Below are 576,716 nucleotides of genomic sequence, written 5' to 3'. Positions count from 1 at the left end.
GCTCCAAAGAGCTATTACATACGTGGCTGAGAATCCTACTTATCTGTGGGGAACAAGCTTTAAGTACCTTGCTGGAAATGCCATCAATTCCGTAAGAGCTTTTACTTTTCAGTGAGTTTATTATTTTACTAATTTCAGCGGGACAGGTTGGTGGAAATACAGTTGTTTCAAACTGCACAGGTATGGCCTCTTCTATTAGTAGCCTTGCCTCTTCTAGTGAAGATCTAGTTCCTATTTTCTCCACAACATTTAAAAAATGATTATTGAAAATATTTTCAATTTCTGATTGTTTGTTAGTACACTTGTCATTCAATTTTATGGCACTAAAGTCTTCCTGTGCTCTTGGTTGCCCTGTTTCCCTTTCAATAATATTCCAAATTGCTTTAATTTTATTATCAGAGTTACTGATCTCAGACATGATACACATGCTTCTGGGCTTTTTAATAACTTTTCTTAGTACCGCACAATAGTTTTTATAATATTGAACAATTTTGGGGTCAGTACTCCCTCTTGCTGTTAGATACAGTTCTCTTTTACGGTTGCAAGATATTCTTATTCCTTTAGTTAGCCAAGGTATTTTACATATTTTCTTGGAATTATGTTTAACTATTTTCTTGGGAAAACAATTTTCAAATACCCTTAAAAATGTATCTTGAAATAAGTTATATTTCAAGTTTGCATCAGGTTCCTTATACACTTCATCCCAGTCTAGCTGCTGTAGGCTTTCCCTAAAGTTTGCAATATTTATATTGTTAGTTGAACGCGCTGCTTTGAAATTCTGATTTGATATACTGCATGGAGCTATGTCATGTACTGTAACTAGCTGTGCACCATGATCTGAAAGACCATTATCAACAGGATAAGCATTAATGTCCTTAAACTTATCTTGGTCTGTAAAACAGTTATCTATCAATGTCCTGCTGTTCCTTGTTATCCGAGTAGGAAAATCAATGATGAAGCTCAAATTGAAAGAACTGAGTAATACTACAAGGTCATTCATCCTATTACACACTTTCAGGGAACCAACATTGAAATCCCCACAAATGATAATTTGCTTCCCCCTGTCTGACAGATAGCACAACAAAGCATCCAAGTTTTCTAGAAATAGCTGGAAATTCCCTGAGGGGGACCTATACACTGTTACAATTATGAAAGTGCCATGATTTAGTTTAAGTTGAGTGGCACATGCTTCCATATGTTGTTCTACACAAAATTTTTTAGTTTCTAAATTTTTTACACTGTGGAAGCTTTTGACATATATGGCAACTCCTCCTCTCATCATATTATCTCTACTTACATGTGCAGCTAATTTGTACCCATTGATGCTAACCTTATGCATATCAGTGACAATGTGATGCTCAGACAGGCATAGTACATCTGTTACATTCTCAGTTTCTATATCTTCTAAACGAAGCAGAAGCTCTTCAATTTTATTCTTCAATCCCCCAATATTTTGATGAAATATACTAACATTATTTTTCACTTCACTTTTGTGAGTATCTTGAACTTTTTTAACATCTTTAGTACTTGCCTGGCTGAGTTTCCCACTGGACACTGATCTTACACTAAAAAAGAGTTTCCACCATGAGATGTAGTTCCTCCCCCCTTTAGATTTCCTGTTATCAACCCAGCCAGTTTACCCTTCCCTTTCTTGTTGAGGTGTAGGCCATGTCTAGTATTGTCCCACCTACAGAGTGAATCAACAGGAACCACACCAATATGTGACCCTGCACCAGATCCAAGTAGCCGTTCCAACTCCAAATTAACTCTCCTGACAGAAGAGCTCAAATGAGGTCGGTCGTGGCGCTCCAGAACCAACACAAACCCAACACTGGTATGACTCGATGTTGATGCAATCTTTGTCAGGTCACACTCTATGCTGTACCCTGGATCTCTGTCAATACTGTTGCCTGGCCCACCCACAATAACCACGGTATCTTCCTTAGTAAAGCCTCTACATAGTGAACCTAAATCCTCTGTAACCTGCCCCAGTCCAGCACTAGGTTTGAAAAAACTTGTGACCTGGTATTGTGACCCTAATTCATCCTGCAGAAGTTGGCCCAGACCCCTAGCATGCGAACTACCTAGCAACAAGACTTTCTTTCTCTTTGCAGACATCCCTACATTCTTATTCAATTTGCTGCTGAAAGCTTGTTGAGCCCTGTCTACATCTACTTCTGTGAGACGCTCATCAGTTTCTGACTGAAGCAACAGGTCAAACCTATTTTGTACATTAATAACAAAGCTGTCAGAATAATTTCTTGGCCTGTTCCTTATACCTGTTGCCACTTCCCACCCCTGTTTACCCTTCTCCCCCCTTAACCTGCCCAGTTCTCGCCTAGCCTCATCTAACTCAGCCTGAAGGGCAGCAATTTTCTCCTCCTGTTCCACAATCTTTCTATCTCTACTGCACTGATGAGTCTCGCTCATTTTCCCAATTCCCACGCCACTACAATCGCCCCAATGAAAAAAGTTACTACATCCATTACACCAGACCCCGGAGCTAAAAATTCTATGGCACGTCAGGCACTTTACACTCATGGTACGAATCGATTTTAGTGACAGAAAGACAATTAAGTTACCGGAAAACAATGAAAATACGTGTACGAAAAATTAGGCCAACTCGCGACAACGTAAACAGTGGTTCAGAAGTTTATTACTAGAAATTACTTAAGAGATGAGGATACTCTACAGATATAAAGGGGTAGCAAACGTATGTAGCACACTAAACCATCAGTAAATGCGCTTAAAATTGCGGTATGAAGTTTAATCTGAAAGCTCAAAAGTTCGGCCTGGCCGCGATATGTAAACTAAACGAACTTTACGAGATTACTGTGAAAATACGCGAGTAAGACAAAAACCTTTAATGGTACGCTTGAAGAGCACTATAGTTAACGTAATAAATTAGTTTAAAGTGTTAAAAACAGTTTATTACTACTTAAATTACTTATCTTGTATGAGAGCTGTGACTCAGACGTCTGTATAGCAGGCGCAGGGCTACCAATAGAAAAAAAATTAAACAAAAGATAAGACAATGTTCCATTCCAGCCTGTGTATGACTACCATGATGCATTTTTGTTGTTGGTTTATGGCTGTATCCTTGATAAGTACTGTGTTATCTTCATACGTTTTTGTTTTATCATTGTATTCTTCAGTAATGAATAACCACCAATTTGTACTTGTTAATAACTACTATACAATTATGTATTTATTATCTTTATAATATTTGGCTAGTATTTTTAGCAGACTGTCATAGGTTGTAGCTTTTAATAATATTCACCACTTCATTCCACTTTGTATTTTTTCTGTAGGCTCATCACGTCTACTTTTATATATTGTCTGTTTCCTTGACATGTGCTGTGCGACTTTCTTAAATTTTTATTTTATCATTGTATCCTTCAATACTGAATCATAACCAATTTGTACTTGTTAATTACTATTATACGATGACACATTTATCATTCTTATAGTATCTGACTATAGGACTTTTTCATTGATTGACATAAGTTATAACTTATGAAAATATTCTCCGTTACATGTCACATTGGGAATTTTCTGTAACCTCATCACATCTACTGCTATTTATTTTGTACTCAACTAGTATTAACACAAAGATACATGTACTTCATCAACATAGTTATTTTTCTTCCACATCCCTCATCTTTATCACCAAATTATCTGTGATGATTGAATAATCTGAGCTGGCAACAGTAACTATTGATTTTGTTCATTAATTAAATTACATCACTTTTCCTAAGAGGACTTTTTAGCAGTTCCATAATAATGTTGGTGTAAAAAATGTATGCACTAGCCTCTTAATTTATTGTTCTAATAGTGAGTTACGTTTATCTGTCCTTGATACGACACATAATGTTGTTGACATTTGAACACTGTTGTTTATATGGGCTTCATTTCTTACCTTGCTTTATATGTATCTATAACTTTTGGTTTTTTACTAGATTTTAACGTGTTCATCACAAAGTTGAAACTCTTTTGTACTGTACTCTAGAACAGAATCCAGACATTGTTTACTTCTAAACAGAAGAAACTAGTCAACAATTCAAAATAGTGTATTATACTATGTAATAAAATTGTAAAATAGACGCTGCAAGAAATAAAAGGTGCAAATGATAAAAAAAAACCTTGAACCAAAACCTAAAAAAATATTCAGTAAATAATAGCTACTATACTGTAAATGAATATTTAAAATAAATATAGATTTACCTTAATGTTCATGAACATCATACTGTGTAACAATTTATGATATGATTAGAAAAGTAGAACTAAGTATTGGAGCTATGAATACTGTAAGCGGAATGTTTATTTTAATAAGAAATATTGTACAAACGTTTGAAAACATCCATACAAATTTATATTGTTCTATGGATGAATAAATAAATTAATAAATATGCCTAGTTAATGTCGATTTCTGCTTTCCACTGTTTCTCGTTGTAGTCTATGTGCTTTGCTAACACTGCTATTCAGTTGCCTGTTTACACCTCACTTTTACTAACGCAACTCGTCCTGTCGGTTTGTAATATCCTGTTATGTTATTTTTCAACCTGAACCTTGTGTCAATGAATGTACCAATAGCTGCATTCCTAATGTTTCTACTTTTGTAGTATATAAGGTGTATTTGTTCAAATTCTGTAAGTACTATAGTGAACTGTCATTTATATTTTATTTTTGTGATTGTAGTTATATTTTTGTAACGTTACCATATCAAGCTAAGATCCCCTGGGGACACTCTGAGATGGGCCTGTAGAAATGAAGTAAAATAATTATTTAATATAATTACTTTTTATTTAGAACACAATTACATGGAATATGTTACAGGAGAATTAGTCGGAACACCATGAGTTTCAGAAGATTTCACTTTTTCCAGAAATTATTTTTCCCCTTAAATATATTTATAAATTCCCATGCAAGTCAGCTTGTAGTTAAACTGGCACTGTGAGATTGGTCCTGGGTGTAGGCTGCTTTGTGGTGAGTTTGAGGCCATGATACATTGTGGCGTCCAGTTTTATGGTACAGTCGAGGGAACTGAAAGATTGATGACACTTGGCAACTTTATAACCTGTTATTAGTTCTGCAGCAGAAACAAGCAGTTCCTCCTGGGTATCTTCTTTAATCATGAAGATAGAAATGGGCTTGATGCCAATGCTACCGCGAATCTATTTGTATGATTCTTTTTAGAAGTGTAATGCCTCACATCTGTCTTACCTCCATGAGGTAGTGTGATGAAACAGCTACAAATCTCACACAACACTTCCTGATCTGTACGACCTTTCTTGACAAAAGACCACTCTTTTGTGCAATCATCCGAAAAGTGAGACTAGCTCTTTCCTTCCTAGAGCATTTTCGTAAGTTATTGTAAGTTTATTAGATGGTAAACAGTCAACAATAACATTTTAGTCATCGAAGTACTCATCAGTATATGCTTCACGCCCTATATACCGCAGTAAACGCTTCAAATATTACTAAGTTGCCCTCATTGTTCATATTACGTTTAGAAAGAACTGTCTTATCTGATCACTATTCAAATGGGAACTGCCCGATTTTTCTGCATGGTGCTGCTTAAATAGTTCCAGCCCCATATTACTGGAGAAGTCTGACATTTTCTCGAATGATGGCGCTGTATCTAGGAGGTGCTTGCATTATCGATACAGGTTACGCAACATGCAACGCCATCTGTGAAATGACCTTGTCAACATAAACTTGTTGACATAAATAAAACTAACTGAGGCTGCATTCACATGCCACGCTAACAGATGGCATTACTCTGAGCCAAGATCATAAGAGTATTTTGCAAAATCGGGACAATATTGAGTCATGTCAGGATGTCAGGACAAGAAGGTCCATAATGCTGACAGTCCTGATATATTGGGATGGATGGCAACCCCATATTCATGACACATGTTCCAGTTACGTTGAGAAAACCAGATGATGAAACATCCTGGCATACTAAAACTGTGTGCCGGACTGAGACTCGAACTAGGGACCTTTGCCTTTCATTGGAAAGTTCTCTACCAGCTGAGCTACCCAAGCACGACTCACAACCCATCCTCACAGTTGTGCTAGGCCATGTCTCCACAACTCCCTTCTCCCACGAGTGCGAGTTCTGCAAGGTATGCAGGAGAGCTTCTGTGAAGTTAGAAGGTAGGAAACGAGGTATTGGCGGAACTGAAGCTCTGAGGACAGCGTGAATCATTTCTGCATTATGATCACATGTCTGCAAGTCAAAAAATATTTGATCAATTAAGTTTCAGAGTTCTTTCCCAGTCTAGAGTATTTATGGGATGGTGGGTGATAAACTATGTGAATATAACAAATTAGTCAGTTTAGGTACAGTTTGAAAGGTTATTTTAAAGTTTATTTTGAAATGCCAAACTACAATAATATTTGCTTTGAAATTGCTTAATTCACTAAAGAGTCTTTCTACACTGTCCAAAAAGGCCATAAAATTACGTGATGAGGATCAGTATATGCACATAATGGTTCTCAAAGTTTGCAAACACGATCTTCAGACACTTTTTCAATGTTATTTATGTTATTGAAGTAATTTCTTTGCATTAAATTCCTTGCTTGATGTATGTGCATGGTCCTCCGCCTATAAAAGTCTCTCTACGGAAGCTACTAACAACTTCTAGCCCTAGCAGTACAAGCTTGGTTTTCTTTTAACCATTGTGCACTCATGCATGAAAGTGGAATACCCTTTAGCTGATCAAACATAGATACTTCTAATTCAGCAGTCGCACTGGTCACACCCTGAACATTCTGATAAAATATTGCGAGTGATTTATTGTCCTTGAGAACTGTTGCACTACTCACCTCAATGTCTGGTTTCTACTTGTCTTCAATCAGAAAATCCTTATAGAATCCTAATGGTGACACTCTTCTTTTGCTTGATGGGTGGATGGTTTTTACCACTTCAGGTGGTTCAGTTGGTATTGTTGTTGCTGGTGACAGTGATGTAAGACGTCTTGTTGCTTCTGAAGATGATGATTGCTGTGCACTGGACCATGCTGTTGACTGACAAGCAGAATGTGGGAGAGTACTGGGGTCACTCTCTTTGCATCCTCCTAACGAATTTATGAGGTCTCCGATTTTGTGGCATAGTAGCGTCTTACCATTAGTATTTAGATGTAGACCATGTTGCGTAAAATGTACTCTCTCATGGGAATCTACAGATAAAAATGTCAGTTCTGGAATGCTTTGCAAATCTTTCAAACTGTCTAGCGGCGTGGATGATTTCATAATTCACAGATGAAGTGGTTATAAAATTGTGTCTATGAGGAATTTCAATGGCTATTACTGGTGTTCCCCTAGTAGAGTTCAAAACTTCTTTGAAATTGTTAGTGACTTTGAATAATTCGGTTTTGTGCACATCATTAGCATCCCCCATAATTGCTGTACATTGCAGTTACGTGGAGAGATTGTCAGTACTAGTGTTGCTTGTGATTTCTGCCAAACGTGCCCCAGGTTTTACAATGGAAACAGCATTTACTTGAAAATCATCACCTAAGATTCTAGCAAGGCCGCTTTCAAGACTACCAGGATATATCGTTACATTAAATCTGGAAATTTGAGAATTAAAATTCGTACTTATGTGCACATGTTTCTTTGGAAAGTTTGCCATACCTGAAGATAGCTCTGCCTTCTATATGCTCTGTCCTTTGAATATTATATTTTTAAGCATGTGACTGTATGTAGGCCTACCGTGTTCAGCAGGTATTTCAGATTTACCTGCACTCATTTCTGCCTCAATTGCACGACTGTTTACCGCTGAATTAAACATGTTTCATAGTGTGTAAATTGCTATGAAAGCTTGTCATCACTTTTAAGCAATTCAGGATACTGTTCACACATTTACACATCAGACTGTAGCGAGGTCAGTACACTTTCCGTTTGTCTGCTGGCGGACATTTCGAATGCAGACTGACGTCCTTTACACATAAACACGCCGTACTCCAAATTTGACTAATTTAAGTTATTATGATCGAAACAGTCTGTGTGGTACAGCTTTTGTAATGTAGAAAAAAATTTGGATTCCTTTAAGAACAATTTTATGACATAATACACACTTTAAAGAAACATTTTCACTGAATGATTTATACACACTTCAATACTGGACGCCATCTTGCGTTCTTTATCTTACAAATTAGAACATATGTCACACAATCTGATCTTTTAACATTGGGGAAGGTTCTTGTTAAGATACATATTTAAATAATGAGTATTTAGTTGGGAGTTTCTCATTTTCAAAGAAAGAAAAGGCAACATTGGTTTCAAAAATTGCAGTAAGTGTACCAGTTGAAGATATAATCCCTCTGTTTACATGGGGCTCCCAAAACTGGATTTTGTAAACTGATTTTCCAATATCGCTTTTGGGGGATCATTTAAACACTTCAAAATCAATTTTGAAAATCCGCTTCTGGGATGCCGATTTTCCAATTCCGCAATCGATTTTCGCTCCCATGTAAACGCAATCGGTCTTGAAAAGTGCTTCAGCTGTTAGGTTTCGTCTTGTTTTTACAAATTTTTGGGCAATATGGACGGAGTGGCGTTCTGTACAGTGAAGTCCAAGCAGAAATATTAGACTGAAGCTGTTTACACCTAGTGTAATTGAAAATAAAAACGATTGTGCTGACTAAATTGCAGACTGTAACAGCTGTTTTCCAGGCGCCATATTTTACTGTCTAGCAAATCTGCTTCGCTTCAGGCCTTCACATATAAACGCGACAGCGAAAAATGGTTTCCGAAATTCAGTTTTAGTATTCCTGAAGCTGTGTCACATGTAAAGGAGATTACTGCTTCAATTCGAGTGCAAGATTGGCTGCCACAGTCACAATCACAAGAGTGTTATGCTAATACCACATTAATTATTTCAATGTACAAAGCATGTAAAATTTTATATATGTAACTATATAACATTGCTTTATATATATTGTACTCAAATGAATAAACAAATAAAATCAAGTCAAATAAGGCGAGGCAATATAGGATGTATCCATTGGCGTACATTTCCATTTATTAATAAACACAGAATTTTTATACATTGCAGATAGCCCTTCCGAAATGAACCTAACCTTGTTGCCCACACATTACTTTGAAGCTTGGAAATAATTAAGTGTTGTAAACATCAAACAATTCCATTAAGTCACAGCAGCAAGGACACCAAATGCATGCTTTGTTCCAAGGAAGGCCTATCATGCTAAGACTCGACGCGGCTATAAAAGTCGATAGACATTCCCAATGTTCGAAGTTGTGCACGGGCATGTAGGTATCACTGCAGTGAACCTAATGTCTTCCATTTCAGGCAGTGACTATTTTTTGGGGAGACATTAGGTTCGTCATAATGATACTTCAATCAGTGATTTTACTACGATGTGAAAGTGCCCACTTTCGACTGTCTGGGATGTCTGTCGACCTTCATGGTCATATTAAGTGTGAGCGTGGTGAGCCTCCTGTGTGAGGATATATTAAACTATGAGTTTCTGGTTTCAGTAACTTCTGTGGACATTATTTTTCAGTAACTGCGATTTGTTACTGTTTCAAGTTGCAGTTAAGAAATTCACATTTATTTATACCTCTGCAACGTTAAAAGGCGATTTCTGCTATTTATCAACATAGATTTTACGCTGTGACTGGCATGCAGTAGCAACTATGGCGATAAATTGCAGAAGTAGCCTTTTAACATTGAGGAGATATATCAGCTAACGGGTATTTGTGACGACACAAACCGTGCCAATGCAACAGAAGTGATTTGTTTTTGTCTCGAAAGTGTGTAAACGGAATAATTAAACAATGTGTCATTGAGATCTTTTGGAATATGAAAGCGATAATAAATAAAAGTTAAATAAACTGAGCGAATAATGAAAATGCCATTCTCCCCTTATTATCTATTGCACAAAAATAATTACAGAGAGAATTGTATGGTTACGATTTCAAAACTATGTTTCATGGGGTCCATGAATGGAAAATAGGTATTAAAAATAGTCTAGTGTACATGTTTTGGAAAATATCATATGCATATTCAAATATACATTGCACAAGTAGAGTATGACGTCTTGGTGAAAATCTTAGGGAGAAATATATCGGAATTAAATAAAAATTGCTCTTTTTATTAGCAGCAAAAGTGACACTGTAACCACAATGACAACAGAAAATCAAAGATATATTTTTCTGAAACTTCCTGGCAGATTAAAACTGTGTGCCGGACCAAGACTCGAATCAGGACTTTGCCTTTTGCGGGGAAGTGCTCTAACCAACTGAGCTACCCAAGCATGACTCATGTCCCATCCTCAGCTTCACTTCTTCCAGAACCTCGTCTCCTATATATTTTTTCTATTGTCACAGAAACGGCTATGCACAGAATAAAATATAAACATCTGGTGCACACATGTAACGAATCTATAAAATAAAACCATCAACAACGCGCAATACAACAAGCTCATATTTTTCAACACTCCCACTCTTGTTTTATTGAGTTTGTTTTTGAGAAGACTGAAAGATCTTTACTGTTCGACCTGAATTCGTTCCTAGCTAAAGGTTTGTAAACAAATCTGCCAGCAGTTAATCAGAACAAACATAACAAACTTCAGTCTCATTATTTTCAAAACATTCATGTACATAATGGTTTTAATGTTTATGAGTCTGATGCGTTTGTGATGTGTTTTTAATCAAGTGAAAAGCACTTTGATTGACGACATAAAATGTGGTTGGTTTTTCTAATTGAAAACCAAATTCGCTTAGAAAACTGCGCAACCTAATGACTTCAGTAGCAGCATCTGATGCTGCTATGTATTCAGCCTCTGTTGTTGATCTGGTTACAAGTTTCTGCCAGCATGAGCACCATGTCACAGGCCTGGGCTGCTAACAAGCTTACATAGCCTGTTGTTGACCAATAAGTGTCATTGTCATCAGTAAAATCGAAATAAGAGTAGACCATCACTCCAATGGATCCAGTCGGCTTTGTATCTCATGGCCAAGGCCTTGGTCAGGCCCTTGCTTCTCTGCAGACACTTTATAATGCTTTTAACAGCATGCCAATTATCAAGGCCTGGAATATTTAGAAACCTACTCACCATGTTCACAGCGTATATGATGTCTGGCCATGATACAGTTGCTGCAAGCATTAAGTTGATGACTGTTTTTCTGTACAGCTTGCTGTCCACCTTATTTACCTAATTTGCGGGAGATTCTTTACCTGATTTGCAGGAGAAGGTCCACTGGGATTCATGGTGCCAGCCTCAAAAGGAGTAGAGTTCGGGTAGAGATTCTGAAGTAGATAATTGATGTTTCCTTGTTGACCTATGTAGATTTCTTTTGCAAAATGGTTGTGTTCAACTTCCAGCTCACAGAAATATTTTCCATTGCCCACTGTAATTTAAAATATTGATGCTATGGTTGTCGAAAATGTTTTCCAATATTTTTGGCTTCTTACAGAGAATCCTAATGTCATCCATATAAAGTGCCAGGTAGATGTCAGTATCAGATTTATAGCATGGAAAACGCATTTGTCTGCATTCAACTGCTCAAAACAACACTTTTCAGAAATTCTACAGAATTTTTATTCCAATTGTGTGGTGATTTTCTGAGTCCATACAGATTCTTATTCAATTTTCAAGCAATATTTGAGTCTTCTAAAGCAAATCATTTTTATTGCTACATATAGCTTCATTCTTTCAAATCCTCATTAAGGAAAACAGTCTTAACATCAAATTGTCTGATCTCCATATCTCATGAAGATGTTATGGCTAATGAAAATCTGACTGAGTTGTACAAGACCACAGCAGAGAATGTCTCTTCACTCCTTCTCATTGCGAATAGCCTTTTGCACTTAATCTAGTTGTCAGTTTTGCGCTCAGAATTCTGCTTCACACTATAGACCCCCCTACATTCAGTTGCCTTATGCTTGTGTTGTAATGCTACAAGAACCCAAGTTTTGTTCTTCCTCAAAGGAGCCATTCACTCTTCCATTGCTTGCTTCCACTTTGATGATTCCTTTGACGCCATTGCTTCTTCAAAAGTTTGAAGTTCAAAGATAATGGCAGAGCAGGCTACGTCTTGCTCCCAAAAACAAGCAGGTGCTTGCAGATTAGATTGATTTCTCAGATCCATCCCTTCATTTTCTTCGACATGTTCACTAGTATCGCCTTCTTCAGAGTCCTATTGAACATATTCTGCAGGATGGTCCCCTGGGTAAAATTCAGCATATCTATAATCCATGATTAAGCCAAAGGTTCCTTCTTCACTGAGAAAGTCACTGCAGGAAATTGTTATTTTCTTCGGGTCAGGTTTGTAGAAGTGGTAATTGGTACTGCATCCATCACAGCGAACCATGATTTGTTTCTTCGATTTGCTATCCCACTTTGACATAAACTGATCAGGAACCTGTACCCATGCTGATGAAATAGACTTCCTCATGTGTTTTTCCAAACCATATTTTCAAAAGGTGTAAAACTATTGTTTGCTTTACATGGTTGTCGATTTGAGATGTGCTCTGCACAGTCCACTGCCTCTGCCCACAATTTGTGAGACAAGACTGTACTCAATAACACAGTCTATGCACACTCAGCAATGGACCAGTTTTCTCGCTCAATTCGGCCATTCTGCTGTGATGTATAGGGACTTATATTCTTATGTACTATGGCGCCGATGACGTTGTTGCTTAGCGCCCTCACCCACAAATCATCATCACCATCTCATGTATTATTCCATTTTACTTGAAATAATCTTCAAATTGCTTGTTGATGGATTGGTTCTATTGACATATGCACAATTCTGATACTGATTCCAGTTTGTCTTTCTGGCAGTCTCTTAAATTCCAAAAACACAGGGAAAGTGTCATCCTCACTTTTAAGAAAATACACAAATCTGTATAAAGTGTAATCATACTTGATAACTATGTACAAATGGGCACCTCTAAGAGACGATTTTATCATCCATCCACCCAAATGTGTATGAATAAATTTGATAGGAACTTTTTATCTTGATTTTACAAATAAATGAAATGATTTTTTCTTCAGCTTCCCTCACTGACGTGATTCAGAACGATGATCTTCATCTTTATTCACATTGAAACATGAATTTAGTTCATGTCAGCCATATTCTTCAGACCTATGAAAAGGATGTGTCCAAGTCACTCATGCCAGATGATTGTGGAACTAAAATAAGTAGTATTTGTCTGTATTACATATGGACATTTACACAACATTTGATAAAACTGACTGTCCATTTTAATTCCTATTGCAACTAGATCTTAATTTTGATCTTCCATTCCCTTGTCATCAAAAATAATTTCCATTCCTCTTTCTGTGACTGCTTCCACTGAAAATAAATTTGTCTTTACCTTAGCTTTGTATAATGTGTTTTCCAAAGTTTGAGGTTGCCATTTTCCCTCAACTAACGATAATACTTGGATGGATTCAGTCCCTTCCTTAACAATCAAATTGGCTCCAATAGGAGTGACATCATATGTTTTTGTGCAGCACTGTCAGCTAACCAAATATTTTAACAAGCTGGAGCAAAAACATTCACTTGTTCTGCACTCAAAGCTTGGGACTCATGAGTCTTAGTCTTGATATCAAGTTTTACTAAATGTTTTCTGCACTCAGATTTCAAATGTCCCCTTTCCATGACAGTAAGAATATTCAACATCTTTTCACCTGACCATGATCGATGAATTGTCATTCTTTGAATTGAACTTTATTATTTTGTCCACGTTAAACTCTGTGGTAGCACTTGAATTTTCCTCCCATTCTAAAAGCTGTTAATCATCTTTCAATAACATTTTGGTTAAATTATCGAGCGTTTGTTGGTCTTCAGCACACGAGTCTCATCCTCACAAACATTCCAAATTTTGCCGACAGACATTCTGACATTTTTGCCATATTGTCAATTGCTATAACAGGTTCTGAATATCAGCTAATGCTTGTACCATAGATTCAACTTGGCTTATTTGTTGTGCAATTGTGTCTACTGGCGACATTCTATAATCAGAAAATTTCCTCTTCAAGGTCATTTTATTAATTGTGGCCCAACTTTCAGTTGTTTTTATGCACATCATGTCACATTGTATTTGGTCAAATACCACTGCAGTAGAGAGAATGAACATCACCTTCGCAATTAAGTCCTCCCAAGCTATTTGACTCTAACCTGCATTCAGTTTGTTTAGACTTCCCCTCCACAATGACAATGAAGGTTGTCCACAAAAGATGAACAAAATACGACAGTTCCAGGATTCAATTCTTAAAAACTTATGCATCATGGTTCTCTTGAATAAAACTCTGATCAAAAGCAGTGCATTCACAAAAGAAAATATGTATACAATAGCCCGGGCCCATAACCTGATCCCTTACTAAAAACCACAGACAGAAATAAAATGGAGAAAGTAAAAACTGCTTTCTTATTAAAAGCAGAAGTGACACCATAACTGCAATGAAGAAGAAAACCAAAGATATAGTTTTGTAATCTCACAGAAATGGCAATGCACAGAACAAACGAAAATGTCTTGTGCACTCACATTACGAATTTTGAAAGCAAAGCCATCAGTAATAACACTCAATGTAACAAGATCACTCTTGCCAACAGAAACATACTAGGTGATAGTACTCAGTGAAACTCTGGGAAACAATTTTCAAATTTTTCTGTATATACAAAATAATACTTTGAAATCAAATTTTTTAATTATAAAGTGAAAGAGACATATGGTATGTAGTGTATACATCACTTGCAAAAATATTGCTAATGCCAAAATACTCAGAATTTGTAAATTATGGAAATTATAGAAACAGTTACTATCTGGCACCAAACACAAATATGTGCCACATTTTGTGCACATCACTTTTGTTGTTTTTTGACATTTGTTACATTTACATCGTGGAGATCTATCACAATAATTCGGCCAGTGACCGCTTCTGTCCTTTCTGGTATTAGTATTTGGTTTACTTGCCTATCTTCTCTTTCTTGTATGTTTGCCTGGTGAACTATCCAGTGATTTTCTTTTGGATGGTTTTCCTGATTAGCATAAGGATTCAGCAACATCAGGCTTGAAATCAGAGGCTTCTGCTTTTCTCTTCAATACTATTTTCATCAGGAACTCTGTTACAGAGTAACCAAGCAATAACACAATTCATATCCAGGAAACAAAATAACAGCCTCATATAATGTTTCTTTGACTTGTTCTTAGTCATATACAGAGCTAGTGGAGAATCAAGGGTGTTGACACCCCCCCCCCCCCCCGCCCGCCATTAAATTTATTGTACACCTTCACAATTGTTGAGAATTATATTTGGGCACATTGTTTTTTGTCATATCTTGTAATCTGCTTTTCTGGGTATGTGCTGCTAAAGTGCTAAGTAGGATAACACATCTGTTGTCTTGCCATTTCATAAAAATCAAGTCTTGTACAGATGCTGAGGCAATCAGTTCAACGGATGAGCCTCTTCCCTGTCTCTTCAAAGAAATGCCATCAAATTACTGAGCGATCCCACTTTTGCCAGCTTTTTCAAAAATCTTTGAAAAGGTTATGTTCAAATGTCTACTTAAGCACCTTAGTGAAAATAACATACTGTCAAAGTCACAGTCTGAGTTTCTTAAGGGTTCCGATATCCGATATCGAGAAGGCTATTTACACTGGCATTGAAAACGTCCTTAATTCATTAGACAACAAATTAGAAGCAACTGGCATATTCTGTGACCTGTGAAAGGCTTTTGACTGTGTGAATCACAGCATTCTTTTAAGCAAATTAAAATCTTATGGCATAACTGGTAGTGCAGCAAAATGGTTTCAGTCATATCTTACCAATAGAAAACAAACGATGTCATTACGTAACTCTTCAGCAGTAGGCAATCAGACATCATCTGACTGGGAAGAAATTATCTGTGGTGTTCCCCGAGGTTCCATACAAGGTCCACTACATTTTCTTGTATATATTAGTGACCTGTCATCTACTACATTACCAGATGCGACGTTTGTCTTATTTGCAGATGATACGAACATTGCAATAAATAGTAAATCAAATATATACTTAGAAAGGGCAGCTAATCAAATTTTTACTGACATTAATAAGTGGTTCATAGCTAGTTCACTGTCATTAAACTTTGAAAAGACCCACAATATGCAGTTCAGAACTTCCAAGAGATTTCCTTCTAGCATGTGTATAAAATATGATGACATAGAAATAGGAGAAGTTGAGAGTGTAAAATTCTTGGGATTACAACTTGATAATAAATTCAGTTGGGAGCGACATACTAAAGAACTGCTAAAGTGCCTAAACAGGTCTGTGTTTGCAATGCATGTTGTGTCAGACATAGGAGATATAAATATAAAAAAACTGGCATTTTAGGCTTATTTTCACTCCATGATGTCATATGATACAATATTTTGGGGTAACTCCACAAATTGAGAAAAACGTTTTTGAGTGTGGAAGCGTATAATAGGAGTAATGTGTAGTGTAAATCCAAGAACATCATGTCGAAACCTATTCAAAGAATCGGGCATACTAACCACAGCTTCTCAGTATATTTATTCCTTAATGAAATTAGTTGTAAATAATACATCGCTTTTTCCAACTAACTGCTTAGTACATAGTATCAATACTAGGAATAAGAACATTATACATAAAGATTTAAAATCACTTACTCTTGCCCAGAAAGGAAAAGTACTCAGCAACGCATATTTTGAATAAGTTACCAGCAAACATTAAGAGTTTAGTTTCAGACAAGGCACAATTTAAGCATAATTTAAACGAATTTTTGGTGGCCAACTCCTTCTATTCCATCCATGAATTTCTCAACAAGTGCAGTAGACCATTTTAATGAAAACTTATTATACTTTAATTTTTCACAATACTTGGTTTAACAGCCAAGAAACTAGCTACTATGTGAATGATGCAAGTATTAAACTTCTAAATATTAGCAGTTAATTTTAATTCATTTACATAATTTTACTGTATATTGACTGAGGATCATTAAAATTAGTGAAACTCAAGTTTTTCTAATTACATTTTTGTAATTTGTTTATCTGACATGATTCACTCCCAGGAGGATCCCCTCTTTTGTGGGTCCATGGAATGAATAATTAATCTAATCGAATCACATCTAATCTTCAGCATCCTAAGAACAACATTTCCACTTGCATTTATAATAGAAAGATGACTAGGTTGATCAAAGATCCAGAAAAGACTTCAGAATAAAAAATAATATCACCAGCACTTGCTAAGCAAAATATCATGTAATCCAATTTCCTGGGTTTCTGACGCTATTATGGCCTTTGAATGGCAAGATTTGTCCATCCACTGCAAGATGTTCCGAAGTTGGTATTTTCAATAAATTTTTTCGCAGAGTTTCTATTAGCACTGTAACACTGAGTATGTATCAGATGGATTAGGTAACTAAACACTGTCAACAAAATGTGAATATGTATTGTGCCTGCTTGTCAAAGGCATTGTTTTTAATTACTCCAATTCCCCACCCCCACCCCCAACGCCCCTCACCTGTCACTATGTTATTTACACTTTACATGTGGACTCATAACAGCTTATAGTTGTGGTAGAGGCTTTCATTTCCAGAATTGGCCAATGACCTCTGGTCGTTTTTATTTTGTTTTGTCTGTTGTAAAATTTTATACATTGTGTGTTCTGATTATTATACCAATAGCAGTATGACACTTATTCTTTGCAGATGTACACATTCCTACAAACATTTTTATTTTGTTTTGTTGTGCTAATTTGTTGGCACTAAATGTTTAGTTCTTTTTAATTATTTACACCATGACGTGCATGTAGCTATATTAGCTCTTATGCACAGTGCTTTTCATTTAACAGGGATAAAATTGCACTCTTCAGGTAATTCGTTCTGCACTTGTCATCTTAAAGCTTTAGGGAAAACATCATTTCACTCATACCGAAGTACCCCAGTCATACTGTAAACATTTGTGGAGTACCTATCACTCGACAATTAACTGGGAAAATTGCAATTTTGTTAGTGGTGGCCTTGATAAGACATAATGCGAAACATTACTAAATACCTTCTCTGTGCCTTCTCTGAAAAGCACCTAGAACCAATAGTTAGGAACCGCATTCATGATGAAACTATTTGAAATCTATTGGCAACAAATAGACCTGACTTCTCTGAGGATGTCCACTTCGAAAATCGTATCAGTGACTATGACACAGTTGTGGCAACAATGATCTCCAAAATACTGAGGACAACTGAAACAAGCAGAAAACTACATATATTGTGAAAATAGATAAAACATCATTAGAATCATACCTCAATAAAGAACTTGAAACTTTCAGCACAGGCCAGGAGCATGTAGAGGAACTCTGGCTCAAGTTTGAAAAAATAGTTGACCATGCACTGGATAAATAAGTACCCAGTAGAACAGTTCACGAGGAGTGGGACACTCCATGATACATAGTCGCTGTAAAGAAACCTATAAATAAAAAGAGATTACTGTGTAATAGGTGTAAAACGAAGTGTAGGACTATAGATAAAGAGTTGTCAAATGATACGCATTTGGCTGTGATGCCTCCAATAACTACCATAGTGGAATATTGCCAAAAGGTCTTTCACAAAACTCAAAGATATTCTGATCATATGTAAAGGCTGTTAGTGGCACCAAAGATAGTGTCAAGTCCCTAGCGAATGAGACCGGAATTGAAATTGAGGGCAGCAAAGCAAAAGCTAAAATACGTAACTCTGTTTGCATTTGTCCCAGTTTAATTCTTGTACAACTGAAAATATGAATGGAAGAAGGATTTTTGAGAAACAGCTAAAATCGATAAAATTCAACAAAGCTGCAGAGTCTCACTCGGAAAACCATGACCAGTTCTTGGAAAAAAGTAAAAGTCACACCCCTCTACAAAAAGGGCAGTAGAAGTGATCTGTGTAACTACCGTTCAATATCCTTGACATCAATTTGTTACTGAACCTTAGAACATATTCTTAGCTCAAACACAATGAGGTATCTTGAACAGAATGACCTCCTCAATGCCAATCAGCATGGATTCCGAAAACCTCGATCATGTGAAACCTAACTCCCACTTTTCTCACATGACATACTGAAAGCATAGGGTGAAGGCAGTCAGGTAGATGCAGTACTTCTTGATTTCGGAAAAGCATTTGACTCAGTACCACACCTAAGCTTATTGTAAAAAATACTATCATATGGGGTCTCAAGTGAAAAATTGTGACTATATTGAGGACACAATATGTTATCCTGAATATAGAGTCATCGTCAGTTATACAACTAACTTCAGATGTGCTGTAGAGAAGCGTGTTGGACCCCTGCATTTGACTCAGTACCACACCTAAGCTTATTGTAAAAAATACTATCATATGGGGTCTCAAGTGAAAAATTGTGACTATATTGAGGACACAATATGTTATCCTGAATATAGAGTCATCGTCAGTTATACAACTAACTTCAGATGTGCTGTAGAGAAGCGTGTTGGACCCCTGCTGATCGTTTTGTATATCAATGGCCTTGTGGACAATATTAATAGTAACCTCAGAATTTTTGCAGATGCCGCAGTTACCCATGATGAAGTACTGTCTGAAACAAGCTGCATAAGTACTTAGTCAGATGGTGATATGATTTCAAAGTGGTGCTTTAAATGTTCAGAAATGTAAAATTGTGGACTTAACAAAACGAAAAAACGTAGTATCATGTGACAATAATTCACTACTGACCATTAAAATTGCTACACCAAGAAGAAATGCAGATGATAAACAGGTATTCATTGGACAGATATATTTTACTAGAACTGACATGTGATTGCATTTTCACGCAATTTGGGTCCATAGATTCTCAGGAATCAGTAACCAGAACAGCCACATATGGTCGTAATAACGGCCTTGATTCGCCTGGGTATTGAGTCAAACAGAACTTGGATAGCATGTACAGGTACAGCTGCCCATACAGCTTCAACACGATACCACAGTTCATCAAGAGTAGTGACTGGCATATTGTAACGAGCCAGTTGCTAGGCCACCAATGACCAGACTCTTCAATTGGTGAGAGATCTGGAGAATGTGCTCGCCAGGGCAGCAGTCGAACATTTTCTGTATCCAGAAAGGCCCATACACAACCTGCAACATGCGGTCGTGCATTATCCTGCTGAAATGTAGGGTTTCGCAGGGATCGAATGAAGAGTAGAGCCATGGGTCGTAACACATCTGAAATGTAACGTCCACTGTTCAAAGGGCCATCAATGCGAACAAAAGTGACCGAGACATGTAACCAATGGCACCCCATACCAGTATGGTAATAACGAATACACGCTTCCAATGTGCGTTGACCGCGATGTCGCCAAACATGGATGCGACCATCGTGATGATGTAAACAGAACCGTAATTAATGTGAAAAAATGACGCTTTATCATTCACCGTTGAGTACATGCTGCTGCAAACGTCGTCGAACTGTTCGTGCAGATGGTTGTTGTCTTGCAAACGTCCCCATCTGTTGACTTAGGGTTCGAGATGTGGCTGCACGACCCGTTACAACCATACGGATAAGACACCTGTCATCTCGACTGCTAGTGATACGACGCTATTGCGATCCAGCACGGCTTTCCGTATTACCCTCCTGAACCCACCGATTATTAGATTGTTTTTGTAGGTTCTGGGACAGTAGGACAATTTTATAAAAAACAAAAAAATCTCTCATGAGTGCATCAATCACAATTTTCTTATTTTTCACAAAATTGTCCTAATCTCCCAGAACCTACAAAAACAATCTACTATTCCTTTTACCTTATAATAATATAATATAATAAAATAATATAATGATAGCAATAGTAAAAATCATATAGATTTATGGCTTCCTGATTTGATAAACTTTCATCAAATTTAAAGAAAAATCAATTAAAAAATATTAAGAAGTATTTTTCTCCAGAATTATTTAATCTAGTAATTAGAAACGGTGTTTATCTATGTGATTACATGAATTTTTGGAAAAAATTTGAAGAAACACAATTACTAACACAAGATAAATTTTATAGTGAGTTATATGATTGTGATATAAGTGATGAAGATTATGAACATGCAAAATAAATTTGGGAAAAATTCAATATTAAAAATCTTGGTGAATATCATGATTTATATCTTAAAACTGATGTATTATTGTTAAGTGATAATTTTGAAAATTTTAGAAAAACATGTATATATACATATAATTTAGATCCTTCTTGGTATTTTACGGCACCAGCTTTATCATGGGATGCAATGTTAAAAATTACTAATCAAAGACTTGAATTATTATATAATTATGATATGCTTCTAATGGTTGAGAAAGGAGTAAGAGGTGGAATATCACAATGTTGTAAAAGATATGTAAAAGCAATTAATAAATATTTAAAAGATTATAATAATAAAGAAATATCAAATTATATAACGTATCTAGATGCAAATAATTTACATGGTTATGCTACGAACCAATATTTACCATATGTCGGATTTAAAAGGGGAAGAACCAAATAATTTTAATTGTACAAAATTAAGCAAAATGTCAAACAATAATCAAGATGGATATATATTTGAAGTAGATCTAGAATGTCCAAAAGAATTACATGATTTTCATAAAGATTTACCACTAGCTCCTGAATCAAAACTTGTTCCAGGTACAAATGAAAGTAAATTAAAAACTACTTTATATAAAAAGTATAATTATGTAGTACATCATAGAAATCTTAAACAATATTTATCTTTAGGAATGAAACGTAAAAAAAACATTAAGTTTTGAAATATAAACAATTTCATTGGTTAAATAAATATACAGATCTAAACACACAGTTAAAAACTTAAGCTACAAATGATTTTGAAAAAGATTTCTTTAAATTAATGATAATCCTGTATTTGGTAAAACAATGGAAAATCTAAGAAATAGACAAGATATAAAATTAGTTTCAAATAGTAAAATATGTGATAAACTTGTAGCTAAACCAAACTTTAAACATAGAACTATATTTAATGAAAATCTAGCTGCTATTCATATGAATAAAACAAAAATAATATTTAATAAACCTATTTATGTTGGATTAAGTGTACTTGATTTATATAAAGACTTAATGTCTTCACTACATAGTTATGAAACCTAAATATGGAGAAAATACTGAATTATGTTATCAAGATACAGATAGTTATATTTACAATATTAAAACCGAAGATTTCTATGAAGATATGAAATCAATGATTGTTTATTTTCATACAAGTGATTAGCCAACAGATAATATATATAATATTCCACAAGTAAACAAGAAAGTTGTTGGTAAAATGAAAGATGAATGTAATGGAAAAATAGTGGAAGAATTTTGTGGTTTAAGAGCAAAAATGTATGCTTATAAAGTTGGTGACAAAATAGAAAAGAAATCTAAAGGAATTAAAAAATGTGTTGTTAAAAACAAAATAAGTCTAGAAGATTATAAAAATAGTTTATTTAACATTAAAGAACAATATAGAAAATTTAATTTAATTACAAGTGAAAAACATGAAATATATACAATCAAAGTGAACAAAAAAGCATGATAATAAAAGATATGTTTTAGAAAATAGAATAGATACATTACCATATGGTCATTACTCATTATTGAAAATCTAAGAAAAATTATTATATATAAATCTGATAAAATTCATTCTATATAAATGGAGACTATAATTTAGAAGCTTAATGATGTTAGTGTCTCGAAAGAGATTAAAAAAATAACTGAACTAGAGATTAATGTTTATATAATGTTACTGACTGTGAATATTTAAATAGTAGATATGGAGAAAATATTTGTATGGAACTTAATAATCATTTTAAAGTAATTTTACCAAACAGATATATCAAATTAATTGATCCTTGGGAACTTGAAGTAATTAAAAATAGACGAATGAAAGTAAAATATAAAGGAATGAAGAAACTTAAAAATAGAAATAATGAATTTCATGATACAGAGTTCACAATGTAACAGATTTACGTCTGTTAACTAATACATTTACTTATGTTCACAATGTAAAATTTTTAAAGTAATTTACTTTTGTTTTAATCAGTTTATTTACATCCAAAAAGTAGGTGGAAGTAAAGTAATTTTCATACCTATCTGATTAAGATTTTTTTAAAAATTCAAGGTCTAAAAATGTAGACCTTGAAATAACATTTACTTCATCCATTTAATCTTATGGCTGCAAAAGCAGAAAGTAAATAATTTCATATACTTATTCGTTAATCCAATTTTAAAAAACACATTTTGCACAAAAGTTGGAAATAGGATAATTTTTGGAGCTAAGAAAATGATCTAAAAATGCTTTTTTATAAAATTTGTTTCGAAAATAATTTTAAAAAACGTGTTTTTCACAGAAGTAAAAATAGGACGATTTTTAGGGCTAAGAAAATGATCTAAAATGCTTTTTTAAACTATTGTTTTGAAAATAATTTTAAAAACCACGTTTTCCACAAAAGGATAAAATAGGACAATCCTTGGGCCTAGAAAAAGTTATTCTTTAATATAATTTGAAAAACACGTTTTTCACAAAAGTCAAGAATAGGACAATTTTTGAAGCTTAGAAAATGATGTAAAAAATACCTTTTTTAAAAATTGTTTTTTAAAATAATAGTTAATTACCTAATATATTTAATTACCTTCCATTCACCTATGGGAAATTTATGTAAAATAAATGAATTTTACTATAGCTATTATTATATTATTATATTATATTATATTATTATTGGGTAAAGGGATAGTAGATTGTTTTTGTAGGATCTGGGAGATTAGGACAATTTTGTGAAAAATAAGAAAATTGTGAGTGACGCAGTCACGAGAGATTTTTTATTTTTCATAAAATTGTCCTAGTGTCCTAGACCCTACAAAAACAATCTACTCCGAGCCCATATTCTGTTAACAGTCATTGGATCTCAACCAACACGAGCAGCAATGTCGTGATAGGATAAATCGCAATCGCGATAGGCTACAATCCGACCTTTATCAAAGTCGGAAACGTGATGTTATGCATTTCTCCTCCTTACACGAGGCATCACAACAATGTTTCGCCAGGCAACGCCGGGCAACTGCTGTTTGTGTATGAGAAATCGGTTGGAAACTTTCCTCATGTCAGCACATTGTTGGTGTCACCACCGGAGCCAACCTTGTGTGAATGCTCTGAAAAGCTAATCATTTGCATATCTTCTTCCTGTTGGTTAAATTTCGCGTCTGTAGCTCGTCATCTTCATGGTGTAGCAATTTAAATGGCCAGCAGTGTATTAATGAGTCACTGTTGGAATTGGCCAACTCATACATATACCAGAGCGTAATAGTTTGTAGAGATATGAAATGGAATGATAACATAGGGCCAGTTGTGGGTAAAGCACGTAGTTTATTGATAGAATACGGGGGAAGTTCAATCAGTCTACAAAGGAGACTGCCTACAGATAACTCTTGTGACTGGTTCTAGAATATTGCTCAAATGAGTAGGATCCATACCATATAGGCAAACATGGGATACTGAATGTATGCACAGAAGGGCATTATGAATGTTCACAGTTTGTTTGGTCTGTGGCAGAGTCTCACAGATTACTGGTGGAAATGAACTGGAATACTCTTGAAGATAGAAGTATAGTATTCTGAGAAAGTATATTAACAAAGCTCCAAAAACCAGCTTTAGGAATATATTACAACCCCCTACATATCTCTCACATAGGGATCGTGAAGATAAGCTTAGAATAATAACTGCATGTGCAGAGACATTCAGACAATCATTCTTCCCCTGCTACATACGTGAATTGAGTGGGAAAAACCATCATAAATAGTGCAATGAGACGTACCCTCCGCCATGCACCTCCTGGTGGTTTGCAAAGTATAGATGTAGATGAATATGTAGATGCAAACCACACTTATTTTTATAGTGATGGCTATTATTTTTTTATGTTTTATGTTTGTATGTACCACCAACAAAGCCTGTGTCACTGTGTAGCTGTATACTTTAATGTGCAACACCATTTGGCATCTAATACTTGTACCCTCGTTAGTTGTTACATTTTGAATGCTGTGAATTATACTAAGTAATTATTTTGCATTATGCTTATCCTCTGTAAACTTTTCTCACTTTCATTCTCATTCTTGGTTTAATTCTCTTTGTAAGTCATATATAAATCATACAATGGTGCTGCAGGCTGCCACACCCACTTTTGCAATGCCATCTAGTGTTCAAAATTTGTTGTCTCGCATATTGTACAGCAATCTTTTATCAGTCTGCTAATGTTTGTCATCATTCCAAGATGTAGCTATTATGTCAACTGGTTACTTACAGTTCTAGGGCAGGCTGATCCAGCCTGAGAGCTCAAACTGGAAGCAGGCACGCTGCCGCAGGCACTGGCAGGCAGGAATGAGCAAACAGCTTGTGTATTTGCTCACAATCTGACTGGTGGACAAGGGTTGCCAAGCAGCTTACATGCAGCACTCTGAACAAAACACTGCCTAGGGAGAAGACCATGTACAAGGCAATAAGGGTGACTGATTATAATTAATAAAAAAACATTAATGTAAGCCTTAGTTACTTTAAGAAATACATTATGCTTATTCACGAGTAATGAAATATTGGTTGTCAGTCCTCGAGCTGCCGCAAGATGCAGAATACTCGTAAGAGATGGTTCGTGCAGCTGGGACTTTTCTGCAGTTTTTACTCTCTTCATTATAGAAAACAGTTGTTCACAACCATATGTCGAGCTGAACAAAGATGTGATGTCAGCTGCATTCCTGAGTAGTTTGGGAATATCTGTTCTTGAGCAGTACGCTGTTTCAGACATCTGTCAGTTCTAGTTACATTTATGAAATATCAGTATGTGGCAGAACTGAAAATGGAGTGCCAAATAGTTTGAACTCATTTTGTAGGCATCGAATCTCTTGAAACCTCGCTTCAAAACGTTGACAAAGTTGTGCAATAATTTTTGATAATCACCAAAACTTATTTCTTCAGACAGGGATGAAAAACACTCAAAAACAGTTAAGTTTCAAGTACCAAGTTGCATTTCAGATAAATCAAGTTTGTCCATGAATGAATTAATTTTATCGCATACACTAACAATTAATAGCTTCTTTCCTTGAAGTGAAGCATTTAAGCTGTTTAAATGTCTTCTAATGTAAATTAGGAAAGCCAGGTCCACTACCCATGCCTCGTCATGATAGTTGCCTCTCTACTTCCATTTCCATAAACAATACAATCTCTTCACAAATTGCGAAAACTAGCTCAAGAACTTTGGCTCTGCTGAGGCACCGTACTGTGCAGTGATAAGGAATATCACCATAGGCTACTTCCTGGTTGTGCGAAAAGTCTTTGAAGTGGCTGTGGTTGACGGTGTGGCACCTTACAATATTTCACCGCAACCTTCATGATGCTGGCGCATTTTACACTTTCAGCACAAAGGGCTTCCTGGCGCACAAAACAGTGTATGCTTGATATTTCTTTCTGAAATTTCGTCTTGATTTTTTCCTTCAGGCAAGTCACAAAACCTTGCTGGCTCCCAACCATTTGCAGGGCCTGTTTTCTGCAGATTCACAGACACCCTCAGATATGTCATGAACTCTGGTAGTGTATTCCATCAGTATCATCACTAGTGGCTCCTCGAAAACCTGTAGTCCCAAATTAACATCCCTCACAAATATCGCAAACTGAGCAACGTCTGTGACATCTGTGGTATCGTCAAGGGCTAACGAAATAGTTTTAAAAGTCTGGCAATTCTGCTTCTGTTGATTTTCCAAATGCATGCTGATATTGTGGATCCTACGAGTTAACCATTTGCTTGGAGAGGTAAACTCCTTCAAATTCCATAATGTTTGCTGGTGCTAAGTACTCGACGACGGTGGTCAGACATGATTTCACCAAGATACCCACTGATAATGGTGTTCCAGTTGTTGCAATGATGTGTGCAGCATTGTAGCTCGCTTGAAGCGCCATATCATTTGAATATTCGTCGATATGAGCAATCTACAATAGTTGCATAAAACGTATGTAACAAACAAAATCAATAGATATATGGAAAGCATAGAAAAAGTGTGTATTCATTAGTTATATTTACTTATTTATTTTGGGTTAGTTTTACCTGTTGCTGAACTACGCCCGTCAGTTGCTCACCCTTGTGTTTCTTCTTACGTTACTGTCTAGCTCTTCGTACTGTGTCATGTGAAGAGACATTTAGCGACGCTGTATATTATACTTCTTCGTCTTATTCAGAACTTTATGACACACTAGACACTGACGCAACACTTCTTTCTTAACAGACAAAAACCGTCCTTCTCAACTTGGCGAAAATGGGAATATGCTCTTCTACAACCCGTTATCGCCACTACATCCACTATGATGCCCTAGACGTAACTAAGCGACAGGTACTTAACGCAGCAGTGACCATGTGCATTGAAATGGTCCCTTGTGGGAGGCTTACCGCCTAGCGACTGGTCGTTGCACGAGCCCTTGAGCACTTACAGGTGGCCGTGCCCCATGGCGCTGACTGGGAACAGCTTGCTCTACGGTACATGGCTTCTTATTATTGCAATGTTTTTAATTCTACGTCTAGATTGGTGTTGTAACCCATTTTTATTTCATATGTAGTCATGTGATTTATTTTATTTTAACAGATATCTGATGATGGAAACCCCAAAACACGTAATACTTGATTAATGAAGTCATTTTCCATTCAGTCAATGACGTTCTTCATCAGCGATCTTTACAGCAGCTTGCAGACTAAATAAATTTTTCAACATGGTCTCATATCTCCAAGGTGACTTTACATCACAGCTATGGGACATCGCAGTATCAAGTGCAGGTGAATGGCTCAGGTACACTATCTGAGCTAACATGAGATTTTGAAAATATGTATACCTAAATAAACACCTTGCAGTAGAATGTTAAATTTGTCCCACACAAATAGATTTTCTGTTGTTCAGCCATTGATAAAGTCTTAGTTAAAACAAACCTGGTCCCATAACCTGACAAATTTTCTGTTTCTCATACCTAAATAACATTCACAGAATAATGACTCTATCAGTTGATTTTATTCAATTGAAAAAAATAACTGAAACAACTGAACAACGAGAAATAGCAAAAAGCATGCTTTTAAATCTTTGAAGTTACTTAATGTAAGTCACAGATATAATCATTAAATTCCAATCTTGACAGTGCGTAATTTGTAAATTATTGACAATGACATTTCACTCCTGAGAGAGAGAGTGTTTTTATAATATACATGCAAATGAACATAAGATCTAATATAGGCCAATTTACTGTTGGTTATCACATTACATCAAGTCAAAACATTCCATAACGCATTTCAAATGGCAGAATTCACACAGGTCGTCAACGAGCCGCTGCGTTGCATCAAGATTTCTTCTGACAAAGTTTTGGGGGTCTCGTCGTCCGCTAACATCAGAAGTTAAGCCATTTTCGCTGTGCTGACTCGTTTTATAGTTGTTAATATTGTACTTTTGGGTTTTCTTAAATTTTGCTATTGTGCTATTCTTTTGGTGGCAGATTTTAAATGCCTCATGATGATTTGGATATTTTTTCCACTGATTGCTCTTCTTTATATGAAGTCAGCTATCCGAAAGTGGAAAATTATTTAGGTTTGACTATAATAAAATAGAGTTGATGCATACACTATATGTAAACAAAAAGGCATGTTGGTGAAGCATTTTTCATTAAATAACAATTCAAGCGAAAAAGTCAGCTCTAATGAAGAAGAAGAATACCGTTGTTTATGACTTATTAGTTATGCAAGAAAAAAATATAATAGATAAGGTAAACAGGCTCTATTTATTACATTATAAATATTTGTTTACATGTTTGTATGTAGAGAAGAGGCCTGTACCTTGGGCCAGCATGTACCTTGAGACAATGTTATATCTCTGGTCCTTACTCTCTAGCTTTATTCTTTTTCACACCGAAAGTTGCCCTCTATAATATGAGTAGGCCCTATAGCCAGGTGTTGTTAAGGCCTGTTCTCAAGAAGCGATCTTTCTGTGCAGATATCTGCACAAATATCTGTGCAGATGTGGTATGTTCACACGACCTAACTTCTGTCACCATCTGACAGTGTAGAAAAGAAAAGATATTTCAGGGGCAAGCAACTACACATTCATATAGTAACCTTAAAGTTTATTTCATTTATTCAGAAATGGAGGGAATTCTATTATGGTCTGTATTTGCAACTTGGGTTGCAAAAAACAAAAAGCGAACAAAGTGCCAGAAACGGAAAGACAGATCAAAATGGTCTAATAGTTGCTACTTAAGCAACAAGCAATGAAGTTTACGCACATAAATTTTTTTCACGAGTTGTAGGGAGAACTAGACGACTGGCCTAATTATTGCAGGCTAGATGTAGCTCATAACTCTTACAGGAAAAACTTTGTGAGGAGAGCAATTTCTCGACATATATGGCTGACTGTGACATTGAGATTCCTCGCAATAGGAGCTACAAGGACATAGAATTTGCTATTTCAACAGCAGAACAAGTGCTGTATGAAATCATAGCCAACTTAGACAGGGATTCATAGTACCAGGTGATCAAAAAGTCAGTACAAATTTGAAAACTGAATAAATCATGGAATAATGTAGATAGAGAGGTAGAAATTGACACACATGCTTGGAATGACATGTCGTTTTATTAGAACCAGAAAAATACAAAAGTTCAAAAAATGTCCGACAGATGGCGTTCATATGATCAGAACAGCAATAATTAGCATAACAAAGTAAGACAAAGCAAAGATGAAGTTCTTTACAGGAAATGCTCATTATGTCCACCATCATTCCTCAACGATAGCTGTAGTCGAGGAATAATGTTGTGAACAGCACTGTAAAACATGTCCAGAGTTATGGTGAGGCATTGGCGTCAGATGTTGTCTTTCAGCATCGCCAGAGATGTTGGTGGATCACAATATACTTGCGATTTCAGGTAACCCCAAAGCCAAAAATCGCACGGACTGAGGTCTGGGGACCTGGGAGGCCAAGCATGACGAAAATGGCGGCTCAGCACACGATCATCGCCAAACGACGCGCGCAAGAGATCGTTCACCGCCATCTGTCGGACATTTTGTGAACTTTGTTTTTTTTTTGTTGTAATAAAACCCCATGTCATTCCAAGCATGTGTGTCAATTTTTACCTCTCTATCTACATTATTCCGTGGTTTATTAAGTTTTCAAATTTATACTGACTTCTTGATCACCCTGTATATCTGGAAAGTTGTATTATTGTGGTAGTGAATTCTACAGTTCACTTCTAAATCACTCTTGTTGTGAAATATATATTACAAATAGCTCTTTAAGCTATCCTGAAGGATGATTTCATGAAGGCAATTACAGTCCTGTACTGGCACCTCAGTTCTGACATGTTACATATGATATTTACATTGTTTTAGACATGTCTGAGAAACAGCATAGTCTTAGAAGTTATATACATGGCCAATGAGCTATAGTTCAGTTTGTTCCTAAGACGAGATTTGCAATTTCCTGCCACACGTCTACCAGCGACATTTGCACCTGAATATAAAATTACATTCTGAACAGGGATTCACAGCATAACTGGGAAGTTTTACTTGTAGTATCATGATAGTGAATTCTATAGTTCACCTCCAATTCACGCTTGTTATGAGCCACGTTTTGTATTAGAAAGTAAAAGAAGAGTACTAATAACTAAGTCCTTGAAGGCACTGTTCCAAGATCTTCCGTTATCAACTTAAAACAATATTCTCACTGCAGTCGTCTTTAGAACAAATAGGACCAACTTCTTTTTTTGCTATGCTCTCACATCTCTGAGTATGGCATAGAACAGTATACTGAGTGGAAGTATGCTAACAATCTCCTGGCACCAGATCGAATTGATTCCGATACTTTGCTTAGCTCTTTGTGGTAAGCAGTCCGCAACGAATGTTTTTTTTTTTTCACTGTGTGGCGTTTTCTTGCTTGCATTAGTGTCATCTGCTCGTAATTTTTCTGTAAAATAGTTATAAGCAGCTGACTTCTTTTTCCCATCACTGTATTTTCTGATTTTAATTTTCCACAAAAGTAGATGACTTCTATACGTTTCGATCAATTCGGCAGTGAACTATCTAAACCACTGGCGTATATCTGTCATTTTAAAATTCGCTTTGCACACACAGACAAGAAACAACCAAGTCTGAAAAACAGCTGTGTCAATACGTTAGAGTGTCAGATTTGCGAAGTCTCCTGTCCACACACTCAAGCTTGTCTGTGCAGATATGATTTGATCCCACAGATTTGAGCAATTTCGCTCAAATTTCCAACTCCAGCGTCCAGATTTGTGTACATCTCATACCTGCACATATCTCCTTTCACACACAATGTGATGTGCGCAGGCAGATCATTCTGTGTGGGTGGGCCTTTATAGGAGTAATGAGCAATTACTTCTGGTTACTACATATATAATTGTGTGCCACACAAAAGTGTGTGCTTCTGTTTGTTCTTAATTCGAGTCTATTCCAGCTACACATACACAAATAGAATTCAAATGTTTATTAACATGAATTTTTAAGCCTAATTTATTTACCAGAAAAATAATTTTTATGCATGTTTATTTTGATCTTCTATTTATGTACTTATGTTCAATGAAGTCTATTCATAATACATGCCTTGTTCACTTATTTTAAACTGAGACTCATCGTACAAGAGCACATTGTACTACCTCGAGCCAAATATAACATTTTGAAAAATTGTTTCATTTAATAAACTGATGATGTACTGCGATTCGTTTGATGAGAACTAAGACAAATGATGAAATGGTTGAATAACCATGTCAAATTTCGTGCTAATAAATGTCGATTTTTGGAAATGATGTTTCAATTCTCAGCACTTTACATACATAATGGACTAAGAACATACTGGTACCTCATGAAGTTTGCTTTGGCAATTAATAAACTTTATCACTGTTACTTCGTCAGTTCCAATACTATAGTTTTTGTATGATAGCTGGTGACTCCTAACTTCATTTTCGCCATCTGGTACTAGGCTAAGTGAATTGACATGAAAAACAATGTAAATACACATGATGTGATGGTGTCATGATGTGATGGTATGGCCACTATGAATGACCTTGTGTACTTCCATTAAATTAATGAGAAGGTCCCAGAACCTTTTAGAAAAGCGCAGGAAAAAGATACAAGCAGTAACAGAATGTGAACCAATGCATCAGCTGCCTCCCAATTCATATGTTGATACCCTTATCTTCTATGCCACTGTGAATACATTCAGTACATGACTGTGTTTTTTAACTTACACTCCTAAAGACTTCAACTGGCGATCTGTCATTATTTTAATTTAATTGTAGCAAACTGTACCTATACTGACTCATCTTAGAAAGATCCTCAGTATTTGAAACAGGATGTATTAAGGGACAGGTTATAATATAAACCCCATGAAATATGAGCTTCAACTGAATTGATGGAATCCAGTACATCATGTTCTCAGAACTCAGTATGACTACAAAACTCGACAGACATCCCAATATTATGGGCATCATAGTGACATCACAGAGAGTTACCACTGGAGAGAGTTAATTAGTTTAGAGAGATCTACTTCAGATATATTAATTATTAATTCAAATCATGACCTGTTTTGGGATTTTAAAATACTGACACTGGTCATGGTTTGAATAAACAATTAGTACAACTGTAGCAAATCCCCCTAAATTAATTATCATGCCTCTCAGTTGCAGATGTACTACATACCAAATCTATGCCATATGCCTTGTCTGTTCTATCTCCAGCGTCGTCAAGTATGGGTAACATGGCTATGAAAACCCACAAAAGGTCTAAAGTAATATACTGCATTATCAAATTGTGTGGGAAAAGAAAAATAATGTCGAAAAATACCTTCAGTCAAAGCAACACTTAATACATCAGCGGGAAATTGCTACTACTTCTCAACAGAAACAATCAGTTGTTGAAAGCTTAGACAGAGCCAAGAGAAGAAAACAAGCAAAGATCATGCCAGATCACAAGTACTGAAATTTTTGCAAAAGCAACATTCCATTCAGAAACCTCCATAATCACTTTTTGTTTACAGGTGATTTCAAGGTACTAAGCTTTGTCTTCTGGTAATTAGCATGCCAACCTTTCATATTTATATAGCTGATCATTAAAAAATACAAAAGAAATTAGATGTGAATTTTTCCAAAAGTAGAGGCTAAATTTAGATTTATATATCTGATCATTTCCAAAAAAAGAATTAGATGCGAATTTTTCCAAAAGATTTCAGTTCCATTATAACACAATTATTATTCATTTGTATGAATGCAAGCTGTCTGTTCTTTTAGACATGTCTGAAAGAACCGATACCATGTGGAATCCGCAGCTGTGATATGTAAACCGATGGTGGATGGAGGGGGGGGGGGGGGGGAGACAAGAAAGGGAAGGAGCTATCAATGTCAGTTGTGTTGAGGACTTTAAGTGGAATCAGTGGCAATGAGTGGAAAAGGGTGGCACACCAAGGTTTGAACCCAGGATCTCCTGATTACTAGGCAGTTGCATTAACCACTGTGCCATCCAAACACAGTGTTTATCACAATTGCATGGACTATCTCAGCACACCTCTCGGCTGACCCATATTCCCATATAGCACCACCTACCTGCAGTCTCCATCCATGACCTCCATGCTCCCTACTTTGAGACTCCCACAGGAGGTCAAACTTAATTGTGCACCAGCACTGAAGGTGGTAAAGTCATTGCTCATCAAGGCAAATCGATTATATGAATTTGTGGTGTCTGTTCCTTCGGACATATGCAAAAGAATAAATACTGTATGTAATCTGCAGCTGTAACATATATTAACTAAGTTGAAGGTGGAGGCGGCGAGAAAGGAAAGGGGAGGAACTGTTGATGTCAGCTGCACTGGAGCTTTATGCGCGTCAGTGGTGATGAGTGAATATGTGTGCCTGACTGGGATTCGAACCTGGGACCTCCTGCTTACTAGGCATTGTGTTAACCACTGCACCATCTCTGTGTGGACTACCTTGGCATGTCTCATAGCTGACCCACAATCTCACATAGCGCCACTTATCTGAAGTCCCTGTCCAGATCCTCCATGATGATGATGATGATGATTGGTTTGTAGGGTGCTTAACTGTGCAGCATTCAGCGCTCATACAAAGTCCCAATTTTCACACAGTCAAATTTTTTCACATTGAAATCTAACCACTGTCACGAATGATGATGATGATGATGATGATGATGATGATATGATGAGGACAACACAAACACCCAGTCTCTGGGCAGAGAAAATCTCCAACCCGGCCAGGAATCGAACCCAGGAACCAGTGATACAGAGGCAGCAATGCTAGCCGTTAGACCACAAGCTGTGGACCATGTCCTCCATGCTCGCTACTTTGAGTTTACAACAGAAGGTCGAATGCAATTGCACACTGATGGAGTCATTGCCCATCCAGGCAGACCTCTTATTGTGGACAAGTCTGAAGGTACAGGCACTGTGGTACATTTTATGTACATTAGCGAGACAAATCGATTATATGAATGTGTATTGTCTGTTTTTCCGAGAGGTCATAAAGAACAAACACTATGCATTCATATAACTGGTTGGCTTTGATGGACAATGATTCCACCACCTGCAGTGCAGTGTACAATTGTGTACGACCTCCCGCTGCAATCTCAAGATAGCGAGCTTGGAGGACACAGAAAGTGTCTGCAGATAAGTAGTGCTAGGTGCAAATGCAGGCTGGCCGAGCGGTGTGCCAAGATAATCTACTCAATAGTGATAAACAATGTTTCCAAATGGAGCAGTGGTTAATGCAACCGTACAGTAAGCAGGAGATTCTGGGTTTGAATCCTGGTCTGGTACACATTTGCGCTCACTGCCACTAATTCTGTATAATGTTTTGAATGCAGCTGACATCAATAGTTCTTTCCCTTTCCTGTCCTTCCCTCCCCCCCCCCTTCCACCTTCAATTTACATAATAGTATTCATTTCCTTTATCTCAAGATAAAACAAGACTGCACGATTATTCAAAAAGATGGAACCAATTTAATTAACTGGCATTTCACAACATAAATATGGGACATGAACAGCCTGTATACTGTAGGGAAGAGGAAGGTCCAATGTTTTTTTGTTTACCACTAGTTGCATAATATAATGCCCTACCCGCAATGTAATAGCATACTATTTTCTATCTAAGTATTAAGATTTAACGATATAATTTAAGCACTAAGTCATGAACTGTGCTGGAAGTCAGCGGATATGTACGCCAGGAATAATATGAGTGGCGTATCATTATTATCTGTGTTTTGTTCAAAGAATGGGCTCCGGTCTTTCCTCTCTCTTCTTCTTTAATTCTCAATGTTGTGCGCCTTTCTGACATCATCTTACGCCATCAGGCTCCTATTTTCTTCCAATTTGTTCAAATGAACTAAACTTGTATTCCTGTTAGGAATTTATTTAATCATTCTATTGTTATCGCCAACTGCGACTAATGATAGGATCTCATTATAAATACTTTATTCTTTCGCTCCAGAGTTGGGCTAAGATTATTGTAATTTCCAAGTATTTCGCCGAAATACGACACAATCTTTGCTATGTTCAAAACTGTGAGAATTATTCACAGAATGTTAGACTTCAGCTCAAAAAAACTTATTTTGTTAAATAATAATTGTTTAATTTAACATTTCTATTTCATTTCGTAGTAGCAATCACAAATTCCCAATTTATAAATGTTAAATTAAATCATTCTGAATCTCTCGCGAGGCGAGAAGCTGGTTAGAGAGTTCCTTGAGGTTACAAAAACGCAAATTAAACGCTTTTCAGCACACTACAAGTCTACTGACCTTCACTTCAAGGAATGAACGGCAAAAAATAGTAGAATAAACTAAGAAGTGATCATCTTATGCATTCGATAGTACTGTGCGCATTTTCTGATAAAAATAATTTTTGTTCGAAAAAACTAAAAAGTGGCTTGTGTGAAATACTTAATTCGTTTACTTTTAATTAATGATAAGGAGTGATACGTCTAATTAATCCACATACTAATAGTTGTGAGAGATATTTAAGTAATAAAGATAAGCAGTCTCATGTTCATAATTAAAAACAAAACAAAAAATCAAGAATAATTGGGACACATTAAGTTGAACAAATTCTGCTTAGTAATCAAAAAATGCTAATTTGTCCGAATTACGATAAGAACTTGAGATTTCGTCAGTCTGCTCTTTCGAGACATAATTAGTTTGAAATATTTATTCAGTTACTGAATTATTACAAATATACTTAAGTTTATTTTACATCTATTACAATTTACGCTAGCTGGAGCCTAAACTTCCATAATTCCACAATCATATTTATGAAATACCATAGTTAAAACGTTAGTATATTTGGCGCTCAAAACGAGTGGCCACACGCAAGAATAAATTGTACGTAAAAATTTGAATGTCAATTTCTATTATAAAACTTGTATTTCTATTACATATATCCATCTGATGTACTGTACCACGGCGTGGAAACAGTCAACCAATCCTGTTTATGACAAATTGTACATCTTTAAGGTAAAAACTGATTCAAATGAATTTTTGTTCTGTCAAGATAGTAACTTTCTTTTATAGCATTCTTTTCCTTTGATTCTCTACAGAAAGTAAAATCTTAGTTAGTTGTAGTTTAGCTCAGTGATTTTGGAAGGGTGTGTTACGAAAAATCCAATTTTGCAAAAATCGACGTAAGATTGTTTTGCGCGTGAAGATAGAGAACATAAAATGGCCGATTTGGCCGCTCAATGATAAAAGAGCATTGTAGTCAGGAATATTATTTATTGTATTAATATTATTTACTGTTACTTATACCTGTATGTTACTGTTAAATATTACTAGACAACATCAGATCCGAGTTAATGAATATGAAACCAGCTTATGCACCTATTTTGAGCCAAGTTAATAAACTGGACAGTGATGTTGAAAATCTAAAAACTTCGCATTCCGCAGTAAAGTCGGATGTGGAAGACTTAATATCTGCCGTTACAAATCTCAAAGTCAATAACCAAAATATTTAAGACGAACAGCTAGAATCTCACAAAAAGCAAATAAATATTGGAATATCCAACTGGATAACCACTAAGGAGACGGAGCTTGATGCAAAAATTGATGTTGCCGACGACAACGCTGTGCAGCGCGCACGGGAAAAAATATGTTCTGCCGTACTAGCGAATTTAGACGCCGCGCACAATGCGCGAGACGAACAAAAAGAATCAAACGAAGAAGTGCCTATGTGGAGACGGGAGATTAACGCTCGCGTCCGAAATTTGGAGAAAGCCGTTTCGACGGTCAGCAGAAAGGAAATAAATTTGCCTATGCAACCGACGAACGACGACAATGCACCGAAAACGACATTCGGGAATCAAAGAATATTCCAAACGCCAGACTTGTCGCCAGCAAAATGTAATTACGAAGACGAACGTATAATGAATTCAGCGAAGATTCTACTCAAACATCGCCATTTTCAAACATTTGCCGAGGACAAGAAGTCCATTCAACCAATTGTATTTATACGTGCATTCAGGAATATCTTACCCAGATACTGGTCTGAATATCAATAAATTCAGTTCGTGATGTCACACATCACTGGTGACACGGCACTATGGGCAAGTGAAACAGCTAAACTATGCAATATGCTTGCGAATTCGAGAAAGCTTTCCTCGCAAGATATCGGTCCACAGGAAGTTTATACCCCGTAACTGTGCAATCCGAAAAAAGGGAGTTTGCGCAAGTATTTTGAACAATATATTGAGAAAACGAGATACTGGTCTGAGTCTCACACAAAGAAGTACTACGTATATTAAAGACAAAATTACCGATCAACCTTAGGGAGAAGTTAATAAATGTACCAGATGAAGATTTGGAGCATTTTCTTTCGGTGATCGACTCTTTAGACCTAATTCAAGAAGACGCAAAGTCCTACAAAGCATTCATGAATAACTGCAATAGTTGTCACCGTGTTGATAATCCGAGTGGTAATGAACAGAGTAAACATAATCAGCACAGAAAAGGTCAATAGGGCAAAACGAATGTACCTGGTTACAACAATAATCCGAACCATGTTTCGAATGACGCGAATACCTGTTACGTAGCCAATAAACAGAATTATGGCGACGGTAACTCAGGAAACGGCACGAACTGTAAGCGCAAGTTCGGAAATAATTACCATGACGCTAACCACGATAAAAAGACACCGTGGAAAAAGCTGAAGGAAATCAATGAAGCAACAACGGTCCTCCGAATCAGTCAAACACAAATCATAGCGAGTAGAACTACTCGCTATGTTGGCAGATTCGCAAATTTAGTCCATTTTCTGAAGTCTGTCTCTCCTAATTGGATCACTAATCTGCGTCCATTTTTTTTCATATATTTATTTGAGGATGTTCTATACTATGTTTCTACATTGTGGCATGTGACGACAACGTATTGTTCTATTAGTAAAAAATCGCCGATCCGCAGCTATTTCCGATCTTTTGTAATCTCAGTCTACTAGGCCTAATGCGCCAGTTAATTTGTAATCACATTTTAGACATATACGTATGGCATCCGATGTGACATTTCACGATGATGAGTAATTACTTGTGGCGGTTTTAGATAGGTCTTTGAATAATAATTTTCGGAAATGTTACGAACACAAATTTATTTTATTACTAATGAGAGGGTGGTGATTACGGTTTCTTGGCTATATATTTGCTCCAATTTGTACAGAGACTACGGATTGTACCTACGTTTGTAGTACGCCTCTTGCGCCTGGCAGTGAAACGTAGAAGAAACGGGACGTTGAAACCGGCAGGGATTTGTATTGGACAGTGACTGGTTGGGGGCGAAGGGTATGAGGGGTACGAGGGTTTGGAATCGGGAAATCCTGTCGGCGGCCGGTTTAAGGATAAGGGCACTGAACAGAACCAAGCGGAAGGTTCTGCCGAAAGGCGAAGCGGGTACTGAGCGGCCGAAAAGGGAATCGGACACTGAGCTTTTTCCAGTTTTTTTTTTTAAAAAAACCTAATAATTCCCTGACTTTTCCCGGTTTTTCAGAACGCTGGACACTCTGTATTATTAATTTACGACTTTCAATATCTGAGGAAGGAAAGGAAGACAGGAGCACCAACAAAAATTATGTGTGATCTGAAATATCCTCACAACACCAATAAATGGTGGGCTCAATGTTTAACTGTCTTCTTACGGTAATGTGAATGAGTGTATGAAAATTAAGTTACAAAATTTCAACCAACAATGAAAACTCCATTCTTACATGTTTATTGCGGCTTACAGTCACAGGCACATTTGGGAACAAAAACAGCATTTAGTCAACATAGTGATTTTCAGTAACATATGACTTTTTTTATCATACAATACAATCTTTTGCAACACATACATGTAAGTATAAAAATAATATTTTCTTTGTGTTTTCATGTTACTATGGAAATAATTTACAATAAAAAGATAGTTCTGTTGTTATATCTATTTTACATTTCATACTTGCTTCTTTTCTGGTAACAATTTTTCATATTATCCTAAATTCTGGAAAAAAAATGCTTTGCATTTAAATTAAATCCACAGAACATTGTTACAAAAAATATTCAAGACGCAACACATTTGTAACTTAAATTTGTAGCAACCTTGTTGCCAATATGGAATAAATAACATTAATAAAATATTTACAAAATAAAACATTTCTGGAAAAAATACTGCTCTACAGGCCTTGTACAAATTTCCCTACAAAATTATGGATTGTGAAACAAATACAGTCGTGTTGCTAAGTGATCTTTCAGCTATTAACCTTTCAGTTCAATTCAGCTATTAACCTTTCAGTTCAATTCAGCTATTAACCTTTCAGTTCAATCCCATAAATAATTACACAGTGTCAGATCTTACACAAAACTTCTTAGCTGATACCTTTCTTCATAAACTTTGCAAAAGTGATGTAAGAAAAATATATATCTATAAAAACCCAGAACAAGACAGTAAAAGTTTTCTATCATTTAACATTCAATTACAAATTCCCTACAATGCCAATTACAAATTAAATTCTTGTGCTGCTACACATTTGGAGTTCTCATTTGTAAACTAATGTATGAAAAATATCAGATACTTTCATTACAATTCTTTCATGGCAAAATTCTCTGAACTGATGACAATCTTAAAAACTCTCTTTTGACACTCTAAAATGCAAGAACTCTACAACAATCTTACAGGTAAAGAATATAGACATATTTGAGATAAAACCATTCGATACTATTTATGGATCAGTGACTCAAGATTTTACACAGCAAAAACCTTTTTGATTAATATCACTACACAGTAAACTGTGTTAGGAGAGCACCCCATGGGAAATTGAGAAATCTAACTCTAGCATTTTTCTAAATTTTCTGGAAATCTTGAAGACATGCAAACAATTGACTTGTACAGATTAAGTAGGCCACAAATAGCTGTAGTATCAAATGATACAAGTAATGCAACAATTTATCAATTCACAAAGCTAACAAGCACAATTTGCACATTCTTTAATGATCAAGTTGTGACAAGTATATACACAAATTTTCAGCTTCCACACTATATTTTTTTATATTTAAGCACCAGTTTAAAAATCAATCTGATAAAAATATACCTTTCTATTGTCATCTTATAAGCAATACAACATTCCTTACGAAGAAGGCAATAATGCCAGCATAAATATTTTGCAGGCAAGTACTACAAAAGTATCAAAAAAGCAGTATTAAAGTTCACTGACACTGTGAGCTCTGGGAAAAAAATTATTGTATAACATAATCTAAAAAAAATTCCCTCTAGAAATTTTGCCTTTTCAACGAAGGCAATACAGAGCAATGTGTGTTTTCTTGGTCACTTCCACAGATTAAATAGTTCAAAAAATAAGATTGCACTGACAAGGTACTAATTAGTTAAAATGTGATAAATAGGCCACAATTCAGTCAGCATTCCACAGAAATTCTTGCATCCTACAAGTTTAAGCATCCATAAAACAATTTGTTCCACACAGACAGTTATTTTGGTTCTAATACATCAATAGGTCCCATGATACATGGGCATAAATGATATTGCTACGCGAACATAACACATATTGTTATATTCTGAAAATTGTCAGAATTTTCTTAAGCTAACATGAAATAGTTGCACATTAGAAGAACTACTAACACATAATTCATTGTTCATGTATCCTAAAGAAATGTAAAATTGTGACAGAAAACTTCCACAAGTTTATTGTGATTAAAACAATGAATAGCTTTAGGCAGTGTTCCCGCCAGAATGCGGCCATATAATGCCCTCGACAACTGCCAATACTTTTGACAGCTGAACAATACATTTTTGAGGCACAAAAACTAGAGGTTGATGTACATGGCAACTTAAATCCTCAGTGGGCGGGGTTAGAACAACTAGATAGAAGAGATGATATATGGAAAAAGACAACACAAACTGTAAACAACTTGCATCAACAAAAATAACAAATAACAAACACCAAACACTATCAATAGTGAAGTTTTTGTTAAATGGTGCGGAAGTAATGTTACCTCTACTCCTTTGTTGCCTCAACAGGGAGAGAGATGGATTCTGGGCAGAATGTAACCAAAAACCTCTACCTCTATTGATTAAACTGGGAAGTCACCTTATAAACAGAAACAGAGGTTTTTGCTTAAATTCGCCTAGAATCCTGCTCTCTCCCTGATCAAACAACAGAGGGAATAATTAGCACACTTCCTCACCTGCTGTTAATATATACTTCACTACTGTAATGTGTGGCATTGGTTATCTATAGTTGCGTGTCGCCCCCAGGTGTTTGCAGTTTGTTTTGTCTTTCTGCACACAGTCTTTTGTTTCCGGCTGACGTGACACCATCCACAAGGGAATTTAACATTCTGTGTGCAGTTTCATCTGTGCCCTGAAAATGGCAGGGTGTTCACTTGTTGAAGTACTGGCCTTTGTCAAGCATGTTACCTGGCTGCATTGCTGTATGTTATTTGAACATATGATACACTGGGAGATGCTCAAGTTTCACATCCTTCGGCAGTATTGATGACAGATAATATAATAGTAAAATGAAGTCTTACAGAAAAGATTACTACAGGAAGAAAGAAAAAAAAATATTTGTATTTTCAGCATAGTGAAAATGATTGTGGGCTTTGTAGTTCTTAATCACTGAGTAAACTGCACAGTACACATTCTCAAACTTTTAATATGATGGGTGAGGGAAAGTGGTGAGATAGCACAGAGATTAGTCTTTCATATTTACACACATCTTTGTGACAAAGCATTTTAACAAAAAAATTGTACATTAAGATAAATGAAAAAGTCTGAGTTAATATGTTTCACTGAATCTGTACAGAAATTTAAATCTGTAAGGACAATTTGGAAGCTCAATGCTTAAAACTGTACAGGAGATTCCTACCACAACAGGAACTCTCATCACATTAGACCAACTTGTCATGTACTATTCATCTATGTTAGAGAAGATAACATAAAACAATTACATCTTTTATCACATAACTTCCTCTTGAAGTACTTACTTAATCATGTACATTTACTGTGTGAGCAAAAAGAAACCTCATGCATTTAAAATCAGATCACCTACAATACGAAGGAGAAGTGAAGTAATAAAGGAAAGAACAGAAACATTTCACTGCCACAGAAACATATTACACATTATCCATAAACAATGAACACAACCATGGTAGGGGGGGATCAGACATGGATTTCACACAGCTTCTACAAATAACTACACACCAACAATGTAAATAAGCTAATGAGGAGCTTCCTGTGGTTGCGGTAGCTGCTGAGGTACAAATTCTTCAACTTCTTTGTAGACAAGTTCTGGAAGCCAATCACAAACTAGTAAAACAAGGTGAACTGCTACATGATGAAACACATATTTCAACAAAACTGATAAGTTAATGATCTTTAGTAAGAAAGCTGTAAGTTACCTTTCCATTGTTCAACTGTTAATTCCATATCTTCAAAACTCTGATCATATGGTGCTGAAACAGGCTCATCAGTTGGATCAGCATACTGACTCAAGTACTTGTGACCCAGAGCTTGCTCTGCTGTGATTCTTTTGTCAGCATCCAGCTCCAACATTTTTTCTAATAGGTCAATAGCTTTAAACAAATACATGCTGAAATTACTTGACAATAGGGCTATAAATCGGAATGAAAGATTATCTATATCTTTTCTCCAATATTAGTTTAAAATCTATGCCTAAACTTCTGAAATCAACAAAATAAGTAATCTATTCTTGTAGTTTCCTCCACACATTTAAAGTTAAGAAACAACTGTACCAATCTTTATACCAACAATCACTGTTATTACATACAGCTTCTGAGCAATTACAGTTCATAAATATTAAACAAGAAACAAAATTCAATGGCATTTGGATACTGATGATGCACCTGTTGAAATGAAAACAAAAATTTAAATAAAATCAAGGTATATAAGGTTTAGGCAATAACGTCACCTCGGTGCTGGGCTCAAATGTTGCAGTACAACAGGAAAAGATTATTGCCGATAAAGAAATACCAGCAACAGACAGAGATCTGGCAACTCGGAAAGTTCAAAGTGATACACAGAACATGCAACCAAAGTCGAGAGCAGAAGAGATCGTAACTTACACATGACAAAGACCATAGAATAAGAAAAATAATGAGAAAGAAAAAAAAAAAAAAAAAAAAAAAAAAAAAAAAAAAAAAAAAAAAATTAAAACTATACAAAGAGAAAGCAAATGTGAAAAACAGATAAATGTCTGGACAAGAATATGGGGACATGACTTTGGCAGGGATAGATGTGCATGTAGATGTACATCAAGTTTTCAAATTCTGTCAACAATGAGGTCATTAGCAATCAAGTAAAACCACTGACAGGGCAAAGATGGAAAAGAATATCAAGCATGTCTCTTCCAAAATAATAGCCTTTTTACAAATATCTCAGCTGTTGATGGCAGATAAATGAGAGCCCTCACTGACTTCGTAGATGCCAATAAATGCACTAGAATACCAATACAAACTTTTTAGTCACAGTAGTAAATGACATTGAAAGATCTTGTGACTTGACGTGCCTGAGTTCATATCGAGTTCAATCTGTGAAATCAATTTCCCAGATTTTCTTTCCTTCAATGAAAGATGAATACTCATGACTCTTGACTGCCACACTGTCCAATTCCCAGTGCTATTTGTGCAGAATGGTACTGATGAACAAGATTCGAGATTCATGTACGGCTCTACCTTAAGCTGCCTCACTCTTGCAATTTACGGTCATGCGCCCTTAACGTTGACATTTAAATTAAACATACAAATTTAACTTAATACACACAAGATCAGTCTTGGAGTGTTCAAGTAATACCTGTGCGTTGCAGGCAATTGTAAGAGAGAATTGTTTAAAACTCACCATTCATCCACTTCATTATGTTTTTTACATCATAAATACCTAATTTATCTTAAAATTTGGACATCCGGCTGCATTCGGTTTCTGCATGACAATGCTCTTGTTAAAGTTCTGGGTATTGTGAAGCTAAGCAGGTTAATGCATATTTGCCAAGCCATTCCACCATTCGTAATTGGATGGTGTGTAGAGACACAGATGTAGCTACTACAACTGTTCCATTTCTTGATCGACTAGAAAGATTCCTTCATTACACTGAAAGCTTTTTGAATATAAAAAAGATGAGATCTTTTTAAAGGACCCCATACCATGTTTCAGCATAAAGGAAACATTCTGTAACAGCATATATTCTGCCAACAGTTCATTGACTTCTTCACCATCACTGTTCTTAGAGGCTACATTCCAAAGATTTTTGGTTGGTTGGACATTGCTTCCAGAAAGGACATCCATTCCCCTGGATGTATTTTTAGGGAGATACGAATCATTAAGATTTCACAAATAACTAGAGGAAATACGTGTTGACCCAAGCAGAGTGTAACATACCTGAATAAACATTATATGTCTAAGGTTTGGCATGTGCCCCTCAGATAGCTTGGTAACAATTGCTTCATATTAACAATCCTATACCCAACTGGCACATAACACTCCTTGAATTTAAAGGGTTTTTACCATTTCTATGATCTCATTGGTACAGTCAAGATCTCTGTTCCCTATAATGGACAACATTACACTATTACTCTGCATGGTACTCACTTCCGAGAGCTCAAGGCTATAGTTACAGAGTACTCACAGAATTTACCACAGTCCAGTTAAGATATTCTCGTTTCACTAAACTATAATAATAATAATAATAATAATAATAATAATTATTATTATTATTATTGTTGCTGTTGTTGTTGTTGTTGTTGTTGTTGCTGCTGCTGCTGCTGCGGCTTTTGTGATCTTCACTCAATAGACTGGTTTGATTCATCTCTCCACACTACTCAATCCCCTATAAGGCTCTTTAATCTATGCGTATCTACACCCTACATCACATTAAACATGCATACTGTACATCTACATCTACATTTATACTCCGCAAGCCACCCAACGGTGTGTGGCGGAGGGCACTTTACGTGCCACTGTCTTTACCTCCCTTTCCTGTTCCACTCGCGTATGGTTTGCGGGAAGAACGACTGCCGGAAAGCCTCCGTGTGCGCTCGAATCTCTCTAATTTTACATTCGTGATCTCCTCGGGAGGTATAAGTAGGGGGAAGCATTATATTCGATACCTCATCCAGAAACGCACCGTCTCGAAACCTGGACAGCAAGTTACACTGCGATGCAGAGCGCCTCTCTTAAAGAGTCTGTGATGGTGCTAAACATCTCTGTAACGCTATCACACATACCAAATAACCCTGTGATGAAATGCGCCGCTCTTCTTTGGATCCTCTCTATCTCCTCTTTCAACCCGACCTAGTACGGATCCCACACTGATGAGCAATACTCAAGTATAGGCCAAACGAGCGTTTTGTAAGCCACCTCCTTTGTTGATGGACTACATTTTCTAAGGACTCTCCCAATGAATCTCAACCTGGCACCCGCCTTACCAACAATTAATTTTATATGATCATTCCACTTCAAATCGTTCCGTACGCATACTCCCAGATGTTTTACAGAAGTAACTGCTACCAGTGTTTGCTCCGCTATCATATAATCATACAATAAAGGATCCTTCTTTCTATGTATTCGCAATACATTACGTTTGTCTATGTTAAGGGTCAGTTGCCACTCCCTGCATCAAGTGCCTATCCGCTGCAGATCTTCCTGCATTTCGCTGCAATTTCTCTGTATACTACAGCATCATCCGCAAAAAGCCACATGGAACTTCCGACACTATCTACTAGGTCATTCATGTATATTGTGAAAAGCAATGTGGTACGCCAGAGGTTACTTTAACGTCTGTAGACGTCTCTCCATTGATAACAACATGCTGTGTTCTGTTTGCTAAAAACTCTTCAATCCAGCCACACAGCTGGTCTGATATTCCGTAGGCTCTTACTTTGTTTATCAGGCGACAGTGCAGAACTGTATCGAACGCCTTCCAGATGTCAAGGAAAATGGCATCTACCTGTGAACCTGTATCTAATATTTTCTGGGTCTCATGAACAAATAAAGCGTGTTGGGTCTCACACGATCGCTGTTTCCGGAGTCCATGTTGATTCCTACAGAGTAGATTCTGGGTTTCCAGAAATGACATGATACGTGAGCAAAAAACATGTTCTAAAATTCTACAACAGATCGATGTCAGAGATATAGGCCAATAGTTTTGCGCATCTGCTCGACGACCCTTCTTGAAAACTGGGACCACCTGTGCTCTTTTCCAATCATTTGGAACCTTCCGTTCCTCTAGAGACTTGTGGTACACGGCTGTTAGAAGGGGGGCAAGTTCTTTCGCTTACTTTGTGTAGAATCGAATTGGTATCCTGTTAGGTCCAGTGGACTTTCCTCTGGTGAGTGATTTCAGTTGCTTTTCTATTCCCTGGACACTTATTTCGATGTCAGCCATTTTTTTGTTCGTGCAAGGTTTTAGAGAAGATACTGCAGTGCGGTCTTCCTCTGTGAAACAACTTTGGAAAAAGGTGTTTAGTATTTCAGCTTTACGCGTGTCATCCTTTGTTTCAATGCCATCATCCCAGAGTGTCTGGATATGCTGTTTCGATCCACTTACTGATTTAATGTAAGACCAGACCTTCCTAGGATTTTCTGCCAAGTCGGTACATAGAATTTTACTTTCGAATTCACTGAACACTTCACGCCTTTGTCTTCCATTGCAATTTTAACCCACGACACATTCCTCCATTACCAAATTTACTGTTCCTTCATTATTCCAAGTGTGTTATCAACCTGGGTTCTTTCAGTCAAGTTGTGTCTACATCTCAAAAGTTCGCCTGACTCACAGTGTGAGAGTAATGGAAATACTGAAAAATTTAAATTGGCAGACTCCTGAAAATAGGTGTCAGTTATCTCATGAAAGACAATTTACAAAGTTTCCAGAACCAGTATTATGTGAACATTAAGAGACATTATTCATCCCCTTATCTATCTCTCCAGTAGGGAATGTGAACATAAGAATAATTACAGCACGCATGGAGGCCTTTAAGTCATGATTCTTGTGCTTTATATGGGACTGAAATTGGAAGAAACCCTAAAACGTGGTATCATGCTAAGTGCTCTCTGACATGTACTTCACAGTGGTTTGAAGAGTATTAATGTAGATGCAGACCTACATGCACATCATCCAGTCAAGGAAGGAACCTCTACAAAAGTTTCTTAAGGGCAAGTACAGAAGTAACCAAGAGAAATGATACACAGTACGCAATGGCACGCACTGTACTTAGAACATGAACTTAATAATATTTCAAGTCGCAGTTCTGGAAAAGAACAAAAACCAAAGAAATTACCTAGTGGATTGGCTCCTTTAAATACTTCTTTGAAGTCTTTCTTCTTTAATGGTGGTAATGACTGAATATAATTTCTTGCCTAAAATAGAAAAATAACACAGGTGAAAAACATATTATACCTACAGAAATAAAGTAAACACAATTTAACCATAAATTACTTAAAACTAGAACAATACAGATGACAGTGGGGCCTCTGATACATGACGCACTATCTATGGATTTCAACGCAGAAACAAAAAATTACAAATCAACGTTCTTACTTTTTATTTTGTTTCTGCATTGTTAACCATAATTTAAAGAGGCCAATGTCTACTTCAAGAAATATAATTCAACTGAATTATTTATCATTTAATTTTTTTCAGCTAGCTTTACAGTTTTTAAAGATGTCCCAAAACAAAAAGTTAACTTTCTTTAAATTCAAATCCTAAAACTCTAAAAAGAATCCAGTCAACAAGTTTCAATATTATGAAATTTTCATTCAATGTAATCCACAACACAACAGACGGAATGTTTAATCTCATAAACAGTGTCAGCTTTACCTATAATATAATTCCATTCAGGTTAATACAAAACAACTGAAAAATAGGCAATTACTTTCAAACAAAAGCCACTGATGTACTTTCACTTTAATATCTTGCAGAACTGGAAATGGCTTAAACACACAGAACTAAGAAAGCTTGCTGATATTCACGATTTACTTTGAATATACAGTAAAAACCAGCAGTATAAAACCAACATACAAAAGATAGTGAATATTATTTCCCAGTCTGATTCCAAGAACAAATATACAAATCTGCTACAGACAGTGGAGGAACATCAGCTGTGATGTTTACCTCTAGCACCATTGCTATCATATAGGAAAGCAGTGAGACATTGCATGAGAAAATTTCGACCAGCACAGCATGTTAAAAACATGAAGCTGTGAACTGCAAACCTCACTTTTATGTATGCACCACTGTGAGGTACCCATGATGTACAGACAAATCCATTCATTATCATGTGCACATTTTTGACTTCCTGGATAAAATTTAGGCTCATGCTCTTTGGATGGTTGGAAGGTACCTTGTTAATGAGCTGACTATTCCCAGTGCAGTGTTTGGCTTATATCACAAAGACCTGCACAGCAAGTCTAACAGTGTACAGACCCTTAACAGGAATTGTTTTGATATTTATCATGCAATTAGAGATAATATTAATGAGACTTAGTAAAAGTAATTGAGAAGTTGCAGTATTTTGTGGCTACAATACTGAGTTCATCTATGACAGCACTAATTGTGGGCACCTAAAGTTACTGACATCCAGCTTTGGTCTGTTTCCCACAGTAACACTGACAACAAGATCAGAACAACATAGTCCAACAGCAGATGATAATTTATTTTTAAATCCAAAAGTGTGTCATGAAGCATATGTGGTTCCACAACAAATGATCTACCTGATGATGATGATCAAATAGCAGCAATGGATCACCCTTGTCAACCTAGTTTAGCTAAGAAGGAAGAAGTACAGTTTCATGTGAGCATAAATGCTGATTCTGTAACACTATAGAGAGAGAATTTAGTAGACAGACAATGTAAAGAAGTTAACCACGCACACACAATAGAAATGGCAATAGAAAGAACTTCCTTTTACAACAAATCAGGGACAGACAGTGTGTAAGCAGTGAGAAAGTTTGGGTAATAACTGGGATCAAATTATCCTGTGTCAGGGAGATATCAAGCATGAAATGAATCAACTTCGTAAGGCAAACGACGTTCAGTTCCCTGATGACAATAATGGGAAGACAGATGACGTTAGATTCCAATTATTGACCACCAAATTAATTTTTTTCTAACAGCAGTAGAAAGCAATGGGACAAAAATATATCATCAACAATGGATCCATGAGATTTACTAAGGCAGGCCTTGCATATTCCCACAACGGGCATAACTTTTGCCAACTCAACTACTGGAAAGATAACAAAAAGCTTTATGTCACTGAGAAGCTATAGCTCTTCTAGCTATGAAGGTATATCAACCAAAGCACTTGATAGTGCTCTCCTTGAGTTATCTTCGTAATTACTCAATGTGTAAAGGTGTATTTGTTGAAATACTAAACTATGTAATGGTAACACCTAATTATAAAGCTTGGGATCAACAGTGACCTCTTAATTATAAACGTACCTCCCTCCTCCATGTACTCTCAAAATTTTCAGAGAAGCTAGTTAATAACAGAATACTGAACCACTTTTCTGACAACCTTTAAAAGGTGCCCAGTCTTACTTCTGTAAGGACTTCTCAACAAACAAATCAACAAAAGATCTCATGAACTCAGGTCTGGTAGAACTAAAGAAAATTTACCCCAGCACCATTTTCTGTGACATCACCTAGGTCTTCAATACTGTGTGGATCATAAAACTCTACTAGGTAAATTACATAGTTTTGGCATTAAAGATCTCCTTTGCTTGGATGGAATCATACTCAAAATGTTGATATTAAAAAATAACACAGCAATAAAAATTAATTTTTACTGGAGTAATGTTAAATAAAGAATCTGATCTGGCTCACTCCTACAAATACTATTATGCTTGCAAGTGGTAAAATTATATCAATAAAGGACCCAAACACATCCGCACCTGAACAGTCAGGAGAATAGTGAAACAATCTTACAAATGGTTTATGGCAAACATCTGAGCTTTTAACACTACAAAAACCAATGTTATGCAAAAAAAGAGTTAAGGTACCAGACAGAAAGATCAACGGGAACACATTATGTGAAACAAAATGTACGAAACTTCTAGTCACCGAAACAGATAAAAAATGAGGTGGCACCAGCACAGGGATAAATTAATGGGAAAGCTAAGTCTTACCTGCTTTGTGCTTTGTACAGAGAAATCTTTCTCGCTACAAAAGATGGGATTACTACCATACTTTTACCTAATAGTGTACTATAGCATAAATCTTTTAGGACAATGCACATGACAAGAAGCTGATAGCATCTTACAGAAGCCTCTTCATGGGCAGTAGGATTCTTACATTTATTGACAATAGAATTACTCTGCAGTGGTATTTGTGGTAGTAATAGGAGAAAATTAAAGACAAACTGACTTTCTACAACTTCTTCAGTAACAACAGCGTCAATCAGAACTACAGCAAAAGAAGATCCAAGTGCTGCACTAACTACTGGAAGAAATGGAATCTGCTTTGCTCCCATAATTTGTGATTAGCAATAATAGTGAATTAACGATAAACTGAGTTTCTGCAACATCAGTAACAACAGCACCAATCAGAACTACGGCAAAAGATCTAATTCCTGCACAAACTATCTAAAGAAGTGAAACCTGGTCTGGTAACACAACTGCCTCCATTCAATTAAACAGCAGAGGTGGGGGATTCCTATTTATGTTGCTTACAGTACCATTTTCACACTATTCAGGAAATTTCCCTTTAATTGCTAATACCCAGTGACTCAACAATATAACAAGGACTTCTCGATTAGAGAAGTTGGTTTTGCCAGACAAAAACATTCACTCCATGAGAATGAAGCTATTCAACACCACCTCGAAAAAATTCTGACAATCATTTAAGACTCTGAAGTCGCAACATATTGCAAATCAGAATATGGAAGTCAATTACTCATATTGCTAAACAGAATCTACATAATAGTTTGAATGTTATAACACTCCTCATTCACCTACAGCACCTGTTACAACCCACTTATAAATGGACAGGAGTATACCCTCCAGAGGACTTAGGTGTAATATGTGGTACAGTCATGAAGCCACTGTTTAAAACCACACACATTCATAGAGTATCCCTCACAGCAAGAACAGCAAAAAAAATTTCTCATCCAAGGTAGCCCTCTTGCCCTGGTCGCTTTTTAAAATATGTACTCCACAACTGAGTGAACCATAGCAAGGAATATGCATATTGCCACATGATAATTTATTTCTTATCTGCCACACCTACTTTGCAAGATAACATCTGCCTTCCACAGGTGATACACCAACTACAAACATTATGAAGACAAGATGGCACCAGCATCTGAATACCAAACAAGCTCATTATTTATATGCAGATTAATATCTGTCTGTCTCCTACCAAATGGATATGGATGTATCAGGTTCTCTTAGGGGCTGGGCAATGTATATTCACGGATGTTCGAATATTAGTCTTTATAATTAAGAGTTAAATTTTGGAAAATAAAATGACATTCAAAACACACATATCATGGAAAAGCCATTGACAGTGTCTTGTTTTTTCCAAACCTGACTCATTTTGTACACCATTAAGGACAATGATCAACTAGATCAAATCGAAACAGAGGCCATAACGATTTCCTATAAGGCCTGAAAATCTCAGTTTCCTTTCTCGTACCAAATTTCACCTTGTTACTGATTTATCTGCTGTTGGCCTTTTTCAGCCCCAGAGCTTGCTTGTCACGGAAGACTGATTGCTCAGCAACTATTCAGGAAAACCCCAACAATACTCCTAAAATGAGAACACTAATACATTTTTCAATTTCCTAGAATGGCCAGAACAGCTCCCAAAATGTGGTTTACTTCCAGAATGATGCAGAAGTCTTACATACCCTTGAGCACTTCGTGATTCTGACTGCCCAGATTGGCAACAGTCACAATGAACCAGTGCAATTTCGACATGGGTACTTCCATTCATGGGACTTGTAAGTATTTTGAAAGAGAATTATATTATTTCTCTGTGAAATACTGCGAACTTTTCCCTCATATTTTGGCAATAACAGCAGACAGCTGAGGACTGCCTCATGTGTAGAATGATCAAACTGATTAGAGGATCAGTAAATATATCTTGATGGATTCTGAGAAGCATATACTGCTTGAAACAGCTTAAAGCAAAACAGCACAGAATCACTAAAGGAAAGCATAAATGGCTGTTTTCTCACACACAAATAATAAATAGACAAATGACTGACAAGCTGAGTATTATTTAAGTACTGGTGCTTTAGGATTCAGGTATGTTAATGCCTGTGCTCCCTTCAACATGATTAAACATCGCACATCACGGCTGGGCAATTTATTGGAATCTGGTACAACAATAGTCAGTCAAAGCATTAGATTAACTAATGTCAATAGTCATGATTGTAGGACTGCTTTCAAATAATTAGAAGCATTAAAACAACAACAGAGTACTGTTGTTTTTGAGTAGCAGTTCCTACCTCTTGCTCACATTTCATTAGAACTCTTGCTCACATTTCATTAGAACTCTTGCTCACATTTCATTAGAAATATGCCATAGTGAAACTCAACTGTGGTGAGCCTTGCAAACAGTAACATTATAGCACTTCCTCCAACAGAGCTTAACTGAAGAAGAACAAACTGTGATGTGAGGAGATTAATATAATGATAAGCATTCTCCCTGAACTGGAATCTTATTGAACATTCCTGTGATTCATTAGGAAGGTGCAGTGTAATACACAATGCCTCTAATGATTGTCCCAGAACTTAAGCTACCCCTCTTTGAGAAGTGGTATAACATTCTCCAAAAATTCATGAAATCCTGACAGCAGGTGAGAATCAGCGTTGGCCAGTTATGATCATTGTGAACTATCAGGAAAACTTTTAACTTTTGAAGCTTTGCAATACTGCAAACTATTTAACTAGTCCCAAAACTGTCATCTAACACACTGAGTCATACGGATAACATACACACAACACATACGTCAATATATTTCAACATATTCTAAGCATCTCTTCCTACAATGGTTGATACCTCCGCTGAGTTAACTGTTTTCATCACTGTACAATTGTTATGTAATAATGTATGCCAGCAGCATGCACATACTGAAATAAGTTAGAAAGTATACCACGTTACTTACATTACTTTACAATTTACAGACAAGAAGCAAACAAAGCATCATGTGATTTACCTGAATTACAAACATATTTACAAAATGCAAAATAAAACTGTAAAAATAGCTATTAAAAATAAGTTAGCTTATGACAGTTACCTCCTCACTTGTTATTTTATCAATTGTCTCCTTAGTTGGAGTTCCACAAAGCACTAGAATGCGTGTTAAATGATCAATGTCTGCAGAAAAACTTTGTTAAGGATTCTAAGCATTACTAGCTACAATGGTTAAATATGTTAAAAATAATCTGATTCATAATGTTTACCAGTTGTAGTGTACTCCATACTCAACACAGGCAAGACAATGTGTCTGCACCACCTACAATCTTTGAAAGAGCTTAATTCTCTCACAGTAATTCCAAACATCGTCAGGGAAAACATAAGCCATTTATAAAATAAGGCCCAAAGGTTATCGAACACACAAAATCCAATGTAAAACTATGAAATAGAAAATTGATATTGCAAGCTCTTATTAACCATCTACATCACCACTTGATGAAACAAAAAACTGCAACCAGTGGAATATCTGCATGCAGAGAAAATGTCTAAAAGAGTGACACTAGGAGGAGTGTATTTTTGTGTTAAAACATTGTCCCTTTGTGTCTATATGATCTTCACTTTGGACTTTCTCTATGAAGTTATATCAGGGGAATGCCTGGAAAACTGAAGACTGTGAAAATGACTTACTATTGTCATACGTTCTAAACATTATAGAATCTCCGTGTCGTATGAAATACACTTCAAGAACAAAAATGTAATTTTGGACTTGGAAAGTTTAGAAAAGTGGAAACTAGTATTTGACCAGTGGATCCTTAAAATACAATTGAAACCATGGAGCAAACAGTGGTCTTGTCTGCATCATGTCAGTGCTAATTAAAAAGGGGATTTATTTTGCACTCTCGGAGCATGGTGTAAGGTGACAAAAATGTAATGATTTCAGCATATTTTTAAATTTGTTTGCCTCTCAGCCTGCTCATTTGTTTCTCTTTCCAAATCTGCTAAGAAGGAACCCCTCTTCTGAGACAAACTCTTCCTGCTGAAACAAATATTATACAGATAATTTGAGGTCACATAAATTTGTGGTTACACAGATCATTAGAAGAATTGAAAATAAAAGTAGAACAGATGTGTTGGAGAATAAGGGAAGAGCAAATATAATGCCAAATGATACAGCAATATTAGACCGTAAGATTCTGAATTATTACTGAACACACACTGTTAAAGGATTTCTGCTGAAGTCATCCAAGTGTTAATCGTCCAGTAAATTGGCAAGCAAGTATATAACTCAAATTAATTGTTCTTTAGAAGTTTTTTAGAAGTGTTCTCCGGAAGATTCCTACAACTTCACTGCCAGGAAAAAAAACTAGTGCACCTAGAAATACACAATCAATGTTGATCCAATGATGACATATGCCACCTGGAGGATAGCAGACGTACTGATAATGGTTTCAACCTTGTTCGCCAACAGACAGTGAGGTGGCATAGCTACCAGTCTACCTCTCTCTACCCTTTAATAGGGAATGCTCACAGCCAGAAGGCTCAGTGTGATGCAAATGTTGAAGCAAGCAGGCAACCATGCCACAGAGACACACTCTTGCTTCCTACAAACAACTAAGAGAGTTTGGAAGGGGTCAAATTGTTGCCTTCTGAGTGGTGGGATGGTCCTTTCAGAGTACTGTCACACGCCTTCCTACAGCCAACTAAGTACGTTTGGAAGGGGTTAAATTGTGGCTTTCTGAGTGGTGTAATGGTCCTTTTGGAGAATTGCCACACAATTTGAACAGACTGCATCGGGTGTGCAATGTTGCTGGTATCAGTGCTCAGATGAAATTCTCATACCTGTAGACAAGGTTTTGTATGTCTGTACAGCACAGACATCCACCGAGATCACTGTATTTTAAGTGCAGCAATGGCAGATCATACAGCTACCACAGCACAGATAAGAGGACTTGTGAGCCCAGACGTGTCAACACGAGCTGTTATGAACCAGTTATTAGCAGTGGAACTATGGGCATGCACACCTCCAGCCTGTCTTCCAATCGTGCCACAGCATCAAATGGTGCCATCAGAGAATCACTGGGAAGATGTAATGGCACGCACTGGTCGCCAGTGATGAAAGCATATTCTGCCTGCATTCAAGTGTAGGTGATTGCTGCCTTGTACAATGTATGCATCTGTCCAAGACACACTAATCTCACCCCAGGCCTTATGGTCTGAGGTGTGATAAAAAACAACATTCTTTCACTTTTGGTGTTTCTGGAGGGGACACTAACCAGTGCTTGATATGTGCATAATGTTGTCAGACCCGTTCTTTTGCCATTCTTGCTACGGGAAAGTGATGTGTTGTTCCAACATGGTAATGCTCACCCACACAGTGCCTGTGGAACTCCATGTGCTCTGTGCTCTGTAAGACGTGCAGCCACTTTCCTCACCAGCACGATCTCCGGACCTGTCTCTATTGGAGTACATGTCGAAAATGATGGGACAAGAATTGACTCTTCCATCAAATTTCGGGTGTGCAGCCGCATACATTCCACTTCTTCCGAACACCGACCAGCCGAGGTGACTGGGGCTCCAGCATTTGCTCCGTCCTTTCAGACCCTTGGACCGCACCACTGCGCATTTGGCCACAGATATACAAGATGCCACAGACATTGATCGGCAGCAAAGAGGTATGACATGTTGTTGTTGTTGTTGTTGTGGTCTTCAGTCCTGAGACTGGTTTGATGCAGCTCTCCATGCTACTCTATCCTGTGCAAGCCTCTTCATCTCCCAGTACCTACTGCAACCTACACCCTTCTGAATCTGCTTACTGTATTCATCTCTTGGTCTCCCTCTACAATTTTTACCCTCCACACTGCCCTCCAATGCTAAATTTGTGATTCCTTGAGCCTCAGGACATGTCCTACCAACCGATCCCTTCTTCTAGTCAAGTTGTGCCACAAACATCTCTTCTTCCCAATCCTATTCAATACCTCCTCATTAGTTACGTGATCTACCCACCTAATCTTCAACATTCTTCTGTAGCACCACATTTCGAAAGCTTCTATACTCTTCTTGTCCAAACTATTTATCGTCCATGTTTCACTTCCATACATGGCTACACTCCATACAAATACTTTCAGAAATGACTTCCTGACACTTAAATCTATACTCGATGTTAACAAATTTCTCTTCTTCAGAAACGCTTTCCTTGCCATTGCCAGTCTACATTTTATATCCTCTCTACTTTGACCATCATCAGTTATTTTGCTCCCCAAATAGCAAAACTCCTTTACTACTTTAAGTGTCTCATTTCCTAATCTAATTCCCTCAGCATCACCCGATTTAATTCGACTACATTCCATTATCCTCGTTTTACTTTTGTTGATGTTCATCTTATATCCTCCTTTCAAGACACTGTCCATTCTGTTCAACTGCTCTTCCAAGTCCTTTGCCGTCTCTGACAGAATTACAATGTCATCGGCGAACCTCAAAGTTTTTATTTCTTCTCCCTGGATTTTAATACCTTCTCAAAATTTTTCTTTTGTTTCCTTTACTGCTTGCTCAATACACACATTGAATAACATTGGGGAGAGGCTACAACCCTGTCTCACTCCTTTCCCAACCACTGCTTCCCTTTCATGCCCCTCGACTCTTATAACTGCCATCTGGTTTCCGTACAAATTGTAAATAGCCTTTCGCTCCCTGTATTTTACCCCTGCCACCTTTAGAATTTGAAAGAGAGTATTCCAGTCAACATTGTCAAAAGCTTTCTCTAAGTCTACAAATGCTAGAAATGTAGATTTGCCTTTCCTTAATCTTTCTTCTAAGATAAGTCGTAAGGTCAGTATTGCCTCACGTGTTCCAACATTTCTACGGAATCCAAACTGATCTTCCCCGAGGTCGGCTTCTACCAGTTCTTCCATTCGTCTGTAAATAATTCGCGTTAGTATTTTGCAGCTGTGGCTTATTAAACTGATAGTTCGGTAATTTTCACATCTGTCAACACCTGCTTTCTTTGGGATTGGAATTATTATATTCTTCTTGAAGTCTGAGGGTATTTTGCCTGTATCGTACATCTTGTTCACCAGATGGTAGAGTTTTGTCAGGACTGGCTCTCCCAAGGCCGTCAGTAGTTCCAATGGAATGTTGTCTACTCCTGGGGCCTTGTTTCAACTCAGGTCTTTCAGTGCTCTGTCAAACTCTTCACGCAGTATCGTATCTCCCATTTCATCTTCATCTACATCCTCTTCCATTTCCATAATATTGGACATAGGTATGACATATGCATGGGATATTTACGCACAAGTAGTTGCCACCATCCTTCGCAGATGAGGAGTGTACTCAGAACTCTGGTACACAGAGCACACGTCATTGCTGACGAGAGGAGTCTGGATGATGAGCTTTTACACCTGAGAAGAGTTTTTGAAGCCAACAGTACTCTCCACAGCAGATACATAAGGTACTACAAATGAAACCAACAGCGAAATAAGAAAAGCAGAAGAAGACATGGAAAGTTTTTAATCCATGACTTTTCTGCCATACGTGGGGAGCCTATTGTCAAAAATAGGATGGATCCTCAGTAAACACAAAGTGAAAGTGATTTTTCACCCTCCACCAAAGACAGCAGCACTGCTGGGTTCCGTTAAAGATGATCTGGTGCTTCGGAATCCTGGGGTTTACAAGATCCCCTGTGAGTGCGGTCGTTCATACATCGGACAAATGACACGTACAGTCCAGGAGAGAGGCACAGGGCACCGCAGGTACACCCAGCTCTTACAACCTAATAAATCTGTGGTGGCAGAGCACTGCACTGTCACTGGGCACTCGTGGTGTACAATAATGTCGAAATTTTAGCCTCAAATTCATCTTCCTGGGACTCAGTAGCGAAAGCAGCAACTGAAATTTGGTTGGCAATGAATTTAATTAATAGAGATAGTGGCTTCAGCTTGGACAAATCATGGAATCCGGCAATTCCATAATAAACTCACAAAGACATCACGACGGTGCAGCTCGCAGTGATACATTGATATCACTGTATGGATCGACTTCGCGCTCATACAGCTAATTCCATACGTGTGTCATACCTCTTTGCCACTGATCAACGTTTTTGGCGCCTCCTGTATCTGTGGCCGAATAGGCAGTGGTGCGATCCGCGGGTTTAAAAGGATGGAGTAAGTGCTAGAGTGTCATTCACCTCGACTCACCCTGAAGATGGCTGGATGGTATTCAGCCGAAATATTAGAAGATAAAGTCGAATGTATGCGGCTGCACGCCTAAAAAAAAAAAAAAAAAAAAAAAAAAGGATGCACGACAAGAATTGACTTGTTCGACTCATCGACCAACAACTCTTACAGAAATATGTGAACAGGATGAGCAGGCATGGCACAATGCATCCCAGGACAGGATTAGCCATCTGTACGATGCCAGAGTCAGCGTCTGCAATACCACACATGGAGGCTACACCACATATAATATGGGTGTTTCACATGGGTTGATACCTGGTACATCAGAACTGCTTGTGCTATTGATCTGTAAATGTAATCATTTCATGCACTCCATATGCACCATGCAACAATAAATCTTGAGTGGGTTGGAATCATCTAAAAGGGTGTAATAATTTCTTTTTTGCAATATAGATCAGATCATGCATTTAATGAGTTCTAAAACAGTTACTGTGTGAAGTAGCAGTCAGCATACATTGACATGCAAGTGTGTGAAGAACACTAATCGAGTATAGTGAAAAATTAAATTTAAGTGAATTTATGTACTTTAGCTTGATTTGTAACACACTGGAGTTCACATCTTCATTCAGTGCTGCTGCAGATTTTATCCTCTGAAGAAGCAATCACTGTGGATGGTGGAGGGAGAGAGAAGGTAATAAATGAACGGATTGTCACAAAAACACTGACCAAAGTTCTGTTTGTGAAAACTATATAAATTTTAGCAGAAAATGTACAGTGAAAAACAAAGATGCTGTAACTTACCAAAAGCGTTGGTATGTTGATAGACGCAATAAGAAACACACACACACACACACACACACACACACACACACACACACACATTTCAGGCTTTTGCAACCCAACCAAGAAAGAGGGAAGGAGAGGGAAAGACGAAACGATGTGGGTATTAAGGGAGAGGGAAAGGAGTCATTCCAATCCCGGGAGAGGAAAGACTTACCCTAGGGGAAAAAAAGGACAGGTATACACTCTCTAGCGCACGCACGCATGCGCGCGCGCGCACACACACACACACACACACACACACACACACACACACACACACACACACACACACACACACACAGGCAGACACGTGTAAATGCAAAGAGGTTTGGCAGAGATGTCAGTCAAGGCGGAAGTACAGAGGCAAAGATGTTGTTGAATGACAGGTGAGGTACGAGGGGGCGGCAACTTGAAATTAGCGGAGGTTGAGGACTGGTGGGTAACGTAGGCAGCACCTATGTTTTATATCAAGAAAATTCTACTATTTGCCCTGTGCATAGGAAAAATGGAGGCCCTGAGAGACGACAGCCTTCTTGAATGATTGAATCAGTGTCATAAACACAAAACAAAGTTACTCCATTGTTAAATAAGAGAGACATAAATTTCTATAAGGAACATTCTATATTCTACGGAAGTGATTACATGGGATCCAGTGGAAATTGTAACTGATAGACAAATAACAGCCTCATAATCTTGAAGAGGCACTTTTTTTGAGGATTTTGTGTCCATTGCAAATAAAATGGAAGTAAGAAGCAATACTTCCTTTATGTAGAAAATCCAACGGACACACTGTTCAGTTTTTTGGGATCTGAGAAAGAAGAAAAAGAAGAAGACAAACAAGTTTCACTTTCCAATAAAGTGTATAAACTAAAACATAAATGAAAACTGTCGTATCAACTAACTGGGTGTGCATCAAACACAGATAATGCCTTCTGCTAATATGTGCTGTTCCTGCCTGATCTCACTGAGATTTCTTTCTGCAAGCAACTCAGCACTTCTGATGATGGGGTTTAGTGAGAAAGGAATTACTTACATTTAAGGCTGGTGTAAACAATGAAACGTATTTTTTAAAAGTCACAGCAGCATAATGTATTTATATTCGATATTGCCGAAAATTGGTCATATGAAATTGTCCCTCAATTTTAATCACTCTGTACAATATTCTTTTTAATTGCAAATGATGGAATCTCAAGAGAGCAACTACACCAAACAGCTTCATCATTCACAGAAGTCTCATAAGCCATAATGAAAAATAACTATAGCATAGAATATGTCGCAATGAGCACGAGAGGTGGGTGGCACATACATAGTGATGATAGGGGAACATTATAAGGACACACCTAAACTACACTTCCAAATACTTACTTTATTCCAAGACTTTGCAGATTTTTAGCTCATCACATAAGGATGGCTTGAAAGCTAATCTAGTTACCATTTAGCCAATAATGAATTTCCACTCTGCAGCACAGAGCGCTGCGTTGATTTGAAAGTTCCTGGCAGATTCAAACTGTGAGCCAGACAGAGGCTTTAATGTAGGGCCTTTACTTTCAACATGCTTGTCTGCCACTTGGCCACCAGCAGCAAAACTGCATGCTCAATGCTGTGTGGCTACCACTGGTCATATCAGAGCCTCATGCTTAGTGCCGTATGCCTGGCCTGGCAGTTAAACATCCATCACTAAGCATGCAGCCATCAACAGGTTACAGGGCAAGAGCTCCAATGACAGAGCTATCCGAGTGTGACTTCTGACCTGCCCTCACAGCTTTAGTTCCACCATTATGTCTGCTATCTTTCAACTGCAAAGCCTTGAGGGACTATCACTCCAGGAAAGAAAGGATATTGTGGAGAAATTTCAGGAGTGCTACACAAGATATGCACGAGAACTTCTGTGAAGCTTTGAAGGTAAGAGAGAGGTACTGGCAGAAGTAAGGCTGTGGGGATGGGTCACAAGCTGTGCTTGGATTGCACAGTCAGTAAAGCAAGTGCCCTTGGCAGGCAAATGTTACAGGTCCACACAGTTTTAATCTAACAACAAGTTTCATTTTTCACATGTCTGTCAGTGTTTTAGAATGACTGATATTTTGTGGGTAATGACCTAACTTCATTTTAATATTTTGCAGTGAACACATAGCGCGTAGTGGGGCAATCACTCTGGTGTAGAAATAATTCAAAAGCCAAGATCGCTTAAATACTGTTTACTGGATAACCGGCTTCAACACATTAAAGATGCCATCATCGGATCTGAATGGTTTATATATGTTAATCTACATTCAGATCCGATGATGGCATCTTTAGTGTGTTGAAACCGGTTATTCAGTAAACAGTATTTAAGCGATCTTGGCTTTTGAATTATTCCTCATTTTAATATTTAGATTCCATCCAAGATTTCAAACTGATCTGGTTGTTCTTATGAATGACTTGTACAACTGCTGCTTTGGACTTTAAATTATCTGTATAGTGATGTTATCAATAAACACATATCAGATGGAGAGTTGAACCCAAATCCTTACCTATCACGATCCGTGCTCTTACTTCTTGAGCTGTCAACATACGACAACCTACAACCAACCTTCACAGCCTCACTTCTACCATTACCTCTTTCATACTTTTAACTCCACAGAAATTCTTCCAAATTCCTCACTGAAATAGCACTCCTGGGGAAAAGGATGCAGTGGCTTAGCCAAAGCCTAAAGGCCATCCTCAGCTTTAATTTGACAGGAAATTTCTTAATAGTGGGTGTCTGTGTGTGTGAACACACATACTTTTGCCAGAAAAAGAGCAGGAGCTCAACAGCTAGTGAGAACGCTGTTTCCTGTTACTTCTTTCTGTGCTCCATGTATCGGTCCAATGTAGGTGAGTGATTGCCCTTCCCTTATTTTACGTATTACATAAAAAACACAACATATTGTGCACTAAAACAGCACTGAAAATATTGTAGAACACCCTATAGACTTGATTTCATTGGTATAAGGCAATACTTTGAATACTGCTCTCTTTCCTCCCCAAAACACAAACATTCAAAACCACAATCTCAGCATTACATAATTTATGTAAATGAGTCGAAAATACAAATGAAAAGAATGCAGCATAGATAAACCTCTTGCAGAATGTGGACAAAGCTGTTGCATCAAGAACCATAATTATTTTGAAGGCACATAGGCCCTACGACAATCTTTCCAGGTAAAAAATCATTGTTCTGAGGACTATAGCTAAACCCCTAACAATAAACACCCAGAGAAATATTCTCTTTGTTCAGGTTAATCTTATTTTTACAATAACTAACCCAAGAATGTAATGTATTATGTTATATCTGAAGCTGTCACTGTGATTGTCTGATGATATTTTTCAAGTTTACAATCAAGTTCATAAATCTGTTTTTGTGTAGTGCCTTTCAATAACTAACCTAGCTTTATCTTCTTCAGGTGTTGCAAGTTCTGGTTTGTGTTACAATGCTATCCTTCCCCCTTTCACACCACACTCTGGATTGTCTTGCTCTGTTTCCAGGCGTTTCTGTTCCAGTGGCTGGAGGTAGTGGTCATGTGTGTGTGAACTATTCTTGCTTGTGTGAATGTGTTTTCATTTCTCTTTTCTGAAGAAGGCTTGGCTAAAAGGTTATTTGTACCAGTTTTTTCATCATGCCTGTCAGCAACTCAATGTGTCATCTTGATGTTAAGTAGCAATCTATCCTTTTCTAATATTGTTGATATTCTTACCTGGACTTTTCATTGTTTGTTTTCTTCATTTTAGTAATTCACTGAGCTATTGCTCATCACCCATCATCATTATCTGTACACCATTAGAGAAATCCTAATATGAGGAAACATCATAACTTCCACTCAGACCTCTAAAAGAATTTATCATTCATCACTGAATTTTATTACACATGTAAAGACACAAACTAACTGGAAAAAAATAAATCCAAAGGGCATTCACATATTTACAAAAATGTGTCCCAAGGGCATACTGCTCCTTTTAACTTTCCATTCTGTCTCAATGTGCTCCATCACCTTCTATCAACATAGTGAATCAGACTTTCCACATCCAGTTCAGAATTTTCCTTCTGTTTCAGTACTTTTATGTCTTTCCTTCTCTTTGTTTATTATCTGCTCCTGATAAAAAGAGGTAAAAAATCCTGAGAACTACAGATTAAATTTTTGCATTTTCAATTGTACACCTGATATTTGCATTTTGCAATAAGTTCTGAGTGAAACTGCAATTTTGTTTCTGTCTGAGGAATGTCGCTTTACACTTGCCCATCTTGATTACTTAGTTTTTTTGTTTAACTGATGTTACTTCTTGTGGAAATTTGTTACTTTTTAAAGTGTCACTGATTCAATTATTGCCAAGCTAATTCTTTGCTTTCAACCCCTCACTCTCAGTTACAACTGATAAGTTACTGGTGGGCAACCTCTGAAAACTTATCGAAGAACATGGACAGATTCACTCTTCATTTACAGCTGATTTAACTGATTATATGGAAAGACTTTTAAATGTTTTGCAACCATTGGTAAGTGACATTATAAATATGGTTTTTTTGTTACAATCATGATGCTACATTTTGATAAGACATCCATGCCTTAAACTTGGCTATTCATTGACGGTTTATGAGAAATGCATGAAGCAAACCTGCAGTATAATTTCAATGGTGTATTTCATAAATTTCGAAGTACCAAGAAATGAAACTGTGGAAAATAGATATCAGTACCATAAAAGAAAACTTACAAATGGTTTCCACATTCAAATAAATTGACATCATAGGCACAGAAATTAACTACAATGTATCCTTACGTAATTATGAATGGACAAAAATCATATTTTCATTTGCTATAACATATCTCCATGGAAAAATACTGTACCATAATTAATCAAATAGTGTGAAGTGAAGTGATTTAATGATTAATTCGTGCAACTAAACAACAGCAGTGTGTGTGGGGAAGGGACCTAGTGTCTTTGTCCAATGTCTAATTTGAGCTAAATCTGGCACTTGCTGTAAGTTGTCACACTTATCTCACAACTTAATAGTCAGGCAGGATCTTGGGATTATTGCACTCATTATACATCACACAGTGCAGAAAGGTGAGGACTCCATTAACTGGTTGATGTTGGAAAGTCATGGGTACATGCTTCATAAGTTGTTGTTGTTGTTGTTGTTGTTGTTTGAACTCTGCCACACTCAAGTAAGTACACACACATACATGTCAAATTCTAAAGCAAGGTGAGTCTTATTCCCCAATTGTAAAATAGAGTTTTTTATGTATTATGTGACACAAAATAATAACAAGGCACTTTCAGCTTGATCATAACCCTTAAATTCTGACTGTTGGAAAAACTCTAGTAACTGGAAAAGTTTCTGCACCATGAATAGTTCCTGTACACTTCTTACGACAGAATCTGTTGTTTCAGTCCCACCTTAGTTCTACATCAACAGTCACCAAATTTGAATCAGTATAGTCATCCCCCCCCCCCCCCCCCCAAAGTGAACTGGTAGCTTTCACCTTGAGAAAAAGTTCTTTTACTAGATAATCTTTTTGGATGTGATACATTAACTGTACAGTCTTACTAGCAGAAAATTTCCCTTTATCCATTTCTGATTCTATATGCACCTTTCCTACTGCAATATGTTCAACATTCATCATAAGTCACTGCTCTCCATTAAGTATAATATAAGGCCACAGTAAATACCAACTATGGACAGCATGTCAGAACATTCACCTGCTATTCAATGGTAAACTTTCCTCTGTAAGAAAAGCAATGTCAAACTGACAAATTCTTTTCAGTTTTCCATTTAGTGCTTTTTATTCTCCAATTACAGCTAATGGCATAAGAATCTTTATGCTAATAAAAGCAAGTCTGCACTGACTAATTTATTCCCCAATTGATTTTTTGCCAGCTCCGAACATATTCCAATGGAGAGAGCTACAAAATAGTACCAATTTTTATTTAGCAATTGTGCCTCAAATCTTTGTTGTGGCAAACTACAGTTTCAACTGGTTCGTTAATCTATGTCTGCTATTTCAACACCTCTCTACAATTTGTCTCATATTAAATTTCAGACTGTGTCACTGTGTTTATTAACACTTTCTCACACCACTCTTACCATTTATGCAAGAAAGTGTTAACAACAGTCAGATATTTATATATTTATTTTTTTTATTTACTGCTTCACTACCTATCAGTAATTTGTTTGGGTAATGAAGTCTTAACATAAATATTTACAAGTCAACTTTACATGAAGTCTTCTGCAAGAGCATCATCACCACCATTATATCTTACTTCATTTATAACCTTTCGATAAAAACCTTCAAAAATAAATTTTGAGTTTACTCTTTTCACTCTTCTTTAAGGTTCCGGTATATGCCAGAAGTTTAACACAGCCCACTTTTATCAAGCGTCAATCCTCTAATAAAATATCCATCAAGCTGCTTGTATCTACAGACTCTTTCATATTTAACAGTACTGTGTGAAATTTTAACAACTTTTTTGCACTTAAAAGATTTTGGACTTTGGCCATTTACTTCCTAAAAATCAATAAAATGATAGCAAATGTCTACTGGTACCCAATGGCTCCCAATCCAATTACTGTTAATCTGTCCATAATTATCATGAAAGCAAAACAGCACACTTTGTTGTACATCGCATCTCCCCTCAGATTGCTTCTACAAACATTTGCCTTTCAATCTTACACAGGCCAAACAAAAATACTTAAACAATTCACAGAAGATATACTCCATGAACAATTGTACTGATGCTACATTCGCTATGAATTTTACACCTTAAATTCTCATTCTTATTCAATCATACTCTGAATTTACTCCTCAAATGTTTTAAAAATAGTTTGGAATCAGTAGAACTTTTCTACAGTGCTTGCACCCTTTGCTGGGCACTTTCTGAAAGTCATACGTAATTGTCCCTTGCCTCTCACTTCTTTGATGCTTCATACCTCATTTTATCACAAAGGACCATGCCCATGCTTCTGTAAATCAACTGCAACAGCTAAATACATGTCATCAAAGAATGGTGGCCTCTGAGGCAATACTGACCCTACAATTTATATTACAAGGAAAGAAGGGTGGGGTTGACTTTATGAAATCAGGTATCACATCCTGTAGACTTTCACCTTGGTGGGCCCTCATTCAGGAGTAATTGATGAAAAAGAATTTCTGAATGTCTTATGATCTTCTACAGCCTTTAAAATAGCACTGAATTAGAGGAAGGTGCCATAGCGTAGTGGTAAAGTTACTGTATTGATGAAGATTGTGGGTTGGAAACCTGTTGAGTACAATCTACTTTTTTATATCCTTATCAAAATAACTGCAATCATTATTTTTATTTAATTAATTGGTTTAAATACAATTTTTTCATTGCTCATTCTTTACCATATTATTTTAATAATTCTATTAACTTTGTTTCTTTTTAGTTCCCTTTATTTTTTTCATTTGAATTTTTGTCCAAGTGATACTAAATATTTTTATTTAGCTATCGTGAGTCTGTCCCCTATGTTATTCAATCTGTATACTGAGCAGCAAGCAGTAAAGGAAACCAAGAAGAAATTTGGAAAGGGAATTAAAGTTCAGGGAAAAGAAATAAAAACTCTTCAGTTTTTCTGACAAAATTGCAATGGTCAGAGGATTTTGAGCAGCAGCTGAACAGAATGGATAGTGTCTTGAAAAGATATTATATTAGGTTGGTGCATAAGTTCATAGCATCTTTTCTTATGTTTAATAAAAACAACAGATACACATAATAGAGACTTAGGTCATCGGTAATATATTCTCCTCCACTTTTTACATCCGTCTACTAATGCTGGGGTTATTTTTTGATTCCGTGACTGTAGAAATCACTTGGTTTCGAGGCGGAGAACTCACCGAGTTTGGAACATATTTTCACCCAGAAAGGAAGTTCCTTGAAGGTTGTTTGATAGAGAATGGAAAAGTTGCAGATCTGAAGGCACAAGACCATGTGGATAAGGTGGGTACGGAATGACTTCCCAACCCAACTCGTGTATAGTGTTTTTTGTCAGTCTAGCAGATAAATGTCAGCAGCGATGATTACACTCTGGGGGAAGCAATTTCTAGAACACCACACCATCGCTGTTCAATCAGATGCATAAAATTATATTTTGGGGATGCAGGAAGGTCTCTGGTGGGGAATTGCTGCTTTGTTTGGGCTCAATCATTCCTCTCTTTTCCTTATGTTAGCATAAAGACACCAGTAATGATACAGGATAGGAATGGTCAGTGTTGTTTGTAAGCCAACTGCACATATGACCATCCACTGATTTTTGCAATTTTGGCTTAGTGCATGTGATACTCATACACACAGTTATTGAACCTTCCCCATTGCATGCAAATGTCACATGATGGAATGATGACAGTTCATCACATTCACCAGTTCTTGAGCACACTGACGTGGATTGTTGTGGATTAATGTGTTTAAAGCTCTTCATCAGATCCCAAAAGTCTTCTGAATGTGGAGATTCACTATTGCCAAAACAATCCTCCTTAAAACAAGAAAACAATTTTTTTTGCTAAGTCTTGTCCAATGACATTATCTCAATATACTGTGCAAATGTGTCTGACTGCCTCCACTGCTGTCACCTCTCTATTGAACTCAAATGGAAGAATAGTTCCAATTCTCCATTTGGCACTCCATTTTCTAGCATCTACTGCTCCACTCACTATCCCTATGTGACAAAATGAGCATATGTAAACTGAAATAGCACCAGTGAACTACAAATAAAAAATTACAATTGATAAATGAACCATATCAACCGAAATACCAACATGCAAAACAAAAACACTACCAACTTATGCACCAACCTATTAAGATGAACACTAACAAAAGTGAAACAAGGGTAATGGAATGTAGTCAAATAAAATCAGGCACTGCTGAGGGATTCGAATTGGAAAATGAAACAATAAAGGTAACAAATGAGTTTCGCTATTTGAACAGCAAAATAACTGATGATGCCTGAAGTAGAAAGATCATAAAATGCAAATTGGCATTAGCATGAAAAACATTTATGTAAAGAGAAAATTGTTAACAGTGAATGCAAGTTTAAGTGTTAGAAAGTCTTTTCTGAATTTATTTGTCTGGAATGTGGTCTTGTACAGAAGAAAAAACTGGATTATAATTAGTTCAGACAAGAGGGCCATACAAGCTTTCAAACTTGGTGCTATAGAAAAATGCTGAAGAATACATGGGTAGATTGTGTAACTAATAAGAAAGTACTAAATAGAATTGAAGAAATAAGCAATTACAACGAAATGAATACCCCTAGCTGCATACAGGCATTGATATAAGTCAACGGGGACAGTTGAAAATGTGTGCCCCGGCCGGGACTCGATCCCGGGATCTCCTCTCTATCCATCTGAGCCACCAAGGACCAGAGAGGATAGTGCGACTGCTGGGACTTATCTCTGACATGCCTCCTGTGAGACCCACATTCCCAACTTATTGTCCCGCACTATATTCATAGTGGCCCTGCCCATTATACTCATTACTTGCGGCTTTTTGCTGATTCCCGTAAGAGTTCGGGCACTGTTTGTGCATCCCCACAGAAGAAGAAGGTCAAATGGCTGGTGAGCCTTATATATATAAAGACGGTATCTGTTCTTTCGGACATGTCCGAAAAGTTGCAGTAGTTGTTCAGACATGATGAGGCTTACACAGGATATAGTAACATGGAGACCTGCATAAAACCTGTCTTCGCACTGATGACCACAACAACTCTTCAGTGCTTAATTCTTGATAGCCATTTTACATGTTTCTCACCTACTTAGCTGTTGAGTGCATCTCCTGTAGCGCTTTACCTATCAGCAGTCCTTTATTTGCGGAATAATGATGTTTGTATCTGATGATGTACTACTTGCTCACAACTTCAATCTTGTCATAAACTTTTTCAAGCTATAGTACACGCACGCGCGCGTGCGCGCGCGCACACACACACACACACACACACACACACACACACACACACACACACACACACAAGCGCGCGCGCGCGCCCCCCACATCACAGTGTCAGCTGGACACACAATCCTGTGATTGCCATTCGACAGATGGGGGTTACACTGGGTGGTGTGGTTAAGAGAGATGAGGAACAGGGGCAGGAACAGGAGAGGAAGTAGTATGGGCTATACATGTGAGGCACATGTGCCAGAGCCTGGAGCAGAGTTATGCATGATGAAGGTGATGTGAAATGGGAGGGAGTAATATAACAGAGGAAGGGGGAAATTGGGTGGAGGGTGTGGGGACAGGGGTTAATGGAGACTGAGGCCAGGAGGATTAAGGATGCAAATGACATGTTGTAAGATAACTCCCATCTGCATAGTTTACAAAAGCTGGTGGTGGAGGAAGGATCCAGATGGCTTGAGTTGTGGAGCAGTTATTGAAATCTAGCATGTTGTGTTCAGCTCCATCTCATACCATGGGTAGTCACCTTTGTTTTTGGCCACAGTTTGGCAGTGGCCATTGATTCTGGTGGAGAGATGGCTCATTATCATACCACATCAAATGCTGTGCTGTGATTGGGTGGTTGCTTTTACTGGTGGCCCTACTTCTGATGGGTTGGATAAGCCCGTGACAGAACTGGAGTAGAAAGTGTCGGGTAAGTGGTTTGGGCAGGCCTTGCACCTGGGTCTTCCCCTAGGATATGATACCTTTAGCAAGGGGTTTGGATTGGGAGTGGCGTAGGGATTGACCAGGATGCTGTGTGTGTTGGGCAGGTGACGGAATACAGCTTTAGGAAGAGGGTAGGGTGTCTCTCATTTCAGGGTATGAAGATAGATAATCAAAGCACTGCCAAAGAATATGGTTCAGTTGTTTCAGTTCAGGGTGATACTGGGTAACAAAGGGGCACTGCTTTCTAGTTGATTCTTGGGGGTGGTGGTAGGATTAGGGGTGTGTGAGTACACAGCATGAAAAATTCGTTTGTGGACTAGGTTTGGGAGTCAGTGCCCATCTATGAAGGCCCTCTTGAGACCTTCAGCGTACTGAGGAATGGACTTCTTGTTGCTGCAGATATGCTGTCCAAGGGCGTCAAGGCTGCTTGGGAGGAATTATCTCGTGTGGTAGGGATGATAGCTGTCGAAATGCAGGTCGTGTTGGTGGTTAGTGGATGTATGATGAACAAATGTGTGAACGGAGACATCAGAGACGTGGAGGTCCCTAGGAAAGCGGCACACTGAGTTGAACAGGACCACGTTAAGCAGATTGGAGAGAAGTTGTTGAGGTTGTGGAGAAACAAGGATAGAGTGTCTTGTCCCTGAGTCCAGATCTTGAAGATATCATCAATGAACCTGAACCAGACAAGGGGTTTGGAGTTTTGGGAGGCTAGGAAGATTTCCTCTAAAGCCAGAAAAAAGGTTGGAGTAGCACGGTGTCATGTCGGTGCCCATGGCTCTGCCACAGATTTAGCTATATACCTGGTGGTTGTGTGTCAGGATCTAGCTGGTAAGGTGAATGAGGTAGTGGGCTTGGTGTCTGAAGGACAGTGGGTGAGATAGTGTTCGATAGTGGCAACACCATGGGCATGATGGATGTTGGTGTATAGGGTGACGAATAGAGATCCAGGAGGTAAAGGGGTGGGGATGGTGGAGAGATGGTGAAGAAAGTGGTCAGTTATCTTTGATGTGTGAGGCTACATTTGGTGCAAATGCTTCGACGTGTTGATCATGAAGAGCAGAAATTCTTTCTGCAGGACCACAATAATCAGCTACAAAGGGGCCTCCAGGACTGTTGGGTTTATCAATTTTGAGGAGCATGTTGGGTTTGGTGTATGGGGTGATGAGGCAGATGGACTTGGGGGAGAAGCTCTGTGATGAGTCTAGCAATTTCAGAAGGGACTGGAAGTTATGTTAGATTTCTGGGATGGGATCATTATGACAGAGCTTGTAGCTGGAGGAGTCAGACAGTTGGCAGAAGCCTTCTGTCAGATAGTCACTGTAATTCATAACGACAGTGGTGGAGTCTTTGGCTGCAGGGAGGATGATTAGGCCAGCATCTGTTTTGAGACTGTGTATGTCTGTCCATTCTTTTGCTGAAAGGTTAGTGTTCGTCACAAGGAACCCTGGGAACGCTTCTGTTATTCGGTGAGTGGTCTCCCTTACTCCTGAATTATTTACATTCCACTAGAACTTTCTTACTATAGTAATCACTTAGATTGTTCTTGCCTTTACAGTATGAGCCCGCACTAATCTTATTAGTTACAGAGAAATCACAACCATCGTCTGATGGATATGCCGTGGTAACATATAGCTGTTATGTGTTAAATATTATATTGATGATACAAATTGGTGTCAAAAGACTGAACACAGAAAAGAAATAGGTTCACATAAAGCAAGCAAGGTATCATTCAATCATGTCTCTCAGAACTTACCGATTCACTGGAAATTTTGTTCATAAACTCATCACAAGGGGTTCCAAGTATCTCCATAATAAGATTTAACTGATGGATATCTAAGAAGTGCTAAGGGTACCTCAAAGAAATGGTGCAGTATAAGTCATGCTTAAACAAATTCATATAAGTGCGGATAAATTAATACTACAAATATACACAAATAAAAATGGACTGGATTCGCTACTAGAAATATGAAAACGCTACAAAGCAAACTATAACATAGTTTTAATGAAAAAAAGCATTCAAGCTATTTTGAAATTTATTGACTATGTTATTGACGTATTCTGAAATACAGTTCTGCCCACTCCAGGGAGCTATGAGTGCCTACATTGTGCTATCTATCCAACAGTCCATATCTACAATGAAATATGGCTATCATATTCATTACATTGTCCACTACAAAACCTCTAAAAACTGGCCAACACAAAAAAAATGTTTACACTATAAAATCTGTAACAACATCACTAACATGTATTAAAACTAGCATGAAAATCTTCTACACCATAGTCCACACTTATATGAACATCAGTGTCATATGTGCCAAAGCATTAAAGCAATGTTATACAAAAATGAATCAACATGCTTGTAAGTAACAAAACCAATGCTAAATATTAAAGCTGAAAGAAACAAGCGAAAACACCTATACACTGTAAATCCATCAATAGCATGCTGAATTATTTCTATAGCAGTAAAATGAGGACCATCACATCTACTGAATCTGTATGATTTAACTTCATCAAGATCAGTACAGAATTCTTCATCTATATTCTAAGATTTTGCTGAATGATGGTCAGAATTCTTGCTGCATACATCGTGATCAATGTAATCTTTAATTCAACAAGCTGACACATGCAAAATTCATTTCCACACACTAACACACAGAACATCACGCCTCCACCCCTCTTATTGCCAGCAGTATAAGGGCAGATTATTAAATTACATTGTAATGTTAGATGATGCTAAGAAGAGCCAGAAATAGCTATCGCTAAGTTTAAAACTCTGTAAGAATTGCTTCACAATATGTTAGCCATATGACAGTCTTCCAGTTCTCATTCACAGATACTGTATAATTAAAGAGTCACCACAGTTTTCTGCAGTGTAGCATCTGCTATGTAATTAAGTTTAATAAAGTAAATCTGTGTGTGTCCCACAGTTCATAGTTACTGGAGTACAATGTCTAAATATACCAACTCCTGATTAAAAAAAAACTTTTACTGAGGGTTCACAGAACAGTATCTGCAGAAACAAAGAGATTCTAATAATTAGAAACAGATAAGTTCACCACATATGTTACTGATACATCAGTCCATTTCCTTTGACATATCGTGTATGTAGCTGAGCACATTTACATTTCCTACAATTGTTTGTAATGAGCCAGTTATGATCACTATTGTTTGCCTCAATACAGTTCCGTCTATTATGTCCACAAGCAAAAAAATAACCTACAATGCAATGTGAGCATGCATTTTGTTGTTATGAAGCAGCCACTTTGTGACACACAATTATTCTTCTTCTTACAACAGGTATCAACAGAGGTGTAGTTCAAAAGTTGGCATGTCCTTTTATTTATTTTTTAGCAGAGAGACAATACATTGCAACCTATTTTTCAGTTCTGCTCAATTGTTTGGGATCTGTACCAGGTCACATTAAGAAAGAAATTAAGAAATTCAGAGGCGAGCTGCTAAGTTTGTTACTGGTAGGTTTGAACAACACGTGTTACTGAGATGCTTCAGGAACTCAAATGGAAATCCCTGGAGAGAAGGCAACATTCTTTTTGAGGAATGTTACTGAGAAATTTCACAATCTTGCATCTGAAGCTGACTGCAGAATGATTCTGTTGCCTCCTACATTCACTGCACAAAAGGACCATGAAGATATGATCCGAAAAACTGGGATTCATGTGGAGGCATACAGACAATCATTTTTCCTTCATTCTATTTGTGAGTGGAACACGAAATCAAATGACTAGTAGTAGTTTGGGATACCCTCCATCACATGCCATAAGGGGGATTGCAGAGTATCGACGTAGACGCAGATGAACAGTCTCAAGTACGTATGCAAGATTTCTATGCTCATGTAGCTTCCAGTAATTACATTTACACACTTATGACCTATTGGCATGCATCCTAAATGAAACAAGACACTATGTGTACATTATTAAAAATTAATTGGACTTATCACTTTTGAAGTAACATATTTTTGGCACCCTTTCCACAGGTTTTATGGAGAATTTAAAAATGTATTTTCACTGTGAAGTTAACAGTTCTTCAAAATGTTAAAAAAGATTTTTTTTTTTTTTTTTTTTTTTTTTTTTTTGAGCTCTGATGCCATGTTCAATCACATCCAAGATGTACTTGATCAGGTTCAGATCTCGTGAGTTGGGGGGGGGGGGGGGGGGGGGCGGCAAGGCAGCGCACCATTTGGAACTCGCCACAGTGTTCCTCAAACCTCTCCGTCACACTCCTGGCCTTGTGAAATGGTGCATCATCTTGTTGAAAAATGTCACTGCCATTAGGTAACATAATCGTTATGAAGGAGAGTACGTGGTCTGCAACCAGTGCACGATACTTCCTGGTAGTCATGGTGCCTAGCACGAGCTCCACTGGACCCTTCAATGCCCACATAATGAAGCCTTCACCAGCTTGTCTCCGTCCTGTAGCACAAGTGACAAGGATCTGTTCCCCTGGAAGTGATAGATTCACATCCTCCCATTGGCATGATGAAGGAAGTATCAGGATTCATCACACTGTGCAACGCTCTGCCACTGCACCAATGTCCAGTGCCGATGGCCACACGCCCATTTAAGTCGTAGTTGCTGAAGTCATGGTGTTAACACTGGCATATGCCTGGGTCGTTGGCTGCGGAGGGCCGTCATTAGGAGTGTTCAGTGCATTGTGTATACAAGCACATGTCTACTCTGCCCAGCATTAAAGTCTGATGTTAGATGCACCACAGTTCGCTGCCTGTCCTGTTTTACCATTCTGCCCAGCCTACCATGTCCGACACCTATAACGAGGGGTGGTTACTCGACCCACAACATCTGGACATTGTTTCATCTTGGTTTTGCAATGTGTTGAAGACACTCACCACAACACCCCTGGAACACCTGACAAGTCATACAGTTTCTGAAATCTCAACCCAAGCCTCCAGGCCATCACAATCTGCCCTCGGTCATACTCAGACAGATCACGCGCCTTCTCCATTCTATACACGGACAACACACTCACTGATACAAGACGCATTGTGCGTGTGTCTGACTAGCAATCATTCCTCGCCAGGTGACACTGCTATTGCCCGGATGGGTTTATATCGATAGGTCAGTGCTCATGAGGTTCTGGCTGATCAGTGTACATGTGCTATTATAAGATAATAGTATCTGTCTGGCATGTAGCTGTAAACCTCAAACTCCTTAGTACTCATCACCGACTACAGCTTCTTAATAATACTGTTAAATGTTAGTGGCTTCAAACAAGTGAGTAAGCACAATACATTCAGAATATCGTAACAAGATTTTTGTCACAGATATTGACTACTACTTTACACAGTTCCCCAATTCCCTTCAAAAATTGCACAACTGATAACAAATTTTCATTTTGATAATATTTGATACAATGTGTCTTGAAGATGACATCTTTTACTGCTTCCCCCACCCCAGCCCACTGGTACAAGTGGTAATCATAAATTTCTCACTACTACTTAAAAGAAAACAGTTAATTAATCAATTTATTGTCTGTTTGTGGGCACATGGCAGCAGCCCAGATACAGACTGGAATCCTTGCACTACATTAATATAGCATGCTGCCAAGAGCAGCCAAATCAAAACTGTGCAGTCTATTGGTAGTGTGGACTACTGTGCAGTAATTCATTTCCACTGCTGATGAAAATTAATTACCACACAATACTATGCATTATATATGGTTTGCACAATTTGGTTTGAGTGTTCTAGCAGCTTGCTGCAATATTATGGTATGAGGATTTCAGTATGTACCATGACTGCAGACAGGCACCTGCAAATAAAATAAAATAAAAATTAAAAAATAATAATTATATAACCTTTTTTTTAAGGTGACAATTAAAACTTTATGAGTAGCCTCCCATAGAAGAAGGGGAGTTTAATTTTTTCTATATTCCTATGCCTATGTTTACAATGGAAAGGTTTTTATGGTCCTTGTTGAAAAGGTGCTTCCTGATATTCCAAAACCAACATTTGTTACGATAATGAGCCTATTTCTTTCAAAGTCTGACCACTTCCACTGCAGATTTTCTGTAAACACACACACACGCACACGCGCACACACACACACACACACACACACACACACACACACACACACAAAACAGAGAGTGCATGTTGCATTCAGTAACAGATCCAACAAATGTTCTTATAAGATTCCTTAACAAATTATACCAATACTTTTCTACCTGATATCAAGGTTATTACTTTTCTTGTAGGGAACAGACTTTGCTTTCATAAGTTGCTGTGGTAATTTAATTTTCTACTTTTCATATCTGTTAGTGTAACTACAGCTTATAGTTGCACAGACAGGTTTTAAATACCTTTAATAACTGTAAAGCAACTATAGCCAGAAAATTAAGAACTTTATACTGCTCAATTATTGTAACGCAGTGTTAGAGCATTAGAAATGGAGATGATCTTTACATAACTTATATCATTGGTTGTGTAATGCCACAACTAATATTTTATATGAAACATGCAAAATGTACAAGTTGCAAGCAGATACAATAAATGCAACATTTTACAACAATTAAAATGAAGCTTCATACACAAGCCAAGGAACAACAATGCAAACAAGGATTTATTTTTCTGACTGCATCAATGAATAAATAGAACAGGAAGGGCATATTGCAACCTTAAGTTGTGTATTAAAATTCTGGTGGACATGATTATCCTTGCCGTGATGTAGCATTATGACTTGTGCCAGAGTTTAAATAATAATTGCTATTTATAAATCTTTTCCTTTCCTCTAAAAACAAACATACTGGAAACATACCTGTTGAAGTTTCAGTTGCATACAAACAAACAGATCATCACCTGCATAAAAAACACTACTATCACGTAAAACAAAGCAGTAATACTTGCATTCAAGACCATGAACTATTAAATCTTAAAATATGTAATTTTCTGAAAAATACTCAATCTGAGGTATACAAAAATATCACCTACAAAGCACTAAACACCTGCAACTCCACTATTAATAAGAACAAAAAGGGGAGGGTGTTAAGAGTAACCTTTACTTACTGAAATGAGGAAAATTGTATACATTAAATAGCCAACATTTCATTTCACACTTACACAGTACACAATAGAATGTACAATGGCATCAACAATTATGTAGCAGTAAGCACTTTTTAAATATAGTTAAATTTATACTACGATAATCCACCCACTCTGAGAAAATCAGTTTTTAAATGTTCATCATTCAATAGCAGTCACCTACAAGCAAAAGGGAAATACAAAGACCCACTAAATTTGTTGCTCAAAACTTTTTTTCTGACTGTTGATGAAGCTATCTAAATGCCTTTGATACTGTTAGCTTAAGAACTGAGCTGCTTACGAGTAATAATCACTTATCAGAAGTGAAATTAGCATATTATACTTACCATGCATACCACTCTTTCTCTTTATGCAGGGAATTCAAACTGCCAAATTTTCCCAATCAGCACAATGCAGAAATTAAGAACAAGAAGCACAGTTTTAGAAATACTGTATCCAACGTACTTAAAAAATTGAAAGAAGCTGGCACTGCAATACAAATTTGCATAATGAGCAAATGATATTATTGAAAACGCACTGATATGCAAACGATGCTTACTCCATTTTCAAGAAGAAATGCCACATTAAGCTAACTAGCCTTTTGACGCAGAAATCTTGTATGGTAATTTGAGTTGGAAGTTATTCTTTCAAATACTTCAAGGGGTTCTTTCTCACATGTACATTAGTCTTTCAATTAACTCAATAGAACATAAATTTTATTTAAACATCAAAATTTATTTTTTACCCTCCTGTAATCATTCAAAAGAGTTAGTGTTACACTTCCTGCTGGTTCCATTGTTTTTGTAGTAACTTTCTTTTCTATTTTTTCTTTCTAAGAAATTTTACTGAGGCTTTTCCTTGATACTCTGTTATCTTAAATTGATCTCATCAATCACATAACTGTGTAATTACAGTGAAGAGCATGGATGAATAGTATTTTCTTAGAATCTGCCAACCAAGAAATAAAGGAAGATTGCAATTTAACATCCTGTCAACAACAAGGTCAATAGAGACATAGTATGGGCTACGATTTGGGAAGGACGGCAAAGGAAATGGCTGTGTCCTTTCCAAAGGAGCTGTCTAGGTATTTTCTTTTAGCAATTTAAGGAAACCACAGCAAGCCTAAATCTGGCCATCTAAATGGGGATCTGATCTGCTGTCCTCCTGAGTGCAAGAAAGTGTCTTGCCACTAAGTCATCTGGCTCGGTGCTTACCATGGGTCCATAAATAATACATCAAGTTGAATGAAGTAACCAATCCTGGTAATCATTTCAACAGGTGAAATGCAACCTCAAACCCTCTGCAGGAACCTACAGAAGTTGTAGAAGCTGCAGTCACACATAACTCTGCTCACTCTACTTTTCCAGTGCTGGTAAATAGTGAAACTAGAGCTGAATGCACGTTTCCTAATTTCTGGAAACCAAATTACATGGTTCCACAATATTACAAAGTGAACACAAAATGATTTTTTATAGAATTCATACCAGAGAAAAGACTAGATTCAATATGTTCTAACTGAAGGAAAGTAGTATATCGTTCTGAACAAGGAGACCTATCAGAGGCAAAACTAGTAAAATACTAAGCTCCAGAAAATGTGCTCAGAAAATCACTGTTTATGTTATGTAGGACTTTTACATTTGTTTTGATATAAAATCTCTTGTTTTACACAAACTAGTTTCAGCATGATCTTTGAGTCATCAGTAGGTTTTCAATTGTTTTCCTTCACCTTTCCCATTTATCGCTAAACCATTTAAAAAGCTTGTGTTTCAAGATACAGAATCCCATGTAATTTAGTTTCGTTGGTTCGTGAATAGTCAGTATCTTCACTAAGATGAAATTTTGCTTTTATCGACACGTTCACAAACATAAATGTGTGACTGACTATCCATCACAGCGGCAGCATCAACATGGGATACACCTTAGGATAAAATCTAAGCATTTTGCAACATAGTAGACAAATCAATAACAACATGTTCTATCGGCCCAGATAACGCAGACAATTCACAATGTCTGTAACAGACTTGGCCTGTTGTACAGTGTGTGTCGACGAATTCTAGCGAATGAACTGAACATCAAATTAATTGCAGAGGAGTTCGTCCTGTGCATTCTCAGCATTGACCAATGAAACCACAAAACTCAGACGTGCACTGAGCTGCAGTAAGATGAATCTTGGGTCTACAGTTATGACCCTGAAACGAAGCAGCAATCTTCACAACAGAAAACGACATCTTCTCCAAGACCAAGAGAAGCTTGATGAGTTGACAGAAACATAGAGTCAATGCTGACCTTTGAACATTCGGGGAATAGGGCTTAAGGAGTTTGTTCCACCTGATCACACCACCGATGGGTAGTTTTACTGCACAACATTGAAGCGACTGAGGGAAAATGTTTGACACAAATGGCTAGAGTTGTGGAAAAAGAAAGACTGGTTGGTGCATCATGACAATGCACACCTCGCTTGTTTAGAAGGAATTCCTGGTCAGAAACAACATGGCACCGGTCCCCATTGCTCCCTCCTCACCAGATCTAGCCCCGTGCCACTTCTACCTGTTCCCGATGATGAAAATTACATTAAAAGCACGATGTTTTGACTCAATTGAAGACCTCCAAGTGGAATTGCAATGGGTTCTGAATATCTTTCATCCTGTAGGCTTCCAGGAGTGCTTCCAAAAATGAGAACAACACTTGGATCATTGCACACATGCCCGTGGTTACTAATTTGAACATGGCAGAGGAAATTAGGACGTAAGAACAATTTTCCGATTTTTACAATGAAATTCTCAGATATTTTGTGTAGCACCTCATACATAACACAAAGAGTCTCAACAAAATTAAAGGGGTGAAAAGATGCTGCATTCTTTAACTCCCCCATACTGGTTAGGCCTTAAGAGAAACACATGGATTCATAACAATAATGGAAATTCTTGGCTGGAACATCACATAAAATAAGGGAAAGGCAACCAGTCACTTACAGCAGACTGGTATGGGACACACAGACGCACATGACAACAAATAGTATTCACACTAACTTCAAGCTCTTGCTTTTTTTCTAACAAAAGTGTACACGTACATGCACATGCCCCCGTACGCGCGCACACACACACACACACACACACACAAAAAGCATGCAACCAATCTGTCCGCTATAGGAGCATGGTGCCTTACCCTTATTTTATGAGTTTACATTCAGTACTACTAGTCTGCACGGATTTAAAACTGAATCACCACGTAAGTCAGGGTCAGAGTTGCTGAAACAATTCTTAGAAAAATATACTAAAATGACATTGCTTAGAATTATATTGCTCAATCAAGTATTGAATCTTTAGTATTATTGCCCCATCTCGGTTCTTCCAGTGTTAACACAAGAGAGGAAGTTCAATGAAGACCAACATTATTTGCCTCAATATAAATTAGTGTACAATATTAGACGCTGCCTCAACATATGTCAAAATGTTCATAATAAGTGAAACCCACTCTTGAAATTCTAAAGCTGATTCTTCTGTCAGTGACAGAAAATACCATTGATCTATGTCTTATATCAAAAGAAATATTTCAGTGGCAAAATGATAGAGAGTGTAGATCAAATGTTCATAATTCACTATTATAAGATACAAAGTTAACTATGGCACATAGGAATGGCAGCCCAGTTTTCATAAACTGGCATCAGTTGGAATTACAGTTTCTTTGGTTCATTTACAACATAAAGGTTTGCAATGATAAGGTACATTTTTACAATAAATGATATTGCCCAGAGCATAAACTAAATCAAGAACTTTTTGGTAAAGGATACGATCTGTTCCTGGAAATAATGTCCTTCCTGTCAGCAACTCTGCCATTATACAGCCAACAGACCAGATATCAACTGTTAAGATAAATATCATCATTACATTTACATACTTTCTAATATATCAAAAAATAATAAATTTTTGAAAATAAAATATGATTCAATTGATAAACTACTCACCAAGTGGTGGCAGGAGAATACACAAATAAAAGAGCTGTGCAAGGTTTTGGAGCCACTGGTTCCTCCTCATGGCAAGATTGAAGGGGAAAGAAGAGGGAGGAAGGGAAGGAGTGGCGAGGTTTAGGGAATGGGGATAGTTCAGAAAAACTACACAGACCGCTGGCTCAGGGAAAACTTACCGGACGGGATGAATAGGAAAATATGATAGTTGGTAATTGTGCTGGATGAGAGTTGAAAAATTGATAGCTTTACGTTGCAAAATAGGGCAATAAGCAGGACAAGTTACTGACAAAACATCATGCAACAGCTAATAAAAATGGAAAGCTAAGCGGATCATACGTGATAGAGGTGGGGGTGAGGGAAAAAAGAAAGGCATAAAATAAAAGGTATAGAATGCTGAAAGTGAATGATGAAAGGAATATTTGTTGAGAAACAATTCTGAGGCTGAAGAAATTAAAAAAAAAATTAATGTAAATTAAGGCCATTTGTGTGGCAAGAACCACGGACATTTTTAATGCCAGTTCCCATCTGTGGAGTTCTGGGAAACTGGTGTCTGGGAGAAGAATCCAGATGGTATATGTGTTGAAACGGGCACCAAGGTTTTGGCTGTCATGTTGTAGAGCATATTCTGGAAATCCCATATGTTGCCAGTGTACACCTTCTGTCAATGCCCATTTATCCTAACTAATAACTTGATGGTAGTCTTACCAGTACAGAAGGATGAACAGCGTTTACGTAACAGCTGGTACATGACGAACGTCATTTCACAAGTGGCTCTCCCTTTGATAATATATGTTCTGCCAGTTGCAGGGCTGGTATAGATGGTGGTAGCAGGGTGCATAGGGCAAGCCCAGCAGCGTGGATCACAGAGGAAAAAGGCATGGGCGCAATAGGAGCACATGCTCTGAACAGGATAATGTGGAGATGGGGGTGGGGGGCGAAAAGCTATTCTAGGTGTGGTGGGAAAAATGCCTGATAGAATGGACCTCATTTCAGGGCATGATTTTCGGAAGTCATAACTTTGTTGAAGTAGCTGACTAATAGATTCAAGACCAGGATAAAACTGAGTGACAAGACGTGCATTCCCACATTGTTTTTTGGTGGTATCAGCATTACCTGGACTGGATGTAACGGCCTGGGAAATCTGCTTTTCAATTAAGCCAGTGGGGTAATTATTTGACATGTAAAGGATGGCAACAGTCAAAACGTAAGTACTGTTGTTTGTGTGTAGGTTTAATTTGAAGAGAAGCGTGTAGCTGACACTTGGTGCAGATGAGGTCAACATCAAGGAAAGTGGGATGGGATTCAGAACAGGATCTTGTGAAATTTAATTGTGAGAATGTATTAGGAGATTCCAATAATTGTAAAAGGGTATAGCCTCACCATGAGTCCATGTGACTACGATGTCCTCAATGTATCTATACCAAACCTAAGGATCCCAGGAAAGGCCCCTCCAAGCGACCCATTTTAAGATTGGAATAGGAATGATCATCACGGTTCCCATGGCTGTGCCCTTAATTTGTTTGTACGTCTGCCCCTCAAAAGTAAAGTAGTTGCTGGGAAGTATAAAGTTGATTAAGGTGAGCAGAGAGAACATCATAGGTTTGAAATAAGATGGACATTGGCTGAGGTAATGTTCATCAGCAGACTGACCACATACATGGGGGGATGTTGGAACAGAGAGAGAGCAATGTGTGTGGTGGGAGTGGGTGGGTGGGCACAGATTTTGGATGATCTTGGAAATGGTTAGTGCCTTTAATATAGGAGAGGAATCTTTGTAGTATATGTTGCAGGTGTTGATCAACTAAGGCAGATATACATTCAGTGGAGGCTTGGAAGCCAGCAACAATGGGACGACCAGGGTGATTGGGTTTGTGGATCTTAAGAAGAAGGTAAAAGGTGAGAGTGTGTGGTTTGAGTGGGGTAAGAAGTTCTATGGACTGAGGTTTTAATCCTTGTGAGGGGCCTGAGGTTTTAAGAAAGGACTGTAGGTCAGTGTGTACCACAGCAATAGAATCTTGATGGCAGATTCTGTACATACAGGTGCCAGAAAACGGGTGTAGTCACTCACTCACATGCTCCCGTAAAATGTATCACAGTGGTAGATCTCCCGAATGAGGAAAGTTTGGAAGGTAGGAGACAAGATACTGGCAGAAGTAAAACTGTGAGTACCAGGTGTGAGTCGTGCTTCGGTAGCTCAGATAGTAGAGCACTTGCCCGCAAAAGGCAAAAGTCCCGAGTTCGAGCCTCGGTCGGGCACACAGTTTTAATCTGCCAGGAAGTTTCACAGTGGTAGATCCTTCGTCCACGAGCAGGCTATAATTGAGTCATCAGATTTTAGTGAACAAAGAGCCTGGAGTTCAGCAGTGGGCAGGATGCACATTTCTTTAGCCCCTATTTGTGTTTTATCCTGCCGCCACTTGGCGGGTATATTTTTTATCTATCCAATTATATTATATTTACACACTTCAACAGAAATTGGTGACTCCCTACTATTTAAAGACAATTTAACAAGTGTTTTTAGTGTTCTTTGGTGACATGAAACACTTGTGATATATTCTGCATGCAAATCACTTAAAACTTCTCAGATTAAAAAAAAAAAAGATATCATTAAAGAGAGTTATAAGAAGTTTTATCAAGAGAACACTATATTACCTGTTTGATTGTAGTGCATCCAATTAAGCATTATCTCTGGTGCTCTGTACCACCGCGTAGCCACATATCCAGTCATTTCACTCTCTGTTGGCCGAGCTAAACCAAAATCTAATATTTTCAATTCACAGTCTTCATTCACTGCGATATTCGATGGCTTAAGATCCTATTTAAGACCATCACAACAACATTAATTATCTTTTATTTAGTTTTATTATTATTACTTTTTCATAATGAAAAATTCACAATCAAAATTCTCATTCCAAATAGGCAACAATATAAGGCAAAGCAAATTGTCTCATCTCTTAATATGCAGAAGTCATTTATGTTTGTTTGAAGTAAAATTTTCTGGAACTAACACAACACAAAACATAATATCACATGCAATTAAAACTGTATTTCTAACTTAATAGTAAACTAATGGAAGAGGGTTTGATGACAAAGTAACATGCAGGACAAACCCAGCTGTAAAAAGCCGAAGATCATAAAGTATGAAGAAGTATTGAAGAGGCCTATGTCCAGCAGTGGATGATAAATAGCCAATAATGATCTCAGATGAATTGCTATTTTGAATGTGCATATAATTCAAGAATAAGGTACAAAGGAATTTGGCTTTCAGGACCAGGTTTTCTAAGTTTCTGGTAGCTGAAGGCAATGATTTTTGTCAATAGATATTTTATTAAAAAAAAAAAAGTGTGCATGTGTGTGTGTGTGTGGGGGGGGGGGGGGGGGGACCTCATAAGGCCTCATAGAGATATATGATTCAGTAAGATTTCAACAATAACACAATTTACTGGTATCAAACTATTGAAAGAGTACATGACAAACAACACACTATAATAATCTTCGCAATTTATGCTGTCTACAGCTGCACTGCCACCCACAGCAACTGGCAATTCAGTTACATTTGCTTTATTTTGTGAACACTCATTCTTTTTATAGCATCTTTATCAAAATTTGTATTGGAGTTCCCTTTCTTTTGTGCCCGGGGAGGGGGTATCAGGGGTAAGGGTGCAGAAGATATGGCAAGAAGGCAAGGATCACACCTAATCAGCTTCAGGAGGATTAATAAACTATTGTTTTGTTGTGAGAGTGACTCTGATATTCTTATACTGTGATTTAGGAAATCTCTGTCTAATTGCCTGTCTTTGTCACTATGCAGTCTTCAGAATAACCAGTCTTTCACTGTTAATCTACAAAACTTGATAGGCACGACGATAGTATCTTCTAATTGTCCCATATCAAACTTTATAAATGTAAAACTATGAATGTTATACATATTGCAAACTACATATGTAATGGAAAGTCCTGTGTGGAATACAAATAATGGAAATAGTAAAGGTAGCACCTCACTGTATATTTATATTGAGCCACCAACACACACACACACACACACACACACACACACTGAAAATGTAGACATATTTCTCTGGGCCCACGGGACAATACAACAGCCATGCAGGTGTGTGTGTGTGTGTGTGTGTGTGTGTGTGTGTGTGTGTGTGTGTGTTTCTGTCACCAGATCTGAAAAGTGTTCGAAAGCTTAGTAATGTTTTCAGTCTTGTTTATGTGACTATTGATGAACCAAAGCCTCCTCTATATGGTGATTTGTTACCATTATTCCTTAGATCACATACTGCTAACTCTGCTATATAGACTTTCTAGACAGTTAAAGTTAATTACAGAAGTCGGATCTATACCACTATCCAATAATTACAACTGCAAGTACTCATTAAAGGAACAAAATAAGGAAATGTGGAGAAGATTTACATGGCATGGTGGGGGGACTGAGCACACAAAGCCACAAAACTCAAGGGCCATGCAACCATATAAAATAGTGAAAGTAAACTCACCCTATGAATTATTCCAGCTGAATGGATGTATTTCAGACCTCTCAGTATCTGATAAACTAGGAACTGTACATGGTCATCAGTCAGTTTTTGTGTTCTTACAATATTGTTTAGGTCAGCACCCATTAAGTGAGTCACCAAGTAACTAAAACAAAAATCTTATTACAAACTGAATTTCAATATAAAAACAAGCAATGTAACATTACATAACATAAAGAAGACAATACGTCACATTACTGCAAACAAAAGATTAAATAGCGATAAGTAAAATAAGGGTAAGGCGGCCACAGATTGACGTGTGGCACATAGACACATCTAACAAACAACTGTATTCACATTAGGTTTTGATCTTGTTCTTTTTCTAACAAAAGTACCCACATTCACACTCAACTAGACTGCCACCCAAATGCATGCCCCACAGCAAGACTGATTATTGAGAACAGTTGCCTAGGCAAATGGTAGTGGGGGGAGTGTAGTGAACAACGCATGAGGCTAGGAGGGAAGGGGGGGGAGGGGGAGAGAATGCCAGGAAGGAGGAGGGAGAAGAAAGAGTGGCGGGAGAAGGCAGTGCATAATCTGGACAGGGAAGGAGTGGTGCACACCAAAGAGAAGGGAAAAGGTAAGTGAGGTTGTGGAAAATAGGCTAGCGGTTAACTAACAGTGAGTAACTTCAATGGTGTGCTTCCAGGTGTTCTGCAGAGTGGTTGTTTCCATTTTATGCACAATATATAACACAATTTACAGCTTGTTTTACAACTCAATCACTACATAAACAGCTGAATTCATTGTTGTAATAATTACACCGATGCCCTCTCAAGATCTTACCTCAACCAGTAAAATATACATAAAATTCAAATACCCAATTTCACAGCCAATTCCACTATTGAGACACTAGATTTTAAGTCATTGGCAGATGGTGAGAAATGGACTAGACTCTTTATTGCAGAGGTTGCAACACTTACTATAATAGCAAACACTCACACTTACAATACTCCTCTGAGCGACACACTTCTCCAAAAAAATTACCTGAAAAAGAATTCTTATCTCCATAACAGAAAAACTGTGCAGACAGAGACTTTTTTTAAATGCCAGCAACAGCCCTCAACTAACTTAACATTGTAGACACCTCAAGAAGTCAAAACAGATGTCCACATGCTGTTCCTCCCATAGAAAAAACTCTTGTGGCACAGTTTATATCTGAGTCAGGTTATCAAGAGTTGAATGGTATGGGCATTCAATATGTTACAAATCTGCAGTATTCACTCATTCATCAACATTTAATAAACTGTTGTTATACAGAATTCATCAGAGCATTCAATCATAAAAACATGAGGTGGTGAGAAGAAATTCTCTGTATATTAAGTAACTGGATACATAAAAAAAATTACTATCCAAGTGGCAGCAACAGAAAACACACACACACACACACACACACACACACACACACACACACAAAGTTTTACTTTGCAAGCTTTCAAATCCAGTGGCTCCTTCTTCTGGCAAAAGAGTTGAAAGGGAAGGAAGAGGGAGCAAGGAAAATGACTGGAGAGGTTTAGGAAGACGGGTAGAGTTCAGAAAAGTTACCCCGAACCCCAGATCAGGGGACACATACTGGGCGGGATGATAAGGAGCGACTGACTGTTCCTTCTCACTCTGTCCAGTAAGTGTCCCCTGATCCAGGCTTCCGAATTCTACCCCTTTACCTAAGCCTCTCCCATCCTTTTCCTTCATCCCTCTTCCTTCCCCTTCAACCTTTCTGATGGAAGGAAGAGCCACTGGCTTCAAAAGCTTGCAAAATAAAACCTTTTTTTATGCATCAGTTCTCATGCTGCGATTGGTGAATAATTTTTATTTTTTATTTATTCAGTTACATTCTATATTTTTAAGTGTAAAATTTGTTTCCACGATCACAGGTGGCTAGGCTGTATGGTAGGGACTCCTCGGTATGGAATTGGTGGGAGCTGTCAAAGTGGAAGTAGTGCTAGTGCTTAGTAGGATTGACATGGACAGAAGAACTGATGTAGCCATCTTTGAGGTGGGGGTCAACATCTAAAAAGGTGGCTTGTTGGGTTGAGTAGGACCAGGAGAAGCAAATGGGGGAGAAGTAGTTGAGGTTCTGGAGGAATGTGAATAGGGTGTCCTCGATCCAGATTGAAAGGATGCCAACAATTAATCTGCACTTCCTTCCAAAACTAAATTTGGTGATCCCTTGATGCCTTGAAATGTGTCCTACTAACCGATCCCTTCCTCTAATCAAATTGTGCCACAAATTCCTCTTCTCCCCTGTTCTATTCAGTACCTCCTCATTGATTATGTGGTATACCCAACAATTTTCAGCATTCTTCTGTAGACTTCCTGACACATAAATCTATATTTGATGTTAACAAATTTCTCTTTCTCTCAAACACTTTGCTTGCCATAGCCAGTCTACATTTTATATCCTCTCTACTTCAACCATCATCAGTTATTTTGCTTCCAAATAACAAAACGCATTTACTACTTTAAGTGTCCCATTTCCTAATCTAATTCCCTCTGCATCACCTGATTTAATTCAACTACATTGCATTCTTCTTGTTTTGCTTTTGTTAATGTTCATCTTTATCCTCCTTTTAAGACACTGTCCATTCCGTTCAGCTGCTCTTCCAGGTCCTTTCCTGTCTCTACAAACCTGAAAGTTTTTATTTCTCCTCTATGGATTTTAATTCCTACTCCAAATTTTTCTTTTGTTTCCTTTACTGCTTGCTAAATATACAGAGTGAATAACATTGGAGATAGGCTACAACCCTGTCTCACTCCCTTCTCAACTACTGCTTCCCTTTCGTGCCCCTCCTATAACCGCCATCTGGTTTCTGTACAAATTGTAAATGGCCTTTTGCTCCCTGTATTTTACCCCTGCCACCTTCAGAATTTGAAAGAGAGTATTCCAGTCAACATTGTCAAAAGCTTTCTCTAAGTCTACAAATGCTAGAAACATAGGTTTGCCTATCCTTAATCTATTTTCTAAGATAAGTTGTAGGGTCAGTATTGCCTCGCGTGTTCCTACATTTCTACAGAATCCAAACTGATCTTCCCTGAGATCAGCTTCTAACAGTTTTCCATCTGTCTGTAAGGAATTCTGATTAATATTTTGCAATCATGACTTATTAAACAGATAGTTCGGTAATTTTCACACCTGCCAATATCTACTTTCTTTGGAATTGGAATTATTATGTTCTACTTTAAGTCTGAAGGTATTTCGTCTGTCTCATAATCTTGGTCACCAGATGGAAGAGTTCTGTAATGGCTGGCTCTCCAAAGGCTAGCAGGCTACCAGTAGTTCTAATGGAATGTTGTCTACTCCCGTGGCCATGTTTTGACTAAGATCTTTAATTGCTCTTTCAAATTCTTCGTGCTCTTTCAAATTCTCAAGCAGTGCCATATCTCCCATTTCAACTTCATCTACATCCTTTTCCATTTCCACAATATTGCCCTCAAGTACATTGCCCTTGTATAGACCCTCTACATACCCCTTCCACCTTTCGGCTTTCCCTTCTTTGCTTAGGACTGGTTTTCCATCAGAGCTCTTGATATTCATACAGGTGGTTCTCTTTCCTCCAAAGGTGTCTCTAATTTTCCTGCAGGCAATATCTATTTTACTCCAAGTGATATATGCTTCTACATCCTTACATCTATCCTCTATCCATCCCTGCTTAACCATTTTCGCACTTCCTCTCAATCACATTTTTTTAGACGTTTGTATTTTTATTCGCTTGCTTCATTAACTTCACTTTTATGTTTTCTCCTTTCATCAATTAAATATCTCTTCTGTTACCCAAGGATTTCTACTAGCCCTCATCTTTTTACCTACCTGATCCTCTGCTGTCCTCACTACTTCATCCCTCAAGGCTGCCCATTCTTCTTCTACTGTATTTCTTTTCGCTGTTCTTGTCAACTGTTTTCTAATGCTCTCTCTGAAACCCTCTACAACTTCTGGTTCCTTCAATTTATCCAGGTCCCATCTCCTTAAATTCCTACCTTTTTGCAGTTTCTTCAGATGTAATCTACAGTTTGTAACCAATAAATTATGATCAGAGTCCACACCTGCTCCTGGAAATGTCTTGCAATTTAAAACCTGATTCCTAAATCTCTGTCTTATCATTATATAATCTATCTGAAAACTTCCAGTGTCTCCAAGCCTCTTCCATGTACACCACCTTCTTTCCTGTTCTTAAACCAAGTGTTAGCTATAATTAAGTTACGCTATGTGCAAAATTCTACCAGGTGGCTTCCTCTTTCATTCCTTAACCCCCCCCCCCCCCCCTGTCCATATTCACCTACTACTTTTACCCAAGAGGACACCATCATCATTTAACCCTTGGGAAAAATTACAGCTGTAGTTTCCCCTCACTTTCAAGCGATCGCAGTATCAGTACAGAAAGATCATTTTGGTTGACGTTACAAGGCCAGATCAGTCAATCATCCAGACTGTTGGCCCTGCAACTACTGAAAAGGCTGCTGCCTCTCTTGAGGAACCACACATTTGTCTGGCCTCTCCGTTGTGGTTGCACCTATCTGTATTGCTGAGGCATGCACACCTCCCTACCAACGGCAAGTTCCGTGGTTCAGGGGGCCGTAGCATATTACCTTGAAAAAAAAAAAGTAATGAAAAGGCTTAGGTCACAGAGATTGCTGCTGTTTGATATCACAAGCAACTGATCCTACACAGAAATTGTCATGTGCGGAAACATGATTTGTTATAGTCTACAATTATCTGCTACCACAGATCCAATAAGATGACAACACTTCATCACACTAAACCATTAGTGTTCCTGAAAGTAAAACTATTTCCAGTAGATTGGTATCCTTCAATATAAAAATGAACATGAAATTCTAATGGGAGAATCCCTTGAAATATCATTTCATATAGGCCTCACCAACTTTACAAGTGCAGTACTCTTACATAAAACAATTTAGAAATAGATTTTCCAACTGTCAATAATTATCACTGAGCTTGGGCCCGAATTGGTGGTCACGTGTGCGCGAGGTGTGCTTGCTTGTGTGAATGAATGGTGTGTTTCTTTATCCGATGAGGGCTGAGGCCAATAGCTTATGTGAAAGTGTCTTAATTGTGCCTGTCTGCCAATTAGCATGTTATCTTTACGGTAAGTAGCACCCTATCTTTTTCTACACTGCTGATATTCATACTGGAGTTTCCTTTCTTCAGTATACCAAATAAGATACTCCAATACATCATTCACATTATCCAACTCAAATACATGTACACCCAATCAAGCTTCAACTATCTGTCAGTGTTTTGTTACAAATCACCTAAAATTCACCACTTGTGCTATTCTATTTCTGCACTATTTTTTGCTTCTGTTGTTTCTCTATATAGGGTGTTACAAAAAGGTACGGCCAAACTATCAGGAAACATTCCTCACACACAAATAAAGAAAAGATGTTATGTGGACATGTGTCTGGAAATGCTTAATTTTCATGTGCCTTTACAAGTACGACACAACATGTGGTTCATGCGCGATGGAGCTCCTGCACATTTTAGTCGAAGTGTTGGTACGCTTCTCAACAACAGATTTGGTGACCGATGGATTGGTAGAGGCGGACCAATTCCATGGCCTCCACGCTCTCCTGATCTCAACCCTCTTGACTTTCATTTATGGGGGCATTTGAAAGCTCTTGTCTACGCAACCCCGGTACCAAATGTAGAGACTCTTCGTGCTCGTATTGTGGACGGCTGTGATACAATACGCCATTCTCCAGGGCTGCATCAGCGCATCAGGGATTCCATGCGACGGAAGGTGGATGCATGTTTCCTCGCTAACGGAGGGCATTTCGAACACTTCCTGTAACAAAGTGTTTGAAGTCACGCTGCCTCGCTAACGGAGGACATTTTGAACATTTCCTGTAACAAAGTGTTTGAAGTCACGCTGGTACGTTCTGTTGCTGTGTGTTTCCATTCCATGATTAACGTGATTTGAAGAAGAGTAATAAAATGAGCTCTAACATGGAAAGTAAGCGTTTTCTTTCTTTGTGTGTGAGGAATGTTTCCTGAAAGTTTGGCCGTACCTTTTTGTAACACCCTGTATAAGAGCAGTACCTGACTATCACATCCTAACATCACTTTGTCATTCAAATTTATCTTTTGTCAATTTTCAACACAACTGTTACCTTTCTAAAAATGTTTGTTTCCTTATTTCTAAATACTGTTGCACTCAAATAATAAGCTATGCTCGCACACGAAAAAGAAGTGAAAGTACATGATATGGTCAAGAGTGTGGTGTTGCTCTTCATTTACAAGACTGTTTAGAGGTCTACCATACTCAGTAATGATACTTCCTGATATGTAAAACAAACATACTAGCTGATATATAGGGTGAAGCGAAATTCGTGCACTCGGGTTTCGCAGTGCGATTCCTCACATGACAGGTGGTAAAAAAAATTCTCTCACAAAATTTCGTCTGGCACGTATATCCAGCGAAAAAGGACATTACAGAGTGGCAATCTGGCAACACTGTAACAACACATATGGTAACTACCTCTGAAAGCACATTTTAATCATGCTGCATAGTTGGCGCAGTGGATAGAGTTTTGGGTTAGCATGCAGGAGGTCCAGGGTTCAATCTTGGGCTGGAGTGCATTTTTTTTTTTTTTTTTCCTAATTTCATTCTGACATTTCATACTGTAATATACACCATTTATTACTTCACATGCACCCTAAATTTACAACATTTTGTAATGCTGAACACAACAAATACGTGGTTAGACAAATAAGAAATAGGCAATTGACACAATTAATGGGACCATAGTGATAACACATACAAATAGTAACCGAGTTTGGACATTATTCGCAAAGCACATGCTAGTCCTACTGGTAACGTAAGGTCCTAACGAAATGTAATGGACCTGAAAGAGGCAAGAATAATAGTTGGTACTAATCTATGTGACCATTGGAGGAGGGCACAAAGAAAACAGGTTTTGCTTCTAGTAGAGGAAGTGGTGCGAATAAACTCAAGCCCAAAAACATATTTTTAAACCCAGGATCGAACCCTTGACCTCCTGCATGCTATCCACGGCACCAACTGTACAGCACAACCTTACCTGTTGACAGAGCTAGTTATTATACATGTAGTTACAGTGTTGCCAGATTGTCAGTCTTTAACGTCCTTTTCTGCCGAATTACTCGAAGGACGAAATTTTGTGACAGACATTTTTTTATTGGTGGCATGTGAGGAGTCGCACTGCAAAGCCCGAGTGCACAAATTTCACTTCACCCTGTATATTACATCTGATTTTACATCAATCAGTCGATATTTCAATAAAATACATCACTGGGTAACACAACTTATGTGTTTAAACAATGCCCCATAATGTCTACACTTTATTTTCCACTTCACTTAATTCTACCGAGTCCACAGGTTCGTACAGGTACTGGACTATTCCAAGTAATTAATGTAACAAAATTAACAGCATACAATGGTCACAATTAAGATTGTCATGATAATCAGAAAAATCTAATTGCAGGCAAGAAAAAATTGTTCAATTCGAACTGTGAACTTACACATGTTGAAAGTCAGTTAAGGAAGTTCCTGGATGAAATACATCGAGAAGCCCAATCACCTGCGAAAGACAATAACAGATGTTAATGCGAATACTGGAGACGTGATTCAATACTATTGGTAATACTGACAAACATATACAACAATATAAGTATTTTCTAAATGTCAATTTAACATTTTACTGTTACTTTAACAGAAATATTTCTACATCTACATCGATACTCTGCAAATCAACTGAAGTGCCTGATAGTGGGTTCATCGAACCACCTTCACAATAATTCGTTATTATTCCACTCTCGAACAGCATGCAGAAAAAACGAACACCTATATCTTTCTGTGCGAGCTCTGATTTTCCCTTATTTTATTATGATGATTGTTTCTCCCTATGTAGGTCAGCGTCAACAAAATATTTTCCCATTCAGAGGAGAAAGTTGGTGATTGAAATTTAGTGAGAAGATTCTGCGACAGCGAAAAATACCTTTGTTTTAATGAAGCCCATCTCAAATCCTATATCATGTCTGTGACACTCTCTTGCTTATTTTGTGATAATACAAAACGTGCTGCTCTTCATTGAACTTTCTCGAAGCATTCCGTTAATCCCACCTGGTAAGGATCCCAGCCACACAGCTGTACTCCAAAAGAGAATGGACAAGTGCAGTGTAGACAGTCTCTTTAGTAGATCTGTTACATTTTCTAAGTGTTCTGCCAATAACACGCTGTCTTTGGTTTGGCTTCCCCACAGCATTTTCTATGTATTCTTTCCAATTTAAATTGTTTGTAATTGTAATTCCTAGGTATTTAGTTGAATTTGCAGCCTTTAGATTAGACTGATTTATCATGTAAACGAAGTTTAACCAATTACTTTTCCTTTTAGCACCCGTGGATGACCTCAACACTTTTCATTATTAAGGGTCAATTGCCAATTTTCACACCATTCAGATACCTTTTCTAAATTTGTTTCACAATTTGTTTTGATCTTCTGGTGAGTTTACTAGATAATAAATCATCTGCAAGAAACCTAAGATGGCTACACAGATGGTCTCCTAAATCATTTACATAGATGAGCAACTGCACAGGGCCTATAACACTACCTTGGGGAATGCGAGAAATCGCTTCTGTTTTACTCGATGACTGTCTGTCAGTTACTACGAACTGTGAGCTCTCTGACAGAAAATCATCACAAATCCAGTTACAATAACCGAGACGATATTCCATAAGCATGCAATTTCACTACAAATTGCTTGCATGGAATGGTGTCAGAGGTATTTTGGAAATCTAGAAATATGGAATAAATTTGAAAGCCCTTGTCAATAGCACTCAACTCTTCGTGTGAGTAAAGAGCTAGTTGTGTTTAACAAGAACAATGTTTTCTAGATCTGTGTTGACTGTGTGTCAATAGACTATTCTCTTTGAGGTAATTCATAATGTTTCAGCACAATATATGTTCCAAAACCCTGTTGTATATCAACGTTAATGATATGGGCCCGTAATTTAGTGATTTACTCCTACTGCCTTTCTTCAATATTGGTGTGACATGTGCAACTTTCCAGTCTTTGGGTATGGATCTTTCATCAGGCAAACAGTTGTATATGATTGTTAAGTATGGAGCTATGCATCAGCATACTCTGAAAGGAACATAACTGGTATACAGTCTGGGCCAGAAGACTTGCTTTTAATAATTGATTTACGCTGCTTCACTACTCCTAGGATATCTACTTCTATGTTACTCATGTTGGCAACTGTTCTTGATTCGAATTATGGAATATTTACTTTGTCATCATGGTGGAGGAATTTTGGAAGGCTGTGCTTTTGCAGCACTGTCGTTGATAGTATTTCCATTGCTACCATTCAGAGAAGGCATTGACTTTATCTTGCTGCTGCCATACTTTACACACAATACTCTTTGGATACAGGTTCCCTGCCAGGTTTCGAGATAGAGTTTCGTTGTGGAAGCTATTGTAAGCATCTCGCATTGATGTCAGCGCAAAATTTTGAGCTTCTGTAAAATATTGCCAATTTTGGAGATTTTGCGTTCATTTGAATTTGGCATGCTTTTTTTGTTGTTTCTACAACATGTTTAGTGCACATATCCTGCGGGGAGCACCTTATTACAAGAGTGGTACATCAAATGATTAAAAAAATCATTAAGAACTTATAGATCATAACAAATCAAAGCAACTGGCAACAAATACTGTTGTTTTAGATGAGTGAGGGGACAGAGGTAACGGATAATATAAATACATAAATTTGTTCTAAAATGAATTCATTACATAATATTCTGGATATACAATGGCTTCCAAACTTCAGAGATTACAGAGGCCCTTGTGGGAATTGACACTCAATTATGAGTACAGGTAACACACTATAAAAATTAATTATGATTCTGTAAGTTTTGTTTTCTGATGAGAGGCTAGAGGCGATACTAGCGGAAAATTGGTGCTTCAATGTGCTTCACCTTTTGCTTTTCTGGTTGCAATATCACTCAGCTGAAAAGAATAGGTGATCTGAATTATCAGGTAATGCTTAGTCACACGAGTCAGTTTCTCACGCTTATCATATGGAGATGACAGGAGGAAGCAGTCATGATAGACTTTAAATGTTGTCTATTGGTTGGTTGGTTGGTTGGTTGTGTTTGGGGAAGGAGACCAGACAGCGAGGTCATCGGTCTCATCGGATTAGGGAAGGAAGTCGGCTGTGCCCTTTGAAAGGAACCATCCCGGCATTTGCCTGGAGCGATTTAGGAAAATCACGGAAAACCTAAATCAGGATGGCCGGACGCGGGATTTAACCGTCGTTCTCCCGAATGCGAGTCCAGTGTCTAACCACTGTGCCACCTCGCTCGGTGTTGTCTATTGGATGTCATATTAAAAACTACTATCAATGAGCAAGGGATGGGAGGGAGGAGTTGGGTTCTCTTAGAGGCCTGTATGTAGCACAAAACTGCTATCCACATCCACAAGTCCTTCACCTGCATCACCAAGTCGCTCACCTATCTTATTCAAATCTGGGGATATCAGGGTTAACATTTGGGAAGATTAAGATATTGTTAATCATTTTAACACGTTACGTATGAAAATGAACTTAAAAAAAAAAAAGGAGGTATGGGTGAAGAAATGGAGAGGCGTATGTATTTAAGTTATCAAGAACACTGCTGAATGAAATAAAATGAAAAAACTTCGCTCACATTAACAACTTTCCGAGTACATCATATGCTAGTTTCGAACATCTATACCCTTTTGTACAATAAAATATTTGAAAACAGGGTGCAAAAATGCAGAAAGCTGTATCACCAAGAGATGACCTTTTCATTACTCTTTGATTTTTGCAAACAATATTTACTACTTTTATTAGGCAAGTGTAACACATTTATATTTATGTTAACACTAAAAAATCAGCTAAAATATAAAGAAATCAATACTGCCAATTCTCCTTTCCCTTCTGGTGCAACAAAGTAATCAGTGAATTCATTTTTCACGTCAAACATTGGAAAATCCAGGATGGAATAATGACAATGTTATGAAAAAGTGTAGATTGCTACTCACCATATAGAGGAAATAAAAGAGTTGTAGACAGGCACAACAAAAAGACTGCTAAACAAGAAACCTTTCAGCCAAGAAGCCTTCTTCTGAATTTGGCAAAACACACACACACACACACACACACACACACACACACACACACACACACGAAGTGCAACTTCACATATATGACCACTGTTTCTGGCTGGCGAGACCAGACTGCAAGCAACTGTGCATGATGGGAGAAGCAACCTGTGTGATGGGGGTAAGGAAGAGGCTGGAAGGTGGAGGGATAGCAGGGAAGGGACGTCGATCTGTTGTAGAATTTTAGAACATGTTTTTTGCTCACGTATCATGTCATTTTTGGAAACCCAGAATCTACTATGTAGGAATCAACATGCATTCCGGAAACAGCGATCGTGTGAGACCCAACTCGCTTTCTTTGTTCATGAGACACAGAAAATATTAGATACAGGTTCCCAGGTAGATGCTATTTTTCTTGACTTCCGGAAGGCGTTCGATACAGTTCCACACTGTTGCCTGATAAACAAAGTAAGAGCCTACGGAATATCAGACCAGCTGTGTGGCTGGATTGAAGAGTTTTTAGCAAACAGAACACAGCATGTTGTTATCAATGGAGAGACGTCTACAGACGTTAAAGTAACCTCTGGCGTGCCACAGGGGAGTGTTATGGGACCATTGCTTTTCACAATATATATAAATGACCTAGCAGTTAGTGTCAGAAGTTCCATGCGGCTTTTCGCGGATGATGCTGTAGTATACAGAGAAGTTGCAGCATTAGAAAATTGCAGCGAAATCCAGGAAAATCTGCAGCGGATAGGCACTTGGTGCAGCGAGTGGCAACTGACCTTTAACATAGACAAATGTAATGTATTGCGAATACATAGAAAGAAGGATCCTTTATTGTATGATTATATGATAGCGGAACAAACACTGGTAGCAGTTACTTCTGTAAAATATCTGGGAGTATGCGTACAGAACGATTTGAAGTGGAATGATCATATAAAATTAATTGTTGGTAAGGTGGGTACCAGGTTGAGATTTATTGGGAGAGTCCTTAGAAAATGTAGTCCATCAACAAAGGAGGTGGCTTACAAAATGCTCTTTCGACCTATACTTGAGTATTGCTCATCAGTGTGGGATCCGTACCAGATCGGGTTGACGGAGGAGATAGGGAAGATCCAAAGAAGAGCGGCGCGTTTCGTCACAGGGTTATTTGGTAACCGTGATAGCGTTACGGAGATGTTTAACAAACTCAAGTGGCAGACTCTGCAAGAGAGGCGCTCTGCATCGCGGTGTAGCTTGCTCGCCAGGTTTCGAGAGGGTGCATTTCTGGATGAGGTATCGAATATATTGCTTCCCCCTACTTATACCTCCCGAGGAGATCACGAATGTAAAATTAGAGAGATTAGAGCGTGCACGGAGGCTTTCAGACAGTCGTTCTTCCCGCGAACCATACGCGACTGGAACAGGAAAGGGAGGTAATGACAGTGGCACGTAAAGTGCCCTCCGCCACACACTGTTGGGTGGCTTGCGGAGTATAAATGTAGATGTAGATGGGATATGGGATGGTAAAATACTGCTTGTGGGGGGAGCATACAGGGATGATATCGTGAGAGTGTAGGGCAGCTAGGGGCAGTCAGAAGGTTAGATGGGGGGTGGGGTTACAGGAGGGGGGGAGGGAGGGGGGGGTGAGAAGTAAAAATACTGGGAACGTGTTTGTGGAAGTGAAGGCTGTGTATCTGAGTAATGCTGCAAATGGCAAGAGGGACGGGGATACGTGGGCAAATGACAATGGCTAATGAGGGTTGAGGCCAGCAGGTTATGGGAACATAAGATATATTGCAGGGAGAATTCCCACCCGCACAATTCAGAAACACTAATATCAATAGGAAGGATTCAGATGGTACAGGCTATGAAGCAGACACTGAAATGAAGAATGTCGTATTGGGCAGCAACTATGTGGCCCAGCTGTTTCTTGGCCATAATTTGTCAATGGTCATTCATGAGGACTGACAGCTTGTTGGTTGTCATGGCCACATAGAATGCAACACACCACTGTGTGACAGTTGGGAAGGATAGTGAGTAGGCTCTACCACTGTTTTGAGCACAAGGTTCACCTGGCAGAAGGACTCCGCCAGCTGTCAGATTCGTCCACTTACAAACCCTGCCAACAATGACACATTCCAGACATTCAGCAGGATTCCCAGTCTCTCCTCAAATCCTTAGACCCATCCCAGAACCTCTCCCCAAAGGCCCCCAAGAATCCCTGCTCTCATAAACTAACAGCCTACTACCCGCAACCTACCCTCCTACGTAGAAGATACCAACCAGTGCCTCTAACAACTCTCCATACTACCTGTTCCTTTACCACATGGTGCCCTGTGTGTCACTACTGATGCCATCTCCATTTACACTAACATCCCTAATGCCCAAAGCTTTGCCACTATTGAACACTACTCTTCCCAACGCCCAACAGATTCCAACCCTACAACCTGCTTCCTGGTGATCACAACCAACTATGTCCTCACCCACAATTCCTTCCCCTTTGAAGGCATCATCTACAAACAAATCCAGAGTATAGCAATGGGGACCCGCAAGGCAGCATTATATGCTGACCTATTCATGAGCCATCTAGAGGACTCCTTCCTGACCACCCATAATCTAAACCCCTCACCTGGTTCAGATTCACTAATGACATCTTCATGATCTGGATAGAGGGTAAGGATACTCTATCCACATTCCTCAATAATCTCAACACCTTCTCCCCCATTCACTTTACTTGGTCCTACTCGACCCAACAAGTCACCTTCCTTGACGTTGACCTCCACCTCAAAGATGGCTACATCAGTACCTCTGCCCATATCAAACCTACCAAACGGCAATATTTCCACTTTGACAGCTGCCACCCATTCCATACCAAGATTCCTTTCTGTACAGCCCAGCCACATGCAGCCACCGCATCTGTAGTGATGAGCAGTCCCTCTCAAAAAACACCAAGCATCTCAATGAGGCCTTCACAGACCATAATTACCCTCTCAATCTTGCACAGAAACATATCTCCCATGCCTTATGTCTTCAGTCACCCACCACCTCCCAAAGTCCCACCATCTGGCCACAGAGTAGCTTTCCCCTCATGACTCAGTACCACCCAGGACTGGAGTGACTGAATCACATTTTCACCAAGGTTTCAACTACCTCTCATCATGCACTGAAATGATGAATTGTCCTGCCCAGTATCCTTCCCCACTGTAACAGACCTGGATGCAAGACCTGTCCCATACATTCTCCCACCACAACCTACTCAGTCTGGTCACAATAATCACCTATTCCATAAAAAGGAGGGCTACCTGTGAAGCCAGTCATATGATCTACAAGTTAAGCTGCAACCACTGTGCTGCATTTTACGTGGGCATAACAACCAATAGGCTGTCAGTCTGCATGAATAGCCACCAACAAACTGTGGCTAAGAAACAGCTGGACAACCCAGCTGCTGAGCAGCACTGCCCAACACGACATACTTCATTTCAACGACTACTTCACAGCCTGTGCCGTCTGGATCCTTCCTACTGACACCACGTTTTCTGAATTGCGCAGGTAGAAATTCACCATGCACCACATCTTTAAGTTACCTTAACCCTCCTCACCTCAATCTTCGTCAGTCATTGTCCATTGCCCACCTATACCTTTCCTTGCTTTCATTCCAGCACTACATAGCTACACAGTCTTCTATTCCACCAACGCACCCACAGTCTTTTTACTTCTCTCCTTTTCTGCCCCTCCCCCCCCCCCCTCCCCTTTGCCTATCCTCCCACCTGCGCCTAGCTGCCCCACCCACTCTCCATCTCATCCCTGTATGCTTCCACAAGTGGCACTTTATCATCCCCCATGCAAATCCCGCTATCCCTTCCGCACCCAGTCTCCTCCTTAGCCCCAGCACCCAGAGTGCTTCTACCACCATGTGCAGTTGCTTGCAGTCTGGCCTCAGCAGCCAGATGCAGTGGTCACATGTGAGATTTGCATTTGTATGAAATGTGTGCATATCGTTTTTGTTTAATTCAGAAGAAAGCTTTTTGGCTGAAAGCTTATCTGTTTAACAGTCTTTTTGTTATGCCTGTCTGCAACTCTACATTTCCACAATAAGGTGGATAGCAGTCTAACCTTTGCACTTCCTTAGCTTTGATGGCAAATTATAAATGTTTGGGGGTTCCAACGGCACTTTTGTTTCGGCCCAGCCGCCTTTGCACGTTTCTCCTTTTCAGCATTAACATTTTCGTACCAGTACTGAACATGCTAAACTGTTGCAAGTATTTGCTGAAGACACAAAAAAAAAAAGTTTCCACTAACTTGTGGAATCTACTTCTGCAGCTGACAAAACAGTCATGATCTGAATGAGGACTGAGCAATATGATGCTGCCAGGAGATTATGTGAAAAGAAACATACGATTGATCAGTTATTTTTAATCTGTCTGAACACTTCAATCACACCGGACTACTGAATGCAGAAGACTTTCATGAATACGTTGCTAATTTTTTATGTTTCCTGTTCTGAGAAGAAATTAATGTTGCACGCAATGAGTAGCTCAGAAAAAGGAATTTTGAAATCTTGGTTTGTTCATTGAAATGGACAGTAATAAAGCATTCCTATTAAAACGTGATTGCTATTCACAAGCAAAATTTCTTTTTCAACAGTGAAATGATAATTTGTCTTGAGAAGCTAGTGTAGTTGTCCTAGTTTCTGATTAACTGAGTGCTAAAAAATTTGGATTCTCCACAACAAAATATTATCTGCTTCATACATATAACACCTGTGGAAAGACACTTCTGCTGTTTTACAGAAGAGAGTCCAAGGAATCATCTGGTCCCATTTACTGAGAGTAAATCCCAGCTTCATCTGTATGTACTAGTGAGTGATAACCCTAACTTGCCATTTTTTGTCAGCCAGTAGTCCAGTATTACAATAGGAATGACAGTATGATACAATCTCTGACATGTATCCTCACAAGAGATGTGGCCACTGGGTAAAAGTGAAAATTGTCTGCATATTGATGTGTTTAAGGCATCCTGCCAGAGAAGTATGGATATCAAACGTATATATGGCACATATTACTGGGCTAACGATAAACTTTTGAATGAAACCCTACGATATTTGATATGGGCCTATTACCTCAATGCTCAATCAATTGTATCCTCATTGAGCATGAAGCAGCCTGTAAGATGCTTGTGGTGCTGGTATCTGTAATTTTAAGAGTATGTAGCATATGTGCTATGCTGGAAATAGCACCTAATAATACACAACTGAGATATCAAAGAAAAGTGTGGCGAGATGGCAGAACTGGACAAACACAGTCAAGATGTCAGTCATAAATACTGAATGATTATCGCAAGTCTACTTTCCTTTTCTGGAGACATTTTGAGTACTAAGAAGTAAGTGCAAAGTCCCAAGTGACTGGAAAAAAGTGCAGGTGATTCCTATTCATAATACGGGTAAAATAAGGGACCCATAAAATTACAGACCAAATCCTTAACAATGGTTTGCAGCAGAATTCGTGAACATATTCCAAGATTTAATGTAACAAATTTGCTTCAGGTGCAAAAGCTTCTGTCCACAAATTAGCATGGGCTTATAAGCTGACATGGTGCCCCACTGCAAACTATTAACAAATGTCTAAACACACAGAACAGGTTCCTCAACATGTGAGTGGATTGAAGACTGTAATAGAGCTGAGTGTGTTGTCCTCGGTGGTGGATGATCATTAGTGACAAGGGTACCTGGATGGACTGCCCCTGGGAAACATAATAGTACCACTCTTATTCCCTATATAAATGACCTGACGAACAAGGTGAGCAGCGATCTGTAGTTGTTTGCTGATGAGGCTGTGCTGCACAGGAAGGTGTAGTTCGTGAGTGACTACAGGAGGATGCAAGATGACATAGACAAAATTTCTAGTTGGTGTGATTAACGGCAGCTTGCTCTAAACATAGAAAAATTTAAGTTAATGCTGAAGAGTAGGAAAAGCAATCCTGTAATATTCAAATACAGCATTAGTAGGGTGTAGCTTGACACAGCCACTTCAATTAAATATCTAGTCTTAATGTTGCAAGGCAATATGAAATTGAATGAGCACTTCTGGTTGGTAGTAGGGAAGTCAAATGCTCATCTTCATTTTGTTGGAAGAATCCCGTAATGTTCAAATACAATATAACAGTCACATTGATTAAATATCTAGGCATAACACTGCAAAGTGACACGAAATAGAATGAGCATGTATTGATGGTAGTCGGGAAGCCAAATACTCATCATCGGTTTACTGAGAGGATTTTAGGAAAATATAGCTCACCTACAACAGAGAATGCTTGTAGAATAGTAGCGTGACATACTCTTTAATGCTCCTAGAGTGTTTGGGATCCCCATCAGGTAAATTTAAAGGAATACATCAAAGTAATTCAGAGGCATGCTGCTAGATCTGTTACCAATATGTTCGATCATCATGTGAGTATTACTGAGACACTTCATGAACTCAAATGGTAATCCTTGGAGGGTTGATGGTGTTCTTTTTGCACATATTCATTGATGATAACTTCACAATCTGGACTCAGGGCCAAGACAGCCTATCTTTGTTCCTTCACAACCTCAACATCTTCTCTCCCATCCACTTCATACGGTCCTCCACAAGCAGCGTGCCACCTTCCTAGATACTGAATTCCTCCTCTCTGATAGCTCCATCCACACCTCTGTCCACATTAAACCCACCAACCACCAACAGTACCTGCATTTTTACAGCTGTCATCTCTTTCACACCAAACCATCCCTCCCATTCAGCCTGTCCATCTGGCAACAGCATAGCTGCAAGGACAGAAACTCCCTTGCTCAGTATGCTGAGGGTCTCACCAAAGCCTTCACAGACAGGCACTATCCTGCAGACCTAGTCTGCAAACAGATCTTCTGTGTCATTTCCGTTCACACCCCCAATCCTCCCACCAACCCCAAGAACCAGCCACAAAGGAGTGTCCCTTTCATCACCCAATACCATCCCAGACTGGAATAAATGAACAACATCCTTCACCAGGGCTTTGATTCTCTATCATCATGCACTGAAATGAGGAGCATCCTACCCGTGATATTTCTCAGTCTCCTAAAGAGGTGTTCTGTCGCCCAGCCAATCTCCACAACATCCTAGTCCATCCCTATGCCACTCCCAATCCCAACCCCTTTCCACAAGGGTCATATTCTTGTGGAAGACCCAATCCATTCATCCAGTACTTCCTATTCCAGTCCTGTCACAGTTTTATCCTATCCCATCGGGGGCTGAGCCACTTGTGAAAGCAGCCGTGTCATTTATCAGCTCTGCTGCAACCATTGCACAGCTTTTTATGTTTGTGTTACTACCAACCACCTGTCCACCAGGCAGAACAGTCACTGTCAAACTGCGGCCAAGAGGAAGACAAACCACCCTGTGGCACAATATGCAGCTGAACGTAACACACTAGATTCCAATGGCTGCTTCACTACCTGAGCCACCTGGACTCTTCCCTCCACCACCAGCTTTTCTGAACTGTGCAGATGGGAGTTGTCCTTACAACACATTCTCCGCTCCCGCAATTATCCCAGCCTCAACCTTTGGTAACATACTGTCCCCAAAACCTCCACCCAACAGTTTCCAACCCCTCTTTCCTACCAGCTCCTCCCCATTCTCATCCCCCACTCTGTTTATTTGCAGCCCCCTGTCAAAGTAACCATATGTCTTTCCCCATTCCTCTCCTTTTTTCCCTACCTCCCTCCCCCACAATTTCCTGATGGGGTGTCTGTTGACAGTCTAGTCCCTGCACACTCCAACAGACAGCATTCACTTCTCTCTCCACCCGTACACTACATCTCTTCCCTTTCTTCACCTCATCCAGATTGCTGCTTACATCCCAGATGATAGATGCATTCCAGCCTATGATGCCGGAGTTGGCAGTCATGTACGCATGAGGTGTGCTTGCTTCTGTGTGTGAATGGTATGTGTTGCTCTTTTACTGATGAAGACTGTGGCCAAAAGCTTTATGTAAGTGTCTTAATTGTGCCTGCCTTCAACTTGACAAATTTTTCCTGCACTGTTGAAATTCCTGTCTGGAGTTTCCATTGTTTGATTATAGTTATTGTATCAATACTGAGATAAGGAGAAGTCTGGTCATACCATATCTTATAGTCCTTTCTCCCTAAGCTCCTACATCATCAAAACTCTGAAAAGTATTGTTAAAACATGACTGATTGGTATACCAGCTGTAACACAGCTATGTTTACATACACACTCTGAAAGCCACTGTATGGTGCATGGTAGAATGTACCTTGTACTACTACAAGTCATACAAAGAGAAAGAGAGTGACAGTGAGTGAGTGAGTGAGAGAGAGAGAGAGAGAGAGAGAGAGAGAGAGAGAGAGAGAGAGAGAGAGAGAGAGAGGGGGGGGGGGAGGGGAGGGGGGTATGTTTTTTTTTAATTTATCTGTGAGTGGAACAGGAAAGGAAATCACTACTAGCAGTACAAGGTATCCTCTATAATGAACCAAAGAGTGGCTTGCAAAGTATGTATGTAGAAGTAGCTGTGTTCCAGCTAGTATACCAGTCAGTCATGTTTTAAAAATACTTTTCAGAGTATTGATGATGTAGGAGCTTGGAGAGAAAGGACTGTAAGATATGGGATGTTCAGATTCCTCCTTGTCTCAGTACTGGCCCAATGTCTTTGTGATCTGTGTTGTCAAGAGAGATTATGGAGGCCACATTTCATTGAAGACATGTAGCAGGCAGAAGTGTTCAAACTCCTGATGGCACATACGAGAGCATCAGGTAAGAAATGTCAACCCCAGGGGAGATGTTAAATTTTTGCTCAATTTCCAGTTGAAGTTCCTACATACTAACATTTTAACGGGAGTGCATAAAAATTAATTTTCCACCATGGGACCAAAGAAAACTTCTTGTGGGTTAATAGATAAGGGGTGATTATGTCCACAAAGTCTTCTTTTCAACTTGAAACTCCATTTGTAATGTTACGAACATATTTCCTGTTCATAAACCTCTTAAGTTTCCATCATATGTCTATCATGTTAGAACTGTAGTTTAGTAAGGTACAGAATGACAGCAAACTGTCTCTTTTGGCATTGTTTCAAGAATTACTGCTATCAACATGTTTGTATTTTGGAAAATGTGTGTGGATTGCTGTCTAAATACTCTAAATATTGCTCTAGCCCTCACCATACCAAACAATAAGACTGATTACTGCAATGCAATGTTTTTGGAATGGTCGTAGAAGTTGCTCTCTCTAATGTAAAAATAAAGTAGGGGCCTGTCATACATCTAATGAGTTAGGGAAGGAGATTAGTCATTTTCTTTTAACCATGTCAAATGGCCTTCACTATTCTATTTGTCACAGTTCATTTGACTGGATCAATTACATGGTGCAGGGGAGGCAAGTTTGCTATTAATGTGATCAGGATGAAATAATGATTCAATCACATGAGGTTTTTAAAGACTTCATAGTCACGTATCAGAGAGAGAGATGAACAGATAAAAATAGCTGCAACTGAGCTTCTGAAATAAGAAGTTGATACCAAAATGTGGAAAATGTCACTTAAGAATAAAGATTTTTGCTTTATGTTGGTAAGAAAATTAATGAGTCATAGTAACAATATTATGAGAAGGAAAGTTGCTACTTGCCATATAGTGGAGATACTGAGTTAGTCTGAATCACGAATGTCTTTCACCTGGCAACCTCTAGCTGTAACATGAGCACTGAGGTTGCTACAAAGTAATTGAGATGGTTGGATCTCTGTTAATATTTTCTGCCATACAAAATTTAAGTAGCTGATCTATGTGGACTGCTAAGGGTTGAATATACAGTCTTCTAAATGGAACAAGTGGTGTGGCATTTGGTTCCAGTTGACCTCAGTCAGCTTGATACATTAGTCTTAAGCTGAGCTTACATACATCAAGTCTTGGGAATTATTTTGAGTCAGAGTATTGTCCCTAAGGTGCTCCAAACTTGGCTGATATGTTATGGACAGTTTAAGTATTGTGAATAGTTATGGTAACAAATCGAGTACTGTTGAGTTATCTGGAACCATGTTGTTCTCTCCTCCTGCCATTTATGAATAACATGGGCTTGTGGCACCCTCAAAAACATGCTTTTGCCCGTCACTTGCAATCTCAGGCAAGGGTAGGCTTTGATGACTACACTGCCAGGAAGTGTTACTAATCTCACACATTTGACGTGACATCTGGGATTTGCCTACTACTTGTGACATTTGAAGCTGGGAAATAATGTGGACCACTCTTAACTTTCTTACTGTATGGGTAAGAATCTGCTACTCTAGACCCCCTTCTATTCTGGTACTGTGAACTACATTCACATTCTGAGCCATTCTTCTTCTACGATACTCTATGCCCAGTCTGTCTGCGATAAAATGCATGCCATTTCTGTTAGCACATAGCTGTAGGTTAGCATGGGAGGAGAAGAGGGGGAGTCTCACCACATTCCAAATGCTTAATTAGGATATACTCGCTAGCTGATACGTCAAAAGTAGCAATAATTACAGCACAGGCTTAAGGTGGTAAAATGCGTCGATTCAGGTTTTACGTCACTTTTTAAGAAAATGATTTTTGTAATTCTTGAGCATCAACAGTCAATAATATATGTGAAGATCAAAATATGGGTTTGCTTATCTTTCATTGGCTTCTTGGCACAATGCTTTATGCTAACAACAGTAGCAGCTGGCTGTTGATTTAATTCTGTAAACAGGCTTATTTCTGTCAACATTTTGGAGGACTCCTTGGCTGGGGAACCACATGCCTAAGAACATAGGCATCATCAAAATATTTTTCCTGGCATATAATACTTGCATTCACTAACACGTTAACACTTGCAGATGATTTCATTTCAATGGAATTACGTTCTTGCCAGTGTTATACATGTAAACAATATCATTTATGAAAGGTGACAGCCTTAAAATAGTTTCCTAATAATCACAGGGTGTAATTTCCCTCAGTTCTTGTCCTTTTCCCCCATCAAAAACTTCCATGATCCCACACCCATGACTGCACATGCGCTTCTGAAATGCACTTGAAGGATCAGTATTTGCTATGGGAGTAATCACACTATTCACCATTTCATCCTTGTTATAGGATGAGGCACTGGCTGGAACAACTATTGAATCCTCATATCTCCACCATGTTACTTTATTTTGCACTGCGTAGCATGGCAGCATTCTTGCTTGGTCATTTTCAGCACTGATCAACTTGGATTGGGTCTGACATGGCAATGTCCATGGTGCATCCAATGAAATGATATTGGTAGATGCGACAAATACCGGTGGATTGACAATCCGCAGGGTATCACATAATTCTTTCGCTAACGAGTTTTCGAGAGTTCCTGTCAATGACTGTAGGTTTTCATCATACCAACAGATTCCAGCTAACATAGTGGTTTGCTGAAAGTATGGGAACATTACTTTAATATTGTAGTATCAAAAAACCTTGGGTGTGAGTAATAACGAGTGGTTGCTTTCGGACAAAGTCTTCAAAAGGCCACGTAAATTGGGAAACCTTGAATACGATGATGGGAAGTCAGTCGAGTAATAATGCTCTACTAAGAGAGAGAATTTCAACACCATGTACAGACTTTCATGTGAGCACTGACATTCATGTTAAGATATTATGTGGTACACACTATACTGCACTTTCACTGTCACTCTCCCATGAACATGTCTGGACACCTCTTAACCATGTTTCCTTTAATAACAATCTGGAAAGGAGAGATTGCTACTCACCACATAGAGGAGGCATTGAGTCACTGACAGGTCAGACTGTGACTGACTTTAACATGAGCAGCAATCAAGTTGAGCTGAGTAGTGGAGGTAAGGGAGAGATGTGGGGTGTGGAGGGCAAGGGATAGCAGGGTAGAGGCAGCGGAAGGTGCCACTGCTGCCAGTAGGGCGTGTGGGAATATGAGTAATGGTTGACAATTCATAATATGGATCATAATAAAATATGTTAAAATAATTTTGCAAACACTTCATTTCATTAGAGTAAGACAATAGACCTATAACAATAGGAAGAATACTTTCGGATTAATCTTTAACAACTAACTCACTGCTGTTACGTTGATCTTTGCCCTATAGAGAATACTGATACTGACAAAGTTTAATTTTCATTGTTATTGAAGGTTTTAACAAAAGTACACATAGTGAACTAATAATAACAGTAGAGCAGCAAGGATCACTAATGAAAAAAATCAAACGTACTACAGAATAAGACCTGAAATTACATCAAATAGTGGCAAGAAACACCACCTGCAGTATTGCAAAGAGAGAATTTTTTTTGAGTTTGCAATAGCCATTTATTGCAAAATTGTCACCTGACTTAGATTTCTAGCTGATAAGTGTAACACACTAGAAGCTTTCTGACAAATGACATTCATAGTTAAAGATTGTAGAAAAAATGAAAATGAGGAAATGATTTGTAATCTATTAGTTTCACGCATTTTTCATTTGATAGTTAACGATTTTCTTCAGTAGCTCAAGATTTCACTGGCCAATGAGACACCTAAGAATGGAATAATTAAATGTTAGTAATTACCGTCACATTAGGGGACTGGACTGCTCAGCCATTAGTCCCTTCAACTGTAGGATGCTGGTACACCAGTCGTGACAAAGTGATGGAAAGGTGGCACCTTTCCACTGACATTGAGGTCTTGTTGCAAGATAAGTTACTGCAACATATCATGTAAAACATGGGCTAACCAGAGAACCTGAGTTCTATGTTGATGATAGTCTTGGAGAATAAGGATGCAAGAGGGTTTACCTGGAGGTTCTACAGGTCATTTTTGAAGGGAAAGGCACACCATTCATGCATACCTGGCTCAAATTAAAGATTGGTGTTAAGATGTACTCAGGTCATTCACAATTTTTCATCTGGAGTAAAGTTGGTACTCCACCTTCACAGTATACATATTAGACCAACAATATTGCGACGAGTTTAGAGATATCGGAGGTAGATGGAGAACCTAGTTGGAGATCCATTCCAAACTGATTCTTCCTTACCCAATCAATCCATTACGGAACTCGGGAGATAATTAAATTTTTGTGGAAGGAGTCACTTCCTTTCATGACAGAGACAGCTCACCTGACAGTAATTTCACTGTCAGGTGTATGGGGAGTAAGCAGTTGTTAAGATTCAACTTCCTCTTCAGGTTGGACAAGAGTGTGCACCCTGAGTACATGGGCAACTGTAGAGGCAGTACCACATTAGCACTGGGGTAGATCTGCTCACTGTGGGATAAAGTTTGGACACACCTGATGTGGCAATGTGAAGTCTGTGTATTGTGGCAGGTTCTTTCGTAAAGGTCCATTTACAAGTTTTGCAATTGACCATTGTAACGTTAAATATTCTTAATTACTAAGTGATTGTTGTGGCTTGCCACTGTCCTTATTATGCCTTTATGATGAAATACCACAGTTGTACTCTCATATCAGTGCAACACATTGCAAGGTCTTTTGATTACTGTTTTACACTCCTAGATTTCGATGACAATTTCATTTCCTAAAATGCCCATGTGCCTTGGTAAGTGAATAAACATGATCAGGATGGCATCTCTGTCTGCAAGTACTGAGTTTTATGCCTGTGTGATTTACTGATCAGCAACCTGTGGGCAAGTCATTGCATCACAACACTGGAGGATATTCTCATTTGCTCGGTATTGATGTGTTTTAGAGGTCGAGTAATGGCTACGAACTCAGCAGAGAGCACAACTGGTTGTGGCACCTTTGGGTTCTTTCACCTGCTGTTCTTTCTTATTTGACTATGTTTATTGATTTATTAAGTGGTGCAGCAATAGACTGGCTGGGTGAGATTAAGATATGTGAACACAAAATAAGCAGTCTCGCATATGCAGACGACTTAGTTGTGATGGCAGATTCGATTGAAAATTTGCAAAGTAATATTTCAGAGCTAGATCAGAAATGTAAGGACTATGGTATGAAGATTAGCATCTCCAAAACGAAAGTAGCGTCAGTGGGAGAGAGATATAAATGGATTGAGTGCCAAATAGGAGGAACAAAGTTAGAACAGGTGGACAGTTTCAAGTACTTAGGATGCATATTCTCACAGGATGGCAACATAGTGAAAGAACTGGAAGCGCGGTGTAGTAAAGCTAATGCAGTGAGCTCTCAGCTACGATCTACTCTCTTCTCCAAGAAGGAAGTCAGTACCACGACTAAGTTATCTGTGCACCGTTCAATCTTTCGACCAACTTTGTTGTATGGGAGCGAAAGCTGGGTGGATTCAGGTTACCTTACCAATAAGGTTGAGGTTACGGATATGAAAGTAGCTAGGATGATTGCAGGTACTAGTAGATGGGAACAATGGCAGGAGGGTGTCCACAATGAGGAAATCAAAGAAAAACTGGGAATGAATTCTATAGATGTAGCAGTCAGGGCAAACAGGCTTAGATGGTGGGGGCATGTTACACGCATGGGAGAAGCAAGGTTACCCAAGAGACTCATGGGTTCAGCAGTAGAGGGTAGGAGGAGTCGGGGTAGACCAAGGAGAAGGTAACTGGATTCGGTTAAGAATGATTTTGAAGTAATAGGTTTAACATCAGAAGAGGCATCAATGTTAGCACTGAATGGGGGATCATGGAGTAATTTTATAAGGGGGACTATGCTCCAGATTGAACGCTGAAAGGCATAATCAGTCTTAAATGATGATGATGATGATGATGTTGTGCAGCTCCACAGTTTCATTTGTAGGTACACAAGCAGATATTAGTAATCATATAAAAGTTTCTGTGCTGGCGATTTTGGAGTGATATGTTTGGCCACTGTTGTCAATGACTTCATACATGCAATGGGCTGTGCTACTTTGTGTCTCTCTATGGCATCTGCTGATTATTTAGTAGATTCTCTTTCTGTCCACGAAGGCTGGACACTGTCAAATATGGGCACTCTTTGCGTTACTCTTGGTGGGCTTGTGTGCAGCCCCAAATGTAATAACACTGAACCATTTACATTGAGCAATAACAGTCTGGTAGCTTCTGTCCACTGGAAGTGAGTATGCTGCTCATTCTTTTCTTTATATTTCTGATATCCACTACTCATCTTCCTCCACCTTCTATAGTTCTTTTGTGGTGCTGACCAAAATATCCTTACAGTATATGACTCCTTCATTGGAATTACGTCAGGTGTGCTATTGAGGTGGCCAAATTCATTCATCTTTGGGAACTAGATCACTGGAGGCTAGTCTTTCATGGGACCCATTCATTATTATTCATTCATCATTCCTTTTTATCTAATTGCACAATAACATGTCTGTATAAATTTTAATTTATTTTTATATGACTAGTAATTAAAAGTAAAAGACATTATTTCATTAAAAATGTAATTCAGTATTTGGTAATTAACATGTCCATTGTTAATATATATGGAAATGCAAGTAAAAAGATTACAGTTAGTTACATCTGAAAAAGTAACTTCACATTTACAAAACTGCTATGCTACACAATCAGCTATTGGTACCTATACAGATGACAGAATTGTTTTACTGTTAACAGAGTCCGATAACTCCCAATTTTCAAAGCCAATTTATTGAGATTTTTGACAATTGCTTAGTGCTGCTTGAGGAAATCAATCTCGGGAACAAACTTTCAAATCCTAAAAGTAAAGCAAACCGAAATACAACAGTCTGTAAAGTCCTCTCATTAAATATCATTTGTGCGTTCACCTGAAGACACAAACTGGAACAAAAAAAGTTGGAGACTTGAGTAAATGAAGCAGATTAGAATGCACCTGAGGTAGTCAGACTGCCCTTTAATCCCTTTAAAGGATTACCAGGTCTGCCTCAGGAGCTGAAAAGTGAAGTTGGCATAGGGAACTGTTTTGATAAATTAACTTAATTTCATACTCCACTTGCCTGTCCTCCTCCGTATTTCCATTTTAGTACTACACGCATCTTTCCTGCCAGTGCACCTGCATATACTTTCCCCTTCTCTGCTTACTTCCTCCCCCTCTCCCCCTGCACCCCTTCCAAGCAGACCTGTCCTGTCTCCACCACATCCCCGCACACTCCCACAAGTAGCACTAACGTCTTTCCCCACCTTACCCTGCTATCCCCCCTCCCACAGTCCCATACCTCTCACGTACACCTACTATCCACCCTAGCAAACATTGCTAGCCCTCTCAGACGCAATCAGCCCTTAGTGCCGAGGAGTGATAGTGGCCGTGTGTGTGTGTGAGTTGCACTTGTGTGAATGTGTGTAGTGTTCTACATCTGATATAGGACTTATTCTGACAACTGAATGTTTATGGCATTATTTTTCACTGTGCCTGTCTGTGACCAAACATATCCTCTATGTGGTGAATAATAGTTTATCATTTTCATATTGTTGTTATACAGCCTGGATTTTCCACTGCTTGATTCCAAACTAAAATAAAGTTACAGATAAATGTTATTTGTAAATGCCTAAGTGGCATTTCATTTTCAAAAAAATGCGCTGGCACATAAATAATAATAATAATAATAATAATAATAATGCAATGAATAGTGAATTGTTGTCTTACTTTCAGTCAACAATTATAGCAAAATTATAAATTATCAGTCATGGATGCTGAACAGTGTAAAAGAACTAGACGTAATGATTCTGAGAAAGGTTTGAAACTAAACAAGAATAGGTGAATGCAACGAATGAAATGAGCTGTAATTGAATATAAGAAGTGTGCAGCTAACACTACTAATGAGTGACCACCCAAAAACAAGAGACAACAAACAGAACCAAGACCGACCAAACAAAACCGAAGTCGGAATACGAGGGACCTGAAGGTAATAGTGAACAATCTTTTCTTAGAAGTCATTCCTTAGTTCTTCCACTCAGTTCAGTGAACTGTTCCCTAGTGAATGACCCATCTCTAGTGTGTTACAATGAGTGTATAACACACTCCACACGCTGTTTAGCATCCAAGAGCTATGGTACTTGATCAGCCATGTTTTTTTTTTTTTTAAATGAGAACATAGGTTTTTCATTCTTTTCAACAATCCCGATACAGTTTCCAAAACTTTGCGCACATTGAAGGGCGACAATTATTCATAGGTGCCTCTGTCTCTTTTGAGAAAAAGGCAAATGTTGATTACCACTATGGCTGACCTGTTACAACTATTTTTATACATGAAACTTTCTGGCAAATTACAACTGTGTGCCAGATCAAGACTCGAACTTGTGACCAGTGGTAGAACACTTGCCTGCAAAAGGCAAAGGTCCCAAGTTCAAGTCTTGATGCGGCACACAGTTTTAGTCTGCCAGGAGGTTTCATATCATAGCACACTCCGCTGTGAAGTGAAAATTTCATTCTGTATTTTTATACATGTTAAATCTGTTGTCCTGAAGGCTATCTATTTGATCTCATTTTGGGTGTTGTACTGCTGATAGTAAACTCTTACCATGAACAGTGGTTCTGGCTAAGTTAGTAGAGTCCATAGTTATTCCACAAGCAACAGCTGGGGAAAGGGTGATAAATCTATGCAAAGCCCCACATCTCTGGTGGAAAACAGTGTATATAGACAATGTCTCCAATCTATCAGTGGTATGAAAGAATATAATTATACACTGTATTATGTGTATTGTACTATTATAAATATAAGCTAAATTGTTTTACACTATAGAGGAACCTACTTGTAGTGCCCTTTTGAAAAATAATATGTACAGACATGTGACTGGTCCATATGTTGTTATGAAAGAATGTAAATATTTTACTGTATATGTGTAATGTAATCTAAATTTTCCTGACAATGTCCGAAAACTTTTATTATATGGACAGAAAATAAATAAATAAATAAACAAGCCTAAAGAGAACTGGAATGTGACATGCCCTAAAGTTGCACACAATGACTGTTCCTCCTCAGAGCCATCATCCACATTGGCACACAGCTCACCTTGAGATTGTGGTTTATATACACACTCAGTGTTTACTGAATTAAGCTCAGAGCTTAAGGCATAAGACAGCTGACAGCGTTGATCTGCAACCCCCCTTCCCATCTCTTCCCCCCCCCCCCCCCTTTTTTTTTTTTGGAAACCCCAGAGCCACCAAATGTAAGCTCCTTGGGGAAAAAGGAAGTAGAGGACAGTCAGAAGCTCAAATTATATTGCAGAATAGGTAATACCATTGCGATGGCAAGGGGCTCGTGTTCGCTCACAGTCAAACTGTGAATCCCTTGCACAAGAATCATTTAGAACTATGTGTCTTTCTCTTGACAGGAAAAGAGGGAAGGTATGAAAGAGAGGGGTGATCACGCAGATTATCCCTGCTTCCTTTTACTCACCGTCCACCATATTGGGCTTCCTACTCTCTCTGTGAAGATGGAACTGATTCTACCGAAAGTTGGGCTTTCCTTGAGTGTGTCTTGTATACATATTTCTACAGGATGTACTTGAAGTTGAAAATACTGTCTTTCTTTGTGCAAAATTAACATTTCTGTATTCCATTTTTCTTGTTTCATGAAATTAGCATCTACTACTTACATTTTCATGGTTCATGTGCTTCAACATTCTCAATTCCCTGTATGTTCTTTTCGCATGGATTGCAGACTGGAACGGACGTGCTAGTTTTTTTATAGCAACCTTTATTTGAAGTTTTGTATCAAATGCAGAGCTGAAAAAAGAAAATGAACAATAAATGATTAATTTGCAAGGAGCATCAACCAAAATCACTGACAACACAACCACATATTGGAAGCATAGGCACTGATCTAACAATAAGACTTCCGTCCTACAATTATGTTCACACCAGGGTAATTCCATGAGAAGCAGAGGTTTTATTACATCTGTAACACTTACTGTACGTTTGTTTAGTGGCAAATGAAAACAGCCTGTTTCATCAAACTTTGGCTATACATTGTTCATATTTTGGTCTATCTGTTTATTTTCATGTTAATACATCTTTGTCGATTGACAAATGTAATGTCCATAACCACAGAATCACCCAGCAGCAAATTAAAGCAAAACAAAAAGTTAATAAGTGGAATGTGTCACACTTCAGCAATGTATAAACCCTACAGTCAAAAGATCATGTGTACAATTAAGTTAACACTAATATTACACACTTTTAATAAGAAAATTTGAGTATGTTTTTCGTGCAATTGATTTAAGAACTATGACAGCAACAAACTTTCTCAACTTTGATAATATCATAATTTGCACAACATAAAAGAACTTTGACTGCAAGAAGGTTCAAAACACAGAGCATAGAAATTTTCATTCACTTGTTACCAAGAGAAAGGTGGGTAAAAGTTTCTCAGATGCATGAATGTTTGAGAAGTGCTGATATTTTCAATTATTATTTTGAAACATTGTTTCTTCTCAAAACACAGGGGTTGGTAACAAAAGCCCAAAAGTACAGACATGGATAACAAGAGGCATAAAAGTCTCAAGCAGCACAAAAAGAGAACTGTTGATTTTTTTTTTAAAAAAAGTACCACAACATATCCCCTCTCCTTAACAGTTAAAAAACAAAATATATTCATATAATAGAGGGAGGCATTCCACGTGGGAAAAATATATCTAAAAACAAAGATGATGTAACTTACCAAATGAAAGTGTTGGTATGTTGATAGACACACAAATAAACACAAACACACACACACACACACAAAATTCAAGCTTTCGCAACCCACGGTTCTTTCCTGATGAAGCAACCGTGGGTTGCGAAAGCTTGAATTTTGTGTGTGTGTGTGTGTGTGTGTGTGTGTGTGTGTGTGTGTGTGTGTGTTTATTTATGTGTGTATCAACATACCAACGCTTTCATTTGGTAAGTTACAAAATATATTCAGATACACAAACAAGTCATACAACAGACAAAAAGAATGGATAATGATAAGTTTGTGTCACAGTCAGAAAATAAAAGCACTGGAGAGTAATAAAACAGGAAGGAAATAGCAAAAAGGAAAATATCGCCCTGAACTGTGACAACAAGAGATTGCAAATCTCTTCATTCAGTTCTATGCAGACAAAACTAAAAATCTAATAATCTAATAATCAGAAGTAAGAGAGGTAGTCCACACATCCACCAGAACAAAGTAAATTCTTGCCTCTATGCAATCTCTCACTATGAAACAACCCCAAAAGAAATCATCCACATAGCAAAAACCATCAAAAAATGTCCTCGGGAACTGATGATCTTTCAGATTTTATAATTTACAAACTGTAGACCAGTCTCTTTATTATCAAGTTTTGCTAAAATCACTGAAAGAATCATGTGTAACAAGGTTAATGAAATTCCTGGACAAGAACATATTCCTTACTGATGGTCAGCATGGCTTCTAGAAAAATAAATCTATGATTAATGCGCTCTATAATTTTTTACAAAACACGCTAGAAGCAATGGACAAAAAACAAAATGCTGCTGGAATTTTCTTAGATCTAAGTGAAGCTTTTGACATTTTGGACTACAAAATCCTGTTGGAAAGGCTAGAAAAAAGTATGGCATTACAGGAACTGCATTATAATGGTTCTGCTCATACTTAACAAATAAGAAACAGAAAGTAATAACAACACTTGAAACTAACTGATAGCACTAAGAAAATATTTTTCAGATGCAGGAAAAATAAAAAGTGGATCCCTCAAGGATCCACCTCGAGCCTAATCTTTTTCTTTTTCCTTCTGTACATAGCCAACTCGGATCTAAGCACTGAATCACAAGTAAATACCATGTTAGCAGATGATACTAGCATCTTTGTTACAGTGAAAACCTCCAGACAACTACCAAACATAAATAAAGCTACAGACTGGCTAAATGACTGGTTAGATGGAAATAAGCTAATAATAAATACATCCAAAACAACTTTTTAAAACTTCTGTTTAATGGGGGAAGTTGCCATAACTTATGTGACAAATGTCAGCAGAGTGATGACACCCTCATTGGAAACATAATGTTTAGGAATATGGCTTCAACATGATTTTGAATGGTGAATACACGTAACAAAAGCAAATGTGACACAGAAAAGAGTATGCGCCAACCTACATTTACTTCCACACAAAGCAAGATTCCACACTGTTTCAACTGCATACTTTGCCCAGTTCCACAGAATTCTAAAATATGGGACTACATTCTGGGGTAGTGCAACTGTTAGCTCAGTCATTATCTTGAACCAAAAAACAACTACTGTATAAGAGCAATGCACCATGCATGACAAACAGATTCCTGCAGACCCCTCTTTCAAAAGTCTTCAGTCCTCCCCCTTCCTTGCATCTTTTATTTCAGAAAAACATAAATAAGTTATAAAGAATTTAAAAGAGATAAAACATAATATCACGCAAAATACAAACTACATTCCAGTCAGTAAGGACAGCAACCTGGGAAAAACAACTGTCTGTATGCCTCTGCACGAGCTATAATTCCTCTGATGAGCCCCCCCTCATCCCTTTCGATCTAAGAAGCCTGGTACCTAGACTGAAGAAACTGGCAAGCAATGTTGCTAATGCAGATTTACAGATACAAATGTGCACAAATCAGGCAATTCAAATGGACTTTATATTTATAGCTTTTTTTGATCCAGACTTTTAGCAACATTTACTTCACTTTGTTGCTTCATTCTTCACTTTTCTTAGCTCTTACATCTTTTACCCTCAGCTCTCAACCAAAGAGCTTAGACCTACTGACCAAACAATCAGAGAAAAACAGTGTGGTCGCTAATGACTCATGTCAACATGAGTAAATGATGGAGTATTAACAGTGTAACTGTTTTGAGATACACAATTGTGTGGCAGGTATAAATTAAATTTAAAGAGTATTACAGTTTTTAAATTTGTTACACTCCTCCAATTTCATCATTTAAAAAACTATTATAACGAAGTTTTTGGTATCTCAAAGAGTACCCCAGCTAGAACTGTTTCAATACTTCATATATTTTTCATATTGAAAAATAGGTATATATAACTCTGGTAAAACAAAACAAGATATGTAGCAAGTATTCAGATTGGAAATACGAGTCAGGAGGCATAACGCAATAAGCCTGATGGATAAGCAGTATCTACGAGGGGAGACTATCTCACTTATCACTAAATACACAGTAAAAATAAACTCACATACAAACATGAAAGATAACATGTGATTAGTCTACTCAGTACATGTAATTCATACTCTTGACACAAGAATAGCATCTTTCCAGTGGGCCACTGGGCACTTTAACTAAACATGATTCTGATTTATTCTCAGCCAGGTCTAAAGAAGTAATCCATAACCCAAACAATGGTTTTGTGCCCTAGCATGGTTCAATAAGCAAAGTCTCATTTGAAGTGGTATATAACTGTATTCTCCCAGCAAGTTATGAGAGCACTCCCCCCTCCCCCCCCCCCCCCTCTCTCTCTCTCTCTCTCTCTCTCTATCTCTCTCTGCTAGGCATCAAAGTTCTATCAAGTGCCTGGAAAAAATTGCCAATGACCTGACAGTCATGTCTTTAACCCTGATTATTACTAATATGACACTTAGCTGACGAAGAACACCAACCGACAACACAGGGGAATTAGTGTGACCAAAAATCTGACAATTTGGTGTTGTAAATACAAATTACAACCAACTTTGCAAATAACATTGTGTCAAATATTTTTCTCTGAAATTAACAACTTTGTTCTAGAAGTACAGCTGGTGATATAGCCTAATGCGTGAAAACTTCCGAAATGGAATTTTCAACCCGTAACACAGTGTGAACTGTTGAGTAACTTCCTGATAGATTAAAACTGTGTACCAGACCAAAACTCAAATCTGAAACCTTGCCTTTTGTGAGCAATGCTCTGACTAACACTGTTTGACTATCACACCTGGATGAAAGGCCAACACTGAGGATGGCTTAGGTACAGCCTATGATTTGTTGGTTAGAGCATTGATCACAAAATGCAAGGTTTCAAGTTCGGGTTTTGGTCTGCTACGCAGTTTTACCCTGTCAGGAAGTTACTCAACAGTGTGTTTGGGAAGTAGCTGAAAAGTTACTGACAGAATTAAAGATGCTGCAATGGATCACGAGATGTGCTTGTACTGCTCAGATGGTAAGAGAATTGTTGATTTGAGTCTTGGACTATCATACGGTTTTGATCTGTCAATGTTTCATGTGAAAGCTTCTTTTAAAACCTTTACCAAACGTCACTTTGCCACAATAAGTGTGGCAAAATACTATATCAAAACACCTGTATCTCCTATATGATAAACCATTTGGACTAATGTACTAACTCTAATGTACCCACATCACCCAATCATGACAAAAACTTTCACATCCAAGTTTCAACATATTTGACTAAAAGAACTCCAAGAAGTATGGACTGCATACTGAGAGCTACAATGTTGTACAATTACCAATAACAAGGACAGAGAGATACATGTCCAATATTTGGTAAACAGAATCCTAAGTTGTAAGGTGGGGATGATTTCTAAAATGAGACTTTACATGGAATAACTCATTATGAATGCATTCAGTAGACAAAATCTTAGCCGCACTATCAAAATAGTGTATCAGTTGAGAGTAAAGCACTGCTCAGACCCTGTTAGTACATATAGTAATAAAAAAAATACACACACCACCCAGGAAAATATACTTGCAAAAATGTAATTTTGAGTATGAACACTTTAGTGTAAAAATTCAATCTGGGCACCTAGTCTCACTGGAGTGAACATTCATTCCAGCCCTGGGTCATTAAATTCATATATGCTCAGTCCAGCACCACGAAGAACTGTTTAGTATGGATTATGATTATAACGGCTGTTCCCCAATAGCAGCTCAAAAAATAGATAAGCAAGAACACTGACTGTCAACAACAGCAACAGTGATAATATTTTCTAGGTAGTTCTAGTAATGAATTGGTGTCATTGTATCGCAAAATATGGCACTCTAGCCTTAGCACAGCAGCTCTCATGATGGGGATAATCTAAATAGTTCAGGTAGATGATTCTTTGCAATTTGTGACTAATACTGCCTTAGCCTGTTTTGGAACTGATAAATGCTCTGCAAAGGTTACAGAAGGCTATTCAAATAGGACCAAGACATTATGCACTTTGTTCTTGGATCTGCAATTTGAGAACGACCATTTTAACTTGGGTCCATGGTGGTTGAAACCAGTCATAAAACTGATGAAAAAATTTTTAATTGGCTGAAGTTCACAACCTTTAGAGTGGTATCCACCATACATAATCCAGTTAGGTTTAAAATCCGATGTGGTTGCTTATATCTACATGTATTGTTTACTCAGATAAAAGCTTCAAATCCACTCTTTTTGGGCCACTTTTCCAACCAAATATTAAAAACACACTTGAGGATCAACACTCCCTCACATTAAAATGTGCGACAGCACTTGACATCACCTGCCGGTCCAAGTAATATGCTGCAAGAGAAGAATAGAGTAGAGTAAAATGAGTAAGTATCTTTGGAAGCCCAATTCATGAAACTACTAAAGCATATTACATCTCAAGGTAGTACAGTAAGGTTACTCTAAACAGGGGAAAAAAACAACCACCAATAAAATGGAAGCCAAAATTAAAGATTTTTTTTCTGATCATTAGCACAAGGGCCAAGTCTCAGATGGAGAAAAATATAGTCAAATCTTACACTGAACAAAACAGTACCTATTTCAGAATCCATCTCAATCAATTTAGGAAACTATACAAAACCCAGATGGAAGGATGAGAAATTGTACCAGTGATGTCACCATCAGATTTCTTTTTAAGACTGAGTTGGCAGGACTGATCTGTAGCACAGCTTGAGGTCTGTGTTAGTTGAGAGACAACTGGCTGGGAGTTGGCTAAGCCAACAAATGTGATACAACACTAGGCTATTTCTTTAATGAAGCTTATACTGACACGACTAATAACATAACACAGCAAAAACCAAGGTCTAGGTTATCTAGAACGTGTAGAATAGTTTAAGAATTACCTTTACCACGTCTTGGTCTTTTATGATGTAATTTTGTTTTCGTAACCCTAAAAGCTGCATGGTTTCTTATTAACTGACTCCACTTGAAACAACTCATAATGCACATACTTATCTCTGATTGGCAAGGGATACTCCTTGCTCCAACAATCGACAAGATGTATTCTGAAATGTCTGAATGATTTTGGAATGTATGCAATAATGGCTTAATCTGTCAAAGCCTCAATATAACCTACCACACACCAGGTACAATCTTTATGCTGAAATACAGGAATCTGTCTATACAGAATCCAGTACGCCTAGCTAAGCATACAGTTTTGCGTTTTATGATGATCCCTTTCCATCACAGCTTAATAAAGAAAAGTGGATGGTCATTTGAATACAAGGCTTACTCTGTTCCAAATTGAACAGTGTCAACAGAAGCAGAAGGAGAGATCAACTGATAATATCTATCTTTTTCCTATGGATGCATTTCATCTGTTTAATTTAAAAGGTACATATTGTTTAGATGATCTTTGGGGAAAGGGTAGGGGGCCAGGGGTGGGGGAGGGGTGAAGACGATGAGGAGGAAGGCATGCACAAAATGGCATTCAGAATATTTTCACTCTGCAGTGGAGTGTGCGCTGATATGAAACTTCCTGGCAGATTAAAACTGTGTGCCGGACCGAGACTCAAACTCGGGACCTTCGCCTTTCGCGGGCAAGTGCTCTACCGACTGAGCTACCCAAGCACGACTCACGCCCCGTCCTCACAGCCTTACTTCTGCCAGTACCTCGTCTCCTACCTTCCAAACTTTACAGAAGCTCTCCTGCGAACCATTGTCTTTAATGGCCATGAAATGGATGTGTGATCACTGATATTATTTTTCAGAGCCCAAGAAAATAATACCCACGTATGTGCCATAAAGCAGAGAGGTGAGAACAGAACATGAAACATGTAAATAACTAACTTAGTCTCCTTTCACTCCTGTGAGACATACTTTTAATATGTCCCTAAATCCGAATGGGCTCATTAAGAATGAAAAGGGCTAAAGACATACTGTTACAACTACAGTGGTAATTCCACCTTACTATGGCATGTAAAATACTCTCTATGATATTGTTAATCACACTTGGAAAATGTACATAGTACATCCTGGTAACTACCCAACAAGCATCTGCAAGGTACGAATGATGAGTATCAACTGAGAACGTTGGGTGCTGACCACCTGGTGTATCATTTTGGTGCATTATGGAGGCATATGTAATCATCACACTCCTCTCTTGTAGTCATTTGTAAATGACACATTTATTTCAAGGAAGCTATGGGAAAAGTTAGTACATCTAATATTTTTATTGACACAATCTCACAATTTATACTGTTACTGGTCACCAGTGGCACCATCAGAACAACTGAAGCACATCAGGATTGGCTTCAGGTAGTGCTTCTAATGGTTAACAGTATAAAATGTTTGCGTGCCTGTGTCAATGAAAATTTTGATTGTACAAAATGAAAGAACCAATCAGTCTCCTGACAAGACATACACATTTTTTTCCCATGGAAAAGATGTGATAAACATCACAAGGACTTGCACAAACTTTTCACTGCCTTTAAATATACAAATGATATAACCCACCAAAAGAGCCTTTGCAGTTATCATGAAAATGTTTCAAGCACTCAAAGTGCTGATTAAACTAACATAATTGGTGGCAGGTGAAGAGGTAAGTCAGAGGTTTCAAATGAACTGCAAGCTCAGGTGCAGTGATGCGTAAGTTTACTCACTCTAAGGCTGGAAAGGGTCATCAAGAACAAAGACAGAACCAGTGCAACAGAGTAGAGTTGAAAGGACATTGTGACCTGTGAGTCAACACAGAAAACCATTGTGAGTGTTGAACTAAGATAAACTGAAAAGTATGACAGAAAATATTATGCAGCATGCTGCAAAAGTGAAATTATGGACCAATGAATGACTGACTCTGTGTGTGTGGTGTGTGTGTGTGTGTGTGTGTGTGTGTGTGTGTGTGTGTGTGTTGTAACGTGATGGACTACATTGTCTGAAAGTGGACTACTAAGGTTAAAATATGGAATAAATTCAGACACCTGGGAGTTTAATTCACCACTTTTACTGAACTGGTCCTTAATTCAAAGGAGACAAGGCAAATGGAAGAAGACTATTTTTCAGGCCTGCTCCCCCCCCCCCCCCCCAACCACACACACACACACACACACACACACACACACACACACACACACACACACACACAGAGAGAGAGAGAGAGAGAGAGAGAGAGAGAGAGAGAGAGAGAGAAATCCAGTCGAGTTGTACAGAACAAATGTAAGATCTACATCAATATCATTCACTCAAATGAAACTAACAAAGAGAAGGAAAGTAGCTACTCACCATATAGCAGAGATGCCGAGTCGCAGATAGGCACAACAACAAAGACTCGTAATTAAAGCTTTTGGCCATTGGCCTTCGTCAACAATACACACACATAAGAGAGCACGCGTGCGCGCTAGTATTGTGGGGGTGGCGGACATTGAACTGCTGCAGGTTACACGGAGAGTGGGGGAGAGATCGAGAGGGGGTGTGGGGTGGGGAGTAGTGGAAAAGGAGAGAAATAAAAAGACTGGGTGTGGTGGTGGAATGACGGCTGTGTAGTGCTGGTACTTAGTTGAATCAGTGCCACCCTCTAAGTGAAGTTTATCCCACAACAACACGCTTTCATGCTGGCAAATCGTGCTGTAGTTAGATCTTGAAACTAACCCAGCACATTGAACATGGTTTTGAACGTGGTGAGAGTATTGGAGTCGCTTTTATTGATCTAACAGCTGCATAAGACACTGTGAAGCATAAGAAACTGTTAAAGAAATTATACAACCTTACTAAGGACTACCAACTAACATCCCTTATTAGTACCATCCTTCAGAACAGAAAATTCTAACTTCATTACAGGGTAAGAGGAGTAGATGGTGGAAACAGAAGAACAGACTTCCCCAAGGCAGTATGCTTGCTCCAGTACTGTACAATATATACATAAACGATCAGCCAATACCAGCAAGTACTACGCTCTTTCATCTATGCCAATGACACAGCAGTAGCTGTTCAGGGGCCAACCTTTAAAGAAGTAGAGAGAAAACTGTCTCTAGCAATGGATGAACTCTCCAAGTACTATGATGCCAACCACCTGAAGCCCGATCCCAGTAAAACTGAAGTAGAAGGCACCTCTACGTACAAAACAGGGAAGTGCCGCAAAAGCCGGACATCATACGGCGAGGAGAGCAACTGTAAAATTGCCCAACACCAGTCTACCTAGGTGTCACACTGGACAGGGCTCTAGCATACAGCAATGTCTAAACATAAAGTCATTGCTCGCAGTGGGATACTTAAGAAGCTGATTGGCAGCAGCTGGGGAGTCAATCCGCACCTTGTAAGGACATCTGCACCTGCGCTTTGTGTATCAGTCACTGCATATGCTGCTCCCATGTGGAACGCTTCAACTCATGCTAAGCAAGTCGATATTGTGGTCAACAATACTGCAAGGATCATCTCAAGATGCTTGAAGCCAACACCAGTGCAGAAACTGTATCCGATTATTGGAATAACCTCACCCAATATCCAGAGGGCCACTGCTGCAATCCCGCAAGTTTCCTTGCTAGGACTGCGCCACTGGAGACAATTCATCTTGCAACATGGAAGAGCTCACTGCCCGTAGATGTACCACCAAAAGAACTAGCTCCTGGTGCAAACCTACAATAGCCCGTGCAGAGGTTCCTCAACAGCCTAAGAGTGGGCGCCCAACCGATGCAAGACCAATCTGATGAAATGGGGAATCCTTCCAGCGAGTGCAGACACCTCTTGCAACTGCGGGGCTGAAGAAGATCCAAGCCACCTACTTGTATGCCTCTCCTGGATACTGGAAAAACCGTGCTCAATACAAGATTTTTACGAAGGAAATGACAAAGCTATCGCAACTGCTATTTTTAGCAAATGCTGACTGGAAATGGGAATGGATGAATGAATGAGTGCTGGAGTGGGAACAGGGAAGGGACTGGATAGGTAAGGACAGTGACCAACGAAGGTTGAGGCCAGGATGGTTACGGGAACGTAGGATGTATTGCAGGGAAGTTCCCACCTGCGCAGTTTAGAAAAGCTGATGTTAATGGGAAGGATCCATATGGCACAGGCTGTGAAGCAGTCATTGAATGAAGGATATCATATTTGGCAGTAAGTTCAGCAACAGGATGGTCCACTTGTTTCTTGGCCACAATTTGTCTGTGGCCATTCATGTGGACAGACAGCTTGTTGGTTGTCATGCTTACATAGAATGCAGCACAGTGGTTGCAGCTCAGCTTGTAGACCACATGACTGGTTTCATAGGTAGCCCTGCCTTTGATGGGATATGTGATGTTAGTGAGCGGGCAAGAGTAGGTGGTGGTGGGATGATGTATGGGGCAGGTCTTGCATCTAGGTCACCACTAGTACTAAACTCGTCCTTAATTAAAGGAGGCAAGGCAAATGGAAGAAAGACCAGTTTGCAGGCCTGGTGCCCCCACCCCTTTCACATGCTTCCTAAAGTCCATAAACCTAACCACCCAGAACGCCTCATTGTGGCCAGTTACTGTGCTCCCACTGAGAGAATCTCTGCATTCACAGACAAACACCTTCAACCTATTACCCGGAACCTACCCTCCTACATAAAAGATACCAACCATTTCCTCCACCAACTTTCCACAGTTCCTGCCCCTTTACCACATGGTGTTCTGCTCGTCACTACTGATGCCTAAATTACACTCTCCACCAGGGTTTCAATTACCTCTCGTCGTGCCCTGAAATGAGAAATGTCCAGCCCACTATCCTCCCTACCACTCCCACAGTGGTATTCCGCTGTCCACTGAACCTACACAATATGCTTGTCCATCCTTACACAACCCCTGCTCCCAAACCCTTACCTCTTGGCTCATACCCCTGTAGACCTAGATGCGAGACTTGTCCCATACATCTTCCCATCACCCTCTACTCCAGTCTGGTCACTAACATCACCTATCCCATCAAAGGCAGGGCTACCTGTGAAATCAGTCATGTGGTCTACAAGCTAATCTGCAACCACTGTGCTGCATTCTATGTAGGCATGACAACCAACAAGCAGTCTGTCTGCATGAATGGCCAACGTCAAACTGTAGCCAAGAAACAAGTGAACCACCCTGTTGCTGAACACGCCGCTAAACATGATATCCTTCAATGACTGCTTCACAGCCTGTGTCACATGGATCCTTCCCACCAACACCAGCTTTCTTGAATTGCGCAGGTGGGAACTCTCTCTGCAATACATGTTATGTTCCTGTAACCCTCCTGGCCTCAACCTTCATTACTCACCGTTCTCACCCATCCAGCCCTTTCCCTGTTCCCATTCCATCACTATACAGCCGTCATTCCACTACCAGACCCAGTCTTTTTATTTCTCTCCTTTTCCACTACTTCCCCCTCTGCTGCCCTCCATCTAACCTGCAGCACCTCACTGTCCGCCACTTCCACCATACTATCCCTCCCCCTCCCTGCCCCGATCTCCTCCTTACCCCACCCAATTGCCACTCCCATCATGCACTGGTGCTGCTGCTCGCAGTGTGGCTTCAGTTGCCTGAGACTGCAGTTTGTGTGTGTGTGTGTGTGTGTGTGTGTGTGTGTGTGTGTGTGTGTGTGTCTATTGTTGATGAAGGCCCATGGCTGGAAGCTTCAATTGTGAGTGTCTTTTTCTTGTGCCTATACGCAACTTGGCCACTCCGCTGTATGGTGAGTAGCTACTTTCCTTCCCATAATGTTGTTACATTCCATCCCGGATTTTTCAAATGAAACGAAATGATTCCAGAGATATTTTGAAATCTGAAACATCTACTTGTGATGTATATGTGCAGACTGAAGTGACGAATGAAAATTTGTGTCAGGCCAGGTTTCAAACCTGGGTCCCCTGTTCATTAGGTAGATGCACTTACCATTATGCCACCCTGGCAGAGTGGCTTTGCACAACTGCACGGATGCCTACCTCCTTAGTCAAAATTCCCATTTGTGTCTCCACCCACATAGTATTTCCCTTAAACTCTAACAGCATTTGATCAAAGCACCTATGCCCGGTTTCAAACAGAATCCTCAATTTTGTTCGACGCATAGGCACTATTCCAATAGTTGGAGAGACTCTACACTGCTGTTTGAATTTAGGGGGAATATCTAGTAGGCTGAGGTGCGAATGGGAATTTGGATTGAAGAGGGACGCATTTTAGAGCAGTCTGAACAGCTGTGCAAAGCCAATGTGCCAGTGTGGCATAATAGTTAGCATATCTGCCTAGTGAGTAGGAGAGACCGGGCTTGGTATGAATTTTCATTTGTCACTTCAGTCTTCATAGATACACCATTCACCCAATTGTAACCTTGAGCATGAAACTTTGGCACACCATGAAATTGGATATAAGAATGACAAGAACGACCTTCAAACCTAATAGAGACAGAGAAATACTTACAGAATAGAGAGAAGAAGTAGTTCTGTCACAATGTCATCCACAGCACTGTCACAATATTCATACTACTGTTAGGAAAAGTAATAATTAACACTAAGGCTGGATTGCAAATAATACCCATTTTGAGTTACTGAAATCCTCAATGCGTTTTGTTACTGAGGTTTCACTAATCACGGGACAACCATCTAAGTGTTAACACTAATTCTATGTGGATAAAAAATACATACATTAAACTATGGTGGAAAGAAAATGCAGTGAAGTTTCTCTCTAGAAAGAAAATCAATCACAACATACAAAAACAGTGCTCTAATTACTAAACACCATGGAAAAATTCCATCATTACAGGTAAAATATACCCATTTGTATTATGGTTTGTGAAAGATATTACCTACCTGTTAAGTATGGCCTTGTCATACTGAGAGAGTATTTAAAAATTATATCCATAGACCACAATGGACAATGTGGGCTAAAGTCTAAATTACAGCCTGTGGAAGAGACAGCAGCATTTCTCTACTGCTCAAAGGTTGGCAACATCAGTTTTGTGTAGCTGATCGGATAATACTTTCACATACCCAATGAGAGGAAAGGAAAGAGGCAATGAATTTATAGTGCCAAAATAGAAACCATTCTCTTCTTAGACTTTTTTTCCGGTGAGTCACGAATTATGAGGCTGTGTTAGGCTGGGAACTAATAACAAAGCTTAAATAGCTGTGATTTAAAGGAGCAGCAATTCACTGTCACAAATGTGACAGTTTTTTCCAAGCATGTCATGAATTACAATGTTGTGGTAAAGTTGGAATGTGATAGTTCGGTTGAGAGCTGGTGTAGCCAACAAATGTGAAAGCTAAAAAGCATTGTGGTGACAGACTGGTCTGTAGCTTAGCCTGAGATTTAGGATGTGTTGGAATGTGAATTTCATTGTGAGTTGGCGAAGTCAAAGAATGTAAAAGCTTAAAAACCTGGCTGTGGTGACAGACTGATCAGTATCTTATCCGAATGCCTAGGTTGGGTTAGAATACAACACTTTCACTTCTCATAAATACCTGACATTGTCATCTGGATAGCGATCAGTTAAATCAATGTAAATAAAACTTCTGATATGAAGTTTTTTTTATTGCTTTCACCATGTGTATGTACACTGGGTTACTAGTTCTGACAGGACTAAGTTGCCATCTTAAGATCCACTGAGAACAGGTTATGAAATCATGCTGTGCAATAAACCACACATTTATGTTTGTACCATCATAATGGGTTCATAATAAAAAGTAGGTAGAATATTAAAATAATATAGCTGTGTCTTCATGGCAAGACAGAGCCATACAAGTGTGACATATCAAGAAGTGCCACATGTGTCTGGCTTGTAGCTGGCAGCCAAACCAGATACACGCAGCACTTCTTGATATGCCACATTTGTATCACTTTGTCTTGCCATGAAGACACAGCTACACTTTTTAATGTTCTACTCTCTTTTTATCATGAATCCATTATGATGCTACAAATACAAATGTGCACCTTACCACACAGCATGATTTCATAACCTGTACTCAAGTGTATCTGAAGATGGCAGCTTAGTCCTCTCAGAACTAGTAACCCATGTACATACACATGGTCAAGGCAATAAAAAACTTCATCTCAGAAGCTTTCTTTACTTTCACATACATTGGTTTCTTCTGTATACATCACAAATTATGAGGCTGTGGTTAGGTTACACCCTAACAGTACATCTCACATTAAATTAATAATCTCAGGTGTCAAATAATATTTACCTGTTCATTCCCAATGTGTTTACATTTCAGAGGTTGTGATCTACTGCCATGAGAATGTGACAATATCCCTCTAAACACACCGTCTGTCAATCAAAACACAAAGTAATTAATGACAGTAGCTAGCAATGGCACTGATTTAAATCAATGTGGAAAGTTGAAAATTTTGTGCCGAACTGGGTAAACAGGAATTCAGACTCTGAATCCCACCCTAGCACAAATTTTCGACTTTCCCCATTGATTTAAATCAATGGCCACTGGCAGCTAATGTCATGAGTTCCTTTGTGTCCTGACTAATTCATAATGCCTGCAGAGTCAAAATCGTGTGTGTTCTTTCAGACGTCTGAAAGTTGGACATGTCCAAAAGAAAAGGCATCACATATACATCATCCGTCTGCTGTTCTCTCTTTGGCTAGGTAGACCCAGCGGCTGACAATCCCCTTTGCTTCCCATCACAACTCATTAACAGCAAAGACAACACCGCTGTATGAAACAAGCACGCCACTAGCCCTGACGTAGAGTTTTATCAACAATAGGAGTAACCGTAAAGACAGAAAAGGCAGCTACACATTAGAATAATTTGATAACCATTAATGATTAAAACTAAAGGTACTGGAAATTACATGCCATTATTCTAATTCCAGGAACTGAATCCATCCAGAAACAGGTTGTGTTAAATACTCACTTTACCTGAACAAAGAGGCTATACTGGGGTGTTCCATGAAAAGCAGCAACCACATGTATACTTTAAAAATATATTTTTGAGTGTTACAAACTGTATGAAAGAGTAATGAAATAAACCAACAGCAGTGCCCTACATAATACTTCAGGAATTTTCATTTTATGAGTTGGCAGCATTATGTTAAAGATGGCTGCCCATCAGCTGATTTTTGCATGCTGAATTAGTACATCTTCTTCAAGTCATACAGCTGCATACCTGGGGTGTGAAACACCAAAAGTGGTTCTAGTTTCTGATAATAGAAAGCACAACTATACTCAACATGCATATTTTATTAACACATCTATAGCTTATGACCACATGATTTTGAGTTCATCCAAAATCAGTTGTTCTGCATTTGACAAAAATGAGGTTATGATTCAAATTGCATCCAGAGAAAAAGTTTGAAAAGGGGATGACCCTATTTCCTAAGACAGAGTGGAAGTACTGACACATGACAACAATAGTTCAATTATGTGTTCATATATATCTTAATTTTACTTTTGTCCCACATGTGACATCATATGCATATGAATGTATGTAAAGGATACTAATTTTACTTAAACAATGCTGTAAGAGTATGAATTTACTCCTTTCTATCCACATTTAGCTTCAGCCATAGGCAAATAATTTGATTTTAAGATGTTCTTAAGATTAATTTGGATTACGTTTTGACAGAAATGGCAGATCAATCAAAGAAGATGCTCACAAGTGCAGCCAGAATGAGGAAAATGAGAAGTCACCACAAAGAAGAAAATCCACAGTTTCAGAAAGAAGGAAATAAAAAGATAAATAAAATTAAAACATAAAGAATATACCGTATGACAGAAATGGAACTCTAGGAGCTTCAAAAAAAAGGAGCTTGTTCGAGAGCACCTTCAGAGAGCGAAAAAGAAGAATGCTATTCGTCTAAACATCCCAATGCCAACTATATCATCATACCAATTTCCTCAGACATTTGGCAAGGCTTTATCAAAGCCTATCCAGGCACTTCCTACATCCCCTTGGAAAATCGTAGCTGTAGTTGAAGGACTTGTGAAGAAAGTTGGCCTGACCCCTGCAAATGAAATGCACAAGAAAATGTCACCTAATCACAATAAAGATTATTCCAAGTTGCCGTGTTCTTCTTTCGCCCCAGATATTTTATTACACGTCCAGGGATGAAAGAGACTAAGTGCATTTGGTTAAACAGAAAGAAACAAATTTGCAGAAGTATTATCTGGCCATGTTTTGACAAGAGGACTTCCACATCTTTAAGGAAGAGTGTAGTACAGATTTACATATAGGCTTTTCAAAATTCTGCTCCTCAAAACCACTGAATGTTCTACTTCTGAAGTCTACTCATCTTGACCAATGCTAATGTAAAATTCATGAGAATTTCATTCTGAAGTTGAAGAGTCTGCAATACCACTACAGTGATGACTTTTGGAAGTCCCATTTGTGTCATTCTATTTTAAATTCTAATTGTTGGCAAAATAAATGTTCCACATGTAGTTCTGGGAGTAAACTTATGGCGCCAAGTGAGCCTGAAAAGGAAATAGCTTGGAAAAACTGGAGAAAAAATGAAGTTTAAGCTCCTCTGTGAGGAAGGGTGTTTGGGAGGATTGTTTGAAGTACTCATAGGATAATTCCCTAAAATTCTGCATCACATGAACATAAAATGCATACAGCATGTAGCCTTTGAAAGGGATAAAACAATACCAAGTGGGAGAGTAGTTCCCCTCAAGTAGATTTTGCTATGTCACACTCCTGTGCGTATCAAAATGAGATTCAGAGTGCATTGTGGTCTAGAAGAAGTGTTCTTTTATTTACTGCAGCCACATTCTACAAGGGAAAATGTAAAACTTATACGTTCAAATATGCACAGAAAGACAGACACACAATATTTGTCTTTATGAATATACTGTATGATACTATTTGCCAAAATGAACTTTAATCTAATTCTGAAGAGGTGGTAATTTGGAGTGAGGGCCAATCCTCAGAATTTAAAAATCGATTCATGATTAGACTTCTTGATTTTTTTGTTTCCAAAGCATTCCAAGAAATTTACCTACAAAGATTTCGCCACTTCACAGGGAAAAGATGTAGTGGATGAAGTGGGTGGAAATGCAAAGCATCTTGTATGCCAGCAGAGCATGGCCCAGGGTGAGGAAGCAACAATTGTCCAGCCCGCCAAGGACTTCTACAAAGTGGCATCTGAAGCTTGCAAAAATACTGCCATACTCTAGTGGACCAGGAGACAGTTAAACAAAATATTGAACAAGAGAAACATTGGAAAAATGTTCCTGAAACTGCAGGAGTATTACAGTCTCATGCAACTGAAATAAATAAAGAAAGAATAATATTCCTTAGACTGCAATGTAATTTACTCCTGCAGGCACAATCAACATGACAGCTGGTCAGCTGGAGATCGGGTAATTGTGTCATACAATGCACAAAAATATCCTGGAGAGACTTTTAAAACTATCCCAAAGGGACCAACATATCAGTTATACACAAAGCTGGCTCAAGTACCTTCAAGTGGCCAGTTCCCCCGACTGCATTTATTGCAATGATAATGGAATTGTGAAGATTGCAATCCGAGAAATTGTAAACAACCATGGACACTTCTGCTTCACGGGATACATTTAATTGTCACTGTCTGTATTATCTGCTTTCACTTCACATTAAACTGAAACTAACAACCCTAAAAAGTGTTAATTTTAAATACTGCATTTTGTTTATGTCGGTATTTTTACAAAATAAATGTCAGACTGATGACACAGTTTTCGAAACTGTTCTCTAACGACTTCCTTCATCTGTAGACCTCACATCCTACATACACTAGACATGTGTAGTCTTGGGATATAGTTAACTGATCCCATCACGTACCTGCATCCTACCAGATGTGTGTAGAGTTGTTTTCTAATTTCCAGGACTCATAAATTTTAGCAGTATTTCATTTACATGATGTGAGACACTCCACATTCTCAAGAAAAAATTGTCTTCTTACAGTAGTATTTTTCAATTAGCAGGATTTTTTGATTAACTCTTCGCATGTACACGTATTTCATGCAATGTCCTGCACGTGGCATCTGTATAGAGCATGTCTTCAAGAATATGTATAAGTACAAGACAGTAATTTATAGCAAGAACAATAAAGAATGTGCCCTACTTTAGATATGCAGCACTGTTTTGATAATTTTCACATTCAGTAGCACTCAAGTGTTTTATGAAAAGAAAAGGGAAAAAAGATGCTGTACAACTGTCCTATATGTGACAGTGGAATTCCCCATTGTCTCTCTGCACGCAGTACATAAACAGCAACAAATGAAAATTTCACTTAAATTTGTGCGGCTTGATTGGTTGGGAGACCTTAAAGAGCAGATTAAGCCACTAATTGGAGAGGTTTTACTGGTCCTTTGCACACACTGACACCTTGCTTTTGAAGCATGAGATTTGTATGGTAACGTATCTGACATATAGATGACTGTGTGTGTGTGTGTGTGTGTGTGTGTGTGTGTGTGTGTGTGTGTGTGTGTTTTGCACTGTGTATTGTCATTTTTGCACTGTATGATGATCAGAGAATGAAGAGGGTGAAACCCAGCATTGGAACATAGCATATTCCTCTCGAATAGCACCAAGGGGGCTGCCGAGCTTAGTACCTCATCTGATGGATGGGTCACCATCAACAATATCACAAGCTCTCACTCCCAAAGACTCTACACAGAGGTTTGGAATTTAATCTGGGGCATTGATGCGCAGTCTGGAAAGCATCACTTGAAATGTATCTCAATAAATTCTATTCTTGATCCACAAAATATGGAAGTTACAAATTTCCAAAGCAATTATTGGATTTCTTTTAAATCTCAATATAATTTGGGGTAGCTCAATAGTTATGTTACAACAACATCAAAACAATGGTTTCACGTGTATGTAATTTTAACATATCCAGGTCTCTGATACCATACGTACAGTGCAGACATAATAATTTTGCTACATGCAACCACAATATTATAATATGAACTATGAAGCACCATCCATTCTCATTGTGAAAATGGTTCAAATGGCTCTGAGCACTATGGGACTTAACATCTGAGGTCATCAGTCCCCTGGAGCTTAGAACTACGTAAACCTAACCTAATGACATCACACACATCCATGCCCGAGGCAGGATTCGAACCTGCGACCGTAGCAGTCACGCGGTTCTGAACTGAAGCACCTACAACCGCTCCGCCACAATGGCCGGCTTCTCATTGTGACTAACAGCTCTTTCAGTAATGGAGATTCTGAGTTTCGATCCTAAATTGCCACAAGATGGAACAAATACAACTTAAATCGAGTCAGAGGGACCATAAATCCTGCTATCACAGAATGAAACACCTAGCAATCGCATACAAATGAGGTATGATAGCACAGTGGTTGTCTAGTAGACAATTCAATATTGCTGCATCATGGACAAAACAACTTTCTTTAAATTTGATCATTTGTGAATAGAAAAACTGAAATGGAGCAATAATGATATCGCACATTCCTACAGTAATAACAGTTGTATTGCTTGGATAGCCTTATAGGATTGACTGGAAAATGTCAACTTTACTATTGTTGTAGGAAAGGAATCACTGATAAGGCCATGAGCAATATTGGAACAACTAAATATCTAGGCTCCTATTAATTAAAAGGATAGGTTTTTATGTTAAGCCTTATTAATCGTAACAAATCAACATACAATTGACAATCATAGCACATGTATTATCTCATGTGAAATTCAATTAAAGTGTGAAAATGTTTCCGGAATTTTCCAGCAGGCCACCCATTTTTTTGATACTGCCCCATGATTACAAGAGTGTCAAGCATCTTCCTGATGCAGTCACAGATAAGTGATATACATTGGAAATCACACAAAGAAATGTGTCTGAAAAGCGTGTAGAAATTCTGAAGCAAATGATATATGTGAGAATGGAGATGATGGTCGGATAGAGGCAGAAAGGGTGAAGCAGCGAGGAAAGGTTAAAGGAGGCGCAGGTGACAGGAGCCGAAAGAGAGATAAGGATCAGAGGGATGGAATGTTGGGAGAAAAGACGCAAACTGTTGAACTGCGAAACAATATGCATATACTTTGAGTGTGACGAAATTACTCGCAACTTAAATTTGCACAGCTCTCACACATTAAGTTGGACATTTCATTTGACGCCGTACTAATAAAAGTAAAGTGCCAACTGAACGCTGATAAAATAGCTTTGATAGCGTAAATAAAGTTATGAAAATTTCAACTCCAGTATTCTTTCATTAATTGCACGGACACTGATAAAACTATAAAGTATAAACGTTCTTTTCTGCACATACCAAACTTGGCCATAGGCACCTGAACCTACTGCAGTAAGCATCTGGTATCGTTCTGGCACTTCCCATTCCGTCCTGTTGATTTCAATTTTATAAAAGGAGGGCATTTTTTAATATTTTGGGTTGTGACAGTAATGATACTTTTCAAACAACAGTATCAACAACACCACAATCACATCCTACACCCTACTCAAAATCCTACGGGACAACAAAGATATTACGTACTAGAAAATATTCCGTAACTCCCGCAAAAATTGGCACCTTATTTTGTCGCAAAGGTGATAAACATATCTCGATAGTCGCAAAGCAAAATTTGCTCCCCTAACACGAAGTTAATTATTCTCTCATATGTCACTAACATGCAATCCATATCAGAGATCAACTCGATAAAAAAAGCGGTCTGACAGAAGTGCAATCTTTAATTAATCTTTAGCCAACTATAAATTATCTCCGTCTGCTCTTGTTAGAAAGCTACGCAAGGATCCGTTTCGAGAACGGTATAAGTGCTTTCTTGTTATTCGTCATTACACTGAAGGAGCTATACATGGCATCAATCATTAAACACCTATCAGAAACCGACGAAACTCAGTGACGTTTGGTAATTTTTTTATTATTTAGGGCGTCTCTCCCAAGAGCCGTCAAGCGCATTTTCACTGCTGTTTCAGCATAAACTTGCAATTTCGTTTTTGCAACATGTGGCTAGAGTCAGCTCAAACATATACTGCTCATCACGTCTTTAATCGACTCCCAGGTTCTATGGAAAGCGTCGGTTTGGTTCCCGTTAGAAAAAAATTGTTTTTAAAATGGAGTTCTACGTGCCCATTCGATACAGCTAGTAAAACACGAAGAATAATTATTAATGTTCCAGCAGCGATAGCACCACTCTGGCCTGCACTGACTGCTACTGTTATGCAGTCGCTGCTGGAGTATTGATTATTCTTTGTGTTTTACTATTTCTGTTAGTACAGGGTGTTTCAAAGATGACTGGTATATTTGCAACGGCAATAAAAACTAAACGAGCAGCGATAGAAATACACCGTTTGTTGCAATATGCTTGGGACAACAGTACATATTCAGGCGGACAAACTTTCGAAATTACAGTAGTTACAATTTTCAACAACAGATGGCGCTGCAGGTGATGTGAAAGATATAGAAGGCAACGCAGTCTGTGGGTGCGCCATTCTGTACGTCGTCTTTCTGCTGTAAGCGTGTGCTGTTCACAACGTGCAAGTGTGCTGTAGACAACATGGTTTATTCCTTAGAACAGAGGATTTTTCTGGTGTTGGAATTCCACCGCCTAGAACACAGTGTTGTTGCAACAAGACGAAGTTTTCAACGGAGGTTTAATGTAACCAAAGGACCGAAAAGCGATACAATAAAGGATCTGTTTGAAAAATTTCAACGGACTGGGAATGTGACGGATGAACGTGCTGGAAAGGTAGGGCGACCACGTACGGCAACCACAGAGGGCAACGCGCAGCTAGTGCAGCAGGTGATCCAACAGCGGCCTCGGATTTCCGTTCGCCGTGTTGCAGCTGCGGTCCAAATGACGCCAACGTCCACGTATCGTCTCATGCGCCAGAGTTTACACCTCTATCCATACAAAATTCAAACGCGGCAACCCCTCAGCGCCGCTACCATTGCTGCACGAGAGACATTCGCTAACGATATAGTACACAGGATTGATGACGGCGATATGCATGTGAGCAGCATTTGGTTTACTGACGAAGCTTATTTTTACCTGGATGGCTTCGTCAATAAACAGAACTGGCGCATATGGGGAACCGAAAAGCTCCATGTTGCAGTCCCATCGTCCTTGCATCCTCAAAAAGTACTGGTCTGGGCCGCCATTTCTTCCAAAGGAATCATTGGTCCATTTTTCAGATCCGAAACGATTACTGCATCACGCTATCTGGACATTCTTCGTGAATTTGTGGCGGTACAAACTGCCTTAGACGACACTGCGAACACCTCGTGGTTTATGCAAGATGGTGCCCGGCCACATCGCACGGCCGACGTCTTTAATTTCCTGAATGAATATTTCGATGATCGTGTGATTGCTTTGGGCTATCCGAAACATACAGGAGGCGGCGTGGATTGGCCTCCCTATTCGCCAGACATGAACCCCTGTGACTTCTTTTTGTGGGGACACTTGAAAGACCAGGTGTACCGCCAGAATCCAGAAACAATTGAACAGCTGAAGCAGTACATCTCATCTGCATGTGAAGCCATTCCGCCAGACACGTTGTCAAAGGTTTCGGGTAATTTCATTCAGAGACTACGCCATATTATTGCTACGCATGGTGGATATGTGGAAAATATCGTACTATAGAGTTTCCCAGACCGCAGCGCCATCTGTTGTTGAAAATTGTAACTACTGTAATTTCGAAAGTTTGTCTGCCTGAAAATGTACTGTTGTCCCAAGCATATTGCAACAAACGGTGTATTTCTATCGCTGCTCGTTTAGTTTTTACTGCCGTTTCAAATATACCGGTCATTTTTGAAACACCCTGTGCATATAGATAAAACGAATAAGGCACTACACTAACTTAGGACCGCTCTACCTAATGGGCTCACAAAATTTCGATTTAAAAATCGTGCTGTTTGCAATTTCTATCGATACCTGGCGTCCTACGTAAGAATTGGTGAGCAGTTTTTGTTTGGGTTCAAATGGCTCCAAACACTATGGGACTTAACAGCGGGGGTCGTCAGTCCCCTAGAACTTAGAAGTACTTAAACCTAACTAAACTAAGGACATCACACACACCTATGCCCGAGGCAGGATTCGAAATTGCGACCGTAGCAGTAGCGCAGTTCCAGACTGAAGCGCCTAGAACCGCTCGGCCAGACGGGCCAGCTTTTGTTTCGGCTGACTCCTAATACGCACTGAAAAAACGAAACTGCAAATATCTCTCGAAATACCAGAGAAAATACGCTTGAAGGCCCATAGCAGAGACACCCAATATATTTCAACTTCGTCTTATCCAAATGGTATCATACCATTTTCGCCTTATTATCAAGTCATCACCAGATGATTTCACTATTTTGCATAATAATCCGTCAACTGATCAGGACCAGAAATGTGCTCACAGTTTGGTTGATGAGTTATTATGTTAAGTTCAAATCATTCGATGTCGATTTGATAGTAAATCTAAACTGCTAATGATGACCTGAGCCTGAAACAGATAATACAAGAAAAACTACATGCATTTAATTTTTTGTGTGATGCCTGATGATACCTACAAAATCTTTTGTGAAATTGAGAGAACAATGTGCTGATAAAATATAAAATGGATAATGACGTTGTCAATGCTTGCACTGGGTTCCTTGACATCAAGAATAGAGCACCTCAGTGTTCTGTACATGGACCATTACTTTTCATTCTTTACACAAATGGCACAAATGTTGTTGAGGGAGACAAAGTCATTATGTAAGCTGACAACACTTCTCTTGCTACTTACTGTAACACAGTAAAAGTACTTCAAAAACAACCATATCTGAGTACTGGAAAAGCAAACATATAATTCAGCAGCGATAATAGTTTAAAAATGGAAGCAAAACAATGTACATGCAGTTACACACCAGCACTGATAATTCTAGCCTTAGTCATGGAAACTCAGCGGTACAGGAAGCAAACAGACATAAATTCTTGGATGTGGTAGTGGACAGTTACGTGACATGCAAAACTCATATAGATAAGATTTGCATAACAGTACTACTTTTATGAGGAAAACGTCTAGTACAGTAAATAAAGACACTTTATCAAAAATATGCTACAGTCTCATACACACATGCGTTCTGGTCTGGGATTGTGCTACAAATGTGCATATACAAAGGTTGTTAAAACTTCAACTTACACATTTTTGCAGAGAGGAAATTAGAGATCTCCAGAAATTAACTGTTCCTGCATTATACATAAATGAAATCATTGCAGAGGAAAATTTAAAAATCTCCAGCTTATGAAACCATTCCTTTCTTAAAGTATCACTGCTCAGCCAAATTAAACCAAGATATACACGATTATAACAGTAGAAATAGGAATGATTATCGTATAGAAAGTAAGCTTTTAAAAGTAATGAATAAAAATCAAGTAAAGGTAGTAAGAGTTTTTAAAGAATAACTTTTCATACAACATAAAGAACGCCATAGTGTTGTTCGCCTTAAGAAATAAATTGAAGCAGCACCTCAGTCTGGTTCACCTGTACACCTTTATGAAAGATCTAAATTTAAACGTATTATAGCAGATAAGTTTTGCATAACTTTGGTTATAAGAATGCTCACTGTTTCTATTTTTCATTTGCACTTTTCTAAGATACACTAGCAGCTATACCTACCACTGCCAATGGAAGAAGAAATGTAGTTCAAATATGATACTGAGTGACGGTGTGAAAAGTTCCACTTCATTGTTATCTGTGATATGGGTCTGCCTGCTGTTGCCATTGATATTACATCAAATGTAACATACATTGATGTGCGCAACAGATCTTCATGAAACAGTGTCTGGCAGTGAAATGCAGTTTCTATGAGTGGACTTTACGTGCCCTTGTAGCATGAGATTTGACATTTACATATACACTCCTGGAAATGGAAAAAAGAACACATTGACACCGGTGTGTCAGACCCACCATACTTGCTCCGGACACTGCGAGAGGGCTGTACAAGCAATGATCACACGCACGGCACAGCGGACACACCAGGAACCGCGGTGTTGGCCGTCGAATGGCGCTAGCTGCGCAGCATTTGTGCACCGCCGCCGTCAGTGTCAGCCAGTTTGCCGTGGCATACGGAGCTCCATCGCAGTCCTTAACACTGGTAGCATGCCGCGACAGCGTGGACGTGAACCGTATTTGCAATTGACGGACTTTGAGCGAGGGCGTATAGTGGGCATGCGGGAGGCCGGGTGGACGTACCGCCGAATTGCTCAACACGTGGGGCGTGAGGTCTCCACAGTACATCGATGTTGTCGCCAGTGGTCGGCGGAAGGTGCACGTGCCCGTCGACCTGGGACCGGTCCGCAGCGACGCACAGAAGCACGCCAAGACTGTAGGATCCCACGCAGTGCCGTGGGGGACCGCACCGCCACTTCCCAGCAAATTAGGGACACTGTTGCTCCTGGGGTATCGGCGAGGACCATTCGCAACCGTCTCCATGAAGCTGGGCTACAGTCCCGCACACCGTTAGGCCGTCTTCCGCTCACGCCCCAACATCGTGCAGCCCGCCTCCAGTGGTGTCGCGACAGGCGTGAATGGAGGGACGAATGGAGACGTGTCGTCTTCAGCGATGAGAGTCGCTTCTGCCTTGGTGCCAATGATGGTCGTATGCGTGTTTGGCGCCGTGCAGGTGAGCGCCACAATCAGGACTGCATACGACCGAGGCACACAGGGCCAACACCCGGCATCATGGTGTGGGGAGCGATCTCCTACACTGGCCGTACACCACTGGTGATCGTCGAGGGGACACTGAATAGTGCACGGTACATCCAAACCGTCATCGAACCCATCGTTCTACCATTCCTAGACCGGCAAGGGAACTTGCTGTTCCAACAGGACAATGCACGTCCGCATGTATCCCGTGCCACCCAACGTGCTCTAGAAGGTGTAAGTCAACTACCCTGGCCAGCAAGATCTCCGGATCTGTCCCCCATTGAGCATGTTTGGGACTGGATGAAGCGTCGTTTCACGCGGTCTGCACGTCCAGCACGAACGCTGGTCCAACTGAGGCGCCAGGTGGAAATGGCATGGCAAGCCGTTCCACAGGACTACATCCAGCATCTCTACGATCGTCTCCATGGGAGAATAGCAGCCTGCATTGCTGCGAAAGGTGGATATACACTGTACTAGTGCCGACATTGTGCATGCTCTGTTGCCTGTGTCTATGTGCCTGTGGTTCTGTCAGTGTGATCATGTGATATATCTGACCCCAGGAATGTGTCAATAAAGTTTCCCTTTCCTGGGACAATGAATTCACGGTGTTCTTATTTCAATTTCCAGGAGTGTATATTTTTTCTCTACATTTAGGTCAATTTATTTCTAAAATATCTTTGTTGACATATCTCATATCACTGTTAAAAAGAAGCAAACAAGCAAATAAATAAATAAATTTGCTTAATTGACACCAGTAATTTCACAGTATGTTGTTACGCTGAGATGACTATAAATTCCAAGCAAGTTCTAAAATATGCACATAAGTTACATCCATACACTATTAAGGATGATCTATGCTGCTGATACTGAGTCGCTAATCTTCCTATATGATTTTTTTTATTTCAGGTCTCAGACAAAGAAATGGGTCTTTTTTATTTTCTTAAGAATGTGCCACCATAGTTTGTCATCTTTTGTTTCTTTAGTTACATATCATTTCTGAAATGGCTTTGGATTTCTTTTGTGAACCTTTGATTATCTTATCACTATCCATTGCCTTTGCTTTCGGAATCACATTCTTTTGAAGCTTTTCATAATATTCTATCTACTTAATTAGTTCATAGCGTTTATGGTAAACATAATAACAATGGTGCGTTCCACTGAGCAATGGCAAGCAACAAGAAATAGGTGTCATAATTTGTATTATAAATTTTACATGAAGCATTGTATTAAAATCCTATGTTTGTTATTTGTTTCAGGTTATACGATCGACTCGAGACAAGGTTCCAGTGCTGTGCTCACAACATGGAAACAAGTACTCTGGGCTCCATTAGAGTCCAGCCAATGATCAGCGGGTGGCAGAGAACTTGGCAGACATGGTCAAGATCTATCTTTTATTATCAAGATGTCTTGCTAATAGAAGTAAATTCTTAATTTGTATTCGCTGTTGTACATGATGTCAAACTGTCAAAATTGTTTACTATCAGATATGTTTCTACTAGTGATCTCTATCAAGCAAGAACTCTTCTGAAGAAGTGATGAACTAGTTCCAATGAGATAAATATATAATATAAAAAAATGTAACTTTGAGGGATTCTGTTCGAAGGAAGATTTGTCAAGTAACTTTAAGAAAATTTTTTAGAGTTCAGAAGAAGTCTATGTAAGTTCTGACTGAAGAGAAATGACAGTAAGTGCTGTTATGCATCATGTGTGATTGGAAGTGATAGCACTGTTCCTGATTCTAAACAGTGAAAGGACCAGAATGATAAATTAGCATGTCAGTTTTCGGTCATGTACTGAATTGTGAATGAAGCTTTCAAAGTGTTTAAGCTCGTTTAGCTATCATGAGTAATGATTAGATAGTCAAAGAGGAGTTATTTAAGAGGAAATAGTGTCAGATTAAAATTTTCTTCGTTTTGTATACTTGCTGCAGTGTCTGCTCTTGTCACACAACTGAATATTAGCGTACCAGCTGAGATTGTTCTTAAAAAAGCTTGTTGTTTAGCTTAAGTCCCGATAATCGCGATATAACCCGAAATTTTGCGTTACAAACACAAAACATTCTATTCAAGTTTTCTTGATAGTGCAAAATTCGTTTAGAAAAGACAACTACTAGTTTCATCAGTTTCTACTGTCGCAATAAAAGTGTAATTAAACGCTTCTAAATCGTATTTAACGAACACATTTCGTATTGTTTACTAGTAAGACAGACGCGATCTAGGCCTAAATTTTCCGAGCTATAAACGTTTAAAAACCTCACCAAACACGCCTGATAACGTAAATTCTGTAAAATCAGAGTAATTACAAATTCATTCTTCTGTCATTGTATCTCTAAATCAGTACAAAAACAACAACCACCGCACATAAGACCTTTGTGTCGTTTTTTGTTTTCACACAGCCAATCTCGCGTCCTTGACAAATTTAAAACATTCTTTAAACGTAATTATTCTTTCGAAACTGACCATTAGTGAGAAACGTGGGTGCCGTTATAGGGTAGTGAGTAGAGGGATTTGTTGCCAGCCTTGTAGGAAATATTTTCACTGTAGGGGGGGGGGATGCAGTGGGGAGAATGTTGGGAGAACAGAAGAAGCTCTCTCCTGGAACTGCAGAGTATGCATTAAGAACCTTTTGATTGGAGAATAGGAAAGGAAAATCTGTGCCCTTCAGGCACAGTTGGAGGAAGCAAGGAAGGAACTGATAAGGATCAAGGGGGATAGGTGGGAGGAAGGTGATTGGGAACTGGCAGCTGGTAGGAGGATAGGAAGAAAGAGGACACTATCTGACAGTTTTACCATCAACAGCAAAAATAGGTATCTACCACAGCCAGAGTTAAGTGGAGAAGAACCTCAGGTAGAACGAGGAGCAGGAAATGTGCAGCACACTACAACCGACGCCAAGAAGCCTAGGAATGTACAAAGGAAGAAGAAAGTGCTGCTGCTAGGTAGTAGCCATGGGCGAGGTGTAGGCCCTCAGTTACAGGAATGTTTAGGGGCAGTGTACCAGGCCACCAGTATCTTCAAGCCAAGTGCAGGGCAATGTCATGTGATAGAGGACCTAGGTTCTTTATGTAAGAACTTTACAAAAGAGGGCCATGTAGTGATAGTGGGTGGGGCGGGAAACAGTTTGGACAGGGATGGGGCATATGACATAGGTGGTTACCTGGACAAGATAGCTTCCCTGACTCATGGCACCAACATACACTTTGTTGAGGTACGGCGAATCAATGTGGGGTTAGGGATAGCTCTGAGGACAGTCAACTTTGCTCATGTTTCGGTGGTGCCCATTGGGACTATCAACAGATGGGGTTTCACTATGCATGGCCTACACCTAAACAGGACTGGGGAGGGAAGATTGGTGCAGCTGATGCATGAAAGTATAGGGGGTGGATCTTTTGTTATTGGTAGGAAAAGTAGGTCTTCTTTAGGATAAATGCAGACAACAGGTACCCCCACTTAAATAGTATCTCCATCAGTTTAAAAAAATACTGAAACAATCACTCACAAGACAGATTTTAACACTTCAAATATCACACATCCCAGATGTCACAAGGAAAAACAGATCATTGGAAAGAGTAACATGGGGAATTTCACAGACTTAACGATCCTCCACTAAAACATGGAATCATTAAAAAATAAAATACAACTATTAGAAGTTTAGCTCCAATCTTTGAACTGCACGGTAGTTTGTATTACTGACCACTGGTGTAGAGACACAGAAATCCAACATGTAGTACTATCGTTGAATGAAAGGGCAAACTCTTACTGTACAACTACTTCATGAAGTGGAGGATCATCCATTTATATCAGAATAGGAACATAGTTTAAATCGAGACATGACCCCAGTACAGTAAGTGAAGACAAACACTTCGAAATATCAGATATTGAATTAACAGGGCTTGATATCATCAAGAAATTAATCATTTTGTGTGTGTATAGATTTCCCAGTGGTAGTGTGGATACCTTTTTCAATAAATTAACATAAGTTCTAGATCAAGTCTCATGTACAAAGGTCAACATAATTCTCCACATTGTTTAAAGTGAACTTTGAAATGGCATTTCCAAAAGTATGCTTCTCTGTATCAATATCCCACAAATTAGATGGATACCAGCAGGTGTTAAGAAGTCCTCCCAAACACTTAAACACCTCAGTTCCATGACTAAGATTCGCAATGATCCAGAAATCTTAAATTTCTATCACAGATACAAAAAGATCTATAGGAAAGTGCTGATTGCTGCAAAAAAGGCATTTAATGACAAACTAATATGTAATACAGAGAATAAAAACAAAGCAGTGTGGGATGTTATAAAAAAGAAAACGAGGAGAGGCAAACAATCACAGAATAACATACTGCTAAGGGAGGGGGATAAGGTAATAAATGATCCACAACACTTAGCAAACTATGTAAATGAGCACTTTTCAAGTATTGCAGAGAAGTTACAGCAAAAATTCCACAAAACAAATATAACACCTTTAAATAATGTTGCACTAAATACACTCCTGGAAATTGAAATAAGAACACCATGAATTCATTGTCCCAGGAAGGGGAAACTTTATTGACACATTCCTGGGGTCAGATATATCACATGATCACACTGACAGAACCACAGGCACATAGACACAGGCAACAGAGCATGCACAATGTCGGCACTAGTACAGTGTATATCCACCTTTCGCAGCAATGCAGGCTGCTATTCTCCCATGGAGACGATCGTAGAGATGCTGGATTTAGTCCTGTGGAACGGCTTGCCATGCTATTTCCACCTGGCGCCTCAGTTGGACCAGCGTTCGTGCTGGACGTGCAGACCGCGTGAAACGACGCTTCATCCAGTCCCAAACATGCTCAATGGGGGACAGATCCGGAGATCTTGCTGGCCAGGGTAGTTGACTTACACCTTCTAGAGCACGTTGGGTGGCACGGGATACTTGCGGACGTGCATTGTCCTGTTGGAACAGCAAGTTCCCTTGCCGGTCTAGGAATGGTAGAACGATGGGTTCGATGACGGTTTGGATGTACCGTGCACTATTCAGTGTCCCCTCGACGATCACCAGTGGTGTACGGCCAGTGTAGGAGATCGCTCCCCACACCATGATGCCGGGTGTTGGCCCTGTGTGCCTCGGTCGTATGCAGTCCTGATTGTGGCGCTCAACTGCACGGCGCCAAACACGCATACGACCATCATTGGCACCAAGGCAGAAGCGACTCTCATCGCTGAAGACGACACGTCTCCATTCGTCCCTCCATTCACGCCTGTCGCGACACCGCTGGAGGCGGGCTGCACGATGTTGGGGCGTGAGCGGAAGACGGCCTAACGGTGTGCCGGCGCGTAGCCCAGCTTCATGGAGACGGTTGCGAATGGGCCTCGCCGATACCCCAGGAGCAACAGTGTCCCTAATTTTCTGGGAAGTGGCGGTGCGGTCCCCTACGGCACTGCGTAGGATCCTACGGTCGTGGCGTGCATCCGTGCGTCGCTGCGGTCCGGTCCCAGGTCGACGGGCACGTGCACCTTCCGCCGACCACTGGCGACAACATCGATGTACTGTGGAGACCTCACGCCCCACGTGTTGAGCAATTCGGCGGTACGTCCACCCGGCCTCCCGCATGCCCACTATACGCCCTCGCTCAAAGTCCGTCAACTGCACATACGGTTCACGTCCACGCTGTCGCGGCATGCTACCAGTGTTAAAGACTGCGATGGAGCTCCGTATGCCACGGCAAACTGGCTGACACTGACGGCGACGGTGCACAAATGCTGCGCAGCTAGCGCCATTCGACGGCCAACACCGCGGTTCCTGGTGTGTCCGCTGTGCCGTGCGTGTGATCATTGCTTGTACAGCCCTCTCGCAGTGTCCGGAGCAAGTATGGTGGGTCTGACACACCAGTGTCAATGTGTTCTTTTTTCCATTTCCAGGAGTGTACAATGATGTTACTTCCAACCACAGAGAATGAAGTCAATAAAACTGTTCAAAAACTAAAAAATAACAAGTCAGTAGGTTTGGATGATGTACCAATGTGTGTACTGAAACAATGCTTAGGGATTATAAAAGGCCCCTTAACAAATATTGTAAATGAATCCTTCACATCAGGGACATTTCCAGAGCAGTTAAAACAGGCAAGAGTTGTATCTTTGTTTAAGAAAGGTAATGCAGAAGACATAGGAAATTACCGACCCATTTCTCTGCTGTCAGCATTCTCAAAAATAATAGAAGCAATTATGGAAGACGGATTAACGAATTACCTGAATAAATACAATCTTTTAAGCGAATCACAGTTCAGTTTCCAAAGTGGCAAAAATACAGAGTCAGCCATAGTAGAATTCACAAAAGTTGTACTTGATGCTCTTGATAAAGATAAGAGTGACACAGGCACATTTTTGGATCTTTCTAAGGCGTTCGATACAGTCGACCACAAGATTCTATTAAATAAATTAGAAGCATTAGGAATAAGAGGGGTAGCTAATAACTGGTTTCGATCATACCTAGCAGATAGGGTACAAAGAGTAGAGACAACTCATACTTCCAATAGATCTAAACAATTAATAAAGCACTTATCAGAACCAAAATACATTAATATAGGGGTTCTGAAAGGTAGCATATTAGGACCAATACTATTCCTGACATACATCAATGACTTTCCCAGTAGTGTTACTCTCTTTGCTGATGACAGCAATACTACAGTCACTGAGAAAACAAGAAAACTCCTTGCCGAGAAAGCAAATGAAACTCTTAAGGATGTTTATGATTGGTCAATAAGCAATAAAGTGACATTGAACATAAAGAAAACTAATGCCATGAATTTCAGTTTGAAGAGGAAAAATGACAATGATAAATTAAATGTAGATGGCACATGTATAGACTGTGTAACAAATGCAAAATTTCTAGGAATGCGTATTGATTCTCTGTTGAAGTGGTGTGAACACACAAAGGGGAATCAGAATGTCATCAGCATTACGCCCTTAGAATCCTATCATCAGTGCATAACGTGCTGTGTCTTTTAGTTTCATATTATTCACATGTACACTCAATTCTTAGTTATGACTTTCTTTTTTGGGGAACAAATGCACAAAATATGAGCAAAATTTTCAAACTCCAGAAAAGAGACATAAGAATAATAACCAAAAATACTAGTCGAGCTCATTGTAACGATCTGTTCAAAACACTGGGGATTTTAACTGCTCCATGTGATTTTAACTGCTCCATTTCTGCACAAACAGCTCTGTCCATGACCATGCAACAAGAGATAGACTCAACTTACATTTACCAAGAAAAAATAAACATGAAACTCAAAACTGCATTTTCTACCAAGGAATAAAACTGTACAATAAATTACCAAAACAGATTAAAGAAATTATAAAAACACACTTATTTAAAAGGGCAGCTAAAAAACACCTGTTGTGCAATACATTTTATACATTGAAGCATTACTTAGATGAAACAGAGTAGGGGTTTGATAAAAAATGTTATACAAATAACTAATAATAATAATAATCCAGAATGAGATTTTCACTCTGCAGCGGAGTGTGCGCTGATATGAAACTTCCTGGCAGATTAAAACTGTGTGCCCAACCGAGACTCGAACTCGGGACCTTTGCCTTTCGCGGGCAAGTGCTCTACCATCTGAGCTACCGAAGCACGACTCACGCCCGGTACTCACAGCTTTACTTCTGCCAGTACCTCGTCTCCTACCTTCCAAACTTTACAGAAGCTCTCCTGCTAGTTCTGCAAGGTTCGCAGGAGAGCTTCTGTAAAGTTTGGAAGGTAGGAGACGAGGTACTGGCAGAAGTAAAGCTGTGAGTACCGGGCGTGAGTCGTGCTTCGGTAGCTCAGATGGTAGAGCACTTGCCCGCGAAAGGCAAAGGTCCCGAGTTCGAGTCTCGGTCGGGCACACAGTTTTAATCTGCCAGGAAGTTTCAATAATAATAATTATTATTGTAGAACATCCAACATTCCACATAACACCTTCGCTTTATGTTTTTTCCTTCTTTTTTCCTTTCTAGAAACACCTACCCCCAAGCTATACATAGCACAATACTAACACCTCCTCCTCTTTCTGAGTTCAACATCTCACTCACTATGGAGGGATGCTAACTCAGTTTTTCTGGATAGCAAATTGGAAGTAGCAGTGCAGAAAAGCAGGAAATTGCCCAGAGATCACCAGTGTGTGTGTGTGTGTGTGTGTGTGTGTGTGTGTGTGTGTATGTGTGTGTGTGTAGTGAGTGAAGGCTTATGAAACAATGTGTGTGTAGTGTGTGCAGTGACTGATAGTGAGATATGAGTGAACAGTGTGGCATTACATTATTTTAACAACTTAGTTGTAAAAAAGTATTGTATACCAGGAGTGAATCAAATGATTATGTCTAACAAGAAGTCTGTAAGTATATATGTATACGAATTAGCTTATTTTAAATTGATCTAAACTTGTAAATACTTTGTAATGGCCTATATCCTTGTAAAAAGAAACCTATGGATGAATAAAGCTACTAATACTACTACTAATACATTACAAAAGTTTAGCACTTCAGTTTTTGTGAATTTAGGCTGAGTGATTTGTATTGAACTATTATCGGCAATTATAGTCAGATAAAGGACTTTACGACCGAACAGTGAATGTTACAGGTCAGCTGCAGTCTTTTAAGTCACCTTTAACAAATACCAGATTTTTTTTTTTTTTTGGCACTTCGTATCTAGTCTGAACGTTGACTTTAACCTATATTAGCGAAGTCTGGGAGATGTAGCAAATGGAGGCGTTTATTTAAGCGCTGCTATACTCTGGAGAGGCTTGTTGGAATAAATTATCCTCATAAAATGTATATGAAAGGAGAAATTACAACCAGAGGTTAACGAACTGAGTCAACATCGATTTACTGAGATGTCGTTTGTTTCACAGAATTGCAGACTTTTTATCCATGAGCGAAATTAAACATTAAACTTAGGAAATATTTACTTCTTGTTAGTGAAACTGGGCTGCTATTGTAGAATTGGACTTCACAGAAGGAGAAGTAATTGCATGACGACACATACATATTCGTCTTTTTTGTTGTTAAACTATGATTATGCACCTGCGACGTGGCGACACATGGTCATATTAACTGTACAAGAAATAAAAGTCCTTATTCATTAAATAACTCATCACAGGAAGCCTGTAGATGTCATCAGAAGCTGGCCAGAACAGCGCAAGTTGTGGATATTTGCTTAGTCTTCAACGTTCATAAGATATTTCAGTATTTGGTTTGAGACTGGTATGCCATATGTTATTTCCTGTTTGCTATTTCTTTTAAATAGTTTAATTTTTATCATTTTTTTGGGAAAAAACATTTTAAAAAGTCACACGAATCTCATCAATAAAGTACTGAATGCTTTATCAGTGTTAAATCTTAGTATACTTGGTCCCATTTATTTTTTTAGTAAGTGAATAAACCCTCACTGTTTTCAGAGATGCCCTCCCTGTTATATTTTCAAGAAATTCTATTTGCCTTTGGTAATGAAGAATACTAGTGTAGGTTCACTATTTATAATCTGTGGTCAAAAAATCCTAGGTCTACATTTATTGCCTCAGCAGCACTGTATTCAAAGCTGATCAAAATGTTGTCTATAAAAGAAAACGCATTTTCATCTATTCTAGTGAGATTTAAAGTAAGAGGTTTTGTGCAGAACCTGTTCAGAATAACCATTTGTTCACTTTTAGATCAACATTAAACATCCTACATAGTATTAATTTAGGTCTTTTATTATGTAGGTATTAAGGGTAGTGTACAGATTGATAAAAAATATATTTTTATCTACAAAGGAAAATCTGTATAATACTGGGGTTATTACATTTTAGTCTGTTTCCAGTTTGTACTTCTATAGTGGATGTTGTAAAATGCTGTTCGGTACTGAGATGACCAACGATGTTAGATCCCACAGACAAGCTAGAAGTTCTGAGGGTAATGAATCCGAAAAATGAAATATCTTCTGGCTTCCATGTTACAAATAATATATTTCAAAGACAATTTTCTACAGAGATTAAAATTTACCAAAACAGGCTCCTACTTGAAAAGAGAGACGTGATAGAGGTAGGTAACTACATACCCATATCATTTCTGCCAGTCTTCTTAAAATCTATAGAAACTGTCTTGGAAAAACGTATCAAATTTCTTGTAAAATCTGACCCTCCTCTCTATATTTCTATATGGTTTTCATAAAGGTAAGAATACTGAAAAAGACAGCTCAAAATGTTGTTATCACATGAAATTACTTTTATCTGACCACAACTATGAATTCCTTGATTGCTCTGGGAGAAGACTCATCAAACTAGAATGTGAAATATTAGTTAACTTTATTGCATTAATGAATAAAGATGTACTCAACTGTGACACACTTGTTTGCGACAGGAGTACTGGATAATTTACGACAACTTTTTTCTAAAAAAGTTTCACTTGATGCACTATGCAACAAACTGTTCTCTTGATGTGCAATATTCGACGTTTATGACAATACAAATTCATTTGAAACTTTAACAACTCGTTGGCCCTACACCACGATCTTGACTCCTTCAGATGAGGTCACAGACTGTCAGAGCTCTTTCATGCTCAACACGATATTGACGTCAGTGCGAGGGAACTGCAACGCTGAGAGGGAGGTGTGGTCCTCTGAAATGTCTCCCACTGATTATTGCAGATTGCAGTGAGCCCTCGCTAATGTCTGTGGTAATGGTTTGCATTGATTGCTTTGGATGTGGCACTGCGATCTCTGGATGATAACATGCAATTCAAAAAAGGTATTTTGACAAGGAAATATGAAGAAAATTGAAACAGTATGGCACAATATCTTAAAATAATTTAGACTGAAATTCAGAGTCTCAAATAAGTTACTATCAAACAACTAATCGGTTGAAGTGGGAGTTCAACAGTCTCTACAAACAATGCACAAATTACATCGCTCACTGATGACACAAATTTTGTAATAAGAGAAGTATATAAGGTGTTATGAAACACTGCCAGTGGAGTACTGGGGTATAAACAAGACTGATTTGAATAAAACTGGACGACTGTAAATGTTTCTAAAACGAATTTAATTCGTTTAAAAAAAAAGTCTCAGCAAGATCTCGTTATCAGTAATAAGCATGTACCGACAGAGAGAACCTATGACTGAATTTTGGGTTTATATCTAGACAGAAACCTACACTAAATGACAAAAATAAGCTGAATTCACTTTTTGACTTTACGTTTCATCACAAGCAAGTGGAGAATAGAATGCACAAGGGCTTCATATTTTTCATATTTCCGTTCTGTGGTACAGGATTGAAACACTTTAAGAAAATGAGCTTTAAGAAAAAGCATGAAGACTTTCCATACTAAGATCTTCTAAATAGGTTATTGTTCAACTAAATGTATATTGTTTGCAAAATATTATGGAGTCCAGACAAACATAATTGCAAATCAGTGCCTTGGTAAATAAAAAACTACTACAGAAGTATGAACATCTTTTTTCATTGGGCTCACAACAGGTTTTGTGGCATCACAAGCACATCTGCAGGTTATTATGTAGATATAAACATGTAACCACTGTATTTTCCCTATAGTGTAAATCCTCAATCCTAAAATGTACCTGTAATAGTGGGCAGTCACATATCTCAAGTCATAAGATGAGCAACAGTAGATTTATATGAAAGACTGAATATTCGCCATTAATTTTTTATCATTAGGTTAATATACACTTGCAATAATTTAATCATTTTCCTGGAAAAAAGGAAAACAAAACTTTTTTCGCTATTTCCATCTCATTAATAACTGCAACTGAAGTTGAATTTAACCTGGCCAATTCCAGACCAGTTAATGTTCATATCACTTTTCATGGCTGGACGCACACTTTTGTCTATAGTGCATGCACTTCACTTCTTTTCTCATCTGGGTTCATTGTTTTCGCTATTCCTTCCTACTGACAGCACTATTAGTTTATTTCTAAGTTCTTAGTCAGCTGATTATTTTTTTTTCATCTTTACTATTAGGCTACCCGAGGATGTGTCCACTGGACCTTGTTGGACTGAGTGCCTGAACAATGGTGTTTTCTCATCTGGGTTCATTGTTTTCGCTATTCCTTCCTACTGGCAGCACTATTAGTTTATTTCTAAGTTCTGGTTTTTCTACAATGGAAATCCAATTTTCGACCTATCACTGACTTCCACTATTTATCTTCTGAACTAGCTGTCAGTTATACCATTGGATTATAGCTTTTGATGAGTTGTTTGTATTTGATCCTATATTTTATTTTGCTATTTAACTACATAAGGTCTGTGTGATTTTGTCAGCTGTCACACAGCATGTTACTGTGTTTATTAGGTATTATCAGTTAATCAGTGATTGGATTGCTGTCTGTGGCTTTTATTTTTGATGTACCACATCTTTAGTAGTTTCGTTTTAACTCTAAATTACAATGAATGTTGGCTCTTTCATACCACCACAGTTTCTTTCATCTTATGACCTTAGATATGTGAGTACTCACTATTATAGTTACATTTTCAGATTGAGGGCTTGTGGCTGGTACAGTACTAGATGAGCATGTATGCAGTACTGGTAAGTCAGAAACATTACAAAAGGAAACATTTCATGTACACCTTGAGGCCTGTAGGCGTAGACACCGTGCATCATTTCTTTTTCTGGTTTCAGTGTGCAAAATTCCCGTTATCTCGCTTTATGCGGAAGTATGTTAGTAACAACCTTAAGGCTGGACCACAGTAAGTTTGTATTGTGAATAGTGGGATGTTGGGACATGAATACTTGGTCTTTTGATTTTATTTGCTGTGGTTGTGCTCTGTTATACATTGGGAGCTAATGTGTTTTATGTAGGTCCTCCTCTTTAAGAGATTTTCCATCTGGCCTAGAAACATGTGAGATAAATGTTTTGTTTGCATGCCATGTGTCAGGTAATCACTATATTAACTCCTGTTAGTTGACTTATATAAACATATATTACTACAAGTTACCTCGGGTCTTCTAGAGGTTGACAGTTGAGAAATTTCAGTTGTAATTTTTCACATGCATGTGAAGATGGAATTGCGCGCCTGAAACCCGGTTGTGTTCACCTTCTATTCAAAAAAAAAAACTGTGGTGGATGTTGTCAGTCATGAATAACTGTGTTCAACAGATTTAAAATATATCATGCAAAAGTCCTTTTGTAGTAAGAATGATTACATGCATCTAATGCAATAAATATTTATTGAATCTTACAAGAAATTATTTACAAAAAATAGCATGTAACTATGCAATAATTTTTTGCTACCATACTCTATTTCTCACACACTGTACAGCCTTTTGAATTTATCGTATTGACAATGAATCACACTGTATGGTTTTTCTACACTACACCTTGCAATATTTCGTTTTTACTGCATTTACTCATAAAACCACAATAAGTTTTATTGCATTGTATATTCCTTATTGTATCGAGTTTCGTGTTTGTTTGATGACGTCCATACAATATCACTATGTACCTGGATGAATAAATGAAATTAAACTTATTTTAATTAATTACAAATTAAATTATCAAATACTTTATTTGAAATACATCACAAACAGAAATATCATCAAATATTAAGAACATGGAACTCATTGGTTGTGGAATGCCACTCATAAATTCCTCGTACATAAACAAGTAATATTTCTGAAGCAGAGCTACTATATTTGGTCTGAATAATTGAGGCATTGAGATCAAAAATGGGATATGACACCCAATTGATGTTCTGAGATATATTGAAAAACTGTATAATTCTGAATAGCATTATTCCCAAATCTTATAGTTAGTCCCACAGGCTCGTGAGGAAGAATGAAATGTTATACCAACAACCTGTAATCATCGGATGAAGGCAACTAACAGAAAATTACTGAAATACACCCTTTTTGATTTAAACAACAGTCATTCTACTGAAATATTGTATAATGAAACAAAATACCACATCTACAAGCAAAATATTATTTGTAATCTCTTCAACATATTCATACACATGTAACATGGGAGAGTTAATTCCACATGTTTTACTTATTAAACAACCCTTTTTACATTTGTTTTGATCACTGTCCCAAACTTCACTTCCAGATTCATTGACATTAGTTTATTAATGTCACTTTGTTTTAGAAAGCTATCAAAATAATCACGAAACTGCAAAGGTATAATCATGCATACAATATCCTTCAGTTTCTCAGGTTTCAGTGGAACAATGTCCATGGATGCTCTTGGCACATTATGGAAATGAGGGACTGTCCCAGCTTTAACCAAATGACAATCATATTTCACAATTCTACTGCTACTGGGTGGAACAGAGACGCATTTTGACTGGTCAGTGAACTCTAATAGTTTGTAGCGTGTAACGGCCCATTTTTCTCCTTTCACAGTTATAGACTTTCTGACAGTCAAGAAATGCGTCTTGTGTGAACAGTTCAATATTCATGCGTCTCCTTGCTTTCTGTAGTACTGTGAACCATTGGTTTGGAGAATACACAATGTCCAGTTTCCTTTTCAGTAATTCCAGACTTGTTAAGTCCCTGTCACAAGCATTGTAGGAATACCCACTGGTTGGAAACATATGGAAAACATTGGAAAATCTACCACTATGAACTAAAATCGAAAAAAGCAAAACGAGGATAATGAAATGTAGTCGAATTAAGTTGGGTGATGCTGAAGGAATTAGATTAGGAAATGAGACACTTAAAGTAGTAAAGGAGTTTTGGGGAGCAAAATAACTGATGATGGTCGAAGTAGAGAAGATATAAAATGTAGACTGGCAATGGCAAGGAAAGCGTTTCTGAAGAAGAGAAATTTGTTAACATCAAGTATAGATTTAAGTGTCAGGAAGTCGTTTCTGAAAGTATTTGTATGGAGTGTAGCCATGTATGGAAGTGAAACATGGACGATAAATAGTTTGGACAGGAAGAGAATAGAAGCTTTCGAAATGTGGTGGAACAGAAGATTGCAGAAAATTAGATGGGTAGATCAAATAACTAATGAGGAGGTATTGAATAGAATTGGGGAGAAGAGGAGTTTGTGGCACAACTTGACGAGAAGAAGGGACCAGTTGGTAAGACATGTTCTGAGGCATCAAGGGATCGCAAATTTAGCATTGGAGGGCAGCGTGGAGGGTAAATATCGTAGAGGGAGACCAAGAGATGAATACACTAAGCAGATTCAGAAGGATATAGGTTGCAGTAGGTACTGGGAGATGAAGAAACTAGCACAGGATAGGGTAGCATGGAGAGCTGCATCAAACCAGTCTCAGGACTGAAGGCCACAACAGCAACAACATGAACTAAAGTGTACCAACATTGAACCATTGTGCGTTTCCTGTTCTGTCCTGCACAGGCATCTGAAAATGTATACAACGTTTTCACACTAGAGGCCAAATGCTTACTTATGAAATCCATAAGAAGAGAAACCATTGTATTAGGACCCTTCTTAGCGCTTACTTTATTAAAGATATAAATGAAAGCTTTGTTATCAGAAAATCTATGAATACCAAATATAAATACCCTTGGCTGACACAAACAGAACATATCAGTTTCTGGTATGTGTGGAACAGGCATGTTCTGCATGAAATCAAATGTGATCATTTCTGATTCTTCCACCTCTTCTCCTTGTAGAAGTTTTTCACAATGTCCATGATATCATAGAACTGACATGCCTGAAGCTTATGGAGTTTCAACTCATTTTGCGCTGCAATTTTGATAGCAGGGTTGTTCTCTCCAGTTGTACATGTAAGCATTTCACGTTCACCATAGACATCCACTCGAGGACGACAAAGCCATAGTTGTAATGATTCTTGAAATAATCAAAAAAATGACGATATCATACCTTTGATGAGACCTATAAATTATTTACATTTCAGGGTCGTATTTTTCAAGAAACATTTCCCACATGGTTTTCACAGATAAAGAACTTGAGAGGTATCTCTTCCTCCTACCACAATGTGCATAATGAACTAGCATTACAGGAAACGACTCAGTGAATTCCGCTATCATGACAGTGGTATTTTCTGGAACGGAATAATGGTGTTGGTGTCTAATACGACCATCATGTGCCGAAATTACTCCTCTTTGACTTAAGCTGCACAGTCTCTTTACTTGGTGTTTTGTTATTCCATGGAGTGCATTAAAAGCTTTCTTGCAGACCGTAGTTTCCTTGAAGCCAACTTTAACCTGCAGATACAAGTGAATTCGCATCATAAAACAAAAATCTACATAATCGTAATACTGTAATCCTATTAAATATATGCCATAATTCGGGAACGAAATAGTTAATAAAGTAATATTACAGTTGTCATGCCAGTTACCTTATAATAATAGTTTGCTGTCCTTTCACGATTGGTAACGCAATTTGGGAGTGGTCTCCTTGCTTTTGGAATGAAGGGAAGGATGTGAACACTCAAGTACCCATCCTGTCCATCTTTGTTAATCATGTTGTTGAATTCTGTAAATAATAGTTCCTCAGCAAATGAGAACATCTCAAGAAATTTACGCCGGCATCTGTAAACAAATATTAGCGTATTATTAACCTATATAATCGGCAAATAACATATTTTTACATATTTCCTGTATTACAACTAACAAAAATTGAAACTTTGCGTCCATGAATGGAATTTATATTCACATTTCAGTACAATGTTTCTACGCAATTTGCCTCTGCTACAGAATATTACATTATGTACAGAGAATTCAAACAATGAACATTGTATGACTATTTACCTGTAATCTGCACCTGTTTCCCTCCTAAGAACCATGTGTCCTTTCCAGTTGGTATGCTCCAAACCCTTAACCTTATTTTGTTTAATCACGTTCCTCTTCCACAATTCAGGGCGTCTTTTCTTCCTTCTAAATTCATGTAAATCGTCTTCGGACTCGGCTGACGGTTCCATCACCAAAGCCATTTTGAAATCTCACAGCTGATTACTGCAAACCGCTACAGAGCTGCCCTCAAGCCTCACGTTCATTCGTGTAATATAGGGACTTGCCTTTGTGACAAGTCGTCTTTCTGCACGAAACTTAATTCCAACACTGAGTTTGACAGGGAAAAAAAAACACTGAACAAATCCCATTTTAGAACCAACAGATGCGGAATCGTGTGAAAATACCAACTACGGTAATAACTCATATACCCCAAAACTGATGACAAGACCCGTTTCTGATCTCAACGCCTCAATTTCTGCAGACACTTTAAGCTTTGAGGTTTCTACTGACATTGAGGAAAACCAGTATGTTTTACGCTATTATGTCCTTGAAGCAATCACTGGTCGGTTAAAGAAGATACAACAGTCTAATAACATGACTGGTAATCATATTTTTGTCATCAAATTGTTCTCTATCTTGTTTGATGAATCATTACTAGTGAGAGGGAGACACACAGCGAGAATGGTGGCTATAGATTGTGCAGTCTGTAACATAAAAGCTGTTTGCCAGCTGACCACCACAGAAACTAAGCCAGAGTTGTTCACATTAGGGGCCAGTTATCTTGCCCATCTTTGAAAATCCTATATCCATCAGTCTACATGAACTGGCCACACTATAGGATGTGGAGGCAGTGTTTTTCGATTGCTCGAGCTGTTTTTGTGTTGTAATCTGCTTATAAAGGTCGTGCTGTGTTACCACAAACTCGAGAGTTTGAACGCACTCCTTTCTTGTTATTTTAAACCGTATGTCGTCTGTAGGCTTCCTCTAATAATGATAAGAAGAAAGTGCAATTTGCAGATAAAATATGTCAGTTCAGAAAAGAGATGAATAGGCTTCTTCTATAGTGCCGCACATATTGTAAAATGTTGTCATTTGTACTGGACGAATTCCCTATAAGTTGTATGTGAATGAAATTTCTCGAAAAAAGTAATGAGAAGAATGGGGGAAGATTACCGACTGTCTGTGCCGAGTTAAATGTTACAGCATGAAGTGTATTTGCACGATACTTGTAGCCAGCACAGAATGGAAAAGCATGTACATTGACGAATGTATTAACTATCGTCACGTGCAGTTCAAAGCATGATATGCTAGACATCACCATTGGGGTAACTCAATTTAAATATAATATGTATGAGGAGAGCCTAGCATCCTTCAACAACTAGTTGTTAGTTATTATGCAGTGCCCACACGAACTCAGTGAAGTTGGATTCTTTTATACCAGTAAAGGTGATCAAACCTTGTGTTTCCTTTGTGGTGAAGGTTTGAAAGGCTGGGAAGAAAACAAGATCCATTGGTTCAATATTCTCTGTGACTTTCTAAGTGTTTATTTGTGATCCTTGTGAAGGGTAAAGATTTTATAGATCTGTGTGGCAGAACAAATCTCTATTAATTACAGCAAGGGATGCAGCTAATGTAAAATTTACTCTGAATCTGTAACTCTGTAAAAGCATCGAGTGAATCATCAACTGAACTGCATGTGACTATTAGGGTTCTTGATAATAGTCGACCATGTAAAACATTTTCCTTGATGAGACTGGAGTGCTGTTCTATCCATGCAGGCATATTTCTGTTTGAGTTAAATGCGCCCCTTCCATTTTGTGTTGAAGTCCAACTAGAATAAAAGAATTTTAGTCATAATAAACTTAGCAGCAATGAATGTTTTACTGCATTATTTTTATTAATTTCGCTTCTAATAATGAAGTGCTAAGTGCAGCAACAACTGAAAAATGTATGAACTGCTACGTCTCACAGTCTGACATTGCAACATTTGAACTGTTAAGTTTTATCTCACGTAAAAATTTACTAACTCTTCGACATAGCAACAAGTGGACTGCAAAGTCTCTCTAACAATGCTAATGTGTTGAACTACTACGACTCTCTCTCCAACAGCTGAACTCTTATGTCTCGTGTGAAGTATGTATGATGGAAGAAAACATGCAACTTGTAAAAATATAATTTATGATTATACAGGGTGTTTCACTAAATGTGTTTGCCTCTGTAAGTTACGAAGTAATAGGCGACGGAAATATGTATTTCGATAGTTGACCATAAGTAACGTTGCACTGTCTGCGAAGCTATGAACATAGTTTATTGTGTTATTATCCAAAGAGTTAAAGCAAAAAGATGCAATTTTTAAATGAAACAATAGTTGTTTCTATCATGCACTGGAATCAGTAACACCAGCTGTGTATACATCAGTTTAAATTACATTCCTATCACTTTTAGTTTAGGAGCTACAACCCTTCAGAGTTTGAGGGGCAAATACTACACACTGTACATAATACATGGCTGTGTGGTGGGTGATGGATGTTCTGGTGGTGGGAAGTTTGTTTAAATGAGACGTTCATATGTGTGTCCATGTTCTGAATGAACAATGCAATGCGCCTTCTAAAGGATCTGTGACGAGATGTAACATCGCTGGTGACAGAGAGCAACATGCGTCCTCGATGCGCCGTTTTAGATCATCTGGAGATGTGGGCTCAGTGACATAAACACGATCCTTTAGATATCCTCACAAAAAGAAATCTAATGATGTTAAATCGGGCGACCTTGCAGACCATGAATGAGGACCATGGCGCCCGAACCACCTCCTTGCAAACCTGTTGTTTAGTTCTTCCACAACAGCACATGCATAACGGGCTGAGTGACCATTGTGCTGCATCCACATATGGACTCTTGGATGTAGACACACCTGTTCAAGGAGACCACCCAAACTGTCGACTATAAACGCACGATATAATTCATCTGTCAGTGTACCTGGGAAGTAGTGTGCATCGATGATTTCATCCCCAAAGATTCCACACCATACGTTACTAGACCACCTACGTTGACGGTCCACAGGTCGTACCCACTGAGGATTGTCTGCGGCCCAGTAGTGCACGTTATGGCGATTCACTGCACCATAATTTGTGAACATGGATTCATCAGAGAACATAACATCTTGTAAAGACTCCAGCATGAAATTACGCATGGACCATTCAGAGAATGTAACTCTCGCACGGAAATCGTTCCCATGTAGCTCCTGGGTCAGTGACAGGCTGTACGGGTGAAACCTTTGGCTGTGTACTATATGCCACACAGATATGAGACTGACACCAGCGAATGCAGCAATGGCTCGTAAGCTGGCATGAGGATCATGGTGTACTGCAGCTAAAACAAATACCTCCATCTCCTCACTTCTTGCAGTTCTTCATCTGTTACTGCAGTGCATTACCAAGCTGCCTGTTTCCCGAAGTTGTTGTTCTGCACGTAAGAATGTAATGGCTCCCGGAGCCCTTTGCCTAGGATATCTCACGGCATACGCCATGGCTGCTTCAGTGGCATCGTGTCGGCACTCGCCGAGCAACAGCAACATGTCAACATGCTGGTTATTCGTGTATACCATCTTCATCCAATGTCAGTAACTGTGGTATATTGAGCCCCATTTGTTTTTGTGGCTCGAACTGTCGGGTATACGGCCGTGTGCGGCGACAGTCGGCAGTCTAACAGCGCATCGAGGAAGCTTCTCGCTCCGTGAATCCGGCGACGTTATAACTCAGTCGCACCACATTTAGAAGGCGCATTGTGTTATGTGCAATGTGTGTAGTATCTGCCCCTGAAACTCTGAAGGGTTGTAGCTCCCAAACTAAAAGTGATAGGAATGTAATTTAAATTGATGTATACACAGCTGGTGTTACTGATTCCAGTGCATGATAGAAACAACCATTGTTCCATTTAAAAAATTACATATTTTTGCTTTAACTCTTTGAATAATAACACAATAAACTATGTTCATAGCTCCGCAGACAGTGTAACGTTTCTTATGGTGACCTACTGCAATAAATATTTCCATCGCATATTACTTTGTAACTTACAGAGGCAAACACGTTTAGTGAAACACCCTGTATATATTTTGATGTAACTTTTACACACTGTTGATATACATATTTGTTCTTTCTTAGCTGTGGTAAACAGAACACTGTCATTAAAACATAGTCATTCTTTTTTCTTCATGAAACATATTCATCACTCTGCAATATTTTGCAAATAACTGTCTTTTATATTCTTTAAATTCAGTTTGTATTGCATCCAAACCAACCGGTGCATTAATAAACTTACATACACTGTCTGTAAACTCTGCTGTATGGAATTTCTATTTATAGGAGCAATAGTAACAGAGTTAAGTATAGACAGCGATATGAGCATGTTAGGTTGATAGTAGGGACGAAGAGTGGTGCACTTCGTTTTATTGAGAGAATTTTTGGAAACTTGAGCTCAACTACAGTGTGTAAACTTTCAGATGGCAAGCCTTTCCCTAGTCCTGAATCGGTAGAAGTCGGTAAACGTCGGGAGGCTTCGGTATGCACGCAGTTTCGACTGCTGCCAACATTATGTAGCTGACTATGTTGTACAAGGTAGCCATTGTCGTCTGCTTCGTTATTGTTTTGCGCTGTACTGTTCTGCGTGTTTTTATTGTGCAGTTGTGCTAAACATTATCAAAGTGAGTGAAGAGGCAGTTGCTGGCCCATCTCGCGAGTCGCCAACATCTCCTACCGGTAGCCCTACGGTTAGAAGGAAACCAGTATTACTTAGCGATGCTCGCAAAATTATATTGCGTGTGATTGAATGCTGCGATAGGGAAACGGAGCAGAAAAAATTGCTTCACCCCATTTACAAATACTTTTTTTAACACGTTTGCGAAATGTGTTGCGAATAGTGTTAATAGTGAAGAAATAATAGAACAAAACGTCATGCCTGACGCGGCACTTTTTCACGCATCTCGATGTTTACCACGTCATATCTCGTGTATTATATGTCGTAAACCCTCCGACAGTCACGCGTGTATCTGTGAGATACATGACCTACTTTTTCTCTAATTTTACCGCAATGAACAGTGGTAACGGTTTGCTGGCCCACGACATCTTGCGTCATGCCTTTCTTATTGCTTCACAGGAATTTCAGTCTTATCCCGATACTGACAAGGTCATAAATGAGTCAGGTGTGGGAACGTGTACTGCCTGTATCTGATACAGCGCGCCTACTCGGGTAACGCTTTGTCGCCACTAATGAGTGCAGCTGTTGCATTGTTTGCAGCGTACGCAAGTCGGCAGTTGCGTTGTTGTCTTCTAAATGAAGCAACGTTTCGTTGTAGCTACGTGTACTCTCTTTCAAAATGAGTAAACGATATGATCTAGAAAATCCTAAGGATTTAGAAGAGGTAGATCGCCTTCTTCTCGACGATGAGGTATCTATTGAAGATGAAGATGATCTTGCAGAAACTGATTCAGAAACCGAAGATATACTCGAAACACGGTCTGTAGACTCAGACACAGATCATCAATTTGATGAAGAGGAAAATAATGAAGTGCAGGAAACTGATGAACATTACTATTTTGGTGAGTAGAAAAGACAATAAATATGATTTCAGATATAATAACAATATCTAGTAATGGTGTAATGTACTTATTTTTTTATTTTAGGTAAGGATGGAGCTAAATGGAGGAAAGTGCCCTGGAACGCAAGACAGACATGGCCTCATAATATACTAACCAAACTGCCTGGGGTAGTTGGAGACGCAAAGAAATGGTAACTGAAACTGACTGCTGGAGCCTATTCATCAGTAATGATATCCTAGATCTAATTGTGGTCAACACTAACAGGCGTACAGCTGATCTAAAAGGAAACTTTGATCGCGAGAGTGAGTGCAAGGACACAGACGCAATCGAAATAAAAGCCTTTCTTGGCTTGTTATATCTTGCTGGTGTGTTCCGTGGTGGGCGACAGAATGTTCACGACTTCTGGACAGCAGATGACCTTGATCTGAGTATTTTTAGAATTACCATGTCCGAAAAACGTTTCCTGTTCCTAATAAGATGTGTTCGTTTTGATGATGGAGCCACAAGACAAGAACGGCGCAAGACAGACATATTAGCAGCCATGAGGGAAATGTTCACCATGTGTTTGAATAACTACAAGACACATTACTCCCTCGGTCAGAACGTCACAGTTGATGAGCAGCTACCAGCATTTCGAGGCCGGTGTGGATTTCGCCAGTTCATACCATCCAAATCATCTAAATATGGCATCAAAATTTTCTGCCTATGTGATGCCAAGCTTTATTATACTTACAACATGGAAATATATTTTGGATTACAACCAGAAGGACCCTTTCAGAATAACAACTCCACCAAAGAAACAGTTCTGAGACTTGCCGAACCAATGTATGAGACGGGTAGAAACACTACAGCAGATAACTGGTTCACTAGTTTGGAGTTAGTAAGAGAACTGCATAAAAGGAGACTGTCGTTTGTAGGCACAATTAGAAAAAACAAGAAGGAACTGCCATTGAATTTCGTAGCACCAAAAAGTAGACAGCGATATGATAGCATATTTGCCTACAGCTAGAATGAAACCCTTGTGTCGTATGTCCCGAAAAAAGGGAAAACTGTAGTCCTCCTTTCGAGTATGCATGTATCGTCAAGTGAGGTTTCGGAAGGTTTAGAGAAAAAACCAGTAATTATTCTACACTATAATGACACCAAATCAGGAGTTGATGTAGTTGACAAACCCTGTGCAACCTACAGTGTAGCTAGGTCAACAAGAAGATGGCCTATGGTGATATTTTTCCCCCTGTTGAACATTGCAGGCGTCAACTCAAGAGTAATGTTCTTGGGCAACAAGAAAAAATACTCAAATCGGCGCGAGTACCTTAAAACTTTGGCTGGCTCTGACTCTACTGCAAGATCATCTCAAAAGAAGAGCTCTTATTATGAATCTACCTGATGATATAAAGTCAATGCTAGTAAAGTACAAACCTAAAGGAAAAGAGCAAGAAAACACTGAACAATCCTTGCAATCAGAAAACAAGAAAAGAAAAAGGTGCCAGTCATGCTACAGGGAGACAAAAAAGACTTGTCTCAGCAAGTATACACGTGAAAAATGTGGTACACATCTTTCTTTGCAAAAGCACGCAAAAATAATTTGTGAACAATGTCTTTCTGTAGAGGGCAATCAGTAGAAAGAGACATACTTTGATTAGTTCAATGATTTATTTGTATCTATAATAAAATCAATTTTTAAAAGAATTTCATGTACTTCTCCATTGCAAAATGTCAAATATTTCTGTTAATTTGAAAGTGTAATGAGTCTGATGTTCACTTCTGTATTTGTAAAATCTGTAACAATAAAGGTAACTGCAATTTAAAACAAAAACAAAAGAAAAAAACCTGTAAACAAACAAAAAACCACAAAAATCGTCGCATGTATCCACGAGATACATCGCGACTAGTGGCGTCATGAAAGTTGACGCGCCTGCTGGAGGGTAAAGAGATATAAATTTGCCGGTGCATTTACTGATATATGTGGATACCGTATGCGAAATATGTTGCGATTAGAGTTAATAGTACGAAATAATACATTAAAACGTCATGCCTACTGCGGCAGATTTACGTTATGTACTGAGAAAATGTAGTAAGCGACAACCTTTTTTCCTTTCATTATTTTGTCGGGGGTGTCAGCGAGAAAATTTTTCGTAAAGGTTTGAAATTGTATGTAACGTTTGTTGCTAGTCGCTAATTGCTCTCATTCTCAAATAGTGGATGCATAAATCTGGGTATTTTCCCGCGGTGGCGTCTCATTGTTTATGACGTCATATCTCCTCAAGAATGTGTCTTATTTCTTTTTTTTCGGCTAGGAACCTTCGTGAGCGTACGGAGAACAAAACACCAAAATTTCATCGCAATCGGATGAATGGTTTGAGAACGCACAGAGGGCAGACATGCATAGATTCATTTTTATATATAGAGATTGACAATTACGATATACTATATGACGTGTTTAAGTATATTTAAATTTTATAATTAACAGTTTAATGAAATAAAATGAAAAAAAATTGCGAGCAGTGGCAATCGAACCCAGGTCCACTGCAAGACACGACTGAACCTAATACATTGCTCTATGAATGCAACAGTGACCTACCTATAAAAAAAAACATTGTTCATTACTCTTTTCGGGCGTTCGGAGCACAACTCACCAAAGTTTTATTGCAATCGGATGATTGGTTTGTGAGCGCATAGTAGACAAACATACATACATTCATTTATATATATATAGATTTTAATGTACATCACGATTTCAGTTTCGTTTACAAACAACATTTAAAGCGAGTTTTACTTCCAAGCCTTTCGTCTGCTTTCGTGTAAGCATGACGCGCAATTTGTAGTGACAGCACTGCAACTGGTAGGCGTGTCTTGTCCTCCCCCCCCCCCCCCAACGGCTCCTCTCCCCTCACCAGCCAATGCTTCCTTCCTGCTCTCCCCACACTCCCCTCACAACTCTCCCATCAAAAAGTTTACACACTGTATATAGGAGGCAGCATGTAGAACACTAGTGTGACCCATTCTTGAGTACTGCTTGAGTGGTTTGGACCCCACTAGTTGGATTATAGGAAGACATCAAAGCAGTTCAGAGGCATGCTGCTAGATTTGGTACTGGTAAGTTTGATCAGCATGCAGGTATTATGGAGATGCATCGTGAGCTCTAATTGGGATCCCTGGAGGGAAGACATTCTCTTTGCAACACACTCTTAAGGGGATTTGGAGAACTGTCGTTTGAGGCCAACTCCAAAATGATTCTACTGCTGCATTATACATTTCACACAAGTACCACAAAGGGAAGACAAAAGAAATGAGATCTCCTAGAGAAGCTTATAACAGTCGTTTTTCCCTCACTCTTTTCTGTGGATGCAACAGGGTAGGGTAGCAGTACATTTTATCCTCCACTACGCACAGTACAGTGGCCTGCAAAGTATGTGCATAGGTGTTGATGTAGAATTAGTAGACACAAACACACACTTACTCACTTGGCTAATTCCTCATCCACCTGTGAACTTTATGTTCCAGTGCATACCTGAGAATGTCATCAAAGAGTCGTTTAATGTGGGTTCACCATAGGTCAACATTAACCATGGTAATCCACACTGTAGTGTACGAGGCGTGCTGGGTCGTGAGAATTGGATGCTTTAAATATACACACTGTGATGGATCTTGAGGTGTTAAATTCAGCTTACCACACCCCAAACGTAGTAGAGATGGATGCACTACTGCTGGTGTTGCTGCTTAAGGTATTGATGTCTTGAGAGAGTGTTGCAGCCAGTTGTCATGCAAGCCTCAATGTATTTCAGCTTGTTGCACAGTTGATCCCTTGCATGTCAGTCAACTGTACTGTGTACCCTGCCAGACATTCCCTACTTCGAATTCAACGTCAGGTGCTATACACATTTTGATCCACTAGCTTGTTAGTTCATAAACAGTGTTGAACAGCTGGAGCTTTCTGATACTATTTAGTCACAGCTTGATGAATGGTGTGGACATTGGATATAGTGGAAACTCGAAGTCTGGTAACAGTTCAGTATTCTACTCCAATATATGAGACACTGTATCAGGGAGATTGTCTGGAAACAGTTCTGTGTGCCGATTTCCTTAATGCTGGGAGCTGTCCGCCCCCGGTAGCTGAGTAGTCAGTGTGACAGACTGTCAATCCTAAGGGCACATGTTCGATTCCCGGCTGGGTCGGAGATTTGCTCCGCTCAGAGACTGGGTGTTGTGTTGTCCTAATCATCATCCTTTCATCCCCATCGACGCGCAAGTCGCCGAAGTGGCGTCAAATCGAAAGACTTGCACCATGCGAGCGGTCTACCCGATGGGAGGCCCTCGTCACATGCCGTTATTTTTATTATAATGCTTTGAGCTGCCTCAGGTGGGAGCAAAGGGCATGGGGTGCCAGTCGAAGAATCACACCACACCTCGTCGGAAACGACAGGAAATTTAGCCTTTGTGAAAACAAGTGATGTTTGTGGATGTCGTAGGAGAGCCTGAGAATCTTCATGAAAGCTTGGAGGGAGGTCAGATCGGAAAGACCAATGATGCGGGAAACAGCATTGATCCACGAGAAGAAATCCGCAGCGACGTTATTTGCACCCTTGATGTAATGGGCGTCCATTGTTAATTGAGAAACCAGGTCAAAGTGGCGGTAACGTCGAAGGGGTGGGTCCTCAGGTGGGTTGCAGAACGCTTCTGCCAGTGGGCTTTGTTCGGTGAGGACGAAAGTCCCTCGACGTCGGGGCGGAAATGTTTGATTGCCTCATAAACAGCAAGGAGCTCTCTAGCGAATGCACAATATTTTCTCTGAGCCATAGATAGTTTCTTGGGGAGGAAATGAAGGGGAGAAACTGTGTCGCCCTTGCGTTGTTGCAACACTGCCCCCAACGCTATGTCACTGGCATCTGTAGTGATAAATAACTTGGCCGAGGGGTTGGGGTGGGCGAGTGTCACAGCATGAGCTAAAGAAGACTTCAGAGCCTTGAAGGCCTCTAGCATTGGAGCAGTCCAAGAGACGGGTTTGATACCTAAAGTTTGTTTGCCTGATAGCACGTCCGTCAGGGATGCCTGAAAAGCAGTGGTGGAAGACAGATGGCGACGATAGTAGATGGTACCGAGGGAAACGGCGTAGCTCTTTGTAAGTAGCTGGGGGCGGCAGAGACATGATAGCCTGCACGTGAGATTTGGGAGGCTGTGTTCCGTCAGCAGAGATGGTGTAACCTAGGAAGGAGACGAACACCTGGCGCAACTGAAACTTGTCTCTGTTGACCTCGACACTGTTGGGGTTCAAGGTCTGGAGGACCATAGACAGATGATTTTCATGTTCCTCTGCTGAGCTGCTGAAAACGAGAATGTCGCCAGATAAGCAAAGCAAAACTCGAACTTTCCCAAGATAAAGTCAATGAAACGTTGCCACGTTTGCGCCACGTTCTTTAGGCCAAACGGTATGAAGTGGTATTGGAATAAACCGAGTGGCGTAATAATAGCCATCTTAGGAATGTCTTCTGGCGCCACGGGAATCTGGTGGTAGTCGCATTTACAGTCAATAACACTGAAACTTGTGGTGCCCGATAACATATGAATGAAGTCATTGATGTTTGGCACTGGGTAATTGTCCATGACGGTAAGAGCCTTTAAGTGTCTGTAATCGCCGCACATTCGAAAAGGTCATTCATGTTTGGGGACGAGGTGGATTGGTGAAGATCAGTTGCCGTCTGAAGGTTGCAGAACACCTGCCGCCAAAACTTCATTAATCTGCTGCCGGGCCACACGCAACTTGATAGGGTTGAGTCATCGGACCTTATGCCTAATAGGAGGGTTGGCAGTGGTAACTATTTTGTGTGTCATTCCATCAGTGACAGAAGAAACTGAGAACTGCACATAAGATTGGTTAATGTCCTGGAGCCGAGTCTTCGGACTTGTAGGGCTCAACGAGGCTTAGCTGTCAGCGCGAGTGGAGAAATGTAGCACGAAAGTCACATGTCTCTTACGGGAGTGCGGCGGGCGCTTGTGTGGAGGGGGTGGGTGTGCGCACAGCGCCGAGCGAAGGGGAATGAGCGGCGACTGTCTGCTGTTAACCTTGCACTGGACAACCGTCGTGGGCGAGAGCAGCGCTGGCGTCGCTCGTTGGGCTAGAATGGCCGCTGGGTTATATGGCCGGTGAGTGAGAGAAGGGGAATGTTTATCAACATGCCCAGTAGCTGTCCGAGAGGTGGGAGTGGTCGCAACACGCTTGCAACTGTCATTAGCAGCACTGTTTGAAACACACGGCACTGAATGAGGCGAACGCGATTGGGGGGGGGGGGGGTTTGGAACATCACATGCAAGTAAGATTCATGGACTAACCTGGTGAGAGTACGAGCTAGGCTCGGCCGAGCAATCTTGTTTAGGTGGCGGCGCCGTCGACTGCAGTTGCAGAAGTGAGGTACGAGCTGCAACAAGCTCGCTGTAAGTGGATGCAATGCGTTGTTTCAGTTTCTCGTTCTCCTGGCGGAGTTGCGTTGCTGAGTCATATTCTGACAGTAGGTCGGTAACGCAGGTCACAATGTTGCCGGCGAGGGTGGAGCACACGCATATGATATCGTATGTTGCAGTGGAAAGAGAGCGTTGGACTTAGGTGTGGGTGCACAGTATGTGAGTGTTCGTAGGATGGTGGAGCACTGAACCCTGTGCGATGTTTGGAGATAGTTCGCAATGAGACAAAAAATCCATAACGAGGATCTGTTCACCCATGTTGGCAATGTAGAACGTTCTTGGAAAACGTAGAGAAGGAGATGGGGTTACCGTAACCTTTACTGAGCCTGAGGGAGGTAATGTTGTTGCGTTGACAGCTCGCAGAAGTGACTTCGTCTGTGAAGGAGCGGGTGGAGCCATCGAAGTAGGTATGATCGACACGTCAACACCAGTGTCGACCAGAAAAGCTATACCTGACGCAACGTCAGTAACATAGAGACGACCGCTCGGCCGGGTGGACGAGTGAACGGAGTGTAATGTAAGAGGATGCCTGTTAGGTTCCCCACAGGACTCGGCGTCTCTTAGTTCCTGTGGTCGACGTTTGGGTGTTGGCATTGGACCTGCACTTCTTGGCGTCGGCGCCGAACACTTTGTGATACCAGCAGAAAGGGTGAGCAAGGTGATGAGAAGGTGGAGACTGCGACAGTGAGGGCGGTTTGTCCTCGTTGATTTGTTCAGGTTAATAGACCGTTATGTAAGATGCGTGGGCGATCCTGGAGTGCTCAGACAGCGGAGAGAGTGAGCCAACACTGCCAGGAGAAGCAGACAAGGTGATGGCAGAGCAAGCCATGCCTGTGCCGGCTGGAGGTCGGTATGCGGGGGCGGCTGTGCCGACGAACGGTGTGGAATGAACTGGGTGATGTTGCCACAGCAGCAAATGCTGTGCTGGCAATGTAGAACGTTCACGGAAAACGTAGAGAAGGAGATGAGGTTACCATAACCTTTACTGAGCCTGAGGGAGGTAATGTTGTTGCGTTGACAGCTCGTAGAAGTGACTTCGTCTGTGAAGGAGCGGGTGGAGCCATCGAAGTAGGTATGATCGACACGTCAACACCAGTGTCGACCAGAAAAGCTATACCTGACGCAACGTCAGTAACATAGAGACGACCACTCGGCCGGGCATAGGCAGAAGCCGATGGACTCAAATGAGTGTGGTAACATATGGATCTGTACGTCAGTGGGTAGTTTGGCAGACCACAGAGCCCATAGTGTGGTGTCAGGCATGGTATGCTCGTTCACGAGGAATCAAAGACAGCGCCAGAGTTGTGAGGGGGTGCGTTCCCCCAGGTGCTTCTCGTGGAGAATCTTGATTATTAACTCTTGTGGCGAGCAGGCAAGTCGTTCCATTATAGTCTTCTTTGCAAACTCGTATTTTGGTGCAGGCGGTGGTGAAAGGAGCAGGTCACAAATCAAATCCAAGTGGTCGTGGAAGTGTGTGACAAGGCAGAGAAACTTCGAGTTGCTGTCAGACACATGATGTAACTCGAGCAGATGCTCGACGAGCATGAACCACAATGCTGGGTTGTCATCATGTAAGGGCAGTAGTTTCGGTAGGTGGCCAGGAGGGGGTGACGAGGGCAGCTTCGGTGTCTCTTGGGGTAGCAGCTGAACTGAGGTTAAGTCAGAGTCCAGCGTGGTAGGCCTGGATTTAAATCAGGCCAGCGAATCCGTAGTAGCGTCAGCTGGCTTAGTTGACTGTGTGTCACGAAAACACAGCCCAGCAGGCACGGACGGTACTGTGGAAACGAGCGGATGGACGGCACATGAGGGGGTCCCAGAAACTGGACCCTGAGTGGCGAGTGCTGGATGGAAACGCCCCGCTTCCGGAACAGGGCGAGAGACCAGCGCGGTAGACACAGGCGGTGCTGTGGGAGCGGCAGGCGGTTGAGCGACCAGAAATGGGGACCCCACAAGTGAGGGGGGCGGGGAGGTTGAGAAAGCCACCCGCGTGGAAACTATCTGATGCATAACATGCCTGCAGTGCATGTGACGGGCCATTGAGGCGAGGTAAGGGGTCCATGTTAAGTGAAACACTGAAATGTGCATGTAAATTGGACACAACTGGAACACCACGTGCACAGAACGGATCCGGAGCGGGTTGTAGTAATGGCGGCGTTGCACACAGCCTGACAGTAACTGATGTAGCATGCTGATGGGTGGCTAAACACGTGTTCGAATGGAGATCACTTTGTTCTTGAAACACTCGATTTGAAGAGACACAATTCGAAATATTGTTCAGTTCACATTTCACTGTTGGATGGGCATAATCCGGTGATACGGTGCCTGAGTCCATTGTTCGCTCTAATGGTGTAGTTGTCGACTGTTGAAAACTAATCAGGTTAGCACACGGCGTTGGTTTAGAATGCGAATCACTGTGCATAAATGATGAAGAAATGGCGAAGAAATGACGAAACTCTGTGAGCGGAGTTGTGCTTCCACATCTTCGAACAAGGCATTGTTTGGCGTGGTCATTGCATAGTGCATATAACGGGATCGATAATCAGGATATAGAAAACTTAATTCCCATATATGTCGTGGCTCGTATATATGTACACTTGACACTGTATCCTTACAGAATGAAGTGTAACAAAGAACTGACTAAAGTAAAGTTAAGATGGAGGCTCGACAGAGCACTTAGAGTTCACAGATATTAAGTTTCGTGGTCGATACGAGCTACCGATGCCACACCCCAAATTCATCTCCCCTGACACTCGCAACCTCAGCTGGTGAAACGCTTCCTGCACAAGTGTTCTTGTTGAGGGAGCGACACCTGCACCCGCAGGAATTATTTAGAAATCATATAGAACATTTGATATTATATGTGTAACATTAAACATATAGTAAAGCAATAACCTTTACTGTAAATGTTCTGCGAAATGGTCGCTGTCATGTGTCTTTTCTGAGCTTGAAACAGAGAGAATGACTACATTTGGTCCTTTCACGTACATGTTCAATGGTAGGTGAGCAGGTTTGAAGCAAAAACTCACTGATTTACGCAGAAAATTCTTTGATTTCGCTACAATAATCGCTTATTTTGGCAAAATCTTAACTGATTTCGAAGCAAAATTCAGTGATGTATTCACTGTGCCGTGTATGTCCTACATTGCTAGCAAATAGAAGTATCACTCCCACCATTCAATTACAAGCACAAAAACCTTTCGCACTTGCAATAACAGAGTTTTCATGCTCGTTTTTCACCGTGAAAATGTTCACTGCCAACAAATATTACATCACTCTGTATGACAGTCATTCACGACCTGAAGACGATTATTCCCTGAGGATAAAATAATATTTTCTGAGGGGTAAAAACGAAAGCGTTTGAATGTCTTTCGGTCATGAAACAAATTTATCTTTTAAAAAGAATTATTAATATCACTATTTCATACATTTTTTCCAAGTATTAGCATTAACGAAATGAAATCAATTCACCCATAACACACATACTTTCTACTATGCATCTATTAAAGTAAAACTGAGACATATATGCAGGGTGGTCCATTGATAGTGACCGGGCCAAATATCTCACGAAATAAGCATCAAACGAAAAAACTACAAAGAACGAAACTCGTCTAGCTTGAAGGGGGAAACCAGATGGCGCTATAGTTGACCCGCTAGATGGCGCTGCCATAGGTATTTGCTTCGTGATACATTACCCATGTTAAAATGCACGGTTTACCAATTGCGGAAAAGGTCGATATCATGTTGATGTATGGCTATTGTGATCAAAATGCCCAACGGGCGTGTTCTATGTATGCTGCTCGGTATCCTGGACGACATCATCCAAGTGTCCGGACTGTTCGCCAGATAGTTCTACATCTACATCTACATCTACATTTATACTCCGCAAGCCACCCAACGGTGTGTGGCGGAGGGCACTTTACGTGCCACTGTCATTACCTCCCTTTCCTGTTCCAGTCGCGTATGGTTCGAGGGAAGAATGACTGTCTGAAAGCCTCCGTGTTCGCTCTAATCTCTCTAATTTTACATTTGTGATCTCCTCGGGAGGTATAAGTAGGGGGAAGCAATATATTCGATACCTCATCCAGAAACGCACCCTCTCGAAACCTGGCGAGCAAGTTACACCGCGATGCAGAGCGCCTCTCTTGCAGAGTCTGCCACTTGAGTTTGTTAAACATCTCCGTAACGCTATCACGGTTACCAAATAACCCTGTGACGAAACGCGCCGCTCTTCTTTGGATCTTCTCTATCTCCTACGTCAACCCGACCTGGTACGGATCCCACACTGATGAGCAATACTCAAGTATAGGTCGAACGAGTGTTTTGTAAGCCACCTCCTTTGTTGATGGACTACATTTTCTAAGCACTCTCCCAATGAATCTCAACCTGGTACCCGCCTTACCAACAATTAATTTTATATGATCATTCCACTTCAAATCGTTCCGCACGCATACTCCCAGATATTTTACAGAAGTAACTGTTACCAGTGTTTGTTCCACTATCATATTATCATACAATAAAGGATCCTTCTTTCTATGTATTCGCAATACATTACATTTGTCTATGTTATGGGTCAGTTGCCACTCCCTGCACCAAGTGCCTATCCGCTGCAGATCTTCCTGCATTTCGCTACAATTTTCTAATGCTGCAACTTCTCTGTATACTACAGCATCATCCGCGAAAAGCCGCATGGAACTTCCGACACTATCTGCTAGGTCATTTATATATATTGTGAAAAGCAATGGTCCCATAACACTCCCCCGTGGCACACCAGAGGTTACTTTAACGTCTGTAGATGTCTCTCCATTGATAACAACATGCTGTGTTCTGTCTGCTAAAAACTCTTCAATCCAGCCACACAGCTGGTCTGATATTCCTTAGGCTCTTACTTTGTTTGTCAGGCGACAGTGCGGAACTGTATCGAACGCCTTCCGGAAGTCAAGAAAAATAGCATCTACCTGGAAGCCTGTATGCCGGCCGAAGTGGCCGTGCGGTTAAAGGCGCTGCAGTCTGGAACCGCAAGACCGCTACGGTCGCAGGTTCGAATCCTGCCTCGGGCATGGATGTTTGTGATGTCCTTAGGTTAGTTAGGTTTACCTAGTTCTAAGTTCTAGGGGACTAATGACCTCAGCAGTTGAGTCCCATAGTGCTCAGAGCCACTTGAACCACTTGGAAGCCTGTATCTAATATTTTCTGGGTCTCATGAACAAATAAAGCGAGTTGGGTCTCACACGATCGCTGTTTCCGGAATCCATGTTGATTCCTACATAGTAGATTCTGGGTTTCCAAAAACGACATGATACTCGAGCAAAAAACATGTTCTAAAATTCTGTAACAGATCGACGTCAGAGATATAGGTCTATAGTTTTGCGCATCTGCTCGACGACCCTTCTTGAAGACTGGGACTACCTGTGCTCTTTTCCAATCATTTGGAACCTTCCGTTCCTCTAGAGATTTGCGGTACACGGCTGTTAGAAGGGGGGCAAGTTCTTTCGCGTACTCTGTGTAGAATCGAATTGGTATCCCGTCAGGTCCAGTGGACTTTCCTCTGTTGAGTGATTTCAGTTGCTTTTCTATTCCTTGGACACTTATTTCGATGTCAGCCATTTTTTCGTTTGTGTGAGGTTTTAGAGAAGGAACTGCAGTGCAGTCTTCCTCTGTGAAACAGCTTTGGAAAAAGGTGTTTAGTATTTCAGCTTTACGCGTGTCATCCTCTGTTTCAATGCCATCATCATCCCGGAGTGTCTGGATATGCTGTTTCGAGCCACTTACTGATTTAACGTAAGACCAGAACTTCCGAGGATTTTCTGTCAAGTCGTTACATAGAATTTTACTTTCGAATGCACTGAACGCTTCACGCATAGCCCTCCTTACGCTAATTTTGACATCGTTTAGCTTCTGTTTGTCTGAGAGGTTTTGGCTGCGTTTAAACTTGGAGTGAAGCTCTCTTTGCTTTCGCAGTAGTTTCCTAACTTTGTTGTTGTACCACGGTGGGATTTTTCCCGTCCCTCACAGTTTTACTCGGCACGTACCTGTCTAAAACGCATTTTACGATTGCCTTGAACTTTTTCCATAAACACTCAACATTGTCAGTGTCGGAACAGAAATTTTCGTTTTGATCTGTTACGTCACTTAACGAAAAAGGAAGGGTTCAGCCATATGTGAAACGTCAACCACGACCTGCAACAAATGATGACGCCCAAGTAGGTGTTTTAGCTGCTGTCGCGGCTAATCCGCACATCAGTAGCAGACAAATTGCGCAAGAATCGGGAATCTCAAAAACGTCGGTGTTGAGAATATTACATCAACATCGATTGCACCCGTACCATATTTCTATGTACTAGAAATTGCATGGCGACGACTTTGAACGTCATGTACAGTTCTGCCACTGGGCACAAGAGAAATTACTGGAAGATGACAAATTTTTTGCACGCGTTCTATTTAGCGACGAAGCGTCATTCACCAACAGCGGTAACGTAAACCGGCATAATATGCACTATTGGGCAACGGAACATACACGATGGCTGCGACAAGTGGAACATCAGCGACCTTGGCGGGTTGATGTATGGTGCGGCATTGTGGAAGGAAGGATAATTGTTCCCAATTTTATCGATAGCAATCTAAATGGTGCAATGTATGCTGATTTCCTACGTAATGTTCTACCGATGTTACTACAAGATGTTTCATTGCATGACAGGAAGGCGATGTACTTCCAGCTTGATGGATGTCAGGCACATAGTTCACGTGTGGTTGAAGCGGTATTGAATAGCATATTTCATGACAGGTGGATTGGTCGTCGAAGCACCATACCATAGTCGCACGTTCACCGGATCTGACGTCCCCGGATTTCTTTCTGTGGAGAAAGTTTAAGGATATTTGCCATCGTGATCCACCGACAGCGCCTGACAACATGCGTCAACGCATTGTCAATGCATGTGCGAACATTATGGAAGGTGAACTACTCGCTGTTGAGAGAAATGTCGTTACACATATTGCCAAATGGATTGAGGTTGACAGACATCATTTTGAGCATTTATTGCATTAATGTGGTATTTACAGGTAATCACGCTGTAACAGCATGCGTTCTCAGAAATGATAAGTCCACAAAGGTACATGTATCACATTGGAACAACCGAATTAAAATGTTCAAACGTACCTACGTTCTGTATTTAATTTAAAAAACCTACCTGTTACCAACTGTTCGTCTATAATTGTGAGCCATATGTTTGTGACTATTACAGCGCCCTCTATCACAAAGCGAAAAAAGTGGTCCCACTAAAACATTCATATTTCTTTACGTACTACATGAATATGTAAAAAAAATGGGGGTTCCTATTTAAAAAAACGCAGTAGATATCCGTTTGAGCTATGGCAGCGCCATCTAGCGGGCCAACCATAGCGCCATCTGGTTTCCCCCTTCAAGCTAGACAAGTTTCGTTCTTTGTAGTTTTTTCGTATGACGCTTATTCCGTCAGCTATTTGGCCCAGTCACCATCAATGGACCATCCTGTATACATCACATATGCTTAAATACATTATGATAATTCCTTCTCAGTTGTAGGTAGCTCCCACAATGGACCAGAAATTGCTTCTGCAACAGATAAAGTGATGCTGTAGAATGTATGTGTGTTTTATTGTACAGTTGATGTCATTTTAAACTTAGCGCAATGAGCTTGGGGGAGTTCAGTTCGGTTTCTTGGATGTCCCGCCATTTCAAACTTAGGACACATTGGCTCTTGGGTTTTGAACTGATGTCCATGGTCTGTGGGGGAAGTGAATGTTGTGCAGTGGGTGGCGTGGAAGAGAAGGACAGCTGCACTACTTCAGTCTCTTTAAACTTGGATTTCACGCCAATTTATATTTAGCATTGGTGCTACCTCGGATTCTAAATTTGTGACCCAGTGTCCATTGTCTGTATTGGGTGGATGAGGCAGTTGACTTGGTGTCAAAGCATCCAGACTTGATGACGTGGGCCAATACCGGGACCAGTTCAGTGGTGGGTGAGGTGCTGTCAGCTCACAGACACAGTCTTCCAGCATTGGCACAGCCTGGCGTGATGTAGGATTCAGAGGCTCATGAGGTGATGGCCTTTGTGAACATTATGGCTGAGGAAAAGTGCTCTCTGTCTATCTGTCCGAAATTCCTACAAATAAAGACATAAACATTTCTGTACTGTTCCAGCTGTAAAAGTTTAACAGCACTCAGTTTCAAACTTCTGGTAAGTCAGCTCTCAGGTTCCAGAGTTAGGGTGTCAGTCACGTAAACTGTGAAATTTTTTAAACATTAAACATGAACATAGCACAAGGGGATTTAAACTTAGGGCAAGTGGACTCCAAGCACAAGAGAGCAGTAACGTTAATAGGAGCGGAGAAAACTTATGTTTTTTTAAAAAATTTCCTACCATTTTACATGGGATGGGATTCTAAACTCAGAGTGTATGAAATCTGACAATCATGCAGTCAGTGCTTGTATCGCCAGGTCCACCATCTTGGATTTAAGTGATCTCACAACCATTAGACTCTCCTCATGTTTCCACTCGACCAAATTGTATTCTGACTCACAAAGGCTGTCCTCATATCTCCAGGTCACCATCTTCGATGGGCATCTTGAATTTTTGAATTTCACACCAACAGGGTGCAAGCTTCCAGCTCTTTCATTTGTAACCTACACTTTAATAAAATGGCAAAGATAACGTAAATCAGAACACTGGGAGGAGTTGTGGTCTACATAACAATTGATATGTTCATTCATAGCATCACATGACAAAAGATGGCTAAAAAAAGTCACACAAACATTTTTATTTGACAAATGCTTTCAATAATATGCAGTCTATGGTTAACAAAGTAATCAGCTGATGATCAACACACCACACGAAGCAGAACTAACCGCCTTATCTGACTTCATAAATATTATCCGTGGTATGGCTCAAAAACTATGCTACTATCAAGCATCTGTACTCTACTATTCTATAAAGAAAAATACGGTTCTGAAGAACAGGGTGCTGAGAAGCATATATTGGAGCCATAGCAGCGAGTACTTTACCCTTCTGCAGGTCAGGGCGTCACATTACGACACGCTCCCCGACTGCATCATGGACAGCAACAATCTGTTATTAACGCCGCGCGGCAGGAAATATGCAAGTACGTGGTCTCGTGTTCAGCTGATTCAGAATGCAGATGCTTCCCTATGAGCCTCTGAAGCCCCTGCAGATTCCAGTGTGCAGGTGACCCGTTTGCTGGTCTGCCAAACCAATTTGACTCTTTGACAAGACTATGCGTGATGGAATGCGTCAAATGTTTAGACGGCCGACTGAAAACAAATACGTACACCCACGCATAACTAGTTGTGTGCATAATGCCAGAAGCAGTACCTCTGACGGTTCAGATGGTGACTGGCACAGCCTCTAAGTGGCACACTAGCAAGAGACACAAGTTTCCCCATTTACATGAAGACCTGCCGTCCCTTACTAGCAAAGCGCCAGTACAAGAGTGTCTTTCTCTACCGCTTTCCTCCACAGCTCAGTAGCAAAGGACATTTGCATGCTTAGACAACACCCACTTTAGCACAAGCCAATCACGAGCTGGAGCTCGGCATTCGAAGCTGGAAGAACATCCCCCTGCTCTGCATACACAGATATGACCAACCAGCGACTTTAAAAATTAATTGGGAGAAAAGAGAAAATGATTCAGCTTCGCGCCCTCTTTCCCACGCGTTTACACTGTGTCTTTGCTAAAAGCATGCCTTGGATGGAACCACAGCCCTCCATAAAAAGATCGTTATCTCCCCTGTTGCGTCCATTTCGAACTTTCCAAAGAATGGCCATAAACTCGCTAAAAGCCTCATGCCTTCACAAATCTGTTTTGTAGCAGTATCTGGAAGTCTGGGCACCACTGCCCAGTCCCACAGAATTCGCAGAAACTCTCAGCTGTCTCATCCGCTTTCCACTTAACAAGGGCCCATACTCTGCTTTATTGCCGCCCATCAGATCTTACAATGGGCTGATCATAGCTGCAGCGACTCCTCGGAGCTAGTCAGTCTATCTGGCTGTGGCCTCTGACCGACCAAAGCCACCCACTGTGTCTACACAACGAGTCTGGGAGACTTGGCTGTCGGCATACATTTTCTCCCAGTTTCTGCAGAAAAAAGCTCCCTTTGGCCCTCAGCCACCGTACACTTTAACTGCGATCAATTAACTCGGCACCCTCTTCCTTCGAATGCAGGTAAAGCCTATTGCTATGCCTTCACTAGAACACACACGCAAGAGCGTTAACTATTGTCAACCATTTCATCATATGAATGAAATCAGATCGTATCAAATATAGCAATCAAGTAAAAAAGATCACCTTCCCAATGAACATTATGCAGCATGACACGATATCAAAAGTGAGAGTGCCCTGCCATCTCTCAAGGGCAATTGCAAACCTACGATTTTTTAATTTCCTGCCATTTCATAAATAGAGTAACTGGCCTATGATGTCAGACAGGAGAGAGAAATCCGGCAATAATGTATGATTACATCACCAATGTCACCATTGGAAATCTGACAACAATGCTGACAGTCCTTGTGTTGGCTTAGATGCACTACTTGTAATGTTAGTGATTTGTTGACTAGGTTTCTGTTCTGTGTGAAGTGCCTAACTCTTTGATTTCATTAATTTTTAATCCGTTAAAGACAATTATAATCTGTTTTCACCTTGACAAAGAGTGATCAGATGTTTATGAAACTCTAACATACCTTTTGTGGTGTTAACCTAACTGCAAATTATTAAAAAGTATATGATAACATATAACCACAATTTCTTTCAGAAAATACACTTAGAGAGTGGCACTGTTTATCTAAGCACATTACAAACACAAAAAACGAAACACACCAGCCAGGTAAAGATATCACTTCGCACCCACTGCACAATTCACTTCGATCATCCGTTTGTAGTGATACGAGAATTTTTGTGTGTAAATTCTAGAACCATGAAATCTGATTTCGCAGGACATAGCCGATCAGGTTGTGGAAAGGGGCCAAAGCCAGTTACTGTTAGTTATACAAGAACACACACAACTTTATTGCTCAAACCAATGCACAGTTTTCTCTTTAAAACAACAAAGATCAATTCATGGCTGAGGGCCCAAGTAACTTCTCCAGAATAAGTTTGAATGATTGCTTTTAAAACACCAGGATTTTATATAACGGCTGAAGGCCTTACTTAAGCAAAATTACAATATCTTCTCGGCTAAAGGCCGAAATAATATTTTAAATCACCTAAGGAATTCTTTAAAAGCCAAGCATTTACAAATTCTGGCTAAGAGAGACTTTAAAGATAAGCTTCTACGCAGTACAATAGAAAAAGATCTTAAGAAAACTTGAAGCATCAGCTGAAGGCCCAAACAATTACTCAGGAAATATTAAAGACACCCTTAAGATAAACATTTACAGAACATAGCTGAAGGCCGTTTCAAGGATTCAAGATAATTAAAGAGAAACCATACAGACAAGGATTTACACATTAAAGCCACAGATTCTGAAACAAACGCGGCTGAAGGCCTAAATACAGAGCAAACACGAATTCTAAATAAAACACGGCTGAAGGCCTTATCTTAAAGTTGTTATGAAGTTCGGCTGAAGGCCATATACTAAACATAAAACAGACAATATTAATACATGGCTGAAGGCCTGGCACAGTACCTGCGACCAACTAACATGACAGTCACAAACAACCATCAGTGGTGCTCAGAAGTATTCCAAGTGTCGGCCTGCGGAGGAAACTATAAGCACAGTTTAGGCGAGGCAGGCAGCCAAGCGTAACACTAAACAATTGGGTGGCAACACGACCTAGGGATGGCTGAAGAACCAGCCAACGGCCTAATCAATTCCCTTCCACCCGATACGCTCACTGCTCTATTTCAACCAACTGACTGACTACTCCAGAACGCAGACAGCATTGATCTGCTCAGTGGAAATCACAGAAGTTACACACGGTTCCACGTAAACACACTTGCCCAAGAACTCAAACAATCGTGAAAGCAATCTCTGTGGAACAACAAGGACGAATAAGTTCGACACACAGACAGTTTCCACAAGCGGTCGGCGACCAAATACACGTCATCCGATGAGACGACCGACCGAACGACCAACCCAGGTCGTTCCCACTCAAGTTATGTACGTCGTCAACGGTCGGGCTAGTCTTGGCTGTCCGAAGCTGACTGCAGCTCCAACCCGACTCAACTCCATGTCCGTTTGGAACTCGAAGACATGGCGACCAGGTACACTGGCTCGGACCCATCCGTGCAGAGGTAACTCTTGCCCATTGGTCATGACATCTCTGTGCAAGGAAGAAACCGACCCACGTTCGGCACGAAGACAAAGTGACGAGGCCCAGAAACGGTCAAAAGACCCCATACACGTAGCCTGATGAGACGACCAACCGAACGACCAACCAACGGTCGTCCCACTCCAATCTCCTTCCGTCGGACAGTACATGTGTGTCGCCAGTGGTCGGCGAGCACTGGCTGTCCGCATCTCACTGGCGCTCCATCGCTGACTCACTGCTCCTGCATCCCGACTTCACTGCTACTGCGCTCTGACTGAGCTCCCAACTGAATTCTGCTCCAAAGATGGTACGACAGTGCGTGTATCGATAAGCGCTGCTGTTGCCATTGACGGGCAAGCAAACCAGCAACCTAGTGACGCCAGTAAATCGAATTAAAGAAAAAACGAGGCGACAGAACCACAAAAACAAGATGACGAGCAATAAATGGCATGAAGGCTAGCCATTCACAGCTCAAACCACTCGGCCTTCTACAATCTTGAACACATGAAGGGCTTATTTCAATAGTGGTACAAGTCCATTTTTGTTCATCTTGAGATACAGAGTCCTAAAGTTAAATGAGCGCTGAAAAATCTGAAGTTGAGATACCAGAAATATTCAAGCATATGGCTTTTTGCTAGAGATGAACCTTTCTTTCTGTTTGTTTGGATCATTAATTTCAGAAGCATTATAGGCAGAAAAGTGGAGATAATGGACTTGTACCACTATTGAAATAAGCCCTTCACATGATATTCTACATACGAGTTTGGGATGGTAATATCCTACCTACAGCACATCACATGTTTGTGTGTGCAGGTTTAAAATCAGTCGCAGAAAGAAAGTAGACGTGGCGGTCGATCGGCACCGACAAGTTCCTGTCGGAAAATCCATAGATGTGTTAGTGAGTGTGTAAAGAAGAACCATGGAATCTATATGCAGCTCTGTGCTTATTGTGTTATTGACTATTGTTATGTGAAACAAGAACAGTTGAAAAAGTAATCTTGTAGACTCTTGAGAGGCAAGACTTTTTTCAATCTCTTTTTCTGAAAGGCATGGTGTCCAAGCAGACTTTCTTTCGAATGTAAAACAATTTGTTTCTAACATACCACTGTATGAGAGACTTACTGAAGTTACATATTATGTTGAAAATGAGAATTTTTATTGTGCTTGAAAGTCAAATACATCGTTGATTGACGAAACGTAAAGTTTGTATGGCTACTTACTTCACTAGTAGAAAGAGGCTTGAAAGTTCCTGTACCTAGCGTTATTTGGTGGAGAAGAAGTCAAGAGAGTTTCCAGCAGCCGGCTGTCCAGTAGAGAAGAGTAGCTGCAAACCCCAAGTAAGTCATCTCGTAAAGAAGTGGAATGTGATTTGGGGAAATAAAGAAATATAACCCAGACCCACACTCACACTTTAAGTCGTAAGAACGTTAGACGATCTCGTGATCGCCACAGTAGCAACCTGGCCCCACCCTCCCTCCTCCCTTGAAAAGCTGTAGAGGCTACAGCTAGAATGAATGGCATGTTGTGTCTCAACTTTCTTCTACCCTCTTCGAGGACTTTGAGGCAGACAACCAACACTTACCTGTAGCAGGTTGCCAGATTGGGGACACGGTTGGGCCTTTTCAGTACGAGTTGATAGCAGAAGAACTGAGCGATCAACATTAAGCGCAGAAACATTGGTAGGAATTTCAGTCACCTGGGCGACGCTGTCCTGCCACTGTCTGTATTCACAGTAGCCTGGTGCAGTGGGAATATACAGGTACTTGCACGTGATCAATCTGCCTGTGCGTCATTACAGAAGAAGTACGAGAGGGCATGAGAGTATGTCTGACTACACTTAGGTGTTACCGGTTGTCGAGTAGAGGAGGTTGTGGCTGCTGCATGTTGTTATTATGCTGGTGGTGCCAACGCCGGAGAATTGCTCCAGTGCTCGTTTGTCCATATGTCGAGGAAAGCAGGTTGAAGTCACTCAGTGAATACAGATTCATGCACTCCGCCATTGCAAATGATGCACATATTAGTTCCTCTTGATATTACTTCATATTTGTCAGAATATGGAAGAATAAGAGGCGGATGTACAGCGCCATCATGCAGCCATACATGTGTTGAGGTTTCCAAATCTTTGAAAACTAAAGGATGATATTGTACATGGGGTTGCGGGTTATGTGGCCAAAATTCTTGTATGAGCAATTCAAGTTTCTATATAAAACCTGTGTGGTCACAGGAGAGGTGAGCTATAGGGTGCGTTAACGTGATAAACTCTCAAGGAACACGCAGCTGTTCTCCATTTACCAACTGCTCTGTCAAGTAAGACATATCATCACTCACAGCTATCCATAGGCTAAACAGAGCCCATGGCAATGAATCAATCAAAGCATTGTTGTGCCACATTAGAATAGGTTCCAGGAAGCAGAGCATACACTCCACCATGGCGTTACTGGCAGGATGATAGCTTGTGGTATGAATGTGATAGCTATCACAAAGGTTAAGTAGTTCAGTGAGCAGAGAACCCTCTAACTGATAGTCACAGTCCACGCTGATTGTAAGAGAGTTTCCAACGCGAGAAAACCAGGCACCCACAACTTTTTTGGCAAAGTATTCAGTCATGATACCTGCAAGTGATAAGGACTCGATGAGAGCCAGCAAGAAACAGTGACCATCAATACAGGGTAACGGGCTAATGAAATCGAGATGGATGTGTGAACAACAAACTGTCAGGAGAGGAAAATCCTGAATTGTTGCATGCACATGTTGTGAAACTTTGTTTTGCTGGCAGGAGAAACAAGAGTGTGCCCACACATGACTGTCTCTTTTAATTCCAGGCCAGATCACCTAATCTGAAATAAGTTTCACCATCGTTTTGATTGCATGGTGTAACAAGCTGTGAATGGCATTAAAGATCTCATTGTGACGCTTTTGTGGGATTAAAGACCTTAGACGACCACTGCTGCAGACAAACCACATATAGTTTGCCGATACTTCCTTTGGCACATGAGTCACTTGAAATGATGACCATCAATGACTAACTGTAGTATGAATGCTTCCATTAGCTGGTCATCAGCAATTTTAGGGCAGTTCGCTATTGTTACACTGTCAATATTCCTGGAAAGGCAATCCGCCATGGTGTTGTCCTTGCCCTTGATGTGGCACGCATCTGTAGTAAACTGACACAAACATTCGGCATAGCAGCTTTGACATGGTGAAACAAGTCTAGTTCGTCGCTGTAAAATAGAAGTAAGTGTTCAGTAGGCTGTAAAAATAGTAAAGTCTTGGTCCTCCAAAGTATATTGGAAATGTTTAAAAGTCTGGTACACAGTGAGTGGTTCCCTATTTATACTGCTCCATTTAGCCTGCACCTCAGTAAGAAGCTTAAAAAAATGCCAGGAGTTGCCAAGATCTGCGTATGTTTTGACGTGAGGCCATGCCCATTGCTACCTTGGTGGTGTCGACGAAAAGTCCTATAGGTGCTCCAAGTTGCGGATTTGTGAGTAGTGTTGCTTTTGCCAGTACTGTCTTAATGTCTTCAAACACATTAGATTATCCAGCAGACTGCACAATTTTTCTATTACTGGAAGAATTTTCACCGGAGAGAGGCAGATCAACAGGCTGCTGCACAACTGCAATGTGCAGTTAATGATGATGGTAAAAATTTATCAACCCAGCAAAATGTATGGGACCTTGTACTTGTAAGGCGTGGCGTATTTTGAATGGCTACAGTCTTACCAGATAGTGGTGCCAGTACAGTGGAGGAGACCTTGTATTGCAGAAAATAAATACTCAGTTTTGTAAACGCACCCTCCTCTGGAGTTATGAGAATTCCAAAGTCTTTAAGGTGATGTAAGAATTGTTGCAAATCTTGTAAATGTTCTTGCAAGGATGTAGGTAGGATCAATATATCATCTAGAGGACAACAAACAAATTCCAGATCACATCACACGCTCTGGATAAATCTCTACCATGTCTGTGCAGTGTTGTGTAAACCACACAGCAAAAATTGTAATGAAGTAGCCCAGATGGCGTTATAATGGTCTTTTTCTTTAGGTCCACCTTGGCCTTGGAAATCTGAGAGTACGCTTTTGTGCAGTCGATGTAATTGAAAACAGATGCCTCGCTGAAGGCATAGTTTTTATTCATCTTCCTCCGTTCTGCAACAAATTTCTCTGGAGGCAGACCTATTGCACGACAGAAAACAGGTTGTCCAGGCGAAGTTTTGATATAATGCTGCGTGGTGTGGCTGCACGTTATTTTGCTTTGAGTGGGTCCATCAGTGCAGGGAATTCGTTCAAGAACTGCGTGCAGATGGCAGCATTGGAAATGGAGCATAGCTCACTTGTCGCAGGTACTGTGACAGAAGAAACAGGTAGGTTCTCGGGCTCCACTCACGAGTGTTGTCTGAATTTGTCGAAGTACGAGTCTCGTGGAGCCGAAATACGCACCATAGAAATCTTCATGCGACTCACACATCCATCGTGAACTGGCACCTGATAGGTAAAACATTATCTGTTTTAGTACTGACCAAACAGCCGCTCACTAGATCTGCGATTGCTTTGAAAAATTTCAGAAAATCAGCTCCACGACAGGGCTGCTGACATGAGCAATGACAAACCTCCAGGTAGGCGAAAAATTAGGACAGAAGTGTAGCGAGATATTCAATTCACAATGCGATATAATGTATATATTGTTTTCCGCTTTTAAAGTATGATTTAGGAACTGACGTCCGTTCAGAACTCAGTTGCATCCGTTATTTCCATCTTTAGTAAACACCCTATTGGAATGTGTGAGCGCTGCTATTGCAGCATTGTAGCACTGTACAGTATGAATGAGTAGTAGGATAACCTTCGTTCTGGCGCACGTTTGATACCAAATTGATACAAAAATTAATAAAATTGTGGCAGCCGATTGATTTATGACCTTAACCTATTGTTCTGCTAAGTGGTTTTCCATGTACCCCTCCCCTTAACCTATTGTTCTGTTAATTGATTTATGACCACCTGGTGATGATCCATCCTTCTGAGAAACCCTCCAGCCCTCTTCCTCCCCCTTCACTTTCCCCATGTCTATGGGAAATCCCCTCGCTGATAAAAGCACACCTTTGATACCAAAATAAACAACTAGTTAATTAAATTGATAAATCAATTATCCCTTCCCCTCAGGCAAATACCCGTACCCCCATCCCCTCCCCCCTCTGGAAATTGGCAGAAAAAAGAATCAGTCTGTGGTGGAAAGGAAGGATCTCACTGCACATAATTCAAATAAATATTAATTACATGGCAAGGTATATACTATCGGCTTATAAAATTCAATTCACAGGTGTTGGATCTCACTTTTATTGGGGAGGTAAAGCTCATCATTCTCTGCTGTTTTGGAAGATGCAGGTCTTGTGAGATACACCGAAAAGAAGTAATTAAATAGATCGCTTTTTTCCAATGCATAATGAATACCGTCACAAAATCAATGCCATAACTCATCATGTGTAATTACATTGTTATAAATCTTCCGATACCATTTTTGCACTGACCACAGGGCAGACATGCTGGGAGCTGCGCCTGACTGCACCCACGTGCTGGCCACTTAACTGAGCTTCATCATGTCCCAGTGTGCAAGCTGGCCAAGAGGCTGCCCCATGAAGGACTGCCAGCCATCTCATGGTATTTACATGCCCAGAGTGGCTACTTCCTGTCACTTGCGACTGCTTGAGGAAATTCCAACCAACCTGTCCAAACCAGCAGACCATGGTGCCTCAGAATACTGCGCTCACATTTTTGTGGTGATCCATTAGCCAGATCACACAGAAGCTGTGGTCCCCTTTGTTCCCAGTGGCGTCCTTTACCACCTCAAGTGAGTACTTCCCACTGCAGTCTGTTTGGTTCCCACCACATTAGTGGGCAGAGCTTGAGTCTATACAAAGCCTACCCCTCCACCCCAGATCATTCTGGTATCGTTCGTCGTCGGGTCAGCTCAATTTTATTCTTCCCTTGTGCATTACTAGTCTGTTTGCTTTTATTGTCATCTTCTCTGTACCAACATGAAGTGTTCTACAGCAGCATCAGACAATAGAAGCGTCAATGTCAGGGGCATCAAATGCTCGATACAATGGGTATAGCCTGTTAAGTTGACATTCAAATCGACAACTGTAACGTTTTTTCCACTAAGAATTTAGTATTAATGATGTTAAACACATTTCGTCTTATTGTTTCAGCATACTTTCATCAAATTGTGGATGAGTTGCAGCAAGAGCAACAGCAACAACAGTTTCGTAAGTAGCATGTATATTCTTCTTCGTGTACGTAACATACTGCTGTTATTTAGTGGTCACTCAGTGAGTCTTTGCTGTTGTACATGAATTCGAAAATCAAAATCGACTTCTGTTACTTTTTCATTATTAAGAATTTCGTAGTATTGAATACATGTTGCTTTATTGTTTCAGTATTTGTCCAAAATGTAATTGGCGGGATGGCTGCTGAAGGCCAGCAACAGTGGCAGCATCAGCATTGTAAGTAGTGTATATATTGTTCTTCTTCGTAGTACTGTGTACATGTAATATGCTGCTGTCTGACAAAAATTTCATCATGTATATAATATGGCACATATTCTTTATTGTTGTTGAAGACGATTTCCTGGCAGAAGAAGAGAAACTAGATGGGGTATGTACCAAGGATAAACGGCAGCCATCGCAGATCTCCTGTAAGTGCATATTCTAAAAATTTTTGTAGTTTTTTGCGTGTGTACATGTTTTCATTATTAAAAAAATAGTATGTGGTTTTATGCGATATTAGTTAGATGGACAGATGGCTCTTCCCCAACTCAGGAGAGGACGAAATGCCACAGTGAGTGGACTAGATGGAGAGACATCTTACTCAGTGAGATGAGGTGTTGGATGGCTTGAGGGAGGTGCCAAGGAGCCTGAGTAAAATAGGAAATATATGTACATGTACTCACTCTGCTTACAAGTAAGATTACTCAGTGTTCTTTCTCTCCTTGCGGCAGCAGCAGCTGGCAATGTCTGGAATGATGTACTTATTTCTCGTTACTTTTTCTCTACAGCACCACCATCCATGCAGTACACAGTGGTGTGGGTACCCGGGGCAGTGAAAAACAACGGTTTAGATGAGGTCTGCTGCAGCCCGCTCCACTGTGTAAGATGGACATCGTCAGTGAGAGGGAAGCCGCGGCTGCCGTGGCTACTGCCGTCGCCTCTGTCGCTACCGACCTCGCCACCAGTACCGCCATAGCACTGCTCTAATGTTCATGGGCCTCTCTGCCCTTCCTCCATCAAGCAGGTCAGGGCTGCAGCATCCACAGCCAGGCTGTTGCACTGGCCCAATGCCACAGTGTCTCCTCCTCCTCCACCTTTTCGTCCTCGCCGATCTTCCAAGATATGGCAACACCTCACCTCAAGCAGCTTGATCATAGTCTTCAGCTAGTTGTAATTATATTATTTGCAATGGCTATGTAGTGGCAGTTTCCTCTCTTGTCTATTTAGTGAAGGACATCAGATCAGTGACACCATACCGCAGTTAGAATACCAGGCGATTGTGGACGCCTTTGAGGAGCGAATCTCGTTCACTGGGATCGAGAATCCGGCAGGAGGGTACCGCGGCCCTGTTGGGTTTCTAAGAGCATGCCTTCCTGTCATGGAAACGGAGCTCCTCCAGGATGTTAATGATCCGCGGTATCCTGCCATTAAATGGAGTGCAGTGCTGTGCACCCCACCCGAAGTTGCCTCTGGCGTTGGAGAGACATGTCTTCATTATCTTTGGGAGGAAAATGCTATGATAACACAGAGCACATCAATCACCAAGTGGTTTCGTGAATCCATCCTGAGAGCTCTACTGTGTTGGTTTTCCGAGGACCAGCTAAAGCATTCAGCTGAATACTACATCTGGACAGCCATAAACGTGTCTATGATCCAGTAAATGCAGGATCTAGCTGTATCGAGTTACCTAAAGATATAGCAAATAGGAGGACATGCGTTAATGTTAAAAATGAAAAGGATCAGGCCTGTTTTGCATGGTCAAACTTGGATTGTGACAGAAATTACATAAAAGGTCAGTAGTGTACAGGTACATACCATGCATATAGAAATGCTATCCTTAGAGTGTATAACTTTGATGACATCGAGTTCCTCGTCAAGATCCAGGATACATACCTACATTTGAGATGCAGAATACCGGAATATCGGTTCGTGTTTATGGCCTGGAGGAACGCAAGACAGATGAGCAGAACGAGCATATTGTTGTCAGCCCTTCCATTTCTCAAAATTTGTCGATGGACGTAAGACGCACGTAAACATGCTCTTATTGGTTCAAATGGCTCTGAGCACTATGGGACTTAACATCTGAGGTCATCAGTCCCCTAGAACGTAGAACCACATAAACCTAACTAACCCAAGGACATCACACACATCCATGCCCGAGGCAGGATTCGAACCTGCGACCGTAGCGGTGGCGCGGTTCCAGACTGAAGCGCCTAGAACCGCTCGGCCACTCCGGCCAGCATGCTCTTATTCTTCAACGAGAAAATTAAGAAGAAAGGCAATTATCATTATGTTTGGATCAAAGACGTTTCCTAACTCCTTTCTTCCCGGTTGTAAACTGATCACTGTGTAAAGCTTATTTGTTTAAGATGTCTGAATTATTTTTCCACAAGCGAGTATTTAGCCAAGCATCTAGTTCATTGCGCTTCCAAGGACTCGGCACGTGTTATTATGCCTACTGACGAAGACAAATTCATAAAGCTTAAAAATACTCACCACCAGGAGCGATGCCTGTTTGTGGTGTTCCCCAACTTTGAATACTTCCTTGCTCCTGTGACCTGCTGTGGTGACCCCACAGCCCCACATGCCATATGCAGCATTGTACTAAATTGCATTGTCCTATGATTCAAGTATTAACCGCTACAAAGCTTATGTTGGAGATAATGCGGCGGTTAGGCTTCTCACTGAGCTCGAAAAATTTTCATTTGAGATTGACAAGCTTATCGATAACGTTCCCATGACCAAATCGAATGAGAATGAGATCTGTACAATAACGCAATTGACTGTCATATTTGAGGGCTGCCATTAGACAGAAAAGCGGAAATTCCTCGTAGGGACCACTGTCATCTTATGGAGAAGTTCCGTAGTGTAGCCCACAATAGATGCTATTTGAAGCTCGAGTTACCAAGACACATACCCGTTTTCTTCCATATTTAAGCGGGCATGACGCTCACATTCTTGTTGAACATTTGACTGATTTCAGCTGGGAGAAAAATCAGGTCAGTGCTTTACCTGAGAGCGTTGAGAAATACGTTTCATCTCCAAACGAATGCCGCCAAGAATGACGCTCCGTTTCCTTGACACGCTAGATTTTATGCAGGCACCACTCCAGAAACTCGATGAAACTCTACATAGGTAGGATATGCACATCACTCGAGCTACATTTCCCAACGAGGAAAAGTTTCAACTTATGACTAGGAAGGGGGTTTTCTGTATGAGTATCTGGATAGTACAGCAAAAGTCAACAAAACCAGGCTACCTGACATAACTGTGTCCTCCATCAATGTTAGAAGCGAGGCAATAATGGATGCAGAGTATGAGCATCCTATGAATGTCTGGTGGGAATTCAACATCTCCACTGTAGGAGAGTACACACTGCTTCACATGGACACAGATGTGCTCTTGCTTGCGGATATTTTCGAGAAATTCCAGAATCTATGAATGACCACATGTCCTCTGGTTCTCACCTTTTATTTCACAGCACCTATGTTGTACTGCGATGCTATGCTCAAGATAACGAAGTGCAGCATCAGACAATTGACTGGTGATATGCTTCTTTCCTTTGAGCTAATGATCTGTGGAGTACTTTGTCAATGTGTGTATGGACCCGCCAAGACAAATAACCCATGTACGGGTGAGAGGTTAAACACATCCTCTGATATGAGTTACATCATGTACTTGGATGTCAACAACTTATGTGGACACACCATGCGACAATCACTAGCGATTGGGGAGTTTTGATGGGAGTGCAAGGGATTAGGTAGGAAAATCGTGGACATAGCGGCTGATTCTGATGTGGGATATATGGTGGAGGCAGAACTCACATAACCTATTAGTTTGCATGATGCCCCAGCCAATTTGTAGCTGTGTCCAAAACAGGCTGCACCCCAAAACTGATAACAACGCTGGGGAATAAACAGAGATACATTATTTACTATCATAATCTCCAGTAGTGTGTCAGATTGGGGAGTGAGCTGGTTAGAATCACATGGGCTATCTCCTTCTAGCAGTCCCACTGCTAGAAGGAGTATATTGATTTGAGTGCGACACTGAGGGCTTCTGCAACATGTGACTGTGACAAAGACCTTTTTAAATTAATGAAAAATTCAATTTTCGGTAAGCCAATGGAAAAATTGAGGGAACATCGTTAAATTTTGATTAGAATCGAATGGGGTGGGCGTTGGGGTATAGGAAAACGCGTCACCCAATCGAATTTTAAACAGGTCCCAATATTCAACGAGATCTTTGTTGGTGTGGAGATGGTGAAGGTTGCAGTAGAGTCCACAAAATCTATCTGTCTGGGGATGTGCATACTGGACCTATTCAAACTTCACATGTACTGCTTTCATTATGAGTCTGTGGAACCTCATTTCGCTGATCCCAAATTATCTTATATGGATACTGACAACTCCATTTATTGCGTGAAGAACTGTGACCCAAATGAAGTAATAGGGTGCCACTGTGAGGAATTTGACATGTTATCATGCTCGGCCGATAATCCTTATGGTATCATTCCATGGAGCAAGAAGGTTATCGGCTTAATCAAGGATGAGGCCAGTGGGTCACTGATTGTGGAGTTTGTAGGACTGCGAGCAACAATGTATGCATATCACACATTGGAAGGTGCCACCCAGAGGTGGGCTAAGGGTGTGCGTCATGTGGCATTGAGAGCCCTCTCTATTGAAGTCTGTTTGTGGTGCCTGTAAAGTGGTGTTTTGCAGTGCTGCACTTCAGCTGCCACATATGGTACGGCAAACTAGAATTCGTTCGTGAGGGCACTGGGTGTACACTGTGCTGCAGCCTAAATTTGGCCTGTCGCATCACACGGTAAAAGGGACATTTGTAATGATGGGCTCTAAACTTTTGCATACTCACATCTCTCTCTCTCTCTCTCTCTCTCTCTCCCCCCTCTCTCTCTCTCTCTCTCTCTCTCTCTCTCTCTCTCTCTCTCTCTCTCTCTCTCTCTCTCTGTGTGTGTGTGTGTGTGTGTGTGTGTGTATGTGTGTGTGTGTGTGTTTGGTGTAAATATTTATTTATTTATGCATATTTATTTATGCACATTATGTTAGTGAGGAATGTGTACTTTGTACACATGTAAAGACATATATCTTGCAAAAAAAAAAAATCTATGTACCATGTTCATCCATGAGAATAGTAAAATATCTGTGCACCACATATGTCAACGAAAACTGCACTTGCAAAAGAAATGTCTCTGCACCATATGAATAGACAAAAGGAAAGTGTGTCAGAAATACATGTATACTCACCTTGCATATCATGTAGACAGACTAGCTTTTTTTTTAAGTTTCACCTGCTGCTAGCTGCCCAAGTCTTATTAATTTTAATTGTAGATATAGATATATACATAGTTCTCTGTGCATCAAAACTGTTGTTGTATAACGATCATATAACTGCTATTACTGCAACTCTTATAGGGGAAGAATAAAAGTATCACAGCATTAGTTTTTTGCATAGATTCATATATCTGAAAACTTTTAATATTTTAACCAGTGAATTTTTTGTTATTATGCGAAAAAAAGGATCTCTGTATTGAATATTACGACCAAATTGTACTTCAAGAACCAAATCGTATCTCGTATCTCGTTACCATTTACCTTTGTTCTTTTATTTATATAAAAAACCTATCCCAACTATATACATAAAGGATGTGCAAGACACAAATAACATTAGTTTTGAACATCAAGGTGAAGTTTAACATGGAAGATAACAAAACGTATAGAATATTTCCGTGGGATTACACCTACCATGCAGCACAAATTGACTTATGGGAGCAGGAGGCATATGGCCATGTCTGCTTCCAAAGACATATAGCACACATGTCCAAAATAATGTCACCAGTAGTAGAGAAAAACCATAGACATAGTATCTGGCTAAAACTGTATACTATCAACGTGGGAACAGGGTAAAGGGAAATGATACACAGACAGTGGGGTAAAAAAAAAATCATTTATTACTCATCCAACTTTAAAGTAATCATACATTTCCGTAAGCCAACACAATACTATTTCCACACATCTTCTTGTTCATCTTGAGCAAGATACCTGTAGAATTCCTGGTCTTGAAAAGTAGCAAACTTGAAGATTCGACCCATCCATGTGATCTTCTCCATGTCTCTGACATATACAATAATATTCATGTGGTCGAATAAGTGAAACGATGTCACCAGATCCTTATAGGGTATTCCAGGATCATCCCAGTGAATTCTATGGTAGAAACGTGTTAAACACTTTAGACTCCTTCATGTTTTAGCACACCTCACAACCTATAACCATGATTGGCACCAGCTCCTTAAATTTCAATGGTTTGGGTACACATCCTTCCTCTTCTTAGTATGAAGCATGGAATCTCATACACATATCACATGCTAGACTGTATATGTTTTCATTCCACTGCAGGTGTAAATTATCATATGGGTAGAATTCATAGTTGAAGTAGACTCTGGCATTAGTTACCTGCAATTGTCAAGTTTGGTGGAATCATTTGTTATATTCCCTCTTCTGTTGGTCTGAAACGCAAGTATGATGAACCTGGACATCTCCAATTGTGTGGAGGTTTTAATAGACCACGTTTGTCTGTTTGCGTTTGGTAGCAGTTGGTACTCTAAAACCACCCATGAATGGAAAGATAATTGTAGAAACACACCAACATTCAGAACTTTTAAAAACTTCAAACTGTACTCATCCGATACAGTGATGTGTGGCATTTTCCATGTTATTTCATTGATGGTGATCTCGACCTCCTCTTGAGCTTCTTGAACGTATAAGTTGTTATGCGTTGCACTCCATACCAGAATAAGTTCCTGTTCAGCATTAAGAGCAATTCACCACATGTCCTCAAAGTATCCCATAAGCAGTTTTAAAGGTATGTGTGCAATAAATATCTTGTACTCTTCCATTGTTCTATCCACTGGCACGTCTATGAACCATCCAACGTTTTCTAAATCGTTCAGATCCGAGGGAGAAGAAGAGACATGCGTTTTAAGAGTTGATGTTATGCCTACATCGCATGTATGGTGAATCTCGATCTCATTAAGTTCGTTTTGTATCTCATGAAACAGGAAAGCTAAGGCCTTACGTGTAAGATTCGATGCCACGGCAGCAGTAGCATCCCTTTTCGTAAATGAGCCATCAGGATGTATGAAATATTGCATGGGAGTGTTAAAGCGTCTTGGTGTTGGCCGAAAATCCTAATTTCATAGTTCTTGTTAGATGTGGTTGATGCATAAGGTTTATACGAGAAGTATTCCTGGCGCATAGTACATTTGTCACATTCCACTAGGCTAGTTATACCGAACGATGTCATTGCGCGGTTTCAGCCCTACTGATCTGAGAAACTCGTAGTTTGCACCTGTTACCACCTTACTGTCCTGTTGTGAAGTACCATGCTGTGCGTTGCGCACTTCGGTTTTATACTTACTTCCATCCTGTATTCGTTGACAATATGGGGACGCTGCGATCCCCGACTGGTTGAAGCTCGCGCCCGATGCTTCCGGTGCGGCAAGTTAAAGGTCACTACTTCTGGCTCTAACAGGTCTCGGCTGGCTGAAGGCCGCCGTCGTCACTTTTGGGTCACTGGACGTTCTAGGTCACCGCTGGTTTCGCTTTAGATGTAGCCATACAATGATTTCCTCGCCACAAACATCAGCAAGTTGATTATACTGGTCCACAATATGCAAATCCATATAGCCTAAAGCCTGGACTGTTATTGGGAGGTAAATAGCGTTGCTAGGGGTCTCAAAGCTCCTATAGCCTGTTAACATTGATGGAACAATCCGTACATTCCATTAATCAATCTGTTGTTGAGATAAGAGTTTATTGCAATGCAACACTGGACACGGACTGTACTGACAGGAAGTATGTACACTGACTAGTTGGATCTCTGGATTTATTAAGAACCTTCTTCAAACCTGTCCTTTTGTGAATCGCAGTAATCATCCTACTGACCTTTCTCGTTAAAGTCAATCGTATTCGTGGTCTTTATTTCAGATTTATGCATATTGATGTTTGCATGCAGCGCAATTCCTTTTTCAGACCATTTTAGAACATAGTTTAAATTGTCAATATCGTATGCAGCAGGTTCTATTTCCACAATTTCTTTTCCACCATTAATTTCCACATGAAGTTTATTTTTAGCCTCTGCGATATTCGGAATGCTATTGTATGTCTCCAGTCCAATCAATGCAATGTTCCTCTCTCTGTTGCTTAAATCAATTGGTGGGAAGTAATTCGCTCATAATACTGACAAGCGTTCTTTTAAAGTCAGCGTATACTACACTGCATTAGAACCTTAACGGATGGGTGGATGTTTAACGCACTTCCTTATACACTGAAGAGCCAAAGAAACTGGTACATCTGCCTAATATTGTGCAGGGCCCACGCAAAAGTGCCGCAACACTACGTGGCATGCACTCGACTAACGTCTGAAGTCGTGCTGGAGGGAATTGACGCCATGAATCCTGCAGGGCTGTCCATAAATCCGTAAGAGTAAAAGAGGATCGAGATCTCTTCTCGACAGCATGATGCAATTCATCCCTGATATACTCAATAATGTTCATGTCTGAGGAGTTTGGTGGCCAACAGAAGTGTTTAAACTCAGAAGAGTGTTCCTGGAGCCACTCAGTAACAATTCTGGATGTGTGGGGGGTCGCATTGTCCTGCTGGAATTTCCCAAGTCCATTGGAATACACAATGGACATGTATGGATGCAGCTGATCAGACAGGATGCTTATGTACATGTCACTTGTCAGAGTCGTATCTAGATGCATCAGGGGTCCCATATCACTCCAACTGCACACGCCCCGTACCAATACATAGCCTCCACCAGCTTGAACAGTCCCCCTGCTGATTTGCAGGGTCCATGAATTCATGAGTTTGTCTCCACACCACTGCATGTCCATCTGCTTGATACAATTTGAAAAGAGACTCGTCCGACCAGGCAACATGTTTCCGGTGATTAACAGTCCAATGTCAGTGTTGACGGGCCCAGGCGTGGAGTAAAGCTGTGTGTCGTGCATTCATCAGGGTACATGATAGGCCTTTGGCTCCGAAAGCCCATGTCCGTGATGTTTCGTTGAATGGCTCACACACTGACACTTGTTGATGGTCCAACTTTCAAATCTGCAGCAATTTTCGGAAGGGTTGCACCTCTGTCACGTTTTTGCTTCAGTCGTCGTTGGTCCCGTTCTTGCAGGATCTTTTTCCGGCCGCTGCGATGTTGGAGATTTGATGTTTTACCGGGTTCCTGACATTCACAATGCACCCATGAAACGGTAGTACAGGAAAATCGCCAATTCATCGCTATCTCTGAGATGCTGTGTCCCATCGCTCGTGCGCCGACTATAACACCACGTTAAGACTCACTTAAATCTTGATAACCTGCCATTGCAGCAGCAGTAACCGATCTAACAACTGGGCCAGACACTTGTCTTATATTGGCGTTTGCCGATTACAGCGCCGTATTCTACCAGCTTGCATATATCTGTATTTGAATACGCATGTCTACACCGGTTCATTGGCGCTTCAGAGTACATATTTTTCTATGTAAACTTTAGGAGGAAAATAATGCACAAATGACAGAATAAATAGGTATTAAAGTCTCGGTTGCGATGAAAATTGAAGAATACATGTCTTCTGTCAGTGAAGTATCGTTGTAACTCTTCTGGCAGCTACAAGTCTCCAAATGAGTCTAAATTGTAGACGTTATTTGCATTTCTCTTAACACACACCACTCAGTGCGTTCCTGGTCCCCCAACAGCACCTAAATTCACAGTTCCAAAATGGTTCAAATGGCTCTGAGCACTATGGGACTTAACTTCTAAGGTCATCAGTCCCCTCGAACTTAGACCTACTTAAACCTAACTAACCTAAGGACATCACACACATCCATGCTCGAGGCAGGATTCGAACCTGCGACTGTAGCGGTCGTTCGGTTCCAGACTGTAGCGCCTAGAACCGCTCGGCCACTCTGGCTGGCTCACAATTTCACGTTCTCTGGATTTCCACATAGTCTTTGGTAATGTATGACGCATAAACACACCATGGAATTTTGGAATGCTGATTTTTTTTTCCTAAGAAACTTAAGCAGATCTATATTTGTAAGCGGTCTGTCGAGTAGAACAGCTAAAGGGCTTTTTTTCTATTTGTGAAGAGGCGTAGTCCTTTCTTGTATGGCTTCAGATATAGTCTTTTTCTAAAGAATGCTTCTTTCATCATGCATTTATGTCTTCTTGCTTTCTGTAACTGCTCCTAGGAGATCTGTGCGTTCTTCACAGTTCTGGCAATAGCCACACCAGCCTGTGAACCCATCGCTGAGTGATCATCGAGGGCTGGAATGAGAAAGGAGATAAGTCCACCTGACGTCTTGTGTATCGGCAGAACCCTGGGTGTTTCAACGGGTCGTTTATGCTTCAGGGCACTTTTAGCTGCATACATCGCTTTCAGGATACAGTTTTTTAAACACCCCTGCCTGGCTTCTTCTTTACATCGTTGTCTTCATCTTCAGTGCACGATGTGTGGCGTTCGTAACTTGCTTGAAATTGACACCCACGCATGGCTTTATCAACTACAAATGCTGCAATGCGCTGCTCTATACCAATATTCTTTCTCGTACATATTGCCTTTGCTTTATCAGCTTAAATTCGAGGTGCAGCATGATGTTCTGGACGATCATGTTCTAAATACGCCTCATTCGGCAGGTTAATCCCCTTATCACCACGAGCCAAACGTTTTTGAAGCTTTGTACTAGGTTCACATTCATTATACCCCAGAATGTGCAAGTCAACTAGAACTTTGTCGAGGATACCACCATATCCTATAATGCGTCTCCTATGATGCATGTTACGCTGCTGTGCTAGTTGTGCTCTGTGCACCCTATTATATAGTAAATTGTCAGCATCAGTCCAGCTGTTTTGTTGCAGAAAAACCATGCCACTTAACTTGTACTCCGTTCATTTGACATCTTACGACACGCTGTATGAGAAACCCGTTTGGTCCTGAGCTCTTCTGCATTTCCTCTATGTAAAAGCATCCTGAAATTTCAGCGCCACTGCTATCCTTTAAGACGCAAGTTCTACGATTTGTTGTCTGCATTTTGGAAACTGTTAATATTTCACTCGACCAGTTTAGGAGGTGTGACATCTCAAATGCTGACTTGTGTTTTGTGATACATACCAAATCACCCACATGAAATATCTGTTTACATGGATCCAGAACTGTAATACGATAGTGCAGTGTATCCATGAGCCCATTATCATGACCATTTATCGGTTTCATTTTTGTGATTCGTGAGTTTCTCCCGGCGTATTTGATAATCAAAATATCCACGGGTGTACTGCCAGTCTACAGTGTCCAACGGGCACAATATTTCGGCGATCATACATGTCGCCATCATCAGGTGAACTGACGGACTGAGCTCCTGTGAACGTGCCGGTACGGAGATCCGTACGCTATGGCTGCTCAGGGGGAACTGGGTTCGGTCACGGTTCGGTCGCGGCCGATTTAAATACCCTCCGCCCGCGGCGCACTCCCTCCGCCGTCCGCGCCCCGCGCACGGTCGCGCGGCGGAACAGATTGCGACGGCGTCTGAGATGACGTCGGTGTGATGGCTCTGTCCGCCGTGGTCGTCACAACTCGATTTACTCTTGATTAACCCAATCGCTGGTTCCCAAGCCTTGCAAGTCGTGTATTGGTCAAACGATGTGTGCCGTCGAGGATCGATGCCGTGAACACCAGGGGCACACTCTGTTATTATCTTTATGTTGTAATTTCATGTACTGACACATTCCATGACCTTGGAGATTTGCTCCTGAATTTGGTCCTACGAACCTTGATGTGTAAATAAAAATTAAAAAACTGAAACAATGAGACCACCTGGTGGCGGCACATGGAACTAGAACCTCAGTAGGGACCCAACTGGCGCGCAGAAGCACTAACCCGGTGCACAGACGACAGACACACCTGTGGGCGATCCCAAACGGCAGCTAATATACCAAGCTTCATTCATTCCTCTGCGCTTACAGTTATTACATCATGGGAGATAGGGACAGGTGTGAGCTCTATCCAAGTGGGGGATCCATGTCTCCTGCACACTGATTAAATAAAGAATATGCATAAATATGTTACTGACACTGATTTGAATTTCATGTTTTGAGATACTTCCTCTCCAGCATAGAATGAGTGTTTTCCTCTCCAGTTTCCAGGTGGAGGAGGGGGGATGGAAGTGGAGGAAGGGGGAGTACTGGGGGATTTCCCAGAGGGGGAGGGGTTAATTAATTTATGGATTTAATTAATTAGTCAGTTAATGTGATATCAGAAGTGTGATTGTGCTTGTACTGGTGAGAGGAAGGGGGAAGGGCTGGGGATCCCACAGAGGGATAGGGGAGAAGAATGGGAGGGGATGGGGTGGGGGTTTCTCAGAAGGATGGATTGTCCCCAGTAGGTCATAAATCAATTAGCATAACAATATGTTAAGAGGAGATTGAGGGGTTACGTGGAAAACCACTTAGCAGAACAATATGTCAAGGGCACAAATTAATCAATTGTCACAATTTAATTCATTTGCATATCAATTTGATATCAAGAAGGTGCCAGAACCGCCATTACCTTACTACTCATGATGTGGAGAGAAATACTTAGCAGATATTTATGATTTTCTTACAAAATTTGTAAAATTGTGTGCTTTAGAAACGACATCACCACCTGCCATCATCAGAACAAATCTTAGTTGCTACATACTGACAGTTGGTAAGCCTGTCACATTCGTTACAGAAGATAATGCTCTGAACTTTACATATAAGAAACAGGTACATTTTTTACAGGATTATGGCATCAAGAACATTTTAATCTCAAGATTCCATCTGCAGCGCAACTCAGTTAAACGCATTTTCAGGCAATTTAATCGATTTGTAAGAACATATATAACTACACAACATAAATGTTGGGTAGATCTTATCGAAAAATTTGAACAGAGAGTAAACCATTTGCGAATGTACACAACTCCTTACACATATTCTTTAATGCAGAATTGGCACAATCCAATCCCATCTGTAGCTCATATGGAAGATAATGGATAGTATTACTGCACATATGTAACTTTGGAGGTAACAAGAATGAGATGTAACGATGAGTGTGAAACTGGTATCCTCTATAAAAATTTAATGAAAATGTTTTTATATTTCCTTAAGGTTATAGAGATCCCTGGGTACTCATTTGAAATATATTCATGTTACATAAATAAGAGAACGCTAATGTGAGAACTAATGTTGAAGCTATTGTGTAATTTGTTTATGTATCTGAAAGACGACTGAACATCTTTGACTGAAATTCGAATACAAGCAGACTGGCTGATGACTGAGTGAAATCCTATTTTCTGCATTGTTCCTTAGTGTAACAGACAATTTCACTGATGTGCGTGCCTCAGTGGTTCTGTGTGGAGAAGAGGAAGTCTTTCAGTTGAAGTCCAACGAATCCCACACAGTTGTACACTACCCCACAGCAGGTAACAAACTGACTCGCAAACGTATTACAAGCTTTAACTGCAGTACTGGTGACAGTCCCACTAATGAAAGAAGAATTTGATTGTCAGCAGTGGGTGTCATGTGAGTGGTACCATTGAAAGACATTCAAACGACACAGGCAAAATTGGCATGAAAGTAGTAGGTCTAATCAGGACGTTTCCTGACACTGTTTTACACTTTATTAAAATGTGAGACTGATTAATGGCACATTGTAATACTCAATGGACAGAATCTAAATAAACTTCACTGTGATACAAAACAAAATAAAAAAGAACTGTTGTAAGAAGTAGAATGACAGCCTGGTTGATTTGTGATGCCTTATCCAAGTCCAACCAAGTGACCTTTCGCTTGGGAACGACTTCTTGATTGGTACCATCTACCTGTTGTCTATCCATGGGTCAACTTCACTGAACACTACAAATATACTAATCACTTCAGGTTATTCTATCATCTATGAACTGAAAATGAAAGAAAATTGGTAAAATCTAAGGACTATAAAAGTAAATTGTTACAGCAGAGTCTCGATTATACGATCGTCGGTTATCCGACCTTCTGTGTTATCTGACCCTTTTACCGCGCCGGCCGTGCGCCAGCCGACGACAGGTCAGTGACTAACGTGTTGTTTGTTGATACTGTTTATTGTCGCCGTCTGCTACTCCTCACTCCTCAGTCCTAACTTAGATCTGTAGTGGAGCGGACGTGTTGCACTTTGTTTATTGGAAAAATTTGTGGTGATGGCCTCAAAGCGGAAAAAGGTGATCGTTTCAATGGAAGCAAAACTTAAAGCTTTAAAAACAATAGACAATGGTGAACCTTTGTTAAAAGTGGCGCAAGATTATAACGTCGGGAAAACAACAGTTGGAGACTGGAAAAGGAACCACAATGAATTTGAGAAGTGGTGTTCTCAGCGAGCAACCTCAGCTGTTTTGGAAAATCGGAAAACCATGAAAAAATGTGATTATGAAAAAGTAAGTGGAGCTTTGTTCCTATGGTTTACTCAACATAGAGATGAAGGTGTACCCATGTTAGGACCTATTTTGCAGGAAAAAGCCTTAAAGTTTCGTAAAGAACTAAACAAAGGTGAACCTGATTTCACAGCTAGTGTAGGCTGGCGCGATAGATGGAAGAAAAGATACGGAATTCGTCACCTTAATGTCTGTGGTGAAAAGCTTTCAGCAAATTTTGAAGCTGTTCAATTGACTAGAAATAAACTTCACAGGGTATTGGACAAGGAAGGCGATCAAATTTTTAATTGCGACGAGACTGGTCTCAATTACAAAATGTTACCGGAAAAACATTAGCGTCAAAGGCCGAAAAGGCAGCGCCAGGCTACAAACGTAGCAAAGTGACAATTCTAGCATGCAGTAACGCCACAGCAAATTTGAAAATGAAACTGTCTATGATAGGTAAGTCAAAAAAACCGAGAGCATTTAAACATGTATCTAAAAATGCTTTACCGGTGAAATATTACAAACACAAAAATGTTTGGATGAGCTCAGACATTTTTAAAGAATGGTTATTTAACGACTTCGTGCTACAAACTGAAAGCCAGCAACTTGCCCTGCAAAACACTGTTGCTTCTAGGCAATGCCACTTGTCATCCTAATGAAGAAGAACTTCAAGATCAAGATATAAAGGCCATGTTTTGCCTCCAAATGTCTCATCCTTATGTCGGCCTATGGACCAAGGGAACTTAGAGACACTGAAGAGAAACTACCGCAGAAACTTGCTTTCCTCTTTAATTAATGCTATGGACAAGGGAGAAGACATGCTAGAGCAGTTGCGCCGTATTATTTTGAAAGACATAGTTTATGACGTGGCCCAATCTTGGGAGAGTGTTTGAGCAAATACAATTGCAAAATCCTGGAAAATTTTGCTACAGGAAAAACAAGAAAATTCTCCAGATGATGAAAATCTACAGTAGCAGACCGAACCAGAAAATACTACCCTGCTTTCATTGTTATGAAAAGTTCCGGGATGTGCAGACGCCACAGAAGATGACATAAATGAATGGATTGTCCAAGTTGAAGAATTTGAAGTGACACATGAAGAAATAGTCAACATGGTAAACGAAAAAGAAGAAGACGAAGAAGCGGATCTAGTGGAGAAAAGTGCACCCAAGATTTCTCATAACGAAGGACACAAGGCCTTATAAACTGCTCTAAACCATGCTGAGCAACTGGAGGTTTTACTTCTTAAGAGACTACGTGATTTAGCGGCATAAAAAAGGCAAACAGCAGGCAAACAAAAGACAATTACTAACTTCTTCACACAATAAATATCTATTCAGTTTAATCTGATTTGTATTGTATTAAATGTTTAACTCATTTGGCCTACTTTAGTTTAATTTTTGTGTTTTTTTGTATTATTTTCCGTGTTATCTGACCTTCCCACTGATCGGACCTTGCCGCGCCCGGTTCAGGTCGAATAATCGAGACTCCACTGTATCTATGTTAATTGAATATATTTACTTATGTTTATGTATAAAATGTAATATACTTCCATGAGTGCTGAATAACATTAACGAGAAGTGAAGAGAATGAAGGTAGTAGGATGTTTTTGTATGTTCTGTGCCAATCGACCAGTCGTATAAAAAATAGAAAATTACTCATTAACACTCGCATTTTTTATTTTCCATAAGTTTGATCTAATGATCCAGACCATACAAAAACATCCTACTTTCCCTTTTACCTAATAATAATATAATATAATAAAATAATATAATAATAGCTATAATAAAAAACCATTTATTTTATATACATTTCCCATAGGTGAACGTAATAAAATAAATAAAATGAATTAGTTAACAAAGTACATTATTTTAAAAAATCATATTGTGAACATAAGTTAATAATTAAAATGTATTAGTTAATAAAAGTAAATTATATTAAAAATTTTATTGATTTTCAAAAACTTTAAAACAACCTCACAATGTCCTACACATATTTTTCTGTGTTTCAGGCTCCTCTGACCCCATGTACACAGCTACATGAAGAGTAAGTTCTGAATTAACAGAACTGCTTCTTTTATTCGGGCTGTAACTAAACATAGGCGAGTGTGTTGGATGTTTTAGCCAAATGGCTAGCACTCTTCACACAAATACGTTATAATGACCTTTGATATGCGCACTCTCATTGGTCAACGATTGTGTGAAGTTTGGCTGAAGTAAAGGAGCTTGAAGAATGTATATATAGTTGGAGTTCTACTGACAAATCAACTACTTCATCAATTTATTTCAGGCTCAAATTCATTATTTTCTTTACATTATTCCAATTTTAAAATTGGTGAACAAACGTGAACAATTGATGAATGTGATTTTGAACAACAAAATTAAAAACAAGAATAGAGAAAATATTACCTAAAGTAAAGTATGTTCCCACATTAAAACAAATGTGCCATCTGTTGACAGAAGTTGGAATCTAGTTACTTCACACTAGCAGTCATAGATGTCTATACTGTTCTGAAATTAAAGCTTGAAACATATAAAATGCAACAAGTGGAAAGCTTGAAACATATAAAATGCAAAAAACCGAATTTTTTCTTCAAATACGTTCATCTGGAAACTACAGTAGGCCATATACCGAATTTCATCAAAATAACTTAATAAACAAAAAAGTCGATTTTCATGACTCAGCACTTGTTGACTTTAGATTAAGTGACGATTTCTCAGCCAAATTTTAACCGATTTAAAAATTCAAAATGCTGACATAATCTACATTAAAAGAGCTATCCAGAAAAAATATAATGAGTAAAATCAGAAATCATTTAACAAGTAAGATACTAAAATTTTGAGTTTTTATTTTTTTATCTCTCTTAAAACGTTTCAGAAATGTGTATAAGCATAAAGTTAACACTTTTATAAATTTTTTTAAGTTTTTCATTCATTTATATAGAAGCTAATATTAATAATTAAAAATTTTCAGTAAGTAATCTATGTTGTTCATCACGCAACCAACTAATTAATTAACCATACTGGCTTTATAAATCGAGGTATGGCATTACCTACCAATGATGTAGTTTTTCCAGAGAAATACCGAGACAGTGATTGTAGGAGTGTATAATATCATACCAGCAGTCAGGTTACACGTAACCTGCGATGCAACCTCGTCATAAAATCGCTTAATTTTGAAAGTGTTTCGGCTAAGGAACGTGGTATGAAACCGCTATCTGCCACTCCCTCACGCTGCTAGATATTTCTCCAGTATGTGTAACGTATTCTGATTGAGAAGATCACAAACAGTAGTAGATGGTGTACTGATTGAAGTAAGAAATGTACACTAGCTTTTCAGGTGTCTAGTGTAACGCTATCTGCTAGGAATGATCTCTATGATTTGGAATCAAGTTCTCCGATTCAACCCCATACCTGCAAGGGATCACAGCCACAAGTGAATCATATTTCTGACACACTCATACCTCGAAATGAGACATCTTTCTGGAACTTGTCTGCTACAGTACAATTCCAACGTGGCTTTAGTCAGCACCTATGCATCTTGCATCTGATCCCATTTCTACAGCTTAGCGCATGTGATCGTTCCAATTTAAGTCGGAACTGAACAGAAGTCGGAGAAAGCCATATTCACCACCTTCGGCAACCCATGTAGAAACACAACGACCTAAGTTAGTGCAACAGGACCGCCTTTTGACCATTCGGTGGAAATGCATGCATTGTGGTGCGCCTCAGGGCCAGATACAGATACTACAGTCTGAAGCAGATCCGTGTCCATTCACAACTATCAGCAGAACATACTATCAGGGTTATTCTGTAGCATCCAACAGAGAAAAATTACGAACTATAAAAGCTCCACTAACTTCTTCTGATATAGAACTCACCTAGGCACCGGTGCTGTGGCGAGGATGCATAGCTGCGGCAGGGGTGCAGCAGGGATAGAGAGATGGAGCAATGCTTCCCAGAATAGCATTCCTCCTAGCATTCCTAATGGAACACCCTGTCCATCACTAAATTTACCCGTCAAACTGCTGCTGCTCTCGGTGAGGGGCGATCCTATTAAATACATAGCATTCGATCCATTGCAGAGGCCACTTTAAGGTTTCATTACCCATACTGTAGGAGGATGATCATATCCCACGGACTATACTGTAAATCACAAGAGACGCTCCCTGTGGCCCTGTCTCATTGTTTGAAGCATTATTTGCTTCTGCTGTAGCACGCTTTGTACATCGCCATACATTTTGTTTTTCTACCATGACTTTGAGGTCTGTGTCAGGTCCCAAACTGACATTAAGACGCTCTGATCCATGACCTCTCGCAGAAAACTAGACATCGCACAATATAAACCATATTGTTACTGTGGCTACCATAACACGCTACAAACACTGGATGGTTTTAAATAAAAGAGAGTTACAACATAAGGAAACTGGAAGAGATTTACGGCGTTGGCGTAGGTTTCCAAACTAAATTTAAACTCGTCTGTCACAGTCACGGAATAGCTGATGACTCTATGTTCTGTTTCGACTGAGTCAACATATTGCAGTCCTGTACGTGATCAGTGTTTCGGTGTTATCCACTCCAGAAGGTGCTGTCCATCCATCAAAACTCTTTCTCCAACTCAAAAAGCGATATCAGTCAATCATTATGTGGTAACCAATAGCGTGCCATTACACAGAGGGGATGGAAAAAGCACCATCGATATACTCTAATAATAAGCATCATAGTTGATAGTGTGAACAATTTTACAGTAATTTCAACACCAGCCAATGAAGTGACAGCATGTTTCTCAGTTTCAGTATCATAGCTAAACCACCCTTCTCCACTTCGCGAGTATCATTGCGAACGTGGATAGATGACTGTGCAGTACGTCCATTTATTGTTAATTCTCGAACACATACACCATCAAAGTATATCAGATTGCTTTATTTATCTCCACGACGCGTTTCAATGGTTGAAAACCTCCATCATCAGGTGGATTTACATTAGTTAGTATGATATTTGTGTGTGTTGTCTTACGATTTTTTTTAGGAACTTGTGGCACTGTCTAGTGGAGAAACAAGACACTATTTCAAAACATGGTTTTTGGTTTCTTCTGACAAAAAATTAAACTTGTATCTAACTGTAAACATAAAATAAGTAAAATAGATTACCTCCAGTGGTCACAGGTTCCTTTCGCTGTCATAACACATCACATACATACTATCATATTTGTAAACAAATATGGCGTCTGGAAACTGCTAGGTGCAAGGTTCGTATAGCAGAAGAGAAGACATTATCGCAAAATACAAAGCATATACATCATAACAACATTATTAGAGAATAATTTTTAAGGGATTTGGAGGTGTTTGTTTTGAGGTGTCGAGTACATGTGTTGGAATAAATACTTCAGGTGGCATGTAAATCCGATTTTGACAAGTTAAAACAGCTTAAACTTCATACTCGGTTATACAATCAGGTGAAATGTTAAAATGGCTTAAACTTCATACTTGTTTATAACAATCAGGTGAAATGCTACAAACTTTACGTACAATAATCATATCGGCTACAGCAGTGAAATTATACATGAATAACAATTTTGATTGGGATTAATAGATAGATATGAAAGGCTGGAAGCAGAAGGAGAGGAAGAGAAAGAGAAAGTGTGTGTGAGAGAGAGGGTGGAAAGAGTGATTGTATGAGAGTAAACTTTACATGGCAAGGGGTCTTAAGTTATATCTGTTATATATATTAGCTGTCTAAATGTTGGGGTAATACATTGGTTAATGCATTAAATTATGCAGATGGCTCAAATGGTTCAAATTGCTCTGAGCACTAAGGGACTTAACATCTGAGGTCATCAGACCCCTAGAACTTTGGACTACTTAAACCTAACTAACCTAAGGACATCAGACACATTCATGCTCGAGGTAGGATTTGAACCTGTGACCGCACTAATAAATGCATCTTTCCCACTAGCGTAACCATCTGCAGCAGGAGGGAAATATTACGTTGGTTGCGTGTGTGTTTCATGTACCACGTCGGAGATGTCCAACAAGCGCGGGGGTCGGATATCATCCCACTCCGCCACGCCCGGCCGTGACAGAAGCGCATCGCCAACCGTGCAGCCGATCAGCTGATTCTGGCGTTTCACGACTGCGAGAGACACGCTGACGTCGAGCGGGCGTTGACCTCTCCACAGCCGCCGCGAACGCCGAGCACCGAACACACCAACCGGCGACGTCGTGAGCTAAACGTCGCGGCGTAGATCATCAATGACACGGCAATCAATAACGACGATATATTAATTGTTATAATGACATAATTTCTTTGCATAGTGCAACGAAAAATTGTTCGTAGCGTATGCACATCCTGTACTCCAATGACATCCCAGAAACAATTAAGTGAAAGTAACCAAAGCAGTTAGTCTGTCGCTCTGCCGAGGTTTTCCCCAGGGTTTCCCTACGGCCGCACCAAATGGGGAGCGAACAGTTGACACCCCTGGGACTTCAAGAATTACAGACTAACTCGTGATTGTATACCTTTGAACACTGCAGAAGCTGCAACCCCAAAAAGAAGCAGCCAAAATAAATGGACCAATGTAACAGGTCATAATGTAAACTGTCAAACTAATTGTATTCTATGTCCTTTTCTTTTGTACATGATTATATTCATAACCAATTGTGTATTATATTGTTAGGTAAATAATTTCATTTGTATTACTTTGCGTGCAACAAACATTATTAAGTACAATGACTGAAACATATGATGTGACATATGTACATTGTGAAAGAAAACATCTGCATATGGACACTGTCGACATGAAATAGAAAATATTTATGTGAAAAAACACGAACATTTTTTATGACATAAACATTTCGGGGGGCAATATAGCGTCCCCAGTGAAATTATACGAAAAGACTTAAAAACAGTGTTTATAAAGAAGAGACACTTAAAAATTGAATAATATACATTTTTATCTTGTATCTGTATTATAATAATTTCTCTGTGTAAGTTTCGAGGGCAAAGAAATATAACAAAATGATCTAAAGAGACGACAAGATACGCTATTTTGTTAATTTTTTAGTCGTCTTCATTTCTTCTCTTGTCTTGGTTGCGTGTAGACTATGATGACCAAATTAGTTTCGGTGAAAACTGGGACACATTCACCCAGGTGCCAATGGACACCTCACTCCACATGTACCCAGGTTTCTTAATTTTAAATATTAATGTTTTGTTGATACATTTTGTTAACCCGATTATTATAACTAATAAGAGGATGCAAAAGATTGATATAATCTAGATTATCTGTATAATTAATGACATTTAATAAACGTATACAGTAATAAAGAAATGTATTACGATTTTACAAAATTTTACAGCCATTCAACTTTTAATCAATTAATATTAACATGAGATTTAATATTACTGAGCACTTGTAGATGGAATTGACTGTCCTTGGAGAAAAGGGTATTTTTCACTGCCTCCAGCCTTCTTGATCATGTCTTTGTTCTTTGAGACACAGTGATAAAACTCGGCACAATCCATTTTGTAGTTTTACAGTATCTGCAGGATGGCTTCAAGAGAGTCCACCTCCATTCTCTTTCTTTTATCAGTCCACTGGATATTCATGAACGAAAATATTCTTTCCACATTGGCATTATGGGCTGGGATTGCAAATAAATACCTTGCAATTATTACCAACTCAGAGTAATGCTGAAGACAGTCACAGCTTTTAAGAAAACCTCACCCACTTCTCATGACATTCCAATGGTGTTTTTTTTCATCATTCCACTTGTGAAGACTTTCTTCAACAAAATTTTTTGAGGACAGATTTAACATTAAAAGAAATGAACTGCTGTTCTCTCCTCTTAGTAACAGTTTCCAGAGTATTTTTCAAAACATCATTCACCTCTATTACACTATCCCATTTTTGTGGATCTTTGGTTGTGATCTAAGGCAAGGTGCTTGTGGGCTCATTGTTACAATGTTTGTTGCTTCTTGGATGGTGAGTAGAAAGTTGGTGTTGTTTGAAATGTGTTTAATCTCTTTTTGTATTCTGACTATTGGATCTTTATGTATTTCTGTTATGTTGCTGGTTTGGAAGAAGTCTAAAGTTTTTTCTACGTATGTTGCTTTTGTTCATTACAACAGTTGTGTTTCTCGAGCATAGCGCTTAATTTACGATCTATCTCTGCGTATGGGAGACACAGAGAATTCTCGCTGTCTTAGGGTAAAATTAGAGTGAAAGACCCTCCTCACACTGTCATTGACCAACTCACCCTATTTAATCTGCAGCCGACCAGAAGAAGGCCGCTACATTCCACGTCTCGTGAATGGATGGAGCTTGCCGAGTCCTCAACCATCCAAGTACACAAGATTTCTCTAGTTGTGCCCATGTCGAAGAGGTTAGCACTCCTTATCGATGTATAGCAACACATTTGAATGTGTTGTGATGTAATAGCAGACGGTTAAGAAGAACAAGAAAAGGTTGATTTTTATGCGTGATGCAGCTCCAAACGGACAGAGTTCGAAGCATTTTTGCGTAAATCAATCAAGCTATCAATTTTGAAGTATTATTCCAGAAATTAGGATCAGGACCTGGAAGGTATTAGTAAGAGGAACATAAACATACGCACTCCTGAGGCTACAAAGTTCTGCACTTAAAACGGGCTATAGTGTTAGATCGCTTGCGTTTCCGACCTATCAGTCGAATGGAATGTAGCGCTGTTAATATTCCAATGTAAGAAATATATTTCAAGCGCATGACATACATCCTTTCTCCCGGTTTCTCTACGATAAACTATGTTATCGAACTGTAAAACGAAAATACTACTTGTGTAAAACATTCGCTCTGCGTGATACAAGCACAACATAGCTTTCCGGAGACACATAGCGTCCACTGTCTGCATCAGCCCTATATAAAATGATCGTTAGTGACGGGGGGGGGGGGGGGGGGGGATACCTCTTGCAAGGAAACATAAAAGCATAGCAGCAGCGTCCGACAGAGGAAAATTACAAGTCATTCAACCACTAACTCTGTAAACAGCACATCTGTCGGGCAAATGTATACACGGGGATTGCAGTATCTCACAAGCTCCTATCACTAACTTAGTTATGAAGTCTCGATTTTACACCCAAGATGCGACAGGGGGATGGAGTACATCGCATAAATGAAAGTTCGTTTAGAGGAAAGTGTCACGTTTCAACACACATGAGATGGAAATCCTCTGATGATCGACAGGTTTACCGTTAATGATCGCAAGTAGACAGTGCTTTAAATCACATACAGAAGATGTGGCTGTATACGAGTCGAACGCAGGTTATGTCGCGTGACTGATGCATCGTGACAGAACAGTGGAAGAATTGCCCTACAGCAACTTCTCCCTGTCTAGAATGCTTCATCAGTCTACCATTAACTCGTACTTCGTTACAGCTCCATCTCAATCGATCACCCCATCCACTCTCTTTTATCCTTTAGCGCAGATGCAAGTAAGTTTAGAGGCGGTCTTCCAGGAAAGCGTCAAATACAGTAGTCAACTCGCGTGTATCACTGACACCTCAATAGACATACAGTATAATGCTACCTCGACGGAGAAAAAATCGACTGCTCCCCTGATTCCCTTCGCTTCCATGTCATATGTGAGTAACATGCTAGAAATTACAGTGAATAACATGCTAGAACCCATCAGTAAACACTTCCGGGCTAAGTTACCGTGGTCGATCTGTAGAACTTCTTCTCCCTGACGTTTCGTTCTCAACTACTGAGAACATCTTCCGAGGTGAGTGGACGACTGGCTGCTAGGAGCTGGGCCGCCGCTTATACGAAGATCGTAGAGGGCACCACCGCACGTCACGTGGCGTCGATGTGTAGCTATCTCTGGCTATCGTCTGTTCTCTCGATTGCAGGCAATCGATTATCACGTGATCGATGCAACGTCGACCGCCATATCTTGTCCAGGAGAAGAAGTTCTACAGATCGACCACAGCAACTTAGCCCGGAACTGTTTACTGATGAAGACGCCGGCCGTGAAAGCCTGCATGGGATGAACATGCTAGAAATTACAGTAATAGCAGACACTTAATTCTTGATGGGCAGTAAGCTCTGAGGCTACACCTGAGTAGTGAATAGAAATCTGCAGGCAACCTTAGACCTCTATGTACAACATGAAACATAATTTATGTGTGGAATCGCTTAAAACTGCAGTGCCAGCCTGGACCTTATATCACATTCTGATACGATATTGGAGTGCCTCTGTTGTTAAAAAAACGGTACACTGTACCTCTGAAGATGCATGGATGTCTGAAGGAACATTGCATAATTCTTCTTAACACCACAGGCACTGCAGTGTCGTGTTTATCTGCCAGTACTAGGCAGCGGCTTCCAGGTAACAGAAATTACAGAACAGGACTTAACAGTAAGCGTACAGGTGCAGGTTGTGACGGAGAAACGGTGACAGATGGAAGTTTGGGTCTGGCCCTGAGGTGTGCATGGATAACTGAAGCAGTTAAGCATAAATTCGGGTTCGAGTCCCAGTCCAGAATAAATTTTCACTGTTATTATTTTCTTGTACAGCTTATGGTTGTGCATATCCGCAACTTCAAATACATTTAACGTATTTCATAATGGCTGTAGTCGCCACAGTGCCTGTTTCTTCAGACACGCATACTTGGCCAAAGGAATATTGTTACCGAGCGAGGTGGCGCAGTGGTTAGATACTGGACTCGCATTCGGGAGGACGACGGCTCAATCCCGCGTCCGGCCATCCTGATTTAGGTTTTCCGTGATTTCCCTAAATCGCTCCAGGCAAATACCGCGATGGTTCCTTTCAAAGGTCACAGCTGACTTCCTTCCCCGTCCTTCCCTAATCCGATGAGACCGATGACCTCGCTGTAGCTGGCACGGTAACTCAGCGTGTTCGGTCAGAGGGTTAGCTGCACCGTGTAAAAAAAAAAAAAAAAAAAAAAAAAAAAAAACTGAGTTTATGGATCAACGACGAACTGAAACGAGTGTCTTGAGACGTCCGCCCTGAGCAGATCATCATCATCATCAGTTATCTAATATATTAGCAGGTCCTTTGCCTCTCAATTTTCTGTGATCCACTGCTTCCTTCTTAAGGCTGCTGTATGTTGTAACGTCCATCATGTCATCCAGTATCTGGAATCTCTTCCTTCCTCGCTTCCTTTTCCCTTCTACATAAACTTCTAAAACTGTTTTTATCAGTCTGTCATTCTTTCTTAATATATGCCCAATCCAATTTCTTTTTCTTTTCTTTATTACATCTAGTAACTGTCTTTTCTCTCCCACTCTTTTCAGTACCTCTTCATTTTTTTACTTTGTCCATCCAACTTATTCTTTCCAACTTCCGCCATGTCCAGATCTCAAAAGCCTCCAGCCTTTCTCTGTCTTTTTTCCTCATAGTCCATGTTTCAGTGCCATATAGAAGAACACTCCATACAAGACAATTTATGAGTCTCTTTCTGAGTTCTCTGTCCAGAACGCTGCAGAAGATTCTCCTTTTCTTATAAAACGCCTCTTTTGACATTGCTATCATTGTTTTAATTTCTGTGGTGCACTTCCAGTCGGTGTCTATCCTGCTTCCAAGATACTTAAAATTTTGCACCTGTTCTAGTGTTTCTCCATTCAGCATAATTTTTATTTCCTTATTTCCTCCTAGTGCCAATACTTTTGTTTTATTTGTGTTAATTTTCATTCCATATTTTTTTCCGTTAGTTGCAATGGTGTCCACCAAATCCTGTAATTCTTTTTCTCCTGTGGCTAGAAGGACCATGTCATCAGCAAATCTCAAACACCCTACTCTTCTTCCTCCAATTTCTACTCCTTTGTCATCTAATGAGCATTGGTCAATCATATTTTCCAAGTAGAGGTTGAAAAGAGTAGGTGATAAACAGCATCCTTGTCTTACTCCTTTTCCTAGTCTGATCCAGTTTGTACTTTCTCCTCTCACTTTAACTGAAACTTTTTGATTAAGATATAATGAATTTATAAGTCTTCTGGTTTTCCAGTCCACTCTCTTTTCCCTCATTATAGTCGCCAGCTTGTCCCAAATCACACTGTCAAATGCCTTTTCTAGATCGATGAAGCACATATATACATCTCTTCCTTTTTCAATAAACCTTTCTCCCAAGATTCGTAGGAGCCCTATTGCATCTCTGGTGCCCGTATTCCGTCTAAAGCCAAATTGCTCCTCGCAAGATTCTCCTCCATTACTTTTTCAAGTCTTTTATTAATTATTCTTAACATCACTTTGGCTGCATGTGAAATGAGACTGATTGTCCTGTGCTCGCTGCATTTCTTGGTTCCTTGTTTTTTCGATAATGGAATCATTACTGTTGTCAGAAAGTCCTCAGGCCATTCGCCACTGTCATATATTTTATTACATAACTTCAATATTTCTCTTATTCCATCGTGGTTCAAGCATTTTAGTATTTTGCCCGGTATTGTATCTGTACCTACCGCTTTGCCATTTTTCATTGCAGCTATGGCAGACTTTACTTCTTCCATTATGATGGTCGGTCCTTCCCCGTCATCACTTACACTGTTGTGTGATTCAAGTTCCAGAGTTTCTGGTTTGCTGTTTGTGTCATATAGCTCTTTTATATATTCTTGCCATCTCTGGAGGACATCGTCACGATCTTTGTACACTACCTCTTCGTCTTTGCTCAAAATTTCCATAGTAGCACTTCCTGCTCTGTTTTGTTCCCATGTCATAGTCTTTATTCTGTTGTATAGTAAGTCATGTCTTCCCTTCCTGTCCAGTTCTTCAATTTCATCACATTCCTCTCTTAGCCATTTTTTCCTAGCCTGCTGTTTCTCTTTGCAGTTCATTATTTAACCTTCGGTATATCTTTCTTGCATCTTCAGTGTTCTTGTTTTTCAATTTTCTTCTCTCCTCCATCTTGGAAATCATTTCTTGTGTGACCTATGGTTTTTTGACCTTTTCCCTTTTACATTTCCTATATTTTGCTGTCCTGCTTTAATGATTCCTTCTTTCAGCATATTCCAGTACTCGTTGGCATTATCAGGTGCTTCTTTGTCTCGTAATGTGTTTAAAAAGTCCTGAGACAGCATTTCTGTAATTTGTTCTTTGTTGGATCTTATCTTCTCTAAGACCCACTTCTTCACCATGGTCGCCTTCTTCAGTTTTTTCTTTCTTATTTCTATTTCTGCCATAAGTAAGTTGTGGTCACTATTAATATCTGCACCTGGTAGTGTGTGCACCTTCTTGATTCCATTCCTGTATCTTTCTTCTACCAGTATAAAATCGATTTGGTTTCTGTATTTATCCCCTGGTGATTTCCAAGTGTAGAGCCTCCTCTTGTGGTTCTTGAACCATGTGTTTGCCGCTATCAGCTGCCTTTCCCTGCAGAAGTCAATTAACCATTCACCTCTGTCATTTCTCTTTCCAAGACCATGACTGCCTACTATGTTTCCCTCTTTCCCTTCTCCCACAATGGCGTTCCCGTCTCCCATTACTATTTTGCAGCATTTTTTATTTTCGTCCATTATTCTCTCTATTACATTGTACGTTTCCTCTACAATTTGGTCATCATGTTCTGAAGTTGGCATACACACCTGGACAATCGGTAAATCTTTTTGTGCTCCTTTCAGTCTTACACCAATAACCCGATCATTTGCATAGTCTACATATTCCACACATTTAGCCAATTCCTTTGTCATAATCATTCCTACTCCATTAATTCCTTTTACTTCTCCTCCTGAGTAGTAGAATACATATTCGTTTGACTGCAACTCTCCATGTCCATTCCATCTTACCTCAGCAACTCCTACGAGGTCCATATGATTCTTTTCCATCTCTCTTTTAAGGTTTTCTAGTTTTCCTGCTTGTAGCAAAGTTCTGACATTTCAGGTACTAATTATCGTTTTGATTTTTTGTCTCCTTTCAAGTTGTCCCCCCCAGAGATCCGAATGGGGGACTATTTTACCTCCGGACACTGATTTAACATGAGAGGAAGCCATTTTTGGTGCATAAAATGGAGACTGCATTATGCAGGAAAGATAGTCTGCGGTGGTATTCCGTTGCCTTCCGTAGTTCTGGAGGCCGCCCCTAACATGGGATACAGACGCCTTTTGCAGCCGCCCGCTCCGGGTCGGACGCTGCATGAGAAGTATAGGTTGGAAAATGAAAGACCCCTAGCCCTCGAAATCTAATAGCGTCAGGGTCGGAAAAGAACAAGAGCTGGCCGAGGGTGGCCAGATAGGAAAGATAAAAGTGGGGAGCCTAGCATAAGTAAGTGGAAGCAATGCCAGGACTCAGCTCGGGGCCCCGTGGTCGCCAGCCACGTATCACTAGGTGTGACTCCCTGAGCAGATAAAACGATCAAAAATGCCGGTACGGTAGCTCAGCGTGTTCGGTCAGAGGGTTAACTCCCTCTGTAATCAAAAAACTGAGTTAATCGATCAACAACGAACTTAAACAGATGTCTTACGACGTCCGCCCCGAGCAGATGCAACGAACAAAATGGAACAAAATGAGGAAAAAAAAGCAGTTAAGCATAAAATTCGGGTTCGAGTCCCAGTCCGGAATAAATTTTCACTGTCATTATTTTCTTGTACAGCTGATGGTTGTGTATATCCGCAACTGCAAATACATTTCACGTATTTCATAATGGAGGTAGTCGCCACAGTGCCTGTTTCTTCAGACATGCATACCTGGCCAAAGGAATATTGCATCGTTCTATATAACAACTCAGGCACTTCTATATTATATATATCTTGAACCACTGTTAGTTGGTCCCTTTTCCTATTCCACTTGCATGTAGAACAACAGGAGAATGAGTATATGTCTCTGACAAGTAACTTTGAGCATTCTAGTGTGGTAAATTCCATCAATGGCGGACATATCTTAACTTCTCTTTGATTATGTTGTCAAGTGTTTGCTGGAACACAAAGTTAACGTTCCTAACTTCTGGTCAGCGTTAAATACAGGGAGCGATGTGGTCTATCATCTAGCACTGGTGACTGCTTTTTTTGCTAAAGTGTCATGTATAAGAAGGGAACGGTCCAACATCAGGAGGATGAATGTGTATCTCTTGATTTTTTTGGCATGCTCACTTTACAAGCATAGTACCTCAATTTGTTTTTTGGACTTTGAGTCTGGCATAAGGATCCACACCAAAGAAGACGAATGTGCATCTATTCGATTTTCAATTTACAAGTAGAACATCTGTGTGGTTGTAGGTTTCACGTTTCACATCGTTTTAACTTAAGTCACGTTGGACTGTGGGCATAGCACCATCATAAACGTTACACATTGAAGCGCCAAATGGTATAGGCATGTGTGTTCAAATACAGAGATACGTAAACAGGTAGAATATGGCGCTGTGGTCAGCAACACCTACATAAGACAACAAGTGTCTGGCGCAGTTGTTAGATCAGGGACTGCTGCTACAATGGCAGGTTATCAAGATTTGTGAGAGTTCGAACGTGGTGTTATAGTCGGCGCACGAGCGATGGGACACAGCATCTTCAAGGCAGTGATGAAGTGCGGATTTTCCCGTACAGCCATTTCATGGGTGTATTGTGAATGTCAGGAATCTGGTGAAACCTCAAATCTCTGACATCGCTGTGGCCAGAAAAATATCTTGCAAAACTGAAACCAACAACGACAGAAGAAAATCGTTCAAAGTGGTCTAAGTGCAACCTTTCCGCAAATTGCTGCAGATTTCAACGCTGGGCCACCAATAAGTATCAGCGTGCGAATCATTCAATGAAACATCACAGATATGGGCTTTCAGAGCTGAAGGCCCACTCGTGTACCCTTGATGATTTCACGACACAAAGCTATACAACTCGCCTGGCCCTGTCAACACCGACATTGGACTGTTGATGACTGGAAACATGTTGCCTGGTCGGACGAGACTCATTTCAAATTGTATGGACGTATACAGGTATGAAGGAAACCTCATGAATCCATGGACCCTGCATGACAGCAGGGCACTGTTCAAGTTGGTGGAGGCTCTGTAACGGTATGGGGCGTGTACAGCTGGAGTGATATGGGACCCTGACATGTATAGATACGACTCTGACAGCTGACATGTATGTAAGCATCCTGTGTGATCATCTGCATCCATTCATGTTCATTGTACATACCGACGGAGTTGGGCAATTCCAGCAGGACAATGCGACACCCCACACATCCAGAATTGATACAGAGTGGATCCAGGAACAATCTTATGAGTTTAAACACTTCTGCTGACCACCAAACTCCCCAGACATGAACATTATTTAGTATATGTGGGATGCCTAGCAATGTGCTGTTCAGAAGAGATCTCCACCCCCTCGTACTCTTATGGATTTATGGACAGCCCTGCATGATTCATGGAATCAATTCCCTCCAGCAGTACTTGAGAGATTAGTCGAGGCCATGCCATGTCATGTTGCGGCACTTCTGCGTGCTTGCAGGGGCCCTACACGAAATCAAGCAGGTGTACAGTTTCTTTGGCTCTTCACTGTACAAGCGGTATAAGGAACGACGTGCTGCTCCAGAAACATATAAATGGTTTGTGACAGAATGAATCTATTTTATATTTGATATACAAAGTATTAGCCTCATCCTCTTAAGGTTTGTGAGCATTGGAGCTTTGTACAAGAGAAACTTGCTAGGTGAAGGTATGTTAGGTCCTGGCAACGGATTTCTTCCTACAACAGGGCTCGCCGGTTGTGGTGGGAAGCACAGCCTGTCTGTGGTAGTGCCGTCCAGTTTAAACATAATCATGTGGGAGTAAGTGGACAGTCATGGCCGGAGATGATAGTAGACACACGGTTTGCTGCTTACATGTATAACAGTCTCCTTCAGTCTGTCATCTAAATGTATAAAAATATGTTTGCCTTTAAATTTTATTGTAGCATAACGTCTCAAAAATGAGATCGACAGGAAGTGCAAAATGGCTAAGTAGGGATGGCTAGAGGACAAATGTAAGGATGTAGAGGCTCATTTCACTAGGGGCAAGATAGATACTGCCTACAGGGAAATTAAAGAGACCTTTGGAGAAAAGAGAACGACTTGTATGAATATCAAGAGCTCAGATGGAAACCCAGTTTTAAGCAAAGAGGGGAAAGCAGAAAGGTGGAAGGAGTATATAGAGGGTCTATACAAGGGCGATGTACTTGAGGACAATATTCTGGAAATGGAAGAGGATGTAGATGAAGATGAAATGGGAGATACAATACTGCGTGAAGAGTTTAACAGAGCACTGAAAGACCTGAGTCGAAACATGGCCCCGGGAGTAGACAACATTCCATTAGAACTACTGACAGCCTTGGGAGAGCCAGTCCTGACAAAACTCTACCATCTGGTGAGCAAGATGTATGAGACAGGCGAAATACCCTCAGACTTCAAGAAGAATATAATAATTCCAATCCCAAAGAAAGCAGGTGTTGACAGATGCGAAAATTGCCGAACTATCAGTTTAATAAGTCACAGCTGCAAAATATTAACGCGAATTCTTTACAGACGAATGGAAAAGCTGGTAGTACCGGACCTCAGGGAAGATCAGTTTGGATTCCGTAGAAATGTTGGAACATGTGAGGCAATACTGACCTTACGACTTATCTTAGAAAAAAGGTTAAGGAAAGGCAAACCTACGTTTCTAGCATTTGTAGACTTAGAGAAAGTTTTTGACAATGTTGACTGGAATACTCTCTTTCGAATTCTAAAGGTGTCAGGGGTAAAATACAGGGAGCGAAAGGCTATTTACAATTTGTACAGAAACCAGATGGTGCATGAAAGGGAAGCAGTGGTTGGGAAGGGAGTGAGACAGGGTTGTAGCCTCTCCCCAATGTTATTCAATCTGTATATTGAGCAAGCAGTACAGGAAACAAAACAAAGGTTCGGAGTAGGCATTAAAATCCATGGAGAAGAAATAAATCTTTGAGGTTCATCGATGACATTGTAATTCTGTGAGACACAGCGAAGGACCTTGAAGAGCAGTTAAACGGAATGGACAGTGTCTTGAAAGGAGGATATAAGATGAACATCAACAAAAGCAAAACGAGGATAATGGAATGTAGTCGAATTAAGTCGGGTGATGCTGAGGGAATTAGATTAAGAAATGAGACACTTAAAGTAGTAAAGGAGTTTTGCTATTTGGGGAGCAAAATAACTGATGATGGTCGAAGTAGAGAGGATATAAAATGTAGACTGGCAATGGCAAAGAAAGCGTTTCTGAAGAAGAGAAATTTGTTAACATCGCGTATAGATTTAAGTGTCAGGAAGTCATTTCTGAAATTATTTGTATGGAGTGTAGCCATGTATGGAAGTGAAACATGGACGATAAATAGTTTAGACAAGAAGAGAATAGGAGCTTTCGAAATGTGGTGCTACAGAAGAATTCTGAAGATTAGATGGGTAGATCACATAACTAATGAGGAGGTGTTGAATAGAATTGGGGAGAAGAGAAGCTTGTGGCACAATTTGACTAGAAGAAGGGATCAGTTGGTAGGACATGTTCTGAGGCATCAGCGGATCACAAATTTAGCATTGGAGGGCAGTGTGGAGGGTAAAAATCGTAGAGGGAGACCAATAGATGAATACACTAAGCAGATTCAGAAGGATGTAAGTTGCAGTAAGTACTGGGAGATGAAGAAGCTTGCACAGGATAGAGTAGCATGGAGAGCTGCATCAAACCAGTCTCAGGACTGAAGACCACAACAACAACAACTGTGATATGCAAAGACTATTTGTAAAATGTAGTATATGTGATGTTAGAGTGTTTTGCTAATGTATATTTGTAACTTACGTAAATAAATATGTGAAATGTATAATTTACTAAATAGTATTTTGCCATGCATTAATGAAATGAATATGTTTGTGTGTGTAATTTTATATATTTCTGCAAGTTGTCATTTGTATAAAATGGTACACGCTTAGGGATAATGTGTAGGATACTTGTTATGTAAAAGATGGATTACTTCTGTACCGCACAGAAGCGACAGTGGGAATGGAAAAAGATGGCTTGAGTTTCTGGGGCCCTACCTGTAGAGTGAGCAGGAACGAGAGGACATAGTCGGTAGGCAGCAGTTAAACAGGCAACACTCAGATAGAGCAGTCGATACCTTTGCTTGAAAATTGTAGCACAATAGCCGCATATGACGACTGCCGAATTATTATGGCTTCGGTACAAGTTATTGATCTAGGTAACGGACATTAAAATGATGCCAAGTCAATTAGGCCCCACTTGAAGAAACTTGTATGCCTACCATGGGCAGAGTAGCCACCACTCCTATCAGACACAACCAACGCCTACAGCCAACAGGCTATGAACACAATAATTAGAACCATTAATTAAAAATCAACTTCTTTAAATAATCATTGTGTTAAAGCATAAAATTTGGTTCACCCTGTTATTTATTCCTAATCATTCATCTACATAGGGTTTTTCCCTGGCCTTTGATTACTCTGAGTAAATCCGTTTTAAAAACATTTGAAGTGCTTTATTCAGTATCTACAAGCACCAGTTTTCATCTTTGAATAAATCTCTTAAAACAATTGTTGTGAATTAGTTTTTTAAAGTGAAAATGAGTAAAAAGTTTTGGGTACCAAAAAACAGATAAAATTCTTTCAGTTACAAATGAGATTCAGTAATATGGCTCAGTAACACTGAGGTATGGTTGCATATAAATACTGAATGAAAAAGTACAAAGAGAGATGAACAGAAAATTGCTTATGCTATTAGAATATTTAATTATTTAATTTTATGAAAAGTAAAGTTGCTATTCACCATATAGCAGAGATGCTGAGTTGCAGATATAATAAACAGTGGCCAAGAAACAAGCTGACCACCCTGTTGCTGAACACGCTGCCAAAGATGATATCCTTCATTTCAATGACTGCTACTGCCTGTGCCATATGGATCCTTCCCACCAACACCAGCTTTTCTGGATTATGCAGGTGAGAACTTTCCCTGCAGTACATCCAACGTTCCCATAACCCTCCTGGCCTCAACCTTCGTTAGTCACTGTCGTCACCCATCCATCCACTTCCCTGTTCTCATTACAGCACTACACAGCTGTCATCCCACCATCACGCCCAGTCTTCTTATTTCTCTCCTTCTCCGCTACTTCACCCCCCCCCCTTTTCCCCAGCACTCCCCTACCCGCCATCTAACTTGCAGCACTTCACTGTCTTCCAACACCACCATATTATCCCTCCCTCTCCCTGCCTCTGCCTCCTCCTTATCCCCACCCATTCGCCAATCCCATCATGCACTGGTGCTGCTCCTCGCAGTGTGGTTTCAGTTACCTGAGACTGCAGTCATGTGTGCAAGTTGCGTTTGTGTGAGTGTGTGTGAGTGTGTATGTGTGTCTGTCGTCTATTGGTGATGGAGACCTCAATGGCCGAAAGCTTTAATTGTGAGAGTTTTTTGTTGTGCCTGTCTGCGACTCAGTATCTCCACTATATGGTGACTAAGAACTTTCCTTTTCATAATATTGTCTACATCTACATCTACATTTATACTCCGCAAGCCACCCAACGGTGTGTGGCGGAGGGCACCATCCTGGATTCTCCACTGTTTGATTTAAGTATTTAATTTGTTGGTTACACAGAATGCAAACATAGAAGTCACCCCTGGCCAATTTTTTTGCATATAGTAATGATTAATAATTCATGGTCAATCTAGATCAAAACTATATGTATATGTGGGTGTTGTAACTAAAGGATTCTTGTGTCCTTCTCAGAATTATATCCTCAAAATTACATTTATTTGTGAAGTTATTTTAGGGAATAGTAAGAAAGTAGGCCAAATTTACTTCTTCTGCTTTTTTGAAACTTAACCATTTCTTTGCCTAGATAGGCGTGCGATCGTAAATCCATTAGACAAACCACTTAATGAACTTGGTACAGAAAGGTCCTAGAGTCAGTATCATTCCATTTTTACTGCATTTCTTTCTAACAGCTAGAAAACTCTTAGGAAAAGGAACTAACAGTCCAATTCCCATATCCATTTATCATACATCATGGTCAAATATGCACAGTTCGCTGTATAATAGTGTCATATGTGGCATTTTCATTAGCAGGACGTTCATTAGCGTCTTACACAGGAAAAATCGTTTCGCAGATGTGACATTATCGGAATAGTACTAATACAATAGCTGCCGATATTGTTATTTGTGGCTTTTCCATTAGCAGGACTATTTGTTGTGTTGAAGTGTAGTGCTATATGTGGAACTGATTTACGCCATGTGGAGCACAACGAGCTTTGAGCGAGCAGTGTGCAGGACCATGTAGGCGAGAGATGCTTTCTAGCATTCCTCTCTTTATGATGTGGTATTTGCTGCTCTATACATGTAGGTGAAAGCAATTAAGTCTGTAGCAGTACATCATATGCTGAGGAGAATTCGGTGCCAGGGTTTGTCAACAGTTTGAAGATGGTGTCTGAGTGTTACACAGGACTGTGCAGTTTCTGGCTATCATAATAGTGGCAGGCCAGCACTGCCTGGCAGATCAACTATGGAACAAACATTCGCCAGTGAGCTGTTTATTTAATAAAGACGCAAGTAGATACCTTTTCTGTTCCTACCAAACGTGATAGCGACAACCATGTAGACTGCATCAGTAGGGTAATCATGGGGTAAGCAGTTTACAATTAGAATGATGATCTGTAGTTCGACAGTCAGTAGATTTCTCACCTTTTTAAAGAGGGGATAAATAAATTTTCTCAACATTTTGAAGTTACAATGGCTGCTGTGGATGGGTGAATTGCTTAAACTCTAATGTCAGGGAGGATAGAGGTTGTTTAAGCATAGCACAAATGGACTTGCAGGAAATGGACCCAGCTTGGTATGGAGTGGTGCAGACACTCATAGGTGGTGAGGTTGGTGATGAGTGAAGAGGTCTTTCCCTCCCTCAGTATTTGTTTAAATAAATCATATTTGTTACCACTACACAGCATTCAGTTTGGACTTCAACTTACAGTGCTGTATTACATTTGTGCTGTCCAATCATGAACTACCAGTACTTTTTAAGCAGGGGGAATTGCTTAACTTTGACTGGCAAAATGGAAGCCACAATGACCTCACTGCTATAAATAACCCTACAGGTTTCTACAGGCAAGCCACTCCCCTTTATCCTAACATCTCGGATTCTGACGTCATAGTGCCGGTATCCCAGAACTTGGATTCTGATGTCATAGAACCTACCTCAGTATCTCAAGTCTGGGCCAATATGACAGAGTTCTACTCTGTTACAAGTAGCCTGACTGGTGTGAGCCAGATCATTATGTCCTAGAGCCAGTGGCAGTGTTCCAGCTCAGGGGGCGTGTACCAGATTTTTTCACTGTTATAAATAGCCCAATAGGTCTCAGCTGGATTGTATCATCATAGAGCCAGTTCCACATATTCCAAGACTTGGATTCTGATGCCACAGAGCTTGTACCAGTGTGCCCTGGCGCCATTTTGCATTTTTGAGTTTTCCTCCAATTTATAGTTAGGACAACATCCCTCCTTCCATAGGAAACACACTAGCGCAGTTGCACTGTTTTTTAATTTCTTGCCAGAATTTGAATTTCCTGCCCAAACTTGAATTTCCCGCCTTTTTACATAAGACGATTGGCCTATATCAGAAGGCGAGGGAGAGGTTGTGGGGAAATCCCACGACTCATTAATGATGTCATTGATGATGTCATGCCAGTAAATCACGTCAAAACTAGTACTGTAGATTACCATCTCATATGCACTCTCCAAGTCATTGTTTGTGACGCTCTCTATGCTGCTACTATGCAGATATTGTTTTATCTTAATGCTATTATAACTACTGGAGGGTTCATCTGGCTCATTGAGTTGGCAACCTATCCTTGTCTGCATGCACAGCCATTTTTGTACACATTATTAAGACATTTCTCAACAAACAAAATAATTTTCTATCACTTTTTGTTGTGTTGACTCGCAACAATGCACTAAAACGGCGAGTCGGTCGTCATAGTCGGCGTGTGTAGCTCGCCCCACTGCGGTTCGTCCAGCTAGATGCTTCGCTGCACTTCTCCATCTGTGATGATCAAGCCAAGAACTGCGGGACACCCTGTTCCGCGCCAGACTTCCGTGGCCCTCTGTTCTGCCTTGTTGTTTCTGGTGGGCTCTATTCCAAGCGCGTGATCGGTATTTTTACGCTGGTGGCTGCTGCTCAGTGTTCTGTCACGCTGTGGGACAATGATTCCACGCATTGGAATTCTGATGCTGTATAACTAATTCCTGATAATTACTAATTACATTTTCTTAGCTGACATTAACCTATCTTTTTATAGTTGATTCTGCACTGTGTTTCCAAATTCATGTTACGCATTTCTACAGGTTGTAGAGAGGACCTAGTAGATCAAGTTTCACATAGCGAGACATGTCTGGGAACCTCATCCAACAATGCCACAGAGACTCAAAGATACAAGCGCCAGCGCCTGTAAATGTATCTGTATACATGGTGATTCCACGATGACGTTACAAACTTTCTAGGATGATGGAGAAGGATAAATGTATCAATTGGAGGTAAGGGTTCCTCTACCAGAAACAAACGAGTCAAAACTTATAAGCAAAAACCTTTCTGACACCTCTGTCAGCGGAATACACATACTGGTACTGTTGTTGTTGAGATTGTAGGGTAGGCAACTTTCAGAGGTGGTAGTATGGACCAACAAAAGGAAAAAAAGTCTAGCAAACGTGGGCTCTAAAGCGCATACCTTGGAAGCGATGAGCCCTTGTTCATTTTCTCTTCTGTGAAACACATCTTCTCTATTGAACAAGTGCTCATAGGTGCGTAAAGCATGCATTTTAGAGGCCATGGTTACTAGACATTTTTTCTTGTTTTGCTTCACATTACCATCTCTGAACGTTGCCTACCCACAATCTTAGCAACAATAGTACCAGTACGTGTATTCCATTGCCAGAATTGTCAGAACAGTTTTTGTTTACAATTTTCGATTCGTTCGTTTCCGGTACAGGGACCCTGACCTCAAACTGATAAATTTATCCTTCTTTATCATTCTTGAAACCTTGTAACACGATAACGGAATCACCCTGTATCTATATACATTTACAGGCACCACCGCCTAGAACTTTGGCACTCTGTAGTGGATGGAGTTTCCAGACATGGGTTCCTATGTAAAACTTCATCTACTAACTCCTCTCTACAATTTCTAGAAATGTGTAATATGAATTGTGAAACACCCTGTATTACTTGATCTCACACCTTCTGGAAATTGTTATCTCGACCCCATTGCACAATTTAGCAACGTATTTTACGGCCGACCGCATCATTTCGGAACCTAGCATTTACAGTGGTGGACCATAAAAGGTTTCACCTGACTATCTCAGTAACTGGAAAAATGCTATTTTAATTTCAAAACCTAAACAGAAATGTATTTCAATCACATTGGTTGGATGCCAGTGACCAGTTACTTGAATGCTAAGGTGCCACTCCCTGCCTTCAATTTACAAGGCAGGCAGCAGACCAATAGTTTTCTTGCGTTTGTGAAATGCCACGAGCGCCAAAAACTGCACTATTTCACTATCTTATTGAGAAGGTACTAATGGATGGCCCTGCTAATCCCTTCTTGTAGGTACACACTTCAATTATATGAATCATAATTAAACTATGGTGGCCTGGGAAGGAGGACTGGTTAGCCACGAATAAATATGACAGAACTGCAATAAACCTTCAAATGTAAATGAGAGGTGCACTGTCCTCTAATAAACAGCATTTACAGTAGCAAGGAATTGATAGTTAACAGTTGTGTTTGTCATCTATTGTTTAAGAAGAGAGTGTATGAGAGACAGCACTTCCATCACTCATGTTAAATATAATTCTCCTTCGAAATAAAGTATTCACATTAGCAGTTTCTAGAACTCCAGACATCCGTCTTAAGCATTTGGTAATTTATGAACATGGAAAAATAATATGTAATAATACTGTCACTTGCAATAATTAATTTTGCACTGACACAAAGGTCTTTCAGTAGTGGTCTGAACTATACTCTTCCTCATCTGCGCATACTAAATGGAAAGGATCAGGTTCAAAACTTTCGTCACACAAGCAGTAGACCATCTTTGTGGTTAAACCTCAAAGATACAACCAACAGAAATCTCACAAGCGCCAACTCATGTGCCAATGTCACTTACCCACTGTCTTGAGACAGCATATTGACTTGAGAACTCTATCCTACTGTCGTTCTAGTAATAATCACAGTTGGAAGTGATACTTGCACATACATTCAAAGTCATTCCTACTCGTGCATGATATTGTGCGTAATGTTTGTGGAATAACCTGTCGCTACTCAGATGCTGTTTCACATATTAGAGAAGTGTCTGAAAAGCAACAGTACTCAAAAGTACTATACTACTTCAAAAATGAACATTTTTGTCAAGCGTTCAGCTGTGTGAGCTACCTCTCAGTAAGCCAACTAGCACTTAATGTTACGAGCGCTCTGACACCTTAGCTGGTGCCCCTCCATTGAACATATGTTCCTGTGCTTGTGAGTCTCAGCAGATGTATCGACTTTGGAAAATTAATAAAGACATACATTCAAACAGATGAATCTGACCCAGTAGATATCATCTTCTATTACCTTCTTTAGATTACAATTAAAATAAATAATTCTTAACCTGAAGGGCTAAAAACTCCTGGAACTATTTGTGATATATCGATCTATTGTATAGCAGACTAGTACTGGGGCCCCCTTTCAGCATAGCCATTCTGCACACCTTTAAGGTGACAAAGCTATCTACACGAAAAGTCTTGTAGAACATTCGAGAATTTTCTGCATTCCCATGCAAACGCCACACAGATATAACCTTGGCTCTTGCATCTTTGCACTCTAAGCAGCTCTCCGCCTTCCTTATATAATATACAGTCATCTACCTGCCCAGTGTCATTCCAAGTGCTCCCTATTACTTTAGTTGGAGTACATAGTAAATAATTTATTTCACATCATCTAATAGGTGGAATGAAATTCTTTGCTCTGAGTTAAGGTGAATTCTTTCGTTATTATTCTAATTATGAAATGTAAGTAAAATAGAAAAATTGAGGAGCGTATATTTATACACTACTACATCATGTGGTTGCTATGCTACACAGTGGGTGAATGTTGCAACTAGGTAACAAACCATTCATTTAAAATTTTCAACATAAAAATTTTTTGTGCAAATGATTACTCTGGTCTGTGTTAATAGTTATGTTGGAAGATTTTTCTTTGTTTTGGGAACTTTTGCTCCAGGCAGTAATAATAATTTATGTGCATCAGAACCTTTGACATATAATGTTAATTTTATGCATCCACAATTCGAGTACCATGTGATGGCACTATTTTTCATATCAAGGGAAAGTTGTACACTGTGTGTGAAGTAAACATGAATAACAGGAAGAAAATTAAGCTTCATCAGCAGTCCAACTGTCGCTCAAGCAACGAAACAATCATTTGAATCATGTGATAAAAGCCTTGCATACTACACATTGAAGAAAGTATTTCAGTGTTTAACAGAGTATCCTGTGAAAATGAAGAGTTGTCTCATCAGCTTGCCAAGACAACATGTTCTTTACTTCTTGCGAAATGTGGATCAGCTTTGAGGTGTTTTACATAAAAGCTGAACTTTTATTTTACAAGAGCTTATTATTAAGTGAAGGTTATATTTGATACTTTCTTCTTGCATCCTAAAACAATCAGTAGCAGTAATGTGGGGCACCTGGCTTCACAAGATATACTATACGTGTGCCCACATTATTCCACTGGTTTAATCGTTAGTGAAGGTTTGAGTTAGTGTTTAAATAAGACTTTATTTCTTAACCTGAGAGCTCATGTGAGACGTCAGTCATCACTTGATAATGATATGGTATTACAGTCTATATGGTTCATGCAGTGACAATGCTGAAAGTCTTTCTCACAAAAACAAAAGTGAATGGGAATACAGTAATCTAACTATCTTTGAAGGAAATTGAACTAGATCTGTGATAAAGTATGCTGTTTAATAAGCTACTAGTTCGTTTTGTTTGTGAAAGTGAAATAAATTATTTAATTTCACAAAGCACTGGAGTATTGTTTTGTGATCATTTATGTGTTAAAACATTTGTTGTTGAAATTCCTTTTTACAGACATCATAATTGAATATACATGCTCTAATGAGTGTAATGGTGATCTAAAATCATGACTGAAATATGTATTCCCAATTATGCAAAATTGTCAAATGACATCGGTACTGTGTAGAATGACCTAGACTTTCTTAGAATGGGAAAATGAGTGAGAGAAACAATGATAAGCTGTATCTGATATTAAATGTAAGTTTTTAAATTAAGTGGTGGGCTCAATCAATAGTTTTCCTATAATACTATCATTGTCTACTCCATGAGTAAAAAGTGTCATGTCAGTGTTTATATTCTGATTATCACACATTTTGGTAGTACAGTGATGGGATAGATCTTGTGCAATTTGTACTGACAGCTATTAAAGTGAATAGTTCGATTTAACTGAAATGATCAGCTGCTTTGGCGCGAAGCAGTCAATGTAATAGCTAAAAAGACTAATTTATGGCCTAAGCTCAACAACATCCTGTAAAAAGCTGTTCAAGGAACTGGGTATTCTAACCACTGCTTCTCAGTATATTTGTTCCTTAATGAAATTAGTTGCAAATAATATGTCTCTGTCTCCAACCGATAGCTCAGTACATAGTATGAATACTAGGAATAAAAACAATCTACATAAACACTTAAAATCATTTACCTTGGTCCAAAAAGTGGTCCAACACCCAGGAGCACACATTTTCAATAAACTACCAGCAATCATTAAAAACTTTATTTCTGATAAAGCACACTTTAAACAGAGTTTGAAAGACTTCTTGATGGGTAATGGCTTCTACTCTGTAGATGGATATCTTAACAGGATCTGTTAGACCAGCTTAAGTAAAAATGTCTGCTATATTTCAGTTTCGACTCCACAGTGAATAGAATTAATACACTGTCAGAATGAAACATAGTTATGCACTTTTAATAAATTTATCATACATAAAGTACTTAATCTTGACTGTTGTGACCAAACTGTTTTTCTGAGAGTTTACTGTAATGTATTCACTTATTTTGACAATCCCCTGACAAATGAACAGAGAAGTGAGAATTATATTCAAATATTCTGTGTTTTTATGCTATAATTTCTGACTTGCTCCACACTCATGAGAATCATCTAATTTTTTGGATCTATGGAACGAAAACTGAATCTAATCTAATCTAATGCTCATTGAATGAAATTTCTCATCAACAAATAAAGTTTTCAGCTCTGCGATTACACACATCAGCAAACGTTTTGCATCACCTCGGTTCCGATAGTTCCAGAATCCAAACAGAAAATTGGAATAGAGATAAACATAAACATCATTTCCGCCCTTTTTATTGCTCATGAAAACCACACATTGGATGTTGTACCACCATACAGCGAGACCTGCAGAGGTGGTGGTCCAGATTGCTGTACACACCGGTACCTCTAATACCCAGTAGCACGTCCTCTTGCACTGATGTATGCCTGTATTCGTCGTGGCATTCTATCCACAAGTTCATCAAGGCACTGTCGGTCCACAGTGTCCCACTTCTCAATGGCGATTCGGCGTAGATCCCTCATAGTGGTTGGTGGGTCATGTCGTCCATAAACAGCCCTTGCTTATCTATCCCAGGCATGTTCGATGGGGTTCATGTCTGGAGAACATGCTGGCCACTCTAGTCAAGCGATGTCGTTATCCTGAAGGAAGTCATTCACAAGATGTGCACGATGGCGATGCGAGTTGTCGTACATGAAGACGAATGCCTCGCCAATATGATGCTGATATGGTTGCACTATCGGTAAGAGGATGGCATTCACGTATCATACAGCCGTTACAGGGCCTTCCATGACCACCAGCGGCGTGCGTCAGCCCCACATAATGCCACCCCAAAACAACAGGGAACCTCCACCTTGCTGCACTCGCTGGACAGTGTGTCTAAGGCGGTGAGCCTGACTGGGTCGACTCCAAACATGTCTCTGACGATTGTCTGGTCGATGGCAAATGCAAAACTCATCAGTGAAGAGAACGTAATGCCAATCCTGAGCAGTACATTCGACATGTTGTTGGGCCCATCTGTACCACGCTGCATGGTGTCATGGCTGCAAAGATGGACCTCGCCATGGACGTCGGGAGTGAAGTTGCGCATCGTGCAGCCTATTGCACACAGTTTGAGTCATAACACGACGTTCTGTGGCTGCACAAATAGCATTATTCAAAATAGTGGTGTTGCTGTCAGGGTTTCTCCGAGCTATAATCCCTAGGTAGCGGTGATCCACTGCACTAGTAGCCCTTGAGCGGCCTGAGCAAGGCATGTCATCGACAGTTCCTGTCTCTCTGTATCTCCTCCATGTCCAAACAACATCGCTTTATTTCACTCAGAGACACCTGGACACTTCCCTTGTTGAGAGCCCTTCCTGGCACAAAGTAGCAATGCGGACGCGATCGAGCCGCGGTATTTACCATCTAGGCATGGTTGAACTACAGACAACACAAGCCGTGTACCTTTTTCCTGGTGGAATGACTGGAACTGATCGGCTGTCGGACCCCCTCCATCTAATAGGCGGTGCTCATGCATGGTTGTTTACATCTTTAGGCGGGCTTAGTGACATCTCTGAACAGTCAAAGGGACTGTTTCTGTGATACAATATCCACAGTCAACGTCTATCTTCAGGAGTTCTGGGAACCGGGGTGATGCTAAAACGTTTTTATTGTGTGTATTAGTGATCCTCGATGAAAGTAAGTCGTATGTAACTAGATACTCTGATGTGACTACCAATTCTGTAGCATTAATTAGAGATGGTAAGATTCACATAGGATTTAAATGGAGAGACGCTTGTTTTGGTCTCACAAAATGGCGGACTGCTCTGTTCCCTGAATTCTGCCAATGACTGTTCTCAGCAATGATAATGCCATCTCCCTTTGTTGTAACCTCCTTGTCTCGAACGAACGAAAAAAGATTAAGAGCAACTCCACCTAACAGGAGTTTCTGAAGGTGTGTGATGTTGAGGGCAGAAGGTGCAAGTGGCTATTTGACGAAATATAACGTCAAAACATTGCACAAATTATTTCAAAAGACGGCATCCACACAGGCTGTCAACGGAATGGGTACCTGTGTCAAGATTCCACTAGAAGAAGGTTTTGACATTGGTCGAGGAGGCAGTATCGTCTTCTGCTAACGTCGAAAGTTAAACTGTTCTTGTTAAGCCCATTCAAGTTAGACAGTGGATTTTATGCTTTTGTTTCTTCTTGGTCTTTATTTTTGTTTGCTTTGTTTTTTTAGCACTTTGCGAAAGTTCTACGGAGTTTTAGATATTTCTTCCTATGAGTGTTCTTCCACAAAAACGGTCACATACCAAAAATCGAAAAAAAAAACTGTTTACGTTTTACGACATTCGAACAAAGAAAAAGCCCACTCTATACATAAATAAAAGTAGGAATGAATGAAACAGTTTTCATTTACAAACTTCTTTGACAGTGAAAAATTTATCGCTATTGAAGTAGAAAAATAAATGTAACATATGTCTCTACTAAATATTGTTTGATGTGTTTGTATGTATGTATTTTCTGACGCAAATAACTGTCTGTTTTTGAAACGTCTGGATAACGTTTTTTCCATCGCTTCATCTCTCAGTAGACTGCCATAAAACTTCGTCAACACCATCCATTACGATTTTGCTTTGCCCTTTAATATACTTATCATTGATAGTATCTCAATTCTGTATTCTGACTTTTTGTATCATTGATGGTATCTGGTAAGCTCATTTTTTTCAGCTCAGTACTTGACTCAGCCAAGTGATGTTTGTGTTGAAATAATTTCTGGTGTGAGTAACGATTTAAAATTTTAACTCCTAGGTTGTGAATAAGAAATACTTTTACAATGATAATAGCTTAATTCTATATTCCAGCTTTTTGTATCAGTGACGGTATCTTGCAAGCTTATTTTTTTCCTCTCAGTACTTGACTAAATGAAGCGACGTTTGTGTTGAAGTTATTTCTGGTATGAGCTACGATTTAAAATTTAACTCCTAGGTTGTGAATAAGCCAAACTTTTACATTTACGTCGTCTTCAGTTCTGTTGACGGTCAGTGTGAAATGGCCTTAAGTTAAATGGCTTTTATTCTTAGTGTCACTTTATCTTGCTTGACAGGGAACAAATGGGGTGCTTCATTGCTTCCTCAGTTCAATTGGGTGGCAGGTGTGGTTGTGGGGGATGCACCGGCGAGTTTACTTTGCATGTGGTACTTGTGACTAACACGGGTAATTTTTGTCATTGTGACTGTTTCGTCACATTTGTCCACCAGTCTGTGGATAGATATGTAGATGCATGCACGTTATAGTTTGACAACTGGGTTACACTTTCGTTTGCCAACTTGCTAACAAGCCCATGACAAAACTTTCCCTACGTTGTTAGGTTTTGATAATTGTGTGCGCATTGGTGACAAAATTGTTGCTCTTCGTATATTCTCCACTCCCCATTTGCCTTCCGACTATCGACTCGGTCACGCGTAAAGGAAGCAACGAGAAAGATTGGCCGTGGCGCGTATGTCACAGCACGTGACACTGCAGGTCTTACGAGTGACAGCAACCGTGACTGGCAGGGAGCACGTAACTATTTTAGACGAGTTTAATAATTCTTGACAGCATGTTTCAATTTGTGCAGCTTCTCGACAGCACATGACAAAAGCAAGACCTTTAGTGGACATGTTTTCAGTTAGAAATTTATTTCCCATGGGTACTGCACGGAGCTGAGCGTTCGCGAAGTGTAGCAGAAAAAGCCGACTAGTCTGACGTCACAAGTTCCTTGCAGGGCCCGTATATCTCGTTGGCCCCACACGCATCAGTCTTCTGAGTTCGCTCAGCAAGATTGTTGAGAAGGTGAGCCTCAAACACATCACTATGCATTACATAACAAATGACATCCTGAAACCGGAGCAATTCGGTTTCAGGAATCACCACTCCACAAGACAACAACTCTTATGGGTCGTTGAACATATAACACATGGTTTCAACATAAACAAAGGAACAGGGGCGGTGTTCCTGGACATAGAAAAAGCTCTTGACCATCTATGGCACAACGTTCTCATTTGCAGACTCAGCGATGCAGGGTTCCCCGATGGGCTGGTGCGTCTCATACACACATACCTCACAGACAGGAGTTTCAACACCGATGTGCAGGGAAAACAATCAACACGGCATGATATACATGTGGGAGTACCCCAAGGAAGCATCCTAGGGCCCCTGCTGTTTAACCTCTACATAAATGATCTCCCAACCACACACAACACAACGATGGCAATCTACACTGACGACACTGCTATCCTTGCACAAGATTTGAAACCATCAAACATTACATCACGATTACAGACCGCACTCAGAGTGGCTGAGCCTTGGTTAGAGAAAAGGCGTGTTAGAGTAAACATTGACAAGTGCGAAGCCGTTCTGTTCACTCGAAGACCGAAGCAACTGTGGAAACATCGAGACTGCAGACCAATAGCACTACATGCACGCCCAATACGTTTCCGTGAGAAAGTCAAATACCTTGGTGTCTGGCTGGACCGGAAATTACTCTGGGGGGACCACATACAACACATGACCAACAGAACAAGCGCAAGGCTCAAACAGCTCTACCCTATGCTCAACAGGCATAGCACACTGAACAGACGGGTGTCGAGGTCCATGTACATGACACTTATTCGACCCCTGATGATGTACGCAGCTCTTGTCTGGGGATACGCTGCGCCCACATGCCTGCTCCGTCTGCAGAGCATACAAAACAAGGTGCACAAAATCATAAGCAATGCTCCACGATAGACATGCATCGCTGATCTTCACCGGGAATACAGATTTGAGACTCTCACAGAGGTAATCCACAAACTCACCACAAGACTATACAGAAACTCTAGACATCCGCAGAACCCGTTCGTTCTGAATCTGGGGAACTACGACCACAACCGTAGATGGAAACATAATAGACCAAAAAACATACTTGCAAGGACCTAAAATCTATGGCCAAGTACACGCAAACACAACAGTACAGGTAAGCCCCTGTTTATCCGCCACCATTACTGGATATCCAATTGGACCACACCTGTCGAAAAACCGGCACCACGCAGGGAAGCCATACCACACATTACACCGTGGGATGATCTATGGCCGATCTCTCACTAATATATAACGATCTTGACTGTTCCAGGAATGCAGTGGCTACAGCAAACTGGGATACATCGCCATCTCCTGCCACAGTAATGATGCATGATACTCACACTAACAAACCCAACCTTGCATGAACTATCGCAGCTAGTAAGCCACTACTGCTCTTACTACCCATCCCACTGTCGCAGAGGTTTTTTCCCCTCGGCACGAGTCTTGGCACTTTTTTCCCTCTGCTCTTCAAATCACTACCCTCATTCGCGTTTCGTCCACAATCTATCACCTGATGGACCATGTTAATGCGCAATCTTACCCAGATGCACGGATAAAATCACAGCCCAGCATCCTGAGATCCACTGATTAGACTACTAACATGTGGAAGGAGGTACACAGTAGAACTTTTGGTTTGGTCACCACGTTGGTGCGGGCGTGGAGGGGCCCCATCTCTCTTTGTTTTTTAGATGCAAACATGGCATCAACGTCTTTCCAATCGTGACTGTGCATGAAGACGATAGCGATAATGATATTCATGTAGAAGAAGTGAAGAAAGGCCAGCATTTTTCGACAATGATTTGAAGAACTCTTCAGACATAACTATGTAAATTAAAGGAGGACCAGAAATAGGTCGCATAATATTTTGAAGTGCTAGGGAAAACTTATGTTCAGCTGAGACAGGCAATTTAAAGTTCGTTTTTTTTGTATGTTACGGCAGGTAAAATGCAAAGTAATTCGTCTGAATGTTCAACAATAATATGAAAACATTAAAAAAAATTCTTTGGATGTTGTTAAATTTATGAAACAGTGTAAAAGTTTCCACTTATTAGTTTGTCGCTCCATGTGGAATGAAGCTACTATTCTTTCTTACGATATTTGATTTTACGTTTAATGCGTTCGTAAATAATGACCGTGTCGTCAAAGTCCATATCAACAAATACGCTTCGATTTCAAAACAGTTTAGTGACTCTCAACCTTTGCGGGCACACGTTGATGACGTAACGTGGCAGTGACCAAAATCACTAGCAGCTAAGCTGGTGCAAGTTTGGAATGCTTGTGGAGGCTACACGAATTGAAAACTTGGTTGAATTGTTTTGGCAACACTGTTCCAGAAAAGATGTATAGAATTGTAATTTTCGCAATGTAGTTTTGTGGTCCATCCGAATTGTGTTGTACGTTGGAGATGTAAATAAAAGTTCAGACACCCAATATAATGCCACCTCAACCTTAATGTCATTTGTGAAAGTCCTTGAATACGAGTACAGTTCGACACTACGTTGTTGAGTGTTTATGGGCAGCAAGTTGTAGGTAGTCCTGCAGTGTTAACGGGGTTTGCTTCGAAACTGTAATTTAATTATTGCTCGTCATGGAGGAAACCAATCAAAATTCATGTCAGATGTAAGCATGTTAAGTCTAGAAAATTAATATTACTACTGAAATGCCCCGTTTAAAGTAAACAAATGGATCGGAACATCAGTGTTACTGGTGAAATTAGTTTCCAACTTCGTCTTTAAAATAGTAACTAATTATTATATCATATGTTAAAAAAGCTTTCCATTTCTAGATGTAATCGCTGTGCAGGGAAGTACATGTGTCCGCGGTGCAATATTTCGTTTTGCTCTGTCCAATGTTATCAGTCAGATACACATAGTGGGTGCTCTGAAACATTTTATAAGGAAAGTGTTCTATGTGAACTAAAACTGGAAAACGATGATCCTGAAGGGCAAAGAAAAATGCTGGAAATACTTTCTAGGATGCGAACGGAAGAACAGGATGAATTGGGTAGGTTTTTGCGCAGTTAATATGTTTTTATTATCAGATGGAAGAAAAGGTGTCATAGCAGTCGAATAAGACAGAAATAAGTGTAGAGCGAAGTGTTTTGAATGTTTGTGGAGAGCGTCGATTTATTTAAATAAACTCTTACGGCGCCTTGGCATCTAAGGATCATGTTTCCTTGTGCTATTGAAAAGCCCAAGTAAAGAACAGTTTTTGTTGTATGATGCTTATTGAATCTTGAAGTGAATGTTAATCATTCTTCAATTATTTCGAAATCAAGTGTATTAATTGCCAGTTTATATAGTTGCTCACAAACCTAAAGTTCTGAACTGCACCTATGGCCTACCATGTTTGTAACAGTTATCTTTTCTGATTGTCAATCTATAATTGTTATGAATAGTTCAGGGATACTTGTTTTCAATCAGTCTTTTAAACCCAACAACCTCACACTTTTGTTTCTTCTTTGTGCTTTACACACTTGCTGCTTTTTTACTTCATTGCCCTTTCCCACCCCTTATCCATTATCTAATCTCATTACACTGAATCAGTGCCATGTCCAAATTATTGTTCATTAGTTTATGTTATATTGGCTATTGTATTATCTACTTACGTGTTACCATTTCTGCCTTAATGTGCTGCTTCCTCAGGTGCTGTTATTACTGTGGGTAAGGTTACATTCACCACCATGGGAACACGTCATTCAATATGTAATAGCATGCTAGCTTGCAAAATAATGTTTCTTAGCAGTGGATGCAAACTGAGCCACTGATCTATTTTTTCCTATTCTCTATTTACATACGGAGAACTGACCCAATAACTTTCTATTTTTGCTGCTCTCAGTAAAATTTTTGCAAAGATACTCTAAAAGAATTAAATAAAGATTAATGGGATTGTTAAACAAAGCAAACTGTGTCAACTGACTGATGATGTCATTAACGTGGTGTGGATACATGCTTCAAGGAACAACCAATGATGATACTGTTACTATCAGTTTAAAAAAAAAATTAAGGAGACCTCAATGGTAATAGTGGTTTTGAAAGGGGATGTTCCTGTTATTAATGCTTTGAAGTATATTAAAAATTTGAAAATGTCAATTGAGCTTGGAAAAATAGATACTTCCACCAGAGATGTAATTGTAACTGTAGGATACAGATGATGTAAAACATAAGTTTGTCATCCAATATTAATTTGCTTTGCCAATTCTCAATCAAAATATTACCTTCCACTTTAACCTAGACAAAAAAGTGTGCGAAACATAATGGCAATATCACTATCTTCAGTACACTTTAAGATGTCCACTAGATCTAAACTGTTCTAGTGTATAACACAATTTAAGGTACCACTCACAAGTGAACCTAATGATGTTGAACACAAACAGTAAATAAAACTGCTGACACCAGGTGTGTGATGTATGCCATCACACTTCGAAGAAAACACCAATGTCATGCATTGTCAATCCACTCTTAAGTCCGTTGCGTTGTGGAAACTGGTAAAAATGTAAATCTTGGTTCTTGCATTGCAGCTAGAAACAAATACACCATGTTATGAGTACACCACTGTATCTAATTTAAGACTAGGTGGACAATATTCTGACTACATTTTCAGAGTTTTGGTGATTTGGTCCAAGACTGAAATTACAACATAGCACAGATGTTATGTTTATCATTAATGTCACCATGTTAAAGTAATGCGAAAAGCTGTAAAAAAAGCTTCAAAAGTATATTTGTGCCTTGTGTTGTATAGACACTCCCAATAGACCTTAGAGGATAAAACTATGTCTTTCAGGTGTAATGAGAGCTTTGTGAAAGACTTAATGCGGAACAAGTATTTTCAATAACCAAGTCCTACTTTTTTAAAATTATGTGAAAAATGTGATGCAGGCATTTCTTTATGGTCAGTTATTGCTGTTCAATGTGAGTCATAATGCAGTAATATGTGCTGCTTTTTGCAGGTGATGCAGTTATTGTTGTCTAACTAAGTAACAAAGCAACAGCAGAACTAAATATTAAATTATTTGTGAAAGAAATTAACTAGTTTTGTACAAATGAGTTATCTTTAAAGAAAACAGCTTGTCCACTTTTATATCCTTGAAAGTACCGCATTATCAGTGAACATAATTTTTGATGTAAAGTATAGAAAGACAGAAACTTCAAATGAAAGAGAAATATAGCCCTGATAAAATGTTTGGGTTCCATTATTTTTTATGCAAGAATAACAGGGGTTAATTACTGCGATTTTGCCTCAGTAGATGATAGCTTTGTTTACTTGGCAGAGTTATGAGCCTTACAAAACAACCAAATGGATGTCACTATCAACACAAAAACATTAGAAAAATAAAATCTGACAAACTAATGGGACCTCCAAGGTTCTGCAGCGGAATGTGCTCTGATATGAAACTTCCTAGCAGATTAAAAGTGTGTGCTGGATCGAGACTCGAACTCAGGACCTTTGCCTTTCACGGGCAAGTGCTCTGCCAACTGAGCTACCCAAGCACGACTCACACTCTGTCCTCACAGCTTTACATCTGCCAGTACCTCGTCTCCTACCTTCCAAACTTTACAGAAGCCCTCCTGCCAACCTTGCAGAACTAGCACTCCTGAAAGAAAGGATATTGCGGAGATATGGCTTAGCCACAGCCTTGGGGATGTTTCCAGAATGAGATTTTCACTCTGCAGTGGAGTGTGCGCTGATATGAAACTTCCTAGCAGATTAAAACTGTGTGCCGGACCGAGACTCGAACTCGGGACCTTTGCCTTTCGCGGGCAAGTGCCCTGCCAACTGAGCTACCCAAGCACGACTCACGCCCCGCCCTCACAGCTTTACATCTGCCAGTACCTCGTCTCCTACCTCGGAAAATAAATATATAAAGAAACGTATCTATGAACATATTTATCTGGAAACATCCCCCAGGCTGTGGCTAAGCCATGTCTCCGCAATATCCTTCCTTTCAGGAGTGCTAGTTCGCAGGAGAGCTTCTGTAAAGTTTGGGAGGTAGAAGACAAGGTACTGGCAGAAGAAAATTTGTGAGTACAAGGCGTGAGTCGTGCTTGGGTAGCTCAGTTGGCAGAGCACTTGCCTGGGAAAGGAAAAGGTCCCGAGTTAGAGTCTCGGTCCGGCACACAGTTTTAATCTACTAGGAAGTTTCATATCAGCGCACACTCCGCTGCAGAGTGAATATCTCATTCTGGAAACATCCCCAAGGCTGTGGCTAAGCCATGTCTCTGCAATATCCTTTCTTTCAGGAGTGCTAGTTCTGCAAGGTTCGCAGGAGGGCTTCTGTAAAGTTTGGAAGGTTGGAGACGAGGTACTGGCAGATGTAAAGCTGTGAGGACGGGGCGTGAGTCATGCTTGGGTAGCTCAGTTGGCAGAGCACTTGCCCGCGAAAGGCAAAGGTCCCGAGTTCGAGTCTTGGTCCGGCTCACAGTTTTAATCTGCTAGGAAGCTTCATATCAGCGCACACTCCACTGCAGAGTGAAAATCTCATTCTGGGAACATCCCCAAGGCTGTGGCTAAGCCATGTCTCTGCAATATCCTTTCTTTCAGGAGTGCTAGTTCTGCAAGGTTCGCAGGAGGGCTTCTGTAAAGTTTGGAAGGTAGGAGATGAGGTACTGGCAGATGTAAAGCTGTGAGGACGGGGCGTGAGTCGTACTTGGGTAGCTCAGTTGGCAGAGCACTAGCCCACGAAAGGCAAAGGTCCCGAGTTCTAGTCTCGGTCTGGCACACAGTTTTAATCTGCTAGGAAGTTTCAGGAATGTTTGTGTTTTTAACAGTTTCAAACATGTTAAAAACTTGAAAATAGCAAACCATAGTAGGATAGGCTTTCCCACAACGTTAAGAGCACTGGTGCCCAGTATATTTTCAGTAGTGAAGATAAGATCCTGTTATTAGCCAACAGTGGGGTATACAAAATTACATGTTCGGATTGTGACAAGTTTTACATTGGCCAGTCTGGCACAGACATAGCATCTATGCTGCCTGAACATGAACACAGCTAGAGGTTGCAGAATTCTGACTCCGCATTTGCTGAGGATATACTGAGTGATGGTGACAACTACCAGCCAGAGTCCCAAGCCCTTCACTTTCCAAACAAAGGCCAAAAACTCAAGTCTGCTGGAAGCCCTGGAAGTCATCTAGCTCACAGTCCAATCTAATCTTGAATAACCAGACACAGCTTAACACTTCCTCTATCCTAAACTTCACATAATCCTCTTAATGTTTCATTATTTCCCACACTGTCTGTTGCTACATATTCCCCCATTTTCATTTATTCATCGAGTTCTTTTATTTTATGGAAGTGCTGTATGTAATACATATAGACTGTCGTTAAGTCTTCCTTTAACTGGTACTTATATAACTTTCTATGTTTAATACCTCTTGAAGTTGTCTTACCAAGTACTATTTTTATTTTACTTGTTTCATTTATTTAATCCAAACTGTTATGAAGACACAATTTCGAGTATAGTTTTAATGTTTTTCCTGCTTGCTCTGTTTTAATTTGTTTATTGTTCATCATTTTACTTTTTAAAATGCAGTATCACCACACTCTCAAAGATGCATTTACTGTATCTTCCTTCACACTGCTCCATTTTCCTGCATTTATTCATTTCTGTCTTATCTTATTGATATTGCATAAGTTCCCGATATAATCTGTAGTTACATTGATATTTCTTTCTTTTAATTGGTTTTTGTATCACTCTTCGTATTTTATACCTCTTGAAGTAGCCTTAACAGGTATTAATTTTATATTATTTTATTGGTTATGCTTATTAATACAGGGTGTACATAAAGTCCTGGAATACTTTCAATTATTTATTGCACAAGAACTAAACATTGTACAGATGTCATACATATCGCATTATGAAGAGAAACTCTGAAAGCTTTTTATACAAAGATTCGATATGCTAACCATGGGTGACCCGGCAAGCGTCAGCGCGGTAATCGAATTCTTGCCATAGCCATCCCAGCACGGCATCGTCGACTGTGGCAGTAGCTTCCCGTATTCTCTCCCGGAGTTCTGCTACATCACGTGGTAGAGGTGGTACATACACCAGATCTGGTGATTGGGGAGGCCATTTCATGAAAGAAAGCTCGCTCTGCACCTGAATTCGCCATGTTTTCTGACTGTCGGCATATCACCAAACTACGCTGTGGCAGTATAAATGAAAAATAGCTTTCAGAGTTTCTCTTTAAAATGACATATGTATGATATCTGTACAATGTTTGGTTCTTGTGCAATAAATAATTGAAAATGGAGTTGGGTTGTTTGGGGGAGGAGACCAGACAGTGAGGTCAGTGATCTCATCAGATTAGGGAAGGATGTTGGCCGTGCCCTTTCAAAGGAACCATCTCGGCATTTGCCTGGAGTGATTTAGGGAAATCACAGAAAACCTAAATCAGTTACATTGCATTGCCACCACGCTGCTAGATGTTATTTACTGTACATTTCTGCTCCAATCTAGATGTGTAACTTCTTTTTCTATGTCATTTTAACTTCTTTAGTGACAATAGGCAGTAAATGTCTGAAGATGGTCTTGTAAGCCAAAAGCAAGTTAACACAATAAAAGAAATATTGTAGAACAAAAGCAAACTAGCACTTTTTACTTATTATTAGGATAATATGGGTTTGATCATAGTAGCGTAAATAAAAAATTTTCATGACACATTTGTTAGCTTCGCCAACTAAGAACCAAATTTTCATCTTCCAGCATAACTCAGGCCTTGGGCTACACACTAAAGATCACTCACCACAATATTAAATAACAAAAATAGCTTCCTATCATTGTTGTGATACATGTTAGCATCATTATCTCTCATCCAACTGTCACGTTCCGTTGTAACCTAGTTCTCAGGTTATGCTACAGATCATTTGCGTGACTGCAGTCACATAAAAAATCTACCTCTAGGTCTTGTGTACAACACAATTCAAAACACTGTTCTCCTCAATGGATCACCATCTCCACTAGTAATTCTAGCTAACAACATGGTCTAAGCCACCATCCACAAGAAATAGATGACACGTTACAAACAAAATGTATAGAGGCATTCACTACTGAAACATATAAATAAAAACATCCCAGACTTCATGTACAGGGCTATTACAAATGATTGAAGTGATTTCATAAATTCACTGTAGCTCCATTCGTTGACATATGGTCACAACGCACTACAGATACGTAGAAAAACTCATAAAGTTTTGTTCGGCTGAAGCTGCACTTCAGGTTTCTGCCCGCCAGAGCGCTCGAGAGCGCAGTGAGACAAAATGGCGACAGGAGCCGAGAAAGCGTATGTCGTGCTTGAAATGCACTCACATCAGTCAGTCATAACAGTGCAACGACACTTCAGAACGAAGTTCAACAAAGATCCACCAACTGCTAACTCCATTCGGCAATGGTATGCGCAGTTTAAAGCTTCTGGATGCCTCTGTAAGGGGAAATCAACGGGTCGGCCTGCAGTGAGCAAAGAAACAGTTGAACGCGTGCGGGCAAGTTACACGCGTAGCCCGCGGAAGTCGACGAATAAAGCAAGTAGGGAGCTAAACGTACCACAGCCGACGGTTTGGAAAATCTTACGGAAAAGGCTAAAGCAGAAGCCTTACCGTTTACAATTGCTACAAGCCCTGACACCTGATGACAAAGTCAAACGCTTTGAATTTTCGGCGCGGTTGCAACAGCTCATGGAAGAGGATGCATTCAGTGCGAAACTTGTTTTCAGTGATGAAGCAACATTTTTTCTTAATGGTGAAGTGAACAGACACAATGTGCGAATCTGGGCGTTAGAGAATCCTCACGCATTCGTGCAGCAAATTCGCAATTCACCAAAAGTTTACGTGTTTTGTGCAATCTCACGGTTTAAAGTTTACGGCCCCTTTTTCTTCTGCGAAAAAAACGTTACAGGACACGTGTATCTGGACATGCTGGAAAATTGGCTCATGCCACAACTGGAGACCGACAGCGCTGACTTCATCTTTCAACAGGATGGTGCTCCACCGCACTTCCATCATGATGTTCGGCATTTCTTAAACAGGAGATTGGAAAACTGATGGATCGGTCGTGGTGGAGATCATGATCAGCAAGTCATGTCATGGCCTCCACGCTCCCCCGACTTAACCCCATGCGATTTCTTTCTGTGGGGTTATGTGAAAGATTCAGTGTTTAAACCTCCTCTACCAAGAAACGTGCCAGAACTGCGAGCTCGCATCAACGATGCTTTCGAACTCATTGATGGGGACATGCTGCGCCGAGTGTGGGAGGAACTTGATTATCGGCTTGATGTCTGCCGAATCACTAAAGGGGCACATATCGAACATTTGTGAATGCCTAAAAAAACTTTTTGAGTTTTTGTATGTGTGTGCAAAGCATTGTGAAAATATCTCAAATAATAAAGTTATTGTAGAGCTGTGAAATCACTTCAATCATTTGTAATAACCCCGTACATAACATATGACATAAACTTCTAAGAATATACCAGTAGCACGCATTGTTCACTAGATCTGAGTTATGGCCATCTTTAAACAATTGAAGATCCAGGATGGAATAATGAACTTGGCATCTCTATTATACATACTGCTAAAGTATGGTATGAGAAGGTAACTGAAAGAAATGTGGAGTGAGAGGAACAGAAATGACATTTTTATTCAAAGGCAGTAATTACACTGAAGTCAGTGTAATTCAGGTGGTCCCTTAGACATAACAAAAGGCAGGACATCATTCTTAATAAGGTGTGTAACCACCAAGGATGCCAATGAATTCTCTATGTCATGTTTTCATGCTGGCCACATGTTTGGTAAGGGGTTTTGGTGACAGGGTTTTCCATTCGTTGATCAGCACGATTGACAACTTCTGCGTTGTTGTTGTTGTTGTTGCATGAGGACATGCTGCAGTACATCTCCCCAATGCATCCAAATTGTGCTTGATGGGATATAAGCTGGGGGAGTGGGCAGCAGTCCAGTCCAATTGCTGAATATCCTCTTGTTCCAAGAACTTTTCCACCTGCACTGTTGGATGTATTTGCACATTGTGATCCATTAAAATGAAGTCAGGACCGAATGTATCCCTGAAAAGATGTACATGGGGAAGGACTACAGCGTCACAATAATGTTGACTGGTGAGCATATTGTGTTCAAAGATTTGGAGGTCAGTATGCCCGTGCAGCATTATGTGTCTGCACACCGGAACACCTGGATCACCAAAACAGTTATGCTTGACGATGTTCCTGGGTACATTATATACCCTCATATGGTAAGAGGTGGGATAATGTAATGCACCCAGGAGCACAATCACTTTTTGGCCCCGGTGACAAATGGGGAGGCATAATGCTGCATGGGCATAATGACCTCAAGATCTCTGAATGTGGTACATTCACCCATCAGTGATATTAATATTGCGACACTGTAGTAATTCCCCATGTGCTTCTTTGCAGATGTGCATTCGGCCCTGACTTCATTTAAATGAATAACAATGTGCAACTGCATGAAACAGTGCAGGTGGAGCAGCTATTGGAACGAGATGATATCCTTTGAATGATCTGGCCTTATAATTCCGCCGACTTAAATCGTATCAAACACATGAGGGATGCATTGAGGGGATGCAATACAGCACATACACATGCCCCAACAACTATCCAGCAGTTGTCAACCTTGTGGCCAGCATGAAAGCAGGTTGCAGAGTGTGTATTGTTGTCCATGGTGATCACACACACTATTAAGAATGATGTCCTCTCTTTGCAGTATCCAGGGAACCGTCATGAATCACATTTACTTCAGTGTGATTATTGTCTCTGAATAAAAGTGTCATTTCTGTTTGTCTCATTACATATTTCTGTCATTTACCTTCTGTACTACATTGTAGTAATTCTTTCTACGCATGGTCGTAGTTTCATTGAGCTGCATTACTTAGCAGTGACATATCATGCAAACGTTGTTTTTGTCCTTAAGTTTTGCACACCAGTGTATTTTGAGGTAACTCCTCCCTTAGACAAAAAGCTTTCACTGTTCAAAATGAATGCTGGAATGATGTATAGGGTTCACACACCTTGCATCTTGTAGATATCTGTTTAAGTCGTCGTTAATACTACCACAGCCTCATGTTACATTTTTTTCACTAAATACTTTATAGTCATACAGAAATGGGTCTTTTTATCTGTTTATGTGCAGTATATTACATTTGTCTATGTTTAAGGTCAACTTCTGATCTCTGCACCAAACGTTGATCCTATGCAGGGCTTCCTATATCTAGTACTGTTACCAATCCAAGCATAAATACAGAAAAAGAAGAAATAGTAAACAGAGTCCTCAAAAGTATCACTGACTTGTTTTCTGCAAATGACCTCATCTTTAATTTTAAAAAGACACAATGTATTCAGCTATGCACTTCTAGGGGTGCTCCACCAGTGATAAGTTTAACGAATACTGAGGAAATAATAAATAGGATGGAAAATTCAAAATCCTTTAGTGTCCATATTGATGAGAACTTAAATTGGAAAATGCACATTTTGGAACTTCTAAAACAACTTAGTTCAGCCACATTTGCACTTAGAATAATTGCAAATCTTGGAGAGTAAGTTGACATATATTTCATTCAGTAATGTCGTGTGAAGTAATTTTCTTGGGTAACTCATCTTAAAGAAAGAAAGTTTTCATTGTGCAAAAATGTTCTGTTAGAAAATTATATGGTGCTCACCAGTGATCATCTTGTAGACATGTGTTCAAGGAGTTTGGCATTCTGACTACTGCTTCACACTATACTTATATCCGCCAAGAAGTTTGTTGTAAACAATCCAATACAGTTCAAAAAGAACAGTGATGTACGTAATTACAATACCGGAAGGAGAAATGAAACAATGGAAAGTCCAGGACGGAATCGCCATATAGCAGAGATGCTGAGTCACAGATAGGCACAACAAAAAGACTGTCACAAATAATAGCTTTCGCCAGTAAGTCTCCGTCAGAATTAGACGACAAACGCGCACGCGCGCACACACCCACGCACGCGCGCGCGCACACACGCACACACACACACACACACACACACACACACACACACACTCACATACATGACCGTAGTCTCAGGCAACTGGTCATGTGTATGTGACTTGCGTTTGCTTGAGTGTGTATGTGTGTGTTTGCTGTCTACTTCTGACAAAGGCCTTACCGGCCAAAAGCTACCATTTGTGACAGTCTTTTTGTTGAAACTTCCTGGCAGATTAAAACTGTATGCCGGACCGAGACTCGAACTCGGGAACTTTGCCTTTCGCGGGCAAGTACTCTACCATCTGAGCTACCCAAGCACGACTCACGCCCTGTCCTCACAAATTTACTTCTGCCAGTACCTCGTCTCCTACCTTCCAAACTTTACAGAAGCTCTCCTGCAAACCTTGCAGAACTAGCACTCCTGAAAGAAAGGATATTGCGGAGACATGGGGGATGTTTCCAGAATGAGATTTTCATTCTGCAACGGAATGTGCACTGATATGAAACTTCCTGGCAGATTAAAACTGTGAGCTGGACTGAGACTCGAACTCGGGACCTTTTCCTTTCGCTGGCAAGTGCTCTACCAACTGAGCTACCCAAGCACGACTCACGCCCCGTCCTCAAAGCTTTACTTCTGCCAGTACCTCGTCTCCTACCTTCCAAACTTTACAGAAACTCTCCTGAAAACCTTGCAGAACTGCACTCCTGAAAGAAAGGGTATTGTGGAGACATGGCTTAGCCACAGCCTGGGGCATGTTTCCAGAATGAGATTTTCACTCTGCAGTGGAGTGTGCACTGATATGAAACTTCCTGGCAGATTAAAACTGTGAGCCGGACCAAGACTCGAACTCGGGACCTTTGCCTTTCGCGGGCAAGTGCTCTAGGAATTTTGGAAATTGGAATTTCGTGTTACATCCATCTCTCTTACATCCTTTTTTTATATCATTATGGTCTCCACGTGTGTGGATAGTTAGCTGTGACCTGTTTAGTGATTTAACATAGGACCAAAACTTACTGGGATTTTTTGTCATATTGTTAAATAGAATTTTACTGCATGGAAACTTGCTGGCGGGCTAATAAAGTTTATATTTTATTTACATCTTGTAAATAACAGCTAGTTTACTTTATTGAGTGAGGCTATGCATTTCTCATCATCTGTTTTGGGCGTGTGTACAGACTCAGATGATGAACGTGATCTCAGTGAACGACTTGAAGGTGTGGACTTAGATGATGCTGATTCTGTGTGGAAGTGTCTCACAGAATGCGAGCGACAAGAATTTGAAGCTCTTGTAAGAGAAGGCGATATTACAGATGTCTTGCCACTCTGGGAACCTTGGTGGACTTACAGGTATGTCTTTTACAGTTGGGAAAAATGGTAACCTCTGTGTATAAAAGAAATTCTTAAGTCTCTAATGTAAAATCTTGAGTAAAGCCAAATACCTGTGATATAGAAGAGGTGATGAGTAGTGGCTAGTCACATATAAAATGTAGTTGAACGCTGTACCTCAGCTTTTTTTCTTAGAAAACAGCGAGAGAGAGATGTGAAGTTTTCTGTCTGTCCTGTGAGTGTTTCAGAAAAGCTGATGGGTAGTATGACCCAGGCAGCTTGGATTGCAAAACAGCTATTGAAATCAGCCCGTTTGTATTGAGTAGTAAGCTGTGACTGGGTATATCACATTGCTCCTGACCACAGTTTTGTAGTGGCGATTCATGAGAGTAGACAGGTGGTTAGTGTATCATGGTCATATTCGTGTAAAAATGTATGCAGTAATTACAGAAGTTGATATATGACATGGCTGTTACGAAAACACCAGAATGAAGGAGGCCACCACATAGAACCAGGTGAAACAGGTACAAGAGATAATCTTGACATTGTAAAATGAGGTTAGTGTGTCTAGGCTCTTGGTCCAAACCAGGAATATATTATCGTTAATCTGAACCAGATGACAGGTTTATGATTTTGTGTGGCTAGGAAGGTCAGGATGCTCTGCAATTACCTATGCTTGTACCATGGATCAGATTATATAGTTCATTAGCTAATGTTTCATAGATCATATTCACAATAAACATTGTTGGCTGAATTAATGAATGTTCATTCAGGGTGGCTATTTTGAGGCGGAGATAGCTGATATCCTTCCCATCTTTGCCCTATCTGAGATTGTGCTTCATCTCTAATGAACTTGTAGTTGATTGGTCATGAAGCCATTATCTTCATTTCTTTTCCCAATGGAACTGCTTCATTGAAAACACAGAATCAAATCTAATTAGTACACCTAAAGACACAAAATGGGACTAGAATTAGTGGGACATGGTGATTTCTCTCCACAAATGGAGTCCACTTATAAACTAGTTTTCAGTTGCAGATCAGTGGCTTTTTGAGAATTCAATATGAAAAGAAAGACACATAAAGCTAAAGTATTATGAACTTAATGTGACAAATTTTCACATGTGTTTATTATGGGTTCAAGTCAGAAAGTGGAGTAAAGGGTTGTGCCAGCTAGGGTCTTTTCCTCTACAGTACATGGATTGGCATCTCATCAGTTTTGCGTAGGTAATGGAGATGTAGTTTTAAATAGAGATGAAAATAAAGGTGATGGATTTTGAGTTGAGTACCATTCCAGTCAGGGTGTTCTCTGCAGGCGACACACAGTTTTTGGGATTTTGAGAGACCTGTGAGAAGTGGGCGACTAGTCACCAATAAATTGAAGGTTGGCATCATTAATGTTATGATGCTGCATGGGAAAGCAGAGGAGCAGATCAACTTTGGGGAGTGTAGAAATTTGTGACTTAGTGAAGTCAAATGGAAGGGAAGAGGAAGAGGAAGGAGGAAAATGAGGAAAGGATACACACTTTGTTGATGTGGCAGATGAGAGGCCAAAAATGGAATGAGTTTAATAGAAATACCATCCGTAGAAGAATACGTGGAAGATGTGGAATATACAAGTGGTAGGATGATGATGATGCAGATGAGCACAAGTAGTGAGGCGAAGGACTTCACCCAAGTATGTGCACCATGGAAAGGAAATAAAGTGGAGACCGTCGAGAAATTCCTAAAAAAATTAAAGACTGAAATTACAAACGTGGAAACAATAGTGACGAATGGCGTAAATGCCCAGTTGGGAAAGGAAAGACAAGGGAAAATGAGGAAGGAGAGAAACTGGTTGATTTTTGTGAAAAACCAGGTTTGATTGAGGGCAGCATGTGATTGAGGCAGAAAAACAGCTAAAAGATAACAGGGTATTGGTGGGAAGAGAGAAGCATGAAGATGCTCATTGACTACTTCCTGACGGAAAATCAAAATCGTAGACAGCTGATAGATGTAACTGTACTTCTGGGATTTAGATGGAGACCATCAGGTAATGGTTCAAAGATGAGGGTGGGGAGAATAGAAGGAATAAAAGCAGGAAGGCAGAAGAAAATAAAAGTGTGGAAACTAAAATATAGGTAGGTACAAGAAAAGCTCAAGGGTTAATTAAGCTTAAAATCCAAAGCACTGAAAGTAGGAGAAGAGTGTGGTAGGTTCAAAGATGTATTTGAAAGCTCTGCGGAGAACAGTAGTGGCAGAATGTCTGGCAGGGCAAGGAGACACATTGATAGAATGAGTAGGTGAAGGAAACAATAAAAGACAAGGGGAAAGCATAGTATAAATGGAACAGGGATAAAAAGGAAGAAAGAAAATCAAAATACCAGGAAAGTAAAAAGAAGTGTAAGAAAGTGGTATTGGAAGAAAAGAGGAAATGCTGGGAGGAATTCACATGTAAATTGAAAAAGTATGTTACTAGATGAACAGCTAATAATGCAACTGGAGGTGATAAGGAAAAGATGGAAAGCACTTTGACAAATTACTAAATGTGAGAAACAGCAGAGAATTGGAATAGAATATGGCAGTGAGACCTGGGGCTGGAAGAAGAGAAAAATATGATATTACAGTGTTAGAAATAGAACTGGCACGGAGAAGAATGAAAATGGGAAAACACCTGGGATAGATGAAATGGGTGCAGAGATGATAAAGGCAGTTGTACCTACCAGGCTAAAATGGTTAAGAAGACTGCTAAGATGCATACGGATTCACAAATGTGTGCCTGAAGAATGTGGAATGGGAATAATAATTCCAGTGTTCAAGAATGGAGACAGAAAAGTATGTGATAATTACTGAGTGATCGTACTCATATCACAAGCAGCACAAAAAAAGATAGATAGAAGAAGTTGAAGAGCAGTTAGTAGAGGAGCAGTGTGACTTTCAACAAAGATAAACAGTGGACCCAAGTTTTGGTATGAGACAGTTGATGAAAAGTCATAGGGGGTATAGAAAAGACCTGGTGATAACATTTCCTGACTTGGTGAAGGCATACCACTATGTCTCAAGAGAAAAGATCTGGGGAACCTTGAGCTGGAAAACAAACGATTGAAATTCTTGAATCAATGTATGACAAAAGCTTCAGCTGTACCCAGATAAAGTTCAGAGAACTAATTGGTTTAGGAATGTTATGGGGTTGAGACAAGGAAGTACGGTGTCACCTTTATTATGTATAATGGTGATGGATGAAATCATGAGAGGGACAAATGAAGCACATAGAGGAAGGCAGATTAAGTTATTGCTATTTGCTGATGTCATTGTGGTGTGGAGAACCAACAGTAATGATGTAAAAGAGCAAATAGACATCTTAAATGAAAAACAATCAAGAAGCTGGGAATTAAATACAGTGGAAAAAAACAAGGTGGTGGTAACCACAGGAGAGAAAGAATGCAAAGGGTGAATTAATATTTAAGGATAGGATACTGAAATTGTGGATGAGAAATGTGATAATGGAGACTGCAAGAACAGCAGCAGAAGTTAGGAAAAGGCTACAGCGGAGCAATCCATTTTGCCAATGTGTTAGGGGCTTAGTCTGGTGAAGGGAGATGCCAATGAAGTGTAAGGAATATCTGTACAAGACACACTTTATACCCATGCTGACATATTCATCGGAGACCTGAACAGTGACAAGAAGAGAGGACAGTAGAAACCAAGCAGGTGAAATGAAATTCCTAAGAAATTTGCTATGGAATACAAGGAGAGACAGAGTGAGAAATGAAGATGTTATGAATGAAATTTGGGTAGAAAAGTGCTGTGACTCGCCGATCTTTCAAAGTGCTGCCACGCAGTTACGCGTGTCCTCTACATGCGGCGCTGTTTGCCAGCCATGCAGCAGCAGCACCACCTAAGCGGCCAGCCAGCCAGCGGCCGCTAGACTCGAACTCAGTTATGCTTTGACTGTTAAAGTGTACACACGTCTTACTCTGTTTACTTGATCTATGACTTTCATGTATTGCGTCTTCCTTGAAATATATTTGTTCAACTTGAAGTTATAACAATTGGCGACTAGGTAGTGATTTTTCTTTTCCATCGTTGACCCACATGTTTCCATGGCTACTTTAGAGCAACTATTGCAAGGTCTCATAGAACGGTAATCGCTTCTCACAAATGCGATTCGTGATTTCGGTGCGGTATCAAATGTGGGGCGTCTCTCGTTGTTGTCTCTACGTCCTTTTCCTCCTTATGACGAGATGGCGGAAGACTGGTCTGATTACGAAAAATGCCTTCGACAGCACTTCTTGGCATTTCATGTCGCAGACGAACAAACATGTAAGTCTCTGTTCCTTTCATGGATTTCGCCTCAAATGTATCGGTTGTTGTCGCAATTGGTTCCTTTGAAAGATCCTGTGTCTTTGTTCTTTGCAGAAATGTGCTCACTTATGTCCATCTATTTTCAAAAGCAAATGCATATGGTAGCCTCTCATGTTGCCTTTTATCGTTGTCAAAAACAACCGAATCAATCCTATCACGCTTGGGCTGCTGAACTTCACGGCCTCAGTAGAAAGTGTCAATTTGTTACTGAAGTTCACAAAGAATCCTATGCCAATTCCATGGTACAGGATGCTATTATCCGATTGGCGCCCGACAAGGAAGTTAGGCAACGTGCCCCTCAGTTGGCAAATCCGACTCTAGATGAAGTCCTATCCGTCACTCAATATTTTGAAATTTCTCACGCCGCTGGAGTGCAAATAGAGGCATGGGGTGACGTCGGGGAAATACAACCTCTGTGCGATGTTGACGAAGCATGTGGCGTGTCCCCGCCGGCCGACGTGGCCGCAGTACGCTCCCATGCGCAGCCTCAGCCTAACTGTAAACAAACCTCTAAGAAACTGCAGCAAAACCCACGGCAACTTCCTTCATGTCCACGGTGTTTTACGAAACATTCACGAGAAGATTGTCCACAATGTTGGGCCGTGTGTCACAAAAAAAAAAAAAAAGGGGTCATGTGTCATCCGTTTGCAAATCCGACCGCATACATGATATTCATGAACATGACGCTGATTCTGATTCTGTGTTGTCTGTCAATTGTACTTCTTCCCTTTCAGGGAAGTTATTCCTCACTGTCCAAATACTTGGTTGAGATGTTTGTATGCAGGTGGATACTGGTTCTGCTGCCACTATCATCAGTTCTCAGACGTATCTTCAGTTGGGTTCTCCAATCCTGTCACCTGTCACTAGGCAATTACAGACTTACAATAAACAGAAGATTTCTTTCTTGGGACAATTTGATGCTGAGGTATCTTACAAATCTGTCGTTCCCACTGTTCCCATATTTGTGGTCGACCATAGTAACACGGAGAATCTTTTTTGTTTCGATGCCTTTCACGTTTTGGGTTCTCCATAGATGACTCTGTCAATATCGTCGCTGATGCTATTCCTTATGCTCAAATGGATTCCTTGTCGACGACATTTTTGTCCCTTTTTTCTCGTGGGTTAGGCCGTGCAAACGACTTTAAAGCTCATATCATGCTCAAACCCACTGCTCGGCCTAAGTTTTTTTGGGCTAGGCACATTCCTGTGGCCCTTCGTGATCAGGTCAAACAGGAGCTGGATCATCTCACTGCTTCAGGGGTCTTGCTTCCTGTCACTTCCCGTGAGTGGTCCTCTCCTGTCATTGTCGTTGCTAAGCCAAATGGTGATATTCGTCTCTGTGGCGATTTCAAAGCCACTGTAAATGCTCAATGCCTTATCGACACTTACCCTATGCCTCGACCTGAAGAATTGTTCACTAAACTTGCTGCAGGCCAGTATTTTTCTAAACTTGACCTGTCAGAAGCTTATCATCAACTTCCTCTCGACGCTGCTTCCCGGCAGTTTCTGGTCCTTAACATGCCTTTTGGTCTCTATCAATACCAACGATTGCCATTCGGGGTTGCCAGCGCCCCTGCTCTCTTTCAGCGATTCTTGGAGCAATTATTGCTCACTGTTCCTGGGTGTATAAATTACCAGGACGACATTGTTGTCACTGGCTCCACCACTGACAAACATCTTCAAAATCTCCGCACACTTTTTCATGTCTTACAGACTGCCGATCTTAAGTGTAATCTTCAGAAATCAAAATTTTTTCAGGCACCTATCACGTACTTGGGGTTTCAACTCTCTCGGGATGGTATTCGTCCACTTCAGCAAACTGTCGCTGCGATCGATGTCCTTCCTCGCCCTACATCTGTTAAGGAACTGCAGGCCTTCTTGGGGAAAATAGCATACTATCACAAGTTTTTACTGTTTGCTGCTTCAGTGGCTCAGCCATTGCATCGCCTGTTGCATAAAAACGTGCCTTTTCACTGGTCCGCGACATGCGATGCGGCTTTCCAGAAATTGAAGACTATGCTGAAACAGGTCCCGTGCCTGACTACTTATCGACCTGGCCAATATCTTGTTCTTGCCACAGACGCCTCTCAATACGGGGTCGGTGCAGTCCTTGCGCACCGTTTTTCTGACGGTTCTTAACAACCCATTGCTTATGCCTCCAAAACGCTCACGGATGCCCAACAAAAGTATTCCCAAATTGAAAAATAAGCTTTGGCCATTATTTATGCTCTTCATAAGTTTGGCGTTTTTCTCTATGGATCCAAATTTCATCTTGTTACGGATCACAAATTACTTGTTTCCTTGTTTCATCCATCAACGTCACTTCCCGACAAGGCTGCACACTGCCTCCAGCATTGGGCTCTTTTCTTGTCTCGTTTCAATTATGAGATTCATTTCTGGCCAACAGCTCAACATGCAAATGCTGATGCACTGTCTCGCCTTCCCATGGGTCCTGATCTGGCATTCGATAGGGACAAACTTTAGTGTTTTCATCTGGATGTTGCCGAGCAGCAGGTCGGGTTCCCCATCACCGGGGACTGGCTGGCGGCTGCTACGGGTTCTGACCCTACTCTCTCTCGGGTATTACGCTGTATTCAGAAGGGTTGGCCAGATCGTCCGTGCGCTAAGACTTCTTATCCGTTGCGGAACTACTATGCTTTGCGTTACTGCCTCACGGCTAGGGATGGTGTTATCCTCCTTTCCACCAAAAATGCTTCGTCGCGTGTTGTGGTACCTGCGTCTTTGCGTGCTTCGGCCTCGCGCCACCTTCACCAAGGGCACTGGGGTGTGTCTCCCACAAAATCTCTGGCGCGCCGCCATGTGTACTGGCCCTGCATCAACTCTGAAATTGCACACATGGTCGCTGCCTGCGGCCCTTGTGCGTCACAGACCGCTGCCCCGAAGTCATCTTTGTCACCGTGGCCTTTGCCTGAGAAACCTTGGGAGCGTATTCATGCTGACTTCGCGGGACCTTTTTAGGTACTTATTGGCTTCTCGTTATTGACACCTACTCTAACTTTCCTTTCATTGTCCGTTGCACGTCGCCTACCACCGCGGCAACCACCAATGCTCTCGCTCGCATTTTCTCTTTGGAAGGCCTTCCCTCTACTCTTGTTACTGATAATGGTCCGCAATTTGCCTCTTCTGATTTTGCGGATTTTTGTGCCCATCATGACGTCATGCATGTCACGGCCCCTCCCTTCCATCCACAGTCAAACGGTGAGGCTGAACGACTGGTCCACACATTTAAGGCTCAGAGGAGGAAACTTCTGACTTCTTCGGCTGCTGATGATGCGCTTCTCCAATTTCTGGCTTCCTACCGTTTCACCCCCATGGGCGACCACAGCCCGGCTGGCCAACAGCCCCGCACGCTACTTCATCTTCTGCAACCTTCAACCTCACGGCCGCAGGTGCCTTCCCTTGGCCGGTTCACTGCCGACAACCTTGTATGGATACGGGGATATGGCAGGTGGGCAAAATGGAGTCCTGGCTGCATCTTACGACACCGTGGCCAACGCCTGTATGAAATCAAGACGGACACAGTGTTGCAGTGCATCATTCGGACCAGTTTCGGCCTCGTGCGCCAGCAACGCCTGTTCCGGATGCCGCTACACCACCTTCGGCTCTACCTGACGCTTGGGATACTGGAATCTCTCATTACTCACAATGCAGTCCTCTCACCATCATATCGGTGCCAGCACAAGAACTGATGCCACTAGGAGACGTGCCCATGCAGGAACCAGATGACCATCATCTGTCGGAGCAACTCTACTTGCCTCCTTCTCCTACGGATGCGGACACATCGCCCATGTCTCCTGTTATAACAACCAGACTTGCCACAACGGGCAGATTGGTTCACGGGGCCCCAGCAGATTCGACCCCCACGCCTCCTGTCATCTCGATCCGTTATCATCGGGGACACTTCCGTCCGTACGGGAAGCCTCCTCCTCGAGACTTTACGGCCAGTCAAACAATACCTATGGATGTTAGCAATCTACAGGCCACCTCCATCAAGACCTGTGCAAAAACTTCAAAGGGTGGAAAAGTGTTGAGACTCGCCGATCTTTCGAAGTGCCCCCGCGCAGTTACGCGTGTCCTCTACATGCGGCGCTGTTTGCCAGCCATGCAGCAGCCGCGCCACCTAAGCGGCCAGCCAGCCAGCGGCCGCTAGACTCGGACTCAGTTATGATTTGGCTGTTAAAATGTACACACGTCTTAGTCTGTTTACTTGATCTGTGACTTTCATGTATTGCGTCTTCCTTGAAATATATTTGTTCAACTTAAAGTTGTAACAAAAAGCTGAATGAGAGAATTGAGAACAACAGGTTATAATGGTTTGGATGTGTAAAGAGAATGGAAGAATACCAAAATGAATGACAGAGGTGAAGTTGGATTGATTCAGTAAAGACAAGTTTAAGAAGAAGACTGATGGAAAGATAGGGGAAAGTGGACAAGTACCATAACTGTCCCAATTCAGCCTGATGCTGGATAAAGGGAAAACAAAGACAGCAGATGTTGAGTCACAAAACTGAAACCATTCAGTATTTTTTGCAGATTATTTGTGGCTGCATTTGGCCATAAAATATTGCCTTAAATTGCTGCTCCCACAAATTTCATATTTTCTTCTACTTTTTTTAAATGAAAGTTGTGGTGACAGCCTAATCTGCAGTGTGTATCTTAATGTATACTTTAGGTTGGAAGATGTTAGTTCGGTTGCTCATTGGCAGAGGCAAAGAATGTGATCTCATAATAAAGAGCTTGGTTACAGTTACTGATTTCATGAGAAAAACTCTGCTACAGTTGCTGATGCCAGAAGAAGCAGCTCAGCTACAGATTCTGTCTATAGCAGACAATCAGCCACAGTTACAGAACAGCTGAAATATTGATTTTGGCTACATATCATGTGCTCATAATATTGTTTTTATTGTTATGGCAGAACTCTTATGACTATTTGCAATTACAGTTGCTGTTCTTTTGGTCATATTCACATTAGGATTTTTCACAATTACTTCAACTGTTTGCTATGAAATACATTTTCTGGCTGTTGCTCTTTTGTTGGATGGGTGCAACCAGCATTTGATGCATGTTGTGGCATTCCTGTCATACCTTGTGACAACCTTTACAAATGTTACTCTGTAAAACATGCAAGTAAAAGCATAACTTCTGTCCTGTGATGTTGTCAGAAAATCTGGTGTGACAGATTTTAAGACTGAGCATAGCACAGGTAAATGAAAGGAGGAGAAATATTTTTTATTAAATATATAAAAGGTGCTAATCTTTAACAGTAATAAGAAGTGAGTAATATAATGTTATATAAGCAGAGTCAATTATGAAAGGCTATTTTTCTCAAAATTGAAACTGAAGATACATTAATATCTATTTTACAAGTTTATGGGTTAACTCACAGGCAGAAGTGATGTGCATAGTCAGCAATTTATGTGAAAGGGAGGAATGTTGTATTATGAGAGACTGCAATACTGTAGTGGAGAAGGGAAATGAAAGCTGGATTATCGAGGCAAGCCGCCTAAGGAGGGCAGAAAAATGAAATCAGTTACAAACCTGAAATTTTGTGCAAAGGTTGTCACAAATACTGTTATTAACTCTAGCACCACTAATCTCGGATCTGTCACATGGATGTCTAAGGGGGGCAAAAACTGCCCTCACATTCTTTTCATTTTTTAACTTTTGTTTGTTGGTTTGTTTTGTTTTGATTATTTAATGAACTAGGAATTTCTTTACTAGGTTGCAATACACTTTCCATAGTTTCCAGGAACAATATAACATAAAAATTCCATAAATAAAGTAATGAATGTGAGAAATATTATTATATTTTTATCATGAAACTAACACTTTCACATAAATCGAACTTATATTAAGAAATCATAAGAGAACATACAATATCAAACCACAAATAAGAAAACAGAAAATCAAAGTCAGAAATTACAGTTGAGTTTTCCTTCCTACTCACTTTCACTTTCAATTTCACAACCTTTGCATATGATTGTTTTTGCAGAATGAGTGGAACACAGGAACACCTGCAACAAACTATAGGCACTTTTGTCATCTTGTCTTTTTCCTCTTTAGAGTTTTTACTCTTCAAACAGATGTGACATCTTCTTCTTGAATAAAATTCAATAGATTGAACAGTTGCAGTAATGCTGGGCAGCATTTTCCCTAGAACACTTTCCATTACAGAGATTATAGGCTTTTGTAAACCGATGATATTCTTTGCTCTCTCTTCCACAGTTGACCTAACGCATTGTTGACCCAATTCTAGCAGATACAGCCTTCTTACGTTATGCTTCTTCTTATTCCAGTTTGGGTTGTTTATCACGAAAATTGTTCCAGCATTGCGACAGGCCATATCTATCAAGGTGAAAAAGAGAGACAATGGCCACCTTCTCATCCCTCGTTTTACTGAATGATGTCGCATCATTTGATCAATGCTGTCTATGCTCCCTTTGGTTTCATTGTAGTAGAGATTGATGTTTGTATTTTTTTTCTCTGTCGATTCATCCACCTTGTTATTATTGTGTTGTATGGAAAGAAGTAGGTTCTTAGTAGGCTTCAGTTTGGAGATGTATGAAACTGAGGTAACCGGTGCATTGCCTGTTTTCGGATCTGTGAATAAGAACTTAGAGGAATATAGCTCTCGACCCTGCATCATCTTTAGCTGTTCTGGTATGTGTTTTCTGTTACTCTTCAATGTCCCCCCCCCCCCCCCCACCCACCAAAGTTAACTTGACATCATTGTAAATCTCCTCGGCTAGGTCTATGGATGTATAATAATGATCTGTTGTTATATTTCTTCCCATTCCTGCCAGTGGATTCACTAGGCGTCTAACAAATGCCTTTGAACTCTGTTCCTCGGCAGGTCTTTCATCCGTCCCTGCATAGACTTCCATTTTTAGAACATACTGGTTGTGTGGATCTGATAACATCCTAATCAATATGCTATACTTCCCAGGCTTGTCTCTCATAAAGATCTTAAAGGGACATCTTCCTCGAAATAGGGAGAGCATTTCATCGATCGTTAGATATGCACTTGGTATGTAGTATTTCACAAACATTTCATCAATTTTGTCAAAAACTTCATGAAGGGGGAAAAATTATCTTGCTTTCGTCTTGCGGTTCTTGTTTCTTTATCATCAAATCTTATCATGGACAGAAGTTCTCCACATGGAATACGACTCATTGTAGCTATGTAGATATTCTTTCCCAGTACTTTCCCCCATAAGTCCTCAAGAGGCAGTCTAGTGTCATTATTTGTGCCCATGAGTTTCAAAATACAAATGAAGGCCTACATTTCTTCTATGGGTGTAAGTTTTAAGTTCTTATTATGAGCTTCTTGGTTTGTATAGTCCGAGATAATCTTCATTGTTTCGGGCGTTATAAACTTTTTGAAAGATTCTGACACACTAGAGGTCAGGCATTCATGAGTCAAACCTTCACGAAAATTCACTATATTTTGTACTGACCTGCGTACTTGCCTTGGAGGCGCAGTAATATATTCCCTACCGCTTTTTGCTGTAACAGTGATGCTGGAAGTAGCTGCATGCTGTTCATCAGGGGATGAACTCTGTGAACTTGACTCATTTTCAATTGCTGTGTCACTATCATATGTCACAACTGAACCATCATCTGCTGGATCATTTTCACACCTTCACTTGCTTCATTTATTATAGCTGGCATCTCTATATCTGTGAGAAACCTCTGATAATGACAAGACATTTTATTAGAACTGCGAGTAATGTACAACTGCTTGAACAACAAAGGAGATTTATTTCAAAACAACAATGCCAACACAATACAGCAGTACCAACAGTCAGAAACTGCATTTTGGGGCAAAAACTGCCCACACTTAAATTAAATATAATAGGTAGATTTAAATAATTCACAAAAATTATAAAACCATGACAGCACATACCCTAGATATTTTTCTACAACTGCCTAAATTCTTGCTTCTTCACGCCAACAAATAGGTATATTACAAAAATAAAAGAAATACTGCAGGCAATTTTTGCCCCCCCCCCCCCCCACGCCCGCCTTAGTTAATAAAGAAAATACAGACTAAAGATGTAATAATAATCTAAGCTGTGACATGATCACACCACACTTCCAGAGATGTTCACATTCAGATATGGAATCAGAATATAATCTACTAGTCATTTGGAGGTATATTTAATGTAAAAGACTAAATATAATATATGGCACAGAAAGAAAAAGCACTGATCAATTAAATGTGCAGTGGTGAAAATTTGAAGTTCTCAAGGACTGCAACCAGTAGATTGAGCAACAGCATAAAATGATGCTCAGCATGAGAGTTTGTAGGAACTGCCTGGTGACACAATGAAATCGCACAGTGGACTTGGCATTTATTCTGTGAAGAATGTTATTTACGACGTATTTGTTCTTTGGTTTTGTTCTAGTACTATGCCATCTCTTTATATATATATATATATATATATATCTTGGCTTTGGTATTGTTCCTATGTTCAGTGATGTGCAAAAATAGTTATATTCTTGAACACAATTACTCTCTCTCAAAAATAATTATTAATTAGCCTCAGTGGCCTTAGTGGCGACCCCAAACAGTGAACATAAAGAAAATTATGATGTACAAACAAGAGAATTCAGCGACTTTAGAAAGTTCACAGAGGAATGAGGAGGTGCACCTCTTGAACCTTCAAGAACAGATACATGAACAACTTGAAGCACTGAAGTTAGTATTGGAGATGCCTATTACTCCAACATTAAACATGCGTGCGGCCGTACAAACCGACAGCACAACAGAAAACATGCAGCACATAAAAATTCAAACACTGCTGTTCCTGCCGGACAAACTGCAGTTATGGTTTGCCGTGGTTGAACTCACGTTCGCCCAAAGCAAGATCCATGATGAGCAGACGAACTTTGTGATAGCAGTGTTTGCACTGGATGTTAGAGCAGCAACCGCAGCAGGAGATGTGATACTCTGACCTCCAGCAGAACGACCATACGGGGCGTTGAAAAATGTTTTACTCACCAAAATGCGTAAAACGTTAAATCGACGCATATGGCCAGTACTTAAAGAAGAAGCTGTAGGTGACAGGACACCGTCGGAATTTTGGAAGCATTTGCGCGGTATTGTCAATGCAGAAGAATTTTCAGATGCAACGCTCAAACACATCTGGCTAGATCAATTATCAAGCATGGTAAAAGCCGCACTAGTAACTCATGAAAAGGACAACATGCAGAACCTCTTGGAGATAGCAGACAAAGTCCATGCAACCATAGGCAATCCACAGATGGCTTGCATGGCAATCTTTAACGGGGAAGAAGCGTCAGAAGTGATAGCAGCAATACAGAAGACTCAGCATACGAACATCAACAAACAAATACAAGAACTAACAAGACAGATGACATTATTGCAGCAACAGGTCTCACAATTGTTACAGAATGAAAACAGCAAGGCCAACAGCGAAATTCAACAGGAACGGGTGTGTTGGTACCATCAACGCTTCGCGGATAGAGCAACAAAGTTTTCGCAGCCATGTACATACCCAAACGTGAGCGGCAGCCGGCAGTAGGCTCAGCGGGCCGCGTTAGCACAGAAGTGTGCCTGAACAACGAGGTGAGATAGACGCAAACTACAGACGGGTGAGTAACGTCTTACCACCTTCAAACACCTTTATGTCAGAGAAGTCAAGTCGAACCGTTGCTACCTAATAGACTTAGGATCTGATGCGAGTGTGCTCCCCTTTACTGGCTATCAGGGAATGGATGGCACTCTATTGATGCAATTAACTGCAGCAGATAAGTTGCCCATTGTTGCTCATGGCACACTTAAAATTGAAGTCGCTTTAGGTTTCTCACAAAACAGTCAGTGGACCTTCATTCTAGCAGAAGTGTCAGACGCAATATTGGGTGCAGACTTTCTTTGTGACATGCACATTACCACAGATCTTGCTAATGCACAGATTAAACGAAATCAAGAGACAATAGAAGGCATCACGGCATGTGACACTTATTGTGCTGGCAAGCATAACTGTGACGCAGTGTCACAAGCCGTAAATGATAACATGGTCACAGAAAAATCCACAGTAACTCACAAAACTGTACACTGCATTTACACCACGCCCGGTCAGCCAATACGTCAATGACCGTGCAGGTTAGCACCCGATCAATTCGTGGCAGTGAAAGCAGAATTCGAGGCATTACTGGCATCAAGTGTCATATGTAGATCAGACAGCCTGTGGGCATCACCCATACATTTGGTAAAGAAAAAATATGGGTCATGGAGACCATGTGGTGATTACAGGAAGTTAAATGCATGTACTATACCAGATCGTTACCCAGTGCCTAATACTCGTGAATTCCCAACTCAATTAGCTGGGGCAGCAATCTTTAGCATTATTGATTGTAAAAAAGCTTATCATCAGATACTGGTCGCAGAAGAAGACATACCGAAAACAGCAGTTACAACACCTTTCGGTTTTTTCGAATATGTCCAAATGCCTTTCGGGTTAAAGAACACAGCTCAAATATGGCAACGATTTATTGATGAAGTGTTGCACGGGTTGAAAGGATGCTTCGCATATCTTGATGACATATTAATCTCATTAACGATGGCAGAAGCACACGAGAAGCAACTATCCACAGTGTTCGCCTGCATAAATCAGTACGGAATAATAGTCAACAAAGCAAACGGCGAAAATGGCAAGTGACAGTTCTAGGATATGACGTTTTGGCGGAGGTCATATGCCCGCGAAAGGACAAGGTAGCAGTAATCGACAACATAAACCGCCCCGAGACTTACCAACAACTAAGAAAATTTTTAGGCATGGTAAATTTCCATAGACAGCATTTGCTGCCAGATGCACTAGTACAAGTGCCCTTGACAGACGCTCTCGCAGGTAAAAATGCAAATGGCAGACGACCATTGTAAAGGAACGTGGACATGGAGAGAGCATTTCAACACATAAAGGCCGACTTACGAAAAGCAGTACTCATTACTCATCCGGTACCAAAAGCACCTCTGTCAATAGTAGTCGATGCCAGCCAAGACTCATTGGGAGCCACACTGCACCAGAAAGTAAATGACAAATGGCAGCCTTTGAGTGTTTTCTCACAAAAACTTACAGACCCACAAAGGAAATGGAGCGCATACGACAGAGAACTATTAGCGATATATGAAGCTATCTGGTACTTTCGCCCCTATGCAGAGGCAAGAGCATTTATGGTATACACCGACCATAAACCAATAACCTTTGCATTCAGTAAGTCGCAGGATAACTGTTCTCCATGTCAATTTTGCCACTTAGAATACATCAATTAATTTACTACAGACATCAAGCATATCAAGGGAGCTGAAAACATAGTCGCCAATTTCCTATCGCGGGTCTCTGCTGTTTCACAAACCACAGACTATGATAAATTAGCCGCAGCACAAGCTAATGACGCACAACTGGACTTTAGTTAAAATTAATCCAGCCGGCTGGCACAAATGTGAAGATACAGTGTGACATAGCTATGAACAAATCCAGGCCTTTCATCCCAAGGCAACTACGGAAAGAGGTTTTCAACAGCATACACGGACTCAGTCATCTGGGTAGCACTATGCCATCTCTTTATATATGTCTTGGCTTTGGTATTGTTCCTGTGTTCAACGAGATGCAAAAATAAAGTTATATTTTTGAACGCATTACTCTCTCTGGAAAATAATTATTAATTAGCCTCAGTGGCTTTAAGTTCACCAAAGATGAGAAGATCTACAGTCATTGAAATGATTACTGATACTAGAGAGAGAGAGACATCTTAAAAATCACAAGTAGGATAACAAATAAGTGAATAAAATAATGAAACAAAGAAACCACTTATATGTACAAGATGAGGTAAGAAGTCAGTGCTGCAAATTATTGTGAAATGAAATCAATATTGTGAATGAAATAGGAAAAGGCTACACAAAAAGAAAAGAAAAGAGAAGAGAAGAGATGACTGTGAGTAAACAGATATTTTTGAAGAGTGAGAAACATTGATAGTGATATGATAAATGAGATCAAATTCATTAGCGAAAGAAGGAACAAGAAAATAGATAAAAATATGCTCTCTTCCAGTGTACAAGCTTTTCAGCATGGATTTGTAAGGTTGCTTGTATGGATTTTACCTTGGTAGTAGCGCAGCTTCTCGTTCTTGTTTCACTTCCTGCTGTAATTTGATTTTGTGATATGTTTTTAAATAATGAAATAGATCTTTGGTTTCTATACTCATATTTTTGGAGGAGGTAGTATGGACCAAAATAAGAAAAAAAGTCCAGTAAATATGTATTCTAAATGCATACCTTAAGAGCTGCCTCTAAAAGTTACTTACCCTACAGTCTTGGCAACAACAGTACCTGTACATTTCCAAACCAGGATCCCTTACCTCAAATTAATACATTTAAGCTTTCTAAGTGTTCTGCCAATAAATCACAGTCTTTGGTTTGCTTTACACACAACATAATGTGATTTTTCCAATTTAAGTTATTTGTAATTGTAATTTGTAAGTTCTTAATTGAATTTACAGCCTTTATAGTTATCGTGTAACATAAATTTAGTGGATTTCTTTTAGTACTCATGCAGACAACTTCACACTTTTCATTATTTAGAGTCAATTGCAGTTTCCACATCATACAGATGTCTAAATCCTTTTGCAACTGGTTTTGATCATCTGATGACTTTACAGGATTGTAAATGACAGCATCATGGCTGCTCAGATTGTCTCCTATGTCATTTATAAGGATCAGGAACAGCTGGGGGCTTATAACACTTCCAAGGGGAATGCTGTATATTACTTTTGTTTCATTTGATGACTTTCCATCAATTACTCCAAACTGTGACCTTTCTGGCAGGAACTTATAAATCCAGTTGCACAACTGAGGCCATGCTCCATACACATGCAATTTGATTAGAAGATGTTTGTGAGTAATGGGTTCAAAATCTAAAAATATGGACTCAATTTGACATCCCCCATCAATAGCACTCATTACTTCATGAGAATAAAGAGCTGCTTGTGTCTCACAAGAATATTTTCTGACTCTGTGCTGGCTGTTTGTCAATAAATTGTTATCTTCGGGATAATTCATAATGTGTGAACACAGTATTTGTTCAAAATCGTACTGCAAATGAGTGTTAGTCATGTGGTTCTGTAATTCTGTGGATTACACCTATTTTATTCCTTGGGCATTGGTGTGACTTGCAGCTTTCCAATCTTTAGGTACAGAACTTTCGATGAGCGAGCAGTTGTATACGATTGCTAAGTATCGAGCTGTTGTATCAGCATACTTTGAAAGGCACCTGACTGGTATACAGTGCACACTGGAGGCCTTGCCTTTATTAAGTGATTTAAGCAGCTTCACTACGCTGAGGATATCTGTTGCTAAGTTACTCATGTTGGTCGTTAATCTAGACTCTAATTTTGGAACATTTGCTTCGCCTTCTTTGGCAAAGGAGTTTTGGAAAACTGTATTTAGTTACTCTGCTTTAGTGGCTATTTCAGAAGCTACTTTACTACATCATTTACTTCATCATTGACATCAGTGACATCACCATTTTTACCATGCAGGGAAGACATTGGTTGTGTCTTCTGCTGGTATACTTTACACGTGTTAAGTTCAGAGGCGTTTACCCTGGGGATAATGTAGTGAGACACAGAAGCTCGGTGAGCCACCATCTGCAGGTCTACCTGGGTAGTGATGTGCATAGGCATCACCCACTGATGTCAGAAGAAGTGACAGTCAGTGTGCACTGCAGCCGATAGACTGCTTGCCCACCTCAAACCGTGGACTACAGCATAGGTATTCAAACCATCGCCCCAGCATGATTGACATCGAAGACGTGTGCCTGCTCTGGGTGGCGGTCGTCAGTGAGGTGGTCCTCATGGACTGGAGTGCAATGACAAGTTAGCAAGGCAGCTACCAATCCGGACTTGAACACACATCTCACAGGTGTGGTGGGTGTCCTCAGGAGGTAGTCATCCAGTAGGTGACTTGGCAGTGAAAAGATGACAAGCAGCTAGTGTACACTCTTTTGTTCAGGTGAGTGCCGGCAACTTCCAAAGTGTAAGTCCATAGTTTGTGAGTGGCCGCAGCACCGTGTATTGTGAACAGTCTTCGTCTCAAAGTTAGAGGCTGATGCTAGCAGCATAGGTCAGCATCACATACATACCTGTATACTATCTGAGAACCTTTGAGAACAGTCAGAGGGTGGGAGGGTCTGATTCAAGTACTATTTATGCAAACCAGACCGACTAGTGCTTTCCTCTTGCTGATGCTTTAGCCAGGAAAACGTTACAAGTTAGAACAGTCACTTGCCACCATGAATTAATAGTGACTTCACTTGGTCTGCTTTTCTTGGCCGGTCAGCTTTGCCAGGTGCCCTGTTGTAGCTGAAAGGTGGTTCAGCTTTGCTTTTCAGTGGTTGTGGTGGCCGTATTTTGCAGCGTTGGTGTACTGAATAAGTATCCTCATACTCTGAGTATCTCTTTTTACTTCACAGTACACGGTCACCATAATGTTAGCACCTCACCCACTGTGGTGTCATTTTGCTGCATTGGATTTTTACTTCACAGTACACAGTCACCATAATGATGGCACCTCACCCACTATGTGTCATTTTGCTGCATTGGTGCCAGGCAGTTCAGTTCTCCAGACAAGGCCATGGCACAACACATCATTACTCTGTATACTTCATATGCCTTGTTACTTCAGATACTCAATTATATCTGTTGCTTTATGTACTTTACTATTTCAGAAGCTACTTTACTACATCATTTACTTCATCATTGAACTTCAAATTGCTGCTTTGCTTTGCTCACAAAAATGACTGCACAGCAACAAAAAAGAATATTACTGACAAACTTCACATTTCTTTACGTAACAGACAAAATAGAATGTAATCTAACCATTATTTCACTTTAAACAATATATTTTTCTTCACCCTTGCCTGAAGGGCATGTTACTCAAAATGCATTGTCATATAGGGAACTGAAATTAATTTCGCTTTAAACTGAAGAACACATGGCTGTAACATTACTCTCAAATGCTGACACAAATAGAACTTAATTTAATATATGAAATCTTTCCCTCTACTGCTGCTTGTGAGGGTTCTCTTCTTCTTGGAGTGATCTTCTTACTCATTTTGGATGGATCCCACCTTCCATTAGATTTCTCCTGTGAACTGACTACTATTACATAGTAAGAGGGCCTGGTAGGCTCATAAATAGGGTTTGTTATTCCAGTCGATTGATAGTAACTTTATACAACTAGCTAATAACAAGAACAAACTCTCCTTATGATCCTGAGTCAGATTTAGTTCTGTGTTATACGACTCCACAATTACCGAGTCCCATGATCGTGGAACTTCTCCATGGATGGAGGTCCATGGCATACTGCCCTGCTCTGCAGACTCTGAGCCCCTGCCCACTCTGACACCACGTGCAGCTGTCCAGTGCTCCAAGAATATCTCCCACATAAAATCACCACACCAATCCAAACAGAAGATAATATCCTTTTGCCTATAACTAGTGCAAATTCCTTGTCACTTTTTCATATTTACCAATTTCTTTAATTTTCTAATAATACTTTCAGACAATTTTGTACACTCAAGATTCTGTTCAATTTTCCCATATTATATTTTGTTAAATTTCTCATTCTTTCATATTGTGACTTACATCATATTTAATGTACTTTTTGGCTGAAAGAGACTCATTATTTCATTGTTATTGGACCCAAAGACAAAATAAAAACTGACGTTACATTTAAATATTTTTTACTTCTATCTGTTGGAAACTTTCATTGCTTATCAACACACAAAAATTACATTTACATTCTAGTACTGATTGAAAATATTATTACAGTACATTCTCTTATGATCAGCTGACGAATAATAGAAGAAGAGAGAGAACCAAAAAAGGAAGAATGACTTCATCCAGCTCGGAAGGCACTATTTACCAAGTAGTTTATTCACTAAAGATCAGCGAACCTCATACTATTCATTTGCTCAAAATTCATCAGCCCCTGCTCCCCAGCCTAGTTTTAAAGCAATGAGTGAGCTCTACATTTATTAATAATCTACATCTAAGTGTAATACGAACACATAGAAGTCTTCAAATATTTCAGATTTCACAAATACCATTCCATTAAACATCACATATGCATTGAAAGTTGCCTTCTGTACAGTCAGAAATTCTGAATACATATACTGCTGGTAATTTCATCACCACTGCATTTACTTTGTCACATAATACTACTTCAACGTTTTCATTCCCTAATGGCTTACATTTTATCTCAGCTTTACTTGCATCAGTCCTAACTATTTGCCTTTCTATTTATAGAATAAAAATCCACTTCAGTTGCTAGTAATTTTGTTAATTTATTCCACGACCAGTTTTGAAACGTAAAGCTTCGTTGTCGGGTGTGAGCAAATGATTGTGGGAACATAAATGTGTGGCAGTCAAGCCCATTTCAAACAAACACAGGGGAGCATGCCACCAGCAACTACGGCAACTGTCTGGACAGCATGACAATCAACTGGATGTATCCCGCCAATATGATTCAAATTGTTGCATTATTCTGAACTTTGTCACTCATTTTGGGAATAGCTAATGTACGCTTAACAAAAAATCAAACACTTTTGCTTTATACTTTTCTCTGTGTTGGTTGTTGATACAATGTATTTTCCCCTCCTGCCAAGCTTATTTTTGACATCAAATCACCTCTCTGTTAGTTGCTGCTCTGTAGATATGGTGATGATCTCCTTGTCTTGCTGTTGGCTGGAGCCCCTTACAATATGGTGGCTTTCCTTTGGTTGATAAATTCCTTCTGCTTGTCAGTTGAAAATCTTTGTACAGCTTATCTGTGAGGCATCAAATTTACGCTTGTTTCCTCTGTTATATTTGTCAGTGCACTGTTCAGTCTTATCACAAATATACCCACTTTGTATATTGAACACTTGCATAGCTTCAAACTCTTGACTTGTTTCCACTGATTGTGTGATACAACCATAAGTAACTGCTCCTCACTTCAGCATCTGCCGTTAAATCTTTGTAAAAGCTTAATATCACTGTCAATACATTTTTCACTGCCACATTCAGTCCATGTAGTCCTACAGTCATGAGTTCTTTTTGTGGTGCCAAGGTGGAAACCCATTCTCAACTGACAGGCTCCAATTGCAAGGTACTGACCTAGATTTTACCTCAGTAGTATTGCTGCTTCTCTTTGTTGTATGGCTTCCTGCTACAACTTGATTTAGTGACAAATTTCAAATAATGAACCCAACACATAGAAGATGTGATCTTTCCACATTTTTTGACTCCATTAATACAGTGATGATTAGTTTGTCTTCAGAATTTAGACAGGAGACATAACACCGGTCAATACTTCAGCAATTATTGAGCTAGTTTCGTGTGTGTGTGTGTGTGTGTGTGTGTGTGTGTGTGTGTGTGTGTGTGTGTGTGTGTGTGTTTTTAATAAGTGTATTTTGTATAACAATTATGCCTGTTATCAGAGGCATCACTGTCACTAATTCCTCCTCCTGTTAAAATTCTTATCTTGTACCATTTTGAACTGTCCAGATGTCACTTGGGTTCTGTTAGTGTTACGGAAATATTTATTTTAAAAGGCAGTTTCCCAGCTTCTCTGTGTTCTTGCAAATGTATTGTCATGCATTGCATGATGTTTCATGCCTCAGATCTGAAGGATTCTCCCAAAATGCATTATGTGTTGATAAATAAAATTATTTTGGTGATCAAAACATGTTTCAGCATTCAATAATAATATAGGTTGAGTGAATGCATAGTTTTTGAAGGGCTTTTACTTCAGTTATTATAGAAATTGATTCAAAAGCTTTCTCAAAATATTTGAACTGATGTAAAAAAATATTAATTCACACATATTGCTCTGTTTTGCAATTTTGTCCATGACTTTTGTCTGTACCCAGTTCCAAAACCAGCTTGTTCCTTTCATTGATTAAAAACAAATGTTTTGCATATTGCTCTCTTCCTCTACAGAAGTTCTGTATGTTAGTTTTGTCAGTTACTTTTGTATTGCTTTGCATCTAGCATTAATCTTTTCTGTTGAAACACTGTGACCTCCTGGTGCCTTTCCGTTGCTCAAACCTTGAATGGCTGTAAACATTTCATGTGGCACTACTTCTGGAATTTAATTTCTACAGCTACATCTACATCTGTGATGCCCAAGTCACCTTATGGTGCAGGGCAGAGAGTAACTTTGTGTACCATTGTCACTCTCCCCCACCCACCCCTCCCGTTTTCCTTTTCCAGTCACGAATCGTCCACAGGAAGCACAATTGTTTGTAAGTGTCTTTATGAGTTTAAATCTCTCTAATTTTACTTTCATGGGCTTTCTTGTGAGCTATATGTAGGAAAACTGACTCTTAGGTGACTCCACTAGGAATTTTTATTTTCATGATTAACAGTGTGTATGTGATTGTTCTCTTTAACTACACTAAGCATTGAATTTGTTCCTATAATGCTTACATAATTGTTAGGTTCTGTGTTGTCATACACAGTTTCCCTCTGAAGAACCATTCTTGTTTTTACTGAATTTTTGAATTAAAATATTCTGTTTTCATCTTGAAGTGAGTTTCTTTGTCATTTATCAGTTTCTTTCAGTCTCTGTAGGAGTTTCTGCCTCCGTATCAGAATGTGATCACATTGATGAGCAGGTTTGAATGATTTTTTTTCCTCAAACGAGTCCTATATTCTGTACTGTAATGTTGTTTTTAATTTTCTTGTTTACAATAAAGCCTACATCTAAATTTCCTCCCTGTCATGTTCTTTTTAAATAAAATATGTCCATTGTTAACTTTAGTAGCCATTTTTCCTCAATTGCTACTTCAATTATGTGCGTCATGTATCATGATAAACACAATTAAAATCATGATAAACATAATTAAAATATAGATGGCATGATTGTTATTCTATTTACTCTTCATATTTTTACAAAACTTCTTATGCCTCTAACATTATCTTTTTTTAACTTTTGAATGTTTCCTGATTTTCAAATGTGATATACATGTTCATATACCTAATCTATTTGTCTGTCAAAATCAAACAATGGAAACTCCAGGTAATCTGTTTGTTTGTTACAGAAAAGAGAAAGCTCTTGTGCAGGAACTAGATGAAGCATGTTGTACTGAAGAGGAGCCGTACATAAAAACTTGCCCTCCGCTAAAGACTGGCATCCCTCATTTTTCACATTTATCGGTGAATTATAGATACTTCTCTTTCTGAATATTTTGTGGTAATTCAGTTTATACTTTTTACTGGTCATTTCTTTTTAACTTCAATTTGTAACAAAGGTTTTGAGTAACATTACACCATGATTTTATTGCAACAATATATTTTGCAAACACAATCTCTTTTGCCCATTATAAATCAGTTCTGGTGCTGCAGGTTCTGAAGTGCATATTTGCTTAATACAAAGGCTGAATCCATTAATTACTATGTTACTTAAAATATATCTAAGTTTCACAATAATTTAGTTACATGAGCAGCAAGAATAATTTATAAAATAAAAGTCTGAACACTAATTATTTTCGCCGTCATCAGTCCAAAAACAATTTGATATTGCTGTGTGTGCTAGTCTACATTGCGTAACTTTTTTTATATCCACATAACTATTGCATCCAATGTCCTTTTGAACCTGTTCACATTATTCAAATCTTGATCTCTCTCAACAGTTTTGACCTCCACACCTCTCTCTATTTTCAAATGAACTATTCCTTGATGCCTCGGGACGTGTTCTATCAACTGACAGTCTTAGTCAAGTTCTGTCAAAAAGCTCTTTCCCCCAGGTTGTATTCTGTCAGTCATTTCATCCTTTTATAGATAATTATTATTAGGGTTTTTTATGAGTGTGACTAATTAAACTGATAGTTCAGAAATACTCGCACGTGTCAGCACCCACCCTCTTTGGTACTGGGATTATTACATTTTTCTTGAAACCTGAAGGTATTTCAGCTGTCTCACATAACCTTGCTTACCAGGTGGAACTGTTTTGTTGTGACAGTTCTCCCAAGGATCTTAATAATACTGAGGAAATGGTGTCTATTCCAGGTGCCATGTTTGTTTTAAGTCTCTAAGTGTTTCGTCGAATTCAGTGTTGCATCACTCAACTATCTTTATACATTTCCTCTTCTTGCTATAATCATGCATGCATCTACAGCTTTGCACATGCATGCATCTACAGCTTTGCATTTATCCACTAGCCAATCTTACTTTGCCAATTTGCACTTCCTGTCAGTTCCTTCATTAGCTGTCTCTTTTGCCTCTTCTACCTGCTGCATTTTTATACTTTCTGTTAATATCAATAAAATTTTATATTTCCTATGTTATTCAAGGTTTTTTGCTGGGCTTTGTTTTTTCCGTCTGCTGGCTTCACCACCTATTTAATTCCTTTCCACCCTTTCAGTTAGTTATTGCCTAGTTGTTGCCTTATGCTCTCTTTGAAACTCTCAGCAATTTCTGGTTGTCCCAACATGCCCAGGTGCCATCTCATTAATTTCTTACCTTTATGAAATTTATTCAACTTAAGTCTGCACCTCATAACCAGTAAATTACGGTAGTGTCCACATCTGCTCATGGAAATGTTTTGCAGTTTAAAACCTTCTTTCTAAATCTGTCTTACCACTATATAACCCATTTGAAATCTTCTGATTCCCCCATGTCTTTTCCAAAATACAAACTTTTTTCATGATTGTTACATTTCTTTTCACCTAGTTCACATTTTCTTACTGCTTTTCTTCTTCTCTTTTTTTTTCTCACTATCAAATTTCAGTCTCTATCTCTCTCTCTCTCTCTCTCTCTCTCTCTCTCTCTCTCTCTCTCTCTCTCTCTCTCTCTCTCTCCCCCCCCCCTCTCTCCCTCCCTCCCTCCCTCCCTCCCCCTCTCTCCCTCCCTCCCTCCCTCCCTCCCTCCCTCTCCTCCCCCTCCCTCTCTCACCCCCTCTCTCTCCCCCCCTCTCCCCTCCCTCTCTCACCCCCTCTCTCTCCCCCCCTCTCCCCTCCCTCTCTCTATCGCCCTTTCTCCCCTCCCTCTCACCCCTCCCCCCTCTCTCACCCCCCCTCTCCCCCCTCTCTCACTCCCTTAATGTACTGAATAATTCATTTTATCTCATTATACACTTTTTCATTCTCTTTGTCATTACACGGCTAGTGGGCATATACTTTTACTACCATAGTAAGTTGTTGCTTTGTCTCTATCTCAGCTATATTTTATTTACTGTGCTATTCATTGTAGTTCATCTGCCATAACATTGTCTGGTTCATTATTAAACATATTCCTTCATTACCCTATTTAATTTATATTGATATTTCTGCACTTACCTGGTCACAAATTGTGTTTTGCTTTCTACCACTATTCGTTAACTTCCCTAACTTCCACTAGCCTTTATCTAACATCCAAAGTTTTTTAGAACTGATGTTCATCCAATAAAACATGTGAAAAAGTTACAATGTTGTTGTTGTTGTGGTCTTCAGTCCTGAGACTGGTTTGATGCAGCTCTCCATGCTAATCTATCCTGTGCAAGCTCCTTCATCTCCCAGTACCTACTGCAACCTACATGCTTCTGAATCTGCTTAGTGTATTCATCTCTTGGTCTCCCTCTACGATTTTTACCCTCCACGCTGCCCTCCAATACTAAATTGGTGATCCCTTGATGCCTCAGAACATGTCCTACCAACCGATCCCTTCTTCTGGTCAAGTTGTGCCACAAACTTCTCTTCTCCCCAATCCTATTCAATACTTCCTCATTAGTTATGTGATCTACCCATCTAATCTTCAGCATTCTTCTGTAGCACCACATTTCGAAAGCTTCTATTCTCTTCTTGTCCAAACTATTTATCGTCCATGTTTCACTTCCATACATGGCTACACTACATACAAATACTTTCAGAAATGACTTCCTGACACTTAAATCAATACTCGATGTTAACAAATTTCTCTTCTTCAGAAATGCTTTCCTTGCCATTGCCAGCCTACATTTTATATCCTCTCTACTTCGACCATCGTCAGTTATTTTGCTCCCCAAATAGCAAAACTCCTTTACTACGAGGGCAGTTCAATAAGTAATGCAACACATTTTTTTTCTCGGCCAATTTTGGTTGAAAAAACCGGAAATTTCTTGTGGAATATTTTCAAACATTCCCGCTTCGTTTCGTATAGTTTCATTGACTTCTGACAGGTGGCAGCGCTGTACGGAGCTGTTAAAATGGCGTCTGTAACGGATGTGCGTTGCAAACAACAGGCAGTGATCGAGTTTCTTTTGGCGGAAAACGAGGGCATCTCAGATATTCATAGGCGCTTGCAGAATGTCTACGGTGATCTGGCAGTGGACAAAAGCACGGTGAGTCATTGGGCAAAGCGTGTGTCATCATCGCCGCAAGGTCAAGCAAGACTGTCTGATCTCCCGCGTGCGGGCCGGCCGTGCACAGCTGTGACTCCTGCAATGGCGGAGCGTGCGAACACACTCGTTCGAGATGATCGACGGATCACCATCAAACAACTCGGTGCTCAACTTGACATCTCTGTTGGTAGTGCTGTCACAATTGTTCACCAGTTGGGATATTCAAAGGTTTGTTCCCGCTGGGTCCCTCGTTGTCTAACCGAACACCATAAAGAGCAAAGGAGAACCATCTGTGCGGAATTGCTTGCTCGTCATGTGGCTGAGGGTGACAATTTCTTGTCAAAGATTGTTACAGGCAATGAAACATGGGTTCATCACTTCGAACCTGAAACAAAACGGCAATCAATGGAGTGGCGCCACACCCACTCCCCTACCAAGAAAAAGTTTAAAGCCATACCCTCAGCCGGTAAAGTCGTGGTTACAGTCTTCTGGGACGCTGAAGGGGTTATTCTGTTCGATGTCCTTCCCCATGGTCAAACGATCAACTCTGAAGTGTATTGTGCTACTCTTCAGAAATTGAAGAAACGACTTCAGCGTGTTCGTAGGCACAAAATTCTGAACGAACTTCTCCTTCTTCATGACAACGCAAGACCTCACACAAGTCTTCGCACCCGAGAGGAGCTCGCAAAACTTCAGTGGACTGTTCTTCATCATGCACCCTACAGCCCCGATCTCGCACCGTCGGATTTCCATATGTTTGGCCCAATGAAGGACGCAATCCGTGGGAGGCACTATGCGGATGATGAAGAAGTTATTGATGCAGTACGACGTTGGCTCCGACATCGACCAGTGGAATGGTACTGTGCAGGCATACAGGCCCTCATTTCAAGGTGGCGTAAGGCCGTAGCATTGAATGGAGATTACGTTGAAAAATAGTGTTGTGTAGCTAAAAGATTGGGGAATAACCTGGTGTATTTCAATGCTGAATAAAACAACCCCTGTTTCAGAAAAAAAATGTGTTGCATTACTTATTGAACTGCCCTCGTACTTTAAGTGTCTCATTTCCTAATCTAATTCCCTCAGCATCACCCGACTTAATTCGACTACATTCCATTATCCTCGTTTTGCTTTTGTTAATGTTCATCTTATATCCTCCTTTCAAGACACTGTCCATTCCGCTCAACTGCTCTTCCAAGTCCTTTGCTGTCTCTGACAGAATTAAAATGTCATCGATGAACCTCAAAGTTTTTATTTCTTCTCCCTGGATTTTAATACCTACTCCAAACTTTTCTTTTGTTTCCTTTACTGCTTGCTCAATATACAGATTGAATAACATCGGGGAGAGGCTACAACCCTGTCTCACTCCCTTCCCAACCACTGCTTCCCTTTCATGCCCCTCGACTCTTATAACTGCCATCTGGTTTCTGCACAAATTGTAAATAGCCTTTTGCTCCCTGTATTTTACCCCTGCCACCTTTAGAATTTGAAAGAGATTATTCCAGTCAACATTGTCAAAAGCTTTCTCTAAGTCTACAAATGCTAGAAACGTCGGTTTGCCTTTCCTTAATCTTTCTTCTAAGGTAAGTCTTAAGGTCAGTATTGCCTCACATGTTCCAACATTTCTACGGAATCCAAACTGATCTTCCCCGAGGTTGGCTTCTACCAGTTTTTCCATTCGTCTGTAAATAATTCGCGTTAGTATTTTGCAGCTGTGACTTATTAAACTGATAGTTCGGTAATTTTCACATCTGTCAACACCTGCTTTCTTTGGGATTGGAATTATTATATTCTTCTTGAAGTCTGAGGGTATTTTGCCTGTCTCGTACATCTTGCTCACCAGATGGTAGAGTTTTGTCAGGACTGGCTCTCCCAAGGCTGTCAGTAGTTATAATGGAATGTTGTCTACTCCCAGGGCCTTGTTTTGACTCAGGTCTTTCAGTGCTCTGTCAAACTCTTCACGCAGTATCCTATCTCCCATTTCATCTTCATCTACATCCTCTTCCATTTCCAGAAAATGTCCTCAAGTACATCGCCCTTGTATAGACCCTCTATATACTCCCACCTTTCTGCTTTCCCCTCTTTGCTTAGAACTGGGTTTCCATCTGAGCTCTTGATATTCATACAAGTGGCTCTCTTTTCTCCAAAGGTATCTTTAATTTTCCTGTAGGCAGTATCTATCTTACCCCGAGTGAGATAAGCCTCTACGTCCTTACATTTGTCCTCTAGCCATCCCTGCTTAGCCATTTTGCACTTCCTGTCAGTCTCATTTTTGAGACATTTGTATTCCTTTTTGTCTGCTTCATTTACTGCATGTTTATATTTTCTCCTTTCATCACTTAAATTCAATATTTCTTCTGTTACCCAAGGATTTCTACTAGCCCTCGTCTTTTTATCTACTTGATCCTCTGCTGCCTTCACTACTTCATCCCTCAGAGCTACCCATTCGTCTTCTACTGTATTTCTTTCCCCCATTCCTGTCAATTGTTCCCTTATGCTGTCCCTGAAACTTTGTACAACCTCTGGTTTAGTCAGTTTATCCAGGTCCCATCTCCATAAATTCCCACCTTTTTGCAATTTCTTCAGTTTTAATCTACAGTTCATAACCAATAGATTGTGGTCAGAGACCACATCTGCCCCTGGAAATGTCCTACGATTTAAAACCTGGTTCCTAAATCTCTGTCTTACCATTATATAATCTATCTGATACCTTTTAGTATCTCCGGGATTCTTCCATGTATACAACCTTCTTTTATGATTCTTGAACCAAGTGTTAGCTATGATTAAGTTATGCTCTGTGCAAAATTCTAACAGACGGCTTCCTCTTTCATTTCTTAGCCCCAATCCATATTCACCTACTATGTTTCCTTCTCTCCCTTTTCCTGCTGTCGAGTTCCAGTCACCCATGACTATTAAATTTTCGTCTCCCTTCACTACCTGAATAATTTCTTTTATCTCATCATACATTTCATCAATTTCTTCGTCATCTGCAGAGCTAGTTGGCATATAAACTTGTACTACTGTAGTAGGCATGGGCTTCGTGTCTATCTTGGCCACTATAATACGTCCACTATGCTGTTTGTAGTAGCTTACCCGTACTCCTATTTTTTTATTCATTATTAAACCTACTCCTGCATTACCCCTATTTGATTTTGTATTTATAATCCTGTATTCACCTGACCAGAAGTCTTGTTCCTGCTGCCACCGAACTTCACTAATTCCCACTATATCTAACTTTAACCTATCCATTTCCCTTTTTAAATTTTCTAACCTACCTGCCCGATTAAGGGATCTGACATTCCACGCTCCGATCTGTAGAATGCCAGTTTTCTTTCTTCTGATAATGACGTCCTCTTGAGTAGTCCCCGCCCGGAGATCCAAATGGGGGACTATTTTACCTCTGGAATATTTTACCCAAGAGGACGCCATCATCGTTTAACCGTACAGTAGAGCTGCATGCCCTCGGTAAAAATTACGGCTGTAGTTTCCCCTTGCTTTCAGCGGTTCGCAGTACCACAACAGCAAGGCCGTTTTGGTTAATATTACAAGGCCAGATCAGTCAATCATCCAGACTGTTGCCCCTGCAACTACTGAAAAGGCTGCTGCCCCTCTTCAGGAACCACATGTTTGTCTGGCCTCTCAACAGATACCCCTCCGTTGTGGTTGCACCTACGGTACGGCTGTCTGTATCGTTGAGACACACAAGCCTCCCCACCAACGGCAAGGTCCATGGTTCATGGGGGGGAAAGTTACAATATCTCGTGGAAACAGTCCATGAAAATGGTTTAGAAATATTGTTTATGGAGGAAAGAGCACACGAGGTGAACAAAGGTTGGTTCTGAGCACTATGGGACTTAACATCTATGGTCATCAGTCCCCTAGATCTTAGAACTACTTAAACCTAACTAACCTAAGGACAGCACACAACACCCAGTCATCATGAGGCAGAGAAAATCCCTGACGCCGCCGGGAATCGAACCCGGGAACCCGGGCGTGGGAAGCGAGAACGCTACCGCACGACCCCGAGCTGCGGATGAGGTGGACAAAGCTTACATTATATCTAAGAAATCATACAACAGAGAGTGCTTATCTAAAAATCTTAAAATAAAGCACTGCAACACAGTAGTGAAGCCAAAATACCTATATGCCAATGATAGCTTAGTACTGAATTATACACTTGAAAATGCTACTCAGTGATGAGTTGTGTGTGTGTGTGTGGGGGGGGGAGCATGTACAGCCGTTATACATGTAATGAAATTCTTAGGCTACGTTACAGCAGTCAGCAATTGCTTACACAGAATATGTCTTTGCTTTCTTCACAGTTGTGTCCTTTATTCCCACATCATTACTGTGGAATAGTTCTCTCCTAACGAAAATACTGTATTTGCTTATCTTACTGAAGAGCAGCCTTTTACAATTTCAAATCCCAAAGAGATGTGAATATGTTGGTTTCAGAATAGGCCCACTGTTCCTTTCTGCTTTACTATTATGTGTGATCCAGTTCTTCACATTTCCACAACTGGAGAACACATTGTAAATGTCAGCCAGTTGAACAACAGTATCCATTCTTTTCAGCTCCTTCTGATCATCAAAACTTTTGTCAGTGTGCCAAATGAGTGGCAACTCACAGGACAGCAAAACTTGATATTTGTGAGAAGGAGCGCTACAGAGTCATTTTGTCTGCAGGGCAAAATTTTTATATTGGCCAGAGTATTAATTAAGAAAGATTTTTATTAAATTCACCCATGTAGACTTAGTGTTACTGGGTCATAATACGTAGCAGATATCATTTAATTTTATTTTTAGTCATTGCTTCTCTGCTCAGATATGCACTTATACTTTTCACCTGGGCCTAGTACTCTTTCAGCTGCCTGTAACAGTTGTGAAATGGTTCAGCTTTAGTTGATGGGAATAATATGCTGCCACACCTGTTGAAAGTTTAGGTAATACCTCATTTACTTTTGGTGATCAACAATATATAGTGATTGTGTCTCTCCTCTTGCAGAATGTATAGAATACATTATATGCCTTTCCTTTCTTTCTTTGACAGAATAAAAATGAAATAGAATGAAATTTTCACTCTACAGCGGAGTGTGCGCTGATATGAAACTTCCTGGCAGATTAAAACTGTGTGCCGGACCGAGGCTCGAACTCTGGACCTTTGCCTTTTGCGGGCAAGTGCTCTACCAACTGAGCTACCCAAGCACGACTCACACCCCGTCCTCACAGCTTTAATTCCGCGAGTACTTGTCTCCTACCGTGCAAACTTCACAGAAGCTCTCCTGCGAACTTTGCAGAACTAGCACTCCTGCAAGAAAGGATATTGCGGAAACATGGCTTAGCCACAGCCTGGGGGATGTTTCTAGAATGAAATTTTCGCTCTACAGCGGAGTGTGCGCTGATATGATACTTCCTGGCAGATTAAAACTGTGTGCCAGACCGAGACTCGAACTTGGGACCTTTGCCTTTCGCGGGCAAGTGCTCTACCAACTGAGCTACCCAAGCATGACTCGCGCCCCGTCCTCACAGCTTTAATTCCGCCAGTACCTCATTTCCTACCTTGGAAAATAAATATATAAAGAAACGTATTTATGAACAGATAAATAGAAGGAACCTGCAATGAACCTTTTACTCTGCAGACGATTGTGTGCTGTTTTGGAAACTTCCTGCCAGGTAAAACTGTGTTTTGGTCAGGAACTTGAATACAGAACCTTGCCTTTTGCAGGAAATCTGTCTCCTGCTCTCCAAACCTTACAAAAGCACTCCTTCATACCTTACTCAGGGAAGAAAGAATACTACAGAGAAGCACCTTAGCCAGAGCCTTGTTGTTGTTCTGGGTTCAGATTCTGGTCTGGCATTTAGTTTTAATCTGCCAATAAGCTTTAGATAAAGGGATGTTTAAAAGGACTGAAATTATGCCATAAACATTTTATTGTCTGAACACTAGACTTATTTCAGGAAGACAGCAGTTTGAATCCCCATCTGGCCACCCAATTTTATATTTTCTATAGTTTTCCAAAACCACTTACTTTGAAATGGGCACAGCCAATTTCCTTTGCCATACTTTTACTCCATTACAAATGATGTTTTCATCAGTGGGACATTAGACCCTAACCTTCCTTTTATTGTTTATTGTACAGTATTTTAGTACTGTGCCCTTCAAAGTAGTCCCTTACTATTTTGACAAATTGGTCTGAAAGATGTTTTCTTTCAGAGGGTGCATACTGAAGTGCATTCCATTAAAGGCATTAAATTATCACATGCAATTTTTTGGATCTCATCAATGCTTTGAAAATGATATTCTTTCAGTTTACTTTTAAATATCAAGAATAAGAAGAATTTTATGTTGTGACAATAGTGTTGGTGGTGTACAACATTTGTGTGATGTTTTCCAGGTAAGTAAGTGATGCCAGAGTCAATGCTTCTTCATTCTGTGACATCCCCAAATTAGTCTTCTTACAGTTCAGCAATCTTCCTACGCTAACATATTAAAAGCTTAGATACAATCTATTGTTTACTGCATGGCTACAGGGAACGAACTTGGAACTTGTTATGTACATCATCTTTCTAATGGATAATACAATCATCAGCGCCTTGTGTTGGATTGACATGTGCAAGCTTACTTTGAGTAACAGACTCATTTCCTACACACTGCCATGAGTGCATCTGACTATCAAAACTGCATGACTACGACCTCGCACTGATGGTTATTTGATAGTCATCCTCTCTGGCTATTAAACACTGAGCCTCACATTGGCAGCAAGCTAATTGTAGGACTTAGGTTATTGTTTCATAAGTTTGTTTTATTTTATAACACTAATAGATAAAAACTCTTCGATTTGCCTATAGCTCCAGGTGTTTTATATTTACATTTTTTTTTCCAGAAACATCCTCCAGCTCCTGATGTGAAATGGAACATTATAAATGTTCTGGCAGCATATTGTTATGTAGCAAGGTATTTCAATGGAGATCATAAAGAACAACCTCTCCAAGCTGCTTGTCTACTGGAACGGCTCTCTGGTGTTCTACGTGCAAACTTTAGCTACAAGTCGACAGAAATAGCAGTTGACGCTGTAGTTCAGGATATTCTTTCTGTAAGTAAAGAGATCCATATAAGTGCTGTGGTCTTTAAAGAAGTGTACGGATATGTAAATAAGTGCCAGTTCGTGTGCCTTCAATTGTAGAGTATAGGGGACAGGCTTCCATAACTAAAACCATGTCCAGTTGTTTGTACCACATAGTGTTATATGGTACTGTTCTTTGTTAACATATTCATTCCAGAACACACTCTTCAGTCTTATGCTACATTTAATTGAGATTTGTTTGTATTTTGTCTGGTGGTTTCTTTTTTACTGTTCAGTTGTGGTATTACGGAAGAGGGTGTGTACTGACAATTTAAAAATAATCAGATTCCTGTAAACAACATAAGACAACATGTGAAATTAGTTTTTAAGTCAATGCAGATGAGGAAGGAATAATGGTGTGGGTGACCTCTATGTGCTTAATCCATTTGTGATGTTCAAAGAAGGTGCAGTCAGAAAGGAGGAGAAAAGTTATGTAAGTGTTTGAGAGAACCAGTTCTTTATTACAAATGAAAGATAAGAAGAAATGGTGGAGAGTTAAACAGAAAGAGAGAGAAACTGTGGAGAGTTAGGCAGATGGTGAAGAGCTAAACAAAAAGAGGGAAAAACTGTGGAAAGAGAAAGGAATCATTGAAAACTCTGTGTCAAGTGAGAGTATCAAAGTGCTTAAAAGTCGATGAATGTTGTACTGAATGTAACAGTTAGGTTTGAGTTCCGGGTAGTTTACTTTTGCATTTTAAAATATTGGAGCAAGTAACTCAGTTATGGAGTAAAGCTTTTATGATACCGGTCAAAAGACAAATTGATCTGTTTCGGCTCATGATTTGCTGAATCCAAAGAGGGTACAGTGGATGACATAAAACAGCAGTAGATGTTTCTTAGTTTATTTACAATTCTGAAGGATTCTTATCATGGTTTCAAAGCAGACTATTTTTTATTATTGCTGTGTTCCCTTTTGTGTGTCACATTTAAGCTAAGTAAAAGATAACATCTTTTTATTATAATTAAAAAAAGTACTATCACTCTTGCTGTTGCCATGTCTAGCATACCAAGCACAACCACTGCCATGGTTAATTATGGAACTGACTACTTCATCGCAGTTCTGTTTCTTTGTTTTATAGTATTTTCACTTGAAATTATGTACATATTCAAAAAGCTCTTAAAAATTTGTATATAATAAGCATTGTAGCTATTGCAGACTCTTCTCCCAACCTCCTCCCCTCCTTTTCCTCCTCATCTCCCTATCCTTACCCCCTCACATTATTTTCCCAGTGCTCTCCCTCTAATCTGCCCTCCTACCTTACTGTGCTCCACATGCCACTTTCATAGCTTCCACTTCTGTTCTTTGACCATGTCTTGCCTGTGCCTTGTGTGGTTTACATTTTGAACTATATATTCTTAAAAATTTAGACGTATTGGAAGCTGCAGAATTTGAGTTCATCAGTTAAGTTTCAGGTGTTTGGAGTTAGCTGTGTCACTCCAGGCCCGCTGGGGGAAAAAGCTTGTATATCATAGTAAAGGGGCAGCAGAAATGACAAGTATATGGTATCCTCCAGGTGATGCAGTGCAACAATTTAAGACATAGGCTTTGTATTTGTGAGGAATGGGATTCAGTTTGCATGACAGATCATTCAGCATGGTCACAGCTGATTTCTTTCCACAAGCGTGTTCAAATTAGCCAGCACTCTATCTCCGATGTCATTGATGTTATAGGATCTTCAAGGAGAACCTTAATAGTTGTCATTAATTCATATTGTCTACAGTGGATTATGCGGCTACTGTATTATTTCATGTGTGCATTACAGTGCTTTGGACATACTGAAAAAACTATTTATGATGATGTAATGAAAGTGCTTCGTGGACCTGAGGAAAGCAGACCTTATTTCTATGTACAGGCTGGCTTGAGTGATATCCATCATCTGTTTGCTCTTGCCTATAAAATAAAAAAATCAGGTTGGTATGGCCATTCTTGTAATTCCATTTAGCTAATTGTTGTACATGCTTTACTATTTTTATTTGATTTCAGGTTCGAAGAGAAAAACTGGTGAATTTAGCAAATGCTTTAAGGAATCTCTGTATGATGGCCATGACATAACAAAGGAACAACTCTTTCTTTTAAAAAAGAAAGTTGAGTATTTTTTAGCATGGGTGAATGAATATTTATTAAATAAAGGACAAACTTTAGTAACGTAGTAATTTTTGTGTTGACATTCCAAACTTTTGTATGGGAAAAGTATTGTTTTCATTTTATAATAAAAATAATAAAAAAGGAGTTGCTTACTTTTTCTGTAATACTGAGTTACAAAGAGGCCTAGCATTCAACTGTAATTATGTTTGATCAACAAAGCTGGTTAAATGTTGAATAAATCATAGTTTCTACTAATGCATTCCCTCCAGATCTACCCAATGTTATATTGTAGGAAGTGCCAATCAAAGCTGATTAGGGCTGGAGGAGGCTGTCATTTCATTGCAGATAGCTCATCAGCAAATGCAGGTAACAAATTGGAGTTTCTGAGTCAGTTTATTTACAATGTTGCCATAAAAGACAAATAGTAAATGAATGAGTGGTCATTTCATGACTCATATTGTGCAGGTATACTTTGTGTCATACAGAAGAGCAGGTATGTTGATGTATACAGCAATTTGTAAATTCTTCTTGCACAAGTGCTTTATCTGATATTATTATTTCATTTGTAATTGGACAGTAAACATTACCACACATTTGTGGTCGTGTCAGTGTCTTACACAATGTATTTTGTAAATTTCAGTATTATGTATTTGGAGGTTCTATTAAAATGACTTTAAAATATAGAAATAAACAAAACATATTTATCCTTCTAATCACTCTGAAGCACAAATGTGCATTAAAAAAATGTTGTTTGCAGACACTACGTCGAATCCTTCTGACGGAAACTTCCCCCACCCCATCCCTACTTCTATACTTCTGACAGAACCAGAACCCCCCCCCCCCCCCCCTCTCTCTCTCTCTCTCTCTCTCTCTCTCTCTCTCTCTCTCACTCTCACTCTCACTCATGCACTCTGTGCGTGTGTATTCATAGCTTCCGGAAGGGAGGTAGGACACTCCAGACTGCAGGATGAGAGGCCCCTTCTGGTGTGCGGCCAAGAAGAATGAGAGAGGAGATCAATGGACATATTTTAGTAAGCACCATGCCAGGTGCTTTCCAGAGATAATTGGAGGACAGAGCGATAACTAAAGACGGGTTGAGAGTATGATAAGTGCAATGAAGAACTAAGAGGAAAGCAGAAAAGAAGGGGGGAGACATATCACACACACATTAGCTGGCCTGGCCATGTGTTGCTGTGGCTCAGTAGTTAACAGTAGGTCAAACTGATTTTCCACTCATCTTTATAATACAATGAAGCTAATATTCACTAATAAAACTGAAAATAGTTTAGCTGATTTTAAAATGTACGGGATTTAGAATGAAATGGTATGCCAAAATCTAAAAGTGATTGATAAAGTATTGGAATGTTGAAATTAACCACAAACCAACATACAGTTTTTAATTTTACATTTTATTCATCTCATATTCAACCACAGTTCGTAATCAATGATGTATTTACAAAATACTTAATAAAGTAATAACATATAAAAATTGTATTTTATAAATGAGGTAGATAACATTGATTTTAACTATTATTTCCATTATTTTAAATTATCACAATTTAAAATTTTCAATTATTTAAGTACTAATTGGTGCACAGTATCTTTGGTTAACCTTTCTTTCGCTAACACACGTGAGCTGGTGACAAAATTGCCCATGGAGGTAAACGTACTTTCCAAGTCTAAACAACAAGTAAACATTGTTTGGCCTTGAGACTTATTGGTGGTCACTGCAAAAGCCAAACGGATCAGAAATTGAAGCCCTCTAAATGGTATTGGAGATTCTGACAGTATTATTGGAATACGGTCAACAGGACGATTTCTGCTTTAAACTTTCCCGTCAAAATGGTTGCTTTGAGAACATTTCTGGTAATCCTTTTAATGACCAAATGTGTACCGTTGCATAATGTAGGTGGGTTTCAATTGTGGAGAACAGTAATTGGTGAAACAGTCTTCAACTGAAGATTGTGTGGTGGCATTCCTGGTATATCCAGAGAATTTAAAAATTCAGTTGGTTAATTTATGGCTTCGTTCTCATCAACTATTGTGTCGATTGATTTAAAAGATATCAAATCACTGGGCATCAACTGTTGTATCTGGAAATTAATTTCGTCAACATCAACACTTCTTGCTACCAAAATAACACGATTACTGAGCCAGTTATGATCTAAGTAATTATTCCATATACCTGGGAAGACAAACTCAGTTAGTTCACTTTTTATCTCAACAACAGTACAGAAATTGTCTTGCACTCTTGTGTATTTCGTATTTTGCTGCATTTCAATTTCGCCGTTTCCAATATCCAGTAATTGGTTAGGAAATACTTGTGCCGATGGATCATTTTGCAATCGTACTTACATGTTCATGATTAGTCGAAGTGTCTCAACACTTTGCCATAAAAACAATTGTTTTAAACATGCGGTGATCTCATTGGCAAAAGTAGAGCGAGGAATGACTGGTAATGTGTGCCAGAAGCCACCAGATAGTAGTACGACAGTACTACCTAAAAATTTATTGTTGCCTTTATGAAATGCTTCGAGTGGATGTTTATGATTCATAGTACACTTATCCCAAATTATAATTGAACTCTTTTGCAACACTGCAACAATTCCGCTCTTTTTTTAAATATGGCCATGTCTAATGGCAACATAAATGCTGAATGTGCCGTTTGTCCACCATCTAACAAAGTGGCAGTAGTGTCTGAAGATGCAATTGCCAATGCAGTTTTCTGTTGCGACCATATCTTCGCAAGGATTAATGATATTAAAAATGGCCCACCATTTCCACGTGGTATACATAAAAAAATTAAAAAAAAACTACCTTGTTCAGCATCAATGGTCAGCATAATCCGTTATAAATATTTTTTTCTTCAGCTGTCAGTAATGGCTCATTATTCACAATAATTGTAGTTAAGTCAACATCATTATACTGTTTTTATCATTGCAAATCACTGTTAACTAAATCTAAATCGGTCGTTGGGCGATCAGGTGATGGCATACCATAATGACTAAGTGGCAAATTTGAAATTAAAATACATAATCTTTGATCAACTCTGATGCTTCATTATACATTTCTGGTGCGTAATCTAGATTTGGACATTGGTTTTTTTTTTTGTTTAACTCGATGCAATACGTCTTTAGTCATATAGTTTTTATATTTTTCCCCATAAAGTCTATGATTGTGTTGGATAACATGTCATCAAAATAATTGCAAACACATGACAAATACTATTCTGTGTGGATGTCAGCGCTGCATCAGCAAGTGTCGAGTCCCAATGATTGTCTTCTTCCAGTAATTGTGACTCATGACATGCATCTTGATATGTATTGAACACTCGACCATTAACTGTTCGCAAAAATTCGAAAGATGTTGGTCCAGGAATATTCATCAACAACAAACGCCAAAAAAAGGGGGGGGGGCATTCACATTGTTTTGGATGTACTGTGTAAAGTCGTCCCAATGTCTGGGCTTTAAATGTGCCTGAGATTGATGCATGCAGTTTTCCTAATTTATTCCGTGTAAAATAGCGTGGACCATCGGCATATAATAATGTTTTTGTGAATCAGCCGAACACATCAGATTTTTGACACGTTGTGAAAAATTCAGTTTAGTACTGCAAGGAAGTAAAGGGGAGGATGTTGTTATGATGGGTGGCTGATATCCTCTTTGTACAATACAAATGTACACGTGGATTAATACTGTTCTATATTTACATGAACAGGATATTTAACTTGAATAGAGTCCATGTGTTGTGGTACAAGCTCATCAGTAATAGTCCTCTTGCTATAGTCACCGGGTCGCTATGTACTGCCGTAGCCTATTATGTGTACTGAGCCCGCTCAGCGATATACTGTCAGATGCCAACTCGGATGAGTGAGTCAGTTAGACCTTCCGGTCAGTGGCGTTGGCGGCGTGTTGCTTGTGGGTGTGTGTCTGGCCTCTTTTGTGATAGGCACACTTGATCCTGTGCCTACTATCGATCTTTGCGCTAAATCTTTGGCGACCAGTGTGCTGGGCCAGCACATTCCTCCCCCCAAAATTCTGCACCGTTGTTGTGTAGGGAGGATGCGAACGACAACGGAGGGGAGACCGGATGCTGGATGTAGAGGTGAGCCAGGAGCTGTGACTTGGAGGACAGTGTACTCCCAACTGTATCCCACCATCTAGCTTGTGAGGCAACAGAAACATCCTCTGGAAAACTGCTGCCTGAGTGCACGTCCTGTGGTGATGACGGTGATGGTGGTGGCGGGTCCAGGTCCATTGGGTCGGCAAGCGGGGAAGGTGGGGATGAGGGCACATCAACCATCTTCTCCTCCTGGGGTGCTCTGTTGCCACCTGCAGGCGGCTGCGAAGGATGTGCCGTGCTGTGAGCCCACAAATCTGGAGGAAGAAACGCAGCAGAATCATGGGGCACATGACACGCACAGATTTGGTTCTGGTGGCAGCGCTGCAAACCATTGGGGCCTGCAATCAAGTACATAAAAGAGCCAGTGTATTCCTGGATCACACCTCTTTCCCAGTGCCCAGTTGCCATAAACCCTGAAAAGAACAAGATCGCATGGCACAACACAATACATGCAGACTATTGGAGGCGCAGGATGCTGTGGTGGGTGTAGCAAGTGTAACAGCATCCGATGATAACGGCCATGCGGAAGTTCCACCGTTTATAGTCTGTCTTGTGGATGGCAGCAATAGGAGGTGAGAAAGAGTTGCAGCACCTGTTCCTGTGTGTGGGTGGCGTGAAGCTTGGCCATCTGTTGTTTAAAAGTGCGTATGAAGCATTCTGCTTCTTGGTTGGACAGGGTGTGAAATGGAGCACTTGTTAGGTGACGAATGCCATTTCATTCACAAAACTGTTCGAAATCACATGAAGTGAACAATGGTTCAATGTCTGACACAAATATTTCTGGAAGACCTCCTATGCAAAATATGGAGGACAATGCTTGAATGGTGCTATGTGATGAGGTAGAAGACATAGGCACCACAAATGGGAACTTGCTAAAAGAATCCACTGCTATGAGCCAACAAGTGTTTCAAAATAGTCCTGCAAAGTGTATGTGCACTCATTGCTGTGGGGATTGAGTCTTAGGCTAAGCTGCAAATGTCTGTGGCGGAGCTGATTGGTTTTCTGCACATGCGCGACACTGTGATGTCATCTGTTCAATGTGGGCATCCGTGCACTGCCGAGTACAATGCCATTGTGCTAACTGTTTGGTGCGAACAATTCCCCAATGTCCTTGGTGGAGGAATCGTGGGAATAAGCACACATGATTGTCCACTATGATTTTGAACTAGAATCACACCTTGTTGTACCAAAAGATCATGCCAAAAAGCAAAATATTGGCACACAGCTGAGTTCTGGATACTGCTCAATTAATGAGGCCAAGACATGCAAATGTAATGCAACAAAATCCTGAGATCTGGGTCTCCTTTCTTGGCCTGTGCAGTTGTTCTGTAGTGCAAGGGAAAAGATTCCAGCAATTCATATTCCTGCTCATCGATTTGACAACAAGATGCGACAGAAGTATCAAAATCAGAGTCTGGGCCAATCAGAAGGCAATATAGGGTATATGCATTGCCACGCTTTGCCGTAGGTCTGTACACTATGTCATACTAATACTGAGAAAGCAACAGAGCCCAACGTTTCAATTTTTGAGCAGTGTGTGTAGGAACCAGCTTTGACCGATGAAACAAGGACTGCAAAGGCTTGTGATCTGCCACGCGACCATATAAATAATGATGGAATTTGGTGACATCATACACAGTGGTGTGAGCTTCTTTTTCAATTTGAGAATAATTGAACTGAGTTTGAGTTAGCAACTTTGAGGCACAAGCAATAGGTCTGTCTTGTGCACCAATTCTGTGTGAAAGAACAGTGCTGATTCCATAAGAGGAAGGATCGACTTGCAAAATCTCTGGTTTGGCAGGGTCAAAATGCACTAAACATCTGTCACTGAGCAAAGCATTTTTGAGTTCCTGAAATGCACCTTACACTTTGTAGTCCACATAAAAGGCACATTTTTCCGACGCAAATGATGCAATGAAGCTGTGGTTTGAGTGGCTATGAACTGAATGTAATATGTCATCTTGCCTAGTACTGGCTGCAGTTCAGACACATTGTGAGGAACAGGCAGGTCACGAATTACAAGCAAATGAGATTGGAGGTGGCGCACATCCTGACTGTTTATCACATGACCTAACCACTGTAGTTCAGTTTGAAAAAGTCACACTTTCGAGATGACACTTGAGTCCTGTTTCTGATAACACTTGAAAATGAGTACACAAATTGGCAATGTGTTCCTCTGGTGTACAATCCGAGACAATATTGTGATGGTAGTTTGAACAAAATGGCTCTTTTGCTGTCAGCTGTTCCAAGTGAAGTTGAAAAATGGCGGGTGTGGAAGCACTGCCGAAGGGCAAATGCAAATACTTGAACACAATTGCCCCTGCAAAACAAAACACAAGAGAAGGAAGCAAAATCTTCATTTAAGTTGATTAACTTCAATCGCCACTGGATTATCCTCATTGCCACTGTAATATCTTCGTCACCACTGTAGATACTTGCGCCACAAGGAAGCAAAGGAGAGGATGTTGTTATGAGTGACCGGTACCCTTTTTCTACAACACAAGTGCACACATGGATTAATATGGTTCTTTATTTACATGAACAGGATACTTACCTTGAACAGAGTCCATGTGTTGTGGTACAAGCTCATCAGTAATAGTCCTTCTGCAGACAATATCGGTAATCTTGCTATAGTCGCTAATCTGGTCACTATGTACTGTTGTAGCCCAGTCAGCAATATACTGACGGATGCCAACTGGGATGAGTGAGTCAGTGAGACCTTCCGGTCAGCGGCCTGCCTAAATACTTGCTGTCAAGAGGGCATTGGCGGCTTGTTGCTTGTATGTATGTGTGCGTGTGTGTGTGTGTTTGTGTGTGTGTGTGTGTGTCTGGCCTATCTCGTGATAGGCACGCTTGATCCAGCACCTATCAATCAATCTTTGCCGACCGTTGTGCTGGTGACAGCTTGCGCCAGCACAGGTAAAATATACATGTTGACCTTTTTTGAGATGTACTACAAGATGCTGGATAAAGGGTCTCTTTTGTGTATGGGAAAACTAAAAATACGCCAGATAGCTATGTTGCTGTTGATATACCTAGTAATCGGGTATCATGTTATTTCATCATTTTTGTTTATATTTTGTATTTCAAATAAAGCCAAATCACTACTTTTATTAACGTATTTGCAAATGTACTTAATGGATTTTACAGAACTGCAAATCTTGACATTAATATGAGCCTTCTATGTTTTAAAAGCAATGGTGAGTATGGTACTACCCATTGGTTGTCAATTTCAACTTGATTTGTAGAATTTCACATTTGTGTTGTAAATGTGGGGCCACCATTCTTAGCGCTTCTGCAGCGATACAATGGATAACCGTCGATATCTGTAATAGTATCATTTGTATATTGTTTTGGGGAACACTTCTTACATTTCCCATCTTCCATGTTAAAAGCAATGCATGGTCCATGGATCATGTGACTGGTAACAGTTTCTTCTGGACGTGTTTTATCTTCAAGCCAAATCAAAATGTGAGAATGTGGCTAACCTCGCTTTTGCCACTCAATAGATTACAGTGAGCAACGTGTGTTACCGAAAACCGAATGTTTTACAGTTAAATCAATTAATGATTTTAATTTTTGTTTGAACACAAGTGCCATGATATCATGACGATGTATTGATTGTTGGCCTTGTAATAACAATATTTGTATTTCCTCCCAATTCGGATTAAATGTAAATTTAATAAAGAAATCAGGACAACTGTAATGACTAAGTAAGTCGTCGCATCTTGTATACATTCCTGCATGATCTGTGGACCACCAGTGTAGCTTGAAGGTAAAATAAGTGCAGTACTGATGTTATTGGTTTTTAGATTTTTATCGATGTTTCCGATAATAGCATCTTGTAAATGGATGTATTCCTCCAATCATAATTTAGCATGGTTGTATCTAATAAATCGTAAATGTTCACTTTCGATCTTAGCGTACATATCCACGATGTATTGATGGCACAGCTAACAATATCGAAAGTAGTCTAACCATCAGTCGGTGCGAGTATTAGTTCGTTTAACTAACTTTAGTTATTTGTTTCATTACCTTAAAAATAGTTGAATATCAAATGTACCAGTAACTGGATCATACTGTTTGATGTTGATGCGATATTTGTCCTGCCCTTGCCAGAATATTAGAGGATACTGAAGTGCATCATACAAACGGTCTAGGTCTGAAATTGTACTAACAGTGCTGTCTTGATGTGTGCTTCTGATTTCTCTGTTGTCAACTGGATCACCAACCAGTCCAACAGCAACTTCATCTATGGTTGGCGAGTTGAACCTGCCAGCGAGTTCTCCCAGTGGTACTTTGTCAGCTTTGATGATGATGTGATAGTTGTCATTTCTTAATTGTAGAGACAATTGAATAAGCTGATTACAATTTTCCAAAGAATTTTTCCAACAGTTCCACAATTGCTCTCTCTACTGCTTGTTCGATGAAATTATACTGACACCGAGTTGTCCCGCATTCCTCACAGCTGCCCATAAAATAAATTTGGAGAAACTTCGGATCATCATTAGGCATCGGCATCGGGAACTAATCTTATGATACACCTGGCCTTGGATTTTGAATGTAGTTTCAAAATTATGTCCATCAGATGTGAGATCACAAATTTTAGTTGTCCCAAATGATGTCATTTTAAAGCAAGTATTGAATTTGTGTGTCTTGTATAAAAACAATTTCGAATCATTATTCGCCAGCATGAAGTTATTGTAAAGATTCCGGTGGTGTAGGAACAGGTGACAATACAACTTTTCTTGATGCATAACACATACCGACTGCTTCATTGCGGAATTTTAATGCTTGACAGTATTGGCATATTTTGTCCTTCACACCAATTGTAATTTTAGGATGTGCAGAGTAATCAATGTCTGGTGCATATTCGAACGCAAGGCAAACGAATGACACACATGTTAATGCACGGCTGGTTTGATGCCTCTCTCTTTCACATTGTCTGAATGTGGCTACGTGCCATTCTCACGCTGCTCTTGCTCTCAGTATATTTTGTCGCAGACATTCATCACCCTGTTTTCAAGATCCTTGTCTATGAATTTCTGCAGTTCTGATTCGTTGAGCTTCATGGCTTGCCGCGATTTGTTCTTCTGATTCATGAGCCATGCTTCTCTGCTTCATGCATTGTTAAGGTTAGGTTTTTTCTGCGGCATTGTACTGAAATTGAAAAAAATGATAATATTTATTATTTTAATAACTAAACTAAATCAAATTTAATTAATTAATGGATTAATTAACAATTAGCAGCTTAAAAATCAAAATAAAATACAAATAATAAAATAGAAAGCAAGCAAGAAATACAAGTTATCGAGGTGGTATGATCAACAGAAAAAAATTATCTATAAAGTTTGTGTTATTTTTCTGCTAAAAATTGTAATAATATCCTAGCAATACACAGCACAATTATAACACAATAAGCAGTATAATTATAAAAATGATACACGAAAAATTAAAATAGCATGGTTATGCCTTAAACGTAAACAAATATCACGTGGAATAGATTGCAGCATCTAGAAATCAATACACGATGCCGTCTACTGGATGTCTACCTAACCTAGATGTCAAAAGATGTTAGTGTGTTGTGTCAATTAACTTACACTGCTGTCTGTTAGGAATCATAAAATTTACAAATAAATACAAAGTATTGTCATATAATAAACATTTAATTTGCAATAACAAATATTGAGGTCAATAATCGAGATAAAAACTGTCCAATCTTCTAAGTTGGACCAACTTACACATGGTTGCAAAATTTCATCAAGATTGGTTTAGTAGTTTCAGAGTTTATCCCAGACATAATATCATAACAATAATTTTAAGTAAATACAGAAATACTACCAAATAAACAAATAATTGGGAGAGGGAATTTCCTAATGGAGGCCATGAGCCTAACAAGATGTAAGGATTTCTTGGTGAGCCAGTTCACATCTCTGGAATTCAGGGAAACTAGTGTTGGGTGGGAGTACTTAAAAACTCATGGGTTGTAGCAAGAATTCACAAGGGTGGCACCTGAGTTCAAAAAGTTAAAACCGAATAAAAATAATTTTAAAATATGTAGATGTCTATTCAGTCACCCATCAAGGACATTTGTCTGTAGAACACAGCATTTGTATATAACTGCTACAGAAGAATACTGAATATTAGATGGGTAGAATGGGTAAATAATGAGGAGGAACAGAATGGAATTGGGGAGGGGAGGGGGGGGGGGTTAGGGAAGAATTTTGTGGCACAAGTTGACTAAAAGAAGGGATCGGTTGATATAACACACTGAGATATAGCAAGGAATCATCAGTTTAGTATTGGAGGGAAGTTTGGGGAGTAAAAATTGTAGAGGTGAGGGACTAAGAGAGTGTGTGTGGAGCTTACGGGTGCTCAACACAGGTGTCATCAGTGCCCAGAGACAAAGAGCTAAATACAATAAGCAAGTTTAAATTGATGTAGGTTGCAATAGTTATCGGAGATGAAGAGACTTGCACAGGATAGAGTAGTGTGAAGAGCTGCATCAAACTAGTCTTCAGACCAAAGACCACAAAACAATGATTTCAAGAAATAATTTAAAAGATACTGATGGTGTTTAACACAAACTACAATTAGAATTTTAATTTCAATGCCTTACTTTAAAAAATAGGAAGGTTTCCCAATTTTATCAAATAAAATCTTAATAAATCGAAATCAGGAGGAGAACCTTCATGAAATAGTTCCTAACAGATTATCATTTTGATTATGGGAAAAACATTTGGCAAGAGATTAGGGAAAAAGTTTCTTCATTACTGGAATATGTATAACAATTAGGTACATTAGGGAGTAAAAATAAGAAAGGTGCTTCGATACATAAAGAATGGGAAAGAAATGTAGAGACAGCCCTGTGGTTAGTAATGATATAGGTGACACCACTCTTGGATTTTCCCATCGACAGGTTTCATATGTCAAACATCCAAGATAGATAAAGGATTCATCTAGCTAGCATTATCATAGAACATAACAAGAAGACATTATAAATATTCCAAGTCAAGAGTGCAATATACATTTGATTAGGTGCTAAGAGCCTGCAAATTTAAGAAATTATGGCAGTCGGGCTCTAAAAATGTGTGAATGGACCAGACTGCACAAGTTAGCTGTGTCAAATATCTGCCGGCGCACACACTCCATCGTTAGGCAAAAGTCTGGCAGCTTGTGTGGGCACACACGTGTACATGTCAGATAAAAGTAACAAGTAATGGAAGCTGAGCCATCATACGATACACAAGCATTTTCTGGCTTCTGTTTCTGCAAGCCACAGACCGTGTGGGATGAACTTAATGGAAGCTCCTCACCAACACACACAGAAGTTTGTTTGGCGCACTCCATTCATTTTCTCTTTTCGTTTCACTGTGTCCACAAAATTCACGGTGTCTCGCAATTGTTAAGAAATTTTGTTTCATTCTGAAGACTTGCCCATTGTTCTCCCGCAGTCAAGCAATTGGTTTAAATGCTCATCACTGAGGAGTGTGTACCCTCCAGAACAGTGTTCGAGTGGAACTACCGTGCGACACCATTATCACAATGGCCAGTTGATAGACATTGCAATCAGAATTTATTTTGTCAGTTGTTCATTGACTCTTTTGTTGTATCATAAATATATTTATGGAAAAGTGTACTAGCCATCACACCATCATCATAAGCTGTATCCTGAACATAGTGTGTGTGTGTCATAATAAAGCTGGTTCCCTGCATGACTGACATGTAATCGGCAATACCCACACATTCCCACTTCAGGATTAATTGTTTGAAGAACCTACTATAAAATGGTGCAAGCTTTTGGTTGAAGGACGATTAGACAATAAAACATTACTGGTCACACACTGTTACTTAGTGCCTCTGTGCTCATTGGAAGCCGCCTGACTTCATCCTGCTGTGGAAAGTTTACCCTTATTGTCAGCCGTAGCTATGTAAAATATTGTGTACCATTACAATAAGTAGCCATTGTCAGTGCAGTGTTGATCTGTGTGTGGTGTTGTGCTTAGTGATTGTTAATATTATTTACAGAAATGAGTAACCGCTGGAAACTATGTGAGGAGGCGACAGGGCTTGTCTCAACAGACAATGTGCTACTAGCTGATCAGAAGCTTCTGCTCCCAGTATTCTCCACTCAAGGGCCAAGTTAAAGTGCACAGTCAGTAGACATTATATTGGATGTGGGAAGTGATACAACTTTATTAATCATAATTGTTTTGTGAAAGTTTAAAGGATTCCCAATAATTGGTGTGAAAATAGAGGGAGTTACAGGGGGTAACAGATGTAGTAGTAGTTGTTTTAATAAATTTCAAATTGGATGATTTCAAAATGGAGCTACCAGTGCCAGTAGTTAAGAGACTCATTATTCCTATAATTTTAGGTAGAAACTAGTTAATGGAATATAAAACAACAACAGAAATCTAAAACAGTACACAAAAATTCATGATGAATGGGAGAAAATTTGTTTAAAATAAATTCAAGAAACTAAGATAAAAAAATAAAGTTAGTTCCTTTATAGCACAACAATAGTTATATTTTGATAGATAAGAGAAAGTTAAGTGAAAAGGACATTGCTATTCAGGAAATTTTTGATCATAACTTTGTATATACGCTCAAGCAGGGAGTGCCATTTTTCATGACAAGAGTGGGTACATGGTGTACTTTGTACGCATGTAAAGAATACCTGCCTTTATGTTTCCAAGGTAAACATGTATGAGCAAAATCACAGTTTATTCTTATTTTAACTAAACAACAATAAAATAAAATGGGGGGGTGACAGGGCGAAGGAAAGGAAGGCAGTTGTGAAGAGGGTGTGGGTGCAGTGGGTTAGCAGATACTGAAGCCAGGAGGCTTATGGGAATGAAGGATGTGTTGCAAGAATAATTCTGATCAGAAAATGTGCTGCTGTGAGGAGAGGGTGGGGAGCCTAGGTTGCATAGGTTGTAAGCAGCTGTTGAACTTTAGCCTGTTGTACTTAGCAGCACATTCTGCCTCTGGGTAGTCAGTTCTGTGCTTGGCCACAGTTTGGTGGTGACCATTCAATCTGGTGGACAACTGGTTGTTGGTTGTGCTCATTTAAAATGCTGTGCAGAAACCACAGGAGTGCTGGTATATGACATGGATGCTTTCGCAAGTGGCCTGTGATGGGGTAGGAAAGCCTGTGACAGGACTAGAGTAGGTTGTGCTGGGAGAGCGAATTGGGCAGGTCTTGCACCGTGGTCTTTCACAGGGATATGACCCATGTAGGAAGGATTGGGAATGGAAGCAGTGTAGGTTTGATACAGGATGCTGTGTTGGTTGGGGGAGGGGGGGGGGGAGCAACAGATATCACTTTGGGAGGGGTGAGAAGGCTGATGGATAGGATATCCCTCCAAGCATGATGATAGTCAATGCTATGTCCTTAACCAAGACTTTGTACATTCATACCTTCTAAGCAAAGAAGGGAAAGCAGAAAGGTGGAAGGAGTATATAGAGGGTCTATACAAGGGCAATGTTACAGAAATGGAAGAGGATGTCGATGAAGATGAAATGGGAGATATGATACTGCATGAAGAGTTTGACAGAGCACTGAAAGACCTAGTCAAAACAAGGCCCCGGGAGTAGACAACATTTCATTAGAACTACTGACAGCCTTGGGAGAGCCACTCCTGACAAAACTCTACCATCTGGTGAGCAAAATGTACGAGACAGGCGAAATACCCTCAGACTTCAAGAAGAATATAATAATTCCAAAAAATTACCGAACTATCAGTTTAATAAGTCATGGCTGCAAAATACTAACATGAATTCTTTGCAGACGAATGGAAAAACTGGTAGAAGCCAACAGATCAGTGTGGATTCCGTAGAAATATGGGAACATGTGAGGCAATACTGTGACCCTACGACTTATTTTAGAAGCTAGATTAAGAAAAGGCAAACCTACGTTTCTAGCATTTGTAGACTTAGAGAAAGCTTTTGACAATGTTGAATGGAATACTCTCTTTCAAATTCTGAAGGTGGCAGGGGTAAAATATAGGGAGCGAAAGGCTAATTACAATTTGTACAGAAACCAGATGGCAGTTATAAGAGTCGAGGGACATGAAAGGGAAGCAGTGGTTGGGAAGGGAGTGAGACAGGGTTGAAGCTTCTCCCCAATGTTATTCACTCTGTATATTGAGCAAGTAGTAAAGGAAACAAAAGAAAAATTCGGAGTAGGTATTAAAATCCATGGAGAAGAAATAAAAACTTTAAGGTTTGCCGATGACATTGTAATTCTCTCGGAGACAGTAAAGGTCTTGGAACAGCAGTTGAATGGAATGGACAGTGTCTTGAAAGGAGGATATAAGATGAACATCAACAATAGAAAAATGAGGATAATGGAATGTAGTCGAATTAAGTCGGGTGATGCTGAAGGAATTAGATTAGGAAATGAGACACTTAAAGTAGTAAAGGAGTTTTGCTATTTGGGGAGCAAAATAACTGATGATGGTTGAAGTAGAGAGGATATAAAATGTAGACTGGCAATGGCAAGGAAATCGTTTGTGAAGAAGAGAAATTTGTTGACATCGAGTGTAGATTTAAGTGTCAGGAAGTCGTTTATGAAAGTATTTGTATGGAGTGTAGCCATGTATGGAAGTGAAACATGGACGATAAATAGTTTGGACAAGAAGAGAATAGAAGCTTTTGAAATGTGGTGCTACAGAAGAATGCTGAAGATTAGATGGGTAGATCACATAACTAATGAGGAGGTACTGAGTAGGATTGGGGAGAAGAGGAGTTTGTGCCACAACTTGACTAGAAGAAGGGATCGGTTGGTAGGTCATGTTCTGAGGCATCAAGGGATCACAAATTTATTATTGGAGGGTACAAATCGTAGAGGGAGACCAAGAAATGAATACACTAAGCAGATTCAGAAGGATGTAGGCTGCAGTACGTACTGGGAGATGAAGAAGCTTTCACAGGATAGAGTAGCATGGAGAGCTGCATAAAACCAGTCTCAGGACTGAAGACCACCACCACCACAACAACAACAACCTCATTTGTCACTGGAATTTCAGTAAGATGATTAAAACACAGTGGAATGGAACAGTACACACATTTTATACTGTAGCCACAGAACTCATTTGAAAACAGATATGTTTTATGGTTACAATAACATCATTTAGGAGTGTATCACAAAGGTATACAACTATGGTATCTTTGTTGACTGCAGTGGCTTTCTTCACTTGGTGCCAGATGTAATGTACAGTAAGAACTGTAAATACTTCAATAGTAAGATCTAAAATAAATAAGTTCTGGCAAATACTGTTGATATAATTTAGGGGTAGAGTGCCACCATCCTTTTTCTGCTGTAAGCAGTTCATCAATGGTATCCCTGCATCAGCAATAGATTTGTTTGTGGGGATTGAAGGGACCAGACTACAAAGGCCATCGGTCCCCATCAGCAATAGAAGAAGTGGAATGACAATAAGATGACCTTTAGAGATGCCCTGCAGCTAAAGGTGAGTGGTTGAATATGCATTTGGCTGCTGTGCTGCTCCTCAGTCTATTAGGCACCTGTGGGTGGAATAAGTTTCACTGAAGAAGACCCAGGGTTTGTCTAAAAGAGCATGTGTTAACATGCACTGCCCACCATTAAGAATGAAACACCAAGAAGCAAGAAAATAATGAAAGTTTACTTATTATGTGTATACAGTAGAGTAGGAAGAATATATGATTAAATTTATAGGTGATTTGGGTGTACACAGAACTGTCATCTCTGGCCGCATCAGCGTCACTAGTCCAGCTGGGCATCAAGTTGAACTGACCTTGCATGACAGATACAGGGATGTAAAATATCGAATCAAAATACCTTCAGCTGTCTTAAATTTCCAGTTATTATGTTATTCAAGCAACCAGTTTCAGTGCTACATTATGCCATCTTCAGGAACCATGACTGGCATCAGGAAGAATCCCAACTCTAGTCCAGTCGAAATAGGGCCAGCATTCAGTGATTAGTATCTGTAGATTCTGACTTGACACAGTGATCCCTTCAATCATTACTAGCTACCTCAAATGATGTTTGGAGGCTTCGCTGTGTCAAGTAGAAACCTATGGATACCAATCACTGAATGCTGACCCCTGTTTTGATTGGACCAGAGTTGCAGTTCTTCCTATACATACGGCAGGGTGTCTGAAGATGGTGTAATGTAGTGCTGAAACTAGTTGCTCAGGTAAAACAACTGGAAATTTAAAAACCTGAAGGTGTTTTGATTAGACATTTTATATTAAACAGTGAAGATCTTGAACTTATAGATACAGGAATGTCATCTATCTGCTTCAACCTTATGCCAGAGTTTATCAATCGTAGTGGCTGGTGAGTAGTGGCATCCCAGTTTTTGGCAACCCATGGCAAGACATTTTCAGTAGATGAGAGATCAGGAAAACATGCTGGCCAGGGAAACAGTCGAACACCCTCTCTATCTAGGTAAGTCAGGGCAGTATGAGCATGCGGTCCTGCATTACGATGTTTAAAGATATCATCACAAACACATCAAAGATAGAGCACAGCCACTGGTCTTAACACATCAGAAATGTTATGGTGGTTGTCCAAATTACCAACCACTCAAACCATAGGTGATGTTGTGTACCCAGCAGCACTCTATACCAGTTGCTGAACCCGTGCAATGATGTACAATATGGCAGTGTTCATTCTCGTTGGAGTCTCCACGCACAGGTACATCTATCATGATGCTGTACAAAGCACTGTCATTCATCTAAAAAGACAAAGTGGTGCCACTACTGTGAGCAACATTGTCACAAACACCACCACCGTGCACCACTCTGTTGCCATTTTGTGGGAACCTGTGACAGTGGTCACCGTGCTGGCAGTCTGTCATGCTTGACAGTCCACATGGATACTTGTCTTGCTGCAAACAAGCTCATTTTCTAACTCAAGGTACGTGATGTGAATGCACAATCCCATCCGGCCAAACAAACAGTGTGTCTGTCCTCTTGGGCAGTAGTCGCATGGAGTCATTCGGATCCTGCACGATCTAGTGCAGGAAAAGCGATGGCATGCCAAACTTCACGCATGCAGAGAGTGCGTGTCACAGATGGGCCAAGTCCCGGCCTATCTCAGCTTTGTTTGATCCTTCTTGGAAGTACCTGGTGCATTATGACACTTCATTGAGTATTGCGGTGTGGCATTCTATGATCGGCACAACACACCTCAGTATGGCAGAATTGTAGTGTCACTAAGTGCTACTTGTTTGCGGTATGGAGGACGTTCACAAGTCCAGTGGCTGTTTGCACTAAAAGGTACAGTCTAGTGAACTGTCATCACAAACCTTTAAAAATGAATGACACAAGGGGGGGATGAGAGCTCTCAATATATACCAGTATTACACAGTCGTATAAGCAAAGGTACTGCAAATTTGCTAGCAATAACATTACAGCAGCACACAGAAAGAATTTAAAGATTCGACTAGCAAGGAAAGAGTGAAAAATTACAACAATTGACAGATGAGATTCATTGATCTGTACATCATGAATAACTTTGTGCTAAATTTACAGGCATGGAGGACGTGAAAAAACTGGTGGTATGAATAGTAAAATTTCTGACATCACACACATTATTCCACTGTCACTTGCAATAGCTTTTGATGTAACTGAACGAAGAGTACTGACACTTCATATATTACTACAAAGTACGTTGGTTAAAGTGAGGGGCATACCTGGAATGATTTTTTTAAACTCTATATCATTGAGTTCCCCCGCCCCCACTCCCCCAGTCACCTCCATGAACCATGGACCTTGCCATTGGTGGGGAGGCTTGCGTGCCTCAGCAATACAGATAGCCGTACTGTAGGTGCAACCACAATGGAGCAGTATCTGTTGAGAGGCCAGACAAACATGTGGTTCCTGAAGAGGGGCAGCAGCCTTTTCAGTAGTTGCAGGGGCAACAGTCTGGATGATTGACTGATCTGGCCTTCTAACAATAACCAAAACAACCTTGCTGTGCTGGTACTGCGAACGGCTGAAAGCAAGGGGAAACTACAGCTGTAATTTTTCCCGAGGGCATGCAGCTTTACTGTATGGTTAAATGATGATGGCGTCCTCGTGGGTAAAATATTCCGGAGGTAAAATAGTCCTCCATTCGGATCTCCAGGCGGGGACTACTCAGGAGGACGTTGTTATCAGGAGAAAGGAAACTGGTGTTTTACGGATCGGAGCGTGGAATGTCAGATCCCTTAATCGGGCAGGTAGGTTAGAAAATTTAAAAAGGGAAATGGATAGGTTAAAGTTAGATATAGTGGGAATTAGTGAAGTTCGGTGGCAGGACGAACAAGACATCTAGTCAGGTGAATACAGGATCATAAATACAAAATCAAATAGGGGTAACGCAGGAGTAGCTTTAATAATGAAAAGGAATGCGGGTAAGCTACTACAAACAGCATAGTGAACGCATTATTGTGGCCAGGGTAGATACAAAGCCCACGCCTACCACAGTAGTACCAGTTTATATGCCAACTAGCTTTGCAGATGACAAAGATATTGATGAAATGTATGATGAGATAAAAGAAATTATTCAGATGTGAAGGGAGACGAAAATTTAATAGTCATGGGTGACTGGAATTCGATAGTAGGAAAAGGGAGAGAAGGAAACGTAGTAGGTGAATATAGATTGCGGGGAAGAAATGAAAGAGAAGCTGCCTGGTAGAATTTTGCACAGAGCAAAACTTAATCATAGCTAACACTTGGTTCAAGAATCATGAAAGAAGGTTGTATACATGGAAGAACCCTGGAGATACTAGAAGGTATCAGATAGATTATTTATAATGGTAAGACAGAGATTCAGGAACCAGGTTTTAAATTCTAAGACATTTCCAGTGGCAGATGTGGACTCTAACCACAATCTATTAGTTATGAACTGTAGATTAAAACTGAAGAAACTGCAAAAAGGTGGGAATTTAAGAAGTGGGATCTGGATAAACTGAAAGAACCAGAGGTTGTAGAGAGCATTAGGGAATGACTGACAAGAATGGGGGAAAGAAATACAGTAGAATATGAATGGGTAGCTTTGAGAGATGAAATAGTGAAGGTAGCAGAGGATCAAGTAGGTAAAAAGACGAGGGCTAGTAGAAATCCTTGGGTAACAGAAGAGATATTGAATTTAATTGATGAATGGAGAAAATATAAAAATGCAGTAAATGAAGCAGGCAAAAAGGAATACAAATGTCTCAAAAATGAGATTGACAGGAAGTGCAAAATGGCTAAGCAGGGATGGCTAGAGGACAAATGTAAGGATGTAGAGGCACATATCACAAGATAGATACTGCCTACAGGAAAATTAATGAGACCTTTGGAGAAAAGAGATCCACTTGTATGAATATCAAGAGCTCAGATGGAAACCCAGTTCTAGGCAAAGAAGGGAAAGCAGAAAGGTGGAAGGAGTATATAGAGGGTCTATACAAGGGTGATTTACTTGAGGACAATATTCTGGAAATGGAAGAGAATGTAGATGAAGATGAAGTAGGAGATATGATACTCTGTGAAGAGTTTGACAGAGCACTGAAAGACCTAAGTCGAAACAAGGCCCCAGGAGTAGACAACATTCCATTAGAACTACTGACAGCCTTGGGAGAGCCAGGCCTAACAAAACTCTACCATCTAATGTGCAAGATGTATGAGACAGGCGAAATACCCTCAGACTTCAAGAAGAATATAATAATTCCAATCCCACAGAAAGAAGCTGTTGACAGATGTGAAAATTACCGAACTATCAGTTTAATAACCCATGGCTGCAAAATACTAACACTAATTCTTTACAGACAAATGGAAAAACTGGTAGAAGCTGACCTGGGGGAAGATCGGTTTGGATTCCGTAGAAATGTTGGAACACATGAGGCAATACTGACCCTACAACTTATCTTAGAAAATAGATTATGGAAAGGCAAACCTATGTTTCTAGCATTTGTAGACTTAAGACAAAGCTTTTGACAATGTTGACTGGAATACTCTCTTTCAAATTCTGAAGGTGGCAGGGGTAAAATACAGGGAGCGAAAGGCTATTTACAATTTGTACAGAAACCAGATGGCAGTTACAAGAGTCGAGGGGCACGAAAGAGAAGGGAGTGAGACAGGGCTGTAGCCTCTCCCCGATGTTATTCAATCTTTATATTGAGCAAGCGGTAAAGGAAACAAAAGAAAAGTTCGGAGTTGGAATTAAAATACATGGAGAAGAAATAAAAACTTTGAGGTTTGCCGATGACATTGTAATTCTGTCAGAGACAGCAAAGGACCTGGAAGAGCAGCTGAACGGAATGGACCGTGCCTTGAAAGGAGGATATAAGACGAACATCAACAAAAGCAAAATGAGAATAATGGAATGTAGTCGAATTAAATTGAGTGAAGCTGCAGGAATTAGGTTAGGAAATGAGATGCTTAAAGTAGTAAATGAGTTTTGCTATTTGGGGAGCAAAATAACTGATGATGGTCAAAGTAGGGAGGATATAAAATGTGGACTGGCAGTGGCAAGAAAAGCATTTCTGGAAAAGAGAAGTTTGTTGACATTGATTATAGATTTAAGTATCAGGAAGTCGTTTCTGAAAGTATTTGTTTGGAGTGTAGCCATGTATGGAAGTGAAACATGGACAATAAATAGTTTAGACAAGAAGAGAATAGAAGCTTTGGAAATGTGGTGCTACAGAAGAATGCTGAAGATTAGATGGGTAGATCACATAACTAATGAGGAGGTATTGAATAGAATTGGGGAGAAGAGGAGTTTATGGCACAACTTGACTAGAAGAAGGGATCGGTTGATAGGGCATATTCTGAGGGGCATCAAGGGATCACCAATTTAGTATTGGAGGGCAGCGTGGAGGGTAAAAATCGTAGAGGGAGACCAAGAGAGGAATACACTAAGCAGATTCAGATGGATGTAGGTTGCAGTAAGCACTGGGAGATGAAGAACCTTGCACAGGATAGAGTAGTATGGAGAGCTGCATCAAACGAGTCTCTGGAACGAAGACCACAACAACAACAACAACGACAACAACATTGTTGAGTTCATGAAGGAAAAAGGAGTGCAGGAATGAAAATTTAGCATCTGGAATGGAATGCAGACCTCACATTTTTAGTGGACCTGGCTGCCCACAGTAAGACATTGCAAACTGAGAAATAATTTATTTCTGATTTGATGGGGTTACTTTAAAAAATAAAATTGCATTCTAGAAGAAACAAATTCGGACAAACACAGTCCAGTTCCCTAAGATCACTGGCCTTAAAGAAAATGGAAGGTTTGAAGAATTCATTGTGCCCTTGAAAGAATTGTGAGGTTAGTTTTCTAAATGTTTTGAGGACACTGCCAGTCTTGCATCTGATTTCGACCTGTTTTTGGGACCATTTCCCATTTCAGTTGAAAGTGCCCCTGTGCATGTGCAGATGTAACTGATTGAATTGCAAGGTAATTCCCATTTTTGAAGTCAAATTTCTTTAATGTTAAAGGTGTCAGGATGTCTACATTGTTTTCCTTAGGTAGTTTTTCCACATCTCCATAATGAGGTTGCAAAAGTTGAGAAAACCAACATATGTGTGTGAACAATGTTTTCTTTTTTTTTTTTTTTTCAATGATGAAACTAAAAAAGTCATGATTACATTCCAATTTGAGTGTGCAAATTTGTGAAATTGTCTGTTTTTGTACAAGGTTGGGGAGGTAACTGTGATCTCTGAAGGCCTCAGTGAGACTCTTGGTGTATTTTGAGAGGGACCACTTCTCACTACAGATGTAATAGCCACAGACAGCTAGGCTGTATGGAAGGGACGTCTTGGTGTGGTACGGGTGGCAGTTGTCAAAAGTGGAGGTGTTGCTGGTGGTTGGTAGATCTGATATGGATAGAGGTACTGTTGTAGCCATCTTTGAGGTGGATGTCAACATCAAGGAAGGCGATTTGCTGGGTTGAGTAGGGCCAGGTGAAACAAATGGGGGAGAAGGTGTCCAATAGGTATGTGGTGTGATGTAAACTGATTAATAATTGCTTGAATAATTGGAAAAATTGATTGGAAAGAATAGTTGAAAGAAATCTGAAGGTAATTTATGAATGTGTGCAGAATCCTGGGAGAAGTGTAACTGATTAATATCAACAGATCTTTAATATCAATACGCTTAAGGTCAACAAACATAATTTTCATTATGTACTGCTTCACATTAATTCCATTGTGCTTAGTCTTGATTGTGACAGTGTCGATACAGGAACACTCCTCTGGATAGTGCATGAATTCTTCTTGCCACACTGAACCTTTTGATGCAGGATCTCAGCGGCATGTGAAATGATGAACAGATAGGAGTTGACTTCTTAACTGCATGAATAAATATTGCTTTTTCCAATAACTTTTTATAATACTTTTAATGAACAGATGGAATACACATTTTCAACAATGCTGGTACACTGGATCCAAGCATATGTCCATACGCTACCACTTCCCAAAGCAAAAGGGGAAGATACAGGAATTAATAAATTGAAAAGCATATTTCTTACTTTGTTTCATACAGATGTTTAATGATGTATCAGAACATTATCCTTGCCACAAATAAACTCATTAATTTATGTTTGGCAGTGTCTATAACTCATTCAGTTTACTTATACGAGGGTTGAAACTTAAATAGAGTCAACTATTTATTCACAACCAACACAAAAGAGTTACATGTTTGCACCTATTGCTGTCCTTCAGCATTGTGCAGAACCCGTTGCCAGCGATGTGAAAGGTGTAGTATACCGTTAGCAGAGCCTGTTCTGTTGAGGTGCGAATGGAATGGTCTACTGCCTGTAGAATCTCTGGAACAGTTCTGTAGCTAATGCCACAAAGTGGTTCCTTCATCTTTGGAATCAAATTAAAGTCACAAGGACTTAAGTCCGGGGAGTATGGTGGATGGTACAGTACTTCCTAGTCCCAGCAGCCACAGCTTGTGTTGTATGCACCTTCGCATTGTCGTGCAAAATGATGGATGGGTTGCATAGAAAGTGTTGTCACTTCTTTCGCTAAGCTGGTTGCAGGTGATGCTCCAAAAACAAACAGTAATACTGTGCATTGACGGTCTTCCGTGGAGGAACATAATGCGTTAGGATAACACCATCACAGTCCTACATGAGAATCACCATAACTTTCACCATACTGGGGCTCTGACGAATGTTCGACTTTCGCAGCGACCCATAATTACGTCATTCATTGGATTGGCGTTTCAGTTTTGGTTCATACGCTGTGGCCCATGTCTCATCCAGTGTTACAGTACAATTCAGACACTAATAGATTCTGTTTTCATTTATACCATAACTTGACATGCATTTCATTTCAATTTACAATGACTTCTTGTCAGAGCATATTTATCAATTCAAAAAGAATCAAAGAAGTAAACAATAGTTGCTGCAACAGATACTACATGCCGCTCAGATAACAAAGCATGGCCCCCAGGGGCTCAGCGTTCATTTGCTGAGTACGGGCTTGGCGACCCCGGGGTCCTGAGCTGGGGACTGGTCAGCGCCGCCAGTCTCCTGTCACCGTAACCCCCGGACATGCTTCAGCGACCACCGTATGGTGCGGCGGTGGAATGTTGTGTGCTGCGGGGAATGGTAATCTTGGCTTGACCGCCTGGATTGCGAGGAAGGTAAACCTCTATAAAAACCCCTCAATCTTACGGTGTGCTGCGCGCCTATAAGATGCATGGCTGTTGGGGTGGAACAGTCGCAAGCGGGCAACCTCTGGGGCACCTGCCGCACCCCAGTTGTATACGGCTTACTCAGGCACGCAGGGCTCTCTCTGAGCGGACCTTTAGTTCCCTAGCTGCTCGTGGGACCGCAATGGACCCTTCGACCTCTACATTTCCCCCTACCAGTGGATTGGGTGGGCCACTGGTAGGAAAACACACCCCATCGAAAAAGTGACTTCGTGCTGCGAGTCCTCCAGCTCCTGGTGTTGCTAGAGATTTATCAGACTGTCGTAACAGAGCACATGCTGAAAATCAGAATCTGTTTTTGGTTATTAAACGGAAGGAGGGTAGCTTTGAGAGGGTTTCTCCCTTTTACATCCACAAGGGTCTTGAGGGTATTGCAGGTACACTGAAATCTGTTAAGCGACTGCACAATGGTACTCTCTTAGTTGAGACTTCTAGTTCCCGCCAAGTCGCTTCTCTTCGGAAAGCCCCCAGTCTCGGAGAGTACGCTATCGAGACCGAGCTCCACTCCACACTCAACTATAGTAAGGGTGTTGTGACATGTAGGGACTTGGTGGATATCTCCACAGACGAGTTGAAATCTGAGTGGGCTGACGAAGGTATTGTCGACGTGCAGAATATTATGAAGCGAGTCGATGGGGACCTAGTAAAATCCGACTCGTTTATTCTCACGTTCAGTTGCCCGAGACTTCCAGAGCATGTTAAAGCGGGATTCTTACGTTTGCCAGTACGGCCATATTTCCCCAACCCAATGCGCTGTTTTCAATGTCAGCACTTTGGGCATACTACATTGGGGTGCAATGGGATAGCCACTTGTGGTAAATGTGGTCAGCCTGCCCATGAAGGAGCTGATTGTTCATCGCCTGTGAAGTGCGTGAATTGCTTTGGGAGTCACACTCTCTGGAGCCGGGTCTGCCCCATCTATCTCGAGGAACGGAAGATACAGGAGATAAAAACATCTAAGCGCATCCCCTATGGTGAGGCCAAGAAGCTCTTTAAGGCCATGCAACCTCCTGTGTTTACGACATCTTTCACTTCCGCCCTGAAAAAACCAGTACAAATGGCCACTGTTGCTACGCAAACGGAGGTTGCTAGTGTTAGCACTAATACCTGCGTTTGCCAGTGCACTTGTGCTGCTGCAGTTGTTTTGCAACCTGCGGCTCTCCCCGCAACGTCGGACAAGGCCGTAGTTGCTGACATTGGGGTACTTCCTGCCTCTTCCCCTATGGCGCCTTCTGCCCACGCGAGTAAAGCTCCAACTGCTGACAAGGCTCTGCATTCTAAGCCCCCTAAGACAAAGACGCCGAAGGTGAAGATTTTGCCACCTGAGGAGACTGGTCAGGGTCGGTCCGATGACGAGGCCATCGTACTGTCTGACATCTCCCGTGGGTCGTCATCGGAGCTGATGGACATTGATGTCGACCGGGGGCAATCTTCTCGCCCCAGGAATAAATCTCCGGCCAGTATGGGCTCTCCTCCAAAACACAGAGGCAGGGTGAAAGTTCAGCTACCCTGATCACTGCCTCCCATATTACAGTGGAACCTGAATGGGTTCAGGACGCATGTGGCCAAATTACAACTCCTTGTACGTGAGTTCCCTTTGTGTTTATGTCTCCAAGAGACACATTTTCGGGCCACTGATGCTCCTTCTTTACGGGGCTATACCGTCTATCGGAAAGATGATCTGACGGGGGAAAGGGCAAAGGGTGGTGTTGCGGTTTTTGTCCATGACATGCACCCCTCATCTGAGCTCCCTCTCGTTACAGACTTGCAAGCAGTTGCAGTTGACCTTCTTGTGGGTCGGAGGCTCACAGTCTGTTCACTTTACTTACCCCTTCAGGATGCGATTGACTCTGAGGCTCTCACAGACCTTATTAGCCAACTTCCCCGCCCATTTCTTCTTCTGGGGGACTTCAATGCTCATAATGTCTTATGGGGCTCTTCGACTACTTGCCCCAGGGGTCGCATTCTGGAAAGCCTCATGATGTCTGAAGAACTGTGCATCCTCAACTCTGGTGCTCCCACTCATTTCTGTACTGCCTCTGGGTCGTCATCAGCTATTGACCTTTCCTTTTGCTCTCCAGCACTCGCGGATTCTGCTCTGTGGGAGGTTGCTGCTGACCTCCATTCTAGTGACCACTTCCCCCTTTGGATTCGCCTCCTGGATGAGGCTATGGCATTTCTGGTACCGCCCCGGTGGCACCTCTGCAGGGCTGACTGGACACTTTTCAGCGAACTGGCTGTTTTGGAACACCGTGCCAGCGTCCATGAATGGGTAGACCATGTTACAGCCGTGATCTCCCATGCTGCTGAATTGTCAATCCCACGGTCATCCGGTCATCCCAAGAGGCGTCCTGTCCCTTGGTGGACCACTGAGTGCCGCTCAGCTATCCGAGCCCGCCGTGCAGCTCTGCACCGCTTCAAGTACCGTCCCTCAGCTGACAATCTTGCGGCCTTTCGGGTGGCAAGGGCCAAGGCGCGGCGAGTGATTAAAGAGAGCAAACGACGGTCATGGCACTCGTTCTTGAACTCCATCTCCCGCTCCACTAGTTCTACGAAAGTATGAGAAGCCATCAGGAGGATTTCCGGGAAACTCGTCCAGCTACCTGTCACGACATTGCTGCATCAGGGAAGTCTCCTCACGGCACCGAGAGACATTGCCCAGACACTGGCCATGCATTTTGCGGAATCTACTGCCACTATTAACTGTGATCCAGATTTCTGCCGCTACCGCACTGCCATCGAGAGGGGTCACTTGGACTTCCGGTCTCCTAATTCTGAACCCTACAACTGCCCCTTTACAATGTGGGAACTGGATTCGGCGCTGTCTGTGGCTCATGATACTGCGCCTGGTCATGATCAAATCCGGTATAGCATGCTGCAGCACTTGTTACTGCCTTCCAAGGAAGTTCTCCTGAATTGTTTTAATATGATATGGTTATCAGGCACGTACCCTGACTCGTGGAGGGAGGCTATTTTGATACCCCTCCTCAAACCAGGGAAGGACCGAACGCATCGCAGTAGTTATCGAAGTATCGCCTTGACGAGCTGTGTCGGGAAGACGTTGGAACGCATGTTCAATCGTCGCCTGGTTTGGCTGCTCGAGACCAGGCAGCTCCTTAGCCCCTCTCTGTGTGGCTTTCGGAGATGTCGTTCCACTATAGACAACTTGACCCTGCTTGAGGCGGCCATCCAGCAGGCCTTCCTGCGTAACCAGCATTGTCTAGGTGTCTTCTTTGACATTCATAAGGCGTATGACACTACTTGGCGCCGCCATATCCTCAATCAACTCCATGAGTGGGGCTTTCGTGGCTGTCTCCCCATCTTCATTCGGTCCTTTCTTTCCCACCGCCTCTTTCGCTATAGGGTTGGTAATGTGCTATCTGATTTGTATGTGCAGGAGAATGGTGTTCCTCGGGGAAGCGTTTTAAGTGTCACCCTCTTTGCCGTCGCCATTAACAGTATCACGTCCACTATCCGGAGTCCTGCCCAATGCTCCTTGTTTGTGGACGATTTTGCCGTTTTCTGTTCTTCCTCCAGTCTTGTCACTGCTAGTCGGCAGTTGCAGCTTACGATAAAGCGATTAGAGGCATGGACTGCGAAGGCGGGTTTTACCTTTTCTGGAGACAAATGTGTGTGTGTTCATTTTAATCGTTCTCGACGTCTTTTTACCTCCCCTGAATTGCGTCTGAGGGACACCATTCGTCCTTTTAGCGACACTTTGCGGTTCCTGGGCCTCACTTTTGATTCAAAGTTGTCATGGTTGCCTCACCTTAAAGACCTCAAGGTGCGGGCCCTAAAGGCACTGAATATTTTGAAGTGTCTGAGCCATCGGTCCTGGGGAGCAGATCGGGTGCGTCTGCTGCAGTTTTATAGTGCTTTCGTCCGATCGCGTCTTGACTATGGTTGCACCGTGTATGGGTCAGCAAGGCCTTCGTATCTGAAGATTCTTGACGCAGTACACCATGAGGGTATCAGGCTGGCCACTGGTGCCTTCCGTACTAGTCTCATCCCCAGCCTGTGTTCTGAGGCAGGGGAACCGCCGCTCGCCATCCGGCGGAAACTCCTCATGGTGCAACGGGTGTGTCAATTCCTTGCCTGTCCTACCTCCCCTGCGTACCCTACCGTTGCCCGACCGCCTATGGAACGTCTCTTTTCCAGTTGTCCCAGGGCAACGAGACCATTTGGGATTCGTGCCAAGCATTTGCTTGAGTCCCTTGGTGTGGAGCATGTGGCCCCCCAACGACAAGGTTTTACTCGCCTGCCTCCCTGGTTGCTCCAGAGGCCCAGCGTCCTTTTAGACTTGTCGGAGTACCGGAGGAGCTGCACTCCTGTGTTTGTTTTTACCTCCTTATTTTACGATATTTTAAACCAGCATCCCAACCATGTACCAGTATTTACGGATGGCTCTAAACAGGGGGACTCTGTTGGTTGTGCTGTTGTTTTCCCTGATCGAGTCGTCAAGTTACGGCTTCCTGCGGCGTTTACCATCTTTGATGCCGAATTGTTTGCGATCTTGCGGGCATTGGAGCAGATGAGATGTGTCCCCAGTCGTAAGTTCCTCATCTGTTCTGACTCCCTGAGTGCCCTTCAGACCATGCAACACTTGTACCCAGCGGATACGGTCGTCCAGAACATCCATGATGCCCTACTCCACCTGCAGCGGCAGGGGAAGGAGGTTTCCTTCTGCTGGGTGCCGGGGCACGTGGGTATTAGGGGAAACGAGCTGGCAGATGTGGCTGCCAAAGATGCATGTTCCCTCCCTCACATTGTTGAATGTGCTGTCCCCCTCCATACTGTTACCTCCCTCCCGCGTTTTCGTGTTATGCGTCAGTGGGAAGAGGAGTGGCTGGCAGTCGGTGAAAATAAGCTGCGTCTGGTCAAGGCCACCACGCGGCCATGGCGTACTTCCTCCCAGTCATGCAGGCGGGATGAGGTTCTCCTCACTCGCCTCCGCATCGGGCACAGTCCCTTCACACATGGTTTTTTACTCCGGCGGGAGGATCCCCCAATCTGCAGTGCTTGTGGCGTCCAGATTACTGTCCGCCACATTTTACTTGACTGTCTTTTATTCTCTGACCAGAGGGCGGTGGTTTCTTTGCCACCGGATTTGCCCTCTATTTTGAAAGACGACGCATCGTCTGTGGTGAAGGTTTTACGGTTTTGTGTCCTGTCCAATTTGTTGCCACGGATTTTAGGGAGAGGTTTTTAATGTGCTGCTGGATGACTGGCTCACCCAGATTTTAGGTAAGAGGTCCGCCAGTCACGAATACCTCCTTGTTTCCCTTCGGTTTCTGTCCTCCCTTCCTTGTGTTTCCTTTCCTTTTTTAGTGCACTCCTTCTCCTCTTGTTTTGCCTCTGTATGTGAGGATTTGGAACTGCGTCAGGTCTGTGTCTTTTAGCTGTTCCCCTTGTTCGCTGTTCGTCTTAGTCCCTTCACTGCATGTGTTCCTGTTTTTATGCGTTTGGGCGCTGATGACCCCGCTGTTTAGCGCCCGTAAATCTCAAACACACACACACACACACACACACACACACACACACACACACACAACAAAGCATGGCCTCGCCTCTCTAGCATTCTCCAGGAAGGATCTACACACTACAGGGTTGTGGAATTCTATGGAAAGGCACTTATGTGCTCAGTTATGTCTTGTTAATAGATTTAACTGTGGTCCTAAGAACAAAATAGTTCGTTGTTTCTAAGCACATCTCAAATCTGATGATACTAGTCATATCAAATACTTATGAAGTGTTTAAAAATGCAGCTCAATATTTACTCATTATGTTCATTGTATAAAAGATAACCATTTCATGTTCTGAGGTTTACAGAGTTGTATCGTCAATGTTTACATAAGTAACAAATGTGCATAAAAATTTCAATGCAATTCAGGTGTTTGATGCTTTCATCGGTAGTTGACACTCAAAGTAGTTAGGTTTCGACCTCTTGATTATTTGGTAGTACTCAGACTTAGTTCAACATCATGATATGTGATTTACTGCAACTGTTTTCTTCTTCACATACTTTTACATTATCACATTCATATGTATCACAAACTTACAACTATATTTACTTGTGGTGTGTTCCTATCTTATGTTATATGGTATCTGACACTCTAAAAGCATTTATCTTTCTTCACTTCAGGATGTATCAATGCATTGTTCCCTGGAAGAGAAAAAATTAATACTAACTTAAAACTAAATCTTCACAGATAAGTGTATAGTGGCTCAATGGCTACTAATACCTTTTTCATATACTCAACCATGTATTTATTCACTTCAGTGTGCAGTTGTGCTATCTCAAAACTTACTTAATGCCATTTGTGCATCTCTACTTACCTTATAAATCTGAGAGATAAAGTGTATTAGAGGTATGGTGCGACCTCTTATTCAGTTTGCCACTTATACTGTACTTGCTTGTTTACCTGCAGCAAGACTTTTCTCATTCATCAAGTATAATTAGTGCATGCATTTTCAATACTTAAATTTGTAAATATTGTGCATATATAGATATAATGTATATAGTAGCATAACTTAAGTAAATATCTCATAGCTTAGCATCTCTTTCCTGTGTATTTAATCCCTTGGCTTATCTTTGTGTGTCTGTGTGTGTGTGTGTGTGTGTGTGTGTGTGTCTATATATATTTGAAAACAAAGATGATGTGACTTACCATACGAAAGCGCTGGCAGGTCGATAGAAACACAGACAGACACATACATACACACAAAATTCAAGCTTTCGCAACAAACTGTTGCCTCATCAGGAAAGAGGGAAGGAGAGGGAAAGACAAAAGGAAGTGGGTTTTAAGGGAGAGGGTAAGGAGTCATTCCAATCCCGGGAGTGGAAAGACTTACCTTAGGGGGAAAAAAGGACGGGTATACACTCGCACACACACACATATCCATCCACACATATGCAAACACAAGCAGACATATTTAAAGACATATTTATTTGGTCTTTAAATATGTCTGCTTGTGTTTGCATATGTGTGTGTGTGTGCAAGTGTATACCCGTCCTTTTTTCCCCCTAAGGTAAGTCTTTCCACTCTCGGGATTGGAATGACTCCTTACCCTCTACCTTAAAACCCACTTCCTTTCGTCTTTCCCTCTCCTTCCCTCTTTCCTGATGAGGCAACAGTTTGTTGCGAAAGCTTGAATTTTGTGTGTATGTATGTGTCTGTTTGTGTTTCTATCGACCTGCCAGCGCTTTTGTATGGTAAGTCACATCATCTTTGTTTTTAAATATATTTTTCCCGCGTGGAATGTTTCCCTCTATTTTTTATATATTTCCTATGTCCCCGTTTATTCAATAGGCTTTACAAATGCTAGTGCAGGCTGTAGCTCATCAGGTTTGTTTGTTTCGGGCGCTCCGGCACTTACAGCTGTGCCTGTGCCTGTCTGGTGTGCACAGCTTGTGGTTTGTGGACTAGCTTTCTCCCCAATGCACATGCACTGCTTCACTCTGATACCACTTGCGTCATGGCGATTTGTGTATTGCATTCACCCTACCGTGCATTTCACAAGTTCATTTATTTGTTTACAACTGGCTACGCACAAGGTGAAGCATTGTATTTAGAGTATCGTCATCTCTTAGACATATAAAAGAAAAATTCTTCCTTGTTACAACTACTCATCTTATTGCTTAGACGTTTGACATATAAGAAAAAACACAAACAAAAATTTTTCCCTAATAATTTAAAAGCATAAATTCTGGAATGTTACTTTCCAGCATCTTAAATTTAATATCACACATATATACAGCTTAGAGGGTATACAGCCTTTCTTCAATATATAAACATTCTCAAGTCTATGTGTGTGTAAAGGCTCCTGTCTTTACCTGCGATTGTGTGCATCAATCTGTACGCTCCCGGGTAGGGGATTTTAGTAATTAGGTATAGTCCACTGACAAGTAGTTGTCACTTACAGGTCAGTTTTCCAATTTTTGTGGATTTGGGATGAGCTATAAGTAATACCTTTTGTCTGATATGAAATTGTTTTTTGTACGTTTCAGCTTTCTGTCGTAAATTCCTTTCCTATATTTAGCACAGCTTTCAAGTTTGATTACTGCTGGTCATATTTTATCCTCCAGTGATAATTCCTGCATTAGTATCTTGGGCAAAGATTTCTCCCACTCATCTACTTGTTTACAGTTGAACATCAACTCATTTGGTGTAAATCCAGTTGATGTATGGGAAAAGTTGTTAACAGCTTGTAAGAAGGGAGTGACATACTTAACCCACTTGGTATGTTTACAAGGTATATAGGTCCTTGCAAATCTGTTGAGTTCTTTAAACACCCTTTCTATGGGGGATGCGTCGGGATGACATTTGGATATTAAAATGTGTTTGATTTGGTTGGAACCTACAAACTCCAACAAAATATGAGGCATTATCTGTTAACATGACTTCTAGTTTTTCTACTCTAGCAAAATTTGTCTTATAATTGAACTAGCTGTAATATTCTGTACAGTGTACAATTTTACATATTTTGTGAAAATATCATACAGACCTATTATATACTTAACTCCGCCCTTACCTCTGGGGTAGGGTCTAGCCACATCCCAAGATATCTTTTCTAGAGGTTTTTTAGCCACAATGGGATGTAGTTCAATCTGTTTGGAGATGTTAGAAAGTTTTGTTTTCTGGCAGACAATACACTTTCTTACCACCAGCATAGATAAGGTTGGGGAAATAACAATATTTACCTATTTTGTCAGTGCAATTTGCAGTGCCATAATGGCCCCAAGTTTTGTGTGTGTATAAGATAAAATCATCCAAATGTTCCTCTGGCAAACACATGTGCCATTGTTCCTGTTCGGGATGGTTCCTATGGAACAGAACACCTTTGTGAATAATGAAAAACCTTTTTTACTTTTCATCACCGTTTTGCATAAGTTTCGCTCTTACCTTACTCCAGAGTGTATCTCCCTACTGTAATTGCTCCATGTGTTTACACATGTGGACATTGTATGGTCAGGGTGTTTTGTCTTCCATCAACATAGCTCTCATTTCACCTTCTTGCCCTAAAAGATCGTTAAATTCCTCTAAGCCTTGTGGTAATCGAGAAAGAGCATCAGCTATTATGTTCTGGTTTTCTTTTGTGTACACTATTTCAAAATCAAAATCTTGAAGACACATATACCACCTGGCTACCCATCAGTTTAGCAATTTACAAGTTAAGAAAACAATGGGGACTGATGGTCACAGTATACTTTTATATGTTTACCCCAAAGGAAATATTTAAACTTTTTAAAGGACCAAATTACAGCAAAACCTCGAACTCCGTAACTGAATATGAACGTTCAACTTCAGATAAGGTGTGGGTGGTGAAGCAAATTACTTTAGGGGTGAGTTTTCCCTCTTCTTCTACCGTTTGGAAAAGGCATGCACCCAGACAATTGAGAAGACATGTCAATGCATAAACAAAATTCCTTCTTCATGTGTGGTTGAGATAAAACATCGACATTTAATAAGGCATGCTTGATGTTCTCAAAATCGGTTTGACATTGCTTGTCCCATAACCATGGTCTGTTTTTCCAGAGAAGATTGGGTAAAGCATCACTGAAAAATGAGACTAGGCCTAAGTAGGCCTTCAATTGCCTCTTGTTGGCTCAATACTTGTTCAATTAATCTTAAGTGTTCTCCCCAAGTGGGTGTGGTGACTAAAAGATCATCCACGTATACTGTTACTTTTCTCAAAAGTTCAGGTCCTAGCACTTTGTCCAGAGCAGAGATAAATACACCTGCACTTCGTTCAATCCAAATGGTAATACTTGAAATTCGTAGCTCCTGCTCCCCACGTATGAAGGCAGTATCGACTTTCTTCATGCAGTTTTATTTGCCAATATGAGGACCGAAGATCAGTCATAGTAAGAAATTTAGCATCATGGAATTTCATGAGCTGTATCTCTAAATTGTCAGGATGTGTTTGAACTGGTACAACAATCTTATTACTGTTACGAGTGTCGAGGACCAAGCACACCTTGCCACCTGGCTTATTCATGGCCAAAATACGACTACAATAAGGGTAAAATGGTTGTATTAAGCCCCATTCAAGCATCCTGTTAATCTCTTTTTCCTATTGCTTCCCTCTTCGTCCATGGTATAGGGTATGAAGTGGAACAAAAAGTTTCGTGAGGATATACGTACTTTCATTTTATACACAAAATCTTTAATGATACCTGTTTTTTTCCAAATACATGTGTAATAGCAAGTATCAGTTCCCTAAGTTCCACTTGCTATTTTCGAGACAAGCACTTTGATTCACTTACCTTTGTGTTAAAAAAGTCATGAGTAACTTCAGTTTTACATCTATCAGTACTTCCCCTGATTAGGTCTATTGCAAATAATTGGTTATTTACAGTGAAATGACATTGGCCCTTGCCTATAGCAATTTGTACTTGGTATGTCCTAAATGTATCCATACCAATTAAACAATCAATTACTAATTTCTCTACTATAAAAAAATTGCTTTGTACAGAAAACTGTCTTAATTGGATGGAAATTAAGCTGGCCGTATGGGTATACACTCACATTTCTTCAGTTCTTGAAAGAATCCCTGTGACATCAAATTAGTCGTAGCACCTGTGTCAAGTGCAATGGGAACATCAAGGTCAAATATTTTGGCTTTAATAGTAGCTTGTACTTTGACCTCTGTCAAGCTTTCCTGTGTACTCTCATTACTTTGATACAGATCATCTTTCACATCAGTACCTTGATCATATCTGATAAAGCAAGTGTCGATCAAGCTCGTGCCCCCACTCTCCCCCCAGGTCACACAGCAGGAGCTTACTGTGACCGGTTTAAGTTTTCCGACATCGTGGTGAAATTGGTCTCTGGGTTAGGCGTAACTTCTACTATATGGACTGTTGGTGTTTGATTGTGCCAATTACTATCCTGTGAGGCCCTCAACTGAAATTCTCCTTGCCTTTTTGTGTTATTTGGCATATGTGTGCTACTTTGCTGGCCGAATTCCACTGTCTGTAGATTATTTGACTGTCTGGTCTTGTTTGGCGTTTGGCAAGCGATCGGCTGATTATTGCCGGTAGCTTGTGTCTGTACATATTGTACAGGCTGGTCATAATGTATTTGCCCATTGTAGTTGTTTTTGTTAAATTTTTGCCCATTTCTTTTATATCCACCCTTGAATTTATGGCTTTTGCCATTGCCTTTATGATTACTGTTACTGTTACCATTGATCTGTGAGGGGTAAGGTTGCCATCCATGTTGTACTATGAATCCGTTGTTCACTTGTTGGTCCAAATCTCTGTGGGACTATCTGCATATTAACAGGTTTGGGTTGTACTGGTCTCTCTTCATATACCAAATCTACTGAGTCCAGTACAGATAGAAAGTATTTGATGTTGTGTTCTGGAATGGTAACGAGTTTTTCCCTAATGTGGGCAGGAAGAAGGCTCTTTAAAATTTTCAGCACATTTACTTGAGATACCACGTTCGTCCAGTATCTGGTTTTATTCAAATATTTTTCAAAATAGCCCCTTAAGCTTCCATGTTTGCTATCAAATGGAGCTGGGTTGAATACTTCATGTCTGAGCCTCTCTTATACGGCATCAGACCATTATTTATCAATAAAAGCTCTCTCAAACAGTTCATAGTAGTGGCACATTCCACCATGTCCTTAGCTCATACTAGTACATCACCTTGTGTGTATCCAACAACAAATCAAATTTTCTGGGCTTCAGTCCAGGTATGAGGTAAAACATTTTGAAATGCTCTGATAAATACCACAGGGTTTGTTCTTTTCCCTTCAGAGGTAAATACTGGAAATTTTTGATGCCTAGGTAATCCCTTGTCTGCAAGTAATTTTGACAAACACACTGCGCTGTCAGTGACAGGCGTGTTTATGTTCACCTGTGGTGTAGCGCATAGCAATTGCACTTGCTCGACAGGTACAGCTGCCGGCAAGTCTTGCTGCATTCTGGAACCTTCACCATTTTCCTTCAACGGGCTAGCCACGTATTGTGCGTAACAAGTGAAAGAATCTAACTTCTCAAAAGCATAGGTTTGTTTTCTGTCAAATGCTGTTTTGGAATGTCAGTGGTTTTAGCAAAACTGCCTCGTAACCTTTCCTTTACTTCCTTTAAACCTGAATCTGTTTTAGCTGAAAATTGACTTTCTTTCTCTTTTAGAGCTGCTTCTAATGTATCTACATAAATTTTGCACTCGGCCATTATATTTTCAGCAAGGGTGCTGCCCTTATCCAGGATCCCGGCATCTGCTTTTTCAGTTATTTCCTTTATATCTGCACATATCTTATCTCCCTGTTTTTTGGCAAATTTTGACTCTAAACATAACTGGTTCACTCTTGTACTTCTGTAGGTAGGTTTTTGCACACATCTTGCAACTTGCTGACTGTGTTCGTCACTTTTTTTTTTTTTATCAATGGATCCACTTGGGATTGCGTCTTCTGAATTTTAGAATATGCTTCACTAAGGTTCTGTAACTATTCTGCAAGTTGTTCCTGTTTATCATCTATGGATGATACTCTTTCTGTTAACATATTTATATTGCAGGATACGTCAGTAATTATTTCTTGTTGTAGTTGTTTACGCAGCTCTGTTAACTTTCCGGATAGTTCGTCAGATAATTCAGTGCATATAGTTTTTCTCACCTCACAGAACTGTTGGCTAATATCAGCCTTGAAATCATTAAATGCCTTATTTTACTGTTTAAACTGTTGTCCTCTATCCTATGTTGTTGTGTTACACTTTCCTGAAATTCCTGTTGTTTTATAAACTGTTGTATTATCTGTTGCATTGTGTGTCTAACTAGTATTTACATTGCTTTTATGAACTGTTTCCTGGCATTCTCAATGTCATGAACAAATAATCAAAGGAATTTTCACTGCCAAACCCTACAGTTTCACTATTTGAAAAAATGTTTCCAGCGAGAACTAAGAAATTTTCTCATCGAGCGTCATAAAAGTGACATCATGATTAGTTATATTACCAGTCTCATGATTTATTGATAGTGGGATGCCAACCTTGTTGTTTTGTTTGCCATTGGCCAGTTCACCATTTTGTACATTACCTTCAACTGTTGCCAAGCTCAGATTTCTGACATCTTGGCATATTTCATTTTGTAATGAATATTCAATAATGGCAATTTCCTTTGCCTCCATTGTAAATAGTTTTTAACAAAATTATGAATAATTTTTTTAAATGATATTTTGTCTGTATTGGTATTTTCAATTACAGTAGTTTTAGCTGCATATTCATTAATGAACCTGATGGTTACTTGACACAGTCTTATAGAATTTAAATGACTTAACTTGCACTTTAATGATAACTTCGTACAAATTTTCGTCTTTTCTGTAGAAATGCACCTTTTGTAAAGGATATTGATTGAAAGGAAAAGATATTATCTACTGCCAAGGAGATGGCACCACCAAGTGCGGCCATATAAGCATACAGCATAACAGCTTTCTACCTTTACCGCTGGAATAAGCATTCTCGGCTCGGCTCGTTTGTAGGCAGAATTTAATTTTCATTTGCTCTTTTTTATGATTTCGAATCCAGTGGACATGTAACAAATACAATGAAAGTTTCTTGTAACAATATGAATCACTTATCTGAAAAATTTTTAGCTCAACAATTGATCTCCTCATATTTCTCTCGTCATCGCCCTTTAAATGGTTGCGACTGAACATAGATGTGGAGTGATGGAAATTAATTAACAATTTCTTGAATAATTGGAAAAATTGATTGGAAAGAACAGTTGAAAGAAATTTGAAGGTAATTTATGAATCATTGCACAATCCTCGGTGAACTGTAACTGATACCAGTATCAACAGATCTTTAATATCAATACTCTCAAGGTCAATAAACATAATTTGCATTACGTACTGCTTCACATTAATTCTGTTGTGTTTAGACTTGACTGTGACAATGTCAATGCAGGAACACTCCTCCGATTAGCGCGTAAATTCTTCTTGTCTGCAGCGAACCTCTTGATGCAGGATCTTGGTGGCAAGTGAAATGATGAACAGATAGGAGTTGACCTCTTAGCCGTGCGAATAAATATTGCTTTTCCAATACCTTTTTATAACACTTTCAATGAATGGTGGAAATACACATTTTTAACACTGCTGGTACCATGGATCCAAGCATACATCCGTACGCTACCACTTCTCAAAACAAAAGGGTGAAGGTACAGGAATTAATAAATTGTAGAGCATATTTCTTGCTTTGTTTCATACAGATATTTAATGAGGTATCAAAACATTATTGTTGCCACAAAACAACTCATTAATTTACCTTTGGCAGTGTCTATAACTCATGCAGTTTACATATAGCTTTTCTATAAGAAAAGAAAAGAATGAAAAAATAATATGATTCAATACAGTGTTTAGGTTCTGGAGGAATGGAGTGTCCTCACCCTCGATCCAGATCATGAATATGTCATCAATGAATCTGAACCAGGTAAGGGGTTTGGGATTTTGGGAGTTTAGGAAGGATTCCTCTGGATGGTCCATGAATAGGTTGGCATAGGATGGTGCCTTGCGAGTGCCCATAACCGTGCCCCAGATTTGTTTCTAGGTAATACCCTCAAAGGAGAATTAATTGTAGATGAGGATACAGCTGAACAAGGCGATTAGGAAGGAGGCTGTAGATTTGAAATCAATCAGGCATTGGGAAAGGCAGTGTTCAATAGTGGTAAGACCATGGGTGTTAGTTAGTGTAACGGGAAGTGGCATCAAAAGTGTTGAGCAGGGAACCACGTGGTAAAGGAACAGGAACTGTGGAGAGTTGGTGGAGGATATGGATGGTATCTTTTATATAGGAGGGTAGGTTGTGGGTAATAGACTGAAGGTGTTACTCTACGAGAGCAGAGATTCTCTCAGTGGGGGCACAGTAACTGGCCACAATGGGACATCCTGGGTGGTTGGGTTTATGGACTTTAACAAGCTTGTACAAGGTAGGAGTGCGGGGAGTAGTAGGGATGAGAAGAGAGACAGACTCCAGGCAGAGATTTTGGGATGAGCCTAAGAATTTAAGGAGAGACTGGAAATCCCGCTGGATTTCTGCAATGGGCTCACTGTGGCAGGGTTTGTAGGTGGGCAAATCTGACTGCTGGCAGAGTCCTTCCACCAGGTAGTCCTTGCAGTTTAAAACAACAGTTGTGGAGCTTTGACAGCAGGTAGATTTGTAAGGTTGAGATCAGTTTTTATGTGGTGGATTGCAGTTTTTTCCACGGATGTAAGGTTAGTTTGCATGTTGAGGCATTTGGGGAATGACGGTGAGGCAAGGTTCGAGGCTAAGAAATTCTGGAAACTCAGCTGGGAGTGATTTGGGGGCAGTGGGGCTGGATCAGGATTGGATGGGCACGTCTCCATGTTTTTAAATAATTTTTAGTCATTTGAGTTGGGGTACGTCCCCTGTTGTGTCCTCTGTGCTGTCTTGTAAAGCATGCTCCATACTGGTCTGGGAAGAAAATTATATAGTAATAATATATGTCACATTATGTTTGTCTGGTGATATTGAGGTGGGTTGAATGATGCATCACGTGCAATAAAATGTATTGTCAGCATAGGTGATACTTTACTAGTTGTGTATTGCTTGATTTGAATGACGTACAGTGGAATTAGATCCTGTATGTTTGTAAGGAGAGCTATACCAAAGTTCATTCAGTTTATGCTATTCATAAAATATTTATTTTGGCAAACCTTAATTAATTTGTAAACCCTATATAAGCTAGCAATGATTTTTACTAATGAAGAATTGAGTGCCACATTCCTAATTTATGTAGAATGTCACTAAATGTGTAAAGATCAGCCAAGTTCAACAACAAAAACTACTCTGGAAAAAAATACATATTTCCATTTGGGAATAAAAAGATAACTGCATCTCAATTAAGATCACACAAACCTACAACTGCTTCTACATCCGTAATCTGCAAAACCACCGTAAAGTGCATGACAGAGGGTATGCCCCATTGTACCAGTTATTAAGGTTTCTTCGTGTTCCATTCAAGTATGGAATATGGGAAGAGTTAATGTTTCAAAGCCTCTGTGTGTGGTGTAATTATTCTAATCTTGTCCTCGCGATCCCTGTTTGGGTGATACATAGGGGATTATAGTATATTCCTATAGTCATCATTTAAAGCCAGTTTTTGAAACTTTGTTAATACACTTTCTCAGGATTGTTTACTTCTATCTTCAAGAGTCTGCCAGTTCAATTTCTTCAGCATCACTGTAACACTCTCCCATGGGTCAAACAAACCTGTGCCATTCATGCTGCCCTTCTCTGTATATGTTCAATATCCCCTGTTAGTCCTATTTGGTAGAGTCCTGCACACTTGAGGAATAATTTAGAAGTTGTTGCATGAGTAATTTTTAAGCAAATCTCCTTTGTAGACTGACTGCACTTCCTCAGTATTCCCAGTATCCAGTGAAAGCTGTCTGTCTGCTTACCGTTCATTTCAGGCAGCAGTGCCTCTGCCTTACTCACATTCTCCATTATGCTATTATCTGATTGAGGACTGACAAAATGCAGATTTAGAATATCAGGTGAAATTGGTGTCAGGTATAGTTTATCATCACAGTTAGTTTCTGTTTTAATAATTTCCCATGCAGCTTTGCATTTATTTACTGAGTTCAGCATATTCGTATCATTTGCTTTGCACTTAGCTGCCTTGATTTCAGACCTGTAAATCTTTTTCACTTTCATGTACATTTCCTTGTCAACATTATTGTGCTTGGACTTATCATGATAAGAGCAGCATTATGATTCTTATTCTACTTAGATGTGGGGTGTAGCGATTTTGCTTTGATATTTTCTTGCAGTGTTTAGGACAACATGCTTCAAAATTTTCAGTTAACAGTCCTAGAAATTTGTTGGTAGATTCATTTGCACCTGCAGTGGTTATTATTTTATCCCATTTAATTAAATTCAATGTATTATCAACTTGTTTAGCTTTGGTTCATTAATTGGTCTTATAATTTTTCTACAGTCTGTGGAAGTTTCAGTTACTTTACTGTTAAGAGTTTGTCTGAGCCATAGTTCCTCATGATCTGAAATTCCTAGCTTGAATGTGTTGAATTCTGTTCTGTTTAGTTGAAAATTACAAATTATGTTATCTAGACATGCTTCCTGCCTTGAGGGTATGTCATTTACGCAACTGAAGTTAAGAGATCTTAATGTATTTAGCTAGTGATCAACCTTTCTATTCTTAAACCTAATGTCTATGTTGATGTCACCAAATATTAGTATTCTGTAATTTTTCTATTTGAGTAGCAAGAGTATCAGTTTCTCCAGAAGCTCCACAAACAGGTCTTCATTGTGTTTTGGGGACCGGTATACTGAAGCTATTATAATTTCCTGGTTTGGCAACATTATGGCTGCAGCTTCAAATTTTGCTTTGTGTACAGTCCACTTACATCTATAACTTCATAGATTAGGTTCACACTATTTTTAACATATACAGATACACCACCATGTTTAGTACTTGTTCTAAAGTATCCAGTTTTCCAATTCATATCCAAATTTTACACTTAATTTTAGTTCCTCATTACTAAGCCAGTGTTCATTTATTGAAATCACAGTGCAGTTTAAGTTTTCCCACTAATACTTAAGTTCATTAAGTTTGTTCTTAAGAGACTGAACATTAATATGTAGGAACATTACACTTGTACTTACCTTACTGTGGTTTCCCTGTAGCCCTTCAGCAAAAAATCACTGAGATGAGATGGAACTGCTGCTTTCCTCTTCCTTAGTATATGACCATTTGGTGGGGTTTCCAATGTTGACTGCTCCTTCAGATGCCATGGTGGTGAAGTTCTTGTCTTGTTAAGGGGACGAGTGGCTCCTATTACTTCTGTCAATGTTGATGTTGCATTTTACATTATTGATGTTGATTCTTTTTCTTGTTCCCAGTGTTTCTGATGATAATGATTCTGGGGATGCTGCTGCCACTGGTGACTGTGGCTCTGCTGTTGCTGCTGCTGCTGCTGCCAAGAGTGGTTATGGTTCTGCTGTTGACTGGGATGATGATGATGTTGCTTGTTCCAATGCTACTGTTAATGCTGAATCTGCTTCTGCTTTTCTTGGTTCAGTCTGTTCAATCTCATTGTTGGAATGTGATGGTCCAGTTTTTTTCCATCTTCCTGGTTTTTTGATGCTACAGAAGATTTTTTTACTTTTGGCATGATGGTTACTACTATATTGTTTCCCATGACTATGATCTGCCTTTTGGTTGTAATTGCATACTTCAATTCTCTGCATAACTTCTTTTTTCCTCTTTTGTTTATATGCAATCCTTGCCATGTGAAATCTTGTCTTCTTAGGAATTTGTTTACAAGTACTGTGACATGATTGCATTGTTCACAGGTTTTTACAATGTACTTGTTCAGCTCATATATGACATAATTTGTCTGTACCCTGCCTTGCTGGTAAGGAATTGTACACAGTATCATTTTACGTGGGTATCTTAAAGATTTTCTTCCAATGAGAAGGTCTGTCACACTGTTGATGATCCTGTTTGGTGGTGCTGTACTGACAAGTCCATTGGAGTCTTTAGACTGCAATTTTTGTTACTATCACTGGTTCTTTGTGCAAATTATAATAAACATAATTATATATGTTCTCCAGTTGTTATTCTTGCTCACTCTCTCTTATGATTCCAAAACTTGGCATCCATATACTGTTAATTTGGTTTCTTCTTTTTCAGATCTTTAACTCAGGAGGAGTACAATTAATGATTTGTACATGTGCAATTTAGATTTCCCAAAAAATAACTTGCTTGTGAAGCCTGACATAAGGCCATGGTGACATTTGTTACCCTTTTGAACTCATGATATGATTGTCAGCGGTTAACAAGGTGCCAAGATAATTAAATTCATCAGCCTTACCAAAACTTGTGTTGCCTGCTGAGTCAACTCTTTTTCTTTTGAATTTGATGATTCTTCTAATATGTTAACAATATATATCTCAGGTTTCAGCAAGTAAAATTCACGTACTTCTAGCAGACCCATGTAACTCACAATTATATGTGCATTTCACTACAGGGCTATTACAAATGATTGAAGCGATTTCATAAATTCACTGTAGCTCCATTTATTGACATATGGTCACGACACACTACAGATACGTAGAAAAACTCATAAAGTTTTGTTCGGCTGAAGCCGCACTTCAGGTTTCTGCCGCCAGAGCGCTCGAGAGCGCAGTGAGACAAAATGGCGACAGGAGCCGAGAAAGCATATGTCGTGCTTGAAATGCACTCACATCAGTCAGTCATAACAGTGCAACGACACTTCAGGACGAAGTTCAACAAAGATCCACCAACTGCTAACTCCATTCGGCGATGGTATGCACAGTTTAAAGCTTCTGGATGCCTCTGTAAGGGGAAATCAAGGGGTCGGCCTGCAGTGAGCGAAGAAACGGTTGAACGCGTGCGGGCAAGTTTCACGCATAGCCCGCGGAAGTCGACAAATAAAGCAAGCAGGGAGCTAAACGTACCACAGGATGGTGCTCCACCGCACTTCCATCATGATGTTCGGCATTTCTTAAACAGGAGATTGGAAAACCGATGGATCGGTCGTGGTGGAGATCATGATCAGCAATTCATGTCATGGCCTCCACGCTCTCCCGACTTAACCCCATCCAATTTCTTTCTGTGGGGTTTTGTGAAAGATTCAGCGTTTAAACCTCCTCTACCAAGAAATGTGCCAGAACTGCGAGCTTGCATCAACGATGCTTTCGAACTCATTGATGGGGACATGCTGCGCCGAGTGTGGGAGGAACTTGATTATCGGCTTGATGTCTGCCGAATCACTAAAGGGGCACATATCGAACATTTGTGAATGCCTAAAAAAACTTTTAGAGTTTTTGTATGTGTGTGCAAAGCATTGTGAAAATATCTCAAATTATAAAGTTATTGTAGAGCTGTGAAATCGCTTCAATCATTTGTAATAACCCTGTATTTATATTGATACATACATCATGGCTGACTGATAAATTCACATCTTGCACCAACAGTTCTCTATCTATCTTCCACATTATCAGGCCCTGCATACAGTACAATTATGTGCCAAAATATTATGCCCATTGCCCACTGTGAGAATGGATGCCGTCTGGTGGTGGTGTGGGCATGTGACAGGTTATGGAATGTATATAATTAGAGCAGTCGTGAATGGGAAATCATTGTAGCAATGATAAGGGCCACAGGTGGGAAAATCCACTAAAAAATCAGCTTTGACAATGACTATTTGTTATGGCCTGGTACATAATAACAAGCATCTCAGAAACAGCGAAGTTGTTTGTGTGTTAGTGTTGTGAGCAACTGTGGAAAGTGTTTGAAGGATGGTGAAACTATGAGTAGGTGACATGGTATTGGATGTCCATATGCCTCATCACAGAACATGAAGGTTAGAGGTTGGACCATTCCATAAAGCAGGATAGGCAGCAATCGGTGGACAATGTGATGACAAAGGACAATGCAGGTGAAGGTGCAGGTGTTTTGGCAGCGTTCAACAACCATTGATGAACATGATGCTTTGCAAAAGAAAACCTGAAAACCCCTGTGTGTTCCCATGTTGACCCAGTAACACCATCAGTTATGATTCCAGTGGGTCCAAGATCATCGAGATGAGACTGTTCATCAAAGGAAACATGCTGTCTGGCAGATCACTTTCTTTTTACACCAGGTTGGTGGTTGTGTCTGAATATGATGTCATCCAGCCAAAACAGATGCTCAAAGCACATACAGCATCATGGATGCAGGCTGGTGGGGTACATTCACCTGGGCTTCCATGAAACTTGTGGTGATAATTGAAGGCACTGAGGTAGCTGTGCACTATGTGAATATTTTTGCGAACCACCTGCACCCTTTCATGCTTCACGTCTTCCCTGATAGCGATGGCATCTTCCAGCAGGCTAACTTTCCACATCACAAGGCCAGAGCTGTGCTCCAGTGGTTTGAGGAGTGTGACAGTGAGCACACATTGACTTGTCCACCAGATTTGCTTATTCCAAACCCAATGGAAAATATCTAGGATGCAGTTCTGCACCAGATCTACACCCACAAACCATGAGCTTGTAATTTGTGGGAACTGTGTGACCTATGCATACATATTGGTGCCACATACTTCCAGAAAACTACCAAGGACTTTTTGAATACCTACCTACAGAACTGCTGCTGCAGTGTGTTCCATAGGTGGACCAACACACTATTTATTAAGCAAGTGCTTATAATTTTCTGGCTCATCAGTGTATTTTTCTTGGGGGAGGGTACTTGCATAATACATACCAATAGAATTATTACTGTCAAATCATTTATTTCTGCCATTTTTAAACAGTTTTAAACTTTATACATTTGTAATCTAGAAAAAACTTTTTTTCCACAAAATATACTTTAACACTTTTCTGACAAAATAGTGAAATCAATATTATTAATGAAGCAGTGCTCTCAATCATGTGACTAGGGGTTGTCCATCACACTAAATAATTCATGCTATGAATATATCAATCCACAAAGCAAAATTTGTTAAATGACAGAGACTGTAATTATACATAAATAGCGATTCAAAAACAAAATAGAGCAATATAACACACTAATTGTTTTCTGTGGTTTACATAAATCATGCAGTTGCAGTATATTTACTGCTTGGAGCTAATTACTTCAATGATCTCAAAAGTTCACACAGAACACAATCATCAAGCATAGAACACTAAAACCACCACCAATATCTACATATTTTGTTTCCCATTAGCTACATAATTCAAAGTGTTTCCTATAGTACTTTCACACAATTCCCAGTTAATTAACAATTGAAAATAATTGCAACATAGTTGAGGTTACACTGTATCAGGATTTCTTCCATGTACATTCTGTGTTTTCTTTCCACTGTGGTTCATCTGAAGCATATATTTCTTTCTTCCATATTGGAACCTTAGCTTTCACTGCATCAATAGCAAAATGAGTAGCTTCAAGAGAAGCAGCTCGATGAGGTGATGAAGTGGCTATTACAATACTTGCTTCTTTGACAGGGACAGTGCCTAATCTAAAAATTAAAGCAGTGAGCTATACATATTTCAGCTGAGAGAGAAGCTTGCTTGTTAGAACTGTAAATTATTTAGCATTTAAATGGTAAAACAAAAATTTCTAGTTATTTTACCTGTGATATATAGCAATATTTTCTACTTTCCACTTCTGCCTGATATCTTCACATATCTGTTTGAGTACTTTTTCTGCCATTGGGATGTATGCTTCATACTGAAGTTGCAACACCTACAGCAATAATGACAAGGAATTTTATTATTCTAATTGAAAGTATAAGAGTAAAGGCTGTTCATGGAAAATTTCTTGGACAATGCAAGAGATGTGGAGGTAGGCAGTAGTCTGCTGGAAATCAAGTCTGGACAACACAACAGGTAGGGCACCACTATGGTCCTATGAATGGTGGCTCAGTATGTCTTTGCTAAATGCTCATATTTCAGTCTCAGAATACCAGCCAGACTCCGCAATCTGGCATGTGAGTGCTTTATATTCATGGTCTTGTTTACAATAGCAGGACACTTGCATCACAAGCCTCTGTAGGAAATTTTTTCAAACCTTAAACCATCTTGTCAATATGCACAACTCTCAGCTGACCACATGTTTCCATATCTGAATTACTATACTAACAGCTCAACTTATACAATAACCACACACATGTTCAATGTATACTAGTTGTCTTTAGAGCACTCTTTGATTACAGAAAGATAAAGTGTGACTCAGTCAGAACAACAATTGGCATACCATATTATCTGAAGCCAAAGCAGTAAATTTTGTAAAGCAGCAGAACCCTCAAGACGTTTGAAAATGCATAATATTTACTATGGTTATTCAATAAGTAATGAAACACATATTTTCTCACAGTAGAACAGTTTCATTCACCATTTAAATATACTACATTGTTCCCCAATTCTGTGGCTATTAAGCCCTGTTTTTAAATGTAATCTTCGTTCAGCTGTATAGCCTCATACCACCTTAATGTGAAAGCTCATATGCTGTCATGACATCACTCTATTGGCCTGTGTCTCAGCCTAATTCTTGTTGCATCATTAATTTAGCCATCATTGCTGTACTGCTTTCAGTGAAGTCAGTCTTTCAGTAAGCCACAGAGATGGACTCAGAAGGTGCGAGACATGAGCTGTAGGACAAGTGAGCGAGAACAGTCCACTTATGTTTTGTGATCTCCTCTTCAGTGTGCAGACTTGGAAGTGGCCTTACATAATCATGAAGAACGAGAAGTGCAGTCTCACTTTTGAGGCCATGAACATGCTATATTCATTTCTTCAATTGCTACGAGTCTATGAACAGACTTCGGAGTTGATCATTTGACCATGAGGGAGGACATCAAACAGAATAACCCCTTCAGAGTCCCAGAAGACTGTAGCCATGACTATGAGCTGAGGGTATTGTCCGAAACTACTGCTTCAAAGGAAACATTGTTTGGCACCATTCTGTGGACTGCTGATTCATTTCAGGTTTAAAATAGTGAATACATGTTTCATTGCCTGTGACAATGTTTGACAATCATCCCCATCTGTCTCAAAGTCAAAGCAATTCAGCACAGATGTTCCTACTTTCCTCTTTATGTTCTGCAGTTATGTTTCGAGGAACCCTGTGGGCACAAATCTCTAGATATGATAATAGGTTAACAAGTGAGTCAGCACTACCAACAGATGTGTCAAGTTGAGCACTGAGTTGCTTGATTGTTATTTGCCAGTTGTCTTGAATAATAGTATCTGCACATTGCAACATTTCAGGTGTCAAAGTTAAGTGTGATATGCCTGCATGTGGGATATCGACAGATTTCATTCTCCTCATTCTGTTGATGACAGAAGCTCTGCTTGATCGTTATTTGCCAGTTGTCTTGAATAATAGTATCTGCACATTGCAGGCAGGTGTCAAAGTTAAGTGGGATACGCCTGCATGTGGGATATCGACAGATTTCATTCTCCTCCTTCTGTTGATGACAGAAGCTCTGCCCAGTACTCTCTCATGCTTTTATACAATGCCCAGTGTCTGTAGACATTATGTAAATGCCTGTGAATATCTGTAATTGTCTGATTTTCTGCTAAAAGAAATTCAGCAACTCTTCGTTGATTGGAATGCACCTAAGGTTGCAGATGCCATTTTGCTTATACACTGAGGTCACAAAAGTCATGGGATAATTATATGCACATATACAGATGGCAGCAGTATCGTGACGACAAGGTATAAAATGGCAGTGCATTAGTGGAGGTGACTCGTGAAAAGCTTTCCGACATGATTATGGTTGCACGACAGAAATTAACAGACTTTAAACATGGAATGGTAGCTGGTGCTAGATGTTGGAGACATTCCATTTTGGAAATTGATAGGGACCTTCAATATACTGAGATCCACAGTGTCAAGAATGTGCTGAGAATTCAGGCATTAACTCTCAACATGTACAATACAGTGGCCAATGGCTTTCATTTAATGACCAAGAGCAGTGGTGTTTGTGTAGAGTCGCCAGTGCTAACAGACATACAACACTGCTTCAAAGAACTGCAGAAATCAACATGGGATGTATGATGAATGTATCCATTATGACAGTGTGGCAAAATTTGGCATTAATGGGTTACTGCAGTAGATGACCGACGAAAGTGTCTTTGCTAATGGCACGACATCCCCTGCAGTGCCTTTCCTGGGCTCATGACCACATCACTTGGACCCTAGATGACTGAAAAACTGTGGCCTGGTCAGATGACTCCTAATTTCAGTAGTATTAAGAGCCGACTGTAGAGTTCCAGTGGGGCACAGACCCTACGAGGCCATGGATCAAAGTTGTCAACAAGGCATTATGCATGCTGGTGGTGGCTCCATAATGTTTTGGGATGCGTTTACATTACATGGAACTGATCATTGACGGAAAACTGTTATGTTCAGCTACTTGGAGGCCATTTTCAGATCTTCATGGACTTCATGTTCCTACACAGTGATAGGATTTTCATGGATGACGATGCACCATGTCACTGGGCCACAATTGTTTGTGACTGGCTTGAAGAACATTCTGGACAATCTGAGTGAATGATTTAGCCAGTCAGAATGCCCAAAATGAATCCCATCGATTACTTATTGGACATACCAAGTGACACAGTGGTTAGCATATTGGACTCACATTCCTTCGTTCTTATTTGAGGGACATAATCGAGAGGTCCGTTCATGAACAAAATCCTGCACCAGCAACACTTTTACAGTTATGGGTGGCTAAAGAGGCAGCATGGCTCAATACTTCTGCAGGGGACTTCCAACGACTTGTTAAGTGCAGGTCACGTTGAGTTGCTGCACTAAGCCGGGCAAAAGGAAATCTGACACGACATTACGTAGTATACATGACTTTTATCACCTCAGTGTAGTGCTGCCATCTACCGGACTGAAAATATATGAGATGACAGCAGAATGTTTAAGCACGTCACAAAGAAAATTAATTTTTTTTAACAAAAATTGGTCAAGGAAACAAATGTGTTTCTTTACTTATTGAATCCCCCTCATAATATTTATGTTTGTAATATGTTCTCAGTGGCAGTATAATAATAATAATTAGTGAAATGTAAATGAACAAGTACATCTAGCTTGAAGTTGATAAGGTGATTCCTTTTTTATATTCAAGGTCCTTGCCTACAGCCAACTGGCCAGTGGTGAATGGTAAATACACTATTGCGTGGGGTGCACATTAGACAAATGAAGATCCCGAGGGAGAGGCAGGCCTACAAAGAACATCAAATAAATGTCTGATGAAGCCTCTGTGAATGGAAATAATGGCTGTGAATCCCCTGTAATAATGCAATCGATGATTTTATTTAATAGCCACTAGTGCAAGACATCTGTGTATGCATTTTAAGACTGACACTCCATTTTTGTAGTTTCATAATAAATTTGTACAGTTTCATAATAAATCATAACTATTCTTTAGATCTGAAAAGGTGTACTATGAATACATAGAGCTAAAAAATTTGCTGGTTTGAAATACTATTTATTAGACAAGGACTAGGTTAGTTTGCAAAGTGCAAATACAGGCAGTTCTCACAAATGGGAAATATACAAAGTCCAAATCATGCATGTTTTTGTGGTATGAACTAAATGACTGGAACAGAAATTGTTTGTATAAGATTGAGTCAGTAGCCAGATACTGTCAAAGATACACGCAGCAGAGTCCAAATACTATTCAAGAAGTCCACAGCCCACAAAAATCAAGATTAGATTGGCGGAATCTACACTGCATGTAAACATTACAACATTGATTATTTTACATAAACAAGTCTTTACCAGGGACGAAGGTAATAATATATAACAGAAAAAAATCCTACCACCTATTTGAAATTGAATCATTGACCTACTGATTTGTTTCCACAATGGATTTTTACTCTGATGTGGAGACTGCACTGATTTGAAACTTCTTAGAAGATTAAAACTGTATGCTGGACCAGGACTTGAACCTGAGATCTTCACCTTTCACAGGCCAGTGCTCTGCCAGCTGAGATATCGAAGGATAACTCATGAGCCCCCTCACAGATTCCTTTCCACCAGTATCTCATCACCTACCTTCTCCTGTGCACCTTGAAGAATTAGCAATCCTGGAAGAAAAGACACTGCATGCGGCTTAGCCTCAGCCTACGGTATTGTTTCTAGAATGAATTTTCCAGCATAATCAGTGCACATGCCCCAGCAGAATTAAAATTTATTTTGGGAACATTCTCTTAGACTATGGCTAAGCCATGTCTCTGCAATATCCTTTCTTCCAGGAGTGCTACTCCCACAAGGTATGCATCAGAACTTCTGTGAAGTTTGGAAGGTAGGAAATGAGATATTGGTAGTAAAGCTGGGAAGGAGGGGAGGGGGTCATGAGTTCTGTTTGGATATATCAGTCACTAGAGCACTTGCCTGCAAATGGGGAAGGTCTCAGCTTCGAGTCCAGGACTGGCACACAGTTTTAATCTTCCAGGATGTTTCAAATATAGATTTATTGTCAGGCATTTTTAGCCATCTGTCCATCATATTCATGTCAAATTAACTCATGAAGTATTTCCCCCCCCCCCCCCCCCCCCCCACCAATGAGGAGCTTTCAACTTTCTGTAATTATGATTGACCACATTAGTTTGTTAACTGAACCCAGAACAGACATTGCTTCTGAGAAAGTTCTTCCAGTGACTATCATTTAGGATATTAAATATTTGTTTAGTTGTTTAGGCAAGTACAGATATTTCTCTTTTGTATAAGCTCCTAGCAGACCTCTGCTTGGACATTAAGTTACCTTATAAGGGCAGTAGATGAAAAATATTACGTTTTACACTGCACGGGGTAGCCGCGCAGTCTGAGGCACCTCGTCATGGTCCGCGGCTCCCCCCGTCGGAGGTACGAGTCCTCCCTCGGGCATGGGTGTGTGTTGTCTTAGTGTAAGTTAGTTTAAGTTAGATTAAGTAGTGTGTAGGCTTAGGGACCAATGAGCTCAGTAGTTTGGTCCAATAAGACCTTACCACAAATTGCCAAAAATACCTTTTCCTGCTTTATACTGGGAATATTTTTTAACAATTTTTATACCAGCATATAGGTCTTAACTCTGAATTTTAGATCTGAATGCATAATTTAGTGAAATGGTTTTAATATTTTCTGTTTGTTATTTCTGAAGGCCTTTCATCCAAGTCATTAAATATAATGCTTAAGCCTTCAGTAAGATTTTTGTACAGGATGATTATAATTAAACTTTTGCTGCTTGAAAGGGTCCCCATGAGAAACAAGTGATTGTAGGATAAAGAAAGTTTGTGGAAACATTTGTGAGGTCACGTGGATGAGAAACAATGAAAAAACCATTGACAGAAACATATTTTAATTTCCACACAAGAGCGTAACATTTGTTAACTGTATATCATGTTTACATTGTTGCTCAATGTGATGACCATCTGCATTCTGACAGCCTGTAACCACACTAGAGATTGCTCTACTACTGCCAGAAACATCTCAGGTCGGATGTTGGCTGTTGTGACACAGCTCTTGCACTGCTTGAACTTCTGAAACATGTTCTTCAATACCAGTGCAGAAAGAGGAACCCTCCCAATTCCTTTAATGTGTCAATACTCATGACGAACACAGGAATATTGCTGTTGTTTTAATAAAGCAGCTTTAGGAGTAAAGCCCTGCTACCTTGTCCAGATCCTTCTTGACTGTCTGCAACTGTAATGCAATCTTATGCTTGTGTTTCAACACCATGTCACTACACCAGTATTGGTGCCTAATGGCAAGTCATGACACTAACACTACTAACAATGCAAGTCCTGCTTCACACAGAATGAACATCATTCCTATGAAATTGGGTGCCTATACAGTAAACAGTTTTCCTTCTACATTGGCTCAAGTAGCAAAAGCTTAATTATAACTATCCTGTAGTTACAAAGAGCAAATGTCAAGATTCAGAGTACTTTAGGGATGTCAAATTTCATATTCGCCCACTATGTTTATAATTTTTTCCGTCTCAACTTTTTTCCTCATTAACTTTTCTGTATTTCAAGCATAGCTTTTCTTTAATAATATGTTTTGTGTTATTCATACCGTTGTAGAATGGGAAACAGCGCTTCTCAAGGGATAATAAGAACTACAGTTGCTCATAAAGAGCAGCCATTGCAGGTAACATCTGTAAAACAAACTAGCAATAAACATACACACAAAATTCAAGCTTTCGCAACAAACTGTTGCCTCATCAGGAAAGAGGGAAGGAGAGGGGAAGACGAAAGGAAGTGGGTTTTAAGGGAGAGGGTAAGGAGTCATTCCAATCCCGGGAGCGGAAAGACTTACCTTAGGGGGAAAAAAGGACAGGTATACACTCGCACACACGCACATATCCATCCACACATACAGACACAAGCAGACATATGTCTGCTTGTGTCTGTATGTGTGGGAAATATGTCTGCTTGTGTCTGTATGTGTGGATGGATATGTGCGTGTGTGCGAGTGTATACCTGTCCTTTTTTCCCCCTAAGGTAAGTCTTTCCGCTCCCGGGATTGGAATGACTCCTTACCCTCTCCCTTAAAACCCACTTCCTTTCGTCTTCCCCTCTCCTTCCCTCTTTCCTGATGAGGCAACAGTTTGTTGCGAAAGCTTGAATTTTGTGTGTATGTTTGTGTTTGTTTGTGTGTCTATCGACCTGCCAGCGCTTTTGTTCGGTAAGTCACCTCATCTTTGTTTTTATATATAATTTTTCCCACGTGGAATGTTTCCTTCCATTATATTGATAACTAGCAATAAATTAAGACTAGTGTTAATCCACTACTAGTGTTGATTTACTCACATTTTTCATTGTGAACAATTACTCTTATACTACTCAGTACTTGTTTTTATCTAACACTATCTATTAAACATGTATGATTTCTGTAATTTTGCTGATTTCAGAGAATACTATCAGCCATCTGTATAATGGAAAAGTTAAAGACCTGTTTAATATGAGCACTGATGTTAAGCAGAATTTACATCCCAAAGTCAAAATATTATGATAAATTGTGAGGTTGGCAAATAAAGTATTTCAAACAATGGAAAGTCCAGGAAGGAATAACAACTATATGGAAAGGATAGATTGCTACTCATCACATAGGTACAAAAGTCTTTTAACCAGTTTCTGGCAGACATCAAACAGGAAATGGGGAATCCTGCTACTCAACATAAAGAGGAGGTGCTGAGTTGCAGAGAGGCACAATGAAAAATAATGTTAGAAATGTTCAGCATTAAGACAATGATGAAGGCATAGTCCAAAAGATGAACATTTCTAACATTATTTTTCACTGTGCCTCTCTGTGACTCAACACCTCTCCTACGAGGTGAGTAGCAGGATTCCCCATTTCCTGTTTGATGTCTGCCAGAAACTGGTTAAAAGACTTTTGTATCAGAATATAAAACCCCATTCTGAACCCTATCTGCTCACACATTGTTTACAAAGAGATTTTTATTCTAGTATTGTGGCAGTAAAGCTCATTTGCTTAGAAGGTAACTTACATAACCCTTGTTTAGTCTATTTCTGAATATTGCTCATAAGTTTGGATCTTTACCAAATAGGAATAATAGAGAAACATAAACTGTGTATTTTTTCACAGATTAATTAAGGTGAGGGGAGGATGGGTGTGTTCTTCCAACTCCAGTGGCAGACACTACAAGATATCTGTTGTGCACCACAGTGAGGCTTATTAGCAGCTTTGTAGAAAAGTTCTGATAGAATGGTAATACTTTTGGATTAAAGTACAGCACTGACTGAAAAGTAAAAGTGTTGAAATGTTGAAAGGCACATAGGCACATGCATAACAAAAGAAAAAAAAAACTTGTTAGCTTTCTGAGTAATCCTTTTTCGAGCTACAGTACACAGAAAACACATTCAGAGTAAAAGAGAGGAAGGGGGGGGGGGACACGAGGCAGGCAGAGAGGTCGAGGTGAGTGGGTTGTGCCTTGGTGGGAAGGAGGGAGGAGTGGCAGGATCACATGCTGGGCATGATGACAGTGTGTTGCCGGAGATTGAGGCTAAGATGATTAGAGGAGTGAAGGATGTGTTGCTAGGATAACTCCCATCTGCATAGTTCAGACAAGCTGACAGTGGAGGGAAGAATCCAGATGGCTTGGATCGCAAAGCAGCCACTGAAATTGAGCATGTTATACTTAGTTGCATGTTGTGCCACTGGGTGATCAATTTTATTCTTGACAGCGGTTTGGTAGTGGCCGTTCATCCTGGAGGACAGATGGTTGGTAATCATACTAACATAAAAAGCTGTGCACAGCATACCTTACGTGCACTAGGAATCCCTGGTAAACTTCCTTGTTTACCATCTGAGCACATGGCACAAATTCATGAAGGATAATGCCTTTGTAGTCAAAAAACACAACCATCACCACCTTGATCTTTGACTGACGCATGCATGCTTTTTTTGGATTAGGTGACCTTTTGCCCACCCACTGCTCGTTTCAGCACCACAGCCATACGCCCACATTTCACCGCCTGTTAAGATGTTCTTAAGAAAGTTTCCATTGTCACTAAAAACAGCAAGCAGTTCCTCACACATTTCAATGATCATTTCTTATCTTCAGTCAACAAATGCAGTACGAATTTTGCACCGACACCACGCATCTCCAGTTTTTCAGTCAAAATTTGATGCTCACCTCCTCAGCAGTTTCCTGAACAGTTAAACAATGATTTCTGGGAATCATAGCATCAATGCTATCCACATGGCCATCATATGTTGATGTGGAAGGACGTTCAGATTTGGAAACATCACAGAACCACACACACACACACACACACACACACACACATTGTTCTTCAAGTTCCTTCATTGCACCAAACCGATGAGCAGGCTGTACACGTGCTTACTTCAGCAGCTGTGTTTCGCTTGCTAATTGTCCGAGTGATATGAGGCAAATGGCAATTTGTTGTTTAAACCTGTTGGTAGGTGTGTTCAGTAGCTGCAGTGTGCTCTCTCTGCTGGATGGTGCATTATTTCAAAAGTTCAGTTTCTTTTTGAACACACCTTGTATGCCATGGCTGTTCGCACAGGTGGCCCTGCCTTTTATGGGGTAGTATAAGCCTGTGACAGGACTGGAGTAGTAAGCATGAGTGGGTGGAATGGGCAGGTCTCGCACCGTGGTCTTCCACAAGGATACAGTTCTGTGGCAAAGAGTTGGGGTTGGGGGTGGCATAGGGGTGGACTAGGATATTATGCAGGTTGGGTGGGAGATGGAACAACACTATAGGAAGGGTGAATCATGTGTAAGATATCCCTCATTTATGGGCATGCTCAAAGATAATCAAAGCCTGATGAAGGTGCAAGATCTACCAAAACCACCCACAAGCACTTCTTACTCCAGTCCTACCACAGGCTTATCCTACCCTGTAAGAGGCTGGCCAGTGCCTGTCGATGCATGTCATATACCAACTCTGCTGCAAACATTGCACAGCTTTTTATGTCAGTATGACTACCAACCAGCTGTCAACCGAGATAAATGGCTATCACCAAACTGTTGCCAAGAATAAAGCTGACCACCCAGTAGCACAACATGCAGCTGAGCGTAACATGCTTAGTTTCAATGGCTGCTTCACAATCCAGACCATCTGGATCCTTGCCTCCACCACCAGCTTCTCTGAACTACATAGGTGGGAGTTATCCTTGCAACACATCCTCCACTCCCTTACTCATCCTGCCACCACACTTATGGGCACAGGTGTGTGTGTGTGTGTGTGTGTGTGTGTGTGTGTGTGTGTGTCTTTGCACTCTGGCTCTAAAAAGGATTACTCCGAAAGCTAGCAAGTTTTTTACTTTCTTTATGTGTCTGCCTATCAATAATACAACACTTCTACTTTCCGGTGAGTGGCCTCCTTTAATCCAAAAGTATTTACAGGCTAACTATTAAAATTTATAGCAGTAACATTCTGCAAAATACTGATAAAACAATACTTCAATCCACATATCTATCTTGAAACATCCATGACAAGTAAAAAAAAAAGTGCTTCTACATCTCCATCTACATACATACTCTGCAAACCATTTTGAAGTTCCTGATGGAGGGTACTTAGCATGATAGTACATGTTATGGGTTTCTTTCATTCCAACCAGGTACCAAACGTGGGACAAATGACTGCATAAATGCCTCTTCTATGTGTGCTGTAATTAGTCTAATTTTGTCATCGCAGACCCTATAGGAGTGTAGGAGTGATGTATTTACCTACTGCCTCCCCCCCCACCCCCACCCCCCACACAGCTATCACAGCCATTCGATTACTAAGTATGTAAATCTTCTTACTTAGTTTGAATGTCCTTTGTACTTAAGTAATAATGGTTGCTACAACTGCCTCATGGTCACTGATGCTAGTTTCAATATGTTATAGTAGCTCACTGAAAGTTGGCCATCCTATGCACCAATTGTGAATGAAATAGGAGGGAGAGGATAAGAGTATGCTAAAATGTAATAATGATACAGGACATGAGTACAGCAGTCAGTTCAGTGAATTCACGTAACCTTTGATTAAGGATGTAAATATTATGATATGAAAATAATTCTTTAATGTAAATTTACTGGTAATGGAAAAGCATCCACTGTCCAGGGCTAAAGACATTTGATACTACATAAAATAAGGACAACAAATTACTTAGTTGGTAACATCACTTTGTTTCCTGGCCACATACTCTCTTGAGAAGCATAAAGGGATAAGAGTTAGACCACACAATTCAGTATATGGAACAGAATGTAGTTCACACAAGAGATTTTACTGTTCATGTTCCCATACTGGGGAAAACAACACGGTGATTTGTGCATTTAGGATAGCAGAGGACATTTATTGCATGATTCAGTAGTAATTGGTGGTATATGGTTTGTAAAAGGAGGAATCCCACCCTGTGCCAGTAGACTGTTCACTGGGCACCAGTCACAAGTTGGATCCTGCAATGTTGCACTGGTTTCAGTATCCATAACAGCAGTGGTGTGTCCAATTCATAGGCCAGACTCCAATAATAAGGCCGAGATAAGACAAAGGCTTTGTAAAGGTGCATGAAGGTGGAGTGCTCCACATCCTGTGGTGTGGGTGAGGCAGTCCAGATTGCCAAATTTCAACAGGCACTTCTTTTTAAGCTGGGGAATATCTGGCAACCATGTACACTGGGCATCAAATAAAATTCCCAAAAAGCAAGATGACAGTATGACACTATCATATTGAGCATTTCATTATGATGATACAGTTCTGTGTATGGATTAACATTTCTACATTGGCAGTGAAAATTTGGTAGTAATGGTTGAAAGCCCAAGACTGTGTTTCACTCACAGTGCCCTGCAGCTGGTGTGCAGCAAAATGTAAGGTTGAAAAACAGTAGTGAATACAAGTCTACACCATATAAGGATGGCAAGACCCTAAGCACCAATGCTTCAATATTTTTGTATGTCCGTGTTTGTGATTGGAGGTCTGAGGGACTTCGGCTGTTCACTTATGTAATAAAATGGAACATCTACAGCTATCCTTATAATGTCATTTATTATATGACTACCAGTGTCGGTGTTTCAGTGCACCATCTTCAGGCCTTAACTGATGCTGAGGGTGTTAACACCATCTGTGTCACAGTTCATCATAGGTCAACATTAGTAACTGATTTTTGCAGACTACCTGTAGTAGCGATGTTGTCTCTCTAACCATCAACTATCAACTGACTACAGAAACATTCAGAACAGACGTTCTGTTTTGAATGTTTCCCCTGTCAGTTGACAGTTGGAGAGACATCATCACTGTTACAGGTAGTCTATGAAAACCAGTTATAGATGTTGGCCACTGATGAATCGTGTATATAGATGGTGTTAACCCCCTCGGTGTCAGTTAAGGCCTGTAGATGGTGCATCAAAACACGGAAACTGGTAGCCATATAATAAATGACATTATAAAGATGGGTGTAGGTGTTCCATTTTATTATAGTGCTTCAACTCCCAGCACTGGTCCCTGTGAGACTTCATTCTCTGTGCTTGGAGGGTACTGAAGGATGCGCCAACTTGGAATGCGCAACAACTGAACAGTAGAAAATTCTGGACAAAAATCAGGAGAGGTCATCTGAAATCTCACTCACCCAGTGTGTTATAAGGACAAGGTAATGTCCTGAGGCATCATAGGCATTTCTTAAGTCCAAAGAAGACAGGAATGAGATGTTGGCAACACGAAAAACCTGTTCTTATAATGGACTCCAGGCAAATTAAGTGGTCAGTGTGCACCAGCCCTCTAAAAATCAATACTGGGAATTGGGCAAAAGATGCCTTGTCTCAACAGACTGACACAGATTCCAATTCACCATTCATTCAAGCAAGCAAGCAAGCAGCTTACACAGAACATCTGTAAGCTTGATGGCTCTATCAGTGTCCATCTCATTCAGATTTTCACCTGGTTTCAAGACTGGGACAATTGTGCTTTCTCTCCACTGGGTTAGGAGCTCACCCTCACACCAGATACAATTAAAGGCTATAAGCATATGTTGACACCACATATAGGTATAGTATCTGACTGTGAATTCGATCAGGTCCCAATGACACATTGTGGCCAAGGACCAGAGTGCCGATGAGTTCGAATTTACTGAAAGGAGCATTATATGGTTCAAGACATTGTGTAATGAAGGAGAGGCTGTTATCCTCTACCCGTCTTTCACACAGAAGGAAACATATAACTAATCGTCAGTTGCAGATGTTCGATTGCATTGTGCCACAAAATGTTCTGGAATAACAGTAGGGTCAGATGAATACTGCCATCTAACGGGATACCAAGAATATTCATTAGTGTCTGGCACAATGCAAATTGTTCCCCACCTGTGAAGAAAAGGCATGGGTCTCTACAGTAGTTGTTCTGATGTTTAAGATATAATGTCCTCAAGCAATGCTGGAGCTGGCAGATCCGTGTCCACTTTTGACAACAGTAGTTGCAGAGGAAAGTAACATCTCCTTAGGGATGCTGCTTGAGGAGGACTCTTTACTGGCAGGGGGTAGGGAACTGCGATCCTTGATGCAGGTGCATTGGGAACATAGGAGGAAGGCATCCTGTCCTCCTCACAAAAATATGTATTCATATGGCCACAAGGACACTGACATTGAGGGTGTCTTCATCCTTGCTATAGACAAGAGCTTAGTCACTGTGTTCGCAAAATTTGTTTTCAATGGAACTGGATGTAGAGGGTTGGGTTGGGTCGTTTGGGGGAAGAGATCAAACAGCGAGGTCATCGGTCTCATTGTATTAGGGAAAGACGGGGAAGGAAGTTGGTCGTGCCCTTTCAAAGGAACCATCCTGGCATTTGCCTGGAGCGATTTAGGGAAATCACGCAAAATCTAAATCAGGATGGGATTGAACCGTCGTCCTCCCAAATGCGAGTCTGAGGTGCTAACCACTGCGCTACCTCGTTCGGTAACTGGATGTAGATATTCATATTTTTTCTTTGCATCAAAGCACAAAGGGAAGTCAAAGTTTTTGTTATCCTGTACATTTCTTTCTTGTTTTAGAATGGAGCAGTTCACACACCAAGGGGAATTTTGCTGTCCACACTTGATACACATTGGTGATTGGTCCCACAGAGAGTTCTTGTGCAGCAGCGACTGAGAGTTTTCACAAATAGCATAACTTATACAGCATGAAGAGACATGGCAAAATACAAACATTCAAAACACCTCAAGGGGATGGAGTGAAAAGATTTACATTGCAGCCCTATACCATTACTTTAATATTTTCAGTTGATATATCAGTTTCAAAAGCCAAAAATAAAAGCACCTTTATCCATTCTTATCTTTTGGCCCCATTGGAAACAATGGACAAAATGGACACCCCATCCTTCCTGATTTACATGCAGTTCTTTGTCTGTCTGATCTAGTTTCTCTCAAAAGAGCGATGCCAGTCATTGAGCAGGTATCTCCATTTTAGTCAGGATAGAGCTGGTTCACATTTTTGTTGTGACAGTGCCACGACATTTAACAGTGCCGCCACGACAGTATGCGATAGAGGCGCTCCGCAACTCGGCTGAGCGCGGGAGCGCCACCTAGCTATGAACGGCGCCGCCCGCATGTCATGGCACGGCAGTCGAATAGAGATACTGAGTTGTTATCATGTAACGAGCTATTGTTTCTAAGTGGGTGTGTTTGAATATCCACGCAATTATTGGTGATTAAAGGTTATAACACTTTTTGGCGACGAGGTCGGATATTTTCACTGCGTTGTGGATTTGTGTGTTCGTGACGGGGCAGACATGGAACAGCTTATGCAAGTGCTCATTGAACAACAAACACACCTGACGGCTGCTATTCAGGCATTGTCGACGTCGCTTACTCATCGTCTGTCTTCCTCTTCTCTGCCCCCATTCCCTCCTTACGACGAGGCCGCTGAAGATTGGGAGGATTATGAGAAGCGTTTGCGGCAACACTTCTTGGCTTTCGGCATTGTCGACGCTCCTATGTGTAAGTCGTTATTTGTATCTTGGATTTCCCCACGGATCTATCAGCTGCTATCTCAGTTAGCCCCTCTGCGGGAACCTGCCTCTCTGTCCTTCCAAGAAATGTGTGACTTATTGTCTAACTATTACCGAAAAAACACCCACGTCATTGCCGCCCGTGTGGCGTTCTACCGGTGTCGGAAACAGCCCCATCAATCTTACCGGGCTTGGGCGGCGGAACTACACGGTCTGAGTAGGAAATGTCAGTTTGTCACGGACACTCATCATGAGTCTTATGCTGATTCAATGGTTAGGGATGCTATTCTATGGCTTGCTCCTGATAAAGAAGTTCGGCAACATGCCCTACAACTGCCAAACCTGTCGTTGTTGGAAGTTCTAAGCGTCGCTCAATCCTTTGAAGTGTCTCACGCTGCTGGCGCGCAAATAGACGCGTGGTGTGATGTAGGCGCTGTACAGTCAACTTTTGACACAAGCAATTTGCCTGTTTCACAGGAGAACAAAGATGTGGCGGCGGTTCATTCGCGTAAACAACGTCGTGTTGGGCCGCAACACTCGCAGCGACAACAGCAACCACAGAAGCAGGTTCGTTCTGCACTTCCTTCTTGTCCACGTTGTTTCGTACAGCATGACAGGGCCGCGTGTCCAAAACGTTGGGCCACGTGTAATTCATGTAGGAAAAAAGGCCATACTGCTTCTGTATGTCAGTCCCCTAAAGTTCCTGTCGACGAGGACGAGGCATCGGACATGGATGTCAACTGTGTGCTTTCTCAAACAAATAAGTTGTTTGTTACTGTTCGTGTTCTGGATAAAGACATTCGCATGCAAGTGGACACTGGCTCTGCAGTAACTCTCATTAATTCTCGCACGTATTTGGAGTTGGGCTCCCCTCCCTTGTCTCCAGTTACGCGAAATCTGAGAACTTATAATAAACAGAAAATTTCTATAATTGGCCAGTTTGATGCTTCCACTGCCTACAAGTCTGTTGTTAGGCCCCTCACGTTTTATGTGGTGGATCATGCGGGCACTGAAAACCTGTTCGGTTATGATGCTTTCCAGTTGTTCGGGTTCTCCATTGATGATGATGTGCACCTCATATCTGAGGATATTCCGTATCAACAGCTGGATGGATTGTGTTCTGAATTTTCGTCCGTGTTCTCTGCTGGTCTGGGTCGTGCCAAGGATTTTGAAGCCCACATTACTCTTAAACCTACACGTCGCCCTAAGTTTTTCCAGGCACGCCCTATTCCGGTGGCGTTGCATGCACCTGTCAAGGCTGAGATAGACAGGTTAACAGCTTCAGGGATTCTCCTTCCTGTTACCTCCAGCGAATGGGCATCGCCAATCGTGGTGGTTTCTAAACCAAACGGGAGTCTGCGATTGTGTGGTGATTTTAAAGCCACTGTCAACGCTCAGAGCCTCATTGACACTTATCCTCTTCCCCGTCCTGAGGAGTTATTTACCAACCTCGCTGGGGGCCAGTTCTTTTCCAAACTTGACTTACCGGAGGCGTACCATCAGTTGCCGTTGGATGCTTCTTCTGAGGAATTTCTCGTCATCAACACTCCTTGTGGGTAGTATCAGTACCAGCGGTTACCATTTGGCGTCGCTAGTGCGCCGGCCATTTTTCAGCGGTTTTTGGAACAGCTCACGGCTTCCGTTCCCGGCTGCATAAACTATCTGGATGACATTGTTGTCACGGGGGCCTCCACTGAGGAGCACCTTTGCAATTTGCGTTCACTGTTTCGGGTTTTGCATTCGACTGGGTTGAGGTGCAATCTCGCCAAGTCACAGTTCTTTCAACCCTCCATTGTGTATCTTGGTTTCCACTTGTCCCATGAGGGTATACGTCCTCTACGTCAGCACGTTGCGGCCATTAACGCTCTACCCCGGCCGTCTACGGTCAAAGAACTTCAGGTGTTTCTAGGCAAGATTGCTCATTATCACACATTCATTCCATCCGCGGCAGCGGTAGCTCATCCTCTGCATCAGGTGTTACGCAAAAACGTCCCTTTCTGTTGGCCCGACGAGTGTGAGCAGGCTTTTGTCCGCCTGAAGGCTCATTTGCAGTCGGCGCCTTGTCTTGCCACATTCCGTCTGGGTCAGCACTTGGTTCTGGTGACTGACGCGTCACAGTATGGCCTAGGGGCTGTTCTCGCCCATCGGTATGAGAATGGGTCGGAACGACCCATCGCCTATGCTTCCAAGACCCTCAACAATGCGTAACGGTGTTACTCTCAAATCGAAAAGGGGGCGCTCGCTATCATTTATGCTCTAAAGAAGTTAAGCGTTTTTTTGTATGGTTCTAAGTTTCACCTCATCACCGACCACAAGCCGCTGGTCTCTCTGTTCAGCCCATCGGCGTCGCTTCCGGATAAGGCAGCTCACCACCTGCAACGTTGGGCCTTATACTTGTCTCGTTTTCACTATGAGATTCACTATCACCCCACGGCCCAGCACGCCAACGCTGACACATTGTCGCGATTGCCGATGTTCCCTGACCCGGTTTTCGATTGTGATGAACTACTCTGTTTCCACATTGATGAGGAAGAACGTCGTGCGGTCAAGGGTTTTCCACTTACAGGTTCGCAGGTCGTGTCGGCTATTGCACGGGACCTGGTCCTGCGTCAGGTGATCGGTTTTGTTCAACGGGGTTGGCCGGGCAGGACCAAGGGCCGGGCATCGGATCCCTTTCGCAACTACCATGCCTTGCGCCTTCGTCTGTCTGTTCGTGATGGTGTGTTCTTCTGGCCACGGATGGCGCATCTCCACGGGTTGTGGTGCCCACCTCTCTTCGCAAAGATGTTCACAAACTGTTGCATGAAGGCCATTGGGGTATTTCTCGGACTAAGCCCCTGGCCCGCAGGCGCGTTTATTGGCCCGGTATTGATTTGGACATCGCCCACATGGTTGCTGCGTGTGGTCAGTGTGCTCAACAACTGGCTGCACCTCGTACAATGCCCTCTCCGTGGCCTGATCCGGCGCAGCCCTGGGAACGGGTGCACGCTGACTTTGCCGGCCCCTTCCTCAGTACTTATTGGCTACTGTTGATTGACACCTTCTCGAAGTTTCCGTTTGTTGTTCGCTGTCCGTCGCCCACCACTGTGGCGACGACGTTGGCTTTGTCCAAAATCTTTGCGCTAGAAGGTCTTCCAACCACGATCATCACGGACAATGGCCCTCAGTTCTCTTCGCAGGCCTTCCGTGATTTTTGTACTGGACAAAGGATTCATCATGTTACAGCACCGCCCTTCCATCCGCAATCAAATGGGGAGGTCGAGCACCTTGTCCGCACTTTCAAAAGCCAGATGAAAAAATTCCTTAGTGATTTTTCCACAGATGACGCTCTGCTGCAATTTCTGAGTTCTTATCGCTTCACGCCTCTGGGTGATCGCAGCCCTGCTGAACTCTTGCATGGCCGCCAACCGCGCACTCTACTGCACCTGCTTCTCCCTGTCAGACCTTGTGCTGTGTCCCCTAGTGCGGGAAAATACTCGGTGGGCGCCGACGTGTGGGCACGGGGGTATGGATCTCGCCCTAAATGGATTCCAGGGGTGGTCAAGGCTCTTCGCGGCCGCCGGCTTTGTGAAACATGTACAGACGACGGCACGGTTGTTCGCCATTACGACCAGATACGCCCACGAGTGGTGGCCACGCCATTGCCACCGCCCCTTCCTTCGCCTCCACCAGCCCGAGAAGCCAGTCCTGTCGTGGCTGCCGATCTACCGTACGTGTCGATACAGCCGACGTCACTACCGCTTCCGAGTACGCCGGAACCGGCTCCAGTCGCGACGCCGCCTTCTCCGGGACCCATCTCGCTGGAGCACACCCCCAGGTCCACGACACCTATGGATGATGCTCTGGAGTTTTCACCCATCGTCTCGTCCAGGAGGCACGATCCACGCACGAGCTTCCGTCCTGGACATTTTCGACCATACTCTCGTGTCTCTCCGCGGGATCTTCTCGGGGCCTCACAAGAGGCCATGGATGTCTCCACACTGTTCATGTCTCCAAGGAAGTGAGTGTTTTTTTTTTTTTTTTTTTTCAACGGGGGAAAAGTGTTGTGACAGTGCCACGACATTTAACAGTGCCGCCACGACAGTACGCGCAAACGGCGATAGAGGCACTCTGCAACTCGGCTGAGCGCGGGAGCGCCACCTAGCTATGAACGGCGCCGGCCGCATGTCACGGCACGGCAGTTGAATAAGAGATACTGAATTGTTATCATGTAATGAGCTATTGTTTCTAAGTGAGTGTGTTTGAATATCCACGCAAATATTGGTGATTAAAGGTTATAACAATTTTGCTAACTGATGTTACTTCCACAGACTTTTGCTCCAGTATCACAATTTTGTGCATCAAATGGGTCTATTATCTGAAATGATAACTCTGAGGTCCTGCACCACTGAGTGTTCAACTTGTCACATCTGCTCTTGGGTGCAGTGTGCCATCAGCTATTCATTTTGGTGGTTAACTGGTTGGTAGTCAGGCACACACAAAATACAACGCATTAATTACAGGAGACCTGGTATATGGCATGACAACTTTCATTTCATGGTAGCCCTACCTCTGATGGATTATGATATGCCTGTGATGGAACTGGAATAGGATGCGATGGGTGTGTGCGTAAGAAAGACAGATTTCGTGCATAACTAAAGGTCTGTGCAGTTAAGAGAAGTTAAATCCACATCCGCAGCTGCCTTATCATTTGCATCCACAAGTCTTTAATTCATATTTGTGGATATTAAACATTATGAACCATTTTAAATCATTCACTATGCTGGGACACTAATGGCAGTCCTGTTTCTGACCTGAATTTTCGTCTCCTGTTGTCAGATCTTGTAATTTACATTTCATTGACTAACAATATAGAAGCCAACCATGGCCACATTTTAATACAATATAGCCTACCATGTTCTAGATACATTCCCTAAGTTACACTTTTATGCATATTTCATGAAATGGGTCATGTGAAATTTTCTGTGGAAGTTTTTCTCAACACTGGGAACTCAATGAAATCATGTTACAAGTTGTTGCTACATATTGCATATTGTTGAAAGTCTGTCATATAGTTCACTTATGGAATGTACATTCATTCACCATAATGCTGAGCCATGTTAACGTGCTATGCTTTTCAGTGTAGTAAATGTTACATTGTGTTCTTGTAAATATATTTAAAAGATACATTGATACATTCACTGATTTTACACCAGCATTATTTGTGTCATATTTCCCAAAACACTGTACACTGAAGATAACATAGTGAAACTCCATTCCAAATGCGTAACAATAGTGACTTAAACAATACCTAATAATAATAACAATAATAATAATAATAATAATAATAATAATAATGATGATAATAATAATTGATCACATATGATGCTAATAGACAAAAATCATTATTATGGTATCATTCTTTAACTTTTATTGTTATTAGATACCTATAGATGTACCTGTGGGTATCAGCTCAGGCTATTATCCACAAAGTAGTTATTACTGTGGATATCCTCTGCACAGAACTCCATGTTTAGGAGAAGATGTGCCATAAGCATGAACCAGGATCTTTCATAGGTTGGGTGACAACAGAACACCACTTTGGGAGGGATGGGAAGGATTGTGGGCAGGATGTTCCTAATATTCAAAGCCCCAGTGAAGGTTGCAGTTAAGTAGTTCCAGTCTGGTGAGATACTGCGTAATGACTGGGATGATCCTTTGCATCTGGTTTCTGAGGGAGCCTGCAGGATATGCTACAAGAGCCCTGTTTCTGAACTAGGTTTGAAGGATCATGCCTGTCTGTGAAGGCCTTAAATAAATAAATAATAAATATATAAATAGATCCTTTGCATCTGGTTTGTGAAGGTGCCTGAAGGATATGGCACAAGAGAGCTGTTTCTGAACTATGAAGGATGCTGCCTGTCTGTGGAGGCCTTAGAAAGACCTTCAGCATACCCTGTAAGGAATGGCCAGATTGTATGGGAGAGGAAGACCTTCAGCACAATGTGCAAGAGTTGGCTGGACGATATGGGAGAGGAATTATTGTACAGAATGGGTGGCAGCCATCAAACTGCAGGTATTGTTGATGGTTAATGAGTTTGATATGCATAGAGGTTATTAGAGGTAGAGGTCAACATCCAGAAACGCGATATGTAGGACGAGGAGGACTGGGTGAAGCAGATATGGAGAAGATGTTGAAGCCATGGAAGAATGAGGATAGAGTGTCTTGGTCCTGATCATGTACTGTAGATATGATCAATGAACTTGAACCAAACAAAGATTTTAGGATCTTAAGTAGCTAGTTATAGTTCCTATAAACTGCTCATGTATAGCGTGGTATACAAAGGTGTAATGCCTATGGCTGCACTGCAGATTTGTTTGTGTATCTTCCCCTTGAAGGACAAAAGATTTCGAGTCAGTGTATAATTGGTCAGGTTTACAAGTACTTAGTACTGAAGGTTAGGAGTTGCAACATCATTGAGAGAAGTAGTGTTTGAATGCACTGGGTATGTGTAAAAGGTGGTGGTGTCAATACTGCCGAGTTGGTATCCTAGTGGTAACAGGGTGGTGACAGATAAGAGGTGATGAAGGAAGTGGTTTGTGTTCTTCAAATGAGAAGGTGTACTGTAGGCAATATGCTGAAGTTGTCAGTGAACAACAGCTGAGATTCTTTCCATGAGAACACAGTACTCAGCTACAATAGAGCAACCAAAGTGGTTAGGTGTGTGGATCTGAGGAAGCATGTAGAAGGTGGGTGTGTGGGGTAGCTGGCATGAGGAGTGGTACAGATTTGTGAGAAAGTTTCTCATATGTTCCTAGGAATTTGAGTGGGGACTGGAGACTATGCAGGACTTTGGGAAAGGGATCACTGTAGCAGCTTGAAGATGGGAGGTTCAGACAGTTGGCAGATATCTTCTGTCATGTAACCACTGTGGTTCATCATGGCAGGGGTGAAGCCATTGTCAGCAGGAAGGGCAATCAAGTCCAGATCTGTCTTTAAGGTTGTGGACAGCTATTCTTTTCTTTGCCAAGATGTTTGTGTTTATGGGAAGGGGCCTATAAAGTGAAGGTAACATGAGGTTGAAGGTCAGCAATTCCAGGAAGTAAGCAGGGGCGTGGTTATGTTGCAGTGGAGGAGGATCACAGTTGTATAGAGGTATGAACTGGGAGAGACAAAGTTCATGGCTTGTTCTTTATCTGTTTTGGCCAAGGGATTGGTGGGAAAAAAATGTTGCCACTAAAGATCAGGAGAAGGAGAGTGAATCTTCCACCAATCCTGTGTGATTGAATTTGGGTTAGGAGAGAAGGCGGGGTCTATGGACAGGACTGAAAATCCTGTGGAATTTTTGAGTTCCAATTACACGCACAAATTTAATAACTGATTTGGTTGCATTTTTTATGTCTGATGTAAGATAAGGGTGTAATATTTCCTTAAGAACTGATTAATAAGATGATATGATCTTACATGATACGTCATATGAATAAGTCACAAAAAATAATACAACTTCTACTGAATTTTTGAAATTTATGTTATCCCCGACCAAGTTTCTGTGCTCTGAAGCTAGCACATTCTTCTAATGAAAGGCAACTACCTACCTTTTTGTTTTCGAATGTTTCCCTTGTTGTCCCAATGAAAACTGAAATTGCACCACATGATGATGATGAGACTAGATCTGTCACTTCTTCTACATTTAATTTTGAATCACAAATTTTTATGTAATCCATCTTGACACGAAACTCCTAGCTCAGTTAACCTGCAAATTTTTTGCGAGATATTTATTCACTCTACACATGAAGTCACAAAATGGTTTATTATTCATTTCAACACGTGAAAGAAACTGTATAAACAGTTTTGTACAAACACTCCATCATATTTATTATGATATAGGTATTCTTCTTTCTTAGACCACAGTATATATCAAACACATACATAGCTTTCATAATTTCAAAAGAAATTTTCTACTGTTTCATGAGTTGCACATAACTCTAAATAAAATGCATGTAAATCTCTGTAATGTGCCGTATTGTACTTCACAGATATGCCTGACAACATCTTGAATGAAATATGGACATACAAAATTCTACAAATCATGCAGCAGAAAAGAATAATAATTAGGCAGATAAATACAAGCTTTGAGACCCACAGATTTCTCCATCTGGAAACAGATATAAAAGAATTTGAGACTACCCAAGGAGACCAGGAGGGTTACAGGAATCAGGAATGTAGGATATATCGCAGGGAGAGTTCTCACCTGCGCAATTCAGAAAAGCTGGTGTTGGTGGGCAGGATCCATGTGGCACAGGCTGTGAAGCAGTCATTGAAATGAAGGATGTCATGTTTGGCAGCATTCTCAGCAACAGGGTGGTCCACTTGTTTCTTGGCCACAATTTGTCAGTGGCCATTCATGCGGACAGATAGCTTGTTGGTTTTCATTCCCACATAGAATGCAGCACAGTGGTTGCAGCTTAGCTTGTAGATCACAAGGCTGGTTTCATAGGTAGCCCTGCCTTTGATGGCACAGGTGATAGGATCATGGGATAGGTGAAACCAGTCATATGATCTACAAGCTAAGCTGCAACCACTGTGCTGCATTCTACATGAGCATGACAACCAATACGGTCTCTGTCTGGATGAACAGCCACCAACAAACTGTGGCCAAGAAACAGCTGGACCACCCAGTTGCCGATCATGCTGCCCAACATAACATTTTTCTTCTTAATGACCACTTCACAGCCTATACCACCTGGATCGTTCCTACCAACATTAGCCTTTCTGGATTGCGCAGGTGGGAACTCTCCTTACAACATATTCTATGTTCTCGTATCCCTCTTGGGCTTCCTTGTTCCCACTCCAGCATTACACAGCCCTCTATTCCACCAATGCACCCAAAGTCTTTATACTTCTCTCCTTCAACCCCCCATGAACCTTGGATTGTCTCCCATGGAGAGTGAAATGATATGATAGGACAACAGTAGATTTGTTCAAATAATTTCCTTATTTGGCCCTCAACTGTAGTACATCAGAAACAGCTTGGTTGCCTCTCATATGAAACAATAGACATCTGGTACTGCTGACAGTGCAAAGAGCAGGGTCGAGTATGGCATCACTTGAATGCCACTGTCAGTGACGTCTCCAGCTGCGACCGTGATGACAGTGTGGCAGTGCAGCTGACTGCGACTGTGAACTTCCTCCAGCGAGTGGGCAGGTCCCTCATGACTCAGGGCAGGCTGCCCTGTCTCCTGGTCAAACAGCGGACCCTGTACTGCATTCTAGGATGTCGCTCTGCAGCTGGCTCTGTTGCAACTCACTTCCGCTCTGGCAATTTTTTGACGGAATACAGTCGACACGCTACAACTGTATGTTCCCTCGAGCAGCACTTTACTGTCCCCATCCCAGCAATAACTGTGTAAAACTATTTGTTGGTCAGACAGGCAGGGCCATAACAATGAGGCTGATTGAACACAACTGCAGCTGGAGGTTACATACGTCAAACTCCACCTTTGCCGACCATATGCTGAAGGAAGGTCACAAATACCAAATCTGCACAGAAGTACTACATGTGTACTACATGTAGCCAACAAAGGAAGAAAACTTAGAAGCACTTGGGATAGACAGACATTTAACTCAAAATCCCCAGCTGGTTCTAAATGAGCAATTACAGCTGAGCACATCCCCACTTTTAAGCTTCACATGATGCTATCAACCACCCACATACCCACAAACCACCACAATGACACATACTGCTACTGCTACACAAACATAACAGACATACCAGACAAACTTCAACAATATAACTTGTAATGCTTAACTATTGTATATTTCAACCATGTGCAATTTTCAATACTGACTTGCATATTTACAACATAAGACATCTTTGTTTCTCAACAAAACTTACTAGTGTCCAGATAGATAGTTCACAGCCCTAATGTCACAACCTCACAAACTATGGCATCATAATCACATAACCTGTAATAATAATATTATGAAAAGGAAAGTTTCTGCTCACTATATAGCGGAGATGCTGAGTTGCAGATGTTGTTGTGGTCTTCAGTCCTGAGACTGGTTTGATACAGCTCTCCATGCTACTCTATCCTGTGCAAGCTTCTTCATCTCCCAGTACCTACTGCAGCCTACATCCTTCTGCATCTGCTTAGTGTATTCCTCTCTTGGTCTCCCTCTATGATTTTTACCCTCCACGCTGCCCTCCAATACTAAATTGGTGATCCCTCGATGTCTCAGAACATGTCCTACCAACCGATCCCTTCTTCTAGTCAAGTTGTGCCACAAGCTTCTCTTCTCCCCAATTCTATTCAATACCTCCTCATTAGTTATGTGATCTACCCATCTAATCTTCAGCATTCTTCTGTAGCACCACATTTCGAAAGCTTCTATTCTCTTCTTGTATAAACTATTTATCATCCACGTTTCACTTCCATACATGGCTGCACTCCATACAAATACTTTCAGAAACGACTTCCTGACATTTAAATCTATACTCGATGTTAACAAATTTTTCTTCTTCAGAAATGCTTTCCTTGCCATTGCCAGTCTACATTTTATATCCTCTCTACTTCGACCATCATCAGTTATTTTGCTCCCCAAATAGCAAAACTCATTTACTACTTTAAGTGTCTCATTTCCTAATCTAATTCCCTCAGCATCACCCGACTTAATTCGACTACATTCCATTATCCTCGTTTTGCTTTTGTTGATGTTCATCTTATACCCTCCTTTCAAGACAATGTCCATTCCGTTCAACTGCTCTTCCAAGTCCTTTGCTGTCTCTGACAGAATTACAATGTCATCGGCAAACCTCAAAGTTTTTATTTCTTCTCCATGGATTTTAACACCTACTCCGAACTTTTCTTTTTTTTCCATTATTGCTTGCTCAGTATACAAATAGAATAACATCAGGGATAGGCTACAACCCTGTCTCACTCCCTTTCCAACCACTGCTTCCCTTTCATACCCCTCAACTCTTATAACTGCCATCTGGTTTCTGTACAAATTGTAAATAGCCTTTCACTCCCTGTATTTTACCCCTGCCACCTTCAGAATTTGAAAGAGAGTATTCCAATCAACATTGTCAAAAGCTTTCTCTAAGTCTACAAATGCTAGAAATGTAGGTTTGCCTTTCCTTAATCTAGCTTCTAAGATAAGGCGTAGGGTCAGTATTGCCTCACGTGTTCCAGTGTTTCTACGGAATCCAAACTGATCTTCCCTGAGGTCGGCTGCTACTAGTTTTTCCATTCATCTGTAAAGAATTCGCGTTAGTATTTTGCAGCCGTGACTTAATAAACTGATAGTTCGGTAATTTTCACATCTGTCAACACCTGCTTTCTTTGGGATTGGAATTATTATATTCTTCTTGAAGGCTGAGGGTATTTCGCCTGTCTCATACATCTTGCTCACCAGATGGTAGAGTTTTGTCAGGACTGGCTCTCCCAAGGCTGTCAGTAGTTCTGATGGAATGTTGTCTACTCTGGGGGCCATGTTTCGACTGAGGTCTTTCAGTGCTCTATCAAATTCTTCATGCAGTATCGTATCTCCCATTTCATCTTCATCTACATCCTCTTCCATTTCCATAACATTGTCCTCAAGTACATCGCCCTTGTATAGACCCTCTATATACTCCTTCCACCTTTCTGCTTTCCTTTCTTTGCTTAGAACTGGGTTTCCATCAAAGCTCTTGATATTCATGCAAGTGGTTCTCCGTTCTCCAAAGGTCTCTTTAATTTTCCTGTAGGCAGTATCTATCTTACCCCTAGTGAGATAAGCCTCTACATCCTTACATTTATCCTCTAGCCATCCCTGCTTAGCCATTTTGTACATCCTGTTGATCTCATTTTTGAGACATTTGTATTCCTTTTTGCCTGCTTCATTTACTGCATTTTTATATTTTCTCCTTTCATCAATTAAATTCAATATTTCTTCTGTTACGCAAGGATTTCTACTAGCCCTCGTCTTTTTACCTATTTGATCCTCTGCTGCCTTCACTATTTCATCCCTCAAAGCTATCCATTCTTCTTCTACTGTATTTCTTTCCCCCATTCCTGTCAATTGTTCTCTTATGCTCTCCCTGAATCTCCCTACAACCTCTGGTTCTTTCACTTTATCCAGGTCCCATCTCCTTAAATTCCCACCTTTTTGCAGTTTGTTCAGTTTTAATCTACAGTTCATAACCAACAGTTGTGGTCAGATTCCACATCTGCCCCTGGAAATGTCTTACAATTTAAAACCTGGTTTCTAAATCTCTGTCTTACCTTTATATAATCTATCTGATATCTTTTAGTGTCTCCTGGGTTCTTCAATGTATACAACCTTCTTTCATGATTCTTAAACCAAGTGTCAGCTATGATTAAGTTATGCTCTGCGCAAAATTCTACCAGGCGGCTTCCTCTTTCATTTCTTAGCCCCAATCCATATCCACCTACTATGTTTCCTTCTCTCCCTTTTCCTACTCTTGAATTCCAGTCACCCATGACTATTAAATTTTCGTCTCCCTTCACTACCTGAATAATTTCTTTTATCTCATCATACATTTCATCAATTTCTTCATAATCTGCAGAGCTAGTTGGCATATAAACTTGTACTACTGTAGTAGGCGTGGGCTTCGTGTCTATCTTGGCCACAATAATGCGTTCACTATGCTGTTTGTAGTAGCTTACCCATACTCCTATTTTTTTATTCATTATTAAACCTACTCCTGCATTACCCCTATTTGATTTTGTATTTATAACCCTGTATTCACCTGACCAAAAGCCTTGTTCCTCCTGCCACCGAACTTCACTAATTCCCACTATATCTAACTTTAACCTATCCATTTCCCTTTTAAAATTTTCTAACCTACATGCCCGATTAAGGGATCTGACATTCCATGCTCCGATCCATAGAACGCCAGTTTTCTTTGGTTGGTTGGTTTTGGGGAAGGAGACCAGACAGCGAGGTCATCGGTCTCATCGGATTAGGGAAGGACTGGGAAGGAAGTCGGCCGTGCCCTTTGAAAGGAACCATCCCGGCATTTGCCTGGAGCGATTTAGGGAAATCACGGAAAACCTAAATCAGGATGGCCGGACGCGGGATTGAACCGTCGTCCTCCCGAATGCGAGTCCAGTGTCTAACCACTGCGCCACCTCGCTCGGTCCAGTTTTCTTTCTCCTGATAACAACGTCCTCTTGAGTAGTCCCCACCTGAAGATACGAATGGGGGATTATTTTACCTCTGGAATATTTTACCCACGAGGACGCCATCATCATTTAATCATACAGTAAAGCTGCATGCCCCCGGGAAAAATTACGGCTGTAGTTTCCCCTTGCTTTCAGCCGTTCGCAGTACCAGAACAGCAAGGCCGTTTTGGTTATTGTTACAAGGCCAGATCAGTCAATCATCTAGACTGTTGCCCTTGCAACTACTGAAAAGGCTGCTGCCCCTCTTCAGGAACCACTCGTTTGTCTGGCCTCTCAACAGATACCCCTCCGTTGTGGTTGCACCTACGGTACAGCTATCTGTATCGTTGAGGCACGCAAGCCTCCCCAACAATGGCAAGGTCCATGGTTCATGGAGGGATGGAGGGGGGGGGAGGGGGGGGGAGTTGCAGTGCAGATAGTCACAACAAAACTACTTGTCACAAATAAGCTTTCGACCAGTACGGCCTTTGTCAAAAATAGATTCTCTCTCTCTCTCTCTCTCTCTCTCTCTCTCTCTCTCTCTCTCTCTCACACACACACACACACACACACACACACACACACACACACACACACACAACTGCAGTCTCTGGCAACTGAAGCCACACTGCAAGCAACAGCACCAGTGCATGATGGGAGTGGCAACTGGATGGGCGTAAGGAAGGGCCTTGAGCAGGGAGAAGGAGGGATGATAGGGTAGTGGTGGAGGTAAGTGAAGTGCTCTGGGGCAGTGTGCATGGATGAGATGGAGAAAGGGTATGGTAGCTGTGTGCAGTTGGAGGGGGGAGGGGGGGTAGTGGAAAACGAGAGAAGTAAAAACACTGGGTGTGATGGTGGAATGAGGACTGTGTAGTACTGGAATGGGAACAAGGGAAGGGCTGAATGGGTGAGGACAATGACTAACAAAGGTTGAGACCGGGAGGGATATGGGAACATAGGGTATACTGCAGGGAAAGTTCCCACCTGTGCAATTCAGAAAAGCTGATGTTGGTGGGAAGGGCCCATATAGTACAGGCTCAAATAAAGGGTGTCATGTTGGACAGCGTGTTCAGTAACAGGGGGGTCCACTTGTTTGTTGGTCACAGTTTATCACTGTGCCATTCATATGGACAGACAGCTTGTTGGTTGTCAAGCCCACATAGAATGCAGCACAGTGGTTGCAGCTTAGCTTGTAGATCACATGACTGGTTTTATAGGTAGCTCTGCCTTTGATGGGATAGGAGATGGTTGTGGCTAGACTGGAGTAGGTGGTGATGGGACAATGTATGATACAGGTCTTGCATCTAGGTCTATTACAGGGATATGAGCATGAGGTAAAGGGTTGGGAACAGGGGTTGTGTAGGGATGAACGAGTAGATTGTGTAGGTTTGGTGGACAGTGGAATACCACTGTGGGAGGGGTGGGAAGGATAGTGGGCAGGACATTTCTCATTTCAGGGGACGACAAGAGGTAGTCAAAACCCTGGCGGAGAATGTAATTCAGTTCTTCCGGTACTGGATGAAACTGACTTATGAAATGAATGCTCCTCTGTGGCTGGACGGTGAGACTTTGGGAGGTGGTGGGAGACTGGAAATACAAGAAACTTCCTGGCAGATTAAAACTGTGTGCCGGACCGAGACTCGAACTTGGCACCTTTGCCTTTTGCGGCAAGTGCTCTACCATCTGAGCTACCCAAGCACGACTCATGACCCGTCCCCACAGCTTCAATTCTGCCAGTACCTTGTCTCCTACTTTCCAAACTTCACAGAAACTCTTCTGCGAAACTTGCAGAACTAGCACTCCTGGAAGAAAGGATATAGAGGAGACATGGCTTAGCCACAACTTGGGGGATGTTCCCAGAATGAGAATCTCATTCTGGAAAGACAAGGCATGGGAGATTTTTTTTTTTTTTTTTTTTTTTTTTTGTACAAGGTTGGGAGGATAATTACGATCAGTGAAGGCTTCAATGAGACCCTCAGTATATTTCAAGAGGGACTGCTTGTCACTGCAGATGCAATGACGATGGGTGCTTAGGCTATATGGAAGGGACTTCTTGGTACAGAACGGGTTGCAGCTGTCGAGGTGGAGGTACTGTTGGCGGTTAGTAGATTTGATATGGACAGAGGTACTGATGTAGCCATCTTTGAAGTGGAGGTCAACTTTTAGGAAGGTGGCTTGTTGGGTTGAGTAGGATCAGGTGAAGCAAATGGGGAAGGAGCTGTTGAGGTTATGAAGGAATGTGAACATGTTGTCCGCACTCTCAATCCAGATCGCAAAGATATCATCAAAGAATCCAAACCAGGTGAGGGGTTTAGGATTACAGGTGTTTAGGAAGGATTCCTCTAGATGGCCCATGAATAGGTTGGCATAGGACGGTGCCATGCAGGTCCCCATAGCCATACCCCAGACTTGTTTGTAGAGATGGTACCCACATTAACATACATTTTATTATTATTATTATTATTATTATTATTATTATTTATACCTTTTCTTTGATCTCATTGTGACTTTACACCAATTTTAGTGGGTTTTCGCCGTTCGCTATCATTGCCTGCCTCAGATTTCACCTTGTTTCCCCCTTCTGCACCCATTTCATCCTTCTCTTGATTTTTCCCACGTATCTGGGTGTATTTTTGTAAAATTTTTGGAGGTAATTTTATATTATTTACATAATTTTTCAGATTTTTTCCAACACCATGAATCCGTGCCCCTTCCATTTGTGTCAATACAGAAATGTTTCCTTACCCCTAGCCAGAAGCTGGCCCCACATACTGTTCCTGCATTGTTGCTTGGCTCGTGGAATTCCCCCAAATGGCCTTACCATCAAATTACTCATCTCCGGCTGCCACCCCTCCTTCCACAATGATCTCCATCTGTCCAGATTCAACCAACCCTTAGCCCTCACCAACTTAGTCCTGCAGAACCATATCAACCAAGCCCAAACGTCTTTGCAGTATCTTCTCTCCATCCACAAAATTCTCCTGCTATGCAATCATAAATTCCTGGAACCCATCACACACACTGAAACTCTTGCCCTCCAGGAACTAGAGCAACATGTTCAATACCACCTCAAAAATCTCTCCACCCTGCTCATATCCTACTCTCGCCTTGGATTACCGTTGCCCACCACCTCTACAACAACCTCCAAACCTCCCCCATGTCCCCTCATAGCTGACAAACCCTGTCTCATAGACCTACTACACTCATCCCACCCTCCAAAACTCCATCCCACCACCATACAGGATCCAGAACCTAAACAGACCCGAAACACAGTGGTGAACCTTTCCTCCAGAAGCATTAGCCCCACAGAAATATCAGCCCTTTGCAAAGGCCTCACCTTCTGCCCCACTCCAAAATTCAGTCATGCAGGACTTGTTAGAGACCTTCTCTCCTTCTTCCGGTCCCTACAGCCACCAACCCTACCAATCACTCAAACAGAGACCAATGTTGAACTCTGCCTAACTGATTAACTCTCCAGAACTTCTTAACCTTGAACCTTGCTTCATCATCATTCCTCAAATCCCATAACATGCAACTAACCTTAAATCCACAGAAAGAACTGCAGTCCACCATCTAAAAACTGATCCTGATCTTATAATTCAACCATCAAACAAAGGCTCCACCACCGTTGTTTTCAACTGCAAGGATTACATGGCAGGACTCCATCAGCTGTCAGATACATCCACCTACAAACCTTGCCACAATGACCCCATACCAGAAATCCAGCAGGACCTCCAGTCACTCCTCAAATCCTTAGGTCCATCCCAGAATTTTTCTCTGGAGTCCATCTCTCTACTCATCCCTACCACTCCCCACACTCCTACCTTCTACAAGCTTCCTAAAGCCCATAAACTCAACCACCTAGGACGCCCCATTGTAGGCCGGTTACTGTGCCACCACTTAGAGAATCTCTGGTATTGTAGACCAACGTCTTCAAACCTATTACCCGGAACCTACCCTCTTATAAAAAAGATACCAACCATTTCCTCCACCGACTCTCCACAGTTCCTGTCCCTTTACAGATGGTGCCCACCTTGTCACTATTGATGCCACCTCCCTTTACCCTAAAGCCCACAGCCTTACTGCTATTGAACACTACCTTTCCCACTGCCTGACATGTTTCAAACCAACAACTTCCTTCCTAGTCACCATGACCAACTATATCCTCACCTACAATTACTTTTCGTTTGAATGCATTATCTACAAACAATGGTTTTGGGCACCCACATGACACCATCCAATGTCAACCTATTCACGGGCCATTTAGATGAATCCTTCCTAGACACTCAGAATCCTAAACCCCTCACCTGGTTCAGATTCACTGATGACATCTTTGCGATCTGGATCAAGGGTGAGGATACCTTATTCTTTTTCCAGAACTTCAACAGCTTCTCCCCCATTTGCTTCACCAGGTCCTACTCAACCCAACAAGCCACCTTCCTAGATGTTGACCTCCACCTCAAAGATGGCTACATCATTCCTCTTTCAATATCAAAGCTACTTACCACCAGCAATACTTCCACTTCGACAGCTGCGTCCCATTCCGTACCAAGAAGTCCCTTCCACACAGCCTAACCACCCATGGTTGTCCCATCTGCAGTGATGAGCAGCCCCCTCAAAATATACCAAGGGTCTCAGTAAAGCCTTCACAGACCGTAATTATCCTCCCAACTTTGTACAAAAACAAATCTCCCATGCCTTATCTTTCCAGTCTCTCACCACCTCCCAAAGTCTCAGTCCAGCCAACAGGAGCATTCCTCTCATAAGTCAGTACCATCCAGGACTGGAAACCGAGTGAGGTGGCGCAGTGGTTAGCACACTGGACTCGCATTCGGGAAGATGACGGTTCAATCCCGCGTCTGGCCATCCTGATTTAGGTTTTCCGTGATTTCCCTAAATCGCTCCAGGCAAATGCTGGGATGGTTCCTTTGAAAGGGCACAGCCCGACTTCCTTCCCCGTCCTTCCCTAAACCGATGAGACCGATGACCTAGCAGTTTGGTCTCTTCCCTCAAAACAGCACAGCCCAGCCCAGGACTGGAACAACTGAATTACATTCTCCGCCAAGGTTCTGACTACCTCTCGTCATTCCCTGAAATGAGAAATGTCCTGCCCAGTATCCTTCCCACCCCTTCCACAATGGTATTCCACCATCCACCAAACCTACACAATATACTCATCTATCCCTACGCAACCCCTGCCTCCCACCCTTTACCTCATATCCCTGTAACAGAACGAGATGCAAGACCTGTTGAATATATCCTCCCACCACCACTTGCTCCAGTCTGGTCACAAACATCACCTATCCCACCAAAGGCAGGGCTACCTGTGAAACCAGTCATGTGATCTACAAGCTAAGCTGCAACCACTGTGCTGCATTCAATGTGGGCATGACAACCAACAAGCTGTCTGCCCACATGAATAGCCTCCAACAAACTGTAGGCTAACGAACAAGTGCACCACCCTGTTGTTGAGCATGCTGCCCAACATGACATCCTTCATTTCAATGTCTTCTTAACAGCCTGTGCCATATGGTTTCTGCCCACCTACACCAGCTTTTCTAAACTGCACAGGTAGGAACTTCCCTGCAATACATCCTACGTTCCCATAACCCTCCTGGCCTCAACCTTTGTTAATAATTGTCATCACCCATCTGCCCGTTTCCTGTTCCCATTCTAGCACTACACTGCCCTCATTCCACCATCAAACCCAGTCTTCTTACTTCTCTTCTTTCCCACATGCCCCCGACCTCTGCCCTACCCTCCGTCTAACTTCCTGATTGCACATAGCTCTCCACCTTGTCCCTGGGCACTCCCCCAGAGCACTTCACTGTCCCCCACCGCTACCCTACTATCCCTCCCCCCTCCCCGCCTCAGCCTCCTTCTTTCCCCCACCCAGTCACCACTCCCATCATGCACTGGTGCTGCTGCTTGCAATGTGGATTCAGTAGCCAGAGACTGCAGTCATGCATGTGAGTTGCGTTTGCATTTGCGTGTGCGTGCATGTGTGTGTGTGTGTGTGTGTGTGTGTGTGTGTGTGTGTGTGTGTGTGTGTGTGTGTGAGGTCTATTTTTGAAGGCCTTACTAGCAGAAAGCTTATTTGTGACAGTCTTTTTGTTGTGCCTATCTATGACTCAGCATCTCGATGCCCCTCCAAACCTTAAAATTCATAACAACACAATATCTAAAACAAACAAGCAATATAAAAGAAAAGATAGCTATAGAAAGTAGAGCACATAAAATGGAAGGGGCATTCCAAACGACAAAAAACATATATAACACACAAAAAACACTTTGTTCTACAACACAAAACTAAGACACTCACTCAAACAGTAGTAAGGCCTGAAACACTGCATGCAGCAGAAACACATAAACTGCCATGATTTGAGGATCTAGAAAAACTGAAAACAGAAGAAAGAAGAATTCTCAGGAAAATGCTGGGACCTAGAAGTAATAGTAATGTTGAATACCCAAATTAAGATCAAACAGAGGGCTTTGTTTGAAAATGGAAAAGCTAGCTAATACAACTACAAATCCACATCCACATGGTCCAATGATTTGACAGAGACATGAAAAACACTGGGATTACAATGGACATAATAGATAACAGAATACTTTTCAGAGAAGCAACACAAGATTTCAGGAAAGCAGCAGCACAGGATTTCAGGAAAGAAAGAACTCTGCAAAAGGAAGAAAAGGACGGACACTCTTGAAGGATGAAAGAAGTTTGGGAGCAATGAAAATTAAACATAAAGAAGCGAAACCAAAGCTGACTTGTCATACTCTCCAAAAGGATTAGTTTAATAAAACGGGTAAGTACATTGTTATTAACACAATTAGGGCACTCCTAAGCTGGCCTTTGCTAATAATGCCCTCAATCTGAGTGAGGTACATTTGTTAAGGTTGACCTCTTTCAACAATCACATCCATACTCCTCTTGTACACTAGTTTTATCTATCTCCTTTCGCTTATCCTCTCTACATGTCCAAATCATCTCAACAAACCATTTTCAATATGTGACACATCATCTTTTACCTGACAATGCTCCCTAAAATTAACTTAATAAATCTTATTTAAAGTTTTAAGTCTTAATTAAACAATGGATATGTTGACTAGTACTTGAAGTGAAACTTAACAATGATATTATTTATTGATACAATTAAATTGTAAGATATCTATAAAATTCAACCATGACAATGACCAACATACAGTACTATGAACATTGGCCTTGGATCTCCTTTGAAAGTTTGGATAAATAAAGTTTGTTTGTTTGTTGTTTTTAATTTTAAGAATGATTCCAGGCTCTCATCAATAAGATGGCTTCTGAATTCACTCTTGGTAAGTTTCAAGCTTGAAAATGATTCTTTGCCTGAATATGTATACTTGAATAAGGAAAGAACAGCAGACACTAGCTTTTTCAGCTGATTGTGTGAGTCAGGAGTACTATTCCAGGTGTTAAAAACCAATGTATCTTCCTTCTCCATATCTTTCAAAGCAGACTATTTGTGCTGTAAACTAATTTCACATCTGTGTTCCTCCAATATTTCAATCTCAGCAAAAAGGTATTCATATTTTGAGCTCAACAATTCTTTGTTTTTTAAATCTAACAATTCCATTTCAAAGGCACCAATGTCAATACTAAAGGGAGAATAATTTAAGTCCCTTACAGTAGCATTAAGAAATTTTTTTTAAACAATAGATAATGTTGATTAGCTGTTCCTGAATTCCTGAAACCTATTGAGAAAAGTTTCCCTCAGATTTAAAAGTGTTGTTTTGAAATATCAAAGGCCAACACCAGAATTACTTTCTTGGCTAAGTTTCAACATGTTTGGAAAGTGAGTCGAAGTTTCTCTTTTAAAATCTTGGAAAAGTTTGTTTCTGACTGAAATAACTTCTTCTGGCACCCTCACCAACACATTGAACCCAAAACATCCAGTTGGGAGAGCTGAATGTCCTGCTGACAACTAGAAGAACGTCTTCCCAACCCTCCATAGAGGTCAATGCTAACCAGGCCACTATCCCTGAGACAAATACCATGGGGATAGGACTCTCTTAGTGCCCCTGTTTGTAGGGTTGGAAATTTCTTACATGCAAGCATATGATTGTAGATTGTATTTTATTGGTCCTGTTGTCTACATAGCAGCTTATGCATAAGACATTGGACAAGTCAAGTTATAAATATACAGGCTGAAAGTCATTTCAAGGCATACATATTTAAGCTTACAATAATACACTTTACACGTTAGTATTTATCTAACACATTTCATAAATTTAAATATTCTTCAATGGAGTAAAAGCAGTGATGCTGTAAATATGACTTTAGAGATTTTCCAAATGTATTGACCTCAGTGATAGCTTTTATGTTTTCAGGAAGTTTGTTCTAAAGCTTAACTCCCATGTGAAAAGTACGTTTTTGGCACAGTGCTGTGCTGATTTGAGTCATATGTAAGTTTCTGTTTTGTCTGGTAAAGTGCTCATGTATATCACAGTTTTTTTGCAGTCTCCGGTCCTTGCCAATTACATTTAATTTAAAGAACAAAAGGGTTTCCCTAATGTATACACACGGTAATGGAGGATACCAGATTTCTTAAACAGGGGTTTACAAGAGTCTCTAGGCTTGCACCCAAACAAGATTCTAATAGCCCTTTTTTGTAGTTTAAAATTGCTATTAGCTGTTTTAGAGTTTCCCCAGAAGGTGACCCCATATCTAAGACGAGAATGAAAGTACGCATGATATGCATTCAATACTGTTTTCTCACTACAGCATGATTTTAATGAACAAAGAAGGTAACATGTTTTGCTCAGTTCTGCATTGAGATATTCAATATGCTTGTTCCATCTGATGTTACTCTGCAGCCAAAGTCCTAAGAATTTGGTTTCAGTACTGTTACCAACTGGTTCGTCATTGATAGAGACTGATGGGATAAACATGTCCTTGTTAGGAACATTGTGGAATTTTAGAGCAACGGTTTTCTTACTGTTTATTACAAGCTGATTACTCTGTGCCCAGCTGCTAAGTTGTTTCGTGACCGTGTTTACTGTCTGCTGTAACTGTTCATCATCATCTCCTTTTAGTAGAATCGTGGTGTCATCTGCAAATATGATTGTTTTGTGTGCATCAACATTTAAGCTTAGATCATTTATGTACAGAAGAAAGAGAAGCATAGCTCTGGAATGCTTGCAGGAATCAACCAAACTTTGTACACATATGACTCAACTGCCAGAAAAAGATACTGACACTCCTATGGATGAGGTGCAAGTGTGAGCTATGTGACATGTACTAATAATCGAAAACAAACTATATCAGAGACAAATCCACAGTTTTCAGGGTTGCTAGGCTGACTGGAGATAGACCGGATCACATTTAAAACCTAGGAATGGGGATTGGGGGATGGGGGGAGTGGTGACATGTAAGCACATCTCTGAAACACTTGGAGTAATTTTTAACCACAGTTGGTACACTTATGACTTACTGTCTGCAAAAAATGCTGTTGGACTAGGACTTCCTTAGTACTTCTAAGAATGGTTGTGGTCGTCAGGAAGGGGCTGGTACATGTAACTGTAACTCTGAAGACTATTGAGAAATTTCAACCAAAACTCATAGAATCACATTTTACAATCTAGAGGTAAGAAACCCCTGGCTCACCTATTTCTGAGATTGGGGGTAGGACAGTATTGAAATGTACACAAAGATCTGAATTACATGAATTAAATTGAAGGCATAAGAAGTCCCTAAGAACCCCTAGTGGGGTGTGGGTGTGAGAAGTGAAAACAATAAAAACATTCATATTTCAGATTTTGGGGTAGGTGACAAATTTTGATATTTAACCGTTATGGGGACAGATGTTGGTATGAAGGGATAGCATGTAAAGCTTAACACTGGTATGCTTGGAGCAATTTCAGTCGAATGTGTTGTACGTAACATAAGATTGAGATAAGTAACTGAATAGTATTTCAATAGACACACAAACAAACACAAACATACACACAAAATTCAAGCTTTCGCAACAAACTGTTGCCTCATCAGGAAAGAGGGAAGGAGACGGAAAGACGAAAGGATGTGGGTTTTAAGGGAGAGGGTAAGGAGTCATTCCAATCCCGGGAGCGGAAAGACTTACCTTAGGGGGAAAAAAGGACGGGTATACACTCGCACACACACACATATCCATCCACACATATACATACACAAGCAGACATATTTAAAGACAAAGAGTTTGGGCAGAGATGTCAGTCGAGGCGGAAGTGAGAGGCAAAGATGTTGTTGAATGACAGGTGAGGTATGAGTGGCGGCAACTTGAAATTAGCGGAGATTGAGGCCTGGTGGGTAACGGGAAGAGAAGATATATTGAAGAGCAAGTTCCCATCTCCGGAGTTCGGATAGGTTGGTGTTGGTGGGAAGTATCCAGATAACCCGGACGGTGTAACACTGTGCCAAGATGTGCTGGCCGTGCACCAAGGCATGTTTAGCCACAGGCTGATCCTCATAATTACAATCAGTTTTACATGAATAAAGAATAATGTAACAGTAAAATGATATTTCTAAATATAAACAGCTACACACAAGAATAATCACCTAAAACATGGACTACAAATACTGTGGAAAAGGGAAGTGCTATTGATAGTCAGTTTTCACAAAATGGACTGGTAGTCATGGGCTCGTATTGTTAGCCAATAAACAGATTGTAATAATATTTAGAAAGTGTATTTTTGTGCAGACATACACTTTTGTTAATGGAATGATGCCTGTTGACATCAACACACTAAAAGCAGGGTAAATTAGAATGACAGTGTGTTTGTTGCAGGATTATATTGTGAGCTGTTTATGAGATATCATACTTTGGAAAGTTCCCATGCTGACACTTGCACAATACCTGTGGTAGCACACACTAAAGAACAACACAAGTTCATACACCAGTTATTTGAATTCTGACCAGTAACAAGACAACTGACAATAACAACTTGTGTTCAAAATGACCTGCGGCAGTACGTGCTTACAGTCCGGTATGGGTCAAGTGCCGCACACAGGCTAGCATTTCAGTGGGGATGTACAAGCAGGCTGCTGTAATACATCATTTCATATTATTGTGTGTTGTTGGTATGCTCTTGCAGACCGCATCTTTCAGCTTTCTTCACAGAAAAAACATCTACAGGTGCCACATCCGGGGAACGGACTGGCCAAGGCAGAGATCCTCTGAGTCCAACACAGCAATTTGGAAACAACTCATGAAGACATGCTGTAGTACTTCGTGCACTATTGGCTGGACAGTCATCATGTTGGTACCACAGGTTTCTTCTCATCAGCAGAGAAATGACTTCTAGCATCCGTGGAAGATGATCTGTTAGGAGGCTGCGATACTTCTGCGTGTTCAGTACTCTGTCTTTGAAAACTGAATCTATGAGCTGATGGCTCACTATCCCACACTGCACATTTACACAACATTAATGCTGACATTCCACTTGACAAAGACAATAAGGATTGTCAAAAGACTAATAGCACTTGTTTTGGCAGATTACTTGGCCGTGATTGGTAAATGTGGCTTCATCATTAAACAAAATGCCCATGCACTCTTGACGGAGAGAAATGTGATAGGGGTGGAACCTGTGTCAATGGGGAATGCATAGGACACTTGCCTGACTCATGTCACATCTTCATGCGATTGACTGGGAATAATGTCTGGATCAATTGCAACAACTGCAAGAACGTTAATTTCCCCCTCTTCTGTCATCACTTTTCTTCTGTTACATAGTTTAGGTGTTACACTACCACTTTCACACAACCAGTTGAAGAGATTGATAATTAATTGCTGAGATGGTTGCGTCTGTTGGGATACCTTGGAGCATACACCATACAAGAATGAACTGCATTATTCCTTCACTCTCCATACACCAGGAGCTTGTCAGCTTTTTCTGGATTCGAAAATCCCATTGTCCACTAACAACCTACTGCTTGGACCATAGCACAATAACTGACCAGGAAATCGTAGTGCACTCAAGGAACACACAAGCAGACTGTAAGCAAACTTAACAACATATTACCCAACAACTGTTGTTGTGGTCTTCAGTCCAGAGACTGGTTTGATGCAGCTCTTCATGCTACTCTATCCTGTCCAAGACTCTTCATCTCCAACTAACTACTGCAACCTACATCCTTCTGAATCTGCTTACTGTACTCATATATTGGTCTCCCTCTACGATTTTTACCTTCCATGCTTCCCTCCACCACTAAACTGGTGATCTCTTAAGGCCTCTAAACGAGTCAGACCAACCGATCCCCTCTTCTAGTCAAGTTGTACCACAAATTCCTCTTTTCCCCAATTCTATTCAGTACCTCATCATTAGTTACGTGATCTACCCATCTAATCTTCAGCATTCTTCTGTGCACCACATTTCAAAAGCTTCTATTCTCTTCTTGTCTAAACTGCTTATTGTCCATGTTTCACTTCCATACATGGCTACACTCAATGAAAATACTTCCAGAAAAGACTTCCTGAGACTTAAATCTATAGTTGATGTTAACAAATTTCTCTTCTTCAGAAACACTTTCCTTGCCATAGCCAGTCTACATCTTATATCCTCTCTACTTTGAGCATCATCAGTTATTTTACTCCACAAAAAGCAAAAGTCACTTACTACTTTAAGTGTCTCCTTCCCTAATCTAATACTCTTAGCATCACCTGATTCAATTTGACTACATTTCATTATCCTCATTTTGCTTTTGTTGATGTTCATCTTGTATCCTTCTTTCAAGACACTGTCCATTCCATTCAGTTGCTCTTACATGTTCTTTGCTGTCTCTGACAAAATTACTGTGTCATTAGCAAACCTCAAAGTTTTTATTTCTTCTCTGTCGATTTTAATTACCATTCCAAATTTTTCTTTTGTTTGCTTTACTGCTTGCTCATTACACAGGCTGAATAACATCGGGGATGGACAACAAACTTGTCTCACTCCCGTCTCAACCACTGCTTCCCTTTCATGCCCCTCAACCCTTATAACTGCCATCTGGTTTCTGTACAAATTGTAAATAGCCTTTCGCTCCCTGTATTTTACCCTTGCCACCTCCAGAATTTGAAATAGAGTATTCCAGTCAACACTGTCAAAAGTTTTTCTAAGTCTACAAATGCCAGAAATGAAGGTTTGCCTTTCCTTAATCTAACAACTATGCAGACTGAATGGCACAAACAAGTGTCAGTGTGGAAAATTTTCAAAATATAAAATCTCATAAATGACTCTCACTAAATCCTGCAACAAAATCACTGACATTCTAATTTGCCCCACTTTTAGTTTGTTAATGTCAATATGCATTGTTCTATTTAAAAAAGTGTATGTTTGCTCAAAAACTAAATTTTTATTACAGTCTGCTTATCAGCTAACAATATGAGCCCCTGATTACCAAAACATTCTGAGAAAACCGCACAACGATAGCACATTCCATTTCCATGATATTAATGGTGCAAGGTTTAGGTGGATCCACCCTATATACTTCACAGTATAAGGTAATCAAACAATGCAGGGTAAACAGCTGTTACTTACTGAAACTAATTTTTTAATTGTAACAACCAACTTAAAAGTACAAACCTCCACTTATTGGTGGAATTACAGCAATTTCATCACCTTCTTTAAAATCTAAGGTAGATTCACTTGACAAATATTCTTCATTTATTGCAAGGATAAAGTTCCTTCTTATAGCACCCAGTGAAAAATTTTCAACAATAAGAGTACAAAGTTCTTCATATGTTACACGTGATGCAACTTTCAAAGAACATTCACTACGTCCAGCAAGCTCTCTGGCTTTAGCAAAAAATAAGATCTTTACTTCAATTTTCTTTTGATCATCCATTGCCTAAAAAATACCTGCAAATGAAATAACATTATGTCAGAAGCCATACGAAAAGAATTAGAATAGAACAAATGATTTTTGAATCTCTGCCAGCACTTCTGCAAGATTATATTTGTTGTAGCGCTGTAGCAAATACTACCCAGTTACTTTGCATTTAGGGGTGAAATGACAGTTTCGTGTCTGCATACAATCTAGAATGATCATCAGGGTCAATAAGCTAAGGCTCTCAAGTGTTGTGTTTGCTGTGTCTTCATACATTGTGCAGATAACCAACAATAGTTTCTAGAAGCAATATAAAAATAACATGTAGGTATTTCTGAGGCTCTCAGGCATCACATTTGGCACTGGCCATAGCCTCTAAGCAGCATTTATTACATAAAGAAAATCTTAAATATTACCATCTCTTAGACAGATAGGTAATTGTTTCCCATTAGTTTCCAGCTCCTCATGAAAAATGGCCTACTTGAACATTCAAACACTTCTTTTCTCTACATATACTGTATTCCTTAAGTGTCAGTTACAAAAGGGTGAAAACAGGGGCGCCATTATTCTTTTTTTATTTTCCAGTAAATATATTGATAAAAGTTATCTCAATATTCTCCTAAGTTTTCGGAGAAAGAATGGTAATATGAAACTCAGATATATAACTATATCTTTTATAAATAATATCATATTTAAGTAACAACGAAATACGACAATCCATCCTGGACTTTCCATAGTTTAATTACCAAAATGTGGTTTACAGTCGCAAGTTCTAAAGCACTCTATTCCAACTTTGTCTAGATTGCTCCATGTGATTCACCTCGGAAGCTTCTTTTCTCCTCCACTGTCAGGGTTGCAAATACTCTTTTTGATTGTGAAGATTATGTTGTGTTTACTACAACCTGTTTTACACAGATTATAAGATTTATTCAAAATTTAACACACTGAATGTATTCTGTTGATACCAGTATAAAAGAAAACCTTCAAGAATTTGGAATGTGGCAGGTGCACATTAATACAAAGAAACTGAGTATATAAGAATAATTTAACAATTAATTGGGAAAATAGCTACTTTGTGTTTGTGCTTAAACAAATAGATGCTATTTATTTTCTACTGCTTAGTAAATACAGTATTTGAGTATACATTGTAAAAGTGAGGCCTAGTTAAATACACACTTTTACTTGCCATTCTGCTAACAGAGATTTTAATGCCCCGAAAGTAGGGACCTGGGTTAGTTTTAGGATATGGGAGCAGCAAGGAATGATTTGAATTTTAATCTGAATTTGCTGGGATTTCCATAATCTTGCCTTGCACCCACACCCCCTTTCTTAAGGAATGATGTATTAGAGTACAGAATACTAGGTAGGAAGGTAAATTGGCAAATTTGTACATTATGGTTGTACAAATCATTGTTCACCTGATATTAAGCAAGGTTAAGATGCAGAAGAAACATTCTGGAGGAGGTGGGCTATAATTCTTGTTCAATCATCCTGTGTTAGGTTTACCTATGCCACCTGATGTGAATGGTAAAATCATTCTTTAAAACAAGTTCACTTTCTGTTTTCTTTCACATCATCACTGAATTCAAACTTCTGCTTCAGATGATCTTGACATCAAGAAGAAATTAAATGTAAACCTTCCTTTTCTCCTTTTCATTTGGCTGAAAATTATTTTTGTTATTGATCATAATCATCATCATCATCATCACCATCATCATCATCAAGGATTAAATGTCTGTGAAGTGAATGTGAAAATTCCAAAATCTTTTAAATAGGTCCTCCAAGAACATGATTACAGTATACTACTCTTGTTGTTCACTTTGTGACAATAAATACTCAGTTTATCCCAAAAGCAGAAGATAATTTCATAGAAGGAAAAAACCCTGAACATCTGAAAACATAAGTAAGCCATACAGCTTAACATAATCACAGGTATCTCTACATTCATGATCTTCTCTATTAATTTTGAAGCAGAATTTTATTGGTGGTGGTCAAAGTATCTGTTTTGGAACAGATGTTCCACCAGTGATGATACAGCATTCCAGCCTGACGGCTCGGGTGATGGCGTAATGATTCCTTGAGCATGGACTGCAACACCGAAACTAGTTGCAGAGAGCAAAAGATAAATAAATAAAATAAAAACAAAGTGTAATTATGGAATGTCTACTTCTGAAACAAATATGTCTGATTACAAAACATGCCAAGGTATGTTTTTTTATAAGCTTATCACTGCACAAATGACTCATTTTTAGTTTATTGTCTACCTAAACACCTAGAAATTTAACTTGTTATGTTTTGTTTAATAAATGAAGTATGTTTATTTCTGGTATAAAAATATCATTTTTAATAAAATTAAATCACATGTTATTGTTTCCTGATTTTAAAACTTAAGTTATATGCAGTGTAACAAGTGCAGGCCTGCTATGTCGTCATCTGAAGTGTCACGTATAATTGAGACTGGCCCTTAAGTAATATACTTCTGCCATTAGCAATTATTATTATTATGTTTTTAATGGTCCTTTAAAGTCATTGAAAAATAACCTATGGAGATTAAGAACAAAAATTAATCCGGCATAGAGTCTTGCAAAACCCCACATTTGCTCTGTCAACAGCCACATGCCTTTGGAATGGTAACTGGAACACTTCATCCCAAATTTCGTTGACGTCACGGGGGTGCCACAACACATTAAACTGAAGTGGATCTAGCCCTTGAGTGATTGCAGGAATGATTTTTTGAGAATGGAAGTGTGGCCCCAAAACTAGTCACAAAGAATGAAAGATAAATGGGACAGTACAGTCCACTCATTCTATTAAGCTTCAGCCAGACATAATAGATGGTATTATTGCCATAACATTTTAGTTTCTGTCAAATTTTACGCAGCACACAATCAAAGATAATTTTAAGGCAACAGAAAATACTTGTAAAATATTCATTGTTATTTGAATATTCTAGAATGTCATATTTAAGGTCACCAGTGTTTTAATCTGTAAATAATGCTTTATAGAGACTAAACTAATAGTCAGGTAACACATTCTGCTCAGAAAAAACGGTCAATTGCCTAATTTCTACCTTCTCAAAAGTCTTTTAGAAAACTGACATTCTTTTCAAGAGTGTCACCAAGGAGATTAGTGATTATGGGGTTATTACATGAACAATGTTCACAGAAAGCAAAAAGGTTGACAAGTAATCTCAAAGAGTATTTATGTTTACTCACACTGATAGCAGTCACTATCAACTTATTTAAAGAATGAAACAAAAACATTTAGTTCAAATTTAGCAAATGCACAACAGTTGTGGTTAAAGCTGAAAGAGGTTATAAACTTCAGTCCAGATAAGTACATACCAAATAATAAAACACAGCATAGACCCACCTTACTTTCAATGGGTTGCTTTATGCTGAAACATCAAAGAAATTCAGGACACAGCATTTCAACTACCATCCCAATGGCATGTAGCTACTTAGACAGCCAATCTGCCAAAGTGACCCATGCCAGGTCAATGTGTGAGAAGACACTCATAATGTGCCAGGACCTGGGGCAATAACTGGTATTTCAAACATTTCGACTATGCTTGGTGGGCCATGTACCTGACCTCAATCATAACAAGACCTGTTTTGTCTTGTATAAAAGTAAGCAGTCCAGCCAGGTTGGGCGAGTCTAAAAAGCCAAGCTTCAAATCAGCGTCCGCTGTGTGTTGGCCGCCATTGTGAAACCACTAACATTATTCCTGCAGCAGGTCGCCAGCGGATAAGGCAAGGGATGAATTGATGCCCTCCTAAACACCACGTAACAGGACACCTGCCAGTGACACATGCCTCAGCTGGGCAGGAGACTACAACTCCACAAGAAGCATAACAATGACATAAGACCACTCCTTCTGACGCAGCACTAACGAGGTATGCCGACCCTGCAAAGCCTCGGCACTCCTGGGGCAGCAGCTTCCGTCATCCTCAGAACACCACTTATCGCCACTGTGACCTGCAAAATCGAAACCTGACCGTGCCCGTGAAAGATGGATGCCGTGGGTTGACACTAGGCCACACTACGTTACAAGATTGTGCACCATTAACTGCTGTAGCTTGTTGGAGATTTTACATGCATGCTGTATGTCTTGCAAAAGCCATCTTCACATTCGATGAACTCCTGTAGCCCTTAAGAACCCATCAAATGCACAATGCCTAGGTGGCAGAGCAGTCATTGTCATCATCACTAGAAGAACAGCTGTTCTACCACCCACCATAGAGGTCAACACACTCCAGTCCTTTACATTTTGGTGTCTAACAGGATACCTGTCACTATCCATCTTACTGCACTGCTATATTTTGGTAACAACAGCAGGATTGTCAAAAGTGCTTCGATCATTGGCAACAGAGGTATATAGCAGTATTTGGTAATTTCATCGCTCATGAGATCCTTGTTTCCATTTCTCCTTGTTTTGCTCCAACCCCCTCTTTTCCCTTTCTGTGTAGAATATTTGGGAAATGAAGGCAAGTGTAGTTACAGGTAAGTGTAAGTAGGAGACAACTGTATAAATAGTAGGTGTGTGTAGGTGTTATTTACTGTCATGTACATTATGAGATTAAGAGTTCCCCAAGTGTCAGTGCTAGTAGATATGTGGTTTGATATCTACAAAGCGCCTGACTCATGTGCAGAGTCTCTTATTTTTCTTTCCATTTCTGCACTGCACTCCTGCTGTGTACTCATTTTCTAGTTAACTGTGGGACAGTGCTGATAAGATAACACGTATATCAGTGTCACAACAGTATCTTACGGTGTGTTTTTGTCTTTGCATCATGCGTCAATGACTTAAAGTAGCAATATGCTAAAGGTGCCACATGGATACGAGACAAGTCACTTGCCCTGACTTCGTCAATGAAACCACTCCATATCTGTCGAGATATAGTGCTTGACATCAGTAAATTTGCCTAGGACAACAGTGAGAATCAGTGTAAGGGAAAACATATTGCATAGTAGGAAGTTTTATGGAGTTTTATACGTATAGCTTATGTTGTAGCTGGGAAAGAACTTGTGGTTATATAAGTCACTGATATAGAGGAGCTCAAGCAATGCAGTCTCAGGACTAATATATCAGGTAATTGTGAGTTGAAACATTGGAGTTTATGCAGTATTGAGGATTCATAGTAAAGATGACGTATTATGGAGCTATGATGAAGAAGGATTATGGAGTATTGTTGAGTGGTTGAGACACGTTGTAGCTGGGAAAGCACTTGTGATTAAATATGTCAATGGGATCACAGGGCTCATGAAACGTGATATACTGGACAGTTTCTCTTGAGGTGAGAGATACAGTTTACGATTTAAGTGACAGTTCTCCAATTTTTATGGGCATTTTAATGTGACTGTAGTGACTCTCCGCAAATTAATTTTGTGAATAGTTTGGGTTACAGTCTTCTTCCAAACATATGTATGCATGTGTTACAGATATGTGTATCCTTGGATGCATTTAGGAATGCTTAAATTCAAATCACAGTTGATGTTACATTCATGCAAGAGGCTTGCATAGGGTATAAAGGAGGCAATCTGCTGTTGTTTAAGTAAGTGATTAGGAAGTAGGTTAAATGAAGTTCTAAATGAGATTTCTGTTTTCCGAGGAATGTGTACTGTTGTGATGTGTATAGCGGAAACTTTGCGTGTTTAATTTATTCTGGTAGGGAAGCAGTGAAGTTATGTATTGCAACATGTTGATCATTTTGTGAAGTGTGATAACTAGGTTAAAGAGGGTAAGTGATACTTTTTAGGGTTAAGTAGGATAGCACAGGAGAAAGAATGCACACATGGTTTTCTAATGTTGTAGGATTCCTCCCAAATCCACACATTCCTATCCTTACGAGATGGTTAACACTGCTGCCAAATGGACAAGTGATTGTCATGGACTGTAAGTGTTTTATGGAATAGCTTCACCAAGGGACTCAGTGGAAAAGCATAGAAAATTTTGCTGGAAGATGTGAATGACCTCTAGAAAGTGGACCAAAGCATGAAGAGTAACCACATGAATCAAGTATAGTACCACATATTAGATATACTAGTGTCCATTTACTGAACTTGTGCACAGTTTTCAGAATCAGCCAGTGATTAGAACTATATAAACTACAAAGAAACTTGATGTTCCTCATTGTGTTCTTGTTTCTGTTATAGCTAGCATTCATTGGAGCAGCACCAAGCTAAATTAAGGCACGGGACTTCTCTGAAGAAGGAAGGTGTGTTGCGGCACCATCAAGGAAATTCAGCACATGGTGTTCACTTACCATGCACAAAGCTGGTGACACAGCTGACTTGTGAAAAGTGTCCCACATTATGTTAACATGTGGCAAGGTTCTTGTAACTACCTGGGCACTGGGATAATAATTGATATTTTTTGACAGCACTTGGTGGGCCGCATATATGGTCTCAACTGCAACAAGACTTGCCTCCTGTTGTGTAAAAGCAGGCCATCCAGCCAGTGCCTGACACATGACTCAGTTGGGTAGGATGCAAATGTCCCACCAGTGGCATAACAACAGCATACGGCTGCTGTATCTGATGCAGCAATACCCAGGTATACTGACCGTGCAAAGCTTGGCATTACTGGGGCAGTAGCTCTCGCCACCCTCGCAACAGCAGTTCTTGCCACCATAGGCAAGATCAATGCCTGACCACACCTGTGGAACCAGGACACCAAGGGTCTACATCAGGCCATACTACCATATGAAAGTGAGCACCTGTAACTGCTGGAGCTTGTTGGGGTAATGAAGAGCTTACATCTGCTCTGTTTGCCTTGTTGCAGTCACCTTCACCTGCAACAGAGTTCTGTAGCCCTGGCCAATCCACTAAATCCACAGTGTCCAATTGGGAGAGCAGTTGCTGTCATGACCACTACAAGAATAGCTTGTCTACCACCCATTGCAGAGGTTGACACAGTCTAGTACTCTGCAGATGGTAGCATTTGAAAAAAAAAAAATGCTGCAGAAAGAGACACTACTATACTCTCTACTATGTAAAGATTTTTTTATCAGTTCTCCCCGGCATCTATTTTAGATGCCAGGGAGAACTGATAGAAAAATCTTTACAGTAACTTGTGTATCCATAAAAGGATTATGAAGAAACCCTATAATGGTTTTTGCGGTCAAAGCCTGGCAAAAAATCTGATAGAAAATCCTATCATGTTCTGGTCATACACAAAGGTAATGAATGTGTCCAAACCTTCCATTCACTCCCTGGTGCATCTATCTACTGTTGAAATTTGAGACAAGAGACAGAAATTGTGAGTGTTAAATTCTACATTTAAAAATGTATTTATGCATGAGGACACTACTGTGTTAATGCCTGACTACTGCAAAGGTCCACAGATGAGAGATATTGACATTAATATCCCTGGTAAATAAAAAACCATTCCCACTACTTCAAGCAAATAAGGTGCCATGCCCTGATGGAATCTGAGATAGGTTTCAAACTGAATATACTGCAGAATGAGTTCATTTCTAGATTATATTTATCAAGTATCTCTTGCACGGTGTAGTCACGTATGAAAGGAAAAGAGTGTAGGTCACTTCTGTTTACAAAAAGGATGATACATTATGTGATCAGAGACACACCATCTGCATCCAACTGGTGCTTCCATACCATCCATTACTGCAAGAAAACTAGCTACACAGAAAACATTATACCTCAGGAAAGAGAACTATGATGACGAGTCTGTAAACTAATGACAGATTTAAAAGAATACGAAGAATTAAAAAGGTGGGAAGGGCAGGAGCCAAACTGGACCACTGAGCAAGGGCAGCCTCAGGCTGGAGCAGGCAACAGGGCACCCGCCAATTTTTCAATTAGCCAACAAGGCTAATGTCCCCTATGTCACAGAGAGGAGCATGGGTAAAATGTAAAACCAAATCAGATGCTTTAGTGTCATCCTCTAGCATCAGAAGTAGAGTGTCAGTGACTTTAAGGTTCTGCTATAAGGTGGCCAAATTAGGGCAGTCCAGTAGGATGTGGGCCACCATGAGACGGGCACCACACCAACAGTGGCATGGATCCTCATGTCAGAGGATGCGGCCGTGGGTCAGCCAAATGTAGCCAATGTGAAGCCAACAGAGGACAGCAGATTCCCTGTGAGAAGCATGAAGGGAAGACTGCTGCATGGTCATGGTCTCCTTTATGGTTTGCAGTTTGGAGAAACCAGGGCATACCAATCCACATTCCAAGCCTCCAACAATTGTCGATGTAGACTTGACGGAATGTCTGATTCCAGTAATCTATTCTCCAAAATTAGCATCCTGGTAGCCAACTTAGCCAACTGATCAGTATGTTTGTTCCATAGGATCCCAACGTGGCCCGAGGTCCATAAAAAGATGACCGACTATCCAGTGTGGTGGAGATCATAGAGGAGATCCTAGCCACAACCAATAAACGAACAGGTTTCAGTGGTAGCACTGGTCAATAGCCTGAATAGTACTCAAGGAGTTACTGCCAATTGAGAATGACTTGCCAGAGCAAGAACAAAGGTGGCCAAGGGCCTGAGCAATGGCTACCAATTCTGCAGTGAATACACTACATCCGTTTGACAGGGAGTGTAGTTCACTGCATCTTGCATGTGTTTAGGCAAAACCGGTTCATCTATCAACCATTGAGCTATCAGTGTGTACACATCAGAGCCTGGAAATGCATCAAGGATGTCCAGGAACAGGCAGAGTGTCTTTTGGTCCAAAGGAGATGTAAGGCAGATCTAAGGTTGGGGGTACACACCATGAAGGTGCAACTGATTTCTCGCCGACAAAAGACGACAGTGGGGAAAGATGGAGTTCAGAAAGGAAGGCAGGAAGATTGGGTTTAATGTCCCGTCAACATCGAGGTCATTACAGACAGAGCACAAGATCAGATTGTGTTAAGGATGGGGAAGAATAGTGGCTGAGCCCTTTCAATGGAACCCATATGGCATTTGCCTGGAGCAATTTTGGGAAAACACGGAAAACCTATATCTGGCTGGCCAGACGTGGGATTGAAGCACTGTCCTCCCAAAGAGATGGAGTTCAGAGCAGAAACCATGTACGCGAACTATGACTCCAGATCTCAGCCTATGTTGTGGGAAGTAGATCTCCCTACCAGGAAAAAGGACACTGTAGTTCAGATACTCAGGGGAGCAGCGTATGTGTACTGTGTAATTGAGCAGCAGTTGTTGGCACTAGATCTGTATGGGAGGGACACCAGCCTCCATGAGTAGGATATTTTCAGGCCTGGCCCGAAAGGCACCTGTTGCAAGTCAGATCCCACGATGACGGATCAGATACAGCATCTGCAATGCAGAAAGTGATGCTGAGCCATATGCCAGACTCTCATAAGCAAGACACAACAGGATTAGAGCTTTGTAGAGCTGCAAAAGTGTAGAGCAGTCTGCGTCCCAGCTGGTATTACTCTGACAGCAAAGAGTGTTAAGGTGAAGACTAGCACATTTGCTTAAGTTGGCAAAGATGGGGAGGCTACATCAACTTGAAATCAAAGACGAATCCCAAAAAATTATAAGACCCCAGTGCATTGAGCATTTGGTCCATGAGGTAGAGTTCTGCTAGGGGATCAACAGCGCAATGGCAACAGAAGTGCGTGACACGTCTTGGCGGTGGAAAATCGGAAGTCACAGCCAAGAGCCCAGGACTATGCCTTTTGTATGGTACCCTGCAGTCAGCATTGAGCAACACTCACAGGTGAGGAGCAATTGTAGATGTGAAAGTCATAACCATAAAGAAGAGTGACACTGTAGATTGCACTGCTGCAACTAGACCACTGATAGCCATTAGAAAAAATGGCACACCCAGTACAGAGCCCTGTGGGACCCCATTCTCTTGTATATGGGAAGTCCTGTGGGAAGCACCAACCTGAACCTGGAAAGTATGGCAAGACAAGAAGTTCCGGATAAAAATTGCGAGCTGGCCTTGGTGACCCTGCTCATGGAGTGCAGCAAGGATGATGCATACCATGTAGTGTCCTACACCCCATGAAAAGCAGAGACAGTGATAAGGTGATGCTGGGCATAAGCTGACCAAATAGAGGACTCTGGGCAGACCAAACTGTCAGCAGTAAAATGACATTGGTAGAAACCACCCTGGGACAAAGCTGAAAGACCCCGAGATTCAAGGTACCAACACAGCTATCAGCTCACCATGCAACTAGCAGAGAACATTCGTGAGGCTAATTGGGTGATAGCTATCCATCTCAAGGGGGTATTTACCCTGTTTCAGTACTGAGACAATCATGCTTTCTCATCACTGAGACTGGAACTCACCCTTGCTCCAGATACATTTGAAAATGCCAGGATGCGACGTTGGCAATCCACTGATAAGTGTTTCAGCATTTAGCTGTGGATGCAGTCTGGTCATGAACCTGTGTCAGGGCAAAGGCCTAGGGCAGTGAGAAATTCCCATTCACTGAACAGAGCATTATAAGTTTCCAGGTGATGTGCAGTAAATAGTAAAGGAAGTCACTCTACCCACATTTTGAGGACACAAAATGCAGGTTGGTAATTCTCAGATGTAGAGAGAGACTCGAGCATAATGAAAAGCAAAATGATCAGCAACAGCACCTGGATCACTGTAGATATTACCATTCACAGAGATATCAGGTACATCCACAGGGTACTGGTCTCCATACAGATATCGAATCTTCACTCAAACCTGAGAAGAAGAGGTATATGGTCCAATGGTAGCAATGTACCACTCCCCAGCATTCTTGTTTCTGTCATTTTATGAGGTTGTGGATAAGGACATGGAGCCATTTAAAAGCAATGAAGTGCACCACTGATGGATATCGTTTATGGCTTTGGAGATGCCACCTGTGATCTCTAATGGCTACATTGATTTTGGGGTTCCATCAAAGTACTGTCTTCCAATGGGGGGATTCCAAGGAAGAGGGGACTGCTCAGTCAGCTGCTGATATAATGGCTGCCATTGTGCTCTGGGCAACTCCATCAATACCTACGGGTGGTGGCGGTGGTGGAAGCATCACATTCAGCTTTGGCAAGAGCCCATCTGTGAGGAGACCATGACGAGTGATGCCGAGGAAAGGTCAGAACAACCAGAAAATTATCACTGTCATACAGATCACCCAGGATTCTCCAATGGATGGATGGGAGAAGACCTGGGCTGCAAATAGAAAGATTAATGGTCGAATAAGACTCATATGCCACACTGAAGTGTGTGGGAACACCAGTATTCAAGAGGCAAAGACTGAGCTATGCAAGAAAGTTTTCGACAGTTTTACCATGGCCAGTGGTCACAGTTTCACCTCATAAGGCGTTGTCGTCACTGAAGTCACCCAGTATATGGAGGTGTGGATGGGGCTGAGGAAACAGTGCAGACAAAGCATTCTGGGTCACTTCGTCTTTGGAAGGGAGATACACATTACAGATGGTAAATTCCAGGGATGTCTTCATACGAACAGCCACAGCCTCCAAAGTTATGTTGAGTGGCATGTGTTTGCTGTAGACAGAGTCCTGAACGTATGTGCAAATGTCACCGGTGGCTCTTTCATAGTTGATGTGGTTCTTAAAATATCATCAAAAGTCACAGAAGGCAAGGGTCCACATTTCTGGGGAACAAGTTCCTGGAGGGCAATGCAACAAATAGGAAATGCACAAAACGTGTTGTAACTCAACCAAGTGGTAGAAGAAACTGTTACCAATTCCACTGGAGGATCACACTATCAGTATCTGAGGGGGCATGAAAGGACCATGGAGGTAGGTCAAACCTCAGTGCTGCCTATTGCCACTGGTTGTGAAGATACACCATCAACATACATTTGTTCCAAATCAGGGTGCTTGAGGAGATCCAGGGCCATAGGGGCCACCAAGAATGCTGCCTCAGATACAGAAGTGGAACATTGGGGGGGTCTGGCAGAATGGCAGCCATCAGAATCTCCCTATTTTTGGAGGACTACTTCTTGTCTTTAGACTTCTGTGAGCACTTGTCTGTCCCATATTCTGTGACAGAGGACACCTTTCTGATAAGGGTTGCCAGAGGAGGGGATTGCTTCTCCAGCTGGAGGTTGGGGATTGACGTCATGGGCAGATAGGGAGTCATCAGTCCCAAAGGTCATGTGAGGGAAGCAGTAGTAGGACGATCCCCAGCAACTAGAGGAGCCAGAGGTAGAAAACATGGGGGTGACAGCATAGTCATAGCAGTAGCATATGTCATTGTCATACATGTAGGATGTAGGTGATCACATTTTTTTCTTGACCTTACAGTATGTGAGGTGGTCAAGGGTCTTTTCACATCTGAAAACAATGCAGTCTGGTGAACAGTGGGAATGCTGCTCCCTACAGCTGATGCAGATGGGAAGAGAAGTACAAGGAGCATTCGTGTAGTCAAAAAGGAATCCTCATCCATCCTAAAACAATCCCGGTATGGGGGGGCGGGGGAGTATTTCCCACATTGTCTCTGAGCCCTAAGTTCCTCTCATGGTGAAGTGAAGGAAGAAACATTTTAGAGTCATACCTCTCCGCATTGTAATATGTCTTAGCTTCAAAAGAGATTGCTAGGGCCATGCAGCCATTAGTGGAAGAAAGTTTAATTTGCTTCATATGTGAATCTTCTGCCATGGTATCACTCACTTTGAACATGGGCTCTCCCCATAGGCCCTCCCCAGCCACAGCAACGGTTACCTGGCCAATAAATCTCTGACTGGAGTCCCCGTGTCCCAGTCATGATGGGCACATACTCCTTGGCTTGCTTGGGGAGTTTCCAGCTCAAGCACTAACAGTGCAATCCCTACATGGTTAGGGGGCTACTACTGTGCAGGTACATGATGCTCCCCCTCCCATCCACTGCTATGGAATGGCTACCATGCTGGTTTTTGGGCGCAGAAAGAAGGTTTCAAAGAGACAAAAGACACAAAGGTGTTGATTTGCAGACTGAAGGTTTTCTGTCTTGTGTGTCTGTTCTTCTACCGTCTTGTATATGGGTGTCACCTGCAGTTTTTTCCAGTCACTTGGGACTTTGCACTGGGCAAGAGAGACACAATAGATGCAAGCTAAGTAAGAGGCCTTTGCTGAAGAGTACTATCTGCAATTCCATCTGGACCTGGCAACTTATTTGCTATCAACTCTTTCTGTAGCTTCTCAACGCCAGGTATATCTACTTCTGTATTCTCCATACGGGAACCTGTGCAATGGTCAAACAATGGCATGTCTGTACAATCCGCAGGTGAGAATGACTTTTTAGACACGACATTTAAAACTTCAGTTTTTCTTTTGCTGTCTGCTATTGCCACACCAGACTGTTCGACAAGTGACTGAACACAAGCCTTTGATCCATTCAGTGATTTTATGTAGGACTAGAATTTTCTAGGGTTCTCAGAAAGATCCTTCACTAATAAATGATGGTGGAAATTGTTTTATGCTTCACACATCAACACACAAATTTCTACTAACTTTTGCTTGTCAATGGTTCTGCTTTCTTTTCTGGACTGAGAGTGTTAACACTCTCTGTTTTCTCATTATATACCAATTTTTGTTATTAAACCAGTTAACCCACTTCATGCCATAAGCTCCTCCAGAACATGACTTACAATCGGTATAAACTTGGCCCATAATTCTTCTACATACATCATATTGGAACTAAATGAAACCATTCAGTGTTTAAGTAGTATGCTAACAACTGATCAGTTGGTCTTTCTGGCATAAAAACTCTCCTAGGATTCTCGATGGATTAATTAACTACAGTAACTATGATGACGTCACAGTCACTAATTCCTGTATCTATAATGACACTCTCAATAAGCTTAGCCCTTTTTGTAGCTACAATGTCAAAAATATTTCCATTGCATGTGGGTTGTTCAACTAGTTGCTCAAGACCATTTTTTGAAAACATATTCAGAACTACTTCACACGACTAACCATACTTAACATCTGCAATGAATCCATAGATATCCCAGTCTATACTCGGTAGATTAAAGTTGCCTCCAACTAATATTGCATGATCACAGTACTTCCCACTGCTCAGCATAGACTTTCTTTGAATGATTCTACATCTGTTACAATGGAATTTGATGGCCAGTAAAAAAAAATCCAATGGTTAATTTCAGTTCACCTAGGTCAGTTATGTCCAGATAACTTCGCAGTCAGACTCAATTTCTACTTCAAAAAACATAATGTTTTTGTAAGCTGCAATGTACACTAGCTCTTTTATGGTATCTAACCTGTATTTTTGATATACATTCCATGCCTCATTAGATATTCTGGAGATTTTTACTTCAAGTTTCATCTGGCTCTTGGCTCAAAGTATAATTTGAGTCAGTTTTCCTGGAGGGCAGCAAATTCAAGGACTAAGTTCTGAATGATTTAGCACTCTACTGTTAAAATTTTCACATTCAAATTGTCTTTACTTTCAATGTGATCTGATTTCACCTTCTGCTTATCAACTGTCGAGTGTCCATCAGAGGACCTCAAACTACCACCTAGGTTAAAAAACATCCATGTGCATTCCCCAAGTATTCTGCTATCCATGTTACTGCTTCCTCTGTGCAGTGCATCCCTGACCTATTAAGCAGAATCCTGTGATTACCCACCGCATACAGTAGGTCCAGAATTCTGCAGCCAAGACTATCTCAGAATCAATACAGAGCCTGATCAGTTCTGGGTACAATGGTGCAAATTGTAAGTTTTGCTTGCACCCCATAAGCACCAGCAGTCTTTACCACTTCCACCAGAGCCCTGTACGAACTGAGTATGGCATCAGGACCCAAGCAACAGTTGTCACTGAATCCAAAATTAGCTGTAACTTGCATATGACTGCAGAACCTTCTCTGCACCTCAGATGAGCACCCCCAGCAAACACATTGGACTTCTTTCCAACTCTGGATGCTATTTCCCTAAAATACTCCATAACATGCTTAACGATGGAGCTCTATGTAACTGGCAAACCCCTCCTCACTCCCCCGGTTTGCCTGCTCACACCCTGTTAAAGGAGCAGCCATTTGTTCACTCATAAGGTGAAAGAGCAAGGACCGATGACCAGTCTGCACATTCATCCTCTGCCTCAAGCGACATGAACACACTGAACATGGCTCCCCCGCCTCAGCAGCAGAACCCACATGTGAAACAAATTACATTCGAGATGGTCACTGTGACATGCCAGTTTCCCCGCCCGCAGACAGCTGACTGTGGTCAACAGCATCTTCAGTTGTTTGTGAATTGTGGCCAGCTCCTACTGCATTTGCTCACACCACGAACACTCCTTTACCATCCCGCTACAAAAATTTGGATAAAAACAATAGGTAAATAAACAAGCCTTGTTGTCTTTTAGATAAGGAATTCTAACACCAAACGTATTTAAAAAAAAAAAATAAAATAAAAAAAAATAAAAAAAAATAAAAAAAAAAAAACAGCACCACAAATATATAGAAAACCATGAGCCTGTCACGGATTACTTCACTCTACACAGGCAGACAAGCAGTACCTTCACAAATATGTGGTTGGATGGCTTAATGAATATTTTAATAAGAGACCCCAGCACATTATACTGGATGCTGAATATTTGACAGAAACAAAATTCACATTAGGTGTGACATAAGGAAGAATTATAAGACCTCTAATGTGTATAAATGATTTATGAGGCTGCATCGGTAGCACCATATGACTGCCCACTGATGATACCATTGTCATTGGACACATACAAAACTGCAGAAAGACTTGGCTAAAATTTCCACTTGGTGGAATGAATGGTAGCTCTCTTTAAATGTGAGTAAATGAAAGATATTGCTTATAACAGAGGGAAGGAATATGACAGTACCTGAGTACAGGACTAGTGGTGAACACCTTGAGCACATCACATTGTATAACTATCGATGTTGTTGTGGTCTTCAATCCAGAGACTGGTTTGATGCAGCTCTCCATGCTACTCTATCCTGTGCAAGCTGCTTCATCTCCCAGTACCAACGCAACCTCCATCCTTCTGAATCTGCTTAGCGTATTCATCTCTTGGTCTCCCTCTATGATTTTTACCATCCGCGCTGCCCTCCAGTACCAAATTGGTGATCCCTTGATGCCTCAGAATATGCCCTACCAACTGATCCCTTCTCCTAGCCAAGTCATTAGTTATGTGATCTACCCATCTAATCTTCAGCTTTCTTCTGTAGCACCACATTCTGAAAGCTTCTATTATCTTTTTGTCTAAACTATTTATCATCCATGTTTCACTTCCATACATGGCTACACTCCATACAAATACTTTCAAAAAAGACTTCTGACACTTAAATCTATGCTCAATGTTAACAAATTTCTCTTCTTCAGAAACGCTTTCCTTGCCATTGCCAGTCTACATTTTATATCCTCTCTACTTTGATCATCATCAGTTATTTTGCTCCCCAAATACCAAAACTCCTTTACTACTTTAAGCATCTCATTTCCTAATCTAATACCCTCGTATTTTTGCTTTTTTTGATGTTCATCTTATATCCTTCTTTCAAGACACTGTCCATTCCGTTCAGCTGCTCCTCCAGGTCCTTTGTGTCCCTGACAGAATTACAATGTCGTCAGTGGACCTCCACGTTTTTATTTCTTCTCCATGGATTTTAATTCCTACTCTCAAATTTTTTTTGTTTTCTTTACTGTTCGCTCAATATACAGACTGAATAACATCGGGGATAGGCTACAACCCTGTCTCACTCCCTTCCCAACCACTGCTTCCCTTTCATGCCCCTTGACTCTTATAACTTCCATCTGGTTTCTGTACAAATTATAAATAGCCTTTCGCTCCCTGTATTTTACCCCTGCCACCTTCAGAATTTGAAAGAGAGTATTCCAGTCAACATTGCCAAAAGCTTTCTCTAAGTCTACAAATGCTAGAAATGTAGGTTTGCCTTTACTTAATCTATCGTCTAAGATAAGTCATAGGGTCGGTATTCCCTCATGTGTTCCAACATTTCTACGGAATCCAAACTGATCTTCCCCACGGTTGGCTTCTACCAGTTTTTCCATTCGTCTGTAAAGAATTCGTGTAATTATTTTGCAGCCATGACTTATTAAACTGATAGTTCGGTAATTCTCACGCCTGTTAGCACATGCTTTCTTTGGGATTGGAATTATTATATTCTTCTTGAAGTCTGAGGGTATTTTGCCTATTTCATACATGTTGCTCACCAGATGGTAGAGTTTTGTCAGGGCTGGCTCTCCCAAGGCTATCAGTATTTCTAATGGAACTCCCGGGCCCTTGTTTCGGCTTAGGTCTCTCAGTGATTTGTCAAACTCTTCACACAGTATCATATCTCCCATTTCATCTTCATCTACATCCTCTTCCATTTCCATAATATTATCCTCAAGTACATCGCCCTTGTATAGACCCTCTATATATTCCTTCCACCTTTCTGCTTTTCCTTCTTTGCTTGGAACTGGTTTTCCATCTGAGCTCTTGATATTCATGCAAGTGGTTCTCTTTTCTACAAAGGTTTCCTTAATTTTCCTGTAGGCAGTATCTATCTTACCCCTAGTGATATGTGCCTGTACTTCCATACATTTGTCCTCTAGCCATCACATCCCTGCTTAGCCATTTTTCACTTCCTGCCGATCACATTTTTCAGACGTTTGTATTCCTTTTCACCTGCCTCATTTACTGCATTTTTATATTTTCTCCTTTCATCAATTAAATTCAGTATCTCTTCTTTTACCCAAGGAGTTCTATTAGCTCTACTTGATCTTCTGCTGCCTTCACTATTTCATCTCTCAAAGCTACCCATTATTCTTCTACTGTATTTCTTTCCCCCATTCTTGTCACTCATTCCCTAATGCTCTCCCTGAAACTCTCTACAACCTCTGGTTCTTTCAGTTTATCCAGGTCCCATCTCCTTAAATTCCCACCTTTTTGCAGTATCTTCAGTTTTAATCTACAGTTCATAACAAATAGATTGTGGTCTGAGTCCACATCTGCCCCTGGAAATGTCTTACAATGTAAAACCTAGTTCCTAAATTTCTGCCTTACCATTATATAATGTATCTCAAATGTTTCAGTATCTCCAGACTTCTTCCATGTATACAACCTTCTTTTATGATTCTTGAACCACGTGTTAGCTATGATTAAGTTGCGCTCTGTGCAAAATTCTACCAGGCGGCTTCCTCTTTCATTCCTTACCCCAATTCCATATGCACCTACTACATTTCCTTCTCTTCCTTTCCCTTCTATCGAATTGCAGTCACCCATGACTATTAAATTTTCGTGTCTCTTCACTATCTGAATAATTTCTTTTATCTCATTGTATATTTCATCAACCTCTTTGTCATCTGCGAAGCTAGTCGGCATATAAACTTGTACTACTGTGGTAGGTGTGGGCTTTGTATCTATCTTGGCCACAATAATGCGTTCACTAGGCTGTTTGTTGTAGTTTACCTGTATTCCTATTTTTTTATTCATTATTAAACCTACTCCTGCATTACCCCTATTTGATTTTGTATTTATAACCCTGTATTCATCTGATCAGAAGTCTTGTTTCTCCTACCACCGAACTTCAATAATTCCCACTATATCTAACTTTAACCTATCCAGTTCCCTTTTTAAATTTTCTAACCTACCAACCCGATTAAGGAATCTGACATTCCACGCTCCGACCCATAGAACGCCAGTTTTCTTTCTCCTAATAACAACGTCCTCCTGAGTAGTCCCTGCCCGGAGATCTTAAGGGGGGACTATTTTACCTCCCGAATATTTTAGCCAAGAGAATGTCATCATCATTTAACCATACAGTAAAGCTGCATGCCCTCGGGAAATATTACGGCTGCAGTTTCCCCTTGCTTTCAGCCGTTCACAGTACCATCACAGCAAGGCTGTTTTGGTTAGTGTTAGAAGGCCAGGTCAGTCAACCATCCATGTTAGCAATATAAAATCGGACAATCATGTAAAATCATATTAGGGAAGGCTTAGGCTTCTTGGAAGGATTCTGGTGGTGGTGGTGGTGGTGGTTGTTGGGATGTTTAAGGGGGACTAAACAGCGAAGGTCATCAGTCCCCCGGAAGGATTCTGGGATTATTTAGTACAGCTGTACACAAAATTGCATATGAAATGCTAGTTCAACCAGTTCTAGCAAATCGATCCAGCATTTGAATTCTTTATTGAGTAGGGATGATTATAGACATCAGATATAGATCATAGATATTCTACTAGAACTGTAACAGGGTGTTATAGCTCATACGAGGGCTGTTCAAAAAGTAAGGTGACTTTTCAAATTGTGGGGGCAACGTATATTTGATTATCGATTTTTTGTTTTGTTATGTTGGTACACAATGTCCCAAACATACATTCACAGTTTCAAGTGTACAGCATACTTCGTTTGTTTCGACAGACAGAAAGGTTAGATGTGTTTAAGTGTGCTGGGTGATTTTTGATTATTATAAAAAATGGAGCAAAGAATTTGCATCAAATTTTGTGTGAAAAATGGAATCAAATGCGCTACAACATTTGAAATGTTGACAATGGCATACAGTGAGTCTGCTCTAAATAAAAAAAATGTTTACAAGTGGTACAAGCTCTTCCAAGATGGCCGAGGAGATGCCAATGATGAAGAACAGATGATAACGTCAAAGCTGTGAAGAAAATCGTTTCAGAAAATCATTGTATTACAGTAAGAGAAGTTGCTGAGGATGCTGGCATAACAGTCAGCTCATGCCATACAACTTTTTGGATGTTTTGGGCATGAGACGTGTCAGTGAAGTTTGTTCCAAAACTTCTCGATTTTGATCAGAAGAACCGTAAGAAGAGCTGTTGAATGACATCAATGATGATCCTGATTTGCTCAAAAGGGTCATAACTGGTGATGAAACATGGGTTTATGGTTATGACGTTGAAACCAAAGCCCAATTGTGCCAATGGAAGGAGAGCCAAGACCGAAAAAAACACGCCAAGTTCGATCAAATTTCAAAGTTTTGCTCACTGTTTTTTTCAATTACCATGGCATAATGCATCATGAATTCTTGCCTCACCATCTCGATTAATAAAGCATATTACCTTGATGTTATGTGCCATTTTTGAGAAGTAATATGAAAAAAAAAGTCCAGAACTGTGGAAAACCAATTCATGGCTTTTCCATCATGACAATGCAACTGCTCATTCATCATTGTTTGTGAGAGATTTTTTGGCCAAAAACAACATGACAATCATGCCTCAGGCACCATATTCGACTGGATTTGGCCCCCTGCAACTTTTTCCTGTTCTCAAAACTGAAGAGACCTATGAAAGGACGAAGATTTTCAACGATTGAGGAAATAAAGACTGTATCACTGGAAGTACTCACGAGAAGTGCTATGAGGATTGGAAGAAGTGTTAGCACAAATGTATTGTATCTGAGGGGGATTACTTTGAAGGGGACAACATTAATTTTCATGAATAAATAAATATTTTTTTATAAAAATATAAAGTCTCCCTACTTTTTGAACACACCCCGTACAAAAGTGTAACATAAATGCTGAATTAATTTTAATTGAATTAACTATGGGTTCTTGGTGACACATTATAAATTAAATAAACAAACACTGTTTTGGCCTTGTTTTACAATTTATTATTAATGTTACTGCACAACCTAGGTTTCAGGTTATAAGCCCATTTTCAAGTACATTAATGATTTACCAGTGTGCTTGAAAATGGGCTTATAATCTGAAACCCAGGTTTTGCAGTAACATTAATAATAAATCATGAAACAAGGCCAAAAACAGTCTTTGTTTACTTTATAAATGCTCAAAGTACTCAAATAGGAATCCTTCAGAAAGAGATGACATAGTTGAGAAAAATTGCACTACCATTGTGCTGCCGCCGTCATATATTGCACATATGGATCATGTGAAAAAGATAAGAGGAATTGCGGCATATCCATAGGCACACAGATAGTCATTTTTCTATCCCTTAAAATGCAAATGGAATAGGACAGAAAATCAATAATACAGGAAACAAATTATCCTCTGCCACACACTGTACAATGGCTTGCTTAGGTGACATGTAGATGCAAATTGTATGTAGATGCATAGGTGTCTACAATTATCAGTAGTTTGGATTGGTGTATGCTTCTGCATATCTAAGCCAGCCACTAAATACACCTCGAATTATTAACTTGTTATAAAGGTACTACCTAAAGCTAGTACAGTATTTTAAAACTGCTAGAAAAACTGCTATAGTCGGAAGAATAACCATTTTTAGGCAGTATAAATTACTTGTAATTCCTTTAGTGACTGTATGGTTAAAACTTGTATTTATTGGTGATGAATACAGTGTACACAGGATAGGTACAAAGCATCCTAATTTTGTTGTTTCTTATTGGTTCCTATGACTGCTGCCATTGTTGAAAAGTTATAATTGAATTTGATGACAAATGATCTCTGTGTATCATAATTTCTGACACATTTGTTATCAGAAAACACAATAATTTTTGTGTCTATGATTTTCTTTCTTTCTTGCGTCATAATACCTTGGACAGTTCTTTATGTTTGGAGTATTTATTATTCACTTGTTGTGCATATTTTTTTGTTAACAACCATGGGATTTTACAGTACTGTTTCAAATCTTGATTACAGACTATCCTCTGAATTAGAGTTCTCTCTTCCTGACGCTAGATAATGCCATCCCACACATTACCTAGTCTTCCTCCTGATTCTTTAATTTTCCATTCATCATCCTTTGGTGGAAAAACAAAATTCAAAGTACTGTAAGAAGATGCTTAAGAAAGAGTTAAAATGTTCATCTACAATACACATTTAATATGTTTCATAAAATTCACAAACCTAGCCATCCTCAACATCCTACGGTAGATGGATAATGTGAATGTGCCAAAAGGAGTTTTACCCTAGTCTACCAGTATCTTCAACAAATTTGTATAGGAATGAGGATCCACCAAAAGTATTTTCAATTCAGTTATTCACATATGCAAACATAAGTGGCACACCACCAAATTCAAGTCAAAGATAATTCTGGGTTTCCTAAGCAGTTCATTAAACACCATTATTTGTCACACTGACTTCAAAAAGAAAACAGCTTGCACTGATTATAACAGGCCTCATTGCTTGATGATGATTGTTAAAAAGTCACTCGAAAGGTGGATGAACAACTGTGTGGAATGCAGGTAGATGTAGGTATGAGCAGGTTTTATATGCATGTTGGACCACAAAGAGTTGCTGCCTGAGGGAGAGAGACAGCTCACCATCTTCAGTGCAATGGCTGGGAACAGGGTTGATCCCAAATGTCCTAACAGAACTCTTAGCACCATCATGGCAGAGTACATATATGGTGACTCTGCTAAGCTGTTCATTTCAGATATTTCCTGAACTGTTTAAGGTATTTTCTTTTTACGCCCACATGAATAGTGAAAATGTCCTCACTAAAGAGCATGTCCACTCTTTACAAATCTATGTTAATTACAGAGGTACCAGTAACAATTTCACTTTCACAAATGGAACAATAATTTCTGTCACTAGTATCATTATTCTATAACAAGGGGAATTCAATGGCATTTCACTCTTCAAAATCTGATAAATAGTTTCCGAGAAATTATAATGTTTAGAATTTGTTTTTAATGTCAAACTGATTGCTCTCTTATGTGGAAATTCATGCTGTTACACAGAACTGTCACATCAGGTTCGTGGGACACTCTAGCCTGATACAGTCCAGTTACCAAAGAAAACAACAGCAAAGAAAAGTTTAATTTGAAACTGATATTAATCAATACTTGGCAAGGTGTGGTTGGACTGACACAACAACTGGAAGGCAAAGGATATGGCATCTAGGAATGATTCACCAGTTAACTATGGCAACAATTCTGCTCGTTTCTGCCAGAGACTTGAAAGAAAGGTCTGCTGTGGCGACATGAACAGCAGATGCGAACAGCTACCCGCACAACATGTATCACAGCATCATGACCACAGCCTGTGCGTCGACAGTCCAGAGCCCACAGCAACTCAAACAGGCAAGCTGCACTGCCAGACCAACAGAGGTCAGCACCAACAGCTGTGTCATATCACTGAGACAAATGTGCAGCTACAATCAACATGTGCAGGGCAAACTATTTCCTACTTCCATGGAAATTGACTAGAGCCAATCACACATAAGGTGCAATTACTTAGGTTCGTGCTCCAGCTCCAGAAGTTCAGTTCCACTACAGTGAGCAGTCCCAGAAAGACTTTGGCAGGACATCACTCTGCTATGATGTGAATGGCTCTCCATGCTGCCTGTCATCAAGGACCTGTACTTGATCAATGTAAAAGGTGGCCATGCCAGGAGGCCTGGGTATACTCTGCTTCACTACTTCTCCACCACTTTCAGTATCAGACTTGGTGCTGGCAGTATTTGCACAAACCTAGACACCTTCTCTGGTTCTCTAGTAAGGACATTTTTGCAGTTGTTAGTTCCTTCTTAAGTGAGGAAAGAGGGATATGTTTGGGAAGGTTGGGGGGGAGACCCTAGGTTGAGAGAAGACCCCTCATTGTGATGGCAAGTGGAAACCAAGATGGACTGGGAAGTTTCAGAGGGGGTGGGGGGGTGGGGGAGAGGGAGGGGGGGGGGGGGGGGAAAGGAGAGAGGAGGGGGAAGAGGGGGGGAAGATGATGAAGTAAACATGAAATTGACTAAGGTTAAGTCCACATGGATGGTTGAATGCAACAATATGTTCAAAGAGGTATCATATGTTCAGCAGATTCTCCAGTGACTTGCAGCATCATGATCATTTACAACAAGGTCAATTGATAGCAGTTGACCTCGCACAGTTCATTTGTCACTTATGGAGAAGTGAGTGCTGCGACGACGATCGTGAAACATGTGGCTGGAGCTCCTGAAGGCATAATAAGCCATACTCTTACACCGAGGTGGCAAAAGCCTTGGGGTACCTCCCACTACTGTGTCGGACCTGCTTCTGACTGGTGTAGTGCAGCAACTCGACATGGCATGGACTCAACAAGTCACTGGAAGTCCTGTGCAGAAATATTGAGCCACGCCGACTCTAAGTGGGCGCAATTGCGAAATTGTTGCTGGGCAGGATTCTGAGCACAAACTGACCTTTTGATTATGTCCCATAAATGTTTGATGGGGGTAATGTTGGGCAATCTGGGTGGCCAAACCATTTGCTCTTATTATCCGGAAGATTCTTCAGATAAATCGCAAACAATTGTGTACCAGTGACATGTAACACTGTCATCCATAAAAATTCCATCATTATTTGGAAACATGAAGGCCATGAATGGCTGAAATTGGTCTCCAAGTAGCCGAACATAACCATTTCCAGTCAATGTTCCATGTAAACACAGCCCACAGCATTATGGAGCCACCACCAGCTTGCACAGTGCCTTATTGATAACATGGATCCACGACTTCGCGTTGTCTATGCCACACTTGAACCTTACCATTACCTCTTACCAACTGATATTTGGATTTCCAGTCATCTAGGGTCCAACCAGTACAGTCACAAGTGCAGGAGAGATGCTGCTGGCAATGTCATGATGCTGGCAAAGACACTCGCGTTGATCGTCTGCTACCACAGCCCATTAATGCCGAATATTGCCACACTGTCCTAATGGATATGTTTATTGTACGTTCCAGTCTGATTTCTGTGGTTATTTTATGCAGTGTTGCTTGTCTGTCAGCACTGACAGCTCTATGCACATGTTGCTGCTCTTGGTCATTAAGTGAAGGTCTCTGGTTGCTGCGCTGCCTGTAGTCAGAGATAATGCCTGAAATTTAGTAGTTCAGCACACTCTTGGCACTGTGGCTCTCAGAATGTTGAATTCTGTAACGATTTCCAAAATGAAATGTCCCACACATCTAGCAACAACTACCATTCTACGTTCAATCTATTAATTCCTGTCGTGCGGCCATAATCACATAGGAATCCTTTTCACATGAACCACTTTGAGTACAAATAATAACTTTGCGACTGCACAGTCCTTTTATAACTCGTGTACCCGATACTACCCCTTATCTGTATAAATGCAAATCGCTATCCCATGACTTTTGTCACCTCAGGATATGTGGTTAATTCTGCATGATCAGTTACTTTATCCATGTCACTTACTATGTCTGCCAATTCTCATGACACAAGACCACCAAGCCACATTACAGTTATGTTAATGGATTCTAATACAGAGTGCAGGAGATCATTAGTTCAAGTGCGGATTTTGTTTACAGATGAGATGGAATTCAAATGGCATGGGGTAGTAAATTAGCTCCCAACCTTGCATGGTCATTGCATACCTTCTAGCAATCAAGGAAGCACAGTATCAGGTTCACTTCAGTATCAATGTGTAGGCTGGAATTAGGGCTGAAAGACTTTTAGGGCCACACACTTAACATGAAAATTTAACAGTTACAGCTTGTCACCAATTTCTGTTTGATAAATCAGCCACCATGAACCATGGACCTTGCCGTTGGTGGGGAGGCTTGCGTGCCTCAGCGACACAGATAGCCGTACCGTAGGTGCAACCACAACGGAGGGGTATCTGTTGAGAGGCCAGACAAATGTGTGGTTCCTGAAGAGGGGCAGCACCCTTTTCAGTAGTTGCAAGGGCAACAGTCTAGATGATTGACTGATCTGGCCTTGTAACAATAACCAAAACGGCTTTGCTGTGCTGGTACTGCAAACGGCTGAAAGCAAGGGGAAACTACAGCCGTAATTTTTCCCGAGGGCATGCAGCTTTACTGTATGATTAAATGATGATGGTGTCCTCTTGGGTAAAATATTCTGGAGGTAAAATAGTCCCCCAATCGGATCTCCGGGCGGGGACTACTCAAGAGGATGTCGTTATCAGGAGAAAGAAAACTGGTGTTCTACGGATCGGAGCGTGGAATGTCAGATCCCTTAATCGGGCAGGAAGGTTAGAAAATTTAAAAAGGGAAATGGATAGGTTAAAGTTAGATATAGTGGGAACAAGTGAAGTTCGATGGCAGGAGGAACAAGACTTCTGGTCAGGTGACTACAGGGTTATAAACAGAAAATCAAATAGGGGTAATGCAGGAGTAGGTTTAATAATGAATAGGAAAATAGGAATGCGGGTAAGCTACTACAAACAGCATAGTGAACACATTATTGTGGCCAAGATAGATACGAAGCCCACACCTGCTACAGTAGTACAAGTTTATATGCCAACTAGCTCTGCAGATGACAAAGAAATTGAAGAAATGTATGATGAAATAAAAGAAATTATTCAGATAGTGAAGGGGGACGAAAATTTAATAGTCATGGGTGACTGGAATTCGAGTGTAGGAAAAGGGAGAGAAGGAAACGTAGTAGATGAATATGGATTGGGGCTAAGTAATGAAAGAGGAAGCCGCCTGGTAGAATTTTGCACAGAGCACAACATAATCATAGCTAACACTTGGTTTAAGAACCATGAAAGAAGGTTGTATACATGGAAGAACCCTGGAGATATTAAAAAGTATCAGATAGATTATGTAATGATAAGACAGAGATTTAGGAACCGGGTTTTAAATTCTAAGACATTTCCAGGGGCAGATGTGGACTCTGACACAATCTATTGGTTATGACCTGTAGATTAAAACTGAAGAAACTGCAAAAAGGTGGGAATTTAAGGAGATGGGACCTGGATAAACTGAAAGAACCAGAGGTTGTACAGAGTTTCAGGGAGAGCATAAGGGAACAATTGACAGGAATGGGGGAAAGAAATACAGTAGAAGAAGAATGGGTAGCTTTGAGGGATGAAGTAGTGAAGGCAGCAGAGGATCAAGTAGGTAAAAAGACGAGGACTAGTAGAAATCCTTGGGTAACAGAAGAAATATTGAATTTAATTGATGAAAGGAGAAAATATAAAAATGCAGTAAATGAAGCAGGCAAAAAGGAATACAAACGTCTCAGAAATGAGATCGACAGGAAGTACAAAATGGCTAAGCAGGGATGGCTAGAGGACAAATGTAAGGATGTAGAGACTTATCTCACTAGGGGTAAGATAGATACTGCCTACAGGAAAATTAATGAGACCTTTGGAGATAAGAGAACGACTTGTATGAATATCAAGAGCTCAGATGGAAACCCAGTTCTAAGCAAAGAAAGGAAAGCAGAAAGGTGGAAGGAGTATATAGAGGGTCTATACAAGGGCGATGTACTTGAGGACAATATTATGGAAATGGAAGAGGATGTAGATGAAGATGAAATGGGAGATACGATACTGCGTGAAGAGTTTGACAGAGCTCTGAAAGACACGAGTCGAAACAAGGCCCCGGGAGTAGACAGCATTCCATTGGAACTACTGATGGCCTTGGGAGAGCCAGTCCTGACAAGACTCTACCATCTGGTGACCAAGATGTATGAAACAGGCGAAATACCCTCAGCCTTCAAGAAGAATATAATAATTCCAATCGCAAAGAAAGCAGGTGTTGACAGATGTGAAAATTACTGAACAATCAGTTTAATAAGCCACAGCTGCAAAATACTAACACGAATTCTTTACAGACGAATGGAAAAACTAGTAGAAGCTGACCTCGGGGAAGTTCAGTTTGGATTCCGTAGAAACACTGGAACACGTGAGGCAATACTGACCCTACGCCTTATCTTAGAAGCTAGATTAAGGAAAGGCAAACCTACATTTCTAGCATTTGTAGACTTAGAGAAAGCTTTTGACAATGTTGACTGGAATACTCTCTTTCAAATTCTGAAGGTGGCAGGGGTACAATACAGGGAGTGAAATGTTATTTACAATTTGTACAGAAACCAGATGGCAGTTATAAGAGTCGAGGGGCATGAAAGGGAAGCAGTGGTTGGGAAGGGAGTAAGACAGGGTTGTAGCCTCTCCCCGACGTCATTCAATCTGTATATTGAGCAAGCAGTAAAGGAAACAAAAGAAAAGTTCGGAGCAGGTATTAAAATCCATGGAGAAGAAATAAAAACTTTGAGGTTCGCCGATGACATTGTAATTCTGTCAGAGACAGCAAAGGACTTGGAAGAGCAGTTGAATGGAATGGACAGTGTCTTGAAAGGAGGATATAAGATCAACATCAACAAAAGCAAAACGAGGATAATGGAATGTAGTCGAATTAAGTCGGGTGATGCTGTGGGAATTAGATTAGGAAATGAGACACTTAAAGTAGTAAAGGAGTTTTGCTATTTGGGGAGCAAAATAACTGATGATGGTCGAAGTAGAGAGGATATAAAATGTAGACTGGCAATGGCAAGGAAAGCGTTTCTGAAGAAGAGAAATTTGTTAACATCGAGTATTGATTTAAGTATCAGGAAGTCATTTCTGAAAGTATTTGTATGTAGTGTAGCCATGTATGGAAGTGAAACATGGATGATAAATAGTTTGGACGAGAAGAGAATAGAAGCTTTCGAAATGTGGTGCTACAGAAGAATGCTGAAGATTAGATGGGTAGATCACATAACTAATGAGGAAGTATTGAATAGGATTGGGGAGAAGAGAAGTTTGTGGCACAACTTGACCAGAAGAAGGGATCGGTTGGTAGGACATGTTCTGAGGCATCAAGGGATCACCAATTTAGTATTGGAGGGCAGCGTGGAGGGTAAAAATCATAGAGGGAGACCAAGAGATGAATACACTAAGCAGATTCAGAAGGATGTAGGTTTCAGTAGGTACTGGGAGAGGAAGAGGCTTGCACAAGATAGAGTAGCATGGAGAGCTGCATCAAACCAGTCTCAGGACTGAAGACCACAACAACAACAACAACAACAACAACAACAACAACAAATCAGCCACAACCCTAGAGAACATTACCCCTATAGTAAGGCAATAGATGCGGTTTATGGATGACAGACACCAGATTATTTTCTGTGCCTCATACAATAGTACCTAACACAAATGTTTAATGAGCAAAAGATTGGTTGATGAGTCCAATAGTGTGGCTGTCATTTCACCTAACCACGGTCCCTTAGGTCTCTGCCTGTGGTGACATTTGAAGACATCAGTGGATTTGACTCCCATTGACAATGTGTACGAGTTATACAAGTGTGTGTACCATGCATGTGACAAAATAGGAGGGCAGCCAGGTGCCGTTACCCAAGTTTGTGATTTTCTGACTACCACTGAAGGACATAAAACAATCAGTGGTAGCCAAAGGGATAACATTCTGCAGTGTTAGCAACAGATGACTATCAAATATAAGAATGATTCATTTCTTAACAAGTATTTGAAATGTTTTTCAGTGACTGCTACTAACCACAGATCTATTAAATTATTTAATACAACAACAAATTTCGAAGCACAAACCTCGTCTGCAGGCTCCAAAGACAAAAGTACACATAGATGTTGAAACTGTTTCTTCAAGTCCTGGCATATACTGTGATCATTTTTGTGGCCACAAGAACACACCCTCTTCATATGACCGAAGATGATCACAATACAAGCCAAGACTGTAAGAAACAACTGTAATATCTATGTTTACTTCTGTTAACTGTTTTTGATGTATGTAGGCAGTAAAATTAGTACAAGGCTAGGATTCAAACCCAGGTCTGTTGTTCACTAGGCAGGTGTGCTAACCACTACATTCAATGCTCTGCCTAGAGAGCAGGGTCTGCAGATGCTCAAGCCACTATGCCTAGTGAGCAAAAGACCTGGGTTCAAATCCCAGCCTTGGCAAAATTTTCATTTGTCACTTCAGCCTTCATATATCCATCGCAGATGTCTGAGACCAGAAAAGGTCTCTGCAACACACAGTTTCATTTCATTAAACATTTTTGTATTGCCATTGTAGCCTCAAGATGAGGCTTGTGCCTCAAAATGTTGTTTTATTAAACAGATTAGATAGAAACTGAAGCTGCTTGTGAAACTATTTGGGTAAGACTCAGTATCACGGTGGCCACCAGGAACCTTAGAGAAAACCTCAGTTCACTTGTAAACAAGTTCCCCAATCACAACTGTAATCATCGGTGGAGACTTAAATCATCCAACAATCAATTGGGAAAATTACAGTTTAGTTAGAGGTGACATCCTGTGAAACATTACTAAATGCCTTTTCTGAAAACTAACTAGGATAGACAGTTAGGAACCCAAGTCACAACGAGAATGTATTGGATCTAATGGTAATAAATACAGGGTGCGTCAAAAAAATGTATACACACTTTAAACTGTCATAGACAATTTATTTCCTGTTCTACAAGGTTAAATATCTGTGAGAAAGTAATGTTATGTTTCTTCAACAGGTGGCAGCAGTGGCAAGGAAGTAACTGCAACATGGCAGACATGTGTTTGAGCTTTGAAGCGCGGAAGCAGATAATTAAGTGGTACTGGAAGTTTGAGAATGTAGCTGCGGTTCGAAGACAGTGGAGAAGTGAGTCTGGTACAGAACCACCTTCAAGGTTAACAATTACACGTCTACGAGGCAAATTCAAAATTCATGGAACAGTGTGAGATGTGCATAAAGGTCAATCAGGGTGACCTCGTACAGCTACAAGTGATGATTCCACACCTGTGGCCTTGGAACTGTTTCAGCGTTCACCTCAAAAGTCTTCAAGGCAAGTGGCACATGAGAGTAATGTAAGTGCTAGTAGTGTGCTATGCATTCTGGTGGTGGTAGTTAGTGTTTAACGTCCCGTCGACAACGAGGTCATTAGAGACGGAGTGCAAGCTTGGGTTAGGGAAGGATTGGGAAGGAAATCGGCCGTGCCCTTTCAAAGGAACCATCCCGGCATTTGCCTGAAACGATTTAGAGAAATCACAGAAAACCTAAATCAGGATGGCCGGAGACGGGATTGAACCGTCGTCCTCCCGAATGCGAGTCCAGTGTGCTAACCACTGCGCCACCTCGCTCGGTATGCATTCTGAAGAAAGGTAAGTTTCGTGTGTACATTCCAAGGCTGGTGCAACAGCTAAGTGCCGACGATCCAGATCGAAGGTTAAAATTTTGTGAATGGGTTCAGGAGATGGTGAAACGTGAACCGGGATTTATGGGTAGCATAATTTGGTCGGATGAAGCCCAAGTCAAACTCAATGGAACTGTCAATAGGCACAATTGTGTGTACTGGCCTGAAGATAATCCTCACATTACAGTTGAAAAGGCTGTGAATTTGCCTGGTGTAAATGTGTGGTGTGGTTTGTCTGCAAGGGGACTCATTGGGCCTTTCCGCTTTGAAGGTACTGTTACTGGAGAAATGTACCTAACAATGCTTGCTGACTCCATATTCCCAGCCATTTGTGCATTATACGGTAATGATGAGTTTTATTTCCAAAAAGATGGCGCCCCACCGCACTATCATAGGGACGTAAGAGCATACCTAGATCACAATGTGCCAGGCCAGTCGATAGGACGCAGGGGACCAATCGAGTTTCCTGCATGCTCTCCAGACCTCACGCCGCTGGATTTCTTCTTATGGGGCACAGTAAAAGATGAGATGTACAAACATAAACCACATAACCTGGACACACTTTGGAATGAGATTCAGGCGGTGTGTGCAGAAATCTCATTGGACACTTTGGTTCGATGTAGGGAATCAGTGGTGACTCGTACTCGGAAATGTATTGATGCTGAAGGCCACCAGTTTGAACATTAATCACATTTGCAAAGTACATTTATTTTTCCAATTGGACTTTAGGCTTTCCATTTCCAGAAATTTAACATTGTAGAATCGGCAATAAATTTTCTATGATGCTTCAAAGTGTGTATACATTTTTTTGATGCACCCTGTAGATCTGACCTCTTTCAGGATGTCCACAATGAAAATGGTATCAGTGACCATGATGCAGTTGTGGTAACAACGATTAACAAAGTACAAAGGTCAACTAAAACAAGCAGGAATATAAAGCTCTACAACATGATACTCGTGACCTCGGCATCTGTTTCACCACATGTGCCATCTGGATTCTTCCCCCATACACCAGTTCCTCAGAACTTCACATGTGGGGACTAGCACTACAACATATCCTTGGTTCTCACCACCCACCTGGCGTTAATTTACATTAATTTCTTCTGTCTCAGCATTTCTTCACTTTAACTACTCTTTACTTCACTCAGTTTTCATTTCCTACATATTTCATTGTCTTTTTCATCTATTTTTCACCAACCCCTCTCACCTCTGTTACGTACAATGCACTTAGCTTCTCACTTTTATTAACTTGTGCACAATATTTTAGTAGCAATCTCTTTCTTGCATACTACCCTGTCTTCCACCTTTAAGCTCTCAGGTTTTCGAATCTCGTCCGATGCAGTCCTCAACAATCAGTCTTTCCTTCTCATCTCGTATGGTAAGTCTCCCCTGACCCGTGGTTCTGGGTGACACTCCCAAAATCTACCCCTTTTCCTAGACTTCTCCAGTCCTTTTCATTCACCATTCTTACTTCCCCTTCAACCCTTCTGCCTGAAGGAGGAGCCACTGGCACCAAAAGCTTGCCAATCACAACAGTCTTTTACATGTGTGTTCTGCCGCTGCTTGGTGAGTAGATTTTTTATCTATTCAGTTAAATAATTTTATCAATAATTTATTGTTTTCATCATTAAATATGTAAAGGAACTATGGCTCAAGTTTAAAAGAATAATTGACCATGCACTGGACACATATGCACCCAATAGAACAGTTCATAATGGGAAGGCCCATCCATGGTAAAAAGTCACTGTAAAGAAACTTCTAAAGAAATAGAAATTACTGCACAACAGGTATAAAACAAAGCATAAGACTATAGATCAAGAAATACTGAATGAAACGTGTTTAGCTGTCAATAGAGTATGTGTGAAACCTTCAATGACTACCACAGCATAATACCGTCAAATGATTTTTAACAAAACCCAAACAAATTCTGGTCTTATGTAAAGGCTGTTAGTGGCAACAAAGTCAATGTCCAGCCCTTTTAGATTAGATTTTGATTAGATTTACTTTCATTCCAATTGATCCGTAGTGAGGAGGTCCTCCAGGATGTGGAACATGTCAGAAAAACAACAATACATGACAAATATTTAAACTAAAACAAATAAGCTAATGTACCATTCCACAGGTCCCAAGTGGAATGATCGTCATTTTTTAATGAACACTAAGAGTCATTTTACAAATACTATTGCACTGAATTTAAAATAAAAAAGTTTTTTATTTATTTATAAGGTAAGAAACATGTAATACAACTACTGTAATACTTATTTACAATGAACACATTACTGCACTGAAATGGTGCAGAAGTTAGATTATACTTACACACACACACATACACACACACACACAAATTTTCAGTGAACACATTACTGCACTGAAATTGTGCAGAAGTTATGTTGTACTTATATACAAATCAGTTGGTTTTCCTCAGAAATTCATCAATGGAGTAGAAGGAGTTGGCCACCAATAAATCCTTTAGGCTTCTCTTAAACTGAATTTCATTGGTTGTTAAGTTTTTTATGGCCGCTGGCAAGTTATTGAAAATGTGTGTTCCTGAATAATGCACACCTTTTTGTACAAGACTAAGTGACTTTAAATCCTTGTGAAGATTATTCTTATTTCTAGTATTGATTCCATGAATTGAGCTGTTGGTTTGAAAAAGTGATATATTTTTAATGACAAATTTCATTAAGGAATAAATATATTGGGAAGCTGTAGTTAGTATCCCTAGTTCCCTAAACAGGCTTCTGCAGGATGTTCTTGAGTTCACACCACATATAATTCTTACTGCACGTTTTTGTGCCCGGAAAACTTTAGCTTGGCTTGATGAATTACCCCAGAAAATAATCCCATATGACATTATGGAATGAAAGTAAGCATAGTATGCCAGCTTTTTCATTTTTATATCCCCTATGTCTGACAAAATTCGCATTGCAAACAGAGATTTGTTAAGACGCTTCAGCAGTTCTGTGGTGTGCTCCTCCCAGTTGAATTTATTATCAAGCTGTAATCCCAAGAATTTAACACCGTCCACTTCTTCTATCTTCTTGTCATCATATGTTAGACATATACTCTTGGGACACCCCTTACAAGTTCTGAACTGCATGTAGTGTGTTTTTTCAAAGTTTAGTGACAAAGAATTGGCTAGGAACCAGTGATTAATGTCTACAAATATTTTATTGGCTGATCTTTCTAAGACTACACTTGATTTGCTATTTATTGCAATGTTTGTATCATCAGCAAACAAAACAAACTTGGCATCTGGTAATGTTACTGATGAAAGGTCATTGATATACACAAGAAAAAGTAAGGGCCCCAAAATGGAACCTTGTGGGACCCCACATGTAATTAGTTCCCAGTTGGATGATGCCTGATAGCTTGATACATGTCTCTTTCCTAATAACACCCTTTGTTTCCTGCCAGAGATATAAGATTTGAACCATTTTGCAGCATTTCCTGTTACACTATAATATTCTAGTTTACTTAAAAGGATATTATGATTTACACAGTCAAATGCCTTTGACAGATCACAAAATATACCAGTTGCCTTCAATTTTTTGTCTAATGAATTAAGTACATTTTCACTGTAAGTGTAGATAGCCTTCTCAATATCAGAACCTTTTAGAAATCCAAACTGTGACTTTGACAGTATGTTATTTGAGATAAGATGGTTATAAAGACGACTGTACATTACTTTTTCGAAAATTTTTGAGAATGCTGGCAACAGTGAAATTGGACGGAAATTTGATGCTATTTCTTTATCTCCCTTCTTAAACAGTGGCTTAACTTCAGCATATTTCAGCCATTCGGGAAATATTCCACTGATAAACGACTGGTTACACAGATAGCTTAATATGTTACTTAGCTCAGAATCACATTCTTTAATTAACTTTGTTGATATTTCATCATACCCACTAGATGTTTTTGATTTTAAAGATTTTATGATGGACATTATTTCTGTTGGGGTAGTGAGGGTCAAATTCATATTATGGAAGTTACTTGAAATGTCTGGTCTAAGGTAATCCATAGCAGCATCTACCGAACCTGACAACCCCATCTTTTCAGTAACAGTTATAAAATGTTTGTTAAAAAGTTCTGCAACACTATACACATCTGTCACCAATGCATCATTTACTCTTAATGCTATTTGTTCCTCTTCATGTCTGGTTCTACCGGTCTCCTCCTTCACTATATCCCATATTGTCTTTATTTTGTTATCTGATATGACTATCTTTTCCTTGTAATATATTTGCTTTGACATCCGTATTACAGTCTTTAATATTTTGCAGTATTTCTTATAATGTGCTATAGCATCAACATTGGAAATGTTTCGGATTGACAGATACAGTTTTCTTTTTGTTTTACAAGATACCCCTATTCCTCGAGTAATCCATGGCTTCTTTGTAGACTTTGCTCTAACCTTGGTAAGTTTTGGGGGAAAGCAGTGTTCAAATAAGGTAAGCACTTTATTAGCAAAAATGTTATATTTTTCATTCATGCCATGAGCACTGTAAACATCAGTCCAGTGAATGTCTCTGAGGAGTGTCCTAAAATAATCAATTTTTGGCTTACTGATTACCCTCTTGAGCTCAGATTTAACAGATTTTATATCCTGTTCAGTATTAACATTTAACAGAAGGAACTGCATGTCATGGTCTGAGAGGCCATTGACTATTGGTTTTGTAATATAATTTTGTTCATTTGACTTTTCTATAAAGATATTATCAATGGCTGTTTGTGAGCAAGTGGTTATCCTAGTGGGGAACTTTACTGTGGGAATTAAGTTGAATGATAGTGTTACTAACTCAAATAGGTTCTTATTGGGAGAGTCTTTAAGGAAATCTACATTGAAATCACCAGCAACCACTATTTCTTTGTTTTTGGTTGTTAAATGGGCCAGTACAGCTTCAAGGTGGTTTACAAACAGATTAAAGTTACCTGCAGGTGCTCGATATACACTTAATATTATGAAAGATTTTTTGTGAAAATCTAATTCTGTTGCACATGCTTCCATATGCTGTTCTAGGCAAAATTTATGAATGTCTATGTTCTTAAATTTATGACAGTTCCTGATGAATGTGGCAACTCCTCCTTTCTCCATTTCTGATCTACAATAGTGAGATGCTAACCTAAACCCTGTAACACTTAAAAGTTCTATACCAGTGGTCACATGATGTTCAGAGAGGCAGATTATGTCAGCTGGGTTTGAAGACTCTAATTCATCTATGCAGATAGTTAATTCATTAATTTTATTTCTCAGTCCTCGAATATTTTGATGCAATAAAGATAGCTGACATTTCACATTGACTGACTTAAAATTGGATGGAGTTAAAATATCTGCTGACAGTTGAAAATTCTTAACCAATGGCTGTTTATGTTGATGTAATAAGCTGGAATTATGTTTTTTGATTTCTTTCTCAAACTGAAGGTTTGTCTCAGTTCTAACCTCTCTTAAAATTTGTTTTCTTTCTGTCCTCCCTACCCTAAAAAAGGGTCTTTTCTGAATCCTATAACCACTGGTATTTTACCACTCATGACAGTGCCTCCCCCCTTTAACTTTCCTGCTATTTCCCCAGCCAATTTACCCTTCCCCTTCCTGTTGAGGTGAAGGCCATGCCTAGTATAATCCCACCTACTGACAGAATCAACATGAACCACACCAATGTGTGACCCCGCACCCGACATGAGCAGCCGTTCCAGCTCCAAATTAACTCTCTTGACAGAAGAGTTCAAATGAGGTCGGTCATGGCGCCCAAGAACAGATACAAACTCAACACTGGTATGCCTCAATGCTGATGCAATCTTCGCCAGGTCACACTCTATGCTGTACCCAGGATCTCTGTCAATACTGTTACCTGCCCCACCCACTATAACCACGGTGTCTTCCTTAGTGAAATCTTTGCAAAGTGATCCTAAATCCTCTGTCACCTGCTCCAGACCAGCACTAGGTTTAAAAAAATTGGTGACCTGGTATTCTGATCCTAGTTCATCCTGCAAGAGTTGGCCAACACCTCTTCCATGGGAACTACCTAACAACAACACTTTCTTTCTCTTTACTGATTTCCCTACATTCTTACTTTTCAATTTGCTGCTGAAAGTTTGTTGTGCCCTGTCTACACCTGTAACTGCTTGAGGCTCACCAGCTTCTAACTGAAGCAACAGGTCAAATCTATTTTCCACATTCACCATAAAGCTGTCAGACAAAGTTCTAGGCCTGTTCCTCCTGTTGCCTGTTGCCACTTCCCACCTCTCTTTACCCTTCTCCCTCCTTAACCTGTCAAGATCTCCCCTGGCCTTGTCTAACTCAGCCTGAAGGGCAGCAATTTTCCCCTCCTGTTCCAGTATCTTCCTATCTCTACTACAAATCCTACAAAACCACTGATGAGTCTCATTTACTTCCCCTATTCCCACGCCACTACAGTCACCCACATGGAAAAAACTACAGCACCCATCACACCAAAGCCCCGACCTAACAATTCTACGGCAAGTCAAGCACTTTTCACTCATGATAAACGTAATAATTTATTAAGAATAAGTCAGTTAAATTACAGATAAACACGAAAATATGGTTACACAAATTTGGCCTATACGCAACTGTGTGTAAACAAAAACAAAAGTGCAAAGTTTCTGAAACAACAAGTTAAACTTTACGCTACTTTCCGGAAATGCTAGTTAAATAATGAAGAGGTACGCTAAGTTAAATTGCTGGAGAGAGCAAGGAACAACTAAACGAAATTCTATAGATTTGCTGCAGCAGAACGTAAACAGAAAATACGACTGTACGGTCTTTTCGCGTTTTCTGCTATATTACGTAATGAGAATTAGCAAATAAGACAGGAACTGAAATTGAGGGTAGTGAAGCAATAGCTAAAATACTTAACTCTGTTTTCAAATGTTCCTTTGCAAAGGAAAACCAAGGAGAATTGCCCCAATTTAATCCTGATACTGCTCAAAAGATGAGTGAAATAAGTATTAATGTCAGTGAGAACAGCTGGAATCATTAAAATTGAACAAAGCTATAGGACCCAATGGAATCCCTATCAGATTCTATACAGAATTTGTGGCTGAGTTAGCTTCTCTTCTAACTATAACCTATCGTAGACCCTTCAAACAAAAGACTGTGCCCAGTTCGTGGAAAAAAGCACAGGTCACACCTGCCTACAAGAGGGGTAGTAGAACTGATCCACAAAACTACTGTCCAATATCATTGACTTTAATTTGTTGTAGAATCTCAGAACATGTTTGGAGCTCAAATATAATGAGATATCTCAAACAGAATGACTTTCTCCATGCCAGCCAGCATGGATTCTGGAAATATTGATCATGTGCAACCCAACTTGCACTTTGCTCACATGACATATTGAAAGTTTTTATGAATAATTTTGTGATGCCTTCAGCTGCCATTCTCTTTATTACACGTGTGATAGTACAATTTCAGCCTTAGGTCATTTTCAAGTACTTTATGAATGATTCTTTCGCAGTATATTATGATATGTACATCCTTGCTCCTATGACTGCATGTAATGCTCATCAAATAAATTAGAGAGGTTTCTCGCTATTTCAGAAGCACGTTAATTTCGGGAAACTGCTTGAACTGGCAGACTCCTGAAGATAGATGTAAACTACCCCAAGTAAGTCCACAAACAAAATTTCAAGAACCAGCGTTAAATGATGACTCTAGGAATATACTACAACCCCATGTATCACTCACATACAGACCGTGAGAACGAGATTAGAATAATTACAGCATGCAGAGACACTCAAACAATAATTCTTCCCACGCTCCATACATGAATGGAATGGGAAGAACACCTAATAAATGGTGTAATGGGACACACCCTCTGCCAAGGATTTCATGGTGGTTTGCACAGTATGGATGTAGATAACCACTTGGATTTACACATTTATCACATCTCTTAATTAACTGGTAAATTTCCTCTACATAAAATTCTACTTCCTGACAGTGTCAAACCCAATATGTATAAAAATTGCGAGTTGCCTAATTGTGTAGTTACAATCTCATATAAAACATTGTGAAATCTACAGACTGTTGTCCCACAGTTGAGGTACTGTGAAATGATGGATTTTACGAAATTTTTTCACTGATTTTCTGTAGCAGTTCATAGCTGATTACAGACAAACAGCCACTTCTGACGATATCACAAGAAATCAGACATAAAATTGTTTAGCAGGCCTGGAAAAATTCTTAAGAGTTAACAAATCTTGAAACACAATAGTTATAAAGCTACCTCAGAGGCGTGACCTAATATACAATTTGTGTGTCAACAAGGAGACACGAAAAACAAACATCAAAATCAAACAGATGTGTGCTTCATTTGGAAAATGTAGAATAGTGGAGATAGGTAAAATGGACAAATGCCTACATACCAAACATGGTATGTGTCTAAATTTCAAAGAGAAGAAACTTTTATGTAATAAAATAGCAAAATTATCACAGAGAAAGATGACTTAAAGAAAATTATCAGTCACAAAGGTGATAGGGGTGATTTTTTAGAGTAAAACATAGCAATTTAATCCTTACGTACCAGAATGTTCAGTAGCCTATATAACGAATAAAACAGAGCACTTGGATGTATACCTAAATGGATCAAAACCACATTTCTTCATAGCAAGTGAATTAGGTTGCAAGGAAGAGGAAGCATATGTATACAGGCTAACAACTTATGAACTCATAAACTTGTGCTGTAGAAGGATACATAAAGGTGGAGGGGTACGCAATTATAGCAGAAATGATGACATTTCACCTAAGCTGCTAATGGGACGCAGAGGAGAATTAGTGAAGCCTGTGACACATCTTATGAAAATCACTGAAATCCTACTGGTGTATAAGAAGGGAATAAAAACTGACATGAGAAACTATAGACCAATATCATTAACTTCACAGCCTGGGAATGAGAAAGCAATATTATATCAATTTGAGGCATATTTCATAAAAAATAATCTATTTAAAAATCTTCAGTATGGTTTTAGAAAAAGAAGATCTACTGTAACAGCAGTAGCATTTTATATATATGAAATATTAAAGACGCTAGCTGAAGGAAACAAGATAGCAGGCAGTTTCCGGGATATGAGTAAAGCTTTTGATACTGTGAATCATACAATTCTATTGCATAAATTAGAAGCATATGGGATGAGAGGAATCAACTTACAACTACTTACCTCCTATTTGATAGACAAAAAACAGTGTGTCAAGCTAACTTATAAAAGGAATGAGCAGCTAGTAGCAACTAAATCAACCCACAAGATACTTCAATGTGGTGCGCCCCAACGAAGTCTAATGGGGCCTTTTCTATTTCTTGTGTACATTAATAATTTAACTGAACCTGAAAACTGCAAGGTTCTAAGCTATGCTGGGGCCACAATATGCAAACTGCTGCAAACAATGGTGAAATCAATTACACTTTCTGCCAAGTTATCTTAGTGCAAATAACCTACTCGTAAATACAGAGAAGACAGTGACAATGCAATTTATGCTTATCTATAATCAGAACATAAACAGAACACTATCTACACCTTCTAGCTACACACACACACACACACACACACACACACACACACACACACAAAAAACACCACGAATTTTTGGCATAATTGTTGACAAACACCTGTTATGGAAAGAGCATATAGACCATATTTCTAAGAAAATTGGTACAAATGTGTATCTACTGAAAATGGTCTCAGCCTTCCTGGACCATGATAGCTTGAGGCATACTTCGGAGTGATACATCCACATCTTCAGTATGGTACTAAGATATGGGGTGTCTATACAGACAGGCTCTTCAGACTTTTTTTAAAAAAGTGACAAATGGTAAAGAACATAGGTACAATACCTGGGGAATAGAAAATTTTCACAGAACTGCAAGGTTTCTTTCTTTTTTTATTTTTATTTTTTTTAAAAAAGCCAGTTAATTTAAAAACTTTAAACAATAAACTTATGCATTTATCAATAGAGAAGAGCTGTTATTCAGTAGATGATTTCAAGTTGTAATATCCCTTTATAAAACAAGGTATATAGCACAAGTTTGTTTTTGCAACACAAAAATGATAATTTCTGATCTTCACACGCTGTATCGATATATTTCAAGTTGCAAATTTTCTCTGTTAAACAGTGCATATAGCAAAAGTATGTTTTGCAACAAAAAAATGATAATTTCTGATCTTCACTATTTATTTCAATGTGTGCACTTATGTCTGTTAACTAACCTTTGTATATGTGAAGTAAAATCTATGCACTGTACGAGAACTGATTTTTATATGGACAGTAAAGAAACAAATAAACAAACAATTGTGAGCACTTCTGCTCCCATTCTTGCAAAAATGACATCACTGATGCACAACAGCTACACTCATCACATTCAGCCCATGGACAGTACAAATTTCTGGACGAGTGTAAATAGTTTTGATAGTTTGGTCACTACAAGCAATACTGCAGAACTGATTTCACATTTTATGTGATTTTCAATTGTAATGCTAATTCTGGAAGACACCTGTAGGTGAACGAGAGACGGTGTGGCTTTATCAGCATTGCAGCTCTAAGTTTACTGAGCTACTGTGTCAGTATTGTATCTGTTCTGTTGTTCTCACTACTCCCCATGCTACATGTAAATAGAGACTTTTTTTCTCAACATATCCTTTGTACACTAAATTAATGTTTTTTCCCACTTCAATTGAACAAGGCTTTTTTTTTGCCATCATCAGTATCCCACTGTTATCATGAACCAGATCTAGTTGGCTAAATGGGGGTGAGTGAGTACTGTCCCTTTAAGTATATGTAACAAGATATATTTACTTATAACTTCATTCATTTTTATTATTTCTCATCCTAGATCTTTCTTACTCTGGAGATGCATCTTGGTCTGTTGCCATCCAGCATTTTTTTTCTAAAACCACATTACGACTGTGCTTCCTAGGTGAATTCATATGATTTCAGAACAGATCCCTTTGTGTGTGGTATTTGGACAGAGTGAAGTACCCCACCATTCTTAAGCTTGTTGCACTCATTTCTCAATCATAGCCCTTGAAAATATTTTTGCAATTTCTAGTTTACAGATTTCGCTGAGGCAACCAATGCATCTGTTTTTCACTTAACTTCCACTTTCTGCTCATGCTCACTTGTCCACTTATTTCAGAGGCCACTTCTCAATGTACCAGGGTCTCTAATGAAAAGCCATTGTGCATTTGCTCTCTGAGAAGCCTATGAGTCAATATTATATATTCCTTGCCTTCATTCCTTTCAACAGTAAAAATGTAACCGTCAACTAACAATAAGGAGTGATAAAAAAGTCTCCGTTTGAAGGTTGTGAAGTCCAGAAACAGTATGCCAATCAGGCAAAATTGCCATGAGGCAATGATCCCACTGATGCACCACACTGAAGATACCCATTTGGTAAAACACCATGCACTGCTGCGTGAAAAAGTCTGTAGCTACCAGCTGCACATCCTCATCCAACAGGAACTGTCAACCCTTCCAGGCCTTTTTTAAGCAACCAAAGGCATGATAATCATATGGGGAGAGATTTCGACTACAGGGCAGGTGCTCGAGTGTCTCCCACTTGAGCTAGCGCAACTTATTCATTAAGACACTTATGACATGGGGATGTGAATTATCATGAAGCACCCCATCTAGCAGTTTCCAGGAAGTTTTACTTTAATTGCATGCTATAATTTCTACAGCATTGTGCAGTACCATTCCCCAGTGATGGAGACACCAGGTTCCTTGAAATCAATAATGGATGAGGCTGGCCTCCCAGATAGACTGGTGTCTCATGTCAAATTGTGACCAGATTGTAACCTGGTGCACCATTTTTGACCGACATGCTGCCCCATAAACATTCCTCAGTCTCCAGTGGATGTCTATTGGTGTTTGTCCTTCAGCAGCCAAGAAAAGCATAACACCATATTGGTGTCTTATCTGGACACATTTGGTTCAAAATGGTTCAAATGGCTCTGAGCACTATGGGACTTAACATCTGTGGTCATCAGTCCCCTAGAACTTAGAACTACTTAAACCTAACTATCCTAACGACATCACACACATTCATGCCCGAGGCAGGATTCGAACCTGCGACCATAGCAGTCGCATGGCTCCGGACTGAGCGCCTAGAACCGCGAGACCACCACGGCCGGCCACATTTGGTACTAACGATGCCGTGGTTCACTTTTTGCATTTACCAGCACATGATGGACAGGCACAAATGCCACACTAATCCCTTGCCTACATGTCGATACTTATATACCTGCATTGGAGTCGCACTACATTGCATATACTCTGCAGCAATGCCTTCAAACTGAAACTTTTTCATCATCTTTTATACATACAAATCACAACATTCTATCTCAACTCTTGAATTATCTTCAACTTTTCTTACTTCCTTGCTACTAGCTGGAAGCCATCAGATTGGATCTGTATACCCTTTTATTTCAGAGTACTTTTGAAAAGTCCTTTTTTTTCTTCAAATGCTACAGATAACATGGAAATCATTAAAACACAATTGTTTGAGAGGCATAGGAGTTATTTTTCTTCTTGAGGGAAGTCATTTTCCTGCATAGGCTGTTATATTTTGAAGTAATCACTTCATTCATGATTTATCTGTTACTTAATTTCACACCTTTGGGCACTTTCAAGCTATCTCTGTTACTTGCATTAGAGCAAAAAGCTGTAACCATAAAGCATCATATATTTCACACATCTGTGTGGAGTAAGCAACATGTGACAGCATCCTGAATAATAAGACATTGACCATGCCACATGAAGTTTCATTTTGAAGATTTAATGTATTTTAATGTGTTGTAAGCTATCACAGTGACAAAACTTGCATAATGGTCAATTTTTTCCCTTTCTACATATAGACTTTGGTTGTGAGATGGTTACAAAAGGGAGGAACATTAAGCACCCATTCAACAATGATGTCATTAGAGACAGAGCATAAACTCAAATTACAGGATGGGGAAGGACATCAGCCATGCCCATTTCAAAGGAACCATACCGGCATTTGCCTTAATTGGTTTAGAGAAATCATGGAAAATCTAAATCTAGATGTCCGGATGGGGATTTGAGTTGTCATCTTGCTGAATGCATGTTGAGTGTGCTAACCACTATGCCACCTCACTTGGTGTGTGAGACAGTTGTGCCAGTAACTGCCATGATCATGAGAAACTATTATTAAGGATGCCACTGGACATTATTTCCTCCACACAGATGTTTAGAATATACGATGCCTTATGCTTACTACTTTCTTCACTGTGATGTAAGTAACAGACATTGCTTGAAAATGCCCCAGGGGGAAGAATTAGTTAATAGCTAAATCAAGAAATAAAATGATTATTTCAAAACAAAACACCCTATGCAGGAAGATTACTTCCTTCAAGAAATTGGCTATGGCTGTGGACCCATATATACGAAAGTCTGTCAATTCTCATTGCCCTAAGATTTATCAGTTTAACTCTCTGAAGTCAATTGCATGTCTTTCCCAGTTAAACGCTTCTAATGTCTTTACACATCTGACTAGACAAGCCACTTTGGTCAATTTAACATTTTTCAAGCTGTCGTCATCCTTTGCCAATGACTCTTACACTTTTTATTAGCGGTAACTAAAACCTCTTACAAACACTACTTGCTTCAGCATATTGTTGTTGTGGTCTTCAGCCCAAAGATTGGTTTGATGCACTCTCCACGCTACTCTATGCTATGCAAGCCTCTTCATCTCCGAGTAACTACTGCAACCTACATCTCTCTGCATATGCTTGCAGTATTCATCTTTTGGTCTTCCTCTATGATTTTTACTACTCACACATCCCTCCAGTACTAAACTGGTGATCCCTTGATGCCTCAGAATGTGTCCTACCAATCAACCCCTTCTTCTAGTCAAGTTGTGCCACAAATTCCTCTACTCCCCAATTCTGTTCAGTACCTCCTCATTAGTTATGTGATCTACACATCTAATCTTCAGCATTCTTGTGTAGCACCAAATTTCAAAAGTTTCTATTCTCTTCTTGTCTAAACTGTTTATCATCCATATTTCACTTCCATACATGGCTACACTCCATACAAATAGTTTCAGAAAGGACTTCTGACACTTAAATCTATACTCAATGTCAACAAACTTCTCTTCTTCAGAAATGCTTTTCTTGCCACTGCCAGTCTACATTTTATATCCTCTCTACTTTGATCATCATCATTTATTTTGCTCCACAAACAGCAAAGTTCATCTACTGCTTTAAGTGTCCCATTTCCTAATCTGACTTCCTCAGTATACCTGATTTAATTCAACTACATTCCATTATCCTTGTTTTGCTTTTGTTGATATTCATCTCATATCCTCCTTTGAAGACAATGTCCATTCTGTTCAACTGCTCTTCCAAGTCCTTTTATGTCTCTGGCAGAATTACAGTATCACTGGCAAACCTCAAGGTTTTTATTTCTTCTCCCTGGACTTTAATTCCTACTGCAAAATTTTCTTTTGTTTCCTTTACTGCTTGCCCAGTATACAGATTGAATGACATTGGGGATAGGATACAACTCTGTTTCACTCCCTGCTCAACCACTGCTTCTCTTTTGTACTCCTTGACTCTGGTTCCTGTACAAATTGTCAATACTCTTCTGCTCCCTGTATTTTACCCCTGTCACCTTTAGAATTTGAAAGAGATTTTTCCAGTCTACATTGTCAAAAGCTTTCTATAAGTCTACAAATACTATAAACTTAGGTTTGCTTTTCCTTAACCTATAATCTATGAGAAGTTGTAGGGTCGGTATTGCTTCAAATGTTCCTACATTTCACCAGAATCCAAACTGATCTTCCCCAACGTCAGCTTCTACAAGTTTTTCCATTCTTCTGTAAAGGATTCCTGTTAGCATTTTGCAGCTGTGACTTATTAAACTAATAGTTTGGTAATTTTCACATCTGTCAACACCTGCTTTCTTTGGAACTGGGATTACTGTATTCTTCTTGAAGTCTGAGGGTATTTCCCCTATCTCATACATCTTGCTCACCAGATGGAAAAGTTTTTTCAAGGCTGACTCACCCAAGGCTATCAGTAGCTCTAATTGAATGTTGTCTACTACCGGGGCTTTGTTTCAACTTAGGTCTTTCAGTGCTTCATATAATTCTTCACACAGTATCACATCTCCCATCTCATCTTCCTCTACATACTCTTCCATTTCCATAATATTGCCCTCAAGTAAATCTCCCTTGTATAGCCCCCCTATATACTCCTTCCTGCTTTACCTTCTTTGCTTAGGATTGGTTTTCCATCTGAGCTGTCAAACTCTTCACGCAGTGTCATATCTCCCATTTCATCTTCATCTACCTCCTCTTCCATTTCCATAATATTGTCCTCAAGTACATCGTCCCTGTATAGACCCTCTATACACTCCTTCCACCTTTCTGCTTTCCCTTCTTTGCTTAGAACTGGGTTTCCATCTGAGCTCTTGATATTCATGCAAGTGGTTCTCTTTTCTCCAAAGGTCTCTCTACTTTTCCTGTAGGCAGTATCTATCTTACCCCTCGTGAGATAAGCCTCTACATCCTTACATTTGTCCTCTAGCCATCCCTGCTTAGCCATTTTGCACTTCCTGTCGATCTCATTTTTGAGACGTTTGTATTCCTTTTTGCCTGCTTCACTTACTGCATTTTTGCATTTTCTCCTTTCATCAATTAAATTCAGTATATCTTCTGTTATCCAACGATTTCTATGAGCCCTCATCTTTTTACCTACTTGATCCTCTGCTGCCTTCACTATTTCATTCCTCAAAGCTACCCATTCTTCTTCTACTGTATTTTTTCCCGCCATTCCTGTCAATTGTTCCCTTATGCTCTCCCTGAAACTCACTACAACCTCTGGTTCTTTCAGTTTATCCAGGTCCCATCTCCTTAAATTCCCACCTTTTTGCAGTTTCTTCAGTTTTAATCTACAGTTCATAACCAATAGATTGTGGTCAGAGTCCACATCTGCCCCTGGAAATGTCTTACAATTTAAAATCTGGTTCTTAAATCTCTGTCTTACCATTATATAACCTATCTGAAACCTTTTAGAATCTCCAGGGTTCTTCCATGTATACAACCTTCTTTCATGATTCTTGATCCAAGTGTTAGCTATGGTTAAGTTATGCTCTGTGCAAAATTCTACCAGGCGGCTTCCTCTTTCATTTCTTAGCCCCAATCCATATTCACCCCCTACATTTCCTTCTCTTCCTTTTCTTTCTGTCGAATTCCCGTCACCCATGACTATTAAATTTTCGTCTCCCTTCACTACCTGAATAATTTCTTTTATCTCATCATACATTTCATCAGTTTCTTCATCATCTGCAGAGCTAATTGGCATATAAACTTGTACTACTGTAGTAGGTTTGGGCTTCGTGTCTATCTTGGTCACAATAATGCGTTCACTATACTGTTTGTAGTAGCTTACCCACACTCCTGATGAGATAAAAGAAATTATTCAGATAGGAAAGACAAAGATTTAATTATGAGGGGGGAGGGGAGGGGCTGGTGACTGGAAGTACAGAGCAGGAAAAGAAAGAGAATAAAAAATAGTAGAACATGTACTGGGGGGAAAGAATAAAAGTGGAAGCCATGTGGTAGAATTCTGTACAGGGCATAATTTAATGATTGTGAATGCTTTGTTTAAAAATTATGAATGAAGGTTGTCTATGTGGAAGAGACCAAGAAGGTTCCAAAGATATTATATCATTAAGCTATACAGTAGAGCTGTATACCCTTGGTATCAGCTGTTCATAGTACCAAGAAAGCACAGACTTGTTGGCTAATGTTACAAGATCAGATCAGTCAATCATCCAGACTATTGTCCCTGAAACTACTAAAAAGGCCACTGCCTATCTTCAGGAACCACAGGTCTGTCTGGCCTTTCCTCAGACACTCTTGATTGTAGTTGCACCAACAGTGCAGGTATCTGTATTATTCAGGTACGCAATCAAACCCAATTCAATAAGCTCTGTTGTTCCTTGTATAACACATGACGAACCCTAATCTAACTGATGCAAGGGGAAAATATAAAAATGCAGCAAATGAGTCAGGTGAAAAGAGATAGACACATCAGGAAAAAATGATACTGACAGAAAATGCAAAATGGGTAGAGGACAAATGCAAGGCTGCAGAAGCAAGTGTGACAAAGGGAAAGACAGAGACCACCTAAGGAAAAGCAGAGGGTCTTTGGAATTATCTACAGAAGAATGACAAAACTGACAGCTGACTATCTCAGGGAAGATCAGTGTGGGTTCCAGAGTTATGTAAGAACATGTGAGGCAATATCGAGCCTATGAATTATATTAGAAGATAAGTTGAAGAAAGGCAAACCCATGTCTGTAAAATTCGTAGGTTGAGAGAAATTAGTTGACAGTGTTGGCTGGAATACAGACTTTGAAATTCTGAATCTAGCAGGGGTAAAATACAAGAAGCGATTGGTTATATACTACTTGTATAGAAACCAGAATGCAGTTATGAGTTGAAGGACTTGGAAGGGAAGCAATAGACAGGGTTGTAGTCTATCCACATTATTCAATCCATACACTGAGCAAGCTGTAAAGAAAAACAAGGAGATATTTGGAAAGAGGCTCAAATGGCTCTGAGAACTATGGGACTTAACTTCTGAGGTCATCAGTCCCCTAGAACTTAGAACTACTTAAACCCAACTAACATAAGAACATCACACACATCCATGCCCGAGGCAGGATTCGAACCTGCGACCGTAGCGGTCGCACGGTTCCAGACTGTAGCGCCTAGAACCACTCGGCCAATCCGACCGGCTTGGAAAGAGGATTAAAGTTCAGGGAGAAGAAATAAAAGCTTGATGTGTCCTCATGAAGTTGTAATTCTGACAGAGGATTTAGAAGAGAAGTTGAATGGAATAGGCAGCACCTTCAAACAGGATATTAGGTGACTATTAATACAAGCATAACAAGGGAACGGAATGTAGTAGAGTTAAATCAGGAGATGCTGGGGGAATTAGATTAGGAACTGAGACACTAAACTGGTAAGGGAGTTTTGGGACAGTAAAATTACTGATAATGGCTGAAGTGGATTGATAAAGTTGAAGTGAAAACTGGCAATAGTAAGAAAAAGCATTTCTGAACAAGAGAAATTTGTTGATATCAAAAGTTAATTCAATGTTAGGATGTCTTTTCTGAAAGTATTTGCTTACAGTGTAGCCTTATACAGAAGTGAAATGTGGATGATAAGCAGTTCAGGCAAGAAAATAGAAGCTTTTATAATTTGGTACAGACGATGAACACTTAAGATTAGATGGGTAGAGCAACAACTAATGAGGAGGTACTGCATCAAATAGGGAAATCACAGATTTATACTACAACACTGCTCAAAGAAGTGACTGGTTGATAGCACACAGGCTGAGGTATCAAGGAGTAGTCAATTTGGTATAGAGGAAAGTGTGGTGTGTAAAAGTTGTAGAAGGAAGGAAGGTAGATTAGTGTTTGATGTCCCATCAACATTGAGGACATTAAATATGGAGCATTAGATCGTACTGGTTCAAGATAGGGAAGAAAATTGACCGTGCCCTTTCCAAGGAACCATACTGGCGTTTACCTGGAACAATTCAGGGAAATCATGGAGCACCTAAGTCAGGATGGCCGGATGCAGATTTGAATTGTTGTCCTCCCGAAAGCGAGTCCATAAAAATTATTGAGGAAGACCAAGGCTTGAAAACAGCAAACAAGTTCAGATTGATTTAGGCTGCAGTGGTTTTGCTGAGATGACAGTCTTGCAGAGGACTGAGTAATGTGGAGAGGTGTATGAAACCAATCTCCAGATAGAAAACCACAACTACTTAAATTTGAATTGTACGGAAGATTTTTTATCTTATTTGGAAGGGGAGGGGGCACAAATGCTAAATAACACAGCTGGATATGAGTTCATGTGCACAGAATGATTGCAGTAAATATTAAACCATACAACAGTGTGGAGAGGGGAATAACCACTACCATTCTGTGATATCAATAATTATATTGTGAAAGATGCTGTGGGAATAGTTAATACCATCCCCCTCCACCAGCAGCTCCCAAATATTACTGTCGTAATGTTCTGACAGCTAACTTATTGTCATTCAACTTTTTGCCTCACAATACAAAGATTTTAGGTCTGAATTACAATCACTTAATTTTGTATGCTCTTTTCAATATTCTTTGTACATGGATGAACCAGTTTTGTGACACAGAACACAGTCTGGGGATGGCAGGACAGAGATTTTATGCAGGTGGATGGCCGAACAGCCATGTCCAGTAGTCAAATGAAGTGTGGATACTACTATTCTTCTTGGTCATTCAGGTACTATTGTGACATCCATGAGGTTTTCCCACCTCTTTCCATAACATTAAATTTCATTAGATCATTTTAATTTGTATCGTAATATTGTTAAATTATTAATAGTGTGTTTTGCTGCAAATACAATACGTTGGTTTTTCCAATCTGTTTACTTTATTTGCCCTTTTTGGTAAGGAAATCTGCATTTTAATCATCATTTAAACCACAGTGAGATGATATCCACTGATTACAGTTCTCTCGTTCTTCTGTTGTAGAGACTGAATGACTTCTTGGATTTCTTTAACTTGTATGAGTTTTGGATCTTGTATGTGGATAACTGCCAAAACTGTTAATATAAAATCAGAAAATACAACTGCTCTGTGGAAAATATATAAATAGTTGTTTAGCGGTCTTACTGAAATTCTTTTAGCTTCAACTTTACCTTTAAATTTGAACAGAATGGTTCTACAGCTTGGGGCAAAGAGAAAATTTGGCTGTGTATTTATATGCCAATGTTTTGTTCAGTTTCCATTTTGCCCTCTGTGTAGATGTGGAGCCACTTATCTTCATGGTGTTCCACAATTATTTTTCTAATGCTGTAGCTCTTATTATTAATTTATCAATTTCACTTTTACTATACTTATACATTACGTATAGTTTCCATTGTAAGTGAGGGACACTAATGGACGAGAGTGAGAAAACAGATTTTTCAGCACCAACTTCTGGCAGCTTGTATTGCGATCTTCTCACACTATTTTGCACATAAATGTCTGGCAATCTCTATGAAACAGAGAGAATCTATAGTAAACTGAAACATATTTGAACAGAAATGAAATTCTGTGTATATTACACTACATTCCATGAATACTTGTTCCACAGAAAATGAATACAACATTTTGTAATGATTTGGAACATATCAGTTTAACATAAGTTTTCATTATATATATTTTTTTAAATTTTTTTTCAGTTACTTCTTGATATCAAAAAAATTCATCTATTGAGTAAGAGTTGTCATTCAGAAATTCTTTTAATTTTTCTAAAACGTTGGTTGGCTATCTGTCAGAGTTTTAGTACAGTTTGGCAAATGACCAAATATTTTTGGGGCAGCATAATTCACCCCTTTCTGTGCCAAAGTCAGATTTAACCGAGAATAGTGAAGGCCATTCTTTCTTCTAGTGTTATAACTATGCACTTCACTATTATTTTTTAATTGGGATGATTTATTAATAATAAATGTCATAAGGGAATATATCTCCAGTTTCTTAAATAAATGTCCGGATGGTGATCTTATGAGGGCACCAGCTATTATTATTATTATTATTTTACATGCAATGAATATGTTTTCTCTTAATGATGTATTACCTCAAAATATGATGCCATACGACAGCCACTTTATAGTTAAACAAACAGATTCTTGGGAACCAGACGTATGAGCTGAGGTTTTAAAATACGAAACTACTAAGCATACTGGATATGTCGGTTGGGGGGGTTACTGATTTTAATCCACAAATAAAGAAAGAAAAATTGTTGTAGTCAGATGGGGCTGATGACACTACTGTTTGGTCCCCTACCACAAATCAGCTGATTGCTGTAGGACTCTCACAACGGCTAACTATTTGTATGTTCTGTGTAGCATAATTAAGACCTTTCTCCATGATTGTAGTTTCATTTTTACAATTGTAGCAAGTCTTGTTGGGAACATATGGTACGGTGCGAAGCACTTAGTGATGAGATGTTATGAATAAACTATTAAAAAGTCTGGTGATAGAAAAAAAAATAGGGTTGGGTATCCCTTAACAGGGTTAAAATGACTCTTACAGCACGTAAAAAAAAGAAAAAAACTGATTAACGTACAACCGGGGGGGGGGGGGGGGGGGGGGGGAAGGCGGCGCTTTAATTGGTACTGGCATTATAAGGGCCTAATTTTCATCTCTAAGTACGACCATACATTTGATAAGGCACATACTGTGGCTAGCTACTTCTTCTCGAAACCAAACAAAATTTCCTTCGGCCGAGGTGGTAATTCGCTGTCTATTCAGCAAAATAAAAAAAAGTTAGCTACTGCGGAATGAAGAAGTGCTGATTTCAATAGGGGTCATTGGCTGCCAGCGCCGTGTCATTGATGAAGAATGACGCTGTATAGCAAAGAACTGCGTACTTCAGTTTCTTGTGAAGACGAAATTGACAAAACATGGCCCTTTAAGATCCATATTATGCAATATCCTTTACGTGGCCACGCGCTCAGACCCATAGCAAGCTAATCAATTTACTTATTAACTAGAAGTTGGCAAAATTGAAGACTGAAAACAAAGCATAACGAATAATTTATTTCAAACTACTATCCATTTGTCAATCTCAAAAATGAAACTTTTACTGTATCACAGAAAACTAAAATACAACAGTTTCGTACCTTCCATAGTTCTCAGATTTTGGGGATAGACACGTAGTAACTCCCCAGATCGAATAATAAAAACTGACTACAGTTATGTAAGTGTTTAGCAGCCGCTTTAAACCCTGATAAATAGACTAAGTTCGGTAGAATCTGGGGTCTGATTGGACTGTAGCAAGCTACAGATTACCGGGATTAAGGGAAGCATATTATCATTATCACGTATTACGTTGAAGGAATGTAGGTGAATACGAAACGTATCTTGTAATTAGTTACATTCTCTATGCTTGCATGCATGAAGATCTGTGCACTACTGATGACATTCAAAATCTCTGATTACATTTGAACTTCAATGCTCAAGCTGAACACAACAGATAAATGTAAACTTTCTTTAACGAAATACCTTTTTATAGTAAATATTAATTCATTGCGAACAAAAACTAGTTGAAATTAAAAAGCCTTGACTCTTCTTTTTAGAGAGATTCTGATCTACTGTCATTACAAACTCGAAAACTGTAGGCACTCGCTATTAAGGGAAAGGGAAACCTTAATTCTTGACTTGCCACAGTAACCAACCTCGTAGGAAAGTTTTTCACAAAAATGGCTACATTATATTTTTATCTTTACAAGAAACTGTGAGCACAGTCATGGACCTTTCTGCTAATGTTGGCATGCTTGTATACAAAATTGCCGCCTGTTTCTAGTTTTTATTTATTCCATGTACCAATCGCGGTTTTCGGAAGTGTGTAAAGTGCAATCACCTTACTAAATATGTTTTGATCAAATAATTATACATCATCATTGGTAAATGGAAACAGATTAGTGTATTTTATTCTTTAATGCAGGTTATTGTTGCTCCTGGAGCCTTCATTACGTACCCTAGGCAGTGTAGCTGTTGTTACAGAACCTGATGGCAAACCAGCATTACAGATTAATGATAACGTATTAAACAGTGTTCTATACGTGTGATTACACTAGAAACAGCAAATACGTGTTAGTCATTGTGTAAAATGCCCTATCTTCACAAAGAACCGTTTAGAAGAGTGAAACCACCAAAAGATTTGCGGGACGAAGATGAAGTGTTTTATTGCGAGATGACTAACGAAGTGTTCCGGAATTACGAGTAAGTATGTTTTCACGATAATTTTACTGTGCCTTACGAGTATCCATGATTGTTACTTGTTTAAAAATGACCTCGTTGTTGGAATTTGTAGCACAGTCTCATCCATGAGCGAGAGCTGTCATTAAATGGCGAAATCTCTTCAAAAGCACGTTTTGTAATTAGTATGTAATGTCGTCCATTGATGTATGTGATTGTGCTTACCAAGCTTTGCGTTCTCATTGATGATGACTTCAGTATTCATGCAAATAGCCCCTGAAACACAGTAAAAAGCATAATTTATGTTTCAGTGATTTCTGTGAACGCATCATACAGTGCAATTCCCTAGTATGGTCATGCGGTCTATCGGGAAAACCAGATTTAACATTTCAGGAAGCGTTGAACAGCGAAAGAGAAGCAAGAAAAGCTCTGAAGGAATTTCCTGTTGAGGTAATATAAAAATTTGTGTTAAGTAGTAGACACTTTTCAACTCAAGATTGTGCTAATGGCACATATAAAGGGCTATACCCTTCGCATTTTAATTCACAGTAGAGCTAGTCAAAATGTACATGTTAACTGAGATGGTGATATCCATTCTTTTCCTTTAAGGGTTCTAAGTACATAGTGAGTAGGGGCTCTTGTTGTTTGGTTTTTTCATTTGACTTGTTGGGACATTTTTAGAATAACTGTTTATGCAGTTCCAAAAATTCTGACTATTGCCACCAGGATAATATATTGCCCTGTGCTCATTTGAATTTCTGCACAATATAGTAATTAAGAGATCACCTACATTTTGAATAGCTCCACAATTTTATTCCAGTTCATAATCTCTAGTACTTCAAGTAAGGATTGTATGAGTGGTTTTTTGATGTTTTGAAGTCTATTTGACAGATGTTAGTTAATGACAAATTCAGTTTAAATAATATAGTAGTGAATGTAGTTGTTAATTTTGAATGTTGTCATTATTTATATAAACTTTTATCACAAATATGGTTTTCCGTTTCCATTGAACTTGAATAGGTACTTCCTGTAGGCCTGTTTATTTATTTATCATTGTACATTCTTATCTAAAGGGGTTCTTATCACACTTACTATGACACATCATCATTGCTTGCAAACTGCTGGCAAAGAAAACTTGATGTTACACATCTGAACTTCTTGTGATGCAATATTATAGGCGTAGATGTTTTTAGCCTCGTGTCTGCTTTAGGTCTATGCCAGTTTCACTGTTCTGCAGACTTCATTGATGTTTGGCGAATATCTCCAACGTCTCTAGTATTGTGCACTTATCTGATCGTCATCTGTAGCTCGTGGTCTAGTGGCTAGAGTTGTTGCCTCTGGATCAAGGGGGCCAGGGTTTGATTCCCGCCCGGGTTGGGGATTTTCTCTGCCCGGGGACTGGGTGTTTGTGTTATCATCATCATCATCATCATCATCATCCTCATTAGTGACAGTGGCTAGATCAAATTGTGTAAGAATTGGGACTTTGAATGGGCACTGATGACTGAGCAGTTGAGCACCTCATAAACCGAACATCATTATCTGATCCTCGAATATTCATGAATCTATTTTGCTGTACACAATATTAGAGCAGGTTATTGCACTTTGACCTATAAAGGTATCTACCACAGTAAATTATAGTTGATGATGGAATGTTAAACAGATAGTTTCTTTTTAAAGGTTGTGTATGGTACATTCATGCTGTGTTAATGTTATCTCACTGTATTGTAGCAAAACAGTTTGTTATTGACAATTCAGTTTTATCAGTTATATGGGTAATTTTGTGTGCGGTATTATTTTCTTCCCTTACTTTTTGGTGTTTGAAATTACAGCTCAAAGTACCAGTGTTGTATTTAGCATCATTGACGCAGCGATCATCCCAGAAAGAAATGATGGAAGATGTTTACTCATATATAAAAGACAGATACTTCGTCGGGGAAGTGGTGGAGGTGTTGTTTGGTGAAAATAAGTGGTAAGTTTACTTAGAGCATAGAGCTGTGTAAATTGTTTTTGTACGACAGCTTTTACCCATTTTAAAAATTGTTTTGTAGGGTTGACTGTCACATTCTGCAAGTACGTGCTCCAACAGAAGAGGAGATGCAGAAAGAGAAACCAATAAACAACCCAGATAGCAGGTATAAACACAATAAAATATTTTATATTTCAAAAGTTGTTTTTTATTAATGTGTTGCCAATGAGTCATGCAACATTTTGCGGAATTCCAGAATTGAGCCAGGGTTCAGTGAAAGCACAGTTCACACCAGATGTTTTGGGAAAATAAAACTGAACTATAACTGGATAAATACACGTTGTCTACCTTAGTCATTGACAGCTGCTATGTGCTACTAGAAAGTGATGACAGATTTCTTCTTTTGTTAAAAAATAGTTCTTGATTTTAGTGACGGTTGTCTTCTGTGCAAGGTGGTGTAATGTTGAGGAGTTTTATGCTACTGCTGCTGATTTGTCACTCGTTATCCTAAAAAGATTTAGGTTGGCAGTTTGATTTGTAATATCTGTTGAGGTGTAGGCCATGAGCTATGAACCTCTTCTTGTCAGCTTTCCTAAAAGGTACCAGGGCAGTATGCGTTACATCAGACATCATCACTGCTATCCCAAACTCTGCAAGAACTCTTAACAGCATTCTTAGTATGTGATTCATCAGTGTTAAAACAGTTTAGCAAAGAGAACATTGATGCAACTAGTCGTTGCCAATTATGTATGTCAGTTACATGCTTGCAGCTTTTTTGTCTCAACCAATTACTCTTGTGCGTAAAAGTCACAACAGCATGTAAAACGGCTGTCAGCATTGCTGCCGGTGGGTAGGTGGCGCCAGTGATTAGTTGATTGTGGTAGGGTAGAGTTTGAATACCCCAGTCTATTGAAGACTACACACGTACAGAACAGGTAGGTGATGGTGACATCAGAAATTAACAGTATTTCACCCTGCTTGCTCATATTGTGTTAATGGTTTTTTTGTTATCTTAATCATTGTTTAAGCTTACATTGTGCAAAAATAAGAATGTAAATAGGAAAATTTCCCTTTTTTATTTTTTATCACAAATGATGCTAAGTCTTGCACGTAACTGCCATTATCTGCGGACTAGTTAATATATATATTTAAAAACAAAGATGATGTGACTTACCATACGAAAGCGCTGGCAGGTCGATAGAAAAACAAACAAACACATACAAACACACAAAATTCTAGCTTTCGCAACCAATGGTTGCTTCGTCAGGAAAGAGGGAAGGAGAGGGAAAGACGAAAGGATGTGGGTTTTAAGGGAGAGGGTAAGGAGTCATTCCAATCCCGGGAGCGGAAAGACTTACCTTAGGGGGAAAAAAGGACAGGTATACACTCGCGCGCGCACACACACACATATCCATCCGCACATACACAGACACAAGCAGACATTTGTAAAGGCCTCTCCCTCTCCCTTAAAACCCACATCCTTTCGTCTTTCCCTCTCCTTCCCTCTTTCCTGACGAAGCAACCATTGGTTGCGAAAGCTAGAATTTTGTGTGTTTGTATGTGTTTGTTTGTTTTTCTATCGACCTGCCAGCACTTTCGTATGGTAAGTCACATCATCTTTGTTTTTAAATATATGTTTCCCACGTGGAATGTTTCCAAACGAAAGCGCTGGCACGTCGATAGACACACAAACATACACACAAAATTCAAGCTTTCGCAACAAACTGTTGCCTCATCAGGAAAGAGGGAAGGAGAGGGAAGGACGAAAGGATGTGGGTTTTAAGGGAGAGGGTAAGGAGTCATTCCAATCCCGGGAGCGGAAAGACTTACCTTAGGGGGAAAAAAGGACGGGTATACACTCGCGCGCACACACACACACACACACACACACACACACACACACATATCCATCCACACATATACAGACACAAGCAGACATATTTAAAGACCTTTAATGGGGGTGTTGTGAGGGTGACATGGTATTAGAAGGTGGATAGTGTAACATGAGGTTGAAATGAAAATGAAAATAACTGGAGAAAGTAACTGGAGATCTGTTGTGAAAAAAGGTGAAAAAGTGTTGGATAAAGCTGGGCTATGTTGATCCTGTGGTGAACTTGGGTTGGTGGACAACGATGTGCACAAAGGTTAGGTGGTTGTGTTGCCACCAAAACATGTTAAAGGATGGAGAGATTCGGGAAAATTTCGAAAAAACGGCGTGTAAATGTATTAAAAAGAGAGTGGTTTTGTGGTGGCAGATTATGAAAATGAGGCTAACAATTGTCTGGCAAAGAAATAATGACGTTAAAACCTGTGGGAAGCGGCTAAAAATTATCAGTGATGTGGGAAAAACGGAAATGGAAATAAAGCGAAAGTTATCAGAACTAGACGAAATGGTTGTTTAATAGGTGCAAGGAACTGTTTGTGGACTAGAAACGGTGGATTTTATAGCAGCGGTAGTGTTGAAAGCGGTAAAAAAATTTTTTGGTTATGGTTTGGAAGTGGGTGACGTATTATTGAGTATATATAGGCGAGATAAAATTGTATAGTAGATTATGGTAAAAAGGAGAAGGTGAATACAAAGTGAAACTACTGGCAAAAACAAAAAGAGAAAATGAGACGACAGAAAAGATTTTGAAATGCAACAGTGACAATAACAAACGTAATTCTTGGGTTCAAATTAATGATATGAATTACTAGAGGGAAACATTCCGCACGGGAAAACTATATCTAAAAACAAAGATGATGTGACTTACCAAACGAAAGCGCTGGCACGTCGATAGACACACAAACATACACACAAAATTCAAGCTTTCGCAACAAACTGTTGCCTCATCAGGAAGGAGGGAAGGAGAGGAAAGGATGAAAGGTTAAAGACCTTATATATATATCTAAACCTCCACTGGAAGCCCTGGTCCCATGACGACAATTTACAACTAAATAATACACTAAGAAATGTGATTGTATGTCGCCGGTTGGGCGCCAGAAGCTCCACTGGAAGCCCTGGTCCCATGACGACAAATTTATTGTCTATCGCCAGTTGGGCACCACAAGCTCCACGAGAAGCCCTGGAGGAAAAATATATCTAAAAACACAGATGATGTGACTTACCGAACGAAAGTGCTGGCAGGTCGATAGACACACAAACATACACACGAAATTCAAGCTTTTGCAACAAACTGTTGCCTCATCAGGAAAGATGGGAACTTGCTCTTCAATATATCCTCTCTTCCCGTTATCCACCAGGCCTCAATCTCCGCTAATTTCAAGTTGCCGCCACTCATACCTCACCTGTCATTCAACAACATCTTTGCCCCTGCACTTCTGCCTCGACTGACATCTCTGCCCAAACTCTTTGTCTTTAAATATGTCTGCTTGTGTCTGTATATGTGTGAATGGATATGTGTGTGTGTGCGAGTGTATACCTGTCCTTTTTCCCCCCTAAGGTAAGTCTTTCCGCTCCCGGAATTGGAATGACTCCTTACCCTCTCCCTTAAAACCCACATCCTTTCGTCTTTCCCTCTCCTTCCCTCTTTCCTGATGAGGTAACAGTTTGTTGCGAAAGCTTGAATTTTGTGTGTATGTTTGTGTTTGTTTGTGTGTCTATCGACCTGCCAGCGCTTTTGTTCGGTAAGTCACCTCATCTTTGTATTTATATATAATTTTTCCCACGTGGAATGTTTCCTTCCATTATATATATATATATATATATATATATATATATATATATATATATATATATATATAGTGTGTACAAATTTGTGGTTTGAATTTCAGAACATTTTTAGGTTTATTAGACTTTCTGCTTTAAATACGCACATTTTGGTATTGCTAGTGTTAAATCTTGAATCTGAAGATGAAAGTTTAATATAACGGTAATTATCTGAGGAAGAAAAGAAAGAAATTGTAGTATATAAATGTGGAAGCTGATGTGTGATTTTTCTGTTTCTATTTCTTTAACAGCCAATTTACATCTTAAGAAACACGCAAACATTAGATCAAAACAAAATTTTGCATTCTTAATGGAGTGCAGTGTGATGCAAATTGAAACATGGAGAGATACACAATCCAGTGTTACATTTACTGGAGTCTTAATGCTCACATTCATTTCCTGGTCTACCTGAAGTAGAATTCTTCACAACAACACAATCTGTCAAAATTATTTGATAAACATATGGAGCAACTCATCTTCAAAAAAATGTAGAATTGCTACAGTTTTTAGGTTTTGTGTAAGCTGAATTGTCATCAAAGATTTTTTTTCATCTGTAGACTTGTCAAGGGCTTTGTAAATAACTTTCTCCAAACATTTCCCCTCTTCACCGCACTTTTTGAACACACAATCAGTGGAAAAGCATGTGAAACACACGAAACACAACTTCAACATCGCGTAATACCTACAAAGCAGGAGACCATAACAATGGTTTAAAAAATGGTGGATTGTTCAAGTGATATCGATTCTGTCTTGTACGAACCCTGCAGGCACCACAGACGATTCTGGGAACCATGAAAATATGTTCAAAACTGCAGAAAGTCCTCTTAACTGGTGTGACACGATATTATGTCCACTGCACTTTCTCTTTTTGTCCAAGCACTGTAATGTTACCTCAGAGTGCTTGGTGTTGATGAATATTGTTTCAACCATGAAAAAGCTCTTGACGGTGAAAAATAGTATTGGGTGTTATTTGGTACTTTGAAAGAAAGCGAGACTCAAATGGTGAAGCAAAAGGCACTATGTACAGTGTTCTAAATAATATTTGGTGTATTGCTGTCCACATATTTTCTTGTTTTCAGTCTGAACCTCTTAGAATCCATCTTTTGTGTATTGTGTGTTCCATCTGCTCTCTCTCTCTCTCTCTCTCTCTCTTCCCCCCCCCCCCCCTCCCCCCCCTCTCCTTCTCCATACACATTTTTCCTCTATGGTTTCCTTTTCAGCTTTGTTGTGCTCACACATTATTGGCCCTGACCGGCATGGTCACACAGGATTTCTGCAGCACCTGTTTACACATAATGACCAATTTGATTGCAGGATGTGCTATCTGCTTTCCTGCCCAACCTCAGATCATAGTTAAACACTAGTCACGTCACAAATTGCCACATCGTATCTCCAACTCGATGCTTCCCTAATGCATATTGCTCCTGTTTTCATTTCACCTTAGTTACTTAACTTTCCTGGTGTGGTGATTACTAACATACAAATTAATTTCCTTGCATCACAGAACCGTCCTACAACTCACAGCACAGATATTTCCAAACCCTCAGTTTTGTTCATAGTTCCTTTTACAGCCATCTAATGCTTTCATCTGTCAATTTCCTGCGTCAGCTTCACGGTATTGCTTCAGGTTCCTAATATTTCCCTCATCAAATACCATACGGTTTTATCACCAATATTCCATTGCCGTTTAACACATCACTCACTGATGTTATTTACATCCAAATTGACCCCTGCTGCCTTTATTTGCTTCAGTTCAGAAAAGTATTCATATCCCTCGCTAAAGCACTGTCCCATATTCTGTTCCATAACTGTGCTGCCTAGCTCGTGGTAGTAGGGCGAGGAGTACTGGAAGATAGCATTGTGGGAGAATACGGGCTTGATAGTAAAAATAACAGAGGAAAAAAAAACTAATTGAGCTCTGCCATAAATTTCGTTAAGTAATTGTGAATACACTGTTTAAAAGTCATGAAGTGACAAAGTATACTTAAAAAAGGCCACCTGGAAATTTGGGTAGAGTTCAGCTGGTTTACATCAGTGTCAGATAGAGATTCCAAAATCAGATATTGGACTGTAAGGCATATTTCTGGAGTAGATATAAACTCAGACCACAATTTAGTAATGATGAAGAGCAGACTTAAGTTTGAGAATTGTCGAGAAGAATAAATATGGAAAGAGGTTAGATACCAAACTGCTGAGGGATGATGACACACATTTGAAATTTTCTAAGGCTGTACGTGCTGTGATAATGAACACCACAGTAGGCAGTTCAGTTGAAGAGGAATGGACATCTCTCTCAGAAGTTGAGCTGCCAAAAATAAATACCTAGAAGGTAAAAATATATCTAAAAGCAAAGATGCTGTAATTTACCAAACGAAAGCATTGGTAGAGACAATAAAAAACACACAAACTTCAAGCTTTCACAACCCAAGGTTGCTTCATCAGGAAAGAGGGAAGGAAAGGGAAAGACGAAAGGATGTGGGTTTTAAGGGAGAGGCTAAAGAGTCATCCCAATCCCAGGAGCGGAAAGACTTACCTTGGGGGGGGGGGGGGGGGGGGGGGGAGGACAAGTATACACTCGTGCACGCACGCACGTACTCATATCCATCCACACATATACAGACACAGGTAGATATATGTCTTGGTGATTTTGGGTTACTAGACTAGTTCTACAATGAGCGGTTGAATTACTGTTGAATTTTCGATATTTGGATATTCCTTCACTTTTAAAGATAACAGAAGTCTCAGTTCTTTGTGCTGGTCAAGCATCCTACCTGCCACTGTTTCCTTAATGAGCATGGAACTGCCGGCCTAATACCTGTGATGACCAGTTCTTTGTATCAACTTGCTAACCACCGTTGGGTTAGGAATTCCTTGGTGCTGCTGAAGCTGCTGGCTGGACCGTCACTGCTGCAGTTGAACAACACTTTAGTGCTCTCAAGATCTTAAGATCGTAACTTGTCTAGCTGGGCCTTCTCCAGAATACGAGGGGATACACAAAAAAACTGGAATTATTTTTTGAATTTTCAAATTGTTTACAAAACCACCTTATCCCCTTCAAAATACTCTTCATTATGACTAATACATGTGTCCCTCCAGCGCTTCCACTGTTTGAAACATTTTTTGTCGTCATCTACAGAAATGGATTACAGCTCCTCCCTCATTTTTTTTTCCTTGACTTCTTCGGTGTTGTCAAATTGGCATCGTTCCATACCCCTTTCCACAAGTGGAAATAAGAAAGAGTTGCACAGAGCCAGGTCAGGTGGAACCATGCCATATTTAGCCAAAAACTAAAACTAGCCAAAAACTGACAGAGATGGATGGATGTGCAGGTGCATTGTTATGGTCGAAGAACCAGTCTTCTGTCCGTCACAAATAGTCTTTTTTGATGAACGCCATTTCTCAATCTTCTTAAATGGTCTGTGAGCAAATACTCTCGAATCTTTTCAAAATTTTCATCGATTTGGGCAGCTGATGGACATCCAGAACAATATTTGTCATGAATAAACATGTTGCCATTTTTAAATTGAGCAATCCACTTGTGCACCTGAGTTTTTCCCATAGGACCATCTTGGTAAGCTGTTCTCAACATTAAAACAGTTTCAAAAGCATTTTTACTGAGTAGGAAACGAAATTTCGAAGCTGCGTATTGTTCACTTAAACTTGCTATCTTAAAAAAGAAAACTAGGACAAGCTAGCCAAAAGTCACTACAGATGAACACAAGAAGCCAGGTCAACATCACAGGTGGCATTGAACTGACAATGAGTTACGCTATGCAATCCTAGCAGCAGAAGTGTGAATTACAAAAGCTCTGCCCACAGCAATGTTTTTCTTTACCGTCCCTGTCGCCTACCCCGCCCCTTTCCCCCCTACCCCGTCAAGAAACAAGGTTGAACAAAAGAGCTTGATGAGGAAAGTAGAAGTACACTGACACCTGCAGGAAGTAAGAGGTCACATATTACATTTGTAGAAATGTGCTACATGTATTACTATAGAATTTTCTTTTGCAGGTGTTTTGAACCACCAGCTCATTTGTATCAATATGAAGTGGAAAGAGTAGATACCTGTGATGAGGATGTTTGTGAAGTTCATCATGTTATAGCAAATCATGTTAGGAGGAGGAAGGGATTGTATACTAGAGAAAAAAACAAACTTTTTCTTCGTCAGTATACAGAACAGAACAGTGCCGGTGCATGGGTAGTTTCGGTGAGTATTGCATGATATTTTATCTTCAAGATTAATAGTCCATGGTTTGTCACATGATGCAACCATTCTTAGAAAGATGTTTACAAAATTATTCTATAATGTACAGGTACAGATTTATTTGCTGAAAACTTGCTGCTTTGAAATGGCATAAGTGAATGGAATTGTGTTCTCAGTAAATTGTCTCAATTTTAGATGTGTTCCATGACTGGTTCCAGTGGAGGCATTCTTCATTAGTTATTGTAACCTGTCTCAAATAACTTGTGTGAAATTTTTGTTAAGGCTGCTACTCTGCAGTTTATTGCAGTGATATTGATATCTAGAATAATGATATGTAAAAGAGGTTGAAAAGGTATAACTTATGTTGCGCAACTAACAGGAAATAAATGCATATTTCTAGTATGACAAATGAAATTTTCACAATGTAAACGATTAACACAAAAAGAGAAAAGCAACTATTCATCTGAAGCTGAATAAAGACTGACACTTGAACAATTTAAAGATAGGAAAATTAAAACAGTTTTGAAGTTGCTACCTTTCAAAAAGGTTGTGCTTTGACCAAAACAACTTCTTCACACATACGTGTTTTGCTGATGATTCAGTTTCTTCATCCCCCCCCCCCCCCCCCGCCCCCCAATCCCTTTTCAGTTGATGAGTAAAATATTACATGACAATATAGTTCTGTAGTCATGGAAATTTATTGAAAACTTTTTAACACAGGCTAACGAAAAAAAAAAATGTTAGTGTACAGGCAAACAAATGATTACAATTTCAGTGCTCCTTCTCCTTATGCAAGCAGCTATACAGCTTCGCACTGTTATTAGAGTTGTGGGTGCCCTCCTCGGGGACATTGTGCCGAATTCTGTGCAATTGGCATGTTAGATTGTTGAAATTCCGAGCTGGTCAGAGGGTCCTGCTTATAAAGCTCCAAATGTTGTAAATTGGGAAGAGATCTGGTGACCTTGCTGGCCAAGGTAGGATTTGACAAGCATAAAGACAAACCAGAGTGTATATGACCCGGGAGATCCGGGAAAAACCCGGGAATTTTTTCATCTGGGAGAAAACCGGAAAAACACGGGAATTGTTTAGAATTCCGGGAATTTTTCATTGTTTTAGTTTTCAGTTAAATTTTTGTGATTTTTGACTGGTAAGAACCAATACTCTTAACAAAGGATATTACTGCATCCCGCCACTGCAGAATAATACTGCAGCAACAAAACATGAACGAGAAAAAGAAATGAAAATAAAACTTAAGTTGCAAAGGAAATGCGCCATATACAACAGCAAAACGGTGCTCATACAAGCGTCTGCCCACAGCAAAGTGTGTCAAAGGCTTTAGGAAGACTATGCAATGCTTTGTAACAACAAATTGCCTCCGATGGGTGTGGCGTGACAACTGTTTAAATTAGATTCGTTTGAGCAGTTGCGGAAGGGCTCTTGCGCATGTGCAGTTAAGTCTCATATGAGTAGTACCTTCTCCCACTTCTGGTTACAGAAATGTGGCTGGGCGCCACTACCTAATATTGCCAAGGTTCGGAAATTAATAAATCTGGGGCTGATGCACAGAGCAGTCTGAGTTGTGTTGGTGAGGTGGGTCATCTTCACGTGACCTGTGTTTACGTTTAGTGATTTTTGTTGTTTCCTCTTTGTTTATTGCTCTGATGTTAAATGATAACAAAACGGATTTTTGTGGTCAAGAGCCATCAAATGAATTAAAATACATTCGCGTTATTACGGAGGGCTAAAATATGTTATTAGTTTTAGATTTTATTTCTACCTTTCTGACAGTCAAACATTAATCGCCTTACAGAACAATGAAGTTATTTTTGCCAGTTTGCTAAAGAGATTTGGCTTTTATTAATCTTTTCTGTTGAGGCAGTCAATTTATTTGAAATGAAGTGTTTAATTTCATACTATTGGCTAGTTTCAACTGTTTGCTGCATTTCAAGTGCACGTATGGCGTTATGCCATAATAAAGGACCAAACATGAGATAATACAGTAGTGGTACTCCAGGAAAATTTACGTACGAATGTGCATTTTAAGCCGAATTATGCGTTTTAGTATGGTTCACGAAATTCCAACGCTCTTGAAGTATCCTCTGATGTCTTGTTTCTTTTATGACATAATTTAAGATCTTTTAATATCTTACACATACTAACATATGGGCTTCCTGCGTCATCGTAGCTGCCCAAGCACGGTGATGCTTGTTATCTGGCGCTCTCTTGCAACTGCTGAAACGAACGTATTTCTTACAGGTCGCGGGAAAATATTGCAAATGATGGTTTGAAAAGTTTTACATTGAAAGCAGATTTCCTTTTACGTAAGATGAGCTATGTGCAAGAATGTATGATGAATTTCTTAAATCGCAAAGCGTTTGACTCTCATTTAAAAATCAACTCTTTGAGGACGACCGTTTAGAAGAATTTCGAGCCCACAGGATCAGACATTTATGTTGTTATTTAAAATTTTACTGGCAAATTTGTGTGATGTATCTTAAAGTGTAACAAGCGCGCTACATAACAGCGATCTTGCTATTGGCTGACTACATCACGTGTCCTGTGCTGTCATCAGCTGGCGGGATCACGTGACGTGAGCTATGACTGGCTTACAAAAGCGCATCGCAATCTTGATTTCAATGCTTCGGAAAGTGACATGCAGTGTTTGGTGGAATTAGAATTTATACCTTCGTAATACAAAAATATGCAGCGTACATGTTGCTGCACATCAAAGGTCTTTCAAAACGTGTTTTTCCTCCTGAGTTTCGCTTTCTAAGGTGCCGGGAGATTCTACACCGGTATATAAAACCATAAACATTCAAAGAATTGATGAGTTTTACAGTGCCGAATAAGAGTGTACTGTCACTTAACATGGAAAAAGTGTATTTGCACCTGGGAGAAAGTGTATTTTTAACCTGGAAATCCGGGAATTTTTTTTCCTTGTCCACATATACAACCTGACAAACACAAGGAACTATCACCATGTTTGGATGGACATTATCTTGCAGAAATGTAAACCCCAGGATGTGTCTCGAAGAAGGGCAACAAAATGTGGCATAGAATATTGTCAACATTCTGCTGTGCTGTAACAGTGCTGCGGTTGACAATGAAAAGCTTTCTGCTATGAAAAGAAATGGCACCTCGGGCCAGCACTCCTAGTTTTCAGGCCGAAGCGTGGGTTATCGTGTTGGTATCCCACTGCTGTCTGCGGCGTTTCCAGACACGCCCTCGTTTGTCATCGGGGCTCAGTTTGAAGTGGGCCTCGTCACTGAAGACAGTTTTACTCTTGTCGGTGAGATTCCAGGCCGAAGACATGTCTGGTTAATGTAATAAAATAAAATGCAGACAAAGCCCAGGCAGATGGCAAGCTGAGAATATGTATTACCATAATCAACAATATAACTCAAGAATTAGCTTAATTTTTCTAGGAACTTACGGTAGTAAGCTTTCAGAAAATTCTTCAGTTTAGGCATGATTGTGTGAGAATTATTGCTAAGATTTTTTAATTCCTGTGGTAGCAGCAGAATACTGCATGCCTTCCTGAATGTGAGTCAGAGGTGCAGTCCAAGTGCAGATTGGATTTTTGCCTAGTACTGACTGAGTGAAAGTGCTAATTTGTGGAAATACTGTCTTGTTGTTAACAAATAAAATTAGCCAGTTGTGAGTGGGACTCGTACTCTGAGGGTTCTGTACAAACTTAATTATGTACATATAAGATTCATCCATCCTGGGAGTCGAGAATCTCAACGATTTTTGCCTACTATTGACACCGACACTGGCAAGATATCAGTCCTGGGAATTTTTTAAAGTTTAAAATGGGATATTAAATGACAAAAGCAAACATTTTGCATGTAATGTACCGTATTTACTCGAATCTAAGCCACACTTGACTCTAAGCCGCACCTGAAAAATGAGACTCGAAATCAAGGAAAAAAAAATTTCCCGAATCTAAGCCGCACCTGAAATTTGAGACTCGAAATTCAAGGGGAGAGAGAAGTTTTAGGCCGCACTTCCAAATCGAAACAAAGTTGGTCTATTGTAATATGAGACACAATTTAGGTAGATTAAATGACAATACAGCTACAGTAGTTTGGTTCGAGTCGTAAGCTTAGCAGTTAAGCTTTACCATTGCTATGCGTCAGGCGTGCTTAGTCAGGTTTGAATCGGTTGCTTATTTTTCTTAGATCTGATAAGTGCCGTTCTCTTTGTTATAGGTGTTAATGTCAGTCTAGGCTGAAAATGCACTATTGTACTGTGTCATGCATTGTTTGTCGCATTCTGATAACTGTTTACGACCTGTCGCCGCTCGCGGCATGGCTTGCTTTTGTGCGCGCTACCGCCACGTAAAAAAAAAAAAAAGAGAGAGAGAGAGAGGAATTGTCTCATTAGCGAAACAATGGCAAGAGACTGCTATTTGTTGTTACTTACACTGCTGCTTTCTTTGATAATGATGAACAAGAACCAAATAATAGACTGCATATGATAGATGTTCTGAACGAGAGTTTAGCTAAAATTTTTCTCCGTTTGAAAATCTTTGTAGACGCCTCTTTTGTACATTAATTATGCACAGAAATTAGTCATCTTAGATTTAAAAATCTAGTCAATTGCCGTGCTTCATTTCTGATTGTATCACTATTAGGCATAAGAATAATACGAATATAAACATGACACGATGTATATATTTTTCCGCATTTGCTGCTGGCTCACACTAGTTTCGTAGGTTATTAGGCAGACAGGATTTAAATGATATAGCAGCAAATACAAAAGAATACATGGCAAAATGTTTATATTCGTATTATTCTTATGTTGAAGAGAATACTGCATGTGATTCGCGATTCATAGAAGTTCCTATTAGCAACCATCTCTTCTCACAGGTAGGAAAAAATTCAGAACATAGAGTTGGCCATATTGACAAACATCCCAAATAGTCTTGCCAGTCGGATTTTCGTAGTACATTGAAATGCTGCTACATTCAAAGATGAACAACATGGAATTTGTATTTACGTCGTTGGATAATGTATGAAAATGCAGTGGTCGAAACTCAGGGCGGAGAAAAAAGCTCGTCTTACACCTTTTTTTTAAATTTATTTACTGACGCAGAGGTTTTGGCGCCAGTATTTATCTTTGCACCTGCAAAGCATGCCTGTGTAGCGCTATATATATTCGATGGCAGAAGTTAGTTGTGGCGGCACCTACCAACATTTTTCAGAACTTCGCTTACTTTGCACTCGATTCTAAGCCGCAGGCGGTTTTTTTTTTTTTTTTTTTTTTTTTTTTTTAAAAAAAAATTGCAAAAACCGGAAAAAAAGTGCGGCTTAGATTCGAGTAAATACGGTAACTAATAATTTTCTGTCCCCCCCCCCCCCCAGTTTGCTTGCACTGCACTGTGAAACAATATTTCTTGTTAATTTCATGATTCAAGGTCACCAAGAAGTACCCTACAGGTTTTTGTGAGTGTCAAAATGTGTGACAAAAACAGCCATATCTTTTGATTGCATTGACTGTGAAGCTTAAATTTTTAACATCGCCAGGGGACCATAGGCCTGAGTATGTGACATAAATTATAACTTTATACTTTGCTGCTCCTGAGAGAAAAGGTTTACAACAGACAAACGGATGGACAGACAACAAAGCGATCCTATAGGGGTTCTGTTTTTACCAATTGAGACGTGGAGCCTAAAAACAACATTAAATGAAACAAATATTGAGAGGCCAGTGTCAGAATTCAGACTCATAAACAGGTGTCAACAAGAGGTTCAACATATTTGAACTGCCCGTTTCTAAGCCAAAGCTACCCTCTATGAATGGGAAGGGTTGCCACAGAATACAAAACTATATGTCATAACCGAATTGAATTAAAATAAACAAAGTAGACTAATTTTCCTGTTGGACCCCAGTTAATGCAAACATTGTTCAAATGGCAAGTATAACAGCTTTCAGTTTTTCAACAAGGTCCCGAACTTGGCTTTCAGTGACAGTTTACGATTTGTCTGAACAGTTAGAAATTTGAATTGTTCAGACTCATTACTCATATGTTCATTCTGTGGAACCAAAATGTCAACTTCGTTGATTTGTGTCTTAGAAACTGTAAAAACTGAGTGTTACTCTGGATTGCATGAATTTATGTATACAAGCTATGAACTTATGCCATGAACTATAGTATTTCATAGATTGCCTTTGTCACAGTCAACATCCTTCACAACCAAGCTAATATCTTCAGCAGACAGAAATATTTTGAAATCATTATTCATATATCAATTATCATTACTATTGACAGAATGACCTTTTATTGTCTGTTCTGAAAGTATGAAAGGAAGCAGTTTTGAGCTACTCATTTTATGTTTTATTTAATCTGTCCAGTGCCCTATGAGGAAAAGAGAAACTTGGTTTTCATTTAAGTCATGTGCTATATTCAGAAAATGATTGTTAAATACGGTATGTGTATCTGACTTATCAGTAGCAAAAACATCTTTACATGTATTGAATTTGTATGTTCAACCTGCTGGCTAGCCACTTTCTTCATGGCTGACTATATGGTTTTATTTTTATCCTTTCTAATGACATTTTTAAGAACCTAACAGTACTGTTTGTAATGGACTACTGCAGCTGGATTTCTGCTATCCCTAATATTCTGATATAGTTCCCACTTTGTCTTACGTGATGTCCTTATCCAATTAATCAGTCATCCAGGTTGCCTGTTAGTGTCAGTACCCTGTTTTCAACATTATAATGAAAAGTAACTTTGAAAGAGCAAGAGAAATATGTTGTGAAAAGTTTTATATGTATCATTTGTTATCTGCTCTGTAAATTTCCTGCCAGTCTTGCTCTTTAATGAGGTTTAAAAAATCTCTGTTGCTACTGCATTAACATTTCTAAATAGATTGGAATTATATTTAATGTGTTTGTGAAAAAATTTCTTTTAACATTAAAATTTGCACATCCTGGTCTGAAAGGCCATTTACCCTTTTACTAACAGTGTATGTCTCTAGTAATGAAGAATGAACAGAAATGTTTTCTATAGTTGGGCTACTATTCCAGTGCACTTTTACAATACAGAAAACAGTCTGTATCAGATGACACGAATTTAGACCTTCCAGCATTCGTTTAGTTGCAAATCACTTTTAACATTGATATTAAAACACACACAACTAATTTTTGGTACTTTCTGTAAAGTGAACCAAGAATTCTATCTAGTCTGAACAGAAGCCTCCTGGAATCAGTTATGACAGCTGTAGATAACTATAATTAATAATAATTAAAAGTGTAATTAAAAGTGTAGTTCCACTAAATTCAGCTATCCTTGCATAACATTTAATGATCCGTCATTTGTAGGCCTTTGATGCATCAAGAGATTCAAATGGAATACCGTCTTTCACATATATTGCCACTCTCCACTCTACAAAGAGCTTCTTGTAAAAATAGCCAGCTAATCTCTATCACTGTGTAGGAAGCCTCTGAATAGTCACTTTGCTTAAGTACTGCTGTGATTACCAATAATGACGGAGTTAACATCAACAAGCAGTTTAGTAGCTAGGAATTTTTCCGTTAGTGATCCTCCACCCCTACACTGTTACCTATTAGCTTTGCAAACCTCCCCTTCACATATCCATTGAGATTCAGATCATGCATAGTGAAGTTTGAACAATTTATAAATTCAACTGGAATCTCGCAAAGTGAGCTATGCCCTTCATCATCAGTGCCATCTCAAGCCCCATGTTAAATAATCCAACAGTGGTATTAAGATGAGGCTGATCATGACTCTGGGACAGCTGTTCAAGGTGCAGATTTGTGCCACCAGTTTGAGTAGCTATCCCATTCCAGGTTACCATCTATGTCATTCTTCTGTAAAGACAGTTCCCAGCTCCACCCACAATCACTGTCTGATCCTCTTTCATAAATTCTTACATAACCCCCATATGTTATGAAGCCCCCGAGACAACTCTGCACTAGGCTCACACTGATGGTCACTTGGTTCTCACACCCCCAATGCTTCCTGCAACTGTTGACTTGGACCCCTGAGATGATAACTACCTAACAGCAACACCTTCTTCATTCTGTTCGAAGTTAAACTGACTTGGGTTTCTTAACTGTTGAGGTCTGCTGCATATTCCGTACACCTACAGCTACAAGAGGCTTCTCTCCTCCAAACTCTTGACAGTTGGTCAAATTTGTTGGAGATATACCAAGTGAAACAGTCTGAATATATCCTCCTCCTAGCAGCTTTTTTTACGAGTTGCCAATTCCCATTCCCTAGCCCCCTTCTCCACATAATTTATGCTACTGCAGTAAAACAGTTTTATTAACTAACTACAGTGATTTCAAATTTTACTCTCTAGAAAGAATGTAATTACTACTATTGACACATTATTTCACCACTAATATTACCACAATGAACACTTCACACAATTATTTATTTGAAATTTAACCTTTCACAGTGAGCGAACTTTTCCGATAGTTTCTTCTACAGTTATTTCATACTAAAATTAATAAGTCAGTACAACACACAACCAAATTTAATAGTACTTAGCCTTCAGATCCGTTCCAACCTCGCAATTGCTCACCACGAAATGTAAACAAAGCTGAGAAACATACTGGAAAAAGCACTCTCATATAGCAATGTACTCAAAGCGGTAACAGTACAAGATAGTTAAAGTCCACTAAAAAATTACCTTTATAGCAAGTATTACCAAAAACAATTATTAAAATAGTGTTTGAAACCTAAAACTATTTTTAAAAAAACTGGAGAGTGATGTGAATAGCAGTCTGACACCTGTGACGTCACACCAAAGATAGTCGTCGTGCACCGCATGAGCTCACTGGGCTTGGAACCTTTGTGACATATTCCTCTGCCATGCACCTGTGACCTCTTGCTCTCACATACTGGCATCCTCCCCCTGTGAACTGTCAACCACCCTTCCCCAACATTCCCTCCCTTTTTCTGCCTGTTTCTTCCTTTACCTGCCACAATGCCCCACTCCCATTTACCTGCCAAACTGAAGTCCCGACATTTTGTGTGCCTATTGACAACTCATTGCTACTAATATTTGGTGAGTTGTCCTTCTTTAGGTCTACATATGACTGTCAGCTATGATGATGAAAATTATTGTTAATTTTATTAAACTGCTATAGAACAAACAAACGCACGCGCGCGCGTGCACGCACACACACACACACACACACACACACACACACACACACACACACACACACACACACACACATACATACAGAGAGAGAGAGAGAGGGGGGGGGGCGCATGTACATGGTGCTACAGGAGAATGCTGAAGATTCGATTGGGAGATCGAATAACTAATGAGGTGGTACTGTATCAAATTGGGGGGAAAAGGAGTTGTCAGTTTGGTAATGGAAGTAAGTTAGGGGGTAAACACTGTAGAGGGAGACTCGAGATACAATACGCATATTCAAATAGTTAGTTTGCAGTAGTTAAGTAGAGAGGAAGAGGCTTTGCACAGGATAGACTAGCGTGGAGAACTGCATCAAACCTTCAGACTGAAGACGACGACAGTAGCAATGTCGTCCAAGGATTTCTTCTGGACCTTGTCTTCTTGCCTATTTGATCCCCTGCTACTTTTACTGTTTCGTTTGTTTATATTCATTTGTCTTTGACAATAGTCCTTTCCCCTTTTTTCTCAGTTGTCTCCTAATGCTATCTGTGAAACTATCAACAATCTCTTGGTCTTTTAGGTTATCTATGTTTCTTCTCTTTAATTTACTACTTTTCTGCAATATCTTCAGTTTTAATCTGCAATTGATAACCAGTAGTCTGAGACCACATCTATTCCTGGAAAAGTTTTGCAGTTGTAAACCTGGTTTTGAAATATTTCTTACCATTATGTATTCTAGTGTCTCTTTGGCTCTTCCACATATATAAGCCTCTTTCATAATACTTAAATCACACCATGTGTACTCTACTAAGATACCTCTCTCCTATTGCATGTTCCTCCACTCCCCATTCTTTTCCTCCTGTCAAATTGCAGTCTCTCCCCAAAATCAGAATTAATTATTTAAATTTTATTCATACTTAATGATCTGAATACTTTCTCTTATCTCATCATACATTACTTTGATGTCATCATCATCATCATCACCATCACCATCACCACCATCATCATCTGTGGAGCTACTTGGCACGTAAACTTGTAACTTGTAAATTAGGTGATGCAGTTACCTATGATGAAGTACAGTGTGAAAGAAGCTGCATAAATATTCAGTCTGAAATTGATAAGATTTGAAAGTGGTGCAAAGATTGGCAACTTGCTTTAGATGTTCTGAAATGTAAAATTGTGCACTTAACAAAATGAAAGAATGTAGTATCCTGGGACTGCAATATCAGTGAGTCACAGCTGGAATTGACCAACTCGTACAAATACCTGGGTGTAACACTTTCTAGGTGTATGAAATGGAATGATCACATAGGCTCACCCATGGGTAAAGCAGGTGGAAGACTTCAGTTTATTGGTAGAATACAGGGGAAGTGCGGTCAGTTTACAAAGGAAACTACTTACAAATCACTCGTGCAACCAGTTTTAGAATTTTGCTCAAGAGTGTGGGACCCATACCAATTGAGACTGCAGCAGATATTGAATGTACAGAGAGAAGAGTGGCATGAGTGGTTACTGGTTTGTTGTATCCATGGGAGAGGGATTCAGTGATGCTCAAGAAACTGAAGAGACAAACTCTTGAAGGTAGATGTAAACTATCCCCTGGAAGTCTACTAACAAAGTTTCAAGAACTAGCATTAAATGAAGACTCTGGGAATGTACTACATTTGCTGAGTATGGATGTAGATATAGTTACTGATAAAAGAATTTGACAGAGTGAGGTACCTGGAGTGAACAACCTTACTTTTGAATTTATAATTGTTGTATCAACCAAGAAAATACTATTCCACCTGGTATGCAAGAAATGAGACAAGTGAAATATCCCCAGATTTCAAAAAGAATGTAGTAATTCCTGCTCCAAAGAAGAAAAAGACAGGTGTTGACAATTGTGAATATTACTATCAATTTGTGAAGAGCTGTTCACAAAATATGGGCCTGAATTATTCACAGAAAAAATGAAAAGCTGATAGAAGTTGATATTGTGAAAGATGAGTTTAGTTTCCAGAAGTATTTGCTGGTTTAGAGAAAGTATTTGATAATTATGACTGTAATGCACTCTTTCTGAAGGTAGAAAGGATAAAATACAGCAAATGAAAATTTATGTACCATTTGTAGAGAAACCAGTCAAGACAGACAGAACAAGCGTCTATGAATTTGAAAGGGAAGTACCAGCTGAGAAGTAAGAAAAACAGGGTTGTGTCCTATCCCAAATGTTATTTACACTCTGCATTTAGCAATCAGAAGAGCAAACCAAAGATAAATTGGGAAAGGAAATTAAAGTTCAGGGAGAAAAAGTAAAAATGTTGTGGTTTGTCTGCGCCATTGTAATTCAGAGCTGGCAAACAAATACGAAGATCAGTTGAGCAGAATGGATAATGTCTTGAAAATAGATTATAAGTTGAATACCAACAAAAGTAAATCGAGGGTAATGGAAAATAACAAATGAAATCAGGTGATTCTTAGAGAGTTAGATTAGGAAGTAAGATGTCAAAAGAAATCTGTGAGTTTTGCTATTTGAGCAGTAAAATAACTTACGTTAGCTGAGGGACAATATAAACTGCAGACTAGCAATAGCAAGAAAAACTTTTCTGAAAAAGAGATAATTGTTAACACAGAACGTCAGTTTAAGTGTTCACAACTATTTTTCTAATGGCATTCGTTTGGAGTATAACCTATTAAGGAAGTGAAATGTGAATGATAAACAGTTTAGACAAGAAGAGGATGTAAGTATTTTCATATGTCATACTACAGAAGAATGTTGAGCATTAGATGATCACATTGATTAACTAATGAGGAGGTACAGAATCGAATTTGGGGGAAAAAAAATTTGTAGCACAGCGGTACTATAAGAAGAGAGTTAGTAAAGGACACATCACACACTAAGGAATTGTCACTTTGGTGATGGAAACATTGGAGGGGGAGGCTTTAAAATTGTAGAGGGAAACCAGGGCTTGAGTACAGTAAGAATGTTAAAATGAATGTTTTTTTTGTAGTAGTTATATAGAGATGAAAAGGTTTGCACAGAATGGACTAGCATGGAGAACTACATCAAACCAGTCTTTGGACTGGAGAGCACTGTAACATCATCGCACATGGCACTGCATTGGATTAGCTGTTCCTGTTACTTGACTCTTAATAGTAAGCTTACAAAAGTGTATATGGAACAGGTCTTGATTCTTTATCATCATAGAGGAGGTGTTAAAATTGTTTGGATTTATAACAGAATACAAATTCAAGGACCAATGGCATAGTTTGAAGCATGAAATTACGAAGGATGTGGGCAAGGACAGAGGTAGTTAGTTTCTGATCCTTTCAGCCTGCATATATACCACTCATCATTCGTCTGCAGGTGAGTGATTTTTTGTTTTTGTAATGATGTGAATAGGTGCGCAGCTCCACATTATATCTATTAACATATAGTTCTGTCAGATAGTGATTCTTTGTCCTAATCTTATATACAGTATGCTCAACTCTGTGAATGCTGTGCTAATGTGTGACGTTAAACTTAATGGAACTCTTCTCCAATACCCAAACCTCCAGATGTCGGACACACAGATTGGTACCAAATGTTGTGTGTTGATAGAATTTCTACCGAAATACCAATTTAGTTCGTGCTGTGTGCTGTCATTCAATAGAAGATATGTAAACGGTAATTAAAAGTAACACCAGAACTACAGAGTATAAGAAAAGCGAATCTGTGAGATCAGAATGCGAACATCTAGGTGAGTTGGTAAAATGTCAGCCCATTGTAGTAAACATCCTTAGTTCGAAACAGACTGGTGGCGGGCTGTTTTTTTAAAACAGTTTACGCGTGAAAATGTTACATGGGAGAACAGTTTTCTGACATGTAAAAGGACATTTCGGAGTTTGTAGCACTGTTCTTTTCGCGGTCTGCTTTCACTTCGTCAGTTGAAAGTAACAAAGCTAGTTCTTACATTTGTTTAGATAGGTGTGGTGTTATCTATACAAATATACAGTATAGGCTTGCGACTTTCAACTAATGAAGCGAAAGCAGACTGCCAAAAGAACTTTGCTACAAGCTGAAACATTCTTTTACACGTCAGAAAAATGTTCTCCCCTACAACTATTTCATGCGTAAACTGTTAAAAAAACATAGCCACCAGTTCTTTTTTTAACTCTTGGTCTTTAGTAAGACAGCCTGACACTCACCAACTCATCTACAAGAGAGGTTTGCATTCAGAGCTCACCGATATGCTTTTCCTGTGCTCCGCAGTTCTGGTGTTACTTTTAATAACCATTTATGCATGTTCTGTTTGATGACAGCACCCAGGATGAACTAAATCGGTGTTTTACTAGATACTCTATCAACACACAAAGTTTAGTACCGATCTGAGTTCTGACATCTAGAGGTTTGGGTGCAAGTTGTCTTTTACTGGATGAAGAAAAAGGAGATGTGGTGGTTGTATAGTAGAGATCAGGTGGTAGCTTTGAGCAAATGTTCTTGACTATCTCCTGATCAGCATCTGACTCTGGCACACAATTTTAACCGGTCACAAGTGCTCACCCAAGCAATTAGTGAGAAATTTCATGTTTACATGGGAAATTTTACCTGTGCAAGCAAAGTATGTTACAATGTTTTTTATTGGAGTTAATGAAAACATTACTAGACATAAACAAGAATTTATTTTTATCTAATAGGGGTTAATGTTAAGATATAATACCTTCTTAAAAATGTTACTTTGTTTATCTCTATATCCATGTGGAAGTATGGCCACACATTCTTTATTAATGTTGTATCAATGTCTTTTTATAATTTTTACCAGGCTGCTGCTGTACAGAAATTTGGTTTATTTAGAGTGAAATTCCATAGTATTTTTGATGGACCGCCACCAGCATTCCAGATATCGAGGAGAGTAAAGAAAAACATGTTAAGTCCAATAAAAAATCATATTAAAAAGCAAGACCCATTTGTAAAGAAAGAAAAGAGACAAGAAAATATACAAAAGTATTTGACATCACATTCAAAAGTGGAGAAGTCTCCGAAGAAACAGATGCCCATCCAGTCTGCAGATGCAGATCAGTTTTCACCTGTGAAAAAATCCCCAAAGAAGTTGATAGAACCAATTCACAGGTCTCCAAATCACCAGATGGCTAAGAAGGTGAAGGATAAATATAGGAGTGTTGGAAACATGAGAAACAATAAATTGTTCGACAAACATAGGATGAAGAGGAATCTTAAATATTCACAGTCGAGGTATGTACACATGTTGGATATCACAAGCATTCCATGCACATAGCAAAGTAAACAAAAATGTGATGTGAAACATTAAACATTAAAAGTCATTACGCAGGATATATACTGTTGACAGTAACAAGTTTCAGTTAAAAATTAAGACAACTTACTGATAAAGTAATTAGGAAACTGAGATTGATGTATTTTACTTTCCGAAGTGTTCCTCACAGTGTCGACTTTAAGGCCAAGTAACCAACTTATTTTGCATATTTTTTTGCATATTTTTTTGCTCTCCGTTGTTGTAAAGTAACATATTTATTTAGCGAAGGAAAGTGCCAAGTGTGTTGTATAAAACAAATAGCCACACATCTAGCAGAAGCCTGTTCAAGACTCAGGAATTCTTACACACATGCCAGTACCTTTCTTCCTTAATGGTATTTACTGCTATTAAACTACCACAATACTAGACAAAAATAACTGTTTCATTGTTTAAGGTGATAGACCAGAGAGATGCTCGACTTTGAACCAATATTCATGATTTTTTTCCCAATAAAATAATAAACAAATTACAAAACTGTCTTTTATACCTTTATTATACACCCTTGATTTTGTAAAACGGTCTGCAATGTGAAGGGTGCTGTTTTTGTGTGTTACAAATTATCTGTGTTCAAGGACTGATGAATCAAGTTGGACAAACATTATGACAGGTTTTTACCCTAGGGGAGATGGACAACTTTCATTTCTTGATAGGTATCAGTGTACTCATATATATGCAGATAAATGTATTAAATGTAGCCCAATTACTCAAAAAGTAGTTGGAAAATAGTTCAGATACAAGGAAATGTTTCTTTTTGTTGCTGTGCCAGGTATTTCTTATACCTGAAGTTTTATCTACATGATAGTATCAATGGAACCTGATGTATACTGACAGTGCCATTCATTACAGTACCACAAAACCAGTGAACTGAGGGCAGGAAATATTTTCCTTATTTCTTGACCTTTGTGTTGAAAATAGTTCCAGTTTTGTACAACGAATGAAAGTAAAAAGTCACAAAATATATAGATTTACATATGTGATGAATTTGTCAATAGTCGATTCAGATTTTTGGTTAATAATAATAACAACAAATAATTACAGCACCAATGATCTTCACTTTCATGGGGTTGTTAACTTCAAAATAAATTTCACAAGTGCATGCAGTGTATAGTTTTGTGCATAATATATTAAAATTGAATTGAAATCAACTTAAATTTTACTGACTTCAATATTGTGTCTATAGTTTTGTGTTTAGTAATTAGGGACCTGAAAATTTCACAAGTTGCAATATACGTGACTTCGAAAATATAAAGTTACCTGATACATGCTATTTCATTGTGAATTTTATCCAAATTAATTACTGTATCAGAGATAGTTTGAAATAGCTTTATTTTGTGCATATAAATACAAAAAATTTATTTAATTTTCGGTTTCTGGCACTTAAAATCATCTAGTAAAGCCCAGTTTCTGAAGATAATATGCTTAGGAATGTGTGTGCAAAATAAAAAGTGCACAGATGTGACATATCGGTTTGCTCAATGCTGTGGTGTCACCCCAATTCTGGACAGATGAATGGTCTGTATATAAGATACACTTTGCATAATGCTATGTAGAACTCAACTGTTGGACCCAGCATCTGAGAACAAAGAAAATCTCACATTTATTTGCTAGCCAAAGCTCAAAGATTGGTATAATGTGGACACTTCAGCACTGCAGTTTTAGGCGTTGGATGTTTTGAATTGTGATTGTGTTGAATACTGGCAGAGGTTGGGCCTGAACAGCCTCATTTACGACACTGCCAAGATCAGCAGACAATTGCCCAGTAGCCATTAATGAATGCTTTGTAGTGTGCATTGCTAACTGTTTTCTTTCCTCATTTTGAAATGAAATGAGTAAAGAATCGAATCCTGGTCTATAGCAGAGTTCGATTATGGCTACCAAAACACCAGAAGGGATCAGCAATCCCTATGACCACATGTCAAGTTCTGCCTTTGCAAAATCACAGAACATAGGTGTAGGCTGTGGGAAAGCTTATTTCCCCACACCACTCTTCTCACCTCTTTTGATCAAAATTCTAGTTGGTAACACTCATGGCAGACTGGCAGTACACAGTGCCTGCACTCTGTACTATAGTGCAACAGAAAACAAAATCTGTTAATGTATTTCTACCAAGTTGATCTCCTAACGTGCAAATGGTCATTTTTGGTTCAACTTCTGATCCCCCAAGTATCTTACTTGTTCTATCTGTAGTGTTGTCAGGTATGGGTTGCATGGCTACGAATACCCATGAAAGGTTAAAATAAATACTTTGCAGGTTTGTATTTTTTGAATTGTGTGGGGAAAGAAATATAATGTTGAGAAACACCTTAAATCATAGGCATGGAGTTGGTTGAAAGCTTAAATAGAACCAAAATGAGGAAACGAGTAAAGACAGTTTAAAAAAAACCTGTTTACTCGATTGTTTGCTTTTGCAAAAATTTGAAAAAGCCCAAAAATCACAACTTTTTTAACAATAGATTTCAAAGTGCTATGCTTAGTCTAAAAAGAAGAAGAAGAAGAAGAAGATGGAATTTCACCAAAAGAGGTGTAAATTTTCCCAGAAATAGACGCCATGTTTCCAGGTCCCTAAATAATTAAGTAAAGAGGAAAAATTGTGTATTGATTGTTCTTATGACACCATTTTCATTCATGCTAAAACCATTTTAGATGTCCATCTTCAGCTGTACACACACACACACACACACACACACACACACACACACACACACACACCTTTTTGGCGATGTAAACTGTGAGAAACTATTTTTAATTACAAGTAGCAGTTTACAACAGCGCATTCACCTCGTCACCAGGCACTTTTCCAGGAACAGGACTCTTTCTCCTCAACAGATAAGGGCATTCGCTATCCTTAGTGCCTTGTGTTTACTGCCCTTCTACTCACAAATGTTAAATGTACTTTTCCTTCTTTTAATAAAGCATTTTTGTGCTCCACTAGAACTGACAACATTTGCTGTGTCACCTATGGTGCCGTAATGTAAAACATTGTTCACCATAACAGAGCATTTTGTGGTTTGACAATGGCATTATAAATATCAGAAGTGGAAACAGTTTAAACAGCAGACACAGGGCATGTGACACAACACTAATCCAACTCTGACACACTTCTGTCAAAGGAATTGGTTACAATGTTGTTTGGAGAAATGAATCAATTAACATATGTCGCCTTTGCTGAATTTATCTGAAGTCACACAATGTGTTTGTAATCTTGATTTTCGGTATCACCACAAATCTACCCAAGTATGTATTAGAATGCTTTCCTCGTCGTGTCTGTAATGAAAGGCAATGTCCTGACTGACTGACTGACTGACTAACTCATCACTGCCCAGCCCAAACCGCTAAGGATAGAAACTTAAAATTTCAAGAAGGTGTGAATTTTATACCATAGGCGATGTTTCGAAATTGCAACCAGAAGGGGATGAAGGGTTTTTTGAAAAATGTCACTATTGAGGCAATTTTGAAGCTGCAAGGTGTACAACTTTGCTTCTGCCATTTTTTCCCAACATTTGAGGCCTTAGTGAAACAAATTGGCTACACGTATATCATTCAAAGTATTTTCTATCACTGGCCACTACTTTCTCCCAACTTTTGGGCAGTGTACGAATCCCACATCGAAAAAATTGTTCATCTTTTGAAGCGATCCACGAATTGATCCAATTTGTGACTCCTTCATGAGATTGGAAGTGTTGGTCAGCCAGGCCATGCGCCATTGATCTTAACAGGTGATAGTCGGAGGGAGCAATGTCCGGAGAATACGGCGGGTGGGGTAGGACTTCCCATTTTAACGTTTCCAAGTACGTTTTGATGTCTTTTGCAACGTGGGGTCAAGTTTTGTCGTGCTGCAAAATCGCTTTATCGTGTCTCTCGCTGTATTGTGGCCATTTGTCTTTTAATGCTCTGCTCAGATGCATTAATTGCGTTCGATAACGAGCACCTGTGATTGTTTCACTTGGTTTTAACACCTCGTAGTACCCGACACCGAGCTGGTCCCACCAAACGCAAGAGCATGATCTCGGAGCTGTGAATATTCGGTTTGGCTGTCAGCGTGGAAGTATGGCCGGGATATCCCCATGATATTTTGCATTCAGGGTTATCATAATAAACCCATTTTTCGTCCCAGGTGACAATGTGATGCAGAAATCCCTTCCATTTTTGCCTATGAAGCAACTGTTCACAAACACACAAACGGCGTTCAATGTCTCTTGGTTTCAGCTCACACGGGACCCAAGTTCCTTCTTTCTGAATCGTGCCCATAGCCTTGAGGCATTTTGAAATGGCTTGCTGTGTCACTCCCACTAATCGTGCCGATTCTCGAGTTTGAAGCGAGTCTTCACTCAGCCGTGTCTCCAACTCTCAGTCTTCAAAAATATTCTCTCTTCCACCACTATGCCGGTCTACGATGTTAAAATCACCGTTCTTGATGTGTTGAAACCACTCAAGACACGTTCTTTCACTAATAGCATCCTTACTGTATGTACTTGAGAGCATTCGATGAGACTCGGCCGCTGTTTTCTTCATATTGAAACAAATCAGTAACACCTCCTGCAAATGACGAGAATTAGGCTTGTAAACTGACTTTTTCAATCAAGAACAACTTTGTGATGCAGACACAAATTGACTCTACTGTCCTTTCCTGGCTCCACATCGGCCATACCTGGCTGACTCATGCTCATCTCCTCTGCTGCGAGGACCCATCCCACTGTCTTTGTGGTTCCCTTTTACGGTGGTCCACATTTTGCTAGATTGTTCCAACTTCACTGCCCTGCAGTGGACTCTTAATATTCGTGGCTCACTACCCCTGGTATTAGGAGACAATGCCTCAGTGGCTGATTTAGTTCTACATTTAATTTGTGAAGGGACCCATTGAGGGTTTGGCAGAACACTGCTGCCTCATCTGCTCAGGCTGGGCTATGGTCATCTGGGCTTGGTGGTCCAGCCCGGTCCTAACCCAACCTGCTCTTTTACTCTTCTTCCCCCCTCTCACCTGGTCTGTTAGACTTGTGTTCTGTTGTCCCTCTGTGCTTCTCTTGCCCTGTCCGTGTTGCTAGTATTTCCTAGGCAGTTTCTGAACGGAGTACCTCTGGTATGTGGCGAGGGCTGGTGAAAGTATGTCGGCTGATTGTACTTTGCTCTCAGGAGGCTTCCGGCTGCTCCATAGACGGAGCACCTAACCTGACTTTCTTCCTCCATTTCCTCTTTTTGTCTCTTATCTCACTTTCACCTTCATTGATCTTTCGTAGACCTTGAGGTTTTCTCCCCCTGGGTGTTGTGTGGTAAGCTATTTCATCTACAGTCATGCAGACCTGTTTGTAAGAGGAAAAAGGACTGACGTCCTAGTATTTTGGTTCCTTTAATAATTCAACCAACCAATCTTCATAGGCCTTTCCTTTTTTCACAGTAATGATTCAGTAAAGGTTTTACATAAGACAACAGATTTCTGTCATACTTGGAAATGTTATGAAAATGTCAAGATTCAAAAGACTGTATTTTCAGTTTTGGCTAATACAAACAATACCACAAAAATTGTTACCTGTCAGCACAGTCACTTACTGAGTAAAGGATTGTTCCAGAAGACTATTTTTAAAAATTTTGCTGTAAATTTATTTTCATCTTGCAACTATCTGATGCACGCTGACAGTCTGTTGCAAAGTTTAATACTGAGATTGCTCTCATGTCTTTGTGTTCGTTCACTGTGTGTGGGGTACATGCTACTTTGGATATTGTAATTATGGAAGCCTGCGCTTGTTGGAAACACTTAAAGGTGGACCCTGTGTACAGTGAAGGTATTGTTAGTATTTTAAGCTTTCTGAATATAGGTTAGCAGTGTCTGTGGAGGGATGTGTTATTCGAATAGCCTTCTTCTGTTACAAAAAAGATTGTTTTAGACAGCAAGTGGTGAACACCAAAATATTATTCCGTATGTTGCAAGAGACTAAAAATAAACCACTGTATGCCATCCTGGCCCCTTCAGAGCTGTAAATGTTTATGATAATTCTTAGAGCAAAACAAACAGAGTTGAGTTACTACACAGGTTTTATCACGTGGTCATTAAAATTTAAGTTTTCGTCAACATGAATCCCCAGCAATTTTGACCTGTTACTCTGTCCATGGGTTTGTCAAAAAATACCAGATCTAGGTTTACATTTTGATGTTCTTCCTCAAATTGCATATAATTTGTTTTATTTACATTTAATGTCAATCTGTTTGCATTAAACCAAGAGCAGATGTGCTCAAGGACTTTATCAGTAGGTGTATGGAGAAAATGCTTTGGTACACTTATCACAGTAGCGTCCTGTGTGAATAGCATGCATTGGCTGCACTATTTGGGGTGCACATATCATTTGTATAGTGAAGAAAAATTCTGAGTCTTACAATACTGCCTCGGGGTACATACATTTCCATTTTTTGCATCTGAAACTAAACTGATTTTGTTATTGAAATAAGATGACATTAGTCCTGTAATCTGTGTTTGGTTTTGTATGTGTGCCTCAAATCACTTTTTGCCAGACCATTGAATATCTAGTGATTCCAATTTTTCTTAAAGGATGCGATGATTGACAGTAATAAATGCTTCGGGTAGATTATTTGTTCAGTGAAGCACATTACTGTTGTTTCTTTTTTATGTGCCTGAAAGTCATGCTGATTACTGTTTGGTAACTTATGGTTGCTGAAGCATTTATTGATCCAGTGCTTCAGAATTTTTTCTAGTATTTTGGACAATGGCGGAAAGAGTGATATTGGCCACTTGGTGCTGTTATTAAATACTGATTTCACTTTGATATTTTCAAGCTTTCTGGAAACACTCTTTCACTAAAAGATAAGTTGTCAGTTTGTGCTAAAGACCTTTGAATCTGTGGAGCAGTCCTCATTATGACTGATGGGAGCACTCCACTTATTCCTGCCTCAAGCTTTCTAGCACTTCATGTTTGTTTATAGGTTCCACCTCCATGCTACAAGCTACTTTTGAACATTCTATGTTTTCTTGATTTATGAATTTTGAGCTTAATGAAATTGTTCATAACTATTTATATAATTTGAAACATTTTCTTTTTTTAATACCAAAACTTTGTGCTGTTTTGAGAATTACATCCTATTCTTCACACCTCTTACCAGTTTGTCTTTACTGCTCCCAAGACAGCTTTTGAATTCTTAGTAGACTGCCTTATTAAGCTGTCAACAGCCAGAAATTATGCTTTAGTGATTACTTTTTAATAAACTTTTTTGTAATTGTTAACTTTCGTAATTCTTAACACATTATCTAAATCTTGGTTTTGTGGATGTTTCCATGTGAAAAGTTGATCTTTTTTTATTTATACAAGAGTTTATAATGCCAAATGTGATTCAGGAACTTGCCTGTGTGTTATCATGGGACCTGATTCTTGATAGATTCTTTGGAAAGCAGGTCTTGAAATACCGTATGAAGATTGAAAAGAGAGAATTATATGCATCATCTGTACTTGTCTGGGACAACACTTTCACCCAGGACACATTGCTTAGGATGTGATAAAGTTTACATAATTGTCTGTAGAGATAGTTATTTTATACATAGTGTGCTTTTATCTCATTCAGTGTTGTCTAGGAAATTTTGAGGACAAGAGCATCGTGGTCTGATAAGCCTAAATCAGTATTTGTGGTTTCTACTTCTCCCATCTCGAAGATGGCTACATCTGTACCTATCTCCATTTCAAACCTACCGACCATGAGCTGCCATCCAATCCACAACAAAAGAAGTCCCTTCCATACAGCTTAGCCACGCGTGGCTGTCGCATCTGTAGGATGAGCAGTCCCTCTCGCAATATACCAAGGGTCTCACTGAGGTCTTCACAGACTGAAATTACTCTCGCAACCTTGTATGGAAACACATCTCGTATGCATTATCTCTCCAGTCACCCACCACCCCACAAAGTCCCACTGTTCAGCTACAAAGGAGCATTTACGTTGTGACTCAGTACTACCTGGAACTGGAACAACTGAGTCACATTTTCCACCTGGGTTTTGACCACGTCTAGTCATGTCCCGAATTGGGTGATGCCCAACCTTCCCATGCCTCCCAAAGTGGTATTCCACTGGGCACCGATCCTGTACAACATCCTCTTCCATCTTTACTTTGTCCCTGCTTCCCAACCCCTTGTCTCGTGTTTCATATACCTGTAATAGACCTGTAATAGACTTAGATGCAAAACCGTTCCCATACATCCTCCTATCACTACCTACTCCAGTTCGTTCAGAAGCGTATCATCAGTCTCATCAAGAGCAGGGCTACCTGTGAAACCAGTCGTGTGATCTACAAGCTAAGCAGCATCCACTGTACTGAGTTCAGTGTGGGCATGACAACCAAGGTGTATATTTGCATGAATGGCCACCAACAAACTGTGCCCTGGAAACATCTGGACCACACAACATTCTTCACTTCAGTGATTGCTTCATAGCTTGCGCCATGTGGATCCTTCCTACCGACATCAGTTTTTCTGAATTGCACAGGCGGGATCTCTCCCTGCAATATATCCAAAATTCCTGTAATCCTCCTGGCCTCAACCTTCCCTAGTCATTGTCCTTCATCCACCTATCCACTTCCCTGCTCCCACACCAGCATTCACAGCCCTCTATTGCGACAACACATCCACTCTCTCTTTACTTCTCTCCTTCCTTCCCCCCCCCCCCCCCTCTCCCTCCCCCACTGTCGAGCCTTTAACATAGTGTCTGCTGCACCTCACTGCCCTTCCCTCTCCCGACCATGTCTCTCCATGCACCCACGAGCAGCACTTTACTGTCCCCCACATCTAAACCTAATCTGCTATCGCTCCCTCTCCCCACCCATACCCTGCTATCGTTCACCGCCCCCAGCTTCCTCCTTACCCCAACCACACAGATTGCTTTTCCTGTCATGCATAGTTGCTCACAGTCTAGCCTCGGCAGCCTCAGATTGTGGTCTTGCGTGTGAGTTGCATTTGCGTGAAGGTGTGTGTTATCTATATCAGAAGAAGACCTTTTGTCCGAAAGCTTACTTGTTTAGCAATCTTTTTGTTGTGCACATTTGCAACTCAGTATCTCTACTATATGATGTGTAGCAATTTATCCTTTTAATAATATTGTGATTAATCTATCCTGGATTTTCTGTTGTTTGATAGTTCAAAAATGTCTGCACCAGTGCACCACTCATTGCTTTCTCAAGTTCTTTTGATGTATTTCTTGGACACTGAATGTTCAGACTTAAAAATCCGCAGGCAACTAGGATGAAAACTGGTCACTGTTATATTTACATTACTTGGTGTCATGTTTCTACCTGTGTCCTGACAAGGCTCGTAAAATCCTTGAGGAGGACAGGTTTTCTGTCCCCAGTGGGTCTTGCCAACAGCTGCTGTGAGATAGCCATGGTTGTTTCTTCGTGCAGCATCTCCATATGTTAATGCATTGCCTTTGCAAACAGACATGTAGGGCCAGTCACATATAATTAGAAGTCCTGCAGTCTTACTTTTAGGTCTGCCTCAAAAATGGCACTGTTTCTGTTGTATTATTTATGTAACTGTGATAAGTAATTTACTCAAATTCTGCCTAGATTAAACGAGGAAAGACGACCAAAGCTTAAGGAGAAGACTCTGGAAGAAAAACAAAGGCAACTAGAAGAAAGAATGAAAATAAAAGAAAAGAGGAAAGAAGATAAATTACACTTTGAGAAATTCGTGAAGGAGTGGAATCGTCGTCGAGAGGATTTGGAGTTAGAAGATCTGAAGGTAGATTATAACTGATAGTTAATGTCATTACTTCTACATGCAATATACGTTAGCTGTTGCAAGTATATCAGGAGACAGAAAAACTTCCCATATAAGTTGCTAATTATGTTATTTTTCAGGTTATGCCATCACCTATAGAAGTAAACTGTTGTATACCACACGAAAATTTTGGAGACTTTCTTACTGTACTAGAGTTTTTCCATTCATTTGGACAAGTCATAGCAACAAAAAATTTCTTCCCTTATGGTGTGACATTTGAATTGCTGGAAAGAGCACTAACAGAGCAAGAAGTAGCTGGTAAGTTATTTTTGGTTTGGAGCTAATTATATTCACCTCTATTTCATTTGTGGGTAGGAGTTATGTCTTCGGCGCCTCCCGGAAGCTCTAACCAAAGAGCTAGGAACAACTTGAATATTTACTGTGTTTTCAACTAACTTATTCCTTTCACGCCGATCACCTGCCACCCTACCTAAAACCTCTTTCACCATTACCTTAGCCAGCTTCATCCTGACCCACAACTTCTTCACTTTTGAAGGCCAGACATACCAACAATTAAAGGGAACAGCCATGGGTGCCAGGATGGCCCCTTCGTACGCCAACCTATTCATGGGTCGCTTAGAGGAAGCCTTCTTGGTTACACAGGCCTGCCAACCCAAAGTTTGGTACAGATTTATTGATGACATCCTCATGATCTGGACTCACAGTGAAGAAGAACTCCAGAATTTCCTCTCCAACCTCAACTCCTTTGGTTCCATCAGATTCACCTGGTCCTACTCCAAATCCCATGCCACTTTCCTTGATGTTGACCTCCACCTGTCCAATGGCCAGCTTCACACGTCCGTCCATATCAAACCCACCAACAAGCAAGAGTACCTCCATTACGACAGCTGCCACCCATTCCACATCAAACGGTCCCTTCCCTACAGCCTAGGTCTTCGTGGCAAACGAATCTGCTCCAGTCCGGAATCCCTGAAGCATTACACCAACAACCTGACAACAGCTTTCGCATCCCGCAACTACCCTTCCGACCTGGTACAGAAGCAAATAACCAGAGCCACTTCCTCATCCCCTCAAACCCAGAACCTCCCACAGAAGAACCACAAAAGTGCCCCACTTGTGACAGGATACTTTCTGGGACTGGATCAGATTCTGAATGTGGCTCTCCAGCAGGGATACGACTTCCTCAAATCCTGCCCTGAAATGAGATCCATCCTTCATGAAATCCTGCCCACTCCACCAAAAGTGTCTTTCCGCCATCCACCTAACCTTTGTAACCTCTTAGTTCATCCCTATGAAATCCCCAAACCACCTTCTCTACCCTCTGGCTCCTACCCTTGTAACCGCCCCCAGTGTAAAACCTGTCCCATGCACCCTCCCACCACCACCTACTCCAGTCCTGTAACCCAGAAGGTGTACACGATCAAAGGCAGAGCCACGTTTGAAAGCACCCACGTGATCTACCAACTGACCTGCCTACATTGTGACGCATTCTATGTGGGAATGACCAGCAACAAACTGTCCATTCACATGAATGGACACAGGCAGACAGTGTTTGTTGGTAATGAGGATCACCCTGTGGCTAAACATGCCTTGGTGCACGGCCATCACATCTTGGCACAGTGTTACACCGTCCGGGTTATCTGGATACTTCCCACTAACACCAACCTATCCGAACTCCGGAGATGGGAACTTGCTCTTTAATATATCCTCTCTTCCTGTTATCCACCAGGCCTCAGTCTCCGCTAATTTCAAGTTGCCGCCACTCATACTTCACCTGTCATTCAACAACATCTTTGCCCCTGCACTTCTGCCTCGACTGACATCTCTGCCCAAACTCTTTGTCTTTAAATATGTCTGCTTGTGTCTGTATATGTGTGAATGGATATGTGTTTGTGTGCGAGTGTATACCCGTCCTTTTTTCCCCCTAAGGTAAGTCTTTCCGCTCCCGGGATTGGAATGACTCCTTACCCTCTCCCTTAAAACCCACATCCTTTCGTCTTTCCCTCTCCTTCCTTCTTTCCTGATGAGGCAACAGTTTGTTGCGAAAGCTTGAATTTTGTGTGTATGTTTGTGTGTCTGTCGACCTGCCAGCACTTTCATTTGGTAAGTCACATCATCTTTGTTTTTAGATATATAACTTATAAAACAGGTTGATATGAACATCTTCTCCCACCCTTCCCTCCCCCTTCCCTATTACCTGTACTTATGAGAGAGGGTCAAAAAGTTCCTGACTGATATTTAAAAAAAATGCAATGAAAAAGAGCACTATAAGTATTTTCAGCTTTTGAATGAAGTTCTTCTTCAGAAGTAGAACCCTCACACATTTACAAAACAACTGGCACACACAGGACTGCTCTCTCCAGATGCTAAGCTTAGTATTTCATCCTGGATATTCCATTATTTAATTATGCTAATTTTGTGATGTCACAAATGTCTTAATGTGAAATCTGTGCTGCAACTATAGCTCTGCTGACAACTGTAATATGCATAAGTTTACTGAAGACAGTAGTTTGGATACCTTATTGGTCATGTGAAAAATTGAGTACCACTCTGTAATAAAGTTATTCACTGAAGGGGTACTTTCCTCAACTGAATTCAAAGAATGAGTGCTTGATATATTGTAAAGTAATAGTTCTCAGTTCTTCTCATAGCAGTAGAATTGGACTATCCAGACAAGAAGCTACCAAGTCTCTCCACATTTCCAAATTTATTTATTTATTTATTTTATTTTATTTTATTTTAAATGAAGGGGCATCCTTTTTATTCATACCAAGGATGGTAGTAGACATTCTCAAGCTTCGTTTACACTGAGCAAATGGCACCAATCACAAGCAAAAGAGCAGTAACAGAGGATTTGCCATTGATTGCTGACATTTACTGGTTTTCTGTGAACAATTCACACTGTAGGGATCATAAGAAAACATAAGAGAATGAGCGCAGTATGTGAATGCTGTAGTATTGTTTTCTTTTTGTACTAATTATTGGCACATAGGTTGCCAAACACACAACAATAGCTATAGCCACGATACGAAATTGATATTTTTTCTGTTACCAGTCACACTTATTTATTTGATGTTTAATTTAATATATTGCAGTGCATTTCAAGCATACTTTGCTCGTTACCAGCCGTTCGTGCAAACAGAAAAATTATTACTATTAAAAACAGTCTTGATCACGATTTATTTAAGAAAGTTTACAATGTTTGAACTGAGAATATGTTAAAGGATTCTGCAGAAAACTGAAGTTAGGTCTGTAATTTTGCAGGTCCATTCTTTTACTCTTGTATTGTAGAGTCACCTGTGCACCCCCCGACTTGCTTGGGTCTTTGTGCTGGGCAAGAGATTCACAAAAAAAAGGCAGTCTACGTAAAGGGCCAGTGTTGTAGAGTACTGTTTGTGAAACTGAATTGGGATTCCATCCAGTCCTGGTGATTTATTTGCTTTCAAATCTTTCATTTATTTCTGTACACCAGGGATGTTTATTGCTGTGTCATCCATACAGGAGTCTGTCCAATAGTCGGAGGACAGTATGTTTGCATGATTCTCCTGTGTGAACAATTTCTAAATGTGAGACTTAAAACTTCAGCTCTCACTTCTGGTCAACAAGGGAGAATGGAAGCCTGAGACTTGCTTAACAATTTTACATAAGACCAGAATTTTCTCAAGCTCTCTGCCAGGTCTTTTGCTAAGGTGTGCTGGTGGCAGTTGTTGCACGTTTTACGCATAGATCTTTTCACAGATGCATGTGTGTGTCTACTAACCTTCACTTGTTGGCATTTGTGTGATCCCTTTTGAACCGAGAGTGCAATAGCCTCTGCTTCCTGAGCAGCCTTAGAATTTATTAAACCATGGTGGGTCTGCCCTGCTTCACCCACTTACTAGGCACATAACTCTTTAGAACACAATTTACAATCTGCTTAAACTTCCCAGGCATGCCAAGAACTTATAAGTACAGAATTGGTGATAAATATATCTCGTGCGGCTTTGTTTGCTGCTGTTGCTAAATGTTTCCAAGTACTTACGCCATTATTGTGCTCTAAAATGTATTTAATTTTGAAAAGTGCATATGGTACTTGATTTGACTCTGTTCTAGTTAAAAAAAAAGTGAATTTGCTCTGTTTTCTTCCACTGTAGAACTTGCAGAACTTTTCACCAATAACATTATTGTTGGTAGCTTTTGGTTAACCTTTACATTTACATCTATGTACATACTCCACAAACCACCATCCTGTGCATTGTAGGGTGCACCTGTACCACTATTAATAATTCCGTTTCCTGTTCCACTTGCAAATGGGATGAGGAAAAAAGACTGTCTGTATGACTCCATACAAGCCCTAATCTCTCTTATCTTCTCAGTCCATACGTAAAATATACATTGGCAGCAGTAGAATCATTCTGCAATCAGCTGCAAAATGCCAGTTTTGTAAATTTCCTCTATAGTCTGCCACAAGAAGAAAGTATTCTTCCCTCCAGGGGTTCCCATTTGAGTTAATCATGTTTTGATTGAACTGCATGGTTAATGACAAATTAAGCAGGAAAGCTTCCGAATTGCTCCAGTGTCTTCCTTTAATCCGACCTTGTGAGGTTGAGGTTGTCTCTTGAGCAGTACCCAAGAATGGGTTGCACTAGTGGTCCCCTTAATAGGTGAGATACACTTGCTTAACATTCTGACAATAAACAGAAGCCTAGTATTCACATTCCCCACTGCTGACCCTAAGTGCTCATTCCACATCATATCGCACAACATTATGCTGGGATACATCAGGCAATAAACCACTAATATTGTATTTGAATGTTAAAAGATTGTTTTCCTATTCATCTGCATTCTTTTACATTTTTCTTTGTTTAGAGCAGACTCCGATTCATTATATTAAATAAAAATTCCATCAGTCATCTTTGTGTTCTCCAGTGACTCAGTGATGGCACATCATTTGATGTTGTAACAAAAAGGAAGCATATCATATTCAGAACTGGCTAGTCAATTCCATGAGCTACACAAGTGTTTTGAAACAGATAATAGTGTACCAGAATGCTGGTCTGTATATGGTTGAGAGGCTGACTTTGCTTATGTAACTGTTACAAAGTGCTTCAATCAAAGATTATTTCTTGGGGAAGAAATCAGTTTCATGTATATCTTGCTTTTAATCCCAGTTTAACTTGGAATAATCACTAAGAATTGATTTGACAACTCAAAAACTAATTTTAAAAAAAGAACTTGCTCTTTGATATAACAAAATTTGATTCAGGAAAATTTCCAATTTCAACATAAAAAAACTGAAAATCTCAGGGGAAATATTTCAGTGACACAGGGTTGCCACTGTTGTTCTTCAGTTAGTAACATTGCACTCTCCTCCTACAATTTCATTGTTCATGCAACACGTGTTCAATAACAGAAGTAGTTTGCACAGTAAAAAGCAGGTGAATAGTATCTGTGCTGTGATTGCTGAAGAGAAGAGGTCCAAACTTCCTTTGATGGTGCACTGAAAGACTGACGATCAGTAGGACATCAGTGAGAACCTGCAAATGCAGACCAAAATTTATACACACAACTTTGGGATCAACCCCACGTGCTGGATGTACTTCTGCAGAAAAATGTGTTGATTGTTCATACAACCTATAACTTGGAAAAACTGGTGCTAATTGTTTCTTGAAGAAAGTGTGACCCACAAAATTAAAGTGATAAAACACAAAACTTGTGCAAATCTTGTGATCCACCTCAGCTTCTTCAGGACGGACTCAATATCCTGGTGAATTTTGATGTCATTCCGTTATTCTGCAGGATACCTCCAAGAGTGTCACTAGAACTCAACTTTCAGAAATTTGACGGGAGGACCACTGTCATTCCTGAGACTGTCTGACCTCGCCTTATTTTCTGTTTAATGAAAAATACTATGAACATATGAAGGGAGTTACAGTGGGCATCCCACTCTCTCCTGTGGTTGAAATTTGTATATGGAGTACTTAGGGGGAGAAGACCTGACATCATCCAAATAGAAACCCACCTGTTTGTTGCATTACGTGAATGACACTTTCTTCATTTGGCTCTATGGGAATAACAAACTCCTCAAATTCCTTGCACATCTGACTCCATAAATCCCAACATCAAATTCACTATGGAGAAGCAGAAGGAAGACTACCACTCTTGGATGTCAAGAAGAGAGCTGATGGCAGCCGGGGCTGCAGTGTGTATTGAAAGAAAATGCGTGCTGACCTGTATTTGCATTTGGATAGCTGCTATCACCCTACACAGAGAAATGGGGTTCTAAAATGTCCCATATAAAGGGCATGCAGCATCTCAGATCTGAAGAGTCTTTCTTGGGAACTGGAACACCTGTGAGGTATGTTTGGAAAAAATGGTTACAGGCTGGCAGATTAGGTGCGCACTAAGCCACTCTGCCACAGTAGCACACAATTGGGGAAAAATTAAATGCGTACTACAAAAAAAGAAAATATTTTGCCTGCCCAATAAAACAGAGTTGTTATTGGGAAGTGTTAAAGATTGCCTCAGTTTGTGGAAGGCCGGGCTATATCAGAATCCATGCTAATTTGGGAAAATGTGTATTGGACAAACAGTGTATACCATTGAAGATTTATGCGGGGAATCCCAGCAGCACACTCGACTGATGTATCCCAAAAAGTCAGTAGTCGAGAAGCACGGTTTGTCTGAGAATCGTGATGGAATAAGACTGGCCACAATTTTAGCATAGACTTCAAAATACTGGCACATCATCTAGGAGAGGCCATTAAAATTTGTACTGTGACTATAATCTCAGCAGTGTTTGGGAACCAGCCCTTGGTCTAATTAGGGTGACACTCAGAAAACGTGACAATTTGATGGTCAGAGCAGACAGAGTAACCACACCCACACTACCACAGATGCTGATGCCTCACATCTGCAGCTGCTGTCATGCTCTCACGTGCAGACAGCAGAGGAAGTGGCTCACAGTGGGAGGGGTATAAGTTGGCCATGTGACCCCCAGGAACTCAGTTCATCAATGCACCTGATATGAGGACATATTTGATTGCCGAAGTATTGTGCTCGTTAAACAGTGTGAACTGGCACATCACCCGTGGACTGCTCAGCCAACAAATATGCTGGGAGAAACTGAAGAATCATATCAAAGATATTTTGCTCATTGCAACAATGATACATTGAGGTTTTCTATGTCGAATAGAGGATGGGGAAAAACACAATGGTATGAATCCTGACGGATAATTTGACCTAAAGCAATGTCAGATGCTAACCTAAAGCAATGTCTGATACATCAAAGAGATCATGACAGCCAAAGTATCCCCAACACAACCTTGTGGCCAGAACTGTGAAAAGCTAGTGGGATATGGTGCAGAAATTTTGCTGTATGCTTAAAACTCAACAGCAGCACCCAAGTGCCTCGGTGATGGTGCATCTGTACTTGTCATTAGTGCTCAGTTGTTAGCAAGGAGGCCAGGTTAACTCATCAGTAGTGCTGAAAGAAAACCCAGATGCCACACTTAACATTGTCAACGACAGCTGGGGAGCGGTGGACCATGATAAATTAACTCATCAATAGTTGTCAGAGTGTTAATTAAGTAAGGATGAGCTTTCAGAGAAGTAAAGTGTGTTATTCGTATTTAAACTTTGGAATCTTTCACATACATGATAAGTCTAGGATACAACTTCTGCTCAAATTACTGAAATAGAATAGGGATGTTCACAGCAGCTGAGAGATTTTCAAACTGGCTGTGCAGCAGTAGCAGTAGGTGTATCAAAGCCACCGTGATGCCATTTACTGGGCAATAACAAATCTGTACAAGAACTCTTGTTATATGAAAGAGATGAATGCCCACAAATATTCTGGAGTTGCCCTCTATCTGACAATCATTGAACTGAGTTTGACTTTCCACAGCTTGAAATTGGTTTTATCATAGAGTGTCATGGGAAAACTAGTAATATGACAATTCTGTGCTCGAACATCTTTCACGCTGTTGTGGGGCTCATGTGAGATTAAAAATAACTGTGCCTTTCTGTTCAAATTATTAAAATAGAATAGACATCTTTGTACCTAAAAAAATCTGGTTAGGTGAATAGTACCAAATTTCTTAAGACCTTTGCAACATGTTGATTTCTGAGTGATTGATACATATTTTCTTTTCGCTTTAAGGTCCACTGAGTGATATTTTCCAGTTACTTCTGTCAACACTGTTTGATATGCAGGAAGAGGAAGATGATGAAATTTTAGCTACAGATACTCCAACCACAGGTATTTATGGATCTAAAGATAAATATTGAAAGTGTTCATTTGTTGAATAATAGAAACTATCAACGTTACAATTGTTATTCATTGTCTGTTTCCTTTTGAAGCTGAATTAGACATTGATGAACATGGTGATGTAACTGCTGGTGAGGCTGTGAAACTAGCTACGGTGGCAGCTGGCTGGAGTCAGCTTTATCAAGGAGTGCCATTGTCCAAACTTACTTTAGATGCTGTTACCCTCACAGAAGTGTTACGTTTGCACTTACTGTCTTCGGGAGGGCGTTCTGCTGAGACTAGCACAAAGTGGAGGTACTAAAAACAGTCTTAGAGTTTTCTTGCTCATATTTAGTGTGTGAAATTTTTGATGTCCTATACTGCCATCTAATCACAGTTGACATCAACCAAACTACCATAAAAAACCTGTTAAGTGTCTAATAGCTGTCAATAAATACCAGTAGACACTAATAATTCAGCCCCTGTTTTCTATATCCACTTGTTTTAAAGTTGTCTGCAATGTTGCTGCTAATTAATAACATCCAGCCTGGCTAAGCACCAGTTTACACTGGTCATGTCTCGTGACTTAATAACCAACACATTTGTAATTGTATGATATAACCAAGGTTTATACAGTCAACTAAATCAATTGTCTGTTCATCAGATGTGCATTCATAATTGTTGAAGTATCATATGCTGAACCTATACTCATAAAAAAGTCTGTGACTTTTTTTAGATTTAATCCTTTTTATGATGAGTGTGTATTAAGATATTATGTTGTCAGGATTTCATTGGGGGACCAGGCAGGGGTTGGGGGGTGGTGGACAAAAACTGGTCTTTTGCTATAATCTAGTATGTAGTCATAGCAAACCTTGATCATTGTAAGTTAGTGTATGTTGTTGACACAGAAAATTTAACTTGATGCTATGGAGTGTTTGTAAACTATTTACAGGTATAGATTTGTGTGCTGATCACACAAGAAATAAAGTGTATGAAATACTTAGAGACTGCTGGTAGAGCAGAAGAAAAAGCAGTGTGTCATCTACAGACTTCAGTTGGCAGTGAAAATAGAAATAAGATACATTGAAAACAGTAGATCTTAGTTGTGATGTAGTACTTTTACTATGAAAGAGAATTAATTCCATATTTCCCTGATTTTAATAAAGGTATCAGCAACGTGGAGGGTATACCAGCTTTGATGATCCTGGACTTTGCTTGAGAATCAATCATCCGCACATACTTCGTGCTTTGAGTGTCACCAGTGTTTGTGAATTGTCAATAGGTAATTATAAATTTTAAAATTTATAATTTAGTAGCAAAGTTTTAAAATTCAAGTTATATTTGTTCCGAAAGATCAATCGTATTTCATTAATTTGTTCCAGCAAACACAAAAAAATATTGTGGATTTTGCTGAGTGGAATCACAAGATCTTGAAATATAAATATTAAGTGCAAAGAATCAGGCTATTTGTAGAATGAGGTGTGATGATTGGTCACATTGTGACTTGCCACTGTCCCCTATTTGTGTAATGAAATTGAATTACAGTGTGTTTTCCACGTATTTCTATGAGCACAACGCAGTATATTTATATTTCTTTCACTTTCCAGTACTGTTATGCTTTAGCAGATGTATTCTACAGTCATTTGAGAGACTGTAATCTCAAAATTGTTTGGATTAGCCAAAGTACACCCATTTCTTATCTGACATATTAACTGTTGTGGAAAAATCTGTTCTTAGAAATGACAGTAGTGACTTTGTAGATGTGTGTTTAATTACCCTGGAAATATCACAGCTTTGGGAATATTACAGCCTTTTTTTTATGAAGGTGAAACTGAAACCTAGCCTTTCCTCCTCCTTTTCACCTTTGTTATTTACTCTATTTTCCACAGTTGGTAGCTTAATTTTTACTGGCCTTCTCCATTGGGTGTGTTTTCTGGCCCATTTTTGTCACATTTCCCTTATGCATCTCCACTCGTGCCATTTCCATTCCATAATTTTGTTGGAATTTTGTCACCATTTTCATTAGTTTCCTCTGCCTTTTTTCTCTCTTTTACATTTTTTCTTATCACTTCACTAAAATATTTATGTCTTCATTGAATTTTTTTTTACATATATACTTACAGTTCACCATTATTTGCTTGCCATTTCTGTTTTTTGCCTGCACCTTCTGTGTAAGCTAGTTGCTCCCTCAGTAACAGTTTTTCGTGTTCTATGCTTCACTGTTTCTTGGTGCAGTTTCTCTGAAAGTGACAAATAAAAATGATAGACCGACAGTTACAGTTCACATATGTTGATCAGATTTTGTTACGCTTTTGTTTGTTGTACTCCAGGTGCTAGCTTTGTGGAATTGTCATCAATATTTTTTTTTTAATTTTTTTCCTGGCCTTTATCCCATATTTTCATGGGATGAATATGTTAATTAATGGATTTGGTAAAGTTGGTAGAGGGTGACTGAATGCCTTAACCACCCCCCTCCCCACCACCCTCCCTCGACACCCCACCACCACCACCACCACCACCACCACCACCACCATCACCGTCACCGTCACCACCCACCTCACCCCGTGAGGACAGTTTTTGTGCACCCCATATGGCTGCGTCTTGTGTTATCCCATGTGAAAGTGTGCAAACATTTTTCTAAATGTTTCTGACTCGTGCAGCTGAGAAGGGACATGGTACCACTAGTTGTATGTGAAAAACCACCTAATAGCACATCCAGTCTGCCTGGCACACCAACCATCATTGTTAATCCCAAGGGCAGATTTGGTTGGGGACCTCCCTGAACCCCAGAAGTGGCATGCTAACACTCCCAGCTATCCGTGCTGGTTAAGAGTTGTCATTGTCATCATTACATTTGCTATAATAACATTGTGAGCAGTATCTTGTTTTGCTCAAAAGTAGTGAACTTAACTACAAAAAGTAAAAATAAAAGGAGGGTTGGTGTGGTGATGAAAAAATGTTTTGTTCCTGCATGATGTAAATATCTAATGCACCTGTCTCACCTTACTTATGTAATGTTTTGAAAACTAATTTTTATCATTTTTGTTTAACCTTTTTTCTGAAATAATGTAAATATAAATTTCAGTCAGTGATACTGTATTTTTAACCATTATTCAGAAAGTCCTGCTGTGAAGAAAAGTGTGTACACAGTGATTTTCTATTGCAGGTGATAAGCTCATTATCCTTACTTGCCTCATAAATCAGATACTCACATACACTCGTTTGCGGGATGTTATTGATGAAAGAGGTGAAAAAATGCGACAAGCCAAAGCTGAATTGCGCAGTCATCAGTTGGCCGATATGAAGAAGGAAAAGGAAGCACAAGCACTTAGGTAATATTGCAGTAACTATCTCTTTGTCGTCATGATGCAAAAAATATTAGCAGTATCTGTAGTAAGGCTAAAGATTGTATACTCCAGTTTCTGAAATGTTGCACATAGTTGGCTACATGTTCTCATTTTTTTATGTGCATTTAACTTGTGGTTAATGATGGCAAAGTAGAGGTAATTGTCCATTGTTAGGTGTAGGGCAGTCTTTGACTTCGTGAAATATTCACCTTTATTTCTAATTCTCCGTAATTGACTAATGATTAATTTGAACACTTTGTATGTAAAATATTGGGTATAAAATTATTTTCAAACTGCAATTTGTCATCACACGTACATTAAAGATGTATGAATTATTTTGTTAGTAGTGTATACATTGTGAAATGAAGTGTGGGTTTTTTAACTACCTTAAAAACATTTTTACACAGAATGTTTTATGTATAGTATTTTCACTGTTGACACTCTGTGTTCCACTGAATTACACATTGGATTTTCAGCTACAGATACCCTCATAACTGAAAAGATTATTGGTTCACATATTTGAGGAGACAAGGAGCATGTCTAGTGCCCCAGGATCAAACCAACAAAAGATCCGTGTGATCCCCCACACCTGTGTTCCACAAATCGTATAATAAAACACATTTCCCCTGCAAAAACATTAACTGCGGTTGGTCAGTTAAAGAACTGTACTTTTTGTCTTAAGATCAATTTTCAACAAAATTAAATGTAACCCAACATCATAAATCCTATATATTTAGAAATTCAGTAGTAGTAGTAGTAGTTCTCAAGTAGATATCATTTCAATTTGTTTTTAATACTTTCATCATCTGCTAACTCCCGTAATTCATGAGGTAGAGAGCAAATTTTTCATGGCTGAATACTTTGTTCCTTTCTGTGAAAGAGTAAGGTACACTTTTGGATTATGGAGGATATTTTTGTTCTTAGCATTATGCTTATGAATGCTACTGACTTCAAATACTTTGCTATTCTCTCCAACAAACTTCATAAGAGAGTGAATGTAGTGTGAGGCTGTTCTTAGTATACCTAATTTTTTTTAAATGGTTATGTACGTGAAGACTGAGGAGAGACACCATATTTCTGTACAATGAATACTTTCTCTATGTGGAATTACCCTAGAAAATTGTTCCACATGACATCACTGAATGGAAGTACGCATTGTGAGCTTATTTTTTTATGCTTTCAAACCAAAATATGTAATTACATGTAGAGAAAATGTTGCTGAATTTAAGAAGATATGTGTTTCTTCATTCAAGTTCTAATTATTATGCGCACCCAGGAAATTTTAATTATCTGTTTTACGTATTTTCTTTACCCCATGCTATTGTTATTGAAGATGATATATCTTACCTAGAATCTATTAAATACTTTTGGATATATCACTTGTTGGTCATTACACTGTTGCAGCTCTGTTGGGCGTGAGTATTCATACAGGGTTAAGCAGAAATGCCACACTTGGCAGTCAGTATCTGGTTCCTCATCCCAATTCAAGGCAAAAGTTTACCTAACAAAATCTAATCCTGCCAATAGGTTTAATTGAAATGGGATTTAAAAAATGAGGCTCTGGAGCTGCTGTAACTTATGCAATGTGGCCAAGAACAGGAAACACATGCTGCGCTGTGACAGAATGGTCCCATAATCTCAGTGAGACGAGACAATGCAGTTGGGGAACGGATATGCAGACTTGCCAATGTTAGAGTTGTCTTTGCACCAAACTCGCCCCCCCCCCCCCCCCCCCCCCCCCCGCCCCCTTTCCCCCCGTCTCCCCCACTTGAAGCATCAAATTGTACCCAATTTACGCCTCCACAAAGTGTTATCTTGTGTTTCTGTTACCATTACCTTTATTTAAACATGAACTTCTTACAGATCTAATGACCTCTTTGTTTCGTCTGTGACACATAGCCCACAGAAAATATGTAATGAATGCCAAGAAAGCTATAAATGGAGATTTCTTTACTGTCACAATCTTTATTGTGGCCTTAAAACAGCAACCTCAGGTGAAAACAGTCTTATTAGCCCGCCAGGATGCCCACAACATTCATAGTCAAAAATCAAACTCTTAAAGAGGGAAGTCATCAGAATAAGTAAAACAGGACATCATGGCGAATAATGTGTGGAGCACATGTGATGGTTGCAAGGGTACAGCACAGAAGACGGTCAGGTGTGTACTATAGCGAGGCTGATTGTGACAATTAAGAAATCGCCAATTACAGTTTCCTTGCGGTTTTTACTTTCACTCATTATGAAGTTTAAGGGCTGTGGCTATCTGCATTACGAAGTTTTATGTGATCAATACAAAATAATAGTGGATACAGTTATTTTGTCTGTATCTAGTGATCTACAACAAAACACAGTAGGTAGGCCATGTTAGATTGCATGTAATGCTGTACACATTAATTCCATTCTGTATGTTTGATGCCCAGGCTTATCTTCACGGAGTCAATATGTACATGTAGGAGCAGTGTTCACTTTAGAGATGATGTTCAAAGTGACCTCTTTGCATTTGCAAATGCTTCTCCACTAATGTTTCTCCACTTTCTGGCTTATACTTTGCTGGATCCTCTGCAACAAACCTCCATCCACCTTTTGCCGAGGTGATATGCATGCGAACTGTTAGGGTCATATACATCCACGGATGGAATGCTATAGACTTGTTCCTTTGTTTGTCCCCACAAATGAAAGCTTGGTGGATTAAGGTCTGGGGAACATGGAGACCAGAACACTGGACCTCCACGACCAATCAGTTTTCCTGGAAACTCTTCATTTTGAGTTGTTACGTACATTCATTCCAAAGTATAGCGGTGCACCACCATACTGAAACCATTGCTGTCACCGAACACCAAGTGGAACATTTTCTAATGCATCATGTAAAGTGTTGCAAAGAAACACGATACAGGGTCACATCTAACGTGTCCGCAACAGGTAAGGGCCCAAAAGTAATCCTCCCACAATTCCAGCTCACAGGTTTATGCCAGAGCATGCCTAAAAGCCATGTTCACGGGTGATATATGGGTTGTGTTCCAACCAATAATGGCTGTTGTGCAGGTTGAAAATACTTTCATGAGTGATGCTAGATTTATCAGTCCGTATCATGTTATTTGTAAAATGTTCATCTTCACTTGGTGCAAAAGCCACTCACAAAATTGTACTTGTCAAATGTGGTTTTCTGGCCGCTGGTGTTAAGTTTATTTGTAATGATATGGATGCAGTTCTTCATAGTACAGTGCTTCGACAACCAGTCTTTGAGATAATCTGGAACTGCTTTGCAATGTCATGGGTACTTTGCCGACGTGATTAGTGAATAGTTTCAAGAATCACATATTCGGTTTGACCGACCTTTATTCTTTACTTATGGACAAAGTTAACCAATTTTCTAAAGGTGTTGCTTCAGGCTAATAAAAAACATTCTTATCGGGATGGTGCCTTTGAGGATACCATGCAGCGTACGCACTAGCAGCAGCAGCAACTTGGTTATATGGTGCGCCCAGCCTTAAAAGCATATCAACACATTCATCGTTTGTGTACCCCACCGGGATGCTGCCCTTCATGAACTCCACAGGACCAACTATGGTTGTGCACTGTGCAATTAGTAGACACATGCATGCAGTTTTATGTTATAGGCTGTCGTGATGCAACAAAAATGTCCTGCTTATAAATAACAAGAGCTAGGGAAGGGAGTGTAAAAAATAAAAAAGGAACCTGATGAGGATTTGAACCTTAGCTCTAAGGTGGATGTGGGTTAGATATCCCAGTAATCTACTCAGTGAGCTATGACTGCTGGTACGGCAGTGCAGGGTGATACATGTTCTTACGTACATTCTGATGTGCTGCACGATGTGACACTGTTGTCAGCTCCTTGTTTTCATTCATGTGTTATCCGATTTTCCTAGATAAATTTTTGTCGTGAATCTGAATGAGGAGTTGCGTGCATCCCCAAAAGTGTGGCATTTTTTTCTTCACCCCCTTTCTTTCTTTCTTTCTTCCTCCCCCCCCCCCCCCCCCCTCCCCGCCCTCCCCATAGAGAGTGGTCCCAGAACTGAAGCCTCCATAACACTAGTAATTATTTGCAACCACTTGGAAGAAAATTAATCATGAGTTATCTGATATGTTCCTTGGCTTCCTATCGTTTAAATATGAAGTGAACCACATACTCATTGTACCCCAAAAGGCATAAACTATATGCTTCTCCAAAATAATGCTGTGATGTGCACTAGGAAATGCCTTAGACAGCTCGTAAATATTGTGGTAAATGAAATTGTCTTTCAGACATTTTAATTTACGAACAGTCAAGTGATGGATGACATGTTCAGTTGAAGGATCTAAATCAAAGGCAGATCATGACTGATTCAGATTATCACATTTGCAGATATGCACAGACATTCCTTAATACATTACCTGTCTCAAAACTTTTGATAGAAGGTAACGAGAGGTGATTTTTTTGTGTGTGTGTGTGTGTGTGTGTGTGTGAGAGAGAGAGAGAGAGAGAGAGAGAGAGAGAGAGAGAGAGAGCAGATATGCTGCTGTTATCAAATACTGCCCAATTCTCCCCATAAGCCTGTCCATGCACACAATTGCACTGACTAAGAATCGGTGTTTGTGAACTAAGCATGTGCATACCTACTGCTCCAACACCTCTATTACATGGCAAGTAGTTATCTCTACTTGTTCCAATTTTTTGCAGGAAATTTTTGTTGCATTAATGTATTAAGAAGAAACATGATCAGGCAAATTGAAGTAATAAAGATTTGTAAGTTCATTAGGAAAAGCTTTATGTATCACATAAAATTCTACCTTTTCATGTGATACATAAAAACTCACTTTATTCAACTTTTGTATCACTATCATGGGGAGGGGGAAGGGAAACAATGTTTTACATGGATAGCAAACTACTTCTTCATCTGTTCCATAAAATTTCGGGTGTACAGCTGTATAAATTCAGCTTCTTCTTCTAATATTTCGCCTGAATACCGTCCAGTCGTCTTCAGAGTCAGCCGAGGTGACTGACACTCCAGCACTTGCTCCATCCTTTTCACCCAAGGATTGAACCACTCGGGTGAAAAAGGACGGAGCAAGTGCTGGAGCGTCAGTCACCTTGGCTCACTCTTAAGATGATTAGATGGTATTCAGGCAAAATATTAGAAGAAGCTGAATTTGAGTGGCTGCACGCTCGAAATTTTATGGAACAGTTTTTATGCTGCGAAAACATGAAGATGCACATATTTCTTTATCGTTCGTTATTTTAGTATAATTTTACTGTCATTGTTCAGGAACATAGTCTGTACAAAAAATGTATCCATATTTTCAGAATAAAAGAAAAGAAAGCAGCTCGCATGAAACTCAAAGGCCTCCAACCTATAGATGATGACATTGTTGATACTCGAACTCCTGAAGAAAAGGAACAACAAAAGATAAAAGCTGAGAAGGAAGTGGCAAGGAGAAAATTAGAGGCTGAGAAGAAAGCGAAAAATCTGTACGCTGCTGCTATTATCTATCAGGTAAGTAAATTATTGAAGATAGGACAGCATTTAAAACTATATTTTAATAGCTGTGAAGAGCTAGAGGCAGTTTTGAGAATTGGCACATCAGTTTTCCTCTTAGTGTGGAATAACTGATGTTCACAGGAACTGAATGATGCATCCAATACATTAATTTCAGTTACTGTGTGTGTGTGCAGGGCATCTCTCCATAAAGGGGTCACTAGATTTCCTTATTAAATCAGAGTAACAGGAAACAGTAAAAATAACAACAGTTTGCATAAAAATTGTGTAACACAAATGTCTTTTTTTTATACTTTAGTCTCAGAATTTTGTGACTGGAATTATTCTGTTAACTTTTAAAACGCACTTTCATTAGTTGCACTCTTTTCATTAATATTTCCAACATTTGAAAGAAGTAAGTGTAAAGCTCTCATGCCATTTCCATTTGTGTAATGTCAAAATCTTACAAAGCATTGCTCTTGGTCCTCTGACTCGCTCACTGTTTCCATTTGATACTTATTTCTCAGTTGCACAAACTACTGAAGATAGAGTACAAGGAAATTGGGAAGATGAGAGCTCAAATAGAGATTTTGGTTGTCTGAGATTTCCCTGAATCACAGAATCCTGTGTTGTTGTTGTTGTTGGTGTGTGTGTGTGTGTGTGTGTGTGTGTGTGTGTGTGTGTGTAAAGTTCATTATAACATACTCTTGTCATTAACCCTTCACTTCAATTTGATTTTGTTTCTTTTACAATACATGTAAGTTATATTGGTCAGCAAAGGTTTTATAATAATTGGCAGCAAACATTTTTCTTTAAAGGTGCTACCCCTCGGCACCGATAGAGCTCATCGTCGCTTCTGGGCATTTGCATCGTTGCCAGGTCTGTTTGTGGAGCAGGATTCAAGTGCTGCTGGATCCTGCCTGCCATATCCAACCCCATACAATGCTAATCTAGCATCTCAAACTGATGACTCCATTTCTTATGTGCGCAAACTTTTTGAACAGGAGCGAAATAGTGGTAGTGACAAGGTAAGTGACTTCAGTTTACACCATTCTGCTGTTGCAGTATTAGAATAAAAAGTGCAAGAGATACAAATTTCATTGCAACAAAGTACTTAACAATTAAGTTATGGTAATAATAATACTCATTACTATTGATTGCAGTGAATAATGGTGATTTGACTCTTTCTCTTTCCCTGTAAACCTTTATTTTCCCTGTATCTTCGATATTCCATCATTTTTATACATCAGTACTTCATCTAATTTCCATTTCATGTTTATATGTGGCTGATAGAATTGTAAACTAATATAACAACAAAAATAATCAATTATTGGTGTGTGTGCTCCTGCCACCACTTGGTGTGTCAGTGATAGAATTGTAGGCACGTTTCATTAGGAAAAGCTTCATTTTCTTTGGGATTTCAGATTACAAGTTTCCACACGAGAACTTCTAACAAACTAGCCACATCAAGCCACAGGTTTCTGATTTCATGACTAACTGTGGGGAGGGGGAGCAAGCTGAGCTTTTTTCATACTGAGCTACATGGGTCTTTACTTCTCCAGTACGCAATGAGTCACTTTGTAATAGCTACTGTGAAGGCAGGCATTGTGTTTTTAGATTGTGGCAGCAGCCACCAGAAGAAACTTGTGGTCAGAAGTTGATAGACGTCAGCCAATCAAGAACTAGGGAGCCCTCAGTCAGGACATCAGGCACAAATAGTATTCACACAATTCCCTATATCCACAGTGGCATAATGGGAGTACAGTAAAAAGCTGTTTTCCCTTGAATAGATATGGCGCTAGTATCATGAAATTTCATTCTTATTGTATTGGTATGTGTTAGTGGTAACATAAAATGTTTCTTACAACCTCTAAATAATAGTGTTTATATTCCTTTGTCACTAATATTTCATATTTTATTGATTTAATTTTTGAAATAGATATTACCAAAGAGAATTCGTCAAAAATTGGTTATTTTGTTTCTGTAACATGTCAACTCCAATTGTTTCAATGGTTGAAGAAGTAGGCAATTTAAGTCGAATGTTGCCATATGTTTCTAGTAATAATTGATGTGAGGATGTCCCAAAACCGTAATGACAGACAAAATTAATAATATATTGCATTGGGCAATAGATGATGAAGGGTGTAAGAAATAGCTGATGCCCTAGACATATCAAAAGTAGGTGAGTGCTAAATTTTTGTTAAGAATTGGGTGTTAGAATGCAAGAGGGAGGTAACCCACACAGAGATGGAATGAGAGATTTTTTAGTGTTGTGTTTGTCTTTATTGTGTGAAACTGAGCCAATTAAGTAATATTTTTGGTCCGTAAACCATTATTTATAGTCTGTAAAACATAGGAAAATTATAATCGTTTAGTAAAATCCACTGTTTATGTGAAAAATGAAATTTATGAAGTGAGTTACTTTTATAACAGGCCACTTTTCATCAATTATTTGTTTTAAAATTAGGTTCAGATTCACTTCAATGTGAATTCCTTCACACATTTGAGGTTGACCAGTAGTGTTTGAGGAAGTCACACTGACTCTAAGCTGCCATATGTATTGAAAACTATACTTACTTCCAGCCATCTGGATCATCATCATCCTACTCCTCTTCTTCCTCCCCTCGCTATTTGCACCTTCGATGTATGGCTGAAGAGCATGGCACATGTCATGATGGTTTTTGGGGATGTTAAGCAGCAAGTACATAAAAGTCTTTCTGTTTCTCAGCAGTAATCTTTCTGTCACCAGGATACAAGCACTTTACATTTTATGAGTATGAATGAGCTGCAGTGGGGTTGACATCTGTCGATGTTCTGTTTTTCCAAGGTTGTCCAGGACTTTGAATAAAACTTCCTTCCAAAAAGCCAATGGATAGTAATTTTCTTTACATGAATGATGCTGAGCATCCTGGCTTCGACCTACACAAATTTTGCAAAATGCTACCCAGACATGTACGTCATTTTCTCATCTGGATTTGAAGTTGCTACTTGAAAATCTTGAAAACCTTCCTTGGCCGTCCTCTGCACACAGAAAAGGTTCTTTGCATGAGCCTTCTCTACCAGTTTGTACCAGTCCTCTGGAGTAAAGACATAGTTCATTTCCCTAATCTCTTTCCTTCCATTACAAGGACATTCTACCTGATGGACTTGGTATTATTCTTGTTATGTGCTGAGCAGGTATTGGAAACAAATAAAAATTTATGTTTTACCATGTGTTTTCTGGGTCACTTAGAAATCTAAGTAAACAAGATCAAACAATGGAAAATCGAGGATGGGATGTAACAATATTGAAAAGGAAAGTTGCTACTCACCATATAGCAGAGATTCTGCAAATAAAGCTTTTGGCCAGTAAGACCTTTGTCAAAAATAAAAAATAAACATACACACACAAAACACAACTCACATGCACGACTTGTCTCAGGCAACTGAAACCACACTGCTAAGATGCAATTTTTGAAGTACATATTAGTATTATATATGTGAATATCAAAGTTGACAACTTCGCTAGGTATAATGGTTGTTGGAGGAGTTTTCTGCAAATCAACAGATATTAAATGAAAGTCAGATTCCCCCCCCCCCCCCCCCCCATGTGGCATTTTGCTTGATACTAGTTCAGAACACTGTAAGCATCTTCAGATCGAGTTTGATGGAAGTGAATATTCCTGTTGTTTGGATATCCATGCATGACACATCTTAAGAGTATCAGTATGAAGGATCTTTAAACTTCTGTTGAATGTTATTTTGAAAACACTCTACAAACCATTCCTTTCATTTTCATTTCTGTATATTCAGAACCTTTCAGCTACAGATTTTGCAGAACAAATATATTTCCTTACCGATCTCTTCCTGCTAAGGCACTTGTACAATGGAAATATTTTTGTATTTTCATTTACCATATTTTCCTCTTTGATCAGCACAAGATGATGATTTGCAGGCTGAATTTTCTTGTGTTTGTGGATCATGAGACTTGTCACCAGACTAATCAATGTCATTATGCATTTCATGAAGAATGTCAGATGTTTGTGTACACAAGTCTCCTAAGGTAGTAGGTAAAAAATTCCTAGATAACATATGTATCACAAAATGCTTTTGCACAAGCCCTTACTGAAACACCATTCACATTCTTTATGCAGTACATATAGAACAACTTTCTTTTATTTTTACTGTCAAGAAATGCATTATTTCTACACACACTGTTGCGTGCTTTGCTGTCTCCAGCTATGCTAGCAGTGGTAGTTAAATTTAGTTCCACTTTCATATTGAAACATAACAGTTCAAGGCCACCTTAATAATTGTCCAAATAACAATATATCCCACTAATGGGTGCTAGTGTCTAAAGATGATGATTTTGATTATTTCTTCACTGATTCTGCATGCAGTTGTGCTCACCATGTGTGAATAAACAAATTAATTGCTCACTGTTGCCGTACTATTTAGCAGAAAACTCCAAACTCATATTTTATCAACATGTGTAAACGGTCCATTTATTTTGGTGCAGATTGAGTGCAGGTAACCATTCCTTGTGAAATCTGAATGCACCTGCTATTGCCTCGCATAAAAGTACACAATGGGTAATGCGTTGGCATTGTTGAACTTAGATGAATGTAGGTGAAGAAACACTTCGCTCCGAATATTCTAGAGAACAAGCTGCGCATAAGAGGTACAATTGACAGTAAAACCACTATCAATAATCAGTAGGAATACCTCTTACAAGCACTGTGATTTTTGTGATGGTTTCACTTAAAATTGTTTGAGGCTGCTGCAAACATTTCAATACTGTAACTGAGTCTAGTAATGCAATGTTTTGCTCTTGTAATCAGACAAGTATCTCTTTAAATGAGCTACATATTAAAAGTAGGATAAAGGTTTTGTTGCACTACCTTGTGGTGCTCTTGCTTGGACATTAGTTTCAGACATCTACTCCTCACTGATTACATGTCTTCTGTTTGCTGTGTTGTTCTAAATCCAATCATTTACATATTTTATTATTCTGCACATCCACATTTTTATCTCATGTTCAGTTTGTATTTAACATTTTTCACAATCCGATGTGGTATCACCATAAATACTACCACCTAAAAGGTTTTGGAACCCACAAAGAAAGCAAACAAAACATCAAAAAGTGAACAATGATTGTAGTGTCCATGCTGTTCCTTTAGCTTAGCAGTCAGTGTCAACAAAAGTAGTCATATTCTATCAGTAATATCAGTTTGCTGTAAAAGTGTGGAGCACATTTTCTGCTTGTGTCCTCTAGTTGTGCACACATTCTTGAGTTCCTTCTTGAATGCTAGAACTGCTGGTACTCTATTCCACTTTTATGGGATACATTGTAACTTTTGAGATCGTCAGTAAACAACTGTTACTGGAGTGGTCAGGTCAGTTAAGCTAATGTGGAGTCTTCCTGTAGCAAAATACTTTAATGGATTTCAGCATCACAGTGTATGTACTGTTTCAAGGTCTATGTAATGATTGAAAGGAAAGAATTGGCATGACCATCTGTGAAACTATTTTTGGCAGCAGCGATCGGAATAAACTTTTGTTTTGATACATGTATCAGATTTTGACTTTTTTGTTATCCCCTTTGTACGACCAAATATTCATATGGCATAATATGTATCACATCAGGCAGGGGGGGTTACCTTCGTAGTCTCAGATGTTATTGAATTTAGCATATGTTAAAATTCAGGAGTAAGTAAAAACCACACTTTTTTTTTTGTTTTCGACAAAAAAATTCCTGCTCCAAAATACAGGCCTCCCAAGATGATGCTGCAAACACTATTTTGAAGATGAGAATTCTGGAAATTTTTTAAAATGCTGTATCTCTGCAACAGTTCTAATTATTTTATTAGAGGTTTTTTTAAGAAAGAAAAGAAAAAGATAATTGCTTTGTTATTACAATGATATCCTCCTTTTGGACATATCTGTCAAAGTTCTGTTACTGGCGCCTTTGAATTTTTTTTATAATTTACAGAAATTATTATTATTATTATTATTATTTTTTTTTTTTTCAAAATGCCGATCCAGAAAAGTTAGATTTTTTTCTGTTGATTAGTGCCATGTAGTACTATATTCACTGTGAAGGAGAGCTTCCACTTCTAAGTTGGACAGGTTGTATTTTAAAAAGTCTTCTCTCTCTCTCTCTCTCTCTCTCTTTTTCTTAAAAAAAAAAAACCCAAACAAACAAACTTTCAAGGGTATTGTATGTCTTCACTGAAGTTGTCACTTTGTTGAAATTTCTTGTCAGTTTCTTTGTTGTGGTTGTTCATTGTAGGTTTCTGTATTGTAGTTGTTCAGTGCTAATTTGTTTACTGAAGAGGCTTCCAAGAAATCTGAGATCATCTAGTGAGTTCTGTGTTTTCATGAGGAATTTGCCAGTTGACACAGTTGCAGTGTGTTTTGTGAGGAGAACTGTTTGAAATGTCTTCTGACTGGGGCCACAGGAGAATGAAGTATGCTGACTATTTGCATGTCCATAGAAGAGTGATATTATTATTATGATTATTATTATTATTATTATTATTTACATTTTATGTCCTTCATTGGACCACTCTGGTGGGAAAACCGTATCTTAGTGGGTTAGGAGGAAATGCCAACCCAAAACCCTGAACATCTAGGGTTGTGCCTGTGCGGTTAACAACTGTAGTTGTAAATCTGAGCTTGCTCCACCCAAGGTTAACTACCTTCGAAAGTCAACCATGAAAAGGTCTTTTAGGAAAAGAGTGACAAAAAAAAGGTTTTTGTTCAGGTTGGGAATAAGTGTTCTCATTTGAAGACTCTGTTTCAGAGTGAAGATGTTTCCAGTGATGACTTTTTGTGTTCTAAATATTTTGACAGAATAACAACAATGACAGTATCTGAACAAGGTGAAGCCTCCCATAGTGCAGATTTTGCAACAATAGAGGAAGAATTAAATACCCTGAATCAATCGGCTACAGAGGTAGGTGTTAGTCCTGTCAAGAAAACGTGGTCATTGAAGTAGAGTCATAAGCTCCATGCATCGAGAAAGCCCAGAGAAATTGCTAAAGCTACGGATGAATACCCTACGGCAAAACTAACCACACTCTTCAAAGTAGAAGTTCCATTTTCAGAAGAAAATTAACCAAAGCACTCTTTCACCTCTTGGCAGGAATTTTTCACAAATATCAATTCAGCTGTTGAATACTGGACATCCTACAGTGAAAATGTGCAAGTTTTAACTATTATTCCAGAGACATTTTCAAAGAAAACAATTTTGAACTATGTTCCATCAGTATCAAAGTACATGGTAGACAAATCAAGAAATGTGAGGTCTGTAAAAGGAGTCTTTGAAAGACGAGATCCCTATTACAGTCATGCTGTAGAAGCAGCTCAAGTTCAAATATTGCAGTCATTTTATCTGGGAAAATAAATGGGACTGTTCTTGCCAGAGTGCCAGTGCACTACTACCTAAATGGGTAGTTCCACACCCACCTAGATATGTGTGTTTATGTGTGTACTGTGCGAATTTTGAGCTTTGTGTGGTAATTTTGAACTTTGTGTGGTAACTTTGAAGAACTTACTGGAGCACGTGACATGTGACACCTTGATTGGGTGTGTGAAGTCATTAGTAGTCTGTGACGTAGAGCAAGAGACTAGCTTGATTCAAGAATGTGGTGACTGTCCTGGAAAGGGATGACTGTCTTTACAGACACTTGCCCCGGAAGATGTAGAAGATAACTCTGCATAAATTACATAGGTGGCATGACAGGAAAATAAATGAATTAAGAAAACCGTTGCCCTTGACAGTTTCATTCATGAACTTGGTAAATGGTCAGTGAAAGCAGTAACACACCAGCATCTGAAGAAATTGCAACGACGCCACCTTGTAGGAATGAAAGGGTGTGTACAGGCTGAAGAAGTATATTCAATGCTTCACTGTGATTTTGCTGAGAACTGGCCTGTAATTCTCCCACAAGAAGAACAATGTCATATTTTCAAAACAAGACTAAAAGTGTTGCAGTTATAAAAGATGACACAGGACATGACTTAGCACATGCTTTGCTGCAATGTACAAAATTCTTCAACTGCAAACAGGGGCAGAGAACATCATTATTTCTGATGGTGCTCTGAATCATTTTAAAAATTGTTTTCAGGTGTTTGAATTGAGTAAGTCATTTTTGCCAACTGACTGGGTATACAGTGCTGCTGGTCACAGGAAGGGGCTTTGTGATGTTCTAGGAGGCCTGCAGAAGCACCAAGCTACAAAACATAATCTTTCCAGACCAAATACAGCTGTAATTCAGAATGCTGAGAATTTTATGAGAGTCGTGAAATCTTACACATCAACAGCCCTCATTCTTTTGTCCAAAGAGGAAATTGAAGAATTCCGTGAGCAGAAAAAAGAAGAACAGTCCAAACAAACTACTCCTGTGAAAGGAATTCAGAAGACACATTTTTGGACTCATATTGCATGCATTTTAAAGAGCAAGAAAGAAGAAATTTCCTTTGTTCAGCCAACACTTCAGAAACAGCACGATAATATTCAGATTCACAACCTGAGAAGGGGGATGTTTGTGACGTGTGTGTATGACTGTGACTGGTGGATTGCAGAGATTATAGACACCAGTTATGAGTTAAACGAAATTGTAGTGAACTTTGTGCTACCACATAGACCAGCTCGTGGATGTAGGTTTCCAGCTGAAGGACGGGACAGCAACAATGCCATCAGTGCTCACTTCCTGTTCACAATGTTTTGAAGATTTTAAGTGCTCCGGTTCCTATTTGTTCAACAGGAAGGCATCACTCTATATCAAAGGAAGATACTGAAGCTCTGGAACACATTTTTAGTTCATTGACTGGATAATTTCAGTACAAAACACAGTGCACAGAAATTGTATAAATTGACCTTTCACATACATTTTGAAACCATTTAAAAAGCTTGAAAAATGAGTCTCTTACTCATCTTTCAAAACTGAAATTATGTTAAATAAGACCAAGTTTTGATTTTTATGAACCTGTTATGTGATAATGTAATAAAACAGGTTTAATGTATGGCAAAAATTTCAATTGTTTATAAAACCTGTTCAATCTAAAAGTGGAAGCTGTCCTTTTCAGGGAATGTAGAACTATATGGTACTAATCAACAGGAAAAAAATTTGTGTGGATTGACATTTTGAAAAAAAAAAAAAAAAAAAAAATCCATAAATTATAAAAAAAAAAGTTCAGAATGCTATAGTAAAAGAACTTTGAGAGGTAAGCCCAAATGGAGGATTTCTTTGTAATCATAAAGCAATTATCTTTCAAATTAAGAAAGCCAACAAAATATCTAGAACTCTTCCAGAGATACGGCATTTAAAAATTTTTCCAATATTCAGATCTTCAAAATGGTATGTGCAGTGGGTGTTTGGAGGGCTGTGTCTCGAAGCAGAAATTTTTTTGGAGAAAACAAAACAAAAAATACATATTCCCTAATTAGACCTTCATTTTAACATATGCTAAATTCAATAATATCAGAGACTATGAAGGTAAAATTTTTCCCTAGCCTGCCTGAATTAATATGGACTATGCCCTGTGGTGATGATGATAATGATGATGATGATGATGATGTGATAACAGTTCAGTAGATGAGCTTTTGCTTTCCAGATTCTATACTGCCCTGCCATAAAACAGTAACTACCCTCATTTTGTTTGAGTTCAGTTCCATTTGTCTGTAGTGCTATGGCTCATTTGGATTTAGTAATGCAGCTTCCGACACTATAATAAAAACCTTTTCTACATCATTGTTAAATCTATTTTTTTCACTGTTATCTGTTGATACTTCCTAATATTAATCTTAAAATGTGTGTTATAGATCCTCCCCATTTTCCATTTCGGTGCCAAATATTACAAAATCAATCAATCTCTCTCTCTCTCTCTCTCTCTCTCTCTCTCTCTCTCTCTCTCTCTCTCTCTCACACACACACACACACACACACACACACACACAGTGAGAGAGAGAGAGAGAGAGAGAGAGAAGGTGTGGAGGTTAATGGGCAAGAGCTAGAGCGTGGATAATATGGAAATATGAGGACAGAGAAAGTCACCTAGATGCTGCTGGGATGTTTGTATCTTACGCACAACACAAGGATGTGGTTGGGAAGATGTTAAGAGAAAAGATAACAAGTGTACTTAGGCATACAAGTGTACCAGGAATGGAGTGTGGGAGGTGGTGAAGGACATGAGTGTACCGTGAATATCAGGAATCCAATAAAACGCCAAATCTCTGGCATCGCTGTAGCTGGAAAAAGATCCTGCAAGAACACGACCGACGATGACTAAAGAGAATTGCTCAGTGTGATATAAGTGCAACCATTCCACAAATTGCTGCAGATTTCAGTGCAGGGCCATCAACAATTCTCGAAGGCCTCCTTGTGTACCCTTGATGACTGCATGACAGGAAGCTTTATGCGTCGCCTTGGCCCGTCAACACCAACACTGTTGATGATTGAAACGAGACTCGTCCGACCAAGCAACATGTTTCCAAATTTTATCAAGCGGATGGACATTTACGGGTATGGAGACAAATGTTACGAATTCATGGACCCTACATATCATCAGGGAACTGTTCAAGCTGGTGGAGCTCTGTAATTGTGTAGTGTGTGCAGCTGAGGCAATGCAGGACCCCTGATGCATCTAGATATGACTCTGTCAGGTGACACGTATGTAAGCATCCTGTCTCATCACCTGCATCCACTCATGTTCATTGTGAATTCTGCCAGACTTGGGCAATTCCAGTGGGACAGAGGGACACCCCACACATCCAGAATCACTCCATAGTGGCTCCAGGAACACTCTTCTGAGTTTAAACACTTCTGGTGGCCACCAAACTCCCCAGAAATGAACATTATTGAGCATATTTGGGATGCCTTTCAAGTGCTGTTCAGAAGAGATCTCCACTCCCTTCATACTCTTACGTATTTATCCCCCTTCATACTCTTACAGATTTATGTACAGCCCTGTGCAGGATTCATGTAGTCAATTCCCTCCAGCTCTACTTAAGACATTAGTCAAGTCCACGCCATGTCATGTTGCAGCACTTCTGCGTGCTTGCAGGGGCCCTACATGATATTAGGCGGGCATACGAGTTTGTTTGGCTCTTCAGTGTAATAAAACTACTAGAAGTTGTGACCATTCTTCATCAGGTGGAAGGACAGAGAAGGTAACATAGCACTGTCTACAAAATGATCGGTTACATCTCAATATGTAGAGCTCTGTTAGGTGGAAGAAGGGGAAAAATATTTGACTGAAGAAGGGAGAATGAGGATTGACGCCACGTGTGACTAATGTTGGTACAGACCTGTGTAAGAGAGACTATGAAATCACGATTTCTCGGAGCTACAAGAGCTCAAGCTAGATCCTTGACATATCACAAAATTGAAGTTCAGGTAGTTATTTGTTTCTTCTTCACATTTTAATTACAGGATAGATTTTAAGCAGTAAAAAAATGGTATGAAGGTAAAAGAAATGAACACTTCTAATTTCAGATAATACAGTACATTCAGTGTAGTAATTTTAAGTTCTGTTTCTGGATTATTTTGCGTTTCTCACACAGATATTCATAGTGTGTCTGAAAGAACCTTTTTAAAAATGAGTATAAGCTTAACTTGCTATGCAGTATGATAGGAGCCTGTCTAGAAAAAAAGTTGTATTAAACATGAGTTTACTATGTCTAAAGGGTGTATGTTAATTCAGTTTCATTGGTAGCTTGTGAAATTGTAAAACAGTTGCTTGTGAAGTTGGTGTATAGAAGTAGTAAATGCATTGCTACACATTAAAGAGTTAAACAAGTAATAATACTTCTTTCTTCAAGGAGAATGTCCTGTCAGCACGCATCTCAGCTCCAGGCAGCCCCAGTAAGAAGCTACTACTGGAGAAGAATGGACCATTAACAGCTCGACGTGATTCAAAAAGCAGCGTTGAAGATGACGGTGGAAGATTATCCTCACAGTTGTTAGTGTGTACTGCTAGTAGTACATGTCCTGTACATAATCCAAGGCAGAATGTTGTGTGGAGTTTCTACTGTCGTGAAGAAGATATAGGAGACCTTATAAGAAGCCTTAATCGTCGAGGCATCCGGGAGAGTGAATTGCGGCAGAATCTAATACACGAACAGCCATATATTGTGGAGAATTTTCCTCGCTGCCCTACACACAAGTTGAATCCTTCATATGTAAGAACCACCATTCTTTATTTCTGTGTTACAGGTAACTTGTATGTGTTGTGTCAGAAACAGAATTTTAATTTATCACGAAGTAAATGAATATTTATATAAAAAAAAGGTATATAACTTAGTTCGGATTGACATTTTAATATAAGAATGTCGATACAAATAGTGAATGATATGATATCGAGCATTTCCACCTTAATTTTGTATAATATTTGTTAATAGGTGGATGTAAATGAAGCACTGGCCCAAAGGAAACCTGTCAGAAATGTTACAAAATATGATGACACAAATCTTAGCTTTCCGCCTGGAACACCTATAATTGAAATTTTTGAACTTTATGTCAGAGACTGCATTCTGGAACTAGAGGAAAAGATTCATCTTGGTGGTCTGGGAGCATTGAAGGTATCACCATTTGCATTCAGCATGCAGTAATGTGACCATTTAAGCAGAACAGAGATACAATGGTGTAGCTGCCTTTAATAATTGATAGTAAACATTTGTTTCATTTTCGATTGCAGGTACCACGTCAAGAGTGGAGAACAGCACTTCTTGAAAGAAAATATGACAACATACCAAGAGCAGGAGATAGAAATAAAGTGTGGAATGACAAAAGAGTAAGATGTTTAATTTTAGTTCACTTATTTCGATTATTATTGTGGGCGATTGTATCTTGTACCTTAAGTGATCAAATATATTTCTTGTTACAGAATGATCAGATCAGTAATACTCCAGTTGAGAAAATCATTAAATATGAAGGTAAGTCAGTATCTTATATGTCCGTTTTCAGTAGCAGCTTGTGAGCCCAGAATCTTGTGCAATAATGTAAAATAGCAATCAAAATTGCCTCATGGACACAATTTTATTGTTTGCAGTAGCTGTTTGTAACAGAGCCTGACCTCGCTTATTATTGTTCTCATTACTTTCCTACATATCTTTCCCATGCTTTTGTATCTCATTACACCAAAACTGCTTGGTTATATGAATACAGATATTGAAAATGGCCTTTAAATTGTCAGAGGAGGACATAATTGAATACACAGAACATCTGCAGAGAGTTTCAGAGCTTGCAGTGTGTTTCAGAACAGGAATCCAAATATACTCTAATTGAAAGACAACTAGAAACTGGCAGTGACAATTATATTCCAGGCTGTGCTGAATAAAGTGACAGTAATTGTGATGTGGGCAGATAAGTTTCAGCAGTCACAGATATCTCACCAAGACAAACACTTCCATCCAATCGAGCATATCATTGAGGAAGGGGTGAAATTCAGTTACCTTCACTTCTTTTTCCAATCCAAAATTGAGAAAAGTATAGGTGACTTGGGATAGTGGTCGCCTTTACTTCTAAATCATTAACTTGGGGTTATATCTTGAATGCGTATGGAAGACTACAAAAGCAAACTGTCATATCAGGCAAAAGGACCAGTGCAACTTGCAAAGAGGATCATCAAAATTTGTAGGACTGCTAATTCCTGGCAGCTGTTCCTAGATGTCACAACACTAGAACATATAAATTGTGCACAGAGACCACCAATGTCCATAGGGAATGTGGAAACAACAGTATTTGTTTTTTCTCTTTCAGGGCTAGTTGCATTTGTTACACCTCTGTATGCCTGTGGTTGAAACACGTGGACTGCAGGTTGTTCATCATAGAATCTCCTACATGGAATTTCCATTGCTTAATCTAAAACGAGATTTTGAAATTAATTTTTGTGCTTTGGTGTCTGGGCGCAAAGGTAAATAAGACAAAACAGTCAAGTTTCTTTTGGTGTCAGAAATTTGGAATCATTTCATTGAAATTTGTTCCTTGCACAATCTGGAACAAAACGTCACATGTACAGTTCTTTACCACTAAGGCCACATGCAGATTTACACATAATAAATTTGTCATTAGATTTGAGTTAGCATCAGATGTAGACATCAAATAAATATCTGTTGAACCGATTTTCATGCCTGGGAAAGGATGAACATCAACTAGAAGATCAAACCGTTTCTAAATAGGTGATCATGAGATTTCTGGCATCATCCCTTAGAAGTGGAAGGGATCTGAAAACAGGTGTTTACACGCCATTGTTTTGGCCATAATACTAAAGAATTAGCTTATAAGCTTAGTGGAGTGCAGTGGGCCATTCAAGAAGGGTGATACCGAAATCAGTAAGAGTGTCAAAAGCGTCACTCTATTAAACTGCCATGGTGAACAGAGAAGACTCAGACTTGTCCATGTATCAAAGCAAGGAAAACAAAATTGTTTTTGTTCTCAGTTTGCTACATCTAAATGTAGTAATTTGGACTGACTCAAGAGTTTTGCAGAAACTGTAAAATTCTCCAATAAAATGAAATATAGGGCAGATAATACTGGACCAGACGGCTAGAAAATATTCAGTGAAAGCAACTAGCAGAGATGGAGGTGATCAATACCACATACGTAGGACTTCACCCAAAGAGGTGCCTGGTTTCTGTAGAGAGCATTTATGGGGAGGTTATTGGCTGTAACTAACTCCTACAGAACTTTAGGGAAGAATTAAGAGACCAGCTGTTTTGAAAAATAGGTGCCAAAAAATGTTCTGCTGTAGTCAGTCCCAAAATGAATCCAAACACAAATAAAAATGACCTTAAATGAAATTTGTACTCTGGCTCGAAAAAGGATTCTCAGTACTTCTGCTTTTTGGTGAGTGGTCTCCTTTAAGCCAGCTACAATTTTATTGCTGCCATGATTTTAGGTATATAAAAAGTCTCGTGGTTCTAGTGTTAAAAAAATATGTGTAGTATGTAGAGGAACTGGGGCTCAAGTTTAAAGAAATAGTTGACACTTCACTGAATAGGTATGTACCCAGTTCATAATGGGAGGGACCATCCATGGTACACAATCACTGAAAAGAAACTTCTAAAGAATTTTATGTAATTAAAGCTTAAAAATCATTAAACATAAAGATTTGGTCACATGATCGAAAACGCTGTGTTACTGGCTGACACTCTGGATGTCACAGACTAGGAGTAAGACAAAGCTCTGTGCATGTTACAGGAGTGAGAGACGAAGTTACTGGGTTTTTACATACTTTTTCTGCAAATGGTTTAGCCATTTAGTGATGATTTTTAAGTAACAGTAGAAAGGAATTTAATGAATGCTGATAGTGGAAACTGTATGAAAGTTTATGCATTTTTTGCCCCACTCATTTGGAGTGGTAATATGTGCCAGGACGGAGACTCTCTTTCTGCTCCCTCCAACATCATTAAACTCACTCAAAACTAAGGAATTGTAGAACATTCTGTGAATGGGTCTATATCTTATTTCTAGATTGTCAACTACATAAGATGATGAAACTTCAAAAATCTTAAACAATATGGATCCTAGCTGGACAGTATGAAGATTTAAAAAAAAAAAAAAAGTTTCTAATAATGTAAAGAGTGTGTGGCCACATTAATTAGAAAATATCTTTTTAAATGTGACGTGTGGACAGCTATTGCTAATGCAAGCGCATGAAAATGCCAAGGAAAACAAAATAATACTCGTTTCTAATCAGTGTGGTGAAGTTTTGTAATTGTGATTTGGTTTTCATATGAAGGACTGTTGATTTGTTTTACAACTAAGTAAAAATATTTTTTGCTGGTTGGATTCGAACCAGCGACCTATTGATATCATCTAATATTCGATAGTCCAACAGTCTTATCAACCGAGCTAACAAATAATGTGCAAGGAAGCAGGTATAATGATAATTTTTACTAAGAATTTAATGTTGTTGAATGATAATATGCTACTTCGTAACAGTGCAAAAGTCTGTCTCGGAGGTAAATTAATGTTAACTTCATCAGAGTGCAAGACATCGTTAAGTAAGAGAACTTGGATATTGATATAGCGGCATTTTGCCAGTACAGTGTGATAATCTTTTATGTGCCTCCTGGTTCTTTGGAACACTCAGAAACAAACAATTTTTCAACAGTTTTTACAGTGTGATACTACGCATCATTTGTAATTTGTTTTCCAAAATGTGAATTCCAAAACAAGACATCACTGAGAATTAGCATTATGACAGTAGCAGCAGTGAGCTAGCCAGTAACAACATGGGCATCACATGCCTTGAATGGAGCGTTTTAGCGGGCTTTCAAATTATTTGAATTTCATTTCTGTTTCTATAAAAGAGTACTGAAATTCAGGAGGGGGGAAAAGCATGTTATGAGCATAAAACGATATAATTAACCATTTAAGACTGTTTCCAGAAAACAGTTGAATGCCCTATAGAAGTATAGATAGAAGAGTTGCTGAATGAAATTTATAATGAAGTACTGTCTGAAAGAAGCTGCGTAAATAGTCAGTCAGATCTTGATAAGATTTCAAAATGGTGCAGAGATTGGCAACTTGCTTTAAATGCTCAGAAATAAGATCGTGGACTTCACAAAATGTGAAAATGACTATAATATCGATGAGTCATATTTGGAATCGGCCAACGCATACGAATATCTGGGTGTAACGCTTTGCAGAAATATGAAATGGAATGATCACACCGGCTCATCATACGTAAAGCAAGTGATAGGGCAGTGCAGTCAGTCTAGAAAGGTAATTGCTTACAAATCGCGTGTGCAGCCCATTCTTGAATATTCCCAAAGTGTGTGGGAAACGTACCCCAATAGGACGAACGGTGGATATTGAACACAAACAGAGGAGAACCGTGCGAATGGTCACAGGTTTGTTTGACCCATGGGAGAGTGTCACAGGGATGTTGAACTGAACTGGCAGAGTCTTGAAGACAGCTGTAAACTATGCTGAGAAAGTCTACTAACAAAGTATCGAGAACTGGCTTTAAATGACGACTCTTGGAATATACTACAATCCCCTATGTAGCACTCACATATGGATTTTGAGTACGTGGATTGTGAGTATAAAATTAGAATAATTACAGCATGCACAGAGACATTCAAACCCTCATTCTTTCCATGCTCCAGACATGAATCGAACGAGAAGAAACCGTAATAACTGGTACAGTGGGTGTACCCTCTGCCATGCACTTATGTGGTTTGCAGAGCGTAGGTGTAGATGTAAGATATAGGAGTGCTTGTGATACCTATACCCCGTGGCACCTGTCAGGCAACTCTTTAAAGAACTTCTGTCTCCAGTGATCTCATCAACGAGTTATTAAAACCTAATTCTCCTCTCAATAAAGAAATATTCTACAACCTGTTTCCAGATTGCCTTTCAAGCTACTCTACTCAAAGATCATAGCATCATCAGTATACGCAACCATAGCTGTGACTGATTCATGTGTTTATAGCTTTCTTAGAAATGTACCCATCATTAATGACCCCAGAACACATGACCAATAATGGATCTTTGTGGACAGGATTTAGTGAATGTTACCTCTCTTTACAATTAAGTTGATCTTGAGGTTAAACTGCCTCAGGAGGTAAAAAAATGTTGGCCACCAACCGGTAGTGACAAATAAAATATAAGAAAACAGCTCCGATGAATCCTATTACAACAGTATCCATTTTATACAATTTGTTGAGGCTGCAGAACAGCACACACAAGAAATTTTAGCAATATAATGTTCTTCTGGTCACCATGTATTTGTATTGACGTTTCTTACTATAGTAACATTCTCTATCAATGATCCTTTTGTAAAACCAAACTGATTCTTTGTTCTGCTGTTTGTTACAGAATAGTTTTTCAGGCTCTTTTACTAAAACAGCCTGTAGGACCTTTCCTCACATTCAAATTTAAATGATGTTTGCCTTTTTCCTACACGATTGGTATTCTGCCCAGTAATAGATGTGCATTGTACAGCTAACATAAGTGAGAGATAATTTACACATGAAGAGCTTGCTGTACTTTTACAGGAATCCTATTTGAACCAGATCATTTGTTCTTCTGTTTCAGTATTACCCCCTCTACGTAGGTACTCTACTACCAGAATATACCTCCTGCTTGTGTTATACAGTCTTCCATGGTAATTATTACCAGCCTTTTCAGTATTATCTGGGAACCCAACATTACTTGATAATTGAGCCCATTGTAGCCAGTTCTGCTATATTTACATTAGCTCTTTTTTAATGTTAACATTATTTTTTGTGATTTTATTTTCTGGAGGAAAATTTTGTGTGGTATTCCCCTGTGGATCAAGACATAATATCTGTGCCACAAACAACTCCCAGCTATCCATTCTTAGTGATCACAAGTTTTCTTGGAACTCTTGCCTCAGATTCCTGTGTGATTCCAGCCTATGAGCTCTTTCTTCAACAGTGTAGCTTTTCTAGCAAAATTTTCTTCAGTTTTTGATCTTTGACCTGAATCTTCTGAGGCCTGCCTTGCGTGTAGTTTGTTTGCTCAAACAAGTATGTCCAATAGCCAAATTGTCAGTTGCATTGCTGCTTGTATTATTCTGACTTGATCTTTTGCGTTTTTGTGTGCATTATCCTGCACTTCTCAGTTGGTAGTAGGTGGCCTTCCTCAGGTTTTATAGTATTTGTTGATTTGTATCCTTTCTTCAGCACCTATTTTTACATGTGTTCAGAAGCGGAGAGTATTACACTTGTAATGACACCTTACTTCATAGTGTTGAACCATTTTAGCTGCATGCTTGTTTACTATTCTGTTATCTATGTTGTACTGTCCACTGGCTCAGCCTTCATACTTGGGCCGATTCCCACACATATTAGCGATCTCCTTGTTAAGCTCCATGATTATTGTAAGTATTTTAGGCCTAATTTGGCCTCCACTATAGTGAAGACCTCTCACTGTACAGAGTAGAAGCACTCTTTGATCAAGGTGACTGATATTTTTAACCCTTGACCAGTTGGCCAGCCCAGACTGCATAAATATCGAAACACTCGCACATCAGGTGTCGCCCAACAAACTTCAATTCGCTATAACTCGTTTGTTGGAGCTCCCACTGCTGGATGCCTTGAAGTGAAGTGTTCTGTCATCTGTCAGCAAGCAAATAACTATGAGGAAGTACATTTGTCATGCATACCACTATTGTCCTGTTTTCACGTTTCTAGTTCACTCCAAAAGTCTGAAGGTGGTTTGCAGAACCATAACAACAAAAATGGTGAATTTACTTAATAATCCTAAAGCGATGTTGGAGATATTGGATGAAAGTAAGAGTGATTTGAGCAAAGACAACAGCAACTGTAATTTACAAAACATTGACAGTGGAATGTACAGAAATTGATAGAGATGAATGTGCTGAGTTTGCAAGTAAGACATTGACAACTAGCCCTCTTCTGATGGATGGTGAAAATGCGGAAATCAACTGGACTTTGCAAAACCCAATTTCACTGTTGTGAACAGATTCAAACCCCTCTTCAGTGTCCTAATGAGGTACTGGGTCTTTCATGTTATTTTTTTACCCATGAACTGATCAAAGAGGTAACAAAAATACAAATACAATTTTGAATATGGGCGTGAATCCTAAGCCCAATATTCAGAATTACTTCACTGAAGAATGGACACAGAAGTGTTCATTTTATAAAGATGCATTCAGTTGAGAAAGATTTTTCAAATTTTTTGGATGCTCCCTGCTGGACTAACTGAAGACAACAATGAAAAGTAACAAGTTTAGAGAAATTTGCATTTCAGGAACACACATAAGCATTGATGAGAGCACTATTGGTTTAGTGTGTTACAATCCGAATAGGCCAAAAAAGTGGGGCATGAGGGTTTATGTTTTGGCTGACAAATAACATATATTGTGGAATTTGAACTATACTTTGGAGAGACAACTACACATACGTTGTTAGGACAGGAACCTCATTTATGAATAGGATAGTTATGGATTTGTGTGGCAAATTTACAAATGTTACTGGTAATGCCAGCGGTTACTATCTCTATGTGGATAGATTCTACACCGGGTATGATTTTGCTATGCAGCTGCTGGACATAGGCCATTACATAACTGGTACAATTCAACAGAACAGGAAAGGATTACCAATTGAATTGACCAAGAAGAAATTGAAGTTGAAATAGCATGAAGTTGCTGCCTACAGGAAGGATGACAAAGTAATGGCATGCGTGTGGAAAGACAAACGCAGTGTCGTCATGCTAGGTACTTGGTGCAATACTGAAACTATGCTGATGACAAGAATGGCCAAAAAGAAAAACGGAGAGGAGCTGTTCCTGAAGCCTAAAGTCATTTGTGACGATAATAAAACATAGCTGTAGTGAATATACTTGACCAGTGTTTTGTGTCCTACAGATTTATTAGGAAGTAAAAAAGTGGTGATGTTAGATGTTTATATTGCTATTGTAGGTAACAGTAGTCAATAGCTTCATTCTGCGCAATCTGGCTGCTACTTGCAAGTAGAAACTCAAATTGAGCCGCAAGAGATACAGAGTGGCACTCCTGAAAGCTATGGTTGGAAATGTATGGAACACAAGCAGAAGAAAGAGGGGAAGTCCATCTACTCGTACTTTTGATGACAAGGAGGGAGAATCAAAACAGCTATCTTTCATTTACTATAGTGAAAATTGTAACGGTAAGGATTGTGCTATTTGCAGTAACTGGAGAGTAAAAGGGGGTACTCGTAGAAAGGAAACTTTACTGCTGCAACATGTGTTCCAGAAAACCAGGACTCCATCTGGGTAAGTGCTGTGGAAAGTACGATGCTTTGAAGAAATGTGGGCCTAAATGACAAAATACATGAATTGAAAGACAGAACATGACATTTTCAGTGTTATAATGTACGTGTAATTCATTGTTAAGGTTAATTCCCCCTTATGGGGAATTTAATGTTACCATTAAAACCTCTCAGATGTTCGCTGCTTTTCTTCTTCCTCTCTTCTGCCCACTTCTTTCCTGTTTTCTTCTGTTTGAGCATTTGTTGAAATTTGTTCTCTGATTCCCCCCTCTCCCCCCTGTATTTCCTCCGTCTTGTCATCTCATTTGTGGAGAGGTTCAGTTTTTGGACGTCTTCCATGGTTTCCTATATCCAGTTGATTTTCACTGCAGTTGTCACCGTGTTCTTGGTTAGTCTGTTTTCATTGATCCTATGTATGTGCCCATAGTGCTTTGCCCTTCTTTTCCTGATGTTCTTTGTAATTACCTCTGTCCGTTGACACAGTTCTTTTGTTGGTATCTCTATCCAAATCCCCTCCTTCTGAACTGGCCCATAGATCTTTCTCAGTATTTTTTCACTCATGTTTTTCCATCCACGCGGACCGTGACAAGATGCCTCAGGTGGCGCAGCTACCCCGCGCAGTGGCTATGGCTCGTTTTACCCTGTGTATTCTGTACTGTTTCAAGTCAAAGTGGTTCTCATCTGAGAATCATGTTTCCTGTATTGTCAGAATTTTGATACTGAATTTATCCTTGGTGTTTTTCAGTTGTTTCAATATACCTGGTTTGAGTAGTGTGTTCGTGTTGAGTGTTCCCATGTAAAATATTCCCTTAGTCTTTAGGGTTTTTGAGAAGCTCCGAAGCTTCTGTTCGTGACATGCCTTATCCTCTGAAATCCAATGATCAGGACTATTACTGACTGGAGCTCAGGGTAGTGGATTCTTTCCCAATGTTCTGTCGTGATTATTGATTTGTGTTGAGGTTTTAACTGTGAAATCCAAAGGATCTTTCATAATTTTTACTGTAGTTTTGAGTTCCAGAAGATTCAATCACAGCTGAGCTCACAAAACCAATAGATGCTGACCATAGTACTGGACATATCTAGATTTTGGGGTTTCCCTATAATGCCGTACAGGGCATCTGACTGGGTGCTGATGTCCAGAGCCAAATGGACCCAGCTTTAGTAAGCAAGGTTGTTACCCCTCCCAGTGCTACCTCCTCATCACTTGCAAGATGAGGGCCTGGGCTTGGGACTGGCAATGGTGGAGTTGTGTGTGTAATTTGTTTTATTGTTTATGGAAAGCATAGATTGCTACTAAAGTCATGTCAAGTTGCAGACACAACAAAAAGACTGTTAGCAGTTTACATATATATAATTTTGCCCGTCTGCTACTTATCATCTTCACTATAGGTTGAATAGCAGTCTATCCTTTTCATAATATTGTCATTGCTCCATCCGGATTTTCTATTGTTTATTTTGTAGTTAGCATTGGCATAATTTCATTATATGTTATGTAGGTTATTCCCAGTGCAAATATTAAGAGTGTAGTGGCAGTACAGGGTAAAAAAAAGATTATGTGGAAAGGGTAAAAAATTTACAAGTGACTATCAGTGACATGGTCGATCCAAAAGTACGGTGTTCCAGTGGCCCAGCTTCCTGCACTGCTGAGTGTACAGTTTTTTTACACCCGAGATATTGTTGCTGTTTCTGGCCATTTCATATAGATTAACCTTGAGTATTTAGTACAAAATATATTGGGCTCCCGGTCTGTTTTTAGGCAGACACTCTATATGTTGTAAGAAGAGTGGAGCAACTTAACATTTATTGAGTAAAGCAAGAGTATGGGTTTGAGAGTTGTTTTTAGGTCATTTATGGAATTTGGCTGTCTCTTTTAATGTCATCCTAAAGCAATTGGATCAGATGTTTATGACCAACAGAAGGAATTTCTTATTTGCTCAGATTCTCATAGTGTACTTCACAGAACTCAAATGTACTTTCGGACAAAAGAGTTTTATTAAATACAGAACACCTTCCCTTTTAGCAAGAGAAGTGCATGTTGTTATTAGGGGCATGAAGTTACTTCAGAATTCCAGCAAGTGGAGAACCTGGGACGACTAAGGAACACAGTCCTGTATAGTATGTCATACACTTTCACACTATTACTTAATAGCTGAGGAGGAAAGTCATGTCTCAGTGGCACAGTGAGTGACAGGAGATTTAAAACAAAGACATGCAGCATGTTAAAACAAGTATCTGAATACGATGAACAGCCTTCTAATCAATAGGATGGAAAGAAATGCTTTTAATGTGACAAAGGATAGGAAGTTGATATGGTACAAACATCAGTTTGTTTTTCGCATACCAGCCTTTCTGAGTACCACATTTTAACTGAATACTTTAATACTCGTATTTGGACAACTCGACAGCTCTCAGCTTGCATTCTGTTATAGTTTATGAGATGAGATAAGGTGATTGTGGAGAAACATTGTGCATTATCTGGGATCTATCCCAAAGTAATTAGCTAAGATTTTAATGAGTGGCTGGTCTGTCCTTTTTGTCCGGTGTCGTCTAGCCACTGCTTTTAAAGTTTAGCAGTTACTCCCGATTGTATAGGCTCAGACAGTATAAATTATTTAGTTATCAGTGAAGCATTCAACAAAATTAGTGTTGGAAAAAAGATTGTTTTTCATTCATGCTGAACCCCCCTCCAATAAATAACAATTGATCACCTATCCCCATGGATTTAATAGATTTGCTAATTTTTCACCTTCTTTACTTGATTTGTTTTGCATGTTGTTCTACTTTTATAAAAGCAGTAATTCTGTGTTACAGTTCCAGACAGCCGATCAACAACACCTGATTCTGAACTGAGTTATAAAGATCCAGGACGAATGCTCGGTAATGACCCATCTCTGAACCAGCAAGAGAGTGTCGCTGAGCACCCTGCTGTCAAGAGGTTGGCTACTGCAATTTTGCAGCTCGCCCATTGTGTGGATAGGAGATATCTTCAGAAACCACTTGGTAATTTCCAGTTTTGCATTTGTAATATTGAAATCATGTTCATTCACAATGTAAGCTTTTGATACTAGTTAGATTTGTCCATAATTATTATGTGGAAAGCAAAAGAAAATCTGTTTTGTTTAATGTTTTGCAATCGTAATACTTTCTCCCCGTGGCAATGAAGGTTGGAATGTTACCAACCTGCCAACCTGTTTTCATTCCTTGTCCTTGGATAATCATCTTCACAAATCTTCTTCCTGTGATTACTTGATGTCTTAAACTGTTAGTAGATAAATGTACGCAACTCTGTTGCATTTACTTTTCCATTCCCTTCACATTTATTGATACTAAGCACATAATGATGAACTTTCTTGGAATGAATAGGATATGCCTGTAATGGGACTGAAATAGTATGTGCTTGGTGGGTCTGTAGGGTGGTTGTTTGACTGGGGTCTGACCCATGTGGCAAAGGGGAAGGAGTGGATCAGGTGGATGGCAAAATATCACTTTGAGAGTTATGGCAAGGATTTTGGGTAGAATATTCCTCGTTTCCAGTCACAGTCACTGAAGAACTGATAAAGGGTGTGGTTAAGTTATTCCAGTTTGGATGTTTTAGATAATTCTCCGCAAGGATAAAACCTTTTCGGTAGATGTATTTACATTTATGAACTTATTACTTTTCATTTGCTAGCTTGAAAATATTTAATGTTTTTGTTCTGCCAAGAAGCTTTTGTCAAATCCAGTTTCTGGTTGATCCAGTAACAATATGTATGTGTTTTTTGGTGACATTGCAAGATTCAGAATTTGCTCATGAACAGCTGGGTTGGTGCTATATCCAAAAACAATGTGAGGGCTCAAAACAGCTGCTGATTGAATGTACCCAGTACTTAGGAATATTCTTATAGCAATTATCAGAAGTTTTCCTCATTTTTAACACCTCCATGCAAATACTGTTTTACTGAGCAGGATTGCTGTTGTACTGTGCAGTGCACTCAATCTAATAAGTGTACCGGATTTTGCTTCTGTTGTACATATCCAGATTTTTGTTTCATTACTATATGAAGTGATTTATATTTATTTTATTTATTTTTTTATTTTTTCTATCCGTCCTTAGACAATATAGATTGCATGGATGTTGCCAACAAATAATATATATGATACAGACGCAAGGGTGTATAAAAGTACAATTGCATTTCCTAAATGTAAATTACAATTATTTGTTTTACTGTGTGTCATGATTGTACATGATGTATCACTCTGTTATTCAACATACCAAAGAGAGCCCCCTAGTTACAGTACTTAATCAGTCACATTGTCGACGAAATTTTACCTACTTTCCAGGTAATCTTTGACAGAATAAAAACACTTTTCTAACAAATAACTTTTTGTCTTTCACTTCTATCTTTTATATTCTGTGGAAGTTTGTTGGATAGCTAAAGTCCATTGTATAGTACACTATTCTGTGTTTTTGTTTTGTTTTTTCTGCTCAGATATAGGTGGTGACGTGATCTGGTTTCACGTTCGTGTAGGAAACTGTTTGTTGGGTACTGATTGTTGTTTCTCTTTATGTGAATCACTGTTTGAAAAATGTATTCACAGGGAACAGTCAAGATTCCCATAGATTTTAACAACTCAATGCAGTGCAATCTCTTGTTACTATTTATCATAATTCGGATGGCTCTTTTTTGTAGTTTGAAGATTGTTTGCATATTCTGAGTATTTGTTGCCCAAAAGATTATTCCATAACAAATGATTGAGTGCACATATGCAAAGTAAGTTGCTGTGGTGGATGAGGTAACTACACGCCGATTTTATTATTCTAAGGGCATAGCATGCTGATGCTATTCGCTTTCCAAGGGCATTAATATGTTCAGTCCATTTTAGTTGAGCATCAATATACATCCCCAGAAATTTTGTTTTTGAGACACATTCTATGCTTTAATCTTTCACTTTTATAGAGTTACCATTGGATTTTTTATTGGTGTGGAAGCTGATACTATTGGTTTTGTTTACATTTAAAGTAAGTTTGTTGTTATGTGTCCAGTTGTACACTTGCTTAAGTGTTTCTTCATCGCCGGCCGAAGTGGCCGTGCGGTTAAAGGCGCTGCAGTCTGGAACCGCAAGACCGCTACGGTCGCAGGTTCGAATCCTGCCTCGGGCATGGATGTTTGTGATGTCCTTAGGTTAGTTAGGTTTAACTAGTTCTAAGTTCTAGGGGACTAATGACCTCAGCAGTTGAGTCCCATAGTGCTCAGAGCCATTTGAACCATTTTTTTTTTTGTTTCTTCAGCGTTATTGTTTAGTATGTTTTGTGATGCGTCAGTGAGTAGGATGCTACTGTCGTCAGCAAACAGTACCATTTCACCAAGTTTAATACTCTTCAGAAAATCGTTGACACATATCAGAAAGAGTATCGGACCAAGCACACTTCCTTGGGGGACTCCAATGTTAATATACTCTGGATCGGAGCGGTATTTTACTGTGAGATTGTTGTTAGTGTGAGAGATTTCTACCCATTGCACCCTGTTTTTCGGGTATGAGTGAAACCATCTGTTTACTAATCCTCTTATGCCAAGTGCATCCAGTTTGTTTAGCAGGATTGTGTGGTCGACTGTATCGAAAGCTTTGGTGAAGTTTAGGAAGATGTCTGTTACCTGGTTTCCTTTATCTAGTTCTTAAAGAACAATGTTTGTAAATTGAGCTATAGCTGCCTGTGTACTTTTGTTAGGCCTGAAGCCAAACTGCTCTTTGCATAAAAGCTTGTATTTTGTTAGATATCCCATTAGTCTATTTTTCATTATGGTTTCTATTACTTTTGAAAAGGATGACCATACAAAAACCAGTTTGTGCCAAAAAGGAACATTACACCATGGAAAAATTATCTACAATAAATTGCCAAGAGAAATTAAAGTAGAGACTGATGTAAAAAATTTTAAAGCAGCATTAAAAGAATATCTGTTGACACATTGCTTTTATACCGTGGAAGAGTTCCTCCAAAATCCTAGAGAGTCTAAGTGATGATTATGCAAATACTGTAACCATTAATACTGGCCTATAAATACATTCAGATGTAATTCCCAAGTTTCTAATGGGGTTCAAGTATAAGTTGTATACGACTTGCCCAGTATATGAAGTAAAATTCTGTGAATGTAATTCTCTAGTGTACATGTCAATTCATAGTGTAGAAGAGTTCCTCAAAAATCCTTAGAGCTCAAGTGAGGATCATGCAAATACTGTAATCGTTAATATTGGCTTATACATGTATTCAGTTGTAAACTTCAAGTTTCTAATGTGGTTTAATTATAACTTACACATTGACTTGCCCAGTATATGAAGTGCTGTAAAATTTTGTGAACATAATTTTCTAGTTTCTAAAGTGTTTTAATTGTAAGGTATACTTTGACCTGTCCAATATCTGATGTGCTGTACTGTACATGTAAGATTTATGGACCAATATATACAATACAATACAATGCAAAATATTGGTCTGTAGTTTTCTATATTTTTTGGGTCACCTTTCTTAAGTATGGGCAAAACCTTTGCATATTTCAGTGCCTCTGGGAAGTTACCTGTGATGAATGATTCATTTATGATGTGTACTAAAGACTCTTTGAGACTTTTTATACTGTCCTTTAGCAGGCACATAGGCACTTCATCTACATCTGTTGCGGTTTTATTTTTTCGGTTCCAAACAGTGCTGGTTATTTCTTCTGTGGTCGTGGGTTGCAGCATCATTGTGTTCGGAACATAATTTATTGATTGTACGTGCTGTTTTATGTGAAATTTTTGTTGAAGTTTGGTGGCTGCATTGCTGAGATACTGATTAGCAAAGTTTGCTACTTTTTTAGGCTCTTGTATTATAATACCGTTCTGATGTAAAAGGATGTTTTCCTGTTTAGCTCTTTTTTTTTAGTGGCGTTCCAGGATGTTTTTATCTTGTTTTCTGTTATATCTATAATTTTATTGTTACGAGACTTTTTTGCTGTTAGTAGCACTTTTCTATATATTCTTTTGTAGCCAGTTTACTTTCATAATTAGTCTCCTTCAATTGTATTTGTGTTGATTCTGCATTACTTCTTGTTTTATAATGTTATTAATTTGTGTAAGTTACAGAATCATGAAGGAATAAAAAAAAATCACATATTGCAAAATGTTTCAGTTGAGGAAGCCAATAGTGAAAACTCATCTCTAATAGATCGATGGGAAGTGTCCTTGATGGCATCGTCCAGTTTCTCACAGCTGTATATTCATCTATTGACCTTAGGTTTGTATGACCTCTTCACCATGTAAGAGTCACAGTTTGGATTTGGCTTCGAGTTTACAATTATGTTTTACCTTTCAATTTGGCAGACAATAGTATTCAGTGGTCAAAATCGCTTCTGAATGCTGTGTGCCGTGTATGCAGACGAAGACGAGATGCAGAAAACATGTTGCTTTGTGACGGATGCAACAAAGGCTACCACTTGTATTGTCTGAAACCAAAACTTGAAGTAAGTAGCATTGATTATTTTGATTGTGTTGTAATTGAATTGTAAGAAAATTGGACTTATTTTGGAAAACTGGTTATAGTAAGTTACACAGTTCACACATGCACGCGAGAGACAGAGAGAGAAGTAAGTAATATGCATGGCACAGTGGAGGAGTGTCAGTTCCCAAATCCTGAAGTTGAGCATTGAATCCAAAATCAAACAATGTACAGTATGTTTCAAAAAGATTCATTTGATTTATAATTATGTTTAGCATCAAACTTCAATTTTCTTGCACAAATGTTCAATGTGCTCAACCCTCCTCCACTATTGGACACATGAGAAACATCCCGACAGTATTCAAGCAAGTTACAGGAATGCAGCTGTGTGATGCCTTTCCACAGTAGCCAATATTGCATCATCATCATCATCTTCTTGGACAATTTCCAGCCTCTGGCCAGGTCTGTTTGGAACATAAGCCTCTCCAACGTCTTCTGTCTTGCCACCATCTCTCCGTCTTCACCTTGGTCCAGTCTTCTCCTTTCTTCTCTAAGCATTCCTCCACTGCTTTTAGCCATGTGCCTCTCGGTCTTCCTCTTGGTCTCTTTCCTTCCAGTTTCATCTCGTGTATCCTCTTGGGTATCCTCTTCTCCTCTATTTGCTTAACATGCCTGTACCATCTCAGCCTTGATTTCTCTCTCTTTTGTAATGATTCCACCTTCATTAACACTCTGATCCTCCCATTTCTTAACCTGTTTATCTTTATCACTCCAGTACTGTTCCTTTAAAATTTCATCTCACTAGCTTGTACTTGCTTTCCTCTCTTCCTTTCATAGCCCAGGTTTTGGATGCATATGTCAGGATTGGGACGTAGTGCGCCTGGTATTTGACCTTTGTATTGATTCGGGGTACATCCTTGCTCCATATCAGGCTTTATTTCTCTGCTGTTCTTTCCATCTTCCTGTATCAGGCTTCCTAGGTACTTGAAACTCTTCACTCTCCTCAGTCGTTCCCCCCCCCCCCCCCCCCCTATTGTTTTCCAGTTGTTCCTCTGTCCTTCGTTCTCATTGTGATAATCGTCTCACTTTTACTTATGCTGAATTTCATCCCATATTCTTTGTTTGTTCACATACGTCATACTGCTCTGGTACTTCCTCCTCCTTATTCCCCCAGATCATCTGCAAACACCATAGCTTTCATCTTTCCTTCACCAATTACTTGTGCTACTGTACTCATTATATCATCAGTCACTAAAATGAAGAGTAATGGTGAATGTGCACTTCCCTGCCTCAAGCCATTCTTCTCCAAGCTGATCTCCCTCCTCCCATTTACACACAGCTCACACTTCCACTGTACATTTCCCTTATCCTCCAAATAATCTGTTCTGCTACTCCCCTGTTCTCCACACTTTGCTTCTATGTACACTATTATACGCTTTTTCAATGTCTAGGAAGGTCATTAGTAGATCTATTCCATATTCATAATGCTGTTCCTGCCATTGTCTTACAGCAAAAATTAGGTCCACCATGGACCTTCCTGTTCTGAAGCCATGTTGCTCTTCTCTCAACCCTCCTTCTAATTTTGACCGAATTTGTGCTTCCAAAATTTTCTAAAAAATATTTGCACAATGACTCATCAGTGTTATTCCACAATAGTTCTTGCACTCTTTTCTATTTCCCTTCTTAGAGATTGGGACAATTATTCCCTTCTTCCAGTCTTCTGGGTTCATCTTCAGTCTCCACACAATTTTCATTATTCGATATGGCCATTGTATTCCCACCTCTCCTGCTGCTCTCACCATCTCAACACTTAGCTCATCCAGACCTGGTGACTTCCCTCCCTTCATCTTGCCCAATGCCTCTTCCACTTCTCCCCATGTAAGGTCTTTTTCTATTTGCTGTTCCTCCTCTTTTTTCTCCTCGGCTTGTTCCTCCTCATCTAGGTCTGCATTTGGGTTCAGGAGTTCTTCAAAATACTCCTTCCACATGTTCTTGAGTTCCTCCTTATTCTCTACATCTTGGCCACTTTTGTTCACCATTCGGGCATAATCTTTCATAACATGGTCTCTCTTACCTTTTAATCATCCTATATAACACATTTCAATGTATCAACCCATAATTTTTGAGACACAAATGCAATGAGAGGGAACAGTGCAAGGAAATTTAAAATCTGGGTAGGTGAAGATGTGCTGACCCTGAACCATTATAAGGCATATGTATAAAAACGTAACACAATCCAATGCGACCACACACACACACACACACACACACACACACACACACACACACACACAGTGTCAGAATATTAACTGCCATCAGGTGAGCAAGTAGCTTAAATTCTGCTTGGAATCCTGCCCTTCGCTTCGCTTGGTCAGTCTCTATTTATAAGCTATTTTGTCAAAAACTGACATTTTGAGCCCTTGGCAGTATACAAAATATGGGTTGACTCTTAAATAGAAGATAACAACAACCAGCTACTTTTTTACAATGCTATTTATTTATTTAAATATTGCCATTACCAGTTTCGAACAGACAGGTTCATCTTCAGATAGCTAGTTCACATTTTACATTAGGTTTCACCTTTTGTTTTCCCAATTGCTGAAACTTCCTTGAGGTGGTGGTTCCCTACAACCAAAACAAGATGTGAAACAATGTCTTTTTAACTGTAACTGTGCCTCACAACAGTTTTAAGTGATGTATACAAGTTAATAAAGGGAAGATGTTTCGATTGCTTACGATGAAACATCCGCACCATTATGTTCCAGTGCAGACTGCCTATGATCTTGCAGCATCGAAAACTGTGTGGACATAATCTGCATATATGTACATAAAAAAAGTGTGCCGTACAGTTTTCGATGCTGCAAGATCATAATGTGCATACACATACATAAAAAAAGGAGCATCAAACAGTTTTCGCTGCTTCAAGACCATAAGCAATCTGCACTGGAACATAATGACACAGATGTTTCATTGTAAGTAACCGAAACATCTTCCCTTTTGTTAGTTTGTTTACATCCCTTAAAATCATTGTGAGGCACAATTACAGTTAAAAAGACATTGTCTCACATCTTGTTTTGGTTGTAGGGTACCACCACAAGGAAGTTTCAGCAGTTGGGAAAATAAATGGCAAAAGCAGATGTAAAACATGAACTAGCTGTCTGGAGATGAACCTATCGGTTCAGACATGGTAATGTTGATATTTAAATAAATAAATAGCATTGTAAGAAGTGGCCGGTTGCTGTTACCTAATATGTAAAGGTCCACCTATATTCTATTTATAAGGTCACATGCTAACTTAAATCTCAACAAGTTACTTAATAGCAGAATCCCAAAAGCTGGAAGTGCACACCAGAATCTCTGTGTTGTTGCTATCCGCTCAATGATCAATACCAAAACAATGTTCTGCAATAGCAGATTTGCTTGACTGATGGGAGTATGTGTGATACTTCAATTCTACACACTGGTCCTCTGCGGACCTGATGGTCCAATCAATGTATGACATGACATGCCACAGTTGCGTGAGATATGGTAGACACCAACCCCGAAAGCCAAGACATTCTTTGCTGACCATGAAAGGCCCCATTGAAAAAACTTCATAGTGTTTGTGCACAATATCATTAAAATAAAGTAAATAAACACAACTTGTGACTGAAGGCGGTTTGTTCTTCATTTTACAAAAGTAAAACAGTCGCGGACAAAAAAAACGAAAAACAATGGATAAAATTAAGATACGATTAATCCTCTTTGAAATTCTACCTGTACAGTGTGAAAAGGCTGTAGACCTAGTTGTCCCCTTGTTATTTTCATCACTTATCCAATACATGATTGTTTGATAGCTCAACCCATGTGTAGTGTGTCTTGCACTATAACCATTCTGGCGAAGAGGTGATCTAAATTAGTTGGCAAACTTCAGAGTTAGATGACAAGAGCCTTATGAACCAAGGTACAAAATACTGCGTGCTGATCCGGGTGGTGACAACTACCAGCCTGAAGAGACAAATCAATGTGACTTGGGTTCCTATAAATGGTATTTCCCGTTGTACCCTCGCCCTTCCTCCCCACTTTTCACTCCAATGAGGCCAGACAAGAAAATTGTCTACTTGTTTGAAAAAGCTTATAGGTTTCAGTGGCACCACCATCATGGTGTGTTCCTTGAAATCTCCCATAAAAAGTTTAGCATTAATAGGTGGAAAATGGCATCTCACGGTAACTCCATCTGTCTGCACATAGAATTGGTCATTGAATAAAAAGTAAATGGAAGTTAAGAAAGAGAGATTAGGCTTGAATGTCCCTTTGCTATTGAGGTCAGAGACTGAACACAAGCTCAGGTTGTTTTGAGGATGAGGAAGGAATGTGGCCATGCCCTTTCAAAGGAACCATTCCAGCATTTCCGTGGAGCTATTTAGGGCAATGATAGGAACCTGAAATATGAGAAGCCGGACACAGATTTGAACTGTTGTTGTTCTATGTGAAGGGCATCCAAAGTGCTAACTGGTGTATCACGATGCTTGGTAAGTGGAAGTCAACACATGTTGAAGTAGGTTCCACTTAGAATCCTGCTTGTCCATGGCCAGAAAGAGATTGAAAGATCAAAGATCAGTGATTGTCAAAGACATCAGCCTGCTCCATTCCTGTAAGTAATTTGAAGATTTTATACAACTGAAGCTGCTGCCATTCCCCCCCCCCCCCCTCCCCCTCTTATCAGCATCCATATGAACCAACATGTAACAAGTGATGTTGACAAAAACTTTTTAGTTTTGAAGGTAATTTAAAGTCTCTTAGCTTCATTCATGTAGAATATATAGAGCCGATTATATAAATATGGCTAAATGGAGGCAAAGGTTGATGTTACTTCAGAAATTCACATCTGTTAAAGACTCTTCTCTGTTGTATAATACTAAACTTGAATCCACCAAAGGAGATTCAGTGTTGATCTAAGTTAGTACAAAACATGCTTGGAAACATGGTGAAATTTGGCTATTGACACAGTTATTGTGCTTCTGTCGCAGCTATTGCACACACATCTCAGGTACACAGCATTTATTACTGAGTGTGTTGTGTTATAAAATTGAGGAAAGTAAACAGAAAATCATTTTGCTCTTTTATGATGTACACATCTAAACTCTCTCTCTCTCTCTCTCTCTCTCTCTCTAAGAAATCTGTATTTGATTATTTTCTCCTTTCCTATGTTACTTTGTCAGTATGTGTCTATAAAATGCTTTTAAACTAATCACATAAACTAAGAGTTGCCTCCAAGATTTGTTATGAGATCAATTATTATCTGCATTCATTATGTACATAGGCAATAATTTCGTTAACCTAACCTTACAGGTGGAAAAAATATTTCGAGCTTCAGCAATATGGGAGTGGCCTAGTTACATGTTTACTATTTTTTGTTAACAGCAACTTCTTTATTATTTCAGTAGTTTGCATTGGCTCAAAACCGTATTGTTTTGTAATGTCACTGCATTGTGAACTGACAATTACAGTTGAACCTTACTTTAATTGGTGAATTTTCACCAGTCAAATATGATCCTGCTCCATGCCAATATGATCTGGGTTTTATGTTTATACAATGCAGATTCCCAAGTTAAGCTTCATCTAAGGTGGTCAAATGCTTTATACAATCAGCCCATAGTCTTGCAAAATCACTTGAATCTTTTTAAAACACTCTGTATTTAATGGAATCACATTCCCTGCTTTAATTTCTTATAATCACTCGAAGGTTGCACTGAATGTGTGTGTGTGTGTGTGTGTGTGTGTGTGTGTGTGTGTGTGTGGCCTGGATGAAGCTTTTGAATATCTTGTGCTGTATCAGTAGAGACCAAGCAAGGTGCTGTAGTGGTTAAGGCAGCACCCCCTTATTTTCAGGAGACTCAATGAACAGTTCATTTCGTTGACAGAGCCACAACCTCAGCTCTTCTTGCACCACTTCATCACTGTCAAAGAGAAGCCCTTCGAACGTGTTCTTTAAGTTTTGAGAACAGATGAAAATTATAGGGGGCTTAATCGGGACTGTGTGGAGGACGATCAGTAATAGTGTACAGATGTCACAGCAGTCTTGTGTGGTCTGACATTGTCATTCTGAAGGAGAGGTGATCCATGTGTGAACAAACTCTTTGAATTCAAAACTTGATTATAGCACACTGTTTTCAAACGGACATAGTTAGATTACACACTGCAGTGCCACATGCTACAACTCGGAGCTGTCTAGCAGCAGAGGGCTCCCAGTATGCAGACATGAAGAATAAAGATGTAGAATGTTAACAATGTTTATTTTATTTGAAGAGATTCAGTAGTGTTAAGTGAAGTAAATGTTCAAGCCACTTGGAAAACCTTTTAAATCCTCCCAAAAATCCACAAAAGATGGGGGGGGGGGGGGGGGGGGGGGGGGGGGGAGAGAGTCTTTGCATGCCTAGCCACAAATGATCGGAGGGCTGTTGCGCCCATTCTGCTGGTACCTTGTGTGCTTACATATTTAGAATGCTGCTTCCTCAACAAAAGCCATTTCAACACCTCCCTTGCATTAGCGAGACCGATCACAGAACCTATTGGTGACAGATCGTCTGAACTCGGTGAGGTTGCTCGTGGAGGCACGCACATCAGTAGTATTTTGCTGTAGGTGTCTGAAATGCACTGGCCTGTGTCTTCAGATGAAGACGTCCTCTGTACATAATAGAAGCACTGGTCACGGATTTACCAGATTCGTGACCTTGGTGAATGACAGGAGCTAGTGCTTGAACATTAGCAACCACATGTTTTGAAGGGATGTCATTTCTAATACTAGTAATTTCCTTTGTGGTGGTTTACAAAACACTTTTACTCAATCACTTATCATCCTTCTGCACTGTATGCAGATTAAAACAGTCTTACACTCACGTATTGTGCCAAAAAAATGAGTTACATTTAACGAGCTCTAAACAGTGCCACAGTTACAGCTTGATAAAGTGGATTCTATCGTGATCAGCAGGATCTACCTCTGTCACAAAACCGCTCAACTCCGTTGGCCCTTACCTGTTGCTGTTTTGTTACCTTGACACAGTGTAGGAACGTGCTTCCTTATGTTTAGGACCAATCAGAGTCCTCCATTTTCTTGCCTATGTATACATTGCATTTGGATTGAACCAAAGCCCTTCTTCTTATGTCCTGATGTATTGCTACATCACCAGGGACACTACGCAAGACACTCTCTGTCCCCCCCCCCCCCCCCCCCCCCACCCCCCATTTATTCACCCCCCCCTCTCTCTCTCTCTCTCTCTCTCTCTCTCTCTCTCTCTCTCTCTCTCTCGCACACACACACACACACACACACACACACACACACACACACACACACACAATCCAGTGGCAACATATTGCCAACATTACGTAGTCTTGAGGATCACTTGTTGAGTACCTCCTGTTGACATAATCACTTTCATTAGACATTGAATCTGTTACCTTCTAAGATTCATCAGTTAAGTACGGGCTTATTACTTAGTTTCCAATAATCCTCCACCAGATGTTTGCAGTACCCTGCCTCTGATGGACATCATCAGCCCGATAATGCATAATTTTTAATAGTCAGATTTCTTTGTATTTTAAAATGGTACTTCTTTTTTTATACATACACATTTTAATTGTAAAACTTAGTTGAATGTATAATTTTTTTTCAGTGTGTCCCAAAAGGTGATTGGTTTTGCCCAGCCTGCAAACCGCCAACAAAGGTTCACGTAAAGAAATCACGACGCCTTTTCTCAGATCTCTCAGATGAGGACGAGCCAAGCAAAAAAGAAGAGTAAGTATAGCCTTAATTACAATTTAAAAAAGCAAGGCTTGCTAGTACACTCTAATAACTGTAAAACAGATTACATCACCACAGCTGGATGGAGACTTTTCGTCTACTTATATAGTCTCAAATTTTACTTTCCACGCATCAGCACTCTGTAGTAAAAGTAATTCATTACTCAGTAGTTTTTGTCTAACGCATTTTACCTTTATCACAAATTTCAAGTCTTTTGTGCAGAACTTTTGCCAGAGTAGCCGAAATTCCTTACCTGATTTGATTACCTCATACCTATTTTGGCCCTTTCAGTATCTACATATAACTGGAAAGGCTGGTTCAGAAATGTCAAGGCTATGTTGTTCAAATGCAAATGTGGCTTAAAGAGATGTCAGTCCAGTGGGTACCTGCCTATGTGAGAATTCACCACTGTGTGGTAGTACAATCAAGATATAAATCTAGAATAATATCTCACCTGAGCAACAACAATATCCTCAGCAGATCAGAGCTAGGATTGCAGAAGAATTACTCTACAATTTCACTCAGTAGATTTTACAATCATTAAATAACAAAATAGAGCCAGTTGGTATTTTCTGTAGCTTATCTAAGTCATTTGTGTGAATCGCAGTATCCTCCTAGATAGACTGAAGTTTTATTGGATTGATGGTATAGCCAACAAATGGATAATGTCATATCTAACCAAACGAATGCAGAAAGTTGTATTCTTTTCTCTTAAGTCCTCGGCTGTTCCTCACATGTGTTAATGATCTTCCATCTAATGTACAACAAGCAGAATTAGTTCTTTTCACAGGTGACATTAGTATTGTAATCAATCCAAGCATATACGAGGGCCGTTCAGAAAGTAACCTCCGGTTGATTTAAAAAAATACACCAAGTTAAATAAAAATATTTTAATATATACATCTTACAACTACATCTTGGCACTATTTTTCTACATAGTCTCCATAGCGATTGAGGCACTTATCGTATCTCTTCACAAGCTTTGAAATTCCTTCTGCATAAAAATCACCCGCTTGTGCCTGGAGCCAGCCTGTGACCGCATCTTTGAGCTCTTCGTCTTCATCAAACCGCTGTGACCCGAGCCATTTCTTCAAATGCATGAAGAGGTGATAATCACTTGGCGCCAGGTCTGGGCTGTAAGGTGGATGGTTGATAACGTCCCACTTGAAGGACTCAAGAAGGGCCGTTGTTCTGCGAGCAGAGTGAAGACGGGCGTTATCGTGCAAAAAAACGATACCGGAAGTCAGCATACCACGGCGTTTGTTCTGTATAGCCCGTCGTAACTTTTTTATTGTTTCACAGTACACGTCTTGATTAATGGTCGTACCATGTTCCATGAATTCAACCAACAACACCCCTTTGGCATCCCAAAACACCGTTGCCATCAGTTTTCTGGCAGAAAAATCTTGCGAGGCTTTTCTTGGTTTGGTAGGCGAATTTGAATGTGCCCACATCTTTGATTGTTCTTTTGTCTCAGGGTTGACGTACTTAATCCAGGTTTCGTCACCGGTCACGATTCTGTTTAACAATGGTTCTCCTTCGTCCTCATAACGTGACAGAAAGTCTAATGCAGAGGCCATTCTTTGAGTTTTGTGGTGGTCTGTAAGAATTTTGGGCACCCATCGTGCACAGAACTTACGGTAACCCAATCTTGCTGTCACTATCTCGTACAAGAGAGTCTTAGAAATCTGTGGAAAACCAGTAGACAACTCCGACATTGAGAAACGTCGATTTTCACGAACTTTTGCATCAACTGTCTGAAAGAGTTCGTCAGTCACCAATGATGGTCTACCACTCCTCTCTTCATCATGAACGTTTTCTCGTCCACTTTTAAATAAACGTACCCATTCACAGACAACTCCTTCAGAGTCATTCCACATCAAATCACCCAATAAAAAATAAATTTTACACCCACCTCCTTAGATTTTCATGAAATTTGGCTCAAATGGTTCTAATACTATCCTGACAACACCTGCAAAATTTTTTTGCTGTATCTCCTACAGTTTTTTTTTATAAATTTTTTAAGTTTTTATGTTTTGCGTTTTCCGAACCTTCGGAAATGGTAAATTTAATTTGTATTCAAAACTTTAAAATTGCTTATCTTAAAAACTCTTCTAGATAACATCATGAATTTTTGCAGCAAGTTTATTTATTATACATATTTGAAGATAAAAATGATACTATTAAAATATATTATTTTCCATGAGAAAAATATATATGTATTTTTTTTTCTTTTCTTTTTTTAACGGATGTTTTGTTTTATAAGAATTGCAATATCTAGAGCCTCAGACCTGATAGAATGCTCAAATTTGTTTTAATTTACTCTTAAACATATAGGCTACTTGATAAAACAAAAATAATGATGGCTTTTTAACATGTTTATTAATTATAGTAGATTACATTAGAATTATGTACAAAGATAGTGTACTTATGACACTTATGTATAACCCAACTGATTGCTTGAAACATTGAATTTTTTGAGTAATTTTGTCTTTTTAATAAACATTAATGCTGATTCAACTTATTTTTCCACTTCATCCAAGAGCTTTCAGTTCTTTTGATACAGTCTTTATTGAAGTAATACATTCTTCCAGTGCCGCTTGATTGAGGTGCGTCTACTACACAGACTATGTGCTCCAAAGGCACTATGCAAGAATCTTCTCTTTCAGGCCAATAAAATGATGCAGCTGGTCCTGAAGGATGTAGAAATAGAATTTCTGCATCTTCTTGTCCAAAGTACCAGTTACCATCATAATTTACAGCCACATAGCTATTTATGGATGGTTCAACACGAACCCAATCAGAAGATGAATGGAAAGAAAAGAGTAAGGAGGGTTTTACACTATCTGCAGTCCTTCTAATTTCAAGGTTTTTTGTTGGAAGTGGTTTGAAGTTATGAAAACTTGTTGTTCCAGGAATGGTTCGGGTTGCTGAAAAACGGTTTTCTAGTTTTTAACCGTAGCAAATCAGCTTCTTTTTTGTCAATAAAGTGAAAATGAACACACATCGATTACTGTCATTATTTGCTCTTTGTCTGAAAGCTGTAGACTAGCTTTCCTTAAAATTCTTTTAATAGTTCCTCCTAGGCCATCACAAATTGACTTCCCATGACTTGTTGCAAAAAAAGTGTGTTGGGCCTTCAAATTAAAGTCTCTCAAGTGTTCAGTCAAATTTTTAAAACTGTTTCCATTTTTGTACTGCCCAGCACAACCATCTGTAAAGTAGTGAACTGAGTCAATGTCAGTATGATGTGATGACAGCCACTTCGTAATTTCTTTTTGTACAAAGTTAACAAAACCAGTATCACGTTCTTGGTCATCACTAATAAAACATTGGTTGGAAACGAAAACATTGTTTTCCTCATTTCTTAGAAAAACTCCAACTGGGTGTAGAGTACAACCACCTCTATTCCAGTGGTAACTTTGGATCTCATTTTGTATAACAAAGGAATAATTTTCACTGAAACCCACCACAATAATTGCTGTTTTGGGTGGTGGGTCTTCTTTCAATCTTTTAAAGGCTGCTGGTTGGGATTTTGCTATAAACGAGTGCGGGGTGAGCTTTTCCAATGACCTAACCAATAAAGAAATGTAGTCTTCAACACTGATAGACTGTTTGATCATTTCTGCCCTGTCTGTGTTAGCCCACTGATTTGATTACAATTTCTTCTTCTAAATCATAATCTTCACGTAGTTTTTCAGATAAGTACTCAGTGCAGTATTTGCAGTACAGCTGTCGCAATGACGTAGCATGCAGTTTTGGTTTTTCGTGTTGCACACAAGCATCTTAATTAGGTCTTTATAAGATTCTTCAATTTTCACAGCATCCAGTAATAGTTTAACATTCTGGTGGATACTGCATACACATACTGTGTGTGTGCCTGCAGCACCAGCAAGGATACACCATTTAGGTCTCAAGAAACAAAATTTTGAAAATCATACTTCTACCTCGGGATTCTCCCATTAGAAAGAATAATAGAGTTCTCTCAAGTTACACAAAATGAGTCTTTTTTGCATGTACACATTTTTTTGAACACTTACTTTGTCTTTTGTTCCAGGTAGCACTCTGGAACTTTCACCCTTTTCATAAAAATCTGTTAAAAGTCTTACTGTATTTCCAGAAAGAGTTTTACCTTTTTTTGGACCAGGAGTTTCCAAAATACCCTTTTTAGGTTTTAGCTTTCTAGCTTGTCGCACCATGTACTCACTTACATTAAATTCTTTCATCTCTTTATTTTGACTCCGAGAATCTAGAGCCAAGGTCAGAATCTGGATTTTTCTAGACCTCACAACAGATGAAATCTTCTCTTTCATAAGAGAAATCATTACATCAAAATCCTTTGCTTTCTCAACCACACTTGTATCTTCTTCGACATCATCAGAACTTGGTGCATCATATTTTAATGCTTTTGAAACTGCCTTTTTTGCAGTCTTTTCAATACTGCTAACCTTCCTTTTAAAATAAGACCCTTTACTTTGTTCTGACAAGCCATGAAGCTTTATCGGTGTTAAACCTAAATTATCAAGAGCAATGTTTGTTTGTACGAGGGATTCATTTCTGGATTCCTGTGATTCTAATTCAACCATGACTTCATCTGTTTCACTTTCATTGACTTCAGCTCTTAATTTTTCCTCACAAAAGTTAAGGGATGTTGAGCAAAACTTTTGTCCAGGTTTTATGCTAATATTTTTTGTCAGTAATTGTTTAGAAAGATCCAAGCCTACACTTCTCAATGATTTTTTGATGGGCTTTTTGTGTTTTTTTTAGTGGGTCTACACATGTTGTTTGATATTTTTCAAAAACGTTTAAAAAGTAGTAGCTGTGGTATGAACATATATTCTTAAATTCACACAGATTAATTCCAGATCGTAAGTGGATCAAATCTTTTTCTTCCTCGCTCAATTCAGATACCGGCTGTAACTTTTTTGAAGGTGTGTAGGTTGTTTGGAAACAGTCAGATTTTTTAAATAACCCTACGCTACAGGTTTGAATATCTGACATACTGATTTCACTTTTGGTCTGATTACTGTTCTGGTTACTTTTATAGGATATTGGAAAAGAATCTCTGTAAACTAAGTAACAGTACTTAATAAAATACTATCCAAGCACTATTTAACACTGTAATAATTTTTTACTTCAAAACACAGGAGTAACAAAACAAAATCCAAGCGTACATTGTTACTTGAAGAAGACAAAAACTTATTTTCGGTGTCTAAGTCACTTGGTACTTTTTATTTTTAAAATATAATTAATATTATTTTAAAAATTAGATAACTATTAAACAGGTTAAAAAGCCAACATAATTTTTCTTTTATCTAATAGCGTATACAATTAAGAGTATTTTAAAACAAATTTGAGCTTTCTATCAGGTCTGAGACTCTAGATATTGCAGTTTTTGTAAAACTGAACATCCGTTAGCTAAAAAAAAACTTGTAAATTTTTATTCATTTGAAAGGTTTTAATATATCTTTATGGTAATTTTTTTTAACATTTAGATATAATACACAAACTTATTCCAAAATTTCATACTGATATCTTGAGTATTCTTTAATATACAAATTTTTTTAGTTGTGAGGACACGTTTAAGTTAAGATTTCCGACTGCTGAAACAACGCCAAATCTAAAAACTTTAAAAATTTATAAAAAAAAACTATCAGAGAAAGAGAAAAAAAATTTTACAAGTGCTTTCAGGATGATAAAAGAAGTAATTGTACCAAGTTTCATCAAAATCTGACATGGTTGGTGTCAAGGCCTGGGTGACTTGACATGGAATGACTCTTCACTCATAACTCTTGGTCCGTACACGGCACAGAGCTCACGATGAATAGCTGCTGCAGAGTATCCTTTGGCTGTAAAAAACCTTATGACAGCACGCACTTCACATTTGGCGGGGTTTTCTATTGCAGCACACATTTCAAACTGCCACAAAAACTAAACTAGCGCAGGTACGACGTTCACTCGACCACGGCTTGATGCCGACTGACCTGTTGAGTGCGTGAACGCACAGATGGCGTCGCTACTCCCCCCACAACCCGCACTGTGACCCATCGGAGGTTACTTTCTGAACCGCCCTCGTATATAGCAACAGAAGAAATGCTAAACAGCATTCTCAAAAGTGTCATCGACTGGTTTTCTGCTAATGGTCTAGCCCTCAATTTTAAAAAGACACAATGTATTCAGTTTTGCTTATCAAAAGGTACTACACCAATGATAGGCGTAACCCACAGTGAGGAAATAATAAATAGGGTGCAAACTTCAGAATTTTTAGGTGTCCGTGTTGATGAAAATTGAAACTGGAGAGAGCACACTTCAGAACTCCTAAAACAACTTATTTCAACCACATTTGCACCTAGAATCAATTTAAATCTTTGGGAGAGAGAAATAATTAAGTTGACATTTTGCATATTTTCATTTGATAATGTCATATGGAATAATGTTATGGGGTAACTCATCTTAAAGAAAGCAAGTCTTCATTGCTTAAATATGCTGTAAGAGTTATATGTGGTGACCAAACACAATTATTTTGTAGACATCTCGTTAAGGAGTTGGGCATTCTGATTATTGCTTCACAGTATTTTTATTCCCTCATATAGATTATTGCAAATAATCCACTGCAGTTAAAGAGCAACAATATCAGAAAGACAAATGACATCCATTATTCCACATCAAGGTTGTCTTTAGCACAAAAAGGGGTGCACAGTGGTGCAACAAAATTTTTTTATAACTTACCCAATGATGTAAAATGTTTGACGGACAGCAAAGTAAAAAAAAAAAAAAAGGGAAAATTTTCGCCTTGAAAACTCCTCCTATCCCATTTCATAGCAAAAGTGTACGTAGCTGAACTATTTTGCTCACCTTTTCTTATTGTGAAAAGAGTGAAGCAACTAATCATTGCTCCATCACAGGTTTCGATTGCAACCCTTACAATGCCAGAAGAGATCAGCAACCCCTGTGATAATGTTTAGATTCTGCTTTCGCAAAACACGCGTGAAGGCTGGCTGTGCTGTGAGAGGGAGCCATGGCTTGTTTCCCAGCACCACTCCTCTTCCCTCTGGCAGTCAAAATTCTAGTTCATTAATGCTCACAGCAGTCTGCTACTATATGTATAGTATGCACACTCTGTGCTATAACAATTGGAAAACCATACCTGTCAAGTTTTTCGAGTGCGCCAAAATTCTTGCTCTCGTGTTCTATTTTCTACTCACATCAAAGTAAGTTTTGCATCACCCCAGTTCCCAGAACTCCTGAAGATAGATGTTGACTATGGGTATTGTATCACAGACACAGTCCCTTTGACTGTTCAGAGATGTCACAAAATCCGCCCAAAGATGTGAACAACCATGCATGAGCAGCATCTGTAAGATGGAGGGATTCCGACAACTGATCAGGTCCAGTCATCCCACCAGGAAGGAGGTACACAGCTCGTGTTGGCTGTATTTCAACCGTGCCTAGACAGTCAATACTGCAGTTCGATCGCGTCCACATTGTTAGTTTGTGCTAGGTAGGGCTCTCGACAAGGGAAGTGTCCAGGTGTCTCGGAGTGAACAAAAGTGATGTTGTTCAGACGTGGAGGAGATACAGAGAGAGACAGGAATTGTCGATGATATGCCTCTTTCAGGCCGCCCAAGGGATGCTACTGCAGTGGATGACCGCTACCTACGGATTATGGCTCAGAGAAACCCTGACAGCAATGCCACCATGTTGAAAAATGCTTTTCATGCAGCCACAGGACGTGTGTTACGACTCAAACTGTGCACATTAGGCCGTATAATGCGCAACTTCACTCCCAGCATCCATGGTGAGGTTCATCTATGCAATCATGCAGTGTGGTACAGATGGGCCCAACAATGTGCCAAATGGACCACTCAGGATTGGCATCATGTTCTCTTCACTGATGAATTTTGCATATGCCTTCAACCAGACAATCGTCAGAGATGTGTTTGGAGGCAACCCATTCAGGCTGAACACCTTAGATACACAGTCCAGCGAGTGCAGCAAGGTGGAGCTTCCCTGCTGTTTTGTGGTGGCATTATGTGGGGCTGACATACGCCGCTGGTGATCATGGAAGGCACCGTAACGGCTGTACGATACGTGAATGCCACCCTCTGACCGATAGTGCCCATATCAGCAGCATATTAGCGAGGCATTCATCTTCACGGATGACAGTCCACCCACATCTTGTGAATGACTTCCTTCAGAATAACAACGTCGCTCTACTAGAGTGGCCAGCATGTTCTCCAGACATGAACCCTAATGAACATGTGTGGGACAGATTGAAAAGGGCAGTTAATGTACAACGTGACCCACCAACCACTCTAAGTGATCTACACCGAATCGCTGTTGAGGAGTGGGACAATCTGGACCTACAGTACCTTGATGAAGTTATGGGTAGTATGCCACGACGAATACAGGCATGCATCAATGCAAGAGGACATGCTTTTGGCTATTAGAGGTACCGGTGTGTACAGCAATTTGGACCACCACCTCTGAAGGTCTTGCTGTATGGTGGTACAACATGCAGTGTGTGGTTTTCATGAGCAATGAAAAGGGTGCAAATGATATTTATGTTGATCTCTATTCCAGTTTTCTGTACAGGTTCCGGAACTCTTGGAACCGTGGTGATGCAAATCTTTTTTTGATGTGTGTATATTAATTGCCTTCTTAGTTCTCTCTGTAGGGTTGTCAAGCATGGGTCGCATGGCTGTGACTGCCTATGAAAGATCAAAATTAATATTCTGCGGATTTTGTTAATCATTGAACTGGATGGGCAAAGACAAATAATGCCGAGAAACGCCTTAATTTGAGACACATTCCATTCACCGATAACAGCTGGTGCTTATGAACAGAACAATAATTTGTTGAAAGATTAAATATAGCCAAATGAAGAAAACAAAGGCCATTTGGGGGGGGGGGACTGTTTTAAGTTTTTATAAATCATACATTGTAGTCAAAACGTTCCCAGTCTGCACTTCTTTTAACAGTCAGTTTCAAAGAACTAAGACTTTCTTACCATCACTCATTTAGCATGACAGTGTTTTAAAGTTTTGTGTGTGATCATTTACAAACAAACAAACAAAAAATATATGAGAATTTCGACATACACTATGTGATCAAAAATATACAGACACCTGGCTGAAAATGACTTAGAAGTTAGTGGCGCCCTTCATCGGTAATGCTGGAATTCAGTATGGTGTTGGCCCACCCATAGCCTTGATGACAACTTCCACTCTCACAGGCATATGTTCAATCAGGTGTTGGAAAATTCCTTGGGAAATGGCAGCCGATTCTTCACGTAGTGCTGCACTGAGGAGAGATATCGATGTCGGTCGGTGAGGCCTGGCACAAAGTTGGCGTTCCAAAACATCCCCAAAGTGTTCTATAGGATTCAGGTCAGGGTTCTGTGCAGACCAGTCCATTACAGGGATGTTATTGTCGTGTAACCACTCCGCCACAGGCTGTGCATTATGAACAGGTGCTTGATCATGTTGAAAGATGCAGTCGCCATCCTCGAATTGCTCTTCAACAGCGGGAAGTCTTAGTTGTTTTTACCACAGTGCTAAATGCAAGACTTTGACAGAACTTCTTGTAATAACTATAATGACAATAAAAGTTGTAATGTGCAATAAGTACCTGTTTCACTAGCAAAGATTCTTGTGCACCTTTTGCCACACTTAATTACTTTTGTGCTTTCATGATGCATCAAGAATTATTTGTTGTTCTCATCAAAACCTCCTTGGATAGTTTCTACTGAACCAAGATTGATCAATATCATAAATAGTTCATCCCATGTGTGTCTTATTTATTGCAGAAATACCCTCTCTTCATGCTAGTCAGTTACTTTCAATCAGCCTAGGCTTTATGTTTTGTTACCTGAAATCCAGTTGTGTATTAATAATTCAAATGTTGTGTTACTCAGTTCAGCAAATGAGGGGTCCAGTGGAAAAGGGGCACATGCCACCTGCACTGTGATTTTGGTACAGGAAGACAGCCGATACCATCTAGTATCATAGGTGGGAACAGTGGCATGTGCCCGTTCCTTGAAGTAGAGCATATTATATTTGCTGTTATTCAGGGCTGACACATTCCCAGTGGAAAAGAGGCCCATGCCAGTAATATCTTTGTGTCCCATGAGTCGGTTCCTCTCATTGGTTGACACTTGGTTTCGGAAAGCCAATCAGAAAGCGTTTCTTAAATGTTGTTCGTATGTTTCCAAGATGGCGGCAATAAGTTTTGCTTTTGATGTTGCTCATGAAGAAAATGCAACAGTACATGTAAAAAAAAGAAGAAGAATTAGTAAAGAAAATGAGTGGAAAGATAATGAAAGGAAGATGTTAAGAAACAATGGAAAAGAATATAAATCCCAAAAAAATAAGATTGTGCCTGAGAAAGTGTTTTGTAGTGCCAGTGATCCATGCTGCAAAACTAGTTTCTGCAAATAGTCAACATTGAGTGAAGAACAGGAGGAGGCAATATTTATTGAGATTATAATAAGCAAAATGCTTATTTATTTGGATCAGTGCGGCCTAATAAGTGCAAAAAATTGTATCCAAAAAAGAGGAAGGTTTCTTTCAGATATTTTATTCATGACACTCCAGTTACTGAGGTTGAAATGTGTAGGACTGCACTTTCAGCTGTTAATGCTATTTCTGTTAATCATTTGAGGACTGTCCATAGCAATGAACATTGTGACACTGAGAATCATGAATCTACAACAAAGGTATCTTTACATACAGGATAGAAGAGGCAGGCGTTCTAACAGACCTCATGCCATTGATAACAAGAGAAAAAATAAAGTTAGAAATCACATCAAAATGTTTCCAAGGTACAAATCACATTATAGTAGAACACAGAATCCTAACAAGTCCTACATAACCTCTGTTCACTCGATTGCTGGAATGTATCATTGGTACTGTGAAGATCTTAAAAATACTGATGAAGTCCCAGTGAAACAACGTGTGTGAAACCATTTTCAACACGGAATATAATATTGGTTTTAGATTGCAGTCAAGTGATACATGTCGTATTTGTGATTCTGCTAAGGCATGTAATAACACTGAATCCACAGACATCAGACTACACCTTGAGAAAGCTGAAGCTGCATGTAGTGCTCTGAAAAGTGGCTCAAATGTGTCAAAACAGGATGGCAGTGATGCACTTGTTTTGTGCATGGACATAAAACAAGCATTGCCAACACCATGTATTTCGACGGAAACAGTTTTTTATAAAAGACAACTGTGGACACACAATTTCTGTATTCACCGTTGTAGTGATGAGAAGGTAGTGATGTGTGTCTGGCCTGAAAATATTGCATCTAGGGGGGCCAGTGCAGTAGCTAGCTGTGTTTTAAAGACTTCAGACATAGCGAAGGAAGAACATCATTGAAGGCTCATCATTTATTCTGATTCGAGTGTTGGACAAAATAAAAACTATATTATCCTAGGTCTGTGGTTGTACCTCCTAGATAAAAAATGTTGTGATGTTTTGGAGCATAAATTTCTCCTCCCTGGTCACATGCTCCTCCCTACCATGTGACAGGGATATTGGAGTCATTGAGAAGCTGAAAAGAAAGACACAGGCTGTGTACACTCCAGCAACTTGATTCTGTTTCCAACATATCCCATAGACTACTTTTTTGGGAGATTGTCTTTTTGCATGTAAGCTGTGCATTTTCCTTATAGGACACTGTTAATTCTTTTTCTTCTTCCATTGCAACATTTATTTATACTTGCTCAGTTGCAACAAAACCAAAACATCCCCTAGTTAAATATCATGATTACAATACATGTGTGAACAGCTCTTCATATGCACTGGTGAAAGTAGTGACTTACCCACCCAGATGTCACATGGCATACTTAATAATCAGTTTGAAATATGTAGCAGCCAAAGGTTGGTGGTTAAAATTTGTCTTTTGCCTTTTCTAAGAAAGTATAATTTTTTCACATCTGGTGCAAACTCCAGTGTTTGGTGAAAATGAGTGGTAATCAGAGGGGACCAAGTTATTTCTTTCTTTAGCAGTAGTGTTGAAGGAGATATCATACCAAAAAATTAGGTGATAGTAGACTAGCTGCAGGAAAAAGAATTGAAGAATTAGGTCAAAAATGAATAGCAAAAGTTGCAACATAAATCACTCGGTTAGAAGCCTAGTCACAAGCTTGGGGAAATACCTGAAATCGGCATATGATGTCAAAGAACACGTTACATTCATTACAAATTTTCGTTTCCTGAACATCTTGATCAAAGTGAAATAATGTTGTTGTTGTAGTAGTAGTAGTAGTAGTAGTAGTAGTGTTCATTGTTGTCGTCTGTCAAAGACTGTTTTGTGATTTGGTCCATCTCCCCTCACTGGCCTATCCTGTGCTAGTCTCTCCATCTCCGCATCCATTGTCTTAAACCTGCTTGCTGTTGTCTAGCCTGGATCTCCCTGATTAACTTTACTTCCAACATTCCCCTCTGTTACCACATTGACTATTCCTTAATGATGCCTGAGGATGTGTCCTGTCAACTGAGACTTTTTTAGTCCAGTTGTACCATGTATTCCTTGTACCCTCAATTCAATTAAGAACATGTATATTAGTTATCCAATATATACATGTAATCTTCTTTGGCATCACACTTCAAAAGTTTCTATACTCTTCTTGTCTGTACTGTTCATATCTATACTTCACTGCCATGATACAGCTCTAAGAAATATTATTAAACAGCTCTAACAGATCTTATTAAAAAAACTTCCTAACATTTAAATATATATTCAGTGATAAAACAATGGCTCCAGTTTGGAATATCAACAATGTAAGGAAAAGACAGATTGCCACTTACTATAAAGACAACTTAAGTTGCAGACAGGCACAAGTAAAAGACACGTACTCATTAGCTTTCGACCACAGCCTTCCTCAGCAAAAGAAAGACACACACACACACACACACACACACACACACACACACACACACTCTCTCTCTCTCTCTCTCTCTCTCTCTCTTTCGCACAAGCAAGCACACCGCAAGGGTGCACACACGCGACAGCCATCTCCAGCAGATGGGACCAGAATGTGTAGCGATAGTGGTCATATTTGTGCGACGTGTTCTTGCTTGTGTGTGTGTGTGTGTGTGTGTGTGTGTGTGTGTGTGTGTGTGTGTTTTCTGACAAAGGCTGTGGCTGAAAGCTAATGTGTAATTGTCTTTTAATTGTACCTGTCTGCAAGTAGGATTCTATAGTTTCCCTACATATTTAGTGATATTTTTTTAATTTTTTATTTATTTACAAAAAGCATCTGTCGCTATTGCCAGTCTGAATTTTATGTCTCTTAATTGGATTACATCCCATTGTCTTTGCCTTACTTTTGTTGATGTTCGCCTTCTACCTCTTTACAAGATACTATCCATTCTGTTCATTTGGTCTTCCAAATCTATCGCCATAACTGACAGTTGCAATGTCACTGATGAACCTTAAATTTTAATTTGTTATGCCTCAGCTATATTCCCTTTTCAAATTTCTCCTCAGTTTCTTTTACAGCTTGCTCAGTGTACAGATAAAATAACACTGAGGAGAGGCTATAGCCACATCTTTCTCCTTACGCAACTGCTGTTTACCTTTCATGTCCTTAGATTGCTATAGCTGTAGTCCTGTTTCTGCACAAGTTACAGATAATATTTCACTTCCTGTATTTTATCCCTGCTAACATCAGCTTTTCAAAGTGTGAGTGCTAATTAACAATGCCAGTAATTTTCTCTAAATCTTTAACCTGCATAATCTTTGGTTTACCTCTCTTCAACTTTTATTCCAAAATAAATCATAGTGTCAGTATTATCTTGTTTGTTTCTGCATTTTTTCGGAACCCAAATTGATCTTCCCCCGAATCAACTTCTACCAGTTTAACACACACACAGAGAAAAAACAAAAGAAACAAAATTAAGATGTGTTCACTAACATAGTTCGTATGTGTAATTATATACAAATACAGCTTCTTCAAATGTGTTTCAGTTAAATATTTCTAATTTACACTGCCTGACAAAAAAATGAAGCACCCAGAATGGCCAGATTTCAGTGTAGGTTCACACACATATACTGTCAGTGGATATGTATATGAGTATAGTTGCAAATCTCTGAGAGAGGCAGAACAGCCATCAGAGTACATTAGTATTGTTCATGTTCAGTGAGAAAGTACATAGGAGATGTGAATAGCATCAGGTGTTGAATTGTCACTGTGAAGGACACAGAGACCCCGTGTACTCTTATGCAACAGTGTTAAGAGCCCCTGTCATAGTTTGAAAGGGGCCCTTGTTGTGGATCTCTATTTGGCTATTGGCTGGCTGGTAGTTGTGTAGTATTCAGCTTTATGGGGCAGTCGGATGTGACAGTATGTTGTGTCATGATGTGTTGGACTGCATAGGAATTTGAATGCAGCCATATTTTATCATCAAGACTCCGATCTGCAATGTGTGACTAGCAAAAGGGAGCATTACTGAAAACAAGTTATTTACTTTGTATAATATTCTGTGTCATCTCGCACCATTGGTCAGAGTAATAGCAGCTGGACTGGGTAATTACTGTACCATGCATAGGCTGCCATTAACACCACAACACAAATGGCTGTGTTTGGAGTGGCAGTGACTGGGAAGCTTGTGCTACTGATATGGCGTCACATCTTGTTAAACGATGAAATGCAATTCTGCACTAAGCCAAATGATCATTGTCGGTGAGTATGGGGGTGATGTGGGGGAGGTCCCATTCTTCCAATATTTTGTAGAGGCCCAGTTGTATTGCTTCTGGCATAATAGTGTTGGAAGCCATTGGCTGTGCTTGGAGAGATATTCTGCCTTCCACAGCAAGCACAGAAAAAAGAAGAGCATTGGGTACGACTTCAGATGATGGCTTGTAGTGATTGAGGGAATTCTTGATGACGCAATGGTAAGTCACAGACTTCCTCCATCCTCTCATGTTAATTCTCGTGCAACAGTATTGTGGTGCCACTTTCAACAGGACACTGCTAGTCTGCAGGTGGCTGTCTGTATGAGCTGTGTATGTAATGTTTAGGTACTCTTGTGGCCAGCAAGATTCCCAGATCAGTCCCCAATATGATACATGTATGACCAGTTTGAACATAAGATCCTTCCCAGTGGCAATATCCAGAACGTCAAGGACAAGTTAAAATATTTGTGGGCCAGCTGGTCTCAGGAGAGGATGCAGCCGCTTAAGATGCCCTTCCCCACTGAATCTGTGCGTGCTACAGCCGGTTCCACGTCATACCGTTGAGTTGGCTCGTACATCCTGGTCCATTGCAAATTTGACTAGATTTTGTAATTGTTGGATCTTGCCCTCCCATCACTTATGGTGCCTAAAAGATGCTGCGTTCTTGGGATACTGTACAACAATTCAAGCAAATAACATTAGTAGTTTTATTTCAGTAAAGCAATTGACTGTACTTAATTTTGGAGTTATATCGGTGTCGCAGGTAACATGCGAACAGTAATGTTCATCACTATAGACAAAGTCCAAGTAAGCACTTGTTACGGATCACTACAATCTGTTGTGCGAGTGCCTGTCTACAGCCGTCCATGAATGTCCTTATGCCGAGCCGATCTGAGTGGCCGAGACTGGCAGGAGCGGCGCTTATATTCACTTCTGGCAGTTGTCGCTCCAGTCGTGGCACTGTCCTTGTCAGCATGCTATTGGCTGACGTTTCCTCACCACCTTCTCTGTTCTAATATTCTTCCTCTTCGTTCCGGCGCTTGTGTGTGCCAGAACAGTAATCACTGAAATAACATCACATACCCTCTCAACTCCTCTTCTGGGTGCTTTGCATTTTGTCAAGTGGTGAATTTCTTTGAATTTCTTATACTCAAATATGTCTGTGTTTATTTTTGGGAAAAGTAACTACTCCTTAAGCTAATGTAACAATAGATTTCTTGTTTTATTTGGTGATTTTAAAGTTTCTTGACCTTTCTTGTCAATTTCAGACCCTGTGATTTGGTGCATGATGAAGTTTGCAATGAGTGTGGGGAAGATGGTGAGGAGTTAATTCCATGTAGCACATGCCCTCATGTGTATCATTTAGACTGTTGCAGTCCACCTTTGAAGTACCCACCAAGAGGCAAGTGGAACTGTTCATTGTGCAAAAGTGGAAAGGAACTGAGAGTTCTTAGAGGTGAGCACATAATACATATGGTATCACTATAAATATATTTGTTATTAGATATAGGTTCGGATTTCTTTTTTGGACCTTTTGGTTGAGATGTTATGCTGAAACTGAACTGAAATTTGTATTCTATACTGTAAACTGTGAGTGATAAACATAACATGCAGTAGGTGCTTAAAAGAAAAGCCTCAGATCAAATTCTTACAGCAATGCAAGCACCATCATTATATTCCTTTCCCTCTCACGCTTCTTTTTTCCCATGCTTTATTTGTAAATTTTCATCTTCTGTGAGGTGATATGATCCATGATGCACATTTTATTCTCATACAAGTACATTAGAAAAACTAAATTTGATGATACCAAAAATTAAGTATTTTTATTTTAGGGTCTCCTGTTTTTACATTGATCAGCAATCTGTTATAAATTATTTGCAAGTGATACGTAATGTTACAATATTTTTCCTTTGTGTGACAGTCCAAATGGAAATACTTTGCTTTGCACAAAAGAGCTTATTGGCAACTATAAAATTTATGCAGCTCTTCTCTTAAAAATACAGGGTGAGTCATAGGGAAAGTACATACTTTGAGGGGTGCTACTAGTGATGATTCTGAACAAAAAAAACTCCTAATAAACATATGCCCTCCTCTTAACCGTTTCCGGTCCAATGAAAACAACTAGGAACGGGAAGCATGTAGTGTCGTCCTTGCTAACCACGTCAGTACGCAGTTCACTTGCTCATGGTGCAATTGCTTACCTCGAGTCTGTCTGACAGTGCTTGTCATAGTGCACGGTACTACAGTGTTGTTACATGAACAATGAATACAGTTTTGTGTAGTGAAAATGCCACGGATCTTCACACATGCAGAGTGTGCTGACATAGTGTTTGTCTATGGTTTGTCCAATGGGAATTTCAAAGCTGCTGTGCAAGAATACCAACAACGATTTCCGAATCGCAGGGTGTCAGATAGCAGGGAGTTTCACAGATTGTGTGAGCTTTGTACACTTCCCAGCATAAGTGTTGTCTCTTAATGTCCTGTACAACAAACTCTTAATGAAGTTGAGAAAATTCCTCAAGTAGTGGAAAGTAATACTGCTACTAACTCTCAAAGAACTGCTGTCCAACTTAGTGTTTCACAAACACGAGTGATACGCACAGTAAATGAGCATGGTCTGTATCCTTTTCATTGGCAGAGAGTACATCATCTGCATGAAGGAGATGCTGCCGCCCAGCAAGAATTCTGTCAGTGGATAATTGCCAATGAATGATTCTGTGTTCTGTTCACTGATGAGTCAACATTTAACCGCTACTGAATCAATAACACATGCAACTCTCATGTATGTGCAAGTGCACACTACTGTGGAAACGAATTTTCAATGAAGTTTCTTAGTCAATGTGTGGTGTGGTAGTATTGATGACCGACTCATCGGTCCAGTTATTTTAGATAACTGTCTTACTGGGACATGGTATCTTGAGTTTCTTCAAAATGAGTTACCAGAATACATGGAGGATATCACTTTGGCAACATGAGCTCATATGTTCTACCAGCATGATGAAGCTCCTACACATTCCGTACAGCCAGTGACACAGTATCTCAACACAACATATCAGTCACCGTGCAGTCATTGCTTGGCCACCGACATCACCAGATCTTACCCCATTGGATTACTGTTTGCAGGGGTGGCTGAAGAGCGACATCTAAAAATGCAGAGTGGACACTAGAGAGGAACTTCTCACTCGTATTTTACATGCTTGTGTCCAGGTAAAGGAATGCAAAACTGAGCTCCTATCGACGACACAACTCCTATCTACAACAGCAACAACATGCATTGAAGTTGACAGTGGACTGTTTGAACATATTTTGTGAGGAAACGTACACAATTAAACAAACCATAACATAACAGTATCTTAATTTACTGTCACCTGCACCTTTTCCATTCCTAGCTGTTTTCATTGGTTTACACGGAGACGGTTAAGAAAAGGGCATATGTTTATTAGAAGTTTTTTTGTTCAGAATCACCAGTGGTATCACCTGTCAAAGCATGTACCTTTCCTCCTGACTCACACCGTATATAGTCATGTGGAAGGGACAGTCCTGCACAAACAGAAAATGTGTCAGGAATATATTGAGATTTTATTTTAGAAGACCTAATATCAGAAATTAAGTAGGCACTCTTAACTTTAAAACAAGCAAGTACATTGCTTCTGTTCTTTAATGGACTATTTGGGAAAATTGTTGTGTAAAACCCACTGAACATTGTCCTGTGGAATTACTTTTTAATCAACAAGAAAATACATTGCAGCTGTTCTATTTATGCTTCTGCACACCTGTACGAGTGCAAAAGATAATTAGTGCAAAAGTCTGTCTTGTTTATTCATGTACAATAATACAAATTTTGTCTGTCATATACAGGAGAACTTTTAATTGATATAAAGCTTGGACATTTGTTTGTCTATTCTCCTCCTATGCTTTTCATTATCATTAAATATACTTAATGGTTATGGTGCAAAAAGAAAATAGTGGCAGAGTACAGGATCTGCTGCCGCTGCTTGGATTTCATTTCACTTCTTGTCCAAAATATGTGAAAATGACTCTTCATTCACATAAGATACCCAGATGACATTTTTAAGATACATTATATTATTTCATTATATCCCAGAATAGTTGTTTTGTAGCCTTATTATTTTCTTATTAGCTTTGTTTCTACTTTATTCCATCTTTTTAGGTCACATGACAGTCATTTCATCTGACAGAGTTGGTAGGATTGTGGAGTTACATTACTGTCTTCCGAGATAGGTCACCCCCTTAAGTAAGCAAATACAACAGAACTAGAAAGGAAGCATTAGAAGCAGCTTAAACATTAATTTATTCTACTTCCTGAAACACAACAGATGACTGACCAGTCTGTCACAATTCAGTTTAGAGAATCAGTTTGCACTTTGTTTGGCTGTTGTAACAGTCAATAGTTACTAATCAGTATCATTTTATTTTGTATATTTATTTAATTGTAGATCCCTTTCCCTTCCCCTCCCTCCCCACTGCAAAATAACATGCATTTATCTTTTTCCTCATTCCCTTATAATATTAATTCAGTTATTTATCACAAGACTGCAAAAGAAAGAAAGCAGCACATACACTGCATTCAATGTAGTATTTCCAATATGGCTATAATTATTATCTTCGATTACCAAATTGTTCATTACCTGTTCCATTTGTGTACATTGTCCCTTCTCTCTTCTCCTCCTCAAGAAAGATAACAAGTGCTATGTCATTAATTTAAGAGTGTCTGTAATGTATTTTTTAATCATTTTCTTTCCTGTGACCTTCTGAATTTCTGTGTTTACATATAACAGTTGGTTCACAGAGTATTGTATTTTGTGGGATGTTACTGTCACTGCCATGATTACATTGTGCTTGTTGCAGTTTTACCCTCACCTCATTCTCCCACCTACCTAGGAGATAACAATAGATGTATGATCATGAACAAGGAAACTGGCATTATGTTGCCTTATTTGATTATCATTTGTATTTGCTACGACTAATATATACCCTCTCTCTCTCTCTCTCTCTCTCTCTCTCTCTCTCTCACTCACTCACTCACTCACTCACACACACACACACACACACACACACACACACACACACACACAGATATATATATATACACACACAATAGAGGGAAACATTCCACGTAGGAAAAATATATCTAAAAACAAAGATGATGTGACTTACCAAATGAAAGTGCTGGCAGGTCGACAGAAACACAAACAAACACAAACATACACACAAAATTCAAGCTTTCGCAACAAACTGTTGCCTCATCAGGAAAGAGGGAAGGAGAGGGAAAGACGAAAGGATGTGGGTTTTAAGGGAGAGGGTAAGGAGTCATTCCAATCCCGGGAGCGGAAAGACTTACCTTAGGGGGAAAAAAGGACGGGTATACACTCGCGCACACACACACACACACATATCCATCCACACATATACAGACACAAGCAGACATATTTAAATATTATTTATAAACACACACACAGAGAAGGATTTGACTTCCACAAGTTTTCAGAGCCAGTGGCTCCATCTGGTGGAAGAATTGAAGGGGAAGAAAGAGGCTTGAAGGGAAAGAACTGGAGTGGTTTAGGGAAAGGGGTACAGGTTAGAAAAGTCATCCAGAATCCCAGGCCAGAGGAGACAACTACTTTTTTATATATTATTTTTATTTTTTCCCAAAAAGTAAATACTGTTGTTTGTTAGTGGGTTTGATGTGGACGGAAGTGTGTCTCGCTAGCCTTCAATGAGGATGAGATCAACATCAAGGAAAGTGGCAAGTGGCAAGTGGTATGGGATTGGGAGGAGAACCATGTGAAATTTAATTCTCCTCATCCCATCCTGTAAGTCTCCCCTGACCCAGGGTTCTTGGAGACTTTCCTAAACTGTATAGTCTGTTGGTAAACTGAAGAGTGAGCGAGCGAGTCCCCACTCCGCCTACCCTGCTACGTCACAGTGCGCTTCTACAGGCTGTTTCACAACGTAGTACCGTCCCTGCCGCAGCGCGCTTCAAATCTGTGGCGACGCCGTGTGGAAGTCAGGATTCTACTACAAACATAGAACCGAATGCATATTCATGTGAATATATGTTCCTCTATTCATAAGACAAACCAGTGCAATCAATCTCTAGAATTTAAGGCTTGTTCTTACTTTGTGTTTCTACTAAAAGGTAGAAGTTTTCTTTGAAGGGCTGCATTGAAACTTAACAATTCTTGCAACATGAAGAGAGTTTAAAAAGTAACCAGAAATTAGTAATTTCGTGTGTTGTATTTTGATTCGCACTGCTTTTTTTGTCACTGTCTTTCTAACGTCTGAAAAGTATTTGTGCAATGTTTTGCATATTGGGTATTTACCCTGTTGTCAGCTGTCAAAAACATTATATGTTTTTTGGTAGCATCAACTATTATTTGTTTTGTATAAAAATAGATTAGATAATCTGTACTAAATTTCGTTATAAGAATCGAATAAAATGTATCAAATTTTTAGGAATGTTAAATATTGCTTTTGGTGAGTCTCTTATGAGTAAACCAACAGCATACAAGTGGTATAAACATTTCAAAGCAGGCCTTAAAGGACAGCAGTTTTACAAGAATGGATGAGATTAAAAATGCACAGTTAAGAGACCTATGAACTATCCCGAGGAAACCATTCCTAAATTGTTTTGGGAATTGGAAAAAGTGCTGGCATAAGTGTATGGCATGTACTGGGGAATATTTTGAATAGGATAACATTGTTGTACATTAACAAGTTAAGTTCTTATCAAAAAATAAAAATTAATATGCGAACGCACCTCGTATGTCTAGCTTTTTACATAGATGTCCAGAATCGGTATACATGTTTTGAAAGAAATTTCAGCAGTGTTTAGAACAGCTATTGCCCACATGTTTTAAGCAGTATGTCTGAGGATCATGTGAATGGTAACCGAGATAGAGTTTTAGTGACAGAATACATTCAAATGCTGCTGTTCTTTAAGCATCAAAGGTTTTACGTGATTGAATCACGTTCTACTAGCGAAAAGTTAATTGATTTTACCATGAAGTTCTCAAGTTATTCATGATTTTGTACAACTAGTGATAATGGTATTTCTCGTTTTGGACCAAATTTGGCTGTATTTCTCTTGGAAAACTGTTTAACACTTGTACTACCATGTAGTACATTTCTACCAAAAGAAACTTTATAGCATATGAGCAGAGTCAGGCTTGAAAGGACACAAAACGTATTTTTTTTTAAAAAAATATTCATTGCCTGTTTACATACATCGTATTTTAGAGTTCATCATCAACATTGTCACTGTCATTACCTTGTCATATCACTTTCTAAATTAATAACTATGTAACTATGGCGTCTATTATGTCTTCCATAATCCCATCCTTAACCCAGTACTGTCTTTCAAGTTTCTCCATGTGGAGGCAGCATGCACTCCAGTCATCTTGAGTTATCGTTTCAAAACCTGTAACAATTGGGACAAGTGTTTGTATAGGCTTTCTTTCAGTTATGGCAAAATTTAGTACGGAATAAAAAGTGGAAGCTCAGAAAATGGCTACGTACCTTCTTTCACCAACTGCAGAAACTTTGTCATGCAAATATCTCCAAGAATATTTCTTACTCTGGCGAAATTCTTGAGCTTTGCCCTCGCCATTTTCAATTGGATTTGAGTCACAGTTGTATGGTGGAAGTCGCAGCACAGTGTGTCCATGAGCTTCAAGTATTTTATTAATTTCAATTACTTTGTCTTCCGGCTTATGTTGTTTAATTAAATCAAATAATTTTGTTTTTCTCATTGTCAAATCAGCTTCCACCTTATTTTTTAATAACCATTCAATCATTTAGCTTTTATTCGATGACCTAGTTCGAGCTTTGTTGTGCTCCTTGTCCATAACAGTAACACAGTTCAGTGTCAGATTTGGAATTACTTTATTCAATATCCAATTAGAAAAATTTTTGTAGTTCATTTTCCCATGGTAGTCTCCTGTTGCACATCCCGCTTTATAAATCAACTGTGCGTTGGGTAAGAACCCATTTTTTGATCCAATATTGACCACTATAATCCTATTGCTTCCACTAACATTGTCCATAATGCCATCAATGCCAGGGCCGTGCCAACATTTTCTGTAAGTAATGTTGTTGTCCACCCAAGTTTTCAATATAAAAGAATTTTCTGCCTAGCTCCCTTAATTTCCTCTCTTGGATCAGGTACTTACATCGCCAGTCAATTATATCAGTTCTTTCTACGAGAATCTTTCGTTTACTTACAAATCTTTTCCAGGTAAATCCCATTTCACGCAATGTCTTGTGTAAAACATCTTTCTGCCAAGGAAAATGTATTTTTTGTTTCACGGCAGTAAGTAATTTCTGTAATGTCGGCACAATTTTTTGGTTTATGTGAAAGTCCTCCATCGTTTGTCGAATGACTGATTTCATGAAACTGTCTATAACGATGGGTTTCCTCCCTAAATTATTAGTTTTCCTTTGCGATGATTCCAGTAAACCATGCGGCTTGTTTTCGCGTTCCTTCCTTATGCGTCCTATTGTGGCGAGGCTGGCGTTTGCATAAACTGCAGCCCTTTAATTGGGACTGGTAATATTAGCCAACAGTTCATTTTGTAAAACTTCCTGGCAGATTAAAACTGTGTGCCCGACCGAGACTCGAACTCGGGACCTTTGCCTTTCGCGGGCAAGTGCTCTACCATCCGAGCTACCGAAGCCCGACTCACGCCCAGTACTCACAGCTTTACTTCTGCCAGTATCCGTCTCCTACCTTCCAAACTTTACAGAAGCTCTCCTGTGAACCTTGCAGAACTCCTGGAGTTCTTTTTGTGTCACCTCCTTAACACACGCTGTGATAACGTTAGAGATGATTGAATGCTCATTACTCCGCAAATACCTCCTCTTCTTCGTATCCTCACATTTTCATGCAATGCAGGGTGATTATCCATCACTGCCAGATACTGAAGTATATCAGTGAGTACACAAAGTTAACTGACAGACACTGGCAACTAAGATCCCACGAACAGAAACGATGAGTATAATACCGCATGCCGAACTACACCGCTAGACAGGTAACGGGCAACTGATTTTGGGGGCCCCCGTAGGCCAGTGGCAGGGGAAAGGCCACTTTCCCCACCAAAAGCGCTGCTCGCTATTGAGTTTACAGGCAGACTATACCCATTTCCCTAAACCTCTCCAGTCCTTTTCCTTCACCCCTCTTCCTTCCCCTTCAACTCTTCCACCAGGAGGAGGAGCCACTGGCTCCAAAAGCTTGTGAATGTAGAGTCCTTTTGTGTATGTACACACATATCACTTCCAAGGCAATTGAAACGTTGCTAAGAAAATAATTATGATACTGACTTTAACTGTTTTGAAACAACACTTTAATATGAGGAAAGGTTTTGTCAACCGATTCCAGGAAATTGGAAACATCAAAGCGATGTTAACTTTTGTTAAAACAGGAAACACTCTCAAAGCTGCTGTAACAGGATTAATTTTTCACCCTTACTAGAGACGCCGGAAAATGCAATTGCTGGATTTGAAGAACATGGTGTTGTGGAACAGAAAATTTGAATACCTGTTTGCTGATAAGAAAAGTTTTTAAGTTAATTGTAGGGAGCATTGTGGAATAAATATGTAGCAATTAGTACTTAGAAAGGTACGTTGTTTGTTTTGACAGGCAGAGAGGATAATTGAAAGGAGTATTTATTTAATGTATTTATCTATTCTTCACAGTTGCAGTCTGTTATCTGGGAAAGTGACAAAGGCACTACAACTCACATGATTATTTGTTACTGGTAGTTATAAACATTGTGGAAAAGAAATTATACGAGAGAAGGAAAGTTACTACTCACCATACAGCGGAGATGCTGAGCCGCGATAGGCACAGTAAAGAGATTCACACAATCATAGATTTCAGCCATTAAGGCCTTTGTCAGCAGTAGACACACACATAAACACACACGCATGTGCAAGTGCAACTTGCACACGCATCTGCAGTCTCGGAGAGCTGAAACTACACTGCGAGCAGCACCAGTGCATGATGGGAGTGGCGACTGGGTGGGGGTAAGGAGGAGGCTGGAGCGGGGAGGGGGAGAGATAGTATGGTGGGAGTGGCGGACAGTGAAGTGTTGCAGTTTAGACGGAGGGTAGGAGGGAAGGCGCGGAGCGGGGAGGGGGTAAGTAGCAGAAAGGAGAGAAACAAAAATAAAAGAAATTAAAAGACTGGGTGTGGCGGTGAAATGACGGCTGTGTAGTGCTGGAATGGGAAGAGGGAGGGGGCTGGATGGGTGAGGACAGTGACTAATGAGGGTTGAGGTCAGGAGGGTTACAGGAACGTAGGATGTATTGCAGGGAAATTTCCCACCTGCAAAATTAAGAAAAGCTGGTGTTGGTGGGAAGGATCCAATGGCACACGCTGTAAAGCAGTCAATCAGATGAGGGGTATCATGTTTGGCAGAGTGTTCAGCTACAGGGTGGTCCACTTGTTTTTGGCCACAGTTTGTCAGTGGCCATTCATGCGGACAGACAGCTTGTTGGTTGTCATGCCTACATAGAATGCAGCACAATGGTTGCAGCTTAGCTTGTAGATCAGATGACCGGTTTCACAGGTAGCCCTGCCTTTGATGTGATAGGTAATGTTAGTGACCGGACTGGAGTAGGTGGTAGTAGGAGGATGTATGGGACAGGTCTTGCATTTAGGTCTGTTACAGGGGTATGAGCCATGAGGTAAGGGATTGGGAGCAGGGGTTGTGTAAGGATGGACGAGTATATTGTGTAGGTTCGGTAGACGGCGAGATACCACGGTAGAAGGGGTGGGAAGGATAGTGGGTAGGACATTTCTCATTTCAGGGCATGACGAGAGGTAATCGAAACCCTGGTGGAGAAAGTAATTCAGTTGCCCCAGTCCCGGATGGTACTGAGTTACGAGTGGAATGCTTCTATGTGGCCGGGCTGTGGGACTTTGGGAGTGGTGGGAGACTGGAAAGATAAGGCATGGGAGATTTGTTTTTGTACAAGGATGGGAGGATAATTGGCAGCTGTCGAAGTGGAGGTATTGCTAGTGGTTAGTAGGTTTGATATGGACAGAGGTACTGATGTAGCCATCTCTGAGACGGAGGTCAACATCTAGGAAAGTGGCTTGTTGGGTTGAGTAGGACCAGGTGAAGCAAATGGGGGGAGAAGTTGTTGAGGTTCTGGAGGAATGTGAATAATGTGTCCCCACCTTCAATCCAGATAGCAAAGATGTCATCAATGAATCTGAACCAGGTAAGGGGTTTAGGGTTCTGGGTTTTTAGGAAGGATTCCTCTTGATGGCCCACGAATAGGTTAGCATCGGATGGTGCCATGTGGGTGCCCATAGCCGTACTGCGGATTTGTTTGTAGGTAATGTCTTCAAAGGAGAAGTAATTGTGGGTGAGGATATAGTTGGTCATGATGACTAGGAAGGAGGTTGTTGATTTGGAATCCATAGGGCATCTGGAAAGGTAGTGTTCGATAGTGATATGGTGAGTAGCAACTTTCCTTCCCTCGTATTGTTACATTCCATCCTGGATTTTCCATTGTTTGATGGAAAAGAAACTGGTGTAGGAGTCTTGATGGCAAAGCTGGAAGGGGTGGACCTCAGCAAATGTACCTCAATCAGATCGAGGACATTTTTAGTAAAGGCCAGTGTAGGTGTAACCTAATTGATTTAATAACAATATACCTGCCCATATAGTTTAAATTTTAAAAAACTGGCACTGAAAAGAAATTTTGGTCGTTGTGCTGTTGATATTTGGCTGTTTTTATGAGTGACTTTCGCGACCACTGAAATACTCCATGTTAGAAAATAGCGTTTCAGCAGTTACTATTACTTTGCTTTCGAATATATAAGCCTGTGGAACTTTAAGAAAGTGGCACACGAATCTAAAGATCTCCTGGTAATTGCATAACATAACACATCACAACACACGCACCATTGGTGTAATATTGTACAATATTTACGAGGTGTGGCTAGAAAAAAACCGGACTAGTACTGGTGAAACAATAAAACGAATGCAATAAGGCTGAAAGTCGCGTGGCCTGTCACGTGACTCTCGCTCCGCCTACTGCTCGAGCTTCATCTGCCTCCTGCACTCAGTCTGCCCGTGGCGTCTGTTTTAAGTAGTTGACGTTTTGTCTGTGCGTCGGAAAATGTTGAGTGTACAGAAAGAACAGCGTGTTAACATCAAATTTTGTTTCAAACTAGGAAAATCTGCAAGTGAAACGTTTGTAATGTTACAACAAGTGTACGGCGATGATTGTTTATCGCGAACACAAGTGTTTGAGTGGTTTAAACGATATAAAGATGGCCGCAAAGACACCAGTGATGACACTCGCACTGGCAGACCATTGTCAGGAAAAAGTGATGCAAACATTGAAAAAATCGGTAAACTTGTTCGACAAGACAACAAGTCAACTCCTGTTAACTCAGACACTGCTCTGATTGTTAAACGGCGATCTTGTCGAACAAGTTTACCGATTTTTTCAATGTTTGCATCAGTTTTTGCTGACAATGGTCTGCCAGTGCGAGTGTCATCACTGGTGTCTTCGCGGCCATCTTTAAATCGTTTAAACCACTCAAACACTTGTGTTCGCGATAAACAAACATCGCCGTACACTTGTTGTAACATTACAAATGTTTCACTTGCAGATTTTCCTAGTTTGAAACAAAATTTGATGTTATCACGCTGTTCTTTCTGTACACTCAACATTTTCCGAAGCACAGACAAAACGTCAACTACTTAAAACAGACGCCACGGGCAGACTGAGTGCAGGAGGCAGATGAAACTCGAGCAGTAGGCGGAGCGAGAGTCACGTGACAGGCCACGCGACTTTCAGCCTTATTGTATTCGTTTTATTGTTTCACCAGTACTAGTCCGGTTTTTTTCTAGCCACACCTCGTATTATTTTACAAAGCAGCTCTTGGCTGTTGTGCCATCATCATGTAAAGTAACAAATATTGTAGAATATTACACAAGCGTTGTGTATGTTTGTCATAAATTATATATTCTTGTCGTGTTCAACTGCGTACTCATAATCCCATCTTTTGTTTTGTGAGTGGTGTCTTTTCTCACATCACAATTGATATATCGAATTCTAGATTTTATATATACATCTAGAGCACCTGACGAAAGGATCTAAGGTGGGCTTAAACACGTACAGAGTGCGCAGGGACAGAAGCAGTCAGAAGTTAAGGATACGATTGTTTAGCAACATTGACCTTGTAATGCTCGGATTCAAACTTTTAAATACATAACAACATTCAGTTGTTCATTGGTAACTATTACCTCAAGTCAAAGGATAAATTAATGTACATGTGGTCATATGAGTTCTGTAGATTTGCATGTCTCAAATGCTCTATTGAAGTTCATTGTGAAGAAATAAGATGATTATGATAATAAAGACAATCGCATTAAGTTTCACGAGATTATGGAGGTGATAGGTATCTCATATGAACAGACATATAATATCATCTGTGAAATTCTATACATTAGTTTGTGATTGGTTGTCCATTTATTGACACCGGGCCTACAACACTTGGGGAAGGACATTTTAAAATAATGTTTCTAAAATTTGAAGAATATCTGAAAGTCTTGTGATAGCAATGTTACTGTGTAAAAAAATAAAATAAAATAAAATGGATGCACCATTACATACTTGGGGCAAATTTGCTGTCAAATCTTTTAACGAAGTTGAAAGTGTCTTAAGGGGTAAAGTGAATACATATAGACCTTTTGAGAACTGTCCCCCATCCAATCACATGGTTTCATGTTGATTTTATATTTGGGAATAAGTAAAACTGCGACATCTTATCACACACCAATATTGAACTGTTGACATTCTGAGTTGAAGTGGAAGATTAGTGTGCAAGAAAGTGCACTAATTGTACTGTGAAATAATTCATTGCCAACCCTCTTTCCTAGCTGGGGAAGCGGGTAAATAAGTTTGAATCATATTGAGTCATATGCACTGAGATCACCGGAGATTATGATGAGAAATAGTATTGTTTTTGACAAGAAGTAATTTATTATGTACCTTATCAAACTCATCAGTCTACCCTATACATACTCGGCCCGCTCAGAGACTGTTTACAGTTCTCCTAATACATACTCGTTCGTAATAAACTTCTCACAGTTCCTTTCTAGTACTGCTGTTTGTTATATTAATAGATAATTGTGTTAATGTTGGCTTCTTAATTATATTAGTGGTAATTTTATATGGTGATTGGAAAATCTATCTTTTTAATTATTTTGTGGAGCATATAATCATTTTTTGTCACTTAACATCAACATTGACAAAGTATTTAATCTGTATTTTGCAGCAATAGCTAAGAAAAGTCATCACGTTTTTTGTAGAGTAATTTGACATAATTATTTTTTATATTAGTACATGCTCTGTAAAATTGTTGAAGGGATTTAATGTAACTACTATGATTCATCAGTACTTGTTTTATAAGTAAATTACAGTTTTAATAAAAACAAAATACATCAAAATTTAGCTGGGCTTAGTAGAAAATCTTGCAGTCTATCTTTATTTGGTCATATTTGCAAGAACACGACTGAAATTATTGCTGTAGATCTTTGCTTTCTCGAAAGCTGTCATTGATTAAAATTCTATTACTGGGTCTTAATACAATACAGTAGTTAACTTGCTGTAAGAGTGGTATGCATTATATTATGAAACTAATGTAGCCTGTGACAGATTTTCAATCTGTGTTGCTCGCATGTGTGGTGTGAATGTGTCTGTAAGACCCTTAATTGGTCTACAGATGGAGCTATGCCAGTACAGCCTCAAGTGCCAATAAGGCAACGGCGCTGCTGTGCCACTGCAGCTGTGGCTAAGATCTCAAGGTTTGCCCGACGATTACGGAGCGATTCCTGGGATGGTGTGTGTATTTTCGAGCTATTCTGTGTCTCTCTCTGTCTTTTTTCCTGTCACAAGCTTTCCGGTCACTATTTGGGCTTACTGTATGTTGTCCCATGTGTTCCTAACCTGTACCTATTAACTGTGATGAAACCTTGTAGACCTTCCTTAATAATTTATTTCATTTATGCTTAATGTAGTGAACAGTCTTTCCTATGCTCACAACAAAAATGTGATTTTATTTACTACCATAGGTGGGATATTCATTGCCATTTATGTGATAAGTCTTCCTACTGATTTGGTTTGCTATAATGACATTGCATACACAGTGTATAAAAAGTCGTGTTGCATTGAAGATGTAAGGTAACTGATTCTGATACGACATTAAACAGAGTTCGTTGACGGAAGATTGGGTCTAAGGGTCCATATTGTATACATACTTAGTCTTGTTAATTTCTGAATTTGTCAGATGCCAACAAACGATTTGAGCAAGTAATCAGTCTAAGAAATAATGTATAGGTAAATAGCCTGCTAGGTACCCAAGAGATTGTTTGTTTTGATCAGTATTTGTGTTGTTGTGATACAGGCTTAAATAATAGCATTGAGAACTATGACAGTTTATTCATATAGAAATAAGCCTATTTCTCTCTTAAAACTTAAAACAGGATGTGTGGTGTAGAACACCCCAACCAAAAAATAAGTCCGTCATGTCTTCCCTCTTCTGTTGCAAAAGCAATAGGTATCCCCTGCTGTTATTTCCAGAAACCTTACATAAAATCAGTGCTCCTATAGTGCATTACTATCTCTTGTAAACTGGGTCATTTCTCTTTTCAAATAGTGAGAGAACTTCTAATACTTACTGTTACATGTATTTCAGGTTGCCATGTTAATAATCTGTATTTTCTCAGAGACTGTGTTAAACAGTCATGACTTTATGAAAAGAAAGTTGCAGCTAAGTATTATTGTGATCAAAGTTGATCTGATATCACATACTGAAACAGAAATAACAGGAGCAGAAAGGTGAACATAAATTGATTCTTTGACTATAGTTCAATTCTTTTATCTTGGCGGTTTGCGCATGCCCGCCCAGACGCGGGAGATTGCTGCGTTGCCAGTTGTACGCGCCAAGCAAACTTATGTTTATCGGGGAGCGCGCAGTTTATGAAGTAAAGCCACCACGGCCGCATTAAGCCTTTTACTGCTACAGAGACATGCTCCCCGCATTCCGCGCGATTTTGTCAGCACTGCACTGCTCGCCAGTGCAGACACACAGTGTTCCGACTGCTTTGACACACTTATCATTCGATTTCACAAAAACTATTTGGTCCAAAAATTTGATTTTTACACATCTTCTTGACTGATACCTTCCCCCCATAAATGACTTAATTTTGTTTAGATGTTCAACGCAGTTATTGTGTAGCATGTAGCATTAAATGTAGTAAACCATTGCACGAAATTTTGAATAGTTTGCAGAGGTAAAAGTCCATAGCGTATACTTTCCGTATGGTCGATTTTAGTTGCCACTAGAAATTTCAAAAAATTACATTCAACCGAATAAATTTCATGAAGTAAGACACTTCGATATTGTTTTTAAATAAAGAAAATATTAAGCACCAAACAAGGTTTGAACTCGGAATCTTTCGCTTATCAGCTAAACACTTTAACCATTACGCTAATGGAGCTCGGCAGGCACTAGACTTCCTGGAGGATTTTAACAGATGACGCAAAATACCGACAAACACTGTTGGTATGGCTATGAATTACGTTTCGTCAAAGTACAATAGGAAATAAACAATTACCACTGTTCTTTATTGCGAAAAAGCGGTTAGTGAGAATGATACAAACACCTTTCCTTGCTATCGCCTGAATTAGGAGGCTTATTGCTTGTTTGGTTTAATTAATTAATAGAATATGAAGCAATTGGTATAAAGAATGCTTTTTCCAAACCTTCTGTAAAAGAAATTCTGCTGTCAAGGCATTGCTTTTGTTCAATTGCTTCATTTATGACTGAACGCTTCTAAAACTGAAGACACTCGTCCGTTCTCTGCACTGCAGTCGAGTTCTGGCAACGTCGTTCTCTGTTCATTGACTGACTATGTTGTTTTGTGACGTCAGATGCGCAGAACGAACCTAAACTCGGCCGCCGCCGTCGTAAATGACGCGTCCTTTAGTCATCTTTAAAAAATTCTTTTGTTAAGATGAGGGGAAAGAAAATGACAATCACGAAAAGAAGATAAGGAAATGTACCCTAAAGAGAGAAAACCCTGGGACAGTGGAAACTAAAGTGGTAGGGAATAATTAGGAAGTAAAAACTTTTTAATAGTGGAAATTGTTTTCAGATTTCTGCAAATAATGAGCTATTGGCAGTTGATGAATCACAGTTGAAAACTAAATGTAAATAAAGTCTGACCGGATACTCAATAAATGAAAAAAATTATAAAATTTTGTGGCTCTGTGATATTGACCTAATTATACAGGTAGCTTGTATTTTACTTCTAGTGCAAAAGTCATCATCTGTTATATATATATATATATATATATATATATATATATATATATATATATATATATATATATATATATATATAAAAAAAAGAAGACCACGCGCGCACCCACACGCGCCCCCCCCCCCCCTCCACACACACACACACACACACACACACACACACACACACACAGTCGGGAGGGGGGGGGGGAGCGGTAGAGTAGATAGAAGTATTTAATTGCATTACTTTCAAAATAGTTTTCATTGGATCTGATGTACTTGCCTCAAAATTATGCAGTTCATACAAATGGTTTCAAAGTCAGATTGTAATCAACATGTTGACTTAAACAATCTTTATTCCACCTCTTCTGTGTCTTGAAAATATTGCTCCTTACAGTGTAGAGAACACAAATGTGTCACAAGAAACCCAGGCTCAGAGAGTAGAGTACACACCAGACAGTTGTCATTTTATTTTTGTGAAAAACTGCTGAATGCTAAAGACTGTATGATTAAGAGCACTGCTATCATACAGAAGCCAATGCTAACCACAATTTTGTACTTCTTTTCCTCTGTGCATCACACACATTCGTTTTAGCATTTGTAAACAGCAATACTACTTTAGGTAACTATTTTGCAATTGACTGGCTATTTAAAGTCAAAAAACAAACCCACATTGTTTTCATATTTGTCGCTTGTTTCTTGCCTTCATGTGTGGCACTGAAGCAGTCTTCTGTTGTCTACATTCTTATATGGGTGTGAGTATATGCAGACAGTTTGTTCTGCTGGTTTCTGTAATGGATGTTTGTTAGCACATTTATCTGTCTATCCACAGCTACAAAATTGCCATATTTATGAAACAATGGTTACAAAAACAAACTGATTTTAGCTGACACTTCCACACTTATTACAGTAGATCAGCTGATTCGTAACCTTGTACCATAGGAAAACTGTAGTCATAATTTTAGGGCCCCGTTTCCCAGTAGCTTTTTTCCCGAGTTATCAGGTTTGTATCACATTGTGGTGTAATCAGTACATCCTGTTGTTGATAGAGGACAGTGCTTTGGGTAACTGCTTCTACTGTACATCATAATATGTCGAAATCACGTCCTCTAGAGACCACAATTAATTATCCTGCTGTTCCAAGTTAAAATTGCTCCTTAATTCAACGAAGGAGTTAGTTTATTTCTTTTCACTTCCATTTTTGTGTAACATACCACAAGTGAATTACAGTCATCCACTTTATGTGGCCCTAACAGTTTCTTCATTTTTTTTCAGCTGCTTGTCTTGAATTACTAATTGTACAATAAAAGCTTTCACATGTTGAAAACATGTAATTATTTGTAACTATGGTGTCACAGCTGCACTAAATGGTGAGGGTGGAAATTTTACTAACTAAACATACTTGGTGTTGTAAGTGAACAAACAAATGCAAATGTATAGACCGTTGCTGTATTACTCGCGAGTGAAGAGACGATGTTAGATGTATTGGAGTTCCAAATTTCGTCTGATGTAAACAGCCATGACTTGAATACTTCCACTGCCAGCTTAAATAGTGCAATGTTAGCTAATGAAGTCATGGCTTCCTATTGATTTTGACATACGAGGTGTGATCATAAAGTAAAGGGAATATTTTAATTTCCTGGACATTATACACCAATTCTTAAAACTTTTTTTATTTTGTTGGTACACACATTCCTGATGTATGTTTTCATTTTTAGCTGTTTTAATATTTAGTTTTTGTTGTTTACAGTTGAAAATGATGTTTATGTTTTAGAGTAGTTGGCAAATTTTTGCTTACAAAAAAGATGTCACATTGAGTGTGCATTAAATTTTGCTTGGAAAATGGAATAAAATGCAGCATCACATTTGAAATGTTGACTGTGGCATTTGGCAAATCTGTACGAATAAGATAACAATTTAAGAGTGGTGTAAACGTTTCAAAGAGGGTTGAGAAGACGTTTAAGATTATGACCGCCCTGGACGCCCTAGCACATTAATTACTGACAATAGTGTCGAAGGAGCAAAGAGATGTTTGGAAAATTGCAGAATCACCACCAGAGAGGTTGCTGAAGGTGTTGGCATATGCTTTGCCTCATACCAAGTAATTTTTTCAGATGTTTTGAGCATTAAACGAGTAGTGGCAAAGTTTGTACCGAACTTGTTGAATTTTAACAAAAAATGACATTGCGTAGACATTGCTTAGAAATTGCAAATGAAGAGACAGCTACCCAGAACTTCCAGAGGAAGTTATAATAGGTGACGAAATATGGATATATGGGTATGACATCAAAACGAAGGCCCAAATATCCCAATGGAAACCACTTGGAGGGCCAAGACCAGAAAAACTCAACAAGTGCACTCACATGTAAAGTTTCTTCTTACTGTTTTCTTAAATTACAGTGGGATACTGCATCATGAATTCCAGCCTTATGGACACACAGTCAGTAATGAATACTGTTAAGAAGTTATGTGCCATTTGCATGAAGCATTCCAAAGAAAATCCTTGTAGCAAAACCGCTCATGGAAATTGCAGCCGAATAATTCTCCCGCTCACATCTCCATACTTGTTCGTGATTTTTTTGGCAAAAACAAATCAGTTCATGTTGCCTCAGCCACCATGTTCGCCAGACATGGCCCTCTTTGACTTGTTTCCATTTCTGAGGCTGAAGAGAACCATTAAAGTATGTTGTTTTTCCACCATTGATGAGATATAAATAGGAACACTGAAGGAGCTGAATACCCTAACAAGAAGAGTGTTCCACAAGTGCTTCGAAGATAGGAAAAAGCATTGACAGAAGTGTGTTATGTCAAAGGGGGATTATGTAGAAGGGGACAAAGTAGATGTTGGTGACTAAATAAAGATACTTTAAGAAAAACAAAAATTCCCATTACTTTTTGATCTCACCTTGTATTTGTAGGCTGTCATTGGAATTTATCACAACTCACCAGTTCAGTTGGTATTTTTCCACAAGTATCCAATGGTGGTGACGCAGGATCTGTGATAATCTCTGCGTGCTGTGATGTATAATAAACAGAAATACATATTTCCTATACACAGTGGTATGTGTAAATCCTAGTGTCTGCATGACGTAAGAAATGTCTCAGGTGTTGGGTACCCAAAGTCTGACTGTGATGAAGTGCACTGAAATTGCACATATTAATCATGACGCACTTGACTTGCCAGTACAAGGTCTGAGAACATTATCATTAAGTGGCACACCAAACTATTCAGTTTATGATTACAATAAGATTTCTCTCTCTCTCTCTCTCTCTCTCTCTCTCTCTCTCTCTCTCTCTCTCTCTCTCTACACACTAATTGAAGAAGAAAGTATTATATACCACCCTCAAACTGGGTGTATTGTTTGACTGGTTCCAATGTGAGCATCAGAGCTATATTGTATAGCTGAGAGGAACAGTAATTTAAATTGCAGGAAAAACATTCTGGTTTTTCAGTATAGATTCCTGTCTTGTTATTTGCCCAAACACATTCCACACACTCATGACTTGGATCATTAACTGTTTCTATTTTCTTCATGTAAGATAGTTGTCACCGTGTGTGTGTGTGTGTGTGTGTGTGTGTGTGTGTGTGTGTGTGTGTGTGTGTGTGTGCGTGTGTTTTTTTACAAAACAGACTCCCGTATGGACAACATAGTAATAAGCATACCTTGCATAGAGAAAAAAAACTGAAAGATTTGAAAGCAAATAAATCACCGGGCCCAAATGGCATCTCAGTTTGATTTTTCGAGAATCTCTCACCCGGTACAAAGCCCCAACGAATGGAAAAAACTGCAATATATAAGAAAGTAAAAGAATGTACTTGCAACATTACAGACCAATATCCCTAACTTCTGTTTGCTGCAGAATCCTTTAACATATTCTCAGTTCAAATATAATAAACTTTCCTGAGACAGAGAAGCTTATGTCCATGCATCAGCATGTTTCTAGAAAGCATCACTTGTACGAAACCCAGCATTCCTTTTCTCACATGATATACTGAGAAGTATGGATGAAGGGCAACAGGCAGATTCCATATTTGTAGATTTATGGAAAGCATTTGATACGGTGGGCCATTGCAAGCTGTTAATGAAGGTACGAGCATATGGAATAAGTTCACAGATATGTGAGTGGCTTGAGTACTTCATAAATAATAGAACCCAGGTTGTTGTCCTTGACGGCGAGTGTTCATCAGAGACAAGGGTATCGTCAAGAGTGCCCCAGGGAAGTGTGATAGAACTGCTGCTGTTCTCTATATACATAAGTGATTTGTTGGACAGGGTGTGCAGCAATCAGCGTTTGTTTGCTGAAGATTCCGTGGTGTACGGTAAGGTGTCGAAGTTGAGTGATATAAGAAGACTTAAATAAAATTGCCAGTTGGTGTGATGAATGGCAGGTAGCCCTATATGTGGAAAAATGTAAGTTAATGTGGATGAGTAGGAAGATCAAACCTGTAATGTTCGGATACAGTATTAGTAGTGTTCTGCTTGACAAAGCCAAGTCGTTTAAATATCTGGGCATAACATTGCAAAGCGGTACGAGATGGAACGAGTGTGTGAGAACTGTGGTAGGCAAGGCAAATGGTCGACTTTGGTTTATTGGGACAGTTTTGGGAAAGAGTGGTTCACTTGTAGAGGAGACCACATACAGGATGCTGGTCCGACCTATTCTTGAGTACTGCTTGAGTGTTTGGGATCCATACAAGGTTGAATTGAAGGAAGACATCAAACCAATTCAGGGGCGGGCTGCTAGATTTGTTACAGCTAGATTCGAACAACACGTTACGGAGATGCTTCAGGAACTCAAATGGGAATCCCTGGTGGAAAGGCAACGTTCTTTTTGAGAAACACTACTGAGAAAATTTCTTCCCCACCCCTCCGGTATGGTTTTTCCATACCTTCTATACATGTGGTTGCAGTTTATCTCAGATGTTTTTGCAGTTGAGCCTCAGTGTCCCGAGATGACTGTGGCCATGTATTTATGAGTTGTACATACATAAATATCTCTCTTTTGTTTTGGTTTGTTTGTCTGCTGAAGGATGTAGTCTGATAGCTTATAATAGCTATCCTTTTTGTGATATCATTGTTATTCCATCCCAAATTTCGCATTGTTCATTTTACTTATTATTTTGTCACTTCAATAGATATTAAGCCTGCTTCATAGCATGTCCAAGATAGTCTACCATACTGACAGTAGTGAATTTCTTAGAATTTCTGAACTGCGAACTATTATGTGCCATTATTGTGAATCAATTTTTGTAGCATTGAGCCTCAATTGTGGAAAGTAATTGTGCTGCCTGTAATGTGGACTCGGTGTGCTAACTGTCAGCCAATATCAGGATTTACAGGTTTCACCAATATTCTTTTGCCTTATATCCCTCTTGTTTGTCATTGTTTTATGCCAGTTTTCATCACCCTTTTGGCATAGCATCTGGGGGGGAGACAGCAGTTGCAAAAGTCAGTGCAGAACTGACTGTCACATTCGTGAATCCATTCAGCATCCAAAAAAAATCCAATTACCTGGGAATTGCAGGTGATCTGGAAGAAAAGTGGCAGAAGCACAGTGACTTGGGCAGCCATATCGTGATATTCCATGGGCCCCATAGTTCCTCTGCAAGGTTACCTTACAGCCAAAGATTATGTTACCCTTTTCACTAATCAAGTCCGTCAATGGTAGAATGTTTGTTCACCAGTAGTTGTGCTGTGTTCAAAGAGGACAGGGCCCCTGTTCATATGGTTGTCACAGGCTAGGACAGGTTTTGTGAGCACGAGGATGAATTGTCGCGCCTCTACTGGTTACCACAGTCACCTGATCTCAATATTATTGTGCCTTTGTGGTCTACTGTGGAGGGAAGGGTGTATGATCACTATCCATCTCCATCATTGTTGCTTGAACTTGTAAATATTTTGCGGGAAGAATGGTATAAGATCCCCTTGAAAACCATACGGGACTTCCATCTGTCCGTTCCGAGATGATTGGATGCTGTTTTGAATGCCAATGGGTTTCCTATATTTTATTAGGGCATGGTAATGTGCTGTCTTTTTGGTGTTTCCATTTTTTTCCACCCTTTATTCCCTCCCTCTCATGCAATCTTTGTTGTAAATCTCTTTTCTGTTTGTTCAGTTTTTCCGTATAGTATTCATTAATTCTTGTACAAGTTGAAATATATAATTGTGTAAGCACAGCTGGGACAACAGCACTACAAAGTACTGAACTTTTCTTGTCAAATGACCTGAAATACCTCCCTTGTATTTAACTCTTAGACTTTGTGTTAATTGCTGTTCATATTGTGGTACCAGATATATTTCATTTGAAAACAGGAACAGGAGTGTATTTGTAATACGATGGTGAGATCTTTTCCAAAGTTTTAAATTTTTAACACCCAATTATTGATGCATTAATTTTGCTGTTTGCCGAGACATGTTCATGGACACGCAAGACAACCAGCCATTTTATATTCCAGTTGCTGGCTTCCATTTCCTTTGTGATTCACTTCCGTCTTCAGAGTGTACTTTCATGGTTCCTTGACATTGTAACTCTGTCTCAGATTTCTATTATCACCTTTTGTGTGGTGGGTTAAACTCTTTTGATGTCTACAGCATAATCTTTTTTTATCATTTTCATCATTATTCCTTCTGTGATGAGTCATGGGCTGCCAGCAGCATCCACAGCAAGTCAGAGTACTTCTTCAAATTCACACTCAGTGATGAAATATTGCTCTAGTATATCATTCTGATTATTTTTTATCTTTCTTATGTTCTCCTTGTTTTAGGACATAGGAATATTTAGTGATTCAAGAGAAATGCCTTGCTAGTAAACTGTTGAATTTACGTTTTGTCATATTTATTTCTGCTGCTTCCGGTATATCTTCAACCAACTCATTACCGCAAATGTGTGCCATTCTTTCTGGTGAGAGATGGGTGATGGAGAGTGGTAATTGTATGTTCTCATACTGGGATTGTACGTGTATGTATAAAACATCACCCATATCCGGTCATCCTGATTTAGGTTTTCCACAATTTCCCTAAATCGCTTCAGACAAATGCCGGGATAGTTCCTTTGAAAGGGCATGGCCAACTTCCTTCTTCCCCATGCTTCCCTAATCCCATGGGCCCATTGACCTTGCTGTTTGGTTCCCTCTCCTCTCTCTCTCTCTCTCTCTCTCTCTCTCTCTCTCTCTCTCTCTCTCTCTCTCTCTCTCTCTCTCTCTCGCTTGCTCGCTCGCCCCCACCCCCCCCCCCCCCTTTCCCGACCTACTACCACGCACACAGTTATAGACATTAAGGCTTGTTGTGTAAATTGTGGAATTGCTTAATACTTAAGTAATGCCATGAAATGTGAAAGTCGTCAGTGCTGATACTGCATGTTGCATGTGTGTTGTTACAGCTTTTTCTTTTATTGCATATGTTACTACTTAGAGTAATTTGGTGTCATTGTATTCTAAACATTCTGCTGCACATATCTTTGATACAATAGTAATAATGCAATTTTGTCTTAAGATTGTGGTAGCTATATTGAGTTTCTCCTGGATTGGAAATAAATTATTCAGTTAATAAATAGTGTTGAACATAGTGATATTTTTGACATACAAATATTGAGAATTGAAACAATAAGTGATTATTTTGAATTTTGACAGATGAAGACAGCACGCACAGTGAAGACACATTACCCTCGCGTCGGAGTGGCAGACATTCCCTTAAAGCTAATCCAGACCTGCCACTCAATTATCCTGTATTGGACAAGTTAATAAAGAACATGATAAATCATAAAGAAGCATGGCCATTCAGATTGCCAGTGAGCAAAACAGAGGTAGGTTCATATCTTGGTGATATTATAAAACATTACTGTGGTGTAGGACAGGTTATGAGACGAGTTACTCAAAAAGATTTTATTTTGTTTATAATTGTTGCTGCTTTAATAACACTTTTATATCTTTTTGTTGGATGAAACCAAGAATATTGTTTACATACATGGTAACTATTTATGTCAGTTTGCTTTTTTTGGTTGGTTGTTATAATGAGAAGGAATGCATTTGGGTGATGAGTGCTCCGTGTACTTCAGGCATGTATATTAAGATATGCCATGGCACCCTTTCTCTAACTGTTTTCCAAACTGTCTTCAGTATTGATATCTGTCCTGCTTTGCAGCATTGCTTTAAAAACAGTAAGTAAAATATATTTCAGGAATAGCACAAAATATTGAGATTTCTTTTAAGAGGCTTACTAAGTGATGTAATATGATGGGCAAATGCACTGCACACTAATAACAAGAAATTATGTTACTTAAATTGTCCTAACTACTTAACATGTTATAAATATACTAGCTTGCTTATTTATTTATTTATTTGTTTGTTTATGCAGGTTCCTGATTATCATACCATAATTAAGAAACCTATGGATTTAGGCTTGATAAAGCAGAATCTTGAAAATATGGTGTATAAAAATGATAGAGAGTTCATAAAAGATGTTCTTTTAGTTTTTGAAAACTGTGAAATGTACAATCAGGTAGATGCTCCAGAGTACAAGTAAGTATAAATTATTTTGTAATGGTAGTATAAATAAGTGTTCATTATAAATAATTATATAAGCAGTCAAAGCTCAATTCCTTTATTACGACAGTTTGTATCTACTGACAATATAATATCTGAACATGTCATTTAATATTTGTTTGTTCAGCTCATTTCAAATGGTTCAAATGGCTCTGAGCACTATGGGACTGAACATGTGTGGTCATCAGTCCCCTAAATCTTAGAACTACTTAAACCTAACTAACCTAAGGACATCACACACATCCATGCCCGAGGCAGGACTCGAACCTGCGACCATAGCGGTCACGCGGTTCCAGACTGAAGCACCTAGAACCGCACAGCCACACCGGCCGGCAGCTCATTTCACATTTGTTTTATAAAATACAATGTTTATTTTTTATAGATCAGTCTTTGTTTTTATTATGAATAATTAATGACAACCAGTTAATGTAATTAGAGAAGTTTCCCAGTTGTGTTGGTCTCTCTCTGTATTACGCTGATTAAAAGAATTGGAGGAGATGGTTATGTCTATAACAGCTTAGTGTGTCACTGCTAGTTATGGATACAAGAAAAGGAAACTCACTTGACCACATCAACTGGGATTGACACTGATATCTGAGGTGTCCAAGTGTCAGATTGCCATTAGTGCTCTCTTCAATAAGAGTAAAAGTAAAGCAGTGGCTCATTAAAGTATTGACGTCTGTGAAGTAGCAAGACATTTCTGGGATAGACAACTGATTGCATAGTTGTTATTTTCTAACAATGAGAGATTTTCAGAGGCAGTCAGGTCATGGTACCATGAGCATAAGTCTTGCTCTCAGCCTGTCACAGCATCTACCAGGAGGCAATTTGAATCCACATAATGTCAGACAGTGGGAAGATGCAAAGTGTCAACCTAAACAGACTGCATTGTCGTAGTGAACTTAGCAGATACACATGTAGGTGCACAGTATTTCTCTGAGTGGCAGTGTAGTGCAGTAGAGCCCCTACACATTGGAAAGAGGGATGTTGGAAATCAGGGTGCACTGAAATGGAGCAGTGTTCTGTTCTCTGAAAGTTGTGATTTATGCCTGCCCCTGTGAAACATTGCACTTGATGGTTTGCATTATGTCAAGTTAGGTTGGTTGTACTGCAGTAGCGATGTTGCAACAGCAGCCTCTATACGCATAGCAGATGATGCAGTTTTGTGCTCCATCTCGTAGATGTATGCTATTGAGTAATAACTGTATATACAAGAATTTGATTTTGACTTGCTATTCCCTTGACAGAAAATAAAAAACTATATAATAGAGGGAAACATTCCACGTGGGAAAAATATATCTAAAAACAAAGATGATGAGACTTACCAATCAAAAGTGCTGGCAGGTCGATAGACACACAAACATACACAAAATTCAAGCTTTTGCAACAAGCGGTTGCTTCATTTGTGTGTGTGTTTGTGTTTGTTTGTGTGTCTATTGACCTGCCAGCGCTTTTGATTGGTAAGTCTCATCATCTTTGTTTTATATATATATATAGTCATAATGAAACTCGCACTTTCGATAAAGGAGCAAAGAAATATGGGGAACAAGCATGTGATGATGACCAATATCTTAAAAGCAATACGATACATAGTTTACAAAACAAGTAATTACCGAGATTGTAACTTCTTGCTCTACCTTTTATAATGACAGTGATTCAATAAATAACCAATAAGTGTAGCTCTCACTCATAGTCTGATGGTGACAGTTGCACAGTTAGAGCTAGCTCCCCATCGTCACTGTAGTTGAATCAGTGCCAAAACCGTCTTCATGGTCGTCATCTCAAACACAAAGCGAAAGAATGTCTTTTGCTCACAATGTTGTGCAAGAATATGCTTCGAGCCATAACAGTATGCGCCTTTCCTAACAGGACTTTGCATTCATCTAGCGCTTTGTAACGGAAATCAATACTTTTCAGCTGGCCGCAGTGGCAGAGCGGTTCTAGGCACTTCAGTCCGTAACCGCGCGACTGCTACAGTCGCAGGTTCGAATCCTGCGTCAGGCATGGATATGTGTGATGTACTTAGGTTAGTTAGGTTTAAGTGGTTCTAAGTTCTAGGGGACTCATGACCTCAGATATTAAGTCCCATAGTGCTCAGAGCCAATACTTTTCAGCTCAGTTTTTAGTGACTTTTTCCCACCCCTGAAAAGTTCACTTTCTTTTAATGACACTATTAACTTTACTACTGTAGGATGCTCTTTCCTGCTATAGTAAGCATAAATATGCCTGTGGATTGCACCAGTCTTGAAAGGATGTAAGTCAGTGACAGGGTGACTCCAGGAGTCACCTCGGAATCATTACGGCGCATGTCTACATCTTTCAACTTATTCAATAACACTCCATTGTTACTTTTGTTCCTGCACTAATTCCAAGAGTTTACAATGTACATTCCACAACTTTATTGGCAGGAACTGAAGGCTCTCCAAGAATGCTTGTGCATTGTTTCTCCTGCTCATAAGACTTGAGAGATCTCTGTAGTAGCTTCAGTGCGTTGCTGCCTAGCAGCAAGCCTTGACATAAAGGATTGTCACCAGGCGAATGACGTTTCTTCGGTTTTCAGAATTTTCTAAACCACAGCAAAACAAAGCACAGTTCAGTTCAAGTGTTAGGCAGAAACGATGCACAATGTACGTTATGTTCATACCAAACAAAGCCGGCAGCACAGGAGCTTTGACGTCATGACTGGCAGCGATTACTGTGCCTAGAGTTTTGCACTTCTCGTTCTTCACTTGTTAACCTATTACACTGCCAACTTGAAACACATATGTCAAGTGTAAAGTTGCAGCAGCCTGGGTATAGTATGACCTTTTTAAAACCAGTATGTGGAGATCTGTATAATAGGAGAGACATCTCTCTCACATACATGTGTGCAAAACTCTCCTGACCAACCTTACCAATTTCTGCCACATTTCTCATCTTAAATGGTTCTTAGAGGATTCGAAGCACAAGCAATGAGATGGACTCGCATTCGGGAGGACGACGGTTCAATCTCGCGTCCGGCCATCCTAATTTAGGTTTTCCGTGATTTCCCTAAATTGCTCCAGGCAAATGCCGGGATGGTTCCTTTCAAAGGGCACGGCCGACCTCCTTCCCCGTCCTTCCCTAATCCAATGAGACCGATGACCTCGCTGTCTGGTCTCCTTCCCCAAAACAACTAACCAAGCATTGATATCTTACAACCTTTTCTTGTAGCATAGTGATTATTTTCGCTAATGCTAAGTAAAAACATTGGTTGATGTGAGGTTGTGTTGATGGATAATGTGCCTCAAGAGCAGAGTATCACGTGAATAACATAGTTGCCATTGTGCTTGCCAGCGATGAATTCTGCATAGTATGTTTTGCTTTTGTCTGGAAGATGTCCAGTTTATTTGACCTAAGTTAAGTATGATTGTTTTAGAGCTGGCGATTTCCCATTTTGTGGAGCACTAAAATAGCCTTAAGCAATCTTGTCTCATTGAATCCTTGGAAGGCAAATGCGAATTAATGTTGGCTGTTCAAGCGCCACACATCATATTAGAGGGGGCAGTAATTTTTGTTGTTTCTTCCATTTCTGAAATGTGCCACTGCTACAACCATTGTTTTCTCAGGTGTTACGTAATACACAAGTGTCAAAAAAACTTCTGAAAGTATACCTTCCTAAGTAAATAATAATTAAAAGCTTACATGTACATGAAGTGTGATATATGATTTGTGATTTGATTTACGAAATGTTTTGACTAATAATGGGATGGAGAAATGTCAGCTCTGATTAGCTATGTTCATTTATAACATCAGTAAGCTGAATCAGAGCAAAGAAATAAAATTTAATAAATCAGGTCCCATGTTTCAGCAAAATTGTTTTAACATTTAGTAGGATGTGATGCTAGGCTCTGTGGTCTCCCTGGTCAGTTCAGTCACAAATGAAGAAACTAAATTTGCTTGCATGTGAGTTATTCTCAAACTCTTGACTGTTATATCTTGTTATTCATCATTATCATGGGCGTACCTAGTGAGGGGCGGGCAGGAGGGGGGGGGGGCAGCTGCCACCCCCTCCCCCTAGAAGATATTCGCAGTTTTTTACTAGTTTACTGTTTTATTTAATAAGAAATGCTGCATGTTTTCTCGGATTGTACAAGTGCATTCTTGAATTTAAAATGTTTGTTAAAAGCAGTTTTTCACTTGTTTACTGTTTTATTAAATAAGAAGTGCTGTATGTTGTCTCGAGTCCTTGTTTCCTGAGACTACCGTATTTACTCGAATCTAAGCCGCACCTGAAAAATGAGACTCGAAATTAAGGGGAAAAAAAATTTCCCGAATCTAAGCCGCACCTGAAATTTGAGACTCGAAATTCAAGGGGAGAGAAAAGTTTTAGGCTGCACCTCCAAATCGAAATAAAGTTGGTCCATTGTAATATGAGACACAATTTAGGTCGAATGAATGACGATGCAGCTACAGTACTTTGATTCGAGTCGTAAGCTTAGCAGTTAAGCTTTACCAGGTAGCCATTGCTATGCGTCAGGCGCTCCGTGCGTATTTATACGGGTACCCTTCCCTTTTGATGTGCTTCGTCTGGTTTGAATTGATTGCTTATTTTTCTTTGATCTGAGAAGTGCCGTTCTCTTTGTTATAGGTGTTTACGTCACTCTAAGCTGAAAATGCATTATTGTACTGTGTCGTGCATTGTTTGTCGCATTCTGATAATGAGTGTTTACGGCCTGTCGCCGCTCGCGGCATGGCTTGCTTTTGTGCGCGCTACCGCCGCTTACAATTAAAAAAAAGAGAGAAATTGTCACATTAGCGAAACAATGACAATACAAAATTTTGAAAAACGCAGCCCTCAGTGGCGAACAAAATTGGTAAAAAAAAAAAAAATTAAAAAAAATTGTATTCGCGACTGAGGGCTGTGTTTTTCAAAATTTTGTTTTATACAACAGTCGCTGATTGACAGCCATGTTAAAAACCTTAACAATGACAAGAATCTGCTATTTGTTGTTATTTACACTGCTGCTTTCGTTGATAATGATCAACAAGAACCAAATAATAGATTGCGTATGATAGAAGATGTTCTGAACGAGAGTTTAGTGAAAATTTTTCTCCGTTTGAAAATCTTTGCAGGCGCCTCTTTAGTACATTACATTCTGCACAGAAATTAGAGTCATCTTAGATTTAAAAATCTAGTCAATTGCTGTGCTTCATTTCTGACTGTATCACTATTAGGCATAAGAATAATACGAATATAAACATGACATGATATTTATATTCTTCTGCGTTTGCTGTTGTCTCACTCTAGTTTCGTAGTTTATTAGGCTTGCAGGATTTAAATGAGATAGTAGCAAACACAAAAGACTACATGGCAAAATGTTTATATTCGTATTATTCTTATGGTGAAGAGAGTACTGCATATGATTCACAATTCATAAAAGTTCCTATTAGCAACCATCTCTTCTCACAGATAGGAAAAAATTCAGAATGTAGAGTTGGCCATATTGAAAAAAAAAAAAAAAAAACCAAACAGTCTTGCCATTCGGATTTCCATAGTACATTGAAATGCTGCTACATTCGAAGATGAACAATACGGAATTTGTATTTACTTCGTTGGATAATGTATGAAAATGCAATGCTCAAAACTCGGGATGGAGAAAAAGCTCGTCTTTCACCTTTTTTTTTTTAAGTTTATTTACTGACGCAAAGGTTTCGGCGCCTGCAAAGCATGCCTGTGTAGTGCTACATATATTCAATGGCGGAAGTTAGTTGTGGCGGCACCTACCAACATTTTTCAGCACTTCCGCTTTCTTTGTACTCGATTCTAAGCCGCAGGCGGTTTTTTGGATTACAAAAACCGAAAAAAAAGTGCGGCTTCGATTCGAGTAAATACGGTAGTATGACCTGCCTCCCCACCACCACCACCACCACCACCACGCAGTTCAGATCCTGGGTACACCCTTGCTCATTATTATTCATAGTCAGTATTTTATTGGTCTTCCCCTTGCCCTTCCGTTCTTTCACCTATCTTCAAAAAACATGCTTTTGCTGTTAAGATTCATTTGCACCTCATTGCCCTAGCACTAGAGTTAATTGCTGTGTTCACAACTTATAATGACAGCTTCTTCATTACTGATGTCATCAAGTGTGGTCTTGTACTATATTTCTTCTAGTTAGATATTAACATCCACCACCACCTTCTCATTCTACAAGAGTGTGTGTTTCTTATCTTTTATGTGAAATGAAGATAGTATTCAAAATATCAGATTTCTTTTGGTATGCTTCTTTAGTATCTTCAACCCACTTCATCACCACATTCATCATCTGCAAATGCAATGGCAGTTTATTTGTGCTGAGTCACTGTTATATTTTTTTTTAATACATTGTTATGATAAAAGAGGTACAAAAGGTATGAGACATTGACCTTACACACATACAGAAGGTACACTGATGAGCCAAAACATTATGACAATTTGCTTATTAGCTTGTTGGGCAATCTGTGTAACACAGTTGATCACAGATTCTGTGTATCATCGATTCTACAGGTCGTTGGTAGGTTTGTGGAGCTGTGTGGCACCAAGTACGTACGCATAAGTCATGAAATTCCCATAAATAACTGGCCGCTGGGTTGTGTACTTGTACACTGTAGTGGCACTCGATAGTGACCCAGATGGGAACCATCGGATTTACATCAGGCGAATTTTGAGGCCAAGACATTAATAGGATTTCACCAGCACACTCCTCAAACCACTGTAGCAAGATTTTAGCTTTGAGGCGCAGGCAGTTTACTGCTAATAGATGACATCGTTATTAGGGAGGACATAAAGCATGAAGGGATGAAGATGGTCTGTAGCTGACCTGTTGTCTGCGATTACTACCACAGATCCTATGCAAGTGTAGGAGACTGTCTATTATAACATAATACTGCTCCCGCCAGCCTGATTCTGTGCCGAAGTGTACATTTTGAACAGCTGTTTGCCTGGATAATTGCAGTTGTGGAGACGACCATTGACCTGGTGTAACAATGTGATTAATCCAACAAGGCGACACAATTCCAGTGATACATGGTTCAGTCTTGATCCTAAGCCCACATCATAATTGATGATGATGTTGGGCCAACGTGTGGACACACAGGGGTCGTCTGCTCCAGAGCCCCTTTTTCATCAGTGTGTGCTAAATGGTGTGCTCTGTAACACTTATGCGTGCACCAGTAATTTGTTCTTTCGGCAGAAATGCCACAGATCGCCATCTATCCTACTTTACAGAGCAGGCGAGCCTGCCAACTCCTAGTTGTATAAAGAGTCGCAGACATCCAAACACTTGGTGTGTAATGGTAGTTTCACTGCCATTCTACCACATTCCGTAGATGCTCACGACAATACTATGTGAACATTCGACCAGCTTCGGCATTTTCAAGGTACTCATTCACAGGCTCTCCATAATAATAATCTGCCCTTTGGCAGAGTCATTTATCTCACTGGATTTCTCCATTTGCAGCGTATATCTTTTTTTAGGGCCGTATCTAGTTGACTTACGTACTTTTCTTATTGCATCATGTGACCGCTACGCCAACAGGAGCATCCGACATTGCAGTGGGCAGAGGTCATAATGTTTGGCTAATCAGTGTATGTTGGTGGGAACAATCAGAAAAATATAAATAACTTTAAGTGCAGCAGTATGTAAGAGGCATGTAACACCTTTTAACTGAAAATAGATGGCCAGTATTAGTTGTAACAGTATTATGAAAAAGGACACTTGCTACTGAACAGATAGCGAAGATGTTGAGTCACAGGTAGACACATAAAAAGACTGTCAGAAAGTGAACTTTCAGTCAACAAGGGTGTAAGGAGGAGGCTGGGGCAGGGAGGGATACAAGGGTAGGGGTGGGGGACAGTAAAATGCTGCTTTATTCCATCCTGTGTTTTCTGTTGATGAATATGAATTGTTCAGATATAAGCTCATGCTAGACTCATATCAAAGTTCAACCCACAAACCCAAAAATTTATGAAACATTTTCTAGGGGATAATTTTTTTTAATTGTGCTTGAATAGATATTGGGTTAGACGGAGGAAATAAACAAAAGTCGACACACACAGTTTTTTCAGTATTTATAACGAGTTTGTTTATTGTGAAACACTTAGAAAATCTTTTCATAGAACTTTCTGCTGTTGACTGCAAGGTTTCTGGGATGGATCCAGTAACCAGTATGCTGGTGTCATTGGAAAATAGGATAGTTTTTGAAGGCTCTTATATTGAGCAAAGTCATCCACATAAATCAAGAAGAGCCGGGGACCTAATGTTGAGCCCTGCGGTGCACTATATTTTATTGATAATTCACTAGAAAGGAAGGAGTTGGTCCTTGTTTTGTTCCTAAGTGTTGAATTCATAGTGATGTGATATCTTCTGCCTGTGGCTTTTTTTTTAAGGTACAAACACAACCAGCTATGTGCCACACCTCTCAATCCTCATTTTTCTGATTTTTTCAAGCAGATGCTTTGGTCTAGGACATTGAAGGCTTTTGGCAGGGTAGAAAAATGCCTGGAGCTAATTTATGTCAACAAAGAGATTTTAAAGTGCAGTCTAGAAATTCAAAAATTGCTGTCTGTGTCAATTTAGACTTTCTAAAACCATGTTAATGTACAGTAGGAGGGGAATATTAACTTATGAAACTTAAAAGCCTGTCATAAAAGAATTTTTCAATAGGAACTTAGCTGTCCATGAGTCAGTAGCTTGATATTTGATCAGAAAAACCTTTTTTAGCAGTGGTGAAACTTTTGCTATTTTGAAAACATCTAGAAAGGCATTAGATTCTAGAAAAAAGTTGAAAATTTTGTCAACAGTTTTGCTATATGGTGAACACATGCTTTCGATTTGAAATCGGGTACTTCATGAAGACAACTTGATATTTCATTGCTTGCTGGTTTAATTTTAAATCTGTTTCTCTCACTGGAAATTTTTATGCCTTTTGTTACCCACTGCGTATTGTTTTTAGGTTTTACTGTTTTTATTTCTTTTGGAAATGCTACATCAAAATAGTGAAGAAATATATTATAAAAACTTACATAAATGTTATCAACATTGTCCTGAATGGAGACGCTTTCCCAATTTTCCTTAGCCAGTAAGAAATTAAAAGTTCTAACGTGTCTTCAGAAAAAGTTCTTTTCTCAGCTACATTTTTGCCTCATGATCAGTATAAACCATGCTCAGTATTCCACTCATGCATTTGTAACTTGTGTCTGAAATGAAGATTTGGTTCATGATGGAGTTTGTACATTCTGTTAATCTTGATAGGAACTGTGTTGTGGGTATTATATTGAATGTGTTGGTCAGATTTATCAAGGCATCTATGGTACTACTGTCTTTTGAAGAATTGATATTGAAATCATGAACCATGGACCTTGCCGTTGGTGGGGAGGCTTGAGTGCCTCAGCGATACAGATAGCCGTACTGTAGGTGCAACCACAACGGAGGGGTATCTGTTGAGAGGCCAGACAAATGCATGGTTCCTGAAGAGGGGCAGCAGCCTTTTCAGTAGTCACAGGGGCAACAGTCTGGATGATTGACTGATATGGCCGTAATTTTTCCTGAGGGCATGCAGCTTTACTGTATGGTTAAATGATGATGGCGTCCTCCCCCATTCGGATCTCCGGGCGGGGACTACTCAAGAGGACGTCGTTATCAGGAGAAAGAAAACTGGCGTTCTACGGATCGGAGCGTGGAATGTCAGATCCCTTAATCGGGCAGGTAGGTTAGAAAATTTAAAAAGGGAAATGGATAGGTTAAAGTTAGATATAGTGGGAATTAGTGAAGTTCGGTGGCAGGAGGAACAAGACTTTTGGTCAGGTGATTACAGGGTTATAAATACAAAATCAAATAGGGGTAATGCAGGAGTAGCTTTAATAATGAATAGGAAAATAGGAGTGCGGGTAAGCTACTGCAAACAGCATGGTGAACGCATTATTGTGGCCAAGATAGACACGAAGCCCATGCCTACTACAGTAGTACAAGTTTATATGCCAACTAGCTCTGCAGATGACGAAGAAATTGAAGAAATGTATGATGAAATCAAAGAAATTATTCAGATAGTGAAGGGAGACGAAAGTTTAATAGTGATGGGTGACTGGAATTCGGTAGTAGGAAAAGGGAGAGAAGGAAACGTAGTAGGTGAAAGAGGAAGCAGCTTGGTAGAATTCTGCACAGAGCACAACTTAATCGGAAGAACCCTGGAGATACTGACAGGTTTCAGATAGATTATATAATGGTAAGACAGAGATTTAGGAACCAGATTTTAAATTGTAAGACATTTCCAGGGGCAAATGTGGACTCTGGCCACAATCTATTGGCTATGAACTGTAGATTAAAACTGAAGAAACTGCAAAAAGGTGGGAATTTAAGGAGCTGGGACCTGGATAAACTGAAAGAACCAGAGGTTGTACAGAGTTTCAGGGAGGGCATAAGGGAATAATTGACAGGAATGGGGGAAAGAAATACGGTAGAAGCAGAATGGGTAGCTTTGAGGAATGAAATAGTGAAAGCAGCAGAGGATCAAGTAGGTAAAAAGACGAGGGCTACTAGAAATCCTTGGGTAACAGAAGAGATACTGAATTAAACTATTGAAAGGAGAAAGTACAAAAATGCAGTAAGTGAAACAGGCAAAAAGAATACGAAAATCTCAAAAATGAGATCGACAGGAAGTGCAAAATGGCTAGAGGACAAATGTAAGGATGTACAGGCCTATCTCACTAGGGGTAAGATAGATACTGCCTACAGGAAAATTAGAGAGACCTTTGGAGAAAAGAGAACCACTTGTATGAATATCAAAAGCTCAGATGGAAACCCTGTTCTAAGCAAAGAAGGGAAAGCAGAAAGGTGGAAGGAGTATATAGAGGGTCTATACAAGTGCGATGTACTTGAGGACAATATTATGGAGATGGAAGAGGATGTAGATGAAGATGAAATGGGAGATATGATACTGCGTGAAGAGTTTGACAGAGCACTGAAAGATCTGAGTCGAAACAAGGCCTCAGGAGTAGACGGCATTCCATTGGAACTACTGACGGCCTTGGGAGAGCCAGTCCTGAAAAAACTCTACCATCTGGTGAGCAAGAGGTATCAGACAGGCGAAATATCTTCAGACTTCAAAAAGAATATAATAATTCCAATCCCAAAGAAAGCAGGTGTTGACAGATGTGAAAATTACCAAACAATCAGTTTAATAAGCCACAGCTGCAAAATACTAACGCGAATTCTTTACAGACGAATGGAAAAACTAGTAGAAGCCGACCTCAGGGAAGATCAGTTTGGATTCCGTAGAAATATTGGAACACATGAGGCAATACTTATCTTGGAAGCTAGATTAAGGAAAGGCAAACCTACGTTTCTAGCATTTGTAGACTTAGAGAAAGCGTTTGACAATGTTGACTGAAATACTCTCTTTCGAATTCTGAAGGTGGCAGTGGTAAAATACAGGGAGCGAATGGCTATTTACAATTTGTACAGAAACCAGATGGCAGTTATATGAGTCGAGGGCCATGAAAGGGAAGCAATGGTTGGGAAGGGAGTGAGACAGGGTTGTAGCCTATCCCCAATGTTATTTAATCTTTATATTGAGCAAGCAGTGAAAGAAACTAAAGAAAAATTCGGTGTAGGTATTAAAATCCATGGAGAAGTAATAAAAACTTTGAGGTTTGCCGATGACATTGTAATTCTGTCAGAGACAGCAAAGGACTTGGAAGAGCAGTTGAACAGAATGGATAGTGTCTTGAAAGGAGGATATAAGATGAACATCAACAGAAGCAAAACAAGAATAATGGAATGTGGTCGAATTAAGTCGGGTGATGCTAAGGGAATTAGATTAGGAAATGGAGACACTTAAAGTAGTAAAGTAGTTTTGCTATTTGGGGAGCAAAATAACTGACGATGGTCGAAGTAGAGAGGATATAAAATGTAGACTGGCAATGGCTAGGAAAGCGTTTCTGAAGAAGAGAAATTTGTTAACATCCAGTATTGATTTAAGAGTCAGGAAGTCATTTCTGAAAGTATTCGTATGGAGTGTAGCCATGTATGGAAGTGAAACATGGACGATAAATAGTTTGGACAAGAAGAGAATAGAAGATTTCGAAATGTGGTGCTACAGAAGAATGCTGAAGATTAGATGGGTAGATCACATAACTAATTAGGAAGTATTGAATAGGATTGGGGAGAAGAGAAGTTTGTGGCACAACTTGACCAGAAGAAGGGATCGGTTGGTAGGACATGTTCTGAGGCATCAAGGGATCACCAAATTAGTATTGGAGGGCAGCGTGGAGGGTAAAAATCGTAGAGGGAGACCAAGAGATGAATACACTGAGCAGATTCAAAAGGATGTAGGTTGCAGTAGGTACTGGGAGATGAAGAAGCTTGCACAGGACATAGTAGCGTGGAGAGCTGCATCAAACCAGTCTCAGGACTGACGACCACAACAACAACATCATGACAAAGCACTATTTTCATATTTAATACACTGATCCCATTCAGCAGAACCTCTAGTTTGCTCATGAAGACTGGTTGATTTACACTTGGTGCTCTATGTTTATTAATAATTATGAAATTAAGATCGGGCAGTTTAGTAATGGAAAGTTTGAAGTTTTTGTAAATTGGGACAGTTTAACTTTTTATTGACATCACAGAAATTTATTTGCTCTTTCACAAAGATAGCAGAGCCACCATGTTTGGAGAATTCTCGGCTAAAATGATTGGCTGCATGTCCTGAGATTGAGGTTAATTTTATTTTGTCATTTTGCAGCTAATGTTCAATAATGCAAAATTACGTTAACATGTAGTTTACATTGGAGTAGTGCTTCCAACATGGTAATTTTATTCATGAGTGACTGTACGTTACAGTGTAATACTGCAAAATCTGGGTATTTAGAAACTTTTTTTTTTAGTGGGAGCGGGCGGTTTCTAGTTTTTCATCTAATGGCATTTCTAATAAACTTACCGTAATAAATTTTTGGTGTCCTTCTTGTGTGCGCTTCTGCTTGCTGGTGGAAATCTGCAGGTGAGTTAACTGTTGGAGTGTGTAGAAGTTTCACTTCGTGCAACTATGTCCTCTTCAGTCTGAACTGTCTCATAATTTGCTTTTGGCTGATGACTTGATTTTTTGGTTCTGGCCTATTCAGTTTAAACCACCTGGTAATCTGCATTTGGCTGATGACATTTTTGGTTTTAACTCGTTTAAAACATCTTGTACTTTCTGTTTGTTTGTCACTTGTCCTTTTCTCTTCCCTGAAATGAGAGTACATATTCTTTCAGCTAGTGTTTTCTTTCCTGGTGCATTTAAATGTAGTCCTTGGACTGTACGGGACCTTTGCTGTGAGCTGCTTATGTCTACCTTATCGACACCCTTAAAATAAGTAGTTCACAATTCCGTGATACACATATTTGCAACACTGGAGTGACGTTCTCCATAGTCTTGTAACATTTTACAGACACAATATCAGAAGTAACACCAATCAAGTTTTATTCTGCTTCCACATGAAGAAATTCAGAATAACACTAAATGAAGTTTAGAATGGTACAAACCATAACTGTAGAACACATCAATATACAGTCTCATAGATAAACATACAATAAGTAAGTAAACATGTGTGAGGGTCAAGGGCCTGACGTGCCGGGCTTATATTGGGCTGTTGTGCATACACCACAGTGGTTGCACCCTCTGTTCAGGTTGCAAGGCAACGTCTCTAGGCTGGCTGTGGAGGCACTTGTATCATTCACTCACAGTATAGTGTTACAACACGCAGTAAGAGGCAAAATAACAGTTATGTAGTTGTTAATGCCTGAACAGATATCCTTTCAGAAGTTTTCTTTCTGTATTACATTACACCATGCATGAAAAGTATGGTTTCAATAATGTTAGCTGTATAAATAGTCTCATAATAATATAATATTAATTATGAAAATAGTTACAATAATGAAATTACTTAAACGCACTTGAAACATCCACACTCAATAATCAACAGACATTAATTTTCACCACCTCTTAAGTGAAATTAAGAGTGGAGACTTTGAATAAGTACAGTATTGTGGCTGGTATTAGGCAAAGTGAAGGTCACCTGCCTCTACTTTCCAACCATATGATGAAGAGTCATCTGTTAGTGGTCCATCTGATTGCTGTGCAACAGGCCCAGGTTCAATTCCCATCCGGGTCAGAGATTTTCTATGGTCAGGACTGGGTGTTGTATTTTGTCTTCATCATTTTGTGGTCATTGATATGCAAGTCTCCCAATGTGACTTTACCTGAGACAGTTTTGCATCTCAGCTGCCAAACTTCCCCAGGTGGAGCACCTGACCTTCAATGCCACATGATCATTTTGTCAGTGAGTGGTGCGATAAACTGTATAATGGAAGGGGTCAAAAACGGGGTCAGAATGGTTACAAGAGCTGGAAACTGACAGTAGTCTGCTTAGCTTTCAGAGTTGTTAGCAAGATTCTGTTAATATTTGCACTGTGCAGCCACAGAACAGATCATTTAAACTAAAATCTTAAGTTACGAAGGTGGGCTTCCTGTTCTCCTGTGGAAAAACAAGAGTTTATATCTAACCTCAAACCCAGAAAAGTTAAATCAGTAGAAAAGTTGATATAACTGAACATCTCTGAGAGAGAAGCCTTCACATCTAGAACTGACATTGAAGTGACATACCAGATGACTAGAAGTGTTTATAACAAATTGTCTGTATTGCTTTACACGTATCTGTGGCACTTCAGTGCAGACATTCAAACATAGGTTCTGGTATCTAGCTAATAACTCACATTGAGTAGAATGTCTGAATGAGCAGCTGGAAGCCAAGGAAATAGTGATATTAAAAAAGATCATGAGCCCGATAAGAGAAAATGTTGAGCACAAAATATGTAATGACGATGCAGTGTGTTCAATTTGTTGTGCAATATACAGCAGCTGATGCTGAACCATATTCATAGTTTTGCAAGTTCATTATTGATACAGTCAAGAGTGTTAGCTTGTGGGAAATGTGAGTCATCATTGGAAAAAGAGTTATTATGTTCTATTAACACATAACATGAATGATTCCAAGTAGATGGACCAAGCATATACATAATTTTTGTTATTTTGTACTAATCTCCCATTCAAAAAATAAACTGCCCCTTGTTCACTCCTACATCTGCATCTTTACTCTGTAAACCACTGTCAAATGCGTGGCAGAGGGTACATCACATTGTACCAGTTACTAAGATTTCTTCAGGTCCCAAGAATAATTGTATAAATGCCTTTGTGTGTGCTATAATTAATCTAATCTTGCCTTCGTATTCTGTATGTGAGTGATATGTAGGGGGTTTGTAGTGTAGACCTAGAATCAACATTTAAAGTCAGTTTTTGAAACTTTGTAAAGAGGCTTTCCCAGGATAGTTTACATCGATTTTCTAGAGACTGCCCATTCAGTTACTTCAGTATTCCTGTGACACACTCCCATGGGTCGGACGAACTTGTGACTGTTTGTGCTGCTGTTCTCTGTAGGTGTTTTAATATCCCCTGTTACTCCTATTTGGGAAGGGTCCCACACACTTGAGCAGTATTCTAGAATAGGTCACACAAATGCTTTGTAAGCAGTCTCCTTTGTAGACCAATTGCATTTTCCCAGTATTCTATCAATAAACCGAAGTCTGCTAGTTGCTTTACCCAAGACTGAGTGTGCGATACCATTTCACGTCCCTGCAAACTGTTACACCTAGTTATTTGTAGGAATTGGTGGATTCCAACTGTGACTCATTGATATTATAGTCATAGGATTTGGTCAAACAGAATCTTCAAGAAGTTAGGACTATGACTGAGGACCTCCACAACCTTTTAAAGAAGAAACCTGTGACAGCAGCATTTCCAAGAAATGTCAGACTTAAAAACTAGCAAGACATGGACTGAAGCAGGAAAAAAAGAGGCTTGTGGAAAATGAATGTGGAAATAATAGGTGTCAGTTGAAGCTCAAGAAATAAAAGTGTTGAAATGACATGGTTTACAGTTAGCTAAAACAAATGAACAACAATGGACTCCACTACTACTACTACTACTACAATAAATCCAGTCCTTGTAACATTTTCCAAATTCATCTCTCTTAATATAATGCCATCTGGTGGTGGTGGTACGAGGTGTGATCAGAAAGTAACAGGAATTTTTGTTTTTGTTATAGAATCTTTATTCATCATCAGCAACTTCGTTACATTCAAGGTAATCCCCCTCAGATATAATAAATTTGTGACAGTGCTTTTTCAGATTTTGGAAGCACTTCTGGAACTCGCTTTTCATTATAGTGTTCAGCTCCTTCAACGATTCTGTTTTTATCTCATCAGTGATGGCAAAACTATGTCCTTTAATGGTTCTCTTAAGCCTCAGGAATAGAAAGAAGTAGCAGGGGCCCATGTGCAGAAAACACCATGGCTGCGGCAAAATAATAATTTTGTTTTCTTGCCAAAAAATCAGTAACACGTATGGGTCATTTTCTTCAGATTCCAACACGCAAACAGCACATAACTTCCTGGTAGTATTCCTTATTGACCAGACAACCCTAAGGCAGGAACTCCTGATGCAGTATCCCATTGTGCTGGAAGAAAACAGTGAGATGGACGTTCACATATTATCTAACTTGTCAAATTTTTTTCAGTTTTGGCTCTTCAGGCATTTAACCATTGAGGTGACAGAGTCTTGGTTTCGGTGTCATATCCATATACCCATGTTGTGTCACCTGTTATAATATTCTTTTAGCAGTTCTGGATTGGGTCGACTGAGTGATGTCTACATGACGTCATTTTTGTCGAAATTTAACGATTCTGGATTAAACTTTGCTGCTGCCAAACATCCAAAAAAATTGTGTGGCATGAGGCAAAGGATATGCCAACAGCACCAGTAACTTCTCTGATGGTGATTCAGTGTTTTATGTTATTTCAACACTTTTATTTCTTGAGCTTCAACATTGTTGTCTGAAATGGATGTGTTTGGGCCTCCAGGGTGGTCTTAGTCTTGAACATCTTTTCGACCCTCTTTGAAATGTTATTTCCATTCATAAACTGTTGTTTTACTCATAGTAGATTTGCCAAAAGCCACAGTCAACATTTTGATTGTGGTGCTGCACTTTATTCCATTTTTCAAGCAAATTCTTTCATTCATATTTTTATAAAGTAAAAAATTGCTGAACACTCAAAAACAGGTATAACCTTTTTGGTTGAAACAATAAAGTAAATATTCCAAACAGCTGAAAATGCAAACATACATCAGAAACATTTACCAACAAGATAAAAAAAAGCTTTGAAAATCAGTTGTATAAAGCCTGCAAAATTAAAAAATTTCCTTTGCCTTTTGGTGTCACCTTATATTGCTGATTAAATGCTTGAAAATAGTTTAGAAAGAATCAAATTTAGAGGAAGCATAAATTGATGTAGAACAGAGCAAGAAAGCAGAGAAAAGTCAGTTTTGATGTGAACATCATCGCATACAGTTACCCCATAGCTGTGAAACCTTCTAAGAAATTAAAACTGTGTGCCCTACTAGGACTCTAACCTAGATCTTTACATGCAGGGATAGGGTATGCTGTTTCCATGACCAAACATTCATCCTGTCTAGTTTCAGAACTGTGCAGTTTGCGTAGAAATTTATTTATTTACTTTTGTTTTTCAGGGCAGGACTTCGGTTGAACCAGTATTTTGAAAAACAGTGTGAAGAATTTGGTCTTCAGGTGAAAGAGGATGAAATCCAGCCTAGGACCAAAAGACCTAGATTAAGTTTTTAGGAATATTTATTTATTAACAGAAGTTGATCTTATATGTACATTGTACCTTTTTTTAAAAAAACAAACTATAGTAGAAGACTCTTAAGAGCTATGCACAGAACCTTTTGTAAAACATATACAAGGTGTAAAAAATTATTCAATAAAATGCTCTAAATCATGTTCACAGTTACAGATGAATAAATTGTTAGAATTTATTTGTAGATACAGATGAAAACTCCACTTTTCTGTTTTTATATTGAGGATTTATTGGCATTTGGTTGTTTCAAGGAAAAAGTGTTGTGATGAAGAAAGGAACAAACAGTAACAGATAATACTAAATAAAACTTTGATGATGGTGCAGACATTGTAACATGTCAGTTGGTTGCGTACATAACATATTGTAGAACTTAGACACCACAAGTGGGGTCACATTTTGGGGCTGTAGGCCTCTAGGCTGAACCTGTAGTGTAAACGCTACCACAGGAAATTTTGTGGTAATTAACCCACACAGATAACTTTATAGAGATATTTTTGAATGAAAAGCCCGTAACACGCCATTTAAGGTTTACTTTGATAGAGGATAGTGTTCCTAAATGTGGACAATCTGCAGAAAACTATCCCCAATAGGGTAAGAAGCAAAAAAGATCATATGTACATGTGGCCGGAAACACTTTCCAAGGAAGATACACCCACTTAAAATTGGAATTTAAAGATCTCTGGCAGTGACCCTGGTATCAGCACCAGGCAGGTCGCCTGCTAGCATGGAATAAGCCAGACGACCATGTGGAACATTCTCTAAAAGTGCGACTATCTGTATCGCTTAACAACACATGTAAGTGATATTACCAATGGACTTACCTCTATGCTGACAGTTTTGTCACTGGTTCACTGCACGTCACTGGTGCTAGGATTTCTGTCATCCGTCCCTGATGGTGTCTGGCAATGAACCACAAGCACATAATCGGCATCAGTGTCTGGACGGGGATTATTTGCGACTGCTTTGTGGCACCAGTCATACTTCCATAACATCTCGCACCCAAGATATATCTGCACTTCCTGTGGGTAACCCTACCTACCATGCTAAAAACATGCCTTTGGTAGCAGGAATGGCATTGTGATTACTAGATGATGGTGCTCCAGCTCTCACAGCCCTTATGAGTGTGGAACTAATAATAGTACAGGCAGAATATTTCTGCTTGCCTGGTGTGGTCTCGTGTGCTTTCAAGCATTGAAAGTTTTAATCTTGCAGACCTTTTGTCTCCACCTTCGAGAGGGTGTACCCCCCATCGAATGCATTTCTAGCCATATATCCACACGATCTGTATGGCTCAAATATCTTCTCAGAGATTGTATCATATAGCAACATCACCATTATCGTCGTCATTAGTTGTGATCATATTTCATCTTGAATAATTGAATCTTCCATGTGACATATTATTATGAACCCCTCCTCCGCTTTTCTTCTAGTTATTTATTTAATCTTTCAGCAAGTGGAAAGGGATTCAGAGTTGTGCTATTACCTTTAGTGCAACATACCTGTAAAAAGTGACCTGTATAAAGCCTAAAGTAACAGAAAATAGATGGGAAGTCATTACAGAGGCCCTCGCTATGTTAATAATGGATAGAAATGATTATCAGAGCCATTGTAAAAGTAAACAGCAGTGTGTGGCATTTACTGTGTCTTGGTAACGTTATCACCAATGAGAACTGTGCGAGCACCCCTGTTTGTAAACCCTGTATATAAGTAACATCACCTTCACAAGAATTAACCCTTGTGCTACTGTGGGGATTTATATAAGTTGTGCTGTGGTGTTTCCCAGCTGTTGTGGAGCATATAAGTGCGCCGCGTGGATTGTCCTACAGTGCTGTCAACATCTGAATTGTTCTGAGCAGCTGACCTCTCACTTTTGTGAGACAAGATACTGCCACATCTCGATGAATAAAAAAGTTTTGTGTTTTTATCATACAACATATGTGCTTCATTGCATGCTACCATCTGGAGAGAGAAAAAAAAAAAACCTCATTTCAGTATCTTGAATTGTTTATAAGACAATTTTTATGACCACAGGATTTGCGATGTGCAAGTGCGTGAATGGATACATTGTGGGCAACCATCCTTTGAGTGTAAAATTCAATAACAGGAGAACGAAATGAGATATTCTTACGCTCTCAGCGTTAAATAAAATTTTGATATCTTGGCTGCATTTCATTCACTGTAGTGTATGAAATAAAATCAACCATATCCAGAGTTAGGCAATGTGTTTTTACCTCAGCAAAATCTTTAAAATTTCATGCAGTGTTTTACTTAATTAGGTGCAGCACAGCAACTGTGACATATAACGAAAGGAAATTCAGTGCTTTACGAAGCAAGGATATCATACTGTAAGATGTGCAAAAATCAATTTTTTTTCCGCTTGATAATTGTCTTGAAAATGGATGATAAGTATTTCAAAACAGCCAGCAAGTTCACATGGATGGAACTGGGCATGTTGCACCTGACCATCCATTGGCTATGAAACCTAATAACTTGTGAATGAAATGAGATATCATTGTGCTCTCAATTATAAATAAAGTTTCAATATCTTAAATATGTTTCATTCGCTGCAGTGTACGTCATAAAATCAAGCACGCACAAAGTTTATGCAGTGCATTTTTATCTCTGCGAGCTCTGTAAAATTTCGTGCACTGTTTTACTTAACTTGACGTAGCACAGAAGTATGATGGATAACAGAAAGAAATTCAATTCTTTACCTAGTGAAGATATCACACTGTAAGATATGCAAAAGTCGGATTTTTAATGTAATAGTTTTCGAAAAGTCAGATGATAAGTTATTTCATATTGGCCAGAACGCTGTCTCTCAGCATGGGCATCAGCATTTGGTGGGAAGTAGAGCCATAACAAAAGCTGCCTCAGTACGGAATGCAAAGTGCACATGTGTAGCATCGAAAGGGTCAAAGCCCAAAGTTCAGTAGGTAGTCAGTAATGCTCCACAAAGCAACATGTACACAGAGTAATATAACGAGTTCTCGCGTCCGTCGTAATTTAATATATTATTATTGTTATTATTATTTTTTGATTGTTGCCGACTTACGTGGTGAGCCTTAATAAAAATGATATTTCATTTAATTTTGATTTTACGATTAAATGCTTTCCTGAATTGGTTGGTATTGTGACCAGTTATGTATTACGTGTTATATTGTGTTAAAAGTATCTGAAAAAAACTGTGATGCATCTATAAACTGTGAAAAAGAAACCATGTTGACGATCGGTAAACAGAACAGCATGAGTTCCGCAAATAAAAGCAAACAATCCGAAGTTTGTGTGAAGTGTAAGAAGTTCGACGTATTTAGTGATGGGAAGTGCATCTCTTGTTATTTAATTATGAAGGTGGTAGTAAAAAATGAGAAACTCAGTGTTTGCTTAGCATCAACTTCATCATACAGCCACGAAATTGCGCTTCAAGAAATAACAAACAGCAAACTATGCTCATGCAGAAAGAAAGTCGTTACAGGTATTATGTGCTTTAAGTGTAAAATTGTTTATCATTATAACTGTGCAAAGGTGGACTCAAAACAAGTGATATGGAAATGTGATAATTGCGTAAAAGTGGGCACTATAGACAGCAAGGAAGAAATAATTTCCGTGTTGTTAGAAGAACTGCAAAGACTGAAAGCTGAAAATGTCACATTGTCTGCCAGAAGTCAACAGAACAAAAGTGAATCCCAAGACGAGAGCACAAATTGTCACCAGCCCAAGAAGATACCAAAACATCTCGTTTCTCAGCAGTTATATCATCTGAATACAAGCAACCGTTTTAGTGCCTTAAGTGATAAAATTGATGAAACAGAGAAATCTACTCAGGTGGTAGGACGAGACAATGTTCCTAAAAATTCGACAAAAAGACCAATTGAGAGTCAGCCAACGAATAAGATTTTATTACTATCGGACAGTCATGGGCGAAACTGTGCATCATTGCTAAATGAATTTTTGAAACCCAAGTACTACACATCATCTGTTGTTAAACCAAATGCATGCCTCAGTGGTGTAGTTGAAGGGGCATCAGATCTTACTAGTGATTTCAATTTGGACGATGCAGTTATTATCCTTGCAGGAATAAATGACATTCGTAAGAAAAACAACTTTATTCCAGACTTAGAAAAGTTGACTGCAGCACTTGATCATACAAAGCTATTGTTATGTACCGTTCCCTACTGTTATGACAAGCCAGAAGTCAACGAAACAGTGTACAGATTTAATGAATATATAATGAATTTGTCATCTAATTTTGTTAATGTGAAAGTAATTGATGTCAATTTATTCTTGCAAAGGCCTGATTACACTAATCATGGACTACACCTGAACAAAACAGGAAAGCTCAGACTGTGCAGGAACATTGCTTCATCAGTATCAAACCCATGGAAACGGTGTGATGTAGTAAAAACACTTACAACCAGCTCTGCAAGAAAGGTCAGATTTTGTACCGGTACTGTAGAAACCAATTCATGCCAAGATAGACAGGGAACCAATGTGAATACAAGAAACAGATGTATAGCTGTGTCTCACCCTGTCACTGCCAATGACATATTAATACCATATGATGAAGTTCCACCCAAAGAACCTCAAGGACTGGAAAATAATTCCGATGCAGTATCTCCAAGGATAAAAGGTAATCCCCGATTTTCTAC

General features: G+C 39.7%; 4 protein-coding genes and 1 non-coding gene across 7 annotated transcripts; 2 read left to right on the top strand and 3 right to left on the bottom strand.

The window, feature by feature from the left end:
* Positions 1-39,245: 39,245 nt before the first annotated feature.
* LOC126480984 (mitogen-activated protein kinase p38b) lies at positions 39,246-136,349 on the bottom strand. Of its 2 annotated transcripts, none has more exons than XM_050104422.1 (10): positions 136,145-136,349; positions 115,461-115,590; positions 93,384-93,442; positions 85,832-85,973; positions 83,982-84,144; positions 81,153-81,224; positions 72,067-72,146; positions 47,837-47,915; positions 42,944-43,117; positions 39,246-42,833 (listed from the first exon to the last, which is right to left on the bottom strand). In XM_050104422.1, the coding sequence occupies exons 1-10, from the start codon at positions 136,246-136,248 to the stop codon at positions 42,763-42,765; spliced, it is 1,074 nt and encodes a 357-aa protein (XP_049960379.1). In that variant the 5' UTR covers positions 136,249-136,349; the 3' UTR covers positions 39,246-42,762. The 2 variants fall into 2 exon arrangements, with proteins under 2 accessions (XP_049960379.1, XP_049960380.1); XM_050104423.1 differs by lacking the exon at positions 72,067-72,146 and adding an exon at positions 53,798-53,877.
* Positions 136,350-237,353: 101,004 nt separating this feature from the next.
* LOC126481464 (zinc finger HIT domain-containing protein 2) lies at positions 237,354-285,592 on the top strand. Its single transcript, XM_050105240.1, has 7 exons — positions 237,354-237,847; positions 238,014-238,231; positions 249,369-249,540; positions 272,988-273,102; positions 283,123-283,332; positions 285,126-285,273; positions 285,347-285,592. Exons 1-7 carry the CDS (start codon positions 237,816-237,818, stop codon positions 285,511-285,513), a joined length of 1,062 nt encoding a protein of 353 aa, XP_049961197.1. The 5' UTR covers positions 237,354-237,815; the 3' UTR covers positions 285,514-285,592.
* On the bottom strand, positions 237,919-237,992 carry LOC126482884 (small nucleolar RNA SNORD24). The gene has a single exon (XR_007587721.1). It is a non-coding gene; the product is annotated as a small nucleolar RNA SNORD24 (small nucleolar RNA).
* A 44,934-nt stretch (positions 285,593-330,526) lies between the features above and the next one.
* On the bottom strand, positions 330,527-425,844 carry LOC126481494 (molybdopterin synthase catalytic subunit-like). The gene is made up of 4 exons (XM_050105281.1): positions 425,638-425,844; positions 353,793-353,950; positions 331,387-331,499; positions 330,527-331,272 (listed from the first exon to the last, which is right to left on the bottom strand). Exons 2-4 carry the CDS (start codon positions 353,919-353,921, stop codon positions 331,077-331,079), a joined length of 438 nt encoding a protein of 145 aa, XP_049961238.1. The 5' UTR covers positions 353,922-353,950; positions 425,638-425,844; the 3' UTR covers positions 330,527-331,076.
* Positions 425,845-426,324: 480 nt separating this feature from the next.
* Positions 426,325-572,210, top strand: LOC126481491 (bromodomain adjacent to zinc finger domain protein 1A). Of its 2 annotated transcripts, XM_050105272.1 has the most exons (27): positions 426,325-426,739; positions 427,027-427,165; positions 428,548-428,687; positions 428,767-428,850; positions 436,402-436,597; positions 450,498-450,928; positions 460,558-460,732; positions 460,852-461,029; positions 468,873-468,971; positions 469,073-469,274; positions 470,126-470,241; positions 472,126-472,291; positions 477,609-477,798; positions 478,599-478,808; positions 489,587-489,946; positions 490,166-490,345; positions 490,462-490,557; positions 490,651-490,699; positions 501,323-501,511; positions 505,650-505,754; positions 505,841-505,980; positions 513,611-513,732; positions 529,693-529,880; positions 543,195-543,311; positions 553,405-553,577; positions 554,129-554,292; positions 571,940-572,210. In XM_050105272.1, the coding sequence occupies exons 1-27, from the start codon at positions 426,627-426,629 to the stop codon at positions 572,049-572,051; spliced, it is 4,434 nt and encodes a 1,477-aa protein (XP_049961229.1). In that variant the 5' UTR covers positions 426,325-426,626; the 3' UTR covers positions 572,052-572,210. The 2 variants fall into 2 exon arrangements, with proteins under 2 accessions (XP_049961229.1, XP_049961230.1); XM_050105273.1 differs by lacking the exon at positions 543,195-543,311.
* The last annotated feature ends 4,506 nt before the right edge of the window (positions 572,211-576,716 follow it).

Source organism: Schistocerca serialis, chromosome 5 (genome assembly GCF_023864345.2).
Source record: "Schistocerca serialis cubense isolate TAMUIC-IGC-003099 chromosome 5, iqSchSeri2.2, whole genome shotgun sequence".
NCBI lineage: Eukaryota > Metazoa > Arthropoda > Insecta > Orthoptera > Acrididae > Schistocerca > Schistocerca serialis.
This window is presented reverse-complemented; position numbering and strand designations above follow the sequence as displayed.

What these genes read in the sequence shown, in the direction of transcription:
- LOC126480984 (XM_050104422.1), bottom strand. Translation starts at nt 136,248, where the DNA reads ATGCCCTCCTTTTATAAAATTGAAATCAACAGGACGGAATGGGAAGTG. An exon ending in AGCACATGAACCATGAAAAT is followed by an intron (nt 93,443 to 115,460) that starts GTAAGTAGTAGA and finishes TGTCTTTCGCAG; the next exon opens with GTGATTGGGCTTCTCGATGT. An exon ending in GATGCACTACAATCAAACAG is followed by an intron (nt 81,225 to 83,981) that starts GTAATATAGTGT and finishes TTATCTTAACAG; the next exon opens with TTGATATCTGGTCTGTTGGC.
- LOC126481464 (XM_050105240.1), top strand. Translation starts at nt 237,816, where the DNA reads ATGGAGGAAACCAATCAAAATTCATGTCAGAT. An exon ending in GGAAGAACAGGATGAATTGG is followed by an intron (nt 238,232 to 249,368) that starts GTAGGTTTTTGC and finishes GCGTGTGTACAG; the next exon opens with ACTCAGATGATGAACGTGAT. An exon ending in TAGTTCAGGATATTCTTTCT is followed by an intron (nt 283,333 to 285,125) that starts GTAAGTAAAGAG and finishes TGTGCATTACAG; the next exon opens with TGCTTTGGACATACTGAAAA.
- LOC126481494 (XM_050105281.1), bottom strand. Translation starts at nt 353,921, where the DNA reads ATGGATTACATAAAAATTTGTGATTCAAAATTAAATGTAGAAGAAGTG. An exon ending in AAACATTCGAAAACAAAAAG is followed by an intron (nt 331,500 to 353,792) that starts GTAGGTAGTTGC and finishes TTATTGCTGTAG; the next exon opens with GTGTTGCAACTTCAGTATGA. An exon ending in AATATTGCTATATATCACAG is followed by an intron (nt 331,273 to 331,386) that starts GTAAAATAACTA and finishes TTTAATTTTTAG; the next exon opens with ATTAGGCACTGTCCCTGTCA.
- LOC126481491 (XM_050105272.1), top strand. Translation starts at nt 426,627, where the DNA reads ATGCCCTATCTTCACAAAGAACCGTTTAGAAGAGTGAAACCACCAAAA. An exon ending in GAAATAGTGGTAGTGACAAG is followed by an intron (nt 478,809 to 489,586) that starts GTAAGTGACTTC and finishes TCTTTCTTCAAG; the next exon opens with GAGAATGTCCTGTCAGCACG. An exon ending in ACGGAGCGATTCCTGGGATG is followed by an intron (nt 543,312 to 553,404) that starts GTGTGTGTATTT and finishes GAATTTTGACAG; the next exon opens with ATGAAGACAGCACGCACAGT.